General features: G+C 45.0%; 3 protein-coding genes and 5 non-coding genes across 10 annotated transcripts; 4 read left to right on the forward strand and 4 right to left on the reverse strand.

The window, feature by feature from the left end:
* The first annotated feature begins 845 nt into the window (after positions 1-845).
* On the forward strand, positions 846-92,454 carry ST8SIA5 (ST8 alpha-N-acetyl-neuraminide alpha-2,8-sialyltransferase 5). Of its 2 annotated transcripts, XM_038743676.1 has the most exons (8): positions 846-1,725; positions 25,686-25,793; positions 64,347-64,439; positions 68,057-68,143; positions 72,283-72,427; positions 76,130-76,242; positions 86,146-86,238; positions 91,265-92,454. In XM_038743676.1, the coding sequence occupies exons 1-8, from the start codon at positions 1,595-1,597 to the stop codon at positions 91,728-91,730; spliced, it is 1,236 nt and encodes a 411-aa protein (XP_038599604.1). In that variant the 5' UTR covers positions 846-1,594; the 3' UTR covers positions 91,731-92,454. The 2 variants fall into 2 exon arrangements, with proteins under 2 accessions (XP_038599604.1, XP_038599605.1); XM_038743677.1 differs by lacking the exon at positions 25,686-25,793.
* LOC119926271 lies at positions 40,250-40,391 on the forward strand. The gene has a single exon (XR_005450159.1). It is a non-coding gene; the product is annotated as a small nucleolar RNA SNORA7 (small nucleolar RNA).
* Positions 92,455-122,895: 30,441 nt separating the features above from the next.
* Positions 122,896-123,033, reverse strand: LOC119926416. Its single transcript, XR_005450293.1, has one exon. It is a non-coding gene; the product is annotated as a small nucleolar RNA SNORA7 (small nucleolar RNA).
* Positions 123,034-128,718: 5,685 nt separating this feature from the next.
* Positions 128,719-389,548, forward strand: LOXHD1 (lipoxygenase homology domains 1). Of its 2 annotated transcripts, XM_038744101.1 has the most exons (39): positions 128,719-128,848; positions 148,970-149,084; positions 168,471-168,551; positions 172,914-173,098; positions 211,684-211,782; positions 214,420-214,568; positions 221,924-222,047; positions 226,038-226,288; positions 228,796-228,931; positions 230,497-230,657; positions 235,440-235,526; positions 236,887-237,022; positions 243,887-244,041; positions 245,782-245,942; positions 253,322-253,398; positions 254,940-255,136; positions 256,566-256,758; positions 258,686-258,846; positions 269,136-269,269; positions 274,997-275,154; positions 276,570-276,674; positions 277,418-277,546; positions 281,279-281,443; positions 288,510-288,691; positions 294,649-294,765; positions 306,254-306,416; positions 307,747-307,901; positions 313,147-313,356; positions 314,580-314,721; positions 316,421-316,629; positions 329,659-329,844; positions 346,140-346,267; positions 352,810-352,927; positions 355,095-355,272; positions 365,919-366,104; positions 379,549-379,719; positions 383,858-384,002; positions 385,072-385,233; positions 388,975-389,548. In XM_038744101.1, exons 1-39 carry the CDS (start codon positions 128,719-128,721, stop codon positions 389,453-389,455), a joined length of 6,222 nt encoding a protein of 2,073 aa, XP_038600029.1. In that variant the 3' UTR covers positions 389,456-389,548. The 2 variants fall into 2 exon arrangements, with proteins under 2 accessions (XP_038600029.1, XP_038600030.1); XM_038744102.1 differs by lacking the exons at positions 128,719-128,848; positions 148,970-149,084; positions 168,471-168,551; ... (13 more) ...; positions 256,566-256,758; positions 258,686-258,846 and adding exons at positions 263,702-263,942; positions 266,005-266,159 and having other exon boundaries at positions 277,490-277,546.
* On the reverse strand, positions 210,138-210,275 carry LOC119926176. The gene has a single exon (XR_005450075.1). It is a non-coding gene; the product is annotated as a small nucleolar RNA SNORA7 (small nucleolar RNA).
* LOC119926100 lies at positions 332,295-332,432 on the reverse strand. Its single transcript, XR_005450010.1, has one exon. It is a non-coding gene; the product is annotated as a small nucleolar RNA SNORA7 (small nucleolar RNA).
* Positions 389,549-420,794: 31,246 nt separating the features above from the next.
* RNF165 (ring finger protein 165) lies at positions 420,795-448,546 on the reverse strand. The gene is made up of 8 exons (XM_038743420.1): positions 448,531-448,546; positions 447,381-447,690; positions 446,728-446,853; positions 429,809-429,938; positions 428,929-429,033; positions 428,033-428,128; positions 425,800-425,906; positions 420,795-423,929 (listed from the first exon to the last, which is right to left on the reverse strand). Exons 1-8 carry the CDS (start codon positions 448,544-448,546, stop codon positions 423,812-423,814), a joined length of 1,008 nt encoding a protein of 335 aa, XP_038599348.1. The 3' UTR covers positions 420,795-423,811.
* Positions 448,547-460,561: 12,015 nt separating this feature from the next.
* Positions 460,562-460,663, forward strand: LOC119926396. The gene has a single exon (XR_005450275.1). It is a non-coding gene; the product is annotated as a U6 spliceosomal RNA (small nuclear RNA).
* Positions 460,664-576,716: the final 116,053 nt, after the last annotated feature.

Consider the following 576,716-nt stretch of genomic DNA (forward strand, 5'->3'; position numbering starts at 1 on the left):
AGCAACTTGGGACAGTCTGCACTATTTCAGGTTCGATTCCAGCTATTTTTTGGTGTGGGAAGTTCTATGCCCGACCCCTGACCCTAGGTTCACCTGCCTTTTTAGTTAATAAATTGCGACTTTGGAGCTGCAGCCCAGCTCTCGAGTGCTGTGGCCGAAGGGGCTCTAGAAATCTCTGGAGAGGGAACAAGACTCCCAGCACGCACATGACTTCGGTGAGGGCAGGGGAGGGGGCTGCCGTGCCGGGGTGACGGAGCCGATTTCCTGGTGGCTGATTGAAATGTTGGGGACAGAGTTTCCACGGAGACGTGCGCATCCCCATTTCACAGCGGGCTCTGCCGTTTGCTGAAGTGGCTGTTTTTCTGTGGGGTTTTAGAGGTAGAGCAGCCCCCCGATGTCGCAGCCATGGAGAGAGGGTTAGAGCTTTCTGGGAGTCGTGGTGGTTTCAACTGAGGTTGCGGGTTGCAGATTTAATAGCACTCTGACTGGCTCACACAAGGTCCCACTGTCTCAGTCACAATGAGGTCTTTTTTAAATCAGAAGCAGGGGCCTGGTGAAAGGGGAGATGTTGTCGGCGGGGTGGGGGGGAGGGGGAGGACAAATGGAATTTCAGGCTTTGGACTAGTTTCTAAGGCTCGGGTGGTACATCACCCCTCCTGCCTCTGGCCTGAGCTTGCAATAAATCAGCATGCAGGAGCAGAGAGCAGTGTCCTTGAAAAGATGCACGGTGACCTTGCTTGTGCTTACCCCAGAGAAATAACCAGGACAACATAGAAAACTGATCGGGGATGACTAACCAGCCTGCATGCTGCATGCAAATGCTCCCAACCAAATGCAGCCCGCTGCCTCGGTCCCTCCTTCCTCTCCTCCCCTCTTCTCCCTGCCGCTGGACTTCCCCCTGCCCCCTCACCACCCCTTCTCTTCAGCCAGGTTTTCCTACTCCCACCCAAGAAGGCACTTTCTCTGAGTGTAACCAGCCCGCCTCTGTTGTGTTGGCAGGACCGGACGAGAAATCCTCCCGATCCCTACCTACCCGTTTGATCCATCGCACATCCCAGTCACGTCTCCTCGCCGACCCCAGCTGCCGGCATCTGTGAGCAGAAGGCCGGCCGGCCGGACCCGCCGAGGGCTTGCGGAGCCAAAGGCAGGGGAGGTTGGGAGTGGAGGAGGGTGGTTGGAGGGAGAGCTGGGGAGGTTTTCATTGGCTGCTGCCCTCCCCTGTTCAATGCGCAGCTTCCCTTATCGGGGCATCTGGAATCGCCAAACCGAACGGGACAAGGACACTGCCGGCTGGAGCTTTCAAGGAGGAGCGGACACCTCCTCAGACAGATCGTCCGCTCTGTGCCCAGGGCTGTGACCGGGTGGCTTCAGGGATTACCTGTGGTAACTTTCCAGCGGCAACTGGATATTCAGTGGTCAAAAGGGGGGCTAGGAGGAAGTGGCCCCTGGCTCACCATGAGCTTGCCTCGTGCCTTTGGCTCCCTCGCTCTGAGGCTGGCAACGGGGCCTCTCGTCCCATGGAACATGAAAGCAGACCCCGCGGGAACCATGCACTGAATTCCACTCCTCTGAGCCGGAGCCCCGCACCGACAGGATGGGCTATTCCGACCCCACGACAAATCGGGACCTGCTGGGCAACAGAAGTTTGTTCTTCATATTTATCTGCGCATTTGCCGTTGTCACTTTGCTGCAACAGATCCTGTATGGCAGGAACTACATCAAGAGGTAAGAAAATCCAGAGTGGGTGCGGGGGAGATGGGCTTGGGCTAGGTGCATCCCAGGGGGGCAACAGGATTATTTGACTCTTTATCATAAAGCAATGTTGAGCTGTGTTTTTTTGTGATATTTGTTAAATGCTTACTATGTGCCAGGCACTGTACTAACCACTGGGGTAGATACAAGATAATCAGGTTGGACACAGTCCATGTCCCACATGGGGCTCACAGTCTTAATCCCCATTTTACAGATGAGGGAACTGAGTTTGAGTGACCCTGCAGGAAAATCCAGGTCCGCATATCCACTCCAATGCTTGAGCAGAGGATGTTTCCTTTGCTGCCCCGTTAAGGTTAAAGACTTATGCATTGGCCAGACCTTGGTGCCCGGTTTAATATGTTGGCACTGAATGGGCGGCTGAGCCAGGCTGATCTGAGAGATACGTTAATCCCTAGAGTGAGCAGCAGGGGAGGTTGGAAGTCCTTGCTTGAGGGGGTTTCTGCCCAGGTGTTTTGGATTCACAGGGGCCAGAGCAACATACCTGTCTTGTGCGGATCTCGGGAGGACAGTGCAGGATCAGGGTTGCCCGGAGAAGGGGAGATTTCCTCGGTGGAATCTTCACACCAGAAACTTGCCCGATCTCTGGGTCTTTGTGAACTTGAAAGTCAAGGTTAAACATGAGGATCAAGTTTTCAATTTGCCTGCTCTGGTTTCAACTAGAAAATCCTCCTCACAAATCCACTGGGGCAGATGGTTTCTCATCAGTAGATGGAGAGGTTTAGCCATGGGGTTTTAACGCTTTCCCCAGCCCCCTCAGCCCCACAGGGCCTCCTGACCCAGACAGAAGGTTAGTGGTAGATGCCTGGAAAGAGATGAAGTGGGGAGACCTGGCCATTTTCTCCTGGGAAGACATAGCTAAAACTCACGTCCGACTAGCAGCATCCTCACTAGTGCGGTGATGCTTGGCTGAAAGGGCTTCTGCTATTTCCGCCTTTTCCCATTCAAGCTGCTGCCAGAGATCATTTTCCAATCAAGGCAGTGGTTTGGAGTCATAGCTTGATCACCTTTGCCTTAGCAGTAGTTATTATTACCACTGCTTCGCTTTTTTTGATTTTGCTTGTTCTCGGGGTCTCTCTGGCTTCGGTTTTAGGAAATGGTGCAGCCTGCCCCAACCCTTCAACTTCCACACCCTTCCACATGTTCCCCCCACCCCACTCCCCCCCTGACCCCTCAATGACCAAAGACCCAGATATGCTTAAAGTGCCTAGGACTAATTAGTTGATTTTGAATAATGGACCTGCCCGATCGGAAGAAGCCTGAGAAATCCCAGATTCACATTAAGGGTTGGTGAAGGGGACCAAGTTAGCCCGTGGGAGGGATTGTCAGATTGTGCAAAGATATCTGTCTGCATTTGACTTTACCCTTGCTGACGCCTCTGAAGAAATATTCAGGTGACCCGGGGGCTGTAGGTAGCCTCAGCTCCATCTCTCTGGCTCCGGGCCTTAATGTGATGTGTCCCATTCTGCTTCCACACTGGATTAGACAAGCACGGCCATACTTGTTTTCCCCAGGGAAGCTGGCCTCTGCTAGGAGTCCAGTAAGCTGAGACTCCATGATTGCATACTCCTGGGGCAGGGAGCCAGGGAAAATCAAGAGTTGGAGTGGGGCTTGGAGAGGTAGCCAAAGACCCATTCACTCATTCATTTATATTTATTGGGCGCTTACTGTGTGCAGAGAACACTGTACTGAGGGCTTGGGAGAGTACAAAATAATAATAGTCACATTCCTTGCCCCCGATGAGCTTACAATACCCCTGGTGCTGGTGCCACACAGAGCAGGACTGGCAGGTTGGTGGGCTGTTCTCTTGAAAATCACATAATACATATGCCACCCGGGGTAGGCAGGAGGTCTGGGTCTGACCCAAATGGAGCCCCTCACCCCCTGGGCTCTTTTCCCAGTTTCATCAATCATATTTACTGAGCACTTACTGAGTGCAGAGCACTGTACTAAGTGCTTGGGAGAGTTCAATATAACAGAGTTGCCCATTTCTTGCACTGACACTGTATAGCGATAATAATTATTACTGTTATGGTACTTGTTAAGTGCTTACTATGTGCCAAGCACTGTTTTAAGCACTGGGGATGATACAAGTTGATTAGGTTGGACACAGTCCCTGTCCCACATAGGCTCACATTCTTATCCCCATTTTACACATGAGGTAACTGAAGCATGAGGTAACTGAAGCACAGAGAGGTGAAGTGACTTGCCCAAGGTCACACAGCAGACAATTGGCGGAGTCAGGGTTAGAATCCAGGTCCTTCTTACTCCCAGGCCTGTGCTCTATTCAGTAAGCCACGCTGCTTCCCCTAGCCAAACTGCTTGATCCCTGGACAACAAGACACATTTGTGTTCTTGTCTCTCTCCTTCTGCCCCTTTCTGGGTTCTAGGGTTTGCTTTGGGCTAAGACATTTGCTTCTTCCATCTAACAGTAGTTTTGCCCTGGGTTCTCCCAGGGCTCCAGGGTCACTCCCCTCAAGCTCTGGTCCCGGCCCCAGCCCCTGTTCAACGTAGGACTTCAGCTCAACAGCTCAATGGCTAGTGAATTACCAACCCTCAGGCCTGGCCAGGGAGAGAGAGAGCAAGTCTGCTCCACTCTAGGTCCAGGGTGGAAATGACTCCCTCAGAACCAATTTAGGGAGCTGTGTAGCCTCTTCTTGGCCTTTGGGGGCCATTACGTCACATTCAATCCGCAGTTCATAATTGGCTTGAATGCACAAAAGGGTCTCCCTGGGGTTACTATCAGGATGCACCTTACACGCCAGGAGAGTCCATCTTGTCATTTTAATTTATGATGTTGATAATGGTTTTTAGAATGGAAAATGCCCCAGCCACCCGAGGAGCCTCACATGCCCTAAGCACCCATTTCTGGGACTCTGCCACAGTCGCCAGGGAGCTGGCCTTCCTGGTGAAATTGGGTGAGACAGGAGGCCCGTGTGGGGTCTTTTGGAGCTAGTCACATCTTGTAGAATATCTTGGAGAGGAATACTTACTTAGGGAAGCACTGGGACATGGATGAACACCCCTGACAACAACTCTACCCTCTTCCTTGCCCCAGAAGCTGGGCTTCTTAGTGTGACTCCTCTCCGGTTTTCATCTCCCACATTGTTCAAATCCTTGACCCCTCCCATCTGGATTACATTTAGCAGGTTCCTTATTAGTCTTCTGCCTCAAGCCTGTCTTCTCTGCAATCCATCTGAGGAGCAGCTGTTTGGATTAGCTTCTTAAAACACCATTCAAAGGACATTTCTCTCCTCCTTAAAAACCTTTAATGACTACCTATTTCACTTTAAGGCTTTCCACTTACAGCTCTCCTGCCATCTGATCTCTTTTCCCACTGCACCCTTGTTCACACTTTTCAGTCCTCACAGCACCTTGCTTGGAAATCAGCTGTCTCTGACCCATTTTTTTTGTTCTGTCCCCTGAATAGATCTCTCTTCCCTCCATCCGAATCATGTCCCAAAGCCCTTCAAAAAAGCCACCTTCTCCAAGAGGGATTCTCTGATCATTTCATCCCATCATCCACCTTAGCAGATAATTCTAGACTTGTTAATTACATAGTCATTTGCCTACTTTTGTATTATCATTTGTATCCATGCTCTTACTCTTTTACTTATTGTATATTTGGCACCCCTCTGTCACACCTAGAGAGTTTACAGCACTCTACCAGTCCCGACTACACGAGGGAGAGTCAAGCAGAGGCATGTCCATTTCATTCCTAGCTTGGGCAGTGGTTAGCGAGTGGAAGGCAATCTGCTACAAGTCAAAACTCACCTGTGCCGGGCAGCAGCGGCAGGGGAGAGAGTAGGTGTTTACTGTGTGGGAGGAGGCAGTGGTAAACCACTTCTGTATTTTTACCAAGAAAACTCTATGGATACTCTACCAGAATGATTGCAGATGGAGGTGGGGCGTTCTGAGAGAGATGTGTCCATGACGTCGCTATGGGTCGGACACGACTCGACAGCATAAGATGACAACAATATTTAGTAATTCATGCCTGCTTGTTTTCTCCATTCTATGTAAGCTTCTCAAGGGCAGTGGTAGCATCTTTTCCTTCTGTGTTTTCTCAAACACCTAGCGCAGCCCTCTGCACCCCTGAGGAATCAAAAGATACCACTGACAATGCTAATGTGAGGGCTGGACTCCTTTTGCAATGCTCAGTCCTGTCTAATGGCTCCTCAGCCCTAACCCCCGATATTAATAATAATAATAATTGTGGTATTTGTTTAGTGTTTACTATGTGCCAAGCACTGTTCTTAGTGCTGGGGTAGATACGAGGTAATCAAGTTGTCCCATGTCGGGCTCACAGTCTTAAACCCTATTTTACAGATGAGGTAACTGAGGCACAGAAAAGTTAAGTGGCTCACCCGGTGTCATTCATTCATTCATTCATCCATTCAATCAATTGTATTTATTGAGAGCTTACTGTGTGCAGAGCACTGTACTAAACACTGGAGAAGTACAAGTCGGCAACATATAGAGACAATCCCTACCCAACAATGGGCACACAGTCTAGAAGGGGGAGACAGACAGCAAAACAAAACAAGTAGACAGGTGTCAATACCATCAGAATGAATAGAATTATAGCTATTACACATCATTAATAAAATAAATGGAGTAATAAATATATTCAAATATGCACAAGTGCTGTGGGGAGGGGAAGGAGGTAGGGCAGAGGGGGGCAATGGGGAGGGGAAGAGGAGGTGGAGAGGAAAAGGGGGGCTCAGTCTGGGAAGGCCTCCTGAAGGAGGTGAGCTCTCAGTAGGGCTTTGAAGGGAGGAAGAGAGCTAGTTTGGCGGATGTGTGGAGGGAGGGCATTCCAGGCCAGAGGCAGGATGGGGGCCAGGGGTCGACGGTGGGACAGGTGAGAACAAGGCACAGTGAGGAGGTTAGCGGCAGAGTTGCAGAGTGTCTGGGCTGGGGTGTAGAAGGAGAGAAGGGAGGTAAGGTAGGAGGGGGCGAGGTGATGGAGAGGTTTGAAGCCGAGAGTGAGGAGTGAGGGTCATAAAGCAGGCAAATGGTGGAGCCAGGATTAGAACCCATGTCCTCTGACTCCCAAGCCTGTGCTCTTTCCACTAAGCCATGCTGCTTCTCTTCCACAAGCTGCTCCATTGCACCAAACTTCCAGTGATATTGGGTGTGAAGGTGATCACGTGCCTGATGGGAGAAAACATACCTAGCTCAACGGAGCTTAAAGATACCATCACAATCTACATCCCAGGAAGACGCTGGAGGGAAAAAAGGCTTGAGACTGATGGGAGGGTAAAAAAAAATCTACTGCAGAAAATCCACCAAATGGATAATCTATATGCTGGAGTTCTGAAATAGCAAATATTCTCTGGCTCACTGTAACCATCACCTTCTTTTCTTTGGCTAGCTCAATTCTATGTCCCCGGCGGGGCTGTCCTTGCAGGCAGAAATGTGAGTTCGATCGATGTCACACGCAATGAAACGGGAGAAAAGGCGGCTTTATTTTGAGCCAGACTGATAGTGACCTGCCAGGCTGGTGTGCTGATGTGCCGTGCGTGGCAGGAATGAGATCCAGAAGCCCCTCTCTGCCCCTGCCTCTGCCTAAGCTGGAAACATCCCATTTGGAGGAGAATGCCTTTTCTCCCAGCAGGGTTTTCACTTTTCCCGAGTACTGAGCCGAGCCCTCTGAGGGGTAGGGACTGCGTCTGACCTGATCGCCTCGGATCCTCCCCAATGCATAGAACAGTGCTGACATGTAGTAAGCACTTAACAAATACCACAGTTAATTAATCCTAAAGCACTACTGGACTTACATAGGTTAGATGCTGGGCCTCACTTGTCTCCAGTCCAGCCAAACCCAATTCTGGGAAATGATTTCCCAGGCACACCTAAATAACGTCTACAAGTGTTTTCACATCAAAACGGCCATATGGGATGTGGCGGACTCTGGCTCCCAAGTGTGGAAGGGATTTTAAGGCTCCTAAAGGTGCCAGGAGTGAACAGGAGTCTGAAATCTCAACCCCACCCCCACCCATATGTGTATGCTGCAGCCTCTGTTTCCCAGCTATATTCTCCACTTGAGATTCATCTCTGCTGAAATGAAATCCAGGAAGCTGCGAAGCCCCACAAATGCCTGTAGCACACCAACTCTTCACCTGCCAAAAAGCCCACGGCTCTACCAGAGAACCTGCCAGTTCTAGCTCGATTCCACCCACCCCAGTCTCTCATCCTTGCAGTCGGTGGGGGCAGAAGGGAACAGCACAAGGTAATTCTGAATGTTGCCTTGATTCTAAGCTCCTGCCTACTTTCTTTTGAGAACTGTACTTGTTACAGCAGCAGCTGCTGCTGCTCCTGCTTTTCATACTTTGTTCAGTACAAAGAGTTCCCTGTGGGGCATAATCGCCTCAACAGCAGACACAGAGCTATCATTACTACTGTAAGGAGCTGCGTGTTCACCGGGGGGGATTTGCCATTATGCAGGAGGCTGTGCTGCCTTTTGGTTCACATCCTTCCTTAGCTCAGGCTGCTTTCTCTCTCAGGAATACGGCCAAGGTGTCCTAGCTCCCAACACTTAACTTTGGCCAAAGCTGTGATTATGGCTTCTAAGAGGGAGGTAACCCTCCCCTCCCTCACCTGCTGCCCACCCAATCCTCACCTGGTGACTTCCTGGGTTTCTTTGGGGCACTGTTTGCAATGAACCCTTTCCCTCTCTCATTCAGCTTTTATTGCATCGCTCACAGGGTGGACAGTACAGTATTAAAGAACAGGCACAGGCCCTGCTGTAAAGGAGCTTGCAATCTAACAGGGAAGGCAAGGGAGGCATACAAACATAAATCAATAGAGCAAGAGAAAGGGGGAGAGAAAAAGGGAAAGAGAAAGGACAGAGAAAGGACAGATATACATATAGACACACACACACATACAGAGAGAGATTTACAGATGCAGATGTAAGTAATGATATGGCGGAGGTATTAGGAAAGGGCAAGCATCATTTTTTTTTCTTTTGTCACATTCTGCCTTATCCCCAAGAAACCAATGGGTGTGGCTTTATAAAGACCATTGTCCAGAGCAGCAGAAAAACATGGGGCCCCTGAGCTTCTGCTCATCATTACCAAATCCTTGGTTGGATCTGACCTTCAAGGTCATGTGGTCCATCTTCCTGCCTCTGGGGAGCATCACAGCTAAACTATCCCAGATACATTTCTTAAGAAAACAGACTGGTTATCCCTCATTTTACTGGCTCTGGATGTGCTGTGACAGACACCAAGCCCACATTCCTCCTGTTTGCATTGCTCTCCAGAGAAGGAAACTCCAACACCTCCCCTCTGAAACCCATTCCAGCTCCTAGGGTTGGGAAATTCTTTCTTTTATATCATCGAAATCCCTTATGCTACAGCTTAATTCTATTTCCTCTTGTTTTGGCTTCGGTGAGAGCAGAAGGAAGAGGTCTTTGTCCACATTACAATTCCCTTCAGACTCTTGAAGATTGGTATTAAGTTGCTCTTTGCCCTCTTCTTCCTAACCTTCTCCTTTTAAGGTCATCAGCTCTGGGATTTTTGCCATAATAATAATAACTTTGGTATTTGCCAAGTGCTTACTCTGTTCCAAGCACTATACTAAATGCTGGACTAGTTACAAGATAATCAGGTCAGTCACAGTCTCTGTCCCACATGGGACTCACCGTATAAGGAGGAGGGAAAATAAGTATTGAATCTCCATTTTACAATCAATCAATGAATGGTATTTATTAAGCACTTCCCATGAGCTGAGCACTGTACTAAGTTCTTGGGAGAGTACAATACAACAGAGTTGATAGACACATTCCCTGCCCAGCAGGAGTTTAAAGTCTAGAGGGGGAGACAGATATTAAAATAAATTATGGATACATATAAAGTACTGTTGGGTGGAGGGCAGAGTGAATATCAAGTGCTTTAAGGGTACGGATCCAAGTGCATAGGTGACACAGAAGGGAGAAGTCATAGGAAAATGAGGATTTAAATGGGGAAGGCATCTTAGGAGAAAATGTAATTTTTTTAAGGCTTTGAAGGTGGGAAGAGGGGTGGTCTCTTGTGTATGAATTGGGAGGGAGTTCCAGGGCAGAGGAAGGAGGAAGGACATGGGCAAGAGGTAGATAATAATAATAATGGCATTTGTTAAGCGCTTACTATATGCCAAGCAAAGTTCTAAGTGCTGGATAAGATCGAGGTTCAGTGAGTAGATTGGCATTGGAGGAGCAAAGCATGTGGGCTGGGCAGTAGTAGGACATAAATTAGATAAATAGGAGGGAGTGAGCTGACAGTGCTTTAAAGCTTATAGATGGTAAGGAGTATCTATTTATTTATTTTGATTCATTCATTCATTCAATCGTATTTATTGAGTGCTTACTTTGTGCAGAGCACTGTACTAAGCACTTGGGAAGTACAAATTTGGAACATATAGAGATGTCCCTACCCAACAATGGGCTCACAATCTAGAAGGGGGAGACAATGCTACTGATGCCTACTTGTTTTGTTTTATTGTCTTTCTTCCCCCTTCTAGACCATGAGCCCGTTGTTGGGTAGGGACTGTCTCTATCTGTTGCCGAGTTGTCCTTTCCAAGCTCTTAGTACAGTGCTCTGCACACAATAAGCACTCAATAAATATGATTGAATGAATGAATGAAATAAATGAATGATGTGGAGGTGGATGGGCAACCATTGGAGGTTTTAGAGGATTTTACCAAGTGAAGATAGAACCAATGTTGATTTTGTGGAAGATTGACTATGTGGGTTGAATGAAAGAGATGAATCCTGGATATTGCCCAGGTTGCAGGCTTGTGAGACAGGGCAGGTAGTGGTAGTGACAAGAGTAATGGGAAAGTCAGAGGGACGATAGGGTTTCAGGGGGGAAAATAAAAGTTCTACTTTGGGATGTGTTAAGTAGAGATGTCCTGAAGGCAGGAGGAAATGAGAAACTACAGAGAAACAGAGAGGTCAAGTTTGGAGAGGTGGATTTGGGCATTACCTGAGAAGAGATGGTAGTTGAAACTGTGGGAGTGAATGAGTTCTCCAAGGGAGTGGGTGATCAATAATCAATGGTTTTTACTGAGTGCTTACTCTGGTTGGTAGACACATCCCCTGTCCACAGTGAGTTTACAGTTTAGAGGGGGAGACCGGCATTAACATAAATAAATACAGAACTTACCTAAGGGCTGTGGAGCTGAGCTATACGGAGAATGGAATGGGTGAAGTGAAGTGACCTACCCAAGGTCACACTGTTGGCAAGTGGCAGAACTAGGATTAGCATGGAGGGTCTCTTACTCCCAGACCCATTCTATTTTCACTAGGCCATGCTACTTCTCAATAGGCCTGCAGTCTGACTGTCTGGTCAAATGGACACACAAATATTATAATGACATTTATAAAGCACTTGCTACGTGGTAAGTGCACAAAATAATCAGAGCAGACACAGTTTCGGCCCCACATGGGGTTCACAATCCAAGAGGGAGGGGAACAAGCATCTTATCCCCATTTCAGAGAGGCACAGAGGTTAAATGACTTGCTCAAGTTCACCCAGCAGGCCCATGGCAGAGCAGAGACTAGAACTTGGGTCTCCTGGCTCCAGACTCTGGCTCTTTGCACTAAGCTACAGTACCTAGCAATTTATTCACGACAAGGGCAGCGTGGGGGAAGAAAAGGTACAGGGTGAAGGAGAACAGATATGAAATAGCCTGATGTAGATATTTCCTGTTATTAAAGGATCCAGTTTCTTTCCTTCCATCCTAATGTCCTGCCCAGTGATTAAAGTGGGCCTGAAAATGTAGCGAGGGGAAAAAAGGAAAGCCTTGAGATTGATGGTAACAGAATGGTTTGGGTCTGCTTTATCCAGATGGTTATCCACATGGTCCCAATGCATCAGTCAAATCTCAATCCTCTGCTTCTTTTACCTGTGTGGACCCAGGTGGATTGGGCTTAGTAAGCCCTCTCTGGGTATCAGTTTCCTCAAATAGCTGCTCTTTTTTAGAAAGAAAATAAAAAAGGACTTTAGGCACCATGGAAAGGAAAATGTCAGCTATTCATGGCACCCACCCCAGCCTAGGATTGTAAGTGGAAAAGCCAGCATAGAAGGTTAGGAGGTGAGCTAAATGGGGCACGGTGAAACCATTGAAGAGAGGCTCTAAGGGCAGGCCAGGGGACTGGTTGAGAAATGATTACCCAGTGCTGAGGGCAGCTGTCAAGCCCCGAAGATGGATCTGATTTGGAAACATTCGCCTTTTGACAAAATGACTTTGTACCCTAACTCCCAGGTGCACACTAGAGTCTGTCAAGCAGACAGCCAGCCAACCGTATTTTAATCACTGAGCCCTCACTGTGGGCAGAGCGTAGTCTGGACACTGAGGAGAATTATAAAGGGAAGAATGATCCAAACTCCTAAGGAATTTACAGTCTAGCAGAAGAGACAGGACAAACACAAAGGTAATTTTTAAAAAAATGGTATTTGGTAAGTACTTACAATGCGCCAGGCACTGTTCTAAGTACTGGAGTAGATATAATAATAATAGTAATAACAATAATGGTACTTTCTGAAGTACCTACTATTTGTCAAGCACTGTTCTAAGCACTGGGGTAGAAACAAGTTAATCAGTTTGGACACAGTCCCTGTCCCTCACGGGGCTCACACTCTTATCACGATTTTATAGATGAGGTAACTGAGAACAGAAATGACATGCCCAAGATCACACAGCAGATATGTGGCGGAGCCAGGATTAGAACCCAAGTCCTTCTGACTCCCAGTCCCGTGCTCTAACCACTAAGCCACACTGCTTATCCAATTACAAGATAATCAGGTTGGACACAGTCCAACTCCCATGTGGGGCTCACAGTCTTAATTCCCATTTTTTTTACAGATGAGGGAACTGAGGCCCAGAGAAGTTAAGTGACTTGCCCAGGGTCACATGGCAGACAAGTGGCAGAGCTGGATTAGAACTCGGGCCCTTTGACTCCCAGACTCATGTTCTTTCCACTGCTTCTCAGTAACATGTATATAACAGGTAAATAACATGTAAATGACAGCAACAGATTCAGTAGCGATACAGAGACATTTAGGGCAGAGATACAAATGTACCGAGTGAGGAAAATGTGGAGCTAATCTAGGAAGGCTGTATACAGCAGATGAGTCACATTGAAAGAGGGAAAGGAAATGCTTTGGTGAAAAGGAGGAGGGGAGGGTATGTAGGGGAAAGGCTGTTTTGTTTTGAGCAAAAGAAAGGTCTGCTTACATTCATTCATTCATTCAATTGCATTTATTGAGCACACACTGTGTGCAGAGCACTGTACTAAGCGCTTGGGAAGTACAAGTCGGCAACATATAGAGATGGTCCCTACCCAACAGCGGGCTCACCATTTGGTTATGGGTTGTGGCTGGACCCATCAATCAATAATCTATCAATATTAACATTAATCAAGTGCTTGCAATGTGAACGTCTGAACTAAGTTTTGGGAAGAATAATAAAGACTTGGTTCTTGGCCCACAGGAAGCTTCTAGCCTTAAGGAAGAAAAATAGCCACGTTGGGAAGTAGAGATAGGAGGGGAAAAAAAGGAAAGCAAGCCGACACAATCATGATATCATTCCATTCTAGAGGGCAAGATCTCCTTGACTTCCTAGCAGCCAAACCATTTTAACTGTTGTATAGATAGTTTGATTTCCTCATCATCAGGCAGTAGGATGGGTTGGCCCTGCACATCAGACTGCTTTCACCTACCACCGGGTCACATGGTTCACCTGGACCTGGGAGTTAGAGGACCTGAGTTCTAATTCTGACTCCTCCACTTGTCTATTGTGTAACCTTGGGCAAGTCACTTAACTTCTCTGTGCCTCAGTTGCCTCATCTGCAAAATGGGGTTCAAAACTGTGAGTCCCATATGGGACATGGACTGTGTTCAATCTGATTAGTCAGCATCTTCCCCAGCACTTAGTACAGTGCCCGACACATAAGGAGTGCTTAACAAATACCATAAAAAAAAGAAGGGACAGCCAAATAGATACAATGGAGAGATTGTTCTTTAACTGGGACCAGGCAGGGTTCAGCTCAGTCAATTTTTGTTTAACCAAAGGGCTAGAGACCATCTGAATAATTGAAGTCCCAGGATAATCTAAAATCCTCCTGCAAATTGTAGTAGCAACAGTGTTTACTGAGTAAGTGCACTATACTAAGTGCTAAACAAAGAAGTGACAGGTTCTCTTCCCACAAGGAGTTAGCATCCTAATGGGAGAGGCAGACACGAAAATATTTACAGATAGAGTAATTTAAATAATTGTACAACTGAAGGAGCATTTACTAAGGTGCTGAGGTTGGGTATATATAAATTAGGAAGAGCAAGAGATGGTTGAGGGGTTTTTAAGATTTAGGATACTGGGAAATAATTGGGGAAGGCTCATTGGACAGATAGGGTTTTAGGAGATCACTGAATATGGATTGATGGTCTGTCAGATTTAGGGAAGGCGTTCCAAGCCAAGAGAACAAGTAAAGGGGCAGGGATGGGGGAGTCGAGTGTTGTACAGTTAGAAGGTTAGTTTGGGTAGATTGGAGAGAGGTAGTTGGGAAATAGCAGGTGAGGAGAGCCGAGGGTGGGTTGGTTGGTGTCCTGGCAGTAGTTTCCACCTCTAATCACAACCCAGAATTTTGTCAGATCCACTCAAAGCGTAGTTGGAGTTCAATCTCTGTTTCTTTGAAAGTGTGTTTTCACTTAATAGGCAGTTAGTGGCTGGGATCTGGGTGAATTGGGCATAGCATTAGTTGATAGGTGCATAAGCAACCATTTATCTGGTTGGGCTGGATTGTCTCTGAACATCCCTTCCAACTGTAGGACATCCCTTCCAACAATTATGTTGACGATTTGTACTTCCCAAGCACTTAGTACAGTGCTCTGCACACAGTAACCTCTCAATAAATACGATTGAATGAAAGAATGAATGAACTGTAGCAGTTTACAAACAGATCATGTGTGTTTGTGGGGTACAGTGAGAGGGAATTGGAATGGGAAAGGACTACAGTTGGATATGAAATTATTTTGATATCCCCAGTTCTCCTAAAGGTAAGGTTGTGTACTTGCAAAACTCCATCCAGTCCAGCACCACACACATGCATTTGAGCCATTTCTTCCGAGATTGTGTCACACTGTATCCAACAGGCTTGCATTGTCGAATGAGCATTCCCCAGTTTCCTATAGGTGTTTTAGCTAAAATGCGTAGTGAAAACACAAGCATCAGAAGAACTGGATACTTTAGAAACTAGGCACTAAATAAAGAAACTCCTGTGGTTGCCCATCCATCTCCGCCTCAAATAAATACTCCTCACCATTGGCTTTAAAGCATTAAACCACCTTGCCCCTTCCCACCTCACCTCGCTTCTCTCATTCTGCAACCCAGCCCACACACTTCACTCCTCTAGTGCCAACCTTCTCACTGTGCCTCGATCTCACCTGTCTTTTCTCCGACCCCTATCCCGTGTCCTGCCTCTGACCGGGAACACCCTCCTTCCTCAAATCCAACAGACAATTACTTTTCTCCGCTTCAAAGCCTTGTTTGAAGGCACATCTCCGAGAGGCCTTCCCAGACTAAGCCCCACTTTTTCTCAACTTCCACTCCCTTCTGTGTTACCCTGACCTGCTCTCTTTGCTCTTCTCCCTTCCCAGCCCCACAGCACTTATGTACATAGCTGTAATTTTATTATTTTATTTGTATTAATGTCTGTATCCCCCATCTAGACTGTAAGCTTGTTGGGAGCAGGGAATGTGTCTGTTTATTGTTGTGATGTACTCTCCCAAATGCTAAGTACAGTGCTCTGCACATAGTAAGCTTTCAATAAATACGACTGAATGAATGCATGGATGAATATATTAGATGGTTTGTTAGTGGGGCGTGAAGGGCCTAATATGAGAAGTCCACGTAAAGCCAAAATAGGCTGGGTTTCTGGGGAAGGAAAGAAAAATGCATGATGTGTGGGTTGGTTGGTATTGCAAGTGCTGTGAAGGGGGAACACAGTGATATCAGAATATTATTAGGAATGGCTATGGAGGGATAGGGCCTGATTGATAGGCAGTTTACTTCACCTCCTGGATTTTTGCTGTTGATTGAGAGCTGTTTGTCTTACTAGAATCACTGCATGTTCAGCCCAGTCATTTTTACCTCTATCACTGATTGTTAACCATCCATCCTGCCTCTGGCAGCATCTGTCATATACTGACAAAAACATTCTCTGCACCCCACTGTTCCAGCCAGCTACTACCCCCATCTTCCTCCTCCCATTCCTGTCCAAACTCCTCAAACGTACTGGATTCCTCTGCTGCCTCCATTCCCTCTCCTCTCTTCTTCTTGACACTCTACAATCTGGTTTCCACCCTCTTCACTCCAGTGAGACCTTTATCTCCAAGGTAACCAAAGACCATGCCAAATTTGATGGATTCTACACTTCAAAATTTTCTACTGTAGTTTATTTCCCAAGCTCTTAATACTGTGCTCTGCACTCGGTAAGTGCTCAATAAATATGTATCTTGATGGGTTGACTGACTATTTCCTCTCAAATTCTGTCAGTTTTTCCTTCACATTTCTAGAATCTATCCCTTCTTCTCCATACAAACAATGACTACACTGATCATAGCCACTGTAATATCCTGGCTTGACTATTGCATCAGACTCTTCACTGATCTCCCTGCCTCCAGTCTCTCCTTTCTCCAATCCTTAATTTCCTCTACTGCCTGGATTATTTTCCTAAAATGTCATTCTGCACACCTCACTCCATTCCTTAAAAACCTCCCATTACCAACTGTTCCTTTTTGCATCGAGCAGAAACAACTTTGGCTTTAAGATAATCAGTTCTCTCTCTCTCTTTTACTTACCCATTCTCTTTTCCCACTATAACCCTCTTCATTACTTTCAAATTAACCTACTCACTGTGCCTTATTATCCTCTCTTCTACCTCTGACCTCTTACTCACATTCCGTACCCTGTTTGGAAGTCTCTTCCCCTTCATAACCAACAGAAGACATTTCTCCCCATTTTCAAAGTCCTACTGAAATCACATCTCTTCCAGGAAGCTTTCTCCAATTAATTTCTACTCTTCCCAATTCATATCATTCCCTACTGCTGCATCAGTCTCCTCTAAGACTTTTGTGCTTATCCCATATACTCTATTACTTCCTCCTATCTGTAATTTCTTTAGGTGTCTGTCTTCCCCTCTAGGTTGCAAACGCCTCAAGGGCAGGAGTCTTGCATATTAATTCTATTGTATCCTTCCAAGTGCTTAGTGTAGTATTCGGCAGACTGAAGTTACTCAATAAATACTATTGTGCTACTGACTGATAGCAAAGAAGGGAATAAATGCTATTGATTGAATGATTGGACTGAAGAGAAGGAAACAAAAGGGCTCGGATTATCCCCAAACTGATCTATTTTCCAGCAAAAAGGAGCATCTCATTTGAAGCGATAGGAGGTATAATAATAATAACAATAACAATGGCATTTATTAAGCACTTACTATTTGCAAAGCACTATATGCAAAGCACTGGGGAGGTTACAAGGTGATCAGGTTGTCCCACGGGGGGCTCACAGTCCTAATCCCCATTTTACAGAGGGGGAAACTGAGGCTCAGAGAAGTTAAGTAGGTTAACTGGAAAGTAATGAAGAGGGTTATAGTGGGAAAGAGAGTGGGTAAGTAAAAGAAAGAAGCAGCATGGCTCGGTGGAAAGAGCACGGGCTTTGGAGTCAGAGATCATGGGTTCAAATCCTGGCACCGCCAATTGTCAGCTGTGTGACTTTGGGCAAGTCACTTCACTTCTCTGGACCTCAGTTCCCTCATCTGTAAAATGGGGATGAAGACTGTGAGCCCTCCATGGGACAACCTGATCACCTTGTATCTCCCCAGCACTTAGAACAGTGCTTTGCACATAGTAAGTGCTTAACAAATGCCATTATTATTATTATTATTATTAAGTGACTTTCCCAAAGTCACACAGCTGACAATTGGTGGAGCCGGGATTTGAATCCGTGACCTCTGACTCCAAAGCCCGTGCTCTTTCCACTGAACCATGCTGTTTCCATTAGAGAAGCAGTGTGGCCTAATGGAAAGAGTATGACCCTGGGAGGTAGAGGATCTGGGTTCTAATCCCAGCTCTGCCACTTTCTGTGGTTTGACCTTGAGCAAGTTACTTAACTTCTCTGTGCCTCAGTTTCTTCATCTACAGAATGGGGATTAAATCTTACTCCCTCTTAGACTGTGAGCCCCAGTAGACAGGGACTCTGTCCAAGCTGATTATCTTGTATCTACCGTGGTTCTTAGTACTGTGCTTGGCACATAGTAAGCATTTTACAAGTACTATTATTGTTATTAATGATAATAATGGCTTGGCTCTGAAATAACAGTTGAGAAAAGGCTGAGCTTTCCTTCTCTCCATGTCTCAAGCTGAATCTTTCTCCCTCCCTGCCCCTGTCACTCACCTCAAATATCCATATTAAAGCTCTAACCACAACAGTCTTCCAGGTGGGAAAGTGCTGTTTGCTGTGCAGTATGTACCAATCCTGTAAAACTCCAAGACACTCAGGCCAGGGCCCTAGCCTAGAAGCTGCAAAAACAAAAATCCTCCAGTGTTCTCTCAGGAAGAGTTATAATCTTTGAGTCTGTGTGACCCTTGAAAGAATGCTTGAAGGGATTCCTTCCAGCTATGACATGTTCCTTAGCTGTAAAAACTGCTCTCATTTAACTCAATAGGATGATGTGAGTTCCTTTCACCGAAGTGAGTGAGCTCTTTGGAGTAGGGCATACGTAATTATGAGATGTGGTTACTATTTTGGCCTCATGGAGCCTCAGTCCTTTGGCATACACTGCAAGACTTTAGGCCAAATCTTTTTCCCTCAAGTGCCTATCAGTCTTGGTTGGACCACTTAGTACATTGATTGAGGCTTTTTTTTTGGTTTTGCGGCATGTGGGTCTGGGTAAAAATAAAGAATTGGGCCCAATTTAGACAGCCCAAGACTGAAATTTCCGATACCTCCCTTGACCCGGCTGTTCTTTTAATCCCAGATCAATACAGTCAACTCTCAACTACCTGCCCTAACAGAGAAACCATGTGGCCTAGTGGAGAGAGCACAAGCCTGGGAATCAGAGGACCCGAATTCTAATCCAGCCAGGCTCCACCTCTTTTCTACTATGTGACCTTGGGCAAGTAACTTAACTGTCCTGCAAGAACAGGATTGCCTACTATGTGACCTTGGGCAAGTAACTTAACTGTCCTGCAAGAACAGGAGTGCAGCTGCAGCTGCTCTTCTTGGACTTTGTGTCCATTATCATCATCAATGATATTTATCTAGTGCTTATTATGTGCAGAGCACTGTACTAAGAACCACAGAGTTGACAGATGTGTTCCCTGCCCACAGTGAGTTTACAGTTTAGAGGAGGAGATGGATATTAATATAAATAATTTGTAGTATATAATTTGTAGATATGTAAATAAATGCTGTGGGGTTGGAGGTGGGGTAAATACCAAATGCCCAAAGGTCACAAGTGCCCAAGTGCCTTCTCCGGTCCATTTTTGAGCCCTCCCACTGCTTCTCCTGTTTGGAAGTCATTCATAGTATTTATTAAGTGCCTACTTTGTGCTGGGCACTTTACCAAAGGCTGAGTAGATATAACATTCAAGTGATTAGTACAGTGCAAGAGGTGCCCAATCAATACTATTACTACTATTACTGGTAGAGAAGCAGCATGGCTCAGTGGAAAGAGCCAGGTCTTGGGAGTCAGAGGTGGGGGGTTCTAATCTCAGCTCTGCCACTTATCAGCTGTGTGACTTTGGGCAAGTCACTGAACTTCTCTGTGCCTCAGGTACCTCATCTGTAAAATGGGGGTTAAGACTGTGAGCCCCATGTGTGACAACCAGATTACCTTGTATCCCCCAGCGCTTAGAACAGTGCTTTGCACATAGTAAGCACTTAGCACATACCATTATTAGAGAAGCAGCATGGCTCAGTGGAAAGAGCACGGGTTTGGAAGTCAGAGGTCATGGGTTCTAATCCTGGCTCCCCACATGTCTGCTGTGTGACCTTGGGCAAGTCATTTAATTCTCTGAGCCTCAGTGACCTCATCTGTAAAATGGGGTTTAAGACTGTGAGCCCCACGTGAGACAACTTGATCATCTTGGATCCTCCCTAGTGCTTAGGACAGTGCTTGGCACATAGTAAGTGCTTAACAAATGCCATTATTATTATTATTATTACTACTACTGTTCCTTCTACTACTACTACAATGAATAGATAACATATGGTCTCTGTCTCACAGAGGCTCACAAAATATTGAATTACGCAGCCAAAGTTGATGCCTTGAAGGGGGTAGTTATTACATTCCTCACCATTAAAAACAGTCTGTTTATAAGCAGCTGCAACTTCACCAGTGTAAGAACAGTTATAAAAGCAGAGGAAAGGGCTTCACTCAATCAATCATTTTTATTGAGCATTTACTATATGCAGAGCACTGTTCTAAGCATTTGGGAGAGTGCAATATAATAATAATAATAATTCTGATGATGACATTTGGTAAGCGCTTACTATGTGCGAAGCACTAAGTGCTGGGGGAAATACAAGGTGATCAGGTTGTCTCGCATGGGGCTCACAGTCTTAATCCCCATTTTACAGATGAGGTAACTGAAACTCAGAGACGTTAAGTGACTTGCCCAAGGTGAGTCGGGATTAGAACCCATGACCTCTGATTCCCAAGCCCGTGCTCTTTCCACTGAACCACAGACTAAGCAGACATGTCTTCTGCCCATAATGAGCATACAGTCTAGAAGGGGAGTTGACATTAAATTGAATAATTAAGTAATTTATAATAAATAATTTAAAGGTATGTATATAAGTGCTGTGGGGTTGGGGTGTGGTGAATATCAAAGGTCACAAAGATCAAAGACAAAGGTCATAGATCTAAGTGCAGAAGGGAGAATGAGCTGGGGAAAAGAAGGCATAATCAGGGAAAGCTTCATGGAGAAGATGTGAGCTTAATTGTGCTTTGAAGGTGGAGAGAGTGGTGAACCGGAGTATACAAATGGAGGAGGGAGTTGAAAGCTAGGGGGAGGATGTGGGAAAGGGGTCAGCAGGGAGATAGATGAGGTCAGTGTGCAGTACAACTGTACAAAAACAAGTTCTCCAAGGAAGTGAGTATAGGGGGAGAATAGAAGGGGACCTAGAACTGAGCCTTGAGGGACCCCTACTATGAGAGGGTCAGAGGCAGAGGAGGAACCAGCAAAAGAGACTGAGAAGGAGCAGTTAGAGAGATAGGAGGAGAACCCAAGAGAGGACAATGACAGTGAATCCAAGATGGGAAAAAATTCCTAGAAGAAGGGGGTAGCCTACAGTGTCAAAGGAGGCTGAGAGGTTAAGTGATTTAAGGTGGAGTAGAGGCTGTCAGATTTGCAGAGAAGAAGGTCATCGGTTATAATAATAATAATAATAATGTTGGTATTTGTTAAGCGCTTACTATGTGCAGAGCACTGTTCTAAGCGCTGGGGGGAATACAAGGAGGTGAGGTTGTCCCACGTGGGGCTCACAGTCTTAATCCCCATTTTACAGATGAGGGAACTGAGGCCCAGAGAAGTGAAGTGACTTGCCCAAGGTCACACAGCAAACACGTGGGGGAGGCGGTATTCGAACCCATGACCTGTGACTCCCAAGCCCACGCTCTTTCTACAGAGCCATGCTGGTTATCTTAGAGAGGGATGTTTCTGTGGAGTGAAGGGGGTGGAAGCTGGCTTGGAGGGAATCTAGGAGAGAACTGGAAGATAGGAAGTAGAGACAGTAGGTGTAAACAAGCCTCTCAAGAAGTTTGGAGAAAAATGGTAGGACGGAGCTGGGGTGACACTGGGGTTTTTTTTTTTTTTAGGATGGGGATATATAAGCATGTTTGAAAGCAGTGGGGAAGAAGCTGTTGAAGAGTGAACTTTCAGTTGAAGAGAGCAATTAAGGATGGAAGAAGGGAGGCAGTGAGAAGGGAGGCAGTGAGTGCTTTAAAAAGGTATGAAGGGACAGGGTCAGAAACACAGGTGGAGGGGGTAGAATTAGAAAAGAGGAGAGAGATTTCACCTTGAGTTACTGCAGGAAATATAGGGAGAGTCAAAGAGGATGGAGGAGGAAGGGGGGACTGAGAGGAGCAGGGGAGATTTTAGGGAGATCACACCTGATGGTTTCAATTTCCTTGATGAAGTATGTGGCCAGGTCGTTAGGAGAAAGAGGTGGTTGGGGTGGGGGGACAGGAAGTTTGAGGAGGGAGTTAAATGTTTGGAACAGCTGGCAGGGGCAGTGGGTATAGGAGTGAATTAGGAAGAAGTATTGTTGTCAGGCAGTGGAGTGGGCCGAATTGAAGAAGAAAGGAATAAATGTAAGGAAGACAAGGTCGGAGAGATGTCTGGATTTCCTCCAACAGCGCTCTGCAGCTCAGGCACAGTAGCAGAGGAAGCAGACGTTGGAGGTGATCCAGGGTTGTGGATTGAGGACACAGGACCCTTTCTGTCCTGTGTCCTTAGTCTGGAGAGATGCAGCATGAAGTAGCAGAAAGAACATATTATTGGGAGTCAGGAGCTCTGGGTTCTAATCACAGCTCCGCCACATGCCTGCTGTGTGACCTTGGGCAAGTCACTTCATTTCTCTGGGCCCCTCAGCTTCTTCATATCTAAAACAGGGATTTGATACCTGTTCTCCCACCCTCTTAGACTGGGGACATTATGAGGAGCAGAGACTGTATCAGATTGCATGGTATTTACCGCAGTATCTGGCACATAGTAAGTGCTTAATATTTATTATTCTTATTATTAATAAATATCGTTATCATTACTGATCTGGTCATTGAGTAGGGTGTCACCTGATGGTGTCTCTGAGCAGACAGACGGTGTATGATCTGATTATCCTAGCAGCGTAAACATTTAATAAATTCAAAAGTAAGTAAAGGTTGGAATTCATCTTGGCAGGTGTTTGTTAAGCACTGAGGCTTTTCTTAAAGAGAATGAGCGCGGGCTCCTCACCTTCCTCCCAGCAGGTCAGTGAGAAGCAGCTTGTCCTACTAAAATAGACAGATCACAGGCAGGCTTGGGAGTCAGAAGCACCTACATTCTTATTCCAGCTCCACCACTTGTCTGCTGTCTAACCTTGGGCAAGTTCACTTCTCTGTGCCTCAGTTCCCTCATCTGTAAAATGGGAATTAAGACTGTGAGCCCCACATGGGACATGGACTGTGTGCAACCCGATTACCTTGTATCTATGCCAGTGCTTAGAATAGTGCCTGTAATGTAGTAAGAGCATAAAAAAATACCACAAAACAACCCAAACCAAACTCCTCCCCAGAAGCCCTTTGTGACAACAGATTGGATGATTCATGAACTCATTGTGAATATCCCTCCCTGTTTCTTACCCTGTGTCCTGCACACAGCCTCCTTTGTCCCACTCCTGACCCCATCTGTGGCAACACCCGGCGGAAGGGATGGGTTAGGAGGAGAGATTCATTTTTATCGGATGCTCAAATGCTGATTGAAGCTCTCAGAAGCTCTAAAATGCAAAAGGCCCCAGATTGCCTTTCGAGATGAATCAGATAGGACCTTTAGAAAGGAATAAGGAGTTTTTATTCCAAAGAGGAGGCTTCACAGAGAAGACTCTGAAGTCTAAGCAGTGTGGTTGAATAAAAAAGCCTTCACCTGGGAATCAGGGACCTGGGTTCTAATCCCAGATCTTCCACTTGCCTGCTGGGTGACCTTGGGCATGTCACTTAAATTCTTCAGGCCACAGTTTCCTCATCTGCAAATTGGGGAATTCAATGCCTCATTTCCCTTAGACTGAGAACTTCCTGTGGGACAGGAACTGTGTCTGCCTGATGATCTTGTATCTATCCCAGTGTTTAGTACAGCTCTTGGCACATAGTGAGCACTTAACAAATTCCATTATTACTGTTATTATTAGTGCTTGTACACTATGTTCGTCATTGTGCCCTAGTGGATAGAGCACATGCTTGGGAGTCAGAAGGACCTGGCTTCTAAGCAACTTGGCCTAATGAAAAAGTATGAATCTGGGAATCGGGGACCTGGGTTCTAATCCTAGATCAGCCACTTGTCTGAAGTGTGACCTTGGGCAAGTCATTTAAGTTCTCTGTGCCTCATTTGACCTCATCTTGTAAAATTGGGAATAATATTGTGAGCCCCATGCGGGACATGGACTGTGTCCAACCTGATTAGCTTGTATTGACCCCAGTGTACAGTACTGTGTCTGGTATGTAGTAAATGCTTAACAAATTCCATTTAAAAAAATCAGGTGCTGAGGCTACCCCTGCAGGGCTCTTTCTCCTCACCAGTGCCCTCTCGCCACCCACCCAAAAGGCCCCAGGAGTCCCCAGCAGAGAGAAGAATGAGATGGATGCCCATTGGTGCTGCTTTGCCCAGATGAGGAGAGAGAAAGGCACTGGTGGATGAAAGGCAACATGATGAGAGACAGATGAAGTCGGCAGGATTTTGTTTATTCTGTTGGATCAACGCCGCTTCAGCCAAGGTCACACAGCCAATCCTGGGCTGCTCGTCAAGCACTGCAGAGGGCTGGATGACCTCTCATCAGGGTTGGATTACCCCAGAGGACATTTGGAAGTGTATCTTTGGCTCACAGCATAGCCTGATTTTTCCACATTTTTCTAGATGGTGGTGGGTCGATGGAGAGGGAGCAAAAGACGCCATTCAGAACATCAGCAGCATGGCCTTGTGGAAAGACCACAGGCCTGGGAGTCAAAGGACTGGAGTCCTAATCCTGGCTCTATCATTTGCCCACTGTGAGACCTTGGACAAGTCACTTAACTTCCTTGTGCCTTAGTTTCCTCATTTGCAAAATGGGGATGTGATATTTTGGGCAGAGAACCCCACATATACAGGGATTGTGTCTGATCTGCTCATCTTGTATTTACCCCAGCACTCAGCTTGGTGTTTGGAACAAAGCAAATATTTAATTTATTATAATTATAATTATTATGATTATACTGATTGTGGATAATCCCCAAATGGAATAATCCTTCCCTAAATAATCCAGAGTTGGGTTTAGGGGCAATGCAGTGTATAATCCAATATATGACGAAAGAATGCTTATTTCTACAATACAGTAAATGCTGAAAAAATGCTTATCTCTACTGTGTGTAGCTCACTGGGGTGAAATTTTCACTGGGGGTCCCTTCACCAATATGTGGAGGTGGAGACTAGATTGGGAAAAATAAGATTAGGAGATGCAGGGACTTTCTGCTTTTTCACAAACTGGAGAAACAGGAAGGACCGAAGTGTTTCTGGAACTATCTCCACACTCTTCACCAGATATTACAGAAGGCATTTAAAGGCTCCAAAAGGCTATTCATCTCCTCCATTCCTCGACACGGATTAGCCTTTTTACCCTAGCCCATTAGCCCATTGTGCCATAGGCCAAGGAAAGGATATGCCTGAATTTTTACCAACATTTCTTGCTCAGTGGGTAAACTAAGATGTATATCTGGTTGGGGGCTTGTCCAGTTTCCTGAAAGAGGAATTACCCCTCAATTATGACTAGTCTTGGGATGGTGACAGCCACTCTATTATAAATCTGCAACCAATGGGTAAGATGAGGCATCGAGATGCCAAACTGGAGGGTGTTCTGTGCTCTCTGCTTTTCCCCAGTTTCGTTCCCACCTTGGCTCAACATGTGTGTTTACCATGCATGTGTTTATGGATTTGATTTATCAAAAGCTGATGTGTTTAATTCAGATTTTTGGTAAGAACCGTATCCATCTGGCTGATTGCATCAGAATAACAAAAAATACCCTATCAATAAATGATTTTATGTATGTATAATCTCTGCATGAATGCCCGGAACGCAACGAGCTGAAAGAATGAACCAAATGAATGACATGAAATATCAAACTGCCTCATTTTCTCATTAGAGGGCTGCAGTTTAGCTGGCAGAGTGGAGAGGATTTGGCAAATTGGACCGGGCTCTTTAATTTCACGGAGGATGGAGCAGAGAAGAGTGGCAGAGACGCGGGCACCAGGTACAGACAAAGCTAGAAGGACTACAGAGGGGCAATCTCACCCAAGCTCCAAACTCTCCTGTCTCTCTAAAAGAGGACTGGGGGGAGGGGAGGGAAGACTACCAGCTTCTCAAGACACCCAAAGGGAATTCATTTTTATGTAAATGGTATTTATTCCCCCTCACCGCCCTTTCCCCTTCCCCCTATTGTCTATAAATGACAGAGTCCTTCTGTGTGGGGATTAAGGCTGGGGGCTGCTGGATGAACAGAGTTTTTTCTGTTAATGTGCACACCTGCAAGGCAGGCTCCTCTTTCCTTAATATGGCTATTATCCAAAACTAAAATTAGTAAATAAGCGCAATGTACATATTTAGAGTCAATTAAAATTTAATGTTCACGGTAGGGTGGTAGCATCGGTGTGGAATATGTTATGGAGAATTTGTGCTTACCAGGCAAGAGGGAAATGGCAAGATTCTGTCTGTGGATCTGATTGCAGAAGGCCAATTACACTACCATCGACTTTGGGGACTTTTTCAAAATCTCTATGGCACTGGCTTTCCTTTGTATCTCAATCTCCATAAACAGTCTTTATAAATAAGTTAAGCTGCACATGCCGAGAAAGAGCTCAGAATTCAAGACATTTCAAAAAGCTTCGTTGTTTGGCAAAGTCTTGGGAAGAATCCAGAGAGCTCAGTATTGGTGTGGTGCCATGGTGTTTTATGCAGAATGGGATGTCAGGATGGGGCTGAGCGAAGCAACGGCTGTGGGGAATTGTGAATTCCGAGCCCCTGGTTAAGTCCCCTGACTCACCGTTTGAATCTAAATTCATCCCTCTTGTCCTGGTTTCTCCTGTGCAGTGGGACTCCACCAGGAATGCACTCACTTTCCTGGGGCAGAATTCAAAACTACTCTGGGCCCTTTATATAGAAAATGTAGCAAACCAGCAAGAGATGGACTTCCTATGGGAAGAGTATGGAAACCACTGTCAACTGCCAATCAGCTGTTCATCCACACCGGTAGTAATAATAATAATAATAATAATTATGGTATTTGTTAAGTGCTTACTATATGACAAGCACTGTTCTAAGCACTGGAGTAGAGCACTGGAGTCCCTGTCCCACATGGAGCTCACAGTCTTAATCACCATTTTACAGATGAGGTAACTGAGGCATGAAGTGAAGTGGCTTGCCCAAGGTCACACAGAAGACAGGTGCTGGAGTCAGGATTAGAATCTGGGTCCTTCTGACTTCCAAGCCTATGCTCTATCCACTAGGCCATACAGCTTCTCACCGGTAAAGTCCAGCGGCATTATTTTGAACATGGAGGGAGGCGGTATATAATGGGAAATAATATTGTATCTTTATCAGATTGCATCCTATCTGATTATCTCCTCTCTACCCCAGGACTCACATAATGTTTGGCACTTAGTAGGTGTCAAGGAGGCAGTGTGGTCTAGTGGAAAGATCACAGGCCTGAGAATCAGGATTCTAGTCCCAGATCTACCATGTGCCTGCTCTGTGACTTTAGGCAAGTCGCTTTTTCTCTCTGTGCCTCGCCATTCTCCTCTGTAAAATGGGGGAAAAGATTCATATTCTCCCTCTCTCTTAGTCTATGAACTACAGACTGTGTCCAATCTGATGATCTTGTATCTACCCTAGTGCTTGGCACATAGAAAGACTAAATAAATATTATTATTATTATTATCAATAGTAGTATTTGTGGTGGTAGCGGTGTTAGTATTAATCTTCAGGACCCCCTGGCATCTTGTTTACCTTCATGTTAATCTGAGTCAGAGGTCGTGGGTTCGAATCCCAGCTCCGCCACATGTCTGCTGTGTGACCTTGGGCAAATCAATTCACTTCTCTGAGCCTCAGTTCCCTCATCTGTAAAATGGGGATTAAGACTGAGAGCCCCACGTGGGACAACCTGATCACCTTGTGTCCTCCCCAGCGCTTAGAACAGTGCTTTGCACATAGTAAGCGCTTAACAAATGCCATCATTATTATTATTATTACCTTTCAGCATGTGGCAAAATAACGATGCCATTTCTTAGCATTGTAATTTACCATTGAAATGGAGATCTGTGATCATCTCTACAGTTAACTATGATCATGGGAGGATTCCAGAACAACAGTGATGGAGGGAGAGCATGCAGATTCTGGGAAGCAGCATGGCCTAGTGGAAAGATCTCAGGCTTGGGAGTCAGAGGAGGTCAGAGGGCCTGGAACTCAGAAGATCTGGGTTCTAATCCCTGCTCCGTCACTTGCATGCTATGTGACCTTGGTCAAGACACTTAACTTCTCTGTGTCTCAGTCCCCTCATCTGCAAAGTGAAGACTTAGACTGTGAGTCCTATGTGGGGCAGAGACTTTGTCCAATCCGATTATCTTATATCTACCACAGCACAGAGTACACTGTCTGGCACATAGTGAGCAGTTAGCAAATACCATTAAAAAAGGTCCTCATTTCAAAGATAAATTATGGTTAGGAATCAATTTAGCTGTACTTGACCAATTTCAAGGGTATTTCAGTTCGGTTTCTGGCCGTAGTCTGACGGCTAGCCTGAATCTCCCAACCACTGGCTTCCTGTGTGACCAATGTATATCATTTGGTTTCTAATCCCAGCTTCCAGGTTTGTCTGCTGTGTGACCTTGGGCAAGTTACTTCAGTTCTCTGTGCATCAGTTACCGCATCTGTAGAAGGGGGATTAAGACTGTGATCCTTATGTGGGATAGGGACTGTGTCAAACTGATTGTATCTACTCCAGCACTTAGTACAGTGCCTGGCACATAGTAAGTACTTAACAACTACCACAGTTATTATTATTATTTCTTTCTCTGTGACTGAACGTTTCTGTATTTCAACCAGATTTGCCAGTTTCATTTCAGCAGTCTGATGAAGACTTAGCTTAGTAAAAGATGCTAAAATACTTTAATGATAGCATTTGCAGATATAAAGTGCCTTATACCAATTAATGACTACTAAATGCTTTGAATATATGATGTGCTTAGCAGCATTGTTCCCCTATTGAATAATTCAGTGAGTTTCCTATTTTTCTATCTATAGTTAGGCAGTGTGTTAGGAAGTGCTGAGATCCAGCATCATTTATAATTAACTGAATCAAAGAAAATTCAGAAGGTACTAAATGTAGCTATAGTATAAAAATAATAAGAAAGAACAGATGACTATTAATAGGACGCAAAAGGAGACACAAGGAGAAAGAACAGAGCCAACAAAGCAAAACAGGATATACCAGAAAGGACAGAGAGGAGAAGCCAGTCCTGACAAGACCAAGTTTAGAAACCTACTTAATAGTAGAAATAGTGCTGCTACTACTACTAATAATAATAGTAGTAGTAGTAGTTGGTGTTATAATAGAAATAGTAGTCATAATAGTAGTAATCATAAATATAATAGCAGTAGTAGTAGTAGTAATCACCTCTCAGGGTCACACCTGGTGAGTTTCCAGTACTCTATCCGTCTTCACTATGGGAAGGAGAGTCAAGCAGAAGCATATCCATTCCATTTCTAGCTTGGGCAGTGACTAGCAAGTGGAAGGCAATCTGCTATAAGTCAAAACTCACCTGTGCTGGGCAGCAGCAGGGAAGAATGTCGAGGGTGGAGACTCTGGTTTATTGCATGGAAGGAGGCAATGGTAAACTGCTTCCGTATCTTTATCAAGAAAACTCTATGGATACACTACTCTACGGAGAGTTGTGCCCATGACATCGCTATGGGTCGGGCATGACTCGACAGCATAAGACAACAGTGACAAGTAGTAGTAATAGTAGTAGTCATAATAATGCTAGAAGATGGGGAGAGGGGGAGAGTGTTGGTCTGCCAGATTTGACTGTAGACTGTAAAACTGTAGACAAGACTGTAAGCTCCTTGTGGGAAGGGAACGTGTCTACCAACTGTTATACTTTATCATAGTCATCATCATCAGTGGTATTTATTGAGTGCTTATTAAGTGCAGAGTATTGTATAAAGCTCTTGGGAGAGTATGATACCACAGAATTCGTAGAGTACGATACCACAGAATTGGTAGACGAGTTTCCTGCCCACAGTGAGCTTTCAGACTAGAGGGACTTGTATTCTCCCATACGCTTGGAACAGTACTCTGCAGAGAAGGAAAGGGAAACAGGGCAAGCAAGAGATTTGAGGCTGCAGAGTTGAGAGGAAGATACAGTTAGAAGGTAAGTTTGGAAGGAGTGAAGAATCAGCATGGCTTAGTGGAAAGAGCACGGGCTTGGGAGTCAGAGGTTGTAGGTTCTAATCTTGGCCCCGCTACTTATCAGCTGAATGACTCTGGGCAAATCACTTAACTTTTCTGTGCTTCCATTACCTCATTTGTAAAATGGGGATTAAGACTGTGAGCCCCACGTGGGACAACTTGATTACCTTATATAATAATGATGGTATTTGTTAAGTACTTACTATGTGCCAAGCGCTGTTCTAAGCGCTGACCTACCCCGGTGCTCTGAACAGTGCTTGGCACATATAGTAAGCGCTTAACAAATACCATCATTATTAATGCAAGGTAGGGAGTATTGGGTGAAGAGGATAGATATGGAAAGTTGGGAAAGCTGGCGAGGAATTTTGAAGTCAATGGTAGGGCATCTTTACCTGATACAGAAACCAATGTGGAGCCATTGGGGGTTTTTGAAGAGTGGAGATGTTAAGTAGACACCCTTCCCTACCACCCCCTCCCCTCCCCCTTCCGTCCCCCCCCACCCCCCTCCTCCGGCCCTAAGTAACTCCTCCTCCACCCCCCCCCCCCCCTGCCACAATTCCCCATTCGAGAGCAATGCCTGTGGTTTTTGGTACTGGTCTGGAGCAGTTCTTCATTCATTCATTCATATTTATTGAGCACTTGCTGTATGCAAAGCAAGTTCTACCTGTTGATTTGCTCCTTGTGGGCAGGGAATGTGTCTACCAAGTCTGTTATATTGTTATATTGTACTCTCCCAACTGCTTAGTACAATGCTCTACACACAATAAGTACTCAGTGAATACAATTGATTGATTGATTGACTGATTCACTTCTCCTAGGTATCTGACAGCAAGAGATATTGATTGTGTGAACAGAGCTGAGTTTACTGCCAGGGTCTCCCCTGCAGCCCCCTGCCTCACAGCAGACCACCCTCTACAGACTCCTGCAGCCCTCCTCACCATCTTATTACTGTGGTTTGCATTCACCCAGAGGGCAGAATGATATTGGTCATTTTCCTTCCCATCCAAACAGGCTACTGCTCTGGCCGTGTGCACCTGTATGTTTTGTAAGCTTAGCGTGACCATTCACATGAGACTTTTGCAATTTCTACAAAGCTTTTCTGGTCTTCAGGGTGAGGCCACAGGTCAGTTTTTAGGTGGCCAGTTTCATCTACATCTGGGCTGGGTTTCTCATCATTTACCAACTTCTGACACTTATTAGCTCTCTGCTGTGGCTTCTTTAGCCTTTTTACTCATATTTGTAAAGGGCCTACTATATGCCAGGCACTGTAGTAAACACTGGGGTAGATACAAGCTATTCAGGTTGGACACAGTCCCTGTCCCACATGGGGCTTGCAGTTTTAATCCCCATTTTACAGATGAGGGAACTGAGTCACAGAGAAGTTAAGTAATTTGCCCAAGGTCACACAGCAGCCCTTTGTACGCAATCCACTTTACGACCTTCATTTTGGGGTGCTGGTTAGTTTGGAAAAGCACCAGAGGCACTTCAATGTTAATGGTTTCCTTCCCCAAAAGTAGAGCTATGTGCTTAATGATGTTTTGGAAGGATAATCAGGAAAGCATTATACAGAAAGAAGTGGGGTAGAATTTGGGGGCTGGGCACTAGCAATGGTGCTGAAACATTTTCAAAGCATGAGTTTGAACAAGGGGGTGAAGAAGATATGGGAAATGTCCTAGAAGAAGAAGCGGTAGAATTTAGCAGTTGAGTATGAGAGGTATCTAGCTTTATTTCTATTTATTCTGATGACACCTCCACGTGTTTTATTTTGTTGTCTGTCTCCCCCTTTTAGACTGTGAGCCCGTTGTTAGGTAGGGACCGTCTCTACATGTTGCCAACTTATACTTCCCAAGCGCTTAGTATAGTGCTCTGCACACAGTAAACGCTCAATAAATACGATTGAATGAATGAATGAATGAATAAAAGGGTGAGAAGTCAAGGATGACACCAAGGTGACAGGCTTTGGAGACAAGGAGGCTCAATCAGTGAGCGCTTACCATATGCAGAGAATTGTACAGAGGATTTAAGAGAGTTCAGTGTAACAGAGTTTGTAGACATGTTCCCTACCCACAATGGTGGTGATGTGAAACGTGATGGGAAAGTTAAGTAGTGAAATGATTTTAGGGGGCAAGATGAGATGTTCGAGTCTAAATATGTTTAAATCTGAATAACTGAACATTTGACAACACTAAGGGGCAGGGTTAGGTAAGCTTAGGCCTGTAGTGTTGCTGGATCTCTTCCACATCTGGGAACCCTTCCAAGCACTTAGTGCAGTGCTCTGTACATAGTAGGTGCTTATTAAATACTATTGATTGATTGTGGAAAATCCACCTTACCCCGCAGTTACCTGGGCACAAACCTAAAGGTCCTCTTGGGCTCTCATCTTTTACCAGGGAAATTGACAGTCAGTAGCAAAGCTGACTGATTGAAGTTAATTGACTCTTTGGAAGAATGCTTCTGATCACAACTTTCCCAGTGAAGTGAGAGGAAGTTCTTTTGAGCAGGGGCTGGAGAATCAGATCCCTAGAGGTTATTTAAATGCAGTGGAAGGCGAGATGGCAATTAAGGAATGAATAGAGGTGCTTGCTCTTTCAAAAGACAGAAATGACTGGGCTGATTCAATGCTACAACTTAGCATTTTAACTCTGGCACAGTAAGACACATGATATGCATCAAAATCTCTTTCTAACTAGCTCCTCTGTAACAGAGGCCTCCTCTTCACATTTCCTTTTCTAGCATCCCACTTAGCAATTTAGTACACCTTTAACAAAAACCTGTGTACATAGGATCTCCATTTTAAAATGTCTCTCAAACTGGCTCCATCAAGTTTCATTCTAAAGAGGATTTACAGAATCAGGACAAGGAACCTCTGTCTGAGGTGGGTTATATGGAGGATGGCAAAGGACCACCCTCCTGCGCACCAGAAAAGAAATTGCCTAGGATGTAACATATGTGACACGGGACTCACAACATGATGTGAAGGCATCAGGGGCACATTCTCCTGAAAGACTCCAATCTAGTGCTATCTGAGATTATTTCTCTGATGGCCTCTAGAACTACTAACTTGCACCAAAGCCTTTGCGCTCCTCTCTGGGGTTAGTATGACCCTGGGAACTCTGTGGCCAGAGCCTCGAGGAAGGGAAACTCAGAGCCAAAATTTTTTTAGAAATCAGTCTTTGAAATCAGTCATTTCCAGAATGGAAATGGACAGGGGACAGGCCAGCTGAAAACTAGATTTTCTAGTATCAAATGGTCAACCGACCATTCTAGTTTTAAGTGAGAAACTTCTGGTGTTTGTTTTTTCCTACAGGCCTGTATCTCCCTTCCCTCCTTCCCTCTTTCTCTCTCTTCCTCCCTTTTTCCTCTGTTCCCCCCCCCCCCAACACTTTCTCTCTCTCTTTCCCTCTCCCTTTATCTCCCTCTCTCAGATGCTTAGGTGGCAAGGAAATGTAGAAATGGCAGCTAGGGAATATAAGGAGGGAAGAGTAGAAATTTGTCAGGTGGAGATGTAATTTCAGAGGAATGAAGGAGGGATGAAGCAAATGAGTTGAAGTTGTTATGGGAGAAGAGAGTGAATAAGTAGGAGTAAAAATGTTGACTGTGTGTTTTGAATCTAATGGCAGCAGTCTTTACTTAGTGTGAAGAGAAATGGGAAACCACTGGAGGTTTTTAAGGAGTGAGAAGAGGTGCGCAGAATGGTGATCTTTTTAAAAATGATGTGGGGGGGCAGAGCTAAATATGAACTAGAGATCAGTGAAGAGTTTAATGCAGCAGTCAAGATGGGATGTGATAAGTACCTGGAGTAACGTGGTGTCTGGCTATAGAGGAAGAACTGGATCTTTGAGAACCGGCCTGGTTCAGTGGAAAGAGCATGGGCTTTTGAGTCAGAGGTCATCGGTTCAAATCCCGGCTCTGCCACTTGTCAGCTGTGTGACTTTGGGCAAGTCACTTAACTTCTCTGTGCCTCAGTTACCTCATCTGTAAAATGGGGATGAAGACTGTGAGCCCCACGTGGGACAACCTGATCACCTTGTAAACTCCCCAGTGCTTAGAACAGTGCTTTGCACATAGTAAGCGGTTAATAAATGCCATCATCATCATCATCATCATCATCATCATCATCTTTGGAAATATAGAGGAACAACTGACAGGAATTGATGACAGATTGAATATGGGATTTGAAAGAGAAGGAGTAATCAAGGATAATGCCAAAGTTGTGGGCTTCAGAGAGTGGGAAGATAGTGGTGTCATCAACTGCGATGGGAAAGTTAGGTGGAGGAGAGGACTTTGGTGGGAAGATTAGGAATTTAGTTTTGGATATGTTGAGCTTGAGGTGCGGTGGGACATTCATGAAGACATGTCTTGGGGGCAAGAGGAAATGCAAAATTGCAGAAAAGGAGAGAGGTCAGGGCTTAGAGAGGTGGATTTTTTAATGGTATTTATGAAACACTCACTTTGTGCTTCACAAGACTGGCCTCAGAGAACCAGCATGGGATATGGAAAGAACATTGACCTTGAGTCAATGTTGAGTCAGAGAACCTGGGTTCTAATACTGGTTCCTCCACTTTTCTGCTGTGTGACCTTGGTCAAGTTGCTTAAATTATCTGTGTCTCAGTTACCTCATCTGTAAAATAGGGATTTAGACTGTGAGCCTTCTGTGGACAGGGACTGTGTCCAACTAGATCGTGGCTCAGTGGAAAGAGCCCGGGCTTTGGACTCAGACGTCATGGGCTCAAACCCCGGCTCCACCAATTGTCAGCTGTGTGACTTTGGGCAAGTCACTTAACTTCTCTGTGCCTCAGTTACCTCATCTGTAAGATGGGGATTAATACTGTGAGTCCCCCGTGGGACAACTTGATCATCTTGTAACCTCCCCAGCGCTTAGAATAGTGCTTTACACATAGTAAGCACTTAATAAATGCCATTATTATTATTATTAGATTTACTTGTATTCATTCATTCATTCAATCATATTTATTTAGCGCTTACTGTGTGCAGAGCACTGTACTAAGCGCTTGGGAAGTACAAGTTGGCAACATATAGAGACGGTCCCTACCCAACAGTGGGCTCACAGTCTAGAATCTACCCCAGTGTTGAGTAGAGTGCCTGATATATAGTAAGCTCACAGTGAATACCATTTTAAAACAAAAAACATAAGTAAGGTAAGACAGGAGAGGTAAACCAAGGTTAGATGGTGTTTTCAGGAACAGGGGATGGTCTACTATATCGAAAGCAGCTGAGAAGGCGAGGAGAATTAAGACAAAATAGAGTCTGTTATATTTGGTCCAGTGACAGAGGAGCTCCAGGGTAATGGGTGAGTGGGGTGGAAGAAATGTATAGTGGCGAAAGCCATTTTGGCTGCTTGTCTCTTCTCTCGCCACTCAGCTGGGAAGGAGCGGAGCAAGTGTCAGGAGAGCTGAGCTGTGGTCAGGGACCAATGGACAGCTTTTTGGAGAAAATCAACACCTCTGTAATAGCCCACCCAGGAGAAGGGCAGATTCTGTCTCTCGGCTGCTTGAAATCAAAAGGTTTGAAAACCACCCAGCTCTCGTTGTCTAGGCATGTTATTTGTTTCTGGGAAAACCTTGATGGTTCTCAGAATTGCATTTCTTCGGGCTTGCAGGATTCCATTGAATGACAAATCCTCCCTGGAAGTCCCTTGTCCATTGAGATGTGCTGGTTAGTGCTTGGTCATTCCCCTCCCCTCATTCTGACCTCTCAGCAATAGTACTGACTTTCTTTTAATTTAGCCTTACCCATCTGCCATCATTGCTATGTCTAGACCCAAGCCAGGAGGCAGTTGAAGCTGAGGGGAAGGAGGTGAGGGGAGATGGAACTGGGGAGGGAATTTGGGGCTACAGAATTGGCCAGGTGCAACAGAAACAAGAGGTGGGGTCTGCTGAAAGGTCTAGGTCGGGACTATAAGGAGTGGCAATGAAAAAAAGATGGATTTGTGACCAGAGGAAGTGGGTGAGAGAATGATAGTTTTAATTTTCTTTAAGAGGGACTGTCCTGCCACAGGCCAGAATCTATATTTCTTTCTTATTCTGCAGCCCCTGTTCTCTGCTGTGTCATGTCTGTAAGAGAGGGGCTGGGACTTCTGTGCTAGCCTCTGTGATTCAGGGCCCCGGCACAATGTTTTCTGGCTTCTCAGAGAGTCTCATTACTAGTTGACCTTTGGTCACAGCACCTGCCTATCTTGATATGCCCAGTGGAGTTTGGAGAGGAGTGGTAGGCCGGGAAAGCTGGGAAAGGTGACTCGAACAGGTGACCCTGGAAGGATCTAATGGAATCTGAGGGAAGAGTGTAACCAGCCCCAATGCAGTCAGAGCTGCTCAGCAGCAGCCGAAGGGGATGGATCTGAAGCTGAGAGGTTCCCAACTTTCCCCCACCCCCCTGCTCCTCCCTCCCCAGGAAAGAGGATACAGTGCCCTGAAGAACATAGTTGAAGGGCATTTTCACGGGCACATTCTTGCACTTAGATCTGTATCGTTTGGGCATTTGATATTCACCTTACCCTCAGCCGCTGAGCACTTATGTACTGCTCCATAAATTATTTATATATATATTAATGTCTGTCTCCTCTATTAGATGATAAACTCACTGGGCACAGGGTACATGTCTACCAACTCTGTTGTATTGCACCCTCCCAAGTGCTTAGTACAGTGCTCTACTTAGGTAAACACTCAGTAAATACGATTGCTTGATTGATGCTCTGAGCAGCTGAATTTTGACTCCTGAAAGGTTATTGGAGCAAGCCATCTGGTTGAAGGACATCAGAGAAAATTGAGTCAGATTAGAAGGTGCGTAAATTGCTGAAGGGGGCAGGACTTTGACATCCTTGGAAGGAAGTGAATCCAGGAGGAGTAGAGAATGTAGCTTTATGGGCAGAGAACATGGCTGCTAATTCTGTGAGCTTGTTGCGGGCAGGGAATGTGTCTGTTGTTGTATTCTACTCTTCCAAGTGCTTAGCACATTGCTTTGCACACAGGAAGCACTCAATAAATATGATTGAATGAATATTGTGCTCTTCCAAGTGCTTAATACAGTACTCTGCACATAGTAAGTGCTCAATAAATGTGATTGATTGATCAATATGACCATTATCAATAAGGTGACTATTTTGGGGGAAGCTCAAAAAAGGATAGAATGGAAGTTCTAGAGAACAGAGGGGGAAAAAGAAAAAGGAAAAGCCAGGATTGTGGCCGAGAGGGGAGGAGGGAACAGATAGTGATAAGTGATGGGGAGGGATAAAATGAGGGGAAGACACAAGTAACTGCACAAGCACAAACCCAGAGATATATTCCTCCTCATAGACTGTAAACTTACTGTGGGCAGAGAACACATCTATCAACTCTGTTGTGTTGTATGCCCCCAAGCTCTTATTACAGCGCTCTGCTCCCAGTAAACAGTCAATAAATATCTGTCTTCCCCTCTAGACCACACGCTCACTGTGGGCAGGGAACATGTCTACCACTTCTTTTGTATTGTACTCTCTCAAGCGCTTAGTACAGTGCTCTGCACACAGCACTCAATAAATGTCTGGCTCCTTCTCTAGACTTTAAGCTTGTTGTAGGCAGGTAGTATGTCTACTACTTCTTTTGTATTGTACTCTCCCAAGCGCTTAGTACAGTGCTCTGCACACAGTAAGCACTCAATAAATTCATTCATTCATTCATTCAATTGTATTTATTAAGCGCTTACTGTGTGCAGAGCACTGTACTAAGAGCTTGGGAAGTACAAGTTGGCAACACACAGAGACATTCCCTACCCAACAGTGGGCTCACAGTCTAGAAGGGGGATACAGAGAACAAAACAAAACATATTAACAAAATAAAATAAGTAGAATAAATGTGTACAAGTAAAATAAATTAATAAATAGAGTAATAAATGCGTACAAACATATATACATATATACAGGTGCTGTGGGGATGATGATAAATACCTGGATTGACTGATTGATCTGTGCACAGACAGCATCCTTTCCAACCCTTTTGCTGTTGTTGCTTCCTCGGCTGTCAGCCACCACATCCACTGTCATCCTGACTCCACCTGGGCCGAGATTGGGTCTGGAAGCTTCCAGAATGTCTGGGGTGGCCTTCAGGAAACAAAGGGGGAGGCAGCCGTCAATCAATCAATCAATCAATCGTATTTATTGAGTGCTTACTATGTGCAGAGCACTGTACTAAGCGCTTGGGAAGTACAAATTGGCATCACATAGAGACAGTCCCTACCCAACAGTGGGCTCACAGTCTAAAAGGGGGAGACAGAGAACAGAACCAAACATACCAACAAAATAAAATAAGTAGGATAGAAATGTACAAGTAAAATAAATAAATAAATAAATAAATAAATAGAGTAATAAATATGTACAACCATATATACATATATACAGGTGCTGTGGGGAAGGATACAGGTGCTGTGGGGAAGATGCTGTCCCATCACAACTCGATAGGGACAGTGGAGGTGGTTGCTCCTGTTGCTGCTGAGGAGAAGGAAAAGAAAGATGAGATTGGGTAGCCTCTCCACAGGCCCACCTGTTACTTCTTCCATCACTGTGGTGGAATCCGTATTGAAAGCAAAATGCCAATGGGTCCCATCAGAGCCCTTTCAGGTGGTGGGATGGACCTCCAAAATCTGTGATCGACCCACCCAATGCTAGACTTCTGGTCACTTTATTTCCTAAGAAATGAAAGCGATTTGGGTTTTTGCCAACCACTCAAGCGGGCTGTGTGGACTTCTGTACATAGCTGCACTTATGTACATATTGGGGAAACAGCATGGCTCAGTGGAAAGAGCACGGGCTTGGGAGTCACAGGTCATGGGTTCAAATCCTGGCTCTGCCGCCTGTCAGCTGTGTGACTTTGGGCAAGCCAGTTAACTTCTCTGTGCCTCAGTTACCTCATCTTTAAATTTGGGATTAAAACTGTGAGCCCCACGTGGGACAACCTGATCACCTTTTATCCCACCCAGTGCTTAGAACAGTGTAAGTGTACACATGTACACAGTATACACATAGTAAGCACTTAACAAATGCCATTATTATTAATATTATATCTGTAATTAATTTATTTGTATTAGTGTCTGTCTCCCCCTCTAGACTGCAAGTTTATTGTGGGCAGGGAATGTGCCTGTTTATTATTATATTGCACTCTCCAAAGCTCTTAGTACAGTGGTCTGCACATAGTAAGCGCTCAATAAATGCGAATGAATGAATGAATAATGAGCCAAGTGCCAACTGGTGGCCTGTGAAGGACCACTGACAGGCAAGGGACAGGAATCGGAAAGCCCTGTTCTCATATCAGGGAGATGAATATGTCTAGGCTCAGTTCAATGGGCAGACTTCCTCTCTGTCTGATTTCTTTTAGGTTCATCCCAACTTCTATTGGTCACTGGGCCTCTGTGCCCAGCCGGACTAAAGTGGCCTGATAAGCTGTGTCTTTTCATTGTACCCATCATGCTGTTTTCAACAGGCCCTGGCACCTGGTCCCTTTGGAGAACAATTGGCAAAGTGGGAAGGAGGATTTGGGCTTGGTCCAGCTGGGATGAACAGCAGGGACAGTGATAGAGAGAAAAAGGCACACGGCAAAAAAAAAAAATTAGTGTTTACTATTGAAGAAAGCCAGAGAAGAGTAGTGACAGTTTTGTCCTGGCTTCAGCCTTGTTCACACAGTGGGGAAGGGAGGCCACAGTTGACACTGCACGGTGGTTCCTGTGCAGAGAATCTAGCCAACATGGTGTGCATCTTAAAGATGGCAGGAAATTCTCTGGGGTACCCTAAACTGTGGAACCCTCTTCCATTGAGGTAGTTGTGACTGACAGCCCAGAAGCTCACATGGCACCTTCTCGTGATGTGCAAATTGAACCAGCAAGAGACCTGAGTGCCACCAGTATGACCTTCTGCAGTATGTCATCACAGATTTTTTTTTAAAATTTCTCTAAGAATGTAGGCATTTTCACCACATCACCTGGGGGTATGGTGTCCTCTTCTGAAACCAGTCGGGGACTGAGGTGATGTGAAGATGGAAACAGGGACTGAGAAGAGTCATGGGGATTGAAGGTTTTCGGGGAGTAGAGTCTAAGAGAGAAAACAAACAGGTATTTTATACTCATTTTACAAATCTGGAAACTGTGGCATAGAGAGGTTAAGTGGCTTGCCCAAGGTCATCCAGGAGGCAAGTGGAGAAAGTAGGATTAGAGAACGTATCTACCAATTCTGTTATATTACACTCTCCCAAGTGATTAGTCCCCTCTCAGGGTCACACCTGGAGAGTTTCCAGTACTCTACCAGTCTCGTATAAGGGAGGGAGAGTCAAGTAGAGGCAGGCCTGCCCATTCCATTCCTAGCCTGACCTGTGGCTAGCAAGTGGAAGGCAATCTTCTACAAGTAAAACCTCACTCATGCTGGGCAGCAGCAGCATGGGAGAGAGTCGAGGGCGGAGACTCAAGTTTACTGTGCAGAAGGAGGCAATGGTCAACCACTTCTGTATTTTTACCAAGAAAACTCTATGGATACACTACCAGAACAATTACAGATGAAGAGTGGGGCGTTCTGGGAGGGATGCGTCCATGGGGCCGCTATGGATCGGAAATGACTAGACGGCATAAGACAAGATAAGACAAGTGATTAGTACAGTGCTTGGCACACAGTAAGTGCTTAATAGATACCATTGATTGATTGATTGACTAGGACCCAGTCTTCCTGACTCCCAGTCTCTGTATTCTTTATAGTAGGCCACACTGCTTATCAAGTGACCTCATATCAGAAGTCTGTTGTCAGATTTCCCAATTGGTTATGTGCTGATGACCTCAAGAAGGGAAGCCACCCTGAATTATTTGCCCTCTCCCTGGTCTCCCATAACAGCAATAACTGTAGTATTAGTTTAGCGCTTACTATATGACAAGCTCTGTACTAAGCTCTGGGGTAGTCACATGGTAATCAAGTCCCACATGGGTCTCACAGTCCAAGTAGGAAGGAGAACGGATATTGAATCCCTATTTTGCTGATGTGGGAACTGAGGCACAGAGAAATGAAGTGACTTGTCTAAGGTCGTATGGAAGGTAAGTGATGGAACCAGGATTAGAACCCAAGTCCTCTGACTCCCAGTACAATAGTCATTCCACTAGGCCAGGGAGCTTAACACAACACTACTATTGTACCTCGTCTCAATCTCAGTACCAACTCTCAGAACAGACTCCTCCTCAGGTGGTAGGATTGGTACCTGGATTCAGATGGCTCCTTCCACCCACTTGTCGGGCAGCAGCCAAGCTGGCTGCTGACTTTTCTCTGGCCAGTTTTGGAGCAGAGGATAGAGTGGCATGATTCTCACAAGAAGCATGTTAATTCTGCTTTGTATTTGACTATTTGCCTCCAGTTCATGTCTTCCTAAATTCCCTTGCCCCCTTTCTCTCCTGACCAACCTTTTCATGGGGACTCCAAGGGTGGAGGAGATTTCATTCTCAATTCTCATTCCCGAAGGAGGTTGGGGTTGGGGGTGGGAGAGCTCCCTCATTCCATGTCTCTGCTCTCCCCCAAGCAGTCTCCTTAAGGAAACCCTCAGTTCCTGGGTGCCTGCTGAGGCTTAGCCGTCCAAAGTCTCCCAGCTGCCTAATCAGTCAGTCAGTCAATCATACTTATTGAGCGCACACTGTGTGCAGAGCACTGTAGTAAGTGCTTGGAAGAGTACAATATATTCTCTGCCTACAGTGAGCTTGGAAAGATCACAGGCCTGAGAATTAGGGGACCTGGGTTCTGATCCTGGCTCTGCCTCTAATCTTCTGTGTGACCTTGGGCAAGTCACTGATCTACTCTGTGCTTCAGTTTCCTCATCCACAAAATAGGCATTCAATCAATATCTGTTCTCCCTCCTACTTAGACTGCACCCATGTGGGACAGGGACTGTGTCTGACTTGCTTATCTTGTATCTACTCCAGCACATAGTGAGCACTTAACAAATATCAGAATTATTTTTATTATAGTCCACTGCACCCATTCATTCATGCAATCATATTTATTGAGCACTTACTGTGTGCAGAGCACTGTACTAAGTGCTTTACACTCAATGGACAACCCGAAGGACACTCAATAAGTACTAACCCAACTACTGTAATTGGGATTCCAGTTTTGATTCTGGTTCTTACAGCCCCACAGTCTGATTTATTTTAGACTTAGCCTAAGTCTTTCAGGCCTGGGGCTAATTCAGATGCTAGGACAGACGAGGCTTGAGACCAAGGTCAGGCCAGCCTAGCCTTTAGCACAGCATTATCACATGAGCAAATGCACCCAGCAGAGCATGCCCACTGCCCCAATAATTCATTCATTCAATCGTATTTATCGAGCACTTACTATGTGCAGAGCACTGTACTAAGTGCTTGGGATATGGCTGACAGGGGCACTGGGGACTCCCTTAGGATTTGAGTTGGGAACCTTAATCTTAAAAGCTTTGACTAGCACTAAGCTTAGCTGTAGTCATGCATCAGCCCACAAGTCTGGAGAACAGTTGCCTATCCAACTCTACATTAAACAAAAACTCCTCACCTCACTTCTCTCCCCCTACAACCCAGGCCACATACCTCACTCCTCTACTGCAAACCTTCTCACTGTGTCTCAATCTTGCCTATCTCACCACTGACCCCTCACCCATGTCCTGCCTCTGTCCTGGAATGCCCTTCCCTCCTCAAATCCGACAATTACCCTCCCCCCCCCACTTCAAAGCCTTTTTTGAAGACACACCTCCTCCAAGAGGTCTTCCCAGACTAATCCCCACTTTTTCTCATCTCCCTCTCCCTTCTGAGTCACTCTGACTTGCTCTCTTTGCTCCTGCCCTCCTCCCAGCCCCACAGCACTTATGTAAATATCTGTAATTTTATTCATTTGTATGGGTGTTCATTCATTCAATCAATCGTATTTAGTGAGTGCTTATTGTATGTAATAATAATAATGATGGCATTTATTAAGCACTTACTATGTGCAAAGCACTGTTCTAAGTGCTGGAGAGGCTACAAAGTGATCAGGTTGTCCCACGTAGGGCTCACAGTCAATCCCCATTTTACAGATGAGGTAACTGAGGAACAGAGAAGCTAAGTGACTTGCCCAAAGTCACACAGCTGACAATTGGCAGAGCTGGGACTTGAACCCACAATCTCTGACTCCAAAGCCCATGCTCTTTCCACTGAGCCACGCTGAGTTCTGTACTAAGCATTTGGGAAGAACAATACAGCAATAAAGAGAGACAAACCCCACCCACAACGGCTCACAATCTAATAGGGGGTGGGGGGAGTAAACAGACATCAATACAAGTAAACAGACATCAATATAAATAAATACAATTAATGATATATTCATAAGTGCTGTGGGGCGGGGAGAGGGAGGAAGAGCAAAGGGAGTGAGTCATCCTGATGCAGAAGGGAGTGGGAGCTGAGGAAAAGTGGGGCTTAGTCTGGGAAGGCCTCTTGGAGGAGGTGCACCTTCAGTAGGGCTTTGAAGGGGGGAAGAGTGATTGGTGGATTTGAGGAGGAAGGGCATTCCAGGCCAGAGGTAGGATGTGGGCCAGGGGTCGGCAGTGAGACAGGAGAGACTGAGGCCACAGTGAGAGGGTTAGCACCAGAGAAGCCGAGTGTGAAGGCTGGGATGTAGAAGGAGGGAAGGGAGGTGAGGTAGGAGGGGGCAAGGTGATGGAGAACTTTAAAACTAATAGTGAGGAGTTTTTCATACGGAGGCTCCCCCCAATATAAACTGTAAGCTCACCCCATCTAAACTGTAAACTCGTCGTGGGCAGGGAATGTAACTCTTTAATGTTGCATTGTACTCTCCCAAGTGCTTAGTACAGTGTTCTGCACATAGTACGGGCTCAGTACATACAACTGACTGAATTCTTTCAATTGTATTTATTGAGCGCTGACTGAATGAATTGACTAAATCTGGATAGGGAAGTTTGAACAGTATTACAGATTGCTAAAGAGGTCAGCAGTTTTCACTAGCTTAAAGTCTGAGACTTTCTTTTCCTCTGCCTCCCAGGAGGGAATATCAGTGAGTTACCTAACCTATCTGAATCCCAGTGCCCTTTGCCTACTGGGTATAGAGGATACTAATAAAAATGACAGTGAACCATTTTGTAAAATATAAATAGAGCTTATCTGAGTCTGTACTGGAAACCAGAATATTACTATTCTGGTAATAGTAGGCGGGGGTTGCCTCTCTTTATTGCTGTATTGTTCTTCCCAAATCAGGAATATTACTATTAATATGCTCCATGGGAAATTAAGGGGTTTTTCTTGCTTGATTTTGAACTTTTCATTATAACTGAACTGTTACTGTTCCTGACTGATTAATCAATCAATTGTATTCCTATGATTTTCAAAAATGAAAAAATCCACAGATCTACTTAGTCCTTACTACTGGCCATTTCTCCTAGAAGCTCTGGAATTTGGATTTAAGTGGTTTCAAATGGTTTAGAGCAGGGACAGAGGCCCAGAGAGGTTATGGGATTTGCCTAAGAACACACAGCATGCAGGTGGCAGAGCTGGGATGAAACCTCTCCAGTCTGAGTTTTTAAGGCATTGATTTGTTACCAGAGTCATGCTGCCCTCACTCTAGCTGGCAGCCTGCCTAAAAGAAGACATCTCCCTGGCAGGAGGTCCCCTCAGGGGGTAGTGGCATGAACTTTTCACTTAGGCCACACTTTCATGCTGAATAAGATAATACCTTAGATACCACAACTGAGTTTAGTTAAAGTACTTACCTGCATCCCTCCGCTCTCAGATAAATTAGAACAGAACTAAAGGAAACCAGGTTGTGAGGTTGCAAGGAAGACATTGTGCAATCTGTTTGGAAGACCACTTGGAAATAATAATGATAATAATAATAGTAATCATGGTATTTGTTAAGCACTTTCTATTTGCCAGGCACTGTACTAAGCTCTGGGGTAGATACAAGGTAATCAGATTAAACACTGACTCTGGCCCACAAGGGGATCACCGTCTTAATCCCCATTTTACAGATGAGGAAACTGAGGCATAAAAAAGTGAAGTCACTTGCTCAAGGTCACACAGCAGACTAGTGGTGGAACCGGGATTAGAATCCAGGTCCTTCTGAATTCCAGGCCTATTATCTATCCAGTGGCACACTCTGCTTCTCCAGAGGACCTTAAATATCTAATGAGAAAGTTTGGTTCCTGAGGCATGGAGTGGCTCAGAATCAGCCCTGAAGCACTAGACTTATTAAGCTGTTTAATTGTTAGGGATTTAGTTAAAACATGAAGGCAGGATCCTGAGGGAACATTTGGGGACCCCTGTGCAGCTGGAATATTGTTGCTCGGAATGAAGAACATCATTCAGATTTGAAATAAAAGCCTGTTTGATACTGTGGATTTTGTAACACTAGCACACACCATAATAAGGTTCCCGTATCTGTCCCAGAAAACCAGTTTCTAATGGATCACCAGATGGTCTTCTCCAGAGCATGTTTCACTGTTATCTACCCTACTTTTTGCCTCTCTTGCTTGTTGCTTAGTTTTCATTGGAATCTTTGGAGACAGGGCAATAGATGTTGTCTTGAAGTGTTTATAGTAGTAGTAGTGGTAGTAGGTGTAATCATAGCAGTATTTACTGAGCACCCATTTGATGCATTGCACTGAATTAGGTACTTGCAAAGTACAGAATAACGACCTGGTCAATCAATCAATCAATCAATCATATTTATTGAGTGCTTACTCTGTGCAGAGCACTGTCCTAAACACTTGGGAGGGTACAACACAACAATGTAAAAGGGACATTCCCTGCCTACAATGAGCTTACAGTATTTAGAGGCAGACATTGATTTTGATTTAAATAAATGAATTACAGATATGTACATGGGTGTGAGTGGTGGGGGGGATAAATAAAGGAAGCAACTCAGGGCGATGCAGAAAAGAGTGGGAGAAAAAGAAATGAGGGCTTAGTCAGGGAAGGCCTCTCGGAGGAGATTTGCCTTCAATAAGGCTTTCAAGTGGGGAGAGTCATTGTCTGTCAGATGTGAAGAAGGAGGACATTCGAGACCAAAGACAGGATGTGGATGAGAGGTCGACAGAGAGATAGATGAGATTGAGGTACAGTGAAAAAGTTAGCATAAGAGGAGTGAAATGTGCAGGCTGGATTGTAGTAGCCCCACCTCCAACTTCTTTAACGATTTTGACCCCTTCTTCACCTTCCTTCTCTCCTTTTCCATGCCCACTCTGATCCTCGGAGACTTCAACATCCACATGGATGTCCCTGGTGACTCCTCTGCTCCCCGCCTTCTATCTCTCCTTGATGCTGCCAACCTCTTGCTCCACCCCACCTCACTCACTCACCAACTTGGTCACACCCTCGACCTCATCATCTCCTACTGCTGCACTGTCTCCACCCTCACCAACTCTGAAATCCCTCTCTCTGATCATAACCTTCTCACCTGCCTCCTCATTCACACTCCTTTCCCCTGTAAATCTATATTACTTCCTCACAGAGACCTCCACTCTCTTGACCCCATCCATCTTTCTGAGCGCCTCACACCCCACCTCACCTCCCTTTCCTCTCTACCCAATCTTGATGATCAGATTACTGCTCTCAACTCTACCCTCTCTACTCAGCTCGACTCCCTAGCTTCCCTTTCCCTTTGCCACTCTCGTACCACTAACCCACAGCCCTGGATCACTGCCACTGTCTGCCTTCTTCGCTCTTATGCTCGAGCTGCTGAACGCTGCTGGCGGAAGTCTAAATACCATGCCAACCTCATTCACTTCAAGTTTATCCTTTCCTGTCTTAACTCTGCCCTCTCCTCTGCCAGACAAAACTGTTTCTCCTCCCTTATTGACACCCATGCCCATCATCCCCATCAGCTGTTCCGTACATTTAACTCCCTTCTCAGGCCCCCAGTTTCTCCCCCTCCTCCTCCCCTCACCCCCAACGATCTGGCCTCCTACTTCATTAATAAAATTAAATCCATCAGATCTGAGCTCCCCAAAGTCACTCCCCCAACTTCTCCAACCTCCCAGCTCTCAACACTCTCCACTACTCTCCCATCCTTCCCAGCAGTATCCTGAGAAGAGCTCTACTCCCTCCTCTCAAGTGCTACTCTGGCCACCTGTGCTTCTGACCCCATTCCCTCTCATCTTATGAAATCTCTCGCTCCGTCCCTTCTCCCCTCCTTACCTTCCATCTTCAACCACTCACTCTCCACTGGTTCCTTCCCCCCTGCCTTCAAACATGCCCACATCTCTCCCATCCTAAAAGAAACCTCTCTTGACCCCACCTCACCTTCTAGTTATTGCCCTATCTCCCTCCTACCATTCCTTTCCAAACTCCTTGAACGAGTCGTCTACATGCGCTGCCTCAAATTCCTCAACGCCAACTCTCTCCTCGACCCCCTCTAATCTGGTTTCCATCCCCTACATTCCACAGAAACTGCCCTTTCAAAGGTCACCAATGACCTACTGCTTGCCAAGTCCAATGGCTCATACTCTATCCTAATCCTTCTCAACCTCTCAGCTGCCTTCAACACTGTGGACCACCCCCTTCTCCTCAACACACTATCCAATCTTGGCTTCACAGACTGTGTCCTCTCCTGGTTCTCCTCTTATCTCTCCTCCCGTTCATTCTCAGTCTCTTTTGTGAGCTCCTCCTCCCCCTCCCATCCCCTTACTATAGGGGTTCCTCAAGGTTCAGTTCTTGGTACCCTTCTGTTCTCGATCTACACTCACTTCCTTGGTGAACTCATTCACTCCCACAGCTTCAACTATCATCTCTATGCTGATGACAGCCAAATCTACATCTCTGCCCCTGCTCTCTCTCCCTCCTTCCAGGCTCATATCTCCTCCTGCCTTCAGGACATCTCCATCTGGATGTCTACCTGCCATCTAAAACTCAACATGTCCAAGACTGAACTCCTTGTCTTCCCTCCCAAATCCTGCCCTCTCCCTGACTTTCCCATCACTGTTGACAGCACTACCATCCTTCCCATCTCACTAGTCCACAACCTTGCTGTCATCCTCGACTCTGCTCTCTCGTTCACCCTTCACAACCAATCCATCACCAAAACCTGCCGGTCTCACCTCCACAACATTGCCAAGATCGGCCCTTTCCTCTCCATCCAAACTGCTACGCTGTTTGTTCAATCTCTCATCCTATCCCGTCTGGACTACTGCATCAGCCTTCTCTCTGATCTCCCATCCTCGTGTCTCTCCCCACTTCAATCCATACTTCACGCCGCTGCCCGGATTGTCTTTGTGCAGAAATGCTCTGGGCATGTTACTCCCCTCCTCGAAAATCTCCAGTGGCTACCAATCAACCTATGCATCAGGCAAAAACTCCTCACCCTTGGCTTCAAGGCTGTCCATCACCTCGCCCCCTCCTACCTCACCTCCCTTCTCTCCTTCTCCAGCCCAGCCGCTCCTCTCCCTCTGCTCCTCTGCCGCTAATCTCCACACTGTGCCTCATTCTCACCTATCCCGCCATCGACCCCTGACCCATGTCATCCCCCTGGCCTGGAATGCCCTCCTTCCACACATCCACCAAGCTAGCTCTCTTCCTCCCTTCAAAGCCCTACTGAGAGCTCACCTCCTCCAGGAGGCCTTCCCAGACTGAGCTCCCTCCTTCCTCTCCCCCTCCTCCCCCTCCCCATCCCCTACCTTACCTCCTTCCCCTCCCCATAGCACCTATATATATGTATATATGTTTGTACATATTTATTACTCTATTTATTTTACTTGTACATATTCTATTTCTTTTATTTTGTTAATATGTTTTGTTTTGTTGTCTGTCTCCCCCTTCTAGACTGTGAGCCTGCTGTTGGGTAGGGACCATCTCTATATGTTGTCAACTTGCGCTTCCCAAGCACTTAGTACAGTGCTCTGCACACAGTAAGCGCTCAATAAATACGATTGAATGAATGAATGAATTTTATTTGTGCATATTTATTCTATTTATTTTATTTTGTTAATATGTTTTGTTTTGTTGTCTCTCTCCCCCTTCTAGACTGTGAGCCCGCTGTTGGGTAGGGACCGTCTCTATACGTTGCCAACTTGTACTTCCCAGGCGCTTAGTACAGTGCTCTGCACACAGTAAGTGCTCAATAAATGTGATTGAATGAATGAATGAACGAATAGGAGGGTAGTGAGGAAAGGTAGGAGGGCTAACGGTGATTGAGTGCTTTAAAGCTGATGTTAAGGAGTTTCTGTTTGATCCATTTACTCAGTTGTATTTACTGAGCACTAACTGTGAACAGAGCACTATGCTAAGCACTTGGAAAGTACAATTCAACAACAAATAGAGAGTTCCTACCTAACAACAGGCTCACAGTTTGATGTGGAGGTGAGTGAACAACTGGAGGAGTGGAGGTTCTTGAGGAGTGGGGAAATGTGAACCAAATTTTTTTGCAGAAAAACGATCCAGGCAGTAGGGTGAAGTAAGGACTGGAGTAGGGAGAGCCAGGAAGCAGGGAGGTCAGCAAGGAGGCTGATACAGTAAACAAGGCAGGACTGAATAAGTGCTTGGATTAACATGGCAGCAGTTTAGATGGAGAGGAAAGGGAGGATTTTAACAATGTTATGAAAGTTGAACTGACAGGATTTAGTGATAGATTGAATTATGTGGGTTGAATGAGAGAGAGGAGTCAAGGATAATGCCAAGGTTAAACAGGCTTGAGAGACAGAAAGGATGGTGGTGCCATCTACAGTGATGGGAAAGTCAGGGGGAGGACAGGGTTTGAGTGAAAAGATAAGGAGTTCTATTTTGGACATGTTAAGTTTTAGATGATGGCAGGACATCCAAGTAGAGATGTCATGAAGGTAGAAGGAAATGAGAGACTACAAAGAGGGAAAGAGATCAGAGCTGGAGATGTAGATTTGGGAATAATAATAATAATGGCATTTGTTAAGCACTTACTATGTGCAAAGCACTGTTCTAAGCGCTGGGGGGATACAAGGTGATCAGGTTGTCCCGCATGGGGCTCACAGTCATCATCCCCATTTTACAGGTGAGGTAACTGAGGCTCCTAGAAGTGAAGTGACTTGCCCAAGGTCACACAGCAGATGTGGCAGAGCCGGGATTCGAACCCATGACCTCTGACTGCAAAATCCGTGCGCTTTTCATTGAGCCACGCTGCGGGAATCATTCACATAGAGGTGATAGTTGAAACCATGGAAGCCAATGAGCGAATTACCTGACATATTCCCTGTCCACAAAGAGCTTATTCTTTGATGGCTGCATTCACTAGGCTAGGGGGATGGGGAATCTTAGGAAGTGCTGAGAGTGCCCAGGAGTGAGAAGGTATGCCATAGGGAAATCAATAATCAACGACATTTATTGAACACTTACTGTGTGCAGAGCACTCGACTAAGCGCCTGGCAGAGTACAGTACAATAGAGTTGGTAGACAAGATGCCTGCTTACAGTTTAGAGGGGGAGGTGGACATTGAAATAAATTACAGATGGGGGAAATGTATGTACATAAGTGCTGTGGAGCTAGGTCTGGTGTGAATGGGATGTGAATGCTTATGGGAAATAGGGATTTCTGTGGTTGGCTGCAGGCTCCAAAGATACCTGGGCAAAGGAATTTGGAATTGGGCATGTGGGCGTTTGACTATTCACTCTTATCAGTAGGCCTCTGTTTTGATCATGTTATTTCTTTTCTTTCTCTGCCTATCATGCTGTGCCCTAGTTCTTCTGGAGCCTCAAGGTCCAGAAATGTCCCACTATCGCTCTTGGATTTCCCCAAATTATACTCACATTTATTAAGGAGGGGAAGAAAATCTAACTGTATTTCCACCGTGGACCACGTAACCTGCTTCAGCCAGGGTCTCAATTAACATCTTTCTCCTTCCTAACCATTAAGATTATTAGAATAATACACCGGAGAAGGGAAGTGTTGTGGAAACTAGCACTGATATAATAAAGCAGCAGCCACATGCTCACTTTTACACAGTTTAATCCTTTAGGTCGTTTTTTTTTCTCATAAGCTATGTGGTGACTGCTTGAATTATTAATAAAAGCAGGTAAGATGGTACCAGGAGGGAACTGAGAACAGAATACAGTTTGGTGATGGAGAAATGCTTATTTATTTATGGATCGAGTAGCAACACTTCAGGATTTAAAATTGATTGTAGATTCTATTTGAGAGAAGAGAGTCAAATTTAAAAGAAGACCCTTAAAATAGTGCCCTATTTATAACTACATCAAGGGAAAGAAACAATCTCATTATTTAAATAACTTCAATTTTCCTACAGTATTTGAAAAGTAACTATAACCCGGTAGATTAGATTTTTCAGAACTATGGTTTACCAAAGGACTCTACGAAGGTTGAAAGGATCAAATTTTACATAAACCTTCAGAATGAAACTTTCGCAAACTTTCTGAGCTATGCTAAACTGTTTTTAAGCCAGAGCTGCAATTTGTGGGCTCTAAGAAATTTCTTCATGAGAGAACCAATAGTGATTAGAATAAAAAGTGCCAGCCAATGAAAAGACTAATGGAAGTGCTAGAAATGGATTTAAGCCAAACTATTAAAAGATGTTAAGTAGCTGAAGTCCATTAACTCTAGAAGTGATGGAATGCAAAAATAGATGAGGTTATATGGTAGAGGATAACCAGAAATTCACTGAAGTGCATTAAATCATGACAAGATGGAGAGACTGAAAATAACACATTTAGACTGCAAAAAAAAGTATGGTAGGAGTCATCAACCATGAAGCACAAAGATGTCCTGCATTCTGAAATGTCTGCTACTGCTGGGATGGATTTATATAACGAGAGGAATACAGAAGCTAGGAAAAGGTGGCCTGTTCAATAAATGAAAAATAACAATGGGACACTCCAAGAATTTAAAATGGACAAGAAAGAAGACAGTTGAGGAATTTTAAAGATAGAAACAATGCTAAGAAAAGATAAAATAAATAGAGGATGCCCAGATCAAAAAAAGATTAACTGGAACTCTAGTAGAAATGTGGGCGCCCATCTACATGTATTACAATACTCCAATAACAGATTAAGATTGAGAGCAGAATGAATGGATATTCGTAGGTAATACTAGGAGCGTATATGCTTAATATTCCAACCATGACTTTCTGAACTACACCGGTCCAATTTCAAAACAAGAAGGGAATTGTAAAAGTTACTGCTAAGGGGAATTGCCTGCGATTTTAAAATTACAAGCATGTTTAGTGCTTGGTTTAATTAAAAGTGCATAGCTAACTCAAAGAGGGTAGTGTGAATGTTGAAGATTACTATAGAGAGGTATTTGAAATCACTGGATAGTTATGTGCCGGTTATAAAATTGAGCTTTAGAAAGATTACATTCCAGTAATACATGCCCAAAGGAATGTACCACTAACCTTAAGTGGAAAATTAAAAGGGGGGAAATTAGCACATTAAAAATACAAGAAGTAGTAGAGAATAAATATAGACCTATGGAATGGGTACATTGATTAGAGATAGAAAAAACTATCACTGGTTCACTGAAATTGCATTTACATCCCAAAGAATTAAATAAATATATTTAAGGAAAATATTTTACTGCTATTAGAAGGGAGTAAATTATTTGTCATATAGCATTGGCCAGATAGTTTTCCTCTCTAGATACTTCTACAGTATGCTGGCAGATAACCACTAGAAGAATCCAGTAAATTGATTCAATATGCTATTTAGAAGCTATTGTTTTACAGAGCTCCAGGCAGAATTGTTTGTATTTGTGGTTGTGCTTTACTCCTGCAGGGTATAGAAAATACTGGAAGAAATGGAAGATACAGTATTTCAAATTGAAGGCATATTGATGTCATATAGCACTTATACATATCAGAACTTATGGACTTATCTTTAAATGATATATTATAAATTATTTATTTATATTAATGACTGTCACCCCTTCTAGACTGTAAGCTCCTTGTGGGCAGGCAACGTGTCTGCCTACTCTGCTGTACTGTACTCTCCTAAGGATTTAATACAGTGCTAAAGTCCATTGATGATTTTGACATCACATTATGGGCAACTTAGACTTATTTGATTAAACTACATGGAATGACCATGAAACTGAATAAAAGTAATTACAAGTTTGCATAAAAGGAAATTACATATTTAAGAAGAAATTGTTGGCAAATGCTGCAGAAACAGTTGTAAATGGAATGAGGAAAGTTGTACTCTCCCAACCACTTAGTACAGTGCTCTGCACATAGCAAGGGATAAAAAAATGCAATTAATGATTGATTGATTCATTACCAACCAGGCTGTTCTGAGGCCCTGGGCCGGTTTAACTTGTTTGACAATTCCTCTCCCAGGCTAAAAGACTTGTTTAAAAGAGCACCAATGCTGGAAAGCATTCATTCATTCATTCATTCAATCAATCGTATTTATTGAGCACTTACTGTGTGCAGAGCACTGTAGTAAGCACTTGGGAAGTACAAGTTGGCAACATATAGAGACGGTCCATATCTAACAAAGGGCTCACAGTCCGGAAGTGGAAGACAGACAACAAAACAAAACATGTAGACAGGTGTCAAAATTGTCAGAACAAATAAAATTATAGCTATATGCACATCATTAACAAAATAGAATAGTAACTATGTACAAGTAAAATAAATAGAGAAATGAAACTACAAATATATACAAGTGCTGTGGGGAGGGGAAGGAGGTGGGGGGGGATGGGGAGGAGGTGAGGAAAAAGGGGTCTCAGTCTGGGAAGGCCTCCTGGAGGAGGTGAGCTCTCAGTAGGGCTTTGAAGGGAGGAAGAGAGCTAGCTTGGCAGGTGTGTGGAGGGAGGGCATTCTCGGCCAGGGGAAGGACGTGGGCCAGGGGTCGATGGCGGGACGGGTGAGAACGAGGCCCAGTGAGGAGGTGAATGGCAGAGGAGCTGAAGGTGCAGGCTGGGCTGTAGAAGGAGAGAAGGGAGGTGAGGTAGGAGGGGCGAGGTGATGGAGAGCCTTGAAGCTGAGAGTGAGAAGTTTTTGTTTGATTCGTAGGCTGACAGGCAACCACTGGAGATTTTTGAGGAGGAGAGTGACATGCCCAGAGTGTTTCTGTACAAAGATAATCCAGGCAGCAGAGTGAAGTATAGACTGAAGTGGGGAGAGATAGGAGGATGGGAGATCAGAGAGGAGGCTGATGCAGTAATCCAGTCAGGATAGGATGGGAGATTGAACCAGCAAGGTAGCGGTTTGGTTGGAGAGGAATGGGTGGATCTTGGCGATGTTGCGGAGGTGAGACCGGCAGGTTTTGGTGACGGATTGGATGCGTGGGTTGAATGAGAGAGCGGAGACGAGAATGACATCAAGGTTGTGGGCTTGTGAGACGGGAAGGATGATAGTGCCATCTACAGTGACGGGAAAGTCAGGGAGAGAACAGGGTTTGGGAGAGAAGATAAGGAGTTCAGTCTTGGACATATTGAGTTTTAGATGGTGGGCAGACATCTAGATGGAGGTGTCCTGAAGGCAGGAGGAGACCCGAGCCTGAAGGAAGGGAGAAAGAGCAGGGGCAGAGATGTAGATTTGGGTGTCATCAGCGTAGAGATGATAGTTGAAGCAGTGGGAGCGAATGAGTTCACCAAGGGAGTGAGTGTAGATAGGGAACAGAAGGGGAACAAGAACTGACCCTTGAGGAACCCCTAGAGTAAGGGGATGGGAGGGAGAGGAGGAGCCCACAAATGAGACTGAGAATGAATGACCAGAGAGATAAGAGGAGAACCACGAGAGGATGGAGTCTGTGAAACCAAGGTTGGATAGCATGTTGAGGAGAAGAGAGTGATCCACAGTGTAGAAGGCAGCTGAGAGGTCGAGAAGGATTAGGATAGAGTAGGAGCCATTGGATTTGGCAAGAAGGAGGTGGTGGTGGTGGTGACCTTTGAGAGGGCAGTTTCTGTGGAGTGGAGGGGATGGAAACCAGATTGGAGGGGGTCAAGGAGAGAGTTGGCATTGAGGAATTCGAAGCAGTGAGTGTTGACAACTCGTTCTAGGAGTTTGGAAAGGAAGGGTAGGAGGGAGATAGGGCAATGACTAGAAGGGGAGGTGGGGTAGGATTGGGGAGATGTGGGCAGCATGGTCTAATAGAAAGAGCACGGTCCTAAGAGTCAGAGAACCTGAGTTCTAATCCTGATTCCACCACTTGACTGCTGTGTGAAGTTGCACAAGTCACTTAACTTCTCTGAGCTTTATTAGTTTCCTCAACTGAAAAATAAGGATTTAATACCCATTCTCCCTACTACATATAGTGTGAGCCCCTGAGGAACAGGGACTGTAACCAACTTGATTATTTTGTGTCTACCCCAGCACTTAGAACAGTGTTTGACCCTGGCCTCTGCATGTAGTAAGCACTCAATAAATACCACTGATTGATTGATAGCCATAGAGTAGCAAATATCATAAAAAAAGCCCCAAGAACAACAGCAACACTAAGGAATTTGGACTATGGCAAGAGACAAACTGTAACCCCAGCACTTTGTCCCAATATGGGATAAAAAGGAGCTACACTTATGAAGAAATAAATACTGTTCAGGATGGAGTCTTTTGGCTTAGTCATCTAAGGTTATTAGCACCAAGAGAAAGACACTGTGCTGAAAAAGACAGAAAGGTGTTAGCCCTTGACTTTCTATCTTTAAAAAATGGTAGGTTATTCCTTGTAGAAACCGGGCACAATCATTAGTAATATTTTTTAAGAAAAACTTGTGGGGCACACAAGTCATTTCAAAGGCTAGTTTTTCAATAGTATTTATATGATTTGAAATTGTGTTATGCTCCAAGAAGGTAATTATTGCAGACATAGTATTTAATCGCACGTAATGAAGCATATGCAAATATAGAGCTTGAATTTGATAGGATGCATATAAATAGAGTTTCAAAGTAACTAGAGTTAAAATGTGGAAGATTCTGGTAGAGGCCATGGAATAGCAGTACAGGATTAAATAAGCTTATTTTTTCATGATGTCGTTTATTGTATGAGGTTATGACAGATAATGAACCACAATTTGGTACGTGCTGACTTTAAAAGAATGCACCTTGGAATATGTCTTTTTACCCAGGATTCTCCTGAGACAAAATAGGTAACAGCCTATTGGGTAAAAATCATTATGAGATTATTTGCAAAAGATTGAGGAAGGAACCTTTATTTGTTGTGATTAAATGCCAAATTGCACCTCTGTTGATGGGTTGGTCATCCATGAGGGATAGACTACCTACCTGTCCTTCATACTTGAAGAAGACACATTACTGACAAAAAAATCAATTAGTCAATCAATGGTATTTACTGAGCACTTACTGGGTGCAGAGCATTGTACTAAGTGCTTTGGAGAGTACAATGCAGTAGAGTTGGTAGACAGGATTCCTGCTCGCAAAGAGTTTACAGAGTAGAACTGGAGACAGACATTAAAATAAATTACAGATAAGGGAAATGGCAGAGTATAAGGATAGGTATCTGAGTGCTGTGAGGCAAGGGATGGCGTGAGTATGAAGTGCTTTGGGAATCAGCAGGATCTAGTCAGAGGTCCTGGGTTCTAATCCCCGCTCTGCCGGTTGCCTGCTGTGACCTTGAGCGATGATACACTTAACTTTTCTGTGCCTCCGTTTCCTCGACCAGAAAATGAGGATTTAAAATCTGTTTTCCCTCCTACTTAGATGGTGAGCCCCATCTACCTCTGCATTTAGAACAGTGCTTGGTACATAGTAAGCACTTAGCAGATATGATAAATAAATAAAATGAATAAGAGAATAAATAAGTGCATAGGTGATGCAGAAAGGAGGTTATATAGGGGAAGTGAGGGCTTTGGCAAGGAGGTCTCTTGGAGAAAATATGATTTTAGGAGGGTTTTGAAGGTGGGGAGAGTGGTGGTCTGACCCTTATTAAGGGGAAATGATAATAATAATAATTTTGGTATTTGTTAAGCACTTACTATGTGCAAAGCACTGTTCTTAGTGCTGGGGAGGATACAAGGTGATCAGGTTGTCCCAAGTGGGGCTCACAATCTTAATCCCCATTTTACAGATGAGGTAACTAAGGCACAGAGAAGTGAAGTGACTTGCCCAAAGTCACACAGCGGACATTTGGCAGAGCTGGGATTTGAACCCATGACCTCTGACTCCAAAGCCCGGGCTCTATCCACTGAGCCACGAAGAAGTTATAGGCAGGAGGGAGGAGGTGGGCAAAGGGTTGGTGGTTGTACAGAAGAGATAGAGGTACAGTAATTTGGTTGATGTTAGAGGAATGAAGTGAGTGGGTTGAGTTGTAGATCAGCGAGGTAAAGTAGGATGGAAAGAGCTGACTGAGTGCTTTAAAACCGATAGTAAGAGGTTTCTGTTTCATGGAAAGGTGGGTGAGCAACAATTCGAGGGTTTTGAGGAGTGGAGTGATGTAGATTGAATGATTTTTGAGGAAAATGATCCAGGTAGCAGAACGAAGTATGGACCAGAAAGGGGAGAGACAGAAGGCAGGGAGGTCAGCAAGGAGGCTGGCGCAGTAGGCAAGGAGGCCAAGTTGTACTTCCCAAACATTTAGTACAGTGCTCTGTACACAGTAAGCACTCAATAAATACAATTGAATGAATGAAAGGAGGGGTATGGATAAGTGCTTGGATAAGTGGGGTAGCAGTTTGGATGGAGAGGAAAGGGTGGATTCTGGATATATTGTACAGGCAGAACAAACAGGACTTGGTGAGAGATTGGATGTGTGGGTTGAATAAGAGAGATGAATCAGAGAAAGCGTCAAGGTTCCGGGCATTATGATATGTGTGAGACTAAGAAGGCAAATGAGTGAATATTCCCTGTCATGCTGACATGTTTGTTATTTCCTGAATCTGATGTTGTTTTCATCATTTTAATGGTATTTGTTAAGCACTTATTATGTTCTAGACAATATTCAAAATGCTGGAGTAGATACAAGCTAATCAGGTTGGACACAGTCCATGTCCCACATGGGGCTCACAGTTGTCTCCATTTTACAGATGAGGTAACTGAGGTACAGAAAAGTGAAGAGACTTGCCCAAGGTCACACAACAGACAGGTTTTCTCAGGACTCTTGCCTCGCTTCAGCTGAAAGCTGCAGCTTTTTTGACTGCAATCCATTGGCCAGACAGACTAATCTGAGAGAATAAATTCCATGGGGGACGGGATAGTCTCATGCTTATTTTGTACATTCAAAAGCACTTAGTAAAGTGCAATGCACTCAGTAGTTGCTAAAAAAAATGACATTATTAATCGACTCCCAATTTTCATATGGGATGGAGCTTTGTCTGAGAGAGAGAATATAACCTACTAGAGAAGCAGCATGGCATAGTGGAGAGAGCATGGGCCTGGGAAGGACCTGGGTCTTAATACTGGCTCTATCACTTGTCTTTAGGGTGACCTTGGGTAAGTCACTTCATTTCTCTGTGCCTCAGTCACCTTAACTGTAAAATGGGGATTAAGACTGTGAGCCCCATATGAGACAGGGACTGTGTCCAAACTGATTTGCTTGCATCCACTCCAGTGCTTAGTACAGTGCCTGGCACATAGTAAGCACTTGATACATGCCACAATTGTTATTATTATTACCATTATTATTATTATCATTATTTTGTAAATTCCTCCCCCCTCTAGACTGTGAGCCCGTTGTTGGGTAGGGACTGTCTCTATATGTTGCCAACTTGTATTTCCCAAGTGCTTAGTACAGTGCTCTGCACACAGTAAGTGAAGGAGATGTTAGGAGAAGCAGCATGGCTCAGTGGAAAGAGCACAGGTTTTGGAGTCAGAGGTCATGGGTTCAAATCCCGGCTCTGCCAATTGTCAGCTGTGTGACTTTGGGCAAGTCACTTAACTTCTCTGTGCCTCAGTTACCTCATCTGTAAAATGGGGATGAAGACTGTGAGCCCCCCGTGGGACAACCTGATCAGCGTGTAATCTCCCCACTGCTTAGAACAGTGCTTTGCACATAGTACCTGGGACTCAGAAGTCCCGTCTCTGTCACTTGTCAGCTGTGTGTGACCTTGGGCAAGTTACTTAACTTCTCTGTGCCTCAGTTCCCTTGTCTTTAAAATAGAGATTAAAACTGTGAGCCTCATGGGGGACAGGGGGACATGTGTCCAACCCAATTTGCTTGTATCCTCTCCAGTGCTTTGCATAGTGCCTGGCATATAGTAGGTGTTTAACACCATTATTATTATTGTTATTATTACCATTATTATTATTATTATTACTATTAGCTGAGAGGGACTTATTCGCTGACCAGATTGAGCTTTTTGTAGGGCAGGGGTGGGCAATGATTTTTAGCCTATGAGCCATTTAATATGTTATGTGAGCCAGCTGTGGGTTTGGCAATAGACAATGGTGGGTGAGGGGAAGGGTTTAAAAACAGAAGCGGCTGTACTTCTGTATGTCACAGCTCTCTCTCTTGCTCAAATCCAGCCAAGGATCCCCATCACACCAAAAGCCCTGACAGCCTTGACGAGCTCAGAACTAGGAGAAGCTACTGTGGACAAAAGTGCCACTTTCACTGATTAAACAGCTGTGCGGCTTTGGACAAGTCACTTAACTTCTCTGTGCCGCAGTTCCCTCATCTGAAAAATGGGGATTAAGACTGCCGGGACAAGCTCAGAGCTGGGAGAAGCTGCCATGGACAAAAATACCACTTCCTCTAATAAACAAGCGCTTAGTACAGTGTTCTGCACACAATAAATTCTCAATAAATATGATAGATTGAATGAATGAATGAATGAATGAAACTGTCTGCTATGTGACCTTAGGGAAGTCACCTAACATCTCTGTGCTTCAGTTTCCTCATCTGTAAAATGGGGATTAAGACTGCGAACCTCATGTGGGACAGGGACTGTGTCCAGTCTGATTAGCTTGTATCAGCACTTTGTACAGTCCCTGGCAGGTAGTAAATTTGACAATTGCCACACAAACACAAAAAAGAGGACCCATACATTCTCTGACTTGTCCGAAAAGCAGCTTGACCTAGTGGAAAGATCATGGGCCTGGGATTAAGAAGGACCTGGATTTTAGTGTCCACCCCACCACTTGTTTGCTGTGTGACCTTGGACAAGTCACTTCACTTCTTTGTGTGTCAGTTTTCTCATTGATAAAATGGGGATTAAGACTGTGAGCCTCACGTGGGACAGGGACAGTGTGCAACCTGATTAACTCGTCTCTACCCCAACACTTAGTACAGTGCCTGGAACATAGTAAGCACTTATCAAATACCATTAAATAAATTGGCAGACCAGATCCAGCCTTTGCGGGCTGGAGTAAATCAGTTTACACGTAATCCCTGACCCATCTCTGTTACAGGTGAACTGGTCCTAATTTAGCCTGGTTTATTTTCCCTAGTTCCAATGGTTCATTCCATCACCACTGCCGCTATTTTGGGCTGGGTCGTTTCGGTAAACAGGAAGGGATTAAGGGAGAGCTGTAGGATGCAGGAAATGTTCAGCTCGCTGGTGCCAGTTTGGCAGCCGGATGCTTTGCTAAGGAAGTCAGCTTCCCTGCAAGGGCCCCATATGTTTGGAAGTGGAACTGGAATTTTTCAATCCAGCGTGATAAGTGCCAACTCTTCTTTTTGAATGTGGGGATGTGACTGGTCCAGGGATTTTAGGGGGGATTAGAGGCTTGAAGAGGGCAGGCTTCAGTAATGGGCCAGAAAGCCACTATTCTGGGTCTTTTCTGCCCTGACTGGTCTTGCCAGAGACCTGGGAAGGGTGAGGCTGGGAATCTACCTCAGAAATGCTCCCATTGTCCTTGTGGAGGGAGCATTTCTGGTAGCAGTTTCAATCATGGGAGCCCTGCCTGGGGTGGTGTGAGGAGATGAGTCAGGGAAGATCGAAGGGTTTGCTTAAGGACAAGCAGCATGGCCTAGTGGATAGAGCACAAGCCTGGCAGTCAGTCCCTCAATTTTATTTACTGAGTGGTTACTCTGTGCAAAGCACCCTACTAAGCGCTTGAGAGAGTACAATATAGCAATACACAGACACATTCTCTGCCCACAACGAGCTTACAGCCTAGAGGGGGACATTAATATAAATAAATTACAGATATATACATAAGTGCTGTGAGGGGGGACAAATAAAGGGAACAAGTCAGGGTGATACAGAAGCGAGTGGAAGAAGAGGAAAGGAGGGTGAAATCAGGAAAGACTTTTTGGAGGAAAGTGCCTTCAATAAGGCTTTGCAATGGGGAGAGGGGGAGTCAGAAGGACCTGTGTTCTAATCCTGACTCCACCCCTTGTTTGCTGTGTTACCCTGGGCAAGCCACTAAGTCACTCCACTTCTCTGTGCCTCAGTTCCCTCATCTGTAAAATAGGGATTAAGATGGTTTCCCATGTAGGACAGGAACTGTGTCCAACCTGATTAGCTTATATCTACTCTAGTGCTTAGTACAGTGCCTGCCACATAGGAAGCACTTTACAAATGCCATTAAAAAACAACAAGGTGGCAACTCCAGGAGGATACATTTGGCTTCCTTGGGCTGTCCTGGTAGCAGGGATTGGAGAGGGCTTCCCTGCCACCTGTGGGAATTTGTTGGTTACATGCTTACAGTCCCTTTAGACTGTAAGCTCGTTGTGGGCAGGGAATTTGTCTGTTTATTGTTGCATTTTATTGTATTGTGTATTGCACTCTCCCAAGAGCTCTGCACACAGTGAGCGCTCACTAAATCTCATTAATGAATGAATGGAAGTGCTGGCTCTCTCTTACCTCTCAGCTCCTTAGAAGTCTCTGCTGCCGGGCTGGGTCCCCATCGGATGTGATTGTCCAGCCGGATGCCAGAGCCCAGCCCTATCAGGGCTTATTGTGGGAAGGGGAGCTTCCAAGCCCATACTGGGAGCTCTTGGACATATTCAGGAGAAGGAGGCTTTTGGGAGAGCAACCTGCTAAAAGCATGGATGGGGAAAAGAGGAGAGGCTCAGAGCAACCTAATGACGTCCTCTGCAGCACTGCACACAGATGTCAGCAGATTGCACTGCATGAAGTGTGCACACAGTGTGAGGTCACAGCAGCAAGTATGATGGAGATGGTGGCACTTTAAATCTTTGCCTTCTGGCAGCTGAGTGACTGAGGCTGGTCCTCATCTCACCTCCCTTTCCCAGCTCAAATTAAAAAAGTGCTTGTACCCTAGATATAGATTGTGGGCTGTAAATAATTGTAATTCCTGACTCTAAATCATTATGTGCCTGTCTACCCACTGGTAGATGGGGTGGGCATGGAATGTGTCTGTTTATTGTTATAATGTACTCTCCCAAGCACTTAGAATAGTGCTTTGCACACAGTAAGCACTCAGTGAATATGATTGAATCGAATGAATGAATGAATGGTTCTTTAGATATTTTTGTGTTCTCCCAAGCATTTAGTGCATTACTCTGGACACACTAGATTGCCGTTTGATTGGTGTACTGAAAAAATTAGACAGGATTGATTTGAGTTTCCTTTTATCATACTAAGTATCTTTATAGGCCTGCAAATTTTTAACAAATTCTGTATTCGCTCACATAACTGCTCCACTTTTTTGGTTTAAAGATGACGGTTTAAAGTTGGTAGCTATAAGTATCCACTCTGACAAGCTCTTTTTCAGCCCCAAGTGAATTAAAAAGGGAATGGTAAATGAAGACTTTCAAAAGAAAAAATATTAATAAAAAAGCCAACCATATATCTACTTCATTTTTCATTGGGAAATATTTTTGAAACAATTCAAGAGTGGATCGTGTACAATTTAAAGAATGTAGGGCATTTTAGCTCCTTGTTTTTAACTGAGGGCTACTTTCTTGTCTCTCAACCATTCTAGGGACCAGTGGGATTTAGAGTTTTGAGATTATCCCAAAACAATCTAGTCCCCTTGGATTATGAAATCATTGCATGCTCAGCCTCCCCACAAATAGGCATTCACATGGAAGTCCAATGTAAAAAAAAGAAAGGAGAAGTGGTCTTTAATAATAAGTAGTAGTTATGCTACTTGTTAAGTGCTTACTATGTGCCAAACACTGTTCTAAGTGCAGGGGTTGATACAAGTTAGACATGTTGGACATAGTCCCTGTCCTACATGGGGCTCACATTCTTAATCACCATTTTACAGATGAGGCAACTGAGACACAGAGAAGTTAAGTGACATACCCAAGGTCACATAGCAAACATGTGGTGGAGCTGGGATTAGAACTCAGAACTTTTTGACTGACAGGCCCATGCTCTATCCACTAAGCCACACTTAAGTGTACTTGAGATTCAAGATGTACTCATCTTACTCAAGTGCCTGGAACAAAGGGCAGAGTAGATTTTGTGTATGTTTCATTATATCTTGGGTAGCCTGCCATGAGAATAGTAGGATGATTTTAAAGATTTATTTAGAAACATTGTTTTTCAGGCTTTACTAAATGTTATTCTTAAATGAGAATAAGGCACCTTTGGAAGCTGAATTAATTATTTCAGGCTCCTAGAATTAATTTTAAAATTGTGAAGCACAGATTGGCGGGAGGCAGCGTGGCAAAGAGCACAGGACTAAGATTCAGGAGACCTGGGTTCTAATCCTGGCTCTTCATTTGCCTGTTGTGTGATCTCAGGAAAGCCACTTCACTTCACAGTGCCTCAGTTTCCACATCTGTAAAATGGGATCTCATACTCTCTTAGACTGTGAGTCCCATGTGGGACAGAGACTATGTCTGATCTGATTATCCTGCATCTACACCAGTACTTAATAATGGTGGTATTCCTTGAGCACTTCAAGCACAGTGCTTGTCACAGAGTAAGGATTTAACAGATTGTTAAATAAACAATTGTTAAACAATTGTTAATTGTTAGGTCAAGAGATGCACAGACAGGAAATGCAAGGCACATCTGGGAGGGGAGCACAGGATTCCTGACCCCCAATCCTGCTCAGTAGAGGAGCAGTGTCGCCTAATGGAAAGAGAATGGGCCTGGGAGTACAAGGCCCTGAGTTTTAGTCTTGGCTCCCCCAGTTGCTTGTTGTGTAACATGGGGCGAAGTCACTTAACGTCTCTGTGCCTCATTTCCCTCATCTGTAAAATGGGGATTCACTGTCTACTCTCCCTGCCCCCTACTTAAGACTGTGAGCCCCATGTGGGACAGGGATTGGGTCTGACTTGATTAACTTGATTAACTTGCCCCAGCGCTTCCAACAGTGCTTGACAAATAGTAAGCACTTAACAAATACAGTAATAATTCAATAATGATAATAACTAGAAAGTGCAGTTGTTATGGGTCAGATGTGAGGGGAAACTGAAGGGAATCTGATGCAATTTGGACAAAGGGTCCATTTTAGACCCCCGTAATTGACAGGACTCACCACCCCAAGGCATACCAAGCCCCTTCGCCTCTCCCATGGAGAACTTCCTGCGCCATCTGCTCTCCTCAATACTCACTTGAACATCTGTTGCTCTTCTCCAGGTACTTTGAATTTTACGAGGGGCCTTTTGAGTTCAACTCTACCAAGTGTCTGGAGCTAAGGCATGATATTTTGGAGATCAAAGTGCTTTCTATGTAAGTATCCCTGTACAGAGGATTTTCATGATCCTGGACAGGAAGCTTCCCTACCCATTCATTTGGAGCGTGAATCAGGGGGAGGAAGAGGAGGGTGGCCTGGGGAAAAAGACTGACCGGGGGAGTGGCTGGTGAGGCATAAAATCCCCTGGGCTTTCTGGGGAGATGGATGGGTCGTCTTTGTCATTAAATTACACTTTTTGTTTTTCACCTGAGCATCTGGCTTCCTTTTCTGCTTGTAATGCCTGTTTCTGGAGGAAAACCACTTTTTAGTGGGAGTCAGTGTGCTGCTTTCAATGTGTTTGTTCAATGCGGTCTTTTATTCTTTCTTTAGAGAATGTGCATTTAAACCCCCAAATGTACCTAGGGCCTGTGGGGAGAATGCCTGGAGAGGGAGGGGAAAGGGGAGGTAATTAATGGCTCCTAAAGTGAACATCACATGATCAGGCTAAAGGATCTGGGGCCTAGAAGTCAGAATGCCAGCCCTGTTACCCGTTTTCTTTTCCCTCCCCGCCATCACTCTCCCACCTCTGGCTTGCTTTAGCTGGCGGTGAGCACTGTTGCATAGCATGAGATAGATAACTTTAGGACCAGCTGCTTAACTTCTCCTAGTGCTGGTTCATTCATTCATTCATTCATTCAATCATATTTATTGAGCACTTACTGTGTGCAGAGCACTGTACTAAGCACTTGGGAAGTACAAGTCGGTAACATATAGAGACGGTCCCTTCCCAACAACAGGCTCACAGTCTAGAAGGGGGAGACAGACAACAAAACAAAACATGTAGACAGGTGTCAAAATCGACAGAACAAATAGAATTAAAGCTATGTGCACATCATTAACAAAATAAATAGTAAATATGTACAAGTAATAGAGTAATAAATCTGTACAAATATATATACAAAAAGGGGGCTCAGTCTGGGAAGGCCTCCTGGAGGAGGTGAGCTCTCAGTAGGGCTTTGAAGGGAGGAAGAGAGCTGGCTTGGTGGATGTGTGGAGGGAGGGCATTCCAGGCCAGGGGAAGGACGTGAGCCAGGGGTCGATGTTTGGACAGGTGAGAACGAGGGCTTCCTCCTTCTCCTCTCTCCATTCTGGGTGGAACCCTCCACGTCTCCCCCGGGTCGGGTGGACGGCTACAAGGAAAGGAGCCGGGGTTATTCTGCCTAGAAATATTGTGATGTTCGATTAGATTGTGGGTTTTAGTGGTGGATCAAGGTTTTCCCGATGCTGAATCCCCCTGCACCTCCAAATAGGACCCCAGAGCCGGTGCTACTGGCTGAAAACCCAAAAGACAAATACTTTCCCCCACTTCAAAGGCTTATTTAAGGCATATGTCCTCCAAGAGGCCTTCCCAACCTAAGCCCCTCCTTTCCTCTTCTCCCACCCTCTTCTGCATCACCCTGACCTGCTTACTTGGTTCTTTCTCCCCTCCTGGCCCCACAGCACTTATGTACATATTTGTAACATTTATATTGATGTCTGTCTCCCTTCCTCTAGACTGTAATGTAGTTGTGGGCCAGGAATGCTTCTGTTTATTGTTGTATTGTACTCTCCCAAACGCTTAGTACAGTGCTCTGCACACAGTAAGTGCTTAATAAATACGATTGAATGCATGAATGAAGTCTCTGGCCAGAATTCTAGAGTACCTTTACTGCCTGTCCCCAGGACTCTAGCTCTGGAGAAGCTCAGAGGACTTTTGCTCCAAGTCTCAGGCTACCCCAGGACCCTATCCTTCCCACCAGCTCTGCAGTGTACCCATGGCCCCACCTTTGATTAACCCTTGAGCCTCAGCCTCAGCCTTCTCCCCATCTCCCCGTTCCTAATGTGACGGCTGTTGGAAATGCTGACTGCGCTCCCAGCCCGCTGGAAAGTGAATCATTTATTGCTGACTCATGCGGTGCAGAAATAAATCATTTAAACTGCACGGAGTTTACTGTCAGTGCCCTTGTGAAGGGATTGTCTATGCTGGAGCCCCTTCTGCTCGCCAAGAGAACTCTCTCTGTGGTTTAGTATTTGGAAACATGGCTAATAAACTTCCTAGATTCCCATTCATTCGTTCAATGGTATTTAGGGAGCACTGACTGTGCAGAGCACTGTACTAAGCACTTTTTTAAATGGCATTTATTAAGCGCTTACTATGTGCAAAGCACTGTTCTAAGCACTGGGGAGGTTACAAGGTGATCAGGTTGTCCCACAGGGGGCTCACAGTCTTAATCCTCATTTTACAGTTGAGGTAACTGAGGCACAGGGAAGTGAAGTGACTTGCCCAAAGTCACACAGCTGACAAGTGGCAGGGTTGGGATTTGAACCCATGACCTCTGACTCCAAAGCCCGTGCTCTTTCCACTGAGCCACACTGAGTACACCATAACAATAACAGACACATTCCCTGCCCACAACGAGCTTTAAGTCTAGAGGCACAGGAGAGGGAGAGGAAGAGGGAAAGAGTTAAAGGAGTCATTCCTCAGTAGACCCCTTTTACTCCTCCATTCAATTCAGAGAAATGGGGCTATTTCCTCCATGTAAGGCTGTGAAATCTAGGCTTAATCTCTCTGGGCCTCAGTTTCCCCATCTGTAAATTTGGAGTAATAAAACCTGCCCTTCCTGATCTCACCAGATCAGGACAAATGGCATAACAGAGGGGAGTACCTTGAGTTTTATCAACAGAAACATGCTATGGAAATCAGAGAAGGGTGATAATCACGTGAGCATCATTATTGGTTTGTTTCCATGGTAGAAGGGGAGGGGATTGTCTTAAATCTTCTCAGAGAAGCCTCCGGGATGTGAGGTGTGTAGGTAGAGGTATGAGCAGCTGCCACCCAAACAGTGATTTCTGGCTTCCAATGGAGAATACAGGCAGGAGGGAAAGGAAGTTGCTTTTCCTGTTGCAAATCCTGGGTGTACATTGTTGTACCCTTGGGAGCACTGGACAGGAGAATCCAATTTGCCATTAAACTTACTACCTACTAAAGGCCATTTTGGACTACTACGGCTACTATGAACTGTGGTAATTTGTTAAGCGCTTAATATGTGTCAAGAACTGTACTAATCTCTGGGGTAGATACAAGATAATCAGATATCATGGCGTTCACGGTCTAAGTAGGAGGGAGAACAGGTATTGAATCCCCATTTTGCAGATGAGGGAACTGAGCCGCAGACAGTGACTTGCCCAAGGTCACAGAGCAGGCAAGAAGTGGAGATGGGATTAGAACCCTGGTCCTCTGACTCCCAATCCATGTTCTTCCCACTAGGCCATGCTGCTTCTCCAATAGAACTCTGATAAAACTTCTGAAGCATCTGATTAATTCATCTTCTTCTGTGATGTTCACTGGTTACAGCTAGTAAAGGCGTGAGAGTCATGGGAGTTCTTTGGGCTTCTGAAAAAAACTCTCAGGATTCACTGAGAGAGGAAGAGACAGTGAGGGCTGGGATTAAATGGGCTGAGCCTCACTGAGCTTCTCAGGGGCTCAGATTTGAGACATCTGTTTAAGGTCTGGAGACAAAGGACTGAACAAATGAACCAGAATGGAGAAATGACTGCTTGGAGAGGATGGAGAGAAAGTGGTTCCCTTTTCAAAATGAGATCACTGACCTCATTATTTAACTCCTTTTGGAAGGGTGAAGCAGTCGGAATTATTTGACCGGTGGAAGAGTCTCCAGATGTGCAAGTGGGCGATGAACATATCGGAAGCCAAGCAATTCAAGTATGTAGGCCTTTGTGTTGTCATTCTTCTTTTTGTTTCCACCTTGATCACTGGGAAGTGGAATTTCTAGAGCATTTTTGGAGGAATACAGGAGCAGGGTGTTGTGTTCCCTTGGCTTACCAGACAGGGGTGTGTCTTCTTGGGGTGATGTTCTGGGGAACTGGCAATGTGTTGAAGGAACTGGGTGGCACCCAAAAGACTCAGAAATCAAGGTTCTTGGATATCATATTGACCGTGGATTGTAAACTCCATATTTCAAGCTCCTGATGGGCAGGGGTTATGTCAACACAGGCCTGGGGAGTCATTTTTCTAGGTGGCGGGGTGAATCAATGGAGAGGGAGCAAAAGACCCCATTCAGAAAATCAGCAGTGTTGCCTAGTGGAAAGAGCACAAGCCTGGGAGTCAGAAGACTTAGGTTGTAACTCTGGCTCCACCATTTGCCTATTGTATGACCTTGGGAAAGTCACTTAACTTCTCCTTGTCTCAGTTTTCCCACCTGCAAAAATCGGGTCTGTGAGCCCATGTGGGACAGGGACTATGTGTGACCTAATTATCTTATATCAACCCCAGCTCTCAGTACAGAGCTTGGCACATACTAAGCTCTTAACAAATACCACAGTTATCATCATCATATATTATTTTTATATTGTCCTCTTCCAAACACTTAGTACAGCATTCTGCACAGGTAAGCACTCAATAAACACCATCAAATTATTGACTGCTAGGAACTTTATAACCTTTTAGAAAGGCCAGCCGGGAGTCTTAGCACACCCCAGTCCAATTCCCCACTTTACAGATGGGAAAACTGAGGCACAGAGAAGTGAAGGGATTCATCCACAGTCACACAGCAAGTCAGTGAGAGACCCAGCCTCGGCCACGGAGGAGCCCAGACCCTCAGCATGGGCAAAGATGGCTAGCCAATCATGAGGCATTTAGAAGAATGAAGTTTGAACAGAGTGAAATGATGCTATGTATGCAAATCATTCGTTAAAGGACTGCCGGTAGCCAGTCAGAGATGGATAGAAGATGAAATTGGATCTGAGGGGATATTAGCATTAATCGTGTGCATTGGCAGCCCCAACAAAGGACAATCTGCAAGGTCAAGAGAAACTAGTAAGACTTTGAAATGGTACCAGAAGGCATAGGAAGCTCTACTTGCTAGCAAGTTAAGTTGGCCCAAAGTGAAGGTCCTTCCTGAAAGGTTTTTCAATAAATTAATCAATCATATTTATTGAGCACTTATTGATAACAGAATTGATAGATGTGTTCCCTTCCCATAACTCAAGTGGAGACAGAAATTTCCCCAATAATAATAATACTGATAATAATTGTGGGATTTGTTAAACGTTTATTATGTGCCGGACACTGTAGTAATTGCTGAGGTAGATACAAGGTAATCGGGTTGTACAGAGTCCCTGTCCCACATAGGCCTCACAGTCTTAATCCCAGTTTTCCACATGAGTTAATTGAGGCACAGAGAAGTGAAGTGAATTGCCCAAGGTCACATAGCAGATGTTTGACGGAGCTGGGATTAGAACCCAGGTCTTTCTGATTCCCGGCCCCGTGCTCTATCCATTAAACCACACTGCACTGCCCAGCACTAGTCTGTTACTCAGTAGTGTTTATGGAACAATAAACCAATTGAGTTTATTTGTTAGTAATGAATATTGCCAAGTATTTATTCCACGTCAAACACTGGGGTAGATACAAAATCATCAGGTTGGACACAGTCCCTGTCCCACATGGGGCTCACAGTCTAAGTATGAGGCAGGATCTCGATCTCGCCCATCTTGCCACTGATCCCTTGCCTACATTCTTCCTCTAGTCTTGGAACTCCCTCCCACTTCATAGCCAACAAATGATCACTCTCTCCACCTTCAAAACCTTATTAAAATCACATCTCCTTCAAGAGGTCTTCCCTGATTAAGCCCTCACTTCCCCTTTTCCCTCTCCCTTCAGTATCACCTTTGCACTCGTATTTGGACCCTTTTTTCACCCCACCATCAGTCCCACAGCACTTATGTACATTTCTGAAATCTATTTTAATGTCCACCTCCCCCTTCATACTGTAAACTCCTTGTGGGAAGGGAATGTATCCAAAATGTATTAAATTGTACTCTCTGAAGTGTTTTGTACAGCGCTCTGCATACAGTAAGTGCCCAGTAGATATTGACTGATTGACACTGAAGCAAAGACAAATTAAGTGACTTACCCAAGTTCGCACTGCAGGCAAGTGGCGGAACTGGGTTTTAGAACCTAAGCATAATTTATTTATTCATTCATATTACTGTCTGTCTGCCCCTCTAGACTGCAAGCTTGTTGTGGGCAGGGAATATGTCCATTTATTGTTATATTATACTCTCCCAAGTACTTTGTACAGTGATTTGCACACAGTAAGTACTCAAAAAAATAGCTGAATGAATGAATGAATGAATGAAAGGTTCTCTCACTCCCAATCCTTGCTCTTTCCACTAAGGTACACCGCTAAGTGTTCTCTGCTTCTCGTCCTTAGTGAGTTCCAAAGTCCATTGGAAAAAGTAGATTGTGGGGATGAGCATTTGGGGACATAACTACCGGGGAAGGTTCTGATTCCACTTTTTGTTCTGAATGGGCAGTGCCACCACTGACACCCTTTTTTCCATCCTTCCTCACCATCTGGCCTCCACCTCTCCAGGACCATGGCACTGGCCTACAGCGCCCAGTGTGAAAATCATTTATTTGAGGCTCCTGCAGAGCCCAACCTGGTACACAGGTGCCTGAGAGAGCAAGCATTAATTTGGAGTGATGACCGGCCAATTTCTGAAAAACCAGGTTGTTTGAAGAGGAAGCATTTTGATATGATGGAAGAAAAAAAAACAATCTCAGGAACCACAAAACAGGAATGATTTGTCTGTAGCGACCTACTTCAGTTCAGTCCTCATCCCTCAACACAGGGAATGCAACACCAGCACTAAACGTATTGGCCCAAATAGCCCAGGCCCAGAATTTCCCAATTATTTGCCCATTGGATGATTTTGGGGGCATTTGGGTTTCAGGAAGCTAAGTGTCTTCCGGTAATAGGGATTTCCCAGGTGACTGGTTTTGGTCATATCAACAGTCCATTTTTGACATTTTGGGGCTTCTGCTCTCTCCATCTTCAGGGTGGAAAGACCAAATAGGACAGAAATCTAAACTATTCTCCCATTAGGGCTGAACCTCCAAGGGACATGTTTACTGGTGGAACACTAGCCAGCTGTGGAGGTGCTGGTGCGTCAGTTGATTTTCAGACATCTCATGCTTGGCAAACCCTTGAATCTCTCCTACCAGTCACTTCATTTTTAATTGCTAGCCTATTTAAAGGGAGATTAAGTGCTCTGTTCCTGAACCACTGACTCAGATTTTTTATGGTATTTATGAATTGCTTACTGTGTGCCAGGCACTCTACTAAGAGCTGGAGTAGATATAAGATAATCAGGTTGGACACAGTTCATGTCCCCATGGGGCTCACAGTCTAAATTCCCATTTAAGAGATGAGGTAACCAAGGCACAGAGAAGTTGAGTGACTTGCCCATGGTCACACAGTAAGCAAGTGGTGGAGCCAGGATTAGAAACTAAGTCTTCTGATTCCTGATCGTCTCAAATTTCTGTTTTCCAACAGAAGAACCGCTAAGAGCATTTGTTAACGCTCTCTTTTGTTGACGCAGATATTTGTGGGTGTCAGGTGTGATTTGAATGTCAAAGTTGAATTTTTAACAGTACTCTCCTCTCCTCCCTCACTACATATCCTTAGCTACATATCCTTAGACTCTGTTTCTTTGCCCAACAGTTGATCAATCAGTCAATCAACCAATTGTATTTATTGAGTGCTTATTGTAAGTTATTTTAGTGTTTGGCTCCCCTGCTAGATTGTAAGTTCCTTGAAGGCAGGGATTGTGTCTAGAGACTCTGTCACATTCTCCCAAGTGTTTAGTGCGGAGCTCTGCACAGAGTAGGGGCTCAGGAAATACTACTCATGGATTGTTTTGGAATGAGAAAGGAATGTCACGTTGGCACAGTTTTCGTCACTGTGTCGTGCAGCACTGCCGTGCCTAGCTTCCGTCCTCAGTCTGTTGGGCTGCAATCCGTTCCTCATCCCTCACCGTCTCGCTTTTGCACTGCAGGTCTACTCTGTCTCGGTGCTGCAATGCCCCCTCCTTTCTGTTCACCACCCAGAAAAACACTCCTCTGGGGACAAAGCTCAAGTATGAGGTGGACACCAGTGGCACCTACTACATCAACCAGGAAATATTCCGCATGTTTCCCAAGGTGCTTTTTCCCTCCAGATTCCCTGAAAGCTGGTGGTTGGTGGTTGGGGGTAAGGGGTGATGGTTGGAGGTGGGATGAGGTTGAGGGTTGGTAGTTGGGGGTCAGAGTGGGGGTGAGGGGTAGTGATTGGGGTTGGGTGTAGGGGGAGAGGGATGGTGCTTGGTGTTGGGGTTGTGGTGGGGGTGAGGCTTGCGTTGGGGGTAAATAATGGTGTTTGGGGTGAGGGGTAAAAAAGGCAAAATACAAGCTGAGCTTGGTGTCTGTTTTTCATGACTGCTGGTTCTTATAGAGAAGCAGCAAGGCATAGTGGAAAGAGCACGAGACTGGGAGTCAGGTCATGGGTTCTCTCCCGGCTCCTCCACTTGCCTGCTGTGTGACCTTGGGAAAGTCACTTCATTTCTCTATGCCTCTGTTTCCTCATCTGTAAAATGGGGATTAAGACTGAGCCCCCTGTGGGACAGGGACTGTTTCCAACCCGATTATCCTATATCTACCCCAGAGCTTTGTACAGTGCCTGGCACAAAGTAAACGCTTAACAAATACCACAATTATCATTATTATTATTATTTAGACAAAAGTGATCTTGCCGTCCATGGTTCATCCTAATGGATTCTGATGGCTAGTCTCTGAGTACATACTCTCTAAAAGTGTGACCAGCGAACTTGTCAGAGATGACTGGGTGAACTGGTGCTGGGTGATTCCCATCATTCCAATTAACTCAGGGCATTTGACAGCCAACATAGGACAACTGAAAGTTGATTGGGTGAGGCTGGTTCAGATCATCAGAAGTTTGGAATCAGATATAACTGGGTTTCTCTTTCTCAGGTCCAATTCTGTTTGGTTATTTGAACTTTGTGTTTGATTATCCAAACTAACTTTCATTAAGAGAGCCAATGTCAAGGTATGGATGATCAGCATTTGAAAGTATAATCTTCTGGACAATAAACCCGTTGTTGGGGAGGGATTGTCTCTGTTGCCAAATTGTGCTTTCCAAGTGCTTAGTACAGTGCTCTGCACACAGTAAGTGCTTAATAAATACGATTGAATGAAAAAATCTACTTACAGGAACCTCTCCTTAGTCCTAATTACGGAACTCTCTGTCGTGTTCCATAAGGAGTCTGAAAGGTCCGTGACCCCTGGAAAAAGAGAACCAGAAGGGATTGTTTGTTATCATTTGGTCTAGTTCCCTGCCTCATACAAAAAACCTTCCAGGAAAGCCATGAAGACCCGCGACTCTCAGCAGCCAGCTCATAACTCTTTCTCTGCTTTCCTAGGAGATTTTTTCAAAAGTCAAATGCATGCTATCCATGTATCTGCCTTTTTCTTTCTATTCTGTTTCCTCCCATTGCACAGGAGCAATTAGTTCCCATGCACTGGATTTCTGGCACCATAAGGGAGAGAGGTTGAGGCTTGACTGGATTTCCATAATTGGCCAGAGCCACTTTATTTGCAAATTCTGGATCTACGTTCCCCCCCTCCAAAGCGCTATGAATAATCACTCTGAATGATAGGATCATCCTTCGGATTCTGCTTAATTATTATTCCACCCAGCCGTAGTTTTCCATTGAGAAGTTATTTATAAAAATACAACTGCTTGCCAATGAAAGGGCTTGTCCAAACCCGTGCCTCCTGCAGTATCCTCAGGATATCTCATTTCCAGCTTACCAAGGGCATGGGAGAGAATACCAGAGCTTTTCTCAGATCCCATACTTACCGAGGGGAAGTGGACCTCCTGTTCTGGATTCCTGTGAGACTGCACTTGATCTGGGAACATGAAATCCTAGGCTGAGGATGGACTGATCAGGAAGTTCCCTTTGCCAAGGGCAGGCCGGCCCCTTTCTGCCTCCTCTCCGGCTCATATTTCTCCAGTCTGACCCTCAGGTTCTGGTCCTCTATGGTGTTCCGTGCCTTTCCCTGTGCCTGGTTTCCATGCCTCTCCCCAGTTCTGTACCGCTCCCATTCTAGCCTCCCCTTCCTCATGTGATAAAAGTGATTGATCTGAAAAAATATGTCAGGAATCCAGGCCTTCCATGCAGCATGGCCTAGTGGAAAGGGCCCAGGCCTTGGAATCAAAGGACCTCGGTTCTAGTCCCAGCTCTGTCAAATGCCTGCCATGTGATCTTGGGCAAATCATTTAACTTCTCCGTGCCTCAGTGACTTCATCTGTAAAGTGGGGATTAAATCCTACTCTCTCCTACTTAGTCTCTGAGCCCCAGGTGTGACAGGGACTGTGACCATCTTGATTAACTCATATAGTAATAATAATAATAATAATGGTATTTGTTAAGTGCTATGTGCAAAACACTGTTCTAAGTGCTGGGGGGGCTACAAAGTGATCAGGTTGTCCCACTTGGGGCTCACAGTCTTAATCCCCATTTTACAGATGAGGTAACTGAGGCACAGAGAAGTTAAGTGGCTTGCTCAAGGTCACACAGCTGACAAGTGGCAGAGCCGGGATTCAAACACATGACCTCTGACTCCCAAGACCTCACTCTTTCCACTGAGCAACGCTGCTCATATCTGTCTCTGTGCTTGGAACAGCACTTGGTACATAGTTAAGTGCATAGCAAGTACCATGATCATCATAATTATGAGGGACCCGACAAATCCACAGTCCGAATTGGGTAATTGGTTTGGACGTATCTAGACTGTAAGCTTGTTATGGGCAGGGAACATGTGTGCCAATTCAGCTGTATTGTACTCTCCCAAGTGTTTAATACCATGTTCTGCACATAGTAAGTGTTCAGTAAATACTGTGGATTGAAGTTCCTCAGGGCCAGAAATCTAGGCTTCTCCCTCTCTCCAGAGAAGACGATGATGTTGACTCCCTGTATTTGTGCAGCAGGGCTGGAGTGATGTCCCCAACTCTTCCATGATTCCCCCAATGAGGGGCTTGACTTCCAGTTTGAGAATCAGGGGTTTTGATTGACCCCGTTTTTATTATTTAATAAGTGCTTATTATGTGCTAGGCACCGAACTAAGCACTGGGGTATAGACAAGCTAATTAGGTTGGACACAGCAGCGGTCCCACATGGGGCTCACAGCTTTAGTCCCCATTTTACAGATGAGGTAACTGAGGCTCAGTGAAATGAAGTGACTTACCCAATGTCACTCAGTAGACAAGTGACAGAGCTGGGATTAAAACTCAAATCCTTCCGACTCCCAGGCGCATGATCTATCCTCTAGGCCATGCTGTTTCTCTTGGCTTCTAGATTGAGAGTCAGTTTTGACAGGCCACTTAAACTCCTTGCATGCACTGCACTCTTTCATTCATTCAATTGTATTTATTGGGCGCTCACTGTGTTCAGAGCACTGTACTAAGCACTTGGGAAGTACAATCAATCAATCGTATTTATTGAGCACTTACTGTGTGCAGAGCACTGTACTAAGCGCTTAAGTACAAGTCGGCAACATATAGAGATGGTCCCTACCCAACAATGGGCTCACAGTCTAGAAGGGGGAGACAGACAACAAAACAAAACATGTAGACAGGTGTCAAAATAATCAGAACAAATAGAAATCAAGCTATATGCACATCATTAACAAAATAAATAGAATAGTAAATATGTACAAGTAAAATAAATAGAGTAATAAATCTGTACAAATATATACTTATAATATATACACTCTTGTGGGGCTTTTCCTTATTGACCGGGTCAGAGTTGGGCTTTGGTAAACTGGCTGCTCTTCGTCTTGTTGCAGGATATGCCATACTATCGCTCCCAGTTCAAGAAGTGCGCAGTGGTGGGGAACGGAGGCATCCTGAAGAACAGCCGATGCGGGAAGGAGATTGACAATGCAGACTTTGTGTTTCGGTAATGTCTTAAATCATCTATTGCCTCCACTGCTCCCAGCAACTCTTCTCTCTGTACCAACTAGGACTGCTCACCTGTGGATTGACGTGAAGAACTATTCCTCTCAACCGTCAGCTGATCGTGGGCAGGGAATGTTGTCTACGTACTCTGTTGTATTATATAAGATAATCAGGATGGAAACAGGTCATGTTCCACATAGGGCTCACAGTCTTAATCTTCATTTTACAGATGAGGTATCTGAGACACAGAGAAATTAAGTGAGCAGCCCAAGGTCACACAACAGATGAGTGATGGTGTAGGATTAGAACCCAGGTCCTTCAGTCTTCCAGGCCTCTGTTCTAGACACTAGGCTCTGCATGCTGCTTCTCTCTCTCTCAACCACATACCTGCCTTGAAAAGTTGGGCTGTAGTAAATCAATCAAACAATACTATTTGAGCTCTTATTCTGTATTAAACACTGTAGTAAGCACTTGGGAGAATACCACAGAGTTAATAGATATGACCCCTGCCTTCAAAGAGTTTACAGGTATGTACACAAGTGCTACTGTTGGGGACTGGAGATAAGGGGGTGAAATTCAAGTGCTTAGTTGACATGAAAGCTCTGAAGTGGCCCCAGAGAGGGAAATAGGATGGGGAGATGAAAGGTTAATCAGGGAAGACCTCCTGGAGGAGATGTGATTTCAAAAGCACCATGATGATAGGGAGAGCGGTAGTCAGGTGAATGTGAAGGGGGAGTGTGCTCCAGTAACAAGGGGAAAAACAAGCAAGAGGATGGTGGAGAAAGATGAGAATGAGATGCAGTTGATTGGCTTGAGAGGAGCAAAGTGTGCGAGCTGAGATGTGGTGAGAAAGGAGCGAGGAGGAGTAGGGAGGAAAGGGCTAATTAAATGCCTTAGAGCCAATGATCAGGACTTTATGCTTGAGGTGGAGAGGAACGGGTGACCCTCAGAGGGTATTCATGAGTGGGGAGACATATATAAAACAGTGATTTTGACACCTGTCTATATGTTTTGTTTTGTTGTCTGTCTCCCCCTTCTAGACTGTGAGCTCGTTGTTGGGTAGGGTAGGTCTATATGTTGCTGACTTGTACTTCTCAAGCACTTAGTACAGTGCTCTGCACACAGTAAGCACTCAATAAATATGATTGAATGAATGAATGAATGAATGAATGAAAGAAAGTGTCTTCCAAAAATAATCTTGGCAGCAAAGCAAAGAATGAACTGGAGATGGGAGAGACTGCTGCCAAGAGGCTGATGCAGAGGATTCAGGATATGACAAGCCCTTGGACCAGCGTGGTGGTGATTTGGATGGAGAGAAAGGGACGTATCCTGGAAATGTTTTGAAGAAAGAACTATCAAGATTTGATGAATGACTGAAAGTGTTGGCTGAAAGAGAGGGAGGTGTTGAGGATCATGCCAAGGCTTTGGGCTGGAGAAATGGGGAAGATGGTGGGATTGTCAGCATGTGGAAAAGTCAAGATGAACTGAGGCTTTGGGAGGGAAGATGAGGAGTTCACCCTACAGCTTGGTTAAGGGTGGCCAGTCATGGGATTTTGGGCTGGTCTGCCCTCTGTCTGCTATGTATTGGACACCAGATGTCTTTGTGTCTGGCATTTAAATTTTCAGTGCTCGGCCTCTCTCCACCTCAGCTCCTGTTACTGAGTTCCATGGCTCAGAAGTGGTGCCTGGTTTCAGAGGTATCTGAGAGAGGGTCAATCAATCAATCAGTGGTATTTATTGAGCACTTTCTATGCCTAGAGCACTGCCTAAGCAGTTGAGAGAGTACAATAGAGTTAGTAAACAGGATCCCAGCCCTCAAGGTGTTTACAAATCTAGTGGTAGAGACATATTAAAATACGTTACAGATGGGGAAACAGTGGATTATAAGGATGTGTGCAAAGATGCCGTAAATTAAATGGGATATTCATTATGCTTTTTATGGTATTTATTAATTGCTTACTAAGTGTCAGGCACTGTATTGAGAGCTGGGGTAGATACAAGCTAATCTGGTTGGACACAGTTCATGTCCCACGTGGGGCTCACAGTATAATCCCCACTTTTCAGATGAGGCAACTGAAGCACAGAGAAGTGAAGTGACTTGCTGAAGGTCACACAGCAGACAAGTGGCAGAGTCAGAAATAGAGCTCCAGTCCTTCTGATTCCCAAGCTAGGCCATGCTGCTTCCCTTTCTGTTCCATGACAAACACAGTTGATGTCATGGTTATCTCTTTGTTCGGTATTCATGAAAGCCATTAGTGGACACCCTGATGTGTGTTTGTGTGTGTATAAAAAAGAAATACTCTTCCCAAAGGAAAGCAGGCTAATCCTGAGAAGCAGCATGTCTTAGTGGAAAGAGCACGGGCTTGGGAGTCAGAGGATGTGGGTTCTAATCCCACCTCTGCCACCTGTCTGCTGTATGACCTTGGGCAAGTCACTTCACTTCTCTGTGCCTCAGTTCCCTCATTTGTAAAATGGGAATTAAGACTGTGAGCCCCACATGGGACAACCTGATTACCCCAGCGCTTAGAACAGTGCTTGGCAAATGGTAAGCGCTTAACAAATACCATAATAATAATTATTATTATTAATAATCTCTGGGGCAATTCTTCAGGCCCCTTCCTGAGGACAAAGAGTGTTTCTGGGCACCATATGGTGGACAAGCCCTCCAGAGGGAGAAGTAGGATCAACCATCAGGGTTGATACTCAGTGTTAATTGTGAAGGGCGTACTCTGCGCCAAGCACTGTACTAATCTCTGGGTTAGGCACAGGAAGATCAGTCCCTATCCCTATCCCAGATAATAATAATAATAATAATAATAATAATGGTGGCATTTGTTAAGTGCTGTGAGCAGATGGGGCTCATAGTCTAAGGAAAGTTGATTTTGTTGGTGAGATTTAGTCATTCTTCTTTTCTATACCTCTCTCTTCCTAAGAACCTAAGAGAAGCAGCACTGTCTAGTGGATATTCATTCATTCATTCATTCAATCGTATTTATTGAGCACTTACTGTGTGCAGAGCACTGTACTAAGCGCTTGGGAAGTACAAGTTGGCAACATATAGAGATGGTCCCTACCCAACACTGGGCTCACAGTCTAGAAGGGGAAGACAGAGAACAAAACAAAACATATTAAAAAAATAAAATAAATAGAATAAATATGTACAAATAAAATAAATAAATAAATAGAGTAATAAATATGTACAAACATATATACATATATACAGGTGCTGTGGAGAGGGGAAGAAGGTAAGGCAGGGGGAGGAAAGGGAGAGGAAGGAGGGGGCTCAGTCTGGGAAGACCTCCTGGAAGAGGTGAGCTCTCAGTAGGGCTTTGAAGGGAGGAAGAGAGCTAGCTTGGCGGATGGGCAGAGGGAGGGCATTCCAGGCCCGGGGGAGGACGTGGGCCGGGGGTCGATGGCGGGACAGGCGAGAACGAGGTACGGTGAGGAGATTAGCGGCAGTGGAGTGGAGGGTGCGGGCTGGGCTGGAGAAGGAGAGAAGGGTTGTGAGGTAGGAGGGGGCGAGGTGATGGACAGCCTTGAAGCCCAGGGTGGGGAGTTTTTGCCTGATGCGTAGGTTGATTGGTAGCCACTGGAGATTTTTGAGGAGGGGAGTAACATGCCCAGAGTGTTTCTGCACAAAGACAATCCGGGCAGTGGCGTGAAGTATGGATTGAAGTGGGGAGAGACACGAGGATGGGAGATCGGAGAGGAGGCTGATGCAGTAATCCAGTCGGGATAGGATGAGAGCTTGAACGAGCAGGGTAGCGGTTTGGATGGAGAGGAAAGGGCGGATCTTGGCAATGTTGCAGAGCTGAGACCGGCAGCTTTTGGTGATGGATTGGATGTGAGGGGTGAATGAGAGAGCAGAGTCGAGGATGACACCAAGGTTGCGGGCTTGTGAGACGGGAAGGAGGGTAGTGCCGTCAACAGTGATGGGAAAGTCAGGGAGAGGGCAGGGTTTGGAAAGGAAGACAAGGAGCTCAGTCTTGGACATGTTGAGCTTTAGGTGGCGGGCAGACATCCAGATGGAGATGTCCTGAAGGCAGGAGGAGATGCGAGCCTGGAGGGAGGGAGAGAGAGCAGAACACAGATAGAACACAGACCTGGGAGTCAGAAGGACCTGGATTCTAATCCTGGTTCTGCTGCTTGTCTGCTGGGCAAGTCACTTAATTTCTCTGTATCTCAGTTACATGATCCGTAAAATGGGGACTAATACCGTGAGCCCCATGTGGAACCGGGACTGTGTCCAAACTGAATAGCTTGCATCTACTCCAGAGCTTAGTACAGTCCCTGGCACACAGTAAACGCCTAACAAAATGCCATAAAAAAGGCAATTTTCTTTCAATCAATCATTTAATCAATCAATGGTATTTATTGAGAGCTTACTATGTGCAGAGCACCATTTTTAGTGCTTGGGAGAGTATAATAGAAGAGAATAAGCTGACATGTTTGCTGCCCATAATGAGCTAACAGTCTAGAGGGGGAAACACATCTATAATTTCATTTTCTCCTCCCAATGTCCTCAGGAGATGAGGGAACAGCCACTGTTGTCTCAACTTTACATCAGAGACCCAGAGAGGTGACCGACTCCTGTCTCTTCATTCATTCATTCATTCAATCATATTTATTGAGGGCTTACTGTGTGCAGATCACTGTACTAAGCGCTTGGGAAGTACAAGTTGGCAACAACTTGCACTAGGGAATAAGTACTAGTACTAGTGCCAAGGGAATAAGTGAGTTTAGCATGCTTGGTGATAGGGAAGTGGAGCCCAGAAACTTCCTTAGGTGCCTTTCTGATCAGTCTTCTTTCCCTGGAATATTGCACTGGCACCTGGAATTTTCTGTCATTGTTGTATTGTGACTGGAAGCTGCTAGACAACCATGGGAGGCTGACCAAGCACAGTACTTGTTCTCAAAAAAGGAGGGCCTCCTTTCAAACAAAAGCTATTAAAGGACTGGCATAAGGGGCAAAGGTGAAAACCATACCAGGCCCTTCCAACACCCATCACTACAGACAATACAGCATAGTCCATGGGTACCCAGTATGGTACTCTAAGTGTTTAGTACAGTGCTCTGCATACAATAAGCACTCAGTAAATACTATTGACGGATTGTCCACAGTGTGATAATGACTGCAGGTCGCAGGTTGGCCTTTTCATCATCAATCGTATTTATTGAGCGCTTACTATGTGCAGAGCACTGTACTAAGTGCTTGGGAAGTACAAATTGGCAACATATAGAGACGGTCCCTACCCAACAGTGGGCTCACAGTCTATTAAGCGCTTACTATGTGCAAAGCACTGTTCTGAGCGCTGGGGAGGTTACAAGGTGATCAGGTTGTCCCACAGGGGGCTCGCAGTCTTCACCCCCATTTTCCAGATGAGGAAACTGAGGCCCAGAGAATGAAGTGACTTGCCCAAAGTCACCCAGCTGACAAGTGACAAAGGTGGGATTTGAACCCATGACCTCTGACTCCAAATCAATCAATCAATCAGCATGGTATAGTGGAAAGAGCATGGGCCTAGGAGTCTGAAGGCCATGGGTTCTAATCCCAGCTCTGCCGCTTGTCTGCTGTCTCTGTGACCGTGGCCAGGGCACTTCACTTCTCTGGGCCTCAGTTACCTCATCGGTAAAATGAGTATTGAGACTGTGAGCCCCACATGGGACAGAGACTGTGTCTGACGAAATTTTTTTAAACCCACCCCAGCACTTAGTACAGTGCCTGGCCCCGTAAGCCCTTAACAAATACCACACGTATTATTAATTGTTATTATTTTTTTTAGTGCTTACTTAGTGCCCAGTTTTGTACTAGGCATTTGGGAATACACAAAAAACCCCAAATGAATTGAAAGCCAGTCCCTGCCCTCAAAATGTTTGCAAGCTAGAGCAGGCAATAAGCCCAGAGAAACAATCCTTTGCTTTTCTCTCTCCCACCCCCCGTCCAGAAACTGTAAAGTCTCCAATGTTCTGTGGAGGCAGAGCTCCCATGGCAGGAAGTGCTTCTGGCTGGAGAAATGCCGGGACCAAAGTCATGGGCGAGATCATGGGTCAGGTAGCATGTGTCTGAACAGCTCAATCTGTGTCAGAAAGAGAAATCCATAATCAATCAATGTCAGTATTTATTGAGCACTTACTGTGTGCGGAGCACTGTACTAAGCACTAGGGAGAATACAATCCAACAGAATTGGTAGACATGTTCCCTGCCCAAGGAAGGTGGAGGGTGATTGACCTAAAGCCCAAAGTGTATTTGAAATCCAGAATTAGGATTCCTAATTCTAGTTCCTAGTTCCTAGTCAAGAAACTAGATCTGGATAGGATCTGGCCAGCCCTTCGATCAGTGAACTAGTGTGACCATTCGTTTGGTTTTATACTGGATGGTTGGTTTTCCAGCTGGTCTGCCCCTGTCCTGTGTAGAAACAGTTTTGTGCCTGGCATTTTTGAGACCGCAGCTTTCCCCTGCCTTGGCTCCTGTGGTTTGGAAGCAGCGCTCACATTTGCAAGGAACCGGAAGGGAGGATTGCCAAAGCTCTGGAGCAAGTAGAAAAGTCAGGGGATTCTCCCCTTTCAAAGAAATGCATTTTACTGCAAAATGCAGTGTATGACGTGGTTATGTTTTGCCATGTGTCCTGTGTAGCTTGGGCAATGTCACTTAAGTCTGGTATTTACACAGCTCCATTGGGATTCTCCTTGTCTGGGTGCCATTTGGTCTAAAGCTTGCCTGGGTGGTGGGCAGTCATGGGCAAACTCTTGGCTGGCAGACTTGCCAAATCGCACAGCAGACAAATAACTGAGTGGGGATTATAACCCAGGCCCTTCTGACTCACAGGCCTGTGTTATATGTATTAGGCCATGCTGCTTCTCTACTTCTCGTCTGTAGTTACAATCAGTAGAGTCTTTCTTGGACTCTGCTTCTCTGCAAGAGGTGGGTGGGCAAATCGTCCAATGTGCTGGAAAGTCATGGGAAGATATGCAGTCGGTTCATTCATTCATTCATTCAATCATATTTATTGAGCGATTACTGTGTGCAGAGCACTGTAGTAAGTGCTTGGGAAGTACAAGTTGGCAACATATAGAGACAGTCCCTACCCAACAGCGGGTTCACAGTCTAGAAGATTCATTTCAGTCATCCAGAGGCAGGAAAACTCATGGCAAAATTCCTTGTGTGTCAGTAGCTTTATACCAGCTGGGTGACTTTAGACAAGTCACTCAAACACTGTGCTGTAGTCTTTTTACCTATCAAATAGAGACATGATACCTGCTTACCCCTTCTCTTAGACTGTGAGCTGCATATGGGGCAAGGACTGGGTAAAATGATGATAATAATAATAATAATAATGATAATGGTATTTGTTAAGCACTTGTCCTAGGGTAGATTTAGGACTTCTGATAAAATAATCCACTCTCAGGACCCAGTAAGTGCCTCATAAAAACTATTGTAGAAATGATAAGGGTCATTAGAAAAAAGCCAATAACTAGTTTCCCTCTCGTGTCCAACTAATAAAGACTTATCAAAGTCACAGACATATACTCATATATGACATATATATGTGACATATACTCACTTCCAAAAATTCACTTACTGACACAGATGAACTACCGCTTTCAATCAATCAGTCAATTAATTGTATTTTTAAGCACTTACTGTGCACAGAGGACTGTATGAAGCACTTGGGAGAGTGCAAACTAACAGAATTGATAGACACATTTCCTGCCCCAAAGGAGCTTATAGTCTAGAGGCTGGCATCTCAGTTAATGGGCATCCCCATAGATAACCCAGAATCGCCAGTGTAGACTCCACAGGAGGGAAATCATTCAATCAGTCAGTGAAAATGTGGGCAGATTGTGTCTGAGGCCCCTACACTGTCACTTCACTTCCCTTCTGCTACTGCTGAGGCTCAACCAAGTACCAAGGATGTGGGTATTGGCATACGCGTGGCAGTCTGTGAGTGAGGAGACATGGGGAGATGCATCTGCCGCCTTCTCTCTGTCTGAGGTTGACCTCTCCTTGCCTCCTCCTTTAACATTTTGTACAACCTTTACTTCTCTCTAAACTGTGCAAACCGTGTCTTCCTGCCTGTATCAATGTATGTCTGAAGTTAGAGAGAAAGAAGGGATTGTTTTCAACATTTGAAGTGCAGGATGAAACACCTCCCATGTTAGAGGGCGAAGCTGAAAAGGCTAATGCGCTACCAGCAGTACCCTCTGCTCGGCTCAGACCCCAGGCTGTCCTTTAGCTTGTGTCCTTTCTGCCACTGTGCCACCCCTGGGGCTGTGGGTGACCTGACCGGCCTGGGTGATCTCTCATTATACCAAGATTCTAAACAAGTCCATCAGTTAATAAATCAGTGACATTCACTGAGTGCTTATTGGGTGCAGAGCCCTTGGGAGAGTACAAAACAGTAGAGTTGGTAGACATGATCCCTGACCACAAAAAGCTTGCCATTTAGTGGGGGAGACAGACATAACTAAATTAAAGTACTTTACAGATAGAGGGAGCAGTGCATTGGCAATAAGGATATTGGCATAAGTGCTGTGGGGCTGGAGATGGGGTTATATCAAAGTGCCTAAGCAAAGACACAGATGCTACCCTAGCTCCTCTAGTGCTAACCTTCTCACTGTGCCTCCATCTCACCTGTCTTGAGGTCGACCCCTGGTCCACATACTATCTCTGGCCTGGAACGTCCTCCCTCAAATCCAACAGATAATTACAAGGCTTCCAAGAGGCCTTCCCAGACTAAGCCCCATTTTTTCTCAACTCCCATGCCCTTCTGCGTCATCCTGACTTGCTCCCTTTGTCCTCCAGCCCCAGACCTACAGCACTTATGTATATATCTGTAATTTTATTTATTTGTACTGGTGTCTGTCTCCCCTATTCTAGACTGAGAGCTCATTGTGGGCAGGGAATGTCACTGTCTATTGTTGTACTTTCCCAAGTGCTTAGTAATGGCATTTATTAAACACTTACTATGTGCAAAGCACTGTTCTAAGTGCTGGGGAAGTTACAAGGTGATCAGGTTGTCCCACGGGGGGCTCGCAGTCTTAATCACCATTTTTACAGATGAGGTAACTGAGGCCCAGAGAAGTTAAGTGACTTGCCCAAGGTCACACAGCTGACAATTGGTGGAGCCAGGATTTGAACCCATGACTTCTGACTCCAAAGCCCATGCTCTTTCCGCTTAGCCACGCTGCTTCTCTTAGTACAGTATAGCACTGTACTAGTGCTCTGAGTAAGCACTTAATAAATATGATTGAATGAATGAATGTATAGTCTCAGGTGGGAATTTATCCCTCTCTTCCCCTCTACTTCTCTAGGCTGTAAACTCCTTGTGGGCAGGGAACATGTCTACCAACTCTGTTTATATTCGCCCAGCAGTTACTACTGTGCACTGCACAGAATAAGGGCTTGATAATAATACTAATGCTATTAATTATTATTATTATTATTATATTTGTTATGTGCTTACAATGTGCCAAGCTTGTGCTAAGTGCTGGGGTAGGTATAAGATACTCAGATTGGACACAGTCCCTTTGCTACATGGGGCTCACAGTCTAAGTTGGAGGGAGAACAGGTATTGAATCCCCATATTATAGATGAGGAAACTGAGGCACAGAGAAGTTAATTGACTTGCCCAAGGTCACACAGCTGAGAAGTGGTGGGCCAGGATTAGAACCCAAACCTCTGACTCCCAGTTCTGTGTTCTTTCCACTAGGTCTCACTAATTCCCTCAATAAATACCATTGACTGATGGAGAGATTCAGCTTTCTCCACTTCACATTGGGGTCCCAGAAATGAGAGAGCAAAATGCAAAACCTACTCCAAAGGGAAACCAAGGCAGGGCCCCCTTTCCAGAATGGCCAGAGGAGATCACTTATCTTGGGCATCATTTTTGTGTTCTTTTCGTAGTTGCAACTTGCCGCCTATCTCGAAGAAATACACTGTGGATGTGGGGGTGAAGACAGATGTTGTGACCGTCAATCCCAGCATCATCACTGAGAGGTCTGGCTGTTCCTTCCTGAGTCCTGTCAGTAATAATAATAATAATAATAATAATAATAATAATAATAATAATAATAATAATAGTGGTATTTGTTCACTGCTTACTATGTGCCAGGCACTGTTCTAAGTGCTGAGGTAGATACAAGCTAATTGGGTTGGACACAGTCCCTGTCCCACACGGAGGTCACAGTCTTAATCCCCATTTTACAGATGAGGGAACTGAGGCACAGAAAAGCTAAGTGGCTTCTCCAAGGTCACACAGCAGACAAGTAGCAGAGCTGGGATTAACACCCAGGTTGTTCTGTCTCCCAGGCCCGTGCTCTATCCACTAGGCCTTGCTGCTTCTAAACTTGTGTTAGATGAAGGGGTTCAGGGGTATTGGAACAGTGGCCGCCTTTCTGCCTTCCTTGCTTTTAGAGTCAATCCAACAGCCCCAGTACCTGCTAGCAGAATTCCATTCAACTTGACTATCCGGAAGCCTGGGAAGGGGAGAGGTGATGTCCTGCTAAATTATTATTATCATTATTATTGTTGTTGTTGTTGTTATTATCATTATTATCATCATGATACTCATTAAGCACTCATTATGTGTCAAGCACTGAACAAAGTGGTGGGATAGACACAAGTTAATCAGGTTGGACACAGTCCCTATCCTATATGGAGCTCAGAGTCTAAGCAGGAGGGAGAACAGTTATTGAATCTCCATTTTACAGTTGGGGAAACTGAGGCACAGAGAAGTAATAATAATAATAATAGCATTTATTAAGCGCTTACTATGTGCAAAGCACTGTTCTAAGCACTGGGTGGGCTTACAAGGTGATCAGGTTGTTCCACGTGGGGCTCACAGTCTTAATCTCCATTTTACAGATGAGGTAACTGAGGCTCAGAGAAGTTAAGTGACTTGCCCAAGGTCACACAGCAGACATGTGGCGGAGCCAGGATTTGAACCCATGATCTCTGACTCCAAAGCCCATGCTCTTTCCACTGAGCCACGCTGCTTCTCTAGCCTAAGATCACACAACAAGCCAGGATTAGAGCCCAGGTCTTCCGACTCTCAGGCCCACTAAGCCACACTGCTTCCCCCTGACCCTCCACTGCCTGCCGCCAACCATCAAATCAACGGATTTCTCAGTCAGTCCTCATTTGCTCCTGCCTCCTGTCTTGTGGAGGTGCTAAACAGTCTGTAAAATGGACAAAAAGCAGGTGGGGAGGAAGTTGGTGGGGAATGTCAGCCCAGCCGAGTGGAAATCCCATCTTCTCAAGGTGACCGTGGCTCTGGGGTCTGCTTGTACACCTTATCCAAAAAAGTAAGCCTGTCTCCTCATGTGCCAACCCTTCTCCCAGCCTGCTCTAGTTCCCAGCCCTTAGTTTTTCTGCCTTCCCTCCATCCCCTCCAAACTCATCCCTTGTCCCCCTGGTTCCCTCCTGATATTTTATTTCTCTTCTCTTAGAGAGTTCATTTTTTAATGCTGCTGAGTTCTGTCCGGTATCTTGGTGCTGCTGCTGATGCCTCTGTCTTTATGGCTGCCATAAGCTGTCATCTTGCCATCCAGAAGCTCCCCTTCCTCCTCCTGTTCCTCCTCCTTTTCCTCCTCCTGCTCCTCCTCCTGCCTCTCAATTCAATTCAATCGTATTTATTGAGCACTTACTGTGTGCAAAGCACTGTACTAAGGGCTTGGGAGAGTACAATATAACAATAAACAGACACATTCCCTGCCCACAATGAGCTTCTTCCTCCTGCCCCTCCTCCTCCTCCCGCCCCTCCTTCTGCTCCTCCTGCTCCTCTTCCTCCTCCTCCTACAGTGCTTTGCATACAGTAATCAGTAAATCAATCATATTTATTGAGCACTTACTGTGTGCAGAGCACTATACTAAGTGACTGGAAAGTGCAATTGGGCAACAGATGGAGACAATCCCTACCCAACAACGGGCTCACAGTCGAGAAAGTGCTCAATAAATATGATTGAATGAATAATAACAATAATAATAATGGCATTTATTAAGCGCTTACTATGTGCAAAGCACTATTCTAAGCACTGGGTAGGTTACAAGGTGATCAGGTTGTCCCACGGGGGGCTCACAGTCTTAATCCCCATTTTACAGCTGAGGTAACTGAGGCACAGAGAAGTTAAGTGACTCGCCCAAAGTCACCCAGCTGACAATTGCCAGAATGAATCAATGCTTCCTCCTCCTGCTCCACCTCCTCTTTTCCTCCAAACGGGGATCTTCTCTGCTCTCCCCACACTTTCCATGGGGGTGTGCCATGCTTACCATGCCTTCCTTCCTCGCAATCCCCCCAGGACCCACCCTGACCCCTGACTTTGAACTCTAGATGGTGGGGTCATTCATTCATTCATTCATTCATTCAATTGTATTTATTGAGTGCTTACTGTGTGCAGAGCACTGTACTAAGCACTTGGGAAGTACAAGTTGGCAACATATAGAGACGGTCCCTACCCAACAGCGGCCTCACAGTCCAGAAGGGGGAGACAGACAACAAAACAAAACATATTAACAAAATAAAATAAGTAGAATGTAAATATGTACAAGTAAAATAAATAGAGTAATAAATCTGTACAAACATATATACAGGTGCTGTGGGGAGGGGAAGGAGGCAGGGTGAGGGGGATGGGGAGGGGGAGGAGGGGGAGAGGAAGGAGGGGGCTCAGTCTGGGAAGGTCTCCTGGGGGGAGGTGAGCTCTCAGTAGGGCCTTGAAGGGAGGAAGAGAGCTAGCCTGGTGGATGTGTGGAGGGAGGGCATTCCAGGCCAGGGGGAGGATGTGGGCCGGGGGTTGACGGCGGGACAGGCGAGAACGAGGCACAGTGAAGAGGTTAGCGGCAGAGGAGTGGAGGGTGTGGGCTGGGCTGTAGAAGGAAAGAAGGGAGGTGAGGTAGGAGGGGGTGAGGTGATGGACAGCCTTGAAACCGATAGTGAGGAGTTTTTGCCTTATGCGTAGGTTGATTGGTAGCCACTGGAGATTTTTGAGGAGGGGAGTAACATGCCCAGAGTGTTTCTGCACAGAGATGATCTGGGCAGCAGCGTGAAGTATAGATTGAAGTGGGGAGAGACAGGAGGATGAGAGATCAGAGAGGAGGCTGATGCAGTAATCCAGTCGGGTTAGGATGAGAGATTGAACCAGCAGGGTAGCGGTTTGGATGGAGAAGAAAGGGCGGAACTTGGTGATGTTGCGGAGGTGAGACCGGCAGGTTTTGGTGTCCATAGGTGGCAGACAGAACTAGGGCAGTGGTGGTGATAGAAGCAGATGCAAGGTCCTTGTTGGGATCTGGGAGCTTGGGAGCTGTTAAAACACAAATCTGTTGAAAGAATAGCAACAGGTAGAGGCAGGATTTGAGTAGGGGGGGAACCCGTAGGGCTGGATTTAAATAGCTGGGGAGTTGCAGAGGGTGTAGAGCCTGTCTGATGGAAAGAGAAGAAGACGGCAAGGAAGAGCAAAAGGGAGGAAGGTGAGGGAGAGAGAAAGAAAGAGAACAAATCTACAGACTGAGGAGCTGTTTCTGAAATGATACCTCCTGGATTTCATCCCTGACAGGTCCCTATTGCAATTTGTCTATGTCTATCTATCCTTAGGCAGTGATTCGGTGAAACAGGTTGAAAAAAATGTTCCCAAATTCATCTTTGGGAATGAAATTCCAAGGCAGCTTTGGGACGTAGATGGGGATGACCCATTTTCTCCTACTAAATGGAATTTCACTTTGGTGAACACAAAAGAAAACTGAAGGATGGAGTCAGGGAGAGAAGCTAAGGGACCAGCTGGGACCTAATAATAATGACGGCATTTATTAAGTGCTAACTATGTGCAAAGCACTGTTCTAAGCACTGGGGACATTACAAGGTGATCAGGTTGTCCCACGGGGGGCTCACAGTCTTAATCCCCATTTTAAAGTTGAGGGAACTGAGGCACAGAGAAGTTAAGTGACTTGCCCAAAGTCACCCAGCTGAAAATTGGTGGACCAGGAATTTGAACACATGACCTCTGACTCCAAAGCCCATGCTCTTTCCACTGAGCCATGGACATGATCTGTGACCCGGCTCCTTGGGGTAGTTTTGCCCCTGGATCCTGTCATGCCTGCTGGCTTCCCACTGAGTACCCAGAGAAGGAGCGTGACCCAGTGGATAATAATAATAATTATGGCATTTGCTAAGTACTTACTATGTGCCAAGCACTGTTCTAAGCACTGGTAGTTAAAGGTTGTCATAAAGGTAATCAGGTTGTCCCATATGGGGTTTACAGTCTTAATCCCCATTTTCAGTTGAGGGTATTGAGGCACAGAGACATTAAGTGACTTGCCCAAGGTCACACAGCAGACAAATTGCAGAGCTGGGATTAGAACCCAAGTCCTCTGACTCCCAAGCTTGTGCTCTTCATTCATTCATTCATTCATTCAATCATATTTATTGAGCACTTACTGTGTGCAGAGTACTGTACTAAGCGCTTGGGAAGTACAAGTTGGCAACATATACAGACGGTCCCTACCCAACAGCGGGCTCTTGACACTAGACAATGGGTCTGTGAGTCAGAAAGACCTGGGTTCTAATTCCAGTTCTGTCACTTGTCCACTATATGATCTTGGGCAAGTCACTTCACTTCTCTTTGCCTCAATTCCCTCACCTGTAAAATGTGAGCTCCATGTGGGACATGGATTGTGTCCAACCTGATTAGTCTGTATCTACCCCAGTGGTTAGTACAGTGCCTGGCACATAGTAAGTGTTTAACAAGTAAACTGTAAAAAAAGATAAAAATTCTGGGCCGTGGGTTGGCTTGAGTTTTTCAGGGGGAGTCGGGGGAGGATGGAAAGAATGATGACCAGCGTCCCCGTCTTGAACTTTAGTGACTTCACAGGAGACGTCATCCCTCCCTGTAAACTCCATTCGATGGCCTGAAAACATGGGAATCTGCTCAGTCTGTTAGGGGGGAGTCGGGCCAGATCTTTCAGTTGCCCCCCTCTCTCCCACCGCCCCCACAAACCCCACAGTGTTCTTTCTCCTCTCTCCATCCCTCTGCAGGTTCCACAAGCTGGAGAAGTGGCGGAAGCCATTCTTCCAAGTCCTGCAGCTCTACGAGAATGCGTCGGTGCTGCTGCCCGCCTTCTATAACACCCGCAACACGGACGTCTCCATCCGCGTCAAGTACGTGCTGGACGACTTCGAGTCCCAGCAGCCCGTCTACTACTTCCACCCCCAGTACCTGATCAATGTGTCGCGCTATTGGCTCAGCCAGGGCGTGCGGGCCAGGAGGGTCAGCACGGGCCTCATCCTGGTGACCGCGGCCTTGGAGCTCTGCGAGGAGGTGCATCTCTTCGGCTTCTGGGCTTTCCCCATGGACCCTTCGGGGCTGTTTGTCACCCACCATTACTATGACAACGTGAAGCCCCGTCCCGGTTTCCACGCCATGCCCTCGGAGATCTTTAACTTCCTCCACCTGCACAGCCGAGGCATCGTCCGCGTGCACACGGGAACCTGTGGCTGCTGAAGTTGACGTCTTTTCTGCCTCCCCCTCGCCTTTCTCCTTTCCGCTGCACAGGGGGGTGGGAACGTCTCAATGAGCTCAGTTGGGGAGGGGAGGGTTATGCCGCAGTTGGCTGATGGTTGTCTCACTGGAGTCTGCCCCTTCCCAATCCATAGGGGGGTCACTGGTGGGGCTCAACTTTCCCCTTCCCACCAAGGGCCCAGGGGGTGACTGGATGGGCTGACTTGCAGCTTGCCCAAGGCCAGAGCTGCAGCAGGATTCTGGAGATTTCAAACGAATAAGCACATTTCCGCTAGGCTTTAGCCACCGAGAGAGCACAAGAGGTTGTGGGTTCTTTTTTTTCCCAGCCAGGAGAAGCACTAAAGAGAATTCCCTGAAAAGAGAAGAACTGGAACGCGTTTGGGATTGCAGTCGGGAGTTAGGTGTCCTGAGTTATCACTGGCCTATCCAAGTTTATTTAAACTACCAAACCCTGGCACCTACCTGGGGATGGAGAGTCTCTTTAGTTGGATCAGAAACTAGCCAGGAAAAAAGTGATGTATCTGAGTCCCTATGGTATTGGATAAAAACAGATGATTTTCTTTTCCCCCGTGCATTAAAATTGATTTTGTGAGATTTGGGGCTGGCCAGGTAAGCTCAGATTGCCCCATGGATGGTCAATGACCAGTGTTTCTTTTTTTATGGTATCTGTTAAGTGCTCACTATGTGCCAGGTACTGTACTAAGTGCTGGGGTAGATACAAGCTGATTAGTTTGGACACAGTCCCTTTCCCACACTGCGCTCACAGTCTTACTCCCCATTTTACAGATGAGGTAACTGAGGCACTGAGAAGTGAAGTGACTTACCCAAGGTCACTCAGTAGACAAGAGATGGAGCCATGATTAAGTATTTTCCCCTTATTTTCTCCTCTGCCTCCCTGCTTTCTGTTCCATAATTGCTCAGAGCTGATCACAGCCTCTTTGTATCCTCCCTGCACATTTTCTTTTCTTTGCAAGTGGCAGTGCCGATTAAGCGTTTCCTCTGTGCCAAGGACTGAGCTAAGTCCTGCGGGGCAAGGAAGGGGTATAGATACAGATGAGTGAGTCATAATCAGACCTAAACTCTGTCCCACAAGGGCAGTCTAGATATTTTCTGTATTTCTTGGGCCAGATGTGATTGTGGGAGCGTGAGGTCATTTGTGTCATCCCCAAAATCAAGTAACTGATGGCATTGGTTGGGGGTTAATTAATCAGTCATATTTATTGAGCGCTTACTGTCTGCAGAGCACTGTACTAAGTGCTTAGGATAGTACAACATAACAATATAACAGAGTTGGTAAACATATACCTTGTCCACATTGAGCTTACAGTCTAGAGGTTAATGGCCTTGGGTCAGTTGCCTATGCATACCCTTTCCGGGCCCTTACACAAATGCCTTAGTGCAGTGTTCAAGGACAAAAAAGCACTGACCTCAGCATTACCAAACCTTCCTGTTACTAGGTCTTTTGTGTTCAGAGCCTGAGAGTTGCTAAGGAGAAGGATTGGACGCTTCTGGAAAGATGCCCACCAAAGAACTACCTGGCTCGGGCAGAACATCTGTGTCTGAGGGAAGGTGTGTTTGTAGTTCGCAGAGTAAATTCCTGCGAATAACTCACACCCCCATAAACTACTTTGGCATTTGTTGCCATTTTCCATGCGTACTCTTCAAGTGGGTTTTGCTATCATCCTTGCTGAAAAACCCAACCACGGTCACTGGGTAGGACACACTGCCAAGTGCTCAACACATATTTTTGGTATTTTGCATTCATTTAGGTTCCTTATGGGAAGGGAATGCTAGTGGCCACCCTCAGAAGGTCTAGCTCTGGGAATATCAACTGCATGCAGTAGACTGGGCAGCAACCACTAAGCCTGGTGTGAGATTGTCTGACTATTTTTTATGTTATTTGTTAAACACTTACCATATGCCATGCACTGTACTAAGTGCTGGGATGGATACAGGATAATTAGGTTGAACACAGTTCATCTCCTACATGGGGCTCATAGTCCTAATCCACCTTTTATGGATGAGGTCACTGAGACATGGAGAAGTTCAGTAATTTTCCCAAGATCACACAGCAGACGAGTGGTGAAGCCAGTATTAGAACCCAGATCCTTCTGTCTCCCAAGTCCGTGCTCTATCCATTAGGCCAAGCTGCTTCTCAGCTTTGTGCAGGATTTGGGCTCCTGCCGTAGTCTTAGATGGTGCCATGCTTGTGTTCTCTTGGGCAGAGTGGCCCAAGATTAAGCTCTAACAATCCAGGCACTGGACACTGTCCATTCCAAGGAGTGAATTTCTTCATGCTGGGTCTGTGTTTCCAGGCAACTCTGAGACTGCTCTCAGTTTTACCACAGATCCTGCTTAACTCTCCCAGAAGTCTGAGTGATGAATCCCCAAGATTCTGAAAACAGATGCTATCTTGGCTGCCTTATCTAACTATGGGGAAGTCCCTTGTTCCCCTAGCCCAATTTTAGCAGTTATTATTGTTAATAATAACAATAATGGTATTTGTTAAGCGCTTACTAAATGCCAGACACTGCACTATATGGAAGTACCAGAGCTATTGGGTTGGTAGATCAATCCATAGCATTTATTGAGTGCTTATTATGTGCAGAGCACTATACTAACCGCTTGGGAGAGTACAATATAACAGTAAGCAGACACATTTCCTGCCTGTAACGAGTTTGCAGTCTAGAGAGGGAGACAGACAGTAATATAAATAAACAAATTATAGATATAATAAATAAGTTATGAATCAAATGTTACAGATATAAAGGTTAAATGGTGGCTCCAGGTTTACAGGTGCCCTATCTCTGACCTGGGGTGATGTCAATTCATATTTTATACATTCCCTGCAGCTCACTTTGGTGAGTCCAATTTTAGAGTTGCCAGGCCCCCAACTTCTCTTCTTTGTGTTTCCCCTCCACCACCTGCATCCATTACCCAGGTTGTCTAAACCCCGCTGGACTCCAGCCCTTGTGTTGAACTGCAGCTCTGGGCCTCAGTCCCAGAATGGGCTGATTTTTACTGCCAAAGAGTCTCCAGGACAATTATCAAGGGAAGAAAATGTTTCATCACCTTCCCCTGTTGACATGACTGTAACTCATCAGAGCCTCCATAGATTAAGTATCAATCAATCAAATTTATTCAGCACTTACTGTGTGCAGAACACTGTGTAAGCGCTTGGGAGAGCACATTATAACAACATAATAGTGTTGGTAGACATGTACCCTGCCCACAACAAGTTTGTGATCTAGAGGGGGAGAAAGACATTAATGTTAATAAATTATGGATATGTACATAAGTTCTGTGGGGCTAGGGGGGATATGAATGAAGGGAGCAAATCAGGGAGATTCAAATGGAGTGGGAGAAGAAGAAATGAGAGCATAGTAAGGGAAGGCCTCTTGGTGGAGGTGCGCCTTCAGTAAGGCTCTTTGAAGGTGGGGAGAGTAGTTTGTTGGATACAAAGAGGGAAGGAGTTAGCAGGGTCCCCCAAATGGACAGGTTTTGCTTAAGCTTAAGCTCTGGCCTTTCCTAGACCCCTTTCCATTTCACCTATTACTGGTGATTTTCCTCTTGACCACAGGGCCAGTGAAACAGACAAGAACCAAGGAAATTCCTGGAAATATGGAACCGAGTTGGTTGGTCCAGGTTCATAGACTCTTTTCTGGCTCAGGCTCCCATGCTTCCTAGTGTCTGGACATGCCCTTTCTTCACAGGAATGAAAGCTCTGCTTTCTGGAGCATTGGATTGGACTTTCCCAGGTGCTTATTACAGTGCTGTGCACATAGTGTGTGCTCAATAAATACTGTTGATTGTTTGATAGGGCTAGAAGGGAATTCAAAAGATCTAATCTCTTGCCTCTAGGCACATTAGTGGGTGACCAGGCAGAATGGTTTCTATAGAACTATTCATTCCCCGCACTCAAAATGCCCCTCTTCTCTCCCCAGAACAGCCTACAGATCCTCCTCATAATCTGTCTGCCTCCCCCTTGTCTTCCTTTGCCACCCATACCAGCTTGGGTGTTGGCAATAAAGATGTTTTGGGCAAGTAGCTGTTCTCCTCCTATGCTCCCCATGAATCCCTTTTCTCTGTCCCCTCCCACCCCGGCTTTCGTTCCAGGTCAGGCCAAGGCAGACACTCCTACCTCAGAGAGGGAGCTGAGGAGGTAGGGAAGCCATCGAAGACAGCATCAGGTCATCCTTTCCAAGCTTGGGGGAGAAGGAAGACAAGAGGGCCAGCCCTGCTCCTGGTCTCTGAGGCTGTCCTTTGGTGGCTCACTCGTCCTGCTCTGTATAAGAGGGGGTTTATCCAAAATATACTTTGCCAGTTGGTGTCAGAGGTCTAGGCTACACACTCTCAACTTTCTTCTGCAGGACCAGGCACTGTTCTTAACAGTGGAGGAACTAGGGGGCAACCGTCCAGCAGTAGTAACCCCCCCACCCCCCACCCCGCCGGCAGTTAGGTGGTCTCACCTCAGGCGAGGTCCGACTAATAAGGTTTTATGGGGTCCAAAGCAGCTTAGCTATAAAGCCCCATAAGTCTCCCAAGCCCTGAGGGCCCTTCTAAAGTGTCCTGTACCAAGCAATAATTTACATGGTGCACAGAAGATTGTCACACCCAAGGTTTAAAGCACAGGTTCTAGTCAACTTTCATTTAGGTTTCATTCACCTTAGAGAAAGGTCTTGTTCCTGCTCACGGGGAGAAACTGTTGTGGAAAGACTTGTTCCCTATCCCAGACACGTTTTGGGGGAAGAGAGAGTGGCGGGGGTGGGGAGGGGAGAGAGAGAGAGATAGAGAGAGACAGGTCCGTGGCACTTTGCAAAGCTCCAATGCCCATGCACCTTTCTAGAAACACTCCCCAGGCATTTCACATCCTATCTCCAGTCAGAGGTTAGAGGGATACGTGGAGCTGGGATAATCCATTAGTGTCCATCAGGAGCCATTGTAGGATGAATGACATTTTGGAAAGTGCAACTGTCTACCTGGCTCATTTGCAGAATTTTTAGAAAGCAACCTGGGAGCAGGAGCATTGCATAGTGGCCCAGGCCTGATTTCTCTCAGCTGTGGAATGACATTTCTTGTTCTCTCCAATAAGACAATAGAGAATATACACTTGGAAAAAAATTGACTTGGGCATTAAGATGGGGTTAGTACTATAGAGAAATGAAGTGCTACACCATCAAAGACATGTTGGAATTAATTTATCAGGTAGAATATATTGGAGAGGGGTTAGGGTAGGTTTTCCTGAGGCTTTATGTTAGTATTTTGAGCATTTCTGGGAATACATTCTTTTAAAAAATAGATAGTTATATTACTGGCTCAGGTTGTAAGGAAAACTGAAATGCCAGTTGTTCTGAACTCACACACAGGTGCAAATGAGGGATTATAAAAATGCTTAATGACTTCTGTCCATTAAGGGCTTGTGGCCAGGTATCAGAGCTTCTCATAATTTGGAAACTGTTTTAAATCACCTGGGTTCTATCTGATGATTTAACCTTTCATGCTCAGCATCCAAATGCCGGGATCATGAAGCGGCCCAAAATTTTGGGGGGTTTTTATGGTATTTGTTAATCACTTACTATGTGCCAGGCACTGCCTTAAGTACTGGGATAGATACAAGCTGATCAGGTTAAATACAGCCCATGTCCCATGTGGGGCTCACAGTCTTAATCTCCATTTTACAGATAAGGCAACTGAGGTGCAGAGAAGTTGTGACTTGCTCAAGGTCATATGACAAACAAGTGCTGGAAATGGGATTAGAACCCAGGTTTTCTGACTCCCAGGCTCTTGCTCTTTCCACTAGGCTGCATTGCTTCTCATTTGTGCTTCTTGGTCTGCCTACCCTGTAGGCACAGGTGTTAAGAAGCCCTAAGGTAGCTAGAAGAAAAAGAAGAGGAGGGAGAGAAGGAGGAGCTAAAGATCAGGGTAATCCATGACAATCCAACTGAAGAACAAAGAGCTGGCTGAGGTGGCAACTGATGGGTTCTCATTGTGGTTCCTGTTAAGCCCTGCCTCTCAGCCTCTGATGACATCTCAGACCCCCATTTCAATTTTTACTTTGAAGTAGCATGGCCTAGTGGAAAGAGCAAGTGATGGGAGTCAAAGCACTGTGTTCTAGTTCTCGTTCCATCACTTGGCTGTAGTGTGACCTTGAGCCAGTCACACAATTGCTCTGTGGCTCCATTTTCTCACCTGTAAAATGGAGATTTAATATCTCTTCTCCCTCCTACTTGAACTGTGAACCCTAATGGGAAGGGACCCATGTCTGACCTTATTATCGTGTATCTAACCCAGCACAAAGTACTGTGCTTGACACATAGCAGAAACTTAACAAATACCACAGTTGTTATTATTGTTATTGTTCTTTTCTTCCCTCCAGCACTTCACACTCAGTGTCTGGTGCTTCCTTCTGGCAAATTCCTCCCAGTTCTCACCCCATCCTCTTCTTCTTGGTTTACTGCCTTCCCTTTCCTCTTTCTCCTCCAATAGTGTCTCCTGATGCCTAGACCTTCACACCTTTTGGGAATCCCCAGAAGCCAAGCTGGGAAATCTTGTTTTAAACACCATCTTGGGGGATGGTCTGGTCTGACCTGGACAACCTATGGGTCAGATTGCCTTTAAAAGTGTCCCAAAGACAGGATTTACTAGGACTAGGCTAGGAATTGAAAATAAGAAATAAATATGAGCTCCCTTGTCCCTCAGAGGGTCCTACAGTCTCTGAGATGAAAAGAGTAATGTTTCTTTGCAGGAGAAGGAAAATGTAATTCCTTCTTTGCCCCATTCTTGGAGCAAATGGCTAAACTGCCCATCCTAGGCATTTTTGCTTCCACTCCATAACTGCCCCAAGACCAAGCTGCCCCATCATCCCTGAGGGGGACAGGAGAGAAGGCAGCTATCAGGTGACAGAGTTGAGTTCAGGAAGTTTAAGACTCTATGCAACACTTGTCCCCTCAGATCACCCTCCCACTGATTCCACAGAGGAAGCTATGAGTGACAGGAGAGCTGAGGGCCATCAGCAACTGTCACCTTTAGCCTCAGAGGGAGCCAGAAGAGGCCCAGTTTCCTGTTCCATTGAGAATGTGTCTGGCAACTGAGAGCCAACTGTGAAAACTCCAAACCCAGTGAGCTTCAGAAATGAGAGCCCACAGAGACGAGGAAGCTTTGCTCGAGGCTGAGGTGGTGTGGAAGATTTACACACATGGCCGGATGTCCACTAACCCTCCATAGAGATGGGGTCAGCTTTGGACTGAATCCTGGGGGCAGAACCCCAGGACGGGATGAGGAGGCTGGGCTGGAACAGCCCTGGTTAGATCCTGGGACCAACCTAGTTCCAGGGTCATGGGGCATGGCTCCAGTGGTCCTGAACAGAACTTGTGTCCAGAGGTAGAGGGCTGAGGTATTATTTCTCCCACCCAAGACACCTTCTTTTCTGGAGACAAGGTCCATCATGTCCCTCTTACTGAGGGAAAGAGGAGGTATTTGAAGAACAATCAGGCCTGTCAAAGGTGGGGTAGGAGCACAGGCCTGTCAAACTCTTTGTCCCGTCTGAATATCTCTTTAGAAAGCCATAATATTCTTGCATTTGTGTAGCTGTGATGTTCTTAGATTTCTTGTTTGTCTTATTACTTGTGAAACTAATTGCTGTACTGGATCCAGGGATTGTGTGGGATGGGGTGGGGAGTACAGCTGTCATGCTACTTGTCTGATTCCCACCCTCCCCTCGGGGCTTTAGATACCCCACCCCTCCAGGAGATCAGCTGGGTGGGGAACAGGTCAAGTCCTCTTGGTTTGACCCAGAGGGGAACTGTTGTCCAGGTTCATCTCCTTCCCAAGCCACAGGAGAAAAGCTAACCCAGGTTGCGAAAGGGAGTGCAGGCCAGCTGACCCCTTCAATCCTTCCTACTATCTCTTCATTCTCACACTCCCCCTCAGAGACCCATGTTCAGCAATGCCAAAATGCACCACCAACAACAGAGGCCTTCACTGAGGAGGAGTAACTAGGAGAGATGCTTAAACTTGAGCCATTTCATCAGATGGAAAAAAGAGTCTTGTGAAGTGGAGAAAATGGGCCCTTTTATATTCATGAGGTTGGGGTTCTGAGTTTCTCTCTTTTTTTCTCTTCCTCTCTGATGTATGGGGAAAGGTATTCATCTTTCTTCTCGGCAAACTGTGCTCATGGTATCCTGTGCTCCCTGAGCAACGGTTTGGCGAAATTTTCCGCCGTGTAACTCTAGCTTGTCAGTCTGTACCTGTATTCGAGTTGTGATTATGGAGCCTTTTGATGTAAAGCCATAATGAAAACCGTAATCAGGGTACTCTTCGTCTGTCACTGTGTTTGGAGGTCAGTTAATTCTATCCAATAAACAGAGGGTGGGAAAAGTTTCATTTGGAAAATGAACTCTGGCCTGTGTCACCTATGTCTGTGTGGTTTCTCTACATAGGTGTTTTCGGCTATCTTTGAAGAAACTGTTCCCCTGGTCATCAAGGTTTCTTTAACTGTACTTTTGCTTTACCACCTGTCCTAGTTTCTGACAGCTCTCCACTCACTTGCAGGTTTTCCTGCCAACCCAGCCTGCCAACCCAGCCTCCTCTTCCTCCTCGTCCTCCTCCTCGTCCTTCTCCTCCTCCCCTCTTCCTCTCTCCCTCCTCCTCTTCTTTGTCCTCCTCCTCCTCTTTCTCCTCCTCCTCCTCTTCTTTCTTCTCCTCCTCCTTTTCCTTCTCCTAATTTTCCTCCTCCTCCTCTTCCCACATGACGCAGAATTCTCACCTTAGGAAAACAGGAAGTGCACATAAGAGCCAGGAAACACTGGATTAATGCCAGGGCTCCTTGTGGGCATAGAATGTGTCTACCAACTCTGTGTTGTATTGTACTCTCCCAGATGCTTAGTACAGTGCCCTACACACCTTAAGGACTCAATAAATACCACTGACTGTTGGATTGAAGTTCAGGGCCTCTAGTTTACAGTGGCCTCCGCTGATCTCCAAAATTGTGTCCCATCTCAAAGCTTTTACTTGCCCCTACCTCTACTTCTCCAGGAGGAATCTTATTGATTTTTTAGAAGCAGCATGGCCCAGTGGAAAGACCACAGGCTGGGAATCAGAAGATCTGAGTTTTAATCTCCACCCCACCTGCTGTGTGACCTAGGGTAAGTCACTTCACTTCTCTGTGTCTCAGTTCCTCATCTGCAAAATGGGGATTCAATACCCGTTCTCCCTCCTACCTTATTATCTTGCATCTATCCCAGCGCTTAGTATAACATTTGACATATAGTAAGCACTTAACCGATATTATTATTATTATTGTTTGGGAGAAATCATTAAACTGAAAGTGAATAGAAAGGGAAAAGTGCTTTCCTGCTTAATGGGGTGAAGAGGTGATACTTGCTTGTGTTTGTATGTTCACTCATGGGGGTGTCTCCAGCTGCATTGCGAGTGTCCTATGTCTGGGAGAGAAAGAGGGGGCCTCTCTCGCAGAGTTCTTTCTCCCTCATCTTGAAAAGCATAGGGCAAAGCATAGGGAAGGAGCTGGGCAGATAGTCAAGCAAGGAAATGTCACTTGGTCACAACCGGGACCATTCTGGCTCTGGACTCCTGCTCACCAGCCTGACCCGCAGAAATAAGACCACCCCTGTTCCCCACCCCAGCTTCCCACAGCTACCTTCCATCTCTTTTTTAACGGTATTTGTTAAGCAGTCACTATGTACCTGGCACTATACTAAGCACTGACTTAGATACCAGCTTAGCAGGTTGGACACAGTCCCTGTCCCACATGGGGCTCACAGTTTTAATCCCCATTTACAGATGAGGCAACTAATGTGCAGAGAACTAAAATGACTTACACAAGGTCACACAGCAGACAAGTGGCAGAGCTGGGATTAGAACCCAGGTCCTCTGACACCCAGGCCCGAGCCCTTTCCACCAGACCACACTGCATCTTTGCAGCCGGACAGATTTATAGCCTTGAATCTCAAATATTCTTGTGTTCACCCACACAGATCCCCATAGGCAACCCACCATGTATAAACACACACATGTACACCCAAGGACAGATCTCAATTTACCTGCACTTATTCAATCCCCTGCAGGTAGATGGGGAGAGTCAATCTTACAGACCTTAATGGGGCAAGCAGAGCAGTAGGGATTGAAATTCTATGCATTTTTCTTTTCCCTAGGGTCACAGGCTCTCCAGGTGCCAGAATCTTTTCTAATGAACTGATCTCTTATAGTAAAAAGATATCAGGAACTAGGCCCTGGGCTAAATTTAGAGGCACATGGCCGTCGGCAAAAAGTGAATGTCGATATCCCCAGCAAAGGTTATTTGGTACATTTGGTTATTAATAATGATGGTATTTTTAAAGTGCTTACTATGTTCCTAGTCCTGGGATACATACAAGATAATCGATTCGGACACAGTTCCCATCCCACAAGAAATTCGCAGTATAAATGGGAGGGAGAACAGGTATTGATTCCCCAATTTACAGAGGAGGAAACAGATACAGAGCGATTAAGTAACTGGTTTAAGGTCACACAGCGTGGGAAGCAGCATTCATTCACTCAATTGTATTTATTGAGCACTTACTGTGTGCAGAGCACTGTACTAAGCATGATCTACTGGATAGAGAGAGCACGGGCCTGGGAGAGACCTGGGTTCTAATCCCAGATTCACCACTTGTCTGTTGTGTGACCTTGGGGAAGTCACTTCATTTTGTGCCTCAGTTACCTCATAGGTAAAATGGGGAATAAGACTGTGAGCCCCATGTGCGACAGGGACTGTGCCCAACCTGATTAGCTTGTACCTACCCCGGCACTTAGAACAGTGCTTAGCACATAGAAACACTTAGCAAATACCATAAAAAACCACAGGAGACAAGTGGCAGAGCTTTGAATCCCAGGCCCATGCTCCTTCCACTAGGACATGCTGCTCTGCTGCTCTGCAGAAGTGATTCTACAAGCTTAGGGAGTCAGAAGATCATGGGTTTTAATCCCAGCTCTGCCACTTGTCTGCTGTGTGACCTTGGGTAAGTCACTTAACTTCTCTGTGCCTCAGTTACTTCATCTACAAAATGGGGATCGAGACTCTGAGCCCCACGTGGGACAGGGACCGGATCTGCCCGATTTACTTGTATCCACCCTAGAGCTTAGTAAAGTGCATGGCACTTAGTAAGCGCTTAACAAATAACATAATTATTCAATATCATTATTATTATTATTATTAAGTGGGAAGGAGATTCCCTTTTGCCCTGCATTGTCTCTCTCCATCACCCTCCTGCCTTGCTCCCTGCCCATCAAACTCTCTAACTTTCCCTTTTTTCAGCTCCCAGCCAACCACTTTCTCTTTGAACCTTCCCTGCTGCCCTGCTCTGAAAGTAGGATGGTGCAGGTTTGGATTTTAGTGATGCCACCCTGCTAAACCAGACTTAAAATTCCATACTTTTGCTTTCTTTGCCAAACAGGAATCATTCATCCAGGTCAAGTTCACCGCCAAGCAGCCATGGAAAGGGGACTGCTCCAGGCCCTCAGGTGGGTTTTGCATGAGAACTCAGTGTGATGTGACGGGGGAAGCAGCATGGCCTAGTGGACAGAGCACGGGCTTGGGAGTCAGAAGGACCTGGATTCTAATCCCCGCTCTGCCACTTGTCTGCTGTGTGACCTTGAGCAAGTCACTTCACTTCTCTGTGCCTCAGTGACCTCATCTGTAAAATGGAGAGTAAGACTGTGAGTAACATGTGGGACAGGGACAGTGTCCAACCCCATTTGCTTGTAACCACCCCAGCACTTTGTACAATGCTTGGCACATAGTAAATGCTTAACAAATACCACAACTATTATTATTATCGCCATTAATAATAATAATATCAGCAGTACAGGCGTTCTCCAGCTCCAGGACCAGTCACTGGCTCACTCAAATTGCATTAGATTGCTGTCCAGGTTTAACAGTCAGCCATTCCTGAACTGAGGCCCTGTGGATGGTGTCAGAAATAAGTGGCCTGTAGAAAGGCTTTGCCAGGTTCATATCTTCTGTCCTGTGGGATGGAAGGACACACTCCCATACTCAGACCCTCTCTGTGGGAGCCCCCCGGCAGGGGATAGGTGGAGAGAAGTAAGCTGAGGCCCGATTTACCTTTTTAGCAAGTCCAGACACATCACTACTGGAGCTTGTGGATGGTGAAGAATGATTTTCTTTTTTGTAGTGTTTGGTAAACTCTGTGTCAAGCTCCGTTCCAAGTTCTGAGGTCAGTACAAGTTTACCAGGTTGGACACATGGCGCTCACAGTCTAAATAGGAGGGAGTAAGATTTAACCTCCTTTTAACAGATGAAGGAATTGAGGCCCAGAGAAGTTAAGTGTCTTGCCCAAGGTCACACAACAACTAATCGGTAGATACTGGATTAAAACCTAGATGCTCCCCGGCCTTCCCCTCCTGAGCTCTTTCAACTAGGCCATGTGATCTCTCAAGGAAGGAGCCAATAGCATATGAAGAGATAAGGTACCAAGGATAGAGACTAGCTCCTCCCCTCTTGTTCAATGACCCTGCCATTCTAATAGTCCAACAATCAATAAATGAGCGGCTGCCCTTGGACACTTCTGAGATGGGACCTCTCCTGTTCTCCATCGCAGAACAGGAGCCCAGCTCTTCTGAGGTACCAAACTGCAACTTTACTATTTTTCCGCCAACCTCTCGCCCACGTCCTGCCTCTGTCCTGGAACACCCTCCCTCTTCAGATCTGACGGACAATTACTTCTCCACTCCTTCAAAACCTTATTGAAGACACATCTCCAAGTGGTCTTCCCTGACTAAGCCCTCCTATCCTCTTCTCCCACTACCTTCTGTGTTGCCCTGCCTTGCTCCCTTTATTCATGCCCCTCATCCTAGCTCCACAGCATTTATGTCACATCATGTCTTATGCTGTCGAGTCATCTCCAACCCATAGCGACACAATGGACACATCTCTTTCAGAACACCCCACCTCCATCTGCAATTGTTCATTCATTCAATCGTATTTATTGAGCGCTTACTGTGTGCAGAGCACTGTACTAAGCACTTGGGAAGTACAAGTTGGTAACATATAGAGATGGTCCCTACCCAATAGTGGGCTCACAGTCTAGAAGACTAGAATTCTAGAATTGTTCTGGTAGTGTGTCCACAGAGTTTTCTTGGTAAAACTACAGGCCTGGTTTACCATTCCCTCTGCCTCCTTCTGCACAGTAAACTTGAGTCTCCACCCTCGACTCTCTACCATACCACTGGTGCCCAGCACAGGTGAGTTTTGACTTGCAGCAGACCTTTCGCTCGCTAGCCACTGCACAAGCTAGGAATGGAATGGGTATGCTTCTGCTTCACCTTCCCTCCCATAATTGAGACTCATAGAGTACTGAAAACTCCAGGTGCGACCTTGAGAGGGGGACAGCACTTAAGTACATATCTGTAATTAATTTATTTATATTAATGTTGGTGTCTCCCCTCTTAACTGTAAGCTCATTGCAGGCAGGGAATGTGCCTGTTTATTGTTATATTATACTCTCCCAAGAGCTAAGTACAGTGCTCTGCGTGCAATAAGTGCTCAATAAATGATTGACTGACCGACTAACTCTGGAAAACACAGGGGAGTTGCTGCAGCACATACATGCACATGCACACCACACAAAAACACATACCCTCTGCGCAGAGCTCGGACTCCCACAACTTTTTTTAAAAATGATATTTGTTAAGTGCTACGTGTCAAGCATTGTACTGAGGTAAACAATAATAATAATAATGATAACGGTATTTGCTAAGCAATTTCTTGTGCCAAGCACTGTACTGAGTACTGGGATAGCTACAAGATAATCAGGTCCCACATGGGGCTCACATTCTAAGTAGGAAGGAACACAGGCATTAAATCTCCATTTTGCACACGAGGGAACTGAGTGCAATGCTTAAGCGCTTAGTAAAGTGTTCTGCACACAGTAAGCACTCAATAAATACAATTGAATGAACTGAGGCATGGAGAAGTAAAGTGGCTTGCTCGATATTACACAGCAGTCATGTGGTAGACCTGGAAATAGAACTCAGGCTCCCTGACTCCCAGCACACTCTTTCCACTAGGCCACACTCCTTCAAGGTAATCAAGTCAGACACAGTCTCTGTCCCAAAGTCTCAGTAGGTGAGACTCCCCATTTCATAGTTGAGGAATCTGAGAAATAGAGAAGTTAAGTGCCTTGCTTAAGGACACACAACAGGCAAGCAGCAAAGCAGGAATTAGAACCCAGGTCCTCTGACTTCTGGGCCTGTGCTCTTTCCACTAGGCCATGCTTCAGGAGCAATCGCAAAATTTAAATTTTAAATTACTCCGTGGTGAGATGTAGGCAAACCAAAATCACCATCCCTGAAGAGTCCACCAAATGTGCTTGCCTCAAACGTGGCCTTGAGAAGCAGAAGCTACTTCCAGATAGCTCCCAATGCTTCTAAGGCCAGTCATCTTGCTCAGAGGCTTTTGACCATGTGAAGGCCATGTCTCATCCTACCCTGCCTTTCTTTTATCCCCTCAAAGCGCATCATCTAAACCACTCGCGTTCATACTCCACAAGAGGAACCAAGGAACTCCTTCATGTACTCCTAAATTTTGCCCCAGAAGACTACCCTGCTTGGGACACAATCAGAGAAGACCAACTTAAGTTTCAATGAGAGGGATGTAGTTAGACAAAACCTCAATGGCTGAGAGGGTTCATTAGCTACTAAAATGGTTAGAGGAGGCTGTTTGTGAAATCGGCATCTCTGGGAAGCTGTAAAATTATAGGAGACACCTGCAGGGCTGTAAGCTCATTATGATTGGGGAATGCATCTGTTACATCGTTGTGTTGTACTCTTCCAAGCTATTAGTACAGTGTCTTGCACACAGTAAGCACTCAATGAATACGATTGATTGATTAAATGTGATTGATTTATTAGGGCTGGGCTTGTCAATGGGCAAACAGGAGGCAGGAAGACCCATTGGATATCTAGGGTTCTGTGTTTTTATAATGTTTACTCAGAGGAGTAAGTTTTTACATCACTACTTTCCTCTGAAGAATTCAAACTTTCTCACTTATAATACAACTCACTTCTTGCCCTCTCTAAGATTTTGTTATTTTCTAGAGAACTACATACATTCACTAAACAGCCTTTCATAGATTATATACCGAGTTCATTCTTATGTTCCTGTATTTTATCAGCCCTCACATTTCTATTTCACCTCACTCTCTGCTAGTCTTTCTTTTAATATGATGGTATTTGTTAAGTGCTTACTATGTGCAAGCACTGTTCTAAACGCATTGTTCTTCTTTTAAAATATCCAAGTTCAAAACTGGGTAACCATGACTGTGAGCCTAAGACTGTGAGCCCCATGTGGGACAGGTCCAACATGATTGCTTGACACATAGTAAGTGCTTTACAAATGTAATACTAATAATAACGATAGTAATTATAATAATAATGATAATGATAACAATAGTGATAAGTAATAATAATGATTATTATGGTATTTGTCAAGGACTTACCATGTGCCAAGCACTGGGGTAAATACAAGCAAATCAGGTTGAACACAGTCCCTTGTCCCACATGGGGCTCACAGTCTTAATCCCCATTTCACAGATGAGGGAACTGAGGAACAGAGAGGTGAACTGACTTGCTCAAGGTCACACAGCAGACTCATATTGGAGCCGGGATTAGCACCCAGGTCCTTCTGACTCCCAGGCCTATCTCTATCCACTAAGCCACAGTTCTTTCCTTAAATCTCGATTCCATGATTCAGATCTACTGATGATGCTTTTTTATAATATCAGGTTGATACCAGGAGAACCCAATAATAATAATAATAATGTTGGTATTTATTGAGCGTTTACTATGTGCCAAGCACTGTTCTAAGCACTGGGGTATATTCAAGATAATCAGGTTGTCCCACGTGGGGTTCACAGTCTTAATCCCCATTTTATAGATGAGGTAACTGAGGCACAGAGAAGTGAAGTGACCTGCCCAAAGTCACACAGCTGACAATTGGTGGAGCTGGGATTTGGGCCCCTGAAATCTGCAGGAAGCTCGTTGTGAGCAGGAAACTTGCCTAGCAACTCTGTTGCATTGCACTCTCCCAAGCGCTTAGTACAGTGCTCTGCATGTAGGAAAGGTTCAATAAATACCGTTAATTGATAAAAAGGCTAGAAAAGTTTGGTGAACACGCAATTCAGCTGTGAATGCACTAGAGGTCGCACATTACCCGGGTGAGACTCATTTCCAGTTTTGGAATTGGAACTGGAACTGGAATTGGGGGTTGGGAGAAAGGGGGACAAAGACAAAAGGTTTCCTGGTCTGGTGGCCCCCCTTGCCTTAACCTTTAATATTACGTTTGCTATTTTCCAGGCACACTGGCTGGATAAAATACCTCCTGCCAGTCATCAGATGAACTATTGTCCCACTGTGCCTTAGCTGTAGCAGAGGATAGGCAGCAGGGATGCAGTGCCTTAGCATTTGAACACTTTCCTTGACCCAAAAGTCTTCAACAGCATGGCCTAGTGGATAGAGCACAGCCCAGGGATTCAAAAGGACCTGGGCTGGCTCCACCGCGAGTCTGCTGCGTGACCTTGAGCAAGTCACTTCCCTTCTCTTTTCCTCAGTTCCCTCAGCTGTAAAATGGGGATTAAGACTGTGAGTCCCACGTGAGACAGGGACTGTTTCTAACCCGATTAACTTGTATCTAGCCCAGTGTTTAGTTCAGTGCCTGGCACATAGTAAATGTTTAACACATACCACTAAAAAATGTTTGTTCCGGTAAGCTTATAGGTACATTCTTACATACTGAGTCGATCCATCAACAGCAATGAATCTCAAGTACATTGATGAACCTCTCATATTCTTCAACCTGTGACCTTTGGACGGTTGATATTCCCCCCATCCCCAACCCCATAGTATTTCTGTACATATCTTTAAATTATATATTATAGTTTTTATTCATATTAATGTCTGTCTCTCCCTCTATATTGTAGGCTTGTTATGGGCAGGGAATGTATCTGCTAATTCTGTTGTAATCTGCTCTCCCAAGTGCTTAGTGCAGTGCTGTGCACAGAGCACTCAATTAATACCATTGATTCATTCAATTGTAATTTTTGATCTCTTACTGTGTGCAGAGCACTGTGTTAGCACTTGGGAAGTACAAGTTGGCAACATATAGAGGCGGTCCCTACACATGATGATAATGACATCACATTATGGGCAACTTAGACATATTTGATTAAACTATGAGGAATGACCATGAAACTGAATTAAAATAAATAAAAATCATCCTCGACTCATCTCTCTCACATAGTCATAGTCTGTCACCCAACCCCCCGGATTCAATCTTCACAACATTCCTAAAATCTGCACTTTCCTCTCAATTTTTCCTCTTTAAACACTGTTCTAAGCACTGGGGTAGGTACAAGTTAATTAGGTTGGCTCACAGTCTAAGTAGTCCATTTAAACTGCTCCATGTTAATACAATTGTATATCCTATCCCACCTTAATGGTCCTATCCCACCCAGTCTCCATGCTGACCTCCCTGCCTCCTATCACTCCCCGCTCCAGTCCATGCTTCACTCTGCTGCCCGGATCATTTTTCTATAAAACTGATTATTCCTTGTTTCCCTGCTCCTTAAGAACCACCAATGATTGCCAACCACCTCCACACCAAACACAATCTCTTACCATCAGCTTTAAAGCACTCAATCACCTTGTCCCTTCCTACCTCAACTCCCTGATTTCTTACTACATCCCAGCCCACATACTTCATTCTCCTACTGCTAGCCTATTCACTGTATCTCGATTTCATTTACCTCGCAGTCAACCTCTTGTACACCTTCTGCTTCTGGCCTGGAATGCCCTTCCTCTCCATAGCCGACAGATGAGACGATCACTCTCTCCACCTTCAAAGTCTTATTGAAAGTACATCTCCTTCCAAAGGCCTTTTCCAACAAAACCCTCATTTCCATTTCTCCCACTTCGTCTGTGTTATCCTTGCATTTGTACCTTATCCTTGCACTTGTACCCTTTATTCATCCCTCCCTCAGCCTCACAGCACTCATGTACATATCCACAATGTATTTATCTATATTAATGTCTGTATGCCTCCTAGGATGTGAGCTCATTGCAGGCAAGGAACTTAGTCTACCAACTCTGTTGTACTGTACTCTCACAAGCACTTAGTACAGTGCTTTGCACACAGTAAGCCCTCAATAAACCCGGTTGATTGATTATCCTGAACTCCTCCCTCTCTCTACCCGTGTATTCAGTCTATCACCAAATCCTGTCAATTTCTTCTTCCACATTTCTAGGATCCATTCCTTCCTCTCCATCCATATAAGCACCATGCTAGCCCAGTGACTTGTCACATCCTAGCCTGATTACTGCATCAGCCTTCTTGCAGACCTTCTTGTCTCCTGTCTCTACTCCCTTCAGGCCACAATGGACACTGTAGTCCAGATCAATTATATACAATTTCACCCTGGAAGCATCTTTCCACTTTTTAAAATCTCCAGTTATTGCTCATTCCTCTCCACAAGAAGCAGAAACTCAGGACCTCTGGCTTTAAAGCACTTAATCTGTCCCTCCTCCTTATCCACTCTCCTCTAACTAAACTGCATTTCACCTGCTTCTTTCCTCTCCGGCTAACTTCGCTATACAATGCTCTTACCTCTACTGCTGCAAGCATCTTGTTCACAGCCTCCTTCTAGCCTGGAAATCCCTCCCTATTCACACTTGGTAAATTAATGCTCTTCCCACCTTCAAAGTCCTTTTGAAATCACTTATCCTCCAGGAGGTCTTCCTCAATTAATTTCTAATTTTCCCACTTTATAGTTCCCTTGACTGCCACTAAAGTGCTAAGGAAAGCACCACAAACCCTATAGTGCTTATGTACATATCTTTAAAATCCATCATTTCTTCCTAGCTGCTATTTGGTCTCTCCTGCTAGATTGTAAGGTCCTTGAGGGATTTGTTATATGCTATTATACTCTCCATCTCTTAGTAGGGAACTGCTTATCTGTTATATCTGGCTCTCCCCAGCACTTAGTATAGTGCACTGCACATAGTAAGTGCTCAATAAATACTCTTGATTGATTACTAAAGTGCTCTCACAGAACAGACACTCAATAAAAGCTCTTGACTGGTTGACTAGTTTAACTATGCTATTTATTAGGTGCCATCCAAGCCCTGTGCTCAATGCAGGGGTAGATCAAAGATAACCAAGTAGTCTACATGTAGTCTAATCCTGACTCCACTATTTGTCTGCTGTGTGACCTTGGGCAAGTCACTTCACCTCTCTCTGTCTCAGTTACCTCATCTGGTAAATGGGGATTAAGACTGTGAGCCCAGTGTGGGCAGGGACTGTGTCCAACCTGATTTGCTTGTATTCCTCTCCTGAGTGCTTAGTATAATGCCTGGCACATAATAAGCTCTTAACAAATACTACAATTATTATTATTATTATTACAATTTCACAGGGAGGACCTGAACTAATGAGCTCCCTACCCCACCTTCATGTTTGAAAAACATGAATGTTGGAGAAGATGCAGTCACATTTTCCACAACTCTATGGCCTAGAATTAACATTAAGTATTCCTGTGTTGAAGTTGGAAAGAGAGACCCTATAGAAAAGCCGAATAGTGTAGCCCTCTTTTCAACAGATCCTGGATGATTATTTCTCAAATTGACTGACTTTAGAACCATTAACAAACACTGACTGAATGCAGTGAATCTAGCACTATTATAGGGATTATTGAATTACACAAACATGACACTTCTTTTTAAAATGTATCTCAATTGTTTTGATCTTTCCTTGGCAAAACTGTAAGCTTTTATAAATCTTCCCTCTCTTTCTCTCTCTCTCCACAAACACGCTCCTCATTTCCTCTTAATATATACATTTTTTCTAGAGATTTAAAAAATTATAATGTGCATATTATATTCATTATATAAGTCATCTGAAGATTTCTCTTGAGACTTTAATCCTGAAAAGGTTTTGATGAAATATACAATTCCCAGATTGTCAATTAATTGCTGGCACAACCCTTGACATTTTTGAAATAGATTTCTTGTAATACCCACTAGAAATATATTCCCTCAAAGGCTAAATTGAGAACGTGGAAATATTAGATGCCCTCAATTTGTAGAATGGGTTTGTTTTGCACACTGATGGTTGCTGCATTTGAAATTGATTTGTTAGGGGTTTAAAAGACGCTGGCCCAACTGAAGAAAAAAAAAAGTGGCTGACGGTATAGTTATTGGGTATTCCTTTGATTCCTATGTTAATACTCTTTGGTTGTGTTTTCTATCCCCGGATTTCAAACTGCTCTTAAAACACGCATTCATCCATTTGCGTGACAGTTGTTAGCATATAAACTGAAGCATCAAGAAGCAGCAAAATTAGGCTCAGAGGGTGGGTGGCAAGAGTTCTCTTCTTCCTGAAATGGAAAAGTGCTGAGCTTGTGCAGTGGAAGGGAAGATTTTTCCTATATGGGAGGTGACCAGATATTTTCAATTATTACAGGACACTGTTTCCAAATCACTTCCAAGTAGATGAGAGAAAAATGAAATTGTGCACTTATTTTGTGTAACCTAAATATTCAGAACCTAAAGGACTTCACTACCACTGAGTATATGTAAAACTTAGTATATATACTAAGTATATAAGTTTTACATATACCCAGGAGGGTAGGGAATGTGTTTACTATTTTTCTGTATCCAAGTGGCTAGTGTAAGCTCGCTTTGGGCAGGGGACGAGTCTACCAACTCTGTTGTATTGTACTCTCACAAGTACTTAGTACAGTGCTCTGCATACAGAAAGTCTTAATCAATATCATTGTTGTTGTTGTTGATGATGATGATATGAATGGATACAGAAATCTCAATTTTGTCATCTTTCTCCTCTCCCACCTCCTGCCTCTGCCCTGGAATTCCCTCCCACTTCATATCCAACAGATGTTCACTCTCCTCACCTTAAAACCGTTATTAAAAGAACATCTCTTCCATGACACTTTACCGGACTAAGCCTTCATTTCCACTTCTCCCACTCTCTTCTGTATTGCCTTTTTATTAGGATTTGCATGCTTATTCACCCCTCCCACAGCCCCATAGCACTTACGTAAATATCTTCAATTTAATTGATTTATTTATATTACTTCTGTCTTTCCCTCTGGACTGTAAGCTTGCTGTGATCAGGGAACATGTCTATCAATTCTGTTAATATTGTGCTCTCCTAAGCACTTAGTACAGTGCTCTGTGCACAGTAAACACTCAATAAAATGCAATTGATTGATGATGACAAAAGCTTCTAAATATAGCTGGAAGTTAGAGAAACAACTTTTTTTCTGTTCTATCATAAAAACACCTTAGGGAGTTACACAATACATCCTTGATAACAAATATACAGCTTTGTTGAATGACAGTTCTCAAAGACAGCAATAACCCAAATCTTTCCATTCAGATGAAAGACTCTTGCCTCAGGGTGGAATTTCGCTTAAACCCACCCTGCCTCTCAATATTTTCTTTGCATTTGCTTGCCTTTTTAAATGAAATCGTTACAAAGTAAAAGAAGTAGGAATAGCAATTGTAGTAAAAGTAGTAGTAGTAGTAATAATAATGATATTTGGTATTTGTTAAGCACTTACTATATGTAAAACACTACTCTAAGCACTGGGGTAGATACATGCTAATCAGGTTGGACACAGTCTCTGTCCCACATGGGGCTCATGGTCTTAGTCCTCAGTCAAATTTATTCAATGCTTACTGTATGCAGAATACTGTACTAAGTGAATGGGAGAGTACGATATAACAGAAATGGTAGACACGTTCCATGCCTACAAGCTCTCCACAACTATCATTCATTCATTCAATCATATTTATTGAGTGCTTACTGTGTGCAGACATATTCCCTGCCAACAGCAAGCTTATAGTCTAGAGGGGGAGACAGACATTAATATAAATAAATAAATTACAGATATGTGCGTAAGTTCTGTGGGCCTGGGAGTGGGGATGAAAAAGGGAGCAAGTCAGGGTGACACTGAAGGGAATGGGAGGAGAGGAAAGGAGGGCTTAGTCAAGGAAGGACACTTGGAGGAGATGTGCCTTCAATAAATCTTTGAATTGGGGGAGATTAATTGTCTGTCAGATTTGAGGAGGGAAGGCATTCTAGAACAGTGCTTTGCACATAGTAAGTGCTTAATAAATGTCATTATTATTATTATTATTATTATTATTATTATTCTAGGCCAGAGGCAGGATGTGGGTGAGTGGTCTGCAGTGAGATAGATGAGCTTGAGGTACAGTGAGAAGGTTGGCATTAGAGGAGTGAAATACACCTGTTGGGTAGTAGTAGGAGAGTAGTGAGGTGAGGTAGAAGGAGGCAAGGTGATTGACTGATTTTAAACCAATGGTGAAGAATTTTTGTTTAATATGGAGGTGGATGGGCAGCCACTGGAGTTTCTTGAGGAGTGAGGAAGCATGTCCTGAATGTTTTTGTAGAAAAATGATTAATGATTAAAAATGATTTAACTAATTACCCCTCCCCAACTTCCTGGGTTATGTCAGCCCTACAGTTCCTTCTAATACGTGGGTATTTATATGCTCTCATCCTCAGCACTTGTGCATATGCATATTTGATCAGATATTTTATATTAATATGTTTATGCCTTTAGGATTTAAGCTCCTGGTGGGCTTGGAATGTGCCTTGTTTTTCTGTTGTGTTTTCCTAATGCCCTTAGTCCAGGGCATTACACTTAACAGATGTTCCCTAAATACCACTACAACTATGACTATTGCTTTTATTTTAATGGTATTTGTTGAGCACTTACTATGTGTCAAGCACTATTTGAACATTGGGGTAGAAACTAGTTCATCAGGTAGAATACAGTCCCTGTCCCCCATGAGGCTCACAGTCTAAGTAGGAGGAAGAGCGGGTATTGAATTCCCATTTTGCAGTTGAGAAAACTGGGGCACGGAGGAGTTATGTGATTTGCCCAAGCTCATTAAAGCAAACAATTGGCAAAGCTAGGGTAAGAACCCAGGTCCTCTGGCTCCCAGCCCTGTGCTTTTTCTGCTACGCCACTTTGCTTCCTTTCAATCAATCAATTGTATTTGATGAATGCTCACTGTGTGCAGAGCACTGTAGCACTGTACTAAGTGCTTGTGGGAGTACAATAGAACAGAGTTGGTAGATGTGTTCCTGCCTACTTTTTCCATTCTTAGCAAGGTTTTTTTTATTTTAAATCAACATTTCTAAAAGGAAAGAAGAACGTGTAGTAAACCAAACCTAGGGAAGGCTATACTCAACCACATTTGGTTTAGCTTGCAGAACAGCTGGAGACTAAGCTACAGATGCTCTTTCTGGGGCTCTGAGTGGTGCTAAAGAGAAGGCTGGGAATGTGGAGTGGAGATTTTATCCCCTCCCCATTTCTCTGGGCCTCCTCAGTTCATTAATTAATTCATTCAATTGTATTTATTAAGCGCTTACTGTGTGCAGAGCACTGTACTAAGTGCTTGGGAAAGTTCAATATAACAATAAACAGTGACATTCCCTTCCCACAATGAGCTCACAGTCTAGAACGGGGGAGACAGACATCAATACAAGAAAATAAAATTACAGATATGTATGTGAGTGCTTTGGAGCTGGAAGGGGGGAAGAGCAAAGGGAGCAAGTTAGGTGCTGAACCACCAGGGGATTTTTTTTCCCAAACACTCTCACATCTGGGCAGGAAAGATTTTCAGTGCAAAAAAAGTCATCTTTATTAATCAATCAATGAATCTAAGGTATTTATTTAGCTGTTACCATGTGCAGAACACTACATTAAGCTCTTGGGAGAGTACGGTACAAGAGAGTTGGTAGACACATTCCCTACCAACAACTACCTGACACTCTAGAGGGGGAGACTGACAGACATATTGGTAGCCAGATTTTATTTTATCTTACGGCATTTGTTAAGCACTTATTGGGTGCTTATTATGTGCAGAGCACTCTACAAAGCACTTGGTGGAGTATATTAATACAGAGTTTGCATTCATTCATTCATTCATTCAATCGTATTTATTGAGCACTTACTATGTGCAGAGCACTGTACTAAGCGCTTGGGAAGTACAAGTTGGCAACATATAGAGACGGTCCCTACCCAACAGCGGGCTCACAGTCTAGAACATGCAGACACGTTCCCTGCCCACAAGCTTGCACTTTAGAGAGTGGTGGCTTCTTTTCCAATCAAAGACCTCCTGGAATTATTTACTCCCAGGAAAGATGAGGGTGGTATGTGGAAAGGACAAGGAATTACCACTTGTTTGCAATGTGCTCTTGGGCTAGTCATTTAACATCGGTGCCTCAATTTCCTTATCTGTAAAGTAGGGGTTAAATACCTGTTCTACTTTCCCCTTTAAACTATGAGCCCCATGTGGGATAAGGACTGGGTCTGACCTGATTAACTTGCATTTATCCCAGGGCTTAGTACAGTACTCAGCATACCCAAAGCACATTATTATTAGGAATTAGCAAAGCCTAGTGAATAGAGCACAGGCCTGGGGGTCAGAAGGACCTGGGTTCTAGTTTTGGCTCCTCTACTTGTCTGCTATGTGACCTTGGGCCAGTCACTTTTTTCCTCTGGGCATCAGGACCTCAACTGTAAATTGGGGATAAGACGGTGAGCCCCATATAGGACAGGCACTGAGTCCAACCTGATTAGCTTGTATCTACACCAGTGCTTTAAACAGTGTTTGACACGTAGTAAACACTTAACAAATATTATTACTATTATTATTATTATTATTGTTACCATTATTCTGCTTCATATTATTGGCCCTAGAACCTGGAGTCCCTGAGCAGCTGGAGGGAGGCAGAGGCAAGGACAAAGGTGGACCCTTTTCACAGCCTGGGGTTTGCTCTCCTCCTGGGGATACTTTACTATGTTTTTCATCTCCCCCATCAACAGAGGTATTGCTGCTTCATTCTTGTGCAGGCCTGCAGAAAGTGTCCATTCATCTCGTTAAAGAAAAATATCCTTTGTGGGAGTTCTAGGCTAGCTCTAGGAGCACACAGGGATTTGGGTAAATTGCTCCCAGCCCTATTGGGTTTTTACTATCTTTTCTATTCTAGTAATCCAAGAATTTGAACATCTGAAGCACAGGGACATAGCAAGATACCAAGAATGAATTGCTAGTTCAGATATATGTGCAGAAAATTTAGACTATGTGGAATTAAATACACAAATTAAATTATCATCATCTTCATCATTAATAGCAGACATTGAGTGTCAACTGCATAAAGAGCACTTTTCCAAGTCCCTGGGTAAGATCAAAAGAAAGACACCATCCCTGCCAATAAGACATTTACAGCCTCATAGGTGGATATAGACACTTAAATAAATTACAGCTAGGAGAAAAAATTAGACATATCCATGAATGCAATTGGGCTTGTGGTGTTTGTAATGCCTAGTTGCCCCTGAAGAGCTGAAATCAATCAATGGTATTTACCGGGTGCTTACTGTGTGCAAAGCACTCTAGAGGGCTGTTGTTGGGGGATAAAATGTAGGGAGATGAGAGATTAATTAAGGAAGGCTTCCTGGAAGAGATGTGGTCTCAGAAGGATTTTGTAAATGGGGAGAGCTGCCAACTGTCGGATCTGAAGGGAGAGGGAAAGCCAGGCAGTGGGGAAGGCGTAAGGAAGAGGTCGGCATCTGGAGAGTTGAGAACGAGGCACATGAGTAGGTTAGCTTGAGTAGCTGAGTAGCTTGAGGAGCTTGAGTAATTATGCAATCAGCTTTAATTCCGAACATAATCACAAAATCAAAACACTGATATTTTGACTTCTTGTGAAGTCACAGTATAAGAAACCTTGGCTGCTGCTTCCAATTTTCCCTAGTTCCTTCCTCTCAAACACCCACATGCTCCTGAATCCTCCAGTTCCCAATCAACTCCTCACCCACCAGTTGATCAATGTTATTTACTGAGAGCTTCTGTGTACCAAGCACTGTACTAAACACTAGGGAGAGACAATACAACAGAGTTGGTAGATATATTTCCTAACCACAAAGAGTTTACAATTTAGAGGGCCAGTGCTGTCTCACACAAACACACATAACCACACACACTTGCACACACTTAGAAACACGAACAAAGAGACCCATATATAACAGCCCCCACTGTTGGCAATGCAGATTTATGTTGATTGTACATCAGGGTGGCTCAATTAACTGTATTAATTGAGTGCTTTCTGTGTGCAGAACCCTGTATTGAGCACTTAGGAGAATACAATGCAACAAAGTGAATAGACATGTTCCCTAACCACAAGGAGTTTACTGTCTAGAAGGGGAGACAGACATTAAAATAAAGTACAGATCTGTACATAAGTGCTGTCACCTAAACACACATACACACTCTGATGACTTTGACACCTGTCTACATGTTTTGTTTTGTTGTCTGTCTCCCCCATTCTAGACTGTGAGCCCATTGTTGGGTAGGGACCATCTCTATATGTTGCCAACTTGTACTTCCCAAGCACTTAGTACAGTGCTCTGCACAGTAAGTGCTCAATAAATATGATTGAATAAATTAATACACACACACAAACACAAACATAAACTTGCACGCCCATGCTCTCACACCTCCCAAATCACAAGTTTTGATCCTCAAGACACCCTGACTGGGCTACGCATATGGCAGAATATGACATTTTGGGATTTTTTTTTTAAACTGATTGATTTTCTTGTCCTACCTCCCCAGACCTACTGAGAGAAGCCCGAGTGCGAACCCTTTGCCCACTGCGAGATCCAAACTCAGTTCATCCCAACAGAATCCAGAGCAGATGAGAAATGGGTCTTGAGGTCAGCTTGGCAAAGAAGAACTATTACCCACTCCCCCAGCAGATATTCATTCATTCATTCATTCAATCATATTTATTGAGTGCTTACTGTGTGCAGAGCACTGTACTAAGCGCTTGGAAAGTACAAGTTATCTGTAGCAGCCTGCAGAATCTTCCCCATCCCTTCTACGCTTAGCCAGCATCCTGATGCCGCTAATAATAATAATAATAATGGCATTTATTAAGCGCTTACTACGTGCAAAGCACTGTTCTAAGCGCTATTTACCCCCCCAGGTACAATGCTGGGTTCCTGTCCATGACTGTTGATCATAATTAAGCAGCGTGGCTCAGTGGAAAGAGCACAGGCTTGGGAGTCAGAGGTAATAGGTTAAAATCCCAGCTCTGCCGCTTGTCAGCTGTGTGACTTTGGGCAAGTCACTTAACTTCTCTGTGCCTTAGTTACCTCATCTGTAAAATGGGGATTAAGACTGTGAGCCCCACGTGGGACAACCTGATCGCTTTGAATCCTCCCCAGTGCTTAAAACAGCGCTTTTCACAAAGTAAGCGCTTAACAAATGCCATTATTATTATTATTATTATTAATTATTATTATTATGCCAGTGTGTCCAGCGACAATTCATCAGGTGACCAGCGGGTGGCACTGATTGCCTGAGTCTTTGATGCTGCTCCAAATATTAAAACACGTTTCACTGCACTGCAAATTCTCATTTAACTCATTAGCCTGAATTTTTTAATGGAATATGTTAAGCACCTACTATGTCCCAGGCACTGTACTAAGCACTGGGGTAGATACAAGGTAATCAGGTTGAACATGGTCCCTATCCCACGTGGGGCTCAGAGTTTTAATCCCCATTTTACAGATGAGGGAACTGAGGCAGAGAGGAATGAAGTGACTGGCCCGAGGTCACACAGCAGACAAGTGACAAAGTCAGGATTAAAACTCAGGTCCTTATCACTCCCAGGTCCATGCCCTATCCACTAGGCCATGGTGCTTCTTCATTCTTTTCAAACAGTGACAGCCTGATGGAATACAGGCAGTGAGTCTGGAATACCCTAATTTTATAACACCTAGGACTGCATGTCACTTAACTTGTCTGTACCTCAGTTTCCTCATCTATAAAATGGACATAGAATACTTGTTTTCCCTTCTCTTAGACTGTGAGCTCCATGTGGAATTGAGACTGAGTCAGATCTGCTTATCTTGTGTCTACCAGAGGGCTTTGTACAATGATTAGCACATGGGAAGTGCTTAACAAATACTACAGTTCTTATTATTATTGTTGGACAGGGGAGATGGGCATATTTTTGGATCATAAATTCCATCTAGATGACAGGTAATCACTCCATTTTTTTAATGTTATTTTTTAAGTACTTACTATGTGCCAGGCACTGTACTAAGCACTAGGATAGCTATGGGTTAATTGGGTCAAATACAGTTCATGTCCCACATGGGGCTCAAAGCTTTAATCGCCATTTTACAGATGAGGTAACTGAAGCACAGAGAAGTGAAGTGACTTGTCCAAGGTCACACAGGAGACAAATGGTAGAGCTAGAATCAGAACATAGGTCCTTCATGCTTCTTCTTACTTGAGTTTGAGTAATGCTGTCCCGCATGACCTTGGGACTATGTCCTGCCTGGAGGCAGTCCAGTGAACTGTTTTCTAACTATTAATAGTAGTTTTCATTGGCCATCACCCTGTTTTCCTTTAAGCCAGACCTTATTCCTCTCGAACACTGGGGCAAGTTTCCCAATAGAAGAGAACAAAGGAACAAGAGGATGGAAATCCAGTGTTCTCTATTCCTAAATTCACCCTTAACTCATCCATGTGACTGAATGTGACAGCATCAGTTGGCTTTGGTCTTTCCTAGAGAGAGGTGGGAATTTGAAATTAAATAGGTGAAGTCATCATGAAAATAAGCACTGGCTCACGGGCTAAAAGAAATCAGGCAGAGAGCCCAAAGGAAACAATATTTTCTGTATTTTCCATTGATTCCCTTTTTTATTTTCATTTAATCATATTTATTGAGCACTTACTGTGTGCAGAACACTATACTAAGCTCTTGATTGGTTTTATGGGAACTGTATTAGCGCATACTCCTATGTGCGTGTACCTGTGTGTGTATATCACTGAGTATATTTGCTGTAGGCTTTTTCTATTCTTTTCTATTCTCAAGCTAGAGACACTGGAAATCAGAGAAAGAGGTGGAAGAGGCTTAGATGGGAAGGTCTGCATTGGGAAATACAGTGGCATATTTGGTAGACGTGCCATTGCACACTATCCCTTGTATCAGCCAATCAATCAGTGGTATTTGTTGAGCGCTTGCCATGCTGCAGAGCATTGTATTAGGCACTTCCCATCCACCTAGCCTCCCTCCCTCTTCACCTCTAGAATGGTTCCTTGGAAAAGTCACTGGACTTCTCTGGCCTTCAGTTACCGCATCTGTAAAATGAGGATTAAATCCTCCTCCCTCCAATTTAGACTGTGAATCCGGGGACTGTGTTCAGCCTGACTAATCTGGATTCTATCTCAGCCCTTAGTGCAGTGCTTAGCACATAGTATGTGCTTAACAAATACCACAATATGCTTATTATTATCTCTCTGACCCTTTCCTCCAGGAACCCCTTCCTCCAGGAAAGTTGCCCAGATAGAAAGGAAGGGGAATGTGAGCCCAAGAGGGAGCTTGACAATGAATATTTCTTCCTCCATTTTGGACTTCCAAGGAACGCTTTGGAGAGCAAAGGGAACAGAAAGGGAGGTTGGGTTAAGCTCCGTCCCAGAGCCTCATCTTGAGCAGCATGGTATAGTTGATAGACCACAGGCCTGAGAGTCAGAAGGTCATGGGTTCTAATCCCAGCAGCGCCACTTGTCTTCTGTGTGGCCTTGGGCAAGTCACTTTATTTCTCTGTGCCTCAGTTACCTTATCTGTAAAATGGAGATTAAGAATGTGAGCCCTGTGCGGGACAGGGGCGGTGTCCAACCCGATTTGCTTGTATCCACCCCAGTGCTTAATACAGTACCTGGCATGCAGTAAGCATATAACAAATGCCATCATTATTATTATTATATCAACATTTGGAAGCGCTGACAAGGTTGTCATTGTGGAATGAGGGTGTGGAACTATGTTTGAATTATTGATAATACTACTACTAGTGATTATTAGTGATATTTGTTAGGTACTTCCTATGTACCAAACACTCTGTGAAGTGCTGGGAAATATGCAAGATAATCACGTTTGTCTGACTAAGTCCCTGCCTCCCTCTAGACTTGTGAAGCCCATTGTGGGCAGGGAACGTGTCTCTCAGTTCTGTTGTATTATACCCTCCCAAGTGCTTATTATGGTGCTCTGCACACGATAAGTGCTCAATAAATACCATTGATTGATTGACATATAGGTCTAAGGGGGAGAGAGAACAGGTATTTAATTCCCATTTTGCAGATGAGGACAATGAAGCACAGAAAAGTTAAGCGACTTGCCCGAGGTCACACAGTTAGGAAAGTGGCGGAGCCAGGATTAGAGCACAGGTCTTTGTGACTCTTAAATCCAGACACTTTCCATCAGACTATGCTGCCTCTATTATCATCCTTAGTGTACTCTCCTAAACACTTAGGACAGTGCTCTGCACATAGCGCTCAATAAATACCATTGGTGATGATGGTGATGATGATAATGATGATGATGATCTCTGGGATTTTTCCCAGTACTTAGGTCTGGGTACAAAGCAAGAGCCCAACTATTAATAATCATCATAACGTTGCTAATACCAGGAATAAAAGTATCATTACATGTACTGAATCTTCTGTCTGGATGAGGCTGGGTTGGAGTGCAGAACCAGGCACAAAAGGAAAGGTCTAAGAAGTGAATGAAACAAGTCATATTCAAATGGTTAATTAGTCTCCTTCAACTATTAACTATCAACTATTAACTATTATATGTTGCCAACTTGTACTTCCCAAGCGCTTAGTACAGTGCTCTGCACACAGTAAGCGCTCAATAAATACGATTGATTGATTGACTGATTAACTCAAAGTGTAGCCCAAAGTAAGATGTCGAATCCGATAGGAAATTGGGAATTGAGGAGTCTTGCCATGTCTTAGGCTGTCGAGTCGTTTCCGACCCATGCCGATACCATGGACACATCTTTCCCAGAATGCCCCGTCCTCCATCTGCAATCATTCTGGTAGTGTATCCATAGAGTTTTTTTGGTAAAAATATGGAAGTGATTTACCATTGCCCCTTCAGAGCAGTAAACTCGAGTCTCCTCCCTCGACTCTCTCCCATGCCGCTGCTGCCCAGCACGGGTGAGTTTTGATTTGCGGCAGATTGCCTTCCACTGGCTAGCCACTACCCAAGCTGAGAATGAAATTGGTAGGCCTCTGCTTGACTCTCCCTCCCATAGCCGAGACTGGTAGAGGACTGGAAACTCTCCAGGTGCGACCCAGAGAGGGCAAATTGAGGAGTGGTGAACCTTAATTGAAGTTCACATCCATGTGGCCTTCCCTAACTAAGCCCTTATTTCCCCTATTCCCTCTCCCTCTTTGCTTTGATTTGCACCCTTGATTCTCCCCAACCTCAGAGCACACAACACTTCCGTACATATCCGTAATTTATTGTCTGTCTCCCCCTCTGGAGTGTAAGCTCCTTGTGGGCAGAGACCGTGTAGACCAATTTTGTTATAGCTTACCCTCCAAAGCGCTTAGTACAGTACTTAACACACAGTAAGCAGGCAATAAAGGCCATCGATTGAGTGAGCCCTAAAGCCCAGACAGTGACTCAGAGATCTCTCTCTTTCCAGATTGGAATTATCATCTTGGCAGCAGGAGCCCAAAGCCAAAGTCTCTGGGCTCCAGATCTAGCCCACAGAAACTGTAATGAACAGATCTTTCTCCCCGGGGGCCTGCGTGGCTCTCTCTGCACCAGTAACTTCTTCTGTCTGGCTTCTCCTGGGAAGAACAAAGGAGGGACAGAGGGCTGGCAACTCATTATTGCTGGCTGAAATAAAGCAGGAGAGAAGAGGAAACAGCAGCCAGTCTTAAACTATGTTTTCCAGTTCACGTCATCTGCTTGGAGTCCCTTCCCAGCCAAGTAAGGTAATTATGGAGATGGAGAGAGGAAAAATTGGACCTCAACAACAACCTGCTGCGGAGGAGCACCGTACCAATTTTTAGGGGGTGTTCAGATGAAGAAAACAAAATGCTCTTTTTTTTTTAGATGGTATTTCTCAAGCACTTCCTATGCATGTGCCAAACAATTTTTCAAAGCACTGGGGCAGGTACAAGATAATCACATCAAATTCAGTCCCTGTCATACAAGGAGCTCACAGTCTCGGGGGGCACAGGTATTTTATTCCCATTGTACGGATGAGGTAACTGAGGCACAGAGAAGTAAAGTGACTTATCCAGTGTCACACAGCAAACAAGTGGTGGAGCTGGGATTAGAACTCAGGCCCTCTGACTCCAAGACCTGTGCTTTTTCCACTTGGCAACACTGCTTCCTGGAATAGATGACAGCTTCTTATGATGGACCAGTATCTATTAGGCCTGTCTTGTCCAACTGTGTAAAAATAATAATAATAATAATGGCATTTGTTAAGCACTTATTATGTGCAGAGCACTGTTCTAAGCACTGGGAGGGATACAAGGTGATCAGGTTGTCCCACATAGGGCTCACAGTCTTAATCCCCATTTTACAGATGAGGTCACTGAGGCTCAGAGAAGTGAAGTGACTTGCCCAAAGTCACACAGCAGAAATGTGGCAGAGTTGGGATTTGAACCCATGACCTCTGACTCCAAAGCCCGTGCTCTTTCCACTGAGCCATGCTGCTTCTCTGCAAAGAATCTCCTTTTCAGTTACAAAAGTGTCCAGGGAGGGGAAGGGGAACAACCTTCTTGGTGTGCTTATGTTTTCTGCTTAGGAAAGATTTCATTTTTGAGCTAGGATGCAGGGTTGCTGGATCCCTCCAGTAGAGGGTAAAAGTCAGTGAGAAAAATCATTTCACTAAAAGGCTTTTTCTTTCTAAAGCATGAAAACGATCTCCGACCAGGCACCTCTTCAGACTCCTTCTTCTTCTTAGGACATTGATCCTCCAAATCTGGTTAGTGTTTTACACACATTTGCCATTTCCTGCCTCTGTTGAAGTGATCCCCATAAATTAAGGGGAGGAATCTCAGCTTTACCATTCATCTGATTATTGATTTGTTTGTGAAGGTGACTCAGTCACCTTAATAGGCTTTTCAGTTCCCCAGAAAAGCGTTTTCTTCCCAATAATTCAAGTCTTCTGCAGAAAACAATTTATTTTACATCCCAATATCCATCACCTGAAACCTCTCGCCCACTTTCATGGCCCAAACTTGAAGGCACAGGATGGTTTTAATTTTTTTTCCTTCTCCTCCAATGCAGGATATAATTTTAAAAGTCCTGATTTAATTGGATTGTGTGTCCATTTTGGAAATTGCTCCCTGGGGCCTTGCAAATGCCCACATTTCTGCAAAGCAAGACTAGTCCTTCATCTCCCTTGGCTTGGTGATTTGGTTCATCATAGAGAAGCAGCATGTCTCACTGGAAAGAGCACGGGCTTTGGAGTCAGAGGTCATGGGTTCAAATCCCAGCTCTGCCAATTGTCAGCTGTGTGACTTTGGGCAAGTCACTTAACTTCTCTGTGCCTCAGTTCCCTCATCTGTAAAATGGGGATTAAGACTGTGAGCCCCCTGTGGGACAACCTCATCACCTTGTAACCTCCCCAGCGCTTAGAACAGTGCACTGCACATAGTAAGCGCTTAATAAATGCCATTATTATTATTATATAACAATATCTTGTCTTCCAACTCTGTTATATTGTACTCTCTCAAGCATCCAGCACAGTGTTCTGCACTTTGTAAACACTCAATAAGTATAATTGATTGATAGACTGATTGATGATCTTGGGTGCCCAGCTTCTCCCGAGCTTTCTCTTCTTTGGCTGCATTTATCCTGTGATTATCCTTCAGAGGCCAGGGAGGGGGAATGGGGCAGATAGGAGACAGGCACAGAGAGATTAAGTGACTCGTTCAAAGTAACACAGCACATCTGTGGCTGAGTAAGAACTAGATCCCAGGGTTCCTTAACTTTCAGCTCAAACCTTTCTTCTAAACTAGTGATTCCCCGAAAGAGTGCTGGGGCCCCACTGAGATGGCCCAGAGGTACTTTGGGGTTGTCAAGGAGAAAATTAGCAAGTGAATACAAACAATAAACATAGATTGGGGGATAGCATAGGGGGCAGAGATCTTTTTGTATGGATTGAAGATATTCTGGCACAGAGACCTCTACCCTTTCCACATCTGAGAGTTTCTTTAGGCCCAATTGTTTGGCCTTTTTTAAAGAATCAGATGTCAGTATTCCCAGGAATTTCCTTCTTTTTCTTCGACCACTGTATCCAATGATTGGGGAATCTGTTTTTAAGTTTCTAAATTCTTTTAAAACGGAGCCAGTGAGGTGAGATTTCTATCCTGATAAGAGAAATACATCACTTTGAAGAGAAAATGTGGAGTGTTCTCAGCCAGAAGACATTTCTGAATCTTCTCAGCCGTTGGCCCCCCTCTAAGAGTCATTGAAAGCTTGGTATGGCTTGCAATTTTTTCCTAGATTTTGATTTTCTTTGGGACAATCATTCTGAACGTTATTGTTTTTTGATTCAATTCTTTATGCTAAAATGTGTCTAAACAAAAATGGCTAATTTAGTCTTTCATGTTTAATCAAGAAGTGGTATTTTTGAGCACTTTGTGCAGAGCACTGTACTAAGCACTTATGGAAGTAAACATTGATCAATCAGTCGTTTATTATTATGTGCAGAGCACTGTACTAAGTGGATGTGAAAGTACACTATAACAGAATTAATAGACATAGTTCCCTGCCCATAATGAGCTTACAGTCTAGAGGGGGATATAGACATTATTATGAACAAATAAATAATTTATAATATATAATTTAAAGATATGTATATATGTGCTGTGGGATTAGGGGTGGAGAGACTATCAAACGTCAAAGGATCTGGGTTCTAATCCCGCCTCCTCCACTTGCCTGCTGTGTGATCTTGGGTAAGTCATTTAACTTTTCTGGGCCTCAGTTACCTCATCTGTAAAATGGGGATTCAATCAATCAATGGTATTTATTGAGTGCTTACTATGTGCACAGTACTGTACTAAGCGCTTGGGAGAGTACACTAAAACAGAGATAGCAGACACATTCCCTGCCCAGAGCTTACAGTCTAGAGGAGGAGACAGACGTTAATATAAATAAGTAATTTAAAATATAGAGTTTACCTTTATGTATATAAGTGCTGTGGGATTGAGGGTGTGGCAAATATCAAATGCCCAAAATTCACAGATCCAAGTGCATAGTTGACACAGGAGGGAGAGGGAGCCAAGGAAAGGATTGTTTAATCAGGGAAGACCTCTTGGAGGAGAGGTGATCATAATAATACTTTGAAGGTGGAAAGAGTGGTAGTCTGGTGTATATGGAGTGGGAGGGAGTTCCAGGCTAGGGAGAGGATGTGGGAAAGGGGTTGGCAGCAAGATAAATGAGATCCACACACAGTGAGTAAACTTTTGCTAGAAGAAGCAGGGTGTGCAGGCTGGATTGTAATAGAAGATCAGTGAGGTGACATAGGATGAGGTGAGCTGACAGTGTTTTTTAAAGTTGTTGGTAAGGAGTTTCTGCTTTATGAGGAGGTGGATGGGCAGCCATTAGAGGTTCTTGAGGAGTGGGGAAACATGCATTGAGCATTTTTTAGAAAATGGACTGGAGTGGGGAGGGACAGGAGGCAGGGAGGAGAGAGAGGAGACAGATGCAATAGTCAAGGTGGGATAGGATAAGTTCTTGGATCAGTGAAGTAGCAGTTTGGATGGAGAGGACAGGTTAGATTTTAATGATGTTGTGAAGGTAGAACTGACAGAATTTGTGACAGATTGAATACATGGGTGGAATGAGGGAGATGACTTGAGGACAATGCCAAGGTTACAGGCCTGTGAGGTAGGGAGGATAGTGGTATTTTCTATAATTATTGTTTACAGGTATTCAATACCTGTTCTCCCTCCTATTAGACTGAGTACCTTGTGGGACAAAGACTGTATCCGTCCTCTTTAGCTTATATCTACCCAGCATTTCATTCAGTGCTTGTCACATAGTAAGCTCTTAATAACATAAGAAAAGGAAATGAACAAATTTTTAAAAAAACAGTCTGTCCTTGGCTTTTGCCAGGGTTATCGGGCTCATGAAGCCTGCTGAGGGTGGGGCAGGGAGGAGGGGGGCGGGCCCACGGACCACACAACATTTAGGTCACGGAATCTAGAACAAGCCAGTCATCAGCCTCCTCACGAAAAACAGTGTTCAGGGGAGACTGAACCCCCTCTCCTCAGTAAGATGATGCTGACAGCATGAATAATGAAGGGGAAACCTGGGCCAGAAGGATACGGTAGCCTGGCAGGTCTCCCTTTCGACACTGCTGTCCCTCCAAGGGGCCATACGACCCCAAAAGCTATAAGTAATTTTTCATGAGGCACCTGAGGCTGTTACAGAAAGAGGAGGAGGAGGAGGAGGAGACAGAGAAATAGAGAGGGGCAGAGGACAAAGTGTATCATGGGACTATTAATTGTTTGTTTATTTACTTCTACCTTCTTGCCTACACAGACACAGAGGAGTGAAGACTATAAGTGCCCTGGCTGATCTATTTTTTGGCCAAGGCCCAGCCTGGGTTGGCTTATGGGGGCAATACAGACCCCCTGGAGACTTGACTCTGGCCAGAAGTCTGGAGAGAGGGGTGGGAGGTGGTGATGGGTAGATAAAGAAACAGTGAATTCTCTTGGTCTATGAATAAATGATGACTCCCTACCATCCCAAGGAGAAACCTTACAGGCTGAAGACAGACAGCAGAGACAGACTAAGGGAGTCGAGGGAAGCGACTCAGAGGGAGATGAAAGAGTCAAACTAAACGGGTGACTAAGGAGGATATTGTTAAGAATTGTTGCCTGAGAAAGAAGACTCCAAAGGAGATGTGTGTGGGGGACCCAAGAAGTAGCGAAAGAGTTAAGGGCCAGAAGGAGCCAAAGAGATCCAAGAGCCAAGGAGGGACAAAATAATAATGAAGTGAACGGACTCAACATGCAAGGCAAAAAGAAAAAGGGCGGAAGGAAGAAAGAAATTAACTTCATAGCTCTCTATGAGCAAGAGCTGTTGAATTATGAGTCGGACGATTCTGGTGAATTAGAACATGAGTACTATCAGTATAAAGGTGAGCTTGGTTGCTTCTGGCCTTCCTGGAGAGATGGAGGATGGGAGGTGTAGGTGTGTTGGGGGCGGGGGGGGGGGCGTTCAGATGTGGTTTGGGGGACAGAGGCTTTGCCCTGCCCTGTTTCCCAGTAATTACTGGGACTCAAAGCCTTTCTCAAGATGATGGTGGTTGTGCCCCCTCTTTTCACACTGGTGTACCACGGTCTTGTTGTGCTCCAAGGCAGGGTGAAGCAAGGAGCAGGTATGGTCATTTTTTTTTATGGTATTTCTTAAGCATTTACTATGTGCCAGGCACTGTACTAAGTGCTGAGGTAGGTACGAGATCATCTGTTTAGACATAGTCCCTGTTCCACATAGAGCTCACAGCCTTCACCCCCATTTTACAGATGAGGTAACTGAGGCATAGATAATTTAAGTTACTTGCCCAAGGTCAAACAGCCTACATGTGGTAGAGCCGGAATTAGAATCCAGGTCTTCTGACTCCCAGGACCATGCTCTTTCCACTAGACCATGCTGTTTCTCATTTAATAATAATAATAATGTAATAATTATAATAATAATGTACTAATAATGGTATTTGTTTAGTGCTTACTATGTGCCAAGCACTGTTCTAAGTGCTGGGGTAGATACAAGGTAATCAGGTTGTCCCACGTGGGGCTCACAGTCTCAATCCCCAGTTCTCAATATGGAATTTTGAATAAAATTGGATGAAAGGATAGGGGAATAGAGTTATTGTATAATTTAGCTGAGAATCAATAGTGAATTGGTTATAAAGGATGGGAGCTGTCAGGAATGCGGATTGTGAGGAGATCGTGTTATCAGTCCTTTAGCATTTCAAAGGAAACCAATGACATGAGCTAAAAAGTCATTGCTTGCTATAAACAGTATTTTAAGCAGGGCAAATTAGTTTCCCCATAAGTACTAACGACCACTGATAAGTTTCAGAGAAAGAGAATCATGTGAAGTTCAGTAGTTCACTTCCAGTTTTAGTGTTATAAAGCTGGAAACAAACTTACAAGACTTTGTTTTTTGTCTTCCTCAAGCTTCTTGAATTTCACTGGTTGCAGTGGAAGCCATGTAATGATTCAATTGTCATTGAACATCTTCCTCCTATTTCCCATTGAAACAATCGATAACATAACATGATGCTAGGGGTTTGCAGGAAAACAGCTACAATGTTGTCAGAGAAATGTTTGTATGTCTAAGATTCATGAGGAGAGAGTGGGTTTTCAATGGTCTCCAGAGCATTGTCAGACTTGTGTGGCAGAACTCACTGACCTTGTGTGACTTGCTCCCTTTATTCATCTCCCCTCCCAGGCCCACAGCACTTCTGCCCATAGCTGTATTATATTTATTGATATTAACATCTGTCTCCCCCTCTAGAATGTATGCTCGTTGTGAGCAGGGAATGTGTCTGTTTTATTGTTATATCATAATAATAATAATAATAATAATAATAATGGCATTTATTAAGCACTTACTATGTGCAAAGCACTGTTCTAAGCGCTGGGGAAGTTAAGAGGTGATCAGGTTGTCCCACGGGGGGCTCACAGTCTTTAATCCCCATTTTACAGATGAGGTAACTGAGACACACAGATGTTAAGATTGTTCTCTCCCAAGTGTTTAGTGCAGTGCTTTGTACACAGTAAACAGGATCGACTGACTGATGATTGATGGAAATCCATGTAATCAATCAATCGTATTTATTGAGCGCTTACTGCGTGCAGAGCACTGTACTAAGCGCTTAATGTAATGCAACTCAGCCACAATCCATGGGGCTCGACCTTTCGGTTCAACGTTTTCCCTCTCCCCTCGGTTTCGCAGGTGCTTTAAAAGTATTGTAGACTTACTTGTTGCTCTCTGAGGGGTGGCTGCCGATATTCTAACCCTACCCGGATGCCCCGATCCATTGTCTGTGGCCTGATATTGGACTGAGCATTGTGAATGGATTAGCTTAGGGAAGAGTGGATTTCTTGAATTCATAAAGCAGGTTCATAGGAATAATGACTTGTTTTCCCCGCCCAACATTGCTTCCAAAGGACATAGTCTATTGATTGTCACAATAGCTCTGAGGCAGAGAAGGGGAGGGGAGAAGGAAGGCATAGAGAAAGGGAGGAAAATTGGTCTGAGAGTTGGTGGTTGTCGTTGCATTTAATCCATTTGGTTTAGAGAAGCAGCGTGGCTCAGTGGAAAGACCATGGGCTTGGGAGTCAGAGGTCGTGGGTTCTAATCCCGCTCTGCCACTTGTCAGCTATGTGACTTTGGGCAAGTCACTTAACTTTTCTGTGCCTCAGTTACCTCATCTGTGAAATGAGGATGAAGACCGTGAGCCCAACATGGGACAACCTGATCACCTTTTATTCCCCGCAGTGCTTAGTACAGTGCTTGACACATAGTAAGTGCTTGACAAATACCATTATTATCATTATTATTATTTAACAATGGAAAAATATCTGCCCTCAGAACTGAGTTTGAATGACTTTGCCTTTTTTTAAGAAGTAGCATGGCTTAGCGCAGGCCTGGGAACAGAGGACCTGGGCTCTAATCCCATTTTAGAACAATGTTTGACACATAGTAAGCATTTACCACATACCATAAAAGCAAATAGAGTTGGTAGACACTGGCAACAAAGCTTACATTCTGGATCATCCTCCCTCTGTGAATTTACTGGACCTGACAGGTCTGGACCAACAGAAAAGACTTTTCTTCAGGAGGAACAAGGAAAAGTTTCAGTTGCGAGCTATCCTTGTCTGAAACCAATGAACTTCCTTCACTTAGGACCTCATCTCCAGTTATCCGATGAAAGCAGACTGACTGACTGCTGTTGCTTGGAGAGGTCTCCATCGGATACTTCCACACCATCCTGGAAGGTCATTTTACTCTCCTTTCTGTGCCTACCCCAACTAATGCTCACGAGCTGAAGGTATTGAAAGTTCCACATAGGAGTGCACCCCAGCCCACTAGAGCAGCAGGAGGCAGCATGAGAAGCAGGATGGCCTAGTGGATAGAGCACAGGCCCGGGAGTCAGAAGGAACTGTGTTCTAAACCCGACTCCACCACTTGTCTGCCCCTCAGTTTCAGGAGGAAACTTAGGCACCAGCCAAATCAAAGTCATATAGCAGGCAAAGTGGTGGAACCGGGATTAGAGTCCTGGTCCCCCAAATTCCAGCTTGGACTCTTTCCACAAGCCACATATAAATAGAGCAAGTCATTTCACTTCTTTCTGCCTGTTTCCTCATCTGTAAATTGGGGTTATGACTCTGAGCTCCACGTGGGACAGGGACTACATCTAACCTGAGTAGCTTGCATCTACCCCAGCACTTAGTACAGTGTATGGCGCATAGTAAGAGCTTAATAAATATCATTAAAAAGAAGGGACGCCTGTTCAGTGCTGAGGGGGACCACAGCATCCCAGCGGAAACCATTTCCTCTCAAAGCGATTGACTTTTGAGTCTCAACATTAAAGAACTCTTCAAACAAGTGCCACCCGGCCCTTCCTGGCTCAATCCTCCTCCTTTCCAAACGTTTCCTAGCTCCTCTTCCCACACCAAACTGCTACCTTGTCACGCTGGTCCTCCTACAAATACCTGCAATCTAGGTCTATTTTATGTCCTTTTCTTCGCTGCTCCAGCTCAGGGGACCTCCCTGCTGATGAGGCTTCTTATACCCCAGCATTACCTGCTCACTCCGACCGCTGTCCCCGGAGCTAGGTTGGGATGATGAAAGTAGGGGTGGCCACAGTGGTAGAGAAGGGGGAGAGTTTGGAGCCAAAGCAGGGCTCAGAAGAGTCCTGTTCCTTGTCCCTACTGCCCACTCTTCTCCCCTCCCTCAATTTTGCCTCTACAGAGGTGGGGGAAGACAACAAAGAAGCCGTGGCAACAGTAATGATAATAGTAATTATGGTATTTGTTAAGGGTTTACTATGTGCCAAGCACTGTTCTAAGCACTGGGGTAGATACAAGGTGTCCCACGTGTGGCTCACAGTCTTAATCCCCATTTTACAGATGAGATAACTGAGGCACAGAGAAGTTAAGTGGCTTGCCCAAGGTTGAGGCACAGAGAAGTTAAGTGAATTGCCCAAGGTCACACAGCAGACAAGTGGCAGAGCTGGGATTAGAACCCATGTTCTCTGACTCCCAAGCCCATGTTCTTTCCACTAAGCCACACTGCTTCCCATTTTACAGAGGATAATAATAGTAATGATGATAATTGTTAAGCACTTATTATGTGTCAAGCACTGTTTGAAGTACTGCAGTAGATACAAGCTAATCAGGTTGGATCCAATCCCTGCCCTACATGGGGTCACAATCTTAATTCCCATTTTACAGATGAGGGAACTAAGGCACAGAGAAGCTAAATAACTTGTCCACGGTCACACAGCAGACACATGACGGAATTGGTATTAAAATCCAGGTCCTTCTGACTCCAGGGCCCATGCTCTATCCATTAGGCCATGCCACTTCCCTAGGCCTTGCCCCTCAGTTTCAGGAGGAAACTTAGGCACCAGCCAAATCAAAGTCATATAGCAGGCAAAGTGGTGGAACCGGGATTAGAGTCCTGGTCCCCCAAATTCCAGCTTGGACTCTTTCCACAAGCCACATATAAATAGATATAAGTGCTGTCTTCACTTCCTGCTTCACCAACTCTATTCTTGACATTCAGACTATCACCCACTTCAGTCCACGTGAGGCTACCCTTTGCAGTGACCAATTTCAATGGGCTCTACTCTGCCTAGAATCCTCTTTGATTGTTGAGTGGTCCTTGACATTGTTGATTACCCCCTTCTCTTTGGTACCCTATCAGATCTTGGCTCCGCTGAACCTAGAACTCACCTGGTTCACCTACCTCTCTGATTGTTGCTTTTCAGTTACATTCCACTTCTCTTCTACCCCTCGTCTCCTGACTGTGTTTCCCCCACAAGGCTCTATTCTGTGTCACCTACTCTTCTTGTTCTACCCTCATCAATCAATCAATCATATTTACTGAGCACTTACTATGTGCAGAACACTGAACTAAGTGCTTGGGAGGTACAGTATGACAATATAACACAATCAATCAGTCATATTTACTGAGCACTTACTGTGTGCAGAGCACTGTACTAAATGCTTGGGAGAGTACAATATAGCTGAGTCGGTATGCCCTGGGTCCGCTCACATGCTTAAATGGCTTTTGCCTCCACTTCTATAAGGATGCTATCCAAAGTTCATAAAGCCCTTCCTTCTAGTCAGTCAATAAATCAAAGCCCAACCTCTCCCCTGTTATTCAATCTCACATTTCTTTTTGCCTGCAAGATAACTCCATTTGGATGTCCTGTTAACCCCTCAAGCTCAGTGTGTTCAAAACTCAACTTCTCATCTTCTTTCCTAAACTTTCTCTTCCTAACTTTCCCTTCTTTGTTCACACTACCATTCTCCCTAACACAAAAGTCCACAACCTTGATGCCATTCTTGGCTAAAACAATCAATCAGTGGTATTTATTGAGCCCCTACTGGGTACAGAGCACTGTACTAAGTATTTGGGAGTATACAGTAAAACTGAGTTGGTAGACACATTTCCTGCCCACAGTGAACTTATGGTCTAGAGATCCAGGGAGATAGACATTCAGTAAAATTATTGATATGTACGGAAGTGCTGTGGGGATGAGGGTAGAGTGAATATCCAAGTAGTTAAAGGGCACAAATCCAAGTGCATAGTTGCATCAGAAGGGAAAAGAAGTCTGGGAAAAAGAGGGCTTAGTTGGGGAGGATATGTAATTATAGGAACAATTTAATAATTATTATAAATAAATCATAATAATAGAAATAAGAGAGTACAGGGAAGAAGAGAGATCATGGCTGGGAATGCAGATTTGGAAATCAATTGCGATAGTGATTGTAGTTGAAGCCATGGGAGTGAATGAGTTTTCCAAGGGAGTGAGTGTAAATGGAGAATGGAAGGGGACCCGGAACTGAGCCTTGAGGGATCCCCATTCTCAGAGAGGGGGAGGCAGAGTAGGAATCCGCAAAAGAAACAGGAGCGATCAGAGATGGGAGGGGAATCAAAAAGGACAGTGTCGGTGAAGCCAAGATTGGATAAAGTTTCAAGGAGGAGGGGGTGGTCTACAGTGCCTAAGACAGGTGAGAAATCTAGGAGTATATATGTTCTTTTTCTCATCAGATTTGGCAAGAAGAAGGTCAATGGTTACCTTAGAGAGGGCTATTTCCATGAAGTGAAGGCGGCTGAAGCCATATTGGGGGGGGTCAAGGGGAGAACTGGTTGAGAGGAAGTGGAGACAGCAGTGTAAACAAGTCTTTCAAGAAGTTTGGGAAGGAATGGTAGGAGGGAGATGGGGAAATAATTGGAGGGAGCTGTGGGACCAAGGGAGGGTTTTTTAGGATAGGGGAGACATGGGCACTTTTGGAAGCAGTGGGGAAGAAGCCATTGGAAAGTGAACAATTGAATGTGGAAGTCAAGGAGGGAAGAAGACGGGGAGCAAGATTTTAATAAGTTTTGAAGGGATTGAGTCAGAAGCACAGGTGGAGGGGGTAGATTTTGAGGGGAGGCAAGAGATCTCTTCTTGAGATACTGGAAGGATAATTGGGAGAGTCAAAGAGGGAGGTGGATGATGTGAAGACTGGAGAGGACCAGAGGAGATTTTAGGGAGATTATGGCTCATGGTTTCAATTGTATTGATGAAGTATGTGTCCAGGTCTTTAGAGAGAAAGAAATGCTCCAGATTTTGGCCCTAGCTTTCTAAATGGGGCTGCTATCATTTATTAAAGTCATTGCCTCTGTCTCTGTGTCTTTCTGTCTCTGTCTATCTGTCTCTTTCTCTCTCCCTCCTCCCCTCCCTCTCTCACAGGGACCTTCCAACCTTCTGGCATTGTGAAATCTTAGCACTATTGTTAATTTGATTCCCACCATCACCTCCCCCCCCCCCCACTTTCTCTCGGGTAGTAAGTCCCCCTCCCCCACACTCCAAGCAGCCGGAGGGGGTTTTCAGCACCCAGCTTGCCGATTGGCCTGAAATGGGAAGGGAGAAGGTAGGAATGATGGATCGGGCCAGATTAGATGCCGGCTGGGCTTGCTGCTTTCCTTCTACCTCTTTATTAGCCAGGAGGGGCAAGAACAGGGCGACAGTGGATTGATGACTTGGGGAACAAGCAAACAAAGCAGCCAGGTGCTGTGAGCAGGCAGTGAGTAGCAGTAGTAGCAGTTGGAACAGATCATGGCTCTTGTCTTCTCTGCCAAACGGGCAGGTTTGGAGTACTGTTTATCTGCTGTGCCTGGCTGCAAAACTGCTGGGTGAGCTTTTGGCCATCCAGAAGCTGGTCCCATTGCCTGGGCTCCCGGGGAGATGTGGGAGGGGTTGGGCCAGGTTCCGGGGTGCTGGAGCTGAGAAGAGAGCCTCGACTGCGCTCCCTGATCCACGATGAGTGAGGTGGACTCTTTGGGCCCTCAGGAGACAGGCAGTTTGTTTCACAAATGAGGCCGTGTTTGGGCTGGCCAGACCTTACTGACTCTGGGCTTTGTGGAGTCAATGGGATTTAACTATAGGCCCCTGGCCTTGATTCCAGTGTATTTCTGAAGTCTCTTCCTCTTTGATTTATAATGGCTGGGCCTGTGGCTGTCTTTGCCATGGGTGGGGAACAGATGGTTGTGGGATGCTGCCTATGCCTCATCATCTCTCCTCTCCTTCCTCTTCCCCTCTTCTACCTCCTTCTCTTCCTCCTCCTCCTCTTCCTCTTGCTCCACTTCCTCCTGATCCTCCTGTTCCTCTTCCTCCTGTTCCTCCTCTCTTTTTTCTTCTTCTCTTCTTTCTCTTTCCCTTCCTCCCCCTTCTCCCTTTCCTCCACTTCCTCCCTTGTGAGTTGGACTTGAGCAGTGTTTTTCACTTTTTGGAGAGAAGCCCCTCAGTAGCATCTGATACCATTCCTGAAATTTCAGAGCTCTTCTGGTGGGAACAGATGAGTGATAAAGAATGGAGAACTACAGCAACGCTTACAGGAACACAGAAGTTAACACTAAGAAAACCATTTACATTGAAGAAACTCAATAGTTATCTGAAGCGAACAGGAAAACAGATCACCCTCTTCTCTCTTAGTAAATCAAGCACCACAATAATTCACCTTAGAGGCTTGAGTAGAGTTAGAATCATCTTAGAGTCTTGCAGAATACGTACAGTAACTGGTCAGTCTGTCGAGCAATAAATAAGCATTATTTACTGAGCACTTTTTTTACAGTATTTGTTAAGCACTCACTAGGTTCCAGGCACTGTACTAAGCTCTCGGGTAGATACAAGCTAATCAGGTTGCACACAGTCTCTGTCCCTGTCTCACAGTCTTAATCTCTATTTTACAGATGATGTAACTGAGGCACAGAGAAGTGAAGTGACTTGCCCAAGGTCACTCAGTGGACAAGTGGTGGAGCTGGGTTAGAATCTAGGTCCTCTGTCTTCCAGGCCCATACATGGCTCAATGGAAAGAGCACAGGCTTGGGAGTCAGATGTCGTGGGTTCAAATCCCGGCTCCGCAACTTGTCAGCTGTGTGACTTTGGGCAAGTCACTTGACTTCTCTGTGCCTCAGTTACCTCATCTGTAAAATGGGGATTAAGACTGTGAGCCTCAGGTGGGACATCCTGACCACCTTGTATCCTCCCCAGCGCTTAGAACAGTGCTTTTGCACATAGTAAGGGCTTAACAAATACCAACATTATTATTATTATCCATTAGGCCCTGCTGCTTCTCACTGCTTTCAAATCCCTGCACTAATCCCTTGGGAGAGTGCATTAGCGGTCATAGATACATACCATTTCTGCCTTCTAGGAGCTTAAACTCTAGTGGTAGGAGAACTTCCACAGAACAACCCAAATAGAAGGGAGGCTACCTCAAAAATAAAGGTGTCAGCCAGGCCAGTTAGCACTGTGCTTATTTGCAAGTCTTTCTCTGCAGCCAAGCTGCCTTGAAGGACTCAGATTACATCCCCTGAAGCATCAACAAACTCCCTGGAGCCACAGCAGGAGAGACATGTCCGACATTTCCTTAACAACACCCTGGCCCTCTGCAAGCCACTGCCTCACTCAGAAGCAGAGAATTGTTTCAGGGCGCTTCTAAATCCGGCCGAGTCGATGCAGTTGGCACAACATCGGGGTAGCTAGTTAATTGAACACTCGTCTCTGCTACATGTTAAGCCTGCAAATCACTGGAATCAGAGCCTGAAGCATGTTGTTTTTATAACGGCAGCCTGGAGAGTTGGTTCACAGTCCTGCCTGCAGGGAATTAGTGAGTCCAATGAAGGGGTTGATGGGGGAAGCAGGAGACTCTGAGATAAGATGGAGAGAGGGGCTGAACAAAGTCAGGGCACTCTGGGTGGACTGGCGGGGTGGAGAGGAACCTGAAAAAGATGTCCAAGGGAAGTGACTTGCCCAAGGTCACACAGTGGACAAGTGGTGAAGCTGGGTTAGAACCTAGGTCCTCTGTCTCCCAGGCCCATGCTCCATCCATTAGGCCATGCTGGTTTTCACTGCTTTCAGATCACTGTACTAAGCCCTTGGGAAAGTTCAATAGAGTTAATAGTTATCATCACTTTGCTCTAGGAGTTCCATGTTTCCCCACTCCTGAAGAGCGTCCTGGGGCTGCCCACCCATCTCTGCATCAAACAGAAACTCCTTACCATCAGTTTTAAACACTCAATCACCTTGCCCCCTCCTATCTTACCTCCAGGACCTCCTGCTATAACCCAGCCGACAAGCTTCACTCGACTACTGCTACCCTTATCTCAATCTTGTCTATCTCACCACCAACCTCTCACTCACATCCTGCCTCTGGCCTGGAAATGCCCTCCCTCTTAATACCTGGCAGACAATCACTCTCTCCACCTTCAAAGGCTTACTGAAAGCATATCTCCTCCAAGAGGCCTTCCCTGACTAGGCCCTCATTTCCTCTTCTCCCACTCCCTTCTCTCTGGCCTTGCACTTGGATTTACACCTTTTATTCACTCCTCCCTCAACTCGGCAGCACTTACATATATCTCCATAATTTATCAGTGCTCAGCGCTTAGAACAGTGCTTTGCACATAGTAAGTGCTTAATAAATGCCATTATTATCATTAATGTCTCTCTCCCCCTATAGGTTGTAAGCTCTCTGTAATAATAATAATAATAATCATGGTATTTGTTAAGTCCTTATTATGTGCCAGGTACTGTACTAAGCTCTGGATTGGATACAAGCAAGTTAGAGAAACAGCATGGCTCGGTGGAAAGAGCCCAATCTTTGGAGTCAGAGGTCATGGGTTCAAATCCCGGCTCCACCAACTGTCAGTTGTGTGACTTTGGGCAAGTCACTTCACTTCTCTGTGCCTCAGTTCCCTCATCTGGAAAATGGGGATGAAGACTGAGCCCCCGTGGGAAAACCTGATCACTTTATAACCTCACCAGTGCTTAGAACAGTACTTTGCACGTAGTAAGCACTTAATAAATGCCATCATTATTTATTAAGCAATTCAGGTTGGACCCAGTCCCTGTCCCACGTAGGACTCACAGTCTCGATCCCCACTTTACAGATGAGGTATCTGAGGCACAGAGAACTGAAGTGACTTGCCCAAGGTCACACAGCAGAAAAGTGGCAGAGTGGGGATTAGAACCCACAACCATCTAATTCTCAGGCCCATCCTCTATCCACAAGGCCATGTTTTTGTGGGCAGAGGACAGCTCTAACAACTCTATGTTGAACTCTCCCAAGTACTTAATACAGCGCTTTACACACTGTAAGCGCTCAATAAATATGATTGATTTCTTGACATTGTGGGCAGGGACCATGTCTATCAATTCTGTTATATTAAACTTTCCCAAGTGTTTAAGACAGTGCTCTGCACACAGTGAGCCCTCAAAAGATATGATTGAGTGATTGGTAGAGATGTGGTCAAGATGGCACTTCCACTGGAAGCTGGCAGATTATGCAGCAGGGGATGCCCGATATCTGTTTCCTGCACCAGTCTGGCTAATGACCCCAGCGGGGTACAATTACAGCAGAGAAACAACAGCTCAGTCACTTCACAGTCCTGCCAATCACTTAATGGTGTAGTGTTGAGCCTCCCTATTGTTGCTCTGCCTTAGTCTATTGAATTTCCTAATCCAGGAGGTTTAACCACTGTCCTAGCTGCGGTTGAACCACTTAGTAGAGTGACTTATCGGGAGGTTTAAATTCTGTGAACCTCGCATAATGGAATTGGGAAGAGGGAGCCTGGGTGAGGTTGCAGACAGAGGCATCTGTGTCTCCTCCAGGATCCATTATTCACAGGCAACACTAGCCCGTAGCTCCTAGTGGGGGCCCTGGCCTAAAAAGTGAAAGGGAGATTTCTGGGAAATTGTTGTTCCACACAAAGGAAGAGAGACAGCTGAATCTGAGTCTGAGGGGGCTGCCCTGCTTTGGGACTGCCCTCTGTATTTGAAGAGAATGTCCTCAGAGGCATTCACTGTGTGAGTGTGTGTGTATGTGTGTGTGTTTGGGGAGGATACGACTGACTAACCACCCCACAGCCCCATCTCATTGCAGTGCATTCTCAGGCTGTCACTTGCGGTGATGGGGTGGGTTCTGTATGACGGGTAGTAGAAGAAGTAGTAGTGCTAGTAGTAGTAATAATATTCATTAAAGTGCTTCGTGTTTGCAGAGCACTGTCCTAAGTGCCCCGACCCAGTGAAACAGAATCTCCGGCAATGATGCAGTCTGGCTGAAACTGGGAGGGCAGATCTGCGGGGCATACCGCCGATAAAAAGGGAGGAGGTCTCACAAAGCAAAAGCTTACTAAGGAAAGATAGAGGAGGAAGCAAAAGAGAAAACAGCGCCAGGTGCCATCAACATCATTGAGGATGATAGCACGATACAAGAGAACTTTTTTTGTGTCCCCAATGTGACCAGTCACACATGTACAGACAGTCATAGGTGAACTTAATACTCAGTGATGTCTTCTTCAAATATGAAGACCAAATGTATATATGTAACATATAAAAAATAAAATATTTATATTCACACACATATAGATAGATGCAAGAACATACACATTTTATATCTATGATATATAAATATCAAATGCCCAAAGGTTACAGATGCAAGGGCGTAGATGATTCATAATATATTTGTGTGTATGAGTGTGTCCTTATATATACATATATAGGTGTGTTTGTAGAATTCATTGATGATGCATTCTATGCATTTGTACCCTTATATATACATATATAGGTGTGTTTGTAGAATGCATAGATGATGCATTCTACGCATTTGTATCTGTGACCTTTGGACATCTGATATTCATCTTACCCTCAAGCCCACTGCACTTATGCACATATCTTTAAATTATATATTACAAATTGCCTATTTATAGTTTTGTCTGTCTCCCCCTTTAGACTGTAAGCTCACTGTTGGCAGGGAATATGTCTACCAACTCTGTTATATTCTACTTTCCCAAGAGCTTAGTACACAGCTCTGCGCACCATAAGTGCTTAAAAAATACCATACCAGTAGATACCAATGATTGATTGATTGAGAAAGAATACAGGTGGGCATTAAACATGGTCCCTGGCCTTCAGGAGGCTCATCATTTGAGAATGAGGGATGGGAGAGGGGAACGGTGACAGACACCGATGGAAAGATTAAACACTAACACATAAAAATAAATTGAAAACAGATTGTCCAAAATAAAGCAGACAAATAGCTACCCTAGAAAGTGATGGAACTAGGACCCTGTCTCAGAATGTGGTTAACGGTTTCCTATTATTTTAGTTTTCCCCTGGGTAAGGAGAAGACTCCTGTGGTCCTTAATAAGCTGCCACTTCGAGTATGGTACTCAAAGATTGCTTATTAGTTGGATGATGGTGCGGTGTTGCCTACTGTTTTTGAGGTCTCAGAGATACTTTATTCGGGACCAGAGACGATACATTTTCTCCTTATCTGCTGTCTTACTACAGGGCACAAGGATACTGGATGAGAGTTTGTCAGGGTCAGGGCAAACTATCACCATCCCTGCACCACGAGAAGCAGGTTGGCCTACGAGAACCAGTGTGGCCTAGTGGATTGAGCACAGGCCTGGCAGTCAAAGGGCCTCAGTTCTAATCCTAGTTCTTCTACTTGTCTGCTGTGTGACCTTGGGCTGGTCACTTAGCCTCTCTGTGCCTTGCTACCTCATCTGTAAAATGACTGTGACTCGTGGGACTTGTGACTTGTAAGACTTGTGAGCCCCATGTGGCACGTGGACTGTGTCCAACCTGATTAGTTTATATTTACCCCAGAGTTCAGTACAGTGCCCGGTACATAGTAAGCGTTTCACAAGTACCACAAAAAAAACCCATAAAAATGCAAGTGAGTGTCCTGCTGGAGGTGGGATATATCTTTTCCCACTTACCCATTGGTGCCTGAGCAAAATTAATTGAAATGGCAAGGGACTAGAATAGGTGCATTACAGGACTTCCATGGACCCAAGTATAAGCCCTTGTTTCCTCTTCTCCCACTCCCCTCTGTGTCACCCTCTCGCTTGGATTTGCACTTACCCTCAGACCCACAGCACTTATGCACACACCCATAATTTATTCATTTATATTAATAATAATGATAATAATAATGGCATTTGTTAAGCGCTTACTATGTGCCAAGCACTGTTCTAAGTGCTGGGGGAGATACAAGGTTATTAGTTTGTCCCAGGTGGGGCTCACAGTCTTAATCCCTATTTTCCAGATGAGGTAACTGAGGCACAGAAAAGTTAAGTGACTTGCCCAAAGTCATGAAACTGACAAGTTGTGGAGCTGGGATTAGAACTCACGACCTCTGACTCCCAAGCCCGTGCTCATTCCACTAAGCCACACTGCTTCTTCTCCCACTTCAGACTCTAAGTTCCTTGTGGGCAGGGAACATGTCAACCAACTCTGTTGTATTGTACTTGCCCAAGAGCTTGGTACAGTGCTCTGCATGCAGTAAGCACTCCATAAATATGACTTATTGAACTATTCATTGATTTCAAGGATAGATTCGCTCTCAATAACACTGACATGCGTGGATGATATTTGTGGTATTTGTTCTGCGCTTACTCTGTGCCTAGCATTAGGGAAGATATAATACAATCAGATCAGATACAGTCCATGTCCCATAAGGGGTTCACATCTAACAGGGAGAGAGAGCAGGTACTTAATCCCCATTTTACAGATGAGAAAGTGGAGGCACAGAGAAGTTAAATGACGTGTCCAAGATCACTTGGCAGGGGTGGAGGGTGTGGACAGGGACAACATGGAACTGCTGTCCACCAAATTCTTCAACGAGGTGAGGGGACTTTCAGTGAAACTTGAAGCTTCCTGGTTTTTTGTTTGTTTGTTTGTTTTTATGGTATTTGTTAAGCTCTTCCTATGTGCCAGGCATTGTACTAAACACTGGGGTATGTACAAGCTTAACAGGTTGGACACAGTCCATGTCCCATATAGGGTTCACAGTACTGAGACACAGAGAAGTTAAGTGACTGGCCAAAGTCACACAACAGACACGTGGTGGAGCCAGAATTAGAACCCAGGTCTTTCTGATTCCCAGGCCCATGCTCTATCCACTAGGTCAGGCAGCTTCTCAAAATAAGCAGGTTCCAAACAGGTTCAAAGCAAACAGCAGAAAATCCTTTATGCAGAAAAGCAAGTGGAAGGCCCAGGGAACTTTTGATCATAGGGAGGTCGAAAAAAACAGAACTCTTAAGGAGAGTTTGGATAAATAAATGCATGGGCAGGGAAGGTGACTTCCTATTCTGTTGTATTGTACTCTCTTCCAAGCACTTAAAACAATGCTCAGTGTACAGAAAGTGCTCAGTAATTGATTGATGAATGATGCATGAGGGATTAATAGATGGAAAAATGTCCCTGTCCCTTCCATCCTTGTGGCAATGGGGGTTTGATCCAGAAGGGCGATCATCTCATTGTTCTTCCAACCATCCCGTTGTTCCCATTGGAGACAGCAAACTGAGCTGAGCAGAACACTGGTTTGATTGAGTAATGTCACAGCAATAATGGTCTAGTCTTTCAAGTCACCATTTCCTCTTTTAGTGAACCATTCCAGTGCCTTTGAGATTTTGCAGGTCTTCCCAGTGTTGGTCGTGGCTCAGAACATTCAATGTTCCCCTGGTCCTCCCCTCAGTACGATAAATTCTCTCAAAAGAAGCAGCATGGCCTAGTGGAAAGAGCAAGAGCCTGGGAGTCAGAGGACCTGAGTTCTAATCCCTCCCTGACACTTGTCTGCTGCATGATCTTGGGCAAGTCACTTGACTTTTCTGTTCCTCGTCTGTAAACCAATCATTGATATTTATTGAGCACTTACTGTGTGCAGAGCACTGCACTAAGCATTTGGGAGAAGACAGTACAACAGTGTTGGTACACAGGTTCCCTGCCCACAATGAGTTATTATCTAGAGAGGGAGAAGGACATTACTATACACAAATAATTTCTAGGTATGTATATAAGTGCTGTGGAGCTGAGGATGGGGTGAATACCCAAATACAAAATGGGGATTAAATCCTTCTCCCTCGGATTTACACTGTGAGCCCCATGTGGGACAGGAAGTATATCTAATTTAATTATTTTGCATTTACCCCATTGTTTAGAACAGTGCTTAACACATAGTAAGTGATTAACAGATACCATAAAAGAGTCCAGCATTTTCAGATTATTTACAAATATTCATTCTTTCATTTATTCAGTTTTTAAAATGATGCCATCCAAATGAGATGCTTCCCGGTGCCAATATGAAAGGATGAACATTAATTGAAATACATCAGCAGACCCTATTATTTCATATTATACGATTCCAGGAATTTAAAGCTTCATTTGCTGAATTACAGTGGGGTTTCCATAGCAATGGTGTTACTTATTTTTCTTATGTTTATTCCTGGGGCTCTTTATACTGTGCCTGACATTTCTTCTGAAGCAGCCAGACTTGGAAGCTAAGATCATGTCACTCTACTCCAGATCGTACCCGTGTGCACTTGGATCCAGGGGAGTTAATGTGAAGTGCAAATGTTCAGAAAAGTGCTTGTGGTATATAGCTGACAATCCACATTCAACTCAGCACTCAACCAAGACATTTAACCCTTAAGATTAATTGAAAACGAATGCTAGATTCGCTGGGGGTCTGTGCCTTTGTTCTTTTGGTGTGCTCAGTGTGAATCCCCTCAAACCCTAGGATTTGTAATATGGACATCCCAAAATGCAGGGGAACTTTAACCTTGCTGCATTTCATTTCTGAGAGGGAGGTGGAAGATTTAGCAGCTCGGCTTGGTGGCCTGATAGCTCCTTTAAAAAAAAAACCAGAAAACAATCTAGCTGGTTCATCTTGTGAGCTTTTCCTTCCTTGTCCTAGGATGCTGTGTGCATATTTGGCTGTAGCTCGGGCACCGGTGCTATCTCTCGGAAGCACAAAAGAAGCAAGCGCCGGAGGCAGACAATGCAAGGGGATGGCTCATGTTTGCAGTATATAATTTCTTACACCACTTAACACCCTCATCTTGGGGAACATGATTCATTAAACAATTGCTGTAGTTTTGACAGACGGCCCTCTTTTTTGTGTTCACAGTGGGGCTTCTAGGTATGTAATTTGTTGTGATGGCTGACTTAAAGCAATTAATTGTTCTGCTCCCAGGCCTAGTTCTCATATAACATCATTATTTTTCATGACAGTGGTGAATTAAGGGGGGAAAACAGATATAATACCATTTAATCTAGCCCCGCCAAAAGAACTCAGCTTTGACACCGGATCCGATAAACATAATTTTCTGTTCAGAAAAGGTGACTTGCCCAGCCCTTGTGATCTCTCTGGCACTGGACCGTTTGTGCCTTAACTTTGGTTACCCCTAGTGGATATTTGCCCTTTGCTTTGGACTCCTTTATGCCAATTGGCATTTCAGCCGAAGTCCATAGCTAGAGACTAACACCTCTGTCTGAGCCTCAAAATAATGCAGGCTCAGTCCCTGCCCCTTAGGCAGAATCAATCAATCACTCAATCAGTCGTATTTACTGAGCGCTTACTGTGTGCAGAGCACTGTACTAAGCATTTGGGAGAGTACACTATAAAAGAAGTGGTCGGCATGTTCCCTTGCCCACAATGGGCTTACAGACTAGAAGGAGAGAGTTATTAATGTAAATGAATACATTACAACTATTAATCAATCAATCAATCTATTATATTTATTGAGCACTTAGTGTGTTCAGAGAACAGTAGTAGGTGTTTGGGGGAATACAATAGGTACAATAGACTGTGCTGCTTCTCTTTATGCACTGGGTTCTTTGCCTATTGAGTGTTCAGTCGACCCTATTGACTAATTAGCCTGATGCTCTTGGTTGGTAGCCAGATTTATGAACCCGCCAGCTGGGGTCCGAAAAAAGAGCACTGGGGACGGGGCTCTAGGCCAGGGGCTGGAGAGGGAATGTCTCAGAGGCAACCAGGGGAAGGGGGCGAGGGTGGGCCCTGGGTAAAAATATCCTATTTCACTTTCTGAAATGTTCTCGTTACGGTTTTGGAATAAATAAAAAAACTGGTGACATCAGAGGGCTAGAAGGGCACTGATGGGGTCAGTTAATCTATCTGCTTCTCTCTGGCCAGGACACTCCCACCTTTAAACGAACCCAAACAAAAGAGCCTGAATCTCTCTTACTGAACTCTCTAGAGGGAAAGATGCTGCAAATTCCTGGGTTCAGAGTCTAGAATTCCTGTGCTTGCCAATTTTGCTGACTGACTCCAGAACTGAAACAGCGTGGCTTAGTGAATAAAGCACGGGCCTGGGAGCCAGAGGACTTGGGTTCTACTCCTGGCTCCACCACTTGCCTGCTGTGTGACCTTGGGCAAGTCAATTCACTTCTCTGGGCCTTAGTTTCTTCAACTGAAAAATAGGTATTCAATACCTGTTCTCCAACCTACTTGGACTGTGAGTCCCATGTGTCTGACCTGATGATCTTGTTTCCACCCCCAAAGTAAGCTCTTAACAAATGCCATTAAAAACAACTACAACAACAAAAAATAACAGACAGGGAGAGTGAAGGAGGATATCCTCAAGGTCCCAGGCTCCTGAGACAGATCCAGATCCCTTGTGGGGTCCCAGGACAATCCTACCATGCTTCTAGCTTGACAGATAACGTTCATCTGGGGAAAGGGCAAATGGATTTGATTTATTTTATTTTGCCCATCACTTGGGAGAAACCTAAGCTGATAAATATACTGTATTTGCCTGTTGGACAGTTACAGATTAGGGCTTGGAGATCTAGGAGTTTATGTTTTGGACTGGGAGGACCGAGTAGAATTTTTACCCAAGACCAATCTGTAAAATGGGATTGAACCATCCTCCACAACAGTTAGGTGGAATGGGCACTCCAACGTCTTGTCTCTTGCCTCTCCAATACCTCTGGTTGTAACTTAGTATTTATGTATATCCATAGATGCCCCTACTCTATGGAGTGTACTCTAGGGTGGCACTGGGGGCTCACTGAACTGGACTTCCAACCTTTCCAGATCTTGGAAAGACCTCAGGGTTTCTTCTGATCAAGGATGGATAGGTCTCAGATGGTGGCTTTTGGGACTGTTTGGAGCCTGTCCCTTTCCAAAGTCCATCCCTATAAAATCCCTACCCAAACCTGGCCTTTATGTGCATATTCCCATATTCCCAGATTCTTTTCTCTTCCTCATAGGAACAGTCAGGAATAGCCTTCTGGTGAACAGATATCCTCAAATGGGCAGCACAGTCATGATTTTTTGAGTTTCACTTCTAATGTCCTCATGTCCTTAATTGTTTATATACATTTCTAGGATTCTCTTACTTGTGCTTTGCATGTCTTTGTATGTTTGTGTAGTTGTGGTAACTCCCATTACCACCAATAGCAGCATTATTGTGTGTCTTTTCCTGTCTCTTTCATGAGATTGTAAATTCTTCGAGGTTAGGGATTATAAATTTTACTTCGTCCATATGAATCCTAACCAAGAGCCTCATACGATCTTCTGCACACCATCAGCAATCTGCAAAAGCTGTCGATGGTGATGCCGTGGACTGATATGCAGTGCTCAGCAGACAGCACAGTAAATACTGTAGGCACACTGATTCTGAAATCATTCATTGAAAGGAGATTATCCACCAGCTTAATGTAATGAGCAAGTTCTGTTTGGAGGCAGGGGCCTGGCTCACATGACCTCTTAAGGTCAGTTTCAGGGCTTTGATTCTCTGATTGGGATTTCCTGCCTGGGTTGCTCCATTCCCAAGTGACATGGGGATTGTTCCCAACTTTAGATGAAGAATTTGGCAGTTGGTGTAATCGTTAGTGCTGCATAAAGGATGGGTAGCATTGGTTTCTGACTTCCAGGGTCACAATTTTATGGCTTGAGTTACTTTCTCTTTTTTCCATGTTGGGTAATGGAAAAACCATTGCTCTGTCTAATCTATATCACCCAGTGTTTTAAGAGAATATAAAATCAGATTAGAAAAGATTGTTTACCCAGCAACCTTTTAAAGGATGTTTTAGAGGAATTATGTAGCTTTTTGGGGCCTTTTTATTAAGGGTAAAAAGAGTCACAACAAAACTGGAGGGATATGCAAATTAACAGAAAGGTACAGATAATTCAAATCGCCACTTTAACTACCTAGACCAAGTCTCTCTAATCTAAGGGACGTGAAACTCTATAGAAAATAAACTTTATGTGGTATTTTGCTTTCAGCCAACAGACAATCCAATTAATATTTGCATTTTTTTGATGGAATATGAAAATCCAACGTCTTGAAACAGAGGGAACTGTGGATCGATGGGATTTGGAATGGCATCTTGGAAACCATTGTTGTGCAGGAACCATAGCCAGCTGACCGGCAGTCTAGAAGGGAAAGGTCAAGAATTCCACTTTAATTCTTCTTCCACCACTGATTTCCTGGGTCAGCCACGTGACATCTCTGTTCTCCAGCAATGATTGAGTCCCCACCAGGGAATAGATGATCTCTTATGCTTGAGAGCTGTGGGCAGCCCTTGGGGAATCTGGAGGTGAGGGCGGTGCCTTAGAAGGGAGGTAATTCCCCTCCATGGAGCTCTGGTAGTTGGAGGGTTAAAAATGAAAGGTCAGTCCTGCCGTCTCCTGACCTGCCTCCTGCTCTTATCTCCCAGTGTACGAGGTGGTCACCGTGACGGGGGACGTCCGGGGAGCCGGAACTGACGCTAACGTCTTCGTCACCATCTTTGGAGAAAATGGCCTTTCTCCCAAGCTCCACCTCACCAGCAAGTGAGTACAGAGTCAGGGGATTTTTTTTTTTTATTTCCAATCCCCTGCCTGGAAATGCCCTCCAGATTTTGGTGGTAGTATATTCACAGTTTGTTTCGCAGCGTAAATGGAAGGCCGAAGTACGTTCCGTTAGGTTTCAAACCATTCCGAGCATCGAATCTCAAGCACTTTTGTTTTTAGTCAGTCAGTCAATCGTATTTATGGAGCTCTTAATGTGTGCAGAGAACTGTACCAAGTGCTTGGGAGAATACAATATAACAGTATAACAAACCCATTCCCTGCCCACAATGAGTTTACAGTCTAGAGAGGGAGACAGACATTAATAGAAATAAATAAAATTACTGATATGTCCATAAGTGCTGTGGAGCTGGGAGAGGGGATGAATAAAGGGATAAAGTCAATGTGAAAGTAGGGCTTAGTCAGGGAAGGCTTCTCAGAGGAGATGTGCCTTCAATAAGGCTTTGAAGGAGGGGAGACTCTTACCCATCCTCAGCACCTAATTATGCATGTTTGTATTTGCATTCAGTTATTTATTTTTGACAATTCTGTTTATAAATATGTATATGTCTGTTTAGAATGTAAACTCTTTATGGACAGGCGATATATCATTTTTTTTGTTTCACACTTCTAAAGCACTTATTTCAGTGCTTTACATCCAGTGAGTACTCAATAAATGCTATCACTTGATGCAATTCCAGTGTCAGCTTTTCCCCATTCTTCCCTTTCTTCCCTTCCAATTTTCATGTGTTTTAAACCCCTGACTCTAGTTCCGATCTCTTAGCATCTCCACTGTCACAGATTTCTCCGACAAAGACTAGGTCTCTTAGGGTGAAGTTGGACTTTGCCTGTTGCAGGAAAGGCAGCAGTTACCTTAGTTGTACCTGCAGTTTTGGGAACGGCAGGGGTATGGATAGTTCTAAAAGCAACTATGAATTTCTCTGAGCAATCATCTCAGACATCAATACACAGAATTGGTTTCTCAGGAGGAAGCTGAATTGTTTGAATCAAGTCCGGAGACCACCCCTAGAGATGGCATTACATTATGTCATACTGAGATGGATTGAGAGCCAGTTAAGGTCAGCGGAGGATACAGGGTCGAGGGTTGTTGGGCACTGGGGGAGACCACCAGGCTACCCTGTCTCAGACCAGAAGTGGAACAGCAGGCCCCAAAATGATCAGATTCATTCAATTGTATTTATTGAGCCCCTACTGTGTGCAGAGCACTGTACTAAGCCCTTGGAAAGTACAATACAGCAATAAAGTGAGACAATCCCTGCCCACACGGGCTTACAGTCTAGACGATGACAGAATCACATTTGAAAGTGAGCAGCAGGAGTGTGTCCTTAGGGCCATAGTGGGGTTCTGTGAGCCCAGACAGGGAGGTAGGAGGGAGGTGAAGTTGGGTTTAGAGAGTCTGAATCCCCTCCTCCCTGTTGGACTGACACTCCATTGCTACCCCTGCCACCCGACAGCTGTGTGACCTTGGGCAAGTCACTTAACTTCTCTGGGCCTCAGTTTCTTCATATGTAAAATAGGGAGTCAATCCTACTTCCTCCTCCTTAACTGTAGGCCCCATGTGAGACAGGGACTGTGTCCAACCTGATTAACTTGTATTAACCCCAGTACTTAGCGCAGTACTTGACACATAATAAGCTCTTAATAAGAATAATATTAATAATTATAATACTACTACTAGTAATAATGATATGTGCCACGTTCTGTGCTAAGCTCTGGGGTAGATACAAGATAATCCCATCAGATGCAGTCATTCATTCATTTATTCAATCGTATTTATTTAGCACTCACTGTGTGCAAAGCACTGTACTAAGTGCTTGGGAGAGTACAATATAACATAAACAGACATATTCTTTGACTACCATGAGTTTACAGTCTAGAGAGTGACAGGCATTAATATAAATAAATAAATTACAGATAAGTACGTAAGTGCTACGGGGCTGGGAAGGGGGATGAATAAAAGGAGGAAGTTGAGGTGATGCAGAAGGGAGTGGGAGAAGAGGAAAGGAGGGCTTAGTCAGGAAGGCCTCTTGGAGGAACTGTGCCTTCAATAAGGCTTTGAATGGGGGGAAGAGTAATTATCTGTCTGTTCTTATCGCACATGGGGCTTACAGTTTAAAAGAGGTATTTAGTCTCCTAATTAATTAATGGTATTTATTAACCACTTACTATGTGTCAAGCACTGTTCTAAGCGTGGGAGTAGCTGCAGGTTTATTAGGTTAGAAACAGTCCCTGTCCTACGTAGGGCTCACAGTCAGATGAGGAAACCGAGGCCCTGATACGTTGAGACTTGTTCAAAATCACACGCAGGCCAGTGGGGGAGCCTGGACTGGAACAATAATAATGATGGCATTTATTAAGCACTTACTATGTGCAAAGCACTGTTCTAAGCGCTGGGGAGGTTACAAGGTGATCAGGTTGTCCCACAGTGCTCTGACTCTCAGCACTGTGCTCCTTCCCATAGGCCACGCTGCCTTGGATGATGATGATAGCATTTGTTAAGCCCTTACTATGTGCCAAGCACTGTTCTAAGCACTGGGGGAGATAGAAGATAATCGGTGTCCCACATGGGGCTCACAGTCTTAATCCCCATTTTACAGATGAGGTAACTGAGGAACAGGGAAGTTAAGTGACTTCCCCAAAGTGACACAGCTGCCAAGTGGCGGAGCTGGGATTAGAACCCACGACCTCTGACTCCCAAGCCTGTGCTCTTTCCACTAAGCCACACTGCTTCTCTAGGGGAGGAATATCTTCCTCAGGAGGCCTGGTTGCTGTGGATAGGGCAGGGTCATCAAGTGTCAGCACGGGCCTGAGCTACAGTTTTCCCCAGACTACAGCACCAGCTCTTGGCTCCCTATTTGGTTTGAGGTTTTTCATTCTTCTAAACCCTTTGGAGTCCACAGCCAGTAGATGCATGTTGGGGTGGGGAGGTGAATGGGGTCTAGAGGGCTCCTCTTTCTGGGAGATGGAGAGAGAAGCAGGAGAAAGCTCCTACTCCCCATCAGTAGGGGTGTAGAGTCACCCTAAGGACCCATACATTTCCCAACTGAGCTGCCTTTCAGGGTGCCTCAACAGTCCAGGAGCACTCAGCCTGATATCTGGGATGTGGGGAAGTGCAAGTCTCTGTCTTTTTATATCTCTCTCTTCCCCTTTCTCCTGCCCTCCTTCCCCTCATTCCCTCTTCCTTTCTCTTCCTTTCCCCCATCTCCCTAGGTGTGAACTCGATTGCTATTGTTGTATTTTGTTCATTCACTGCAATGCAGAGCCAGTCCTTCTGTTATAAAATGTTTCTGAACGTTTCTGTACATTTCTGAACGTTTCTGAGAGCAGAATTAGGTCACCACAGGCTCCGTCTCTCTTCTTCTACTCGGAGAATGTAGCTTCCCCAGATTGGAACGCGTGTGGTGGAAAGAAGGCCTGAAGGGCTGGCAATCATAACTAACCATTTTGTCCGTTTCTGCAGCACAGGGAGGAGGTACCTGCCCGATTGTAAATTTTACTCTCTCGAAGCAGCTCAAACATGGGATTCTGTTACGAGAATGAAATGAGAATGGTAAAGAAGATGAATGACATCTCCATCCTCTTTGCCATGTTGGAGTTGGCGTGCATTGGTCCCAAGAGAGGCTATTAAGAACCCAGCCCCTCATTAGCCAAAACAGTCATCAGAACACATTAGGTTTTGACATGGTAGAAGATTTTCCACTAAGATCTCCTTTCTCCTTCAAATTATTGTTAGTCAGCAGACATTTGCTGTTGCTACACTCTCCCAGATCTCCTGAATAATAATAATTATGGCATTTGTTAAGCACTTACTATGTGCCAAACACTATTCTAAGCGCTGGGGTAGATACAAGGTTATCAGGTTGCCCCATGTGGGGCTCACAGTCTTAATCCCCAATTTACAGATGAGGTAACTGAGGCACAGAGAAGTCAAGTGACTTGCCCAAAGTCACACAGCAGACAAGTGGCAGAGCCGGGATTAGAACGCATGACCTCTGACTCCCAAGTCCAGGCTCTTTTCACTAAGCCATGCTGCTTCTCCTGAGAAGCTCAGACCCTCAAATATACAAATAGCTGGTTATTTCAGCAAGATGGGGTTTGGGATTTTTGGGGCTGAAATACGCAGATAGTTGTATTTGTGGTCCTTGATTATCTGGATAATTTGTGTATGGAGAACACCGTAGTTGGCTTTGAATATGGATCCTGTGGCTGGAACAGCCCTTTAGGAAGTGTCCAAAGTGCTAGGGGATCCTTAACTTCTAAGGAGAAAGAAATCCAATAGCAGCTGAAATGCACCCTTGGAAATAGAAGGGTCAGTACTTGCTGAGCAAGATAAGGAGTGTTTGCACACAGTTCTTGGATCTTAAAGGAGTCCCTGATGCTTCATGGAAAATCCTCCTGGTGGCCCGGTCCTCCTTCTGCTTGGTCACATCAGCCCCTGTCCAAGGGAGGGAAATGATGCAGGTGGTACTTGTGTTTCCCCAGTATACTGGTCCTGCACAAGGTTTAATTACAATCCTTCTTTCTCCCTGCTAGATGAGGGAACACTCACCTCTAGTTAATCGGGCTCATGTTTTTGCAACATGGGAAAAGGATGGAATCTCACGCATCTTCCAGACCCAGGTTGAGAATTCAGGGGTATCACATGACTGCACATGCATGGTGTTCTGGGCCCACGCACACGCCAGTGAAGAGAACCCAGAGGGGAATGTATTGACGAGCTGCGCACGGTGGGCAGAAGACCTATCAGCCTCGTCACCTGCTTGCTCAAAGTTTCCGTTTGGGGCTGGGGTACTGGTGGAGAAATACATGATATCTTAGCCCTTGTCGTCATGGGCTCCCGTAGCTGCCAGGTGGGTAGCTGCTTGTGACAAAAAGATGAGAGATCATGTGTTTCTATCATTTTTTTTTCTCTTCCATGAGGTAATGGTCTAAACAGACATGAATGTTCAACCTGACTCATCAGAAATGTGAATGGCAGAAACTGGTTAGTTCAAGATCTCCTCTTCGCCAGATGAAGATTTGTTGTTCGATTGAGCCAAAATGCAGGGAATGGCATTTCTCCTCTCCTATGGGAGTCCTTTGCCCCGCTCGGATGGTGTCTGAGTGATTGCCAAGGATTCTTCCCTTCCATAACCTTCTCCTGCTGGGAAGGGGTAGTGACCTTCTGTTCAGAAGGCAGCAGCTCTCTTCCCCTTAAGATTGACCCACAAAGGGACTGGAGGAACAATTAAATCTTGCCCAAGTGAGCAGGTTATCTCAGTCATCATTTTCCCCAACTCCACTGAGAACAAAGGACTGCTGAAGGCTGCTGCCCAAACCATATCTGCAAGTTGGCCTTGCCCACTTATTAGCTTCTCGACTGTATGGAAGGTGGCAGGAGGTTTTGGCAATTTTTTTAAATGGTATTTGTTAACTGCTTACTAGATGCCAGGCACTGTACTAAGCTCTGGGGTAAATACAAGGTTGTCAGGTTGGACACAGTCCCTGTCCCAAATAAAGCTCACAGACTTTTTTTATTCTTCATTTTACAGATGAGATAACTGAGGCAGAGAAGTTAAGTGGCTTGCCCAAGGTCACACAGCAGATAAGTGGCAGAGCCAGGATTGGAAATAAGGTCCTTTTGAATCCCAGGCCTGCGCTCAATCCACGAGGTCATGTTATTTCTCTAAGAATAAATTCCTTATTTATAAGGAATACATTCCTTCTTCCTGACAGAGCTATATTTTTCTCATTTCATCGTTTTCTAATTCCAGACGGTGAATGTATACTGTATGTGTGTGTGTGTGCATTTATATAAACTATATTGTCTTACCCTTTCCAATGGAACATTCTAGCCATTAGCATTTTTAATATTCCCACAAGGGCCCTCAGTTCTCCCATTTTTGTCCAATCGGAACCTTGTAGAAGACACCACCAGACCATCAAAGGGGTTGATCCATCTTCAGGCAGCAGAGAATATGCATTCTGCAATGGGTTTTAAACCCACATCCCTGGCCCTGGCAGGCTGTGCCCTGTCCAGTTCAGGAAGATGTGCTGCTCATTTAGGGGGATGGATTTCCAGACTGATCCTCCCCACTGATCCACAAACACACACCAAATATCTGTGTTTAATAACACTGGATAACAAATATCCAGTTTCAGTTGATCGGTGAGCCCCTCCTCCTCACTGAAGTCTGCTACTTGTTTCTTGAGGCTAGCTGGCTTCTGTTAGTATTTCATACCTAATTAAGAAGGTTTTACTACTAACAGTAATAATGATGGCATTTATTAAGCACTTACTATGTGCAAAGCAATCAATCAATCAATCGTATTTATTGAGCACTTACTGTGTGCAGAGCACTGTACTAAGCGCTTGGGAAGTACAAGTTGGCACCATATAGAGACAGCACTGTTCTAAGCACTGGGGAGGTTACAAGGTGATCAGGTTGTCCCACGGGGGACTCACAGTCTTAATCCCCATTTTACAGATGAGGTAACTGAGGCACAGAGAAGTTAAGTGACTTGCCCAAAGTCACACAGCTGACAACTGGCAGAGCTGGGATTTGAACCTCTGACCTCTGCCTCCAAAGCCCGTGCTCTTTCCACTGAGCCACGCTGCTTCTTCTACTAGCCTACAGTATGCAAAATTGCTCTTAGAAATGAATCGCAGGATGAGCCCTGGCTTGTAGTTAGTTGGGATTTGGTTAACCAGCACCTATTTCTCCAAATGCTAAATAACAAAATTTTCATGGTCTATAGAACAGTTATTTTATATAAAATATGCATCTGTAAAGACCGCGTAAGATGGACACACACAGTCAAGTACTCTTTCGATGGTCCTAATATTTCCTTGGTCCACCTAAACACAATAAATACCACTGATTGATTGCTTAAATAGTTCATTTAATTTTTTCTGTCGAGACTTCCCTCTGTGTGAGCTGGTCGCTCATCAAGTAAATAACATCCCCCTTTGCTTGTTTTCTGCTTCCTCCCATAAGGCGTCTCCTTCCTGTAAGCATCTGGAGGAGATGAGAGATGATTGAAGACATCTGTTCATTTGCCCAGTCTAGGGCCGGCTAACCGAAACACTGTGACTGAAATCATGAACTTCGATTCTCTTTAAGCTTTATCTCAAATTAAACCCAGGGACAAATACCTTCCCTCTGATGCTCTGGGGCTGGTTTTCCTGAAACAGTCCCCTCTAGTTCCCAGAATTAACATGGGCCTCAGTTTCCATTCACAGTCCTGGTAAACTGGATCGACATTCATGTGTTTTGTTCAAAGTGGTTTAGCAATTACTGTGGCTTGGGGTTAAGATGAGGGCACAGCCCCTTGTGAGGGGAAACCAGGTAAGTAACGTGGGAGGCTTGTAATGTCAACAGGATTTTACGATGGGATACTTGGTGTGCTTTTTCCCTTCACATGCTGCAGTTTTGAGTTGGCAAATCTTACTACCCGATCTTGAAGGACTTCTTTCTGGCCATGGTCTAAAAGAAAAAGCCTTTACCAAGATAATGACAATTGCATAACTGACTACAGGACCAGGAGGGAGCAGGGATATCTGGGTTTATGAGTATTTTGTTTTCAGAAAGGAAGTTTCTCTGGAACATCTTAGATAAGACCTGTTATTATGGATGATTTCTCTTGTTCTACATCCTGCTACCACTGAGGAAGGAGGGGTCAGAGAGATGCTGTGGACTCATATTTTGATCGAAAACAATTTCTTTCTTAGAGCTTTAAAATACCATTCTCAACTTTCGGGCAGTGCCAGCCTGCTGAAAGTGCGGCTGCAAGCACTGAGCATCGTAGTGGAAATGTTTGCCTAGTGAAAAAGCGTGGGAAGAGCATAAGCCTGAGACTCAGAGGACCTGGGTTCCAATTGCACTCCAACATTTGACTACCATCTGACTTGGGGCAAGTCACTTAATTTCTCTGTGCCTCAGTTTCTTCACCTGCAAAGTAGGGATTCAATACCTCCCACTTAGACTGTGAGCCCCATGTGGGATGGGGATGCTATGGGACCTGATTATCTTGTATCTGCCCCAAAGCTTTGTACAGTGTTTGGCAAGTAATAAACACTTTAAAAATACACAGTTATTCTTATTTGCAGTCCCGTTCAGCTGGGGAGACTGTGGCTGGAGCTACCATGCTGGTAATAATATTAATAATAATGGCATTTATTAAACACTTACCATGTGCAAAGCACTGTTCTAAGAGCTGGGGAGGTAACAAGGTGATTAGGTTGTCCCGTGGGTGGCTCACAGTCTTAATCCCCATTTTACAATGAGGTAACTGAGGCACAGAGAAGTTATATGACTTGCCCAAAGTCACAAAGCTGACAATTGGCAGAGCCAGGATTTGAACTCATGACCTCTGACTCCAAAGCCCATGCTCTTTCCACTGAGCCACGCTGCTTCTCTAACACTTCTTCTATCACTCCTTGACTACTGCATCTGCCTCCTCGCTGACCTTCTGGCCTCTTGTCTCTTCCCATCCAGCCCATACTTCACTCTGCTGCATGGATTATTTATCAACAAAACTGCTCAGTCCATGTCTCCCCACTCTTCAAGAAACTTCAATGACTGCCCATCCACCCCTGCATCAAACGGAAACTTCTTTCCATTGTCTTTACAGCACTCAATCGGCTCACCCCACCCTACCTACCTCACTGATCGTCTACTACAGCCCAGCACTCACACTCTGCTCCTCTAGCACCAGCTTGCTTACTGAGCCCCGATAATAATAATAATAATGATGGCATTTGTTAAGCACTTACTATGTGCAAGGCACTGGTCTAAGCACTGTGGGGGTGGGGGGGATACAAGGTGATCAGATTGTCCCACATGGGGCTCACAGTCTTAATCCCCATTTTAAAGATGAGGTAACTGAGGCACAAAGAAGTTAAGTGACTTGCCCAAAGTCACACAGCTGAGAAGTGGTGGAGCCGGGATTAGAACCCATGACCTCTGACTCCCAAGCCCAGGCTCTTTCCACTGTGCCACGCTGCTTCCTGATCTCATTTATCTTGCTGCCGACTCCTTTTCCAAGTCCTCCCCCTAGCCTAGAACTCCTTCCTCCTCCATATATCCCACCCCACCACTCTCTCCACCTTCAAAGCATTATTACATTGACATCTCCTCCATGAGGCCTTCCCTGATTATGCCCTCATCTTCGGCTCAAGCTCTCTCCTACATCGATCTCTGCACTTGGATCTGTGACCATTGGGCATTTGGTATTCACTCCACCCCTATCCCCACAGCACTTCTATGCATAGCATTGAATTATATCTTATAATTTATTTATTCATATCAGTGTCCTGTCTCCCCCTTTAAACTGTAAGCTTGTTATGGGCAGGGAATGTGTCTGATAATTCTGTTGTATTAGACTCTCCCAAGGGCTTAGTACTGTGCTCTGCACATTGTAAGCTCTCAGTAAATACCACTGATTGATCAGAGCACAAGTGACTTCTTAGTTGCGAAGACGCGACTACAGGGTTCAAACCATTCCACTCTTCCTGACTTTCTCAGGGCCCTTGCTGGCACCATCCTGGAGGCAATTCCAGGCTCTGATGAGACTGGTCCCCTCCACACTACTTTGGAGCAAGCACACAATCACCACTCCCCATCTCCTCGCTGCTAAGGTACAGCCAGTGTAGGTACCTCAAAGAAGCTGGCTCTACTGGGAGACAACGATGATTTAGAGAAGCAGTGTGGCCTGGCGGAAAAGCCTGGGCCTGGGTGGCAGAGGAGCTGGGTTCTAATCCTGTCTCTTCCACTTGTTCGATATGTGAATTTGGGCAAGTCACTTCTCTGAGCCTTAGTTTCCTCAATTGCAAAATGGGAATTCAATACCTGTTTTCCCTTCTACTTACACCGTGAGTTCCATGTAGGACAGGGACTGTGTCCAGCTTAATTAAAGTGTACCTATCCCAGTGCTTAGAATGGTATTTGACACATAGTAATAATAATAATAATGATGGCATTTATTTAGCGCTTACTATGTGTGAAGTAAGCACTTAACAAATACCATAAAAAAGAAAAAGAAAAGTATTTAGAGGACGATCCATGGCTGAGTGACAGCGGGGCAGTTCTGTCGGAGAACTACCATGAGGTCCACATGATGATTTTGAGGGTTTGAGCCCAGAGCTCCTCTGGCTCTCACAGACATGTAATAATAATAATAATAATAATAATAATAATAATAATAATAATAACTGTGGTATTTGTTAAGCACTTATGTGCCAAGTATTTTTCTAAGTGCTGGGGTAGATTGGAGATAATTGGGCCATCCTCTCACTGTGGGGGTTCCCCAAGGTTCAGTGCTTGGTCCCCTTCTGTTCTCAATATACACTCACTCCCTTGGTGACCTCATTCGCTCCCACGGCTTCAACTATCATCTCTACGCTGATGACACCCAGATCTACATCTCTGCCCCTGCTCTCTCCCCCTCCCTCCAGGCTCGCATCTCCTCCTGCCTTCAGGACATCTCCATCTGGATGTCCGCCCGCCACCTAAAGCTCAACATGTCGAAGACTGAGCTCCTTGTCTTCCCTCCCAAACCTTGTCCTCTCCCTGACTTTCCCATCTCTGTTGACGGCACTACCATCCTTCCCGTCTCACAAGCCCGCAACCTTGGTGTCATCCTCGACTCCGGTCTCTCATTCACCCCACACATCCAAGCCGTCACCAAAACCTGCTGGTCTCAGCTCCGCAACATTGCCAAGATCCGCCCTTTCCTCTCCATCCAAACCGCTACCCTGCTCATTCAAGCTCTCATCCTATCCCGTCTGGACTACTGCACTAGCTTTCTCTCTGATCTCCCATCCTCGTGTCTCTCTCCACTTCAATCCATACTTCATGCTGCTGCCCGGATTATCTTTGTCCAGAAACGCTCTGGACATATTACTCCCCTCCTCAAAAACCTCCAATGGCTACCGATCAATCTGCGCATCAAGCAGAAACTCCTCACCCTGGGCTTCAAGGCTCTCCATCACCTCGCCCCCTCCTACCTCACCTCCCTTCTCTCCTTCTACTGCCCAGCCCGCACCCTCCGCTCCTCCACCACTAATCTCCTCACTGTACCTCGCTCTCGCCTGTCCCGCCATCGACCCCCGGCCCACGTCATCCCCCGGGCCTGGAATGCCCTCCCTCTGCCCATCCGCCAAGCTAGCTCTCTTCCTCCCTTCAAGGCCCTGCTGAGAGCTCACCTCCTCCAGGAGGCCTTCCCAGACTGAGCCCCTTCTTTCCTCTCCCCCTCGTCCCCCTCTCCATCCCCCCGTCTTACCTCCTTCCCTTCCCCACAGCACCTGTATATATGTATATATGGTTGTACATATTTATTACTCTATTTATTTATTCATTTATTTATTTTACTTGTACATTTCTATCCTACTTATTTTATTTTGTTGGTATGTTTGGTTCTGTTCTCTGTCTCCCCCTTTTAGACTGTGAGCCCACTGTTGGGTAGGGACTGTCTCTATGTGATGCCAATTTGTACTTCCCAAGCGCTTAGTACAGTGCTCTGCACATAGTAAGCGCTCAATAAATACGATTGATTGATTGATTGATTGATTGACATAGTCCCTGTCCCACATAGAGCTAACGGTCTCAATCCTCATTTTACAGAGACAGAACTGAGGCACAAAGAAGTTTAGTGACTTGCCCATGGTCACATAGCAGACAAGTGACGGAGCCGGGTTTAGAACCCAGGTCCCTCTGGCTCCCAGGCCTGTATTCCACCCACTATGTCCAGGTTCCAGGTGGAGAGAGATTTCAGCCAGAGCAGAACTGGACTGAAGGGTTTTGGGCCCCTCTGGTACATCTTATGGGCTATTAATGAAAAATGCTTGGATATGGGTGGGGCTGGGAGCACCATGATTGCTGGGCTTTGTGCCTACCTCCCTCCAGGAATTCTGGGGCTTTGAGACACCTGCCCCTGGCCAGGCCCTGGGTAGCTAGTTGATGATGATGATGATGGCATTTGTTAAGCGCTTACTATGTGCAAAGCACTTTCTGAGCTGGACCATAAAGTCCTGAGCTGGGGCCAGGGCCCCTCTTTGCTTTCTTAATCAATATTACCACTGATTAAAAAACAGTCAATCAACCAGAGGTATTTATTTAGCACTTACCATGTGGGAAGCATTGTACTGAACACTTGGGAGAATACAATACAACTGAATTAGCAGTCACACTCCCTGCCCATAATGAGCTTAAAGTCTACAATCAATCAATTGATTGATTGAGTCAGGGAAGAGCTGGGGGTTCAGGCTTAGTCTGGGAATCCCAGTCCACCTGAGTGGATCCAAATCCCTGGCCAACTCCTCTTTTGATGCAGTCTCCCAGGAGCCCTAGGACCTGGGATCAGGGTGGCTGCAGGATGGATTAGGCCTGGTGCTTTGCCCCTGGGCTGACCTTAAGAAGCTCCGAAACCAGTTTGGACAAAGGAAGGGCAGGATTGAGGTGGATGGAACCCAATGGACTCCTCTATTAAGGACACTGGCATCAGCAAAAGGTCCAGAGCTCAGGGGAAGGACAACCCAAGGGCAAGATCTTTTCCAATACTTTCCCACTCCACTTGCTGCTGGGTCAGTGGTGCAGGGACAAGAGAGGGGTGGCCTTCCTTCTTAACAATCAGTCAGTCAATCATCATCATCAATTGTATTTATTGAGCGCTTACTATGTGTAGAGCACTGTACTAAGCGCTTGGGAAGTAAAAATTGGCAACATATAGAGACAGTCCCTACCCAACAGTGGGCTCACAGTCTAAAAAGGGGGAGACAGAGAACAAAACCAAACATACTAACAAAATAAAATAAATAGAATAGATATGGACAAATAAAATAAATAAATAAATAAATAGAGTAAAAAATATGTACAAACATATATACATATATACAGGTGCTGTGGGGAAGGGAAGGAGGTAAGATGGGGGGGATGGAGAGGGGGACGATGGGGAGAGGAAGGAAGGGGCTCAGTCTGGGAAGGCCTCCTGGAGAAGGTGAGCTCTCAGCAGGGCCTTGAAGGGAGGAAGAGAGCTAGCTTGACGGATGGGCAGAGGGAGGGCATTCCAGGCCCGGGGGATGACGTGGGCCGGGGGTCGATGGCGGGACAGACGAGAGCGAGGTACGGTAAGGAGATCAGTGGTGGAGGAGCGGAGGGTGCGGCCTGGGCTGTAGAAGGAGAGAAGGGAGGCGAGGTAGGAGGGGGAGAGGTGATGGAGAGCCTTGAAGCCCAGGGTGAGGAGTTTCTGCCTGATGTGCAGATTGATTGGTAGCCACTGGAGATTTTTGAGGAGGGGAGTGATATGCCCAGAGCGTTTCTGGACAAAGATAATCCGGGCAGCAGCATGAAGTATGGATTGAAGTGGAGAGAGACACGAGGATGGGAGATCAGAGAGAAGGCTGATGCAGTAGTCCAGACGGGATAGGATGAGAGCTTGAATGAGCAGGGTAGCGGTTGGGATGGAGAGGAAAGGGCGGATCTTGGCAATGTTGTGGAGCTGAGACGGGCAGGTTTTGGTCACGGCTTGGATGTGAGGGGTGAATGAGAGAGCAGAGTCGAGGATGACACCAAGGTTGCGGGCTTGTGAGACGGGAAGGATGGTAGTGCCGTCAACAGAGATGGGAAAGTCAGGGAGAGGGCAAGGTTTGGGAGGGAAGACAAGGAGTTCAGTCTTCGACATGTTGAGCTTTAGGTGGCGGGCAGACATCCAAATGGAGATGTCCTGAAGGCAGGAGGAGATGCGAGCCTGGAGAGAGGGGGAGAGAGCAGGGGCAGAGATGTAGATCTGGGTGTCAATGATATTTATTGGGCACTTACTATATGCAGAGCACTCTACTAAGTGCTTGGGAGAGTATAATACAACAGAATTAGCAGATGCATCCCCTGCCCATAACAAACTTGCAGTCTAGAGGGGGAGACAGACATTAATAGGATTGAATAAGGAATTTATAATACATGCCGTGGAGTTGGGTGGGATGAGTCCAGAGATCACAGATCCAAGTGCAGAGACTGATGCAGAAGCGAGAGGGAGTGGAGAAGAGGGCGTAATCGGAGAAGGCCTCTTGGAGGAGATGTGACACCTTAATAATGCTTTGAGGGTGGAGAGAGTGGTGGTCTGGTGGATATGGAGGGAGTTCCAGGATAGGAGGAGGATGTGGGAAAGGGGCTGGCAGCAAGATAGATTAGATCAGGGCACAGTGAGTAAGCTGGCTCTAGAGGAGCGTAGTGTGCGGGCTGGGCTGCAGTAGCTCAGTAAGGTGAGGTAGAATGGGCAGAGCTGATGGAGTGCTTTAAAGCCAATGGTAAGGAATTTCTGTCTGATGCAGGGGCGGATGGATAGCCATTGGCAGTTGTGCTGTGTGACCTTGGACAAGTCACTTAACTTCTCTGTGCCTTAGTTATCTCATCTATAAAATGGAGACTGAGACTGTGAGCCAGACTGGTAACTGTCCAAACTGATAACCTTGTATCCACCCCAAAGCTTAAAACAGTGCTTGGCACACAGTAAGCACTTATCAAATACCATAATAATAATTATAATCTACCGCAGCACTTAGTGCAGTGCCTGGCAAGTGGTGGAGTCAGGATTAGAACCCAGGTCCTCTGGCTCCCAGGCCCATATTCTTTCCAGTAAGCCAAGCTGCAAGGTTTAGAGTCCAATCATTTTTCTGCCTGAGAGGTTGGACACCATAGTGACAGGCATCAGGGGAGATGGGAATTGCCTGCGGATTCTAAGCTTGTAAATTCTCCTGCCTCTCCCATCTCTGCAGGCAGAAATGAGAACCTTTCTTCCCTGACAGCTTGTTGGTTTTAGGGTCTCAGTGGGGTTTGGGAATGTATTAACACAGGCGGCCTGCCGGAACATTTTTACTTTCTGGCCCCGGCTTTTCCGGCGAGCCGCAGCCAAAGAGTTTCCATTAGCCACGTTCAGTGCGCTAAGTTGGTCTCAAGTCAGTAGCTGGAGAGTTTGTGAAGCAGCTGGAAGAGAGCGATGAGGTTCTCATACCATCTTTCCAGGAGGGGGATGTTGGGGTGTGACCCGGACCCCTGTAGCCGGAAAGACTCTTTGTGAGCGGGCAAATGGATACTAAAAGACCGTTTCCTCTCACCTTTTCTCTCTGGAGTCCTTTCTCTGTTCCTAGGACTGGAGGTTCTTTCAGTGAATAATTTCTCACCACACTCTGGGCCTTGCCCTGGGCTCTCCATTTTTCAGATAAGAAAGTCGTTTCACCCCCAACCCCTACAGCAGTTAAGTACACATCCTTATACTCCGTGGCTTCCCACAGCAGGAATTTACTGTCACTGATTTCAAAGTCTCCTCTCCCCAACTTAAGTTCATTAAAGGCAGGGATCACATCTCCCAACTCTACTGTATTGTACTTAGAGAAGCACAGAGAAGCAGTGTGGCTCAGTGGAAAAGAGCACAGGCTTTGGAATCAGAGGTCATGGGTTCAAATCCCAGCTCTAGTTGTCAGCTGTGTGACCTTGGGCAAGTCACTTAACTTCTCTGTGCCTCAGTTACCTCATCTGTAAAATGGGGATTAATCAACCAATCAATCAATCAATCGTATTTATTGAGCGCTTACTGTGTGCAGAGCACTGTACTAAGCGCTTGGGAAGTACAAGTTGGCAACAAGATATTCATAATAATGACGGTATTTGTTGAGCGCTTACTATGTGCCAGGCACTGTTCTAAGCACCAGGGTAATTAATTAATTAATTAATGGTGGCACCCCAGCTCCACCACATGTCTGCTGTGTGACATTGGGCAAGTCACTTAACTTCTCTGAGCCTCAGTTACCTCATCTTTAAAATGGAGATTATGACTGTGAGTCCCCCGTGGGACAACCTGATCACCTTGTAACCTCCCCAGTGCTTAGAACAGTGCTCTGCACATAGCAAGTGCTTAATAAATGCCATTATTATTATTATTATTATTATTATTATTACTTGCCCAAAAATTTAGGATTAAAACCCAGGCCCTTCTGATTCCCAGGCCTGGGCTCTATCATCTAGACCTCGCTGCTTCTCATCCATCCAAAACCCTGCTGTCCTTTGCCTTTCTTGCCCTCATTTCTTAGCCTTTTGCTAGCACTAGAAAACAATAATAATAATAATTTAGGTATTTAGTAAGTGCTTACTAAGTGCCAAGTACTGTGGTAGATACAAGGTTATTGGTTTTGGACACAGTCCCTATTCCACAGGCTCACAGTCTAGGTGGGAGGGAGTAGGATTTAATCCCCATTTTACATGAGGAAACTGAGGTACAGGAAAGTGCAATAACTTGCTCAAGGTCACACAGCAGACAAGTGGCAGAACCGGGATTAGAAGCCAGATCCTCCAACTCCAGGCCAGTGCTCTTTCCAATAGGCCACGCTGCTTCTCTGAAACAGTGAGGCAGATTCTCCCCCTGCAACAGCTCAACTACTTGCTGGAGGGGAAGTGGGCATTTGGGAAACAACATTAGCATTTTCAGTCTTAATCCAGGCTCCCAGTTTCCAGAGGGATGGAACAAAGGCCACTGGAGCAAACAGCATGGGAAACAGCATGGCGTGGTGGATAGAGCACGGGTCTGGGAATCAGAAGGGCCTGGGTCCTAATCCCAGCTCTGCCACTTGTCTGTTGTGTGACCTTGGGTAAGTCACTTCACTTGTGTGTGCTTCAGTGACCTCATCTTTAAAATGGGGTTTTAGACTGAGCTCCACATGTGACAGGGACTGTGTTCAACCTGATTTGCTTGTATCCACACCGGCTCTTAATACAGTGTCTGGCACATAGTAAGTACTTAAATAAAAGGCCAGCTTGTGGAGCTGCTGACTCCTGGGCAAGGAAGCGTCCTCAGCTCTGGTACGGCCCACAGCCTCAGGCCTGGCCCCGCTTCCCCTTCTGCCCCCCCGCCTAGGTTAGCTGTTTTGGTCTCTATGGCACCTCCACTGTGGCTCATTTTGTCAGATCCACCCTGCCTCACCTCCTCATCTCCCAAGATGGCCCTTCTCCTCAGCTGCTGTGGAGCTGTGTCCCTGTTGGCTGCCACTTGTTGTTCAGAGATCCAAGCCTCCTCCCCAGTGCCTCGTGGAACGCGAGGAGGAGCTGAACAAAAGTACAACCATCCTTTTCCCAACACAGTCCTCGAGCAATTTGCAGATTTGCATGCCCAGCCAGGTCATTCTAAAAAGTTTTCTGATCTCCATTCACCCAAGCATCCTCATTGCCTCTATGAGGGAAGAATATTGGATTGGATAGACTGATCCAGTAATGGTGTCATTTATGTTGTGGAAGTCTTATGTTGTGGCGTGGCAGTAGCGAACACATCAGGGGAATCTGGCCTAGTGAAAAGAAAAAATTGCAGAATGAACGTGGAGGTGGAGAGATGGGGAAGAATCAGTAGGAAAAATTCCAACCACCTAAGGGCAAATAGGAAGTAAAGCAAAACCAGGGGAACCTGAATGACTGTAGGAGAAAGCAAGAATGCTCACACTGAGCAGGCACCTACTTGTTTTCTGATCATTGGGGAAAAATTAGTGTCAGGCGGAACAGAGCATGAAAAATGTAATGCTTCGAGCTCCTTGTAGGAGGGATGGCTCTGGAACTTTCAAATCACCCAGCATCATTATAAAGGTTAATGAGTGCCAGGTTTGTGAATTGAAAGAGAAACAGGCCTTTAGAAGAACTACCCATAACTTTCTGTTTCAGCTCCACCTGCCTATGTTAGAAAGGCTTGGGGGAAAGGAGGCTCTTCCTCCAACATTCCTCCTTGATGTCACACATAAGAATCAATCAATCATATTTATTGGGATTTTCCTGTGTGAAGAACACTATACTAAGTGATTGGGAGAGTACAATATAACAGAGTTGGTAGGCACAGTTCCTACCCACAAAGGAGCTTACAATGCAGAGCCGGAGACAGACATTAAAATAAATTATGGATGTATATGTTAGTGCTCTGGGGCTGAGGGTGGGGTGAACAAATTGTATACATCTGAGAGCAAGGACAATGCAGAAGAGAAGGAATAGAGAAATGAGGGCTTAGTTGGGGAAGGCTTCTTGGAGGAGATGGACTTTTAATAAAGCTTTAAAGGGGTGGGAGGGAGTGGTGGTCAGTTGGTTATGAAAGGGGAGGGAGTCCCAGGCCATGGAGTGGGTGTGGGTGAGGGGTTGGCAGAGAGATAGACGAGATGGAGGTAGAGGGATTAGGTTGATGTTAGTAGTCTGAAGTTTTTTGGGATTTTTTTCTTCAGGAGTTTGGGATGGTTGCTGGTCATTTCTTGATGCCTGATCTGGGAGACAGAATGGATACTCACCTTTGGGGGAGTTGGGGAGGAGCAGAAGAGGTCCGCGGGGGAGAGGCTTATTGGTTACCAGGATGACTTCCAGGCTGAGCAGGCTGACTACCTCAGGAAACAAGGCCCTCCTCTGGAATGGTCAGAAGTCAGGGCTCCCCCAGCCACCTAAGTGATGCCACTTAGAGTCATGGCTATGGTTGGTCTTCTAATCTTGGTGGCAGGGCCCAAACTAAGTAGAAAACGGGGATGACACTTGCCACAGACTCCATCTATGGGGAGGCTCTGGACTGGGTTTCTAGGCTTTTCACAGAGAATCAAGACAAGTCACTCAACAGCATTTATTAAGCATCTACTGTGTGCGGGGCACTGCACAGAGATCTTGGGGGAATGCAATTGAGAGCAACGGCCCCTGCCCTCAAGAGGCTTAGAATCTAATGAAGGAAATGCTGCACAAGGGAAATGCATTGACTTACAGTTCAGAATTTCAGATTTGGACAGAACTAGGCACATTTGTGAGGATTGGCTTGGGTCCCTTTAAGACCAAGAGGAGAGGATTTGCCAACCCAAGTCTTCATGGGATGGGAACATTGTTCGCTGCTGAGCACCTTGACTACCTTTCCTTGTCTCTCCATGGCATTTACAAAATGGCAAAACTGCAGTGTCCTTCCTTCACTCCCCTAGTTCCTCCCCAGTCCCTACCATGAGGACCTTTGCTTCCTTTTCAGTGGAATTACTCTGCTGTGTGTTGGAGGTGATACTTCCAAGAGCTGCACTCCCTTGGGGTATCCATTACACTGTTCCCCAGATGTGAACCTGGGTAGCCTGAGAAGAAGCTGTCAGTCCCACCAAGACAAAAGAAGGCTAATGATATTTTGAAAAAAGACCCCAAATTGGCAGCCTCCATTGCCCCAGATACTGAGCGAAATAGAATTCTTGTACACCAGGAGCTTCACAGCTCTTCTCGGGACTGGTAGGGGAAGGGGGGGTGGGGGTGGGGTAAGAAGAAGGATCCAAAGGGAGAGTTTTGGTGAATGACAATGAGGAAGGGGGCTTCTGTTCTAGAATTATTGTGGTGCTAACACGCCTCTGGCTCCCACATATTTCAGGAGCGAATCTGCCTTTGAGAGATGCAACACGGATGTGTTTCGGGTAAAAACCAACAATGTAGGACCAATCTACAAGATCAGGTGAGGAGCTGTGGGGTATTTCTGTTGCTTGTAAGCTCCTCAAGAGCAGAGAATGCATCTACCAACTCTATTTTTTTTTAATGGTATTTGTTAAGCTCTTACTATGTGCAGACACTGAACTAAGTGCTGAAGTAGATGCAAGATAATCAGGTTGAACATGGTCCATGTCCCACATGGGACTCAGTGTCTTAATTCCCATTTTACAGATGAGGTAACTGAGGAACAGAGAAGTTAAGTGACTTTTCCAAGATCATACAGCAGACAAGTGGCAGAGCCAGGATAAGGACCCATATCCTTCTGACTCCTAGATCCATTCTCTATCCACTAGGCCACACTGTTTCCTATTAGGCTTCACTGCTTCCCTGCTGCTAATGTATTGAATTCTCCCAAGTTCTTTGTACAGCGCTCTGGATAGACTAATTGCTCAATAAATACCTTTGATTGGAAGGTGCGGTAGAGATAACCAATGACTCTGCCCTTTTAGTCTTTTCCCTGTTCTATTCAGGTGCACAAACTCAGGTAAGGATAAGCCCCAACGTATTTATGTTGTATACCTATCTCAATGCCGTTTGGCACATAGCAAGCATTTAACAAAAACCATCATCATTAAAGGAGATTATAGAGTCACCTTTTTTGAATGGCATTTGCTTAGCACTCACTATGTGCCAGGCACTGTACTAGGTTCTGGGGTAGATGCAAGATATTCAGGTTGGACACAGTCCCTGTCCTACCTAGGGCTTACAGTCTTAATCCCCATTTTACAGATGAGGTAACCGAGGCACAGAGGAATTGAAATGACTTACCCAAGGTCACACAGCAGGCAAGTGGTGGAGCTATTAAACCCCGCTCCTATGACTCCCAGGACCGTGCTCATTCCACTAGGCCACTCTGCTTCTCCTTTCCCGGGAGAATTTGACAACCCGGTATCTGCTTGACGTAGCTTCAGAAGAGTCCCACCCATGGGTAAGGAATAGATTGATCTCTGGGGGTCCCTTCTATTCTGAGGAATCTGGGTCTCAGGTCAAGGTAAATGAGAAGTGAGAGCAGATTACTGAAGTGGTTCTGTAACGTTTAAATTATTCTGGTGCTCATTAAAGATGTCCCGAGGTCTCAAAGATTATTTGTATGTCCAAGTTGTGAATGTTATGGTGTGCCAATAGCTTGGTGGTGTCAGGTTGAGAGGCAGAGTCTTGCACTCCTGGGAATCCTCTGGGTACAAATTCAGCAGAGGGCAGAAAGGGGCCTCTTTCTGATCACTGTACATGAGCCTGGCCAGTGAGTTGATGTCTTCAGGTCTCATAAATCATGAAAACTTTTAATCCAAATGGCACTACAGCACTTGATCCCTTCACTGTGCTCTCCCCCTTGCATTAATGATTGCTATTTGATTATTATTTGTTGCATAATATTATTTCTTTATACAAAGCACATATTAAATGCTGGAGAAAGTTAAAAGATAATGTAGTCACAATCCCACGATTAGACTCTCCTTTGAGCTCTCACTCTTTCATTTAGCATTCTGTCATTTTAATGCTGCTATTTCTCACAGCTCCATTCCACTTGGAGATAACACTGCTTACTGAGAGTTTACTGAAGCAGCTTAATTTCCTCTTCTCAACCTTTTAAGTGTTTTGACTGATGTGAATAGAATGACTAATGCCCATTTCAACTTTGTATTTAGATAAGGGAAGCTCTTTTTGACATAAATCAGGGCAGTTGCATTTAAGTATGATAATGACAGCTCTATAGGATACCTATAAACCCAAGGCCTGCTCTTTGCTGAGTAGGAGGGGAAAGATAACAAACACTTGGAAACAAACACTTGAGAAGCAGTGTTGCCTAGGGGAGAGAGCATGGGCCTGGGAGACAGAATACCTGGGTTCTAGTCCCTGATCTGCCACTTCTCTGCTGTGTGATTTCCCTGTGCCTCAGTTATCTCATCTGTAAAATGGGGATTAAGGCTGTGCTCCCCATGTGGGACATGGACTGTGTCCAACCTGATTACCTTGTATCTACCCCAGCGCTTAGTACAGTTCCTGGCACATAGTAAGGGCTTAACAAATACAAACCATAAACATGTGTACTCACATTCACATTTTATTTAAAATATTTTATTATTGGTAAATATTTACAGTATTTGATCAATTATATATATTTATTGTGACGACTGATGATTTTAAATATCCACCCAGTTCTCCTAAAGCACAGGCTTCATTCTCACCAAAACCAGCACTGTGACACTCGACATTCATATGAATGTCTGTCACCACATCTAGACTGTAAGCTCGTAACGGGGGGGGAGGGAATGTGTTTGTTAATTCTTCTGTAGCGTACTCCCCCAAGCACTTAGAAAAGCACTTAGAGAAGCAGCATGGCTCAGTGGAAAGAGCCCGGGCTTTGGAGTCAGAGGTCGTGGGTTCAAATCCCAGCTCCGCCAATTGTCAGCTGTGTGACTTTGGGCAAGTCACTTAACTTCTCTGTGCCTGTTACCTCATCCGTAAAAGGGGGATTGACTGTGAGCCCTACGTGGGACAACCTGATCACCTTGTATCCCCCCAGTGCTTAGAACAGTGCTTTGCATATGGTAAGTGCTTAACAAATGCCATCATTATTAAAAGAGCTCTGCACATAGAAAGTGCTCAATAAATACCACTAATTGATTGATTGTAACACTCACCATGTCCAAAGCCACATGTATAGCACATATGCACAAGCCATCCTTTCTGGACTACTGCACTAGCCTTCTCTCTGATCTCCCATCCTCGTGTCTCTCTCCACTTCAATCCATACTTCATGCTGCTGCCCGGATTATCTTTGTCCAGAAACGCTCTGGACATATTACTCCCCTCCTCAAAAACCTCCAATGGCTACCGATCAATCTGCGCATCAAGCAGAAACTCCTCACCCTGGGCTTCAAGGCTCTCCATCACCTCGCCCCCTCCTACCTCACCTCCCTTCTCTCCTTCTACTGCCCAGCCCGCACCCTCCGCTCCTCCACCGCTGATCTCCTCACCGTACCTCGCTCTCGCCTGTCCCGCCATCGACCCCCGGCCCACGTCATCCCCCGGGCCTGGAATGGCCTCCCTCTGCCCATCCGCCAAGCTAGCTCTCTTCCTCCCTTCAAGGCCCTGCTGAGAGCTCACCTCCTCCAGGAGGCCTTCCCAGACTGAGCCCCTTCTTTCCTCTCCCCCTCGTCCCCCTCTCCATACCCCCGTCTTACCTCCTTCCCTTCCCCACAGCACCTGTATATATGTATATATGGTTGTACATATTTATTACTCTATTTATTTATTCATTTATTTATTTTACTTGTACATTTCTATCCTACTTATTTTATTTTGTTGGTATGTTTGGTTCTGTTCTCTGTCTCCCCCTTTTAGACTGTGAGCCCACTGTTGGGTAGGGACTGTCTCTATGTGATGCCAATTTGTACTTCCCAAGCGCTTAGTACAGTGCTCTGCACATAGTAAGCGCTCAATAAATACGATTGATTGATTGATTGATTGATCCTTTCTGAGACTGCATAGTCCTGTGTCAAAACAGGCTCATACTCCCAGAACGATGCTTTCCAGTTCCTTAACAAGGTGCTAGCCAAAATGTATAGTGAAAACGTGTTTTCAGACAGAACTGGATTTACTTATTTTGCTTTGGTCAAGTTTTGGGATTCTACTGGAAGTCTTACACTGGTTCGGACTCTTCTGCTTAACGCTTTTTCCATGGAACCAATTAAGGGTGCTCACCAGAGTGAAACAGAGTTCACACAGGGTCCCTGACCTGCAGGAACTCACAACCTAAAACGTTGCCCACGTCATCCCCCGGGCCTGGAATGTCCTTCCTCTGCCCATCCGTCAAGCTAGCTCTCTTCCTCCCTTCAAGGCCCTACTGAAAGCTCACCTCCTCCAGGAGGCCTTCCCAGACTGAGCCCCTTCCTTCCTCTCCCCCTCGTCCCCCTCTCCATACCCCCCATCTTACCTCCTTCCCTTCCCCACAGCACCCGTATATATGTATATATGTCTGTACATATTTATTACTCTATTTATTTATTTTACTTGTACATATCTATTCTATTTATTTTATTTTGTTAGTATGTTTGGTTTTGTTCTCTGTCTCCCCGTTTTAGACTGTGAGCCCACTGTTGGGTAGGGACTGTCTCTATATGTTGCCATCTTGTACTTCCCAAGCACTTAGTACAGTGCTCTGCACACAGTAAGCACTCAATAAATATGATTGATTGATTGATTGATTGATTGCAGGAGGAATGATGATGATGATGATGATGACGATGAGAAAGGGGTGCACGGACTCTCACGTTGGCCTAGGGGGGTGCAAATTCTTGCCTTTTGTGATTCTTTGGGGTGGCAGGATTGAGCACGACAGCACCGGACTGAACGCCAGCTGGTTCCTGGACAGAGTGGTGGTGACAGACATGAACCGGCCTCACCTCCGCTACTATTTCGCCTGCAACAACTGGCTGAGCAAAGAGGAAGGCGATCGGCAGTACTGCAGGGATCTCATGGGCAGCTTCAACCCCATGGACGTCCCCAGAGGTGGGTGCTGCTTCCCTGCCCTGGGGTGGGGAGGGGGGCTGTGGAGGGGAATGCCCCCTTTTGGGCAACTGGGTAGGGCGTCTGGTAAAAGTAATAATAATGAGCAAAGAGGAGGGACTACAGGGATCTGATGGGTAGCTTCTTCTTTCCGTGGCTCAGTGGAAAGAGCATGGGCTTTGGAGTCAGAGGTTATGGGTTCAAATCCCAGCTCTGCAATTGTCAGCTGTGTGACTTCTCTGTACCTGTTACCTCATCTGTAAAATAGGGATGAACACTGTGAGCCCCTTTTGGGACAACCTGATCACCCTGTAACCTCCCCAGTGGATAGAACAGTGCTTTGCATATAGTAAGTGCTTAATAAATGTCATCATTATTATTATCATTATTATTTATGGTATTTGTTAAGTGTTTACTATGTACTAAGCGCTGGGGTAGATACAAGGTAATCAGGTTGGACGCAGTCCATAACCCACATGGGGTTCCCAGTCATAATCCCTGTTTTACAGATGGGGTAACTGAGGCACAGAGATGTTAGGTAACTTGCCCAAGGTCACACAGCAGACAAGCAGCATGGCTCAGCATGGAAAGAGCACAGGCTTGGGAGTCAGAGGTCATGGGTTCAAACCCCAGCTCGAGCACTTTCATTCATTCAGTCATATTTATTGAGCACTTACTGTGTGCAGAGCATTGTACTAAGCACTTGGGAAGTACAAGTTGGCAACATATAGAGATGGTCCCTATCCAACAACGGGCTCACAGTCTAGAAGGGGGAGACAGACAACAAAACAAAACATATGGTCAGGTGTCAAATCATCAGAATAAATAGAAGTAAAGCTAGATGCACATCATTGACAAAATAAATAGAATAGTAAATATGTACAAGTAAAACAAATAGAGTAATAAATCTGTACAAACATATACAGGTGCTGCGGGGAGGGGGCACTTAGCTGTGTGATTTTGGGCAAGTCACTTAACTTCTCTGTGCCTCAGTTACCTCATCTGTAAAATGGGGATGAAAATTGTGAGCCCCCCGTGGGACAACCTGATCCCCCTGTAACCTCCCCAGTGCTTAGAACAGTGCTTTGCACATAGTAAGCACTTAGAAAATGCCATTAAAAGAATTGGAGGAGTCGGGAGTAGAACCTAGGTCCTTTTGAGTCCCAGGCCTGTGCTCTATCCACTAAGCCATGCTGCTTCAACCCCATGGACATCCCTAGAGGTGGGCACTGCTCACTGTGGGGGTATGGGGGGGCAATAGGGAGGGGCACCCCTAAAGGGCAAGAGGGGTGGGGTGCAGAACCTGGTAATAATAATAATAATGATCACTGTGGTATCTGGTAAATGCGTAGTACAGTGCTAAGCACTTAGTACAGTGCTAAGCACTTAATACAGTGCTTTGTTCACAGTAAGTGCTCCATAAATACGATTGAATGAATGGTAAGTGCTTATTAGGTGCCAAGAACTGAGCTAAGCCTTGGGGTAGAGACAATTCAGTCAGATCAGGTACAGACCCACTCTTACGAAATGAGGTTCCCAGTCCAAGGGGGAGGGAGTCTCCTGATTCCTCATCGGCAGAGGCAGTGGCAACAGGAGTTAATTTGTTGAGCACTTTCTGGGTGTAGTATTTGTTGAGCGCTTCCTGGGTGCAGAGCACTGAACTACACGCTGGGGAGAAAATCCTTCTCTTTACTGGAGATCGGCCAATGAGTTGATGGAGTATTTCTAGGATCTGCTGGGAGTAGATCAATGTTTCAGGCTCTGTGGTCTTTGAGGAAGGGAGACAACACAGCCCTTTGACTCATCTCTCCTTAGTCTGTAAATATCTCCAGGACAAACACCACTACAGCTTTCAGTATAGGTTTGTATAACCATAGAAAAAGATTCAAAAGAACCCAATCAACAAAAATACATATGTTTGTTAAGTGCTAAGGGTTAACTGGAGTAATTGGAGTGGCCATTCATATGGGGGAGAGGGGAAAAGTCAATTCAGGAAGGCTTTGTGGAGGAATTGAGTTTTACTACAGGCTTGAAGGAAGGAATCAATTGATCAATCGATTTGGGATTTACTGAGCACTTACTATGCACGGAGCATTGTAATTTACAATATGTAAGTTGAGCACGGAGCATGATTTGGAGGAAAGGACTTTTCTCCCTCCTTGTGCTGCTTCTCTTCATTCCAAAGGGGATAGGATGCCACTTTTAGTAGCACCCTGACTGCTCTCAATCCTCCCCATCCTGCTTCTGGAGCTCAAAGAGACGTGAAGCAACTAGCTTGGGGCACACAGTGAGTGAGTGGCAGAGCAGGGATTTGAACACATAACCTCTGGATTTGAGGCTTGGCCTACTGCTGCTTCGCCAGAAGACTGAGGTCTCTTCTTTTCATGATCACACTGTTTCGAGTCCCCTCTCCAGTTGTCCCAGAGCACAGACCTGGGAGTCAGAGGACTGGGTTCTAATTCCAGCTCTGCTATTTGCTTGCTGTGTGACTTTGGGCAAGTCACTTCATTTCTCTGCGCCTCAGTTACCTCTTCTCTAAAATGGGAATTAAGACTGTGAGCCCCATGAGGGACAGGAACCTTGTCCAACCTGACAACCTTGTTATCTACTCCAGGGATTAGTACAGTGCCTGGCATATAATAAGAGCTTAACAAATATCATAAAAAAGCTTTCTTGCAGGTAGCCCTAAGTTCCCTACCAGTTTTCCTGTTCCCACACACATTAATCTCCATCTGACCATGGAAGCCCTGGAGCCCAGCTGTTTTTAAAAGGGTTAAAGGAAGGAGAAACAGGATGTTCCATCCTCCTTGGGCACCTGAGGCCTCTCCTCAGAGGAGCAGGTTGCCAGGTGGCCGTTTGGCAATCCACACTTTCTGTCCTCGGTCTGACCCTGGAAGGACCAGAGAAGGACACTGACGATAATGAATTAGAGCCTTCGGAGGGATGGATTAAGCTAATGATTTCAGGAGAGACCAGAAAAGCCCTTCAGTGTGACACTTGTTCCCAAGCTGATACCAGTGAACACAGGGATTTGTAACCCAAGGTTGGAGCTTAGCTGTGGTCAAGGAAGACATTGAACCTACAGTCATCCAAAGACAAGCGTTTGTGTCCTTTAAGCAGATGTAAGAGCATGGAGAAGTTACTCTTCTTCCTCTCCTCTGTCCACCCTCCCCCTGTCCTTGTAATTCAGCCATGAAAATAAACACTGGCCTACATATCCCTGGCCTACATTAGGTAGCATTTCCACAGAGCGTCAGGTGGCAGTGTAAAGGAGATGTAACGCCACTGCTTCTCCTTTCAACTCTCTGTCGGTCATCTTTTCATGAGACTCTGTATTGGGATGGGAGTTTATGTTAGTGTTTGTCTCCCCTTCTAAACGGTAAGCTTGGTGTGGGCAGGGAAAGTATCAAGCAACTCCGCTGTATTGTACTCTCTGATGCTCTTAGTACAGTGCTCTGCACACAGTTAGTGTTCGAGAAATGTTATTGATGATGATAATGGTGATGGTGGAGGAGACGGGGTGGAACTCAATGTTTTTGCTGCAATTAGTTTACTTGTGTTCTTTGGGTCAAATGATATGAAGGGTCTGATCTCTTACATCTTGGTGACTTTGGAGTTGCAGAAGAATTCCGGGGAAGAGCAGCAGTGTGGCCTAGTGGGTCTGGGAATCAGGGGACCTGGGTTCTAATCAGCATGGCTCAGTGGAAAGAGCACGAGCTTGGGAGTCAGAGGTTGTGGGTTCTAATCCCGGCTCCGCCACTTGTCAGCTGTGTGACTTTGGGCAAGTCACTTAACTTCTCTGTGCCTCAGTTACCTCATCTGTAAAATGGTGATTAAGAATGTGAGCCCCCCGTGGGACAACCTGATCACCTTATATCTCCCCCCAGCACTTTGAACACTGCGTTGCACATAGTAAGTGCTTAATTCATTCATTCATTCAATCGTATTTATTGAGCACCTACTGTGTGCAGAGCACTGTACTATGTGTTTGGGAAGTACAAGTTGGCAACATTTAGAGACGGTCCCTACCCAACAACAGGCTCACAGTCAAGAAGGGGGAGACAGACAACAAAACAAAACATGTAGACAGGTATCAAAGTCGTCAGAACAAATACAATTAAAGCTATATGCACATCATTAACAAAATAAATAGAATAGTAAATATGTACAAGTAAAATAAATAGAGTAATAAATATGTACAAATATATATACAAGTGCTGTGGGGATGGGAAGGAGGAAGGGTGGAGGGATGGGAAGGAAGAGAGGAAAAAGGGGGCTCAGTCTGGGAAGGCCTCTTGGAGGAGGCGAACTCTCAGTAGGGCTTTGAAGGGAGGAAGAGAGCTATCTTGGCAGATGTGTGAAGGGAGGGCATTCCAGGACAGGGGAAGGACATGGGCTGGGGGTCAACGGTGGGACAGGCAAGAACAAAGTACATTGAGGAGGTTAGTGGCAGAGGAGCAGAGGGTGCGGGCTGGGCTGTAGAAGGAGAGAAGGGAGGTGAGGTAAGAGGGGGTAAGGTGATGGAGAGCCTTGAAGCTGCGAGTGAGGAGTTTTTGCTTGATTCGTAGGTTGACAGGCAGCCACTGGAGACTTTTGAGGAGGGGAGTAACATGCCCAGAGTGTTTCTGCACAGAGATGATCTGGGCAGCAGAGTGAAGTATAGACTGAAGCGGGGAGACACAGAAGGATGGGAGATCAGAGAGGAGGCTGATGCAGTGATCCAGTTGAGAAAGGATGAGACATTGAACCAGCAAGGTAGCGGTTTGGATGGAGAGGAAAAGGCGGATCTTGGCAATGTTGTGGAGGTGAGACCAGCAAGTTTTGGTGACGGATTGGATGTATGGGGTGAACGAGAGAGCGGAGTCGAGGATGACACCAAGGTTGCAGGCTTGTGAGACAGGAAGGATGGTGGTGCTGTCTACAGTGATGGGAAAGTCAGGGAGAGGGCAGGGTTTGGGAGGCTTAACAAATGCCATCATCATAATTATCATTATTAATCCCAGCTCTGCCACTTTTCTGTGACCTTGGGCAAGTCACTTCCCTTCTCTATCCACCCTGATTGTTTTGTATCTGTCCCAGTGCTTAGTGCAGTGATTGGCACCTAGCAAGCACTTAACAAGTACTATTAGTATCATTATGATGATGTTGATGATGATGTTTCCAAATTCCCAAGTAGTCCTGGTGTTCTGTGGAAATGGCAGGGTTAAGGTTCTGTCCAGAATGAAATAGAAATGAGACAAGTAGCTAGTTTTAGGTACTTTGGTTTCCTTTTCCTTTTGAATCCTAATTCATCATCATCCTCATCATCACCATCAGCACCACTACCATCATTCATCACTCACTTGACACACCCTAACTGCAACTGGGCTTTTGAGATTGATTTCAACTCTCTGGAAATTTACTGCTGTTCAATAAGGAGTTTACAATCCAGAGGGGAGCCAAGGCCAAAGCAGTACCCATTGAGCTCCCTCTTTGTGCAGAGCATGGCAGATGGTGTGGGAGGAATACTGGAGGAAGAGCACCCAACTGATCCCTCCACCCAAAGGAGATTACATTTCTGGGGAAGAGGCAAGTAGACACAATGGCAGAAATAGATCCACATAGTCATGAACATGTACAGAGAGGATAACGAGGGTGACTACAATCAGGTGGGCTTACCCAGGGAAGGTGAATTTTGAAAAGAGTGATTGTTATGATCTGGTGGAGGATAAGGGATTCCATGGAGGGGGAACCACCTGAATGAGAGCATTGAGGTGGGAAGAGGGGAATTCTAATGGTAAACACATTACCTTGGCCAGAAAGAAGAGCACCATCTGTGTAGGAATGTGTCTACCAACTTTGTTGCATGGTACTCTCCCAAAAGCTATGTTCAGTGCTCTGCACACAGGAAGCCCTCAAAAAATGCCATTGATTAATTGGGTTGAGGAGCTAGAGATGAAAGCCGATGGATTTGGGGTGAGCGAGTGAAGGCTCTCTAAGTCCACCATTAGAAGCTCTCATTTCTTTTATGAGGTCAAGGGGGTACCACAATAGATATGAAAGACTTGAGGAAGATAATTCTTGTTAGCTGTGAGGAGGAAGAGGCTGGAGACAGGGAGTCCAGATCAGAGGCTGTTGTAGTCATCCTGAAGCAAAGCATTTAGGGCCTGGATTAAGACTTGGGCAGCGGGAATGGAGGGGAAAGAGAGTCTGGAATTTCAGAAGGACTGGACTGGAAAGAGGGGGTTGAAGGAGAGACTGAAGTAGCATGTTTGTGAGGCATCTAAACTTAAAAATGGGGACAATACCTGTTTCAGGAAAGTCAGGGTCACTGGGTAAACCACAGTAGCTCAGGATAAAGGGAGCTGCTGCAGCTCTTTTTTATTTGATTTTCTCTTACCTCCTCCCCCAGGCTCCACTCCCCCCACCCACCCGCTCTGTTACTGATACCACAACATTCCACCAGATGTTAAAATCCAAGAACAACATCCCATTAATTATGTGGTTAGCCTCACCATCTTCTACTCCTCCAACACCTATAAGGAATTGGCAAGAATGCAATTTGAGTCCATTGCTTGCTTACCAGTTCAGTTGGATCAGCTATTAATTTCATTTACACATGGGCAGTAAACTTTTTACTGTTTCCCCTTGAGCAGTTTTATGTTGGGATGGCAGGGTATAAACAAACCTCCTTTCTCAATGTCAGCTGCAGGCTTTGATCAAAAGGGAAAGTCTAGTACTGTGCCTTAGCTGGGGTCTGAGGCCTTCTCCCCGACTCTTTCTCCTCTGCCCCAGGGAAGGCAGATTGCTCTGCTCTGCCCGTGCATGCAGCCTTGAGCTCCAGACAAGTTTTATCTGTCACATGTCTGAACCAAGGCCCAATGCTCAGCGTCAGCTGTGCTGCTGGTGCTCTTTTCAACACCTGAGGTGAAGATGAATAGCTGGTTATTAATAATAATAACAATAATAATGATTATTATTATTATTATTGTGGTATTTTTTAAGCACTTACTATGTGCCAGGCACTGTACTAAGCACTGGGGTAGATACAAGGTAATCAGGTTGGTTACAGTCCCTGTCCCATATGGGGCTAACAGATGAGGTAACTGAGACACAAAGAAGTTAAGTGACTTGCCCGACTTCACACATCAGACAAGTGGCAGAGTCAGGATTAGAACCCAGGTTCTTCTGGCTCTTAGGCCCTTGCTCTATCCTCTAGGCGATGCTGGTACCCACAAGTCTACATGTTAAGGAGATACACGGAGGAAAGACCACAAGCCTGGGAGTCAGAAGAACCTGTGTTCTAATTCTAGCTCGGCCACTCATCGACTGCATGACTTTGGGCAAGTCACTACACTTATCTGGGCCTCAGTTAAATGGGGATTAAGACTTTGAGCCCCGTGTGGGACACAGACTGCGTCCAATCTGGTTAGTTTGTACCTACCCCAGCGCTTAGTACAGTGACTGGCACAGAGTAAGGGCTTAATAGATAACATAAAAAAAAACTTGGCAAACTAAGGACCTGGCATAATGAGGGCCCTGTGGATGTTTCATGAAGGGGGCCAAGCCCGTAGCTGGAAGTGACTTTGAGGCTTCACAAATGCCAAAAGGGACAGATTGATCCTTTTGCACTCCTAACTGCTGCTGACAGAGCCCAGATGTTTGACCAATCAATCAACCAATCATGTTTATTGACCCTTCACTGTGTGCAGAGCACTGTACTAAGCATTTGGGAGAGTACAATATTACAGAGTTGAGCAGGAACCAGACACACTTGGGTCAATTCGGCCACTCCCTTCTTAGATCCTTATAAACCTCTAATTGTTCTATTTTGTAATGGTATTCATTAATAATAATAATAAAATAATAATGATGGCATTTATTAAGCACTTACTATGTGCAAAGCCCTGTTCTAAGCACTGGGGAGGTTACAAGGTGATCAGCTTGTTCCACGGGGGGCTCACAGGCTTAATCCCCATTTTACAGATGAGGGCACTGAGGCACAGAGAAGTTAAGTGACTTGCCCAAAGTCACACAGCTGACAATTGATGGAGCCGGGGTTGAACTCATGACTTCTGACTCTAAAGCCCGTGCTCTTTCCACTGAGCCACGCTGCTTCTCTGCTAGCCACGCTGCTTCTCTGCTGTAGTAGCACCTACTATGTGCTAGGCACTGTACTATTTGGGTAGATTTAAGATGATCATTCATTCATTCATTCAATCGTATTTATTGAGCGATTACTGTGTGCAGAGCACTGTACTAAGCGCTTGGGAAGTACAAGTTGGCAACATATAGAGACTGTCCCTACCCACCAGTGGGCTCACAGTCTAGAAGAGGGAGACAGAGAACAAAACAAAACATATTAACAAAATAAAATAAATAGAATAAACATGTACAAATAAAATAAATAAATAGAGTAATAAATATGTACAAACATATATACATATATACAGGTGCTGTGGGAGGGGAAGGAGGTAAGGCAGGGGAGATGGGGAGGGGGAGGAAGGGAATAGGAAGGAGGGGGCTCAGTCTGGGAAGGCCTCCTGGAGGAGGTGAGCTCTCAGTAGGGCCTTGAAGGGATGGCTTGGTGGATGTGTGGAGGGAGGGCATTCCAGGCCAGGGGGATGACGTGGGCCGGGGGTCGACAGCGGGACAGGCGAGAATGAGGCACGGTGAGGAGATTAGCGGCAGAGGAGCTGAGGGTGCGGGCTGGGTTGTAGAAGGAGAGAAGGGAGGTGAGGTAGGAGGGGGTGAGGTGATGGACAGCCTTGAAGCCAAGGGTGAGGAGTTTTTGCCTGATGATTGGTAGCCACTGGAGATTTTTGAGGAGGAGAGTAACATGCCCAGAGCGTTTCTGGACAGAGACAATCCGGGCAGCGGCGTGAAGTATAGATTGAAGTGTGGAGAGACAGGAGGATGGGAGATCGGAGAGGAGGCTGATACAGTAAGGTTGGACACGGACCCTGCTCCACATAGGACTCATAGGCTTAATCCCCATTACACGTGAGGTAACTGAGGCACAGAGAAGTTGAATGACTTGCCCAAGGTCACCTCCTAGACAGTGAGCCTGTTGTTGGGTAGGGATTGTCTCTATTTATTGCTGAATTGTACTTTCCAAGTGCTTAGTACAGTGCTCTGCACACAGTAAGCACTCAGTAAATACGATTGATTGAATGAACAGCAGACAAGTGGCAGAGCTGGGATTAGACCCCAGGTCCTCTGAATCCCAGGCCCCTGCATCTCATATTTTCTTTCAGTTGAAGTACATTTCCCCTCAACCGATCAATGGTATTGACTGATCACTTACTGTGCTCAGAGTCCTGTATTGAAAACTTGGTAGAGTACAATATCATAGAATTGGTAGACACATTTCCTGCCCACAACAAACTCCCCTTCCCAAAGGACTTGCTCTTCCCCTGAGCAGGAAAGCATGAGCATAGCTGGCATTTTTTTTCTTTTTTATGGCATTTGTTAAATGCTCACTATGTATCGGGCCCTGAACTCAGCACTAGGATAGGTAGAAAATAATCAGGTTGGACACAGTCCATGTTCCACGTGGGGCTCACAGTCTTAATTCCCATTTGCCATTAAAGAGGAGGTCAAGCCCTTCCTAATCCTTGGTGTCAAATGGCAACCTTCCAACCCTACCAGCTTGGATTTCTTCAGCTCTGGCTTTGGGGATGAAGTTTTGTAACATTGCCAGTATGATCGACAACTAATCCTGATAAACCCATCCTCCCACCACCGAAACTAAACATAACGCTAGGCCACCAGGGGCTTCTGTCTGAAGAAAGACAAAGAAAGCGGTTTCACAGAAGCCTGGCCCAGGTGGGATTCTCTTGTTGCTCCACTTCTCCCCTCCCACTTTGCTCACCCCTCCGTCTACCCGTTTGATAGTTCTGAACAATAAATCAGTCCACAATGCACTATTTATCTCCACAGATTTCCCTTAGTTTCCCTTAAACTAACAAGATCGCCTCCTGTTCTGCCCCAACCTCTGCCCCTTTCCCACCCTTCAGGACCTGGACGGGAGGACACATCTGCCTAAATACAGCAGCCCCTTGGGGCGTTTCCCCCACAGACACAGAGTCCAGTGAAAACTGAACAAAGGGAGAAGAGAAAGACAGGGCAGGGGACATTCAATTTCATTCTGGCTTGCTGCCTGTCTCTCATCCGCCCTGATGCTTCATTTCTTTTAAGCCCGCCAATGGACCTGCACTGATTCTCAAGACTCATCTTGGCCTTCCCTCAGGAACCAGGCACTCATCCCAGCGTGGCCTAGGGATAGAGTAAGGGCTAGGAGTCAGAAGGTTGTGGGTTCTAATCTCTGCTCTGCCACTAGTCAGCTGTGTGACCTTGGGCAAGTCACTTCACTTCTCTGGGCCTCAGTTACCTCATCTATAAAATGGGGGTTGAAACTATGAGCCCTGTGTGGGACAGGGCCTGTGTCCAACCTGATTAGCCTGAATCTACCCCAGCGCTTAGTAGAGTGCCTGGCACATAGTAAATACTTAACAAATGCCATTATTATTATTATTATCACCCATATGCTCAGAATCTAAAGTCAAGACAAGGAGGAGGGGAGACAAAAGTGATACGTGGGGGTCGATGCAATTTTTCTCCCCGCCGTTGGCAGCTCTCTTTGGCCTGGAGATGATTAACATCATGAGCTCCAGAAGCTATGCTGGATGCTCACCGGAGCAGGTTACTGCCCTCCAATGGTTTCTCAGCTGAGGCAGGTGTACATTACCCATGTCTATTGCCATGCTTTTTTTTTAAGGTTTTGTTAAGCGCTTACTATGTGCCAGGCAGTGTACTAAGCGCTGGGGCAGATACAAGCTAATCAGGTTGGACATAGTCCATGTCCTACATGGGGATCAGAGTCTTCATCCCCATTTTACCCCATTTTTCCCCCTTCTAGACTGTACGCCTGTTGTTGGGTAGGGACCGTCTCTATATGTTGCCAACTTGTACTTCCCAAGTGCTTAGTACAGTGCTCTGCACACAGTAAGTGCTCAATAAATACTATTGGATGAATGAATGAATTTTACAGATGAGGCAATAAATCATATTTATTGAGTTCTTACTAGGTACAGAGTACTGTTCTAATTACTCAGGATAGTACAACACATTAGCAAAGATGTTCCCTGCCCAAAATGAGCTTATAGTCTAGAGGTAACTGAAGTGAAGTGACTTGCCCAAGGTCACACAGCAGACAAAAGGCTCATCCAGGTCCTTCTGACTGCCAGCCCAGCAGTGGCATTCCCAGTGAGTTACCTAACAGACCCCACTCCACTCCATGAAACCTTAACAAGAACATGATAGTAATTTGAAAATCTCTTAGCCCATTAAGCAGCCCCTTCTGGGACCCTCCTGAGGCAGCTATTCTACTTGCCCCACCTTCCATTTGCCCCTACAAATACATAGAAAATACTGAGACATTTTGCTTGAGTTTGTCAAGCAACCATAAATAGGTCTTTTGAGTTTATTTGCCAGCCTGGGTGTGTCTGTGCTAGAAAGCAGTGGGGAAACATGGAAAGTCTTTGTTCAAGGTCCCCTAGCTGTACTGAGGTTGGCGTGTCTGTGCACTGATAAATGGCTTGCTTGCTGTTGAGGCCAGGAGGTCCCGGACCTACATTTCTATGTAGCATTCCTCTTTCTTTCCCTTCCAATTTCCCTGCCCATCCCCACCCCTCCACCCCCATCCACGTTCCTCTCTTCCCCCTCCACCCTCTTCCCCCTCTCACATGCCCTGCTAAGGGCTTGGTTCAAAAATCTCCAGGGAAGGAGACTCAACAACCTCCCTCGTTAAATTGTTCCGGTGTTTAATAACCCTCACTGCTGGGAAGTTTTCCATTATGTCTAACCTCAGTCCCTCCTGCTGCGATTCTAAACCATTTCCTGTTGTTCTGTCCTCAGAGGAGATGGCAGACAGCTGCCTCCCTCCTCAGGATAATAATCCCCTGGACACTCCTTAGGTTGGGATTATTTCAGGTTTGTGTCTGTTCTTCCATTTTCTAATCTCCTCCTCTACATTCAGAAGACACAGGGTGAGACAGGTCTAGTGTTTTTAATGGCGGTTTTATGGTAACCCTACTAACACACCCTCACTGCTATCTATATACCCTCACTCCTATCAATCCACCAATCAATCATTTGTATTTACTGAGCACTTACTCTGTGCAGAGCACTGTACTAAGCATTTGAGAGAATACAATAGAGTTGGTAGCCATGATCCCCGACCTCAAGGACCTTACAATTTGGTCTATCTAGATTGTAAACTCATGTGGGCAGGGAATGTATATATTTATTGTTATATCCTACTCTCCCTATGTTCTTAGTACAGTGTTCTGCACAAAGTAAGATCTCAATAAATACGATTGAATGAATGAATGAAATTACAGGTAGGGGAAGCAGCAAAATATAAGGCTGTTTACATAAGTAGCATGGAGTAGGGGATAGAGCATGGGCCTGAGTGTCAGACGGAACTGAGTTCTAATCCACTACTTGTCTGCCGGGTGACCTTGGGCAAGGTTACAACTTCTCCATGCCTCAGTTACCTTATCTCTAAAATGGAGTTTGACACCTTGAACCCCACGTGGGACAAGGGACTGTGTCTGACCCCATTTGCTTGTATCCACCCCAGAACCTAGTACAGTGCCTGGCACAAAGTAAGCGCTTAATACCATAATTACTACTATAAGTGCTTAGGGGAGCGTGATGGGGATTGTGTGAGCATTAAATGCTTAGAGGGATATGGACTCAAGTGCATAAGTAACACAGTAGGGAGGGATAACAGGGTGGGGAGATGAAGGTTTAGTCAGGGAAGGCTTTCTGGAGGAGGTGTGGTTTTAATCAGGGTTTGAAGACGCGGAGAGTAGCAATCCATCAGCGACAAAGGGGGAGCAGGTTCCTACCTACTATATATGCTCTGACTCCTACCCTCATGCTCTTTCTCGGCCTCATAGGAAGATGGAAGCAGCAAGGTAGGAAACTGGAAGAGGGCACGGATGCGGTCCAGGTCTCAGAGAGGGCTGCACTGACAGGATTAGCTCAAGGTGTGGTCAGTCCCAGAACCCAGCCATCCCAAATCCCAGCCTAGCCCCTACTTCTCGAGGCAATCCTGCTTCCCCCCGGGCCAGGCACCCAGGGAACCCCTTGTACCTGGATGTGAATTGGACCATCACACGGCTAAAATTAGCACAGACCACGGACCATAACGCATTCTCGCGAGCCTGCCAACTTGGCTCCCGAAGACACACTTGGAGCCAAGAGCTGCTTTCCAGCTGGCTCCTCAGCTGTTCACACCCCAAGGTTATTAAAGATCAAACACAATGACTTATAAATGCTTCAGACCACAGTGGATGGGCAAAGCCTGACAAGGCCTCACATTCAGAGGGGAACAGAGCTGTGACCGTAACCTGTCAGTGAACCCCAGCTGGGCGATGGCTCCGTCCCCTTAATTAGCGATAGCTTTTTCTGTGGGCCACTTTTAATCTTCTCCAGTGGATTAATAATAAATATGACTACAATGGGCCTGCATTCTGCCTGGGAAATCTAAAGGGCTATTGAAAGTCCCCTGTCATTCTTCTCACAGCGGGGCAGACGTGAGGATGCGCTGTTTTGTCTGGAACTCAAGGAAGGGGGAGGTGACAGCTTGGGCCAGGCTGTATTTATCCCCAAACTCTCAGGACCGTGAGGGGCTGATTAACTTTTCTCTTAATTAAATGGGACACACGGTTCTGGTAGCTGAAAAATGCATCCAGTCTGTGGAAACCATAGAAATGAGATGGTACTAAACCAATGGGATCCCACTCTTACTGCTCAGAGTAATCACATCATCATTATCACTTTGAGTTATCTCACCAGGTTACCATACTATAATGACATTACATTATGCAGCATACTATATGGTAATTGCAACTGTAATACAATATACCTCTTTGGTACAATGAAATGGTAAAATCCCTAAAGTGACTTGGAGGAAAGGCAATCTGTGTGTATAAACTAATTCTATATCAGCAGAAGATAAACTTGTCAACTATAATGTAATGTATTCCAAATTTAAGATTCCTTTTTGTAATTGTAAAATGAAAAAGTGTAACCACAGAACTAATTTATGCATTGCACACATATCACCCACATCTGTCTTTTAATTCGTTGTGGGTAGGGAATGTGTCTACTAACTCTGTTGTATTGTACTCTCCCAAGCGCTTAGTAAGCACTCAATAAATATTATTGATAGATTGATTTTGGCTCAACAATCAATCGATCACTTTTTTTGAACATTTCCTCTGTGTAGAGATTGTATTAAGAGCTTGGGAACATATAATAGAAATAGTAAACACAATTCCTATCCTCAAGGAGTGGAATTTGTCTGTTACATTATATTGTACACTTTCAAATGCTTAGTACAGTGTTTGGTACACAGGAAGAACTCAATAAATTTAACTGACTGACTGACTGACTTTCAATCTATGTGGGGAGACAGACAGAGGCAGGGGGAAATAGCAGTTTAAAGCTAGGCACAGAAGTCCTATGGGAGGAGTTGGGGAAAGGAGGGAGGGAGGGAATGTGATGAATACCCAAGTGCTTAGGCAAGGTGGAAGTTCTGGAGTGCTAATAAAGGGGGAGAGATAAGAGATTAATCAGGGAATGTCTCAATCAATCAATCAATCAGTGGAATTTATTGAGCAATTACTGGGTGCAGAGCATTGTACTAAGTGCTTGGGAGAGTTTGCTTTGATAGATAGGTAGAAAGGTAAGCATGTTCCTGCCCACAAGGAGCTTACAGTCTAGGGGGGGAATCTCCATACTGATTTCCTAAATTGGCAGTTCACCCTAGACAGAATGGTTCAATTTTCAGCTCTGTTTTCAATTCAATCGAAGAGAGATGGGCAGCTCCTTGGTTTGGTTGATATTTGAGGATCTACTGAAAATGGATCATCTGAGTCCTTGCAGGCTGGGATTTGGGACTCATGTGTGCCTCTGGGCTGGCCCAGGATTTCATCTAGTCAGCAGCAGCTGTTTGAGGGGTGTGCTGGGGTCTCTGCACCAATCTCCTTACCTCAGTGCAGTGCCCCTGGATGCTGGAGACTGTTTGGGGTCCCTTGGGGTGAATAGCAGGATGACGAGGCCACGGGTGCCGAAACATTCATTCATTCAATCATATTTATTGAGTGCTTACTGTATGCAGAGCACTGTACTAAGCGCTTGGGAAGTACAAGTTGGCAACAAGTTGGAAACCTGAAGTGCTTGCTAACTGCCAATCAATCTGGTGTGTGGATTTTTTTTTCATGGTATTTGTTAAATACTATGTGCCAAGCATTGTTCTAAGCACTGGGATTGATACAAGTTAATCAGGTTGGACACAGTCCCTGTCTCACATAGGGCTCACAGTCCAAGCACTCAATAAATACATTTGAATGAATTTTAAAGAGGAGGTAACTGAGGCACAGAGAAGTTAAGTGGCTTGCCCCAGGTCACACAGCAGACAAGTGGCAGAACTGAGATTAGAACCCAAGGCCTCTAACTCCCAAGCCTGTGCTCTTGCCACTGAGTTATGCTGATATTTGTGGTCTTTAACGAGGGAAGAGAGGGAAAGTTCTGGATTTTAGATTAGCTTTAAATTGGTAGCATTTAGCTAGAAAGTTCAGAGTTTTAAACTTCAAATAATAACAATAACGATGGTATTAAGTGCTTTTTATGTGTAAAACACTGTTCTAAGCACTGGGGGTGATCAGGGCTCACAGTCTTAATCCCCATTTTACAGATGAGGGAACTGAGGCACAGAGAAGTTAAGTGACTTGCCCAAAGTCACACAGCTGACAATTGGCAGAGCCGGGATTTGAACCCCTGACCTCTGATTCCAAAGCCCGGGCTCTTTCCACTGAGCCACGCTGCTTCCCAAATGGTGCCAAGGATTAGAATTGCCCTGAGCGGAGGCTGGTTAGAAATGAAAGTTTTCCCACAAGAAATCCTTTTGAAAAATCAGTCCAATCCCTGGAGGCTTGGGCAAAGTCCATAGGAATCTATCAATCATTCAGCAGTATTTATTGTGTGCATACTGTGCACAGAGCACTGTAATAAACTCTTGGGAGAGTACAATAGGGTAAGTAAATACAATCCCTGCCTTCGAGGAACTTCTGATCTAGTAGGGGAGACAGCTGTTAAGATAAACTGGCATTCCTATAACATTTCTGGCTTGCTACTCTTCAGCTGGATGAAGGACAAATGAGTATGTAGGCTCCCTTTGCTTAAATTCAAGATGGTATGCACCTGACAGGGTGTAATGGTTAGCACTCTGGATCTTGAATCCCACCGTCAGAGTGTATATCATAGTGGGACCTCACAAATCTGCCATAGCATATGTACATATCTGTAATTTGTTTATTTATATCAATGTCTGTCTCCCCATCTAGACTGTAAGCTCATTGTGGGCAGGGAAAGTGTCTATCCACATTGTGATAGTCTACTCTCCCAAGCACTTAATTCAGTGCTCAGCACACAGTAAGCTCTCAATAAATGTGGTTGTTTGATTGATAAATTGATTGATTAGAATACTCTCCCCTGCAGTTGTCCAAGGATTTTTTTAATGATATTTGTTCATTCATTCAATCGTATTTATTGAGCACTTACTGTGTGCAGAGCATTATACTAAGCGCTTGGGAAGTATAAATCGGCAACATATAGAGTCAGTCCCTACCCAACAATGGGCTCATATGTCAAACATTGTTCTAAGTGCTGGAGTAGATACAAATTAATTAAGTTGGACACAGTCCCTTTAGGCAGTAGGAAGGAGGGAGGAATTTGAAATAGAGTCTGAGAGAAGGTCGGGGAGAAAGGCAGAGAAGGTTCTTATTAGACTGTAATGAGGCAGATGTTTCCGGGGTTTCCTTGGCTGCAGCAGGGAAATAACTTCACTGAACAAGGCCCCAGAAGTTGAGAGGTTTGAGGACTCTGGTTTCATGAAAGAGTATGCCATCTGGTGCTCTCCAAGGAATCAGTCATACCAGTTAGACTGGGTCCCCTTTCTCCTGGGTCCTCCCAAAGCCCTGCTTTACAGCTGGTTTTTGGTTTTGTTTTTAGAGAAGCAGATGGCTCTTGGTGCCTCTCTTACACCTTCAGAGGAATAGCTGATAGACTCAAAATAAAGAACTAAAGAAATATTTTCAGGGGTCAACAAGATTTGCTAGATTTCCGTTGTTGGGTAGGGACCGTCTCTATATGTTGCCGACTTGTACTTCCCAAGTGCTTAGTACAGTGCTCTGCACACAGTAAGTGCTCAATAAATACGATTGAATGAATGAATTAATTAATGCAGGGGCTTTACTGGGCACAGCCCTGGGCTAAGGGGGAGTCCCAACCACTGCTCCCACCCCACCCACCCAGGGCCATGTGATTTGAGATGCTCTTGCTTCGACTGGCCATTGTGTAACTCCTGACCCTACCAACATAGTCACCACTTGAGTCATTATAAAGATGAAGACTGAAATAGCCCTTTCCATTACGGCCACCATGCATACATCAGAGAGGCAGGGGTGGTGCTGGATTGGCCTGAGGTTCCTGCTGCTTTAAACTACTGCCCCTCCCCCTGACCCTGAAAGTATGCAGTGGCTGTTTTAAATATATCTGCTCAATAAAGGGTAGATGATGGAGGAGTGGTTTCAGGGGCCACTGGAGCTCTTGGAGCTCAGCTCTGGACCCCATAGACTATCCTGGTTTGTTCCTGGCTCTGCTGCTGCTGCTACCCTTTTTCCCACCAATCACAGCTCTAGGTTCAAAGCAGCCCATTCCCGCTCTTAGGGTCACTGCCCTTTTTAAGCAACTTAGCCCAGACTTGGGGCAGAAGACAGAAGCCTGCATGTCTGAGCTAGCAGATGAGGCAACAGGGTGGGTTCTAATCTCTGTTCTGCCACTTGTCTTCTGTGTGACCTTTGTCAAGTCACTTAGCTTCTCTGCGCCCCATACCTCATCTGTAAAATGGGGAATTAAGACTGTGAGCCCCATATGGAACAGGGACTGTGTCCACCCTGATTACCTTCGAATTGCCCCAGGACTTAGCAGTGTCTGGCAGACAGTAAGTGCTTACAAATTTAATTTATTGTTATCATTATTACTATTACTGTTATTATAACTGCTGGGCGGGGGTCCCCTCAGCTTTCCCTCTTAACTCCAGGCACCAGTAAAGTTTTTGGGGCTGGGACAGTTCTGGATGGGTGGGAAATGGAGACAAGCATGATGGCTCATTAATATTTGTCTCTCCCTAAAGACTGTAAGCTTGTTATGGTCAGGGAATGTGTCTGCTAATTCTGTCAGAGAGATTCAAAATTCAAGTCCTTGGCATTTGAGTGTCTGGGTGATTGTCAACTCATTCTACCATTCTAGAGCTACAGAGGGGACTGAAAATGCCATCTTACTTTTAGACTGTAAACTCATGCCCTAGACTGTAAGCTCATTAAGGGCAGAGAACATTTCCATTAATTCTGTTGTATTATACTCTAAAAAGTGCTTAGTACAGGGCTCCATACATAGTAAGTGCTCAATAACTACCATTGATTGATTGATCCTGTTCAGGCCCTGGTCCCCTACAGATAAATGCCTAGACTATCTAGGATGGGTAGGGACCGTCTCTATATGTTGCCGACTTGTACTTCCCAAGCACCTCGTACACAGTACACAGTAAGCACTCAATAAATACAAATGAATGAATGGGGTCTTATCTACAGGCCTGGGGGTCAGAAGCCCATTTGCCGTCTGTGAGACCTTGGGTGTGTCGCTTAGTTTCTCTTTGTCTCAGTTTCTTCATTTCTAAAGCAGGGATTAAATCCCTGTTAGCCCTCTCCCTTACACTGGGAGCCTCGTGTGGAACAGGGACTGTGTTCAATTTGATTATCTTGCCTCTACCCCAGTGCTTAGCCCAGTGCTTGGCACATAGTAAGTTCTTAAATACCTCAATGATTAGCATCATTATTTTTTTTAGATTTGGAAGTTCCATAACCTCCCTCAATAGCTTGTTCCAATGTTTAATCACCCCAGTCCAGAAACTTCATTATGTCCAGCCCATTCTCACTTGCTACAATCTATGTCCACTTGTTGTTATTTAGTCCCTCTTGGACATGGCAAACCCTTCATGTACATGAAAGCAATCTCTCCTTCCCCCTGCACCCTGCCCCCTACCCTAAATTATTCTGTTCTTCAGACTAAATGGCCCCAATTCATTTATCTTTCCTTCAAAGGACCTGGTTTCCATCCCTTTAATCTTTCCAATGGCTCTTTTCAGTAGCCAGGATGAATTCTTCCCAATCTTGTCCAGTTGCATAAGATACATCTGACTCTAGCTTATAGACTTTCGCCTCCTGGAATTCCTGCTTCAGGGTCGCCCATGGATGTGGCTCTAACCATAAAAAGCTAAACTCTTTGCAAGGGGCCTGATCCGAATGAGGCCCATTAAGTTCTTGGTAAAAGCTGTGACTCTTTCCCCTTCTCTGCGAGTGCCTCAACAGTGAGCTGGGTGTTGTCATCGCTCATAATTAATTTGTGTTTATTTGGCTGTGACTGTCACTTCACCAACACTTTGTAAATCTCCCTGCCCAGGAAGGAAACCACCACAGCTGGTGATTAAAGACTTTGGGAACGATGTAACTGAGCCCTTGTTGATTACTGATGGGCCTTAACCTTGTCAACATGAAAGCCACTTAGCCGACTGTTCAGACTGAACACAGCTTCCTTCTGCTGGAGTCTCTTGAAATGAAACCTTCTAGGGAAAGGGGTGCCTAGTTCTGATGAAGTGAGGCAGGCAGAGCAAGATTGCATTTGGTAAGTTGTGTGGCTAAAGGTACCAGCAGAGTAGAACATAGTGACCATCTTTAGCTGAATCAATCATCCGTATTTACTGAGCACTTACCATATGCAGAGCACTGTACTAAGTACTTGGGAGAGTATTCATTTAATTGTATTTATTGAGTACTTACTGTGTGCAAACCACATGTTTCTTGCCCACAAGGAGCTTATAGTTTAGAAGAGGAGGCAGGCATTAAAATAAATTACAGATATGTACACAACTTCCATGGGGCTGAGGGTGGGGAGAATAAAGGGTTCAATCCAAGTGCAAGAGCAATGCAAAAGGGAGATGGAGTAGGGGAAATGAGAAGTTAGTTGGGGAAGACTTAATTGTTAAGACTTTAATAATTATAAGATTTCTACCTTGCTCCCACAGTCTCCCTCAGATGTAGGAAGTAGCCGTTCTCATTTCCCCCTTTTCACAGATAGGGATGTTGAGGACCATTCTGGGTGAGAGCCCTTAAGCCCACCCAATATGCTAAGGTGAAATCAAATCTTCTCTTAGGCCAGAACTCTGTCCCCAAAGCTGTTGGTTCCCTATTTTATTTCTGGCAAGAGCAATTTTTGGTTTTTGGCTAAGTCACAACATCTGCCTCCATTTTTAGATCCAACCTTTTCTTCCTTTTCATAACAGTGTGCAGAAACCTTGGGGCCATCTTCACTTCCCCACTTCTTCTCCAGGTAAACCCTGTCAGGGTCCTGAGGACACCCCCTCCAGAAAGGGTGGCTAGCCATCCGCAAATACATACACACACACACACACACACACACACACCTACTTCTGCAGCTGTATTGCTGAGCAGCTGTGCCCACTGCCACAGCTGGAAGGTTTTAAACTCACAGGTGGTCAGTAAAAACGAGCTGAAACTGCTCGTGTCCATAAAGCCCATAAAAATCCTTGGATATCCATAAATACTTTGGCAGCAGCGGGCTTCAGTGAGTCATTGCTTCAGCATGGACAGTTGGCAAACCTGCCCCCGGGCCCGCCATTTCAGCCCCAGGTGCTCCCAATCAATGTCCCACCACTTACTGGTGTGCCATGGGAATTTTCCCAGGACTCTCCACTGTGCAGGTGCAATTTCAATGCACATGTATCAATCATTCACACATCTTTAAGCCTCCCTAACCCTACCCAGTCAAATGATCCAAATACTCATCTGTTCTGGATGGTTTAATCTTCATTCCCCCTCCTGGAGGCAATGAGGGAAGGGCATGATCTCTTGAGGTCCCTTTGATGCTAGAATAATAGACGTGGACATAAATGCTAAGGAGTTATTGGGATGACCCCATCTGACAGGGGTTAATTGGGAAGAGAGGGGAGCTGGGAATAGCAACACTGTTCAGATGACATCCTAGGGACGTTAGAGAAGCAGCGTGGCTCAGTGGAAAGAGCCTGGGTTTTGGAGTCAGAGGTCATGGGTTCAAATCCTGGCTCTGCCACTTAGCTGTGTGACTTTGGGCAAGTCACTTAACTTCTCTGTGCCTTATTTACCTCATCTGTAAAATGGGGATTAAGACTGTGAGCCCCCTGTGAGGTAACCCGATCATCTTGTAACCTCCCCAGTGCTTAGAACAGTGCTTTGCACATAGAAAGCACTTAATAAATGCCATCATTATTATTATTATTATTAGGGGCCTCACTCTGTGACTGCCCCATGAGCTCTGCTAGGGCTAGCCATGAAAGTGCTCCTGGCTAGAGCTGCAATTCATTTCCTGTCAGAAATTCCATGTATCATTTAGTTTACCACAGGGTCAGTTATGGATAATAATAATAATAATAATCATAATCATAATAATAATGGTGGTATTTGTTAAGCACTTACTATGTGCAAAGCACTGTTCTAAGTGCTGGGGGGATACAAGGTGATCAGGATGACCCACGTGGGGCTCACAGTCTTAATCCCCATTTTACAGGTGAGGGAACTGAGGCACAGAGAAGTTGTGACTTGCCCAAAGTCACACAGCTGGCAATTGGTGGATGGAGATTTACAAGGGGCTCTTCTCTGGATCATGCTCTAAAATTGGTTTTGTCTTCATTAGGGAAGCCGCATGGCCTAGTGGAAAGAGAACGGGCCTGGGAGTTGGAGGACATAGGTTCTAAAAGTAGAAAGAGTATTTATGAAGCTAGACTGCGACCCTGTCCTCTACCTTCCTCTCCATCCTTACCCCTTTCTCCTTTCCCCTCCCTTCCCATCAAGCCAATGCCTCCAGGCTGCCGTTTTCCCCCCTGACTGGGTACCTTTCCCCTACTCCTAGCAGTCTCCCCATACGGTTGGGCTGGGTTGCTGCTACCAACATTTACTCCCATAAACTGTCCCCTCTCCAGAAGAAGCAGTGTGGCCTACAGGATAGAGTACAGGCCTGGGAATCTGAAGGATCTGGGTTCTAATCCTGACTCCACCACTTTTCTGCTGTTTGATCTTGGACAAGTCAGTTTACTTTTTTGTGACTCAGTTACTGTATCTGTAAAATGATGATTAATGATTATTAAGAGTGTGAGCCCCATGTGGGACATGGAATGTTTCTAACCTGATTACTTATTACTGATTACTGATTAACCCCAGTGCTTAGAACGGTGACTGGCACACAGTAAGTGGTTAACAAATGCTGTAAAGAACAAAAAAGTGCTTATTGGGTGCACAGCACTGTTCTAAGCATTAATCTAATCCCGGCTCCAGCGTTATCTGCTTGTAACCTTGGACAAGTCACTTAACATCTCTGTTATGTGGATTAAATCCTATCAATCAGTAGCATCAGTATTTGGATCGTTGGATCTGTACTATGTGCAGAGCACTGTACTAAGCACTTTGGAGAGTACAGTACAACAGAGCTAGCAGAAATGTTCCCTTCCCTCAATGAGTTTACAGTCTAGATGGGAAGTTACAGTCTAGAGGGGAGTCTACCGTCTAGTCCTCCTACTTTGACTGTGAGCCATATGTGCACTGGTGCCTTTGCCCAACCTGATTATCTTATGTCTACCCCAGCATTTAGTAATAATAATAATTGCAGTATTTCTTAAGCACTTACCATGTGCCAAGCACTGTACCAAATGCTGGGGTAGATACAAGATAATCAAGTCCCACATGGGGCTCACAGTCTAAGTAGGAGGGAGAACAAACACTGAATTCCCATTTTGCGGATGAGGAACCTGAGGCACAGAGAAATTAAGTGACTTGCCAAAGGTCACACAGCAGGTATGTGGCAGAACCGGGATTAGAACCCAGGCCCTCTGACTCCCAGGAATAGGTTCTTTACACTAAGCTATCAATCAATCAGTCAATCTGATCAATCAATCAGAGAAGCAGCATGGCTTAATGGAAAGAGAACAGGCTTAGAAGTCAGAGGTCATAGTTTCTAATCCTGGCTCTACTACTTGTCAGCTGTGTCACTTTGGGTAACTCACTTAAGTTCTCTGTGCCTCAGTTACCTCATCCATAAAATGGGGATTAAGACTGTGAGCACCTCATGGGAGAACATGATTACCTTGTTTCTATCCCAATGCTTAGAATAGTGCTTGGCACATAGTAAGCACTTAACAAATACCATCATTATTATTATTATTATTATCAGTCAATTAATGGCATTTATTAAGCACTTTGTGCCAAGCACTGTACTTCATTCATTCATTCAATCGTATTTATTCATTCAATCGTATTTATTGAGCACTTACTGTGTGCAGATCATTGTACTGAGCACTTGGGAAGTACAAGTTGGCAACATATAGAGAGGGTCCCTGCCCAACAACGGGCTCACAGTCTAGAAGGGGGAGACAGAGAACAAAGCAAAACATATTAATAAAATAAATAGAATAGTAAATATGTACAAGTAAAATAGAGTAATACATCTGTACAAACATATACAGGTGCTGTGGGGAGGGGAAGGAGGTAGGGTGGGGGGGATGGGGAGGGGGAGAGGAAGGAGGGGGCTCAGTCTGGGAAGGCCTCCTGGAGGAGGTGAGCTCTCAGTAGGGCTTTGAAAGGAGGAAGAGAGCTAGCTTGGCGGATGGGCAGAGGGAGGGCATTCCAAGCCAGGGGGAGGATGTGGGCCGGCGGTCGACAGCTGGACAGGTGAGAATGAGGCACAGTGAGGAGGTTAGCGGCAGAGGGGCAGAGGGTGCAGGCTGGGCTGTAGAAGGAAAGAAGGGAGGTGAGATAGGAGGAGGTGAGGTGATGGACAGCCTTGAAGCTGAGAGTGAGGAGATTTTGCCTGATGCATAGGTTGATCGGTAGCCACTGGAGATTTTTGAGGAGGGGAGTAACATGCCCAGAGCGTTTCTGCACAAAGATGATCCGGGCAGAAGGGTGAAGTATAGATTGAAGTGGGGAGAGACAGGAGGATGGGAGATCAGAGAGGAGGCTGATGCAGTAATCCAGTCGGGATAGGATAAGAGACTGAACCAGCAAGGTAGCAGTTTGGATGGAGAGGAAAGGGCGGATCCAGTTAAGGTTCAATAAATACAATTGACTTACTGACTGCCCATAACGATCTTGCAGTCTAGAGACAAGCAGTCTAGATTCTGCAAAAGCCCTGAATGTCCCCTTCCAATGGCTGAGTCATTGTAGACCGTGACCATCGGGGGCTTGTTGTATCACTGTTGTTTGAAGGTCTTTCTATTTTTTGCAAGAACCAGTGAGATAGAAAATCAAGGCAAGCAAAAATCATCCCTCAAAAGGAAAGTGCTATGTAGCATGCTGGAATTCCGGGCAGGCATCCTGTCAAAGAACTCTGCAGCCTCATCACCGCCCATCTCTCTTTTCCTCCCACTTCCTTGCTGTTTCACCTCACAGCCTCCTTTCTGTGCATGTGCCCATCTCCTCTCCAACCTCTCCTGTCAGTCAGGGCAACTTTCCTAGATTTTTCTGCCTCATCCTCTTCCCTTTGCCTCAACTGTGGCCATGGGTATCTTTCTACTGCCCCTCTCTCTCAATTGATCTCACCCACTGCCTTCTTACTGAGTCCCAGAATGGTGGTGAGGTGAGGTGGCAAATAGTGAAAACCCAACACCAACCTATAAAATTGAGAAGTAGCGTGGCGCAGTGGAAAGAGCACGGGTTTTGGAGTCAGAGGTCATGGGTTCAAATTCCGTCTCCGCCAATTGTCTGCTGTGTGACTTTGGGCAAGTCACTTAACTTCTCTGGGCCTCAGTTCCCTCATCTGCAAAATGGGAATTAAGACTGTGAGCCCCCCCCGTGGGACAACCTGATCACTTTGTAACCTCCCTAGAGCTTAGAACAGTGCTTTGCACATAGTAAGCACTTAATAAATTAATAAATTAAGTGCTTAATACAGTGCTCTGCACACAGTAAGCGCTCAATAAGTACGATTGAATGAATAAATGCTATCATTATTATTATCATTATTATTATAAAATTCAAATGGCGTGGTGCCGGTTTAATTACAGTTAACATTAGGGCGAGGGAACAGCTGACGAGACTGACAAAAACAATTCTGGCAATTTCATTCATGGTTCCTTTGGCTTCCCAAAAAGGAAGGAAAACTCATGAGCCCCTCGAAAGCCCAAAATACAAATAATAAGGACTGTCTGGGGACAGATTTTCCTATTCACTCTGCAGTGAAACATGGCTTAATTCAAGGGGCATATGTTTGGCTGAAGTCATCAGGAACACAGTGAGCGGTTCATCCGTTTCAGCTGTTCGGTTTGCTGGAGGCACTGGGGCTTCACTCCCCACGCAGCTTTGCTAACTTCACCAGAGATGGCTTTTAAGAGGCTTGCGGTCAGGCATGTGTTTGTGTACAGAACAATTTGAGGAGGCGGTTGTGGGAGACTGTGAGAATAGTACGCCGGTAGGCGATGAGGGAGTTAGGGTTCTGGATCTGTTGCTGTCTGACTCTGTGACAAGCAGCCTGCTGCTTCCTAGCTTCTGGCTTTAGTTTCTTCTTCTTTAGAGAGGGGTTGACTAGTTCTTTTCCTCACAGGGAGCTGAAAGAGCCAACACTTCGGAAGAAACTCAGCCTAACCTCAGTCTCAGTCCTTTGGCCATCACCTTCTCCTTTCCACATCAATCAATCCATCAGTGGTATTTATTTTTTTATGGCATTTATTAATCATTTACTATGTGCAAAGCACTGTTCTAATCACTGGGGAGGTTACAAGGCGATCAGGTTGCCCCACGGGGGGCTCACAGTCTTCGCCCCATTTCACAGATGAGGTAACTGAGGCCCAGAGAAGTTAAGTGACTTACCCAAAGTCACACAACTGACAATTGGCAGAGCTGGGATTTGAACCCATGACCTCTGACTCCAAAGCCCGGGCTCTTTCCTACTGAGCCATGGTAGGTGCAGAGCACTTTACTAAGTGCTTGGAGAACATTCAAGAGAAGAAAAAGAAAGAGTCCTTGGTCTCCAGGGAGTTTACAATCTAAAGGGGAGAGACAAAAGGACACAGATTAGCGTGGCGTAAAAACAGCATGGTGTAGTGCATAGAGCACTGGCCTGGGAGTGCGGAGGTCATGGGTTCTAATTCCACCTTTGCCACTTGTCTGCTGTGTGACCTTGGACAAGTCACTTCACTTCTCTGTACCTCAGTAACCTCATCTGTAAAATGTGACTGTGAGCCCAGTGTGGGACAGGGACTGTGTCTACCCTGATCTGCTTGTGTCCACCCAGTGCTTCGAACAGTGCTTGACACATAGTAAGAGCTTCACAAATACTATAATTATTATTATTAGATTACAAGTATGTAATAGGTAAAAGAGTAAGAGCAATGAGTATAGTTGGTAAAAGAAGAGTAGGCAATTAAATGCAGAAATGCAGCATGGTTTATTGGATAGACCACTTGTCTGGGAGGCAGAAGGACCTGAGTTCTCATCCTGGATCTGCCACTTGTCTGCTGTGTGACCTTGGGCAAGTTGCATAATTTCTCTGTGCCTCATCTGTAAAATGGAGATTTAGGCTGTGAGCCCCAGTGGGGCTGTGTCTAACCTGATCAGCTTGTATCTAACTCAGGGCTTAGTATTGTGCCTGGCATAGAGTGAGCACTTAACAAATACCATTTAAAGAATACATCAACAGCACTGCAGTGGCTGATGGAACAATATGACCAGGAAGATGGGAATTCCTTTGGGAATACCTCTTGGAGGAAGTGGCTGTTTTCATTGGAAGTGAAGGATAATAATAATAATGATGGCATTTATTAAGCGCTTACTATGTGCAAAGCACTGTTCTAAGCACTGGGGAGGTTGCAAGGTGATAAGGTTGTCCCACGGGGGGCTCACAGTCTTAATTCCCAATTTACAGATGAGGCAACTGAGGCATGAAGAAGTTAAGTGACTTGTCCAAAGTCACACAGCTGACTATTGCCAGAAGGATGTGGTTTGGGGACATGGGGAAGTTCCATATTTAGGGAAAGTTATAAGCAATGGGCTTGGAGAGCACTGGGAGAAGACAATAGAAAAGTAATATCAATCAATCATATTTATTGAACACTTACTGTGTGCAGAATACCATACCAAGCGTTTGGGAGAGTACGTTGTAAAACAGAGTTCATTAAATCGTATTTATTGAGTGTTTACTGTGTGCAGAGCACTCTATTAAGCACTTGAACACTGTACTAAGCCCTTTGGTAGAGCTGTTTCTTGTCCACAGTGAGCCCAGTTTAAAGAGCACAGGTCTTGAAGTCAGAGGACTTGGGTTCTAATCCTGCTCCACTACTTGTCTGCTGTATGACCTTGGGCTAGTTACTATATTCTCTATGTCTCAGATTCCTTATCTATAAACTGAGGATTCAATAGCTATGTACCATTCAATTTAGAACTTGAGCCCCTTGTGTACCTGAATATCTAGTATTTACCCCTGCTGTTAGTACAGTGCTTGGCACATAGTAAGCACCAAACGAATACCGCAGTTATTATTAGAGAAGTCAGAGGGAGAGCTTGGGAAGAGATAACAAGGTTATCAATGGAAAGTCTTTAGAAATTTTTGAGAAAGACAATGATGAGCTCTGAGCAGTGTTTTAAGAAAGTGATCTGAGCAGCTGTGTAGAGGATAAAGCTTGAAGTGGGGTGATAAGTAAGGAGTGTGTTACGGATCCAGATGGGAAATGATGAGAACTTGAAACTGAGTGGAAGCTGTAAATGTAGAAAGGCTGGGGGAGAGCATTTCAGAGGAAGGACCGGCAAGATTTAGAAACAATCTGGATGTGGGAGGTAAGAGACAGAGAGCAGTCAAAGATGAAAGTAAGGATAAAAACTTCTGAGAGAGGGAAGATGGTAATATTGCTGGCCATAATGAGAAAATTAGGAGGAGAAGAAGGTTTAAATGAGGAATTCAGTTTTGGACATACTCTATTATGTTCACGGTCCCAGGGCTTCATCACTGTCCTGTTGATAGGAGGAGAAATGAGATTATAAAGCAGGTGAGAAGACATGTGCCCCTCTCGGTTTCCAGTACTCTACCAGTCTCGGCAACGGGAGGGAGAGTCAAGCAGAGGCCTAACCATTTCATTCCTAGCTTGGCCAGTGGCTAGCGAGTGGAAGGCAATCTAATACAAGTCAAAACTTACCCGTGCTGGGTAGCAGCGGCGTGGGAGTCGAGGGCAGAGACTAAAGTTGACTGTGTGGAAAGAGGCAATGGTAAACCACTTCTGTTGTTTGACAGAAAACTCTATGGATATACTACCAGAATGATTTAGATGGAGAGCAGGTGGCTCAGTGGAAAGAGCACGGGCTTTGGAGTCAGAAGTCATGGGTTCAAATCCCAACTCTGCCAACTGTCAGCTGTGTGACTTTGGGCAAGTCACTTAACTTCTCTGTGGCTCAGTTACCTCATCTGTAAAATGGGGATTAAAAGTGTGAGCCACCCTTGGGGCAACTTGAGCACCTTGTAACATCCCCAGTGCTTAGAACAGTGCTTTGCACATAGTAAGCACTTAACAAATACCATCATTATTATTCTGGGAGGGATGTTTCCATGGTTTTGCTATGGGTTGGGAACAACTCGACAGCATAAGACAAGTGAGGCCTAGTGGATAGAGCATGGACCTGAGTGTAAGAAGGCCCTGGGTTCTAACCCTAACACTGTCACTTATCTGCTGTGTTACCTTGGGCAAAGTCACTTAACTTCCCTGTGCCTCAGTTCTCTCATCTGCAAAATGGGAATTAAGACTGTGAGCCCTGTGTGGAACAGGGAATGTGTTCAACCTGATTATCTTGCATCTACCCCAGTGATTAAATCAGTGCCTGTCAGTAAGGCACTTAACAAATATCTTCATCATCATCGAGTGGTCAGAACTGGTAAGGTAAAACTGGAAGTTATTCTGTATAGAGTATTAATCGAAACCCTATTAGAGAATAATAATAATAATAATAATAATAATATAATAATAACAGCAACAATAGTATTTGTTAAGTGATTACTAAGGGCCAAGCACTCGACTAAGTGCTGGTATAGATATAAAATCATCAGGTCCCACTCCCCAAAAGACTAGAAACAGCATGGGACTGAGATATAGGAAACCCCAATCCTAATCCCAACTCTACCTCTTTTTCATTTCATTCAATCATATTTATTGAGTGCTTACTGTGTTCAGAGCACTGTACTAAGTGCTTGGAAAGTAGAATTCAGCAATAGAGACACTCTCTGCCCACAATGGGCTTATAGTTTAGAAGGGGGGAGATGGATATCAAAACAAGTAAACAGACATCAATAGCATCAATATAAAAAAATAGTATTATAGATGTATACTCATCAAAACAAGTAAACAGGCATTACTATAAATAGAATTGTAGATTTGTACACATATACACAAGTGCTGTGGGGTGAGGAGAGAGGAACAAAGGGCGATGGGGGGTGGGGCTGAGGAAAAAGGGGGCTTAGTCTGGGAAGGCCTCTTGGAGGAGGTGAGCCTTCATTAGGGCTTAGAAGGGGGGAAGTGTGATTGTTTGGCAGAGTTGAGGAAGGAGGGCATTCCAGGCCAGAGGTAGGATGTGGGCCAGAGGTCGACGATGGGACAGATGAGAACAGGGCACAGTGAGAAGGTTTGCATCAGAGGAGCAGAGTGTGTGGACTGGGCTGTAGAAGGAGAGAAGGGAGGTGAAGTAGGAGCAGGTGACGGGATGGAGAACTTTGAAGCCAATAGGGAGGATTTTTGCTTGGTACAGAGGTTGAAAGGCAACCAATGGAGATTTCTGAGGAGTGGGGGTGACATGTCCAGAACGTTTCTATAGAAAGATAATCCGGGCAGCAGAGTGAAGTATAGACTGAAGTGAGGAGAGACAGGAGGTTGGGAGGTCAGAAAGGATGCTGATGCAGCAATCCAGTCAGGATAGGATGAATGATTGATCAATTTATCAATCAATTGATCAATCAGTGGTATTTATTGAGCACTGTAGTAATTCTTGGGTGACTATAATAGAATACATTTTTTAAAATGGAGTAAAAAATAGAGTAAATGGAGGAGTAGCATAGCCTAGTGGATAGAGCACAAGCCTGGGAGTCAGAAAGACCTGGGTTCCAATCCTGGCTCTGCCAGGCATCTGCTGTGTGACCTTGGGCAAGTCACTTCACTTTTCTGAGCTTCAGTTAGTTACCTGAGAAGTAGCGTGGCTCAGTGGAAAGAGAAAAGGCTTGGGAGTCAGAGGCCATGGGTTCGAATCCCTACTCCTCCACTTGTCAGCTGTGTGACCTTGGCCAAGGCACTTAACTTCTCAGTGCCTCAGTTACCTCATCTGTAAAATGGGGATTAAGACTGTGAGCCCCATGTGGGACAACCTGATCACCTTGTATACCCCCCAGCACTTAGAACAGTACTTTGCACATAGTAAGCGCTTAACAAATACCGTTTTATTATTATTATTATTATTATTATTATTATTATTACCTCATGCATAAAATGGGCATTATTACTGTGAGCCCCATGTGGGATGTGGACTGTGTCCAACCAGATTAGTCGTATCTACCCCAGTGCTAAGTGGTTGGCACATAGTAAGCACTTAACTAATACCATTAAAAAATATACACATTCTTGGCTCTTAAGGTTCTTATAGTCCAGTTTTCCTTACACAACTCTGGGAAGTAAAGAGGGCTAAATCTCATGAATCCCAGTTTACAGATCATCGTCATCAACATCAGTTGTATTTATTGAGTGCTTACTATGTGTAGGGTATTATACTAGCACTTGGGAGAGTAATGAGGCCCAGAAAAATCAAGTGATTTGTTCAATATATGTCATGCAAAGCCAGTACTTGAACTCAAATCTTCTGACCCTTGCCTGGCCAATGAATTGACACAATAATAGTACTAATAATTGTGGTATTTGTTAAGCGCTTACTATATACAAAGCACTGTTCTAAGCACTGGGGAGGTTACAAGGTGATCAGGTTGTCCCATGGGGGGCTCACAGTCTTAATCCCCATTTTACAGATGAGGTAACTGAGACACAGAGAAGTTAAGTGACTTGCCCAAAGTCACACAGCTGGCAATTGGAAGAGCCGGGATTTGAACCCATGACCTCTGACCCCAGAGCCCGTGCTCTTTCCACTGAGCCACGCTGTCTGCCGTGTGACCTTGGGCAAATCACTTCACTTCTCAAGACCTCAGTTCCCTTATCTGTAAAATGGAGATTGAGACTGGGAGCCCTATATGGGACAGGGTCTCTGTCCAACCTAATCACCTTGTACCTATATAGTAAGCACTTAACAAATACCATAATTATTATCATTACTCTAAGCACTGGGATAGTTAAAAACAATCAGGTTGGACCTTGTCCCTGTCCCACACGGGGCTCAAAATTTTATTCCCCATTTTACCGATGAGGGAAATGAGGCAAAGAACTTGCCCAAGTTAACACAACAGACAGTGTTCCCAGAGCATGGGAAACCTAGTTAAGCTGCCTGCAGAGGCCTTCCAATACTGCCCCCCAAAGTGGCACCCAAAGTTTCCATCTGAGATATGTTAAGTAGAAGCCCACTAGGGCAGGTAGGGAAGGATTAAGGTGGTGCTTCAGGGGAGCTTGTTTCCATTGTGTGATCCAGCTTTGGAGAATCCCGAAAGAGGTGGATTTTAAAGTGTTTCCTTGGAGGGTAAAGTGGCATGATGGGTAGGAGGAGGAAGAGGCACATCACATGGGTTTGCTCGTGAAAGCCATAGAAAGGGATGAGAGGAGCAATGAGAAACAGAGAATGAACAGCCTGGATGCTGGAAAACCAGTGACCAAGCTAATGCAATAGTCCAGCAGTAGCAAAGTCACAGCTGGTGGCCAGGATGTTAGCGGTTTGGGTGGAGAGGAAGGGGAGGATCTGGGAGACAGGCAGGAAAAACCAGCAGCATTTAGCAGTAGGCTGAGTGTGGGAGTCGAACGATAGCGAAGAGTCAAGGATGACGTCGAAGCTGTGTATTTCTGGAATGGGAAGGACGACATTGCCGACTGAGGTAAGAAAGCTCCGGAGAGGAGTGGGTTATGAGAAAAAATGAAGAGTTTCAAAAGTCATGGGGAGAGAGCTGATTGAGTGCCTCAAAACCATTCCCCAAGAGTTTCTGCTTGAGGCAGAAAGGGGCAGGGAACCATTGAAGGATTTTGAGGAGTGGAGAGATGTGTGCAGAATCCCGTTTTAAACAAATGATCTGGGCAGCAGTGTTAAGAATGAATGTGTAAAGGGCAAAGACTAGAAGTAGAGTCCTTTCAGTGTTTTATTCAACTATCCTTTTTCCTGGCACATACTCTACCTCCTTCCACTCATTATAAATAACTCTCATCTGCTGGTCTTCCACATTAGACTGTAAGCTCTTTGAGTACAGGAAACATGTCTTGCTTCTGCCGTACACTCCCAACCACTTAGTTCAGTGTTAAGTCCCTCCCCACATCCGCCAAACTAGCTCTCTTCCTCCCTTCAAGGCCCTACTGAGAGCTCACCGCCTCCAGGAGGCCTTCCCAGACTGAGCCCCCTCCTTCCTCTCCTTCTCCTCCCCCTCTCCATCCTCCCCGCCTTACCTCCTTCCCTTCCCCACAGCACCTGTATATATGTATATATGTTTGTACGTATTTATTACTCTATTTATTTTACTTGTACATATATATTCTATTTATTTTATTTTGTTAATATGTTTTGTTTTGTTCTCTGTCTCCCCCTTCTAGACTGTAAGCCCACTGTTGGGTAGGGACCGTCTCTATATGTTGCCAACTTGTACTTCCCAAGCACTTAGTACAGTGCTCTGCACACAGTAAGCACTCAATAAATACGATTGATTGATTGATTGATTAAAACTCAATAAACATTCAATTAATCCAAGTGACTGGTAGAACAAAGGCTAGAGTAGGACAGGCACTTAAAAGGTTTTGAGGCTAAAGCTACGGAATTTGAATGAGTTATCCAGGATTAAAAAACAACAAAGCAGCTCAAAACTCCCAGTTTTCTAACCCGTCACATGGCTATTGAACTGCCCAATTCCTCTTCATTGTCCTTGCTAGGAGAGGCCTAGTTTGGAAAAGTAAGTTGGGAAAAATGAATGAAATTCAAGAACCCATGCCAGCTGGCATTGAAAAGGGAAGAACTCTAGCAAAATGAAGATGAAGCGTCTGGTTTCTGGCAGTTTGAATGATTCAGTTTGTCAGAGCTTCAAGTGCCTTTTCTTGTCCTTTAGTGCCACATGTGTGATATCACAGCTTCATTTCATTCAGCATTCAGTGCTGTGGGCATAGAAACTCTCACTGACAGCATCAGTCGGTTTCAGGTTGGTGGGAAGATCCTGTTTTTTCATTTTTATTAGGTTCTGTTAATTTGCCTATCCAGAGATCACTGGGACAGAAAGGGGGAAGGTAAGGAAGTATCATATACAGCATATGTAGTATAGCATTGGATCTCCAATCCCAGAACATGTCACATCGGCATCTTCCAGTATTAATGGTACACCACTGAGCACTGTACTAGACACTGAATAATTTCTACCCTAGCACTGACTACGTTCAGTCAGTCAGTCAATCGTGTTTATTGAGCACTTACTGTGTGCAGAGCATTGTACTAAGCTCTTGGGAGAGTACAGTATAACAGACACATTCCCTGCCCACAACCAGCTTAAAGTCCAGAGGGGGAGACAGACATTAACAAAAGTAAATAAGTTACAGATATGTAAGTAAGTGCTGTGGGGCTGGAAGGAGAGGATGAATAAAGGGAGCAAGCCAAGGTGAAGCAGAAGGGAGTTAAAGAAAAGGAAAAGAGGGCTTAGTCTTAGAAAAGAGGAAGGCCTCTTGGAGGAGATGTCTCTTCAATAAGTCTTGGAAGGGGGGAAAGCCATTGTCTGTTGGATATGAAGAGGGAGGGCGTTCCAGGCCAGAGGCAGGATGTGGGCGAGAGGTCGGCGGGGAGAGAGACGAGATGGAGGTACAGTGAGAAGGTTAGCATTAGAGGGGCAAAGTATATTGGTTGGGTTGTAGTAGGAGAGTAGTGAGAGGTGAGGTTGGAGGGGTTGAGGTTGCCTTGAATAGTAAATCTATCGGGACTCTGCAATCGGCATCTTGTGGAACGAGTAAAGAATTTGGTAGTCTGTGGTTGTCTGGGGCCACTGTAAAAGATTTCCTTATGAAACCCTACTCAGCCAACACACCCAGTGTAGGGAGTGGCTATTAATAATAATAATGATAGCATTTGTTAAGCACTTACTATGTACAAAGCACTGTTCTAAGCGCTGGAGTCTAACCAGGTTAGGGTATGCGGGCTCCTGGAATGAGCTTTAGTGGGGAAAGTTGCTGTGAGTGGGTTCCCTCTGTTGTGTTTTCCTGTCCAATGGATCAATCTGAACACTGGTTCCCGAAACTAATACCTAGGCAACCCTGGGCCCCTGGCCACCCGTTCTAATGTGGAGACATTCCTGTTGGACTGGGGATGTTTTGTTCTTGAGGGCTCATTTGCTCAGAGCCCAAGAGATGTCGGGAGGTCTGGTGGTGGTGGCAGTGTAGACATTAAAGGAGAAGGATTATTCAGACTAGTAGGAGACACCCCTGTAGACCGAAAGCTCATTGTGGGCAGGGAACGTGTCTGCTGACTCTGCTGCATTGTACTCTCTCAAGCACTTAGTAATAATAATAATAATAATAATGATGGCATTTATTAAGCGCTTACCATGTGCAAAGCACTGTTCTAAGTGCTGGGGAGGTTACAAGGTTATCAGGTTGTCCCACGGAGGGCTCACAGTCTTAATCCCCATTTTACAGGTGAGGTAACTGAGGCACAGAGAAGTTAAGTGACTTGCCCAAAGTCACACAGCTGACAGTTGGCCGAGCGGGGATTTTAACCCATGACCTCTGACTCCACAGCCTGTGCTTTTTCCACTGAGTCATGCTGCTTCTCTGCTACGCTGCTTAGTACAGTGCTCTGCACATAGTAAGCACTCAATAAATACCACTGATGATGATAATGATGATCCGTCAGTCAATGGTGGTTACTGAGTAATTACTGTGTGCAGAGCACTGTACTAAGTGCTTGGAATAGTACAATAGAACACAGTTGGTAGACAAGTTCCCTGGTTACAGTGCTTTTATCGTCTAGAGAATTATGAGGATGACACTGTCTAGGTGAAAATTTCCCTGCTACCTAACTTAGGACTGTATCCTAATTTCACACAGACATAGTTCCACTAGGCTGAGGAGAGAAGGGAGGGAGTATAGAGACAGGAGTTTCAGATTGAATCAAAGCTGAGCAAATGGATCAGTATTAGTCAATCAATCAATAATATTTATCAAGTGCTTACTGTGTGCAGAGCACTGTACTAAACCCTTGGGAGAGTACAATGCAACAGAGGTGGTAGCCGTGTTTTCTGACCTCAAGCAGCACAGCTTAGTGCAAAGAGCACTAAAGAGAAGCAGCGTGGCTTAGTGGAAAGAGCATGGGTTTGAGAGACAGAGGACGTGGGTTCTTATCCCGGCTTCACCACTAGTCTGCTATGTGACCTTGGGCAAGCAACTTAACTTCTCTGTGCCTCAGTTACCTCATCTGTAAAAAGGGGATTAAAACTGTGAGCCCCACGTGGGACAACCTGATTACTCTCTATCTACCCTAGCGCTTAGATCAGTGCTTGGCACATAGCAAGCGCTTAACGAATACCAACATTAATTAATTAATTAAAGAGCATGGACCCCGGAATCTAAGGACCTGGATTCTAATTCCACTCTGTCACTTGTCTGCTCTGTGACTTTGGGCAAGTGACTTAACTTCTCTGTGCTGCCGTTACCTCATCTTTAAAGCAGAGATTAAGACTGTGAACCCTGTGTGAAATTGGAACTGTGTCCAACCTGACTATCTTGTATCTTCCCCAGCACTTAGTACAGTGCCTGGCATATAATAAGTGCTTAACGAATATCAGAAACAAACTAAAAGGACCTATGTTGCCAACTTGTACTGCACACAGTAATCGCTCAATAAGTATGACTGACTGACTGAATGAACCTTACAGTCTAGATGGGGAGGCAGACATTAAAATAAATTATGGATTTGTACATAAGTGCTGTGGGACTGAGGTTGGGGTGAATAAAGGGTACAAATTCAAGGACAACATTAATTCAATCATATTTATTGAAGCAGTTACTGTGTGCAGAGCACTGTACTAAGCGCTTGGGAAGTACAAGTCAGCAACATATAGAGACGGTCCCTACCCAACAACAGGCTCACAGTCTAGAAGTGACAGAACAGTGACACAACAGTGACAGAAGGGAGAGAGGGTACGGGAAATGAGGGTTTAGTCAAGGAAGACCTCTTTGACCCCTTTATAAAACTTTGAAGTAGGGGAGGTTGACAAGGAGCTGGGATTAGAACCCATGACCTCTGACTCCAAAGCCCGGGCTCTTTCCACTGAGCCACGCTGCTTCTCTTACGTTATTAGGCACTGTACTAAGAGCTGGATCAGATGAGATAAAATGCAGAAGATCTAACAGGTGAGAGATTCAGGAAATGAACTCAATCAATCAACTCTCTGATCGAAAGGATGCCCTGAGGTGCATAAAAAAAGTTAGAGGCATTCCATGGCTTCCAGTGGAAAGCATAGATCTTGTCTTGTCCTTTGACGTTGAGTGGTTTCCGACCCATAGCAACACCAAGGACACATCTCTCCTATAACACCCCTCTCTCCATCTGCAATTGTTCTGGTGGTGTATCCATAGAGTTTTCTTGGTAAAAATACAGAAGTGGTTTACCACTGCTGCCTTCTGTGCAGTAAACGTGAGTCTCCAACCTCAGCTCTCTCCCGTGCCGCTGCCGTCCAGCACAGGTGAGTTTTGACTTGTAGCAGATTGCCTTCCATTCACTAGCCACTGTCCAAGCTCGGAATGGAATAGGTAGGCCTCCGCTTGACTCTCCCTCCCATAGTCGAGACTGGGATAGTACTGGGAACTCTCCAGATGTGACCCTGAGAGGGCCGCAAGCATAGATACAAGTGGTCAAATAGAACCTTGTTTAGAGTGAGAGAATAATTCTGTTTAAGCTGCTTGAACAAGTCTGAATTCAAAACCAATCCAGAAGAAGGAACTTCACCTCAGGTCAAATGGGAGATCCCAGCATTTGGTCGCCAGATCTTTTCCTTTTCCCATTGACTTATTTTTACTTAGACTGTGAGCCCCATGTTGGGATTGTGCCTAACCTCTTATAGCTACCCCAGTGCTTAGTACAGTACTTGGCATATAAGTATTTAAAAATTATCCTTCTTCTCCCTTCCTCTTTTTTTCTTCCCCCTGTTTCTTTTCCTTCTCAGACAGACACAGCAAATTCACCCCAAATGCAATACCAGAGAAAGGGGAAATTTCCAGATAAAATGAAGTAGCAGAAAAGAGGAATTTTAGTAGTGGCCCCGACCAAGCTCTGGAAAAAAAAACCCAAACCAATCAATCAATCATCATCATCATCAATCGTATTTATTGAGCGCTTACTGTGTGCAGAGCACTGTACTAAGCGCTTGGGAAGTACAAGTTGGCAACATATAGAGACGGTCCCTACCCAACAGTGGGCTCACAGTCTAGAAGGGAGAGACAGAGAACAAAACAAAACATATTAACAAAATAAAATAAGTAGAATAGATATGTACAGGTAAAATAAATAGAGTAATAAATACGTACAAACATATATACATATATACAGGTGCTGTGGGGAAGGGAAGGAGGTAAGGCGGGGGGGATGGAGAGGGGGAGGAGGGGGCTCAGTCTGGGAAGGCCTCCTGGAGGAGGTGAGCTCTCAGTAGGGCCTTGAAGGGAGGAAGAGAGCTAGGTTGGCACAAGTGGGGAGGGAGGGCATTCCAGAACATGGGGAGGACGTGGGCCGGGGGTTGACGGCGGGACAGGCGAGAACCAAAAAACAAAACCAAAGCATCTGATTTGGTTTTTCTCAGGTTCTCCAGATTTATTTTTTCCAAAAGATGTTTAGGTTAAAAGTGAAGTTTTTAGGTGGGTATGCATGACACGTCTATGTAGAACATTTTGTGTTTGAGGAAAAAGTAATCACAAGATCCTGGAAGTGAGTTTTGGCCTCTAGAAGGAGATCATCAGAGTGCTCTTCTGACAAATTCATTCATTCATTCAAATGTATTCATTGAGCACTTACTGTGTGCAGAGCACTGTACTGAGTGGAAAGTACAATTCAGCAACAGAGACCATCCCTGCCCACAACGGGTTCACCGTCTAGAACATATTGACCCACTGCAGAGAACCTGAATCCTCAGTTGTGGTCTGAACTTCATGTGGCTTCATGCTACTAATGGACTCTCTCTTCTACCTCTTTGTACAAATCTCTTCCTTATGATCTCCCTGCACCTTCTTTTTTTTACCTCTTTTTCAGTTAACAAATACGTGGTCAAAGTCTACACTGGAGACCTCACTAGCTGTGGAACAGACGCGGACGTCTTCATTAATATCTTTGGAGAGCATGGAGATACAGGTGATTTAATGCAAAATGCTTTACTTCCCCTTCTGCTCATCCATGTCTGCCTTGCATGACCTCACTGGAGGCATAGTCCAGCAATGAGGTAAAGACAGGGCTGATATGACTCCTGTCAGCTTGAAAAAGATCTAGTGTCAAATTGGAAAGAAAACTGAACACAAAGATCAGCACGAGGGCAAATTCAAGGATTTTCAATCAAGTAAATATCCTGTCAAAATTAAGCTTCTTGCCTGAACCAGAACTGTAGAACTGAAGCTCACAGATCGTATCTCTTATGTTAAGTAGATCCTTCTACCAAGCCTCCAAATTCCAAAGAGAACCAATCTTAGGAGCCATTCCATGCTCTCTACAAATTGTAGCGCTGGTCCTCACAGCTAACCTACTATCTGGGTGGAGTGGCAGCTCTCTTTGCTTCTTTCAGCATCTCAGGAACACTGTGCCCTCCTCCACTTTAATTTTTGTCGAGAAAGGCATTCCTTTTAAGCAGAGGCTTCAGGGAGATCATGAGACTAGGAGAGGAAATCGAAAACAGCTTCAGGCAATCAAATGCAAAGTGCAAAAACTGAGTAAAGGTGACCTCTACATATGGAAGGAGCTGTGTATGGGGCAATCAGGTTTTACAGCCACGACAGCCATAGACAAGGTTGACTATTGGAGCCCCATCTTTCATTATCAAAGGTCTCTGTGTTCTCTTTCTTTGTGTTTTTTTTCTCTCCGTCTTTTTCTCTCTGTTTTTCTCCTTCTGTCTCTTTCAATCAGTCGATGGTATTTATTGAGCATTTTCTATATGCAGAACACTGTACCAAGCACTTGGGAAAGTACAATAAAGAGTTAGACATGTTCCCTGCCCATATGACTTTTCAATCTAGAAGTGGAGACAGACAGTAATGTAAATAATTTCTAGTATCTAATTTCTCACTTTCCTCTGTTTTTATCTTTTCTCTCCTTCCGTTTCTGCCTCTTCCTCCTGTCTCTTTCTCTCTTCCTATCTCTTTCTCTGTCTCTGTCTTTTTTTCTGTCTCTTCCTGTCTTTGTCCCTTTCCTTCTCTCTGTCTCTCTTTGTGTAGGGTGTGTGTGTGTGTTTGTGTGTGTGTGTGTGTGTGTGTGTGTGTGTGTGTGTAGGCTTAATGAAGCATATAGTATTGAGGGTTAGAGATGTTAGAATACTGATAAGGAGTTAAATAGGTCTATGGATAGTTAAAGGAAAAAGTAAGGCTGTAAGATTATGCCTCCTTCATAATAATAATAATAATAATGATAGTATTTGTTATAAAAGTGCCAACCACTGTTCTAAGTGCTGGGGTAGATTCAAGGTAATCAGGTTGTCCCACGTTGGGGCTCATAGTCTTAATCCCCACTTTACAGATGTGGTAACTGAGGCACAGAGAAGTTAAGTGACTTGCCCCAAGTCACACAGTTGACAAGAGGCAAAGCCGGGATTAGAGCTCATGACCTCTGACTCCCAAACCCGTACTCTTTCCACTGAGCCACACTGCTTCCTTAGCCATGAAGGTGGATGGCAATGGCACCCTCCTTTGGTTGCACTTCTAGCATCATAGTCTAGTGTAAGGAGCAGTCAGGAAACCTGTGTTCTAATTCCAGCTCTACCACTTGCCTGCTATGTGACCTTGGTTAAGTCACTTCACTTCTCTGGGCCTCAATGTCCTCATCTGTAAAATAGGGGTAAATTACCTGTCCTCCCTCCTTCTATCCTACTTACTTTATTTTGTTGGTATGTTTGGTTCTGTTCTCTGTCTCCCCCTTTTAGACTGTGAGCCCACTCTTGGGTAGGGACTGTCTCTATGTGATGCCAATTTGTACTTCCCAAGCGCTTAGTACAGTGCTCTGCACATAGTAAGCACTCAATAAATACGATTGATTGATTGATTGATTGCTTAGACTGTGACCCCATGTGGGACAGGGACTGTGCCCAATCTGACTGTACTGTATCTGCCCCAACACTTAGTACAGTGCTTGCTACATAGTAAGCCCTTAGCAAGTTAGAAATCTAGGTCTGCTGGTTCATTGCTCTGGCCCAATGTGGTATTGCTTATGTTTGAATGTTCTGTGATGTATCTGCAGCCAATTTTGGATACTCATGGAATAAATCTGGGATTGATAGAATTGATGGGATTTGATGTATTCATGATAGCCATCGCTGCCTCCCCCTGATCACCAGTGATCAGCGGGACTGAAGGAAGTAGCACATAAGACCAAGGCCTTCTTCCTGCTGTAGGACCAGGGTTCAATATTCAGGCAGAGGATCAGCTTGAAGCAGGTGACCCTGTCCCAGCCCCCCGAAAACCTGGCACCATTTCACCCATATGTTGTCTTTACCAATTGACCCCACTTGATTTAGCCCAGCTTGATTGTTGAGACACTTGACATCTCCCAGGTTGCCTGACCTCACACATTCAACAGAGTGACCATCACTGTGGGCAGAGAATCCATATACCATGACTCAGGAAAACAATTTAAACTTGCTTTATTCACCAGTTCTAGTCTTCTCTGAACACCCCCACCACTCTTCTGTGAACTCTTAATCCTTAATCTGAAGGAACCTTAAAGAAGACCTCTAAATCACAGGTCAATCCTCTCAGTCTTTTATCTTGTGTTTTCTTTGGGTATGCTTAGGGGAGCGGCGCCTTGAAAATGAGAAAAACAACTTTGAAAAGGGGGCGGAAGACAAATTCACCCTTGATGCACCAAATTTGGGTCAGTTAATGAAGATTAACATCGGCCACAACAACAAGGGTGGTTCTCCTGGCTGGTATCTTGTTAAGGTTGGTGATTGTTCTAGTTTTTGGTTGGTGTAGAGTCAGGCCTTGTTTCTGGTATCCATCATCTACTGGCTGTTGAATAAGCCAGTTTTGGGGGAATTCAGAGACTCATGGAGCAGACTAGGTCAGAACCTGCTCAGACCTGGAGTCCTCATTGGGCAGGTAGGAGATTTTTTTGCACTAGGGTAAATACAGAGTGAATTTGGTGTTTTACTGATAAACCAAAGTTGGGTACCAATCCTCTGAATAAATGCAGATTCCTCAACATGGTCCCTTCCCACAGAGTTTAGCCTACACCTGTCCTAGTGTCCTTCTGGAATGTGTTGGAGGAGAACTCTGAGCCCCTAGTTCCTGAGTAATTCACGAGAGTCACACACCCCCAGACTCCCCTGCCCACCCCCACCCCTCTTTCATTCATCAGCTCACCAGGAAAAGAAAGAAGCGAGAGCGAGAAACTTCTCCAGATTACATCACCACTGGCCACTCATTCTCCTAAAGAGTGGTCTGGCATTAGCCATAGAGGGAAAGAGCTGGTAGTGAGGCCAGCAAAGCAAGATGGTGTGACAATTTTGGAATCAGAGTGTTATTGATCAAGTCTTGGTCGGTAACTATGGTAGAGAAGTTAAAGTTAAGTAGGACTCAGTCTCAACCTTTTGGGGATTTACAGCCTAAATGAAAGATTGTACAGATGAAGTCAACATTAATCAAGGAGGGTTGGCAGGGGGAACCTAAGTTTGCTAGCTTTGTTTGATTGTTGTGTTTTATCTGAATTGGATTAAGGAGAGCATTTGAGAGACTCAGACTCAACCCCCTCCTTCCTCTACCCCTCCTCCCCCTCCCCATCCCCCCGCCTTACCTCCTTCCCCTCCCCACAGCACCTGTATATATGTATATATGTTTGTACATATTTAATACTCTATTTTACTTGTACATATTTATTCTATTTATTTTATTTTGTTAATATGTTTAGTTGTCTCCCCCTTCTAGACCGTGAGCCCGCTGTTGGGTAGGGACCGTCTCTATATGTTGCCGACTTATACTTCCCAAGTTCTTAGTACAATGCTCTGCACACAGTAAGCACTCAATAAATATGACTGAATGAATGAATGAGAGAGGAGAAGAAAAGGCTGAAGGGCTGAAGCATGGGTTGGCAACCTTTTTTTTCAGGTGCTAAACAAAATGAAAATTTTGAGCAACCGGTGCTGAGTGAATTATATGATTTAAATACACATTAATGTTACTTTATTGTGAATCTAATCATTTAAAATGCTTCATCCCCATCCCACCCACATGAAATGACTGTTCAGCAGTGGATGAGTCCAGTTGAGCCTTACACCCCCGGGGGGTTCAGGGTTACTTGGTTTTCTGGGACCCCCATATGACATTCATTCATTCATTCATTCAATCGTATTTATTGAGTGCTTACTGTGAGCAGAGCACTGTACTAAGCGCTTGGGAAGTACAATGACATATTTATGTCCCTTGCATATGGAGCAATGTGAGGACATCGTTGAGCTGTGAAGCTGATTAACAGGCTCTTTCCTTCCCTTCTTGCTCCAAATCGCTGCTGACCCTACTAAAGCTTCCAGGGTGGGTGGACATTCTCCTTCATGAAGGGGTGAGGACTCTCACCTCAGGCAAGACAGGAGGAGGATCTTCAAATCCAAACAGGGAGGACAGGCCATCATAGCAGCAGGAGGGATCTGGCCCTGGAGTCATCCAAGGGCCCCCCCAGAGTTGGAAGTCTAGGGGGACCAGGTTCTTAGTCCCCTTGGAAAAAGGTGGTGGGTGGCCTGTGGCAGTGATGGGTCAGATAGAACTGTGGCTCCTATTTCAGTTGGTCCATCAGTGCTGAGCCCCAGAGGAGTACTGTAATAATAATTGTGGTATTTGTTAAGCACTTACTATGTGCCAAGCACTGTTAAGCACTGGGATAGATACAAGCTAAAAAGGTCAGACACAGTCCCAGTCTCACACGGGACTCACAGTCTTAATCCACATTTTACAGATGAGGTAACTGAGGCCCAAAGAAGTTAAGTGACTCGTCCGAGGTCACACAGCCGATATGTGGCAGAGCTGGAATTAGAACACATGTCGTCTGACTGCCAGGCCTCTGCTCTTTTCACTAGACCATGCTGCTTCTCTGTACGTGGTGAGATGTTCAGTGCACACCTCCCCCACCCCCTCAGTCAGAGGGCCTGGGTTGGGGGTTGAGGGGGCTTTATGCCTGGCCCCCCTCTCCCCAGCTCAAGAGCCATTCTTTGTTTGGAGAACAGTCAGAATGAAACGAGGGCAGGGCAGAGCTACTTTAAGTGCTGGCTGTTGGTCATAATAATAATAATAATGGTATTTGTTAAGCGCTTACTATGTGCAAAGCACTATTCTAGGTGCTGGGGAGGTTACAAGGTGATCAGGTTGTCCCACAGGGGAGCTCACAGTTTTAATCCCCATTTTACAGATGAGGTAACAGAGGCACAGAAAAGTTAAGTGGCTTACCCAAGGTCACACAGCAGACATGTGGCAGAGCCAGGATTTGAACCCATGACCTCTGGCTCCAAAGCCCGTGCTCTTTCCACTGAGCCACACTGCTGGATGAGACCAGGTGTCGTGCAAAGGAAGCCATTTCAGCCCAAGGTGACAAGGGGCGAAGGGGGCTAGAGGTGTGGCAGTGGTGAGACCTGAGTGCCCACTGCAGCCCAGGTTGAAGGAGGGACACGCCATGGTCTCTCAGACCAAAAGAGCTGGAGATGAGGGAGCGCGGGCTACTCTGGGTGAGGTCTGGGAGAGCTGGCCCTCCATGTCACATCTGGAGCCACACCAGTTCACCGCAGTCAGTCAGTCAATCAGTCAGTCAGTCATATTTATTGAGCACTTACTGTGTGCTGAACACTGTATTAAGCGCTGGGAGAGCACAATATAACAGATATATTCCATGCCCACAATGAGCTTACAGTTTCAAGGAATACTAGTGGTCACTGGCCACCCAGTCCACACTGCAGCCCTAGTCTCACCACAGCCTTCGACCCAGGCTGGCCCAATCAATCAATCGTATTTATTGAGCGCTTACTGTGTGCAGAGCACTGTACTAAGCACTTGGGAAGTACAAGTTGGCAACATATAGAGACAGTCCCTACGAGTTAGGTCCTCTCCTTGGCTCACGTGCCATGGCGAACTGCCCAACCTCTGCACTTATGAGGAATCCCCAATCCAGGTGTTTGGAGCCACGCTCTAGACTGTGAGCTTGTTGCGGGCAGGGATTGTCTCTATTGTTGTACTATACTTTCCAAGCACTTGGTACAGTGCTCTGCACACAGTAAGTGCTCAGTAAATATGATTGAATGAATGAAAAAACCCAAATCGTCTCCCTGAAACAATTCTAATCAGGCCAAACGATCCCAAACTCCATCCTTCATGGCCACACCCTCCCACCTCACCCCTGTTCCTGGGCCTCAGGGAGCGGACCCCTGGCCTGAAGGAAAAGACATGTGACAGGCAGGGGCTCAGTCTCTGGTTCTTTCTGAGAGTTTCAAAGTAATTTAGAAGAAGGCTAACCCCCTGTCTGTGGAAAAGTAGGGGGATTCTAAAGGGACTGAATTGTATCGCTGATAGCTTCCCACTAGTCTCCTTTCCTCATCTGCCTTTGTTTTATGGGAAGAGTCTCTGCTCTCTCGGCACCAGTAAATAGAGGTTGTTAAATTGACCAAATTCCCCTATCTGATGTCTTTGGAGTAAAGAGTTCGCATCCTCAGCAAGTTAACTGAGCATTATCATTCCCTTTCTGGTTCCCTGGGGCTTTTAGCCCAAATTAATCTTTTGCGCTGGTTTCAGAAAGCCCATAGAGATAAACCTGTAAGCCAATATAATGGTTTGCTTTATGCTTCCTCTGACTCCCATTTGTGTAAGTACGTTGACTTCCTAGGTATCAGGGAGTTTGTTGGTAGTTCTATATTCATGGAGAGAAGACTCCTCACTCTTTCCATGTGGAGAAAGCTTTGAAAACTGCCTGTCCCTCTCCTTCAACAGGTTTCGGGGCTGACCAAATTGAACTTTTGACATTTCTGGGCTTAAGGTGGGGCTATGTTTCAGCTATTCTCTACCCTGTCATCCTCCATTTCACACTTCCTCCATTGCCTTTATTTTTAAAATGTCACCCTTCTATGGACACCTAACCTGTGGTGATCATCTCCTCTGCTGCCCCTTCATGGTTCCTCCAACAATCAGTACCTCCCAACTCTTGCCAAAGGGTAATTCTTCCATCTCCACTGAGGAAGTCCCCTAAGAAAAGCGTCCCACAGACTGAAGGTGATCCGCCACAGATGTCCATTAGTCGGCAAGCTCCTTGAGAACAAAGGATGAAGATTTTTACTTCCTCTTCATGTCTCCCAAATACCTTGATCAGTACTCTGCACCCAGTCAGAAGTAGCATGGCTCAGTGGAAAGAGCATGGGCTTTGGAGCCAGAGGTCATGGGTTCAAATCCCGGGTCCTCCAACTGTCAGCTATGTGACTTCGGGCAAGTCACTTAACTTCTCTGTGCCCCAGTTACCTCATCTGTAAAATGGGGATTAAAACTGTGAGCCCCCCATGGGACAACCTGATCACCCTGTAACCTCCCCAGCACTTAGAACAGTGCTTTGCACATAGTAAGCCCTTAATAAACACCATTATTATTATTATTATTATTATTCAGACTGTTTCTGATCGACTCAACATTCAGCAGCTAATTCCCCATTTCCAACTGTAAATAGTTACATCAGAAGTAGCGTGACCTAGTGGAAAAAGCACAGGCCCAGGAGTCAGAGGACTGGGTTCTAATCCAAGCTCTGCCAGTTGCTTTCTGTGTGACCTTGGGCAAGTGACTTAACTTCTCTGTGCCTCAGTTTCCTCAACTGAATAATGGGGATTAACTATCTGTTCTCCCTCCTACTAAGACTGTGAGCCCCATGTGGGACAGGGACTGTGTCCGGCCTAATTGACCTGTACCTATCCCAGCGCTTGGACGTGCTTGACTCTACTAAGTGCTTAAGAAATAGCATTAAAAAAACCCCAAAAAGCTACTGTAGTTTTCAAAGTCCAAATAGGTATCATTCAGTATTAGAGGAGCACTGTGGTGGGCCTGGAAGTTAGAAGAACCTGGTTTCTAATCCCAGCTTTGTCACTCATCTGCTGTGTGACCTTGGGCAGGTCACTTAACTTCTCTGTCCCTCAGATACCTCATCTGTAAAATGGGGAGTAAAACTGTGAGCCCTATGTGGGACATGGTCTGTGTCCAATCTGATTAGTTTGCAACTACCCCAGCACTTAGTACAGAGCCTGGACACAGTAAGTGCTTAACCAATGCCATAAGAAAAAAACATCAGCAATGATAATGGCCTAGAGGGTGCTATAATACTACTACTTACTACTAATAATTGTGGAATTTGTCAAACACTTTGGTACTAAGACCTGTGCTAAACTGGCACAAGTAAAGAAGAATCAGATTGGATATAGTCCCTTTTTTTATGGTATTTCTAAAGTGTTTACTATGTGCCAGGTACTGTACTAAGCACTGGGGTAAATACAACCTAATCAGGTTAGGCACAATTCATGTCTCACATGGGGCTTACAGTACTAATTTCCATTTTACAGATAAGGTAACTGAGGCACAGAGAAGTTAAGTAACTTGCCCAAGGATATGAAGCAAACAAGTGGCAGAGCCAGGTTTAGAACCTAGATCCTCTGACTTTCAGGCCAGTGCTAGACCACACTGCTTCTTGTCCCTGTCCCACCTGGGGCTCACAGTCTCACAAGACTAGACTGTACCCCACAAAAGGAATCTAGCCCATTATAAAATGACTTGGAAACACCACTGGAATTTCTATCCATTCTTTCTTCTTTAAATGACAAGTTCTGAATTTTACACAAAATGTATTGCTTAAACATAGGACTGCTAAGTTTAACCTGCACATCTGACCCCATTCCTTCGCACCTTATCAAAGCACTCACCTGCTCCCTTTTTCCCTTGTCTCCCTTATCCTAAAAAACACCCTCTCTTGACCCCACAGCTCCATCCAATTATCGCCCCATCTCCTTCCTATGTTTCCTCTCCAAATTCCTTCAGCTAGTTGTCTACACCCACTGTCTCAAGTTCCTCTCCTCCAATTCTCTCCTTGATCTCCTATGTTCCATCTTCAATCCCCTTAACTCCACAGAAACTACCCTTCTGCTGATCTCCCTGCTTCCTATTTCTCCCCATTCCAATCCATATCTGCCTTCATTGCAATCCATACATCATTCTACTACCCGCATCATTTTTCTACAAAAACACTCAGTTCATGTTTCCCCACTCCTCAAGAACCTCCAGTGGTTCCCTATCCACCTCCATATCAAAACAGAAATCCTTACCACTGGCTTTAAAGCTCCCAGTCAATTTGCCCTCTCCTATTTCACCTTGCTACTCTACTACTACAATGCAGGCTGCACACTTCACTCCTCTAATGCCAGCCTACTCACTATTACCTCAATTTTACCACCTTCTCACCCCGTCTAATCCTGGCTCTGCTGATTGCCTGCTCTGTGACTTTGGGCAAGTTACTTAACTTCTCAGTATGACATTTGCCTCATTTCTAAAATGAGGATTGAATGCCTGTACTCTCTCCTACTTGGACTGTGAGTCCTGTGTGCGACAGGGACTGGGTTCCGACTAATTGACTTGTATCTACCCCAGCCCTTAGACCAGTGCTTGACACATAGAAAGTGCTTAACAAATACCGTAAAAAAAAGAAGGCTCATGGTTCCTTTTCTCATTGAGAAACAGGACTTGAACCTTCCTTTATTTTCTAGCATCTATGACTCCAGACAGGCTAAAAGTCCAGTTTTCCCCTGGAAAAATTATACTTTTAATTCACCCTCTTGTTTCTACCCATTTTTGTTGTTGAAATAACATCCTCATGATAAATATACCCAGAAAAAGTGTGAATAAAATAAGAAAACAAAGTTGAAGAACCATAGCAAAAATAATAACTACAACAACTAACTTATTACCCTTCAAGACTAATTGTTTAGACTTCAGTTTTCTCCTCTCTAGCATAAATTTAATCCATACCTTTCAGTTTTCCTTAGGTAAGTTTTCTCAACCCTTAATCAAGTAACGCTAACTTGTGTATGTGTCCTTTCTGAAGCTATCCACGCCAGAAACATGTCCTTGGTCTCAGAGATGGAGACATTCCTAGGCAGTTCAGGACTGCTAGTGGGATTTCTGGGATCTGGGACATTCCCATACAATCCCTTGCCTGCACCCTGAATTGAGTCACATTGGTCAATCTGCACAGAATTGAAGATTTTTCCAGTTAGTCACACTAGAATCTTTCTTTCCCCCAGATCACTATAGAAGACATTGGGAACAAAAAGATTTATGACTTCCCTGTGAACCGCTGGCTGGCCCTGGATGAAGATGATGGCAAAATTCAAAGAGACGTTCTAGTGGGAGGTGCTGAGACCACTGGTAATTTTTTTTCTTTTTAATGGTATTTTTTTAAGCACTTACTATGTGCCAGGCACTGTACTAAACGCTGGAGTGGATGCAAGCTAATCAGTTTGGACATAAGTCCCCATACCACATGGGACTCGCAGTCTTAATCTAGCACCAGCGTGGCATATAGATAGAGCACGGGCCTGGGATTCATAAGGTCATGGGTTCTAATCCCGGCTCCACCACTTGTCTACTGTGTGACCTTGGGCAAATCACTTCACTTCACGTCTCTGGGTCTCAGTTACCTCATCTGTAAAATGGGGATTGAGACGGCGAGCCCCATGTGGGACAGGGACTGTGTCCAACCTGATTTAGTTGTATTCACCCCAGCACTTGGTACAGTGTGGGGCACACAGTAAACACTTAATGAATACCACTATCATTCTTATTATTATTACCAATCCCCATTTTCAGAAGAGGGTCCAGTTTGGGTCTGATTCCAGGTTGTTCAATTTTCCTCCCTGGAACAGATCTGGTCAGTAGAGAAATGGTGGTGGAAAATGCATTCAAAATATGAACCAGAGCCTCACCGAGTTTTCACCAATCTGATCTGCAGTGCTTAATTTGAAAAGAAAGAAATGTCAGGGCTTAAAGAATTATGGCCATTTGAAATGGGCCATGACTTGAATAAATTATATACACATGACAATTTATACACTTTCAATCACAACAAGTGCGTTTAAAAGAGCAACCTGCTAGTGTTGGCTCACTGAGTCTTTCACAAATATTTTATATCATCTACAAAATAGTAAACTTCTGCAAAAACCAGTAAAACATAAAAGCAACCTCCAAGATGTAAGAAAAAAATGCCAGAATATAATCTCCAGCCAGAGAGCAATACTCCTTTTTGGGGGCTTTCTTCCCATCTCCACTATTCCCTCATTAGAGTTATGGTATTTGCTGAGTGCTTATTATGTGCTAAACACTGTTCTAAACTCTGGGGTAGGTACAAGATAATCAGGTTGGACACAGTCCCTGGCCCACATTGGGCTCACAATCGAAGTAAGAGGGAGAGCAGGCATTGAAATCCCATTTTACAGATGAGGAAACTGAGGCATAGAGAAGTGAAATGACCTGCCCAAGGTCACACAGCAAGCAGCGTGGCTCAGGGGAAAGAGCACGGGCTTTGGAGTCAGAGGTCATGGGTTCGAATCCCGACTCCGCCATGACTGCTGTGTGACCTTGGGCAAGTCACTTAACTTCTCTGAGCCTCAGTTACCTCATCTGTAAAATGGGGATTAAGACTGTGAGCCCCAAGTGGGACAATTTGATCACCTTGTATCCCCCCCAGCTCTTAGAACAGTGCTCTGCACATAGTAAGCGCTTAACAAATGCCATCATTATTATTATTATTATTATTAAATGATGGAGTTGGGATTAGAACCCCGGTCCTCTAACTCCCAGGCCCAAGCTCTTTCTACTAGGCCATGCTGCTTCTCATTCCCCACTCTCTAGCAAGAATCTCTCCGTACTTGCCAACTTGCAAAAAATCATTCAATCAATCAATCAGTGGTATTTACTGAGTGTGTACTGTGTCCAGAGCCCTGCACTCACTGCTTGGGAGACTACAACGGAGCTGAAAAATACTATCCATTCCCTCAAGGATCTTGCAATCTAGAGGGAATATTCTTCATAACCATTCTCGGTTCCTGGGAAATTAAAATAAGCCCTCTGTAACTCCCCCCACCCCCCTCACCATTACAGAGCTCTAAGGGTTAATTGAGAGCCAACATAAAGTTCGAAGTGTAGAGTTTTTCTTTCATTTCGAGTGGCTTGTAAAGGAGGTAGAATGCTGGGGGTTGTGTTGCTGCTTTGATAGGAAGGAAATGATTTAGAGAATGGAAAAAGCCAGGGAAGGAATTTTGAAATTTTATTTTCATCAGTGAAATGGCAAACTCTCAGAAGCTGGGGTCTGGACTCGCTAAACCCACAACTGCCAGGGGCTGAGTCTGTGGGCTGAGCCCAAGGCCTGATCACAAAGCCTTAACCAGCTCCACTGGGCAAGTTATTTCACTTCTCTGTGCCTCAGTTACCTCATCTGTAAAATGGGGATTAAAACTGTGAGCCCCATGTGGGACAGCCTGATCACCTTGTAACCTCCCCAGTGCTTAGAACAGTGCTTTGCACATAGTAAGAGCTTAAAAAATACCATCATTATTAACAAATACCATCATTATATTAAGCACCGCTCTTCTCCATTTGCAGAGGAGGCTACCAGGGGGCTCATCAATGCACCTGGGAGAGTTTCTGGATTCACATCCTTGTGGGAAGAAGGGAAATAGAGGAGAGGTGAAGCAGCGTGGCTTAGTAGATGGACCACAGGCCTGGGAGTCAGAAAGTCATGGATTCTAATACCATCTCCACCACTGTGTGCTGTGTGACCTTGGGCAAGTCACTTCATTTCTCTGGGCCTCGGTTACCTCATCTGTAAAATAGGGATTGAGACTGTGAACCCCACAAGGGAAAGGGACTTTGTCCAACCCGATTTACTTGTAATAATAATAATAATGATGATGGCATTTATTAAGCGCTTACTATGTGCAAAGCACTGTTCTAAGTGCTGGGATCCACCCCAGAGCCTAGTACAGTGCCTGGCACATAGTAAGCCCTTAACAAATACCATAATTATTACATACGCCTCAAGTTGCACTTGGGTCTGTGACATTTGATATTCACCCCACCCCGAACCACCCAACTATTATGTAGTTGTCTTTAATTAGTCATTCAATCAATCAATCATATTTATTGAGCACTTACTGTGTGCAGAGTCCTGTACTAAGGGCTTGGGAAGTACAAATCGGCAACATATAGAGACAGTCCCTACCCAACAGCGGGCTCACAGACTAGAAGGGGGAGACAGACACAAAAAAATAAACCCAAACAAGTGGACAGATGTCAGTGCCAACAGAATAAATATAATTATAGCTATATAAACATTATTAATAAAATAAATAGAATAATAAATATGTACAAATATACACAAGTGCTCTGAGGAAGGGAGAAGGGCAGAGGGAGGGTGGGGGGGTGATGGGGAGGGAAGGAGGTTGAGGAGAAGAAAAAGGGGGGCTCAGTCTGGGAAGGCCTCCTGGAGGAGGTGAGCTCTCAGTAGGGCTTTGAAGGGAGGAAGAGAGCTAGCTTGGCGGATGTGCGGAGGGAGGGCATTCCAGGCCAGAGGTAGGACATGGGCCAGGGGTTGATGGCGGGACAGGCAAGAACGAGGCACAGTGAGGAGGTTAGAGGCAGAGGAGTGGAGGGTGCGGGCTGGGCTGTAGAAGGAGAGAATGGAGGTGAGGTAGGAGGGGGCGAGGTGATGGAGAGCCTTGAAGCCAAGAGTGAGGAGTTTTTGCTTGATTCGGAGGTGGACAGGTAACCACTGGAGATTTTTGAGGAAGGGAGTGACATGCTCAGAGCAATTCTGTACAAAGATAATCCCGGCAGCAGAGTGAAGTATAGACTGAAGCAGGGAGAGACAGGAGGTTGGGAGCTCAGAAGGGATGCTGATACAGTAATCCAGTGTGGATAGGATGAGTGATTGAACCAGCAAGGTAGCAGTTTGGATGGAGAGGAAAGGGCAGATCTTGGCGATGTTGTGGAGGTGAGACTGGCAGGTTTTGGTGATGGATTGGATGTGTGGGGTGAATGAGAAAGCGGAGTCAAGGATGACACCAAGGTTGCGGGCTTGTGAGATAGGATATATTATAAATGACATTTATTCATATTAATGTCTGTCTTCCCTTTTGGACTGTAAGTTTATTATGGGCAGTGAATGTTTCTACTAATTCCATTGTACTGTATTCTCCCAAATGCTTAGTACATTGCTTTGTACATAGTAAGTGCTCAATAAATACCACTGATTGATTGATTCAAGTTGGTTTGTCAGTTACACTTGTGTCAGAGGGAGGTGGCTTTTTTTCTCCTACTCACCTGTCAAGCCTGAGCCTTCCCTGTTCCGACTCCCCACAGCCGTCACTTATGTCATCTCCGTCACAACGGGAGACATCCGGGGGGCCGGGACCAACTCTAAGATCTTCATCGTCATGTACGGAGCCAAAGGGAAGAAGAACAGTGGGAAGATCTTCCTCGAGGGCGGGGTATTTGACCGAGCCCGGACGGACATCTTCAACATTGAGCTGGCCGTTCTCCTCAGCCCCCTGAGCCGGGTCTCCATCGGGCACAGCAATGCCGGCATTAACTGTGGCTGGCACTGTGAGAAGGTGAGAAGCGGAGTGGTGAAGTGGACAGAGCACGTGCCTGGGAATCAGAAGGGCATGAGTTCTAATCATGCCACTTGTCTCCTGAGTGACCTTGGGCAAGTCATTTCAATTCTCTGGTCCTCAGTTACCTCATCTGTAAAATGGGGATTGAGACTGTGAATCCCACATGGGACAGGGACTGTGTCCAACCCAATTTGCTTGTATCCATCCCAGCACTTGGTACAGTGTCTGACACATAGAAAACACTTAACCAATGTGACAATTATTATTATCACCATTGTAACAGCCCCGGAGAGAATCAATCATGTCAACCCAACAGTTACCCCTAATATTTATGGTATTGACCGAGCGCTTACAATATTCCTAGTAGAGTGTCTAATATGTCAACCCAACAGTCATCTTTAGTATTTCAATAAATTGATGGTATTTACTGAGCACTGACTGTGAGCAGAGCACTGTTTTAAGTACTTGGGAGAATAAACCCTTACTACTTGCTGGGGTAGATTCAAGATAAACAGATCAGACATTGTCCCTCTCTGTCATTGGTGCTCACAATCTATGATGTTGGGAGAACAGGCATCCTTTCCCCATGTACAGGCAAAGAAACTGAGTTGCATGGGGGTGAACTAACAGAAATAGTATTAAAAGCCTACTTTGTACAAAGTAGTTAGCACTGGGAAAAGAATACACGCCTGGGAATTAGACAAGGTCCCTGCTCCCCAGGAAGCTTACAATTTAAGATTAAGGCCGGGGTGGGGAAGGGGGTATGTCAACAGACATGTAAGGAGAGGTGAATAAGAAAAACTAAAAATTTATATAATAATTACTATGGTATTTGTTAAGCACTTACCATGTGCCAGGTACTGTTCTAAGTGCTGGGGTGGTTGCAAGCAAATCGGGTTGGACACAGTTCTTGTACCACATGGGACTGGCAGCTTTAATCCCCATTTTACAGATGAGGTAACTGAGGCAAGGAAAGGTTAAGTGACTTGCCCAAAGTCACATTGCAGACAAGTGGTGGAGCTGGGATTAGAACCCTGGTCCTTCTGATTCCCAGGCCCATGCTCTATCCTTGGGCCACACTGCTTCTACGTATGCAAAAGACAAGTACAACAGTGAGTATAATAAGAGCAGCAGAACATCGCAGTCAAAGGAGGAGCTCAGCCAACCACTCGGCTCAGTCACAGTAGCCACAGCCATCCCAACCCCGACATTCCAAAAGCTTGGGAGACCCACTGCTCTTGTTTTCCCCCTGAGGCACTGGAGCAAAGCAGGACAGGGCTTGATGAGATGGTATGTCCTCTTGTTCTTGCACTCTGACAACAGGGGAATCAGCTAGACCTCCTGAAGCCAAGGTCACACGGCAGACCAGGGGCAGACCTGGGATTAGAACCCTGGTCTATGAATCTGTGGGAGGGAGGGAGGGAAGGAGGCGGGCTGAGTTCAATCTGTGTGGTTAATAATAATAATCAATCAATCAGTTCTATTTAATGAATGCTTGATTGTATGCAGAGCACCATACTAAGTGTTTGAGAGAGTACAATACTTACTTGGGATCTTACAGTATAAAGTGGAACACACAGCCTAGAGGCACTGTATAATAACAATGATAATGATAATAATAATAATAAATATTCATAAATATTAACCACTTATTATGTGCCGAGCACTGTACTAAGTGCTGGGGTTGATACAAAATAATCAAGTTGGACAAAATCTCTGGTTCAAACATATAGAGAAGGAGCATGGCCTGGCGGATAGAGCACAGACTTGGAGTCAGAAGGACCTGTGTTCTATTCCCAGCTCCACCATTTGTGACCTTAGGCAAGTCACTTAACTTTTCTATCCCTCAGTTACCTCACCTGTAGAATGGAGATTGAGGCTGTGAACCCCATGTGGGACTCACATGTCCCAGGTGGATCATAGACCATGACCAACCTGATTAGCTTGTAACTACTCCAGCACTTAGTACAGTGCCTGATACATACTAAGCACTTAGCATATGAAAAGAAAAACCAAAACATTTCCCTTCGCGTTATAGTTGAACCGGCTCGGCGGTAATGGTTCCGTGCCATTTGGGTCGTTGTTGCTTTCAAGAGAGCAGCTCCCTGTTCCTATTACATTTGTATTGTTACATTGTGCTCTCCCAAGCACTTAGAACCGTGCTTTGCAAACAGTAGGTGCTCAATAAATACGATTGAATGCTGGAATGAATGAATGCTTTGCACATAGTAAGTGCCAATAGATACAATTGAATGAATGAATGAATGATCACCAGAGTCATCTTTATTGATGCCAAGGCGGCTTTTTTTGCACTCTAAGGGATGAATAGAATTAGGCTCACCCTTTCAGTTAAAGGGTAAGCACCGAGGAGGCAAAGCCCTGTAGAAGTGGGAAATCTTCAGCAACCCAGAATCCCTCCGGGAAAGATGATGACCAGCTTAACTGGAAGGCCCCAAACAGAGCCAGTGAATGGCAGCTTTCTCTTCTCCATGTGCTTGTCCCAGGTGGTCGTCCTGTGCCCTTTCACGGGCATCGAACAAACGTTCCCGTGCAATAAGTGGTTGGATGAGAATGAAGGCGACGGCCTGGTGGAACGACAGCTCTACGAGATGGTGTCCCTGCGGCAGAGGAGACTAAAAAGTCGGTGCCCGTTCTGGGTGGAGGGCGGATGATGCCACCGATCGTTCTAAGCTGATTCTGCCCAACATGGTGCAATCGGTCCTGGAAATGACGTCGACCAGCCAAAATCCAGCAAGGCAAAATAGGCTGGATTTGGCATTGAGTTGTGCTTTCCCTTCCTGTGGGAAGTTTCTTGATTTTCTCTGGATTCATTTTGTTTCTCCAGTGCCAGTGCTTTTTCTCACAGTTGGCTCCCTGGTCAGGATGTGACACTTCCTGTCCTTTCTAAGTACCAGGCCCATGGACTAGTGCTTATGTTCATGGCTGGAGTATGGCGTTGGCAAGGTGGGGTGAACAGACCTTGCCTCTCTTTTCCAGCCAACCCCTCCTCCTCCTCATCCAATTTTTATTTAGCCATTAAACTCCACAGAGTCCTTGTTGTACTTGTTTTTTGGTGTATAATTGAGCAAATAAATGAATACATACCGCAATACATTATACGATTGCCTTAATGCATACATTTGGTATACCCTTTCCCATTACTAATGATATCAATAAAGCCCGAGATTCATAACTCTCAATTATCGAAGCTAAAGTGGAAGGAATTTGGGATAGAGGATGAAAATCCTTGAAATGTCTCATTTTGGGTAATGGTTTCAACCTTCTCCCATACCACATTTTTTATCAGAGCTGCTTGGAGTAGGGAGCAAAAAGGCTCACTTGAGATTCACCTCCTTGCCTTCTACTTCCACCTTTTTTTTCTTTTTAAGTGCTTACTGTGTGTAAATGTTCTAAGTGCTGGGGTAGATATGGTTAGGGTAGTTACAATCCCTATCCCACATGGGTCTAACAGTCTAAGTAGGAGAGAGAACAGGTATTGAATCCCCACTCTATTTTTATTAATGGTGCGTATATATCTATAATTCTGTTTATTTTCAATGATGCTACTGATGCCTGTTTATTTGTTTTGATGTCTGTCTCCCCCCTTCTAGACTGTGAGCCCGCTGTGGGCAGGGATTGTCTCTGTTGCTGAATTGTACTTTCCAAGCACTTAGTAACAGTGCTCTGCACACAGTAAGTGCTCAATAAATTCAATTGAATGAATTAATTTTTGCATGTGAGGAAACTGAGGCACAGAAAAGTTAAATGACCTTAAGCTCATTATGGGCAAGGATTGTGTCTGCTTATTGTTATATTGTACTCTCCCAAGCACTTAGTACAATGCTTTGCATACAGTAAGCGCTCAGTAAATATGATTGAATGAATGAATGATTTGCTCAAGGTCACACAGCAGGGAAGTGGCAGAGCCAAAATCAGAGCCCAGGTCCTCTGGCTCCCAGGCTTGTTCTTTATCCTCTAGGCCAGCTACTAGAGAACGCTGATGGGAATGCTAATAAGCAGTGAAATTACTGAAGGGTAGATAACAGAAAGAGGAAAGAGGAGGAGGAGGAGGGGTCAAAAACTCTGGATAATCTACAAATTGGACAGTCAGTTCAAAAAGCATCAATAGGTTTCAGTGTGTGTCTTTTTCTGGTTCATTTTTTTATTGGTTGAGGCTTATCCAGAGTCTTGACTTGTCTTTGTAGAATACTCCTGGTCCCTTTGGATCTGGACAACTGACCTGAAGAAAGCAGGCACAGACGCTCCCATCTTCATCCAGCTTTACGGTCAGAAGGGGAGGACGGATCAAATCCAACTCGACTGTAGGCCGGAATATTTCGAACCTGGCAGGACAGATAAGTTCTGGGTATGAGGAAGGAGTGGAGGTGGGGAGGTGATGCTTTTGATTTTTTAAATCATTTAATCAATCAAATAATCAGTAGATAGTATTTATCGAATCCTTACGCTTTGCAGAGCGCTGTACAAAAGCTCTTGGGAGAATACTCTAGGGCTAGTAGATATGATTCCTGCCCTCTCCGAGCATGCAGCCTAGCAGGGGAGACAGGCACTAAAATGAATTACTGATAGGAGGGACCAACAGAGTTGGACAAAGTGCAGTGGAGCATTGGTAGGTTGGGGGACACCCAAGTGCTTAGGCAAGGTGCTACAGCAGCAATAAGGGGAGAAATAGGGTGGAGAGATGAGAGATTAATCAGGGAAGGCCTCTTGGAGGAGATGTGATTTCAGAAGGGCTGTGAAGATGAGAGCAGTGTTCTGTCAGATTTGAAGGGGGAGTTCCAGGCGGGAAAAGGGTGTGAGGAAGAGGTCGATGCTGAGAGAGACGAGAACGAATTCAGAGTGTAGTTTGGCTTGGGAGGTGTGAAGTATGTGCAGTGAGTTGTAGTGGAAGAGGAGTGAGGATAAATGGGAAGGAGAGAGCTGACTGAGTGCCTTAATGCCAACAATCAGGAGCTTCAGCTTGATGTGGAGAGGAATCAGCGACCACCGGATATTTTTGAAGAGTGGGCAGACGTGTAGAATGTTGTTTTAGAAAAATGGTCAGGGCAGCAGAGAGAAGTATGGATTGGAGAGGAGAGAGCTCTGAGAGGAGGCTGAACCAGAATATGACAAGTGCTTGGACCAGGATGATGGTAGTTTGGATGGAGAGAAGGGAGTGGATGATGGAGGTGCTGTGAACAAAGAACTGACAGGATTTGGTGACTGACAGAGCATGTGGGTTGAAAAAAAGCAAGAGAGGAATCAAGGATAATGCCAAGTTGGCCGTTCTGAGAGTCAGGGAGGATAGCAGTAGCAGTGTCAACAGGGAAGGGAAAATTTTGTGTGTAGGATAATGGCAATGATGAGGGGAAGGCATATTCCTTATCAAGGGAACTCGATCGAAACGGCCCAATTTGTACCATTTATTTTCATAACTGAACCGTATGACCATTGGCAACCTTACTCTAAGAAATACAGACGGTTTCATGGCAAAGGATAATCTGCTTTAAGTGGAAAATGTTTTGTCTTTTTCTGATTACACTGTAAACTCTACAAGGCAGGGACCATGCCTATTGCTTTCATTGTATTCTCCCAAGCAGCTAGTACAGTGTTCTGCACACAGCGGGCTTTCACTAATACTATTGAATGAATGAATGACCTTCATTTGATAGCACCTAATTCAGTTCATAGGGTCCAGTGTCCAGTGAATAGCTGATGATGAATGCTAATGATGATATTTGTTATCTTAGAACTATTGTTCTAACAGCTGGGGTTGATACATGTTATTCAGATTGGACACAGTTCTTGTCCCACAGGGAGCTCACAAGTCTAAGTACTGTGAGCCCATTGTGGGCAGGGATTGTCTCTATTTGTTGCTGAATTGTACTTTCCAAGCGCTTAGTACAGTGCTCTGCACATAGTAAACACTCAGTAAATATGATTGAATGAATGAATGAATAAGTAGGAGGGTGAACAAGTATTGAATCTCCATTATAGGGATGAAAAAACTGAGGCCCAGAGAAGTTAAGTGGCTTACCCAAGGTCACCCAGCAGGCAATTGCCAGAGCCAATATTAGAACTTGAGCCCTTTGGTTCTAAGGCCTGTTCTCTTTTCATTAGGCCACATTGCTTTTGAAGGTGAATTATTTTACGATTTATTTATTGAACTTGAAATTTTCCCCCACCCCCTGCTCAGCTGCTCAACATTGCCTAGGCAAAATTAAAGCAATATTACACCCTCCCACTGGATTTTCCCTGGAGCAGCAAGTTCAGGGGTGTGGTGTGGGTCAGTGGTGAGTCTCCCCATAAAGAGGCATGAACTGGCTTAGGAAAGAATTAATCAGTCAATCAATCAATCAGTGGCATTAATGAGTAGTTACTATACGCAGAGCACTGTATTAAGCACTTGAGAGAGTACAATACAACAGGGTTAGCAGACATGTCCCCTGTCCACAATGACCTTACAGTCTAGTGGAGAGAGACAGTAATATGAATAAGTAATTTATAATAAATGATTTAAAGATATGTACATAAGTGCTGTGCGACTGATGGTGGAGTGAATATGAAATGCCCAAAGGTCACAGACCCAGAGAGCTGGGGAAAAGAGGGCTTAATCGGGAAAGGCCTCTTAGAGGAGATGTGACCTAATAAAGCTTTAGAGGTAGGGAAAGTGGTGGTCTGGCATATATGGAGAGGGAGGAAGTGCCAGGATAGAGGGAGAACTGGGGAAGGGGTCAGTGGTGAGATAGACTCACCCTGATAGAGTCTATCAAATGGAGATAGACCCTGCATATATGTATATATGCTTGTACATATTTATTACTCTATTTATTTATTTATTTATTTTGCTTGTACATATCTATTCTATTTATTTTATTTTGTTAGTATGTTTGGTTTTGTTCTCTGTCTCCCCCTTTTAGACTGTGAGCCCACTGTTGGGTAGGGACTGTCTCTATATGTTGCCAATTTGTACTTCCCAAGCGCTTAGTACAGTGCTCTGCACATAGTAAGCGCTCAATAAATACGATTGATGATGATGATGATTGATGATGATAGACCAGATCAGGGCACAGTGAGTAAACTGGTGATAAAGTGCTATGAGGTCTTTTTTTATGGTACATGTTAAGCACTTACTACTTTGGTAAGTAATGGTATTTTATGATATTTGTTAAGCACTTCATGGTTATGTAAAAAAGCCTGATTGAATGATCAACGGTATTTCAATCAATCAATCAATAGTACTTTAGTGTTTACCATGTGAAGAGCACTGTATTAAGCACTTGTGATGGTGCAATAAAACAAAGTTGGTGTAAAGGTTTCCTGCCCCCAAGGAACTTACAATCTAGAGGGAGAGATAGATATTAAAATAAACTATGGATAAGTACATAAGGTCTGTGGGGGTGGGGGTGGGGTGAATATATTAGAAGCAGCATGGTGTAGAATGAGAAGAAGCCTGGCATAGTGGTTAGAGCAAGGTCCTGGGAGTCATGAGTTCTAATCCCGGCTCCGCCACATGTCTGCTGTGTGACTTTGGGCAAGTATTCTGTGCCTTCTCTGTGCCTCAGTTACGTCATTTGTAAAATGGGGATTGAGACTGTGAGCTCCTTGTGGAACAGGGCTGTATCCAACCCGATTTGCTTGTATCTACCCCAACGCTTAGTATAATCCTTTGCACATACTAAGCATTTAACAAATACCATCATTATTATTATTATCAAGTGCTTAAAGAGTACAGATCCAAGTGCACGGCTGAGAGCAGAGGGCCTTCTGAATGTTGTTTTTGCCCATGGCGGTTACACACAAATGTCATTATTCCAAAGGCAAAGGAGAGTCAGACTCAGCGGGCCCAAATGTGCCTGGCTTTTATCTATGGATGACTTTCCCCCAGTTCTCAATGTCACAGAGGTGAAGCAACATGACAAAGATGGGTGTGACTTGGTTGTGACTCCAATTATCTGGGATTTACCAATGTAGAGACTGTTAGTGGTAGGGTAGACTCTCAGAAGCTTGATGAGGAGGAGACCACTCTATCCTTTCAGTCCCATTTTGACCCCTTGCCATCTCCGCAGGGCTTCTGGGAGTCCTCACTGACCGGTTCCATTTTTTAAATGGTATTTGTTAAGTGCTTACTTTGTGCCAGGCACTATATTAAATGCTGGGGTAGATACAAGTTACTTAGATTGGATGCAGTCCTTGTCCCACATAGGGTTCACAGTTTTAATCTCCATTTTACAGATGAGGTCACTGGGGCACAGAAAATTAAGTGACTTGGCCAAGACTTGTCTGCTGTGTGACCTAGGGCAAGTCACTTCATTTCTCTGTATCTCAGTTACCTCATCTATAAAATGGGGATTAAGACTGTGAGCTCCATGTGGGACAGGGACTGTGTCCAACCTGCTTAACTTGTATCTACCCCAGCACTTAGTACAGTGCCAGGCACATAGTAAGTGCTTAACAAATACCCCTTAAAACAAAACAAAGTAATGCCCGGACGCAAAAATCCACTAATAAAATGTCCTCTGGGCACTAGAGGGGTGCTTCACTCCACATGTGGCTGATGGAGAATGCCACAAAGCCATCTCATAACAGGAGCTCCCTAGCAATTGTACGCTTGTAACAGGGAACATTAAAAGCCTGGTTAAAAAGGAAAATATGCCAGCACAATCTAGTGGATAGAGCACAAGCCTGGGGGTCAGAAGAAACTGGGTTCTAATTCTGGCTCCACCACTTATCTGCTGTGTGACCTTGGGCAAGTCACTTAATTTCTCTGTGCCTCAGTTCCCTCATCTGGAAAATGGGGATTAATAACTGTGAGTCTTATGTGGGACAGGCACTGTGCGTGTATCTACCCCAGTACTTAGAACAGTGCCTGGCACATAGTAAGCCCTTAACAAATACCACAAGTATTATTACAGGATTCTTTTGAACTGGGCTTCAACTTGCCCATTGCCTGAATCGCTTTTGACCCTGTTGCTACCTATGTACGGCTGCAGTGTCATTACAGACCATTTGAGTTTTCTCAGTGCTCAGTGCAATGCCTGGCACATAGTAAACACTTAAAAATACCATAATAATAATAATTATTATTATTATTATTGACAAATTCTGCCCTTACCTGCTATTTTTAGGAGTTTTGTATTGTGCCCTACAGATTGAACTTCCGGATCTAGGACGATTTTACAAGATCAGGATATGGCACGAGAAGAGGAATTCCTCTAGTGGATGGCACCTAGCGAGGGTGAGAATCAGAATCCTTTTTCCATTTATTCATTCATTCAATCTTATTTATTGAGCACTTGCTGTGTGCAAAGCACTACACTAAGCACTAAGTACATGCAATATAACAACGAACAGACACATTTCTGCTCACAATGAGCTCACAGGTTAGAAATTCAGGGTCCTTTGTCTTCCCAATGTTCTTCTAGGCAGAGTCTTCATCTCGTGAAGCTGAAGAAACTCTACTTCCTTTTCAGATCCTGGAATGGTATTAGGACCGTCCAGTCCTAGAGAGGATATATGTGGATCAGGGGGTAAATCTTCTTTAGGAAAAAACTAGAGCTCCACCTCTCCCACTTGAATCACATGGTTGAGTGGAACAATTTTCAGTACAATAAACACTCCTACCTAGACCTTAATTTTCCAGAAAATTCATTTTCTGTAATTAGACTTTTGATGATACCCTGTATACTTGGGCTTAGCTTCCCATAGATATGGATATGGATAGACACCATGAAACCTCAGCAGCAATGAAGCTAGGTCATGGAGACAACAACCAGTGTGTGTGGGCGTGGGGGGTGGGGAAGATTGAGACAGAGAGAGAAGGAGAAATAAAGAGAGAAAGAGAGAGAGAAAGATAAAAAGAGAGGGAAAGAGAGCAAAAGAGAGAGAGCAAAAGAAAAAGAGGAGAGAGAGAGAGAGAGAGAGAGAGAGAGAGAGAGAGAGAAATGAAAAGAAAGGAAAAGAAAAGAAAAGAAAGGAAAGCCCAAAAATCCACTGGGCTCATTCAACACTAGGTGGAGAACTTTACTGCAGAGCTCACTGATGATATATATTACATGCAGTCTTCACCTCAAAAAATTTAGATGCATATGTGGGGGTAACTAAACAAGCTCTGCAGTGTTTTCCAGTCCTCGAGTCCCTTTGTCACTTTCTTATTTACACCTGACATGGTAAATGTAAGCAGGTTTCAGTAAAATCTCCAGTACCCAGAATGTCCTCATCTTCTGTTTGGTGGGGCCCTGAGCAATCTGGAGAGTTTGAGTTTTGACTGTCTTGTATTTAGAAATTCTTCTATTTTTTTCCTTCATGTACCTGGGTTGTGAACAAAGCCCTAGCCCTAGTCTGACTGTTTACTTGAGCCAAACCAGTTGAGGTAGAAAGCGGGTAATGGAGCCAGGTCCAGTCAGGGGGGAAAGCTGGAGCCATGGACGAGGGAGCCAGAGCAGCCACAGTCAAGGACACCCAGACCTGCCTCAGGACCCACGGGTCTAGCATTTTCTGGAACCAAATCTTGGTTTTCCCCCAACCCTGGGGAGCTTTTAGGGTTTGTTCCTTGCCCTGAACCCAGTAGACTCACTTGACCATGGAATCCGTTTCAGCTAACACTGTTGAACCCTCTGACCAAGGCGAAGTACAATTTCAACTGCAACCGTTGGCTGGATATCAACGAAGACGACAATGAGACCGTGAGGGAGCTCACTGCCGAGGGGCCGGCGGTCAGGAGAATCATGCCCCGTAAGTTCTGGGAATCAAGGGTACAGCCCAGGAGCACAGAATGTTTATGGGGAGGTAGCAAGGGGCTGCTGAGGAGTCCACCTGACACAGCAAGAGCCATCAGTTGCTATGTGTAGCATGTTTTCTGTTGCAGTCACCTCTAAAAGAAAAGAAAAATCTGATTATCCCTCACCTACAAAGCTGTGGGGTCCTGTTGTATCATACTCTCCCAAGCTCTTAACACAGTGCTCAGCATGTAGTAAGTTCTCAATAAATATGACTGACTGACTGTTTTTGAAACTTATCCTGGGTCATAATGGATTGACAAGTGTCTTTCCTCACTTCCAAAATTCATCCATCGCCCCCTTCTTCCACCCATGAAGCCTTCACAGGCTGATGTGGGGAAATCCAGGGAGTCTCTCCTCTCAAGGAATGGCTTCAGTCAGTCAGTCAGTCGATTATATTTATTGAGTGCTTACCACATGCAGAGCACTGTACTAAGCACTTGGGAGAGTACGATCTAACAGTAAACAGACACATTCCCTGCCCACAACGAGCTTATGGTCTAGAGGGGAAGACAGGCATTAATATAAATTAAAAAATGACGTTTATGTACATAAGTGCTGTGGTGCTGGGTGGAGGGATGAATAACGGGAGTAAGTCAGGGTGAAGCAGAAGGGAGTGGGAGAAGAGGAAAGGAGGGCTTAGTCAGGGAAGGCCTCTTGGAGGAGATGTGCCTTCATTAAGACTTTGAAGGTAGGCAAAGTAATGTTTGGCCTCACTGAGGCAGGGAATAATCACTCATTTACTGAGTGCTTTCTGTGTGTAGAGCGCTGTACTAAGTGCTTGGGAGAATACAGTAGAACAGCGTGGGTAGACACATTCCCTACCCTCAGTGAGCTTTCAATCTAGAGGATAATTCTAAAGAAATATTTACCATCCTCCCTCCCCATGATGCAGGGTACATGAGATCATAATGATTCCCTGTGTTTCCACCCCGCAGACCAAAATGACAACCTACTCACTGAGCCTCATCCTTGTCTCTCTTATTCTTCAATCATTTTTATTCAGCGCTTACTGTGTGCAGAGCACTGTACTAAGCACTTCCCCACAGCACCTGTATATGCATATATATGTTTGTATGTATTTATTATTCTATTTATTTATTTATTTTATTTGTACATATTTATTCTATTTATTTTATTTTGTTAATGTGTTTTGTTTTGTTCTCTGTCTCCCCCTTCTAGACTGTGAGCCCGCTGTTGGGTAGGGACCCTCTCTATATGTTGCCAACTTGTAATTTCCAAGCGCTTAGTACAGTGCTCTGCACACAGTAAGCGCTCAATAAATACAATTGAATGAATGAATGAACGAATACAATGCAACAATAAACTGACACAGTCCCCTATGACAATGAGCTTACAATCTAGAGGAGGTGGAGACAGACATTAATATAAATAGATAAAATACAGATATATACATAAGTGCTGTGGGGCTGGTAATGGGGAAGAACAAAGGGAGCAAGTCAGAGCAACACAGGAGGAAGTGGGAGAAGAGGAAAGAAGGGGCTTAGTCAGGGAAGTCCTCCTGGAGGAGTTATATCAGAGTAATTGTCTGTCGGATTTGAGGAGGGAAGACTTTCCAGGACAGAGGCAAGATGTGGATGAGTGACTGGGAGAGAGATAGGCATGATTGTAGTACAATAAGAAGGTTAGCATTAGAGGAGCGAAGTGTGCTGACTGGGTTGTAGTAGGAGAAAAGCGAGGTGAGGTAAGGAGGGAACAAGGTGACGGAGTGCTTTCAAGTCAATCATGAGGAGAGAATGGGCAACCACTGGTTTTTTGAGGAGAGGGCTGACATGTTCTAAACATCTCGCAGATGACCCCTTGCCACCGACCCTTCATTCATGCCCTCTCTCCTTCATGGAACTGCTGCCCCCTTCACATCTGGCAGACAACTGCCCTCTGCATTTTCAAAATCCTTCTGAAATCAGATCTTCTCTTGGAGGCCTTCCCTGGTTAATCTCTCTTCTCCCCATCCTATTTCCCACCCCACTGTCACTTTGTCATTTCTGCATAATAATAATAAATAATAATGATGGTATTCGTTAAGTGCTTACTATGTGCAAAGCACTGTTCCAAGCACTGGGGGGATACAAGGTGATCAGTTTGTCCCACGTGGGGCTCACAATCTTAATCCCCATTTTACAGAGGAGGTAACTGAGGCACAGAGAAGTGCCCTCCCTTCTCTCCTTCTCCAGCCCAGCCCACACCCTCCACTCCTCTGCCGCTAATCTCCTCACTGTCCCTCGTTCTCACCTGTCCTTCTGTCGACCCCCAGCCCACGTCATCCCCCTGGCCTGGAATGCCCTCCCTCCCCACATCCACAAAGCTAGCTCTCTTCCTCCCTTCAAGGCCCTACTGAGAGCTCACCTCCTCCAGGAGGCCTTCCCAGACTGAGCCCCCTCCTTCCTCTCCCCCTCCTCCCCCTCTCCATACCCCCTGCCTTATCTCCTTCCCTTCCCCACAGCACCTCTATATATGTATATATGTTTGTACATATTTATTACTCTATTTATTTATTTATTTTACTTCTACATATCTATTCTATTTATTTTATTTTGTTAATATGTTTTGTTTTATTCTCTGTCTCCCCCTTCTAGACTATGACCCCACTGTTGGGTAGGGACTGTCTCTATTTGTTGCCAACTTGTACTTCCCAAGAGCTTAGTACAGTGCTCTGCACACAGTAAGTGCTCAATAAATACGATGACTTGCCCAAAGTCACACAGCTGACAAGAGGCAGAGCCGGGATTAGAACCCACGACCTCTGACTCCCAAGCCTGGGCTCTTTCCACTGAGCCACGTTGCTTCTCTAAAATTGCATCACCTAAAGCACCTGGTTACCCACAACCCTCACCATTGCACTTATTTACATATATTTAATCAGTCAATCAATCATATTTACTGAGCAATTACTGCATGCAGAGCACGGTAATACGTGCTTCTGGGAGAACAATATTATAGAGTTGGTAAGTCACATTCCCTGCCTACACAAGGACCTTACAGTCTAGAGGGGGAGACAAACATTAATATAAATAAATAAATTAGGGTTATGTACATAAGTACTATGGGGCTAAGGGTAGAGATAATAAAGGATGCAAATCCAAGTGCAAAGGTGACCAGGAAGGAGTGGGAGAACAGGAAATGGGGCTTAGTTGTGGAAAGCCACTATTGGCATTCTATTGCTCCTGCCCAGCTGTAATTCATTTTGGCATCTCTCTCCTCTGCTAGACTGCAAACTCCTTATATTTGTACTCTTCCAGGTGCTTAGTACAGTGCTCTGCACACAGTAAGCGCTCAATAAATATGATTGAATGAAGAATGAATGAAAGACTCCTTGCGGGCAGGGATCGCAGTCCAAACTCTATTATTTTACTCTCCCATGCACTTAGCACAGTGCTCTGCCCAGAATAAGCACTCAATAAATTCGATGATTAAGGATATCAATCGTACTGTGTGCAGAGCATTATACTAGGCTCTGTGGAGAGTTCAATATATCAACAAAACAGAGATGGAAGACACGTGCCCTACCCACAATGAGCTTACCTTTTCAATTATTGAATCTGAAGTGTTTTTTGGTGGGGTGAGGGAGTGAGAAGAGAGGAGGGATCACCCACCCACCCCTGGTTCTGAGGTGCCCTGAGGTAATGTCTTACTCACTTTCCTCTTGAAGCAGGACATGTTCCCTCCTCAGCCTGCTACACTCCTAAGGGAGCTTCTCTCATCAGGTGCTTAGTGCTCAGTGCTCCGTACACAATAAGCTCTCAATAAATATGATTGATTGATGGCTGCAGTAAAGCAGTTATGCAAACAAGGACATGGCATCTACCAGCCCACAAGCTCTAACCCATCATGCCTTTCCCCAGTTTGTCAGCAAAATAGGTTAACATTCTTTATCTCTCAACCGACATTCATTCATTCAATTGTATTTATTGAGCACTTACTGTGTGCAGAGCACTGTACTAAGCACTTGGGAAGTACAAGTTGGCAACATATAGAGACGGTCCCTACCCAACAATGGGCTCACAGTCTAGAAGGGGGAGACAGACAACAAAACAGGTAGACAGGTGTCAAGTCATCAGAACACATTGAATTAAAGCTAAATGTAAATCATTAACAAAATAAATAGAATGGTAAATATGTACAAGTAAAATAAATAGAGTGATAAATCTGTACAAACATATATTGAGGTGCTGTGGGGAGGGGGAAGGAGGTAGGGCTGGGGGGATGGAGAGGAGGAGAGGGAAAAGGGGGCTCAGTCTGGGAAGGCCTCTTGGAGGAGGTGAGCTCTCAGTAGGGCTTTGAAGGGAGGAAGAGAGCTAGCTTGGCGGATGTGTGGAGGGAGGGCATTCTAGGCCAGGGGGAGGACGTGGGCCGGGGGACGACGGCGGGACAGGCAAGAACGAGGTACAGTGAGGAATTTAGTGGCAGAGGAGCGGAGGGTGTGGGCTGGGCTATAGAAGGAGAGAAGGGAGGTGAGGTAGGAGGGGGCGAGGTGATGGACAGCCTTGAAGCAGAGAGTGAGGAGTTTTTGCTTGATGCATAGGTACATGCCCAGAGCCCATGCCCAGAGAGCCCAGAGCGACAGAGGGCAAGTAGTTTAGTATTTGGAAAACAAGACTCATGTTCATCATATTTATCTACAATATTTGAATTGAAGGAAATTGAAGGAGGTTCATTAAAAAATATTTACTGTTAAAAGATCAAGAAAGCTGTGACAGTGGCTGCTATAGCGGAGGAGGTCACTGAGGCTGAATGAGAGAGGTAAGGTGAGGAAATAGCAAAATTATGGGCTTATGATTCTGTCTTCTGTGATGAGAAAGTCAGCAAGGGCAAGATGGAGTTTGGGTGGGAAGATTAGGAGTTCCATTTTGGACATACTAAGTTTGAGAAGTTGGTAAGACATCGAAGTAGAGATGTTCTGATGGCAGGAGAAAATGTGAGACTGCAGAGAAGGAGAGAGACCACAGCTGAAGAGATAGATTTGGGAATCATCCACCTAGAGATGGTAGTTGAAGTGGTGGGAGTAAATGAGTTCTCCAAGATGAAGAATGAAAGGGTTCCCTGAACTGAGCCTTGAGGAACTTCCACAATTAGTGGGTGGGAGGCAGAGGAGGAGCCTGTGAAAGAGACTGAGAATGAATGGCCAAAGAGATAGGAGGAGAACCAGGAGAGGACAGTTAGGGAAGCCAACGTTGGGTAATGTTTCCAGGACAACGGTGTGGTCCACAATGTTGAAGGCAGCTGAGAGGTCCAGGAGAATTAGGATGGAGTAGAGGACATTGGATTTGGAGAGAAGGAGATCAATGGTGAACTTCAAAACTATCATTTCCATGGATGGAGGAGGCAGAAGCCAGGTTTCCGGGGGTCAAGAAGAGAATTGGAGGAGATTGAGTGGAGATCGTGAGCCAGACAACTCACTCAAGGAATTTGGAGACAATTCTGTTTCTTTAAAAATATTATGCCCCTGGAACTTGCCTTTTTGGTTTAACTGGAGATTTATGTATATGTGCTTGTCCTTGTAAACCCCTTGAGGGGAGGCCTATGTGTTTTCCTTCCTTTTTCATGCCTCATTGTTTTTGGCACAGAGTAAGCGTTGCTTAATAAATCATAATGCAGATGATGAAGATGATATGCATTATATTAACAATATAGTCTGTTTTGTTGGTCGACATGGGCTCTGGATTTGCTGTGCTGAAGATTTTCTAACTCACCATTTTTCTGCTAGACATTTTTCCGCTAGACGGTTCCTTTCTTTTCTAGGAAACACTGAGAGACTAGGCCAAAGGGTGTAATCAGCCTCAAAGAGCAAATTAAAATAGCTTACTCAATTCAACACACCGGGCCACACTGTTCTTTGTGCTGATGATTTATACGCAGGGTCCTTAAACAATAGTTTTAAGTAAAATAAAGCAGCATGAGGTGGGGGTGGGTTATTAAGTGTCTCCTTGAATTCTAACCTTTCCCCTGATGCGGTTTGCAAATAGGTAGAAACAGGATTTGGTACACATTTCTTTGAAATAAAATAACAATACAAATGAATCAACCATGTTAGTAGAAGCAGGTAATGTAATTCAAACAATGAGTATCCAGTGTAAAATACATCTTCAACATTCAGGCAAGAGGAATCCAGCATCTTCTAAAATCTTGAAGCAGCATGACCTTATGGGAAGACAACATGACCAAGACCTAATCCTGGTTCGGCAACTTGTTTTCCAGGTGACCTCCGACAAACCACTTATCTGTGCCTCATTTTCCTCCTCTGTAAAATGGGGATGTTCTCCTTGGGAGCGCCATGTAGGGGCAGGACTGGGTCCAATTTGATTATACCGCATCTACTCTGCTCTTAGTGCAGTGCTTGACTCATACTGACTCAAAGTGACAGCACTTTTCCTCTTCCCTCTCGAAATGCAGGAGGCCCCAAAATCCAGAAGTATCAAAAATCCAGCCAAGCTCAGTTCCCAAGCCCTCCCATATTTTTAGGGTTGCATTGCAATAAGAACAGAGCAGGGAGGAAGGGAATCTACTATACTAGGGAAACAGAACGAGAGACTGCAAAAGGGTGAACCCAGGCCCGAGGAAGCGGGGTAAGGTATGCTCAGGGTGCTGAAGGCAAGAGAAAGAGGATGCAAACTTTGAACTGTTGGAAGAGGAAAGGACACGGTCGATGGAGAGATTAGAGGATGGTGGAAGTGGAGAGCAGAGTCTCAGCTTGAAGCTTGATATCTCGAGCCAGTTGCACTTGGAAAGGTAATTGGTTCTCTCCCTCCAGTGACATTCAGCCACCTAAGGACTTTGTCTTATTCTGCTTTGATTTCGACAGTCGTCAAGTATCGTGTGACTGTGGTCACGGGAGATCTGAATGGAGCCGGTACAGATGCCCGGGTCTTCATCTGCCTCATTGGTGATGTGGGGGATACTGGGGAACGCATTCTGTACAACTGCAGGAATAACACTGACACATTTGAGAAAGGCAATGTAAGTCAGTGTATTTTTTTTATAACGTTTGGTTAGCTCTTTCTATGTCAAGCACTGTTCTCAGTGCTGTGATAAATTCCATTTTGGATTATTTTGGAGCTCTGCTTCCCAGCCAGTTAGGGGGTGACAGACATTTTCTAGCCAGTCAAGATTACAATGGCTTGGTTGACTTGTCTTTAGGGTGAGAGGAATCGCATTTCCTCAGAATCTTGGAAATCCCTGTACCCAACACCTGTATAACATGCTGACTGAACAATCATCTCTCAGTGGTCTGTAAACAGATCTAGACTGAAATCTCATTGTGGGCAGCGAACGTGTCTACCAACTCTGTTGTTCTGTAGTCAACCAATCGTACTTATTGAGCACGTTGTGCAGGGCACTGTACTAAGCACTTGGGTGTGCACAATACAATAGAATTAGAAGATACATTCCCTGCCCCCAACAAATTTAAAGTCTAAAGGGGGAGGCAGACTCTTCCACTGAGTAGTACAGTGCTCTGCACATAGTAAGTGCTGAACAAATACTATCACTATTATTACTATCAGTCAATCAATGGTATTTATTGAATGCTTACTGTGTTCAGAGCACTGAACTAAGTGCATGGCAGAGTACAATACAACAGAGTTGGTAGGCATGTTACCTACCCACCATGAGCTTACAGTCTAGAGGGAGAGACAGACATTAATATAAATAAATCATTTCTATCCATTACATTATTATGATTATACTTAATATTGTAATACTATTAATTACCTCTAGACTGTAAGCTCCTTGTGGGCAGGGAATGTTTCTATTTATTGTTGAACTGTACTCTCCCAAGAGCTTTGTACAGTGCTTTGCACACAGTATGTGCTCAATAAATACGATTGACTGACTGATATTCATTACATTATATTAACGTGTATCCTTGCTTCTCCTACTGACAACAATAATATAATACAATTTATAGTATATAACTACATAAAGTTATATTACATAGTTATGTATTATGTATTAGAGAAGCAGCGTGGCTCAGTGGAAAGAGCCTGGGCTTGGGAGTCAGAGGTCATGGGTTCTAATCCCGCTCCGCCGCTTGTCAGTTGTGTGACTTTGGGCAGACCACTTCCCTTCTTTGAGCCTCAGTGACCTCATCTGTAAAATGGGGATTAAGACTGTGAGCCCCATGCGGGACAACTTGATTACCTTGTATGCCCCCAGTGCTTAGAACGGTGCTTGGCACATAATAAACCCTTAACAAATGCTATTATTATTGAAGCAGCGTGGCTCAGTGGAAAGAGCACGGGCTTTGGAGTCAGAGGTCGTGGGTTCGAATCCCGGCTCCACCACAAGTCTGCTGTGTGACCTTGGGCAAGTCACTTAACTTCTCTGAGCCTCAGTTCCCTCATCTGCAAAAATTGGGATTAAGACTGTGAGCCCCACGTGGGACAACTTGATCACATTGTATCCCCCCCAGCGCTTAGAACAGTGCTTTGCACATAGTAAGCGCTTAACAAATGCCATCATTATTATTATTATTATTATTATTATGTATTATATTATTGTATTGTATGTCACACATATTATTATTACTATTACTATTGTTATTATTAATTGCACATAGGAGAGAGAGGTATATGCACTAAGTCTTCCTCTAGAGACGGTCTAGGCCTGGATGTCTCCTCTGGGGATTGGCCTAGCATGGAGAGGCAGAAAGGACAAGGCACCTTCTAATTTCCTTTGTTGTTTGTCTCTCTTCCCAAGGCCGATGAATTCACCATCGAAGCAGTCACCATGCGGAAGGTGAGGAGGGTGAGGATAGGGCACGATGGAAAAGGAAAAGGCAGTGGCTGGTTCCTTGTCAAAGTGTTAGTGAGGGAAGAAGGCCAGCCAGAGAGTGACAATGTGGAGTTCCTGTGCAACAGGTACCTTCCGGAACACCGAGGCTTCCCTCCATCTCCTCATGTGCTACTCTTGACCCAAAGGAGGGAGGGGCGGAGGGTCTCCCCAACTCTGAATGGGACTGTGTCCCTGCCCCCTTCTCCCCCGTTCTTGGGGCCGAGACCATTTGATGGCTGTGGACTTTGTATCAATCTGTGTGCTCATTTCAGGCACCTTCCCCCAGCCTCTGGCTCTTAGAATCATTGTGGTCTTTTGTTAAGCACTTACTATGTGCCAAGCACTGTTCTGGGGCTGGGGAAGATATAAGTTAATCAGGCTGGACACAATCCCTGTCCCACATGAGGCTCACGGTCTAAGTAGAAAGGGGAACAGATTTTGGATCTCCATTTTACAGAGGAGGAAACTGAAGCACCGGGAAGTGAAGTGATTTGCCCAAGGTCACCCAACAGGAAAGTGGTGGAGCTGGGATTAGAACCCAGGCCCTTTGCCTCCCAGGGCTGTGCTCTTTCCACTAGACCAGGCTGCTCTCTTTCCACTAGACCAGGCCGCTCTTCAATGCACCACCAACTTGGGGTGAGCCTTCCCAGGCCCACCCTGAGCCTGAACGTAGCTATTTGAAGTGCTGAGCTGGGGGTTTTCTACCATTTCATTTCTCAGTGGGGGACATTCTGCCTTCACCTGTTTGGGGATGCCTGAAGGAGAAGAGGTTAGAACAGATGTCAGTGGGGTTTTTTAGCTCTGAACTGTGGGTGTGATTCAAAACACGTGTTGCCAACACTGCTGCCCTTTCTGGTTGGAGCCAGCATGGTTGCTGGCTCTGAATCCTTAGCTTATTAGCTTAGGAATCACAGCTCCTGATCCCTCCCTGTCATGATGACATGCAAGAAGATGCCGTTCTCAAGAAATCTTGCCTCCGGTAGTTAATAATAATTACTAATGTGGTATGTAAATGCTTACTATGCTCCAAGCTCTATTCTAAGTGCTGGAATAGACATAAGTATGAGATGCAGTTCCTTTCCCATATGGGACACATAGAGGGAGAGAGAACAAGTATTTTTGCCCTCATTTTGTACAAATGAGAAAACTGAAGCACAGAGAAGTGAAATGGCTTGCCCAAGTTCACGCAGCAGGACAGTGGCAGAGAGGGAATTAGAGCCCAGATCTCTGGACTCCAAGGCCCAGTCTCATTCCACTTGACGATGATTCTTAATCAGAAGGGCATGAGGGGATGGACTTCCTTCTAATTTTCTTCACCATCCAAACTGGCACCCTGTTGATCCAAGCACTTATCATATCCTACCTCGACTACTTCATCAGCCTCCTCACTGACCTTCCTGCCTCCTGTGTCTCCCTACTCCAGTCCATCCTTCACTCAGCTGCCCTGATCATTTTTCTAAAAACAAAAAGTTCAGTCCATATGCCCCACACCTCAAAAACCTCCAGTGGTTGCCCATGCACTTCTGCATCAAACAGAAACTCCTTACCATCGGCTTCAAGGCACTCAATCAACTTTCTCCCTCTTAACAAACCTCGCCGGTCTCCTATTAAAATCCCATCTGCACATTCTGTTCCTCTAACACCAACCTACTTTGTGTACCTTGATCTCATCTATCCCACAGCTGATCCTTTGCCCTCTCTCTGGCCTGAAACATTCTCCCCCTTTGATACCCACCACTCTCCCCACCTTCAAAACCCTCCTAAAATCAGCTCTCCTCCATCACATCATCATCATCAATTGTATTTATTGAGTGCTTACTGTGTGCAGAGCACTGTACTAAGGAGCACTGGAGGAGTACTGGAGGAGCACATCTCCTCCAAGAGGCCTTCACAGACTAAGACCCTTATTTCCCTTATCCTCCGCCTCTTCTCTGTCAACTCCACATTTGGATGTGTAACCCTTAGGCACTTTGATACTCACCCCAACCTCACAATAATTACGTAAATGTTTTTATACTCTTCTATATCCCTGATCCCTAATCTCTTTCAATGTCTGTCCTCCCCTATAGAATGTAAGGTCGTTGTGGGTGGGGATGACATATGTCAACTGTTGTATTATACTTTCCCAAGTCCTTAGTACAGTACTCTGCACACAGTAAGAGTTCAATAAATATCACTGATTGATTTATTGAAATGTCTTCGTTTTGGTTCATCATGAGGGTGAGGATGGGATAACACCCAGCTGAAGCATGCGTGTGTGTGTGTGTGTGTGTGTTTGCGCAAGCAAACGTGCAGGGAAAGAGTAAGAAGTCTGCTGGGGTGTTATGTAGGCTAATGTATTTAGCAACATCTCACCCTGTTAAATTGGGCTGAAGTGTTCTAGGCTGGGGGGGAGATGCCTATTAATAGCTTGGTGGCAGTTAAGTGGTTATAAAATGGTATGTTGAGCTTTGGACTCTGAAGAGTTTTCTTTCAAAATAGAGGAGGGTGAGCAAGGCACTCATTATGTGCACAACACTGTACTAAGCACTCATTCCTTGGCACAGAGCCTGAGGGCCCACACTTAATTTCCATCTCTTTCCTTTCTCTCCCTTACCTTTCTCAGATAAAGGTTTTGGGTCCTCGCCCCTCACAGGGTAGCACAGACTCCCAATACCACCTCTCTTCCCTGGTTTTCCTATATAGTTCTGAGGAGACACAGTCAGAAGAAACGATAACTTCTTGAGGTTCAAACAAGCACTCAGAGGGAGGTGGATAGGAGCCTCCCCCAACCCGGGACCTTCAGATTGCTGGGTCCTCTGGCTTCTCTCCTCAAATCTGATTCACCTACCAACCCCCACATCAGTCAAGGGACTCTCTACTGACCTGAGAAGTTTATGTTGTATTGTACTCTCCCAAGTGCTTAGTACAGTGCTCTGCACACCGTAAGCACTCAATAAATATGATTGATTTTGGGCAGGAATTGTATCTACCAACCCTATTGCATTGTTCTTTCCCAAGCCCTTAGTACTGTGCTCTGCACACAGTTAGCACTCAGTAAATAGGATTGATTGATTGTGGACAAGGATGTATCTATCAACCCTATTGTATTGTTTTCTCCCAAGCCTTAGTACTGTGCTCTGCACCCAATAAACATTCAATAAATACCCTTGGTTGATTGTGAAGAGTTTACTATGTGCTAATGCTTGGGAAAACACAGGGTAATCAAATCAGCATCCTGTCTCACAGTCTAGAGGAGAGGGAAAACAGCTGTTTAATTTCCATTTCACAAGTGAGGAAAATGAGGTACAGTTTCAATGATTCGCTTCAACATCATGAAGCAGGGAAGCGGCCCAGAGGGGATTAGAACACAGGTCTGAATGTTAGGATGGGGCTCTTTCCACTTGGCCATGCTGCTTCATTCTGGTGGGAAGGACTGAAGCAGCAGTGTTATTCTACTTGAGGTTGTTTCTATTAGACTCATCCCCGAGAAGCCCAGAACTCTGCTCTCCTGACTACCTGACAGCTTTGCATATAGTAAGTGCTTAACAAATGCCATTATTATTATTATTATTTTAATTTTATTTTGGCATTATCCCTCTCCTCATGTTTTATGTTGATTTTGGGTTCCCATCTCCCCTCTCTAATTCTTAAAATGTGAACCCCTTGTGGGTTATGGACCTTGCTCAATTCCTATCTTTATATTTTTCCCCAGAACCTTGTAAGTTTCACACACAGTAGGTGCTTAATAAATGGAATTTGTACTGCTGTCTGAATCAGCATGGAAGCAGCATGGCTTACTGGAAAGAGCATTAGCTTGGGACCAGCAGCACCTGGTCTCTAATCCCACCTCTACCACTTGGCTGCGTGTGACTCTGGGCAACTCACTCAACTTCTCTGTGCCTCGGTTTCCTCAACTACAAAATGGGGAATCAATACCTGTTCCCTCCTATTTAGCCTGTGAGCCCCATGTGAAACAGGGACTATGTCTGGCCTAATTAATTTGTATCTACCCCAGAGCAGAGAACAGCGCTTGGCACACAGTAATAGCTTAGCAAATACCATAAACAAAATCCAAGGAAGAAGTCTAATCTTGTCAATTACACAGTTCTCTCAGTTGGCTGGACCATGACTACTTCTCTCACAGTTGAGGTTTCAGTTGAATTTTCCTGCAGCTTTAGTTTCTAGGGGCTATCCTAACTTTCCAGGTGTGGGGAATCCCCTCAGAGCTCACATCCATGACTTAACACGTCCCAGGAGTTGTGCCAAGGAACTGAATCCCTGCACCTTGCCTAGAGGAGAAACAGTGTGGCTTAATGGATAGAGCACAGGCCTGGGTGTCAGAAGGATCTGGTTTCTAATCCTGCTCCACCACTTGTCTGCTATGTGACCTTGGGCAGGTTGCTTAACTTCACTGTGCATCAGTTACCTCATCTGTAAAATGGGGATTAAGAATCTGAGCTTCATGTGGGACAGAGACTGTTTCTAACCTGATAAACTTATATCTTTCCCAGCCCTTTGAACAGTGGTTGACAAATAGTAAATGCTTACAGATATAATCATCAATCATCAGTTTTCCACCTGGTCCCAATAAACTGTCTCCCTGCCATGAGGCTGAGAGGGTTTAAGGAGCAGAAATGCTTCAGCTTAATGCTGCAGTGCCAATCAATCAAACAACCAACTGTATTTACCGAGGTCTTACTGTGTGCAGAGCACTGTACTCAGCACTTGGCAGCAGATCTTGCATTTCTCTGGTTGTAGAAAAATCTGATCTGGGTAAAAAAGGCAATCTATTAATCAATCAATGGTATTTATTGAATACTTACTGTGTGCAGAGCATTGTACTAACTGCTGGGAGGAGTACAATGTAACAGAGTTGGAAGATGTGATCCCTGCCCACAATGAGTCGGAAGGACCTGGGATCTAATCCCAGCTCTGCCATGTATCTGCTGTGTGACCTTGGGCAAGTCACATCACTTTGCTGTGCCTCAGCTACCTCATCTGGAAAATGGGGATTGACTGTGAGCCCCATGTGTCCAACTTGGTTAGCTTGTGTCTACTACCCCAGTATTTAGAATAGTGCCTGGCACATAGTAAACATTTAATAAATACCATAAAAAAAATCATGAGCTTACAGTTTAGACAAACCCCTTTCCATGATTAGGTGAGAGTAGACTGAGATTGTCCTGTTCCCTTTTCACCTCCATTCTAGACTGTAAATTCATTGTGGGCAGGAAATGTGTCTTTTTATTGTTGGATTATACTCTCCCAAACACTTAATAAAGTGCTCTCCACACAGTAAGTGCTCAATAAATACAACTGACTGAGAAACCTTAATTTGCTCAAGTTAAGCACACCTGGGGTTCCTATCCCTCTTATCAAGAGCGGGATTATTTTTTGTTTCCTCTTCCCCATACCCTCTGGAAAAGGAAGATCTGGCCCTCCCACCTCTCTTTGCTCTGAACTCAGGAGGTGACAAGAAGCTGACAAGATTCTTCAGGTTCTAGGCACTCCTGGGGGTAGATCCCAAATGGGCTGGATTTTTTTCCCCATTGGCTGATGGCCAGAGATGTTGGGATGAAAGGTGGGAGACATCGGCATCAATCTAGAGTTGGAGGAGACTGTAGGTAGAGATCTGTGTAGATGCCAAGCTCCTTGTGGGCACGGATTGCATCTATCACCTCTGTAGTGTTGTATTTTTCCAGTGCTAAGTACAGTTCTCTGCACACAGTAAAAATGCAATGTGTATCATTGATTGGTTGACTGAAGGACCATCGGTCAGTCAGTGCTGAGCATCTATTTATTGCTGAGTCAGTCATGCTTACTGTGTGGAAAGCAGCATACTAAATGCTTGGGAGCATACAATATAACAATAAATGGACACAATCCCTACCCACAGTGAGCTTAGAGTATAGAGAGTCCAGGATTGGGAGTGTGTGGGTTATAAAGAGGACTCAACAGACATTAGAAGACAAGAGGCGTTGGTATGTAGGGGTACCACACCCTTGATACTTTCTTCACCTGGGACCTATCCCACGTTGCTCTGCCTTATATCACCTGAAGCAATTAATCAATCAGTGGTCTTTGTATGAGAAGCACAGGGCAGTTACTGGATAGAGTATGGTCCTGGGAGTGGAAAGGACTGAGGTGCTGCTGTTTGTTTGTTATGTGATGTTGGGTAAATTACTTAACTTTTTGGGGCCTCAGTTACCTCTTCTGGGCAATGGGGGGTTAAGACTGGGAGCTCCATGTAGGACATGGGCTGTGTCTAATGTGATTGCTTGTATCTACCCCAGTGTTTAGTGCAGTACCTGCCAAGCAGTAAGTGCTTACTAAATACCCTAAAGAAAATTGAAGTCTTATTATAGATAGAGCATTGTATTAAGTGTTTGGGAAGGTATAATACAACAACGTTGCTAGATGAAATCCCTGCCTACAAGGAACTTTCAGACTAGAAGGGAAGGCAATCAATAAAATAAATTACAAATTGGGGAAATAGAACATAAGATTATGTACAAAACTGCTGTGGAACTGAGGCAATTATCAGAGTACTTAAATCCTTCACTTGACAGTAGTTCCAGCTCTCCTGTAGACCAGTTGGCCCCACAGCTACATGATTAGGGGAATCAAACGGATGTCTTCTTGGTAAGGAAGGAGTATTGCCTTGTGGAAAGAGAATGGGCCTAGGAGTCAAAGAACCTGTGTTCTAATTCCAGCTTTATCCCTTGTCTACTGTGGGACCTTGGGCAAGTCACTTCTCTGTGCCTCAGTTTCCTCATCTGTAAATGGGGGATCCAATTCCTGTTCTTCCCTCCTACTTAGTCTATGAGCCCTATATGGGATGGGTACTGTATCTGAACTAATTAACTTCTACATACCCCAGTGCTTAGAGTAGCCCTTGATGTATAAGTGCTTAACAAATAAATACCATTATTAAAGGATCACTCCCCTTTTTCCACCCTTGGCCACAGCATCCCTAGAAGTCTCAAGGGAGGTAGAACTTGACAAATCTGGGGAGCCTGAATATGTTAATAATAATTGTGCTGTGTGCTAAGCACTTCGGTAGCTTAAATATAAGCAGATCAGACACAGCCCTTGTCCCACACAGAGTTCACAGTGTAAGGGGGAAAAGAGCCCACGTGTTGGATCTCCAGTTTACAGATGAGGAAATTTAGGTACAGAGAAATGAAGTGACTTGTCCAGGGTCCCACAGTAGAGAAAACAGACACAGCAAAGTTAGGTGACTTACTCAAGGTCCCTCAGCAGATGAGGCAGAACCAGGATTAGAACCCAGCTCCTCTCCTAAGACTGTACTCTTTCCACTTGGCCACACTGCTTCTCCTCATGGTGCACAGCCAATGAGTGGGTCGGTCAGTGAATCCGCATGGCTTTATTGAATGCCCAGAAGCTACCTAGGACTGTCCTGACCAAAGATCTTCTACAGGGCTTCTACCCAGCGAATAACTTCTCTCTTTTCACCAACCAGATGGTTTGACAAAGATCAGGACGACGGCCAACTAGTGAGAGAATTATTGCCAAGTGACAGCAACTCGAGGCTGAAAAGTGAGTTGGCCCAGGGAAGGGCTATTGTCTGGCCAGATGACACTTCTGAAGCTGGTTGGGCGAAGGGAAGGGGGATAAGAAACAGTTGGGAGGTGAAAGGCTGGCTTTGGTAAAAGGAGGAGATGGGTGACCCTTGGGGTCAGGAGAGAGAAAGGTGCCTTGTTACTTCTATAATTGTCTCCTGAGTTGCTTGGTGGGTTCTTTTGTTGAGTGAAGTGGATTCATTTCTACCTTCCTGGATTCAAAGGGAGAGAGCTGGAAAGAGAAATTGTGGGTATGATGATCAAGAAAGTGAAGATCAGGTGGCAATGAATAGGGCCACTTCATGGCTCAGTGACACAGGACAGAAAAGTGGGAATTCACTCAAAAAACGAACAGGGTGGCATCCAATTTTTTTCTCTTCCAATGCCATGATTAACACCCATGCAACTCCTCTTGGGCAGTAGATACCTTCAGGAGGCCCAAGAAATAGGGAATGTGAAATAATACTGGGAGATGGTCTTTCTCATCCAAATGTTTTTTCGGCTTTCAGAGAAAAATGGGTGTCTTCACTTGTCCCGATGGATGTTCCTAGTGGGTTGAATGACCATTTCTGCAGCTCTGCTCTTTCCCACCGTGACCTTTTATGTGGAGTATTCTTACTTCCCACTGCTTGTAAAGTTCTCTCCCAAGAAGGAGCTGCTCATTAGCCTGCTCTCTACCTTGATCAATCAATCAGTGGTATTTATGGAGAACCTACTATGTTCAGAGCACTGTATGAAGTCCTTCATCTTATTAAAACTGTGGAAATTCCCAATTACAGCAATTTTCCAGCAGCCCTAGGTGAGCTCTGGGAACCTGAAAGGTTTAATTTTTTTAACAATCATGGCATTTAATGCTTACCATGTGCCAAGCACTGTATTGCTGAGGTTTACACGATAATAATAACAATAATTGTGGTATTCAAGTGTTTTCTATGTGCTAAGCACATAGTACTGTTAAGCGTTGGGGTGGAAATAAGCAAATTAGGTTGGGCACATTCCCTGTCCCACATGGGCTTACAGTCTCAATCCCCATTTGAAAGACGAGGGAACTGAGGCCCAGAGAAGTGAAGTGTTTGCCCGAGGTCACAGAGCTGGGGTTAGAACCCATGATCTTTGAACTCCAAGGCCTGTGCTCTAACCACTACACCACGCTGCTTCTCTAGAAGCCTGTCTCTGTCTCATGTGGGGCTTGCAGTCTAAATAGGAGGGAATAGGATTTAATCCTACTTTTACAGTGAGGAAAGTGAGGCACAGAGAAGTTAAGTGACTTGCCTGAGATCACACAGCATAAACAGCATTAGAACCTGGATCTTCTGAGTCCCAGGCTCATTCTCTTTCCACTGGGCCAGGAAATATGCTCTAGCTGGGTGGGCTAGAGCTAGGTGGGCATTCAAATCAGCCTCTTAAAGGCTTCTCTTTGTTTTCCAGTAATCTTCTCTTATTTACCTCCTCGCCTCCCCAAATCCCTGATCCCTGAGGTGTCTGATACCTACATTCATATCTCCTTGCTGTGGGCAGACATTCGATACCACATCAGTATCAAGACGGGAGATGCCCCCGGTGCCAGTACAGATGCTAAAATTACAATCAAACTCTACGGAGAGAAGACAGATACCATCCGGCAAATACTCCAGGTGTCTGATAATAACTTGAAAGACTACTTCGAGCGGGCCCGAGTGGATGAGTTCACCATTGAGACTTTAGATATTGGGAAGGTAAAATTTCTTCCCTTCTCTCTTCTTCCTTTATTTCAAAGCATTGCAGGAAGCTGCTTTTCATAATGCTTCATGAGGGCCTTCCTTCCAAGATGCCCGTGTCCTTTAGATCTTGTTTACTTTGGTTAATTCTTCACCACGGACATCAAGACTCCACGGGCTGCTCCTCTTCATTCATTCAATTGTGCTTCTTGAGCGTTAACTACGTGCAGAACACTGAAAATGGGTGCTTGGGAGAGTATAACAATAAACAGACACATTTGTTGCCCACAACGAGCTCCTATATGGTTGCTCCCTTCTCCTTTTACACCTCCAGCTAGTTTGCACTCTAAACTCTGCCCCAGGATGATGTGACGGATTGTTGAGGTTTTGGGGAACACCCATCATGGTCACCAATATTAATAGAGGATAGTGGTATTTCTTAGCCTGGGAGCCCTAAATGGGACAAGGACTGTGACCAACCTGATTATCTTTTTTATTTTCCCCAGTGCTTGGCACATATTAAGTGTTTAACAATTACTATTATTATTATTATTATTAAGCATTTACTATGTCCCCTTCTAGACTTTAATCTTGCTGTGGCACAGAACATGTCTACACACTCTGTTATATTATAATAATCATAATAATGTATGGTACTTGTTAAAGGCTTACTACGTGCCAGGCACTGTATTAAGAGCTGGGGTGGAGACAAGCAAATCAGTAGGACACAGTCCTTGTCCCTCGTGGGGCTCTCAATCCTCGTTTTACAGTTGAGGAGGTAACTGAGGCACAGAGAAGCGAAATGATTTGCTCAAGGTCACACAGCAGGCAAGTGGCAAAGCTGGGGTTAGAACTCTCTCAAGCATTTCGTGGTCTGCATTCAGTAAATACTCAATAATACTAACTGACTATATTTGTGCCTGGCCCACTTCTCCTATAGGTTAGGGAGCTTCCTGAGAGCAGGAGTCCTGGCTCTTCTTTAACAGTGACCACAATAATTATAATAATAGCAATTAAGATATTTGTTAAGCACTTACTTGTGCTAAGCACCGTACTAAGAGCTGGAGTGGTTACAAGCAAATCGGGTTGGACACAGTCCCTGTCCCACATGGGTCTCACAGTCACTATCCCCACTGTACAGATGAGGTAACTGAGGCCCAGAGAAGTGAAGTGAGTTGCCTAAGGTCACACAGCGGACAAGTAGCAGAGCCGGGGTTAGAACCCATGACCTTCTGATTCCCAGGCCTGGGCTCTAGCCACTATGCCATGCTGATTCTCAAACATCTAGTAGAGAACGGGGCAAACTCCAAACACGCAAGGGCCAAGCAATGTTAGTCTTCTCCAGCACCCTCTGGCTCACCCAGTGTGACCACTCGGGCCTCAAGAGGGTGAAGACCATCCCAACTGAAACACAGCGGAGGTATCTTCCACTTCGGTTCCCTTTCAGATCAACCGGATCATGATAGGGCACGACAGTGGAGGGATGCGAGCTGGCTGGTTCCTGGGCAGCGTCCAGATCTGGGTGCCCCGCCATGGCAAGCGGTACACCTTCCCTGCCAACAGATGGCTTGACCGGAGTAAATGCGATGGGAGGACGATGGTGGAAGTCTACCCAAGCGAGATCGTGGACACTGAAAAGTGTAAGTAGGAACCCCTTTTAGGATTTATTTTTCCCTATCTGGATTTACACTGGGGTGTTTAGGAATGATGAGCACAGCAATAATTGTGGCATTAAGGGCTTACTATATGCCAAGCATTGTACTAAGCACCAGGGTAAACACAAGATAATCAGGTCTCACATGGGGCTTACCGCTAAGTAGGAGGGAGCACAGGAATTGAATCCCCAGCTTGCAAATGAGGAAACTGAGTCAAAGAGAAGCTATGGGACTTGCCCAAGGTCACCCAGAAGGTAAGAGGAGGAGCCAGGATCAGAAACCAGGTCCTCTGACTCCCAGCCCCAAGGGCTTTCTACTAGACCACGTTGCTTTCAGGTCAAATCCCTGCTGGGAAGGGTCCCTGACCTGGATTGGAGTGAGAAGTGGATTATTAGAGGGAGAAATTAGTCAGGTTGACTTTGAAATTGTTTACATTGATTCATGGATGATAAGACCATGAAAGATTATTAAAGGAATGTTAGAAGATATATCGCTAACCAGAAGAAAGTCAAGCAAGGCAACCATGACACTGTTTTCTAAGCATTCTCTGGGGCCACTGTCAAAGGAAATTGCATTGTTTGGATCATCGGGCTGAATCAATAGGTTGTTGTGACTCAGACTGTTTGTAAATTAGGAGATAGTAGGTATCATCTTTCCTTTAAGGAGCTCAAAATGCTTTCCATAGATCTCTCACATCCTTGGATGGAAAGTTAAAAGCAGGTATTATCATTTTACGGATGAGGAAACTGAGGAACAGAGAGGAGAAGTGACTTACCCAAGGTCACTGAGCAAGTCAGAGGCAAACAGGCCAGAGACAGAGACAAAAATACAAGATTTTCTTCCTCCCAGGAGATTGCTGTGTCGAGTGCCAGAGAACTGGCTGAAAGCAACTTAACAAGGAATTAGATGTATCTGTCCTAGCTTTTGACCAGCTCCAATTCAGAACTTGCCAGGTGTGAACTGTGCTTGCTTTGTTAATTGATCCTTTATATAAGGGTCAACTTTTAGCTGCTAAAAGAGATGGTTGAAACCAGAGAGAGAGAACCCAATTCATTGCTCCCAAACAGAAACAGCTCCTCTAGACTTTAAACTGCTTGAGGCCAGAGATCACATCTACTAACTCTATTGCGTTGTGCTCTCAGAGCTTAGCACAATGCTTTGCACATGCACACAGTAAGCTCTCAGTTAATATTATTGATTGAGGAAAAGGCCTGGAAGTTCCCTCTTCCTCCATTCATTCAATTGTATTTGAGTGCTATGGGCGAAGTACTGTACTTGTGCTTGGGGAAGTACAATATAGCTAAAAAGTCACAATCCCTGCTCACAAGTAGTTTACATTCTAGAGGTCCATCTGCTATTTTGTTCCTTAGTTTCTCCAACCCTCAATCACCTAAGTAGATGTTTCTGCCTAAACACTTGACTGTAAACTCACTGTGGGCAGGGAACGGTTCTACCAAATCTGTTATGGTACTCTCTCAAGTGTTTAGTACAGTGCTCTGTACACAGTAAACACTCAATGAATAATAATAATAATTGTGGTATTTAAGTGCTTACTGTGTTTCAGGTATTAAGCACTGGGGTGGATACAAGCAAATCAGCCCACATGGGGCTCCCACTCTCAATCCCTGTTTTTCAGATGAGAGAACTGAGGTACAGAGATATGTGTGACCTGGGCAAGTCACTTCAGCAGACAAGTGGCAGAGCCAGGATTAGAATTCATGATCTTCTCACTTTCAGGTCCATAGTCTAGCCACTGTGCCATGCTGCTTGTCACCACTGATTCATTACGGGCAGGGAATATGTCTACCAACTCTGTTATTTTGTACTCTTAGTACAGTGCTCTGCACACTAAGTGTTCAACAAATACAACTGACTAGTGAACACACGTCTCTTTCCTTTCACTTCGCAACAGTGATCCATTATGAAGTGGAAATAGTGACGGGGGACATGGGGTATGCTGGCACCAATGCCCGGGTCTACATGCAGATTTACGGAGAGCTGGGGAAAACCGAGGTGCTTTATCTGAGCAGCCGAACGAATGTCTTTGAGCAGGGAGCCACTGACACTTTTCAGGTATGAAGGAGGCAGGAGGCTCACGGACTCCCCTGCTGTTCTGGGTGTGTGGGGATTGAGGAATGGAAACCCCTGAGGGAGGTCCCAAGTAGGAGCACTGTCACTTCTCCATCCTTCACATCCCCAGAGAGATTGTCTAGTTGGCCCTCAAGCCAAAGGTGGCATGGCCTAGTGGGAAAAGTATGGGCCTCGGACTCAGAGGACCTGGCTTCTAATCCTGGGTTGTTGGTTTTTTTTTTTCCTTTTTTCTGGTATTTGTTAAGCCCTTACTGTTTGTTTAAGTACCATTCTAAGCGCTGGGATAGATCCAAGTTAATTTGGTCGGACACAATCCCTGCCCCTCATGGGACTCCCAGTCTAAGTTGGAGAGAGAACAGTGGTCCCCATTTTATGGTTGGGAAACTGAGGTACAAAGAAGTTAGAGCTACCCAAGGTCACACAGCAAGCAACTGGCAGAACCAGGATTAGAACCTAGGATCTTCTGACTCCCAAGCCCATGCTTTCTCCACTAGGACTTTCTGCTAGGCCACTTGCCTGCTTCGTGATCTTGGGCAAGTCATTTAGCTACTCTGTGCCTCAAATTCCCATCTCAGAAATGAGGAAGCTAATACCTATTCTCCCTGCTATTTAAACAGTTAACCCCATGTGGGACCTGGCCCATCTGATTACCTTAAATCTATTTCAGTGCTTAGGACAGTGCTTACCACATAGTAGATACTTAACAAATACCATCATTATTATTAGATGCCCTCCCCAATCCCAGTCTTGTGGGCAAAAGGGTCTTAAGCAATCGTGATGGGAGCTGGGAGAGGACCAAGGTAAAATGGTCAATGCCCAGCTCCATTTCCACCAGACCCTGGAGCTATCACTTCTGGCCTGTGGATAATCAGGTTCCCACAGAAACTTCGAGGAACGCCAGCAGGCTGGGGCAATCCTTGTTCCAAACTGTCCATAGATGATATTAGCCTGGCAGACTTGGTAGGAGCTGTGACGTTTACGTAAGTGACAGGAGCTGAGTGTTTGGGGTAGGGCAGCTGAGTCAGAGATGAACAGGAACATGCCATCTGGTCTTCCATTTCTTGCCGAGATTCAGTGGAGTTGTGGGCTGATCAGAACACATAAATCTCTTTCCACCACCCTTTTCATGTTATAACTATGAGATCCGGGTCATCTGGAGAGGATATAACTGCAAAGTCTTATTGAGCTGCCTCCTGTCTCTCCCATACTCCCATCCATACTTCACTCCACTACCGGGACCATTTTTCTACAAAAACATTTGGTCCATCTTTCTAATAATAATGATAATGCAATTTATTAAGTGCTTACTATGTGCAAAGCACTGTTCTAAGCACTGGGGAGGTTACAAGGTGATCAGGTTGTCCCACGGGGTCTCACAATCTTAATTCCCATTTTACAGATGAGGTAACTGAGGCACAGAGAAGTGAAGTGACTTGCCCAAAGTCACACAGCTGACAACTGACGGAGCTGGGATTTGAACCCATGGACTCAGACTCCAAAACCTGTGCTCTTTCCACTGAGCCACACTGTTTCTTCACTCCTCAAGACCCTCCAGTGGCTGCCAATCCACCTCTACATCAAACAGAAGCTCCTTACCTTTGGAGATAAAGCCCTCAATCACCTTGCTCCCTCCTACTTCACCTCGCTGGTCTTCCACTATAATTCATCCTGAACACTTCACTTCTCTAATGTCAACCTACCCACTGTACCTCCATCTCCACGCCGACCCCTCTCCCATGTCCTCCCTCTTCAAGTCCAACAGACAATTACTCTCCTTATTTTCAAAGCCTTACGGAAGGCACATCTCCTCCAAGAGGCCTTCCCTGATGAAGCCCTTACTTCTTCTCCTCCCATTCCCTTCTTCAATGCCCTGATTTGTTCCTTTTATTCACCACCTCCCTCAACCCACAACACTTATATACATAACTGTAATTTATTTATTTACATTAATGTCTGTTTTCCCCCTCTAGATTGTAAGCTCATTGTTGGCAGGGAATCTGGCTATTAGCTCTGTTACTTTGTAGTCTCCTAAGCATTTAGCACAAAGTAACTGTTCAAAAAATATGATTGAGTTGTCATCCATCCAGCAGCTCTGACACTAGCCTGCTGGAGGACCTCGAGCAAATCACTTCTCTGTGCCTCAGTTCCTTCATCTGCAAAATAGGGTTTCAATACCTGTTCTCCCTCCTACTTAGATTGTGAGCCCAACATGGGACCCTATTATCCTGTATGCACCCCAGAGCTTAGTACAGTGCTTGGCACATAGTAAGTGCTTAACAAATACCATTATTATTATTATTATCATCATCATTGTTGTTGTCTTCCTCATAGTATTAATTAATTTTTGTTCAATTTCCATTTCCCAAGGAGCTTTAGTATTAGTTTTCTCTCTTGTCCCAAATAATTTTTATTTGAAAATTTTTAATGTGCATATGCCTAAATACATTCAAGATATAACGTTTTTAACAGATAATAATAATAATAATGACTATACTTATTAAGCATTTACAATATGCTAAGCACTGTACTAAACCCTGAAGTTTAACACACAAGATAATGAAATCAGACATGGTCCTTGTGCCACATGGGGCTCACAATATAAGGAGAAAGGGTATTTTATCCCCATTTTGCAGAAGAGGAAACTGAGGCACAGAGAAGTTAAATGACTTGCCTAAGGTCCCACAGCAGGCAAGTGGCCAAGAAAGGCCTAGAAGCTAGGTCTCTTGCCTCTGTGTCACACGCTCTTCCCTCTAGGTTAAAACGAAGTCTGTACATACCATTCATTTGAAGAAACCCAGTAGGTTTTAAAAATAGAAAAACAAAAAAACCCCTTCACACATTCTACTTTTATGCATTACTCTCTTAACAGACTCATATGTCAAGTTGATCTCATCTCTAAAATAGTCTATATTTCAATTTTCCCATGGTGACTAAACACCTGTCAGATTTCTCTGCAGTTCTCCCCTTTCCATTCAGTGTATTTCACATGACATTTGCCTTCATGTCCTGATTCTCGGCCTTCCAAATTCCTGAGTCTGATTGTTGGGCAGGTCATTGTTCTGGCATATCTTTGTTGTTTCCATGAAATGTGTTCTGGGACAGTTTATGCATTATTCCTCTTAATTTTATGTTCCCTTTTACAAGCAGAGTCTCAGATTTCATAAGCCTTTAAATAGTGATATGAGGGAGAGGCAGTTAGGCATGGTCATTCCTATTTTATAGATGAGGAGACTGAGGCCCAGAGAGGCCAGGGTGACAGCAGCTCAGTAGCAGGGCTGGGATTTGAAACTGTGACTCACACTACTCTTATTGTTGTTGTTACTGCTATTATTATTAATATCATGGTATTTAAGTGCTTACACAGTCCCTGTCCCACATGAGGCTCACAATCTAAGTAGGAGGGAAAATAAGCTAATTGAACTCCCATTTAATAGATGAGGAAACTGAGGAACTGAGAAGTTAAGTGACTTGCCCAGAATCACATAGCAGGTAACTGGCAGAGCAGAATTAAAGCCCAGGTCCTCTGTCCCCAAGCCTGAACTCTGTCCTCTAAGCTATGCTGCTCCTATTTCCATAATCTCTCCATTAGGCCACATTTTTCTCAGTGGAGGTGGGGCTGGAGGAGAGGCTTGGGGTGGGGGGCAATAGTAGTAGTAATAGAAATAATATTTATTAAGCACTTTATGCAAAGCACTCTACTAATAGCTGGGAGAGATTACACAGGTGCAAATTAGATACAGTCCCTGACCCTCAGGGGCCTTACAATCTTTGCAGGGGAATGCCTACAAAGGTGCAATATGAATGTTCCCACTTTGGGAATAGCAATCAATCATGTTTATTGAGCACTTGCTGTGTGCACAGCACTGTTCTAAGTGCTCAGGAAAGTACAATAAAATAGAGCTGGTAGACATTCCCTGCCCACAACAAGCTTATAGTCTAGAGGGGGGAGACAGACACTAATGTAAATCAATAAATTATAGCTAGAGAAGTGGCACTGCCTAACGAATAGACTCCAGCCCCACCACTTGTCTGCTGTGTGACCTTAGGCAAGTCCTTGAACTTTTCTGTTCCTCACTTACCTCATCTGTAAACTGGAGGTGAAGACTGTAAGCTCACTGTGGGCTGAATGTGTCCGCTAATTATTTCGTATTGTACTCTTCCAAGAACTTAAAACAGTGCTCTGCACATAAGTGCTCAATAAATACCAGTGATTGATGAGGAACATGGATTGTGTCAATCCTGATTTAATTGTACCCACCCCAGTGCTCAGTAAGGTGCCTGGAACTTCGTAAACACTTTAGAAATAGCACAGTTATAATCACTATTATCGCTATTATCATCTTTATCATCATAATTATTGTCATTCAATCATTTATTGAGCATTTACTGTGTGTAAAGCACTGTACTAAGCACTTGGGAGAGTACACTATAACAATAAACAGATACATTTCCTGCTCACAGTGTAGAGAGGGAGACAGGCATTACTATATATAAATTATTCTTCTTATTATTATTATATGAAGTGCTATGGGAGAATGAGCTTGGGGACTACCCTGGGGGTCCGGTGAGCCACTCTTCAGGGCATTTGTCTCTGCTTCGTTGACAGCTGGAGGCCGCAGACGTGGGGGAGATCTACAAGGTGCGTCTGGGCCACACTGGGGAGGGCTTCGGCAGTGGCTGGTTCGTAGAATCCGTGGTGCTCAAGAGGCTGGTACTGAAGGAGGTGGAGCCAAACCCCGAGGAGGAGAAGAGGAAGGCCAAGGAGAGGGAGCGGGTGAGGGAGCAGAGGAGGAAAGAGAGACTGAAAGCCAAGCAGCAGAGGAAGAAGAAGAAGAAGATGAAAAAATCGAGTGACGACGAGGACTCGGAAGCGGAGGGCTCAGAGGAGGAGGAGGAGTCTTCAGAGGAAGAGTCATCGTCGTCCTCATCGGAGGAGGAGGTGGAAGAGGAGTTTGGACCGGGGATTAAGGAGGTGATTGATGTGTACAAGTTTGAAGCCCACCGCTGGCTGGCCAGGGACGAAGATGATAAGGAGTTGATTGTGGAGTTGGAGCCGGCCAATAGGCCGGGCCCAGAGGGTAAGCTTCTGTCCGTAGTCTGTGGCCAGACTAGGGGTGAGGAACACAGTTCAGAGACATGTCTGGTGACCGAAAACTCCCCACTCTGGGGACAGGGGCAGTGTCTGGCTTTTGGGCTCCCCCTGCACTATTCTTTTGCCTCCTTTATCCCATTTCCCAACCTCCTGGCAGAGGAGAGTTACCCTCAGTCTCATGATCCTAGAGAAGCTTCTGCTAAATAATTATTGTGGTATTAACAATAATGATAATTGCAGCATTTGTTAAGTGCTCACTATGTGCCAGGCACTTTTTTAAACCATGGGGTGGGGAAAATCGAGTTGGACAGGGCTCACGGTCTTAAATTCCATTTTACAGCTGAGGTAACTGAGGCACAGAGAAATGAAGTGACTTTCCCACAATCACACAGCTGACATGTAGCAGAGCTGAATTAGAACTCAGGTCCTTCTCTCTCCTAGGCCCATGCTCCTATCACTAGGCCACGCTGCTTTATTATATGATAACCCCTGTACTAAGTGCTGAGATACATACTAGATCATCAGGTCTGGCACAGCCCCTGTCCCACATGGAACACACAGTCAAAGCAGGAGGGAAAACAGGTATTGAATCCCCATTTGGCAGATGAGAAAGTTAAGTGATTTGCTTAAGGTCTCACAGCAGTGTAATAATAATAATAATAATAGTCATAATTTTGGTATTTGTTAAGAGCTTACTACGTGCAAAGCACTGTTCTAAGTGCTGGGGAGGATACAAGGTGATCAGGTTGTCCCATGTGGGGCTCACAATCTTAATCCCCATTTTACAGAGGAGGTAACTGAGGCCCAGAGAAGTAAAGTGACTTGCCCAAAGTCACACAGCTGACAAGCGGCTGAGTCAGAATTTGAACCCATGACCTCTGACTCCAAAGCCCAGGCTCTTGCCACTGAGCCACGCTGCTTCCCCAGTGTAGTGGTGGAGTCAGGATTAGAACCAAGCTCCTCTGATTCCCAGGCCCATGCTCTCCCCATTAGGTCACACTGCTTCTCCTCTTTGTATGTGAGGCTGCATGGAGCACTGTTCAGAGTTGAAGGGGCATGGATGGTCCCCCACCCCTAGGAACCTGCCCCCCATGACAAGCCACCCCAGTGCAGTCAGAGTGGCTTGGATGAATGGAGAGAGGGACCTCTGTTTGAGGCCCCTAAAGCTGGGGCCGAAAAAGAGGGTCAGGGCCCAGGTGCTGGGGTAGATTAACTCCTGTGGAGGGAGGAAGGGGTAGGAATGCTGAGAAGGAGCATGGCCTAGGGGAAAGACCACAGTCCTGGGAGTCAGAGGACCTGGTTTCCAATCCTGGCTCCTCCACTCATTCATTCAACCGTATTTATTGAGTGCTTACTGTGTGCAGAGCACTGTACTAAGCGCTTGGGAAGCACAAGTCGGCAACATATACAGTCCCTACCCAACAAAGGGCTCACAGTCTTTTGTTCTGTGACCTTTAGCAAATCACTTCATTTCTCTGTGCCTTAGTTACCTTCTCTGTAAAATGGGGATGAAGTCTTTGAGCCCCCTGTGAGACATGGACTGGGTGCAACCAGATTATCTTGCTCCTACCCTAGTCTTTAGTACAGTGTCTGGCACACATAGTAAGTGCTTAACAAATACCATTTAAAAATCCCCAAACCACTGGGGACGGTGAGTTATGGGGGAAACGAGAGTTGTGGGAGCAAAGGAGGAGGGAGAGATTGGAAGAGGGATGTGAGGAGAGAATAGGAGCAGAGGCAGGAGGAGAGATGGAGGACCTTCTAATAATAATGATGATGATATTTGCTAAGCACCAAACATTGTAATTAGTGCTGGGGTAGGTACACTACAATAGGGTAAGACCCAGGCCCTTCTCCACTCAGGGCTTGCTGTCTAAGGGGGAGGAGGCAGAGGACCGTCCAGGCAGGAGGTTGCCTGGGGAGGACGTGGGCTTGGGAGCGAGCGTGTCGCAGTGGGCAGTCCACTCAGGCATGCGGCCAGTGGATGTCTAGGTCCCCGATGGGTCATTCCTGGGGTTCTGCTCCATCCCCATCCCAATATGTTTCAGACAACAGCTACGAGGTCCAGGTGATCACCGGGAAAGTGCCAAACGCCGGGACGGATGCCAACGTGTTCTTGAACATCTATGGAGAGGAGTACGGAGACACGGGCGAGCGGCCTCTGTGGAGATCTGAGAATATGAACAAATTTGAAGAGGGGCAGGTAATGCGTTTGCTTCCTGCCCTCCCCTTGAATCCTTTTCACATGTGATTGTGCAGATTTCAGTCTTTCAAGCCCATAACGTTGTGGTTATTCTTGTCTCATCTCTCTCAAGTAACTCACATATTGAATATGTTACTAAATCCTGTCAGTTCAACCATCAGAATGCTAAAATCTGCCCTTTCCACTTCATCCAAACTACTTCCACGTTAATCCAAGCAGTTATCTTATCCTGCCTTGATTACTGTATCAGACCCCTTGCTGACCTCCCTCCCTCTCTCTCTCTCCTGTCTCTCTTCACTCCAGTCCACACGTCACTCTGCTGTCCATGTTTCCCCACGCATCCACCTCCCCACAAAACAGAGATTATTTTCCATCGACTTTAACGTGCTCAGTACCTTGCCCACTCCTACCTTTCCTCTCTGCTCTCCTACTACGACCCAGCTTGCACACTTCACTCCTCTAATGCTAATCTTCTCACTGTACCTCAATCTTGTCTCTCTCACCGCTGACCTCTCACCCACATCCTGCCTCTGGACAGGAACACCCTTTCTCTTCAGATCTGACAATCACTCTCCCCACCTTCAAAGCCTTATCGAAGGTACATCTCCTCCAAGAAGCCTTTACTGACTAAACCCCTTTTTTCCTCTTCCCCCACTCTTTTCTGCATCACCCTTGCATTTGGATCTTCTCACTTTATTAACTCCCTCCCTCAGTGCCACAGCACTTAATAATAATAATGGCATTTTTTAAGCACTTACTATGTGCAAAGCACTTATGTACATAGCCATAATTTATTTATGTTAATGTCTTTCTCCCACTGTAGACTGTAAGCTCATTGTGGGCAGGAAAGCTGTCTACCAGCTGTTATACCGGCCTCTCCCAAGTGCCTAGTACAGTGCTCTGTGCACAGTGCATTCAATAAATACCATTGATTTGTTTATTTCCCCCTGCCCCCCAACCCTTCCTAGACCCAATCTCTCTCCTCCTGTGGGATCTCACATTGTTGCCAAATCTTGTTGCTTCTTCCTCCACAACTTTTTGTTTTTAATGGTATTTGTTAAGTGTTTACTATGCACTGTACTAATCACTGGGGCGTATACAAGCAAATCGGGTAGGGGCTATCCCACATGGGGCTCACAATCTTAATCCCCAATTTTACAGATGAGGAAGTAACTTGCCTAAGGTCACACAGCAGACATGTGGCAGAGCAGGAGTTAGAATGAAGGCCCTTTTGACTTCCAGGCCCATGGTCTATCCACTAAGCCACACTGCTTCCTCATGATCCACACCTTCCTTTCTATCCAGACAGCTACCATGACAGACCAGGCCTTGACTACAACCTGCCTTGACTTCCCTACCCACTGTGGCCCATCATGGCGGTCACTCTGTTCCCAGGATCATTTTTCTAAGGTGTCATCCTGCACAAATATCAGCACCCTTAAAATGCCTCCAATGGTCGCCCATTCTTCTCCACATCAAGCGGAAACTCTTGACTTTAAAGGCACTCAATAAGCCATCTCTCTCCTACTGATCCACTTTCTATTACTCTCTCACTCTTCATTGCTCTCCAGCTAACCTGCTTATTGTACCTTATTCTCATCTCTCCTGCTCCTGACTTCTTTTGCACATTCTCTCCCCTGCTTGGATCTTTCTCTCATTTTCCAGTTCAACAGATCACAGCTCTCCCCATTTGCAAATCAACTGATGATAAACAATGGTATTTATTGAGCATTAACTGTGGGCAGAGCACTGAACTAGACACTTGGTAGACACCTTCCCCACCCACAAGGAGCTTATAGTCTAGATATGCTCTGAAATCACATCTCTTCCAGGAGGCCTTCCCAAAATTAATTTCTAATCTTCCCTGCTTTCACCCCCACCCTATTGCCTGTTTAGGACTTGTGTACCATCTAAAGTATTCGAAACTTCCCCGACAATTTTGCACATATCTTATTTACCCTGTTTAATCCTCATGTCCATATCTCCTTTTCCTCCTTCTTTCTATCTGTAGCGTATGCTAGTGTCCATGCTAGATTGAAATTTTGATGGAAGGATGATTGTGGGTAGGGAATATGCCAACCAACTGTATTGTACAGTGCTCTGCACACAGTAAATGCTCAACAAATACCATTGATTAATTGATTTCAGGATCTCATGGCCTTGATGGAGGGAAATGCAGGGGAGGCAAAGGAATACAATTAGACAATATGATCTTCTAGTGGGCAAGGAATGTGTCTATCAACTCTGCAGTATTGTTTTTTAATTTTTTTTAAGTGCTTACTATCTGTCAAGCACTGTTCTAAATGCTAGGTTAGATACAAGTTAATCAGGTAGGAAACAATCGAGGTAGAAGAGAGAAGAGGTAGGGAGAATCCCCCATTTTACAGTTCTGGAAACTGAGTCCTAGAGAAGTTAAATGACTTGCCCAAGGTCACCCAGCAGGCAAGTGGTAGAGCAGGATTCAAACCCAGGTTCTATTGTACTTTCTCAAGCACTTAATACAGTGCTTTGCACACAGTAAGTGCTCAGTAAATACCACTGAGTGGAATGGTCTTCTAAATCATAAGCACGTTGTGCCCAGGGATTGTGTCCCTCAACTCTGTTTCTTCTCTCAAGAGCTTATTTTGGTGCTGTCTGCACACATCAACTGTCCAGTGAATGCCCTTGATTGATTGATTGATTTACTAATCCCAGGAGACTCAGACTTTAACATGAAATTCCCAGCATTTGTCTGGGGGCAGCAATTAGGGTGTTTTCCACCTGAGAGCTCTACCTTTGCCTTTCAATCAGTCAGTGGTATTTATCATTCTTTCAGTCATATTTATTGAACACCTACTGTGTGCAGAGCACTGTACTAAGCACTTGGGAGAGTACAATATAACAATAAATGGACACATCCCTTATCGGGTGCTTACTCTGGGCAGAACACATTGCATTGAGCTCCTGTACTATGCACTTTCCCGGAACTTTCTGCAGGTGGACACCTTTACCATCAATGCCATTGACCTGGGGCCACTGAAGAAGCTGAGAATTCGCCATGACAATTCTGGCAACAGCCCAGGCTGGTTTCTTGACCGAGTGGACATCACAGATCAAAACAATGAAATCACGTAAGGAAGGCCACTGGCTGGGTTTACAGTCCTCTAGACTGTAAGCTTGTTGTGGGCAGGCAATGTCTGTTTATTCTTGTGTTGTACTTTCCCAAGCGTTTAGTCCAGTGCTCTCCACACAGTAAGCCCCCAATAAATATGATTGAAAGAAAGAATGAATGAAAGTTTAATCCCGCTACAGACACGTGGCAGAAGAGTTCAATGCTCCAAGCATTTTCACTGCCTTATTGATTTAGCAGCACCTAATTTATAATAATAATAATGGTACTTGTAAGTGCTTACTGTGTGTCAAGCACAGTTCTCAGTGCTGGGGTAGAGACAAGCTAATTGGAGTGGACACAGTCCCTGTGTCTCTTAAACCCCATTTTACAGTTGAGGTAACTGAGGCCCAGAGAAGTTAAGTGCCTTGCCGAAGGACACACAGCAAACACGTGGCAGAGTCAGAATTAGAACTCAGGTCCTTCCGACTCCCAGATCTGTGCTCTATCCATTAGGCCATGCTGCTTCTCATCTTGCAGCCTTCTCCTAGCCCCATTCTTTCCTTCCTAACCAATCCCTACCATTGAGATCGGAGAAGCCCAACAGAGGTGGAGAGTGCAACCTGACATGGATTCCCCGGCAGATCCAGGAAAAGGCATTATGTGAGAAGCAATGTAGCTTAGTGGATAGAGCATAGGCCCGGGAGTCAGAAGGACGTAGGTTCTAATTCTGACTCCACCACTTTATTACTGTATGACCTTGGAAAGTCACTTCTCTGTGCCTCAGTTACTTCATCTATAAAATGGGGATTAAGATATGAGCCCCATGGGGGGCATGGACTATGTCCAGCCTGATAACCTTATTTCTACCCCGGGGGTTAGGACAGTGCTTGATACACAGTAAGCAATTAACAAATACCATAAAAAGAAAAAAAAGGTGGAAGAGAATGGCAAGGCGTGTTTCATTCGGTTTCCGTGTGGTGGGAGACAGAAGAGATGGACCCAGAGAGATGCAAAGGGAAAGCAAGAGACTGGGGCTAGTTGAGGAACAAGCAGATGGGGTTCAGTGAAGTTGGTCACCCCATTTCTTGGCATATCTTGGTCTCATGGTGAGCCTTCATCGCGTGGCTCTACGTGGGATCTGGGAAACCAGTGACTAGAAGGGATCAGGAATATGGATGCGGTGAATGAACTGTACAGCCCCTCCCTTACTGTCTTGAATGTTCTGGGTGATCCCTGGTGTATCTGAGCTTTTTAGACTGAGTGAGTTATAGTTCCATGCTTGGGGAAAACCTCCTTCTTAATCTGTAGTATTTATCAGTCAGTGGTATTTATTGAGCGCTTACTATGTGCAGGGCACTGTACTAAGTGTTTCGGAGAGTCCAGTACGACAGAGTTGGTAGACAAGTTCCTTGCCCACAATGAGCTTACAGGCTAGAGAACTGTTAGATGAGTAATAATAATAGTAATAATAATAATAGCATTTGTTAAGCGCTTACTACATGCAAAGCACTGTTCTAAGCTCTGGGTGGTGGGGGGCGGATACAAGGTGATCGGGTTGTCCCACGTGGGGCTCACAGTCTTAATCCCCATTTTACAGATGAGGTAACTGAAAGTCAGAGAAGTTGTGACTTGCCCAAGGTCACACAGCAGACATCTGGCGGAGCTAGGATTAGAACCCATGACCTCGGACTCCCAAGCCCGTGCTCTTTCCACTGAGCCACACTGCTTCTGTAGATAGACGATGTGGACTGAAATGGGGTGAAAAGGAGCTTTCTGGCTTTTACAGCTTAGAGGTCACCGAGTACCAAGGCGTGGACATTTCACCAGTTCTCTCACTCCCCTGGGCTTGGAATCCCCTTAGCATTCTTCTTGACCTCTGCTGCTTTCCTCCCATCTGTTGACAAACCTATCACTTCTTTTTTTCCCCCCTGCCTCCTGTACCCTACCCTTCCTCTTGATAAACACAGCTGTTCTGGGTTAGCTCCCCTCCCTCCCTGGGAATGAGGGCTGCTCTTATCTGAGGGATAAGATGACAGCTGTCCCTACCCTGGTTCCCCTTCCTCCTTCCTTCCCAACCTTCTCCTGCATCTCCCAAGCTGTGCTCCTGGGAAGACCTTGTGGGTGAGTGGAAGGAGTCAGGCAAAGGGGCTGACTCCTCGAAGCTCCAACTGTTGATGCTCCAGACATTGCTGCTTGAATTAAGCCAAAGTAATCCAAGAGGGGACGTGGCCCAGTGTGAACCCCCTTCCCCACACCAGCTCCGTGCCCTTCCCAGTGAGTGACCCCCACTGGCTGGTGACTAAGGTTGCCCTCTCCATTTGCCCTGAGGGTAAATCTGCCCCCTCTCCCCTTGCTCCAACCCCCATCTTGTTACCATCAATCCTTGTTGCTGCTGCTAAGGACGTATTTTTAATGGTATTTGTTAAGCACTTACCGTGCGCCAGCCACTGTACTAAGCACTGGAGTAGATGCAAGCTACCCAGTTTGGACACAGTCCATGTCTCAAGTGGGACTCACAATCTCAATCCCCATTTTACAGATGAGGTAACAGAGAAACAGAGTCACACAGTCGATGCGGAGGAGCAGAAGTTAGAACCCAGGTCCTCTGATTCCCAATCCGGTTCTCTTTCCACTAAGCCAAGCTGCTCCTAGATGTAGTTCTAATCCTTTATTCTGACTACATTGCTCTCATCTTCTCAGCACTCCAATGGCTCCACATTGGTAATAATAATAGTTGTTGTTATTATTGTTAGTATTAGGCTCTTACCATGTGCCAAGCATTGTGCTAAACCCTGGAGAAGATGAGGAAGCCTGATGATAACAATGGAGTGACAAATTCAACAATTCTATGAAAAATACTTTGCCTCTCAAATTCCTTGGTGCCCTTCTGATTTCTTTGGAAGTCCCTTTCATCCAGTCACCCATTATCTGTGTTTTACCATTAGGACCAGAACTGAGGAAGGCTACCCTTTAACCAACTGAGAAGCAGCGTGGCCTTGTGAATAGAGGACAGACCTAGGAGTCAGAAGGACCTGGGTTCTAGTCCCAGCTCTGTCACTTGTCTTCTGTGTGACCTTGGGCAAGTCACTTCACTTCTCTGTAAAATGGGAATTGGGACTATGAGTCCCATGTGGGAAATGGACTGTGTCCAACCTGATGACTTTTTTTTCTATCCCAGAGCTTAGAATAGTGCCTGGCATGTAGTAAGTGCTTAACAAGTAGCATTAAAAAAATCATGCTTCCTCTTTGCTTCCCTTGTCTCCCTTTATTCCCTGGCTCCATCAACATCAACCCAGTCACTAGGTTGCCCCTAAAATCCATCCTGCCTCCCAGAAGACTTTCCTGAGTCCCTGAAATACCCCCTTGGACATTCCCCAGAGCAACTCAGCTGACCCTCTCCAGGCCGTGGAAAACCTTTGGCATTCATCCTCCTTGGCTCCCGCCTCTAGGCTTCACAGATGGATACCCAAGGGCGCCAGAAGATGAAAGTGACTTTTCTAAGACCGCAATTTTCTAAGACGATGGGGGAGCAATTCCAACCAGGACCCACACTTTTCTGGCTCCAGCCCCAGATCCCAGCTGCCTTCCACTCTCTGCTGAGCTCCTCTTCTCTGCAGCTGAGGGACAGCTCTGGCTCCCTCACTACTGAACCCTCAAGGAGATGGATGGCTATCAAGGAGAGAGAGGTTATTTAAACCTACTCTGACTCTCTGAAAGCTGTTTTCATTCAAACAGCCAGGTGTGGGCTTGGAGCAGGAAAGAATGAGAAGAAAAGGCCTGGATGGTGCATTGATTTGCAATTCAATAATAATGAACCTTTTTAAAGGCATTTCACTACTTTTTGGTGGTAGGGGGGAGCCTGGAGAGGGAAGGAGGTGGTTTAAATCGGGCTCTGTTTGGAAAGATTGTGGGCTATTAAAGGGGCTTCCCTACAAGCTGCCCTACTCTGTGTTAGTTTCTCTAGGTGGGTGAGTGGATGGATAGGGTACAATGTGGAAAGGAAGTTAGGCAGGAAGAAAAGTAGTGGGTAGGCAAGGTAAGTAGGAACATAGGAGAATGAGCTGGACTCTTTAAGGAAGCAGAATTAACTCTTCCAGGCTGCTGGACGTGACTGAAAACATTGGCCTTTGCACACATAGTAAACCCTCAATAAATACCATCGATTGGTTGAGTGATAAGTCAATTGGGCTACAGCCCACCATTTGAAAACAGTTTTTAAAACAGTGCAAATGGTCGTTTGTCTGGATTCAGTCCCTCCTTGGATCTGCTCCCAGATTCTTAGCCCTCTCACTGGGAAATGCGGGGGTGGAGTCTGACAGAACCATTTCCCTGCCTGGGTTTACTAAATTAAACTGGGAGTTAAGCTCCCCCAACCCCCACCCCCACCCACAAAAAAAAGCACCTTAGTAACTACCAGAAAGCACCTCAGTAACCAGTCAGAGGTCTGGGTGCTTGGTTTAGAAAATTAACCACTCTTCCTTAGTTTCCTGTACTTTCAAATGGTGTGTAGAGGGGTAATAATCCTGGGCCCCACCATGCTGCTTTTCAGGAATATTGGGAGAATAAAATAATCATTATGATGATAACTGTGGTATTGGCTTCTCTGCCAATTGTTTATGTAGCTTTGTTACTTTTCTGTGCCTCAGTTTTCTCAGCTATTAAATGGGGATTAAATTCTACTCCTTCTTACTTAGACTATGAGTCCAAAGTGGGCTAGAATCCACCCTTTTCTCTCCAAACAGCCACCAGCCTGGCCCAAGCACTGGTCATTTAGCCAGCTAGACTACTGTAATAACCTATTTACCAGCCTCCCTGCTTCCAGTGTCCTCTCTCTCCACATGACATTTGACTCTGTGGACAGATTCTCCCCCTCACCCCCCCTTAGTAATAATAATAATTGTTTGTTATTTATTATTATTATTGCATTTGTTAAGCACTTACTATGTGCAAAGCACTGTTCTAAACACTGGCGTAGATATAGGAACTGGCACATGCTCTTTCCATTAGGCCATGCTGCCTCTTATTGTTAAGCAGCTTTGTTAATATTAGTTATCTTCTTGTTAGCACTACTACTAGAGCATGGGTTCTAGTCCTGGCTCCACCATTTATCTGTTGTGATGTTGGTCAAGTCACTTCACTTCTCTGGGTTTCAGTTCCCTCATCTGTAAGATGGGCGTTAAGATTGTGAACCCCACACAGGACTTGGACTGTGTCCAACCTGATTAGCTTGTATAATAATAATAATGGCGTTTATTAAGCGCTTACTATGTGCCAAGCACTGTTCTAAGCACTGGGGAGGTTACAAGGTGAACAGGTTGTCCCATGGGGGGATCACAGTCTTAATCCCCATTTTACAGATGAGGAAACTCAAGCACAGAGAAGTGAAGTGACTTGCCCAAAGTCACACAGCTGACAATTGGCAGAGTGGGATTTGAACCCATGACCTCTGATTCCAAAGCCCGGGCTCTTTCCGCTGAACCACACTGCTTCTCTTCTCTTGTATCTACCCCAGCACTTAGTATAGTGCTTGGCACATATTAAGCCTTAATGAATATCATTAAAAAAAGAAATGGTTCTTTTCTGGAGAACCACTGATGTGGGTGTAGGAATCTGACTAAGAAATGGATCTAAGCAACGGGTTACGGCCAGAATGACTCATCCCTGCAACCCTGGACTTTTAAGAGGAAGAAAGACTTTCCAGGATGGGGCATTGGCAGCTGGTAGACCCAGATCTTTCACCTTGCAGGTACTATTTCCCCTGCCAGCGTTGGCTGGCGGTGGATGAAGATGATGGCCAAATTTCCAGGGAGCTGGTCCCCGTGGATGAAGCCTTCGTACTGAAGGATGAAGAGGAAGAAAGTGGGGATGACCCAGGTCTAGCTAAGCTGGGCCTGGAGCAGAAAGGTGCCCACTGTCCCTGGGTTGATTTCTTCTGGTCTGCAGGGCAGAAAGGACAGGTTATGGCTGGGGTCCTGTTGGGGAGTGGGCGGAGAGCCTTCTTTTCTGGAAGGTGGCTTTCAGGGGTCTAGGAGTCAAAATAATAATAATGATAATAATGATGATAATAATGATGATGGTATTTGTTAAGCACTTACTATGTGCCCCTAGATCTGCCACCTGCTTTCTGTGTGACCCTGGAGAAGTCATTTCACTTCTCTGGGCCTTAGTTACCGCATCTGTAAAATGGGGACTGATTGTGAGCCTCAGGTGGGACAGGGACCGTGTCCAATCTGATTATCTCATATTTGATTATCTCATATCTACCCCAGCGCTTAGTACAGTGCCTGGCACATAGTAAGGACTTAACAAATATCATTTAAGAAAAGCTTAAGTGGCTGCTTGAGTCACTGCTTTCCATCCTCTTGATTCATCATCACCATCAGTGGTATTAAGTGCATACTGTGGGCAGAGCACTGTACTAAGTGCCTCGGAGAGGACAGTACAAGAGAGTTGGGCTGGGATTAAGGCACAGGAATGGTTCTGCCGCAAGCCCACTCTGGGACCACACTCCCTCTCTAATGGGAGGAGAGGACTCAGCCTCAGGCAATAATATCTGGGTGGGAGACCAGAGGGTCTCTGACATCTGCAAGTGTGTTCCCAGCCAAGAGCCCACCTAGCCCATTACCTACAAGCAAATCTCCGATTTCGAGGGCTGCCAAACTGGGATGTGAGGACCCACTTTCCCCAAATGACTGTTCCTGCATAGATGTCTTCCTTCTGCCCTTCCTCAGACTCCTGCCCCTCCACTCATATATAAATCAACACCAGGCTAATTAGAGAAGTCCATTCCCAACTCCTTCCACATCCCCTCTCCTGTTGCCCTTTCTCTTGGTTTACCTCAATTTGCTTCCCTCCATCCATCAGGGCCCAGGGAAGTTTGTCTGCATGTCCTTGAGCCATAATGGATGGGGTCAGGGACCCCCGAGGATGTGGACACCTTCAGGGCCTGGAACTGGTGCTAGATTGTCAGCTCATTATGGGCAGGAAATGTTTCTGCTAATTCTGTTGTATGTTACTCTCCCAAGTGCTTAGTTCAGTGCTTTGCACACAGTAAGAGCTCAGTAAATACCTTTGATTGAGGGAAGGTGGCCAAGAAAGAGGAACAGAGGAGGGAGGCCCTCTGTTGTGGGTGGGGGGGAAGGCAATCCCATAGGTCAGTCCTCCTCTGTTTCTCTAAGAGATTTGCTCTGTGGGCATCCACTCACCTTGCTGTGTCCCGCACATGCCTGCCAACTCCCTTGCATTGTATTCTCCCAAGCACTTAATACAGTGCTCTGCACACAGTAAGTGTTCAATAAATACCATTGATTGACTGGCAGATAAATCAACAACATACACGGTGTCAGTGAAGACAGGGGATAAGAAGAACGCAGGAACGGATGCAAATGTCTTCATCACGCTCTTTGGCACGGATGACGACACGGGTAAGCTCAGAGAACTCCTGTGGTGGTACCAAGTTAGGAAGAGGTATTGAATTTATTTTGTGTCTTTGGGAGGGCAGTGGAGGGAGGTATTGTGAGAGATTTTTACAGACCCCTGAAATTCCAGGGTAGGATGAGACCATCTAGTTCAACCCTCTCTGCTTAATAAGCAGGATTTTGCTTATACCATATCAGAATAATAATAATTATGGTACTTGATAAGCACTATGTGTTAAGCACTATTCTAAACTCTGGGATTGGTACAAGATAGGTCGGACATGGAGCTGGTCTCTCATAAGGCTCACAGTCTAGGAGGGACTAGGATTTAGTCCCCGTTTTACAAAAGAGGAAACTGAGGTACAGAGGGGTTGACTTGCCTGAGGACGCACAGAAGACAAGTGAGGGAGCTAGGATGAGAAACCCGGTCCTCTGACTTCCACACCCGTGCTCTTTCCCCTAGGCTTTCCTCTTCCCTTTCATTTCTCCAGAGATCAATACCACCGAACCCTCCTTTTAATATACTAGACGATCCCCTTCCAACTTTTAGCACCATCTTGAGAATAGCAACTTGTCCAGAATCAATAATAATTCCTGTCAGGAGAGTGAGCATGATGAGGAATGTAAATCCGATAGCCTTTATTGCTTGATGTCTCTCCTGAGGGGGCTGGTGAAGAGGTGGGGGGAAAGAGTGGGTTGGAAAAATTTGTGTATTTTCACTTGTCAGTCTGAGTAATTCACCTAAACAGGGTTAACCCTTCTAAAGTCCTCCAAGACCAACAAAAACAAGTTTGAAAGGGGGAAGATTGATGTTTTCACAGTGGAGACCGTGGATCTTGGAGAGCTGAGGAAAATAAGAATCGGACACGACAGTATGGGTAACATTTTCTTTTTTTTTAAATGGTATTGTTAAGCACTTGCTATGTGCGACCATGTCCAAACAAGCATTTATCCTATCCCTACTCAATTACTATGCCAGCCTCCTCCTGACCTCCCTGCCTCCCGTGTCTCCCCACTCCAGTCCTTATCTTTCCACCCAAACCCTGTCCTTCCCCTGATATTCCCATCACTGTAGACAGCACCACCATCCTTCCTGTCTCACCAGCCCATAAGCTTGGCACTATCCTTGAGACTCCTCTCTCTCATTCAACCCACATATTCAATCTATCACTAAATCCTGTCAGCTCAACCTTCATAACATAGCCAAAATCTGCCATTTCTTCTCCTCCTCCCCATCCCACTGCCCTACCTCCTTCCCCTCCCTACAGCACCTGTATATATGCTTGTACAGATTTATTACTCTATTTATTTTACTTGTACCTATTTACTATTCTATTTATTGTGTTGATGATGTGCATCCAATATTTTTCTATTCTGATAACTCGACACCTGCCCACATGTTTTGTCTTATTGTTTGTCTCCCCCTTCTAGACTGTGAGCCCAGTAGGGACCGTCTCTATGTGTTGCCAACTTGTGCTTCCCAAGCGCTTAGGACAGTGCTCTGCATAAAGTAAGTGCTCAATAAATACAATTGAATGAATCCAAATTGCTACCCATTAATCCCAGTGTTTATCCCATCCCTCTTTGATTATTGTATCAGCCTCCTTTCTGACCTCCCTCCCTCCTGTCTCTCCCCACTCCAATCCATACTTCACACTGCTTCCTGGATCATTTTTCAATAAAAACGCTCAGTCCATATTTCCCCACTCCTCAGGAACCACAAGTGGTTGCCTATCAACTTAAGATCAAACAGAAAACCCTTACCATCGACTTTAAAGCACTCAATCCCCTTGCTCCCTCCTACTCACCTCACTATTCTCCCACTACAACTCAGTGCTCACACTTCACTCCTCTAGTGCCAACGTTCTCACTGTACCTTGATCTCATCTATCTCGCCTCCGGACTCTCATCACATCCTGTCTCTGGCCTGGAATACCCTCCCTCTTGATATCTGACGGACAGTTACTCTCCCCTGTTTCAAAGCCTTATTGAAGGCATATCTCCTCCAAGAAGCCTTCCCTGACTAAGCCCTCTTCCTTTTCTTTTTCTTTCTTCTGCCACCCTGATTTACTCTCTTTATTCATTCTCCCCTCTCAGCCTCACAAGCACTTATGTATGCATCTGTAATTTATTTATGTATATTAATGTCTGTCTCCCCCTCTAGACTGTAAACTCATTGTGGGCGGGAAATCTGTCTGTTACTTTGTTACATAGTATTCTTCCAAGCTCTTAGCACAGTGCTCTGCACACTGTAAATGCTCAATAAATACAATTGATTGATTGTCAATCTCATTTACTGAGTGTCTACTACACTACATTACTGTGTCCATAGGAGAGTCTAGTAGAACATGATCCCTGCCTTCTAGAAGATTGCAATCCAGCTGGGTAAGCAGACATGAATTACAGATTAGAGGAAGCAAAAGAGTATAAAGACTGTATATCAATGCTTTGGAGATACAGGCAGCAGGGTGAAGCATAAACTACAGAGGGGGAAGAACTGGAGGCAGGGAGATCAGTGAGGAGATTGAAGCAGCAGTCAAGCCAGGCTATTACAAGGGTCTGAACCAGTGCAGTAGCCCTGTGGATGGAAAGGAAGGAGCAGGCTCTTGAAACATTTTGAAGAACTGACAGGATTTAGTGACTGGAAGGGAGAGGGAAAAGTCAAGGACAATGCCATGATTGCTCATTCAAGGGATGAGGAGAATGGTGATGTTGAACGTGATGGGAAAGTTAGGTGGAAGAGGGGATTTGTATGGGGAATGAGATGAGTTAAATTTTTGACATGTTGAAACTTGTTGAGAAACAATTTAGCCTAGTGGAAAGAGCCCGGGCCTGTGATTCAGAGGACCTGGGTTCTACCAATTTGGCAGTTGTCTGCTATATGACGTTGGGCAAGTTAACTTCTCTTTGCCTCAGTAACCTCATCTGCAAAATGGGGATACCTATTAGCTCACCTACTTAAACTGTAAACCCCAAGTGGGGTACAGTCCCCATACCCATGGGACTCACAGTCAAGTAGGGAGAACGGGTGTTGAATCCCTATTTTACAGTTAAGAAAACTGAGGCATAGGAAGGCCTCACAAGAATATGCCTCACAAGTTTCACATAGTAGACAAGTAGCAGAAATGGGATTAGAACTCTGGCTCCCAGGACAATGCTCTCTATCTACTAGACCGTGCTTCTTCTCATGTTGGAGAAAGAGTGGTCTTAGTGGTGTGAATGGGGTGGAAACCAGATTACAGAGGGTCAAGAAAGGAGCTGGAGGAGAGGAAGTGGGGGCAATGGGGATCTACCACTTGTCTAAGGAGTTTGGACAAACATTGGGAAGAGGGAAATGAGGATACAGTTTTGTTTTTTTATTTTTTTAATGGTATTTAAGTGTTTGCTAAATGTTGAATATTGTTCTAACTGCTGGGATAGGTATAAGTTAAGTTGGACACAGTCCCTGACCAGCATGGGGCTCACAGTTTAAGTAGGATGGAGAACAGGTATTGAATTCCTATTTTATAGTTGAGGAAACTGAGGCACAGAGAAGTTAAGTGACTTGTCCAAAGTCACACAGCAAGCAACTGTCAGAGCCGGGGTTAGAACCCAGGTTCTCTTGATTCCCAGTCCTGTGGTCTCTCTATTAGGCCATGCTGCTTCTCTACTTTCTCTGACTGTAAAATGGTAATGACACAGTGCACTCTCCAATTAGAATGGGTAACTGAAAGAGCTGAGAATCCAATTTACCCCATTTTACATCACTATCTGAGGATTCACTCCCATCCATACCTCACTCAGCTTCCTGGATCATCTTTCTAAAAAAAAGTTCAGTCCATGTTTTTCCCCACCCCTCAAGAACCTCCAGTGGTTGTCCATCCACTTTCACATCAAACAGTAACTCCTTACCATTCCCTTTAAAACATTCAATCGCCTTGACCTCCTAATTCCTGTGACACCAACCTACTCACTTGGATTTACTCCCTTTATTCACCCCACTCTCAACCCCAGGGCACTAACACAAATACTGGTAATTTATTGTAACATCTGCTCCCCCTCTTGATTTTTAAGCTCCTTGTGGGCAGTAACATGTCTACTGATTTGGATGTATTGCATTCCCCCAAGCACTTAATACAGTGCTCTGCAGACACAGTAAGTGCTCAATAAATATGACTGATTGACTGAATGATTTCCAGTTTACCTAGCAAAGTTGTGTGCCTTTCCTGACTGTTCAGATTTCTGGCTGGAGTGTGCAAAGCAGAGGAGGGAGTTGAAGTGGGGTTGGCGAGGGATTGACTGGGAATTCAAGGAAGCCACCTAGAGCAGTGGGCAAGGAGGAGGAAAACCCCCTGGCAATCCAGAATAAGGCAGGGAGAACATCCCAAACTCTCATGGCTAATCTGGGGGAAATAGAAGGATTATTGTAAATGTACAGTGCTTTCAACCTTTGGGAGTAAGGGACTGTGATACCAAAAGTGTATGTGACTGCAATTTAACTTTGACTCTCTGGTCCTCAGCTCCCAAGGTTCCCAGGCCCCTGGGACCTCTTGTGGAGATGAAAACAACCTACCTCCCAGATCCCCAGAGGGGAGAAAGAACCGGGACTGATGGCCCTCTTCTTTCCTCAGGCAAAGGTGCTGGCTGGTTTCTGGACTGGGTAGAAGTGGACGCTCCTTCTCTCGGGAAATGCCTTGTATTTCCATGTGGCCGCTGGCTGGATCGAAGTGAGGATGATGGAGCCCTCAGCAGAGACCTCTTTCACAATGAGCTACAGACGAGGGAGTATGTTCCATGTAGGTACCGCAACCCCGTGAAGCCATGGAAGAGAATGCCATTATGATTTACTGGAAAATGAGTTAGGAAAGTAGAGGAAAAAGTAGGGATGTTGAAGGATTCATCCCTAATCAGTAGTTTGGATGTCAAGGAGGGTATTCATCACACTGTCCCTTCAATCAGCTAATCAATCAGTGATATTTATTGAGTGCTCACTATATGCAGAGCACTGTGCTTAGTAATTGGTAAAGTATAATACAACAGAGTTGGGAGATATAATCCCTGCCCACAAGGAGCTTACCTATTCCTGCTACCAGAGGCAGGATATTGGTCTGACCTCAAAATGTCATTACCCTTTTTTTAAATAAAAAAATGGTATTTGTTAAGCACTCCCTATGCATTTAGCATTTAGCGTAGCGCTCTGCACATAGTAAGCTAAACAAATACAACTGAATGATAATGTGCCAAGCCTTGTACTAAGCACTGGGGTAGATACAAGATAGTTGGTTTGGATACAGTCCCAGATAGGGCTCACAGTCTAAGTAGGAGGGAGAACAAGTATTGAATCCCCATTTTACAGATGAGGTAACTGAAGAAAAAAAGTAAAGTGACTTGCCCAGGGTCACACAGCAGACAAATGGCAGAGCTGGGGTTACAACTCAGGTCCTCTGACTTCGAGACCTGTGCTCTTTCCATTAGGTCATGTCACTTCAATTTTTTATGTTTTATGTTCTTTAGTGGTGATACCTCTGTTTGACATAAAAGTTGGTCAGACCAGTGGTCTGTTCAGCCCAGTATTCTGTCTTTAACAGCAGTATCAAAGGCTCATTTGAGGATGATTTAGTGGATCATCTTCTTCACATCCATATTCATGGTTGTGGATGAACCTTCTCTTAGCTTTCTTTTTAAAAAAAACTTTAAATGGTATTTGTTAAGCGCTTATTATATGTCTTACATTGTAATAAGCGTTGGGTTAAATACAAGCTAATCGGGTTGGACACAGCCCATGTCTCACCTGGGGCTCACAATCTTAATCCCCATTTTACAGATGAAGTAACCGAGGCACAGAGAAGTGAAGTGATTTGCCCAAGGTCACACAGCAGACGTGTGGCGGAGCACAGATCCATCTCGATTTTCATTTTCTAGACTGAAAAATCCTAATCTGATCATCGTGGTTGCCTTGTGTGTATCTTCTTCTCCAGATCTGTTGTGCCTTCTTTAAGATATGGCAACTACAGCTACATGTATTATTCTAGGAGCAGGCTTGTGATGATCTTATTGTGGCAAAAATATGCCTTTTGTTTTATTTCCTTCACTCTTCCTAATAAGGTTCTCATAATAATAATGATGGCATTTATTAAGCGCTTACTATGTGTAAAACACTGTTCTAAGAGCTGGGGAGGTTACAAGGTGATCAGGCTGTTCCACGGGGGGCTCACAGCCTTAATCCCCATTTTACAGATGAGGTAACTGAGGCACAGAGAAGTTAAGTGTCTTGCCCAAAGTCACACAGCTGACAATTGGTGGAGCCTGGATTTGAACCCATAACCTCTGACTCCAAAGCCCGTGCTCTTTCCACTGAGCCACACTGCTCCTGAGAAGAGCATAGCATATAACCCCATAGAGGACTGTACCAATTTAAAGCAGAACTCTACTCTTCCCAAGACACATCACGACAGCCCGTCTGTGACCTGGATTTCACAATAGGCCCCACCAGGATAGCATGATGAGAAATCTCTTTGTGGCAGTCAGTTTCCCGACTATAATGAAGGGTCATTATTGTAGACAAAGCAGACTCTCTCAGAGATGAATTCAGAAGTCAGTATTGTAACCGGACAATTTCTGACAGACCTCCAAATAGCTCCCCTGCTGTCATTTCACATTTGCTAAGTGCTTAAAGTTTGCTAAATGCTATTAAGGAAGATTGCCTTAACATACCTCCTTCCCTCAAGAAACGTATATTCTAAAGTATCCTGTAATTCACCTCAAAGACATATACTCATCCCCTTTGAATGGATAGCTTCACTTTTTGACCTTGTTTTTAATTTCTTTTTGTTTTCCATCTTGGTAGATTTGACTTGGGTACAGAGGGGAAGTCTCAGAGGGGTAGAGGGGTAGAGAACAAGATCTGTGAAGAAAAGCCTAAAGGAACTTGGATTATTCAGTTTAGAGAAGAGGTGTCTAAGGCTCTCGAGTGCTTAGTACACAGTAAGGGCTTAATAAATACCGTTGATAAGTTCCTCGGTTGAAAGACTTAAATATGAAATACTTTGGCTTTGAGACACATGTGGTACAGGAACTGGGTCTGACATGTTTAATTTGTATATATCCCAGTGTTTAGAAGAGTCCTTGACACATAGTAAATGCTTAACATATAAAAATAATAATGATAATTAAGTATTTTCTGTATTGTGCTGGGGTAGATACAACCTAATCAAGTTGGACACAGTCCATGTCCCACATAGGGCTCACAGTTTTAATCCCCATTTTACAGAAGAGATAACTGAGGCACAGAGAAGTTAAGTGGCTTGCCCAAAGTCACACAGCAGAGAAGTGGAGGAGCTGGAATTAGAACCCGGGTCCTTCTGACACCCAGCCACTGTTCTGTCCAATAAGCCACACTGCTTCCCTGCCCTCCTGAGCCTGGTTGGGAATTTCAGGCAATCTTCCAGTGTCCAGGATGATTGGAAAGGGGAGGGACAGGAGAAGAGCTCAGTCTTCTGCAACTCTGGGAAGCTGCTATTGTCAATCAAGTGGATTCCTGGGCCAATTAGAAGGTGGCAAATGCCCACAGTCTTACAACACAAGTGCCCTGTTTTTTTATAACCTCAACATATTGACTTTTAACCCTCCCTGACTGAATTCTAATCATAAATAAGGCTTGTGAAAATTCCCATTATTACCTGGCTCACAGGTTGTGTTCTCTAAGCCCAGAGAAAGATTCCGTGAACTTTGTACACCTGGACGGAGGTTTACCCCATAGAGACACGTATTCCAATTCACCTGGCAGTTTACGTTTGCGGGAGGTAAGCCAAAAAATCTTGCCTCATGAGGGGGAGAAGGCTAGTGCTAGGTTGGGTTTACAAAGCAGCATGAAAATATATCACTCGTTTGCCAATTAAAATGGTGCCCTAGGGCCTGTGGCTTTCAAAGCTGCGATGTACATCACGGGCTGCTGACAAACTGGGAATAGCCCTCGCGGTCACCCCGTCTGTCACACAGCTGGGTCGATTTGCTTCCCAAAAGGCTGAGGAGGCTTGTCTCCTTGCAGTACACACATCACAGTTGTTCACAGGCTGCGACAGATCATTTTGAATCCATCTAGTGCAGGGGCCCGGGAAGCTTTCTCCACATCCTTGGGCAGTAATCCCCTCTTGTAGGATCTCATGGGGATTGGGAGAAAATGAATAAGTGAACCACTGAGCCTTGGGCAGATTGTCCTGTACCTTGTGTCCCATGAGCAAGTTTCCCAGCATCCCTCAATTTCATTATTTATTGGTGTTGCTGGATGCACTACTGCAGTTGCTTTATCAGGCAAACATTCATGCTGGGCATTGAAAGTCTTTTGATGGACATCTCCATGCCCTAACACCAGGATGAGGAGAGAAACGTAAAATGGCAGATGGGCTAATAGGGATTTGCAAGAGCATTGCCTGCCAGCCCAGAGCTTGGTGGCATTTTGTTTTGTTTTTTTCCACTGGGTTTCCTCACCATTGATTTGAGGGGAATTCATTTGGGTGAGTAGACTGTAACTCAGAGAGTTCAAGTAATATGTCAATGTTGCCCAGAGAGTCAGATTGCCAGGGCAGAAGTACATGTGTGTGTCTGTGAGCGCACATGTACACACAGGCATATGTGTGCATGTTGGCAAACAGGCCCTGGATGGGTCTTGATTTGAACCAAAGCTCCAGATCCAGTAGAGAATGATTTGCTCAAGTGCCCGGGGGTCTTTAGGAACGGTCTGCATCTTTCCACCTTTATATGAGTTCCCAAATCCCCATCCTCTCCAACCCCCATAGGCTTTTCCTCCAAACCGGACTGAAATAGACCTGATCTTGATGCCAGAGGAGCCATTTGACTGCTTGAAAATTGGCTGCTTGAATGCTGAGAGTTTCCTCAATGTAGTCTCAGAAGCCGGCATTTATGCAACTGCCTGTAGATGGAATCACGCTCATCTCTTCTATATCTAGGAAGAATTTCATCCCATGAAGGAAATGGCACCCACATTTGCCAATGGAAGTAATAGTAATTGTGATTTTGTTAAGCACTTACTGTGTGCCAAACATAGCAAGTACTAGGGTAGATACAAAATAAACAGGTCCCACATGGTGCTCACAGTCTAAGTAGGAGGGAGAAAAGTCATTGATTGCCCATTCTACAGATGAGGGATCTGAGGCACAGAGAAGTTAAGTGACTTGCCCAAGTTTACACAGCAGTTATGTGGCAGAGCAGAAATAGAATCCAGATCCTCTGATTCCCTGGCCCAGGCTCTTCCCACTAGGCCACACAACTTTTCAATCCTTTGGCAGAGAGGAACACACTCTTGTTGACCAGGCCAAAATGGATTGAACAGGGATGAATGGGCCCCTTACCCCAACAGTGTGGCATAGTGGATAGAACATGAGTGTGAGAGTCAGACGAAGTGCGTTCTATTCCCTGCTCTGCCAATAGTTTGCTCTGTGACCTTGGGCAAATCACTTAACTCTGTGCCTCAAGTCCCTCATCTGTAAAATGAGGATTAAGACTGTAAGACCTATGTGGGACAGGGACTGTGTACAACCCAATTACCTTGTATCTGCTCCAGTACAGTGCCTGGTACATAGTAAGCACTTAAAAATGACCACTGTCATTATAATGATTATTATTATTATTTGATCTGATGTTTAGCCAACAGAGAGAAGGGAATTAACATGTGAGATGAGGATACAGTATAGAGCATTTCCCAAGTTCAAATCTGCAGTCTCATGAGAATAGCAACTGAACTCAGATCCTTTCCAGTCGCCAGAAATATCACTGGCACTAACGTCATCATCACTATTACCTACAGTCTGAATTGAACACCCACTGGGAGAAAAGCATTTCATTAAACTTGCTTTGAAATTAACAAAAAAGAATGCGATCCAGTCCTTGTCCTGGAGGAACTTGTAGTCAAAAGGGTCCCCAGAACCAAAATAATGTAATCAGTTAACAAAATGCAAGTACTAGGGACAAAACAAAGAAACAAACAAACTAAAAGACTTGAGTCCAAACAACAAAACTATGTACCCAGGATTAAATAAGGTAATCGAAAGCACTAAGAGAGCTGGAGGGAATTGGTGTGGTCAGGGTTGAAGAGGCGGATATGGTTACCCTGGAAGGCTTCATTCGAGAGGTGGATTGGAGGAAGGCATGGAGCCTGGTGAAAAGGAGTCAGAAGACCTGAATTCTAATCCCACTCTACTGCTGGCTGGATGTGTGACCTTGGGCAAGTCACTTAACTTCTCTAGGCCTCATTTTCCTTGTCTGTAAAATGGGGATTTGTTCTTCCTCCCCCTGAAATGATGAGCACTATGTCGGGGAGGAACTGTGTCTGATCTGATTGTATTGCATTTACCTCAACTCTTGGCCTAGAGTAGATGCATAGTATTAATATTATTATTATTAATAATGCAAACCAAGACCCTCCACTATTCATAGCAATATTATTAACTATCACTTCACATGTAATTGTATTCTGTATAATAAATTTCATAATGAATTATATTCAATGTGATATGAAACAGAATTATAATGGTATACTTAATAAATGGAATTATTACTGAAGGAGGGGCTTTCTTTGGAAAGAAGGAAAGCATTTCTGAGAGGCCAGGGGTCTTGTCTATTAACTCCATATTTTCCCAAGCACTCAGTGTTCTACTCTGCACTCAGTAAGAGCTCAATGAATACCACTGATGATGAATGGCTAGGTTTAGTAGTTCAGGGGCAGGGGAATGGATAAGATAACCTCTCAAAGTTCCATTCAGGACTAGGATTCAGGAGAAAGGGTAGTGGAAGAAGGAAGTAGCTGCTTAGAATTGCCCCATCATACATGCTGACTGATTTATAGCCATTCCCATACATGGAAAAATTTTCAGTCAGGGAGGTTGTTAAATTATTGGAATAGGGGCCTGCAGAACTCTATGCAGTCTGTTTCTCTGAGGGCCTTTAAATAAATAGATTCTGTAGATTCCTATTTACTTTGAGTGGTGGGGTGTGTTTCAGTCCAAAGATGGTCTGAATGACTTCAAAGGGACATTTCCAGCTTCAGGTTTTCATGATTATTGACCAGTATTTACCCTCACACACGAGTTTGGCAAAAATTGGTCCTTGGATTTTCCAGTTTCAGACATGTTGGCTGCAATTATAAGATCTTTGTGGGCAGGGAACAGTCTACTAATTCTCTTGTATCATGCCCTCTCAAGCACTTAGTACAGTACAATACTCAGTGAATACCACTGATGTTGAGAAGAGTTGAGAGCATTACCCAGAAATCCCCTAGCTGGGCAATAGCTATCCCATCCCTGTGGCTTTCGATTTGCTGAACCTATCAATTAATCAGTGACATTTATTGAGCACTTACTGTGTGCAGAACACTGTAGTAAGTGCTTGGGAGAGTACAATAGAAGAGAGTTGGTAGAAACATTCTCTCCCCAAAACGAAAAGCAGCACGGCCTAATGGATAGAGCACTGCCCTGGGAATCAGAGAGAACTTTCATTCATTCTTTCAGTCGTCTTGTATAGATCTGGGTTCTAATCCCAGATCCACCTCCTGTCTGCTGTGTGACCTTGGGCAAGTCACTTATGCTTCCCTGGGCCTGTTACATTATCTGTAAAATGGGGATCAAGACTGAGACCCATATGGGATGGGACTTTGTCCAACTTGATTACTTTCTAACTACTCCAGCACTTAGTACAGTGCCTGACACATAGTAGCAATTAACAAATACCACACAACCCCCCCCCCCCCCCCGAGATGCCTTTCCATTCTAAAATCACCTCCATCATCTCCCTTTCTGTTCCTCCCCTTTGGACCCACACTGATACACTCTCTCCATTCCCACTTGTCAGTTGTCCCTTACGAGATCACCGTCTACACCAGTGACCTCTTCGGTGCCGGCACGGACGCCAACGTCTTCATCGTCATTTACGGCTGTGACGCGGTCTGCACCCAGCAGAAGTCCCTGTGCTCCAACAAGAGGGAGCAGCGGATTTACTTCGAGAGGAAATCCGCCAACCGCTTCATTGTGGAGGTGGGTTCCAAGGCCTCCGGTCGGGTGGGAGCTGAGGCTGCTGGATTCAATTCAATTCAGTTGTATTTATTGAGCACTTACTGTGTGCAAAGTGCTCAGCTGGAGGAGTAAAGATCCAGAGTGGGACAGGGAAAAGGAGAGGCAATCCCAGCTCTGTCTCCCATCTGCTGTGTAACCTCAGGCAGTTTGCTTCTCTGTGACTCAGTGTCCTCATCTGTAAAAATGGGGATTCAATACCTGTTCTCTCACCCCCTTAGGCTGTGGGACTGGGATTGCAACCAACCTGATTAACTTGTATTTATCTCAGTGGTTAGAACAGCACTTGATGCGTAGTAAGCACTCAACGGATACCATAATAATCCAAAATTCTTCCCAGGGCAGGATCACGGGAGACAGACACCCACACTCTCTGACCATCAAGATCTCAGTCAGTCTGATGGTCAAAGGTATTTATTGAGCACTCACTGTTTGCAGGACATGGTACTAAGTGTTTGGTAAGGGAACTGGGATTAAGACATAGAGTGATCAATCCCTTTTGGCTCCATGATGCTCCCTGTTCTTCCCATGTGGGGAAGTTGAAAAGTCCTGGCCTGTCTTGTAAGCCTGTTAACTTTTGCATAAACCCTTAGAACTAGAGGGGAACTCAAGAGGTCACCTTGAGTTCCTTTATCTGTCTCTTCTGGTCTCCTCCTCTCCCCATCTGACGATCTCTCTCTCTCTCTCTTCTCCTCCATTTGCCCCAGAGCCTGAACCCTGCACTCTCCTTCACCCTGGGCCTCAGTGCCTAGTTTGTTATAATCTAGGGTTTAGTCTCTCACTACCTCAACTCAAGGGATTGCTGCTTTGATCCACCCCTTGGACTTCCCTCTAAGCACTTAAGTGCTCATCCCAACCCACCACTACAATCACACACACGCATCCACACACACGCACACCTATGCACATGCACAGCTATGCAACCCAGCTCTGCAACTTGTCAGCTGGGTGACTTTGGGCAAGTCACTTAACTTCTCTGTGTCTCAGTTCCCTCATCTGTAAAATGGGGATTAAGACTGTGAGCCCCATGTGGGACAACCTGGTTACCTTGTATCCCCCCAGTGCTTAGGGTGGTGCTTGGCACATAGTAAGCGCTTAACAAATACCACTATTATTATTATCATTATTATTATATTAAAGCAGCATGACCTAGCAGATACAGCACAGGTCTGGGAGTCAGAAGGACCTGAGTTCTCTAATCCCAGCTCTTCCATTTGTCTGCTGTGTGACCTAGAGCAAATCTCTGTGCCACAGTTACCTCATCTGTAAAATGGGGATTAAGATTGTGAGCCCCATGTGGGTAATGGACTCTGTCCAAACTGATCAGCTTGTATCTACCCCCGCACTTAGTACAGTGCCTGGCACATAGCACTTAATAAACACCACAAAGAAATACGCAATCCTGCACACACATACACAGCACTAATGTATGTATCCTTATACTCACTTCCTCTCTCTATCTGTAATCTATTTTAACGTCTGTCTCTGCTGCTGTATTGTAAGCCACTGGAGATCTTGTCTACTTACTCCCCTAAACTCTTCAGGTGCCTAGTACACCTAGCACCCAATCCATACCTGATTGATTGATTTGGCTCAGTAATGGCCCACAGTGGATGCAGGGGCAGGACATAGAGAACTTGTGCTATAGATCCCTTTTAAAAGAAAATTTTTGTGGCATTTAAGTGCTAACTATGCGCTGGGCATTGTACTAAGCACTGGGGTAGATACAAATTAATCAGGTTGGAAACAGCCCATGTTCCACATGGGGCTCACAGTCTTAATCCCCATTTCACAAATGACATAACTGAGGCACAGAAAAGTGAAGTGATTTGCCCCTTGTCACACAACAGACAAGTGGTGGAGCTGGGATTAGAATCCAACTCCTTCTGACTCCCAAGTCCATGCTCTATCCATTAGTCAAAGCTGTTTCTTTCCTTTAGGAAGAACCCACCTCAGATTTGTTCCATCTGATGGGCCATTCAGTCAGAGTCTGGGTCTAGACACCCTGCCTAAAAACCATTCCTCCCATACCATGGGGTGATATTCTTACTGAACCCTGCAGGAAGGAAATCTTGTGCTCTAGTATCTACTCCGTGTCCAATTCCGTGCATATGCTGACATCCGTTCCCTCCAACACCACATCCCGCTGCATCCAGACAGATATGCTTTGTCAGGAGAACGTGCCCTGAAACTGTCGCCATGTTCTAGTCCAAACACGTACTGACTGCGTGTGACCTGGCAGAGTATAGTGTACTGTGTACTTAGGGTAAGATATACTACAATTGGGAATTAAGAAGTAAGAGAAAGACACACTCCCTGTCTTTGGGAAGACTACTGTGTGAGTCAGAACAAACAAAAAGACATCTCAAAATACATACATAATAATAATAATAATAGTGACATTTAAGCATTTATTATGTGTCAGACACTGTACTAAGTGCTGGGGCGGGTACAAGCAAATCAGGTTGGACACAGTCCCTGTTCCACATGGGGCTCTCAGTCTTAATCCCCACTTTATAGGTGAAGGAACTGAGGCACAGAAAAGTTGTGATTTGCCCAAGGTCACACAGCAGGGAAGGGGCAGAGCTGGGATATTAGAACCCAGGCCCTTATGACTTCCAGGCTTGTGCTCTATCCACTAGGCCACGCTGCTTCTGCTTCTAGATGTGACACAAATGATTGAGTTGGTGTATTTTCTTAGACAACTTTTAAAAGCTTGCATAAAAATCATATAAGACACCAATTCCAGAAACTTGAAAGGGTGATCAGAGTACTTGCAGGAAACCGGTGTGGCCTAGTGGGATGAGTACGGATCCGGGAGTTGGAGGTCCTGGGTTCAAATTCCGGCTCCACCACCTTCCCTGTGTGACTTTGGTCAAGTCTCTTACCTTTTCTGTGCCTCAGTTCCTCCATCTGGAAAATAAGAATTCAAAGCCTGTTCTCCCTGCTACTTAAAATCTTAGAATGTGAGCCCTATATGGAAGCTGTATTATCTTGTATCTACCCCAGTGCTTAGTATGGTTCTTGGTACATAGTAAGTGCCAAGCAAATATCACTATTATGATTAATCATTTTTTTACATGCATATCCTCACATATTTGGGATGTCTGGATATTTATCTGCCTGCATTCACAAGGTAGGATATGGATTAATTGACTTTAAGGTCATATCAAGAACCAGTGACATAATATAGAGCAGCATTATGGCATAGTGGAAAGAGCCTGGGCTTGGGAGTCAGAGAATGTGGGTTCTAATTCTGGCTCTGCCACTTGTCTGCTGTGTGACCTTGGGCAAGTCATTTAACTTCTCTGTGCCTCAGTTCCCTTATCTGGAAAAGGGGGATTAAGACTGTGAGCTCTGTGTGGGACCACCTGATTATCTTGTATCTCCCCCAGCACTTAGAACAGTACTTGGCACACAGTAAGTGCTTAACCAGTACCATTATTATTATTATAACTGAGAAGATTGTTCCCTTCCCACATCATCCAACCCAGCCCTCTGTTTCTGAAAACACCCTCCTCTTGCCCACATGTCTTGCCTACAGGACCAGTTTCCTCTAGGAAATTCTGTCTTTTCAAATGAGTGCAAATCCAGGGCTAATTCTTCTTCCTCAGGAAGGGAATGTATTTCCAACCCAAGTTGTTGCTTCGGGGACATGCATCATGCAAGTAGCCTGAGTTTGACACAATGAAAGACTGGAGAAGAATACATAGATTTTAGCGGAGTTCCCAGGGAGTTTTCTTCAATGAAGTTTTTCATTAATCCCTGTATGTAATTCTCCTGCTGGATTTTTTTCCCTTTGAATTTATCCTCTTCCAGGAAGAAGTCAAGATGTCAGTAAATCCTTAGGAGCAGCAAATGAAAACCTTGTTCCTCCTTGGCACTTAAAATAAAGTATTAACCGGCCACAAACCATTTATCTCTTCCCTTCCCAGTTCCTCTTGATGAGGAGCAAAATATATTCCATCTCTTCTTTGTGAACTGCCATAATTCGTAGCATAAAAGACCTTGAAAAGAACATGAGGATTACAGACAGCCCAGGGCTCTCTAAGGTGAGGTTTTTTTTTGGGGGGGGAGTATTTAGTGACTTTGAAAGGTAGGGAGTTAGAGACAGTGGAACCTGGGAAACCGAGCTCTGTATTCTCGATTCCCATGGTGGATTCATTAAATTGTACATATGATTATTTATTTTGATTACTCCATTTTTAAATACTTTTAAGTCTGTCTATCCCATTAGAGTGCAAGCTCCTTGTGGACTGGGAATGTGTTACTTGCCTGGGTTGAACTTCCCAAGTGGTTAATACGGTGAACCACACCTGATGGGGCTTAACAAATGAGCCTGTTATCTAGCATTTACCCTGTTCATAGGGCTTTGCCATCAAAGATCCCATCTTGCCTGGACACAAAAACCTCCATATGAGAGAGAGGCAGATATTATTTTGCAGATGGTGTTACTGAGATACAGAAATTAAGTTTTTTTTCCTCAGGGTCACACAGCAGAGCAAGTGCAGAATTAGAACAATCAATCAATTAATGGTATTTATTGAGCACTTACTCTGCAGAGCACTGTACTAAGCGCTTGGGAAAGAACAATGCAACAGAATTAGCAGACACTTCTTATCCATAATGAGCACATAGTCTAGAGAGGACTGTGAGATAGTTCTCCTATCTCCGGTGCTGAATTGCGTCAATTTCCCCTTTGAAATAACAATAATAATAATAGTAATAAAACTATGTGCAAAGCAGTTCTGAGCACTGAGGAATCTACAGGGTTATCTGTTTGGACACAGTCTCTGTCTAGGTATGTGCTCACAGTCTAGGAAGGAAGTAGTAAGATATAATCCCCATTTTGCAGATGAGGGAACTAAGGCCTAGAGAAATGCAGCGATTTGTCCAGGTCATACTGCAGACAACTGGCAGAGTCAGGATTAGAACCCAGGTCCTCTGACTCCCGGACCATGCTGCTTTCTAAGGAACAGGGAAGGCAAACATTTGCACTAACCCCTAAAGTGGGAGTTTTGAAAATCTGCTGGGCTGTATCTTGATCCATTAAGGGTATTTCTTGAATGGTTAGTCTGTGCAAAGAAAACTATAGACTCTTAGCTAGTTTTGGCCAAAGATCACTTGTAACACCTCTGTATATATTACACCCTGTACACAGTGTGTTCAATAAATACCACTGTGCACAACACTGAACTAAGAACTTGGGAGAGTTCAACAGAGTCAGTAGACATGATCTCAAGTAGCTTACGATGTAGTCATGGGGACTGAAGCTATAATAAATTACAAGTAGGAGATAGCAACCAAAGATATCAACTAATAGATCAACCAGTGGTATTTATTGAGTGCTTTCTGTGTGCAGAGCACTGCACTAACTGCTTGGTAGAGTACAATACAACCAAATAGATATACATGTTCCCTCCCAACAAGGAGTGTACAGTCTAAAAGGGGAGAAAGACATTAATATAAATAAATTACAGGTATGCTGGTGGGGAAGGAACTAAAGAAACTTAAATAAGAGCTATGTTGAGAGAGGATGAGGTGAGTACCTAAGTGCTTGATGGTTGAGAACTCAAGTATACAGGTGATGTAGCTGTGGGGAAGCAGGATGGGAAGATGAGAGATTAGCCAGAGAAGGCTTCCTGGAGGAGATGTTATTCTAGTATGGCTTTGAAGATAGGGAGAGTAGTGGTGTGCTGGTTTTGAAGTAGTATAGTATTTATGAAATATTTTCTCTATTCAAAGTCCAGTCCTGTTCTAAATACTAAGAAAGAAATACATAGATGAGATATAGACACAGTCCCTGGCCCTATGAGGAAAGGAGAAGAAAAATACAAAAGCCGACGATGATGTTCCTGAAAAGATCAACAGGATTTCAGGCTCCTCTTCCTAACCTGCAGTTCTCTCTATGATCTTGGCAGCTAGAGGACGTGGGAGAAGTACTTGAAAAAATCCGAATTGGACATGACAATTCAGGAATCAATCCCGGTTGGCACTGCGACCATATTGATATTCGGAGACTTCTGCCTGGAGGAGAGGTAAGCCCCTCCATTGGAATTACAGAAACTTCTCAGCCCCTTCTGTGTTCACTTAACAGAGCCCCAGGCTCCTGGGAGTGGTGGAGTGTAGATGAATGATGGGAACATAGCTGGCAATCTAGCTAGGGTTTGGGCCCTTGGCTATGGATGTTGATTCCAGGATTTTATTTTTCCAAACATGACTCTCAGACAACCAAGGAGAGGCCCACAGGAGACCTCTGGAGAGAGGAGTCGGAGTCAAATAAGTGGCTTCAAAACCTTATGAGGTTCACTTGCAGATAACCCATCTCTGCCCTCCTGGAACCATATGAAGCAGCGTGGCGCAGTGGAAAGAGCCCGGGCTTTGGAGTCAGAGGTCATGGGTTCAAATCCCAGCTCCTCCACTTGTCAGCTGTGTGACTTTGGGCAAGTCACTTAACTTTCACTGGGCCTCAGTTATCTCATCTGTAAAATGGGGATTAAGACTGTGAGCCCCCCGTGGGACAACCTGATCACCTTGTAACCTCCCCAGCACTTAGAACAATGCTTTGCACATAGCACTTAATAAATGCCATCATTATTATATTGTGAAAGAGTGGTCTTTCACAGGGTTGAGGAACCTCATTTGGTCACTTGGCTGATCGCTTGACTTTTTCCTTTTGAAATTGTCTACGCACTTGGATCTGTGACCTTTGGACTTCTGAAATTCACCCCCACAGCACTATGTACACTTCTATAAATTATTATAAATCATATCTTTATTAATGTCCGTCTTCCCCTTTAGACTGTAAGCTCATTGTGGGTGGGGAATGTATCTATCAACTCTCAAGTGTTTTAGTACAGTGCTCTGCACACAGTAAGTGCTCAGTAATAATAATAATAATAATTGTATCTGTTAAGTGCTTACTGTGTGCCAGGCACTGTACTAAGCACTGGGGTAGATACAAGGTAATCAGGTTAGACACTGTCCCTGTCCCACTTTGGGATCACAGTCTTAATCTTCATTTTACAAATGAGGTAACTGAGGCACAGAGAAGTGAAGTGACTTGCCCAAGGTCACACAGCAGACAAGTGGTGGAGCTGGGATTAGAACCCATGACCTTCTGGCTCCTAGGCCCATGCTCTTCTCTAATAAATTCCATTGCTGCTGTTGCTACACTGCCTACACAAGACTGTGAGCTCATTGTTGGGTAGGGACCGTTTCTATATGTTGCCGACTTGTGCTTCCCAAGCGCTTAGTACAGTGCTCTGCACACGGTAAGCATTCAATAAATACGATTGAAAGAATGAATGAATCTCTGTGCCTCAGTTGCCTCACCTGTAAAATATGGGGATTAAGAGTGTGAGCCCAGTGTAGGACAGGGATTGTGTCTGATCTGTTTAACTTTTTTTTTAAATGGTATTTGTTAAGTGCTTAATATGTGCAAAGCACTGTTCTAAGCACTGGGGGAGATACAAGGTGATCAGGTTGTCCCATGTGGGGCTCACAGTCTTCATCCCCATTTTACAGAAGAGGGAAATGAGGCACAGAGAAGTGAAGTGACTTGCCCAAAGTCACACAGCTGACAATTGGTGGAGGCGGGATTTGAACCCCTCACGTTTGACTCCAAAGCCCGGGCTCTTTCCGCTGAGCCACGCTGCTTCTCAACTTCTCAACTTATACCTATCCCACTGCTTAGAACAGTGCTTGGCACAAAGTAAAGATTTAACAAGAACCATAATTTTTATTTTCTTACACTGTGGGATTTCACTCCGGATGCCTACACAACCTGCAGGAGCCTAGGGCTCTTCCCTCATGAGGAGACTCTTTCTTGGGCTTCGTAGAAATTGGGTTGTAAAGCCCTTCTGAGTGTCAGGCTTATTTCTTTAGAAGTAGGAAAAGTGTAACAGTAAGAATTTAGGTTACATATGAGGAAAGAAAGATTTCCCACCTGAAGCATCTAGCTTAAACCCCTGCAGAAATGGGATTCCTCCTGCCTTCTGTCTTTATCAAGGTCGGGCTGCTCCACATATAGAAAATCAGGTCTATTCTGGGCCAAAGCAGATCAATGCAGCAAAAACATTGGTGGGATTTTAGAAACTTTATATCTGCCACTGGAGCTTCTGCCTATTCAGTACCCACCCAGATGTTCCCTCCCACCCCCCGCACGGCTCTGTCCTGACCTCAGCCAGGAGAGCAGCAGAAGGGAGCTGGCAGAGCCACCCAGGTGTGACTGGAAATTGGTGAGCTACCCAGCTAAGGAGAGCTCCCTGGCTTCCTCTGGCTTCCCTTGGCCAGCTGGCTTCTCTCAGCTCAGCAGGAAGGCCAGAGAGAGTTCTTCAGATCTGGTCCTCCCCAAGGCTGAGACTTTTACCAACTTCCTTGTCTCTCTTCTCCCAAACTCCCCCAGTCTACTAACTCTGTCTACAGAAATCCCCATTTGGGTGAGATATTTGTGCTTTTCGGGGTTCTGTCCTGCAACCTAAAAGAGCCAAGGCAGGACCTGCTAGGGTCTTGCTTTGGGCTATAGTGCAAATAATAATAATTGTGTAATTGTTTAGAGTTTACTATATGCCAAGAACTAGGTTAAGCGCTGGGGTAGACACAATACAAATCAAATCAGACACAGTCCCTGTACCATGTGGGGCTTGCAGTGTAAGAGAAGACTCTTAGTCTTTGCTGCTTTTCTTAGAGTCTTAGAGAAGTATTGTGGACTAGTGAAAAGAGCAAAGGACTGGGAGTCAGAGGACTTGGGTTCTAATCCTGACTCCGACACTTTTCTGTTATATGACCTTAGGCAAGTCACTTAGCTTCTCTGCAACTCAGTTACCTTCTCTGTAATATGGGGATTAAGACTGTGAGCCCCATGTGAGACATGGACTGTGTCCAACCTGATTATCTTGTATCTACCCCAGTGTTTAGTACAGTGCCTGGCACATAGTAAGTGCTTAGCAAATACCACCATTGTTAAGGAGGAGGGAGACTAACTATCAAATCCCCATTTAGCAGATGAGGAAAGTGGGGTCCAGAGAAATTAACTGACTTGCCCAAGGTCACATGGCAGTTTCAGGATTAGAACCCAGTGCTCCGGGTTACCATCCTGTGCTAGGCCTGTGCAATATTGGGGCCAGGGCAGGAGGGAGTTTGGAAGGGAGAAGGGCTGATTTGCATTTGCCTGCTTGAGAGACAGACCATTTCCCAGGACCTAGTCCTTCCCATACCTGCTACCTCCCTGAGAGGTTGAGGAGATTCTCAGGATAGCCCTCAGAGCCTGAGCAGCTTTGGGGAAGGATGGAAAGTGGGGGGACAGAGACTCTAGCACCCTCAGACAACAGCTGTCAATTGGACAGACTCTTGAGCTAATCAGGAGGAACGTCACACGGTAAAAATGCCCATCTGCAGGAAAGCCACTTAATGGTCTTCAGTCCTTCTCTGCTGTGTTCAGAAAAATATGCTGGAAGTAGATCTCCCTGTCTTAACTGGCTAATAAGGTCAGCTTCATTAGGATTCTTGAAAAATATGTGGATTCTGCATTTTTTTCCAAACCGATGCTGATTAACACCATCAGATGTGAGCACTCTAAAATTGCCCCTGCCCCTCTGCAGTCCCTCCCTCTTCCGGCCCCCTCTTCAACTTTCCCATCCCTCTTCAGCTTTCCCATCCTCCTGCCTCCTCTCAAATGCCACACCCTCAATATGCATAGAATCCCATTCCTTCTCACCTTATCAAAACTCTCCCCCACTTCCTCATCCCTTCCCTAACAGCCATCTTCAACCATTCACTCTCCAATGGATTCTCTCCCACTGCCTTCAAATATGCCCATGTCTCCCCATCCCAAAAAACACCTCCCTTGACCCCATAGCTCCCTCCAGTTATCTCCCCATTTCCCTCCTACCATTCCTCTCTGAACACCTTGAGCAAGCCATCTACACATGCTGTCTCAAATTCCTCTCTTCCAATTCTATCCTGGATCCCCTCCAATCTGGCTTCAGTCCCCTTCACTCCACAGATAACCCCCTCTCAAAGGTCACCAATGATCACTTTCTTGCCAAATCCAACAGTTTCTACTCAATCCTAATCCTCCTCGACCCCTCAGCTGCCTTTGACACTGTGGACCCCCTGCTTCTCCTGGAGACGTTATCTAACCTAGGCTTCACTGACTCTGTCCTCTCCTGGTTCTCCTCTTATCTCTCTGACGGTTCATTCTCACTCTCCTTCGCGGGCTCCTCCTCTGCCTCCCACCCTCAACTGTGGGGGTCCTTCTAGGTTCAGTTCTCGGTCCCCTTCTATTCTCCATCTACACCCATTCTCTTGGAGAACTCATTCACTCCCGTGGCTTCAACTACTATCTCTATGCAGATGATACCCAAATCTCCACCTACTCCCCTGATCTGTCTCCCTCTCTCCAGACTCACATCTGTTCTGCCTTCAAGACATCTCTACTTGGGTAGCCTCTCATCACCTCAAATTTAACATGTCCAGAAGAGAGTGCCTTATTTTCTCACTCAAACCCTATCCTTTTCCTGACAGCACCTCCATCCTTCCCATCTCACAAACCCATGACCTTGGCATTAGCCTTGGCTCCTCTCTTTCATTCAACCTACCTATTCAATCCTTCACCAAATCCTGTCAGTCCCACATCGCTAAAAACTGCTCTTTCTTCTACATCCAAACTACTACCATGTTAATACAGTCACTCATCCTACCCCACCTAGATTATTGCATCAGTCTCCTTGCTGACCCCCCAACCTCCTACCTCTCCCCACTCCAGTCCGTACTTCACTCTGCTGATCGAATCATCTTTCTACAGAAATGTTCAGGACACGACCCCCCTCCTCAAAAATTTCCAGTGGTTGCCTATTCACCTCCGTATCAACCCAAAACTCCTCACCATTGGTTTTAAAAAACTCCATCACCTAGCCCCTTCCTACCTCACCTCACTTCTCTCCTTCTACAACCCAGTCCACATACTTCACTCCTCTGGTGCTAACCTTTTCACTGTGCCTCAATCTCACTTGTCTCACCGCCGACCCCTGGCCCACATCCTGCCTCTGGCCTGGAATGCCCTTCTGCATTAAACTGACTTGCTCCCTTTGCTCTTCCCCGCCTCCAAACCCCACAGCACTTATGTGTATATCTGTAATTGTATTTATCTGTATTGATGTCTGTTTATATTGATGTCTGCCTCCCCTCCTCTAGACTGTGCATTAGTTATGTGCAGGGAATGTCAGTGTTTATTGTTGTATTTTCCCAACCACTTAGTACAGTGCTCTGCACACAGTAAGTGCTTATAAATACAATTGAATGAATGAATGTATGTTGCTCTATAGCAATCAATCAATCAATGGTATTTATTGAGTGCTTACTGTGTGCAGATCACTGTACTAAGTGTCGGGGGGAGGAGAGGTAAAAATCCAACAGAGTTTGGGTGACATATTTCCTGCCCACAGCGAGCTTTAGTCTGGAGGGGAGAGTCAGACATTAATATGAATAGATAACTCTATGCAGACCTGATCCTAATTTCAAGAAGTTTCTTATACTCCAGTCAGCCACAATTCCATGCAGGTAATTCTGGGGAGGAGCACACCATCAAACAGCGATTTGGGAAGGAAAGAGTTAGTAAAAAAAAAAAACTAAACTAAAAACAAACCTAAGATTTCTGATGTAGTGTTTTCAATGGGTAGTAATCCCCCAGCTGTAGATGAGGTGGTGATAATGTAGAAACAGGCACAGAGTGGACCGGCATTCTGCCCATGGTCACATGGTGAATGGTGGTGGTAGGATTAGAATCCAGCTCTTCTGTTTTTAAGTGATCCATCCACCCCACAACACCACCTCTCAGCTGGGTTTTCATCTGTTCTACCCACTACCTGGAAGGCCTTCCTCTCAAACTGGGAAATGGACAGCTCAGGAAAAGGAGCAGCGTGGCTTAGCGGATAGAGCATGGGCCTGGGAGTCAGAAGGAGCTGGGTTCTAATCCTGCTTCCACAGTTTGTCTGCTGTGTGACCTTGGGCAAGTCACTTCAATTCTTTGGGCCTCAGTCACCCCATTTGTAAAATGGGGATTAAGTCTGTGAGCCCTATGTGGACAGGGGCTGTGTCCAATCTGATTATCTTGTATCTACCCCAGCGCTTAGAACAGTGTTTAACACATAGCAAGTTCTTAACAAATACAACTCATTATTATTATTACTATTATTATTATTATTCTCTGGGCCTTAGTTATCTGTAAAATGGGGATTAAGACTATGAGCACCACGTGGAACAGGAACTGTGTCCAGTCTGTTGATCTTCTATCTACCCCAGTGCTTAATACAGTGCCTGGCACATAGTAAATGCAGATTTATTACTCTATTTATTTTACTTGTACATATTTACTATTTATTTGGTTAATGATGTGCATCTAGATTTAATTCTTTTTGTTCTGACGACTTGACACCTGTCCAAATGTTTTGTTTGTTGTCTGTCTCCCCCTTATAAATAAATAAATAAATAATAATGGCATTTGTTAAGCGCTTACTATGTGCAGAGCACTGTTCTAAGTGCTGGGGGGAGATACAAGATGATCAAGTTGTCCCACGTGGGGCTCACAGTCTTCATCCCCATTTTACAGACGAGGTAACTGAGGCTCAGAGAAGTTAAGTGACTTGCCCAAGGTCACACAGCAGACATGTGGACTGTGAGCCTACTGTTGGGTAGGGACCATCTCTATATGTTGCCAATTTGTACTTCCCAGGCGCTTAGTACAGTGCTCTACACACAGTAAGCACTCAATAAATATGATTGAATGAATGAATGAAATACCATTTAAAAAAAAGAAAAAAAAGTAGCAGCTGCCAGAGCAAGTGGCCAGGCAGTATTTAAAACAGACATTAGTGAGGGAAAGAAGCAGCAACCGTGGAAAATCACAGGGCATGGGAGCAGGGAGAGAGGGAGGGCCGAGGGAGGAGCACAGAAACCACAATTTTGCTGAGCTTTCTGCTTCCTGCCGGGGAGGAGAAAATAGCTGAGATGTGCTTGATGCAGCTGTAGCCATCCGCAAGATATTCAGCCACCAGGACGGCTGAGAGCTGTGTTCTCCGATTCGACTGTGAAGACCGGATCTATGTGTGTCTATAGGTGGCGGAGGAGAAATGAGGTCAGTACCACTTCAGAGCCCATTGGAAGCACTTGTCAGGGAAGTGCATCTAGCATCACAATGAAGTTATGTGTGATACGGGAGTTACCCCAGGCAATTATAACCCATTCACAGCCGCCTGAGAAAGAAGAGAGCCTGGCATCTCAAAAGACTGTCAGAGCACTAATAGCTCAGGGCCACAATCCAGCCCTAATGAAACCAATCACATTTATTATCCGCCAAATGACTTTCCAGCCATTACCAGGAAATGGTGCAGGAGGGACACCTAGAAGGAGGCAGTTGTAGCTGAGCACTGTAACAGTGCTCCCTGCTTCCACCTCCCCTAGGCCTGCCTGACTGTTTACCTCTCCGCTCCCACCCATGACAGTCCCACCACCCTGCAATGCTTCAACACCCCTGGGCAGATCGGGACGGTGAAGGAAATCGTATTTATTCAACGTGTACTGGCTTACTCTGTGCAGAGCACTCTATTAAGCGTTTGGAAGAGTACAGTGGAACAGAGTTGGTAGACACTTTCCCCATCCACAACAGGCTTACTGTCTAGAGGGGAAGGCAGACATTAATATAAGTAAATAAATTAGCACCAGAGTCCCATAAATGCTGCAGGACAGAGGGAGAAGTGAATAAAGGGTACAAATCTAAGAGGGTGATGCAGAATGGAATGGGAGAAGAGGAACTGAGGGCTTAGTCAGGGAAGGCGTCTTGGAGGAAATGTGCTTTTAATAAGGCTTTGAAGGTGAGGAAAGGGATTGCTGGTGGGATAGGAAGAGGGAGGATATTTCCAGGACAGAAGCAGGTTGTGAGTGAGAGGCCAGTAGTGAGATAGAGTAGACTGAGGTACAGTGAGTAGGTTGGCATTACAGGAGTGAAGTGTGTGGTGGGCTGGATTGTAGTAGGAAATCAAGGAGGTGGATGGCAGGTTCTTGAGGAGTGGGGAAACTCTGTAGAAAAATAATCCGGGCAGCAGAGTGAAGTATGGACTGGAGAAAGGAGAGACAGGAGTCAGGGTAGTCAGAAAGAAGGCTGGTGCAGTAATCAAGCAGGATAGGATAAATGTTTGGATTGATGTGGTAGATGTTTGGATGGAGTGGAAAGGAAGGATTTTAACCATGCTGTGAAGGATGAACTGACAGGATTTGGAGACAGATTGAATATATGGGTTGAATGAGAGAGATGAGTAGAGGATAATGCCAAGGTTATGGGTTTGTGAGAAAGGGAGGACGTTGGTGCCGTCTACAGTGATGGGAAAGTCAGGAGAAGGACAGGGTTTGGGTGGGAAGATAAGGAATTCTGTTTAAGTTTAAGTGTTAAGTTTGAGGTATCAGTGGAACATCCAAGTAGAGGTGTTCTGAAGGCAGGAGGAAATGTGAGACTGCAGAGAAGGCAAGAGATCGGGCCTGGAGATGTAGATTTGGGAATCATCCACATAGAGGTGAGTGTTGAATGGAGGAGGTGCAAATGGAGAATAAAAGGGGACCCAGAACTAAATCTTGAGGGTTTCCTACAGTTAGGAGGTGGGAGGCAGAGGAGGAGTCTGTGAAAGAGACTGAGAAGGAGCAGCCAGAGAAATAGGAGAATGAGGAGAGGACAGTGCCAATGAAGGCGAAGTCGAATAACGTTTCTAGGAGAAAGGAGTGATCGACAGTGTCGAAGGCAGCTGAGCAGTCGAAGGAGATTAGGATGGAGTAGAAGCTGTTGGCTTTGGCAAGAGATTTAAGAGGTCAGTTTCTGTGAAGTTAAGGGGGTGGAAGCCAGATTGGAGAGGTTCAAGGAGAGAATTAGAGGAGAGGAAGTGAAACCCCTAAAATGCCACCCAAAACCTGTTTGCTCTCAGTCCAGAAACAATACTGGAATGTTTGGTGGCACAGGAGCAGGAGGGAGCTTTATCCCAAGAGCAGATTTAAACCCAAGATGTTGAGGACATGAGATCCCATATAGACTTCCTGTGACACCCAGAGGATCAGAGATGCATTTTTCAGCCAGCACCCTTCATATGATGGGGCCTAAACCCACCAATCAATCAACAGAATTTATTAATAATTGTAGTATTTGCTAAGCGCTTACTATATACCAAGCACTGAACTAAGCTTCGGGGTAGACATAAGATCTTCAGGTCCCACATGGGGCTCACAGTCTAAGTTAGAAGGAGAGCAGGTATTGAATCCCTATTTTGCAGATGAGGGAACTGACACAAAGGGAAGTGAAGTGACCTGCCCAAGGTCATACAACAGACAAATGGTGGAATTGGAATTAGAACCCATGTCCTATGGGTCCCAGGCACATGCTCTTTTCACGAGGCCACACAGCTTCTCAAGCACTTTCTGTGTGCCAAGCATTGTGCTAAGCACTTGGGAAAGTCCAGTTAAATGGAGTTGGTCCAGGCCAGAGCCCTGCCCTCAAAGAGCTTGCAGTCTAGTGAGGGAGACAGATATTAGAATGCGAGTTGCTCACCAACAGGATGTACTACCCAGAGACAAGGAAATGGAGGGCTGAGTGAATAGATCACCTCTAAAGAGTTCCAGCATAAATCATCTATAAATAAATAGTAATAATAACAACAATAATGACATTTATTAAGTGCTTACTATGTGCAAAACACTGTTTTAAGCACTGGTGAGGTTACAGGGTGATCAGGTTGTCCCAAGGAGGGCTCACAGTCTTAATCTTAGAGAAGCAGCATGGCTCAATGGAAAGAGCATGGGCTGTGGAGTTAGTGGTCATGGATTCAAATCCCGGCTCTGCCAATGTCAGCTGTATGACTTTGGGAATGTCACTTAACTTCTCTGTGCCTCAGTTACCTCATCTGTAAAATGGGGATTAAGAATGTGAGCCCTCCATGGGACAACTTGATCACTTTGTAACCTCCCCAGCGCTTAGAACAGTGGTTTGCACATAGTAAGCACTTAATAAATGCCATTATTATTATTATTATTGTTAATCCCCATTTTACAGATGAGGTAACTGAGGCACAGAGAAGTGAAGTGACTTGCCCAAAGTCACACAGCTGACAACTGGTGGAGCCGGGATTTGAACCCATGACCGCTGACTCCAAAGCCCGGGCTCTTTTCCACTGAGCCACGCTGCTTCTCACATGTCTTTGGTTTGATTTGGTGGGCAGTTGGGAAAGCTAAGAAGGAGCATGGCCTAATGGATAGAGCCCAGACCTGGGAGTCAAAAGGACCTGGATTCTAATCCCAGCTCTGCCACTTATCTGCTGTGTGACCTTGGGCAAGCCATTTCAATTCTCTGTGCCTCAGTGACCCCATCCATAAAATGGGGATTAAGACTGTGAGCCCTACATGCAACATGAGCAGTGTCCTTTCCTGATGAACTTGTATCTAGAGAAGCAGCGTGGCTCAGTGGAAAAGAGCCCGGGCTTTGGAGTCAGAGGTCATGGGTTCAAATCCCGGCTCCACCAATTGTCAGCTGTGTGACTTTGGGCAAGTCACCTCATTTCTCTGTGCCTCAGTTACTTCATCTGTAAAATGGGGATGAAGACTGTGAGCCCCCCATGGGACAATGCGATCACTTTGTAACCTCCCCAGTGCTTAGAACAGTGCTTTGCACATAGTAAGTGCTTAATAAATGCCATTATTATTATTATTATTATTATTATTATTATTATTATTATCTAGTCCAGCGCTTGGTAGAGTGGCTGGCATGTAGTAAGTGCTTAACAAATATCATAAAAAAGTAGTGCTCTCTTTATGGTTTCTCTCAAAGGAATGAACTCCTTGTGTTCTTTTACATTGTAAAGAGCAACGCAGCTGAGTGGAAGGACCACAGTCCTAGAAGTCAGGAGGACCTGAGTGATTAAACAGTTGTGTGTCCCATCTCTCCTTTAAACCACTGGAAATAATCCTGGCTCTGCCACCTGTCTGCTGTGTGATCTTGGGGAAGTCACTTAACTTATCTGTGCCTCAATTACCCTATCTGTAAAATGGAGACTGTGAGCCCCACGTGGGACATGGACAGTGTCCAACCTGATTAACTTGTATCTACCCAAGTGTTTAGTCCAGTGCCTGGAACATAGTGAGCACTTAAATACCATTTTAAAAAAAGGACTAGACTTCTAATCTTGGCTCTGCCAGTTGCCATCTGTGTGACCTTGGGCAAGTCAGTTCTCTGTATCTCAGGTTCCCTATCTGTAAAAAGGAGATTCAATACCTACACTCCCTCCTTCTTAAACTGTGAGTCCCATGTGGGGCAGGGTCTGTGTCTGACCTGGTTATCTTGTATCTACGCCAGTGCTTAGTACAGTCCTTTACCCATGGAAGGTGCTTAACAAATACCACCATTACTTGAATAGAGAGAGGCCCCAGAGCTGAAGAATAGTTGGTTGCTGCATTCCCCCTGTTGATGATTGCATTTTTCCTTCCACATGCATCTAGGGCTCGGAAACTCTGACATTCCCATGTGATCGATGGCTGGCATCCTCTGAAGATGATGGAAAGTGTATCCGAGAACTGGTACCCTATGATATCTTCACAGAAAAACTGGCCAAAGATGGGACATTAAGACAAATCTACAAAGAAGTGGAGGAACCGCTTGATAGTAAGGGCCATGACAAATTCTACTTTGTCTCTCAAGCCTTAGAAAAAAGGCATTTCGATAATACAGTGAATTCCCCCATCATCCAGGACCTTTTCCTGAACTTTTAACTGATGAGGGGAAATTCTAGCCAGTCCATTTTGTTCTTTAGTCCATGGAATGGTGGCTTTTACTGCTTCCTACTCTTCTGCATGCACACTCTCCTTTCTGCCTATCACCATGGAAGCCCACAACTATGGACTGAAGCAATCCATATTTTCGCCCTTGGGCTTGTAGAGGAGGCTAAAGAATTCCACTTTGTTCTACTCTATTCTTCTCTTTCTTTATGGTATTTGTTAAGTGCTTACTATGTTGCAAGCACTGTTCTAAGCACCGGGTTAGATACAAGCTAATCAGGTTGGACACAATCCATGTTCCATATGAGGCTCAGTCTTAATTACCATTTTACAGACAAGGCAACTGAGGCACAGAGGAGCAAAGTGACTTGCCAAAGGTCACACAGCAGACAACTGGTGGAGCAGAGATTAGAACCCAAGTCCTTCTGATTCCCAGGCCTGTGCTCTATCCATTAGGCCACACCACTTCTCGTTTTCTCCCTGTATTCATTCATTCAATCATATTTCAATCAATCGTATTTATTAAGCACTTAATAGAGTACAATATAGCAATAAACAGTGACATTCCCTGTCCACAATGAGCTCACAGTCTAAAGAGGGGGAGACAGACATCAGTACAAATAAATAAATTTACATATATATATACATAAATGCCGTGGGGGTAGGAGACAGGGGAAGAGCAAAGAGAGCAAGTCAGGGTGAGGCAAAAGGGAGTGGAGATGAGGAAAAGTGGGGCTTAATCTGGGAAGGCCTCTTGGAGGACACGTGCCTTCAGGAAGGCTTTGAAGTGGGGGAGAGTAATTGTCTGTCAGATTCATAGAGGGAGGGCATTCCAGGCCAGAGGCAGGATGTGGGCCAGGGCTCAAGACAGGCCAGGCGAGACAGGCAAGATGAAGGCACAGTGAGAACATTAGCACTAGGGGAGCAAAATGTGCAAGCTGGGATGAAGACTGAGAGAAGGGAGGTGAGGTAGGAGGGGGCAAGGTGATGGAGTGCTATAAAGCCTCTAGTGAGGAATTTTTGTTTGATTTTTGTAGTTTAAATGAAATACCCAGATTACACCTGGGTCCAGATCCATCACAGGGGTAACCGACCTGCCCCTCAGTTGCAAAAGTCTTGACTTCTCTTGGCTTTACTGTGAGGGGTTGGTGTGTCGCTAACAGGAGAGCCTGGTTTTATCCTGTTGAGATGGCTTTTTCTCTTGTTTGTCTGTGCAGTCGTCCTGTACTCCGTGGCAATTTATACTGGAGATATCCCTGGGGCTGGAACCGACGCCAACATCTTCATCACCATCTATGGGGATTTGGGAGACACCGGAGAGAGGTTCCTCGGCAAGTCAGAAAACAGCATGAACAAGTTTGAAAGAGGAAAGGTACTGCCAACTGGCTGGCAGTTTCAATCAATCAATCTATGGTATTTACTGAGTGCTTACTGTGCACAGAGCACTGTACTAAGCTCTTGGGAGAGTACAGTACAACAGAATTAGCAGAACCGTTCCCTGCCCACAGTGAGTTTGCAGTCCAGAGGGGATAACAGATGCTGATGTCCTGGCAGTCGATCAATGGTATTTATTAAGCACTTATTGTGTGTAGAGCACTGTTCTAAATTCTTGGGAGAGTATAGTGCAACAGAGTTGGTAGACATGTTTCTTGACCACAGTGAGCTTACAGTCTAGACGGGGAGGCAGATATTGATATACTGGCAATCAACTGGTGGTATTTATTGAGAGCTTACTATGTGCAGAGCGCTGTACCAAGCTCTTGAGAGAGTACAATACAACTGAATTAGCAGAAATGTTCCCTGCCCATAATGAGCTTACAGTCTTCCCTGGTGAAGAGTTCTGGATGGAAGCCATTCTCTGATGGAGCTAAGGAGCTGGGACTGCTCTTTCCTTGGACGGGCTGCTTTTCAGTGCTGTAGCAGATAATAATAATAATATTGGTACTTGTTAAGTGCTTACTATAGGCCACACACTTTAGTAAGCACTGGGGTAGATACACAGTCCCTGTTTCTCACAGGGCTCATAGTCCAAGGTGGGGGGAAGACAGCTCTTAAACCCCCATTTTACAGATGAAGAAGTTGAAGCTCAGAGAAATTGAGTAACTTTTCCAAGGTCACATAGCAGGCTAGTGGCAGAGTCAAGATTAAAATCCAGGTTCCTGACTCCCAACTCATGCTCTTTCCACAGGCCAAACTGTTGAAAATGATAGAACAATGATAATATTGGTATTTGTTAAATATTCAATCATATTTATTGAGCACTTTCTGTGTGCAGAGCACTGTACTAAGCACTTGGGAGAGTACAATATAACAGTAAACAGGCACATTCCCTGCTCACAATGAGCTTGCATTCTAGAGCACTTGTCATATGCAAGCCACTAACTATGCACAGTGGTAGACAAATTATAAGCAGTTAGGACACAGTCCTTGTACCACATGGGGCTCAAAATCTAACAGGGAAGAAGAATAGATCTTTTATCCTCATTCTGCCACTGAGGAAACTGAGGCACAGAACAGTTAAGTGATTTGCCCAAAGTCCCACAACAGGCAAGTGGCAGAGTTGGAATTAGAACTCAGATCTCCTGTGCTCCGAGTCCTCATGCTCATTCCATCAAGCTGGGCTGCTCTGACACCTTCAGTATTTTCTAAAGCAAAGACCATAATGCATGTGCACACATCCCTGTACATATTCACAAGGGTTTGTGGCTCAGATTTACCACACCACTTGCTTTCCTTGGAAATGTATCTAAGAAAAAGCATGCTGCAAATCTAAGTAAAATGAATCCAGATTTATGCAGAGGAAGAGAGATTAATTAGTGAGCAAATGATTCCTAATGCATAAACTAAAGCAGATTTATAAGAGTTGGCAAGGAAATGTAAGTTTTTAAAAGGAGAGTTTAGTAGTCAATCAATCAATCAATCAATCAATCGTATTTATTGAGCGCTTACTATGTGCAGAGCACTGTACTAAGCGCTTGGGAAGTACAAATTGGCATCACATAGAGACAGTCCCTACCCAACAGTGGGCTCACAGTCTAAAAGGGGGAGACAGAGAACAGAACCAAACATACCAACAAAATAAAATAAGTAGGATAGAAATGTACAAGTAAAATAAATAAATAAATAAATAAATAGAGTAATAAATATGTACAACCATATATACATATATACAGGTGCTGTGGGGAAGGGAAGGAGGTAAGACGGGGGGATGGAGAGGGGGACGAGGGGGAGAGGAAAGAAGGGGCTCAGTCTGGGAAGGCCTCCTGGAGGAGGTGAGCTCTCAGCAGGGCCTTGAAGGGAGGAAGAGCGCTAGCTTGGCGGATGGGCAGAGGGAGGGCATTCCAGGCCCGGGGGATGACGTGGGTCGGGGGTCGATGGCGGGACAGGCGAGAGCGAGGTACAGTGAGGAGATTAGTGGTGGAGGAGCGGAGGGTGCGGGCTGGGCAGTAGAAGGAAAGAAGGGAGGTGAGGTAGGAGGGGGCGAGGTGATGGACAGCCTTGAAGCCCAGGGTGAGGAGTTTCTGCCTGATGCGCAGATTGATCGGTAGCCATTGGAGGTTTTTGAGGAGGGGAGTAATATGTCCAGAGCGTTTCTGGACAAAGATAATCCGGGCAGCAGCATGAAGTATGGATTGAAGTGGAGAGAGACACGAGGATGGGAGATCAGAGAGAAGGCTAGTGCAGTAGTCCAGACGGGATAGGATGAGAGCTTGAATGAGCAGGGTAGCGGTTTGGATGGAGAGGAAAGGGCGGATCTTGGCAATGTTGCGGAGCTGAGACCGGCAGGTTTTGGTGACGGCTTGGATGTGAGGGGTGAATGAGAGAGCAGAGTCGAGGATGACACCAAGGTTGCGGGCTTGTGAGACAGGAAGGATGGTAGTGCCGTCAACAGAGATGGGAAAGTCAGGGAGAGGACAAGGTTTGGGAGGGAAGACAAGGAGCTCAGTCTTCGACATGTTGAGCTTTAGGTGGCGGGCGGACATCCAGATGGAGATGTCCTGAAGGCAGGAGGAGATGCGAGCCTGGAGGGAGGGGGAGCGAGCAGGGGCAGAGATGTAGATCTGGGTGTCATCAGCGTAGAGATGATAGTTGAAGCCGTGGGAGCGAATGAGGTCACCAAGGGAGTGAGTGTATATTGAGAACAGAAGGGGACCAAGCACTGAACCTTGGGGAACCCCCACCGTAAGAGGATGGGAGGGGGAGGAGGAGCCTGCAAAAGAGACTGAGAAAGAACGACCGGAGAGATAAGAGGAGAACCAGGAGAGGATGGAGTCTGTGAAGCCAAGGTCAGATAACGTGTGGAGGAGAAGGGGGTGGTCCACAGTGTCAAAGGCAGCTGAGAGGTCGAGGAGGATTAGGACAGAGTATGAGCCGTTGGATTTGGCAAGCAGGAGGTCATTGGTGACCTTTGAGAGCGCAGTTTCCGTGGAATGAAGGGGACGGAAGCCAGACTGGAGGGGGTCGAGGAGAGAGTTGTTGTTGAGGAATTCTAGGCAGCGCGTGTAGACAACTCGTTCAAGGAGTTTGGAAAGGAATGGTAGGAGGGATATGGGACGATAACTAGAAGGTGAGGTGGGGTCAAGAGAGGGTTTTTTTAGGATGGGAGAGACATGGGCATGTTTGAAGGCAGAGGGGAAGGAACCAGTGGAGAGTGAGCGGTTGAAGATGGAAGTTAAGGAGGGGAGAAGGGATGGAGCGAGAGATTTCATAAAATGAGAGGGAATGGGGTCAGAAGCACAGGTGGCCGGAGTAGCACTTGAGAGGAGGGAGGAGAGTTGCTCTGAGGATACCGCTGGGAAGGATGGGAGAGTAGCAGAGAGTGTTGAGAGCCGGGGGGTTGGAGAAAGGGGGGAAGAGACTTTGGGGAGGTCGGACCTGATGGATTTAATTTTGTTAATGAAGTAGGAGGCCAGATCGTTGGGGGTGAGGGAAGGAGGAGGGGGAGGAACCGGGGGCCTGAGAAGGGAGTTGAATGTATGGAAGAGCTGGCGGGGGGTGATGGGCATGGGTGTCAATAAGGGAGGAGAAATAGTTTTGTCTGGCAGAAGAGAGGGCTGAGTTAAGGCAGGAAAGGATAAACTTGAAGTGAACGAGGTTGGCATGGTGTTTAGACTTTCGCCAGCAGCGTTCGGCAGCTCGAGCATAAGAGCGAAGGAGGCGGACAGTGGCAGTGATCCAGGGCTGTGGGTTAGTGGTGCGAGAGCGGCGAAGGGAAAGGGGAGCGAGCGAGTCTAGCTGAGTAGAAAGGGTAGAGTTGAGAGCAGTAATCTGATCATCAAGACTGGGTAGAGAGGAGAGGGCGGCGAGGTGGGGTGTGAGGCGCTCCGAAAGATGGGTGGGGTCCAGAGAGCGGAGATCTCTGTGAGGGAGTAATACAGATTTACGGGGGAAAGGTGTGTGAGTGAGGAGGCAGGTGAGAAGATTATGATCAGAGAGAGGGATCACAGAGTTGGTGAGGGTGGACACAGTGCAGCGGTAGGAGATGATGAGGTCGAGGGTATGACCAAGTTGGTGAGTGGGTGAGGTGGGGTGGAGGAAGAGGTTGGCAGCGTCAAGGAGAGATAGAAGGCGTAGCAATAGTATACATTAAATGAGTACTGTGTGCAGGGCATTGTACTAAGCATTGGGAAGCAATATATAGTTGGAAATTAGTCAGAGTCCCTGTCCTTTGGGGGGCTCACAAACTAAAATAATAAGGGGAAAAAGGGACTGACAGACATATTAGGAGAGATTAAATTAAAGACTAAGGCAACAATAAAGATCAATAGGGCACTGTGGCTAGAGGAGAACTTCAGGCTCCTCCCAGTTCAGAGTCCACAGTCACAACCGCAGCCATAGTGACCACTAGCTATAGCAGATGCAGTAATCCAGGTGGCATAAGGTGAGTGATTGTATTAATGTGGTAGCAGTTTGGATGGAGAGGAAAGGGTGGATTTTAGCGATGTTGTGAAGGTGAGATTGACAGGATTTAGTGATGGATTGAATAACTTACAGTAAGCGCTCAATAAATACCATTGAAGGATTGATAAAAGCTCCCTTATCTTTCTACCCCCTTTAATTTTCCCAGTAATTTGCATTTATTTGCTCAATTTATGAATCAGTCCACCCTCTCCTTATGAATGAAAATTTAAAACCATTTTTCTCTGGCATTGCTTGGCTTTTGGTCCTTTTTCCCTTTCCTATCTTCCCAATTTTGTGCCCCCCACCAGGAATCACTTCCTTCAGTTTTCTTTCCAGGGTTTAATGCTCAGGAGCATTTTGGTGCTCCTGAGCAACAACATTTTGGGGTTTTTTTTTAGTATTTGTTTAGCATTTTCTATGTGTCAAGCACTGTTCTAAACACTGGGGTAGATTCAAGGTAATCAAGTTGGACACAGTCCCTGTTCCACATGAAACTCACAGTCTAAGTCGGAGGGAAGGGGAATTTAATTCCCATTTTATGGATCTGATGACTGGGTCACAGAGAAGTTCAGTCACTTGCCCAAGGTCACAAAACACGCAAGTGGCAGAACCAGGATTAGAACCCTTTCCACTAGGCCACACTGCTTCCCTTGTCATATCCAAGCACGTAGGGGGGCTCATCCTTAACAACAAGTCTCCCTGTCCGTGTTCCCTAGGATGATACTTTCATCATCGAGGCTGCCGACCTTGGAGTCATCTACAAGATCAAGATCCGTCACGACAACAGCGGTCTATTGCCTGACTGGTACCTGGAGAAAGTGGACATCTGGAATGATACCAATGAGGACGAGTTCCTGTTCCTTTGTGGTCGCTGGCTCTCCCTGAAGAAGGAGGACAGGAGGATTGAGCGATTGTTTTACGAGAAGGTACAGTCAGGGATGGCTCTGATCCTGCCACCTGATGATCTGATACCTTCTTCAGGGCAAAGGCTTAGTAAAAACCGTAATTAAGGGCTGGACTCCATCTTCAACTCCTGAGCTCTAAGACTGGGATTCAGAAGCCCAAAGGCAAACATAAATAGGTTCAGACCATGTTCTGGTGCTCCCCTTTGCCTCACCTATTTCAAGCCTGGCCTCTTTTTGGAAAAACCGTGGCCTAGTGGAGGGAGTGTTGACCTGGGAATCAGAGGACCTGGGCTCTTGTCCTCGCTCTGCCAATTGCTTGCTGTGTGACCTTGGGCAAGTCACTTACCTTCTCTGTGCCTCATTCATTCATTCAATCATATTCATTGATTTATTGATCATATCCATTAGGCCATGCTGATTTAGCCTGGCCTTACATTTTTGGTCAAGTCTGGAATCTTGACTTGCTGCTGGAAAGAGCATAGCCTGAGGAGTCAGGAGGAAATCTGGCTGCTAAACCCAGCTCTATCATGTGCTTGCTTTTGGGACCTTGGGCAAGTAATGTGGATAAAATGACAGCATTCCTCAAACCTCTGAGGCATGCACAAGAAACAACCCCAGAATAAAGACTGACACTCTAATACTGAGATGCTCAGAGATTGCTATGGAAAGCAGCTCTGAGTGGATCCAAATAGGGTTAATCTAGGATGGCTTCATGGAGGAAGTGGATTTTTAGTAGCTTTATAAAGGAGAGGGACTTGGGTTGGAGTGAAGGAAAAAGAATTAGGGGTTGGAGGTGGAGAGGGGAAATTGTAAGGGCATCAACAGTATGGGGTGGAAGAATCACCCACTAGGTCCTCGGTAGGTCCTCCCTGCTCCTCCTCGCCACCGTGCATCCCTCGGGTCATCACTGTAATTTTGTAATTTTGCAGCACTGGAGCACCTGGGAATAGGTGGGAAGAAGAAGCAGGAAGTTGATTCTGCTCCAGAAATTTCCAGTGGGGCTTTGAGTAGGAGGAGAAAAAAATGGGAATAGAGGGAAGGAAAAGAAGGATTCTGGATTACCCATTGAGGGTAGGGCACTCATCTACCAATGCAATTGTACTGTACACTCCCAAGTGCTTAGTACAGTGCTCTGTAGATGGTAAATGCTCAATAAATACCGCTGACTGACTGATTGATTGCCTGGGGTCCACTGGGAGCTGTTGGATGTTGATCTTGGAATATTTTCCCCTCTCTCTAATCAGGAATATGAAGGCGACCGGAGCAGCAACTACAGCTGTCCTGCAGATTTCTGGGAGATCACACTCAGCTCTAAGATGAGAGATGGAGAAATCGATGTTGACAACGTGAAAGGCCCCCTGGCAAACTACATTCAGGAGGGTCCCTGTAAGCTTCTGCCCCCCACCTCGGGTGGGTTCACTCTGAGCCTGGGGGCTTTAGGTGGCATATCTAGTCAATCAGGGCCTCAGAACACCCTGCTGCCTTTTCATTCATTCATTCATTCATTTATTCAATCATATTTACTGAGCGATTTCTGCGTGCACAGCACTGTTATAAACACTTGGGAGAGTACAATGTAACAAACAGTCACATCCCCTTCCCACAATGAGCTCGCAGTCTAGAAGGGGAGACAGACATTATTATACTTAAATAAGTAATAGATATATACATATGTGCTGTGGGGATTGGAGGGAGGATGAATGAAGGGAGCAAGTCAGGGCAATACAGAAGGGAGTGGGAGAAGAGAGGAGGGCTTAGGGAAGGCTTCTTGGAGGAGATGTCTTCAGTGAGACTTTGGGGGAGAGCAATTATCTGTCTGATATGAGGAGGGAGGTCATTCCAGTTCAGAGATAGGATGTGGGCAAAAGGTCGGCGGCAAGATAAGATGAGATCGAGGCACAGTGAGAAGATTAGTGCTAGAGGAGTGAAATGTACAGGATGGGCTACAGTAGGAGAGTAGCAAGGTGAGGTAGGAGGGGACAAGGTGATGGAGTGCTTTAAAGCCAATGGTAAGGAGTTTTTGTTTGATGATGTCCTCTGGCATTAGCTAGAGCAATGAGTCTTATCATGTCATCTGGCACACCAGGCATCCTGGCATGTGCCCAGGTGAAGGCAGGGGAGCCCTTGTCCACATTCTCAAGCAGGAAGCATCCTGAGTCCCAGGCCTGAGAGGTCCTGGAGATGCAGATCCAGGCCAGCCACAGGATGGGAAACAGACCCTGTATGGAGTCCCTGCAGAGGGTCAGAGGTCATTTTAGGAGCCTCCTAAGGAGTCCAATCCAGGTGTGGGGAGAGAGTGTGAAGGTTTTTGGGAGAAATTGCACTTTTTTAAAAATGGCATTTATTAAGAGTTTACTATGTGCCAGACCCTGTACTAAGTGCGAAGATAGATGTATAATAATAATAATAATAATGGTATTTATTAAGCGCTTACTATGTGCAAAGCACTGTTCTAAGTGCTGGGGAGGTTACAAGGTGATCAGGTTGTCCCACGGGGGGCTCACAATCTTAATACCCATTTTACAGATGAGGTAACAGGCACAGAGAAGTTAAGTGACTTCCCCAAAGTCACACAGCTGACAATTGGCGGAGTTGGAATTTGAACCCATGACCTCTGACTCCAAAGCCCGTGCTCTTTCCACTGAGCCACGCTGCTTCTCTATGATATGATAATCAGATTGGACACCGACCTAGTCCCACATGGGGATCTCAGTCTTAAATCCTATTTTACAGTTGAGTTAACCGAGTCACAGAGAAATTAAGCGACTTGTCCAAGGTCGTACAGCAGACAAGTAGCGGAGCCAGGATTAGAATCTAGGTCGTTCTGACTCTCAGGTCTGTGTTCTATCCACTAGGCCTCGCTGCTTCTCTGAACCCTCAGGACCCTCGCCAAATAGATTAGCATCATTTCAAATTAGACTTCCTGTCCCTGCTCCTCCCATGGTCCAGACCCCCATTCGGACCCCAGATCCAGCCCAGGTTGTGGGGTGGGGGGCAACCCATCAGTGAGTAGGCCCATCTGGACACACAACACTCACCCAAACTCTTTTTAGGTGACGAGGACATATCTAAATATGTGTTGCAGTGATCCCATACCATGTGACTATCACCACGGGCAAAGACCGGGATGCGGCCACCGACAGCCGGGCCTTCCTTGTGGTCATCGGCGAGGAGGAGGTGCAGACCAAGAAGATGTGGCTGGATCACCCCAAAGGAAAAAGAGGGTTTGGCTGTGGCTCGGTGGAGAAGTTCTACGTCGTGGGCCTGGATGTCGGGGTGATCAAAAAGATGGAGGTGCTGCCTCAGCCCCTGAAGTTCCTCACCTCAGGTTTCCCCGGCTCGCCACGGCCATGTCCGCTAGGGTGTAGGGAGCACCCGGAAAGAGTAACTGGATTCTGCCCTTATAAATATACATATTTGTGGGATTTGATAAGCTATGTGTCAAAAACTGTTCTAAACGCTGGGGTAGATTTGATTCAGGTGGGATGCAGTTCCTGCCCCACATGGGGCTCACAGTCTAAGTAGGAAGGGAAAAATATCCCACATTCCGCCAACCCATCTCCCCACTGCTGGGCTAAGAAGGATAGCAACTGTAGTTATGTGCCCTTCTCCCAACCCCCACTCGGGAAAGTGCACATCACTGGGGTGGGGAGGAGTTTGGGGAGAGTTGGAGGGACAGGAAGGACAATAAGCACACCCAAGGCAGCGGATGGCTCAGATTTCCACCGCCATCAGCATCCTTCTTCACATTTTCCCTTTCTGATGCCAACTTTTCATTTTGAGGACAGACTAATAATAATAGTAGTATTTTTTTATGGTACTTCTCAAGTGTTTGCTGTGTGCCAGGCACTGTACTAAGCCCTGGGTAGGTACAAGCTAATCAGATTGGACACAGTCCATATCCCACATGGGATTCATGGTCTTAAGCCCCATTTTATAAATGAGGTAAATGAGGCACAGAGAAGTTAAGTGCCTTGCTCAAGGTCACATAACAGACAAGCACTTAAGGACTTACTATGTGCCAGGAAGTGTTTTAATCACTGGGTAGATACAAGATAATCAGGTTGGTTACAGTCCATGTCCCACATAGGGTTTACAGTCTTAATCCCCATTTTACAGATGAGCTAACTGAGGCACAGAGAAGTTAAGTGTCTTGCCCAAGGTCACATTACAGACAAGCACTTAAAGGCTTATTATGTGCCAAGCACTGCATTTAGGACAGTGGTAGATACGAGGTAAGCACATCAGATACCATTCCTGTTCCATTCATTCATTCATTCAATTGTATTTATTGAGGGCTTACTGTGTGCAGAGCACTGTACTAAGGCTTGGAAAGTACAATTCAGCAACAAAGAGAGACAATTCCTGCCCACAACGGGCTCACAGTCTAGAAGAGGGGAGAGAGACATCAAAACAAGTAAACAGGCTGTTCCCCAAGTAGAGGACAGCCTAAGGGAGTGGGAGAACGGGTATTTAATCCCCATTTTGCAGATGAGGAGTCTGAAGCACATGACAGTTAAGTGACTCACTAGGGGTCACACAGCAGTTAAGTAGAGGAGCCAGGAATAAAACTCAGGTCTCCTGACTCTCAGGTCCCCGCTCTAAAGTGGAGGGGCTTAGGCTGGGAGTGGAGATAGAGGTGAAGGAATGCGCAATGGGATTTGGGTGAGGCCGCAGGCTTTGAGGAGCAAACTGGTCAAACCCAGTTTGGGGTCTTGTCAGCCTGACTTGGAAGCTCTCTGGTGTTGTCAGAGGCTTGAAAAGAGGGAGGCTGTGAGCCCAGTCCAACAGCTATGGCCAGTGTCAGGAATGGAGGTGAAAACAATGACTCCCCCACCCCCCACCCCGTCAACTGGAAAATGACTCCCCCCATCAACTGGAAACTTGTTGGGAAAAGACATCTATCTCCCCATGGAGTTTTGGTTTTTTGTCGTTGTTTTGTGTTTTGTTTCTTAACGAAATTTGTTGAGCTTCCTATGTGCCAATACTAAGCCCTAGGGTAGATACAAAATAATTGGGTTGGACATAGTTCCTGTCCCACATAGGGTTCACAGTCTTAATCCCCGCTTTACAGATGAGGCCCCTGAGTCCTGGAGAAGTTAAGTGACTTGCCCAAAGTCACACAGCAGTGAAGTATTTAAACACTTACTATGTGCCAAGCACTGCACCTAACAAAGGGGTAGATACCAGATAATCAGATCAGACATTGTTCCTGTTTTGCACGAGGCTCAGGGTCTAAAAGAGAGGGAAAACAGGGATTTAGTCCCCATTTTATGGATGAGGAGTCTGAGTCACATGGCAGTTAATTGACTCACTAGGAGTCAAACAGCAGACAAATGGTAGAGCCGGGATTTAAGGTCTTGTCAGCCTGGCTTGGAAACTCTCGGGTTTTGTCAGAGGCCTGGGAAGAGTGAAGCTGTGAGCCTAGTCCAACAGCTATGGCCAGTGTGGGGGAGGGAGGTGACAACAATGACTCCGCCCCTCAGCAGGAAACTTATTGGACAAGGGCACCTATCAACCCATGGAGTTCCAGATCTTTTGTCTTAATTTTTGTGTTTTATGTTATTTTTTAGCACTTACTATGTGGCAGTACTAAGCTCTGGGATAGATACAGAATTGTCAGGTTGTACATGTCCCTGTCCCACATAAGGCTCACGGTATTAATCCCCATTTTACAGATGAGGTATCTGACGCCCAGAGAAGTTGTGACTTGCCTAAGGACGCACAGCAGACAGGTGACGGAGCCAGCATTAGAACCCAAGGCTCGTTCCTGCCAACAGGGGAAAACAGGAGGGCTAAAGGAGAGAGACTTCTGGGACTCACTGTCCTAGAGATGAAGCAAGAGTCACTCGAGAACGTTAGACAAGTCAGTCAGCCAATTGTATTTATTGAGTGCTTACTGTGTAATTACTATAACAGTAATAATAATGGCATTTATTAAGCGCTTACTTTGTGCAAAGCACTGTTCTAAGTGCTGGGGAGGTTACAAGGTGATCAGATTGTCCCACAGGGGGCTCAGGGTCTTAATCCCCATTTTACAGATGAGGGAACTGAGACACAGAGAAGTCGTGACATGCCCAAAGTCACACAGCTGACAATTAGCAGAGCTGGGATTTGAACCTGTGACCTCTGACTCCAAAGCCCATGCTCTTTCCACTGAGCCATGCTGCTTCTCTTGGGAGAGTACTTCTCTAAGCACTTGGGAGAGTACAATATAAGTTATATTCCCTGCCCGCAGTGAGCTTACAGTCTTGAAGGGAAGACAGACATTAGTATAAATGAATAAAATTACAGATATGAACAGAAGTGCTGTGGGGCTGGGAGAAGGGGAATGAATAAAGAGTCTCGGGCCACTGTAAGCCCGCCCCCTTCCCCTCACGCTGATCTTTCTGGAGACTGACTGAGGGACTCTTAGCTCTGTTTATCCACCCAGAGTTCCAGGCCTACCACTCTCGGCCTCAGCTGTCAGAAGAGACTGTCAGGTTTTTATCCTCTATCGGATTTTCCCATCCTTGCTTTCACCCGGCCTGCCCCGTTGGGTTTTATAAATTGCCTGCAGCGAGATCAGTCTCTCATGTAATTTCCTGCCTAAACATTGAAATTGTTTTTCACAGCTTCCAGAGCCCTGACTGGCTCATGGAAGAGAATTACCCAAAGCTTTGTGGGAATTTCTCTGTCCTTAATGTTTTTATTTCCAAGGTATATCTTGAAATTTCATTTAAAAAAAAACACACACACACAAAAATCTCAGCTTGGAGCATAGAAATTTTTCTGGCTTTTTTCCTGTGAGATAGCAGAGAAAAGACAGGGCTCAAAACTCAGCTGTTGAGTTCATTGGACCTTTCATGGTCCATTGAGCTGTCTCCCAGCGCCCCTTCTTCCTGGGGAGAAATATTTCCATAAAATGAGAGGTCTGTGGCAGGAAGCAACCCCAGGGGTCATTTAGTCCCTTCTCCTGCCCTCAGAGAGGACATGCCAAAGCTCCCAAAGAGGAGATTTCAGTACATTTATTTATTTATTCATATCAATGGCTGTCTCTCCCTCTTATAACAATAATAAATATTACTATTATGGTATTTGTTAAGCCCTTACTATGTGCCAGGCACTATAGACTGTAAGCTCATTGTGCACACAGTAAGTGCTCAATAAATATGATTGAATGAATGTATGAATGAATACATTCCCCATCACCTATTCTTAAATTGAACATCCCTTAGTGGAGAATATTCTAACTTCCATACCTCCTCCTGCAACATCAGCCTATTTCCTCTCACTGTCACCAGACATACTGTGAGGTGACTGGTCATTGTCCACCACAATAACTCAGCATCAATTTTGGCTGTTTCACCTTGTATTGGTGTGTATCCTATCAATTCCTCTTTTCCATCCTGCAACATAGGCATTGTGGAGAAGCAATCAATCAACACAGGTTATAGTCTAATGGAACACTTCACCCAGTTGTACTGGAATCCCTGGCTCTTTGGTCACTAGAGGTACTCAGTCCAAATCCTCAACTGAAGTGAATCTCTAAAATCCAAACTGCTATTGTGCTGATCTAAGCTCTTAGCCTATCCCACCTTGACTACTGCGTCAGCTTCCTGGCAGACCTCTCTGCCTCCTGTCTTTCCTCACTCCAGGTCATACTTTGCCCGGTTGTCTGGATGATTTTTCTTAAAAAAAACCCCATTCAGTCAACTTTTCCCCATTCCTCAAAAACTTCCAGTGATTGCCCACCCACATCTGCATCAAAAGGAAACTTCTTATGATTGGCTTTAAAGCACTCAGTCACCTTGCCTCCTCTTATGGTAACTCACTGATTTCCTTCTAAAACTCAATCTGCATGTTTCACCTCTCCAGTGCCAAACTAATCACTAAACCTTGATCTCATCTTTCTCTCCACCAATCCCTTGCTTGTCTCCTCCTCTGGCCTTTAACTCTCTCCCCATTCACGTATGACAGAACACCCCTCTCCCCACTTTCAAAGCATTATTAAAGTCATATCTCCTACTTACATCCCATCTAAGCCCTCATTTCCTCTACTCCCTTTCGACAATTGGTGCACTTGTATCTTTGGGCTTTAAGCACTTGGTGTGCATATCTAGTAATTTATTTTAATGTTTGTCTGTAATACTACTAATAATAATTGCAGTATTTGTTGAGTGCTTACTATATGCCAGACACCGTACTAACCGCTGGGGTAGATACTAGATAATTTGGTTGGACACAGTCCCTGTCCCACATAGGGCTCACAGTTTAATCCCCATTTTACAGATGAGGAAACTGGGGCACAGGGAAGTGAAGTGACTTTCTCAAGGTCACACAGCAGACAAGTGGTGGAGCTGAGATTAGAACCCATGTCCTTCTGATTCCCAGTCCCATGCCTTATCCACTAGATCATGCTGTCTCTCCCTGTAGACTGTAAGCTCCTTGTGGTCAGAAATCACATCTACCAACTCAGCTGTACTGTACTCTCCCAAGCGTTTAGTACAGGGTTCTGCAAACAGGAAAACTAAATTAATATTAGCAGTAGTAGCGGAATATTATTGTATTAGTTAAGCAATTACTATGTGTCAAGCATTGTTCTCAGCACTGGGGTAGATGCAAATTAATCAGGTTGGACAGAGTCTCTGTCCCGCATGGGACTCAGAGTCTAAGTAGGAGGGAGAATGATAGAATTGATTGATTAATTGATTGATAGGAGGAAATCAGAGAAGCAGTGTGACTTAGTGGAAAGAGCCCAGGCTTGGGAGTCAGAGGTCATGGGTTCTAATCCTGGATCCCCCACTTGTCAGCTGTGTGATCTTGGGCAAGTTAAGTTCTCTGAGCCTCAGTTACCTCATCTGTAAAATGGGGAAAAAGACTGGGATCCCTACGTGGGACAACCTGATTACCTTGTATCTACTCCAGTGCTTAGAACAGTGCTTGGCACATAGTAAGCACTTAACAAATACCAACACTATCATTATTATTATTAAATCAGAGGAATGGTGTTGCTTGATGGCTCTGGGGGAAAGACGAATGATCTAATATGCCACGTCTAGAGTCAGTTACTGTCAAACTCCAACCATCAGCATTTTCCAAAATCACCCCACTGAAAATGTCAGCTTTCCAAAGAATATAAAGTTATATAAAGTTGCACGAGTTGCTTGTAGTCAACTGGCAACTCCTCTCTAAATGCAGTCACTCTTTCTGCCCTAGTGGGGGGCCCATGCTACATTTGGGGTTCCACAATGACTCAGGTGTGTCTCTAACCTCTTGCCCCCTGGGTTTCAGGCCTGCAGTCGATCTTGATTATTGGAAGCCAGCATGGTGTTGGACAAATGGGTTGAATAAAGTCCTTAATCATCCTGAGAGGTGGCCTGAGAAGTAGTGTGGCTTCTGGACTGGGAGTCAGAAGGAGCTGGTTTCTAATGCCAGCTCAACCACAAGCCTGCTGTGTAACCTCAGGCAAATCACTTCTCTGTGCCTCAGTTACCTCATCTATAAAAAAAAATGGGGATAATAGTGTAAGGCACATGTGAGATAGGGACTGTGTCCAACCTGATTAACTTGTATCTATCCCAGTGCTCGGGACATAGAAGCGCTTAACAAGTACCATAATTATTATTATCCTAATCCTGAATCTGCTCTAGATCTTCTGAGGACCTGAGATGCCTAGTTTAATATTTCAGTGTCTTCATCCACGACATAAGGACATTGATCAATCTATCAATCAATGGTATTTAGTGATCGTTGATTGTGTGTAGAACACTATTCTAAGCACTAGGGAAACTACAGTATAATAGAGCTGGCAGACACTATCTCTGTCCACAAGGAGCTCACAATAGAATATAGCAGTAGAATATAAAAAATAAGTATATAAGCACATCGGCAGTTGGGGTAATTTAAGTACTTACCTGGTACAGAAGGGCTGAAATGGCAACTGGGAGAATAGTAGTTAGAGGGGTAAAGGTTGCTCAGGAAAGTCTTCCTGAAGGTGGTAGAAACTCAGAAGAGCTTTGAAAATGGGGAAAAATTCCAGGCACATCCCAGGTGTGAGCACAGGGTCACACAGTGTGACCTTGGTCGAGTCAGCCTTGCTATGCCTCAGGTACTTCATCTGTAAAATGGGGACCAGATCATGCTTTTCCTACCTTTGAGACCAGAGCCCCAGGATGGACAAGCACTGTGTCTGATCTGATTATCTTGTAGAAGTAGTAATCGTGTTTATGAAGCACCTACTGTGGGCAGAGCATTGTACTAAGCTCTGGGGGAAAAAGTTTGGGTGAGAATTAGATACGGTTCCTGGCCCTCTCACAATCTAAAAAAAATAAGGCAGGTGGGTGTTTGGCAATAATCACAACGGGGAAGATAAAATGATATAAACACAGAAACAACATGAGAAAAATAGATCAGAGCCCCAAAAGTACAGGGGTGAAGGGGATGGATAAAGATCTAGGGCAGAATTGGGATTAGGATGATAATAATAATTATGTACCTGTTGAGTGCTTACTTTGTCCCAAGCACTGTTCTAAGTGCTGGGGTAGATACAAGTTAATCAGGTTGTACACAGCCATCTAGAGTCCAGTCACAACCCAAGCCTTCTTAGCTTTCTAAAATTCAGAGCGGCCACACGTTGCCATAACAATCAGTTGTATTTACTGAGCATTTACTACATGGAGAGCAATATTCTAAGCTCTTGGGAGAGTAAAATGCAACAGAATTAGCAAACAAGTCCCCCGCCCATAATGAGCTTACAGTCTAGAAGGGGAGACAGACTTTAAAATAAATTAATATCTTAAATCCTTCATGGTCCAGCAGACACAGGGCATGCTGGGAACAAAGGTCTAGGGTATACTGTGGGAGGGGGGCAGAAGTTCCCAGTGGTTTCTCTTAGGACAGTGCTTGGCACTTGGTAAGCACTAATACTATAGATTATGGTAAATTAATACCATAATTAGCTAATTTACTGTGTTATAAACCCTGTAGGGTGGAGAAGGTGGATCAGAGAAGCAGCATGGCCTAGTGGATAAAGCACAGGCCTGGGAGTTAGAAGTACCCGGGTTCTAATCCCATGTCTGCCACTTGTCTTCTGTGTGACCTTGGGAAAGACACTTAACTTCTCTGTGACTGTTACCTCATCTGTAAAATGATAATTAAGATTGTGAGCCCTAGGTGGAACAGGGACTGTGTCCCACCTGATTAGCACGAATCTACCCTGCACTCAGTGCAGTCCGTAACAAATACCATAAAAAAATGACACTTCAGAAAATTTATTGAGTTCAGGAGACAGAAAGCAATGTTCCAACCTGTGGGTCCTATCTTGGTTCCTCCATCCCATCTTTGCCTGGCTTCCTCTCCCCCTGATCGGAGTTGAGGGATCAGACCTGCCTGTCCCCAGCTTGATCCTTGCCCCAGTGCTGATTATCCTCTGGTTCTGATTAATGTCTGTCTCCCCCACCAGACTGCAAAGCTCCTTGTGGGCAGAGAATGTGTCAGTTTATTGTTGTATTGTACCTCCCAGACACTTAGTACAGTGCTCAGCACACAGAAATTCTTAGTACAGTGCTCTGCACACAGTAAGTGCTCAATAAATACGACTTACTGACTTCCAGTTCAGGAAGCAGCAATTCCCTGAGGGACCCCCACAGGGGACTCCCCCAAGCTACAGAGACCCACGTCCCAACCCCGCCTCCTCCCAGCCTAGGAACCACAAGCCTGAATGCATCTATTGTGAAGCCTCTAATTTCCCCGGTGACTAGCTCTAATTTTCTGCAGCTGCCTGGGCATTAGCAGCGTAATAATTTTCCTGAAAGGAGCCATGGCTGAGGCAGTCAGATAAGGTGATCAATTGTTTCGGGGAGGGAGTGGGGGACACTCTGGCAAGCCAAGGGAAGGCTGAGGAGATCCCTCCTCAAGTCAAGGAAATTCCTAGAGAATTTAAAGTGAAAAAATGGCCCAATGGGCAAACTGAGTCCCTCTCTTTCCCATTCTGCCTCTTGCTCAAAGAATCATGTACTCTTGGTGGCTTGGGATTTCCAACCATTAGCAACAAATGATTCCCAAGAAGGAAATGAGGCCAGAGTTAGTGAATAGAAGTCATAGTTATTCTTAAATTGAAAGAAATTAAATGGCATTATTTGTTAAGCACTTACTATGTGCCAGGCACTGTACTAAGTGCTGAGGTGGATACAAGCATATCGAGGTGGACACAGTCCCTGTCATTCACTGATTTCATCCAATCATATTTATGGTGCACTTACTTTGTGCAAGAGCACTGTACTAAGCTCTTGGAAAGTACAATTCAGCAATAGAGACAATCCCTGCCCACACTGGGCTTACAGACTAGAAGTGGGGAGACAGACAACAAAACAAGTAAATGGGCATCAATAGAAATAAATAGAATTATAGATAAATGCATACATACATAAGTACTGTGGGATAGGGAGAGGAAGATAGAGCAAAGGGAGTGAGTTGAAGCGATGTGGAGTCGAGGGGGAGCTGAGAAAAAGGGGGGCTTAGTCTGGGAAGGCCTCTTGGAGGAGGTGAGCCTTCAGTAGGGCTTTGAAAGGGGAAAGAGTGATTGGCAGATTTGAGGAGGGAGGGCGTCCCAGGCCAGAGGCAGGATGGGGCCAGGGGTCACCAGCAGGACAGGGAAGAAAGAGGCACAGTGAGAAGTTTAGTACCAGAGAAGTGGAGTGTCTGGGCTGGGATGTAGAAGGAGAGTAGGGTGGTGAGATAAGAAGGGGCATGGTGATGGAGAGCTTTGAAGCCAATAGTGAGGAGTTTTTGTTTGATATAGAGGTTGATAGGCAACCACTGGAAATTTTTGAGGATAGGGGTGGCATGATGTTTCTGTAGAAAGATAACCCAGGCAGCAGAGTGAAGTGGAGAGAGGCAGGAGGTTGGAAGGTCAGAAAGGAGGCTGATGCAGTAATCCAGCTGGGATAGGATAAGTGATTGTACTAACGTGGTAGCCGTTTCGATGGAGAGGAAAGGGTGGATCTTAGCAATGTTGTGAAGGGGAGACCAGCAGGCTTTGATGACAGATTGAATATGTAGGGTGAATGAGAAAGCGAAATCAATGATGACCCCAAGATTGAGGGCTTGTATGATGGGAAGGATGGTTGTGCTGTCCACAGTGACAGAAAAGTCAGGAAGAGGACAGGATTTGGGGGTGAAGATAATGAGTTCTGTCTTGGACATGTTGAGTTTTAGGTAGTGGGTGGAAATCCAAGTAGAAATGTCTTGAAGGCAGGAGGAGATGTGAGCCTGGAAGGAGAGAGAGCAGGAGGGGAGGAGGGAAGGGGCAAGAGTTTTTAAAAGGTGAGAAGGAATGGGGTACAATGCGCATGTAAAGGGGGTGGCACTTGAGAGGAGGCAGGAGATCTCCTCTGAAAATACTGCTGGGAAGGATGAGAAAGTTGAAAAGGGGGCTGAGGGAAGGGGGGATGGAGAAAGGGGAGGAGTGATTTTGAGGCTCTCAGAGCTGATGGTGTTATTTTTCTTAATGAAGTAGGTGGCCAGATCATTGGGGGTGAGGGATGGGGGGTGGGGGACCTGAGGAAGGAGTTAAGTATCTGGAACAACTGACAAGGGGGATGGGTGTGGGTGTCAATAAGAGAAGAGAAATAGTTTTGCTGGGCAGAGGAGAGGGCAGAGTTAAGGCAAGAAAGAATGAACTCAAAGTGGGCAAGTTTGGTCTGATGTTTAAATTTACAACAGCAGCCTTGAGCACAAGAGCGAAGGAGGCGGACAGTGGAGATGATCCAGGGCTGTGGGTTAGTGGTGTGAGAGCGATGAAGGGATAGGGGAGTGAGCGAGTTGAACTGAATAGAGAGGGTGGAGTTGAGAGTATCTATTTGATCATCAAGAGTGGGTAGAATGGGTTTGGAGGCTAGTGTGAATGCCCTAAGAGAGATGGATGGGGTTGAGAGAGTGGAGGTTTCTGTGGGGGGACATAACAGATTTATGGGGAGGAGGAGTGTGGGAGAGGAGGCGAGTGAGAAGGTTGTGGTCAGAGAGAAGGATTTCAGAGTTGGTGAGGATGGAGATTGTGCAGCGGTTAGAGAAGATGAGATAGAGTGTGTGCCCAAGTCGGTAGGTGGGGGAGGTGGGATGGAGCAGGGGGCGGAGGAGTTGTGGAGTGCTAGAAGGCGGACAGCAGAGGAGTCACCAGGGATATCTAAGTGTATGTTGAAGTCTCCAAGAATCAAAATGGGCATTGAAAAAGAGAGAAGGAAGGTGAGAAAGGGGTCAAAATGGTTAAAGAATTTGGAGGTGGAACCTGGGGGGCGGTAGATGACAGCTACAAGAATCTGGAGGGGGTGGTAGAGGCTGATGATATGGGTGACCTGTCCCATGTGGGGCTCACAGTTTCGATCAGGTATAGATGAGGTAACTGAGGAACAGAGAAGTGAAGTGACTTGTCCAAAGTCACACAGTAGACAAGTGGGCAAGCTGGGATTAGAACCCAGGCCTGTGCGCTTTCCACTGGCCATACAGCTTCTCACTTATTGAGCACTTTCTGTGTCCTGAGCTCCACACTAAGTGCTTGGGAGAGTATTACAGAGTTAGTTGGCATAGTGTTGACATGAGAGCTAATCAGGGAAGGCCTCGTGGAGGAGATGCAATTTCAGAAGGGCTTTGAAGAATAATGACCTTCTGCCAGCTGTGAAGGGGGAAGGAATTCCAGGCAAGCAGAGAGAGCATGAGAGGGTGAGGGAGAGAGAGAGACAGACAGTCTTGAGAATTGCAATGGTTGCTATTTAAGAAATGTGCTGGCTGCATGGAGCTTTCTGAGCAAATCATTTGGCACTGTTTTCAGTCCACTGACTTTCTTGCTGCCTAAGGTTATTTATTTCCAAGGTGGTTCCCAGCATGTGGACATAAAGCTTCCAAACGGTTCATCAGAAGACCAAAACCTTAACACAGTCAACTCCCCCAGAGAGACACAACAGTTCCTATTGCTTCACTGCAGTGGAGTCTTGGGCCAGTCTTTCTTAGAAAACTCTTCAGAAACAAGCCAGGCTGAAAAGAGCTTCTTTATGCAACCCAGCCTTGCAAATAGTCATTCATTCACTGGACCAGGGAAGGAATTTAGCAAAAGCTACCTCTAATTAAGCTAATTAAAAGTTAAGCCAATGAATCAATCAGTCAGTCATATTTATTGAGTTGTGTGCAGAGCACTGCTCTAAACACTTGGGAGAGTACAAAGCAACAGAGCTTGTAGTCACATTTCCTACCCACAACAATCTTGCAGTCTAGAGGGAGACAGTGATTCATAGAAATAGATAAATTATGGATAAGTTGGCGTGGATGATCTATTTTGGAGTTTTTCTGGTTTAAATCCTTGTTTCAAATTCCTAATTTACATTCTTGCATTCTTTTCGATTGTGTCTCTCTAAAATTTTATTTGTTAGCAGATGTGGGTAATTAGAGTTTTAGGGTTCTTCAGAGGGCTTAGGTAAAGTTCCATTTTGAATTCACCAGATTCCCCACCTCTTTTATTTAATCTGAAATGCCTGGTCTGGAGAAAAGCTATTTAAGGCTCTCCTCTAGATATTGTAGCCAGGTGCTTCCCTTCTAACAGGCTCATAATCTAAGTCATTTTGTCATTTTCCTGTCACCATATATCCTATTCGCTGAGGATATCTTTCTTGGTTTTCTTTTCCCTCTGAATTGTAAACTCGTTCTGGGCAGGAAATGTGTTTTCCAACTCTGTTGCATTGTATTCTTCCAAACAGTACAATGCTCTGCATACAGTTATTGTTCAATAAATGTCACTGATTGACTGATTTTCTCATCTATAAAATGGGATTCAATAGTTGTTCTCTCTCCATCCTCTTTAGATTGTGAGCCTGATGAGGGCCAGGGAACATGCCTGATTTGATTTCCTTGTCTCTGCCCCAGTGATTAGCACAGTGCTTGGCACATAATAAGTGTTTAATAAATACCATCACTATCATCATCATCAGATGTGAGATTTTCCCAACCCTCCTTCCTCACCTCCCCAACTCTCCCCCAACTCTACAGCTCCACAATCCTCCTTCTTTGCCAACTCTCCAGAGGATGTACAATTGTTGATCAATCAGTCAATCCATCAATCATATTGATTGAGCATTTACTGTGTGCAGAGCACTGTACCAAGCACTTTGGGGAGTGCGCTATAACAGTAAAACAAACATATTCCCTGCCCACAACAAACTCATGGTCCATAAGGAGACTGACATTAATATAAATAAATAAATTATGGGATATGTACAAAAGTGCTGTAAATATACATAAGTGGTGATGACTATGCTGACAATCATGTGTCTGATGGATGTGTTCTGTCCATCACAGCTTGGACACGATGGGGCCACTCCTGAGAGCTGCTGGATGGTGGAAGAACTGTGTGTTGCCGTGCCAACCAAGGGCTCCATGTACACTTTTTCCTGCAACTGCTGGCTAGCCAAGGACAGAGGAGACGGTCGCACCTCCCGTGTCTTTGACCTTCTGGATGCCATTGGAGTCACCATTGGAGTGAAGGTATTGGGAAAGGGGATGGGATGATGATGATAATAACAACAGCAGCATTTGTTAAGTGCTTACAATTTGCCAGCCCTGTGCTAAGTGCTAAAGTAGAGGGAAGGTAATCAGGCGGGATGCTGTTCGTATCCCACCTGGGGTTCACAGGCTGAGGAGAAGAGAGAACAGATATTGAATTCCCATTTTACAGATGAGGAAACTGAGGCCCAGTGAAGTGAAATAACCTGCCCAGAGTCACGCAGCAGGCAAGTGTTGGAGTCAGGATTAGATACCAAGTCCCCTGATTCCCAGGCCCTGGTATTTTCCACGATCCATCAATCAGTCAATCAATGGTATTGATTGCTTGATTGATTGAATGCTTAATATGTGTAGAGCATTGTATTAAACGCTGGGGAGAGCACAATACAACAGAATTAGCAGACATGTTCCCTGCCCATCATGAGCTTAGTCAGTCAGTCAGATTTATTGAGCGCTTCCTGTGTGCAGAGCACTGTACCGAGCATCTGGGAGAGTTCAGTACAATGACAGACATATTCCCTGCCCACAACACACTTACAGTCTAGAGGTCTAAAAGGGTCATACTGTGGCTAATGATCTGCACACAGGGAAATGAAATGTGGAAGCTGGAACATGTGAAGCGGATACATCCAGAGATTCTTATAGCCAACCCCATTCCTGACTATGGAACCTGGTGCTCAGTTAGTGACCGAGTCATTTCCCCTCCAATCCCTGCCTAGGTTAAAATCTGATTGGAGGAAGACCTCCTTAGAGGCCACATTACCTAATTATTCTTCTATGGGGACATTTGATTCACTGATCTAGGGCTGAGGTCTTCCTTGCTTTTATCCATTTTAGTGACTTTAGGGGCACAAAACAGATTACAGGGTATTTGTAAGATTTCTTAAATAACTGTCTGATGCATTTTATGCACTTAAAACCTGCTAAAATGTTCTCACATGTCCCCCCATCGACCCCCGGCCCACAGCCTTCCCCTGGCCTGGAATGCCCTCCCTCCATACATCCACCGCTGGCTCTCTTCCTCCCTTCAATGCCCTACTGAGAGCTCACCTCCTCCAGGAGGCCTTCCCAGACTGAGCCCCTTTTTTCCTCTCTTCCTCCCCATCCCCCCTGCCCTACCTCCTTCCCCTCCCCAAAACACTTGTATATATTTGCTCAGATTTATCACTCTATTTATTTTGCTTGTACATATTTACTATTCTCCTTATTTTGTTAATGATGTGCATATAGCTTTAATTCTATTTGTTCTGACGATTTTGACATCTGTCTACATGTTTTGTTTTGTTGTCTGTCTCCCCCTTCTAGACTGTGAGCCTGTTGTTGGGTAGGGACCGTCTCTATATGTTGCCGACTTGTACTTCCCAAGCGCTTAGTACAGTGCTCTGCACACAGTAAGAGCTCAATAAATATGATTGATTGAATGAATGAATGAATGAATAAAATAGAGGAAATCCAGATTTTACTATGATCGCTTCAGGTACACTGGGGAAAAGACCATACTTTGGCATCTCCAAATCCAACTCAGACATGCCACTCATGACCAGAGGGAGAAAAGTCTGCAATTTAGTAATCAATCAATGGTATTTATTGAGTGCTTATCTTGTGCAGAACACTGTGCCAAGTGCTTGGGAGAGTACAATACAACAAGGAGCTGGGAATGGTTATAGAGGGGTATGTGTGTGAATGTGTGCATGCGCGTGCATTTATATTTTGACATCATCACTCCATTCACAGTTATTTGTTAATGGGCATTGCACTTGTGCTCTCAAACTGTTCACAATCTAAAGGTGGTGTACAAGTGGCAAGGCAGGAAGAGACAAACACACAGGCAAAGTCGAACTCAGAAATGAATGGAATGCACAGTAGCACATGCCTCGGTTACCTCTAGGCTGTAAGCTCATTGTGGGCAGGAAACATGTCTGTTTATTGTTACACTGTATTCTCCCAAGTGCTTAGTACAATGCTCTGTGCACAATCGGCACTCAAATACTGTTGACTGACTGACATCAGTGGCTCCAAAGGTAACGGATATTCAGGGAGACCCCGGTAGGCCAAGGTTCTAAATAGATTTATGCTCCTCTTCCTGAATTCATTCATTCAATCGTATTTATTGAGCACTTACTGTGTGCAGAGCACTGTACTAAGCGCTTGGGAAGTACAATCTGTGGGGGTGTGGTGAATCCCCATACTCTCAGTCTGGTCTCTTGTCTTGTCTCATCTTATGCTGTTGAGTCGCCTCTGACCCATAGCTATGCCCTGGACACATCTCTCTCAGAACACCCCACCTCTGTCTGCAACTGTTCTGCTTGTGTATCCATAGTTTTCTTGGTAAAAATATGGAAATGGTTTATCGTTGCCTCCTTTCGTGCAGTGAACTTGAGTCTCTGCCCTCGATTCTCTCCGGTGCTGCTGCCCAGCACAGGTGAGTTTTTACTTGTAGCAGACTGCCTTTCAATCGCTAGCCACTGCCCAAGCTAGGAATGGAATAGAAATGCCCCTGCTTGACTCTTCCTCTTGTACTCAAGACTGGTAGAGTACTGGAAACTCTCCAGGTGTGAACCTGAGAGGGGCAGTCTGGCCTCAGACAGTGGCAATGCCTCCTTAGGGTCAGGGGGTAATTACCACAATGATGTTGACTGGAATGTTGTTTTCTGTTTCAAAATGGATGGGTGAGCAGGGCTGGCTTGGGCAGAGGTGGGCACTTATCTCTGGTGCCCAGTTGCCATGCCCAAAACTCAGCCCCAAAAATAGGGACTAGTCATGATGGGGCAAACTGGGGTCTGACTGTGAGCCCACTGTTGGGTAGGGACCGTCTCTATATGTTGCCAACTTGTACTTCCCAAGCGCTTAGTACAGTGCTCTGCACACAGTAAGCGCTCAATAAACGCGATTGAATGAATGAATGAATGAATGAATGAATAAACTCTGCATTTCAGGCAGGATTTTTCAGTCTTTGGCCTCTCCCATCTCCCTAATGTCCTCTAGACTGTAAACTTGTTGTGGGCAGGCAATTTGTCTGTTTACTGTTGTATTGAACTCTCCCATGCACTCAATACAGTGCTCTGCATACAGTAGGTGCTCAATAAATACAATTGAATGAATAAATGAATGAATGAATAGAACCCCTGCTGCCCACCCTTTGCCTGTTTCTCATCTCATCTTAGTGAGAAGCAGCATAGCCTAGTGAATTCAGCAATGGCCTGTGGGTCAGAAGGACCTGGGTTCTAATCCTGTCTCTGCCACTTGTCTTCTGAGAGACCTTGGGCAAATCACTCCCCTTCTCTTTGCCTCAGTTACCTCATCTGTAAAATGGGGATTAAAACTGTGAGTCTGGTGTGACAAGTAGCACAGACTAGAGGACAGAGCACAGGTCTGGTAGTTAGTAGGACTTGGATTCTAATCCCAGTTCTGCCACTTGTCTGTTATGTGATCTTGGGCAAGTCATGTAACTTCTCTGTGCCTTAGTAACCTCATCTATAAAGTGGGGATTAAGACTATGAGCCCCATGTGGGACATGGACTATGTCCAACCCAATTTGCTTGTATCCACAACCAGCACTCAGTACAGTGCTTGGCATATAGTAAGCACTTAACAAATACCATAAAAAAGTGCAACCTCCCTCGAAGTGAGTAGGAAGAGGAGAAGAGGCTGAAGAAACTCAATCAGTAACTCTGGCTTGTTGTCAGGAGTGTTGGTTGGAAGGGGTAGATGGGAAAAGATGCAAAAACTATTAGTGAAAATGAAGTTTGAGGATTAAATGTGGATTTCGATTATTCATGCTAGCCTTATCCCCTATTAGCACAAAAATAGATAGTTCAGTGCAACTTCAATTATATATCAAAAATCCCAACCATGTCCTACTCAGATACCGTTAATTACTACGTGAAGATGACAGTAGGACAATCAAATGGATATTTCAGGGCGAGCCGAAATGGGGAAACTGTAAACAACATTACAGTTGGGAAGCAGCATATCAGCCAGAGGAAGTGGTTCCTTTGCTTGTCTGCTGTATTACCTTGGGCAGGTCGCTTAACTTCTCCCTGCCACAGTTTCCTCAGCTGCAAAATGGGGGTTCAATACCTGTTCTCCCTCTTACTTGACCATGAGCCCCATATGGGGCGAGGACTGTATCAGCCTGATTAACTTGTATCTATCCCGGAGCGTCAAACAGTGCTTGACACATCATAAGCACTTTAACATGCAACTATACCAAAAGAGGTGGACAGAAGGAGTATCTTAAATCCATCCATCAATCAAAGGTAATTAGTGAGTGCTCACTATGTGCAGTGCACTGTATTAAGCACTTGGGAGAATACAACAGAACTAGCATACACATTCCCTACCAATAACGAGTTTACAGTCTAGAGAGAGCTTACAGTGAAACCAAACCTCAAAGCATGGGACATTCATTCATTCATTAATTCAATCAGATTTATTGAACACTTACTGTGTGCTAAACACTCTACTAAGCACTTGAGAGAATACAATATTCATTCATTCAATCGTATTTATTGAGTGCTTACTGTGTGCAGAGCACTGTACTAAGCGCTTGGGAGGTACAAGCTGGAAACATACAGAAATGGTCCCTACCCAACAGCGGGCTAACAGGCACATCATCATCATCAATCGTACTTATTGAGCGCTTACTATGTGCAGAGCACTGTACTAAGCGCTTGGGAAGTACAAATTGGCAACATATAGAGACAGTCCCTACCTAACAGTGGGCTCACAGGCACATCCCCTACCCACAATGAGCTTACAGTCTAGGGACATAGCATGGACAGTTGGGAGACAACAGGTGACAGGTCAATTTGGTATGCAGCAATCAGAAACGGTCTGAGTGCCTCCTTCAAAACCTTCCTAAAATCACACCTCCTCCAAGAGGCCTTCCCTGAATAATCCCTCATTTCCCCTATTCACCATCCCTTCTGTGTCACTTAAACCCTTGGAACTGTCTCCTCTAAGCACTTGATATTCACCCAACCCTCAGCTCCGCGGCACATAACCTTACAGTCCATTTCCCCTATCTGTAATTTAGTTTAATATATCTCTCCTTCTAGACTGCAAACTCCTTGTGAGCAGTGATTTTGTCTACCTACTCTCTTTTATTGTACCCTCCCAAGCGTTTAGTACAGTGCTCTGCACACAATAAGCACTCTATAAATATCGGTTGATTGAGTGATCTGATCTCACAAAGCAGAGGCTTCCAGAAAATCATGAAACCACAAGGTCAGGGCCTGAAGGTAGAAAATTAAGCAAAGAGGAAGTGTTTACATGTATCCAACAGACAATTACTCTCCCCACCCTCAAAGCCCTATTGAAGGCACATCTCCTTCAAGAGGCCTTCCCTGACTCAGCCCTCCTTTCCTCTTCTCCCACTCCCTTCTGCTCCACCTTGACTTGCTCCCTTTATTCATCCCATTTCCCTGCCTCCCAGCACTTATGGACATATCTGTCATTTTACTTATTTTTATTGATGCAGGTCTCTCTCTCTCTAGACTGTAAACTCATTATGAGCAGGGAATGTGTCCTTTCTATTGTACTCTCGCAAGCACTTAGTACAACGGTCTACCCACAGTAAGTGCTCAATAAATACAATTGACTGACTGACATAAACAAATAGGGAAGGGATTGCTTGTCCCATGGATCAGGCAGATTTTATAGGTCAAACTTGGGCATGTAGATAAAAATCTCATCAACGTCTGAAACATCTTGGAATCCAAATCACTACTTATCTGTCTGTCTATCTGTCTTTCTAGCTATTCATCCAGTAAAGCCATTTAACTTCTCTGTGCCTTAGTTACCTAATCTTTAAAATGAGGATTAGGACAGTGAGCCCCATGTGGGACAACCTCTGTACCTTGTAACAACCCCAGCACTTAGAACAGTACTTGGCACATAGAAAGCACTTAACGAATACTATTATTATTATTATTATTAATATTAAAGCCTTGTTAGCTAACCTGCTTGAGGAATGAACCTGCTTGAGGAATGATGGTATGCCAATTAACCAAAAACTGCCAGTTATTCAAAAGCCAGTGGAGGACTTTGCAAAATCCTGGAGACATCTCAAGTGAGGACCCCTCTCCAGGAGTTCTTAGGAGGATCTAGAGGTGATAACTTGGCTTACAATTCAGGTATTAGAGCAGGACTGGTTGTTGATCAGATTAGGAGATTATTTTATAAATGAAGCTAGAGGAATTTACAGTGTAGATAGAGGAAAAGAAGTTGCTGATTACAGTGGCAGAACAGCCGGCCACATCAACGGACTTACTGATTCATAGGGTGGTTGAAACTGTTCACTAATAAAACTAGCAGAATGCTAGTCTTTATTGAATGCTCACTGTGTACAGAGCACTATACTAAGCATTTGGCAGGAAACAATAGAATTAAGTAGACTCTATCCCTACACTCAGAGTTTACCATTTGTGAGAAAGGAGACAGACATTAAAATAAATTACAGCTAGGAGAGAAAACTTAGTAATAACTATAGGATTTAGGTACAGTGAGGGTGGCGACCGGTGAGGTCTAAGTGTCATGCAGTAGGGAAGGTAAAGATGTTGGGGAGAGAAGAATTAGACATGGAAGGCTTCCCGGAGGAGATGTGATCTAAGTAGATATTTTAAAATGGGGAGAGTTAGTAAACTATTGGATATAAAGGGAGAAACAGCTCCAGGCTGGAGGAAGGGTGTAAACAAAGAGAAGCAGTGTGGCTCAGTGGAAAGAGCACGGGCTTTGGAGTCAGACGTTATGCGTTCAAATCCCGGCTCTGCCGATTGTCAGCTGTGTGACTTTGGGCAAGTCACTTAACTTCTCTGGGCTGCAGTTACCTCATCTGTAACATGGGGATTAAGACTGTGTGCTCCCCGTGGGACAACCTGATCACCTTGTAGCCTCCCCAGTGCTTAGAACAGTGCTTTGCACATAGTAAGCACTTAATAAATGCCATTATTGTTATTATTATTATTAAAGGGTCAACAATGAGAGAAAAGAGAGCAAGGCACACTGAGTAGGTTGACATTGAAGGAATGAAGTGTGTGGGGTGGGTTGTGTTGGGAGAGGAACAAAGATGGGTGTGGCGGAAGAGCAGATTGAGTGACTTAAAGGAGGTTTTGTTGGATATAGAGATGGTGCACCCATTGGAGGTTTTTGAGGAGTGGGGAGAATTGAGCAGAGTGATTATTTTAAAAACAGCCAAGGACTTTGCAATAACCCTCCTCCTTTCACTCCCACAAGATTGACTAATTTTGCCCTTGTTGGGGATAATAATAACTGTATTTGTTAAATACTTACTATGTGCCAGGTACTATACTAAGTGCTGGGGTAGATACAAGCGAATTAGATTGGGCACAGATCCTGCTTCATATGGGGGTCACAGTCTTTATCCTCACTGTACAGATGATTTAACTGAGGCCCAGAGAAGTTAAGTGACTTGCCCAAGGTATCAAAGCAGATGGGTGGCAGAGCTGGAATTAGAACCCAGGTCCTTCTGATTTCCAGGCCCATGCTCTAGACACTAGGCCATGCTTCTTCCCCAATAAAACTTTCTAATTTGTAACTGATGTTTAACAAAGATTGTGTGTGTGTGGAGATGTGTGTGTGTGTATGAGTGTCGGTGCATGTGTGTGTGTGTAAGCATCTGTTTGGGTACATACAGTTGGCTGTCCTCTATCCTAAAGGATGATGCTATTGTTGGTGACATCCTAACCATGCAGATAAGCATAGCAGAAAAGTCCGTGCAATAGCCTGAACACAAATATAATGAAAAGGATTTCATTACGAGAGGGGTATAAATGGAATAAATTTACCTCCTTGTAGATATGCATTACATGAGATTTCTATTCTGGTTATTGATATGGTAATTAATGAAATTCTGACAAAAAGGAATGTTAATGTTGCTGTGGATTAAGAAATCTGTATACAGAATGATTCTTTGCTACAGTTTATCTATTATCTGTAACAACTTAACTTTTTTTCCTCTGTCTTTTGCATCTCTTCCATTGGAACCTACAATGAAATCCAGCATTTAGATTTTATTTTTAATATTTGAAATTTGGGGAAGCCAACCAATCAATCAACCAATCAGTTGTATTTACTGACCACTTCTGGTGTGCAGAGCACTGTTTTAAGTGCTTGGGAAAGTACAGTATAACAGAGTTGGTAGACACGTTCCCTGCCCACAACAAGCTTACAGTCTAGTGCTTAGTGCAGTGCTCTGCACACAGTAAACGCTCAGTGAATACAATTGAATGAATTGAATGAATAGTAGGGTGACAGACATTCATAGAAATAAATAAGTAAATTATGGATATATGCATACATGATGTGGAGCTGAAGGAGGGTTGAATATAAGGTGCAAATCCAAGTGTGAGGGTGACAGAAGGGAGTGGGAGAAGAAGAATTGAGGGATTAATTGGGGAAGGCTTCTTGGAGATGTGCTTTTAATAAGGATTTAAAGTTGGGGAAAGTGATTGTCTCTGGGTTACAGAGAGAGAGGAAGTTCCAGGCTAGAGGCAGGACATGGGCAAGAGGTGGACAGCAAGGTATAGTGAGTAGATTGGCATTAGAGGAGCCAAGTGTGTGCGCTGGGTTGTAGTAGAAAATCAGGGAGGAAAGGTAGGAGGGGGCAAGGTTATTGAGTGCTTTAAAGCCGATGGAAAGGAGTTTCTGTTTGATGCAGAAGTGGATGGGCAAACCTTGGAGGGGGGAAACATGGAATGAATGGTTTTGTAGAAATATGATCGGGGCAGCAGTGTGAAATATGGACTGGAGTTGGGAGAGACAAGAGGCAGTACGGAGGTTTGTGCAGAAATCGAGGCAGGATAGGATAAATGCTGGATTACTATGGTAGCAGTTTGGATGGAGGGGAAAGGGCAGATTTTAGTAATGTTATGAAGGTAAAACCTACAGGATTTGGTGACACCGAATATGTGGGTTCAGTAAGAGAAATGAGTCAATAATGTCAAGGTTATGGGCTTGTGGGACAGGGAGGATGGTGACATTATCTTCAGTGATGGGGAAGTCAGGGGGATGAGAGAATTTGGTTAGGAAAATGAGGAGTTCTGTTTTGGACATGTTAAGTTTAAGATGCCAGTGGGCCATCCAAGTATATATTTGTCCTGAAGACAACAGGAAATAGGAGACTGTGGAGAAGGAGGGAGATCAGGGCTGGAGATGTAGATTTGGGAATCATCTAATAATAATAAGTGGTTACTATGTGCCAAGCACTGTTCTAAGCACTGGAGTAGATACAAGGTAATCAGGTTGTCCAATACGGCACTCACAATCTTAATCCCCATTTTACAGATGAGGTAACTGAGGCACAGAGAAGTTAAGTGGCTTGCCCATGGTCACACAGCAGACAAGTGGCAGAGCCGGGATTAGAACTCATGTCCTCTGACTCCCAAGCTCGTGCTCTTTCCACTAAGCCACCTGCTTCTCTACATAGAGATGGGAGTTAAAGCCATGGGAGTGAATGAGTTCTCCAAGGGAGTGGGTGTAGATGGAAAATAGAAGGAGACCCAGAATTGACCCTTGAGGGACTCCCACAGTTAGGGGGTGGGAGGCAGAGTAGGAGCCTGCAAAGGTGACTGAGAATGAGCCACCAGAGAGATAATAGGAGAATGAGGAGGGGACAGTGTCATTGAAGCCGAGGTTGGATAATGTTTCCAAGAGAAGGGGGAACCACTGCAGATCATCATGAATGTGCTTCTTCAGAATCTTCAACCTAAGTGAATCCTAAATAACTTACTCTGACAGAACAGTATGATATACTGTGATACTTTCAGGGAATCTTGGCCCTAAATTCAGGCCGAAATATCCCGAGCATCACTGTAGAGGCTCAAGACACCTGTTGGCTTCTGTTGGATCCTAAACCCCTCTTGTTCTTCCGTAATAATAAAAATTGTGTTTACTATGTGCCAGCACCGTAATAGGAACTTGGGTGGATACAAGCACCCACTCCTTGTCCTACTTGGGGCTCACAGTCTCAATACTGAGCACCTGAGGTACAGATGAGGTAACTGGGGCACAGAGAAGTGAAATGACTTACCCAAGGTCATACAGCAGACACGTGGCAGAGCCAGGATTAGAACCCATTACCTTTTGACTCACAGGCCCATACTCTATCCACTTCTCCATGCCACTGCCCTTCCAGGCATAGATAGACTTTTGGGGTTCTCTGCTTGGCAAATCTCAGATACTGTGCCCTTTCCTTGGTTGCTACCACCCCCTGTTTCTCAAGTTCAAGCATCTCCCCAAAGGCAAGGGACTCACTCAATGGACTAGCCTACCAATGCTTCCATTGCTCTCCTGGAACAGGCTACAGGAAGCTGGGAAAGAGAGAATGACCTTGCAGCTTTCCCACTCTCCCCTGATCCCTGAGCTTCTCCTCCAGCCACTACTGCAGGCTGGATCTGAATGTTGTTAAATAGACATCTTGCAAGTAGTTTTACTGAGTTATCAGGTAGCACGTAGAACAGATCGAACCACCTAACCTTCTCTTCTCCCTCCCTTTTCCATTCTCTCTTATTCTCTTTTCTTCCCCTCTGATCTTCCTCCCATATTCCCCCAAGTCCACCCCAACCCTTAAATTCTGGGGGTGACAGAAAAGACATGGTCTGTCTACAAGAAAGTTCCCACCCACTAAATTATTAATCCTTTTTTATCTTGGTGTTAGCCTCCTTTTGTGTTGCTTGGGGGCTTAACAGACATATCTCACACACACACACACACACACACACACACACACACACACACACACACACACACACACACACACACACACCCTCACACACACACTAAAATCTCATTCATCAGGAAGAAACGTGGGTGCATTGTTTGATAGCTGGCAACATTTATCTTGCTGTAAATGAAGATTTACCAGTAGGAAGAGATTTTGAATTCACACAAAAAGCCTTAAATATGCCGCCTGACGGCAGCAGCCTGCTTGCTGGCGTCCTCCTCCCTGGTGCACTAGCCATCCTGTCAGCCTTGCTGTGAAGCAGCTGATCTTGAAGGTCGCATAACTCAGCTCTTTAATTTGCATTTCACTGAAATACGAGTCTGCATCCTGGATGCAATGGCGACTTCATTTTTCCCCCGATTTAACATCAGCCCATCCATTTCTGTGATTTAGGGATCAGGGAGGATCCCAAGGTGTCCCAGGCCTGGAAAGGTAGGAACAGGGGAGTGCAGGTAGAAGCCATATACCTACCTTCCGGGAGCCTTCATTTTTACCATGTCTGTCCAGTGCCACTTAAAATGACACAACAGGCTTAAAATAATAGATGTTCTAGTTTCTGAGGGCCTCAGTTTCCATTTGTCCAGGGCCATTGAAAAAATAAAGCATGCTGTTCCATTTTAAAGGAAAGTTAGCAATTCAAGGGCAGAGAGTAGAGATGGTTATGAATGACTGTCAGATAGCAGCTTACTTCCGAGGGAATGGAGGAAAGCAGAGTGACGGAGTTTGCCCCAGAAGTACAGACACAAGTCGCCAGCTCCACCTGGACAATAAATCCCCAGGCTTCCTCTTCCCAGGGGTATAACAAGAATTGTTTCTGAGGAGAGCTGAGCAGATCCAGAATCAGGTCTTTCTGAACTATTGGCTCCTGCCTGCTTGAGGGCATAAACTGTGCAAAGCTCTGTAATTAGAGGCTGGTTTATATCGGTGGCTCATAATTTAATCAATTAATCTATGGTATTTATTGGGCACTTATTTTGGGTAGGGCCCTTTAGTACATGTTTCTAAAAAAAAATACTGTCAATTCCCATCTCCCCCACTCCTCAAAAACTTCCCCATCTACCTCTGCATCAAATAGAATCTCATTACCATTCAATCAGCTCTACCTCTCCTTCCTTACCTGGAAGATTTCGTACTATAACCCAGTCTGCACACTTTGCTCTGCTAAGGTCAGTTAATTTGCTTTATTTCGGTCTTGAGTCTCCCACCCCTTGCCCCCATCCTTTCTCTGGCCTGGGACTCTCTCCCCACTTTGAAGCCAACAAACAACTATTCTCCCCTCCTTCAAAGCCCTCCTAAAATCACAATCTCCTCCAAGATGCCTTGCCAGGCTAAGCCCTCATTTCCCCTATTTTCTCTCCCTTCTGCATCACCTATGGACTTGGATCCCTTTAAGCACTTGCTAGTCACCCCACCATCCAGCCCATGGTATTTACATACATGTCCAAATTTCACTTAAATGCCTGTCTCCCCTTTTAGACTGTAAGCTTCTTGTGGGCAGAGAATGTACCTATTAACTGTGTACTCTCCTGGGCACTTAGTACAATGCTCTGCACACAATATGCACTCAACAAATACCATTGATTGATTGATGAAGTCTTGGAAGAGTACAATAAATATAAGTAGACACATTTCCTGCCCTCAGAGATTTTACAATCTAGTCAGGGAGGCAGACATTAAAATAAATCATGGTAGGGAAGTAGCAAAGTACATACCCATCTAAGGGCTGTGGGGCTGGGGTTGAGGTATCAAAGTGTTTAAGAGGTGCATACCTAAGTACATAGGAAGGGAAGGTGAATAGAGTGGGGAAATGAGAGGTTTGTCAGGGAAGGCTTAATAATAACAATGGTCAGATATGACACAGACAGCCATGCGAGACCGCCCTCTCCATTCCCCAATCCCTTCTCACAGTCAGGAAAGACCCCAGTGTGGCTAGGGTCAAAGAGGAAGCATAGGGAGGGAAAAACTACTAGGGAAATATTAAGGGAAAATAATAATAATCTGTCAGCTCATTATGTACAAGGAACATGGCTACAAACTCTGTTGTATTGTTATTTCCCAAGCGCTCAGTACAATATTCTGCATGTAGTAAGCGCTCAGTAAATACCACTGATGACTGTGTGATGATGATGATCACCAAGACCTCTCTTGCTTCAAGAGGAAATGTTGGCCTGATCTCTGGAGGAGTTGATGATTTAATAATAATAAAAAATGGTCTTTGTTAGTGCTTACCATCTGCTAGGCACTTTACTAAGCTCTGGGATGAATACCAGCAAATCAGGTTGGACACAACCCTGCCCCACGTGGGGCTCACAGTCTCAATCCCCATTTTACAGATGAGGTAACTGAGGCCCAGAAAAGTTACCTACCCAAGGTCACCCAGCAGTCAAGTGACGGAGCCGGGATTAGAACCCAAGTCCGTCTGATTCCCAGGCCCATGATCTGACCTCCTTGCCATTCCAATTCACTGCGAATCCAGGAAAAGACCACCAGTGTGGTCTAGATGGTGTGATGTCAGAAATCTGGTGTGTGATGGAGCTTGAGAACCCAACAGTAGCCATATGCCAGTGGGGCTTCCACTCCCACTACTAGGGGCCTCCAGTTCGAGCACCCAGTTGAATGGGGGTGACATTTGCTTCAGCCCACTCCCGAGTGGATATGCATCTTTGGAATTAGTGTGTCCCTTTAGGCTTTCATCAATACCACCAGTAATATTTATCAGGTGTTATAGTGTACAGAGCTGGAGACTTCCCATTCATTCATTCATTCATTCATTTTATGAGTGCTTACTTTGGGCAAAGCACTGTACTTAGCCCTTGGGAGAGTACAGTATACTTGGGGCCTTTTACTGGATAGATCCTGCTACATGCCCAATGACTGGGGAGTGGTTTCCCAAGTTATTCCTCCCCTTGAGGCGACCGTGGAAGTGTCTTCTGCTGTGAAGGGAGGGCAAGAAACTTCCCACTAGCAACTGGACTGCATGGCTACTGGGGACTCCAAATGCCCTTGAGAGAAGAAGGAAGATTGTTGGCGGGACTATCTCTTGGGCCATCAGGTAGCATGGGCCAGGAGTGGGGTCAGAGGACTAAGAAGCTTGGCCGGGCATTGGGGAGAGAGTAGGGGGCAGGAGCTAAGGGGGTGGGAGCTCGTCCTCTAGACTGAAAGCTCATTGTGGGCAGGGAATGTGTCTCTTTATTATTAAACTGTACTCCCCCAAGTGCTTAGTACAGTGTTCTGCACATGGTAAGCACTCAATAAATACAAATGAATGAATGGAAACTGGAAACATTGAAGACTGTAGACTCCACCCCCCCTCCTTACCTCCTTCCCTTCCCCACAGCACCTGTATGTATGTATGTATATATGTTTGTACGTATTTATTACTCTATTTATTTATATTGCTTGTACATTTTTATTCTACTTATTTTATTTTGTTAATATGATTTGTTTTGTTCTCTGTCTCCCCCTTCTAGACTGTGAGCCCACTGTTGGGTAGGGACTGTCTCTATATGTTGCCAACTTGTACTTCCCAAGCACTTAGTACAGTGCTCTGCACACAGTAAGCGCTCAATAAATACAATTGAATGAATAATAATGATAATAATAATGGCATTTAAACACTGTTCTAAGCACTGGGGTAGATACAAGGTAATCAGGTTGTCCCATGTGGGGTTCACAGTCTTCATCCCCATTTTACAGATGAGGTATCTGTGGCATAGAGAAGTTAAGTGACTTGCCCAAAGTCACACAGCTGACAAGTGGCAGAGCCGGGATTAGGACCCATGACATCTGATTCTCAAGCCCATGCTCTTGCTTTTTGACCTTCTCCCTCTCCTCTTAGAAAGAACCTAGAGAGAGTGAGGTCATCAGCATTAAGAGAAGCAGCAGGCCCTAGTGGACAGAGCACGGGCATGGGAGTCAGAGGATCGGGGTTCTAATCCCAGCTGTGACCGTGTGACCTTGGACAGGTCACTTCACTTCTCTGTGCCTCAGTTCCCTCCTCTGTGAAGCAGGGATTAAGACTGTGAGCCCCATGTGGGACATGGACTGTGTCCAACCTGATTATCTTGTATCTATCCCAGCACTTAGTTCAGTGCCTGGCACATAAACACTTAACAAATGCCATTTAAACAAAAAAAAAATCAGCAAAGTGGTTCAAGTATTAACTTGTTAGGGGTAAGGACTGTAGAATGCTTTTCCTTCGTAATTCCCCATAGTAACTAGTAAAAGACCCTACAAACAGAGGACCCTTGAGAGAGGGTTGATGAAGAGGAGGAAGAAGTATGGTTGAGTTTGGTTGTTGAGTGGTCAAAATAAATAATAATGACGATGGCATTTGTTAAGCACTTACTATGTGCGAAGCACTGTTCTATGTGCTGGGGGGTATACAAGGTGATTTTGCTGTCCCACGTGGGGCTCGCAGTCTTCATCCCCGTTTTACAGATGAGGTAACTGAGGCACAGAGAAGTTAAGTGACTTGCACAAGGTCACACAACAGACATGTGGCGGAGCCAGAATTAGAACCCATGACCTCTGACTCCCAAGCCCGGGCTCTTTCCACTGAACCACACTGTTCCCCAAAAGCCAACTTCTAGTTCATATTCAGGACAGGTAGAAAGCAGATTCTGGTGGAATCCACTTTCTAGACTGTGAGCCCACTGTTGGGTAGGAACCGTCTCTATATGTTGCCAACTTGTACTTCCCAAGCACTTAGTACAGTGCTCTGCACACAGTAAGCACTCAATAAATACGATTGAATGAATGAATGAATGAAGAGAAAGAAAGACCAGGAAAAATGTCAGATACCTAGATAATTGTCCTAGGAGAAGTAGCATGGCCTAGTGAAAAGAGGACGGGACTGGAAGTCTCAGAGGACCTGAATTCTAATCCTAGCTGTGCCATTTGTCTGCTGTGTGACCTTTGGGAAGTCACTTTAGTTATCTGGGCTTCATTTTCTTCATCTGCAAAATGGGATACCTGTTCACCCTCTTACTTAGACTGTGAGTCCAAAAAGGGATAGGGACTGTGTCCATTCAGATTATCTTTTATCGACCCTAGTACTTAGTATAGTGCTTAGAACATAATAAGCACTTAACAAATAATATTTTTTAGCAGTAGTATGCTCAAAGAAGATTCCAACGATGGGTATCCATGATGTAGACAGCAGCAGCGTGGCGTAGTGCATAAAGCAATGGCCTGGGAATCAGAAGGTCATGGGTTCTAATACTGGCTCCACCACTTGTCTGCTGTGTGACCTTGGGCAAGTCACTTCACTTCTCTGGGCCTCAGTTACCTCATCTGTAAAATGGGGGCTGGTGAGCCCCGCATGGGACAGGGACTGTTTCCAACCCGATTTGCTTGTATCCTCTCCGGTTACTATTATTACTGTATTGTAAAACTTTCCTGAAATCCACGAGGCCAGTTCTGACTTGGCAGCTAAAGGATCTTCCCTGATGGCTGGCATTGTTTGAAAGGAGTTTGAAGGGGGACAATGCCTTCTTAGGGCTGGATCAGGCCTGCTCTCTTCTGTCACCAGATCCTGTATGAAATGACAGTCTGGACCGGAGATATCGAAGGGGGAGGCACCGATTCCAATATCTTCATGACTCTTTATGGTGTCAACGGGAGCACGGAGGAGATACAGCTGGATAAAAAGAAAGACAGGTAGGTTGGGGAACCCTGGGCCTCTCCTCCTTCCTTACAGTTAACGAACAGGGGGCTCCCGATGGCCGCATCTACTAACCCCTCCCACCGCCTCCCAGGAAAGGCTTCAGCCTTCTCAGATGAGTTCCAGTGGTTTTAGTCTTTGTTAATTTCTGCAAATTTATCTACAATGTTGTAATAATAATAATTGTGGTATTTGTTAGGTGCTCACTATGTGACAAGAACTGTTCTAAGCACTGGGATAGATGCAAAGTCATCAGGTTGGACACAGTCCCTGTCCCACATAGGGCTCACAGCCTTAATCCCCATTTTACAGATGAGGGAATTGAGGCACAGAGAAGTGAAATCCCACAGCAGACAAGTGGCGGAGTGAGACTAGAACCCAGGTCCTTCTGACTCCAGGCCTGTGCTTTTAACCACTAGGCCATGTTTCTTCTCTTGACACTTCTAGAGCTGGATTTATGTCCAGCTCCTGACTAGGAGAAATCTACCAAATCCTCTAGGAGGGGGATTATCTCTAGCTCTGGATTTAGGGATTCCTCATCCTATCTAATTCCCCCGCAGTAGCTTGGAGGGCAGATGGAGAAATCTCACGGAGCTACAAAAGGAAGTGACTCACACAAAAATGCAGATGAGGTGGTTGAGGAAACTGGATGATGAGGAATCACCCACATAGACTGAGTAATTTATCCTGAAACAGAAAAAAAAGTGTGTGGTGACTTCACTGGGTTTTACCGAGTAACGACAGATTAGGAGAAAATCACATCTGATCCCCTCCCTTTCAAAAAAAACCCAATCTATTCCAGCGAATGGAGGATCTGGAAGTGGAAATGGAAAAGCCGAACAGTCATGATAAATAAAGAGGCAGCGTGGGCCTGTCATAAGTGAAAAAGCAAGCGGGGGCAATAATATTTAATGGGGGGATTGGAGTTTGTGAAAGAGCGTTTCGTTTGTGGAAGAGCATTTCCATAACCATAGCAATGGCTGCCAGGGAGGAAAACCATCCCGCTGGTCTTCTAAGTATCCTTTGATGGTCCCTGACAGAGATGTTGATTACACCATCAGGCTGACCTAGCATGGCATTGTCGTTGCTGAAGTGCATTGCTTCGACCCGGAATGGCACTGCATATGTTCTTGGCTTTTTGTTAGATGGATGGCTGGTGAGCACTGGTTTCATCTTCCCCCAGGGCAGGGCATAGGCGATGGGCTTAAGTGGAAGCAGGAGGGCCAAAGGGTAGACATGTGGAAGAACTTCCCAAAAGGATGTGGCTCAGAAGCCATATGACTATTATTTTGGGATATTAGAGGGTACTTAGACCATGAGACCCCTGTAGGATAGGGACTGTGTCCAACCTAACTAACTTGTATCTACCCTGGCGCTTAGGACAGTACTTGACACAAAGTAAGTGCTTAACAAATGCCATAATTATAATTATTAAGGGGAGCAGCTCCCTTTGTAGGGTGATTCAATGAGATTAAACAGTCAGAGGTTGGGGCTTATTCGTACCTGGAGACCTAATTGTATATTATTATTATTATCTATTAAATGCCTAGTAAACTCCTCCTCCAAGCTGTAAACTCCTGGTGGGTAGGAAACATGTCTACCAACTCTGTTGTACTTTCCCAAGTGCTTATTACCGTGCTCTGCACAGAGTAAGTGTTCATTAAATACTATTGATTAATTGATCGGTGTGCACCAAGCCCTGAGATAGAAAGGCGATCATCAGACCAGACAGCTTCAATCCAACTGAGGAACTCCTGTGTGAGAGAGAGAAAGAGTGGATACTTTATCTCCATTGAGCAGTTGAGAAAACTGTAGCAGAGAGAGACTCAGTACACCTATTCAGTCATACATGTTCAGGTAAGGGTGTCAACAGAGATGGGAAGTTAGGAGGAGGAGGAATGAGTTTAGGAGGGAAGATGAAGTGTTTGACTTGAGGCGTGCTCTGTTTGAGGTGCCAACAAGATTTCCACGTGGAGATGTGTGTATTCAGTTTGTGGGAGAGTTGGAGTTAGAATCCAGGCCTTCTGCTTCCTAGTCCTGTGCTCTTTGCTGCCTCGCTATGGTAATAGGGAAACCTTTTTCAGCCAATTTTTTTCAGCTACCCCATAGGCAAGCAAGATGTTCTTTTCAAAACAGCCCCCAAGGCGGAACTACAGGGTTGGAGGGTACCGTTGTATTTGTAATTTTATTCCAAACTATCCTCTTTGTAGGGACACTATGAAAAGACAATTTAGACCAATGTTTCTGGCATTCCATTTAAGTAGACAGAGTAGTCAAAAGCACTAAGTCTGTGTCCCACGCTTGAACACGGCCTAGTGAACAGAGTATGGGCCTGGGAGACAGAAGGTCCTGGGTTCCAATCCCCGCTCTGCCACCGTCTGATGTTTAACCCGTGTCTCTGTGTCTCAGTTTCCTCATCTATAAAATGGGGATTAAGACTGTGTACCCCTTGTGGGACAGGGACCGTGTCCAACCCTATTTGCTTGTATTCATCCCAGTGTTTAGCACAGTGCCTGGCACTTAGTAATTGCTTAACAAACACCAGAATTATTATCATTATTATTATTATGGGAGAGCCAAGCAGGGGAAGTCATAAAAATATTAATGAGAAAGTTATTTGTTAATTACTATGTGCCAAGTGCTGGGGAAGATAAAATGCCATCAAATCATACTGTGGGGCTTACAATCTAAAGGGGAAGGAGACTACATTTTGCAGAGGAAGGAACTGAGGTACAGAGAAGTTAGGTTTTTTTTAATGGCATTTGTTAATCACTATGTGCTAGACACTGTAATAAGCACTGGGGTAGGAATAAGATAATCAGGTTGGACCAAGTTCATGTCCCACATGGGGTTCACAGTCTTAATCCCCAATCAATCAAATTTATTGAGCACTTGGGAGAATACAATATAACAGAGTTGGTAGACACATTCGCTGCCCATACGCAGCCCACAGACTAAAATCTCCATTTCACAAGTGAGATAATGGAGGCACAGAGAAGTGATTTGCCTAAGGTCACACAGCAGACAAGGGGAAGAGACAGGATTAGAACCCAGACCAGCTGACACTCAATCTCATGCTCTTCTACTAGGACATGGTATTTCTGCCTTCCTACTAAGAAGTATAGACAGAGAGAATATATAACACATTCAAGGAGTTTTGATGAGTGGGAGCAGGGGACCCAAAACAGAGCCTAGATAATAGAGTGGGGTCCAGAGAAGGCTTTTTTAAGATGAATTTTCTCCTTCACCAAAACATATCTCCTTGAGCTGTGGGAAGGCTTCAGGGACAGGGAGGGTGGTGGGAGTGTCCGCAGAGCTGGGAAGGTAGGAGGAGGAGGAGGAATGGGTTTAGGAGGGAAGGTGAAGAATTTAACTTGAGGCACATTCAGTTTAATGTGCAGAGAAGACCTCCATGTGGTGGTGTCCCACAGAACCTGGTGGGACACTCACAGTTGGGTGTGGAGATGGAAGGAGAATAAGAGTGAGGAGGAGAATCTGGAAAGCCCCATTTAAGTGAATTCAAGAGCTTGTCTAAGGCTTATTAGCTGTCAGAGCGTGCTCAAAGAGGTGTTCATTTAGACTTCCCTTCTGAATCAGCCTGCTGTTACCTCCTTCTCCCACTGAGTTGGGAGAAAGAGGGTAGGACTGCAGTATTTTTCAGCCAGTGGCATAGCACAGGGGCTAGGAACTATCCCAGGAAGGTGCTCAAGGGCAAAGAACCCTGCAGTATATCTGCACAGAGGGTAACTATTGATTTATTGTTCAGGGATTTGTCTCTTGCAGTTGTGGAATAGGTTAGGATTCCTTGGGGCTTAGGGCTGCGGGAGTGTGAAGAGGAGGGTAATTGTGTTTATTTCTAGGCTCTTTTAGATATTGGTTATAGCAGCTGTATCTATTTTAGGTTATAAGGAATCCGCTAACCTATTCTGTACAGTGTCCAGATAGTACCAGAGGAGGCTTAGGAAATTTTCTTCCCAGACTATATTCTCCCACCTATCAGGTTAGTTCTTTGTCCTCACAACCTCCCATTGCTCCTTTGCATATATTGATTTCTACACTCTGTTAATCAAGCCCTTCTCCCGCCTATCTGAAAATGATTGGTGGCCTGTCTCTACTGTTACATTTTAAGCTCCTTGAGGGCTGGAGTCTAGTTTTCTCCACCTCCTGGACTCTCCTAATCAATCAATCATTCAACAGTATTGAGCACTTACTTTATGCAGAGGACTGAGCTCTTGGGAGAGTTCGATAAAAAATGATCCCTGCTCTCAAGGAACTTACAGTCTACGAGGGAGGGAGGAAGAAGAATGGCATCCCCATTTTAGAGACTTTTTTATACCTTTGATTCAGTGCTCTGCTCAGTAAAAACTATGAGAAGCAGCATGGCCTAGTGGCAAGACCATGGGCTTGGGAGTCAAAGGTCATGAGTTCTAACACTGGCTGTGCCGCTTGTCTGCCCTGTGACCTTGGACAAGTCACTTAACTTCTCTGTGCCTCAGTTACCTCATCTGTAAACTGGGGATTGAGACTGTGAGCCCCATGTGGGATAGGGACTGTGTCCCACCCGATTACCTTGTATCTATCCCAGAGCTTAGAACAGTGCTTGGCACATAGTAAGCTCTTAACAAATACTATTATTATTAGTATTATCATTAATAATAATAAATACTATTGAATGACCAATGGGACTCAATCAATAAGCATATTTACTGAGTGCTTGCTGCGTAAAGAGCACAATTCTAAGAGCTTGAGAAAGTACACTTTAACAGAGTTGGTAGATGCCTTCTCTTGCTATAAGGAGCTTACTGTCTAAAGGGGGAGACAGACAATATAAATCAATAAATTATGGATATGTACATAAGTGCTGTAAAGCTGAGGGTGGGGTGGATATCAAATGCTTAAAGAGCACAGGTCCTAGTTCACAGGTGAGAGAGAGATGGGGAAATGAGGGTTTATTCTGGGAGGGCCCCAATAGGCCAGGATTGAGTACCTCTTTGGCCTAGTATTGCCCCAGTGGGGAGAAATGTGGATAGACTGGAGTCCTGGAAAAGTTTTCTCCCTCTTTTGCCTCCTCCCTCTCCTTCTACACACTTCTTCTACCTTGTTTGCCTAGTTTCTCTTGCCCTCAGGGACTCAAATCCCTCCAGCCTCCTTCATCCCCCTTCCTGTACCTTGGTCATTCGCTCTAATCCTGCTCCAATCCTGCCTGGAAGCTGTGCTGAATGGTTTGGAGAAACAAACTGAGAAGCAGCATGGCCTAGTGGATAGAGCATGGGTGTGGGAATCAGAAGGACCTGGGTTCTAATCCCAGCTCCACCACTTGTCTGCTGGGTGACTTTGAGACTTCATTCTCTGTGCCTCAGTGACCTCATCTGTAAAATGGGGATTAAAACTGTGAGCCCAATGTGGGACAGGAACTGGGTCCAACATGGTAATCTTGTATTTACCCCAGTGCTTAGTACAGTGTCTGACATATAGTAATAATAATAATAATAATAATAATAATAATAATAATAATAATGTGCCAAGCACTGTTGTAAGCACTAGGATAGATTCAGGTTAGGTTAGACACAGTCCCTGTCCCACTTAGGGCTCACATTCTCAATCCCCATTTTACAGATGAGGTCACTGAGGCACAGAGAAGTGAAGTGACTTCCCCAAGATCACACAGCAAAAATGGGGCAGACTCAGAATTAGAACCCATAACCTTCTGACTCCCAGGCCTGTGCTCTATCCACTAAGTCATAGGAAATGCTTAACAAATACCACAATTATTATTATTATTATTATCATTAACATTAACATGACCAAGTGTATAGACCACAGGCCTGGTATCAGGAGTCTTGATTCTTATCCTGGCTCTGCCGCTTTCCTGCTCTGAGACCTTGGGCAACTAATAATAATAATAACAATAATGATAATAATAATTGTGGTATTTGTTAAGTGCTTACTATGTGCCAAGCTAAGAGCTGGGGTTGATACAGGCAAACTTGGTTGGGCACAATCCCTGTCCCACATGGGTCTCAGTCTCAATCCCCATTTTACAGATGAGTTAACTGAGGTGCAGAGAGGTGAAGTGACTTGCCTAAGATCACAAACAGACAAGTGGAAAAGCCGAGATTAAATCCCAGGTCATTCTGACTCCACCGCCCGTGCTTTATCCACTAGACAACACTGCCTCCTGTTCACTTTAACTTCTCTGTACCTCTGTTTCCTCATCTACAAAATGAGGATGAAATACCTGTTCTCCTTCCCTCTTAGAAAGTCAGCCCCGGCTGGATTAGGGACTGTGTCTAACCTGATTATCTTGTAGTTACCCCTGCCCTTAATGCAGTGTTTGTCATGTAATAAGTGCTTAGCAAATACCATAATGGTTATCTTTATTATGAGGCTTTCTCCAACTCCAGCTCCCATCCTGCAAGCCAGTTCTCACATCTAACAGTGAAGAACTCAGAGAGGGCATCCTGGCCCAGTCCCTGGGCCAGTTCTAGCCCTCCAGATGGGAGCAGGGGTGGCTGAGCGGACTGTCTAACCCTCCCAGGTTTGAGCGGGAACAGGACGATACCTTCATCGTGGAGATAGCGGACATCGCCCCCTTCACCAAGATGCGGATCCGGATCGATGGGTTGGGCACCCGCCCGGAGTGGTACCTGGAAAAGGTAAAGCCTTAGTTCGGCCCCTCCACCCTCCCCTTCTTCTCCCCACTTACCTTCCCCTCCTGCCTCTGGAGGGGCCTGGGTTGTCGAAGTGTGTGTGTGTAAAGTCGGAAAAACCAGAGAAGTGTACATCATCTACACACTTGGATTTGTGACCTTTGGGCATTCGATATTCACCCCACCCCCAATGATACAGCACTTATGTACATACCTTTAAATTTTATGTTATAAATTGTTTATATTAACGTGTGTCTCCCCACCTAGAACGTAAGCTCATTGTGGGTAGGGAACATGTCTGCTAATTCTGTTGTATTGCACTTTCCCTAGTGCTTAGTAGAGTCCTCTGCACATAGTAAGTCCTCAATGAATACCATTGATTGATTGACTGAGAAAGTGGAAGGGAGGGGGTGGCTGTCTGAGGAGACAATGGGAAGTTGGAGATAAATTATTATCTTATCATTATTATTGCCTTTGTTAAGCACTCACTATGTAACAAGCACTGTTCTAAGTTAGTCCAAACTAATCAGGTTGGACACAATCCCTGTCCCACATGGAGCTCACAGTCTAAGTAGGAGAGAGTAGGATTTAATCCCTGTGTCTTTCAACTCTGGTGTATTGTACTTTCCCAAGCATTTAGCATACTGCTCTGCACACAGTAAGGGCTCAGTAAATTCATTCAATCATATTTATTGAGCGCTTACTGTGTGCAGAGCACTGTACTAAGCGCTTGGGAAGTACAAGTTGGCAACATATAGAGATGGTCCCTACCCAAAAATGGGCTCACAGTCTAGAAGGGGAAAACAAACAACAAAACAAAACAAAGTGGAGTAAATGCTATTGATTGATTAATTGATTGAGGAGGGAGTGGTCCACAGTGTTAAAAGCTGCTGAGAGGCCAAAGAGGTTTAGCACAGAGTAGACCTCGGATTTGACCATAAGGTCATTAATGACCTAATACAGTGAAATCTCAGTTGGGTGAAGGAGTGAAAAACCTAATTGCATTGAGGTACACATCACAAATCCTTAAAAAAGAATAAATGTACACACTTGAGGGATAGATCCCATGCACAATTCCTCATCACAGCTCTAAGGTAAATCCCTCCAATATGGTGAGTAGCCTTAAATATTAGGGTTGTTCCTTTTTTTTTGTAGTATGTAAGCACTTGCTATGTGCCAGGCACTGTAGTAAGTGCTGGGGTTGATACAAGCTAATCAGGTTTGACACAATGTTCCACATAGGGCTCACAGTCTTAATCTTCATTTTACTGGTGAAGTAACTGAGGCACAAGAAAGTTAAGTGATTTGCCTGTGGTCACACAACAGGCAATTGGTGGAGCTGGAACTAGAACCCAGGTCCTCTGATTTCCAGGCCCATGCTCTTTCCACTAGGCCAGGCTGCTTCTCGCTGTTTCTGTCCAACTTAATGTTGTTGAGACTTAAGTGCTTCTGATGGGGGCAGTCTTGGTGGGTGGGAGCTATTCCCAGCCTAAGGACATTGGCTTAAACTTTCAATCGAAGCAGCATAACCTAATGGTTTGAGTGTGGGGCTGGGAGTCAGAAGGACCTGGGTTTTAATCCTGACTCCACCAATAGTCTGCTATCTGACCTTGGACAAGTCATTTCACTTCTCTGGGTCTCAGTTACCTCATCTGTGAAATGGGGATTAAGACTGAGTGTCCCACATGGGACATGGATCGTGTCCATCCTGATTAGTTTTTATCTATCCCAGAGCTTAGTACACTGCCTGGCACAGAGTAGGAGCTTAACAAATACCATAAAAAAAATTATCTCCTCAAGGCTGACTTTTCAGTGGACATCCAATCTTTGATGAACAAACTGCATCTCTTGAGGGATCTTGGGTGGGAGGTAATAATTATGATGATAATACTTATGGTATTTGTTAAGCACTTACTAAGTGCCAGACACTGTTCCAAGTACCTGAGTGGATGCAAGCAAATCGGGTTGGACACACACAGGGCTCCCAGCCTTAATCCCCATTTTACAGATGAGGTATCTGAAGCATAGAGACATTAAGTGACTTGCCCAAGGTCACACAACAGACAAGTGGCAGAGCCAGGATTAGAACCCAGGTCCATCTGACTCCCATCCCGTGCTCTATCCACTAGGCCAACGGGTAGAGCCTCCTCTCACAGACCTTGCTCTTTCTCAGATCCTCCTGAAGAACATGGACAATGATGACCTCACCATGTTCTACTACAATGACTGGCTGTCCATAAAGCAGGGGGAGAAGCAGACACTGGTGTGTGAGATGCCAGCTGTGATTGACGAGGAGGAGATGATGGAGTGGACATCCTACACTGTCGTGGTCAAGACCAGTGATATTCTGGGTAGGTCTTTCCCGGCTCTGGGTCTCATATCTATAAAGGTAAATTGCAGGGAAATGATTATCATTATAATAATAATAATAATAATAGCGGTATTTGTTAAGCGCTTATGATGTGCCAGGTTCCGTACTAAACAATGGGGTAGATACAAGCAAATTGGCTTAGACATAGTTCCTATCCCACATGGGGCTCACAGTCTTAATCCCCACTTTACAGATGAGAGAACTGAGGCCCCCAAAAGTGAAATAATTTATTTGCTTTTAAAGTCACACAGCAGACAAGTGGTGGAGCTGGAATTAGACCCCAGGTCCTCTGACTCCCATGCCCATGCTTTATCCACTAGGCTATACTGCTTCCTGTTGACAAAACACTGGATGAAGCTACCCAGGAGTCATTCAAAGATATTTATTGAGCTCTTATTGTGTGCAGAGCATTGTACTAAATACTTGGGAAAGCACAATACAACAGAGTTGGTAGACACAATCCCCACCCACAAGGAGCTTACAGACTATAGGAATCTCCTCATTTTAAAAATGCAACTGACACCCTTCCCAAGAGATTTAGGCCAATAGCCCAGAGACAGAGGACTGGATCAAATGACTCGATGAGATCTCTTCCAGCACTAGCATTCATGGATTTTGATAACTTTTCAGAAGTTTTCAGATCAAAATCGTTTCCTGACCAATTTCATCATCTCTTTGAAAAAATGATTCTCCCTAAATGAAGCTATTTCGGTAGAGCCTGCCTTCCCGCCCACTTGGTTATACAAGAATCAACTTAAAAACCCTGGATTTAAACCAAAAATTCTCTTCAGCATTTTTTCACAAGCAGAGCATGCTCTTAAGATGGTTCAGCTGGCAGTGCCATCTTGTCGAAAACAGTCCTATTGTCTGTGAGTTCCTCATGGTCTTGAATTGCATCTACCAATTCTATTGCTTGTACTTACCCAAGAGCTTAGTGCAGTGCTCTGCACACAGTAGGCACTCAATAAATACCACCGACTGATATATATATATGTATACACCATACATATATGGTGTATGTTTGTGTGCATATATACACATACACACACAACACGCACACACACACACATAGGGTACTGGGATCTAATGGGATGAATAACTGCATCCATAATAATGATAATTATGGTATTTATTAAGCATTTACTTTGTACCAGGCAGTGTACCAAGTGCTAGTGCGGATACGAGCTAATCAGATTGGACAAGGTCTCTATCCCACATAGAGCTCACAGCCTCAATCCCCATTTTACAGATGAGGTAACTAAAGCACAGAGAAGTGAAGTGACTTGCCCAAACCCACATAGCAGACAAGTAGCATGGCCGGGATTAGAACCCATGACCTTCTGACTTCTAGGCCCTTGCTCTAACAGTGGTTAGAAGTTACAACAGTACTAACAGTGGACTGAAGTCTCTTCCACACTATGTGCACAGAAGTACAAAGCAGGGCATGTTTTTTTTTTTTCCCCCAACTCCCACATTCATTCGTTTCATTCATTCATTCAATCATATTTATTGATTGCTTACCGAATGCAGAACACTGTATTAAGCACTTGGGAAACTATAATACAACATTAAAGAGTGGCATTCCCTGCCCACAACAAGCTTACAGTTTGGAGCAAGGGGAGACAAACATCAAAACAAGTAAATAAAATTACAGGTATATACAATAAGTGCCGTGGGGCTGGGAGATTGGGAGAGAGCAAAGGGAGCAAGTCAGGGTGATGCAGAAGGGAGTAGGAGATGAGAAAAGAGCCACTCACATTCCCAGGGCATTGCCAAATTGCCAAGCCAACAGGATGAGAATTGAAGTGGGAGGGGAAAGTGTTAGCTTACTACCAACAGAGCATGTGCTTAATTAGTTAATCCAGAAGCCGGGATGGGTTACACTGAGCCATCCGCACTCTCTTACCACATATCCCTCAGCATACATTGCAAGATGGCTGCCAGGGGAAAGCACAAAGTCCGTGGTCACAAAACTTGTACATATTTACTATTCTATTTATTTTATTTTGTTAATATATTTTGTTGTCTGTCTCCCCCTTCTAGACTGTGAGCCCGTGGTTGGGTAGGGACCGTCTCTATATGTTGCCAACTTGTACTTCCCAAGTGCTTAGTACAGTGCTCTGCACACAGTGAGCAAGCACTCAATAATACGATTGAAAAAAACCCAACTAAATACCTTTTTGAGACCTTAGCAGGAACAGCGGCAGAGATTGCTGTGCCCTCTTCACCAGTATTCCCAGTCACTGTTCTGCCCTCCTCACCAGTATCCCCAGCTATTAATGACAACGGCCAGTTTTAGCGCTGAGTGTCTTTTTCACTGGTTGATAAAAATTCAGCGAGTGTTGGCCACTAAATGTAAAATAAAGGCACAGAATGAAAGCAAACACCCAGACCTTCATGAAGGGTAAAGGGAAAGAATGGTTAATCCTTAAACCTCCATTTTATCAACACAAAATTAGGGGGAGGGGAAGGGTTACACTGCAAGCAGGGTACTGTAGCAAGTGGTTGGAGAGTACAATAGAGCTGTACTACACAATACCTACCCTCAAGGAGCCTACAGTCTTGGAGTGGACACAAACACAAAATCAGTTAACAGATAGAAAGAGAACTGGGGCTCTGGATAGGGAGTGAGCTCCTCAGAACCTAATCTATTGCACCGTATTCTCCCAAATGTTTACACTACAATGTTCTGCACAGACAAAGCTCTTAATAAATACTGATTTTTTAATGGAACTTGTTAAGCACTTACTATGTGCCAGGCACTGTATTAAACACTAGGGTAGATACAAGCTAATCAGGTTTGGACCTAATCCATGACCCACGTGGGGCTCACCATCTTAATCCCCCTTTTATGGGGCTGACCGTCTTAATACCCCTTTTGTAGATGAGGTAACTGAGGCATAGAGAAATTAAGTGTCTTGCCCAAGATCATAGAGCAGACAAGTGGTGAAGCTGGGATTAGAACCCAGGTCCTTCTGATTCCTAAGCCCTTGCTCTGTCCACTTTCAAGTACAAAGAACAAGTGTATGTGCCAAGCACTGGGCAAAGTGTTGGAATGCATACAAGATAATTCATTCAGACACAGTCATTTATTTCTTCGTCCATTAGTCTTTGCCAACTTGTACTTCCCAAGCACTTAGTACAGTGCTCTGCACACAGTAAGTGCTCAATAAATACGATTGATTGATTCTCCAAACCAAACCAACCCTTTAACTTTTCCTGCTCTGACCTATCTTCCATCCCTTCAGTCATTTCTGTTGCTCTTCTCTGGACCCACTCCAGTTTCTCCTCAGCCTTTCTGTAATGCAGTGACCAAACCAGGATGCAATCTTCTAATAAGGGTCTCACCACTGCAGAATAAAGCAGAGATCATTTCCTGGCTCTCATGCTTCTGTCTCTGTGCCAATTTGCCTTTTTTCAATATCAGTCTGACACATTCAGGTTCTGCAAAGGATACTCCTTTCTCTTGTTATTCAGCATTTTATTTTAGAGATTGTTGCAACATCCCTAGCCTTTTTCTCTTTCTTCCTGCTGGTTTCCTTGACTCGCTCAATCAATCAAGGGTATTTATTAAGTGCTTATTGTAGGCAGGGCACTATAAGTGTTCGGAAGAGTGCAGAACAAAAGAGTTGATAGACATGAGCTATCTGGAGAGGTCATTCCTTATGCAGAGCTCCAGCACTGTAGATCCACTCCCTGCCCACAAAGAGCTTATAGCAGCATGGTATAGAAGATATAGCATGGACCTGGGATCAGAAGAGCTCCACTACTTGTCTGCTCTGTGACCTTGGGCAAATCACTTCTCTCAGTTGCCTCATCTGTAAAATGGGGATTGAGACTATGAGCTCCACAGTCCAACTCGATTTGCTTCTATCCATCCCAATGCTTAGTATATTGCCTGGCACATAGTAAGTACTTAACAAATGCCATTATTATTATTATTGTTATTGTTCTTAGAAGATGCCACAGATGATAAAATTCTCCTCTGACTTAGTGTGACCAAGAAAACCAGCCTGGGACTCAAAGCACCCACTGCACTGCAGATCCATAAGGGCTGTCATATTTTTCATTAGCATTTCATGGATCGGTTTTTGCTTCTGCCTCGTCTCACCATCCACACGAAGTTTGGGGCTCAAAAAGAGCTGCTCCTTTCTTGACTGAAGAGCACCTTGCTGGTCTACCTGCAACAATTGACTTTCAGTTTTCGGGTGGGATGCAGCATTGCCTGAGAATTTCTTTCAGCACATCCTTAGTGGGCATGTCATTCGATGAATACCACAATTAACTAGGTACCTGAAAGGTTTTATGAGAATGTCCACTGATAACCGAAAAAGAGGAAATGTATTACATTTAAACAGGAGAGTTATGGATTGGGCAGGAGAAATAACTTGTTGAATTAGGAGGATAAAATGCTGGAATGGGATACAAAGGGAGTTTGGGGAAGTCTTTATCCATGGGGATCTTTAAGAAATAAAAACAGGCACCTCTCGATCCTGAATGATTTAGTTATTCATTTCCCTGGAGGCAGGAAGCTGAACCAAATGAGTCTTGATGTCACTTCCACCTCTAAAGTTCTAAGATTTGAATTATTTGTTGAGTCCTTTTTTTAAGGAGAATTGAGGGGATGCTCTAGTTTGCATTGTAGCATCCACTGGTGGATTGACCCCTTCTTTCCCCCACTTTATGATGATGATGATGATGATGGTATTTGTTAAGCACTTACTATGTGCCAAGCACTGTTCTAAGTCCTGGGGTAGATACAAGGTAATCAGGTTGTCCCACATGGGGTTCACAGTCTTAATCCCCATTTGACAGATGAGGTAACTAAGGCGCAGAGAAGTGACTTGCCCAAAGTCACACAGCTGATAAGTGGCGGAGCTGAGTTTAGAACACATGACCTGTGACTCCCAAGCCCGTACTCTTTCCACTAAGCCATGCTGCTCCCACAGAAGGCTTCCTGGAAGAGGCAGGCTTTGAAAATGTTCCTCTGTATAAAGGGAGGGTGGAAACCTGGCAGATGTGAGGGGAGAGTCTGAACTGAGCAGAGCAACACTTGGCTTAGGGGGAGGCTGAAGAAGTAAAGAATCTGAGATGGGTGGAGGAGGCCAAGGAGAAGGAAGTTTTTTGTTTGCCTCGGTAAGCAGAGAAAAGAGATTGTCAGGGTGAGAACTATGGGGAGATGAGAGAGAGGCATTGTAAGTCCTCAGGGATTAATGGCTGGCTAGGGTGAGACACGTTATCAGGTGGTTGGCATCCACAGAGGGTTTCTCATAGCCAAGACCCAGCTTGGTTCCCCAGACCTGAGGTACAAAAGCAGACCTGTCAGGCTATGACCGTCTAAATGAGAAAGCGCTCCAAACAATGCCTAGTGAGATTTTTAAACATCTAATCCAAACCACAGCACACCCTGATTGGAGTTTTAGGACAGGGAAACAAGGAGATAGAAAGAGAGATTTAACCATCTGCTCCCAAACAACTCGAACATTTGTTAACATTTTTTTCTTCTTCTAGGAGGCATCTGGATAGGTTTATCATTATTATGGTATTTGCTAAGTGCTCACTACGTGTCAGGCACTGCAAGGTAAAATCATGTTGGACACAGTCCCTGTCCCACATGGGACTCAGAATCTTAATCCTCTTTTTACAGATGAGGTAACTGAGGCACAGAAAAGTTAAGTGATTTGCCCAAGGTCATACAGCAGACAAATGGCAGAGATGAGATTAGAACCCAAGTCCCCTGACTTTCAGGCCTGGGCTCTTTCCACTAGACCATGTTGCTTCTCTGATGATTATTTTTCGTGTGAAGAATTTGTGTTCATTTAGGCTTTGTGCAAGTGCAGTAGTCCAACTGCGTGCACAACCGTGACATCCTGAGGATACTAGTTCTAGAAGAGCTGGGCCCTTTAATCTTGGCCTTCTGCCCCCATCCCTGCACATGACCTGAGTCTGGCTCAGACCTTGTAAATGAGCTTCCCAGAACCAGAATAATAATAATGATGATATTTGTTATGTGCTTATTATTTTCCAAACACTGTTCTAAGCACTAGGGTAGATACAAGGTTATCAGTTTGTCCAAAGTCCCTGGCCCATATGGGGCTTACAGTCTTAATCCCAATTTTATAGATCAGGTAACTGACTCACAGAGAAGTGAAACGACTTCACACAGCAGAAACGTAATGATGCCAGGATTAGAACTCAGGTCCTTCTGGCTTCCAGCCCCATGGTCTATCCACTAGAACACTTTGCTTCTTTCTAAAGGTGGCAGGATGCAGGGAAGGGAGGGTAGCCAAGCACTTGCAATGGGCCACAGAGACAGTGGGAGGAAAGTATGTAAGTGTGGTCCTGAACCGAGGCAGGGGACTGGGTCAGATGACCTCATATCGTCTCATCCAGGCTTGGGAAATTTGTGAAAGCAAAGCCTTCCCTGACTTCTGAGGGTTTGGGGTAGGGCCTGAAAGGGTGGTAAATCCATAAGCTGCCATGTCTCCACCCAGCCTCAGCTCCAATAATGATAGCATTTATTAAGTGCTTACTATTTGCCAAGAACTGGGTAGGGACAATGCCACCAGATCTGAAATGGTCCCTGTCCTAAAAGGGACTTGCTGTCTAAGTGAAAGGGAGAACAGTTTTTCTCCCATTTTACAGATGAGGAATTTAATTCTCATTTTGCAGTGCCCCACACTTCAGTGCTCAAAAAATACCATTGATGATGAGGAAGAAATTGAGGCACGGAGAAATTTTTATTAATAATAATAATAATGGTATTTGTGAAGTGTTTACTATATGTCAAGCACTGTTCTAGGTTCTGGGGTAGATACAAACTAATCAGGTAGGACAAAGCCCATATAACAATAATAATAATAATAATAATGGCATTTATTAAGTGCATACTATGTGCAAAGCACTGTTCTAAGAACTGGGGAGGTTACAAGGTGATCAGGTTGTACCACACAGGGCTCAGTCTTAATCCCCATTTTACAGATGAGGCAACTGAGGCCCAGAGAAGTAAAATGACTTGCCCAAGGTCACACAGCAAAGACGCACCTAAGCCAGGCTGAGAATCCAGGTCCTTCTGACTTCCAAGCCCGTGCTCTATTCACTAGGCCATGCTGCTTCTTATAAGTGAGGGGCTCAAGGTTGCACAGCAAACAAGTGGCAGAGCAGGATTGAACCCAGGTCTCCTGACTCTCGGGCTCATGCTCTTTCCACGAGGCCTTGCTACTTTCCCTGCCAGATCTGGTCTGAGCAGAGCTCAGGGTCTGAGACCAGGTCCTTCCCGGGTGAAGTGGTACTGGAAGTGGAATCAGGCCTTGATCCTGGGAGCATAGGTGTGTTTTTGAAAGTCATCGATGGCCAGTGGCTACCCAACAACCAGCCACTCATCCCCAGTGGCTAATGGGAGCCACAGGGGTGTTGGTTCAAGGGCAGCCAGTGACGTGGACTGTGTTTTACCAGCCCTCTGGGAGGGCAAGGCTTTATAGCCTGAGGACCCTGTGGGTCACTGCTAAAGGAAGCATGTCCTATTGAGAAGCAGAGCAGACTAGTCGCCTGAAAGTCAGAAGGATCTGGGTTCTAATCCCAACTCCGCCACATATCTGCTGTGTGACCTTGGTCAAGTCACTTCACTTCTCTGGGCCTCATGTACCTCATCCGTAAAATGGGGATTAAGAGTGTGAGCCCCAGGTGAGACAGGCACTGAGTCCAAGCTGATTAGCTTTTATCTAGAGAAGCAGCGTGGCTCAGTGGAAGGAGCCCGGGCTTTGGAGACAGAGGTTATGGGTTCAAATCCCAGCTCTGCCACTTGTCAGCTGTGTGACTTTGGGCAAGTCACTTAACTTCTCTGACCCTCAGTTACCTCATCTGTAAAATGGGGATTAAGACTGTGAGCCCCCCGTGGAACAACCTGATCACCTTGTAACCTCCCCAAAGCTTAGAACAGTGCTTTGCACATAGTAAAAGCTTAATAAATGCCATCATTATTTTTATTATTATCTACCCCAGCCCTTAGGACAGTGCCTGGCACATAGTAAGTGCTCAACAAATTTCATAAAAAAAAGTGAAAGGCAGAAAGAGATGAAGAAAGGATCCTGGGTTAGTCATAAACTGGAAAACCTGTCCTTTGGTAATGGAGAGTTCAGCTGTATATGGGAGAGAGTTCTATCCCTTCAGGCTTCTCTTCAGGGTATCCATACCCTCCCTGCCACATTTAGCCTCTGATGCCATGTGGCCTTGGACAAATAATTTAAGCAATCCAGTTCCTCTGTCTGTAAAATGGGAATAATAACTCCTGCCGGCAGGAAACATTTGGAAATATTTGTTAAACTCTAAGTGCTTCAGGAGCAAAGGGGGTTTTAGTCATTATGTTTCTATTGCTGCATTGTTCACCTGGGGGTGTTTTGTCGAAAATCACACATCATGCTCAGGGTGTAAGGCTTTATAGAAGCCACAGAACCAACCAGATGAAGAGGATATGTTCTTTTTTAGGGGAAACTGATATCCCCTGATATTTTTCTATGGTCCCAGGAAGTCCTATAACCAGAATCCAGAATTCAGTCCTCTGCATATTGATCCCACAACTTGGCTGCTGCCATTCCTAACTCCTAATAACTGCTTAGGAGGAAGCAAATGGCCCATCATGAGGCCTAGGTGAGCTTCTTCTGGCTAGAAAGAGTGTGCTGGGAGTGGGAGAAGAAAGAATAATGGTCTTTAACTCCTGAGGAGTATTAATTGGTTGCATGCTGCTTTGGAATCTAATTAATCATTAAGTCAATTATTATGCTCCGATCACGTGCCCAGTACTATGCTAAGGCTAAAATGGATTCAAAAGAATCAGATCAATATAAGGCTTCCACTGAATGCACTTTAGGCCTCACCTCTTCAGGAATTTTTAAATGGTATCTGTTAACTTCTCTGGGGTTCAGTTCCCTCATCTGAAAAATGGGGATGAAGACTGTGAGCCCCACGTGGGATAACCTGATTACCTTGTCTCTACCCCAGTGCTTAGAACAGTGCTTGGTACATAGTAAGCGCTTAACAAATACCAACATTATTATTATCAAGTGTTTATTATGTGTAAACCCCTATTCAAAACACTAGGGTAAATGCAAATTAATCACGCTGGGTAAAGTCCCTGTCCTACATGGGGCTCACCAACTAACTAGTAGGGAGAACTAGAATTGAATCCCCATTTTGCAGTTGCTGAGGAAACTGAGGCACAGAGAAGTTAAGTGACTTGCCCAAGACCACACAGCTGACAAATGGCAGAGCTGGGATTGGGACCCAAGTCCTCTGGCTCCTAGGCCTGTGCCTTATTCATTAGGCCATGCTGCTTCCCACTAGGCCAGGCAGTGTCTCAAATCTTTCCCCAGTTCTCTCTCACAAACACTGGCAACCCCTAACAACTCTACTTCAACTAAGCAGCTGGCCTTGTCTCCATGGAGACCCCCTCTAGATTGAAAGGACTGTGCCCAACCTGATTAACTTGTATCTACCCTAGTGCTTAGGACAATGCTCGGCAGATAGTAAGCGGTTAAAAACTACCAGGATTTAATTCCCGTTTTTACAGATGAGGTAAATGAGGTACAAGCGCTTAGTACAGTGCTCTGCACACAGATTGAATGAATACAGAGGAGTGAAGTGACTTGCCCAAGGTCACACAACAGACAAGTGGCAGAGTTGGAATTAGAACCCACGCTCTCACTACCAGGCCTGTGTGCTTTCCACTTGGACACACCGTTTCCAATGTTCCTGTGCTTAGTCAAGGCCTGGTGAGCTCCCCTTCTGGGGATGGGAATGGAGAATGAATAAGCGCTCATTCCCACTCTTGACCCTATTATCTCATCTGCTTTGACCAGAACAGATCATTTATTCCCCACAGACCCTTCACATTAGGCTTCACACCCTAATGGATGAAGTTGTTTGACCAGTGGCAACGAGGCAGATGAGCCTAATGATTAGAGCACAGGCCTGGAAGTCAGAAGGACCTGGGTTCTAATTCTGGCTCTGCCACTTGTCTTCTGTGTAACCTTGGGGAAGTCACTTAACTTCTCTGGGCCTCAGTTACCTCATCGTTAAAATGGGGATTAAGACTGTGAGCCCTATGCTGCACATGGACTGTGTCCAACCCGATTAGCTTGTGTCTACCCCAGAGCTGAGCACAATGCCATGCACTTAGTAAGCACTTAACAAACAGCATTAAAAAACACACACTTTCAGGCTACTCACACCTTATTTATGTACATTAAGAAGATAGGAGGGGGCGGACCTATTGGGTGTCTTAAAACTGGTGATAAGCGGTTTCTGTTTGATATGGAGATAACAGGCAACCATTGGAGGATTTTGAGGCGTGGGGAGGTGCATGCAAAACAATGCGAGCAAAATGCATGCAAAACAATGTCTTAGAAAACGATCTGGGCAGAAGTGTGAAGTATGGATTGGAGTGGGGAATGACTGAAGGCCGGCATTTCAGAGAGGAGGCTGATGCAGTGGTCACAGTGGGATGGGGCAAGTATTTGGTCCGGCGTGGACCAATTAAGCATTTATTAACCAATAAATAACGATGGTGACTGATGATGGCAGTGGCTGCTCAATATAGGTTGTTAACTGACCAGCGGCATCTTTCTCTAGGCGCAGGAACAGATGCAAACGTGTTCATTATTATCTTTGGAGAGAATGGAGACAGTGGCACCCTGCCCCTGAAAAAGTCTGGCAACTGGAACAAGTTTGAGCGGAATGGGACAGATACGTTCAACTTCCCGGACATGCTGAGCCTTGGGGAACTCAGCAAACTGCGAGTCTGGCATGACAACAAAGGTAATTCAACTGCCACCATGAAGGAGGAGTTCCCCCTGCACCCCAGATCCTTGCCCCACCCCCCGGGCCTTGAAAGGAAAATGGTTCTGGGCTTGCACTGAGTGTGTGAGCAGTCTAAGGGAGGTGCTAGTTCTAGCTGAGAAGCAGTGGCTTGTCTTATGCCATTGATTCATCTCCCACCCGTAGCTACGCCGTGGACACATCTCTTCCAGAATGCCCCATCTCCTTCTGCAATCAGTCTGGTAGTGTATCTATAGGGTTTTCTTGGTAAAAATATGGAAGTGGTTTACCATTGCTTCCTTCTGCACAGTAAATTTGAGTCTCCACCCTCTTTTCTCTCCCATACTGCTGCTGCTGCTGCCCAGCACAGGGGAGTTTTGGCTTGTAGCAGATTGCCTTCCACTTGCTAACCAATGCTCAAGCTAGGAATGACGTGGATATGCCTCTGCTTGGTTCTCCCTCCTGTAGTCGAGACTGGTCGAGGACTGGAAACTCTCCAGGTGTGACCCTGAGATGGAGAGAAGCAGTGAAGCCTGGTGTAAAGAGCATAAGCCTGGGAATCAGAGGACCTGGCTTCTAATCTGGCTCTGCCACTTGTTATCATTATTATTATTATTAATATTGTTATTATTATATTTGTTAAGCACTTGCTAGGTGTCAAGCATCATTCTAAGTGTTACCGACATCCTCTTCCCTTCAGCAATATACGGGGGTACCTATGAGATAACACCCCCAAAACGGAAATAACCCTCATATCACCCCATTATAATCACCAATCCAAGAATGAGACAACACACCAAGTGGCACATAACAATTCCTTTTATGGCTCACCCATAAACTGGTTCAGGAGCCAGTGTACTCAGGCCTATAGATCAAAGACAATTGTCCACTGGACCCCTATTACAATAATTGTGGTATTTGTTAAGTTCTTACTACGTGCCAGGCACCGTACTAACCACTGGGATGGATACAAACAAATCTGGTTGGACACAGTCTCTGTCGCACATGGGGCTCACAGTCTCAATCTTCATTTTACAGATGAGGTAATTGAGGCACAGGAAAGTGAAGTGATTTGTCCAAGGTCACAGAGCAGACAAGTAGTGGAGCCGGGATTAGAACCTGGGTCCTTCTGACTCCCAGGATTTTGCCCTAACCACTAGGCATTGCTGTTTCTCATGCTACCCTTCTGACAATTCTTGCCCCTCCCTGGTTCTATCCTTAAGGTGGGCATCCTTGCCTCTGTCATCAATCTGAGTGGTTGTGGGTGTTTCTGAGGTGCGTCTGCATATTTCGAGGTGTCCCCTGCTTGGAAGACTGCACAGCTTTTGCAATAGGGTCATGGCCAGATGAGCTAATATGTCCTTCTTGGATGTATTGTCTGGGAATTGTTTCCCTACACCTTCAATATTGCCATCCTCAATACTTGAAACCCAGTTGTTCCATCTAAAGTGTGTTGATAACTACCTTGAACCCATCCTCCTTTAATTAATTAATCAGTCATATTTATTGAGTGCTTACTGTATGCAGAGCACTGTACTAAGCAATTGGAAGAGTACAATAGGACAGAGTAGGTAGACACATTCCCAGCTCACAGTGAACTTATCGGCTCAAGGGGGAGATAGACATTAATACAAATGCAAGAATTATAGATATGTACATAATCAATCAATCCATTGCATTTCTTGAGCATTTACTGTGTGCAGAGCACTGTACTAAGCGATAGGGAGAGTAAAATAGAACAGAATACAATAGACACAGTGCCAATGGGAAGGAGTTTTTGTTTGATGTGGAGGTAGATGGGCAACCACTGGAGGTTCTTAAGGAGTGGGGAAACAGACTGAACATTTTTGTTGAAAAATGATCTGGGCAGCAGTGTGAAGTATGGACTGAAGTGGAAAGAGACAGGAGGTAGGGTGGTCAGCAAGGAGGCTGATAAAGTAATCAAGACAGGATAGGATAAGTGCTTGGATTAACATGGTAGCAGTTTGGACTGAGAGGAAAGCGGGGATTTTAGTGATGTTGTGAAGATCAAACCTGCAGGATTTAGTGGCACTGAATAAGTGGGTTGAATCAGAGAAATGAGTCGAGGATAACTCTGAGGTTACGGGCTTGTGAGACAGGATGGATGGTGGTACCATCTACAGTGATGGGAAAGTCAGAGGGAGATCAGGGTTTGGATTCTATTTTCTATTTGTGTTCTATTTACTTTTGCATGGCTCCTGTTACCAGCCTTTTGCATTACTGCCAGGAGCTCCTGCTCTATCCCACTCTCCTGCATCTTACAGCATTCCCCATACATATGGTTTGAGTACCCCAACATTGACTCTTCAACCTCAATGCATAGCCTCTGTAAAACTAAACATTGGTGAAAATACAAGTTATTCAGGTTGTACACAGTCCCTTTCCCACACAGGGCTCAGCGTTAAGTAGGTGGGAGGACAGGTATTGAATCCCCATTTTACAGTTCAGGAAACTGAGGTACAGAGAAATGAAGTGACTTGGTCAAGATCACAGCAAGCAACCATCAGAGCCGGGATTGGAACCCAAGTCCTCTGACTTTATAGGCCTGTGCTTGTTCCATTAGACCATATGGCTTCTCAAGGTAAGTCAGGTTCAAGTCTTTGTGCCTCAGTTCCCTCATCTGTGAAATGGGGCTTTAATACCTGTTTTTCCTCTTATTTAGACTGAGTTCCATGTCAGAAATGGATTGTGTCTGACCTGATGATCTTTTATCTATCCCCAGTGCTTAGCACATATTAAGCTAGACTAGAGTAATAATTTATTTACATTAATGTCTGTCTCCCCATCTAGACTCTTAGTGGGCAGGGAATGTGTCTGTTTATTGTTATTGGACTCTCCCAAGTGCTAGTACAGTGTTCTGCACATGGTAAGCATTCAATAAGTACGATTTACTGACTGACTGATTTAAGCGCTTAACAAATACCACAAGTATACAATCAAACATGGAGGCACCATGACATATCATGAGGTGAAGTCTGGGAGGCCTTGTTTCCCAGTGAGATGCTGAAGCTCCTCTAGATTGTAAATTTGTCCTCTAGACTGTAAGCTCATTGTGGGCAGGGAATGTGTCTGTTTATCGTTGTACTCTCACAAGCACTTAGTACAGCGCTCTGCACACAGTAAGCTCTCAATAAATACAATTGACTGATTGATGGGACCCACCAGCTGAGGGGGCCACCAGTATTTGCTCCTCTTTGTTAAAGAATCAGTGTGAAACCGTGATTATCCACCTGTCACTTCCTCCCAGCTACCAGAGAGATCTGAATATGAGATTGTGGCCCATTCGATTCCTGATTCCATATGTCGCTGGGATATAAACTGGTTTGAGACCAAAGGGGTTTGTGACTCTGTTTTCCAATGGGGAATTCATGAAAATTATTATAAAGAGATTGCTTTCCCCTTGGAAAATTCTTAAGCTCCCTTGATGATAAAGCTGTTATCTGATTGAATATTTCAAGCTTGGAGAAAAAGAGAGTTGAATTATTGGGTTCTGAATCTTGCAATTTCTCAGATCCCACATCCTCTAGGCTTCCTTAGCATGTGTGTCTTAGTACGTGAGCTGAACACTCAACAGCCTCCTCTCGTTATCAATTCCTTCTTCCAAAAAGCCCAGAGAAGCATCCATGATACCACAAGTTCTGATTACAGCTCCGCAGAGCTGGGGCCTGGCTAGAGGCATCGCTCCCAAGCATCTATCATAGTGCTCTGAATACAGAGGGTGCTCAGTAAATACCATTGATTGGTCCTTATGGATGGGGAAACTGAGGCAGCAAAATCTCATCTCCCTCTCTACCCCAACAACGTTCTGGCATTACAGGCCTGGAAGTCAGAGGAACTAGGTTTTCATTTCAGCTCCACCACTTACCTATTGTGTGACCTTGGCAAGTCACTTCACTTCTCTGTGCCTCAGTTCCCCATCTCAAAAATGGGGATTCAGAACCTGTACCCCTCCTATTTAGAGCCCTGTGAGCCCCAAGTGGAACCTGATTATCTTGTATCTACCCCGGAATTTAGTACAGTGTTTGACACGTTGTAAGCAATTGCTCGTCGTGGGGCAGGAAATGTGTCTGTTCTATTGTTGCATTGTACTCTCCCAAGCACTTAGTGCAGTACTCTGCACACAGTAGGTGCTCAATAAATATGGTAGAATGAGTTACTATTATTATTATTGTTGTTACTATTATCCCCTGGATGCCCACCTGAAGCTTTGAGAAGGGTAATAATAATAATAATAATAATAATAATGGGATTTATTAAGCGCTTACTATGTGCAAAGCACTGTTCTAAGTGCTGGGGAGGTTACAAGGTGATCAGGTTGTCCCACGAGGGGCTCACAGTCTTAATCCCCATTTTACAGATGAGGTAACTGTGGCCCAGAGAAGTTAAGTGAGTTGCCCAAAGTCACACAGCTGACAAGTGGAGGAGATGGGATTTGAACCCATGACCTCTGACTCCAAAGCCCGTACTCTTTCCACTGAGCCACGCTGATCAGATCTTACTCCTCTGGCTCATCTGGACGGTTCTACATTAAATTCTTCATTAAAATTATTATGCAGAGATGGTTATCCCCCTTGGGGAAGGCAGACCAACACATGCATGGGAAGAATGACCCAACATTGATCACTTCGAAGTTCTCTGAGTTCTAGAAAAGCAGCATGGCCCAGGGGAAAGAGTAGGGACCTGGAAGCCAGCAGAAATGGGTTCTAGTGCCAGCTCCTCCACTTGTCTGCTGTGTGACCTTGGGTAAGTCACTTAAATTCTCTGTACCTCGGTTCCTCATCTGCTAAATGGGGATTTAATACCTGTTCTCCCTCCTCCTTAGACTCTGAGCCATGTGTGAGACTTGATAATCTTGCATAATAATAATAATAATAATAATAATGGCATTTGTTAAGTGCTTACTATGTGCCAAGCACTGTTCTAAGCCCTGGCGGGGGGGGGGATACAAGGTAATCAGGTTGTCCCACGTGGGGCTCACAGACTTAATCCCCATTTTACAGATGAGGTAACTGAGGCACAGAGAAGTGAAATGACTTGCCCAAAGTCACACAGCTAACTGCACTTAGTACAGTGCTCTGAACACTGTAAGCGCTCAATAAATATGATTGACTGATTGATTGATTGATTGGCAACTGGCGGAGCCGGGATTTGAACCCATGACCTCTGACTCCCGAGCTCCTGCTCTTTCCACTGAGCCATGCTGCTAATCGTTTGGGAAGACTCTGAGCAGATGGAATAGAGGGCAGGGATGGTGATGTTCTGGTGAATCTCCCCCGTGTGGATAACCAAACTAGGTATTTCCTCCACTCCAGATGCCCAATGCCATTGGCTCCCCCAACCCAATTCTGCCTTGACAGTGGGCTGGGCCAACTTTTCCTTTCTCCCCACTGCCTTACAGTGCATCTTCCCCGTGCATAGTACAGCCCCAATGCATGCATGTGCATATCTGTAATTTATATATTTATATTGATGTCTGTCAATGAATCAATCAAATGTATTTACTGAGCACTTACTGTGTGCAGAGCACTATACTAAGTGTTTGGGAGAGTACAATATAACAATATATCAGAGTTGATAGACACATTCCCTGCTCACAATGAGTTATTTCCCCCTCTAGAATGTAAGATCCTTGTGGCCAGGGTATATGTCTACCAACTCTGTTAAATTGTACTCTCCCAAGTGTTAGTAGAGTTCTCTGTACACACAATACATGCACAATACATACGATTGATTGATTGCAGTGCTTGGGATATAGTAAGCAATTTACAAGTGCCTCTATCATTATTATTATTACAATCATTGTTATTATTATTATTGTTATAATTCCAGCAACTGCCAATCATATTCCTTGAGGTTTCTCCATGGGCATGCCTGTGAGCTCGTTGTGGACAGGGATTGTCTCCCTTGTACTCTCATTGTACTTTCCCAAGTGCTTAGTATAGTGTTCTGCATTGAATGAATGAATGAATGAATGAATGAATGTGTCCATCTGCCCTTAAGTCAAAAGGGATCTCAAAGAGTAAACGGGGGTCCTGGCTTCATCTTGAGAAAATGGAGTCTTGTGGTTCAGTCATTCCTTTCTGGCAATCAATTAATCAATCAATCTATCAAAGGCATTTATTGAGCACTGATTATGTGCAGAGCACTCTACTAAGTGCTTGGGAGATTACGATACCGTAAAGTTGGTAAACATGATCTCTGCCCTCAAGGAGCTTATAATCTAGTGGGAAGAGACATTAAAATAAATTACAGATGGGGAAGTAGAAGATTATAAGATCTGTGCACAAATGCTTTGAGGGTGGGGGGGGAGACCTACTGAAAACTCACCTCCTCCAGGAGGCCTTCCCAGACTAAGTACCCCTTTTCCTCTGCTCCCCCTCCGCTCCCCATTTCCCCGACCCACTCCCTTTCCTACCCCCTCACCCCAAAGCACTTGTGTATATATGTACATATTTATAATTATAATTCTCTTTATTTTTATTAATGATGTGCATATATCTATTATTCCATTTATTTATAATGATGCTACTGATGCATGTTTACCTGTTTTGATATCTGTCTCCCCGCTTCTAGACTGTGAACCCGTTGTGAGCAGGGATTGTCTCTGTTGCTGAACTGTACTTCCCAAATGCTTAGTACAGTGCTCTGCACACAGTAAGTGCTCAACAAATATGACTGACTGAATGAATGAATGAATCAAAGTCCCAAGTATTTAGGCAACAATGACAGTGGAAATAATAATAATTATGGTATCTTGTAGGTATTTATTAGCTGTCAATCAATCATTCAACTGCATTCATTGAACACTTACAGCATGCAGAGCACTGTATTAAGCACTTGGGAGAACATAACACTGTAACAGACATATTCCCTGCCAACAATGAGCTTACAATCTAGGGCAGCATGGCATAGTGGATAGAGCAGGGGCCCAGGAGTCAGAAAGTCATGGGTTCTAATCCTAGCTCTGCCACTTGTCTGCTGTGTGACCTTGGGTGAGTCACTTCACTTTTTTGTGCCTCAGTTATCTCATCTGTAAAACAGGGATTGAGACTGTGGGCCCTGCACGGGGCAGGGATTTTATCCAACTAAATTTGCTTGTATCCAGCCCAGGGCTTAGTACAGTGCCTGGCACATAGTAAGTGATTAACAAATATTATTATTATTATTATTATTATTATAAGACCACTGTGCTAAGCACTGGGAAAGTTACAAGATGATCGATCAGGTGCAGATGCATCCCACATGGCCCTCACATTCTAAGAGGGAGAGAAGAAGACAGGAATTTTATCCCCATTCTACAGATGAGGAAACTAAGGTACAGGGAGGTTAGGTGCCTTGCCCAGAGTCACCCAGCAGACAAGTGGTAGAACCAGAACTAGAACCTGAGAAACAGCATGGTCTAGTGGATGGATCACACGTCTGAGAGTTGTAAGGATCTGGGTTCTAATGCCAGCTCTGCCACTAGTCTGCTGGGTAACCTTGGACAAGTAACTTAGTTTTTCTGTGCCTCATCTGTACCTCAGTTACTTCATCTGTAAAATGGGGATTAAGACTGTGAGCCCAATGTGGACATAGACTGTGTCCAACCTGATTAGTTTGTATCTATCCCAGCTCTTAGTACAGTGCCTGCCACATAGTAAGTGCTTAACAGATTCCACATGCCAAAAAAAGAAATGGACGGGAAAGGAGGGAGGAAAATTGTATGGAAGAGGACTAAGGAGACAGTTGAGTCTGAACCCCTATTTGATTGCTGATAAGGAACAGCGATGAGTCCCATGTGGGACATGATGTAGGACATGGACTGTGCCCAACCTGGTTAGCTTGTATCTACTCCAGTGCTTAGTACAGTGCCTGACACATAGAAAACACTTAACAAACACCGTTAAAAAAAAAAGATTCAGAGCTCTGCATCTCAGAACTCCGGATTTCCCAGGCCAAATACCCTCCCAATCCCCACATGGGGAAACACCATTAAAGATCCATCACCACGTTCAGGGACACGTTCTGGCTTAGAATTTGCCAAAGTTGTTAAGCTCTAATTTCATTTCCACTTTAAAAGGTAAATATTTGTGTGGTGGGGTTCTTCCTGTAGACTGGGTAGTTCTTGAAATAATCTAATCTGATTCGAATTGGAACTGCTTAGCAGTACTCCAGGAGTAATCAGTCTTAATAACCAGCATTGCTGGGAACCTTCAGTCTTCCAGGTCTTTGCATTTATCTTCCACGTTTGTCTGGGTCTTTGTTATAAAAGCGTTTAAATTAGAAACTCGGGTTTTGTGCAAATTAATCTTGTCTTTCCCCCACAAAAAATAAAAACCTCTGTAAGAGAGAATATACATTCTATCTTAATCATAAAACATGTTTTCATTTTGCTTTGAAATCAGTCATCTCAAAAACTTCACCTATCACAAATTTACACAAATGAAAATGAGGATGAATTAGGGGGAAGGCATAGGGGGAATTTGTTCATTGACTCTAATGATGTCAAGTTATTGTTTAGGTTTTATTATAACAGTTCCAGCCTTGATTTAATATTCAGCCACTCTTGGACTTGGACAAATGTGGTTACCGTAAATAACATATCTTTTGGGGAGGCAAGTATCCATTCTAATTAAGCATGGATTCCAAGGAATTCCCACTGGATAATGATTTGTATTCTGTTTTCATTTATCCTTAGTATGTGGGTGACTTATGTGGATATGATAAGGCATTCCAGCTGATGATATGACTGCCAACAGTTCAAGGGAAATCCAAGCCCAGAAGGCTATGGAAACATGCCATCTTTCAGTGGCCCCCTGGGTCTCTGTGTCTGGTGTTCTTGGATTCTGATTCTAGCCCTGCTTCTGCTCTCTTTCTCTCCAGTGGGGGAGGAATGTGGTGGAAGCCAAATCTATCACTCCATGGTCTTTTATGCGAGACCTGCCGTTTCCTGACTTCCTGAAGAGGATCCACCTTGCATGATCAAGGATGAGCTTTATCATTCTCGGTGGGGTTTCAAACCTATTCTGCTTCCGGGAACTTCCTTCCCTCAGAGCAACGGTCCCATTCATCATCTTGATCTTATACTTCCTCAAGTCCAAAAATCTGAGATCCCCTGGTTTAAAGGAGTCTGTTAGTGATTCATGACAGTTGGGCCCCTCAAGTAACAGGCTCCGTATCTAATTCACACTTTTATACTCTTTCCCAGTGCTTAGTATAGTGCTCTGCACATAGTAAGAACTCAATAAATATGATCTATTGATTGAGTAGCTCCTTCTGAACACAAGCTTTGCATGGAAAGAGAGACAAGGAGGCAAGAGAGAAAACAATGCCAGGAGTTACAAACATTCAATTCAATGACATAGCAAGGGACAACCTTTTCTTATGCCTATTGTGGCAGGGATAGTGGATCTTATGTTGATCACACACACATTCATGAGCAAGCTTCACTGTCAAAGGTGTCTTCTTTGAATACAAGGGCTACTATGTCTTGCAAAAAGGGTTAATGTTTTGCTATACTGCTGGCAAATGGATAATGAAAAAATAAGTGAGCAGCGTGGCTTAGCGGAAAGAGCTCAGGCTTGGAAGTTAGAGGTTGTGGGTTCTAATCCCGCCTCTACCACTTGTCAGCTGTGTGACTTTGGGCAAGTCACTGAACTTCTCTGTGCCTCAGTTACCTCATCTGTAAAATGGGGATCAAGACTGTGAGCCCCCTGTGGGACAACCTAATTGCCTTGTATCTACCCCAGCACTTAGAACAGTGCTTGGCATATGGTAAGTACTTAACAAATACCAACATTATTAAGTGAAACTTCTCTATCATGAACCATTCTGCTTTTGAAGACTATTAAAAATGACTTCCCTTCTCCAAGATAACTTCCAATTCCTACAACTTTTCTTCTTGAGTCTTATTTCTTGTCCTCGTTATCGTTTTTACTGTTCTCTCTGGAATTACTCCAGGTAATTCCATTGCCCCTCTAAAATGCTGTGCTTCCAACTGGACAGAGGTCACCGAACAGATATTTTGAAGGTCATTACCCAATTATCTGATTCGTGGGTGATTTCTGAAATACAGCTCTAAGTACTTTTTTGGCTAAGGTCCCTGTTTATGTTCAATAAAAAAAAAAATTAGCCTTTAAAAGAAGTCTTAAGCAATGGGCTGAGATGGTTGTGTGGTCTGGAGTGGAGTTCCAGAGTCATTTTCTCTGACCTTTCTAGTTTTCGGGGGAGGTGAGAGAGGGATCCTGCTCTGCCTTACACCTGATCCTCCCAAATACAGGATAGCAGTTTGGGAATTCCAGGGAAGAGAGTGGGATGAAGATAGGGAAACGAGTTAAATTATGAATGGGAGAAGAATCAGAGAATTTCTTTGCAAGATGTTCACTGTTACCAGTCTAAAATAGGTGGATTTCTTGATCCATGGATAATCTTTTGCTGGAGGCGATAGAATTTCTTCCTCTGAGCTTGGGAATAGTGCAGGCTCAGCAGAAGGAAGTTGGGAGGGAAAAAGGGTATATAGAAAGGAAAGAAATAGAATCCAAATGTGCAAACATCAGGGCTGCTTAGACTGCTGCTGCCTCCTCCTCCGCCCCTCTCCTGCCTTCTAAGCCCTCCATCTTTTTTCCAATTAATCGATCAATCATATTTGACTTTGACGGTGATGGAGAGCTTTGGAGCCAACAGTGAGGAGTTCCTGTTTGTTATGGAGGTTGATAGGCAACCACTGGAGATTTTTGAGGTGGGGGGTGATATACCCTGAACGTTTTCATCATTTTCAGAGGTATTTGGGAGGTGATTAAAGAGTAGAACTGCTTTCTACTCCAGGAGTCCTGCTCTTTAAGCAGCCCCCTCCCCAGGTTGACCCTGGGAGACCTGGATTCCAGGGTCCAACTTTGCCCCAGCTCCAACTTGAGGAGTAGCAGGGGTTAGGAGGGAAACTCTGAAGCTAAGAAGAAGAACACCATCCCTTCCAACTTTCTCATCCCAGCATCACCAATAATGTCCTTCTTAGGGTCAGGGAAGAGGCAGACCCTAAAACTAGCCCAGCTTGTAGGGTGAGCCCCCTGGCAATGGTTACTAGATGACTGGGACACTGCTAGTCTGATGGGTAAATGGAGTGATTGCAAACGACCATTGCAGCATTTTGGGAGGAGGTGGGCTTCTCTGCCATAACATGAGAGCTATGGGCAGAACTGGGCAGACCAGAATCGGAACATAGCTTTACTAAGGGATTGTCCAGAGTCAAGCTTCACATCCATTTGCTGTTTTCAGCTCTGCTTGCAGCTGTAGGTCTCTCTCCCTCTCTGGTCACTGACTGCCTGGTTGGGACCAACCTGAAGAAGGTTTCTAGGTGGTGAGATTGATTCTCTCCACTAAATAGATATCCTTGATAAAAATAGGACTTTTCCCCATCATTACGGGACAAATCCCATGGTCTTTGCAACCCATAAACATTTGAGCCCATTTTTTATCCATATGGATACAGGATGTATCTCCATCTGTGGGTAACTTTAACTTGAATTAATCTTTTGTATTCTTTCCAATACGTTTTGTATTTCTAAAGCGCTTACTATGTGCCAGGCACTGTTTCTTGGGGAGATACAAGGCAATTAGGTTGGACATAATAATAATGATGGTATTTGTTAAGCACTTACTATGTGCAAAGCACTGTTCTAAGCACTGGGGATGATACAAGATGATCAGGTTGTCCCGTAAGGGGCTCACAGTCTTAATCCCCATTCTACAGATGAGGTAATTGAGGCACAGAAAAGTTAAGTGGCTTGCCCAAGGTCACACAGCTGACAAGTGGCAGAGCTGGGATTCGAACCCATGACCTCTAACTCCCAAGCCCGCGCTCTTTCCACTGAGTCACGCTGCTTCCCTAGTCCCTGTCCCACATGGGGCTCACAGTCTTAATCTCCATTTTACAGGCGGGGTAACTGAGGCCCAGAGAAGTGAAATGACTTGCCCAAGGTCACACAGCAGACAATCTAATCCTGGCTCCACCACTTATCTGCTGTATGACCTTGAGCAAGTCACTTCACTTCTCTGGGCCTCAGTTCCCTCATCTGTAAAATGGGTATTGAAACTGTGAGCCCCACATGGGACATGGATTGTGTCCAACCTGAATTGCTTTTATCCCCCCCCCCCCCCCCCCAGCACTTAGTACAGTGCCTGGCACACAGTAAGTGCTTAATAAATGATATTATTATTATTATTATTATTATTATTATAAGTGGCAGAGTAAGGTTTAGCACCCTGGTCCTTCTGATTTCCAGGCCTGTGCTCTATCCATTAGGCCATGCTGCTTTGCTGAAATATTGATTAAACATTTCCTTTGGTCATTACTTTATCTTAAAGTCTTGTACAACCGTAGTTTTTAGAGCTTTGCAGAGGTAGTAAAGAGATTCTGACTGTCCTCCCTTCCCTCTCTTTTTCCCTGGGGAACGCTGAGGGTTTAAATTATTCATTTTAATCCCTGTTCAGGGCATACCAGCCAAGCAGCCCCAGACTCACAACTTTGAATCTAATAAGATGCCTATGAACTTGTGTCTGCTAATTCTGTTGTATTGTACTCTCCCAAGCACTTAGTGCAGTGCTTGGGAACACTGAGCAAGTGCTCAATAAATACCATTGATTGATTGATTGAATGATTTTAGATTTAGGCACATATCCTACCACTGGGGCAAAAGAGTGTGGGATATTGCTCTCCAGGCAATAGTTTGTCAAGGATCTCACTGGATCTCATGGGATCTTAGATCTAGTCAATCAGTTAATGCTATTTATTGAGCACTTACTCAGTAATCCCAAACCCTATACTAAAAGCTTGGGAGAGTACAATGCAACAGAATTAACAGACATATTTCCTGCCTGTAAGGAGCATATTTAAGAGGGGAGAGGTAGCAATAATAATGGTATTTACTGAGTGCTTACTATTTGCTGAGCAGTGTAAGCTCCCCTACTAGACTGTGAGATTCTTGGGGGCTGAATCCAGCCTGCACACTCAATTTTATTTACATTTTCCTAGCACTTAGTACAGGGTTCTGCATTCACTTAGTGTTGAATAAACCATTGAGAAGCAGTGTAGCCTAGTGGGAAGAACGCCAGCCTGGGAGTCAGAGGACCTGGGTTCTAATCCCAGCTCTGCCTCTTGTCTGCAGCGTGACTTTAGGAAAGTCACTTAACTTTTCTGTGCCTCAGTTACTTCACCTGTAAAATGAGGATTAAGACCCTGATTAAGACCTCTCCCTCCACCCCACGGCACTTATATACATATTCCTAATTTATTTATACTGATGTCTGTCTTCCCCTCTAAACTGAAAGCTCACTGAGGGCAGGGAGCATGTCTACCCACTCTGTTATGCTGTGCTCTCCCAAGTGCTTAGTTCAGTGCTCTGCACACAGAAAGCACTCATTAATACAATGGATCGATTCTCTCCACCAGGGTTATTTCCCGGCTGGCACCTGGAGTCCATCAACGTGAAGGACAATTCCTTGGATGAGACATTCCGCTTCCAATGCGACTGCTGGCTGTCCAAGAGAGAGGGAGACAGACAGACCGTCAGAGACTTCGCCTGTGCCAATAATGAGATCCTGGAAGAGCAGGAGTTCACCAGTGAGTCTTGTGCAGAATCTCAGGGTGGGATCACATGGCTGTTTATTGACATCAGCTCCACTGGGGATGAGAGATGCATTAACCTTCTCCGCTTTGAACAGGGAAGGGAAAATAAATCATTGGCATCTGGGTCACCATGTCAATCAAACTTCAGTTTAATCCAGGGCCCGTAATCCTGGGTGTGGGGAAACTTTGAATTTACAAGCAACAAGGTAAATCTCATCGCTTCCAAGGAGGAAAAACTCCTTCAGTTCCCATAAATGCCAAGAAGGTAGAGGTTTGGGCTCAGACTTCTCCCGAGGAAGTAAACGTCTGATCTAAAGTCTTCCGTTTCTCCTTCATTTCAGTGATTCAAATAAAGGAGAAGCATTAGATCACATGTTTCCCTCCTCAGGAGCCAGGGCTGACCTGTTCTGGGCAATGGACTGCTTCCCAAGTTGTTTTCTGGCCACCGCGTGAGGTAGCAGAGGTAAATAACGCCAAATGGGAAGGCAGTTCCACCCAACACCTCATGTTTCACTCAATCAGCTCTTCCCCTCCTACTTTACCTTACACCAACCTACTCTCTGTTCCTTAATCTCATCTATCTCACCATCAAACCTATGTCCATGTCTTCCCTCCTGGAAGTCCCTCACCCTTTATATCCCCAAAACCACCATTCTCCCCACCTTCAAAGCCATCTTAAAATCACATCTTAAAGAGACCTTTCTTGAAGCCCCCTTATTTTCCCTTCTGCATCACCTATGCATTCGGTATTCTTTAAGCACTTGATGTACATCCCACCCTCAGCCCCACAACACTTATGTACATATTGTTATACTCTGCCATTTCCCCATTTGTAATTTACATTTGTGTCTGTAAGCTCCTTGTGGGTAGGAATCGTGCCTACCAACTCTAATGAACTGTACTCTCCCCAAAGCTTAGTACAGTGCTCTGCACTCAGTAAGCACTCAGTAAATATCACCGATTGATTGCTTGATTATCAGTGTAATGGAAACCTTTTCTTAGCACTTGCTTTTCTGAAATCCATATAGTACGGCAGAGCATCTGTCTGGGCAGGAATTGGAAATGACAAAGAGACATGGGACAGCAGAATTTTACACAGAGCTTCCTGCAAGTTTTCAGGAAGGATTCCTGCTCAGAAAGAAGCCTCCTCCTTGGCCCCAGATGAGTGACACATCTTCTATGTTCACTAGAAGCAGTGTGGACTAGTGGTTAGAGCATAAGCCTAGGATAAAGCATGGGCCTAGGAGTCAAAAGGACCTGGTTCTAATCCCAGCTCCTCCACTTGTCTGCTGTGTGACCTTGGGCAAGTCACTTAACTTCTCTGTGCCGCAGTTACCTCATTTGTAAAATGGGGATTAAGACGGAGAGCCCCATGTGGAACAGGGACTGTTTCCAACGCTTAGTACAGTGCCTGACATACAGTACGCCTTTAACAAATGCCATTAAAAAAACTATAGCTCTGGGTGTCTGTCAGTCACAAATCAATCAATCAACAGTATTTAAGGGGCATTTAGTCCGTGCCAAAAAGTGTACTAAGCACTTGGGAAAGGACAATATAGGTAGTTGTCCTGATTCCTGTCCTCAAGGAGCTTAGGGCTGGGGGAGACTCTAAAATAAATTTACCTCTAAAATAAAATAGAGGCATGGTGTTCAGGCTAAAGGGCTGCTTTACTCAGAAAGTGGCAAAGTACAGCTACTGAGGTGCCCTGCCATCTGGTTAGCAGCTTCTTCATTCAAGGTAGCACCTGAACACTCAGATGCAAGGGACTCTCACCACTATTTCAGGCTGGAGTTTCTGCTCTAAGGTGCTTTTAATTCAGTGATGTTTCCCAGCTTATCAGCGGATACTCAGGTAGATCCCTCGCATAATCCACTGCAGTGTTTTTTTAAGGGAAGATGAGGATCGTTTTTTAAAATTAATTATGTATTTCCTTGAACTAACTGCTGGATCTCTTTAAATGCTTGCTTAAATTTTGCTATGACCTCCCTCTGCCCATTCGCCAAGCTAGCTCTCTTTCTCCCTTCAAAGCCCTACTTAGAGCTCACCTCCTCCAGGAGGCCTTCCCAGACTGAGCCCCCTCTTTCCTCTCCCCTTCCCATCCCACCCACCCTACCTCCTTCCCCTCCCCACAGTACCTGTGTATATGTTTGTTCAGATTTATTACTCTATTTATCTTACATGTACATATTTACTATTCTATTTACTTAGGAGAGTACAATATATCAGCACTCCAGGTCGGGGGAGGACGTGGGCTGGGGGTCGATGGCAGGACAGGTGAGAACGAGGCACAGTGAGGAGGTTAGCAGCAGAGGAGCGGAGGGTGCGGGCTGGGCTGTAGAAGGAAAGAAGGGAGATGAGGTAGGAGGGGGCTAGGTGATGGAGAGCCCTGAAGCCGAGAGTGAGGAGTTTTTGCCTGATGCATAGGTTGACTGGTAGCCACTGGAGATTTTTGAGGAGGGGACTAACATGCCCAGAATGTTTCTGCACAAAGATGATCCAGGCAGCAGCGTGAAGTATAGACTGAAGTGGGGAAAGACAGGAGGATGGAAGATCAGAGAGGAGGCTGATGCGGTAATCCAGTCACGATAGCATGAGAAATTGAACGAGCAGGGTGGCACTTTGGATGGAGAGGAAAGGGCAGATCTTGGCGATGTGTGGAGGTGAGACCAGCAGATTTTGGTGATGGATTAGATGTGAGGGGTGAATGAGAGAGCAGAGTTGAGGATGACACCAAGGTTGCAGGCTTGTGAGAAGGGAAGGCAGTGCCATCTACAGTGATGGGAAAGTCAGGGAGAGGGCAGGTTTGGGAGGGAAGATAAGGAGTTCAGTCTTGGACATATTGAGTTTTAGATGTTGGGCAGCCATCCAGATGGAGATGTCCTGAAGATAGGAGGAGACACAAGCCTGAAGGGAGGAAGAGAGAGCAGGGGCAGAGATGTAGATTTGGGTGTCATCAGCGTAGAGATGATAGTTGAAGCTGTGGGAGCGAATGAGTTCACCAAGGGAGCGAGTGTAGATGGAGAACAGAAGGGGACCAAGAACTGACCTTTGAGGAACCCCGACAGTAAGGGGATGGGAGGGGGAGGAGGTGCCTTCAAGGAGACTGAGAATATCTGAGAATTGATATTGATTTTGATTGATATTGATATTAAGACTGAGAATACCATATGCAAAGCACTGTTCTAAGCACAAGGTGATCAGGTTGTCCCACTGGGGGGCTTTTACAGATGAGGTAACTGAGGCTCAGAGAAGTTAAGTGATTTGCCTAAGGTCACGCAACAGACACGTGGCGGAGCCGGGATTAACAGTGTGTGCATTTCACCGGAGTTCTCCTCAGATCCTAGAGGTCCCTAGGTGGTTCAGTGAGGAAAAAAGTCCTGGAAATGGAGCAGCCTGATTTCACCAGTTTCTAGCTCTGCTTGAGGCCCTCGGGCATCTTCCTGCTTACCTGGCTTGGAACTTACTAAACAGACTGGAAAAAATTACTCAGTGATCCCTCATTGCTACTCAACATGTCTGTCCCTTCCAGAGAAGCAGTGTGGCCTCATCTGTAAAATGGGGATTAAGACTGTGAGCCCTGTGTCCATTAGGGACTGTATCCAACCTGATTATGTTGTATCTACTCCAGCATTTAGTACAGTGCCTGGTACATAGTAAGTACTTAATGCCCCAATTATTATTATTCTATCGGGTGTGCTATTTATCCTCCCTCCAATATTTAAAATGAACTCTGCTTCCACTCCAGTTGAAGCTGAATGTGTTTACCGTGTGCAGAACACTGTACTAAGAGCTTGAGAGAGTACAATAGAATGGAGTTGGTAGATATGTTCCCTGCTCACAAGTAACCTGCTTCTGCAGAGCAGCTGTGTACTCCTTGTAGCAGAACACACATGCTTCTGTGACACAGCCGTGAACTCCTTGTAGCAGAACATGCCTGTTTATATGGAGCAGCTGTGAATTGCTTGTAGCAGAACACGCATGCTTCTGAGAGGCAGCTGTATACTCCTTGTAGCAGAACATGCATGCTTCTGCAGGGCAGCTGTGTATTCCTTGTAGCAGAATGTGTGTGCTTCTGTGGGGCAGCTGTGCATTCTTTGTAGCAGAATGTGCTTCGCTTGTGTTTTACTGCAGCGTACGAGATCGCCATAGAAACGAGCAATGCGCCTGATGCGGATACCAGGGAAAATGTCTGGCTAATCTTAGAAGGGAAGAAAGATCGATCTAAAGAGTTCCTGATAGAAAATCACTCCAGGCCCAAGGAGCGGGTGTTTAAAAGGTAAAGGATGGAGTCCTCCACAGGGTAGGAGGATGAATCCTGGGGAGGACCCCCTTCTACTGCAGCCTGCATATCCTTAGAGAGAGCATCTGGGGAACGGCAGTACCCATCTGTTCTGGTTGCTAGGATACAAAACACATTCTTCATTTCTGGTATCCTCTGCGGCCAGGTTTACAGCTGCAGAGCATCTGAGCCACCGATATCCCCTGTTGACTCCTGGCAGCCTTGCCCAGTAGGAAATAACAATAACTGTGACATTTGTTAAGTGCTTATTATGTGCCGAGCACTGTACTAAGTGCCAGTGTAGACACAAGACAATCAAATTGGACCCATTTCCTGCCCCATATGGGACTCACGGTCTAAAATGAAGTAAGATTTAATCCCCATTTGATAGATGAGGAAACTGAGACACAGAGAAGTGAAGTGACTAGCCCCGTGGCAGAGCCAGGATTAGAATTCAGGTCCTCTGACTCCCCAGCCCTTGCTCTTTCCCCTAGGCCACACTGCTTCTCAGCACCCAGCCTTGTACCAAAGGATTGGAGCTTGAAGCGCAGACTGTCTCGATGCCCTCGACATGACTCTGAGAGGTGGACTGCTGCCCCCTCAGTGGTTAGGGTCATGACAATCAGGCACTTAATCAATGTGTGGTATTTATTTAGTGCTTAATGTGTACAGAGTACTGTATTGAGAGCTTGGGAAAGTACAATACAACAGAATTGGTAGACCCATTCCTTGTTAACAGCAAGCTTACAGTAGTGTGCTTATCATAATAAAAATTAGGGTAAGCGTTAAGCCCTTACTCAGTGCCAAGCACTGTACTAAGCCCTGGGTTAAACACAAGATAATCAGGTCCCACATAGGGCTCACAATCTAAGTAGGAGGGAGAACAGGTATTGAATCTCTACTTTGCAGATGAGGGAACTGAGGAGGGAAGCAAAGTGACTTGCCCAAGGTCACACAGCAGGCAAGTGGGGGTGCTGGGATTAGAACCCGGGGCCTAGTACTCCCAAGTCTTGGCTTTTTCCACTAGGCTACACTGCTGATGGAAACTGTGGCTTATTTCCTACAGGGGCACCACAGACACATTTGAGTTTGACAGCAAGAATGTTGGAGATATAGCAGCACTCTGTGTAGGACACATCCCGAGAGATCCAAGTAGATATTCCTCCTCCAGGGCGATCTTCTGGCACGTGGAGACTATCACCATCACAGAAACGGAACTTGGCAACGTGTATGTAAAAGCGATCGGTCAGACCCCTGGGGGAGGGCTTTCCCAGCAGCAAGAGGGATTTGGGTCAGATGCAGGAAGGACTTCCTGACTATGAAGTTGTGAGGCACTGCAATGAGCAATTGGGGAGGCTAAGGCTTCCCTTTCTCTAGATGGTTTAAGAGAAAGGATAGGCAGAGAGGCTGGGGAATGGAGCAGATGACCTTCCCTTCCAGGCCAATGATTGTCTGATCCTAGAATAAATTACAGATATATATAGATATATATGTGCTGTGGGGATGAGAGGGAGGATGAATGAAGGAGCAGGGAAGAGTGGTGCAGAAGAGAGTGGGAAAAGAGGAGAGGAGGGCTTAGTCAGGGAAGGCTTCTTGGAGATGTGCCTTCAATAAGGTTTTGAAGTCGGGGAGAGAACTCTACAGAATTCTTCCTCTGTCATCATCTGCCCCTTTCATGTGGAACAGGATCGAGAGATGTAATAATAATGATGGCATTTGTTAAGCACTTACTATGTGTGAAGCACTGTTCTAGGCACTGGGGGGGGATACAAGGTGATCAGGTTGTCCCACATGGGGCTCACGGTCTTAATCCCCATTTTACAGATGAGGTAACGGAGTCTCAGAGAAGTTAAGTGACTTGCCCAAGGTCACACAGCAGACATGTGGCAGAACTGGGATTAGAACCCATGACCTCTGACTCCCAAGCCCATGCTCTTTCCACTGAGCCATGCTGCTTCAATAGGCACCAGACCTGAGATAGGCATAAGTTCCCTTTTACGGGGCGTGATTGCTGTGTCTAATAGTTGGAGATGAAGGGTTGAAAACTCTGGAGGAATATCGGAAAAACAAATTGATTTCCTTTTTCGGTGTTTTGCTTTCACTACCTTTTTGAAATCCATGTTTAAATATTTCTTCACAGCTTAGGCAGTTTAGTTTTTAGGAGGTTTTTTTGGTTTCTTTTTTTAAGTGCAGGCCCTTGAGATTTTGATGTGAATAGCCTCTCCTGGCAAATTAACAGCTAAAAGAAAGAAGTCTGTTAAAGTGCCATTTCAATATTTAAATGTTTACTGAATGCAAGCCCCATTTAATGGTGATCTCCAGTGCGCTTTTGACTGCACTGTGGTTGCGAACCTCTCCAAGGGAAACACTTAAAATCCAGGGGCTCTAATATGGCTCCTTCTAGAAGCTCTCATCAACATCTTTCAGGGTTGGAGAAACAGGTAGAAACCCTGCGTCGGTTCAGATGTGAAATAGCTTTTCCTTGGGGGTCTCTGCTGAGCACACAAGCACGCGTGCGCGTGCACACACACACACACACACACACACACACACACGCATGCATATCTCTCAGATTGATTGAATTCCTGCAGGGGGGAGATACCTGCCACTGAACGGAGGGGAGAGGTGTGGGGAGTCATTTGAAAATGATTTGCATGATTGGAAATGAAATGCATCATTAAAAGCACAATGTTCAAACCCCTGGCTGATTGCCAGATATAATTCATGAATACATTATCCACTTTCCCGCACCTCACCAAGAGCCGCTGGGAAGAACCAAAGGCATCTTAGCATCTGCTCCAGATCGATGGGTGTTGTCTGCTCTGAAGATGTTTGGTGTGGGAACAGGTGTCCCCCAGGATCCCCCAAACCCTCCCTCCTTTCCTACAACTTGTCCCAACAGCATATCCTCCTCTCTCACTCCACTCAGCCCTTCCTCTCATTTATCATCACAGGGTTGAGTAGTTTCTTCCCACCCTGGTCTCAGCTCAGAACCTACCAGTAGAAAGGCATATTGAATCAATCAGTGGCACTTCTTGAGCACTTATTATGCAAGGAGCACTGTGTTAAGCACAAGGAGAGAGAATAGTAGAGTAGACACAATCCCTGCTTTCAAAGAGTTTACAATCTAGCAGATAGAGAAGCCTTTTTTTCGTGGCATTTGTTAAGCGCTTAATATGTGCCAGACACTGTACTAAGCACTGGGGTAGATGCAAGGTAATCGGGTTGGACATAGTCCATGTCTCACCTGGGGTTCACAGCCTTAATCCTGATTTTTACGGATGAGGTAAGTGAGGCACAGAGAAGTGAAGTGACTTGACCAAGGTCACATAGAAAACTAGTGGTTGATCTGGGATTAGGATCCAGGTTGTCTGACACCCAAGCCCATGCTGTTTCCACTAGGCCACCAGCTTCCAGAAGAACTAAACCCGGCCTGCTACTTGTCTGTTATATGATTTTGGGCAAGTCACTTAACTACCTCAGTTTCCTCAATAGTGAATTGGGAATTTAACACCTGTTCCCTCCTATTTGACCATGAGTCCCATGTGGGACAGGGACTGTATGTGGCCTGATGAACCTGTATCTACCCCAGAACGTAGAACAGTGCTTGAGACACGCTTAGTACAGTGCTCTGCACACAGTAAGCGTTCAATAAATGTGATTGAATGAATAATAAGTGCTTAACAGATACCGTAGAAAAACTGACCTTGAAGATAGAGTAGCCACTGTGAAGGCTTAAATATGCAGGATTCCCCTGTGCCAACTGGGAAGTAGCAAACATGCATCCTGTGTGCTTAGAAACAGTGCTTGGCACCTGGTAAGCAATTAACAAATACCATCATTATTATGATAACACAACATAGTTACATCATACGAAAACTTGAAGTCTGCAGAACCTAGAGCATTTGGTTATGGATATACCTGATGTCCTCCACACACCCCACCCCACTTGCTTCAGAGAACCATTAGATTCCCTCCCCTCTCCCCAGGGTCCCTAAAAATCCAGGGCCCACCTTGAAGCTTTGGGACTCAGCCATAGGAGCCGAGGCAGAAGGAAATTGGATGCTTCTAGTAAAAACATGAGAAAAAACAGACCTTCAGCATCTCCCCATATAATGATAATAATAATAACAATTTTTTTTTATTTGTTGAGCACTGACTACGTGCCAAGCACTGTACTAAGTGCTGGGGTAGATGCAAGCTTTTTGGGTTAGACACAGTCCCTTTTCCACATAGGGCTCACAGTCTTAATCCCCCTTTTACAGATGAAGTAACTGAGGCAGAAAGAAGTGAAGTGACTTGCCCAAGGTCACAGCAGATGAGGGGTGGAGCCAGGATTAGAACTCAAGTCCACCTGACTCTCAGGCCTGTGCTCTATCCCCTAGGCCAGACTGTAAGCTTGTTGTGGGGTGGGAACGTGCCTACCAACTCTGTTATATTGTACTCTCCTAAGTGCTTAGTACTGTGCTCTGCACATAATAAGCTCTCAAAAAATACCATTGACTGATTGAGTACTCATTATTTTCAGGTTTGAGGCAAGTAACAAGCCAGCTGAAATCCCAACTGTCCTGTAAAAAAATGGATATACAGCCACCTTACTTGAAGGTTTTCCATAGGCCATCATGCTTGTCCTTTCTGGTTCCCCGGAGGTCGAGCTGATGCAGCTCCAAATGGCTGCTGCCCCCTGGTTACCAGGCATCTGAAGTAGAGACAGGGAGGTTAGGTCCTGCAGGTGCTCAGTGATACCAGCTAGACTCTATCCCAGGCAGGGACACATAGAAACAGGTCACCTAAGGACCAGACCTGAGAAAGCAGCTCTTAGAGGTAAGAATGTCCTAGACGATAGGCCTTCATTGACATGCTCCCACTCCATCATTCTGGGGGTGAGTGCCAGAGGTGAAGTTGATGATTTCTGGACAAGTCCTCCCCCAATCCTTTTCCCTCTTTCCCATCTCCTCTCCTCCCTCAGGTATTACTTCAACTGTGACCGCAAGATCCCCTTAAAGAAAAAGAAGAAATACTTTCAAGTGTTTGAGGTGACCAAGGTGACTGAGAGCTTTGCTAGCAAGGTCCAATGCCTGGTGCCTGTCAAATATGAAATCATCGTGATGACGGGCTTTGAGAAGGGAGCAGGCACCGATGCCAACGTCCTGATGACCATCTTCGGGGTCAACGGGGACACGGGGAAGAGGGAGCTGAAGCAGCGCTTCCGAAACCTCTTTGAGAGGGGCAGTACTGACCGGTTCTTCCTGGAGACCCTGGACTTGGGGGAACTGCGGAAGGTGCGGCTGGAACATGACAGCAGTGGCCTCTGTCCCGGCTGGTTGGTGGAGCGGGTGGAGATCACCAATACCTCCACCGGGGTGACCACGATCTTTGCCTGTGGGAAGTGGCTGGACCAGAAGAGGGGAGATGGGTTGACCTGGAGAGAGCTCTTTCCCACCGTCTGAGGGTGAATTCCCCCAATTCACCAACTAGGCCAGATACCCATGAGATTATTATAATAACGATAAGTGCGGGTTTTGTTGAGCACTTACCATGGGCGGAGCACTGTACTAAGTGCTGGGGTAGAGATAAGATGATCAGGTCGCACAGGGAGCTCACAGTTGAAGTAGGAGGAAAAATAGGTTTCAGATCTCCATTTTACAGATGAGGGAACTGAGGGGCAGAGAAGTTAAGTGACTTGTCCAAGGCCACACAGCAGGCAAGCAGCAGAATGTGGATTATAACCCAGATCCTCTGACTCTTAGGCCCTTGCTCTTTCTACTAGGCCTCACTGCATCTAAGCCAAGCGACTCTATCCCAGTATCTGTTTCCATATTGGCTGTAGCAAGGAATAACATCACACATTCCTGCTTATGGAGTCTGCTGGGGAGGCAGATTCGCCCAGGGGTTGAAGATCAGCATTTACTTCCTGTCTTTTCAATTTGCGGTGTGACTTCAGACCAGTCGCTTTCCCACTCTGGTCTTCAGATTTCCCGGTTAGCAATAACAAATGCACAGTCCATTTCTTGTTTCTGTGGCTGTTGGGAGGATGGATGCTGTCATGTCTGCAGGACTTGAACCTTCTTGAAAGGAAGACACTAGGTCAGTTTGAGGATAGATTGTTACCATTTTACAAACTGCATTTTATACAGAGAACCTTTGAAGTAATTGGGAAAATGGGAGGGATATATATTCTCTATGTTAAATGTCATATCAGTAGTTTGCCATTTTACACATTAAAATCCAACCAAAATGTGTGTACTTTTCTGGGGAGGTAATCAGCAGATTGAGTTTCCCAGATAGGGACCTAGAGCCAAATTGATTTTTCAGTCACTTCTTGCTTGGCACCCAGTTGCTCAGAAATCTCTGGGTATTTTTTTCAGTTTTTTTTTTAATAAAGCTACTGTGAGGTGACCAGGATATAGCCTGAGATGCAGAAAAGGGGATGAGGACTTCCCCAGGGAGTTGGGGTGAGGAGAGAGTTGAAAGATGAGGAAGGTAGTCTATTTTAAGCGGCAATTAGCACCTTAAGAAAAACACTGGGCTAATTACAGCAAATCAAGCTGTCCTCCTGGGGAGATGTCCTCTAGGTTAAAGTCACTGAGCAAAGGAAACTGGTTAAATAAACCCAGTAACAAATGAAGAAAAATGGCAGCCTGGTGTGTTTTTATTAAGCTATTTATGTTCCAAGCAAAGCATCATCAAGTGACCAAGGGAACGGCCTGAAGAGGATGGCCAGCGGGAGCTGAGATATTCCTTGCCAAAGACTGGTTTTCAAGCCACGTGGCCTCTAAGGTAGAGTCCTATGGGCTGGCTCAGGCCAGACTGCGGGGAAAAAAAGTGTGCCCAAGTTCTACGACTATTATTAACAAGAAGAATTATCATTACTTTCCATTGAATTAACTCAGAGATGACACACAAATTAATATGATTGTCCATTAATAGTAACTAGATATAATTGTATTTCATATACACGTGTGTTATGTCCTTAATAAAAATATAATTGATATGATAAAAGCAATAATAGGATTTGTGTCATCTCTGAGTTGCTAATTCAACAGAAAATAATAATAATGATAATCATGATGGTGATGATCATAGCAGAATTTGTTAGATGCTTACCTTGTGCCAAACATGGCACTAAGCACTGGGATGGCTACAAGATACACAATCCCTGTCCCACATGTGGCTCACTGCCTGAAGGGGATGGAAAACACGTATTAATTCCTATTTTGCAGACAAGGAAACAGAGGTGCAGAGAAGTTAAGTGACTTGCCAAAGGTCACATAGCCGGCAAGAGACAGAGCTGGGATTCGAACACAGGTTCCCCTGGGTTGGAATGGGATAGGTTCAGCATGGCCCAGCTTCACTCTCCCTTCTCAAGTCCCCTGAAGCTGGTGAATGATGGTAGGAGGGGAGTAAATTAAAAACCACAGAAAACATTGATGCTGTGAGGTTCCCGTGGGTGCTATAAAATGTAGGAAAGTCCCTGGGAACTTACTGGGAGCCCAGGGTGAATAGCCTAATAAAATAATAATACTAATAGTAGTATTTGTTAAATACTTACTTTGTTCCAAATACTATTCTAAGTGCTGGGATAGGTACAAGATAACCAAGTCAGACACAGTCCCTGTTCCATCTGGGGCTCACATGCTAAAGGGTAGGAAGAACAGAAATTTAATTCCTATTTTACAGATGAAGTAACTGAGGTACAGAGAAGTTTAGTGATTTGCCAAGGTCGCATAGCAGGTTAGTGGCAGAGGTGGGATTAGAATTCAGGTGTTCTGACTCCCAGGGCCACTAGGACTCACTGATTCAGAGCAATTAACCATTCCCAGTTTGGGGCCAGAACAAACAGGGCCAGCTTCTCACTTTGGGGTTATTCAGGGGTTCCATCAGCCAGGGGGATCAAGGAACCAGGTACAACTTGTGTGATTTTAAATCAGTCACCCTCCTTCAACTCCAGATTAGCAGTGAGGCCTAGAGGAAAGAGCATGGGCCCGAGAGTCAGAGGACCTGAGTTCTAATCCCACCTCTACCACTTGTATCCTGTGTAACCTTGGGCAAGTCACTTACTTCTCTGTGTCTCAGATACCTCATCTGTAAAATGGGGATTAAGATTGTGTGGGACATGGACTGGGTCCAACCTGATTATCTTGTATCTATCCCAGCACATAAAACAGTGCCTGACCCATAGTAAAACACTTAACAAAACTCATTTAAAAGCAACATTTACCCTTCTAAAGGTGATTAAAACAACTCTTACCTATGAATCTTTTGATTGAGGATTGCTGCAAATACCCCTCACCTTCTGGATTGAGACTGTCAGAGGACCTCAGGAACCTGCATCAACCTGTTCTTTCAAAGTCATGTAGAAGTTTCTCTTCTACCTAAAGTCACACAGTCAGTCAATCATATTTACTGAGCTCATGTGTGTAAAGCACTGTACTAAGCACTTGGGAGAGTACAATATAACAATACAACAGACACATTCCCTGCCTTATATCAGCTTATGGTCTAGAGGAGACTCATCAGCAGAAAGTTATGGCTGGAAGGTATTGAGACAACACATGGAAGAACAGCCAGGATTTGTTGGTGGGCAATAAACTGGTCTTTGCACTCCCTAACCACTGTGGGCTACTCTCCGGGGAGTCCTTGCCTGAGAGTACAAGTAAATCAGTCAGTCACAATTATTGAGTGCTTACTTTGTGCAGTACAATATAACAGAGTTGGTAGACACGTTCTCTGCCCACAAAGAGCTTATAACCTCTCCCACTGGAAGTCTTTCCGCCCATGTGCAGTCTGCAGCATTCAGGGCCAATACGCTCAGTCAATCAATCAGTGGTATTTATTGAGTGCTTACTGCATGCAGGGCACTGTACTTAGCGCTTGGGAGAGTAACTCAATAAACAGACATATTTCCTGCCCAAAGTGAGCTTACATTGTAGTCTGGGCTTATTCTTCAGAAAATAATATTTATTATTATGTTGCTTGTTAAGCACTTACAAGCACTGTAGGCTATAAGCTCATAATGAGCAGGGAATGTTTCTACTAATCTGTTATATTGTATGCTCCCAAACGCTAAGTACAGTGCTCTGCACATGGTAAGCTTTCAGTAAATACCACTGATGGATTACTTAGTGCTGGAGTAGATACAGAATAATCACATTGGACACAGTCCCTATCCCACATGGGGCTCACCATCTAAGCGGGATGAAGTAGGATTTAAAGTCCATTTTGCAGAAGGGGAAACTGAGGAACAGGTAATTTAGACTGTGAGCTCATTGTGGGCAGGAAAGTCTCTAATAATGCTGTTGTATTGTACTCTCCCAAGTGCTTACTACAATGCTCTGAACACAGTAAGCACTCAATAAATATGACTAAGTGACTTGCCCAAGGTCACACAGAAAATCTGGGATTAGAACCCAGGTCCTCTGACCTGCAAGCCCAACAGCTTTCCACTAGGTCATGCTTTGCACATAGTAAGTGCTTAATAAATTCCATCATTATTATTATTATGACAATGAAAGGATTCCAGATTCCAGAACCCCCTTCTACCTTCGAGAAAGCACCTCCTTATCACCCACAGGGCCATGAGGGGAGACTCCAGGATGCAATCGTTCACCTGCCAGTATTAAGCAATCTCAGCCTTGGTAGTCAGGAGTTTCCAAAGAATGCTTCATCCTCCAACAACTGGAGAAAGCCAGGGTGATCGTAAACTCATTGGTTACTCACCCATATGGTCATGAAAGAGAATCCCCTGACCATCAGCTTCAAGGCACTCACTCAGATCTCTCTATCACTTCTCCTCACTCCTCTCCCACTACAATCCAACCTATAAACTTTGGTTCTCTAATACCAGTCTACAAACTGTGCATTGTTCTTGTCTCTCTCACCATCAACCCCTTACTCATATCCTCCTTCCTTTCTGGAACTCTCTTCCCCTTCATATCTTCCAGCCCAGCACTCTCCCCTTCTAAAATGACATCTCCTCCAGGAAGACTTTCCTGACAAACCTCTCATCCCCTAACCCCTTTCTCCTCTATTTTTTTAATGGTTAAGCCCTTAATTTGTTAAGCACATAAAAAATGGTATTTGTTAAATGCTTACTACCTACCAAGCACTACACTACAAACTGGGGAATATACCAGATAATCAGATTAGGCACAATCCCTGTCCCACATGGTGCTCACAGTCTTAATCCCCATTTTAATACATGAGGCAATTGAGGCTCAGAGAAGTGAGGTGACTTGCCCAAGGCCACACAGCAGACAAATGATGGAATTAGAATTAGAACCCAAGTCCTCAAATCCCCTGGGCCCATGTTCTTTCCACTAGGGCATGCTGCTTCACCTTCTATGCCACCTGTGACTATCCTCTCAATTCCCCACCCTACTATATCTCCCTCCTGCATCATTTATACTACGACCTTCCCACTCCAAGAAGACAGGTTCTTGCTATTTCACCTGTCTTGGTCTTCTCAGACCTCTCCAGACTTCTCTTATCCTTAATGCCTGGATCCAGATATGGACAGGACACTAGTAGCTACGTGTAAAAAAAAGGCCAATCAATCAATCAATAGTATTTACTGAGCATTTACTGTGCGCAAAGCACTGTACTAAGCATTTGGGAAGTACAGTACAGCACTATGTGCAGAGCACTGTTCTAAATGCTTGGAAGAGCACAGTACAAGAGAATAAACAGACATTTTCCCTGCCCATAATGAGTGCAGTCTAGTGAGGAAATCCATCTACCCAAGACTAGGCTCTAGTGTTCAAATGAGAATCAGAGTGGGATATTCAGCCCCGTCTCTGACTCTGGGTTAAATATCCAGGAAAATGGGGCAACATGTATATTAAAAGTGATCTTAATGAGCCTCAGATGAATCTTACATTCTGTCGAGCATGTGTGCGTGAGAGACGTGTAATTGGAAAGTGTTATGTGGATCGTAACCCTTTATGCTGATGGACTCAGTTATTCAAGTGGTTAAGAATGAATTTAAAGGAGCTTTTAGAAAAGTTGTCCCTCTGTCACAGTAAGGATTTTAGATGTTAACTGTGAGAAGGTAAACCTAAGAAGGGCAATGATAATAATGCTGAGACTTATTAAGTGCTTACTATAGGTTCAAGCACTCAGCTAAGAGCTGGAACAAATATAAGATAATCAGATCGGACACATTCCCTGTCCCTTATAGGGCCCCAGTCTAAGAGGAAGAGATATTCTGTCTTTTATAGATGAGGAAATTAAGCCACAGAGAGGTTAGGTGACTTAAAGGTCACACAGCAGAAAATTGGCAGATTTTTTTTAATGGTATTTGTTAAGCACTTACTAAGTGCCAAGCACTGTACTAAGTGATGGGATAGATAAAAGATAAATCAGGAGAAAGAAAATCCCCATTTTGCAGATGAGTCAGAGAGAAGTTAAGTGACTTGCCCAGCAAAGTGGCAGCACCATTAAAACTCAGATCCTCTGACTGATCTTTCCACCAATCTGCTTTGCTTCTCAAGAGTTGGGACTGGAATATGGGTTGTCTGACTCCCAGTCTCATCCTCTTTCCCACAGTCCATGCTGCCTCCCCAAATCAGTTAAATCTTTTTTTTTTTTTTTACTGTTTCTGATAGGCTTTTAGAAACTCTCTAATCCTAACCTGAGCCCATCTGATTTTATCTTCCAGCCTTTCCCAAAATTAAGTTATTTCTCCCTTGGGAAAATTTGTTATTTGAGAACAAAGATTGTTTTGATGGTGTCCGGCTGGTATAGGCGGATAAGGGCCAAGGTGAGAGACACCATTCCTGAACACCTCCTGATGTCTTGAAGCCAAACTGGTATTGGTTTGGGAGTCTAGCCTTCAGCTCCCACACCTGTTCACCTTACTCTCCATGATCACATAAATAATAATAATAATTGTATTTGTTAAGCGCTTACTGTGTGCCAACTACCTTACTAATCACTGGGGTGGGTACGAGACAATCAGGTCCCACATGGAGCTTACAACCTAAATAAGAACAGGTATTGAATCCCCATTTTGCAGATGAGGGAGCTTGAGGCACAGAGAAATGAAGTGATTTGCCCAAGGCCTCACAGCAGGTAAATAGCAGAGACAGGATGAGAACTCCGGTCCTCTGACTTCCAGTCCTGGGTTCTTTCCACTAGGCTACATTGCAAATGTTTTCTGGGGGAGTGTTTCTGAGTCCTTCAGGTGTTTAGTTCTGCCCTGGGCATATATGGCACCCACTTTCCATGCATGGGTGTTCTAGCACTTAGAACAGTGCTTTGCACATAGTAAGTGCTTAACAAATACCATCATTATTATTACTACTATTCTATCCACTATCACCCCCCCCCCCCCCCCCCCCCCGCCAACTAGACTGTACGTTCCTTGAAGATAGGGACTGAGTTTCATTGCTTCTTTTATTATCCCCTTTAGTGGCTGGTTTTGGGGTCTTCAGCTGGGTGCTTTTCTTTTTAGGGAGTCTGAGGCTGGTCTACCAGCTCTGCTGTATTGTACTCCCCCCAATGCTTAGCTCTGCACACTGTAAGCACTCATGAAATACCACTGATGGATTGATTGGTCCTTCTTATGAGAAGAGAAACGTTTGCTGTCTCTGGGTTTGGCTGTGGAACCTGCCTTCGCTTTAACCTGCCCTGAGCTGAGGCAAGATCCTTCTCCAGAGAAAGGGGCCAATGGCAAAGACCTTCACTGGGATCCAAAGGGAATGGCTTTGATACACCCCTAACGTGCTACAAGCTGGTAAACACCACATATACATACTTGCACACACAATCACACACACACACACACACACACACACACTCACACAGAGGTCCACTCTACCAGAAAGAGGGAGTCTGACCCCAAATAGACTCCTCACTACGAAAATCTAATAATCGAATGCATAGTCATTAAACAGGTTATGAGATCAAAGACTCTTGAACAGAATAATAATTCCTGGGCTATTCGATTGCACATATTAACCAAACACTGTATAATTAATCAATTCCACTCCCGGGAAGCACTGCTGGGCTTCCTGTTAAAATCTATCTCAGAATCAGAAAACCTTCTATCAAGCAATCACTTAAAATTGCCACTGGGAGTGATTTTCTGCTCTCCATGAATTATTACTCTTCCTGCTCTTCAAAACCAATAACTTCACAAGTGGAAACAAACCTTGCAGCATCAAGCTATTCCCACTCCCAATTTTTCCCTCCTTTTTCCCCTCTCCCTGCTCCTTGTAGAGCTTCCTTTCACCTGCTTCTGAAGGGGGCAAGGCATGCACTATGAGAAACTAACAACTTTTGCAACAAAAGAGACTTACATTGGACAAAAGGAAGAACATTTTTTATGACATTTGTTAAGAACTTACTATGTGCCAGGCACTGGTCTAAGCACTGGGGTAGACACAGGTTGAACACAGTCCACAACCCATATGCGGCTAACATTCGTAATCCCCATTTTACAGATGAGGTAACTGAGGCACAGAGAAGCTAAGTGACTTGCCCATGGTCACACAGCAGACAAGTGGCAGAGCTGGGACTAGAACTCAGGTTCTTTTGACTCCCAAGCCCATGCTCTATCTACTAGGCCAACCTGCTCCTCCTGGGAGTTGAGTCTCAGAGCCTGACCCTCCACCCAGTGATCGTAGAGTCTACATCCTACTGAGTTAAGTGTTCACACTATTCCCATTAGAAAGCAAGGAGCAAGGGGTGGGGTCTAAGGATGCAGAGCTCTGTTGATTGGGGGAAAGAGAAAGAGACTGTTTAAAGAGAGTTCCAGCCTTAGATCTCATCAATAAATCGAACAATAGTATTCACTGAGTGCTTCCTATGGGCAGAGCACTGTACTAAGCACTTGGAAGAGTTCAATATAACAGAGTTGGAAGACCTGTTCCCTGCCCACAAGGAGTCCAAGTACGGAGAGGGCATCATTCCCTCCAACAATATCATACCTGGTGCTGTGGCCACGTCCAATCCACCTGCCCCCTCATGTCTAGCCAAGGAAAAGAGGCTCTCCGTAGTCTGAACCTAACTCATTGGATCTCCACACTTCCCCCATTTCTTTTGCCAATCTGTGAGATGGCAAGAGCCCAGAGTTTGACTAGTCATTCATTCATTCTACTACATTTATTGAGCACTTACTGTGTGCAGAGCACTGTACCAAGTGCTTGGAAAGTACAATTCGGCAACAGAGTCAATCCCTACCCAACGGTGGGCTCCCCTTGACCGTATCTACCAACTCTATTGTATTGTACTCTCTCAAACACTCAGTACAATGTTCTGCCCACAATAAGCACTCAATAAATACCTTTTATTGATTTATTGAAAGGTCAGACCCCTTAGGGTTTAGGGTCTTTGGGTCATTGCCCCAACTGGCCTTATCCTCTAAACTGCAATCTAGTTTTGGGCAGGGAAGGTGTATATGAACTCCGTAACACTGTACTCTCCCAAGTGCTTTGCACAATGCTCTGCACACAGTAAGCACTCAATAAATAAGTCTAATTTAATGACTGATCCTAAGGGCAGACGGGGGGAAGTGGTATGGAGGAGTGAGGAGCAGATTATGTGCTTTGGTCAATAATATTTCTCGGGGACAGATTTCTTGGGGACAATTCCCCCACCTCTGGCTCTCATTGCACCCATCAGCTAACCAGGTCTCTGAGATCACTGTCCCACCATGTCCTAAATACTGTGTCCATGTCCTGTGCCTTGAAGGCCCATCGTACCCAATCTTCCCACCTAACCCCACTCTCTCTCTCTACCTTCACCAAGTAGCCCCCTGAATTCCTACTTCCTCCACTACTTTTGTGTCAAATGGGAAAAGAGGAAGAGAATGTTCCTGTCCCACTCATTCCCTATAGGCAGCAACAGTGGCTTCTGAATCACTCATCCCTGCCCTTCACAAAGAAGACAAACATGGTGCCCATTCTCTCATTCACTGTCTAGCATCTGATCTGTTGTCTGATGTGTCCTTTAAGCCGTAGATGTGTCTGAGTCAATCCTGGCTGTCTAAAATTGTTAAATGCCCAGAAGGCAGGGACCGTTTCTGTTTAACTCTCTTCGGCACCTAACATTAAGCCAGTCAGTCAACCGTGTTTATTGGGAATCATCCGGGTGAAGGCCTTGGGAGGGTTACAAATGCCAGGTGGAAGGGGAATGCCTCAGAAGGAAGGAGAAGGCACAGACCCTGCCCTCAGGGAGCTTGCAATTGAAGCAGCGTGGCCTAGTGGATAAAACACGGGTCTGGAAGCTGATGCACAGGTGGAGTATGGAATATGGCACCTGCTGCATTCTGAGCCACAAGGTATCAGAAACTTATTATTAGTATTATTATTGTTCTTATTCTTTGCCCTTTGTTCAAGTCTTTTATGTTGTTTTTGTCTTTTTATTGCTTCATCTTTCCCTAGCTGTCTGTCAACATCTTAATGCACTACTACTACTACTCTACTCCTATCAATTATATTTATTGAGCACTTACTGTGTGCAGAGCACAGTACTAAACGCATGGGAGAGTATAATATAACACAGTTGGTAGATATGTTCTCTGCCCACACAATCTTACAGCCTAGAGGGGGAAACAGACATTAATATAAATAAATTATGGCTCTAAGTGCTTTGGGGCTGAGGGAGGGGTGACTAAAGGGAGCAAATCAGGGTAAAGCAGAAGGGAGGTGAGGGAAGAGGTGATGAGGGCTGTGAGAGATGGCCTCTTGGAGGAGATGTGCCTTCGATAAGGCTTTGTAGGTGGGGAGAGTAATTGTTTAATGGTTAGGAAGAGGGAGGGCATTCCAGGCCAGAGGCAGGATTTCGGCGAGAGGTAGGCAGTTAGATGGATGAGATTGAGGTACAGTTGGCTAGTACTGTAGTAGGGCTGGGTTGTGACAGGAAATCAGGGAGGAAAGGTAATAATAATAATAATAATAATAATGGCATTTATTAAGTGCTTACTATGTGCAAAGCACTGTTCTAAGTGCTGGGGAAGTTTAAAGGTGATCAGGTTGCCCCATGGGGGGCTTACAGTCTTCATCCCCATTTTACAGATGAGGGAACTGAGGCCCAGAGAAGTTAAGTGACTTGCCCAAAGTCACACAGCTGACAAGTGGTGGAGGTGGGATTTGAACCCATGACCTCTGACTCCAAAGCCCGTGCTCTTTCCACTGAGCCACACTGCTTCTCTAGGTAGGAAGGGGCAAGGTGATTGAGTGCTTTAAAGCTTAGAGCAAGGAGTTTCTACTATTACTACTACTACCTCCTGGCTCCGTGCCCTCAGAAATACTAGCCAAACTGAATAGTCTCATGGTCTTACATCATGATTCCAGGGCTCCAGAGGCTGAACTGTGGACAAAGGAAGCCCTCGCTAGCTGCAGCCAGAGCCTGGGCTGTGATCATCAATACCATCAAGAGTTGCCCAGGGGAATCCCAGCCTACAAGCTCACCTCCCCTTCAGCTCTCCCCGGGGTGACAGCCAGGACAAGGGCAGCAGACTCATTTGAAAACTACCCAATCTGCCCCATCTCCAGGGGCTCGGCTTAGTTTCCATGGCAACCCAAGCCACCAAAGTAATAAGGTTAAGGGGATTTTCCCCGCCTCCAGTTGAAAGCTTTACATTTTCAGGATGGAGTGAATGCGGTTTCTTGGCCAAGATCACAACTTCTCGAATTGTAAATTGGCCCAGAAACTCCCATTCAGGGTAGAGCTACCTTTTTTTCCATTTCTTTACTCCTGAAGGGACTGGGGAGTCTTTGGCTACAACCCCTCCCTGGCACTGGCCACATTGGAAATTAGTAATCTTACCGCAGTGGCGGCTCCCTGATTCTGCATAGCTCACACTCCACGTGATGCCTTTTGTAAGCTGAGGAGAACGTCATCTCCCACCCTGCAATTTTTGCATTTCATATGCCAAGTCCCCTTAGACTCTTCTCCCTGTTTTTTTTTTTACCGCTGACGGTGGGCAGGGAGTCATTGGGTTTAAAATGATATGAGGTACCGTTTGGGTTCTTTTTGTTCCCATCAAGGTGTTTTAGGTCAGATAGAAGGGATTTAGGAAATATCGCTTTCTTTCAAGCATGGATAAATGGGAAGAACAGGGGCCTGGGAATCGGAGGACCTGGGTTCTAATCCTGACTCTGCCACTTGTCTACTGTGTCACAAATTTAAGTCACTTAAATTCTCTGGGCCTCAGTTACCTCATATGCAAAACAGAGATTAAAACCTACTACCTCCAATTTAGATTCTGAGCCTTATGTGGGACAGAGACTGTGTCAAATTTGATTTATTCTATCTATCCCAGCACTTAAAGCTTGACACATAGTAAGTGCTTAACAAATACCAATAAAAAAGTAGGGGGGAGGATGGAGAGTCTGCCTCTCATGATTCCTGAAAAACAACATAGTGGGTCCCTCTTCATCATTATGGGAGCTTTAAACCCAAATGGAGGTTCTGTTAGGAAACAATGGTCCAGCCTCATGGACCAGTGTTCTAATCCCAGCTGTCATTCATTCTTTCATTCAGAGAGCACCATATTAAGTTCTTGGGAAAGTAAAATATAACAATAAATGGACACATTCCCTGCCCACAGTGAGCTTCCAGTCCAGAGGAGAGAGATATTAATATAAATAAATCACAGATATGTACATATGTGTTGTGGGACTGGTAGTGGGGGGGGATGAATGAAGGGAGTGAGTCAAGGCAACACAGAAAGGAGTGGGAGAAGAGGAAATGAAGGATTAATGGGAGAAGGCCTCTTGGAGATGTGCCTTCAATAAGCCTTTGAAGTAGGGGAAAATAACTGCCTGTCACTTATCTGCGGTGTGATTTTAAGCAAATCACAACTTTTCTGGGCCTCAGATCCCTCATATGGGGAAAAAAAGGGACTCAATACCTGTTCTTCCACCTACTTGATCCATGTGGGACCTGATTATCGTGTATGTAACCCAGTGCTTATTATAATACCTGGCCATGGTAATCACTTAAATATCATAGTTATCATTATTACGGGCCCTCTGTCTCCAGGGACGACTGGGAAAAGTCATCTCCCTCACCAGATTTTGGGCTCACCCTTCTAATGAATGAACCACCCAAATGGGGTGAGGATGTGATCAACTTACTTCCACTCAATAAGCCTGGCAAATTCCCCACATGTTAGGACCCTGGAAGAGTTTTTCAAAGACGGACATTGGTGACGCATCCTGAACTCAGGAAAAATTCAAAGAGGGTAGTTTGCTTTTCAGAACCATTTCAGCAAATGTCCTACTATCTACTTGGTAGTCTAACCCTACCGTTGTCTTGTCAAGGAAGGGTGACACCTACAATTCCTTTGAGGCTCTGGGCCACTCCACTGAGGGGAGGAGTGGGCAAGGAAGGGGGGACAAAGGCTCCAAAACATAATTCTAAACTAGTCAAAGAACATGGATCAGTTTGTTGGATCACTCTGCTAAAATGAATGGGAAATTAAAGGAAAGGTATATTAAAATACAAAATTGAATGTTATATTAAAAAGGTTCCCTGACTGTGTTTTTCTCCTTTTGGGTGGCCCAAAATTTAAGTAGTAATACTGGGCTAGCTCAGAAGAAGAAAAGGAATTTGTCTGGAGAGCGATGGATGGGATAGGGCTTGAGGCGGGTTGCTTAGTGGATACAGCACAGGCTGGGGAAGTCAGGAGACCTGGGTTCTAATCTCATCTCTGCCATTTTCCTGCTGTGTTACCTTGGACAAGTCACTTAGCTTCTCTGTGCCTCAGTTTCCTAATCTGTGAAATGGGGATTAAATACCTATTTTCCTAACCCTATACATTAGTGCTTGGCATAGAGTAAGCACTTAAATACCATTTTTCTTATTTTATAATTATTCATTCATGCATTCATATTTATTGAGTGCTTGTATGCAGAGCACTGTACTAAGCACTTGGGAGGATATTAAGCAGAAAAGCAGCATGGACACTGATAGAGCATGGGCCTAGGAATCAGAAGGACTGGGTTCTAATCCTGACTCTGCCACTTTTCTGCTGTGTGACCTTGAGCAAGTCACAACTTCACTATGCCTCAGTTACCTCATCTGTAAAAAGGGGATTAAGACTGTGAGCCCCAAGTGGAACATGGACTGTGCCCAAACCAATTTAGCTAAGTGCTTAGCACAGTGTCTGACACCTGGCAAGCACTTAAATACCATTAAAAAGAAATAAACTCTTACCTGCTTTCCTCTAGGAAGAGGCAAACGAGGAGCTGCAAATACTGAAGGAAACGGGGCATAAAGCCCAGACTTGGATCTGCCTGGAGTTTCCAGATGTTCAGAAATGAGCTAGTTAATCCTGTAATGTTGCCAAAGCAGCACGGCAGGTGTGAGGGCAATGCAGGTAGACAGACACCAGCACAGGGGGCTTCATGAACCACCTGTCCAAGAAAAGACCTAACTAAAAAACTTGTCTTTTCCAATTTCAAGAGGAACAGAAGGGAGCATAGATTCATGTTATCAGTTCAAGTTCCACCATTATGTTGATGGCTTTTGACCTTCAGCTGCCCAACACCACATTAGGCATTCATTAACACACCATCATTCATGCCCAGTTAGGTCTTATTGCAGCAGGATGCGATTCCAATATGAATAGCTTTCTACTCTGAAGGCCGAATTCTCATCTCGCTCCACACCCTGCAAAGCTGAGCTCCAAGCTGAAATTGAGAGCAGGGAGGGCAGAGATAGGGCAAGCTGAACAAATCAGCTCTGTCAGAGTGCCAGGCAGAGGAGATTTTGTTCCATAGACCCCGAGTCATATTGTCCACTACTATTAGCTGTGGTAATCTGTCAGGGGAAAAATGGCCTACTTAGAGCTTTCCCCTGACTCTAGCTTTGAGGTTTGAAGATGTTTCTGATCAGGATGTGATTTTGTCAGTGTTTCTGAGCGTGGCTGATAAGGCGGAGGCAGGCCGGTGATCCCTTCCATATTGTGTGTACATAAAAATGATCCCTTGCTTTAATAATGATAATTATGGCCTTTATTAAGCACTTACTATATGTCCGACACTGTTCTAAGCACTGAGGTGGTTACAAGCAAATCGGGTTGGACACAGTCCCTGTCCCATGTGGGGCTCATAGTCTCAAGCCCCATTTTACAGATGAGGTAGCTGAGGCCCAGAGAAGTGAAGAGACTTGTCCAAGGCCCGCAACAGACAAGTGAAGGAGCCAGGATTAGAAGCCATGACCTTCTGACCCCTGTGCTCTATCCGCTATGCCATGCCCCTTCTCCCCAAGTGTCATTGTTTTTCCTCTTGGTGTCATGATCTTCTCAAACACTTTGCTCCAGAAAAGTGACCCCTTATTTATCTAAGCACACCTGATTGCTTTCTATTCTGCTTTGGCTTCCAGCTGAAACTAGCTCCTCCACATCCCCTGAAGTTTTGCTTATTAATAACAATAATAATAATAATTGTGGTATTTTTTTTAAACATTTACTGTTTGCCAAGCACTGTACTAAGCACTGGGGTACATACAAGATAATCAGGTCAAACACAATACCTGAACCACATGGGGTTCACGGTTTAAGGGAGAGTACAGGTATTAAGTCCCTATTTTACAGATGAGGAAACTGAGGCACAGAAAAGTTAAGTGACTTGCCCAGGACCAGAGTGGTAAAATAGCAGAGCTGGGATTAGAACTCAGATTCAGTGTACCTTTTAAATATTTCTGATGGGTGTGATGATACAAAGCTTCTCTGCTAAACTGTAAATTCATTTTTGAGGGACCATGGGTACTAATTCTACTGTACTCCCCTAAGTGCTCAGTAATAATAGTAATGGCACTTGTTAAGCACTCACTATGTGCAAAGCACTGTTATAAGCGCTGGGGAGGATACAAGGTGATCAGATTGTCCCACTATGGGGCTCACAATCCTAATCCCCATTTTACAGATGAGGTAACAGGCCCAGAGAAGTTAAGTGACTTGCCCAAGGTCACACAGCTGACAATTGGCAGAGCTAGGATTTGAACCCATGACCTCTGACTCCCAAGCCCACGTTCTTTCCACTGAGCCACACTGTTGTTTCAGTACAGTGCTCTGCACAGAACAGGGACTCAATAATATTGATTTCCAAATATTCTCCTTGGCAAAAAATTCCCTGCACCCTCCATTGGAGGGCTCAGATGCCTAACAATGTCCACAGCATCCTAAATCAATCAGTCAATGGTATTTATTGAGCACTTACCTTATGCAGAGCACTGTACTAAGCTCTTGGGAAAGTATAACAGAGTCGGTAAACCCTGTCCACCAGGAGCTTACAGTCTAGGGTCTGAAGCCCTCTGTCTTTTTCCTTCCAGGAATCATTCTGCTGTGTGGATAATTTTTCTACAAAAACTTTCAGGTCATGTTCCCCTAATCCTCAAGAAATTCCCGTGGTTGCCCATGCACCTCAGCTTCAAACAAAAACTCCTCACCATTGGCTTTAAAGCACTCAATCATCACTTTGCCTCCTCCTACCTCTCCCCACCACTCTCCTGTTATAGCTCATCCCAAACACTTTGCTCCACTAATGCTAATCTTCTCACTGTACCTCAATCTTTTCTGTCTCACCAACTAACCTCTCACCCATGTCCTACCTCTGGCCTGGAATGCCCTCCCTTCTCAAATCTGACAGTTATTGAAGGCACAGTTCCTCAAAGAGGCTTTCTCTGACAAAGCCCTCCTTTTCTCTTCTCCCACTCCCTTCTGCATCAACCTGATTTTCTCTCTTTATTCATTCCCCCCTCCCAGCCCCAGAGCATTTATGCATATACCTGTAATTTATTTTTATTAATGTCTGTCTCCCGCTCTAGACTGTAAACTCATTGTGGGTAGGGAATGTGTCCATTTATTGCTATATTGTACTCTTCCAAATAGTACAATGCCCTGCAGACAGTAAATGCTTAATAAATACAACTGAATAATAATAATAACAATAATGGCATTTGTTAAGCGCTGTACCATGTGCAAAGCACATAGCGCTGGGGGGATACAAGGTGATCAGGTTGTCTCACGTAGGGCTCACAGTCTTAATCCCCATTTTACAGATGAGATAACTGAGGCTCAGAGAAGTTAAGTGACTTGCCCAAAGTCACACAGCTGACAAGTGGTGGAGCCAGGATTAGAACTCATGACCTCTGACTCCCAAACCTGTGCTCTTTCCACTGAGCCACACTACTTCTCTATGAACAGGGGTGCATTGTGGACCACCCTGAAAGCCCCAATCTTCCACACCTTTGGCTGCTATCACCACCCTTTGACTTCAGGTAAGCCCTTTGAACAACTGATTATTGGATTTATCTCAGCATTTAACACAATGTAGCACATAGAAGCCCTTTAACAAATACTATGGTGATTATGACTAGCAAGGGATTTTTCAGATTCTATCCAGTTCCAGATGCTGGCTGCAGGAAGGGGAGTCTTAGGAAAGTTGTCTGAAAGGTCTTACTTATCACCCTCCCTCAGAAAAACACATCCTGCCTGAATTTGGGAACCACGCACTTCCCCTCTCATATCCAAAATACAGAAGTTAGAACTTGGATTTTCACTGGAAAACAGGTACAGTCTTAATGAATAAATAAGACAGCCAAGATAAAAGAATGCCAGTCCAGAAAAGCTTCATCTTTTCTTTATGACATTTCCTCTAAGCGTTTACTTTCCATTTCTCTCCAGGACCACGTTGAGAAGCAGTATGGCATCGTGAAAAGAGCAGGGGCCTTGGAGTAGGAGTACATGGGTTTTAATCTCTGCCACTTGTGATCTTGGGTAAGTCACTTAACTTCTCTGCACCTCAGTTACCTTTTAATTACATTTTAGTTACATTTTAATTCTGTAAAATGGGAATTAAATCCTCCCCACTTCAACTTAGTCTGCATTCAATAAATACAATTAACTGTGAGCCTTATGTGGGGCAGGGACTGTATCTGATCTGATTATCTTGTAATTACCCCAGTGCTTAGAACAACACTTGACACAGTAGTTAAGCCCTTGACAAATACCATTAAAAAAAAACCTTTCTACCTTTCTTGAAAGGGGTCCGAGAAGCCAAAGCCGTTTGCTGTCCATTCCCCTCAGCCTCTCCAGCTTGTTCCCTGGGAATCTTACCCTCTGGACCCCAACCTGGAGAACAACGACCTACCCCGAAGCTCATTCAGCCCCAACTCTAACTTGAAAATGTCCAAGAACCCCTCCCCCAACCCACCACCTGATTAACTAACGCCCTCCTCTTTTCCTAATCCTCCCCTATTCCAGGTGGGGCCTCAAGCTAAGTACCAGGAATTTATACAGATTAGCTACCACTGTGTGAGGGGTTCACCAAGAGCATGATTTTACCTGTTCTGGCACCTTCTAAGGTTTTCCCCTTATGTCTGTGTGAGAAACTGACATATGGGGCCATCACAACAGGAACTCATACAACCAAGTCCTGATACACTGTCAGTCCACCAGCCTGGAAAGCAATGCTCATCACATCACACCTTTGCTGAGCAAGGCCTGTGGGGGGAATGGATATTAGCAGGTTGTCCCAACGCTACTGGTTGGTGAGCTGAGAGGTGGAACATAAACTCCCTCATAATGAGAAGGATTGCTCACTGCCTCAATTTCCTAATCTGTAAAATGGGGGTTCAGACTGTGAGCCCCACATGGGACAACCTGATTACCTTGTATCTCCCCCAGTGCTTAGAACAGTGCATGGCACATTGTAAGCACTTAACAAATACCATTATTATTACAACACACACATGTGCTTTACAGTGTGACTGTAGGGTCATGCAGGTGTTGCTTCAGTAAAGGACCTTGGTGATCTGTTCCAATGTAATGCCCAGTCTGACCCTAGGCCCTGAGCACTGGCCTCCAACCCCTCCTAACATGCAGCAAAAGCCAGTTCTTGTGGGACCCAATCAGCTCTGTGAACCAGTGGCTTCAGGGGCTCATCGTAATTTATTTATTTATATTGATATATGTCTCCCCCTCTAGACTGTAAGCTCAATGTGGCCATCGAATATGTCTCCTGATAGAGAAGCAGCATGGCTCAGTGGAAATAGCCCGGGGTTTGGAGTCAGATGTCATGGGTTCAAATCCTGACTCCGCCACGTGTCAGCCGTGTGACTTTGGGCAAGTCACTTAACGTCTCTGGGCCTCAGTTCCCTCATCTGGAAAATGGGGACTAAGACTGTGAGCCCACCATGGGACAACCTCATCACCTTGTAACCTCCCCAGTGCTTAGAACAGTGCTTTGCACATAGTAAGCACTTAATAAATGCTATCATTATTTATTCTAAGCACTTAGTACAGTGTTCCGCATGCAGTAAGTGCTCAATAAATACTATTGAACGAATGAATATATTGTATTCTCCCAAGCACGTTAGCAAACAGTAAACTCTCAATGAATGTGATTGAATGAATGAATGAATTGGCAGGGAAGACAGAAGGGAGAAGGGAGTGATTTAACAGAAGCTATATTGAACTGGTGTGAACTGTTCTTTAGATCATTCAGTGGTATTTATTGAGCACTTACCGTGTGCAGATCACTGTATTTATCTCCACCTTCTCCTTCCCTGCCCTGGAATTGCAACAAGGAAGTTGCCAGTACTCCTTTTTTACAACGGAGAGTCCTGCTGGTGGGTCCCCTATCTGCCGCTGATGTGGAGACAAACCCTCTTATATCCGATTTTGTTTTGTAATTTTCAGTGCTGAACCTCCCTCTGCCATGGGACTTGAGGACTTCCGCGTGTATATAAGTCATCACGTGTGTGTAGTGACCCAGCAAGCATACAGCTGTCATGCTTACTGGGGCTACAATTTTCCCATTCCCCAAGCAAACAAGGTCCAAAATGAAGGGAAGGAGGAGGAACTGTATAACTCACCCTGTGCGTGTCAGCGATCTGGGTCAGACAGATCAATGCCCACAGACAAGACTCGGACTCTCTCGGCTCTGGCCATGGGGTGGCTCAACTCTTTAAAAATACTTCTGAGGACAATATATCTGGAATCTTCCTCCTTACCTCATGCCAGGTTGAACAGCAATCTGCTACAGCGTTCTTCCTTACATCCAAACTAAATTTTTCTCACCACAGTTTAAGCCGATTTCCTTTTGTTCCGCTTTCATTAGAGAACAATGCTCTGAATAAGAACCATTTCCATTCTTCAATTCTATGATTAGATCCTGCTTCAGTCTTCCCTCTTTAAGGTTAAATAATGTCAGTTCCATTGGTTTCTCCTTGGGGATCCCATTTTTCCGACTCTTCAATCATCCTCATTCCTCTCTCCTGTTCTTTAGATCATTTCTGAGGAACTCAGGACAGGACCCCGGGGTTTTTGTCTGAGTCTGAGCAGACTCATGGTTTCTGTCAGTGACCTCCTATTTGTGCTTGTTTTGAACATAGCTTGGTAGAAAAATTTGGCTACGGTAACACTTCACATGTTGGTATGCGAAATTGCATTCACACCTTTGCATCACCTCAGAATCCACTTTCCTTCTCTGACCTTTTAATGGTCCTTGTCTTCATGACATTCTTCTAGTTTTCATCTATTACATTATTTTGATATTTACATTCCTGACCTTCTCCTCCCATTGTTCAAAGTCATCTTCTAAAATGGATATATGTAGGACAGTGGTTTCAAGCTGCTGGGCAGGTGCAACTCACAGGTTTAATTATAGGATCCCTGCAGTGTCCCCCAAATTTGGAGATGCTCCAATCTCTATTTCACCATGCATGGGTGGGTATGCTCCCAAGTGAGGCAGTGTGCTAGATCAAGGGTAGTGAGCGAAATCTAAGATGGTGGTCTCCAGAAATGGGGAACACATCATGGCACAAAGCAAGTAGTTTGAGAGCAATCTGGAGGAAGAAGGGGATAGGAGGTGACATCCCCATATACTGCTCTAGTGCTGGTTGGGCCCCCAAACCCCAAAGTTTGGAAACTCTGTTCTAGAAAAGGTTGACTTCTGGGAGAGATATTTCTGATAGTTTGGTGATTTTTTTTTATTTTCTAAATTTCAAGGGCTTAGTACAGTGCTCTAAACACAGTAAGCATTCAGTTAATAGCAGGATTTCATGTCCTGTGGACCTGTTCTCTTTGCCTCATGAGATCATACATTCCTTGAGGGAGGTAGTCCTTTTCCAACAGGATCTGGTCACAAGCCCTACACTGTGAGGGCTTAATAAATCCCTCCTGTGTGACGGTCTGATGGCCTGACTGGTGTGCCCCAGGCTTCCAACCCTGTAATCCCTGAGAAGAAGCTACAGACAAATTGCAACTAATCTGAATCGCTACAGTGAATCTTCACGGCGTTTTCCTCACTGCTCCACTGGACCCTCTAGAAAGTTCCAGTTGCTTCCTGTCAAAGACCAAGTGGACCCAATCTAAATGATGAGTGTGTGGAGTACCCAAGGGTTACCATCTTCATTGCTAACAGTGGCATACTTTTAAATCTTGAAAACTTTTATAATCTCTAGTGAGCCCGTTTCTAGACTGTGAGCCTGTTGTGGGCAGGGATTGTCTTTGTTGCTGAATTGTATTTCCCAAGCGCTTAGTACAGTGCTCTGCATGCAGTGAGCACTCAATAAATATGACAATGAATTAACAACATACAGGGCTTCCTAACAATAATAATAATAATGATAGTGACATTTGTTAAGTGCTTATTATGTGTCAGGCACGCTACTTAGCACTGGGGTGGTTACAAACAAATTGGGTTGAACACAGTCTAGAGAACCCCCACAAAAAAAGGGAAAGAACCCACCTGTAGTCCTGGTATATTTACCAATCTGAGAATGAGATGACACATCAAGAGGTCCACAATGATGCAATTTACTGACTTACCTTTACACTGCTGTAGGGATCGATGGACTCTGGTCTGCAGAGCAAAAACCATTGCCCCTAGACCCCTTTTTATACTCTCTTCACTCCTTGCCTCACCCCTCACCCCAGTTCCACCCTGAAAGTGGGTTTCCTCACCTCTGATGTCAGTCTGGGTGGTCTGGGGAGTTCCTGAAGTGTGTCTGCATATTTAGGGAGGTTTTGCAGCTCTTGCAAGGGTCATGGTCGGGTCAGCTAGTGTGACCTTCTTGAGATGATTAACCAGAGAATAAAGCAAATGACATTTCCTGCCCTTTCAATATTGCCAATATCAATAGTTTTCCTGGTGGTGATGGGATTCTCTATTTCAAGCTATAGCCGTATTGTCCTTTCTCCATTGTGCTTGCAACTGTCTCAATTCCATCATCCTTGTGTTCTATTTATTATTGCATGGCTCCTGTTACCAGTCTTTTTATGTTACTTCAGGAATGTTACCTGCCCACCCCATTCTCCTGCATCTTCCAGTATCCCCCATACATACGGTTTGAGTATCCCAACCTTGTGGGCTCCTCAACAGCAATGCCAAGTCTCCCTAACAATTCTGTCAGGAAATGATGCCAGGCTTGCCTCAAATTTAGTAATAATAATCATATTTATTAAGCACTTACACTGTACTAATCTCTGGGCAAAGCCTGGCCCACCAGGACATTGGGCTATGGTGGTCAGATGTTGCTGGTGAGAAAAGATTCATGACGGAGCCACATTACCAACAGTGCTTAATAATAATGGCATTTATTAAGCGCTTACTATGTGCAAAGCACTGTTCTAGTGCTTGTATTTTGAGAACAGTTTTCCAAACCCTAATTTCCTCCCCTTGGGTAAAACCTTACTGTAAATCATCAGAGAACTGAACTGACCTGTAGCCTGTTCCTTAACCTTCCCACTTCTTGTCAGCTGCCTTGGCAGGCTCTCCCTGGATTCTCCAGTCCATCGGGAATCCAGGTCCCAGGCTCTGCACCTCAATCTCTCCAAGTCTTAATCCCAGGAAACAGTGATCTTGGAACCTAATCTCCCTAAGATGCACCAATGGTCCTCTCCAAACCTGCTCTCTCATTGGCTGGAGGTTTTGTCATCACAACTCAGGGCCTTCTGCTTGTCCTCTAAGGGGTCTCTGGCCAGTTATCATGTTGCCATCCATTGGCATGGTGAACTAGGTGGGGCAGAGGACCTGAGAGTTCTCAATTTAAAACTAATTCTCAGGAGTGTCTTCAGCCTTTTGGGGTGGGGAGAAAGGATGTGAAAGCTAAAAAAAAAAAAACCCTGCAGGAAAAGCCTCTGAAAATTAAACTTGAAAAAGATGCCATAGAAATCCCTGTTCCCACCTCCAAGTTTGTCGCTGTCAGGGTTCATATCCTCCCCTTATCCCTCCCCTCCTTAGACTTGATCTCTTACGGAGGGCTTGTTCTTTCTTATCTTCCTGGGTGGTATCCTTTTACATCCTCTTAGAGAAGGAGCATGGCCTAGTGGACAGAGCCCAGGTCTGGGAACCATAAAGACCTGGGTTCTAATCCCAGCTCCACCACTTGTCTGCTGTGTGATCTTGAGTAAGTCACTTCACTTCTCTAGGCCTCAGTTCCCTCATCTGCAAAATGGGGGCTTAGACTGTGAGCCCCATGGAGAACAGGGACTATGTCCAACCCGATTTGCCTGCATCCACCCCAGTGCTTAGTACAGTGCCTGGCACATAGTAAGCACTTAACAAATACTACAATTATGATTATTATTATGAAAGTGAGGATTAAGACTGTGAACCCCATGGGGGCCAGAGACTGTGCGCAACCTGATTTTCCTGTATCCACCTCAGCGTTTAGTTCAGTTCCTGGCACATAGTAAGTGCCTAACAAATACTACAATTATTGTTATTATTATTCTCCTTTCCTCTTCCTGCCTTTGGGAAAGGCATCCCTGAATGTGTGAATGCCCCCCTCCACGTGACCAAGCTAAAACAGAGGAGCCCACCAATGCTGGGGCAGGGTTCTAGACTTTTTTTATGACATTTTATTAAATGCTATGTGCAAAGCACTGTTCTAAGTGCTGGGGAGGTTACAAGGTAATCAGGTTGTCCCATGGGGGTCTCACAGTCTTACTTCCCATTTTACAGATGAGGTAACTGAGGCACAGAGAAGTGAAGTGACTTGCCCAAAGTCACACAGCTGACAATTGGAGGAGTTGGTATTTGAACCCATAACCTCTGACTACAAAGCCCATGCTCTTTCCACTGAGCCACGCTGCCCAGAGCCTGCCATAAGCAACCTTTCCTAAATAGACCCAGTCATTTTCCTGCACTGCAGGAGCAAGTCCCCTCATTTTGCATGACTCTCCAGCTTTTGATACAGGTTGGGAATTGGTGCAGAGGCTCTGGGAAGCTTCTATTTCTGTTTCTCATTTCCTGCAGTCATAGATTCCTCAGGCTGGGCAGGCCTTAGAGAGATCATCTCATCTATCCCACTATGCCTGGGCAGGACTGCACCAAAATCACCATCCCAGTCACTCTTTATAGCCCATTCCAGGGGCTCCCTAGTGCTTAGAAGAGTGCTCTGCACAGAGTATGTGCTTAATAAATACTCCTGACTTCATATACTTCTTGTCTTGTATATGGGTATAATCTGTAGTTGAGTTTCAAGGGGATCAGGAGGTAGAATGCCTTTCTGAATCACTAAGCCATTCCAAGTGGACCAGCTTTGAGTCTCTCCCAGAGGCAAAGCTTTGAAGAGGGTATTCAGCACCTGCTAGGGCCAAGAAGAAAGGGTTCCATTTTTTTTTATGGTATTTATTACATGCTTACTATGTGCCAGGCACTGTTTTAAGAGATGGGGTAGGATACAAGGTAATCAGGCACAGTCCTTGTCCCAGGTAGGACTCAATGTCTTAATCCCCATTTTAGAGATGAGGTAACTGAGGCACCCAGAAGTTAAGGGACTTGTCCCAGATCACACAGTAGTTAAGTGGCAGAGATGGGACTAGAATCCAGATCCTTCTGATTCTCAGGCCAGTACTCTACCCACTAGGCCAAGCTGCTTCATTTTGATCCGCTGAATTACCAGGATGACAGCGCAGACCAAATGCCTGGTGAAGGGCATTTGGACAGGATGTAGGAATAGAAATCTGTATCCTTTGACTCCCAAATTTATCATGGAGGCCTAAATAATAATAATAATAATAATGGCATTTATTAAGTGCTTCCTGCTTACTATGTGCAAAACACTGTTCTAAGCGCTGGGGAGCTTACAAGGTGATCAAGTTGTCCCACAGGGGGCTCACAGTCTTAATCCCCATTTTACAGATGAGGTAACTGAGGCACAGAGAAGTTAAGTGACTTGCCCAAAGTCACACAGCTGACAGTTGGTGGACTGTGAGCCCACTGTTGGGTAGAGACTGTCTCTATATGTTGCCAACTTGTACTTCCCAAGCACTTAGTACAGTGCTCTGCACACAGTAAGCACTCAATAAATACAATTAATTGATTGATTGATTGGTGGAGCTGGGAACTGAACCCATGACCTCTGACTCCAAAGCCCATACTCTTTTCCACTGAGCCATGCTGCTTCTCTAAATCACAGTCTCTAAATCACTAAAATTTTCACTTTCATTGTTTTCCTCTGGACTATAAGCTCCTTGTGAGCAGGGGATGTGTCTACCAACTCTGCACTGTACTCTCCCAAGCACTTAGCACAGTGCTCTGCACAGAGTAAACATTCAATAAATACCATTGATTGATCTTTGGATGGATTTCAATCTTTTGAAAAAAGAGGCTGCAGTCTAAGGCTTCATTCTGGAACTGATTTCATTGTCCCCACTTCCATGGACTGAGCATTTGTAGAGAGAGATCTGTGCCTTTTATCACCTAAATGCTTTTATCTCAGATAATTGTGGCTAACTCCAGGGAGTGGACTTTGGTTTCACCGAGGGAGCCCAGGGGGATAAACTAGACAGTAAAACCTCTGCCCCATGCCTGAGAGGCTCTGGGAGTCATGAGAAGTGAGTTGGGCCTAGATCTGCTCTTCAAAGGGCTCCCAGTGAAACTCTGGTGGTGTGTATAGAAGCACTTGGGAGAGTACAATATAACAGAGTTGGTAGACAATTTCCCTGACCACACAGGCTTTCAATCTAGAAGGATATTCTTCCTCCAAAGATAAGGCCAATACCTGACAAAGCTGACATTCTCCAGGCTTCCAGCATAATAATAATAATGTTGGTATTTGTTAAGTGCTTACTATGTGCCAATCACTGTTCTAAGCGCTGGGGGGAAATAAGGTAATCAAGGTTGTCCCACATGGGGCTCAAAGTCTTAATCCCCCTTTTACAGATGAGAGAGGCCCAGAGAAGTGAAGTGACTTGCCCAAAGTCACACAGCTGAGAAGTGGCGGAGCTGGGATTAGAACACATGACCTCTGACTCCCAAGCCCAGGCTCTTTCCACTGCGCCACGCTGCTTCTCTAGCTCCTAGCATAGGCACTAGGAGCATGGATGCCTCAGTATGGTGGTAATAATAATAATAATAATAATGGTATTTGTTAAGTGCTTACTATGTGCAAAGTACTGTTCTAAGCGCTGGGGGGATACAAGGTGATCAGGTTGTCCCATGTGGGGCTCACAATCTTAATCTCCATTTTACAGAAGAGGGAACTGAGGCACAGAGAAGTTAAGTGACTTGCCCAAAGTCACACAGCTGACAATTGGCGGAGCTGGGATTTGAACCCATGACCTCTGACTCCAAAGCCCGTGCTCTTTCTACTGAGCCACACTGCTTCTCTAGCTCCTATCATAGGCACTAGGAGCATGGATGCCTCAGTATGGTGGTAATAATAATAATAATAATAATGGTATTTGTTAAGCACTTACTACACATCAAGCACTGTTTTAAGTACCTGGGTAGATACAAGTTAATCATGTCGGACACAGTCGCTGTCCTACATAGAGCTCACAGTCTAAGTAGGAAGGAGAGCAGGTATCCGATCCCTATTTTTCAGATGAGGAAACTGAGGGACAAAGAAATTGAGTAACTGGAATCCTCTGACTCCCAAGACCATGCTCTTTCCCCTAGACCATGTTGCTCCTTAGCATTTATTAAACTCTTACTATGTGCCAAGCACTGTGCTAAGCACTGGGGTAATACAAGATAATCAGAGCAGGCATAGACCCAGTCCCCACATTCTAAAGCATTAATTTAATCCCCATCTTACAGATGAGGAAACTGAAAGTCTTCTGAGAGAGGTTGCCATCTTCTAACACAGTCCACTGTCAGGGAGATAATCGTATTCTGCTGCTGACTCTGAATTTGAAGAGGTCACTGCTGATGGTGTGATTTCATGCATGTGGGTGTCACTGGGGAATAAAAAATAAGGAGAATCCTGAGGATCTTGGGGTTTCCTTTCCTGGAGGAGCGGCAGCAGCTGCCAAATTCACACTTCTGTCCTTGGAAGGAGAAGGAGCATGGAAAAGCAGAAGAAGGGGAGAAGCTAGTGGTAGATGGATCAAAAGATTGCCTCCTTGATCAGTAGGCCACCAATAGATAGATGATTCCTTGGTGGCAAATAGAAGATTGATGGAGAAGCAGTGATGACAAGTAATTCAGAAATTACAGGAGTGAAGAGAGAACCTAGCTCCCATGAAATGGAGAGAGAAACACTGCGGACTTCCAGTTGGCCCAGTTAATAATAATGGTATTTGTTAAGTGCTTACTATGTGTGAGGCACTGAACTAAGGGCTGAGGTGGATACAGGCAAATTGGGTTGGACACAGTTCCTGTCCCATGTGGGGTTTATAATCTCAATCCCCATTTTACAGATGAGGCCCAGAGAAGTGAAGTGACTTGCCCAAGATCACACAGCAGACAAGTGGTAGAGTCAGGATTAGAACCCATGACCTTCTGACTCTCAGGCTTTAACCACTATGCCATGCTGCTTCTCAGTCCTAGACGTTCAACCTGGGAGGCACGATAAGGAGGCCCCGGCACAAACAATGTGTAGTTAGCAAGGCAAATTGTTTTATTAGTTATAAATAAAGTACAAAAAATCCACCAAAAGTGAATCTAAGCATTTACACAATTTCTAATGTCTTCATCTCTTCAATGCACTATTGCTTTAATATTAATAATAAATATTCTTCTAGCTTTTTTCTATAAAATAGTCTATGTAGCAAAATGTTGCACAGCACAACAGAACAGCAGTAGGATTACAAAACAAAAAAAAATGAGGATAATCCTTTCACTCACCCAGGGTTAAGAATTCTCACCACAGGACTCCACGGTGGTCCAGGGAAGAAAATGGGGAAGAGAAGGGCCGATGGGAAATTGGAGAAGGGAACTGGCTGCCTCTGGGGTTTACAGACCTCAGCTTCAGAGCCTGTTCCAAGGGGGAAAAGTTATCTCAGTGGTGCTTCAGTAGCCCAATGCGGGGAACTGGGAATCCTGAAACAGTCTAAGACAATGAATCAGTTCTGGGAAGATGGCATTTCTCTCCTGGGCCTCTGGATGGTTTCTACAGAATGGGCATCTACCTTCCCTGATCATATTTACCCCAGGATCCTTTGCTTCTCATACTCTGTCCCCTCCTCTTGAAGTTAAGTAAATCCTTTGGCAACATTCTGGGAAAAGGAAGGGTAGCACTGAGGTTGAAGGGTCGAAATGAAAATCCCCAAATACTTGAGAGCAATGCGAGGAGGACTTCTCTTCCATCCAGGAATCTCTGCTATCAGCAAAGCCTCCTCAGCCTTGCCCCACCACTTACACCACTCTAATTAGCTTCAGGATCCCACCTGCAATCAGAAACAGGTGTTCCTCAGAACAGGCAGGCATCTTCAAAAGGAGAAGGGTTTGGGGGTGTGGACATTTCCAAATGAACTTAGGCTTTTGTATGGGTGTTTTGTTTTTTTTCAGGGAAAGAGGACCCAAGAAAGCTGTGTTTTCAGAATCATCCAAAAGCCTGGTGGGTGGTACTTGAATGACTGTATTCAGTGATTTCTGCTCACTAATTCATCAGTCCAGCTAAAGCCTAGATCTTGGAAAAGTCCCACCCTCTATTCGACCGGAAAGGACATTTTACAGAGCACCTTAGACTGGAAATTAAGACTGATCCTTGGGGTCCTAATGAAGAAACCGAGGCCAAGGGACAGGAGCTGCTGTTTCCACATACTACTCCCACCCGCTCTTCTTTCTTGTCTGCAAATTCTCCCATTCACAGGGGATGTGGGAAGATTTGAGCCCATGAGAAATCTCTATCACTGACTCTTCGATTCCTGGCTGGACCTCTGGGAAAACCAGAGCTTTCGCAAGGCACCTGCCTTGATGAAGCCTTGAAAAATAAAATAAAATAAAATAATACAAAATAAAAACCCATCCTCTCTGCACCTTGTGCCAGGCCCCTCCCTCCTCCCAAAGACTCCTAGTTTCCCAGATCACTTGAGAGTCTCTGGATCCAAAGCAGAAGGAAGAGAGATTTCCGTGAGTGCAGTTTCAAGGATGACCTTGATCAAAGCTCAACTCACAAATGAATGTCTGCCCAGTGAGGCTGAAATTCCTCTCCCACTTCTTCCTCCTCCTTTCCTAGGAAAGATGCCTGATTGGGGAAAGCCACCCGCTTGCTTTTCACAAACCTCCAGGAGCAGTTCCGTTGCCTTAAAACTTAAAGGGTCATAATTTGGTGCCTGTTAAATTTGTCTTCCTGTAGAACATGTTTCCACCCATTTTTCCAAACACATTCAAAATCCTTCCCAGAGTTCAGAGCCTGGGCCTCAGAACTGGAGGGATTTTTCCTTCCTTCAGCCAAAATCACTTCTCCTCAAGCAAAACGAAGTGGAAAGTTGAGCTGGCAATTTAGCACTCCTCAAAAATCCTTAACCATTCCCACCCTGGAATTAAAGAGGAAGAGGAGAAATAAACACTACTCTATCCAATGTACTCATCTACAATAATCAGTGGATCGAACTGATTTAATCAATCAGCTTGACTTTGCCTGTGAAGATGCTACTCTAATGGGTGCATGTATAGTCCCCCAAGACCATAGTCACAATAGCTCTTGAGGGGTCATCTAGCTTTATTTCTGTTTATTCTGATGACACCTGTCCACATGTTTTGTTTTGTTGTCTGTTCCCCCCTTCTAGACTGTGAGCCCGTTGTTGGGTAGTGACCATCTCTATACGTTGCCAACTTGTACTTCCCAAGCGCTTAGTACAGTGCTCTGCACACAGTAAGTGCTCAATAAATACGATTGAATGAATGAATGAACCCAGTTTGTAGCTCCAAATAGAGGACAATAGAAGCTATGATAACCAATCTGTGGGCCTGTGCTTCTCAGCCTCCTGTGGCTGTTACCCTCCTATACTCTAGGGGCCAAAGAACCATTTCAAAACCCCAGACTCGAAAGGACAGTGCTCTGCCAACTCCCACTCCCCTAAACCCAACCCTAACCTCACAAGGCCCTTGTGCCTGTTTAGTCGTCTTCTCTCCTGGGCATCTGTGCTGGAAATTGAGGCAGGTTGTGCCAACCAAACCATAAGCAATGCCTTCCATCCTTCAAAGTTGCCACCTCCTCCCAGAGCCATCTCTGAGGAGTCCTGCATCCTTTACACCAGCACTTGGCAGATAGGAACGGGCCCTGAGGCTGTATCTTTGGACACTGTAGACTTTGGACACAGGTATTTGATCCCCCTGGGTCAATCAATCAATGGTATTCACTAAGCGCTATGTTCAGAGCACTGTACTGAGCACTTGGGAGAGAACAATACAACAGAATCAGCAGATACGGTCCCTGCCCATAACAAGCTTACAGTTTAGAAGTCCAGCCCAAAAGTCTTTCCTGCATTGACCCCTTACTTTTCTAGGTGAGGCGGGAACTGGTTTGTTCAGCGTGACCCAGGAGAAAGCGAGTGAAAGGATTATCTCAATTTGATTATGAGTGCAAATAATATTTATATATGTGCTAAACACATTCACTATATTGCAGTTTTCCACTAGATCACAGCATACAGAATCAAAGGTTTGCATTTTCATGGAATGTATCCAAGGGAACAGCACCACAGTACTACAGTTTGCAATCACACACCCTGATTTTGGACAAGATAAATTCGCGCTTTTTTTTTAAAGTCTTAAAGTACCGATGCATGCAAAGCATTCCACTCCCAGAAACAATGCAAAAATGAGGTAATAGGAGTAATAAAAAAAATTAGTATTATCTCTAAATAAATAAATTATAATTAAAAATGCAAAACAACTATAAAAATAATTAAATAAGAACCCACAATATCTACAAGTTAGTCATAAATTATGATTGTTAAATATAAGGCATTTAAACTCACAAAACCCTGTAAACTATCAACGTGCCGTGTTTTTTTTTTTTGTTTTGTTTTCTTTTCTACCGACTGAAATCGCTCTAGCATTGGCTCTATGCGTACAGGAGATGAAACACAAAGGGTACCTGACAGACCCAGACAATCTCAGGCATCACACAGCCTCTCCGTTGCAAGTCTCTCTGACACGGGGCTTTCCTTCTCGAAGAGTTCGGTGCTTTCTTTACCATTGAAAAACTGTGCTTGTTTGTTAGGCATAAAGGGTTAATAATACTCGCGCATTGGCCGTGAACACTTGATAGAGAGGAACTCGGTCACTGCCACCAGGAGGTGAGGCGGGGGGTGGGGGGTGATCCTGTGACCTTGAGAGTCCCCCAAACCTCCCCCGGCCTCACCCCTCCGGGCCCTACTGGCTACCCTCATCGGCGTTCACCTAGTCGGAGTCCCAGGTGGACCCGTAACTGCTCGAAAGAGGCCCGAGTTTAATAACCCGGGGCTGTTCCTTGCCCCGGAAGGCACTCGTGTTTCTCAGCAAAAAGCCCACTGGATTAAACAGAAGGAGGACTGGAGATGGCCTATCCTCAGAGAGGCTGCCCCAATCTGTGCTCTGAAGAGCAGCTCTCCTCTCCTCTCTTCCCCCTCCCTGCTCCCTCCCCAACTACCCCCACACCTCAATGGGCTCCTTCATCAGAAAGGGATAAGGAAATGGCGGGCACTGCCCTCACTGGGCCCTGTCACCCCAGATCCAGCCATGAGGCCTCCAGGCTCCTGGGTCGGGGCACCTGGATGACTCTTACCCACGGACACAGTTGGGGTGGGGGTGAGGAGAACCGTGGTGCTGGGAATTCCATCCTTCACCCCTCGCCTGGCTGCGGTCCCCGCCCGGCAGAGGAGTCAGCCTCATCCGCTCTGAGAGATGCTTTTACACTTACAGCTCCACTGGAATGCGACCATCTCCTTCGTGATGGAAGGCACATTAGGGCAGGCCCTGGGTCTCATCTAAACTCCCTCCCCACAGACATCTAATCAAATACTGGGCCACACCTGCCATGGGCCTCCAATTGATATTTTCTGGAAAGAATGAGTAGGTCATTTCTGTTCCTCGACACTCACTGAACTCATCCTGAATTCCAAGAAACGGATGTCCCAACACAACAGAAATCACCCAGTCACCAGCACCCTACACAGAATTGCCAAGAATTCTAAAAAGCCAGAAGGGATATCCAGGGTTCACTTGATCCTGTCCCCAGGCGGGTGAATGGGGAGACCATCCGGGAGAGATGAATGTCATGAATAAAGACCATCCGATAGGGGAGTTGGTCAAGGTGCTTATTTTTCCCAACCCTCCCAAGGCTCACGGGTAAGAGGGCGGAGGAGAGAGCGAGGTTCGGAATCTTGATGGGGAATCTTTTCATCTATTCTAAAAACAAATGAAGAGAAATAGCTAGCTCACATGGCAGGCAAGCAACACAAACAGCCAGCAGCCTTGCTGAGAAAACACCATTGCTTGGGTTCGCCCACCAGTCTTTGGGACCTCGCTCTCCCCTCCGTTATTACTGTTCACACTGGGTAGGTTGGGAGGACATTCCAATTGTGCCAGGATACTGAAACCTCTTTTCCCTTCAGACTAAGAGTTCCAGTGTTCTTCCCGGGATCAGCCTCCTTCCCAAACTGAAGGGGTCTTTGGAAAACACAGTTCTACTCGAGAAGTTTATCATCTGGCTATTGGGCCAGTCGATTCCTTAAAATTCTTTCTGTGATGACTGAGCTCTAAGGGGACGAGGGATAGAGGAGGGAGATGGAGGGTCAGGGATGAAGTGAAGGATTCCATTTGAGCTGTAACCTACCTTTCCTTATTCCCAACCCTTTAAAGATAAAGCAGTATACAAAAAAATAAATTTGGTACACGATGAAACCTGGTGGATTTCCCCACTCTCCCACTCCTGGTCTTCCCCAATTCCATCTCTCTGTTCCCTTCGGGATGCTAAGAAGCAGTTGAGCTACACACGAAGAGATATTGTCTGAGAGCACTGGAAATTTCCTAATGTGTCACCCTAGGAGAACCATGAGATCAAGTCCCTAAACTAGCAGACTCTCTAAGGAGTACAGAGCACATCACCGATGTTATTTATCCTCACGACATCCTGGTGAGGTAGGGAAGGGGGCAGATAGTAATGTCCCCCACTTGCAGATGGGGAAACTGAGGCACAGAAGGGAAGTGACTTGCCCAAGGTCACACAGTGAGTCAAGGGAGAAGCTGGGGTCCGAACCCTGGTGTCCTGACTCCTGGTCTGATGCTCTAAGGACTAGAGCCTGCCTTTTCTCTCTGAGTGAAACTGCCCCTCTGACTTTGTAAATGATCCAGAGAGTCCTTGCAAAGTCCCACCTCGTACCCCACTTGGTGCCCTCTAGTCACGAGGCGCCGTGGGAGGGGTGAAGGGAGCCAGGGTGTGGGGAAGGGGCCTCCCGAGGGATGTTTCGCAGCTGCCCCTGCGCTGGCTCTCTGACTGGGCCCAGGTGAGTCATCTCTGCCCGCTGCTGCCCGCAGGGGCAGAGCAGCTGCAATCCCTTGGCCACCAGGGAGGGGAGAAGCAGAAGGGAACAAGGCGCCTAGAAAGAGCCCTACGGGCTCCATGAGGGATGCAGTGAGCGACTGTAGTGGCGCTTTCATCTCCCTCTTCCAATGGAAAGATGGGGAGTCTCCATCTCAGCCAGCCAATCTCATAGCTCTCTTCGGGGACTACTGCCCTAGTGTGCCATGTCTCTTGGTCCAGAGAGAAGAAATTGGGGAGGCCCTCATCTTCCACCCTCCCCTGACCTCATCCCTGGCTCACCCTCCCCTAGGCCTAGCACCAGGTGGTGTGTTTGGAGGGTGGAGCCAGAGGGAGGGTTGTGGTGGGGGGGTGGATCCCAGCAAGGGCCCCAGGTCCCTTTGGATTCAGGTCCCTCCCCTTCGTTCCTGTCCTAGAGGCTTCCTACAGTCTCTCCATATGCTGTAAACATGATCCAAAGAAAGCAGCCCCGACCCCGGGTGAAGAACGCAATCCTTTTTCACTGTAAACAGGATTTGGCTTTCTCACCTTCATTTCTATTTTGTTGTTGTTGTTGTTGTTGTTGAACGATGAGAAGATTCGGCTTTTGTTGGTTTCCGTGAACGTTTGTGTTCTTTGTTTTTGTCAGGCACCAAAACAAGGACTCGATGAAAAATATTTGGTGCAAATTAGGTAACAGCGACGTGTCCACCACAAGATGACTAGGGTCACCAAACACAACATTTTCTTAAGCTAACATGCTCTGGCTGCCATCCACAGAAATAGCTAAAGACCCCTACATTGTTTCTACTGATTTGAGAGGTATATATACAATCCTTGGAAGGGCAGGATTGATGGGTCACACTACCCAGCTAGTACCTTCAAGATCACACCTAGGTCTTCCACAGCACGGGAATGCCCTCGCACCGAGGCGGCCAAGATCCTTCACCCTGCCGGGGCAGAGGGCAGAGAGCCCAGTCGGGTTGGGTGGATCCTCTCCTATCCCTAGACACTGTACCACCAATTCCTCTTAGCGCTAAATGTGCTTGCAGGCTTGTCCTCTAAATCAAATGGCTCAGAAGGCAAAGTTTTGCTGCAAGGGCTATGGCCGTGGGTGACCTGGTAAGGAAGATGGGGTCTCCGGGGGGGGCGGGGGGCGGCCCCCCTCAGCTGTCAGCGCCCAGCTGTGTTTCAATGTCCACTCTGCAGATGGGACATTTCTTGCTGGTGGCCAACCACTGGTCCACGCACACTTGGTGGAATAGATGCATACAGGGTAAGCGCCTGCAAGACACAAGCACAAGCCAATTACTGTCAGGGCTGGCCTAGGGTTCTGGGGCTCAAACAGCCAGCTCCCGAGGCCGGCTTCTGGTCCTGGCAGAGTCAGTCGGTGAGTCAATCGTACTTATTGAGCACTTACTGTGCACAGAACACTGTACTAAGCACTTGGGGGAGTGCAAGATAACAATAAAACGATCACGTTCCTGCCCACATCGAGCTTACAGGCTAGAGGGAGTGACTTAGACTAAGTCACAAAAATTATAGATCTGTACATAAGTGCTGTGGGGCTGGGAGGGGGGTTGAATAAAGGGAGCAAGCCAGGATGATGCAGAAGAAAGTGGGAGAAGATGAAAGGAGGGCTTAGTCAGGAAAGACCTCTTAGAGGAGATGTGTCTTCAGTAAGTTTTTGAAGGAGAGGAGAGTAATTTGCCTGTTGGATATGAGGAGGGAGGGCATTCCAGGCCAGAGGCTGGATGTGGGTGAGAGGTCAGCAGTGAGATAGATGAGATCAAGGTACAGTAAGAAGGTTAACAATGGAGGAGAGGAGAGGAGAGGAGACTGAAGCAGTGGAGTCAGAGGTCTGAGGTGGGGGGGCTTGGGTGTTTCCAGGGCAGGATGGGATGGAGAGGCGGGAGGGATGAAGTGCCTGGACAGTTGTCCTGGTCCCTAAAAGCCGGGGGGGCGGGGGGGGGGGTGTCAACAGGGAGGAGAGAGAAGGAGAGAGAAAGAGAGAGAGAGAGAGAGAGAGAGAGAGCTAGCTAGCCCCTACCTCCGTGACTCGGCCAGGGCTCTGTGCATAGGTCCTGGCCCATTACAAGATGGAAGCCAGTGGAGAGGGATCAAGGGAAGCTAGGATGGAGTCTCAAAGGACTGGAGAAGGGAGTGTTTCATCTCAGAGTGACTTTTTTTCCCTCCGTCTTTGGGACCCCAAGAGAATAAGGCACCATCACCATGGGCAGGCTCAGGCTGCAGTCCCCGCTAATTTGGACTGTCTGGTCCCTGTCAGAGATAGAAAGCACCTAGCCCACACTTCTGAAGAGAGGTCCCCTGGACAGTGGATTGAGTTTACTTCAGATGCCCAGGAGGTCATGAGATGATGCCACCTTGTTCCACCCATTCCACACCACACACACATGGAGGCCTGCAGGATGAACCACGCCATACTGAGTATTTCTACAGACATGAAGATTTTCAGTCAGCGTTCGCCCCCGGAAAGCATACACACACACGGAGACCCGGGTTCAGTGGCCTGCAAGTGCAGTTCATCTTCATCAATCAATCAATCAATCAATCAATCGTATTTATTGAGCGCTTACTATGTGCAGAGCACTGTACTAAGCGCTTGGGAAGTACAAATTGGCATCACATAGAGACAGTCCCTACCCAACAGTGGGCTCACAGTCTAAAAGGGGGAGACAGAGAACAGAACCAAACATAATCATCTGTTGCCTTTTCTGGATCCCATTCCCCCAAATGGCCTGGTTCCTCCCAACATCACCATTTTTCATTGGAGATGCTCCCTGCTTGGGCAGAATTACCCAAACCTGGGATTCTAACCCGGATCTCTGCTCGACCAGAGCAGGTGGAAAGGAGAGCAAGATGCTTCAGGTTGACGAGGATGAAAAGCTATTAGGATTGGGAGTTTTCGAAGGTGACTTTTTCTGGAAACAGATGCAGGATGGTTCGATTAACACTATGTACACCTTCAATCTCCACTGACTACATCCACACACATCAGCACTCACACACACACACAGACACACACACACACACACACAAACACACACATATTCAAAAGCGGGTGATGCCAATACAATTCCTTGCTAACCAACTTGCTAATGAGCAGCTCAGGAAAGGGTGGGGTTTGAGTTACCTCACATCTTCTCCGTCTTCCAACATAGACAAACAAATTGTGCATTTCTCATCTGTGTCCGACTCCTCTCCGTCCTCCTTCTTGTCTTTGCCTTCCTGTGGCCTCCGCTGCCAGAAGCGGAGAGACAAAGCAGGATTACCAAATGATAATAATAATTGTGGTATTTGTTAAGAGCTTATTATACGCCAAACACTGACTTGGAACGGGTTGTTCTAAGCACCAGAGTAGATACAAGGTAATCAGGTTGGACGCAGTCCAAAGAGTGGTCTCGATGGCTCGTGGTGACACTGCACTTTGCTGGAATATATGTTAGTTCCAGAAGGGTCTGAGAATGGGCCTCCCTCACCACTCTGGTCCAGGATCCCATCCACTAAACCAGATGCCTCTGATCTCCCATCCTCCTGTCTCTCGCCACTTCAGTCTATACTTCACGCACTGCCTGGATCATCTTTGTGCAGAAACGCTCTGGGCGTGTTACTCCCCTCCTCAAAAATCTCCAGTGGCTGCCTGTCAACCTACGAATCAAGCAAAAACTCCTCACTCTAGACTTCAAGGCTCTCCATCACCTCGCCCCCTCCTACCTCACCTCCCTTCTCTCCTTCTACAGCCCAACCCGTACCCTCCGCTCCTCTGCTGCTAACCTCTTCACTATACCTTGTTCTCACCTGTCCCGCTGTTGACCCCCGGCCCACATTCTTCCCCTGGCCTGGAATGCCCTCCCTCCACACATCCACCAAGCTAGCTCTCTTCCTCCCTTCAAAGCCATACTGAGAGCTCATCTCCTCCAAGAGGCTTTCCCAGACTGAGCCCCATTTTCCCTCTCTTCCTCCCCATCCCCCCACCCTACCTCCTTCCCCTCCCCACAGCACTTGTATATATATTTGTACAGATTTATTACTCTATTTATTTTACTTGTACATATTTAATATTCTATTTATTTTGTTAATGATGTGCATATAGCTTTAATTCTATTTGTTCTGACGATTTTGACACCCATCCACGTGTTTTGTTTTGTTGTCTGCCTCCCCCTTCTAGACTGTGAGCCCGTTGTTGGGTAGGGACTGTCTTTATATGTTGCTGACTTGTACTTCCCAAGCGCTTAGTACAGTGCTCTGCACACAGTAAGCGCTCAATAAATATGATTGAATGAATGAACGAATGCCTCCTAGAGCAGGTAAGGGTCCCAGGCTGAGTCATGGCTCTGCCCCGTCCAGAAACAAGTGTGACGATAGCTATCGCGATGAAGGTAAGTGTCTCAACTCCTTCTTCAATTACTGGATCAATTGGTAAGTCTTTGTGTGGTTGTAATTTGTATTACCTATTAGACTGTAAGTCTTAAAGGCAGATACCTCTTGACCACTATCTCCACCCACCTATCATTGATTTTTTTCCCCTAAAAGGTGACCGGGGATTAAATCCTCCAAGTGCTAGCCACCCTTCTATTTCCATCTCTGCCTTTCTAGGCATATAGGTGAGGGGATGTCTAGCCTGCCTGAAGTCTCCAGGTGGCCAGAGGGGCTAGACCAAACCTCAAGACCTAATCCCATTATTTAGCTCTAGAAGAGTCTTGGATCTGTCTAAATGCTCACTAATAGCCGCTCCTCTCTGGAGAAGAGATTTGAACTTGCAACCCTATGTTACAGAAAGGCAAGCAATGGGATTTTGCTTGGCTCAGTGGAAAGAGCACGGGTTTGGGAGTCAGAGGATGTGGGTTCTAAACCCGGTTCTGCCACTTGTCTGCTGTGTGACCTTGGGCAAGCGCTTCTCTTCTCTGGGCCTCAGTTACCTCATCTGTAAAATGGGGATTAAGACTGTGAGCCCCACATAGGAGAACCTGACTGCTTTGTATCTATCCCAGTGCTTAGAACAGTGTTCGGCACATAGTAAGCGCTTAACAAATACCACAATTATTATTATTATTATTATTATTATTACATGTCCCTTAGGGGAAGAGATTATTTCTACCAACTCTATCATGTCGTGCTCCTCCAAGAGCTTAGTACAGTGTTCTGTATTCAGTAAGAGGCTGAATCTTGGCTCCAGAAATACCACTGATTGATTTATTGATTGATTGTCTTCCATGGGGCACACCCAGTGAGTTCTTCTTGAACCCCAATTTCTAGGCATCCATCTTGGGCTGATAGCCTCAGTCTCTACCTCTCCCAGAGATAGGAGGTGGGAATCGGGATGGGGGCAGTGGATGGGGTCAGGGGGAGGTAGAAGGGAGTCTCACCTTCTTGTATTTGTGGGGAAAAGTGAACCGCTCGATGGTGTTCTGCACTGCTCCCCGGCTCACACTACCCAGTCTGTCTTCCAGCTGCAGCAGCTCCTATAGCAGGCAGACACACATACACACACACAGAGGGTGAAGACCACAGCACAAAGCAGACACAATGTTGTGGACCATGCTTCCTCAGAATAGTATGGAGAGCAAGAGGGGCAGCACTTGGAGAAGGTTGGGAAGAGGAGACCCCGCTGACACCTCCCTGATCCTTCATCCTCCCCTTCCTCTCTATCTGTGGAGTCAAGGGTGCCAGTAGCCACATCAATCCCGCCTTTTTCCTTCCTTTTCTGTGTGGTGTCGGGACATGTTCCACAAAAATCCAAAAGCCTGGTAAATACAGAACGTGAAGCCAGGTGGGTAGAGGGACAGTGCACTACAATAATTCCTTTGACTCTGCACAGCTTCTACTTTCCACAGTGCCTTTGCCCCAATAATCTCATTTTACCTCCTAGAAGGATGGGAGGGAGGGATGGAAGGAGAGAAAGAGAGAAGGACAAGATCTGTAATGATCCCCATGTGGAAACAGAGAGGTTCTGAGACTTGCCTAAAGCCACACAGTAGGTCAGTGACAAAGTAAATTCAGTTCTCCTGATCCTCAGCTCTGTGTTCTTTCCACTAGACCACTTATTTGGTGCCCAACAGTACAGGAGGGGGTACACTGACATTGCAACAGGAGGGATTGAGGTTAGCAAGCAGGAAGAATTTCCTGATTTAATGGGTCATGAGACCCTGGACTGCAGTAGCAAAGGAGTCCGTGGGATTCCCTTCTCTAGAATTTTAACAGGGGGATAGATCCAACGACCCCTGTCCTAGAAACCTATGGTTCAGCGAACAGAAGAACTTACCTCATAACTTTCCCTCACCGCTGACGTGTGCCTGTTTGGATTCAGTCCCTGAAGAGCAAGCAAGTGAAGCTGAGGATATGGGTAATTTCTGATTTCGTGGACAACCTGGGATGCAGGGGTGGGGGGTGAGAAGGAAAGCTCTGTGAGGATAAGCAAGATTTTCCACAAACCAAGCTTCCCATCTCCATGTCTGTCAGAACCCGGTCTGCCCTTCCCTCCTGAGGGACAACCCAGGAGAGGCTGCTGGACAGCAAATAGGAGGAGAAGAGCAGGGAGGAGGAAGAGCAATATCAGCAGGATGAGCCCAGTGGGTCAGTTCTAGGCCAGGAGGTCAGCTCCAGAGGTCCCAAATGCAGCCCCAGATTCTCCCAGGTGTTAAGGCGCTCCCTGGAGATTTATCATTTTATATATTTTTTTTCTGGCATTTGTTAAACCCTTGCTATGTGCTAGGCACTGGTTGGCTTAGTGGATAGAACTTGGGCCTGGGAGTCAGAAGGTCATGGGTTCTAAACCTGTCTCCACCACTTGTCTGCTGTGTGACCTTGGCCAAGTCACTTCACTTCTCTGGGCCTCAGTTACCTCATCTGTAAAATGGGGATTGAGATTGTGAACCCCACTTGGGAAAGGGACTGCGTTCAACCCAATTTTCTTGTATCCACCCCAGTGCTTAGAACAGTGCCTGGCACAGAATAAGTGCTTAACAAATACCACTGTTATTATTATTGTTATTATTATTACTGAGACACGTCCCCTCCTGCCCAGCCCAAGAGAAGGGAAGCTCTGAAGAGGAGAGTGTTGGCCAGCATGAAGATTTCATATTGAGATTAAACCCTGGCAAGGGATGTGGAAAACCTTTTCCCAGCAAGACCATCTCACTTACCATCTGTGTGGAGGAGGAGTTTCTGGGAAAGTGATGCATTCGAGGAGTAGCTAAGTAATGCTGATAGTGCTGAGGAACCGTCCGAACCTGGAACTGGGCCGCACTCAATCCCGCGTCAACACTGAGATCCCTGCAGAAACAAGACCCCCGTCATCATCAGCGTCACCATTATCATCAGCATCATCCTCATCATCACCACCCCCACCACTGTGACATCAGGACAGGCTCTGGGTCTAAAAGAAATCGGGCAGGGTGGAAAGGAAGTCAGCCAGGGGGACTAAAGGAAATTTCCTGTTCCCTGGGTTGAGGTTTTATGTTCATCCATGTCGGTGAGGAGACTCTGATGGGGTTTGAGAGCAGGGACCATGTCTACTTGGTCTATTGTATTCGCCCAAGGGCTTAGTACAGTGCTCTGCACACAGTAAGCATTCAATAAATACAACTGATTGATCGATTGCCCTGCACACAGTAAGTGCTCAGTTAATACCCTGATTGGTTGATTTGCTGAAGGTGGGGGCTGGAGGGAATGGCTTGGGAAGGGGATGGCTGGCAAAGAGGTGAGAGGACATTCAGGGAGGGCCAGAGTGTGGTTTGCAAGGTGAAGAAACTGTGTGAGGAATTTGGAAGTGTATTTTACCAGGGAGGATGGTTGCAGTACCTCCTCCAGGAGGAAAATAAGTCACTTTACACTGGCTCCTTTCTTTCGCTTTTCCTGTTACTACCCCAACCCCAACCCCACCCCCCCAACCACCACTAACACTGCAACCCTGGAGGGACCATCTCTGGGGTGGGAGAGGCCGAGTCTGCCCTCTGGTCTGGAACCCTGAAAGCTGAAAGTCAGTAACCCCTGACTTCCTGCAATCCACAGCCCCCAGGAGGTGGGAAGCCTCTCCCTTAACCCAGGGAAGACAAGCCTGGAGACTTCCCTCATGTATTGTACTCTCTCATGCACTAAGAACAGTACCCTGCACATAGTAAGCCCTAAAAAAATACCATTGATTGATTAATTGATTGACGTCACCTATTGGTGTACAATGTCGTTAAGGAGAGGTTTCTTTCCAAGCATCTTTTCACTGTTCCCTCTGACACGCAACATGGTAGCATTATTATTATGAGCAGTGCTGCTTAGGAGCACTAGCCTTGGGAGTGATCTTTAGGATTTATGAAGCATTCAGTGTGCTAGAGGACTTCAAAGCGGGGAGGATGGAGCAGAAAGAGGTACAGTAGAAATCACACTAAAATGAAAGAAGAGAAACTCAAGGTTCCATGATAATGGGAACATTTGATTCCCAGGAGTGGGATACTTGGGACAAGAATCCTGATGAGAAGCAGCATGGCTTAGTGGATAGAGCCTGGGCCTGAGAGACAGAAGGACCTGGGTTCTAATCCTAGCCCCACCTCTTGTCTGCTGTGTGAGCAAGTCTCTTCTCCCAAGCTCTTAGTATGGTGCTCTGCATATAGTAAGTACTGAACTGAAACTGAACTTCCCTGCCCTTTTGATGGTCTTGGCAGTCCAGGACACAGAACGGTAGAGTGCTGACTGTCCAACAGAGTCCTGTGGAGAGCCTCAATTCCCCTTATTGCTAGGACAGTACCCTGTCCTAAGGGGAAAACAGGAGAGAGGAGACAGGTGTCCTGGTCAGCAGCATTCCCTGGGGGTCAGAAACAAGCAGCATAGCCTAGTGGATAATAATAATGATGGCATTTATTAAGCGCTTACTATGTGCAAAGCACTGTTCTAAGTGCTGGATGAGAAGCAGTGTGGTCTAGTGGATAGAGCACAGGCCTGGGATTCAGAAGGACCTGGCTTCTAATATCTGCTCCACGTCTGATTTGTTGCAGGACCTTGGGCAAGTCACTTAACTTCTCTGTGCCCCAGTTACCTCATATGTAAAATGGGGATTACGACTGTAAAGCCCATGTGGGACCTGGACTGTGTCCAGCCTGATTACCTTGTATCTACTGCAGCGATTAGAACAGTTCCTGGTGCATAGTAGAGTAAGCACTAAACCAATACCTTTTTTAAAAAAAAAAAAAAGAAGAAGACTCAAAGTTTCAAGGACCCTGGTCAGACAGTTTAGGAGCCAAATGGAGTTGGAATCAGCATTTTGCCACAAAGTGGCAATGTCTAGGAGAAAAGGAAGAATAGTAGCTCTGCCCAGTGACACCCACGTTAGCATTCAGGCACTCTCTTGGTCTCCTGCCTGACACCTAGCTATCCCCCGTTGTGATAGTGTTAGTGGGGCTGAGGAGCAATATGCTATTATTAATAATTATAGAAATATTTGTGGTATTTGTTAAGCACTTACTACGTGCCAGGCACTGTACTAAGTACTGGGGTAGATAAAAGATAGCCACGTTGGACACAGTCCCTGTCCCACATGAAGCTCACGGTCTTAATCCCCATTTTACAGATGAGGAAACTGAGGCACAGAGAAGTGATGTGGATTGCCCATGGTCACACAGCAGTCAAATGGCAGAGCTGGGATTAGAACCCAGATCCTCCTAACTCCCAGGCCGGTGGTCTATTCATTAAGCCAGGCTGCTTCTCCAGTCGGTAGTCATTAATGCCCTATGCAAATACTCGGCTCAGTTAGGACTTGGCTGCCCTCCAGAGAGGCTGCTATCAACCTGACAACTGGGAAGGAGAAGGAGGAGGGCAAAATTGAAGTGAGACAGATGCTGCAGTTTCGGGACCTAGAAACAGCCAGTGAAAACAAGATATCAACCAGAAGCAGCAAAATGAAGACACTATACCCCAAGCAACTTGTCCTTTTCTCCCAAAGAGCCAACTTAACCCTTCACCTCTCCTGAGGACCCCACTTCAAAATCCAATCAGCAGATCCACCTTACCCACTGCACCCCAAATACAACCACCAATTTCAATTTTCCAGGGGAATCTTTGCACTAAAGGACAATGAGCTCTTATTGTATCTTCTTTTCTAATCCAATTAACAGATTCCATGTCTCTTGGCAAAAAGAAATCTCATAGCAAACAAGGGCTCTGAGTGTAGTTAGCTTTATCACAATTATAAAACACCTCATCACCATTGTGTTAGCACTTACACAGCAGAGCTAATTACAATGGAAGAATTGTTTTTCCCTTCATCTTGAAAACTTTGTTTCTAAGTGGGGAAAAGGATCAGCCAGGGTTGAAGCTTGGAATTAAACAGAACCTACAGAGAAGCAAGGTGGCCTAGTGGCAAGAACATGGGCCTGGGAATCAAAAGAACCTGGGTTCTAATCCCAGCTCCGCCACATGTCTGCTGAGAGACGTTGAGCAAGTCATTTAACTTCTCTGTGCCTCAGTTACCTCATCTGGAAAGTGGGGATTAAGAAAGTGAGCCCCATGTGGGACATGGATGGGGTCCAACCTGCTTATCTTGATCTACTATAGTACTTAGTACAGTGCCTGGCACACAGCAAGTGCTTAACAAATGCCATAAAAAGAACCTCAAGCAGGAAAGAAGGCTCAGTTGATTAGATAGGCTAGGTGAAGGACCAGACATATGGGGGTAAGGAGTTGTAATCTTGTCAGTAAACTGGTCCATTCTGGTAAGGTTGTTCATCCTCTCTGAATGTCTGTTGGATCAGGCAGAAAGAGGCTACCAGACAGAGAAAGCCTCCTTTCTCAATATGCTTGGGTTTTGGGGTTTTTTTGCTTCAACCTCTGTGTCCATCCACTGTAGATTTATCTGTATTCATTTATTAATTATTCAGCTATTTCATCCAGGTACATTTGTACCATTTCTTTCTATGCAGCTTTCCATCCTCGCTCCTGTATTCACTTGTACCTTGATCTCACCTATCTCGCCACCTACCCCTTATAGAGAAGCAGTGTGGCTCAGTGGAAAGAGCACAGGCTTTGGAGTCAGAGGTCATGGGTTCAAATCCCAGCTCAGCCAATTGTCAGCTGTTTGACTTTGGGCAAGTCACTTAACTTCTCTGTGCCTCAGTTACCTCATCTGTAAAATGAGGATGAAGACTGCGAGCCCCATGAGGGACAACCTGATCACCTTGTAACCTCCCCAGTGCTTAGAACAGTGCTTTGCACATAGTAAGCGCTTAATAAATGCCACAGCGTGGCTAGAGAAGCAGCATGCCTCAGTGGAAAGAGCACAGGCTTTGGAGTCAGAGGTCATGGGTTCAAATCCTGGCTCCGCCAATTGTCAGCTGTGTGGCTTTGGGCAAGTCACTTAACCTCTCTGGGCCTCAGTTACCTCATCTGTAAAAATGGGGATTTAAACTGTGAGCCCCCCGTGGGACAACCTGATCACCTTGTAACCTCCCCAGTGCTTAGAACAGTGCTTTGCACATAGTAAGTGCTTAATACTATTATTATTATTATTATTATTATTATTATTATTATTATTGTCCAAGTTCTCCCTCAGGCCTTGAACTCCCTCCCCCTTTATAAATAATAGACCACCACTCTCCCCACATTCTAAGTCTTTTTTTGGTAGTATTTGTTAAGCACTTACTATGTGCCAGGCACTGTACTAAGCACTGGGGTAGATACAAGGTAGTCCAGTTGGACACAAATCCCATCCCACAGGACTCACTGTCTTAATCCCCATTTAACAGATCAGGTAACTGAGGCACAAAGATGTTAAATGACTTGCCCCAGCTTACAGCAGACAAGTGGTGGAGCCAGGATTAGAACACAGGTCCTCTGAATCCAGGCGCATGCTCATTCCACACCACTTCTCTATTAAAATCACATCTTCCCCAAGAGACCCTTCAGACTACACCCTCATTTTCCCTACTTTCTCTCTCTTCTATGTCACCTATGCACTTGGCTCTGTACCAGTGCTTGGTACATAGTAAGTGCTTAACAAATACCATCATCATTATTATTATTATTACTGCTTAAGCACTTGATAAGCACTTAAGCACTTCCCTTCTAGACTGTGAGCCCGCTGTTGGGTAGGGACCATCTCTATAGGTTGCCAACTTGTACTTCCCAAGAGCTTAGTACTGTGCTCTGCACAGAGTAAGTGCTCAATAAATATGATTGAATGAATGAATGAATGAATGATATTCACCCCACCCTCAACTCTGCAGTACTTATGTACTATTTCTTTAATTGTGGGAAGTTCTAATCATTTTCCTTTGATAACCTAATTTTTAAATGCCAAACACTTTTATATTTTAAAATGCTTGCAATTACTTTTTTCTACAGCAATAATTCTACCCCTAAATCCCCCAAAAGGTAGTGCTATCGATATTTCCTTCTATCTGCTATCGATATTTCCGGTGATCCAGGCAGAGAATGAATGCAAAATAAAATGTATAGGTTGAATCCCCAAACAAGCAGTACAGACCGGCATTACCACAGACTTCTGTCGGTCCTGCTCTGTGAAATCCTGTCTCTCCCTACTGCTCTCCCCACCTCTAGCCTTACTCTCCTTGGATCCACACTAAAAGCTGCTTCCTGGTTCATTTTCCTGAAACTTTGCTTACTCAACACATCTCTCAGCTCCTCAGCTACTCCTATGGCCTCCCAACTCCTCCTACATCAAGCAGATTACCTCTGCTTTCTTCACCCGTACTCACACTCTTCATTCTTCTCAGGCTCACCCCTTAGCTGTACTCACTTCTCAGCTCACCTCTTCTGACATGTTGCTCCCGCTATTCCTCCCCCAGCCCAGAACCTCTGTCCCCTCCCCAGTCTGCCAAACCTTAACCCTTCCCACCTTCAAAGCTCTGTGCCTCAGTTACCTCATCTGTAAAATGGGGATTGACTGTGAGCCCCCTTTGGGACAACCTGATCACCTTGTAACCTCCCTAGCACTTAGAACAGTGCTTTGCACATAGTAAGCACTTAATAAATGCCATCATTATTAGAGAAGCAGCATGGCTCAATGGAAAGAGCCCGAGCTTTGGAGTCAGAGGTCATGGGTTCCAACCCCGGCTCCGCCAACTGTCAGCTGTGTGACTCTGGGCAAGTCACTTCACTTCTCTGTGCCTCAGTTCCCTCATCTGTAAAATGGGGATTAAGACTGTGAGCCCCCCGTGGGACAACCCGATCACCTTGTAACCTCCCCAGTGCTTAGAACAGTGCTTTGCACATAGTAAGCGCTTAATAAATGCCATTATTATTATTATTATCCATAATTTATTTTAATGTCTAACTGCCCCTCTAGACTGTAAACTTGTTGCGGGCAGGGAATTTAGCCACCGACTGTTGTATTGTACTCTCTCAAGTGTTTAGTACAGTGCTCTGCAGACAGTAAGTGCTCAATAAATACCACTGATTGATTGACTGATTGCTCCTACCTCACCAGCTCTTCTGTCTGTGCATCTTATTAGATGGTAAGCTCACAGAGATCTTGCTGGGAACTATCCTTGCCCATATATGTCCTACTCTGATGTTCCTGATGTTTTTTTGGCTATCAGAAGCAATAGTAGTAGTAATAGTGTTTATTAAGCTCCTGCTGTGGGCAAAGCACTGTACTAAGCACTGAGAAAGTATACAGAAATGAGAATTAAACATGGTCTAAGCATGGTCCTGACCTTGTGTAAAATGCACAGGCCCGGGAATCAGAGGACCTGGATTCTAATCCCGCCTCTCCCAGTTGTCTGCTACTTGACTTTGGGAAAGTCACAAGTTCTCTGTGCCTCAGTTTCCTCCTTTGTAAAACAGGGATTCAATGCCTGTTCTCCCTCTTACTTAGATTGCGAGCCCGACACAGTACAGGGACTGTGTCCAACCAGATTAAAACGCGTATCTACTCTGCACTTAGAATAGTGTTTGACACATAGTAAGCGCTTAACAAATAAATAATAATAGGGGACAATGATGATGGGAAAGACTCTGCTGACTCTTACTAAAGTATTCTAAGTATCACACTCAAAAATGGCTCAACAAAATGGGTGAGGGCCCAGTGGGGTCTGCTGCTTCTGAGGCTCAGAGATGTCCTGATCTGTGGCCAGAGCCGTACCCACTCTTTTTCCCAGCTATCTCAGAATGGGTGCCTCTGGGTGAAGGTAACAGGGCAGATGGCTCAGCATGTAGTATCACCATTCGTACAGTGCTCAGCACACAGCAAATGCTAAATAAATAATAATAATAATGGTATTTGTTAAGCACTTACTATGTGCCAAGCACTGTTCTAAGCACTCTCGTAACTACTGCAGCATGGCCCAGTTGAAAGGACATGGCTTGGGATTCAGAGGACATGGGTTCTCATCCTAGCTCTGCCACTCATCTGCTATGTGACCTTGGGCAAGTCACTTAACTTCTCTGGGCCTCAGATACCTCATCAGTAAAATTAAATCCTCCTCCCTCTGGCTTATACTGTGAGCCCCATGTAGGTCAGGGACTGTGTCCAACTTGCTAAACTTGTATCTACCCCAGGGCTTAGAACAATGTTTGACAAAATACCATTAAAAAACCACTAGCACATGTCCTGCTGGAAATAAGGCAGACCTGTCCCTTGTTAAACACTGGTGTTTAAGCAACGGTCATCCCAAATAGCAGGAGATCAGAAAGATGCACTCCTGCATTTTCATAGGCAACGTATGCATATGTGCAAGCATTTCTCAATGTGACACTCACCCTGGGATGCAAATCTCACTGCCAGCAGCAGCATCTTAGAACCGCAAGACAAATCTACTAATATATTCAGAGTAAAACCTCATTAATTCATAACCCATTAACCTGAAATTCATGATAATTAGGCCCCCTGCTTCCTTTCTTTGCCTTCTCTAATGCTGACAAAGGAAGACAGCCTTTGATGTAAAAAAGGAAGAGTTTGATCTTCCCTGGTGTTAACAAAGCCTGATTTCCACTGTAAGGAGCAAAGATAAGCAGAAGCCTAGGGAGGAGTGGTAATGTTGCCCTGTTTTCCTGAATCTCCTAAGGAGACTTAAAGAAACAGTCAGAGGAAGAGAGACTGACCACTACAGATTCCAGGAAGGTAAGCCTACATCCTGCATATATCTCTAGCCGCCCATCATACTCAAGGATGAAGGTATCAACACCAAGATAGAGTGGAAAGGTGATCATGAAAAAGTCAATGGAGTGCCCAATAATCCATTCCCTCTGGGGCATTTAATGACTTGCCAACTGATGATTTACCACCTGCCAGACCTTTATGGGCTTTCAGATCTGTCCCTCATTCTCCTGCTCTTCTTAAAACTTCCGTTCCTGAACAATCACTCTCCTGAGTGCAGCATCCCAAGATAATATCTCGGCACTAGTGGGCTCTAGGTCCACCAAGTTGTTAGGACTATGTTTCATTAGGTTTCGAAAATGTTCATTCTGACCTGCCTCCTTGTGAATGTCACATTTCAGTTCACCAGACAGCATGCACGCATGTGTGTGCACACATGCGCGCATATACTCTCTCACACACACACACACACACACACACACACACACACATACGGTACTGAACTAAAAAAGCATTTAAAATACTTGTTCAGTTCAGACGTTTTTCTCTTTCAGACAGTTTTCCCCTTTTTCCTGTGAAAGGAAGCAACATGGTCTAGTGGAAAGACCATGGGCCTGGGAGTCCTAGGATGTGGGTTCTATTCCCGGCTCTGCCACATGTCTCTTGTGTGACCTTGGGCAGGTCGCTTCACTTCCCTGTGTCTCAGTTACCTCATCTGTAAAATGGGGATGAAGACTGTAAGCCCCTTGTGGGACAGGGACTGAGTTCAACCTGATTATTTTGCTTCTACCCCAGAGGTTGGAACAGTGCTTGAAACATAGTATGCACTTCACAGATACCACATTTATTATTATTATAGTCCCCAGGGGCAGCGGCGGCACAGATGGAGGAGGAATCCCTGTTCTGGAGAGTGGGATGGCCTTTTCATTCATTGAATTGTATTTATTGAGCACTTACTGTGTGCAGAGCACTGTACTAAGCACTTGGAAAGTACAAGTTGGTAACATATAGAGATGGTTCCTTCCCAACAATGGGCTCACAGTCTAGGCCTTGTCCCCTGCCAATTTTCTCTGGCTTGACTTGGCAGGAACTCACTTCCCCCCAGGCCCAGGGAGAATCCCATCTTGATCCAGGACAGGAGTCATTTCTGGAGATTGGTAGTGGTACAGCGCCTGAGATGGGGGCTACTCTAGAGACCAGAGGAGGCCTTGAGGCCCTCCTCAGGCATGATGGAGTACATTTGGCCTGAGGCCCAGGGTTATAATCCTGCTGGCTACACTCCTTCATTCCAGCCTCAACATCTCAGTAAAGTCCTGCACTGCACTGACCAGTTTGCCATACTCAACCAAAGGACAACATTCTTGTTTGTGCAGTTCATTTGGGCCTCTCAGTCATGCCTTCAGCTGCATACGTGCCCACAGAAAGCGAAATACCTCCTAACTCGAAAGTTGGAGGCCTTGCTGATCATCCTCTGAGAAGGTGGATGATAATGAAATAGGTGGAATAGGATAAAAGAATGACACTAAATCTGTTTAGCCAATAAAGCCCTAAATAAGTACAAGGGGGTCACTTCACACCCTGTCCAAGAGAAAAGAGTCCACATGAAGCTGAGTGGCCTGAGCCTAGGGAGTAATTTCAGGTTTCAGGAAGGAGCACCCAAGCTTCTTGGTTCAAGAAGCAGCATAAGCCTAGTTAAAAGAGTCTGGGTCTGGGAGTGAGAGGATCTGGGTTCTAATCCTGGCTCTGCTACTCCTCTGCATGACCTAGGGTAAGTCACTTGACTAAGTATTGTGAGCCCCATGAGGGACAGGGACTGTATCCAACCTGATTAGCTAGTAACTAACCCAGCGTTTCCCCCTCTCAAGGTCACACCTGGAGAGTTTTCAGTACTCTACCAGTCTACCAGGCATACCCATTCCATTTCTAGCTTGGGTAGCAGCTAGCGAGTGGAAGGCAATCTGCTCCAAGTCAAAACTCACCTGTGCTGGGCAGCAACAACACAGGAGAGAGTCAAGGGTGGAGGCTCAAGTTTACTGTGCGGAAGGAGGCAATGTTAAACCACTTCCATATTTTTACCAAGAAAACTCTATGGATACACTACCAGAACGATTGCAGATGGAAAGCGGGGCGCTCTGGGAGAGATATGTCCATGGTGTCACTATGTGTCGGAAACGATTCAACGGCATAAGACAAGACAACCCAGTGTTTAGAACAGAGTTTGATACAGCAATTGCTCGACAAGTATCATTTAAAAAACATCTAATTTTCCCCTCACATCTAGAATGACCTTTAGAACATTATTTTATAATAGTATTTGTTAAACACTTACCAAAGCTCTGAAGTAGATACAAGATAATCAGGATGGACACAGTCCCTGTCCCACACGGGGCTCACAGTCTTAGTCAATTAAGTGATTTGTCCAAGGTCACATAGCAGACAAGTGGTGGAGTCAGAATTAGAGCCCAGGTCCTCTGAGTTCCCTGGCTTGGGCTTTTTCCACTAAGCCATACTGCTTCTTATTTGGAATGCAACACTCTCATGCTCCCCATCTTACCCTGAAAGCAGAAGTGCAACCAACCACTAGCCCACTGGCCTGTAAAGCCAAGTAAAGGCAATTTATTCCAATGATTCCATCGGTAACCCAGAGTTGGATTATTCATTCAGTCATATTTATTGAGTGCTTACTGTGTGCAGAGCACTGTACTAAGTGTTTATAATCTAACTCATGGTTTCTCCTCCTTCCTGTTTTGCCAAACTTCAGCCATGACACATCTAACCAGCTCCACCCTGTCCTAGAGGGAAAACAGGGAAAAGAACAAGAACTGTGGCTCACAACAGACCAGCCACTTACTATGTGCCAAGCACTGTTCTAAGCACATGGGTAAATACAAGTTAATCAGGTCGGACACAGTCCCTCATGAGGTTTATATTCTTATCCCCATTTTACAGATGAGGTAACTTAGGCCCAGAGAAGTTAGGGGACTTGCCCAAGGTCACACAGCAGACATGTGGAAGAGCAGGGCTCGTGCTCTTATCCCATGCTCTTATCCACTAAGCCACATGGCTTCTCACCCTGAATTACCAAGTCACACTTTTGAGCAATAAGTATCCCTTTACGCCTGTTTGCATTGTCCACTGATGGCGGTTTTCTGCAGGGCTAGACAGCATTTGGTATAGTTTAATTTCTATATGTATAAACGTCCATGGTGTAACAGTTTAAATAGAAATGGTAGTAATATTATTTAATTAATCTCTAACTAGGTTTTTGTCCATTAGCTCTGTATTAGAGCTATCTCTGCCCATTTTGCTCCGCATTAGCCTGAAAAATCATAATTTGGCCCCACTGCTTTTACTTCTCCAAGGCAAAGGGGATAGTAAGGGCTTTGGTGGGTTGGTCTATCGGGAACTTATTTATAATAATAATAATAATGATGGCATTCATTAAGCACATACTATGTGCAAAGCACTGTTCGAAGCGCTGGGGAGGTAACAAGGAGATCAGGTTGTCTCACGTGGGGCTCACAGTCTTAATCCCCATTTTACAGATGAGGTAACTGAGGCAAAGAGAAGTGAAGTGACTTGCCCAAAGTCACACAGCTGACAATTGGTGGAGCTGGGATTTGAACCCATGACCTCTTACTCCAAAGCCCGGGCTCTTTCCACTGAGCCACGCAGCGTGCTTATTTGCTGCTTATTTGTGAGTAATAATAATAATAATAACATTTGTTAAGTGCTTGCTATGTGCTAAGCACTGTATTAAACTCTGGAGTAGATACAAAATAATCATGGCCTAGAGGATAGAGCATGGGCCTGGGAGTTAGAAGGTCATGGGTTCTAATCCCAGCTCAGCCACTTATCTGCTGTGTGACCTTGAGCAAGTCACTTCATTTTTCTGTGCCTCAATTACCTCATCTGTAAAATGGGGATAAAGACTATGAACCCAATGTGGGACAGGGACTGTGTCCAAACCAATTTAATTGTAATAATAATAATGATGGCATTTATTAAGTGCTTACTATGTGCAAAGCACGGTTCTAAGCACTGGGGAGGTTACAAGGTGATCAGGTTGTCCCACAGTGGGCTCACAGTCTCAATCCCCATTTTCCAGATGAGGTAACTGAGGCACAGAGAAGTTAAGTGACTTACCCAAAGTCACACAGCTGACAATTGGCAGAGCAGGGATTTGAACCCATGACCTCTGACTCCAAAGCCTGTGCTCTTTCCACTGAGCCACACTGCTTAGGACAGTGCCTGGCACATAGTAAACACTCAACAAATGTCAATCTTGCTATTATTATTATTATCGACTGGACACAGTCCCCTACCCTATATCAGGCTCACGGTCTAAGGGAGTGGTGAGAACAGGTATTGAATCCCCATTTGACAAATGAGGAAACTGAGGCACAGAAAAGTGAAGTGACTTGACCAAAGTCACAGAAAATAAGTGGTGGAACTGGGATTAGAACCCAGATCCTCTGACTCCCAGAACTGTGCTCTTTCTACTAGGCCACATGTTTTCACTCTCCAGATGAGCCCTCTGATTATTGTCACGTGGTTTACCAACACCAGTGACTTGGCTGATATGATCAAGACAGACAGCGACTGTCTACATACAAGAGACAGCTATGGGGATAGTCCTAAATCCCTGGAGTTTAAGTCCTGCCCACCTTATCCCAAGACTCGTGGAAAGCTCCCTGGATTTTTACCACCAAGGAGATTAGACTGGGAGCTCCTCAACCCAGGGGCTGCGTGTTTTTTCTTCCTCTGTAATTCCTCACAACATCTAATCAGCGCCCTGTGATCCAGGGGTTTTCAATACCGGCTGGGGGCAGACTGCAGGCTGCTCTAAAGCAGTATCTACAGGGGTTGACATCTTCATGAACTAATAAAGATTGGCCCACGCCCCACAAATAGCAAACCCTGTGTAGGTCCTCAGCCACGAGGATTGTGGGCTCACCAACCTGGACAGAAAACATGAGGAAGAGGGGGCAATGAGACAAGGGGAGACATGGAAAAGAAAGGGAGGGGAGGAGGACAGGAAAGGAGACTATGTAGTGAAAAGGAAGGCAGAAGAGCTAATCAGGGCTGCCAATTAAAGCCGCGATATTGTTGGGTTCCAACCTTCAGAAATGACAGTCGCACCTTGCCAGAAACCCCCACGGGAATCATTCCGCTCCGACCACTGCCCAGAGGGTTATTCCGGTAGTGATGGGGTTCGTTGGTGCCTTAAGTGCCTCTGTGGGAGGAGAGCCAAGTAGTCCCCAGGGCCCTGGGTTCGTGGCTTGGTTCTTAACCAGCCAGATAGATTGTTTGATGAAGGCCAAGAAAAAGAGATTCCTGACCCTGCTTTACAGGCCACAAACAGGGAAGCTGTGGACAAAACGAGCACAAGGCACCACTGCAGGCTGAGTAACCTCAGCTGGGACGGGAATGTGCATGGGAGAGGGGAGACAAAGCCCTCGGGGCCATGTCAGCATTGGGTATAAGCAGGTGAATGCTACCTGAAATTCCCAAGCTTGCTCCTGCTGCTTTCCATTCTTTTCTGCTTTCCTTCTGTGATTCCATCTGCCCCTGTCCTCCAGCCCTGTGCTCTGGTGTGACTCTTTCAGCATGTCCCTCGTCTTTATGTGCGTGTATGTATGTGTGTGTGTGTGTGTGCATGCGCACACACTGAGTGTGATCTTTTTGCCCTTAAAAGAGAAAAAGAAAGAGACAGCATGGCCTACTAGGAAAAGTTTGGGACTGAGTCAGAAGACCTGGGTTCAAGTTCTGATTCTGCCAATCAATTAATCAATGGTATTAATTGAGCACTTACTGTTTTCAAAACACCGTACTAAGCTTCTGAGGAAGTAGAATGCAATAGAGTTAGTGGATGTGATCCCTGCCCACAATGAGCTAGTTATTACTTGCCTTGTCACACAGACCTTGGGCATGTTATTTATTGAAACTTTCTGTATCTCAGCTTCTTCATCAGTAAAATAGGGATAAAATACCTATTTTCTCTCTTCCCCATAGACTGCAAACCTCATATGAGCTCAGACTGTGTCTGATCTGATTGTACTGTAGTTACCCCAGAACTTAGCAAATGCTTGGCCATAGTAAGTGCTTAATAAATAATTATTATTACTATTGTGCTTGTTAAGTGCTTACTATGGGCCAAGCACTGTTCTAAGTACTGGCATAGATACAGGTTAGTTAGATTGGACACAGACCCTATCCCACATAGGCCTCGTACTCTTAATCCCCATTTTACAGATGAGGTAACTGAGGCCTAGAGAAGGGAAGTGACTTGCCCAGGGTTACATAGCAGATATGTGGGGGAGCCAGGATTAGAACCAATGACCTTCTGACTCTCTGGCCTATTCATCACTGTTATTATTATTATTATAATAAACAGACACATACAAGCCCTCGCAAAGGAATTCCCACTCATATACTGTTGAGTACTGAATTCACTTACAGAAATGCTGATCCAAGTGCTTTTCATATCCTATCCTGACTACTGTATCAGCCTCCAAACTGACCTCCTTGCCTCCTGACTCTCCCCACTCCAGCCCTTACTTCACTGCCACGAGGATCATTTTCCAAAAAACCGCTCAGTCCATATTGCCCATCTCCAGTAGTTACCCTTCCATCTCCGCACAAAATAGAAACTCTTTGCTATCAACTTTAAGGCCTTCAGTCAACTCTCTCCGTCCCATCTTCACTCATTCATTCATTCATTCATTCAATCGTATTTATTAATGATGGCATTTATTAAGCGCTTACTATGTGCAAAGCACTGTTCTAAGTGCTGGGGAGATTACAAGATGAACAACAGGTTGTCCCATGTGGGGCTCACAGTCTTAATCCCCATTTTACAGATGAGGTAACTGAGGCACAGAGAAGTGAAGTGACTTGCCCAAAGTCACACAGCTGACAAGTGGCGGAGCCGGGATTTGAACCCATGACCTCTGACTCCCAAGCCCGTGTTCTTTCCACTTAGCCACACTGCTTCTCTTACTGCGTGCAGAGCACTGTACTAAGCGCTTGGGAAGTACAAGTTGGCAGCATATAGAAATGGTCCCTACCCAACAATGGGCTCACAGTCTAGAAGGGGGAGACAGACAACAAAACAAAACATATTAATAAAATAAAATAGAATAAATATGTACAAGTAAAATAAATAGAGTAATAAATATGTACAAACATATATACAAATATACAGGTGCTGTGGGGAGGGGAAGGAGGTAAGGCAGCAGGGGATGGGGAGGGGGAAGGGAATGGGGATGGGGAGACCTCCCCTCATGAGCTCCTACTACAATCTAGACCACATATTCCACCCCTCTAATGCCACCCTACTCATAGAACTTCGATCTAATCTTTCTTCATTCATTCATTCAATTGTATTTATTGAGTGCTTACTGTGTGCAGAGCACTGTACTAAGCACTTGAGAAGTACAAGTTGGCAACATATAGAGACGGTCCCTACCCAACAGCGAGCTCACAGTCTAGAAGGGGGAGACAGAGAACAAAACAAATTAACAAAATAAAATAAACAGAATAAATATGTACAAATAAAATAAATAGAGTAATAAATACATACAAACATATATACATATATACAGGTGCTGTGGGGAGGGGAATGAGGTAAGACGGGGGGATGGGGAGGGGGAGAAGGGGGAAAGGAAGGAGGGGGCTTAGTCTTGGAAGGCCTCCTGGAGGAGATGAGCTCTCAATAGGGCTTTGAAGAGAAGGGCTTTGTAGGGCTTTTTTACCACCAACCCCTTGCCCACTACTCCCTCTGGCCTGGACCTCCTTCCCCCCTTCATATCTGACACACAACCAATTTCCCTATCTTCAAAATCCTCAGACACCTTCCCTAACTGTATTCCCTCTCCCTTCTTCAAAGCACATGCCCTAGGGTTTGTACCTCTTAAGAACTTTAATATTCACCCCATACCCAATCCCTCGGGACTTTTGTACCAATGTTAATTTATTTTAATATCCGTTTCCCACTCTAGTGTGCAGGTTCCTTGTGGGAAGAGTTCATGGCTACCTTTCCATTCATTCATTCAATCATATTCATTGAGTGCTTACTGTGTGGAGAGCACTGTACTAAGTGCTTGAAAAGTACAATTCAGCAATAAAGAGAGACAATCCCTACCCACAATGGGTTTACAGTCTAGAAGGGGGTAAACAGACATCAAAACAAGTAAGTAGGATGAGTAATTGTACTTTTATTTTACTGTATTCTCCCAAGTCCTGAGCACAGTGGTCTGTATGCAAAAGTGCTCAATAAATAGCATTGACTGTGCTCAATAAATAGCACTGATTGATAGAGCAGAGAGAGTTGGGGGCAGGGAGACAAGTAAGGAGGCTGATACAATTGTCTAGCCACAATATGACATAAGAGCTTAGGCCTGGTGGGGATGTGTGGTTTGGTTTGAAGAGGAATGTGAGGATCTGACAGGTGTTAAGAGGAAACAATGGCAGGATTTAACAGTAGATTGAGAATGAGGAAATGACCCAGCAGAGTGAATATGCTCCTAGATTGCACCCTTCCAAAATATCTCTGAACCCATACATCGAGCAGACGACAGGAACTTGGGGCAAAATGGGTATGTGTATGCACCATAAGGAATGATCATTTGTGCCTCTCATAATACAGCATGAAGCAGCACATCCCAGTGGAAAGAGCACGGGCCTGGAGTCAAGGGACTTGAGTTCTAAACTCCAGTCTGCCACTCACTCTCTGTGTGACCTTGGACAAATCACTTCACTTCTCTGTGCCTGTTTTCTCAGCTGTGAAATGGGGACTAAAACATCTGTTCGTCCTCCCCTTTAGGCTGTGAGCCCCATGTGGAAACAGGCAATGTGCCCAAGCTGCTTAGTACACAGCTTAGTACAGGAGTAGAGAACATTAATATTATCATATTATTATTATTATTATTGTTACCAGTACCATGGAAGACTATGGAAAGGAAGGTGGAAGGTGGGAGTCTCTCGGTGGGAAGCAAAGTAGACAAGATAGTAACTTACCAGTCAGTGCCCTCAGCCAGATACCTGGGCTGAGGCCCTAAAGGTTGAGGCGTTTGCAGTTGGTGGCTGAAATCAAAGCCTGGGTGCAGCCGATGAGGGTGAACAGACACGCGCTCCTGAGTCCGCCTGGGGAAGAGGGGAAGAAGAAAGAGGCAGGCGGGTTAGGGGCCCGTGCTTGGAGACAACAGAAAACGTCTCTGAAGGTGGGCATAGCTCCTACGGGTGCTTGGTGCTCGCCCCAGCAAGTCCTTAAATTTGTGGTATTTGTTAAACACATCCTAAGAGCTAGGAACTCTACTAAGCTCCAGAGTGGTTATGAGCAGGTTGGGTTGGGTCTCATACAGCGTGGCTCAGTGGAAAAAGCACAGGTTTTGGAGTCAGAGGTCAGGGGCTCAAACCCTGGCTCCACCAGTTGTCAGCTGTGTGACTTTGGGCAAGTCACTTAACTTCTCTGGGCCTCAGTTACCTCATCTGTAAAATGGGGATTAAGACTGTAAGCCCCCCGTGGGACAACCTGATCACCTTGCAACCTACCCAGCGCTTAGAACAGTGCTTTGCACATAGTAGGTGCTTAATAAATGCCATCATTATTATTAAAGAGCTGCCACTGGGTGGGAGCAGCCAGGCATGGCCCGGAAGATCCCGTCACTCACCTGGGATGTGCCACAAGCCTCCGGTGCTGGGCCTCGAGGAGCTGCTGCTGGAGGAGGTATTGCTGGTGTAGGGCCTGAGGTAGGAAAGAGGGGCCTGTCATGTCCTGGAACTGGAGGGCCGACAGCGGTGGTAAGGGCTGGTGGAGAGGGCCGTTATGCTGGTGAGGCGTGGCCATGTGAGGGCTCAGTCCCGACTGGGTCTGGACGGGGTGAGGGAGGGAAAAGTCAGCTGGGATCTGAGGCTGAGGCCCCAAGTGGAAGTGCCGGCAGGAGGTAGCGTGAGGATGCTGAGACCTTTGAAAAGGAGCACCTGGGAAACCAAGAGAAGAGAAACACATCATGGAGACCCGGCAGGACATTCCTCTGCCTCAGCCCCGCTCGCCACAGCTGGAGGGGAGGCTGAGGAAATCCACAATAGTAGCTTCTCACTCATTTGTTCATTCAATTCAGTCATATTTATCGATCACTTATTGGGTACAGAGCACTGTAGTAAGCATTTGGGAGAGTATAATATAACAATAAACAGACACATTCCCTGCCCACAATGAGCTTACAGTCTAGAGGAGGAGAATATCTCGAATATCTGCAACAATGAACTGTGGGGTGGATCTCCCCCTTTTAGACTGTGAGCCCGTTGTTGGGTAGGGACCGTCTCTATATGTTGTCAACTTGTACTTCCCAAGTGCTTAGTACAGTGCTCTGCTCACAGGAAGCTCTCAATAAATACAATTGAATGAATGAATGAATAATAACAATAATAATTATGGTACTTGTTAAGCCCTTACTATGTGCCAAGCACTGTTCTAAGTGCTGGGGTAGATGCAAGTTGATCAGACCTTGTCCCATGTGGGGCTCACACTCTTAATCCCCATTTTACAGATGAGGTAACTGAGGCATAGAGAAATGAAGTGACTTACCCAAGGTCACACAGTAGACATGTGGCAGGGCTGGGATTAGACCCCAGGTCCTTCTGACTTCTAGACCTGTGCTCTATCCACTAAGCCATGCTGCTTCTCATCATAAGAATCAGATCATGCCAAATGGCACAATCTGTGGTGGGCAAGTAGTGTGGAGAAGCAGCTTGGGAAATAGACAGAGCCACCTGAATGGACTTTGGGGATATTCCACCGGCCCATTTTTATGCTCTTACCAGCCGTGAGCTTCATCTCAAGAGTTGTCCTTAATCACAACAAGAATAATGGACCTGAAGTCCATTTTAGAGTCCAGAAAGCAGTGTTTCTGGATAGCTGCCACAGAACCAGGCCTAGATTTGAGTTCCATAAATTAAGCTAAGATCTGTACTGAGAAAATGTCTACATTCTTTTGAGGAGAAAAAAAGAAAAAGAAATTCTCCCTGTGGGTAACTCACTTCCGAAGAGGGAGTTAGGCTCATGGGGAACCCAATCCTTTTACTAACTTTCAATCAGTCAATCAACCAAAGGTATGTACTGAGCACTTATTGTGGGTAGAGCCCTGTACTAAACACTTGGGAGAGTACAATATAACAGAGTTGGTAGACATGTTCCCCGCCCACAACGAGCTTACAGTCTAGAGGGGGAGACAGACATTACTATAATTATGGATATATACATAAGTGCTGACTCTTTCCACACCACCCTTCTCCCTCTCCCAGAAGCCTTAGGTTTCATTCTCAATCCTTCACTGTCTTTCAGTTCTCAAATTCAGTCAGCTTCTAAATCCTGACAGTTCTTTCTCCTCAACATTTCCTGGTTCTGTCTCTACTCAATCGCCGCAAACAGCTACCACTCTGTTCCATGATCTTGTCATATCGTTAGACATTGTTTTTCTGTCAGTTTCCCCATCCCCAGCCTTCATTCCACACTTCACACTACCACCCAGTTTATCTTCTCGAAGGGTTGCTCAGCACACATCTCTCTACTCTTCCGAAACCTCCAAAGGCTATCTATCTCCTTCAAACAGAAACTCTTTTCTGTGATTTTTAAGGCCCATTACTGGCTTTCTCCATCTTAAATATTAACTTTCTTCATCTCCTTTTTTTTAATGGCATTGTTCAGCACTTACTATGTGTCAAACGCTGTTCTAAGCACTGGGGTAGATACAAGTTTATCAGTTTGGTCATAGTCCCTGTGCCACATGGGGCTCACTGTCTAAATTGGAAGGAGTAGGATTTAATCCTCATTATACAGATGAGGTAACTGAGCACAGAGAAGTTAAATGACTTACCCAAGGTCACACAATTAACAATTGGCATTGCCTGCCTAATTCATTCTCTTTGTTCCTTCCAAATTTACCTTCTAAATGTACTTCACTTGCAACTCTCCGACCTCACTCAAATTGTTCCTCCAGCCTCAAAATCCCTCCTTGCTCAAGACTGCCAAACCATGGCCCTTCCTAATTTCAAAGTCTCTTTAAATCCTACTTCCTCCTGGAAACCTTCCCCGACAAATTCACAACATCCCATCCCAGCACTCCAATACTTTCCCCTCATGCTTAAATGGTTTACTTCTACCCTTGGTGTGTATGTCTATACCCATATTTTAATTTTTATACACAATTTTTTTTTGCTCAGCTATTTCATTCTATTATATTCATTCTGCTTCCTATTATATTCTTATTCTTCCTCCTGCTCCCAGTATTTACAAATATTTTTATATTTGTCTCCCCACTTAGACCGTAAGCCCCTTGAGGGGAAGGAGCAGGTGTATTGTTTTTAGTTGTAGTTTCCCAAATGCTTGATATATTGCTTTGTTCTCAGAAAGGTACTGATAAATTGATTAATAGATTAGTTTTGCTCCACTAGAGGATTTGCTAAACAGACCCATAATGGCCTGAGAGATTCATTGCAGTTTTTTTTTTTTCCCCAGGGAATCACCAGGCCCCTCAATCAAGCAGGCAATCATTCAATCAGTCAGTAACAGCATTTATTGAGTGCGTATTGTTTGCAGAGTCCCTGTGCTAGGTTCTTAGGAGATTATGACAGGATGCTAAAATAATATTTATGGTATTTATTAAACACCACAAGCCGAACACTGGGATAGATGATAATAACTGTGGTATTTGTTAAGTTCTTATTATGCACCAAACTCTTGAAAAGAGACAGGATAATCAAATGAGACACAATCCCTGTCCCACATAGGCTCACAATCTAAGAGGGAGAGAGGACAGGTACTTAATCCCATTTTACAGATGAGGATGCTGAGGCCCAGTAAAGTTAAATGACTTTCCCAAGGTCAGGAGAAGTGCAGAGGTAAGAATAGAACCCGAGTTTTCTGGTTCCCCAGCCCATATTCTTACTATTAGGCCAGGCTGCTTCTCAGATACAAAAGACCGTCAGATCAGACAGTCCTTGTCTCACTCAAGTGTCACATTTTAAAAAATAGGAGAGCAGGTATGCTATTCCTATTTCACAGGGATAGGACCTGAGGGCCAGGGAGGTTAAGTGACTTGGCCAGGGTCACACAGCAGACTGGTCACAGAGCAAAACTGGGATTAGAACCCAAGGCTGCTGACTCCCAGAATCCATGCTCTTTCCATTAGGCCACCCTGTCTTCCTACTGTAATTCAAATCCAGGAGGGCAAAGCTCAGCCACTGAAGCAATCTCTTTGTTCTCAGAGACAGGCCTCAGGAGGCTGGGTGCATCAAAGCTGGGGATGGCTTAGCTGGGGGCCTCCTCCCTTGTCTCCAGGACAGGGTTTGTCAACCATCAATCAATCAATCAATTGTATTTATTTAGTGCAAAGAGCACTGTACTGAGTGCTTGGGAGGGTGCAATACAACAGAGTTAGCAGACATGTTCCCTTCTCATAATGAGTTTACCATCTAGGGGTGGAGACAGATATTGATATAAATAAGAAATTTATAACATATAATTTAAAGATATGTACATAAGTGCTGTGGGGTTGAGGGTGGAGCAAACATCAAATGCCCAAAAGTCACAGATCTAAGTGCATAGATGACACAGGAGGGAGAGGGAGCCAAGGAAAGGAGGGCTTAATCAGGAAGGCCTCTTCGAGATTTGACCTTCGTAATGTTTTGAAGGTGGAGAGAGTGGTGGTCTGGCAAAAATGGAAGGGGAGGGAGTTCCAGGCCAGAGGGAAAGAGGTCAGCAGCGAAATAGATGAGTTTGGGGTACACTGAGTAAGCTTGAAAATAGTTGGAGATCAGTGAGGTGCAGTAGGAGGGGGCGAACTGAATGAGTGCTTTAAAGCTGACTGAAAGGAGTTTCTATTTGATGCAGAGGTGGATGGGAAGGCATTGGAGGTTCTTGAGAAGAGGGGAGACATACACTGAACTTTTTTTTTAGAACAACGATCCATGCAACAGACTGAACTGAAGTGGGGAGAGACAGAAGGCAGGGACCTCCATGAGGAGGCAGATGCAGTAGTCAAGGTGGGATAGGTTAAGTGCTTGGATCAGCATGGTAGCAATTTGGATCAATCAGTCAATCAATAGCATTTATTAAGCACTACTGTGTGCAGAGTAGTCATTCATTCATTCAATCGTATTTATTGAGCACTTACTGTGTGCAGAGTACTGTACTAAGTGACTGGGAAGTACAAGTTGACAACATATAGAGACGGTCCCTACCCAACAACGGGCTCACAGTCTAGAAGGCGGAGACAGACAACAAAACAAAACATGTGGACAGGTGTCAAGTCATCAGAATAAATACAAGTAAAGCTAAATGCACATCATTAGCAAAATAAATAGAATAGTAAATATGTACAAGTAAAATAAATAGAGTAATAAATTTGTACAAACATATATACAGGTGCTGTGGGGAGGGGAAGGAGGTAGGGCGGGGGGATGGTGGGGGGAGAGGAAAGAGGGGACTGTACTAAGGACGTGGGAGAGTACAATATAACAGAGTTGACAGATATGTGTGGATTATATGACAGAGATAAATCGAGGTGGATGGGTTCTGGACAGACTACAGAGATAGGACTTAGAGCTTTATCTACCTGTCAAAGGCCAGGGTGATTCTTCCCCTGCCCCTAGGCTCACAGCACTTATGTATATATCCATAATTTAATTATTTATATTAATGTCTGTGTTCTCCCATCTAGACTGTAAGCTCTTTGTGAGCAGGGAATGTGTCTGTTTATTGTTGTACTCTCCCAAGCGCTTAGAACAGTGCTCTGCCCACAGTAAGCACCCAATAAATACCATTAATAATAATAATGATGGCATTTATTAAGCGCTTACTATGTGCAAAGCACTGTTCTAAGCACATTAAATGAACTAATGAATGAATGAATCCTTGGTTAGTGCATGGAGGCTGGGCCTCAGGAAAGTGATTCAGTCACTCTGGCTCCGAATCTCTTAGTACTACAATGCCCTACCTTTTGTGTGCCAGTTGTCACACCGGTAAAATGGGCATAGCAACTACCACCTGCGCTGCCATTCCCTAAATCAATCAATCATATTTATTGAGTGCTTATTGTGTGCAAAGCTCTTGAGAGAATACAATAAAACAACATAACAGATGTTTTCCCTGCCCACAGCGAGCTCGGAATTCTCAACTAAGATCAGAGTTCCCATAAAAAAACAGTCAATCAATCAATCAATGATACTTTTTGAAAGCGTAGTGTGTGCAGAGCTCTGCACTAAGCGCTTGAGAGCGTGCATTACAATAAAGTTGGTAAACAAGACTTCTGTGCTCAAGGAGCTTATTAATATCTGTCTTCCCCTCTAGACTGTGAGCTTGTCATGGAGTGGGAACGTGTCTGACGTTATAGTGTACTCTCCCAAGCACTTAGTACAGAGCTTTGCATACAGTAAGCTCTCAATAAATATGATTATTATTATTATTAATTATACAGTCTGGTGCGGGAGACAGACAGTAAAGTTAATTACAGCTTAAAGAAATAGCACTATCAAACATAAAGGAAATAGAAAGATGATAAAGAGAACATTGTACTTTTCATAGAGTTTCTGCCTGCTATTCATCAGGCCCCACCTGAGCGAGAAACAACAAATCCTGCAACGAGAAAGTCAGAGGCTTAAAGAAAGAAGGGAGAAAGAGAGAACAGGAAATAAAACAGAGAGAAAAAAAGAACAAACACACAACATCAGAAAGAAAGAAAAATTAAGAGACAGAGAGGAGGGAAAGGGGGAGGGAAGAGGGAAAGAGGGAGAGAGGAAGGAAAGGGATAAGAAGTAGAGAAGGGAGAGGGAAGGAGAGGGATGAAAACTAGCATTCTGGCCTTGAAAAACTTGCACTGGTGGTGCCCAAAGAAAATTTAACTGGGGCAATTTTTTGAAAATTAGGGTAATAATGAAAAGCCAGGAAAAAAACATCAAATGTTCTTAAATTTTTTAAATTTGCTTGCTGCCGCGCTCTCCCATCTGTCTCTCTGAGTCTGTTTCATTCAGTCTCTCAGCCATCTTACGCCTTCTCTGAAGCTCCACCAATCTCTGTCTTCTTGTTGGGGTCCCTTAGTAGCCAAAGGAATATGGCATACAGGCTAGTTCATTCTAAAACTAGAAGAAAAGGAACTAGAACTAGAAGAAAAGGAAGCCAAGGAGGAAACCTAGAGATTAGAGGCATAACCATTCTCTTTGGTAGTTTTGTACTAGAGCCTTAGAGCCTTGGGCCCCTATAACTCTAAAATACCCAGGGAGTGTCATCTTCCTCCCAAACCCTCCAGTCAGTCAATCAATCATATTTATTGAGTGCTTACAGTTTGCAGAGTACTGTACTAAGCGCTAGGGAGAGTACAATATAAAAGACACATTCCCAGCCCACAACAAATGTACGGTCCAGAGGGGGAGACAGACATTCATATTAATAAATATATTACAGATATGAGCCCACTGTTGGGTAGGGACTGTCTCTATATGTTGCCAACTTGTACTTCCCAAGCGCTTAGTACAGTGCTCTGCACACAGTAAGCGCTCAATAAATACGATTGATGATGATAAATGCTGGCTGAGCCTTGCCCACGTTTTGAATCCACCTAGTGCTTGACCCAACCAGAATGAGCTACAGTTAAGAAAACAGCAAACCAGCATTAATCTCAGGGGAACTTCTTGGTTTCCAGCACAGAAAACATTGTCCACTTTTAAATGGCCATAACTATTCTATTCATGACTTAACCTCTCCTCTCCCAAAGTCTGCTGGGCAAAAACAGAGGCAGCTGGTATTAAAAGCTCCTTGTGGGAGCTGACAGTGATCAAAACGAGGAGTGAAAGCCTATTCATATTTATGTTCCTTTAAAATTGCAAATCATTTTTACCTTCCTTTTGACGAGTTCACCCTCACCACTACCTCTTTAAGACAGGGCAGCTTGATTGCTCCTGCTCAGCTGAAAAGGAAACTGAGACCCAGAGAGATTAAGGGTCAAGGTGAGGTCACAAGCATGAGATTGGGACTAGGATTAGAGAAGCAGCACAGGCCTGGGAATCAAAAGGACCTGGGTTCTAATCCCAGCTCTGCCACTTGTCAGCTGTGTGACCTTAGGCAAGTCGCTTAACTTCTCTGTGCCTCAGTTACCTCTTCTGTAAAACGGGGGTTAAGACTGTGAACCTCAAGTGGAACAAGAACTGTGTTCAACCGTTATTTACTTTTATTAATGTCTGTCTCCCCCTCTAGCCTGTAAACTCGTTATGGACAGGGAATGTGTCCATTTATTGTTATATTGTACTCTCCCAAGTACTTTATACAGTGCTTGGCACACAGTAAGCTTTCAATGAATACAAATGAAAGAATGAATCTGATTAGCTTGTATCTACCCCAGAGCTTGTACAATGCCTGGCAGAGTAAGCACTTAACAAATACCATAAAAAAATAAGAGGATTGGAAATCTTCCTCCATTGAGGAGGCAAGAAGTCCTCACCTGGCAATGCTTGGGGAAGCCTTGAGCTCTCCTGTGACCCTGCTTTCTTTTCTCTATGCCCTCTGCCTCTCACCTTCTCCACCCAGGCAAGTTTCACATCCTCTTCCTATTATAGGATGGTTCCAGCAAATCCCCTGACTCTCCCCCGTACTATTCCCCACACCTGCTTCTCACTGCCTGGCATCCAGAGTGTGTGGGTCATGGAGACCCTAGCCATGCCAAGTGGCTCTAGACTGTGAACTTGTTGTGGTCAGGGAATGTCACTGTTTACTGCTGTACTGTACTTTCCCAAGAGCTTAGTACAGTGCTCTGCACACCGTAAGTGCTCAATAAATATGATTGAATGAATGAATGAAGTGCTAGATGGAGGTGGGGACCTGAAGATGTTCTTTAGAAAATAGATGCCGTGTGTGGTCTGGTGGAAACAGCACAAGATCGAGAGTCACAGGACATGGGTTCTAATCACCAGCTCCACCACTTGCCTGCTGGGTGACCTGGGGCAAGTCACTTCACTTCTCTGTCTCAGTTTTTCTCATCTGTAAAACGAAGATCGAATATCTGTTCTCCCTCCCCCTTATGCAAATCTCTCCACACCACATGCCCCTTCCCCTAACCTCTGCTCCTCCATGCGGGACAGGGACTGTGTCTGACGTGATTGTATCTGCCGCAGTGCTTAGCACAGTACTTCACACCTAATAAGTGTTTAATCCCACATTTATCATTATTATGTATGAATTGGTGGTGTGGGGAGAGAGGACAAGGGCAGGAGGGATGTTTGCTTAGAAGAGCGGTGATTCACTCTGTGCCCTCCTGATAACCTCCATCCTTCCAAGATGCCCTTTTGTTAAAATATCACAACTGTTCCTATTCCCTGTAAAGCGTGAGTAATTTCCAAGCAGGGTCTATGGGATGAACCTGTCTGGGAGCCTTCAACTGTCAGATCGAGAGCTGCCAAGTGTGTTTCACCTGGGTACCCCACTTTGATATACAAAGGGCCCAGTAGTTCATTTCTGTAAAGCCAACCTTCTCACTTGTACCTCAATCTCGTCTATCTTGCCACTGGCCTCTCGCTGACGTCCTGCCTCTAAATCCAACAGATAATTGCTCTCCCCAGCTTAAAAGACTTACTGAAGGCACATCTCCTCCAAGAGGCCTTCCCTGACTAAGCCCTCTTTTCCTCTTCTCCCACTCCTTTCTGGATCATCCTGACTTGCTCCCTTTATTCATCCCTTCTCCCAGCCCACAGCACTTATGCACACACCTGTAATTTATTTATATTAGTGTCTGTCTCCCCCTCTAGACTGCAAACTCATTGTGGATAGGGCGTATGTCTGTTTAGTGTTACAACGTACTCTCCCAAGTGCTAAGTACAGTGCTCTGCACATGGTAAGTGCTCAATAAATATGATTGAAAGAATGAATAGTTCAGTACCCCTAGACCCCAGAGACACAGAGCTCCCTTCAAGAGCTATTTGCTGAGAGCAAATTCAGTCCCCCTTTTCCCCCTCCTTCAGCACTACCCTTGCAGTAGGAGCTGTACCCTTTAAGCACTTGCTTTTTCACCCCACCCTCAGCCTATAGCACTTAGGTACACGTTTGTCATTTATTTTAATATCTGTCTCCCCAAATAGAATGTAAGCTCCTTATGGGCAGGGAATGGGTCTACCAACTTTGTCTTATTGCATTCTCCCAAGCATATAGTACAGTGCATACAGAAAGCGCTCAATAAATATCACTGATTGATCGATTGGAGGGCAGAGTGGCCACAAAGCACATTCCCGGAGCACCAAAACTGCCTGCCCAGTGCTGAGAACTGGCTCTCATCAGGGAACTCTCGATTGTATTGGAGATTGATCTGAGGTCTTCAATATTTTACGTTCTGTTCCTTTTCATTTCTTTCACTGTCAATAATCTGCCCGGTAACTGGAATCTAATTTAGAGTCTAGTTGGCTCCTGCCTTGCTGCTCTGGCACTCGACTGTTTAAACAGCGACTCTGAGGTGGATCAGATAAATGCTGCCCAAGATGAATCCTATTCAAATGATAATCTCCTTCTACAGCAGAGAAGAAGATAACATCTGGCTTCTCAGCCCCACCAGACCCTCTCTTTCCACTTTATGAGACCCTGTACAGGGCTGTAGCAGCAGAGGGATTTTGCTTGCATAAAAACAGGCCTTCCATTTCTTTTCCTGGAAAGAGCATCCCCTAAGCTTCCAACTGGGCCCTAAACCTAGAAACTGTTGTGTAGCTCTGACACCCGCCAAATCTCTGCCAAATCTGCCCTTTCCCTTAGATCCCATACCTCTTCTCCCATTCTCTTCTCCAGTCCTGAAATTCAGGTGTTTCTTCCAGTAGGCTTTAGAATAAGATAACAATAATAATAATAATAATAATAATGGCATTTGTTAAGCACTTACTATGTGCAAAGCACTGTTCTAAGCGCTGGGGGGGATACAAGGTGATCAGGTTGTCCCACGTGGGGCTTACAGTCATCATCCCCATTTTACAGATGAGGTAACTGAGGCTCCGAGAAGTTAAGTGACTTGCCCAAGGTCACACAGCAGACATGTGGCGGAGCTGGGACTCGAACCCATGACCTCTGACTCCAAAGCCCGGGCTCTTTCCACTGAGCCACGATGCCTTTTAGGATAGGGAGAAAACAGTACATTCCCTGCTTAGCCTCTGACTATGCTCCCAAATTACACCAAGGAGCTTGTCACCAATACCCTAATGCAGCACCAACATCATCATCATCATTGTGACATTTCTTAAGCACATCTCATCCTCTAGGAAGGGGGTGTCCCAATCTACCTCAGCCACTGACATGATTAGGGACCTGGGTCGAGTTGTGGACCTCTCCAGCCTCGGTTTCTCCATCTGTAGGATGGGTATAAGCACATCTGCCCCCTACTTGGCTCCTGGAGCTGAGACATGGGAGAAACATTCTGAGAAAACCAGAAGAAAGATGCTAGACACATTCAGCCTTGCTTTTATGACTTAAATGGAAGAGAATGGCAGAAAACTGAGAGCTTCTGGAGCAAAGATTGGAGGCGAGCAAGGGTTTAATCGACCACAAAGGCAAGTTGGGGTTATGTCTGGGGGGATTGTAAGTGAGCTACAGCATCACACCTCTCAGCCTCTCTTCCTGCAGGACTGCCAAGTGACAGTGCCAAGCAAAAGCACCTCAACAAGCTCTGGGAACATGGGGATTTAAAGTGCAGCAGCACACGTCCTCTATGCATTTTAGAACATAGAGAAGCTTTGGATAGGACTGTACTCTCAGTGACCTGGATGGCAGAACCTGAGGGCCTATTTTATCTATTGCTGAAACCTTCCCCAACCTATTTATAGATTGTGAGTCACTGAAGGGCCAAGAAAAATGCAAAATTCTTTTCTGGGTATTTGTTTTCCAGTGCTTAGTACAGTGCTCTGCACAGGAAGTGCTTAATTCATTCCATTTCCATTGGTGCTTAATCATAGTGCTTAATCATTCATTCATTCAATCATGTTGATTGAGCACTTACTGTTTGAAGAGCACTGTACCGAGCACTTGGAGAGTACAATTCAGCAACTACCAGAGACAATCCCTGCCCGCAACTGGGCTCACAGTCTAGAAGGGGGGAGACAGAAATCAAAACAAGTAAACAGGCATCAATAGCAGCAATATAATAGAGTTATAGATTTGCACATATATACACAAGTGCTGCGGGCGGAGATAGGGGGTAGAGCAAAGGAAGCGAGTCGGGGCATTGGGGAGTTGAGGGGGAGCTGAGGAAAAAGGCGGGGTTTAGTCTGGGAAGACCAGATTACTTTGACTCCGCTTTGCTCTGATTTTGGTTTCTTTGTAGGGGGTAAGAAATTAGAGAAAATACCTGCTCCATTCTATCAGCATTACTGTTCTTTTCCAGATGCCTCCAGAACAAGGTAATTGGTCTGAGCCATGTTACAATGGGAGGGAGATGGGGAATGACTTGTGCTTCGGCTGCCCGCTCTAGAGAAAACAACAGGATCAACAGTGGGAGGGGGAAGTGTAACTTCCCATACAACCAGGCATCTGTTCAGTGACAATTGCAGCTAAACAAGGATCCCCAGAGACTTTCTTATTGGAGTCACTTGGGGAACAAGATGGATTATGGAGGGTAAAAAAGCACACTGAACTCCTGGGAGTCGAGTTGAATTTTCCTTCTTGCTGGGAAGGAGAAGTTGGGTAGGTGAAGGAAAGTGACAGGGGACAGTAGGCCTGGTACTTCCCAAATTTAATCTGTTAACAAGGCCCAGAGAGCCCAGGAATATCAGCAAGTCATAGTTCAGGAAAGCTGTGCTGAGTTAAACTGTAAGCTCCTCGAGGGCAGAGACCATGCCTTTTCCTGATCTGTGCCCATCAAGGTACTGAACATGAGTCCTGGTATGCATCCTAGGGATGCCAAATCAATTCCTTGCATTTTGGAAAAAATCAAAAAAGTCAAAAGCACTGGAGGGCAAATATTGGTAGGAAAGGTGGGAAGGCGGGGATGCTTGTCACATAGAAGATCTGTTCCTGAACTTTTTCAGCCAACCATGATTGAGAAGTTGCTCACTGAGACTCTGAAGGACAATTTGGTTTGATTAGGCTAATAATAAGTGGGCTGTATCTAGGCAAAAGTGAAATTCTCTCTGAGGGTAGGTAGGTCTCTGGTCCAGGTGGGGTGAATCCAGCCAGGGATGAGGGTTCTGTGGATGGGAACTGGCAAGAAGGGGTGGTGATGTTCAGAGAAAGAGGAGGCAGAAACTCCCTACTATCTCCAGGATCCTGAGTACACTGAGTACATTTTGGTTTTGGAATCTACCAGGCAGTTCTAGAAAGAAGAGGGTTTTGATATTGGGGAAATGCGTGCTTATCTCTATGGAATATGCAGCCGCGGGGTTTAGTGAGCCTCATCTCCAGAATGGTTGACTGGTCAATAGGGTCATTCAAGAATGGCAAAGGCAGCCTGCACACCCTGGAACAGCAGACCCAAGCCCTATTAGCCTAAACCAAACTGGGAGGCCACAGATCCTCACCTGAATCGCCCCAGGGAGGAACCAGTCCAGCTGAATGTCCAGATGGTTTTTGTTCTGTGTGTGAAGCTGAGACTAAAGGCCTTCTCAGGAGGTTGAGTGGGAAGCACTATGTCCTAGTGTTAAGAACATGGACTTGGGAGTCAGAAGATCTGTGTTCTAAGCCCACCTCTCCTGCTGGTCTATTGAGAGACCTTGGGCAAGGCACTTATTCCTCTGTGCCTCAGTTTCATCATCTGTAAAATGGGGATTCAATACTTATACTTCCTTTTACTGAAACTGTGAATCCATGTGGGACAGGGACTGTATCCAACCTGATTATCCTGTATCTTCCAGCACTTAATCTAAAACTGGAGTGATACAGAGAAGATTAGCATGGCCCCTGTGCAAGGATGACATGCAAATTCGTGAAGCATTCCATATTTTTCTTTAATTCTATTTGTTCTGTCGACTTGACACCTGTCCACATGTTTTGTTTTATTGTCTGTCTCCCCCTTTTAGACTGTGAGCCCGTTGTTGGGTAGGGACCATCCCTCTATGTTGCCAACTTGTACTTCCCAAGCTCTTAGTACAGTGCTCTGCACACAGTAAGCACTCAATAAATACAATTGAATGAATGAATGAATGAACTTAATACCGTGCTTGGTCCATATTGAGCGCTTAATAAGGACCATGATAGTTATTATTATTTCACTGTTTCAGCTCCTTGGAGTCCATGATGGATCACCCCCATCTTTCACAAGTTGTAGGGATCCTGCGAAAAGTAGGAGATGGCTGGAGAAACTGGCAGGAGAATACAGAGCAGATTTTGAGAGGCAAAGTGGCATAATTGAAAGAGCACGCACTTGGGAATCAGAGGACCTGGATTCTTATCACAGCTCTGCCACTTGTCTGCTGTGGGACCTTGGACAAATCACTTAACTTTTCTGTGCCTCAGTTTCCTAATCTATAAAATGGGGACTAAATCCTACTCCCCCCCATCTAGAATGTAAGTCCCATTTGGGACAGGGATTGAGACCATCCTGATAGCCATGTACCTAACCCAGTGCTTAGAACAGGGCTGGGCACTCAGTAAGCACTTATCAAATACCATAATTATTAGATCAGAAATGGAAGAAAGTCCCATTCTAGATGCTTTGCCCAGAGCTAAGAACAACAAAGGAGAAAGAGCAACTCGAAAAGACCTTTGTTCAACTCCACTGGAAAGAGAAAAGTGAAAGATTTTAACCCATTACCACAGGAGGTTATTTCACTCAACCACTCCAAAATGTGGGAATTACTCAACCTTATTTTGCTTTATCATCAGTCTTCCAAGGGGGCGGCAGAAGGAATAGCATTTTAAAATCAGGGGGCACGGTAAGATTCCAGAAGCATACATCATGTAAGTAAGGGTGTCGAAGACACACGGGGAAAGGTTCTTTGTGACAGTTCGCAGGATCTACAAAGTTCTGAGGGAGTCAAGACCACACTGTAAGTTTGCTGTGGGCAGGGAACACATCTATCAACTCTGTTGTATTGTACTCTCCCAAGTGCTAAGCACAGTGCTCTTAGAGTAAGTGTTCAAAAAATAAGATTGATTGATCAAAGGATAGGTCCTTGGCCCTCTCCCTTGCCTCAGAGCTGATGAGCTCCCCTGCTCATTCCTGGTACATAATTCAAGCCACAGAAGCCTCAGGATTCGAGGCAGAAGGGGGTCTGGGTGCTTTAAAATAAAAACACCCAACCTGAAGGTGTCTGGTGCTGTATCAGTACTGGACAGGGAACAGACCAGCTGGAGACCAGACTGTCCTTTAAAAAAACCAGAGCAGTGACCACCCTTGTTTTAAACAGACCTGATAAGCCTCTCTACTGACAAAAATTAAATGAGGGACGGGGAATAGAAAACTCACATCTCCAGTACGGGGAGTTGCATACTAGGAAGCTTAATGAACCATCCACTCTTTGTGTTTTGTAAAACTCCAGAAAATTAGGGCAGGATCAGGGTACTAGGAGAAAGCAAACATGGTTCAGGATCTTCAAAAGAAAAGAGAAAAAAGAAAAGTGATCCCAGCAATCATCATCCATTAGGCCTAACTTTGATCTTCAGTAATGGAGCCTGTTCTAAGGAGTTCCAATCCACTGTTAGAGCCAGGCCGCAAGGCTATACATAAAAGGAACAAATTGCACTAGGATGACTTTCTCCCTTCACCTTTTTGCGGTTGGCAAGAGGGGAGGCCAAATTACCAAACAAATCGGATGAAGAGAAGGCAGAAGATGTGATGCAAAACCGATTCAGGATCTAGGTTTCAATTCATGTGTTTTCTTGTGATGGCTATGTTCTCACTGTTTGTTGAGGGCCTGAACGCAAGAGACGTGGGCCTGTACAATGGGTCTTGTGGTTTCATTTTTAGGAATTGGCAAAGTCACACCAGAGAAGGTGGTCTCAAGCAGCAGGGGTGAAGCAAACTGAGAAAAAGCAGGTATCACTTAGGACTGTGCTGGGCACCTAGTAAATGCTGAACAAATACCATAATTACAATAATTATTATTAATTATTATTATTACCTCATACAATTAGAGTAAATGCTGATGGTCCTCAAGAAACCGGACATCCAGGAACCGGGGAAAAGTTAGAACTGGAAACACCCATACACCCACACTCAAACACACACCCACACACTCTCATGCCCCTCTTTTCAGCTCCATCTACAGCAACTTGACCCACAAGAAAGATGGAGGTGGCTCCAGGGTGGCTAGACTGACAGCTGTTCTCCCCACCTCTCCCTCCAGCAATCTCTGTCCCCGGGACAAATCAGCTCATCACTGTGAACCTCACTTTCCTTATCTGTAAAGACAATGGACACTGGACAATATCGGTAAGGGTTTGGCTATCCCCAGGTGACAACTCGCTGACACATCAAGAAATGTAAGCCCCTTGTTAGCAGGGAACTTGTCTACCAGCTCTGTTATATTGGACTCTCCAAAGTGCTCAGTAAATATGATGGATCAGTTGATCCATCTCACATTAGCTGCAACAGAGGAAGTTTCCCTGTGGCAAAAAGTACTAGTGACAGAGGAAAAAATGCAGAAAACACACACACACACACACACACACACACACACACACACACACACACGTGCCCACCCACATCCAGACCTTCAGACCCTTCCACATACACACTCTCTTTCCATTCATATCCAACATGCATGCACACATACTCATCTCCATGTACACAACACCACTCCCATCCTCTCCCACAAACACATCCACTCTTTCATGTCCACCTAGGACTCCATGTCATACACACTCATAACACATGGGAAAATAAAATTATTTTAGAGTCAAACACGATGTCTTTGTTTAACTAAAGAATGGAAACAAAGTGACATCACCTAATGTAGAAACACCCATTAATAATTCCCGTTTCTGCTGGCTGACATCTAGAACATGAAAGGAAAAAGCTTACTGTACTGCAGCTGGTGGCTAAAAGGCAACCTCCAGTTATAGCTGTGGTCCATGTGGATCCCTCATATGACAAAATATCAGCCAAAATTGTCTTAAAATGTCAGGACTAGTATTGTTTAACTTTGAACACAATGCTGAAAAAAATTCCCCCTTCCCCATATGCAAGAAATGCCAAAGACTCATTTTCAAATTCTGAGTCAAGGTCACCGTAAATTATTTCTAGGGAAAAAGACCTGCTCTTCATTAAATCAGGTTGGTACGAAACAAGACTACCAACAACTAATGATCTCACTTTGTTTGGCTCACCTCCCTCTCAATGACACAATTGCGCTCCTCCAAACTGTGGGATTGATGACTATGCCAGACCATCCTGGGTGAAGCTGAGCTCCCCACCTGTCTCCACCGTGCCACCTAACCTCACAGTCCTGCTGCCAGCGGACCTCAGAAAGTGAATATCGGGTCTCAATGGGAAGATCCGGCATTTGACCATCCTCAGAGTGCCCTGAAACTCTTCCTGGCCACCTGGTTTCCCTTTCGCTACCTGATTTTTAGCCAATGAATACTGTCTCCAGGGGAAGACAGGAGGCAGTAGGGGAGGAAGGGAAGAGTGCTTAGACTCAACAATGCCTGGGAAATGTAGCCTTAGAAAAATTCCTGGGAAGTAAATCAGACTTCCAGGAAACAAACACTGGTGGTGGTAGTGGAGATGGTGGTGGCAGGATTCATTCAGAGCATGAAAGCTGGAGTCTGTGCTATTGCCAGTGGGAATTGCCCCATTTAATCCATCCTATTGGGCACTGAAATATCAGTGACACTACATGATAGTTCAACCTTTCAGCTGCTGCACCCCTTACCTAGGCATATGGAAAATGCTTCTATTCTCTAAACTGTAAACCCATTAATAATAATAGGGGTATTTGTTAAGCACTTACTATGTGCCGAGCACTGTTCAAAGCACTAGGATAGAAACAAGGTAATCAGGTTGTCCCAAGTGGAGCTCACAGTCTTAATCCCCATGAGATAATTGAGGCACAGAGAAGTTAAGTGACTTGCCGAAAGTTACACAGCTGATATGTGGCAAAGCTGGGATTAGAACCCATGACCTGTGACACCCAAATACATGTTTTCCGTTAAGCCATGCTGCTTCTCCACTGTGGGCAGGGAACATGTCTACCAACTCCGTCTTATTGCACTCTCCCAAGTGCTTATTAGAGTGCTCTACGCAACTGGAAAGGTGAGACATTGAAGCCCAGAAAGAGAGGCTTAGACTAAACCAAGGAGAAAGGGAGAACTAGAAGAAGTCAGTCGATGAATGTCTTAAGGACTGTGGGTATTTGCCAAAGAAAAACTCAAGACATGGTCAAGGCCTGCCCTTAGAAAACTGAAAATCTAATGGAGGAGGCAGGACAGATGGAAAATGCCCCAAAACATAGTCTGCAAGGGACAACTGTAGCTGGCAAAACTGTCCATCCTAGAGGTCTAGCCATTATTAAGTCAGTTATCCATTAGATTGTAAGCTCTTTGAGAAGAGGGATTGTGTCCCTATTTTATTGTGCCTTCTCAAGCCCTAGTACAGTAGTCTGCACACAGTAACTGCTCAATAGATACTATTGATAATAATAATGATGGCATTTATTAAGCGCTTACTATGTGCAAAGCACTGTTCAAAGCACTGGGGAGGTTACAAGGTGATCAGGTTGTCCCACAGGGGCTCGCAGTCTTAATCTCCATTTTACAGATGAGGGAACTGAGGCCCAGAGAAGTGAAGTAACTTGCCCAAAGTCACACAGCTGACAATTGGCGGAGCCAGGATTTGAACCCATGACCTCTGACTCCGAAGCCTGTGCCGTTTCCACTGAGCCACGCTGCTTCTGTATTGATTGATTATTAACTTATTAACTTATTTATCCTCTAGACTGTAAGCTCTCTGGGGACAGAGATTGTATCTCCCAACTCAATTTTATTGAAATAACAATAGCACTTGTTACGCACTTACTGTATGCCAAGCACTGTACTAAGTGCTGGGGTGGATACATGCAAATCAGGTTGGACACGGTCCCTGTCCCACATGGGGCTCACAGTCTTAGTCCTCATTTTTTTTTCAGGTGAGGTAATTGAGGTACAGAGAAGTTAAGTGAGTTGCCCAAGGTCACATGGCAGACAAGTGACAGAGCTGGGATTAGAACCCAGGGCCTTCTGACGCCCAGGCCCATGTTGCTTCTCTATTGTAATAATAATAATAATGATGGCATTTATTAAGTGCTTACTATGTGCAAAGCACTGTTCTGAGCTCCCTCTCAAGCACCTGATACAGTGATCTGCACCCAGGGATCCCTCAGTAGATACGATTGATTGATGGATAATCATCCACGGATCCACTAGGGCCCAATGGATGGTAGTGAGGGACAGATCAGGGCAGATGGGGAAGAGAAGGGGGACTTGTTTGTATGTGACATAGACATAAAATCATGAAGGCTATAGTTGAGAGTAACATGTAGTTGTTGTTCATCAGATCTCTCAGTACTAGGACTGTCGAGTACCCAAACTATGAGGTTTGTAGACTCAAAACAAACAAGCAAAATAAAAACCTTCTTTCTACATAGGGGGATGAAAATATGACTGTCACCACAAGAAATTATGGAGACAAAAATATCAATAAGTTTGAGGGGAGTTTGGAAAAAACATTGTAGTTGAGAGGATCAGCCTATCATCTCAGAAGTAAAAGTGACAGTGTTTAGAGAGAAAGCTAATGATACTGGTGGCATTAAAAGACACATCCCCTAATCATAAGAATTGAAAAGAGGAGAGAAGTGATGCACTGTTCTTCTTAAGGTATTTTGGGGCCACTAATAGAAATAAGACACTGAGTGGGCGACCCACATTGTCCCCAAATGCAATGGGGGCTTTGTTTATGATCCCATCTTCATATTGAGAGAGAAAGGAACAGGGGGTGTCAGAGAGAGAAGGAGGTGGTATGGGGAGAGGGAAATAAAAGCTGGCTGAGCTTAGACCATGAAAGGATGGGAAGTGTGAGAGAAGGGGGAGAATGCTGTCTCCAAGAGTAAAAGGGAGCCTATGAAACACCAATCCTTTCAGAGCTGACCTGCGATTACTCCAAGCAAGGATATCTCAGTAGGAGAGTGAAGACCATAATTCTCAACTCAGAGCACTGGGAAAAAGCAGACCATGTCAGCCAGTCCTTAGAATGGGCCCAGGGGCCTGAGGAAAATCACGAGATCCTAATTGACACCACACAACATGGTTGTATCCACATGGATGTATTCTGCTCAGCTGCTTCTCCTCCCTTGGGTTTGACATTCTTGGGAACCTGTACTTATTCATCAGCTGTCTGCCCTGAAGTAGAAGCATTAATTCTGCAGAATTAGGGTTGGAGGAGAGGTCTTTTCACACAGTCTGTTGGAAAAGAGCTTCACACACTTTGGTAGTCCTCCCTCTGCAACCAGGAGGTAAAATGGAGCAGGATAAATCAAGGAATGCCATTTTAAACTAAACATGGAACTTCCCTCAGAGAGTTTGATCACATAGGGTCTGTGACCCAATATTTAATAATCATATTTGATAGGCACTTACTATATTTACTAATAATAGTGGCATTTTTTAAAGCACATATTCTGTGTCAAGCACTGTTCTAAGGGCTGAGGTGGATACTGTGACTTAGACTGTGAGCCCACTGTTGGGTAGGGACTGTCTCTATATGTTGCCAACTTGTACTTCCCAAGCACTTAGTACAGTGCTCTGCACACAGTAAGCACTCAATAAATGCGATTGATTGATTGATACATGGTAATTATGTCGGACACAGTTCCTGCCCCACATGTAGTTCACGTTCTAAGAAGGAGGGAGAACAGGGATTGAATCCCCATTTTACAAATGAGGAAACTGAGGAACAGAGAATTTAAGTGATTTGTCCAAGGTCACACAACAGATAAGTGATAGAGTCAGGTTTAGAACCCAAGTCCTCCGACTCCCAGGCCCATGCTTTTTCCACTAGGCCATGCTACTTCCTTTTCATTCAATCGTATTTATTGAGCACTTACTGTGTGCAGAGCACTGTAGTAAGTGCTTGGGAAGTACAAGTTGAGACAGCATTAGTGGGGGGCAGGCATGGGAAGAAGGACCAAGGCAATAATCCCTCAGACAGGGCGAAGGGGATGGATATGGTGAAATAGAGACCATGAAACTTGTCATTTTGAAAACAAATAGCTCGTGTTTACCAGTCTGGGCTGAAGTCTCATCAGCCTACCTTCTGCTGGGAGCAAAATAAACGAAATGATCATTCTTTACCACTCAGGTGTAAATGGCTATTTGCCCTGGGCCTGGCCTGGGCCCTGGTTTTGCACATGATTGAATGAACTGTCTGATCTTGGGCAATGCTCAAATAGTTCGGCTGGAGTAAAATAACCTAACCTGCTTCAACGGAGAGCCCTGGGGAGAGAGGAGGCTTGTGAGGGAAGAGTGTTTTGATTTCTATTAATATCACTCTGTCAGATCACAGCCGAGATTGAGGCAGTAGTATGTGCTTGACATCCATGCAGATTCATACTGTCCACTAATATAGTAGTGGCATTCAGTAATATGTTTAGTATGTGCCAGATCCTTGGATAGATATAAAATAATCAGACTGAACATGGTCCCTGTAATAATGGTGGCATTTGTTAAGAGATGACTATGTGCCAAGCACTGTACTAAGCACTGGAGTAGATACAATATAAACAGACTGGACACAATCCCTGTCCCCACATATTACAGTTTAAGGGAGAGGGATATCCCCATTTTACAGATGAAGAACCTGAAGCATAAAGAAGTTAAGGGATCACACGACAGGCGAGTGGCCAGCTGGGATTAGAGTCCAGATCTCCTGGCTTTCAGGCCTGTCCTCTTTCTGCTAGACCAAGCTACTTCCTACTATATCAGAAAAGCCTCCTAAACACAGAGGAACACATGACCATCACCACAAGCATCAGCTGCAAGAAGAAAGCCCACCATCTCCTTCCTCTTTACCCACTCTTTCTTGCCAAGGCTCAATTTGGTGACAGGATAGATGTGACCCTCACCACAAAATCAAAGTTCATCCTCGCGAAGCGCGTGGCCTAGTGAAAGAGCAGGAGGCTCAGAGTCAGGAGACCCAGGTTCTAATCCCAACTCTGCCACTTGTCTGCTGTGTGGCCTCGGGAAAATCTCTTAACTTCTCTGGGCCTCAGTTTCCTCATCTGCAAAACGGGGATTCAAAACCTGTTCTCCCTTACCCGGAGAGCCTCACTGTGAGACAGGGACTGTATCTCATTATATCTACTAAAGTACTTAGAACAAAGCTGGGCCCATTGTAAGCATTTAGCGGATACAGCAGTTTTCATTATCATCCAGACCACTGGTCATTTCCCAGAAAGGTGATATCAGGCCACTCTCCTTTTTCCCCCTACTTAAGGAGACAGATTTCACTATTTTATCAACCCTGGCCAAGAGGAAGCCTTTGAATAGAAGTGTGGCAGAGGGAGCGAAGCAGCTGTTCGGATTCAGACTTGGGCTGGCCCGGCTTCTCCTCGGACTTCAGTTCCAGGGATAAACTGCAGGAGGCAAGAGGCGGCTGCTGTGGAAACTCGAAGGCCAAGAGAAAGCGGATATTGTTTCCTCCAGCTGCTCCAGGCAGGCGCACGGAGAGGGCTGGGCCGATGGGGCGGTCGGGGGGAGAGACTTGAACGCACCTGTCATTGCCAGATTGGATGGCAGCTGGGCTCTCAGAAACCCCATCTGGCCGCGGCTCAGCCAGCACGGCCGTGGTGATGAGAACGCGTCAGAGACCCAAGTGCAGTCATGACACGCAGCCCGAGTGGGATAGTGAGAGGCAGATGCTCAATGTGGACAGGAAATGCATCTACCAGCCCTGTTGTACTCTCCCAACTGTTCAGTACAGCGCTCTGCACAGAGTAAGCATTCAATAAATACCACTGATTGATGGTTTGAGATTGAGAAGCCGAGGCCGAAACTAAGTCAAGAGAAACCCTGGGTTGGATACAGTCACATTGCCAGAGGTTAAGGCCTCCCAAGACTGAATGATAACAATGGTATTGCTAAAGTGCTTACTATGTGCCAAGCACTGTGTGCTACTAAACATTAGGGAAGACACAAGATAATCAGATCAGGTTCAGTCCTTCTCCATATGGAGCTCACAGACTAAAAAAGAGTTAGAACAGGTATTTAAGCCCCATTTTACAGGTGAGGAAATTGAGGCATAGAGAAGTTAAGTACCCTCCCCAAGGTCAACCAAAAGATACGTGGCATTACCAGAATTAGAATCCAGGTCGTCTAACTCTCAGGCTCATGCTGTTTCCATGAGGCCATACTGCTTCTCTAGTGTGTATTGAATGGTATTCAAGCTCCCAGACATGTTTGGTAGGGGCCATTTACTATATAACTTGAGAACTAGAAAAGGGCAGGGTCATAGCCAAAATGTTTTCTCCGATTATGGATTAGGGACCTTAGAAATACATCCTCAGCTTGGATCAGAGAGTCCATTCCGACATCTTGCCGGTCAAGAGGAAGGCCACAAAAGAACTTCCATGTTCGAGCAAAAACACGGGCATTTTTTGAAAACCAGGTGGCATTAAAATTTCCAAGCCCAGACTGTCCAGAAAAGTAACTGAAGGTTGGAAAAGGACTTGGAAACAGGAATTCTTTCTGGGCAGCCTTGCAAATAGTTTTCAGAAATCAATAGGCATAAATGTTTTATTAGGCAACACAATATGGTCTTTGGGTACATGGCCAGGACCCATTTTCTCCACTCCTACTTATCCTTCCTTCCTTCTACAGCCCCTCTTGTTCTGAAGCTAAAATACACAAGCCTCTGTTTGGAGTGAAAACATCTGTCCCCCTTCAAAGAGATCTGTTCCCCAACCCTCTGTAGGGTGTAAGGGAAGCCCCTTACCCCTCTCTGCTTCCTTCTCCCCTTCTGTAGCATGGTGACGCTGATGCTTGAATGCTGCTTCCCAGAAATTGTATGACTTAATCAATCAATGATAATTATCAAGTTCTTACTTTGTAGAGCACTGCACTAAGTAATAATAATAATAATAATAATAATAATAATAATAATGGCATGTATTAAGTGTTTACTATGTGCAAAGCTTGGGAAAGTACAAAAGTATTAGTTGGGCACGTTCCCTGCCCATAACGACCTTACAGTCTAAAGGGACTTTTTAACGCCTTAATTAAAAACAGATTCTCCACACAGATTCTGGGAAATACCAAGATACATAGGCATCCATAATCCCTTCCTTCCGCGTCACCTCAACTCGCTCCCTTTGCTCTTCCCCACTCTCTCTGCCCCACAGCACTTATGTATATACGTATATATCTATAATTCTATTTATTTATATCAATGCCTATTTACTTGTTTTGATGAGTATATATCTATAATTCTATTTATTTATACTGATGCCTGTTTACTTATTTTGATGTCTGTCTCCCACTTCTAGACTGGAAACCCGGAGTGGGCAGGGATTGTCCCTCTTAATTGCTGAATTGTACTTTCCAAGAGCTTAGTACAGTGCTCTGTACCCAGTAAGCGCTCAATAAATATGACTGAATGAATGAATGAATATAATGCCAGGTGAATTAGCTGTCCTTCTTGGTATCATTTAAGATGGTAGTTGGGATTTATGGAAAAGGGGTCAGACCACTTAGGACTCTGAAGCAGTAATTTACCAAACAATATCCCAAGAGCAGGCCAGTACTGGCTGGAACTCGAGAAATAGCTCACTCGCTTGCCGGATCAATCTACTGATGGTTTTTATTGAGCATTTTTACAGAGTACGTACTAGGCAGAAGGACCTGGATCTAATCCCGGCTCCACCGCATGTCTCCTGTGTGTCCTTGGCCAAGTCACTTCACTTCTCTGGGCCTTAGTTACCTCATCTGTAAAATGGGGATTAAGAATGTGTGCCCCATGTGGGACAGGGACTGTAACTGACCTGATTAACTTGTATCTACCCCAGTGCTTAGAACAGTGCTTGGCACATAGTAAGCGCTTAACAAATACCATCATCATCAAGCACTTGGGAGAGGATAATGCAGTTAGTAGACATGATCCCTGCCCTTAGAATCTTTCTTACAATCTAGGAGTTTATAAACTAGGAGGAGACAGGAAATAAAATAAGTTACAGGTGGGGTAACCAACCAAGCATAAAAGATATTTACATTAAATGTGACGGGAGGGGTGGTCCATGATTTTCACAATCATCACCGGTATTCATTAAGCATCTGCTGAGGACAGGGAACTAGGTTAGACACTTGGGAGCATCTAATAAAAGTAGGAGACATGATTCCCTCCCTCAAGGAGTTTACAGTCTAATGGCTCCATCTAAGTAAGAGGAACAGCTGAAAGCACCTCTTTTCTTGATCCTGCTCCAGAGAGGCCTAGTGGAAGGTGAAATGGAGCCCTCAATGCGAAGGTGAACAATTGCAACCACAACCACCCTATGCCAAATATCCTATGCCAACAACTCACTTCAAAGAGCAGGGCATTATCCACCTGAGACCATTAGCCCTCTAGACAGTAAGCTCATTGTGGGTAGGAAAAGTATCTATCAACTCTGTTGTACTCTTCCAAGAGCTTAGTACAGTGCTCTACACCCAGTAGGAAGGAGCTCAATAAATAACCATGGATTGAGTGATGAGTTGGTAAGAGGAGTTTTCAGTGAGGATCCCCAAACACCCTGTAAGGCTATGATAGTGAACTCGAGGCAGGCCGTGCTCATGAGTTCCATCTGTCCTGTTGGGGAACTGGCACATTCTGAGCACTAAAAAACAGTTAATTGAGAAGCAGTATGGCCTAGTGGAAAGAGCATGGTCCTAGGAGCCCTGGTTTCACCATTTACTGGCCATGGGACCTTGGACAAGTCACTTAACTTCTCTGGGCCTACCTGTTCTCCCTCCTACTTATATTGTGAGCCCCATTAGGGACCCATATCTACCCTTGTGCTTAGTTCAGTGTTAGGCACATAGTAAGTCCTTAACAAAAATCACAGCTATTCTCTTCAATTATCTGGATTATGTAGTCAAACCGTTACCTTGAATGCAATTGTCCAGCCAGTGGGAATGTGTTGTGCAAATAATTCCTAGCTGTATGAGATTTGTGTCAAGAAAGCAAACTGGAAATTTTAACACATCTGTAGTGGATGGAGAGAAGACTGAAGTAGTTGACTATTTTTCTCCCCTGGGATCAATAATCAATAATAAAGGAACTAGTTGACAAGAAATACACCGAAGACTAATGTTAGGAAGACTTGCTATGAAGAGCCTGGAAAAAGTCATGAAATGTGCTGATGTAACAATTAACACAAAAATACAAATTGTCAATTCTATCGTGTTTCCAATGACAAGGTATGGATCTGATAGCTGGACAGTGAAAAAACAGGATAGAAAGAACATCGATTCTTTTGAAATGTGGTGTTGGAGAAGGCTTTTGCGAATACCGTGGACTGCCTGAAAAACAAACAAATGGATTTTAGAGCAAATTAAGCCAAACTGGTCATTGGAGGGCCAAATGACTCAACTTAGATTAGCTTATTTTGGACACATAATCAGGAGGACTAATTCTCTGGAGAAGACACTAATGTGAGGAAAAGTCCAGGGAAAATGAGGAAGAGGCAGACCCGCAGCTAGATGGATAGAGACAGAACAACGATAATGGAAGAACTGTTATGGCAGAGAACGGGACGTTCTGGAGAAAGTAAATCCATGGAGTCGCTATGATTCGGAAATGACGACTGCACTTAAGAAAAAAATGAGATTTATATCTTTAAAATATGTTCCAGAGTTAACTTTCTTTCCCCACATGGGTAAGAATACTCCAAAGACAAGTACCAAGCAAGCTCCCCATTTGTATGGTGATGCCTTCTAGACTGTAAGCCCGCTGTGGGCGGGGAACATGTCTATCAACTCTTGTATTGTACTCCCCAAACACTTAATACAGTACTCTGCACACAGTAAGCACTCAATGAATACCACTGATTGATTGATTAATTGATTGGGTATTTCGATAATATACCAGTTGAATGTTCAGTCCCTGAACAGCTGAGTGTTAGCTGTGTTTAAAGACCAGTTTTCTGCTGCTAATCCAAACTGAAGCTTCTCTCTCTTCTAGGGTTTTCCTTTTCCTCCATTCTATTCTCCCCTCTTTTTTTCAGTCCTTTCTCCTTTATTCTCTCTTATTCTTTCTCCCTTATTCCCAGCTTCACCATTCGACTGTGGGATTCCCAGGTCGGCAGCCACAGCCTCTCCATGGGATATTAATAAATAAAAGGCCAACCTGAGGGTTTTCATGTTTTTCAATCTGATTAGGCCCTTTGGCCTCGCACATGTTTCCCCACTTTCCCCTCACTCCCCAGGCGGGGATGTATGATGCTGATTTACATTTAAAGCTCCGTGGTGGCAAAAAAAAAAAAAAAGGTTTCACAGAAAAGAGCTTCAAATTAAAAAAAGAACACCTTTCTTGCTTCTTGAAACCTTACACACATATCCTGTGAATTTCTCTTCTCTCTTACTATGATCTAGCTGGTTTACAAGCTATTACACAATTGTATTCCCTTCAGATAATCCCTCTGTTTAACCCTCTCTGTACACCAGCAAAATTCCAACTGGCTCTTTTATACCCCATAAATTCAATACAAGCTAACTAAAACAGAAGCAGCAAGAAACAGGGAGCCCTAATGGAAAGAGCACAGACCTGGAGTCAGTGGACCTGAGTTTCAATCCCAGCTCTGCCACTTGTCTGCTGTGTGACCTTGGGGAAATAACAACTTCTCTCTGCATTGGTTCCCTCATCTGTAAAATGGGATTAAGACCATGCGCTCCATGTGGAACATAGACTGTGTCCAAACTGACTAGCTTGTATCTACTTCAGTGCTTAATAGAGTGCCTGGCACAGAGTAATCACTTCGTAAATACCAAATTCAAAAAATGATGCTGCCATCATATTTAATATAGAAATCTTACTTTTCCCAAGAGCTTTCCCTTTGGTGATCCCTTCAGTGAGTGGGAAGATGTTCTCCTCCACAGGGTCCACCCCTTGTGGAATCTCAGATCTGGTGCCTTCTGCTGTTGTGGGACTAGGAAATTTGTTCCTAAAAAGGACCTGTTCAACTGTCTACACCATCCACAGACACAAGCACCAATTTGTGTGCTCCCAAACCCAAAAGAAATTAAATTTATCATTATTAGGTCGACTGAGAATTGGAACTACCAGAGACGACATTTGGGCATTGTCCAGTGGTCGGTGATATTCTTTCTGCCTCTGTGAACAGCCTGGGCTTGGCCCCAGCCCCACCCTCTGGTGAGGTCACACAAAATGTCACCAATCCCTAGAAACCTTATCCCTGGAAAGCTTCATTCACTGGCCAAACATCCTGGGAATTTGCCTGGCCCGCTGGGTGGGAAGTCCCCCACCCTGAACGGATCTAATGAGAAATTCCATATACTTGCCTTCCCCTTTGGATTACCTCCTCGCTTGGATTCCATGGGAATCTATCTCATGGAGGAAACCCTGACTGTGTAAGCTGTGGATAGATCTATGTGTTCTGTTAGTAGTAGTAACAGTATTTATTAAGTGCTTACTATGTCCAACCCAATTAGCTTGTTTCTACTGCAGTGCTTAGTAAAAAGCCTGACACATAGTAAGCGCTTAACAAATACCATAAAGCAAAGTATAGCAAAACCATAATGCCTGTGGGCTCACTATCTCACCCACTCCTTGCCCACATCCTTCCTCTGGCCTGGAAGTCCCTCCCCGCCTCATATGTGGCAGACCACCACTCTCCCCACCGTCAAAGACTTATTAAAGTCACATCTCCAAAAGGACTTCCCTGGCTAGCCCTCATTTCCCCTATGCCTTCTCCCTTCTGTACTGTACTGTACTACTGTGCTACTACTACTACTAATAATGGAATTTGTTAAGCATTTACTGTGTATTAGGCACTGACCTAAGCCCTAGGGGAATTACAAGATCATCATCATCAATCGTATTTATTGAGTGCTTACTATGTGCAGAGCACTGTACTAAGCGCTTGGGAAGTACAAATTGGCAACATATAGAGACAGTCCCTACCCAACATTGGGCTCACAGTCTAAAAGATAATCCGGTTGGATACGGTCCACGTCCCACATGGGGCTCACAGTCTTAATCCCCACTTTACAGATGGGGGAATTGAGGTCCAGAGAAGTGAAGTGACTTGCCCAATGTCACACAGCAGATAATAATAATGATGGAATTTGTTAAGCGCTTGCTATGTGCTAGGCTCTGTACCAACCACTGGATAAGTGGCAGAACCGGAATTAGAAGCCAGATCCTATGACTCCCAAGCCTGTGCTCTTTCCACTAGGCTACACTACTAAACACTGAGAATATACAGGTGGGAATTAGGCAAGGACTAATCAATCAATAGTACTAATTTATAACTAATTGATTAAATTTGAGTGCTTACTGTGAGCAGAAAACTGTACTAAATGCTCACTCTCACTACTACTAATAATAGTGTCACTTGTTAAGTACTTACTATGTGCCAAGCACTGTGCTGAGCACTGGGGTAGATACAGGTTAATCAGTTTGGACCCAGCCCCCATCCCCCATGGGGACCAAAGTCCAAGGAGGAGTGTTAACAGATATTGAGTCCCCATTTTATAGATGAGGAAACTGAGGCATAGAGATGTTAAGGTACTTGCCTAAGGTCACACATCAATAGAGTCAGGACCAGAAACCAGGTCCTTTGGTTCCTAGGCCAGAGCTTTGGGAGGTTGTGTACATATGGATATGTGCAGAAGTGTTGTGGAGCTGAGGATGGGGTGAATATCAAGTGCTTAAAGGACACAGCTACAAGTGCATAGGCAATGCACAATGGAGAGGGTGTAGGAGAAATGAGGGCTAGTCAGGGAAGGCCTCTTGGAGGAGGTGTGACTTTAAGAAGTCTTTGAAGGTGGGGAGAGTGATGGTCTGTCATAAATCAATGGGGATGGACTTTCAGGCCAGAGGAAAGATGTGGACAAGGGGTGGATGGCAAGAGAGTTTAGGTTGTGAGCTTGCAGGGGTTAGGGTTTGCTTTGCTTTATTGTATTTGTTAAGCACTTACTACACACCAGGGACTGTAATAAGTGCTCTGGTAGATACAAGCTAATCAGGTTGGACACAGTCAATGTCCTTTACGGGGCTCACAGTCTTAATCCCCATTTTACACATGGAGGAATTGAGGCCCAGAGAAGTAAAGTGACTTTTCGAAGGTCACACAGCAGACAAGCGGGGGAGCCCGGATTAGAACCCAAGTCCTTCTGATTCCCAATCTTAGTCTCTATCCATTAGGCCATGCTGCTGGGACCAAGGGGAAGATGCTAACCATTCAGTTTGCCCAGGTGAGGCAGGGCTTCTCTTAAAGTGAGAAACAGAGGAGTTGGTGAGGATGGTTAAGAGACTAAAGAGGTGGATTGGGAATTGTGGGTGATGCCAATGCAGATTTTGCAGGTCAAACAGAATTTTTATGGCCAGATGGTTCTTGACAACTATTTGCAAGGCTGAGTTAATGTTCAATTGCTAAAAGAAGCTTTCAATAAAGGGCCAGAAGAACTCTTTCCCCTTCACTGTGAATAACTCTTGGCATGCCTGAGAAGGGCAAATGGGATTATATGTGTGAAGCACTTTGAGCTCCTAGAGGAAAAAGTGCTGTTCAAATCTAAAGTTTGATTTTATTATTCTAATTTCTGGAGCGCCTTATATTTGGAGGACTCATGGCGTGCTGTGAGACACTGAACGCTGGAAAATGGGAAAGGAGGGAGTCTCATTTTGCCAACAAATAAAGCTGGGCACTAGTGGAAAAATAACTAGATTGATATTGCTGTGAACATCTACAGCCAAGTCCCTAGAAGTCTTACCTATATAAGCTCAGGAATGGGACACCATTATCCACATTCCTCTAGAAAGCCTTAAGAATGCAGTTCTGGACTTCGTTAGTGGGAAAGGGGATAACACGCTGTCAGTGATCAATAAACTGGCAAGAGCCAAGACAGGGATTCAGGAGAATAAATACCACCAGGCTGGAAAAAGACAAGTGGAGGGAGAAAGCTTTCTAAAGTCCCCCTGCTCTGCCCTCTGTCAATCAGTTAGTAGTATTTATTGAACTCTGACTGTTTTCAGAGCACTGTACTAAACGTTTGGGAAAATACAACAGAGTTGGTAGACTTGTCCCCTGGCCACAAGGAGTTACCACCTAGAGAGAAAGACAGACATTAAAATTACAGATATGTACATAAGTGCTGTGGGGCTGAGAGTGCGGTGTCTATCAAGTGCTTAAAGTAGAAATCCACATACGTCGGCAGTGCAGAAGGGCTTAGTCAGGGAAGGCCTCTTGGAGGGGATGTGATTTTAATAAGGCTTTGAAGGTGGGGAGAGTGATGGTCTCTTTTTTTTCATGATATTTGTTAAGCGCTTACTATGTGCCAGGCACTTTACTAAGCACTGAGCTAGATACACAATAATCAGATTGGACACAGATCATGTCTCTCTGGGCGTTCACAGTTTTAATCCTCTTTATACATATGAGGTTACTGAGTCACAGAGAAGTGAAGTGGCTTGCCCAAGATCACACAGCAGACAAGTGGCAGAGCTGGGATTAGAGCCCAGGTCCTTCTGACCCTCAGGCCTGTGCTCTATCCAATAGGTCATGCTGCTTCTCATTTATGCTTCTTGTATGTGTCACATATGAAGGGGGAGGGAGTTCCAGGACCGAGAGGGTAAGTGCCCAAGGGTCAACAGTGGAAAAGAGGAGACGGAGGTACAGTGAGTAAATTGGCGACAGAGGAGCAAAGTGTGAGGCTTGGGTTATAGTAGAAAATCATTGAGGTGAGACAGGAGGGGGCTATCACGAACCACCCAGCTCTAGTGTCGGAAACCAGCTTTATTAAGGAACCTTACTCCCCTTTCCCTTCCTCTTCCATCCCTCAGTCAGGCTCAGGCTCATGAGTCAGCAGAGGGATAAACCTTGATTCAGCTCAGAGAGGGAAAGTGGCTTTCTCCAAGTCACACAGAAGACTTGGGTAAATCCAGGTCTTACGATTCCCAGGGATGCAGAAATTCATGGGCCTAAACGTCTGACTAAAGCATGTAGCCATAGAACCAAGTATGTCTCTCTCTCCCTCCCTCTCTCTTTCTCTCTCTCTCAAAGAACATTTTAATTCCCCACAAGGTGAACTACTTAGATGACTGTCATAGGGTTGTTTTTTTCCCCAAAATCCACCAATCAGATAAAGTTAGCCACCTGACAAAGAGGCCTTTAATGAACCTGTCTGCAAGTATTACAGTCTCATCCCAAGCAACCAACAGAACGGGACTCTGAAGGGTGACATTATAGATCTAAGTGCTTTTCTTTGTTAGAGCCTTGGGATTGGAAATTGTGCTGACTTGTGCAGGTTTTAAGAGTTTGACTGGCAGCGATAAGCTGAGACCAGTTGTCTTAGGCAGAATGGAATGTGTTCTCGCAGAATTCGCCTGGCTCCAAAATGATGAGAAGGCAACTGTGGTGGGTGGGTGTGTGTCTTGAGGGGCAACTCACAGGCTAGCAGGGTGATCGGCCCAGAGCTGGAGCTAAGCAGAGTGTGGGCATCTCGATTCCTCCCTTGGGAGGAAAGATTCAAGGGGGACAGAGTCCTGTGAGATGCTGGCTCGAAAGGCTAGAAGGTGTTAGAGAAATGCCGGGAGGAGGGAGGGTTACAGTCAGAAATGTTATCTTGGCTTCAGCCCCCAGACCTCTGAACTCCCCTGCTGTGTTTGGAGTGCAGCTGCATGTCAAAAGAGAGGGTTTAAAAATAACTCCGAGCAGCATTGCCAGGGCTGCTTCCCGGGGCTGCCATCTTCAAGTCGGATCTGATGACTGCCCTGCCAGGGAGCTTTAAGCCTCAAGGAATCACTGCAGCTCCAGATCAACTTTAGTGGGGGCTTTTCTCCTTGGCCAGAACTCTAAGAAATCAGTGGCTTAAGAAGCTAACTGGAGTCCTGGAGAGAGGAGATGGTGTCTGAGACCAAAGCCTTCAAGATGGTTCTGAGGAAAAAGGTTTCTTGATTGCCCTTCCCTTCCCCAGCTCTACTGCTGCCACTCCCCACCAGCCAGCTACCTATGGGCTAAAGGAACTTCAGGACTCACAGGACGGAAAGTAAATCTCCAAATTGGGTTCTCCCTGTTAGGTGACATTGAAGAGATAATATTAATAATTACGGTATTTGTTAAGTGTTTACTATGTGCCAGGCACTGTACTAAGTGCTTGGGTTCAAATCCCAGCTCCACCAATTGTAAGCTGTGTGACTTTGGGCAAGTCACTTAACTTCTCTGTGCCTCAGTTCCCTCATCTGGAAAATGGGGATGAAGACTATGAGCCCCCGTGGGACAAACTGATCACCTTGTAACCTCCCCAGGGCTTAGAACAGTGCTTTGCACATAGTAAGCGCTTAATAAATGTCATCATTATTATTATTATTACAAGCAAATTGGATTGGGCACAGTCCCTGTCCTGCATAAGGCTCACAGTCTTAATCCCCATTTTACCGATGAGGTAACTGAGGCCCAGAGAAGCGAAGTGACTTACCCAACAGCAGACAAATGGCAGAGGCAGAATTAGAACCCATGTCCTCTGACTCCCAGGACTGTGCTCTATCCACTATGCTATGCTGCTTCTCACAAGAAGAGACCTAATCCCAGCTCCACCACTTGTCTGTTCTCTGACTTTGGGAAAGTCGCCTCACTTCTCTGCTTCTCAGTTACCTCATCTGTAAAACTGATTGATCAAGCAGTGGTTTGTTGTCTGTCTCGCCCTTCTAGACTGTGAGCCCGTTGTTGGGTAGGGACCGTCTCTATGTGTTGCCGACTTGTAATTCCCAAGCGCTTAGTACACTGCTCTGCACGCAGTAAGCACTCAATAAATACAATTGAATGAATGAATGAATGGTATTTAGTGAGCACTTACTATGTGCAGAGCACTGTATTGAGCACTTGGGAGAGTTGGTGTTGTGGGTAGAGTCAGAAGGTCATGGGTTCTAATCCCCGCTCCACCACTTATCTGCTGTGTAACCTTGGGCATATCACTTCACTTCTCTGGGCCTCAGTTACCTCATTTGTAAAGTGGGGATTGAGACTGTGAGTCCCACAGGAACTGTGTCCAACCTGGTTTGCTGGTATCCAACCCAAAGCTTAGTACAGTGCCTGGCACATCATAAGCGCTTAACATAATACCACCATCATTATTATTATTATACAACAGAGTTGGCAGACATGTTCCCTTACCACAACAATATTACAGCCTAGTGGGCAAGTAGAAATGAATAATTTATAATATATAGCTTAAAGATATGTGCATAAGTGCTGCGGGGTTGAGGGTGGGGTAAATATCAAATGCCCTTTATACCAAATGCATAATAAGAGAAGCCAGATTGGATGAACACGAACAGTGAGTAAAGATTGGAGGAAGGAATATAAACAACCTTCACTATGCTAATGATATTACCCTACTACCAGAAAGTGAAGATGATTTGCAGGGCTTATCATTAAAAGTTAAGGAAGAGAGCAAAAAGATGGGCCTAAATTTGAATGTCAAGAAAACAAAGATCATGACAACTGGAAGTTTTAACACCTTTGTGGTGGATGGAAAGAAGATGGAAGTAGTTGACAATTTTTCTTCCCTGGGATCGATAATCAATATTAAAGGAACTAGTAGTCAAGAAAAAAACCGAAGACTAATGCTAGGAAGACTTGTTATGAAGAGCCTGAAAAAAAGTCATGAAATGTGCTGATGTAACAATTAACACAAAAATATAAATTGTCGATTCTATGGTATTTTCAGTGACAACATATGGATCTGAAAGCTGGACAGTGAAGAAACAGGATAGAAAGAGCGTCGGTTCTTTCAAAATGTGGTGTTGGAGAAGGCTTTTGCGAATACCATGGACTGCCTGAAAAACAGACAAATGGACTTTAGAGCAAATTAAACCAAAGTGGTCTCTGGAAGGCCAAATGACTTGATAAGTCAAGATTTTGGACACATAATCAGGAGGACTAATTCTCTGGAGAAGACACCAATGCTAAGAAAAGTCCAGGGAAAATGTGAAAAAGGCAGAGCAGCAGCTAGATGGATAGAGACCATAATAGTGATGATGGAAGAATTGTTTGAAAGGTTACAGATTATGGCAGAAGACAGGACGTTCTGGAGAAAAAATATCCTCAGAGTCACTATGAATCGGAAACAACTCTACAGCACTTCATAATGACAATAATGAAGGTCACAGATCCAAGTGAATAGGTGACACAGATTTCCATTAATGGGGTTTAAAACTGTGAGCCCCATGTAGGACATGGACTGTGTCCAACCTGATTAGTTTGTATCTATCCGGCGCTTACTACAGTCCCTGCCGCATAGTATGCTCTCAACAATACCATTAACAAAAGAGAGAGATCAGAAATGTTTCACTGCCTATTAGAATGACCATTCACTCTGAGTGGGTCACCCAGCAGTAGAAGAGAAGCCATTAATAAAAATTATAAGAATAATGGTATTTGTTAAGCACGTATTATGTGCCAAGCATTATCCTAAGCACTTGAGTAGGCACAAGATAATCAGGTTGGACACAGTCCCTCTCCCATAGGGGGCTCAAAATCTAAGTATTGGGAGTAGGATTTTAATGTCCATTTTACAGATGAAAAAACTGTGGCACAAAAAAGTTAAGAGACTTGCCCAAGGTCACACAGCAGACAAGTGGCAAAGTAGGAAATAGAAACTAGGTCCTCTGGCTCCCTGGCCTGAGGTTTCTCCACTAGGCCACGCTGCTCCAGCCAAATGAGCGATGGGACAAATTGCTAATGGCATTTCCCTCACCGTGCCACAAAGCAGGCACCTAAGTGAGCAACTCTCCTCTCCCTTACTTCTGATATCCCTCTGCAACAAGCAAAGGGCTCTAAAGCTCTCTACCAGCTCACCTCATCCCACATAGCTTCTCTCTTCACCTGTTATTCCCCAACTTACTGTTCTCTGTTCCATCATTGCCCTTCTAATAGTACCCTGCTCTTATCTCACGTGCCTCCATCGCACTGCTCATGCTGCCTCAAACCTGGAGGCAGCTCCCGTCTCCCCCAAGTCAACCAAAACACTCAATGCCTCCTTTATATTTCACTTCCTCAACAAGACTTCCCTAATTTCTGGCAATCCCAGGTCAACTCTTTGGCTTGAGGATCCAATCACCCCATCCTACCCCCCGCCCCCACCACAGGGAAGTGTATTCCCTCCCTTCTGAAGGGCGCCTGGAATCTCGGAGGCACCCCAAATTCTTCCATGACGGTTAGAAAATTTTCCCTTTATTTCCTCTGCTGGGGCCAATGTTTCCCTGACATATAATGTGAGCAGATGACCCCCACTTCAGTAGGACCCCCATGAATGCCCTGACCTGACTCTTCCCTTGCCAGAAGGCCAGTAGAAGAATCAACTGCTCTACTTTGGGCCAGGGTGGAGGCAGTAAAAATGACAGGAAACCAGAGTCAGGATGGAACCACAAGCTGCAGGAGGAGGTGAATTCTAGCAGCAGGTGATTCCAGCCACCAAAGATTGTTGGCTCTTCAGAGTTTCCACCTTCTTACCCCAACTTCCCCCACCCACACACCCACCTTCCCCTTCACATTCTTAGACATTGGCTCCACCTCTTGGGAATCTCGATTTGGCCTCAAGAATCACACTCACTTTATGCTTACAGCACTTAGCATATATGCACCTAATGTTCATAAACTATAACAATCAACCACTGGTATTTATTAACTGCTTACTAGGTGCAAAGCACTGTAAGAAAAGCACTTGAGAGTACCATACAGTTGAAAGACAAGAGCTCTGCCCATAAGGAGCTTGCAGGCTAGATTCATTCAATTGTATTTATTGAGCGCTTACTGTGTGCAGAGCACTGTACTAAGCGCTTGGGAAGTACAAGTTGGCAACATATAGAGACGGTCCCTACCCAACAACGGGCTCACAATCTAGATATCTGTGTATATGGTATATGAATGTGGCCTAGTGGCTAGAGCACTGGCCTGGGAATCAGAAGGACCTGGTTCTAATCCCGGCTTCCACTAAACCCACTTGTCTGCTCTGTGACCTCGGGTAAGTCACTTCACTTCTCTGAGCCTCAGTTACCTTATCTGCAAAATTGGGGTTAAAACTGTGAGCCTCATGGGGGACAGGAACTGTCCAATCTGATTTGCTTGTATCCATCCTGGCACTTGGTGCAGTGCCTGGCACATAGTAAGTACTTTACAAATATCACAATTATTATTAATATTAACAAATTCACACACACTAACACACACACGCATACACAAAATCACACCTACACCCACACACACAGCTTCACTTCCCAATCTCTCTGCCCACACTCTGACTCTATCAAACCGGAGTTACCACTGCTCTGAGGTAGGGCCACAGTCAGTCTAGGATCCTGCCTGCTCTCTGGGCTCCAGGCTCAGGACTTCAGCTCACCCAGGGCTATAGATCCCAGTGTGTTGAGTACACTGAAGAAATGACACCTGGAATCATGTAGATTCTCACTCAAGTATCTAGTGACCAGGGGGCAGAAGGCAGATTGTGTGTCAGAGAAAGGATTAGAGGAAATGGGAGGATTGACTTATGAGCAGAGGATTAAAGCTAAGTCCCTGGGCTTGGCTAAATGACTGCTTAAAGAGTGAGGGGAAGGGACAGAGGAGAAAGCAATTATTTCAGAATCATACAATCCCCCAGCTGGACAGGTCTTGAGAGGCCACCTAGACCCGGAAAAGTCATTTAGACCATCCCCCTGCCCTTCAGCAGGGCCACTTTCTTAAATCACACTGGACAGGTGAATGAAAACCACTCCTATTGATTATTTTGGCAGAGGCAAGTCCACAAGCAGTGTAGCCCCCTGGAAAGAGCATGAGCCTCGGAGTCAGAGGACCTGGGTTCTAATCCTGGCTCTGCTTGATGTTCGTTGTGTGACCTTGGGCAAGCCACTTCCCTACTCTGTGTTTCAGTTCCTCACCTGTAAAATAGGGATTCAATATCTGTTCTCCCTCCTACTTATACTGTGAGCCCCATGTGGATCAGGGACTGTTTCCAACCTAACTTGTATCTACCCCAGTCTTAGAATAATATTTGACACAAACTAAGGGCTAAACAAATACCATAATCACCATCATCATATGTCCATCACAATGTTTAAAACTCTTACTGTTCACAGTCTTCCAGTTAAAGCAAATCCTCTCGTTCTCTCCTCAGAGTCCAGCGGGTCACCCCTAGTCTCAGTGTGAGGTCAAGCAAAGATTACTATTCCATCACCCTTCAGCTTTCTCCAGGCTGAATGATTCCAATTTATTCCTCTACCATTTCCAACAGAACTTATTTTCTAGCTGTATTGATCATTTTTCTGACTCTCCACAAGCTTCTCTTGAGTTTTCCATGTCTTTCTCTCCAGTTAAAGATCCCAGAACAGTCAGTTATCAGTCAGCCAGTCAGTCAATTGTATTTACTGAGTGCTTATTGTGTGCAGAGACTTGTACTAAATGCTTGAGAGAGTGCCATATAACAATAATAATAATTGTAGTATTTGTTAAGCACTTACTCTGTGCTAGGCACTGTACTAAGTGCTGGGGTGAATACAAGCAAATCAGGTTGGACACATTCCCTGTCCCGCATAGGGCTCACAGTCTTAATCCTCATTTTACAGATGAGGTAACTGAGGCCCAGAGCAGTCAAGTGACTTTCCCAAGGCCTCACAGCAGACAAGGGGTGGAGCTGGGATTAGAACCCATAACAGTATAACAGACATTGACTGCCCACTGCAAACAGTGAGTTTACAGTCTAGACGGGGGAAACAGACATTAATATAAATAAAATTACAGACATGTACATAAATGCTGTGGGCCTGGGAAGGGGGTGAGTTAAAAAGGAGTAAGTCAGGGTGAGGCCAAAGAGAGTGGGATGTGAGGAAATAAGAGCTTAGTCAGGGGAGATCTCTTGGAAGAGATATGCCTTCAACAGGCCCTCAAGGTGCGGAGACTAACTGTTAGATTTGAAGAAGGAGGGCATTCCAGGCCAGAGGCAGGATGTGGGCAAGAGGTTGGTGATGAGATAGATTCATTCATTCATTCATTAAATTGTATGTATTGAGCCCTTACTGTGTGCAGAGCACTGTACTAAGCACTTGGGAAGTACAAGTTAGCAACATATAGAGATGGTCCCTACCCAACAAGAGGCTCACAGTCTAGAAGGGGGAGAATGAGGCAAGATAGATGAGGCAAGATAATAACAATAATAATAATAACAATAATAACATTTATTAAGCACTTACTATGTGCAAAGCACTGTTCTAAGTGCTGGGGAGGTTACAAGGTGATCAGATTGTCCCACGGGGGAGCTCACAATCTTAATCCCCATTTTACAGATGAGGCACGGAGAAGTTAAGTGACTTGCCCAAAGTCACACAGCTGACAATTGGCAGAGATGGGATTCGAACCCATGAACTCTGACTCCAAAGCCCATGCTCTTTCCACTGAGCCATGCTGCTTCCCCCAGTATTAAGAGAGTAGCAAGATGAAGTAGGAGGGGGAAAAATGATTGAGTGCTTTAAAGCCGATAGTAAGGAGCTTCGGTTTGATGCGGAGGGGGATGGGAGACCACTGAAGGTTCTTGAGTGGGGAGACGTGAACTGAACGTTTTTGTCAAAAAATGATCTGAGCAGCAGAGTAAGTGCTGCTGTGTGCAAGCGCTCAAGATAGTGAACAAATGCTGGAACTGGCCTCAGTGTTCTAGCAAAATCGTCTGGCCAGTGCTGAATAGAATCCGAGGGTGATCTCAGCATCTCTCCATGCCATGTTCCTACTGCTACAATGTGCTTTCCTTCACCAACCCCAGGGCTCCCAGAGCATCGTTTGCCACTAGGAACCCCTGATCATTTTCTGAAATCAATCAATCAATCAATCAATCGTATTCATTGAGCACTTACTGTGTGCAGAGCACTGTACTAAGTGCTTGGGAAGTACAAGTTGGCAACATATAGAGACAGTCCCTACCCAACAGTGGACTCACAGTCTAAAAGGGGGAGACAGAGAACAAAACCAAACAAACTAACAAAATAAAATAAATAGAAATAGATATGTACAAGTAAAATAAATAAATAAATAGAGTAATAAATATGTACAAACATATATACAGGTGCTGTGGGGAAGGGAAGGAGGTAAGATGGGGGGATGGAGAGGGGGATGAGGGGGAGAGGAAGGAAGGGGCTCAGTCTGGGAAGGCCTACTGGAGGAGGTGAAATCCTTCACCCATAACTACTGCTCCCCTTCCTGGTCTTCGTGCTGTGTGTCTCCTATCTTGGCTGTTTTGCCCTGCACTTGAACTTCCTCTGTGTGTTTCCTGATGTTCACTTCTGGACACATCTCTGATTTATCAGGGGTCCCTAAAATTTCTAATCCTATCCTCGAAGAGCTTTCCCCCCTCCCTTTCCCAACTTGGATTTCTCCACAAAGTGAATGGCAGCTCATGGACACAAACATACAATAACCTAGAACCAGGGCCAACCTTACTGTGTTTATGATCCCCCAGTTAAAGCATGATTCACCAATACCCACTCTTTAGGGGGAAGCTTCCAGCCCGATCACTCTTCATAGCAGAATCAAAATCGACCAGCTTCATTCAAACAGCATGGCTCAGTGGAAAGAGCATGGGCTTTGGAGTCAGAGGTCATGGGTTCAAATCCCTGCTCCGCCACTTGTCAGCTGTGTGACTTTGGGCAAGTTACTTCACTTCTCTTTGCCTCAGTTACCTCATCTGTAAAATGGAGATTAAGACTGTGAGCCCCCGGTGGGACAACCTGATCACCTTGTAACCTCCCCAGCACTTAGAAGAGTGCTTTGCACATAGTAAGCGCTTAATAAATGCCATCATTATTATTATTATCATTATTCTTTCAGAACCAGTGTGAGCCTCATTCACAGTCCAGGAAAGTATTGCATTACTGATTCACTAGATCTTTAGAGTAACCCTTTCACTAATCCTTTAAAATAGACACCTCTGTCCTTAATTATGGAATTCCACCTTTGAATAAATATAGGCTTTAATTCATTAATAGCTTTAATATTGCTTCTATAAGGGTTGATCAGGACATGCTCTCTATTAGAAAGGATTAGCCTGAAAGTCATTTTGAATATAGAAAAAAAGCCTTCTATTGATGCCTAATATTGATGGACTAATAATTCTGAAATGACATAAAATTATAATCAAAACAAAGAACCAAGCGAGAGATGAAAGAGAACTAACTTCCTCTCCTAAATTGTTGGAATTAGAATTGAGGCAGATGCTCCATAATCTCTGATTCAGAAGGTTCAAATTCTGATTTGTGGTCTTCTGTCTCATTTGGCCAGGTCTGCATGGGGTCAAATAACTGCAGATTGAAAAAAATTTCCCTCTTTGGAAAGAAAATCTGCTTCTAAGAGATACCTATGGAATCTAACTCGCTGGCTAATTCACGTATTGGGATTATCTGTGAATGCTTGGGGGAGGGTGCACACAAGAGACAGAGAAACCCCAGCTTGGTTTCCAACAGCCACCCCCTACCTCCAGGAGCTTCTTGGCAACCCAAACAGCGATGGGTGGATTTGACAATGAGCATGTTTGGTGTGGCAGAGAATCAATCAATCATATTTATTGACTGTGTGAAGAGCATTTACTAAGAGCTTGGGAGAGTACAACAGAGCTGGTAGACAGGTTCCCTGCCCACCAGGAGCTTACAGCCTAGAAAATGAATAACCATATCCCATAGCGCCATTCCAAGGATCATCTCCCCATAGATAGCCATCTCTTGGGCAGGAGTCAGTCCGGCAATCATATTTATTGTGGGGTTACCATGTGCAAAGCACTGTACTAAGTGCCTGGGAGAGTACAATATAACAATTTAATAGATACATTCGCTGTCCACGATGAACTTACAAATAGTGCCACATTATATCAATTGGACTGAAAATTTTAGCTTTCCCAGAGCTGCAGTCTCTACTGACAGCTTCGTTTCTTCTGTGAGGAAATAATTTCAGGCAAAGCTCTTGGAGTTTTCCCTGCAGCAGGGAAGAAGCCCCATTGATGTCTACACAGCCACATCCATCCTGCACCCCAGCAACATGTATCCTGGGGACCCCCAGTGGCTTGTACTACTGTACGTGGGACACTTTACGGATGGAAACTTGGGAACATGGGAAGCCAGAGAAGCAGCATGGCCTAGAGGATAAAGCCCCAAACAGAAAGACCTGGCTCCTAATCCCGGCTCCACCACTTGTCTGCTGTGTGACCTTGGGCAAGTCATTTAATTGCTCTGTGCCTCAGCAACCTTATCTGTAAAAATGGGGATTAAGACTGTGGCACATGAACTGCATCCAACCTAATTAGCTTGTATCTACCCTAGCCCTTAATAAGCTTAGCATACATTTAATGAATACCGTAGAAAAGGAGTTCTGACAAGCTCCGCCATGTGCCTGCTGTGTGACCTTGGACAAGTCACTTCACTTCTCTGTGCCTCAGTTACTTTACTTGTACAATGAGGATTCAGTACTTGTTCACTCTGAACCTGTTTCCCCATCTGTCATATGAGGATAATAATTCCTGCTTGATCATCTCTTGGAGGTTTCTATTATTATTACTGTATTTGATAAATACTTACTACATGTCAAGTACTGTTCTAAGCACTAGGGTAGAAGTTAATCAAGTTGGACACAGTCCCTGTCCCACATGGGCCTCATTGTTTAAGTAAAAGGGAGCACAGGTATTGAATTCCCACTTTGCAGATAAGAGAACTGAGGCACAGAGAAGTGAAGTGACTTGCCCAAGGTCACACAACAGGCAAATGGCAGAGAGGGGATTAGAACGCAGGTCCTCATACTCCCAGAACCATGCTCTATACCACTAGGCCACATTGCTTCTCTAGTTACAAAAAGAAAAGGGGATCCCTGATGCAAAAACCCTTTGAAAAAATAAAACTCCTTGTGTAAGAATGCCGTGGTTGATTATTGAGCCCACCTCTCACATTCAAGTCTGAAGGCAGAGTAGCACACATTCAAGTCACTTCACATCTCTGTGCCTCAGTTACCTCATTTGTAAAATGGGGATTAAGACTGTGAGCCCCATGTGGAACAGGGACTGTATCCAACCTGATTACCTTGCATCTACCCCAGTGCTTAGTACAGTGCCTGACACATAGTAAGCACTTAACAAATACCACTATTATCATTATTATTATTATTATGGAGAGTAAGCTACCCTATCCCCTTCTGTTATCTCCATTTAGGAGAAGCAGTGTGGTCTAGTGGAGAGAGCGCAGGCCTGGGTGTCAGAAGGAACTGAGTTCTAATCCCGCCTCCTCCACTTGTCTGCTGTGTGATCTGGGGGAAGTCACTCACTTCTCTGTGCCTCAGTTCCCTCATCTGTAAAATGGGGATTAAGACTGAGCTCCCCATGTGGGTCAGGGACTGTGTCCAACCCAATTACCTTGTATCTACCCCAGCACTTAGTACAGTGTCTGGCACACAGTAAGCACCTAATAATAAATACCACAATTATTATTATTAGCCATTTGAAGCAGGCCTAGCCACATCTGTTCCTTTTCAACCCATATGACACCAGTTAAGATGCACAAAGGCAGTGAAGAAGCAACAATCACACTGCCGGCAGAATTGTTGATTCACCGCACTGGTCACCACTACCGCCCCTGCTCACCCCTGCTCACCCCCCGGATTCATCCCCAAATCCCACTGTTGACCTTCAGGAGCACACTCAGGGCGGGGACCTTGTATAACATCATTGGAATGGGAGCAGGGAGGATCGGCATTCTGCTCAGACTCTCCACCACAAGGTTGAGAGCGGACTCAGCGTTGCTACTTCGGTTTCAATCAATCTATCAATCAATCAATGCTATGTACTGGGGGCTTACTCTACTAAGCACTTGTGAGAGAACAGTACAACACAGTTAACTGTGGGGATTCCTCAAGGTTCAGTTCTGGGTCCCCTCCCATTCTCCAGCTACACTCACTCCCTTGGAGAACTCATTCGGCTCCCATGGCTTCAACTACCAACTCCATGCGGATGAGTCAGAGTTTTTCCACTTCCATTTTGAATTCCATCCCATCCTCTTGTACCGAGGCGACCTGGGAGTGTCACATACAAGGAAAATTTGATCCAAGCAGGAGGAGTGTAGAGGGAATGGAAAGGGTGACAGACCGGGACCTAGGCTGCCCACTGAAGTCTTAAGAATAATAATAATAATTTAACTGTGGTATTTGTTAAGCGCTTACTACATGCCAGACACCGTACTAAGTTCTGGGGTCGATACAAGTAAATTGGGTTAGCCACAGTTCCTGTCCCTCATAGGGCTACCAGTGGCTACCAATCAATCTGCGCATCAGGCAGAAACTCCTCACCCTGGGCTTCAAGGCTGTCCATCACCTCGCTCCCTCCTACCTCACCTCCCTTCTCTCCTTCTACAGCCCAGCCCGCACCCTCCGCTCCTCCTCTGCTAATCTCCTCACCGTACCTCGTTCTCGCCTGTCCCGCCATTGACCCCCGGCCCACGTCATCCCCCGGGCCTGGAATGCCCTCCCTCTGCCCATCCGCCAAGCTAGCTCTCTTCCTCCCTTCAAGGCCCTACTGAGAGCTCACCTCCTCCAGGAGGACTTCCCAGACTGAGCCCCTTCCTTCCTCTCCCCCTCGTCCCCCTCTCCACCCCCCCATTTTACCTCCTTCCCTTCCCCACAGCACCTGTATATATGTATATATGTTTGTACATATTTATTACTCTATTTATTTATTTTTTTTACTAGTACATATCCTATTTATTTTATTTTGTTAGTATGTTTGCTTTTGTTCTCTGTCTCCCCCTTCTAGACTGTGAGCCCACTGTTGGGTAGGGACTGTCTCTATATGTTGCCAATTTGTACTTCCCAAGCGCTTAGTACAGTGCTCTGCACATAGTAAGCGCTCAATAAATGATTGATGATGATGATGATGATAGGGCTTCCAATCTTAATCTCTTGATCCCCACTTCACAGATGAGGCACCTGAGGCACAGAAGTGATGTGACTTGCCCAAGGTCACACAGCAGACGAGTGGAGGAACCAGGATTAGACTCCCAGGCCCATGCTCTATCCCCTAGACGACACTGCTTCTGAGATTTTTCTCTTCCACCCAAAATCCAAAACTCAGGCAGGCAGATTGAGCAACATTATAAAAAATTCAGGAATGACCTTAGAGACGGAATCCAGGGCCAGAATTAGAGGATCTGTGTTCTCCACCTGGTTCTGCCCATCTAATTGCTGTGCAACTTCAGGCAAGTCACTTAACTGCCCCTTGGGGTTCAACAAATCAGTAGTATTTATGGAGCACATACTGTGTGCAGAGCACTATATTAAGACCTTGGGAGAATACAATAAAGTAAATAGACATCATCCCTGCCCTCATGGAACTTGCAAAAGAGCTGGGGAGACAGACATTAAAATAAATTAACAGGTAGAAGAAGCAACAGAAGAATAAATTAGACTATGAGCCCCATGTTTGACAGGAATTGTGCCCAATTTGTTGAACTTGAATCTTTCCCAGCATTTAGAATAGTGCTGGGCACTTAGTAAACACTTAACAAGTACCATAATAATCACTGTTATTATGACTATTATTAGTATTACTTATTAATGCCTGTCTCCCCTTCTAGACTGTAAGCGCATTGTGGGCAGAGAATGGGCCTACCAACTCTGTTGCATTATACTTTCTCAAATATTTAGTGCAGTGCTCTGCACCTGGTAAGCACTCAATAAATACCATTGTCATATTGATTGATTGATTAATAAGTGCTGGGGGGGCAGGGGGGAATGAGGGAGGAGAATCTAAGTGCTTAGAAATGGATTCAAGTGCCTAGGTGGCAGAGCAGAGAGGGAAAATAAGGTGGGGAGATGAGATGTTAGTCAAGGAAGACTTTCTTTAGGAGGCTTGAAAAGGTGCGGAGGGTGGGGTGTACTTGGACATAAAGTGGGAGGGGGATCCAGGCAGGAGGAAGAGTGTGAACTAGGGGCCGACAGCAAAGGAGACAAAAGCAAGACCCAGTGAATAGGTTGGCTTGAGAGGAGCAAAGTGTATGGCCTAGGTTTGTAGTTGAATAGGAGAGAGGATAGGTAAGAGGAAGAGACCTGACTGAGTGTCTCAGTGTCCACATAAGTATGGAGACTGCTGGGTAAGTCACCTCACTTCTCTAGGCCTCAGTTATCTCATCTGTAAAATGGGGATTGAGAGTGTGAGCTCAATGTGGGACAGGGACTGTGTCCAACCTGATTAACTTGTACCTACCCTAGAGCTTAGAACAGTGCTTGGCACATAGTAAGTGTTTAACAAGTACTATTATTATTATCAGTATTATTAATTGTACCATACTCTCAGCTTCTCCACAGGGGTATGATGAGAATTGATAAGACAAGTGCCTACAAAGTGATCTGAGTAGAAAGGAAATGCAAGCTGATCTACCACTTGTTATATTTTCTGGAAGACAAGCCGATAGCAAGTGTTTAAAGCTTCCCCGCTGAATAGGGGTGTGCTCCGTAGCATAATTAAAATGCAAGCATATTTCATTCTGATTTGAATGACACTTTGAGCGGTTTTAGAAATTCTACTTCAGGGAAAATTCCCCCTGACAGACATACTTGACAGAAAAAAGGAGGATGTTTGAAATCTGACAAGTGATCTTCCCTACTCTTGCTAGAAACTGAGCTAAATATTAACCTGATTTTGTGCAAACTGCAGTGGAGGATTGCAGAGGCAGGAGGAGACTTCTCTATTTTAGTCTTTTATATTTATTTAGCAGATGGTGTGACTTCAATTGCTTTTCCTCCCTGTGCAGTGCTAAGAAGTCCAAAGCCTTAATGGGCTGATCTCCCCTCCTGTAGGCTCTCCTGGCTTCCCCCTCTCTAAGATCTGGGATTAGAGATGCCCTATTCCAACTGATTGCGGTTGGTCTCTCTCACTATTCCTCCCGGTTTCAGCATCCTTCTGAAGCAAATTTGGAGGGAGGTTTAGAAAAGAAGAGAGAAGATGGAAGGGGAGAGCAAAGAAAAGAAGAAGGGAAGTAAGAGAAGGCAAGAAGGAGGGAGAGAGAGAAAGCTCAATAAATGCTATTGATTGATTGATCAATTTATTGATTAAGGGAGGGAGGAGAGAGCCCAGGCCTAAGGCTGGAGGAGGGAAATAACTAGGTGTCAGCACATAGCCATCTGATGCTGAACAATCCTGCCCCATAATTCTCATGCAGAATATTTTGGAGGGGAAAAAGACTGGAGGCTGAGAGAACAGCAAGATGATACAGTAGTCCAGGGGTGAGGTAACCAGAGTTCGGACAAGGGATTTGGCAGTGAGGATGGAGACGAACACATGAATATTCCCTCTCTTTACAATTATTTTTGGCCAAGTGAAGGGAAAGCAGGGTAGGTAGGCTCTGCTTTTTGTTTTAACTCTTAAACACTTGGAAAGAAATGCTGCTTCTGCTGTCATGGCAACTCAGACCTAACCACCTCCAGAAAGAAACACCAGAAGGAGGAATCATACAAAAGGAGTCCAGGCCTCCGCTCCCCAGGCAGGCCAGCTCTGGACCCAGCCCTCCAGCCTCCTACGATTCAGCCTCCATTGTCACAATCCTTCTGGTCATCCCTTCTGTGGCTGTGGGGCTGTTACACTGACAAAGCATTTGATTTGATTTAAGAGTTATCCCTTTTGTCCAAGGGAAGTCACCGGGAAAAAGGCTCCAGGGGCTCTTCGGGCCAGCTGGGAGGGGAAGGCAGGGAACATAGCAACAGGCTGAAATAAAAGCAAAAGGATGCTCTGAAAAGTTACTGTGGCCTCTTTGCCTTTTGTTGACCTCCCAGGGGCCATATAATTGATTCAGAAACACCCTGGACTGGGATCCAGCTGAATTGTTTCATTGGTTGTTACTCTTTTGCTGGGTGACCAGAGACAACACCGCTCAACCTCTCTGTGTTCCTAATCGTGGCATTTGTTAAGTGCTTACTCTTGCTGAACTAAGCTAATCAAAGCACCGAGACGGAGAGGGTGGTCTTTGCCTGTCCAGATAGGCTTGCCCCCAAAGGGATTTGAGAGGTCAGCATGCTCAGAGAACGATGCACCTCATTAGGATTTTGATAAGTTTTACCAACCCCCAAAAAGAAATCCTTCTTCCTTTGCCAAAATTCCTGAGAGTCATCTTGTTTCCCTTCCCTCCGTGAGGCCAGAATTCTCACCATACTGACCCTGGCCTGCAAATTCTGTGTGCACATTGAAGCTCTTAGTACAGTGCTTTGCACATAGTAAGCGCTCAATAAAAGTGACTGAATGAATGGATGAAGTGAGGCATAGGACTGAAATCAAAGAAAAGGGACTGTGTCCTTCCTGAATGGGGAGCAAAAGGGATTGCTCATTTTGTGTGATTTACTCTATTTACATATGATTATTAGTAATAATAATAGTGGTATTTGTTGAGCACTTACTATGTGCTGAGAACTGTACTAAGCGATGGGGGTGAAACAAAGTAATCAGGTCAGACATGGTCCCTGCCCCATATGGGGCTCATTGTCTAAGTATGCCCATCTTTGGTGTTGGGATGTTGCAAATGGCTTGAGGGGTGGCTGAGTTTATCCTCGGGTCCCAGCATTGTCCGATGGATGTGAACAACAAGCACTTGATGGCCATCTTCCCTAGAGCAGAGCCTGGGAGTCAGAAGGCCCTGGGTTCTGATCCCGGCTCTGCCACTTGTCTGCTGGGCAAGTCACTTAACTCCTCTTCTGAAAATGGGGATTAAGACTATTTGTACCCTTGTGGGATAGGGACTGTGTCCAACCAGATTTGCTTGTATCCACCCCAGCACTTAGTACAGTGTCTGGCATGTCTGGCTTAACAAATACCACTATTATTACTATAATTATTATTATTATATTACCCTGAGGCCATAGAGCCAATAACAAGGGTCTAGGTACCACCTCAGGAAAAAGAACAGACCTTACCCTACAGAGGCGGGTGAGAGGAAAGGCAGGTTTCTGGGTGGAAGCTGAGATCTGGTGTCCAGCAACCCTGCAGGGCCCTGCGATTGAAATCTAGCCAGCTAAAACTCCTCTCCTCCAAGGAACAAGCGCACTGTTGGGTTTTTTCCTGACTGGTGACTTTCCATTTGCGGTTGGGGGAAGAGAGGTGTTTAAATGCAGGCCCTTATCTCTGATTTGGCTTCTCTCCTATTGGCTCGGGCCTATGGGGAGTCCAAGCTTGTTGACTCCTGGCAAATATGATTTCCTTTTTCTAAGAATCCCTGCAGGGTCTTCCAACCTCTCTTACAAAACAGCATTGTGGTAAACCAGAAACATGTGGATTGTATTTCCCTTCAAAGGAACACAGGCTTTCAAAGGAAGATGGGGATGATACTCTGAAAGGTGAATTAGATTTGACTGGAGAGAAGTGGTTGAAATGAGAAAGTTTGATGCCTTCTTGAAGTTTGGCCAGGAATCACCCGTCCTTGGTGGCATTCCACTTCCCACAACCCAATTTTGGGTCTCAGGGGCTGTGGGGACTGAGAATAGGCCATCAGAAGACCTGGGATTCAGCTCTTTGAGGGCAGGGATCATGTCTACCAACTCGGCACCATGTAAGTGCTCAAAGAGAATAGTAATAATAATAGTATTTGTTAAGCACTTCCTATGTGCTAGGTACTGTTCAAAGCACTGGAGAAGATACAAGGTAATTGTATCTGTCCCTGTCCCACATAGAGCTCTCAGTCAATCCTCATTTTACAGATGAGGGAACTGGGGCACAGAGAAGTTAGGTAACTTGCCCAAGGTCTTTGTTTTGTTTTGTTGTCTGTCTCCCCCTTCTAGACTGTGAGCCCGTTGTTGGGTAGGGACTGTCTCTATATGTTGCCGACTTGTACTTCCCAAGAGGTTAGTACAGTGATCTGCACACAGTAAGCATTCAATAAATATGATTGAATGAATGAATGAATGAATGAAAGGTCACACAGCAGACAAGTAGCAGAGCCGGGATTAGAACTCAGGTCTTTCTGACTCCCAGGACCATGCGCTATCCACCAGGCCATGCTGCTTGATTGATAGAATGACTCATACTTGTAATCATTGAGTCAGACCATTCACATTTCTTTGATCAAATATTCATCTGTCAGTGTCTCTCCTATTCAAAATAAGGATCACCTATTAAGTTCCCTAACCAGCATGCCTATTACATTGTACAGTGCTAGCCCAGCTTGCAGGATCCCAGGGCAAACTTACCACCTAGATGAGTTAAACAGGTCATTTAATCTCAGCTGCTGCATGAGTTTGCCTGTATTCTCCCAAGTGCTTAGTACAGTGCTCTGCAGACAGTAAGTACTCAATAAAGATCATTCCTTGATTGATTTATTGGAGTAAGACCACTGGCCTGGGAGTTAGAGGACCTGGGTTCTAATCATCCCAGCTGTGTTAGTTGTGTGCTGTGTGACCTTAACTTCTCTGTGCCTCAGTTTTCTGAACTGTAAAATGAGGTTTCAAAACCTATTCTCCCTCCTACTTAGAGTGTGAGCCTCGTATGGGTCAGGAACTGTATCCAACGTGATTAACTCGTATACACGCCAGCATTTAGAACACTTCTTGACACATAGTAAGTGCTTCACAAATACCATTAAAAAAAAATAATAACCCAAAGATAGTTCAGTTACTGAGTTCACTTCCTAAAGGTTTGGCTATGGCTGCCTCACCAGCTGCTGGACTGTGAACTAAGGGTCAGGAGGAGAGGAAGTGATAACCACTTTTTAATGGGCAAATGCCCATTAAGTGGGAGCACAGTTTATGACAATGCACACGAGTCCTATGCTAACTGTCTCATAGCCTACGTATAGTTCTAGATAGATTTAGAGAGAGCGAGAGTTAAATATATATAGTTATACATTTATAGTTATATTTTCTAAGAAATTATATCACTACACTGAGTCATAGTTATAATTCAACTTCTACTATAGAGCATGGGCCTGGAAGTCCGAGGACCTAGGTTCAAATCCCTGCTCCATTTATCCATTATGTGACCTTAATAACAACAATAATAATAGCAATAACTGCGGTATTTGTTAAGTGCTTACTATGTGCCAGGCTCTGTATTAAGTGCTGGGTGGATACAAGCAAATTGGTTTGGAGAGAGTTCCTGTCCCACATGGGGCTCACAGTCTTAATCCCCATTTTACAGATGAGGGAATTGAGGCACAGAAAGTTAAGTGACTTACCTAAGGTCACACAGCAGACAAGTGGCAGAGCTGGGATTAGAACCCAGATCCTTCTGACTCCTAGGCCCATACTCTATCCACTAGGCCAAGTCACTTCACTTCTCTGTGCCTCATTTCTTCAACTGTAAAACACGGGTTAAATCCTACTCCCTACTAACTTAGACTGTGATCTCCACGTGGACAGGGACTATGTCCAACCTGCTTATCTTGTATCTACCCCAGTGCTCAGTACAGTGCTTGGCACACAGTACACACTTAGCCAACACCCTTGGGGAATCTCCTTGTTGATTCCCTTGTTGTTTTCACTGCAGTTGCGCAGCTACATCTTGGCTGTGCGTTTTGAGAGAGGAAAAGGTATCATCTGTGACGTTCTTGATTACACACCACTGGGCTTAACTGCAGACCAGTTCACCCCTCACACCATCCTACCTGCCTACACTGGAACGAGCCCACTGTTGGGTAGGGACCATCTCTATATGTTGCCAACTTGTACTTCCCAAGCGCTTAGTACAGTGCTCTGCACACAGTAAGCGCTCAATAAATACGATTGAATGAATGAATGAATGAACTGAGCTGGCCAGCCAGGCAACCGGCCAAACCCCAAAGCACAAGCAAGCCGAGCCCCTGTCTTCTGCCGTCAGACTAGAACAGACCCGCTGCTGTTGGTTTAGCAAAGCTGGGATCAATCTCACCCTATGCCATGTAGCCCCAGGCTGCGATTGTATTATTTTCAAGATGCCAAAAGTGGTTGAAGAAATTAAAATAGTCTTCAAATTGGGAGGTTGAGGGGGGAAAGAAGCAGTAATATGGCCCGGCTCCTTAGACGAATCACCTGGTGAAAGCAAATCTTGAAGGGGACTGTGATTGACCAACTGAGGAAGGGAATTCGGAATTGGTTGCCCACACAAAATTGTTCATCCATCTCTCCATCATTCTGGTTCTTTGGGTCTTCCCAGCTGATCTCAAACATCAAAATGGAACCTCAAGAAAATAGGTGACTGGAAGGAATTGGACATACTTCCTTTACTGCAGAACTTTAAAGCGGGTGACCTTCTAAGATGCCCTGGGACAGTTTTCCTGTAGTTGGGCCTGGGGGATGGACTAGATGACCTTTCGAGATCCTTTTCAGCCCGAGGATTCTGATTCTAAAGGAACCAGGACCCAAGCCAGTCACAGTTTTAATCAGAACCGATCCAAACTAGGAACGTGCAGTTATCCCTGAGAGGAGCCTGCAGCAAACTCCAACCCCGTCTCTTTCCTTTCACTGTACTTCTTCTCCATCAACCCTACTGAAGGGAGCCTGTTTCTGAGCTGATAAATGGACCAGGAAATAGAGCCTTTCTTACGAGAGTGAACATTTACCAGCCCCAGAGCTATACGGGAAGCAAAATGAATGGATTGGAAATTTTCTTCTCCTTACCCAGCACATAAACTGACTTCCTTGGAGCAGGGTCAGAGTGCAGAGAGAGGAGAGGAGAACAAGAGGTCTCCTTACAAAGGTAGAGGAATGGCTTTCGATCGGGTACCTACAGCCAAAGGGATGGGAAATGTTGGTTTTCTTTCTTCCTCATTAAATACAGGGTAACTGATAGCTTTTACTCTAGATTGTAAGCTCACTGTGGGCCGGGAATGGGTCTATCAACTCTCCCAAGTTCTTAATACAGCACTCTGAAAAGAGTAAGTGCTCGATAAATACCATTGATTGATTGATTGATTGATTTTACTCAGAACGTTTCATTTGAGGTTGAGTTTCTGGAAAAGCCTGCCTGAAAAATCAGTTCGTTTGAGAAAAGACTGAGGGGGCTCATTTGCAGGGAGAGGAGTTAAAGAGAGTCGGACAGAGGAATATTGTGTCTGAGAGTGTGATGCAGAATGTTCCAGGAGTTCTCCAGAGAATTTGGAAAAACTCAGTGAAGAGTGGATCTGTGGCTTGGCCACCTGCCTGCTGTGCTGTGGGCGTTTTTGGAGTAGTAGTTTAGGGTGGGTAAATTCTGGAAGCAAGACTTCTAGCCCAGGAGAACTGGTATTATTGGATATTATTGCTTCGTGGCTGACTTTGTTACATGACTCCTCCCTCTCTAATGCCAACCTACTCACTGTACCTCGATCTCATCTATTTCTTCAGCGACCTCTCACCCATGTCCTGCCTCTGGCCTGGAAAGCCCTTCCTCTTCATAGCCAATAAATGATCACCCTCCCCACCTTCAAAGCCTGATTAAAAGCACATCTCCTCCAAGAGGCCTGTCCCAACAAAGCCCTCATTTCCTCTTCTCTCCACTCCTTTCTGTGCTGCCCTTGCACTTAGATTTCCACCCTTTATCCACCCCTCCCCCAGCCCCATGGTGCCTTATTTTTATTAATGTTTGTCTCCCTCTCTAGACTGCATGTGCATGGTGGGCAGGGAATATGTCTACCAACTCTATTATATCATACTCTCCCAAGCGCTTAGTACAGTTCTCTGCACACCCAGTAAGCACTCAATATATATCATTGATTGATTGATTACTTTTTACATTCTCCTCGGCTTGACTGGTATGTAGGTACACCCACCCCTACAAGGGAAAGGGTTTTGTGAGATCCAGGAAGGGCAGGTTTACCTTTTGAGTGCTGAGAAACAGCTGCTTTCAGCTGTTCTGTGGTTATAGTCCTAGAGCCCTGGTGCCAAAAAAGCAGATGGGATCCTCAGGCTTGGGAGAAAAGGGAAAATATTTGTGTTTCCAGGTGTCCACACACAGGAAATTCAAAGTTATTTTGCCCAGTGGTTGAGAATGGCGTAGTGTAAGGAAAATATTTTTTTTTTTGTGGTGATGGTGTTTTTAAGTGTCAGAATTTGTCTGGTCACCTGCCATCAGCCTTTCCCTAAGCCTTCTTGCCTCTACTGTTCACTGTCATTGATCCCCAAACTGAGAAAATGTGAAGAGGAAAGCTGAAAGGTTTACTGGATCCTTAAACAATTAAAGGAACAATTCTGAGGTGAATGAGCCTGAAATATCTGCCCTAGGTAGTAAGCACTAGAGTTTTCCCTTAAACTCCTTATAAAAACTGCCAGCCATATGCCACTCATATAGAATGGGATTCTAATAAATACCACTGATTGATTGATTGATTGACTTGAATAAGAGAAAATGAAGAGATGAATCGATCACCATCTTTAAATGTATTAGATAAAGCCTTGAAGACCAATAGTTAATGGGGTTAAACTAAACTACTTCATCACAGCCTCTGGACTGTAAGCTTATGGTGGATAGGGAATGTGTCTGTTTATTGTTATAGTGTAGTCTTCCAGGTGCTTAGTACAGTGCTTTGCATACAGTAAACTCTCAATAAATAGTTTGAATGGATGAATGAGGGATTTAAATTAGACATAAGGAAGGATTTCCTGACCAAGGATTTTTAGAAACAGATCTATTATTGTTACTTATACAAAGTACTTACTATGTGCCAAGCATTGTATAAAGCACTGAGGTAGATACAAGTTAACCAGGTCGGACACAGTACCTGTCCCATATGGGCTTGCAATCTAAAGGGGAAGTAGAACAGGTCTTTATCCCTGCTTTTGGAAGAAGATTCTGGAATCTCCCTCTCTGGAAAAATTTAAAAACAAGGAGAGAGAGTCATCTCTTTGGGAGGTTTAGATGATGATGGGCTTGGATGGGCCTTCCATTGCTGCAGGCACATTCCTGGAAAATCTAAACCCCCAGGACTGGAAGAGGTTGAATACACCTTCCTGGCTCCAGTCAGGGATGAACAGACATTTACCAGAAAGAGCGCTGCTTTCCCTGTCTTTAAAAATATTCTCAGAGGGAGATTCTGCAATCCACTTGACTGATTTTTTTTGGAAAAATCAAGTTGCTCAAAGCACCATTCTGCCCCGACCAGGTCCTCCATGGTTTCTCTTGACCTTATCTCAGTTGCACATATTAGCCTGATGGGAGGGAAAAGCTATGCATAAAGGTAAAAAAAGAAGTTGAAAGAAGGTTGGGAGGAGAGGATAAGAGAAGAAACAGCTGTTCCAGAAGGTTTGCCCACACTTCTTTTCTTCAATTAGCATCCAGAACTCATAAAGTGGTGCCCACCTGTGACAGGGATTGCTCCTGAGGTGCCCTCACACAAGCATATTTGGGCATTGAAGGATGAATTTTTGACTCGCTCCCTTCCCCAACGGCTTTTCTTGCAGAGTTCACCCACCCCTTGACTGTCCCAGTGGACTCTGGGTTGTGGTGGTGTTACCCAACAGACAATTACTCTCCCCTGTTTCACAGTCTTATTGAAGGCACATCACCTCCAAGATGCCTTCCCCCTAGGCCCGCCTTTCCTTTTCTCCCACTCCCTTCTTTGTTGCCTTGACATATTCCCTTTATTCATCCCCCCTTCCAGCCCCACAGCACTTATGTACTTATCTGTTTTTTATTTATATTACTGACTGTCTCCCCCTATAGAATGCATGCTCATTGTGGACAGGGAATGTGTCTGCTGTATTATTATACTGTACTCTCCCAAGTGCTTAGTACAGTCCTCTGCACACAGTAAGTCCTCAATAAATATGACTGACTGACTGATTGGGTGCTGGCTGAAGGATAGAGTGGCTGCTAATGGGCAGATAAAAGGAAAAAGGAATTCCCTCAATCAGGAAGCCTTATTTTCATAGGAGAAAAAGATCTAGTAGAACCATGACAGGCAACTTTGCAAGGTCACATATAATCATCGGGTTGGCCTGGATTGCCAGAAATCATTTAATCCATCCTTCAAGCTTCTCGTTTAATCCATCCTTCAAGCTTCTCATTTAAACCAACCCAGGGAAATGAGATGATCCTGTTCTTAAACTCCTCCAAAGAAGGTTTTAACGGCTCTCACTGCCAGCAAATCCTCTGTTGTCCCTCATTTGAATCCCACCTGTTACCACGTCATCCCAGTTCATCTGTACAGTGCTCTGCACATAGTAAGCGCTCAATAAATACGATTGATTGATTGATTGATTGATCTATGTTCTGTCCTTGGTGAGGAAAGTCAGTGTGCCACCTCTGAATAATAATAATAATAATAACAAAATTATGGTATTTGTTAAGCACCTACTATATGCCAGGCACTGTACTAAGCGCTGGCAGTGATACAAGCAAATCTGGTTGGACACAGTCCTGTCCCAAATGGGGCTCACAGTTTCAATCCCCATTTTACAGATGAGGTAACTGAGGCCCAGAGAAGTGAAGTGACTTACCCAAGGTCATACAGCAGACATGTGGCAGAGGGAGGATTAGAACCCATGACCCTTTGACTCCCAAGCCCATACTCTATCCACTATACCATGCTGCTTCTCAAGTAGCATGACCCCTTAAAGGCCGGGAACCATCGTTTCAATCTTCTCTTTGCAGCAGCAACTGTGGGGAGCAGAGGCAGCTGAGATTAGGGGAGGCAGCCTGGTTTAGAGTGCCGGTCTGGAAGCCGGAAGACCTGGGTTCGAGTCCAAGCTTGGCTACCGGCCTCCTGTGCGACTGTGGTTAAGCCACTTAACATTTCTGTACAACAGTTTCCTCATCTGAAAAATTGGAGATAATAAAACCCATCTTTCTACCTATCTCCTAGGGATCTACAGAGGGCAAAAATGAGGTAAAGTGAAATGATTTAGGGGATCGAAGTGTGGTGCAAAACCAAAGGTATTATTTAGGGTTAATGATACTTACGATACTTGCTAAATGCTTACTATGTGCAGAGCACTGCTCTAATACTTGGGGTAGATACAAGTTAATAATGTTGGACACAGTCCTGGTCCCACAAGGAGCTCACAGTCTAAGTAAGAGGGAATAGGATTTAAACCCCATTTTACAAATGAGATAAGTGAGTCACAGAGAAATTAAGCAACTTGTCCAAAGTCACACAGCAGACACAATTAGAACTCAGGTCCTTTGATGCCCAGTTCTGGGCTCTTTCCAGTAGGCCACAATGCCTCTCCCCTTTAGGTAAAAAAGGAAGTGCTTCTATTTTCCCCTCACCCTCACCTTCCCTGCCAGTGTAGGAGATGTAGTGTTAGGAGTCCTGAAAAATCAGAGGCCACAAAACCTAAAACCCTAGATTCCTAGAAACTACAGAGTTACATAAATTGCAATGAAACAAGGCTCTCCCAGTCAAGTGGCAGAGACGACACTTACCTAGGGCACAGGTTATTATTGTGTTGAAGGGAAGTCTTCCCACACAATCCACAGGGGCCAATTGATTCTTGGGATGAGTTTGCTCCCCAAAAGCACTTGGAATTCAGTGCCCGGACCAGGGAGATTCAGTCTTAGTTTGGGGCTAATGCAGTAACTGAGCTCGTGACCGAGTCTTTAGCTCCTAGCCAAATGAGGTTCCCCTCTCTGGCCCTCCACAATCAATCAATCAATGGCATTTATTGAGTACTTGCTGTGTGCAGAACACTGTACTAAGCACGTGGGAGAGTGCAATAGAATTGGTAGATATGTTCCCTGGGCACAGGGAGCTTACAGTCTAGAGAGTGAACCCAGAACGCTGACAACACCCATTTCCCCAACTCCCCCAGACCAACTCACTCAGCAATATCACCTGTGTCACATTAGTGTAGAATTACAGCAGAGCTTCACAGTTCCCTTTGTTTGTGGGTGGGGTGCTTGATTGGTAGAGTTTGACATCGCTTTCTTCCATCCAAGGGAGGGGAAAATATGGTCATCTGTAACCTTGATAAGCACTTGAAAATAAAATATAAAACTCTCTCTGAAGCACACGAGCCAGCCAGAATAACGGTTTAATGATACATCATCTCCATTACCAGGAGCTGCCAGAGATGGATGAGCATTCTGTATGAGATGAACTATAATTCACCCCATCTCTGTCTCAACTCTTGCCCTCTCCCGCTCCACTCTACTCTGGTTTCCGAAAATCTATCGGTTCCATGAACGACTTTGGAACCTGACCGGGGTTAATGAGTAGCATCTTGTTTCGGGGCAAGGAGTAGTGGGGGTCGGGGAACAGAAGGATCCAATGCAAGAGGAAGGCTTGACAGGTAACATGTGGGAATTACTGAGTGCTCAGAAGATGGAGGTCTATTGGTTTTCTTTTGGCAGTATTTTTTTCTTTAATGCAAAACTGCATGTGGCTCGTGGGCTGAGAGAGCCTGGATATTAATACCCTACAGGAGGAATTCAATACCCAGATCTCCAGCACTAAATGTCTCACAGTCTCACCCGTTCTTGCATGTCCTGTACTATTGAGTTTCCTTTGACTCTATGTTGTCCTCCTGTTCTTTTGTGGTAAAAGCCAAGAGGCTTTCAAGAAGTAGGAGTCATGCGGGAACAGGGGAGAGTGTCCATCCTCCCCACTGCTGGGCATTGCTCTGCCTTTGTACTGACTGGATCTTCTGGAGTGGAGCAGCTGTTGCTCTGGGCTATGTCTCTGCTGCCGCAAGAAGGAAATTGGAGGTTGGATCAAGGAATCGGAATCCTGTCACTTCCTCTAGAGGAACACGTCTTTCAAGGGGCAAAGGCAAGTCGGTCATTCAGTCAATAGTATTTATTGAGCACTTAATGTGGTTAGAACACTTTACTAAGTGCTTGGGAGAGTACACTATAACAATATAACGGACACATTCCCTGCCCACAATGAGTTTACAGCCTAGAGGTGGAGACAGACATGAATATAATTATTATTATCATTATGTTATTTGTTAAGCACTTACTGTGTGCCAGGAACCATTTTAAGCACTGGGGCATGTACAAGATAATCAGGTTGAACATAGTCCCTGTCCCACATAAGGCTCACAGGCTTAATCTCCATTTTACAGATGAAGGAACTGAGGCCCAGAGAGGTGAAGTAACTTTCCCAAGGTCACACAGCAGACAAGTGGTGGAGCTGGGATTAGAACCCAGGTCCTTCTGACCCCCAGGCCCGGGCTCTATGTGCTAGGCCATGTTGCTTCTTACAGGTATGTACACGAGTGCTGTGGGACTGGGAGTGGGGATGAATAAAGGGAGCAAGTCAGGGCGACGCAGAAGGGAGTGGGAGAAGAGGAAAGGAGAAGCAGCGTGGTTTAGTGGAAAGAGCACGGGCTTGGGAGTCAGAGGTCATGAGTTCTAATTTTGGCTCCGCCACCTGTCAGCTCTGTGACTTTGGGCAAGTCACTTAACTTCTCTGTACCTCAATTACCTCATCTGTAAAATGGGGGTTAAGACTGTGAGCCCCACATGGGACAACCTGATTACCTTACAGTGCCTTGCACATAGTAAGCGCTTAACAAATGCCATCATTGTTATTATTATTACTATTATTGTATCTACCCCAGAGCTTAGAACAGTGCATGGCACATAGTAAGCACTTATCAAATACCATCATTGTTATTATTAAAGGAGGGCTTAGTCAGGGAAGGCATCTTGGAGGAGCTGGGTCTTTGAGGCTTTGAAAGGGAGGAGAGTGAGGGGGAGAGTGAGAGCAGGGAAGAGCTGTCTCCCCAAAATGATCCTCATGACCACTCTGAAAGCAGGCATAAAGAGAGATCCAGGACTGTATTCATCCAATGATTCAACAATGTTCTCCCTTCTTGCATTGACATAAAAGCCTGGGTTCTTGCAGACAATTCAAAAGGAACCATCTAACAGAGCTGTAAAATGGGGATTCAATACCCCGTTTCCCTCCCTCTTAGATGGTGGGCGCCATAGTCCAGCACTTAGTGTTTGGCACACTGTGAGTGATCAACAAATACCACAATTAATTAGAGCTTGGAGAGGCCTTCAGAGTCACTTGGCCATTCGGTCCATCTTCTTTTGAAATCATATCTCCTCCAGAAAGTCTTCTCAAACTAATCACTCATCCCCCCCACACCCTGTTTTCCTTTACTGCCTCTCCCATGCACTTAATTCCACCCTCTAATCACTTGGTTAATCCCTGCTTCCCCCATCACCCCACAGCATTTATGTACTTATCCTTCTGCTCGGTTGCTTCCCATACTGTAATTTATTTTAATGTCTATCTCCTCCATTAGACTGTAAGCTACTTAATTAATTATGGTATTTGTTGAGCGCTGTGTGCCAAGCACTGTTCTGAGCGCTGGGGTAGACACAGGGTAATCAGGTTGTCCCACATGGGGGCTCACACTTTTAATTCCCACCTTACAGATGAGGTAACTGAGGCACTAAGAAGTTAAGTGACTTGCCCAAGGTCACACAGCAGACATGTGTCAGGGGAGGGATTAGAACCCACATCTTCTGACTCCCAAGCCCGTGCTCTTGTCAGGAAGCCATGGAGCCTACCACTCTATTGTATTGTATTGTATTCTCCCAAGTTCTTAATTGAGTGCTGTGCATAAAACATGCACTCAATAAATACCACTGAATGAATCCCTATCACCTATCTCCCTATCACCAAGCCCCTTCACCACATCAGAAAGATGGGTGCCCGACCTGTTTTTGAAGACCGGCCCCATGGAAAGAGATTCCCACCAGCCTCCATGATATACCTTTCCAAGACTTAATGACTCTCAAATCAGGAAGTTTACCCTTCTTTCTAACCTGAATCCTACCCTCTAATCTCTTCCTCTTCCACCCCTTTCCTCCTTCTCGGTGAAATTTAAAATCATTTCATTTTGTTCCGTTTTCTGTTTACCACAGAGCAAGCCAACAGCTGTTCAATATCATCTGTGCCATAATTCTTTAGATGCACCAGATTCTTAACCCAAGAAAGTCACTTAACTTCCTCTTTTTTTCATCAGCCAAATTATGTGAACTGCAAGGACTGAGCATACCAGAGATGGAACAAGAGTTTGGCATCTTAAATTCTTTCTAGTGATGTGATTGGTTGATGGTCATTCATCTTCTGAGAGCTGAGTAAATATAACTTCTCAGATCCATTACTGGCTCGCTGAGTGTGCCTTGGATCAATCATCTCGCCTCTCTGTTCATCAGTTTACCCACCTGTAACATTTGGGCCAGTATGTCCATTTGGGCTGGGTGGGAAAACTGGTTCAGCTTTCTCTGGACATACGCACATTGGGATTGGGAGATGGACCAGGAAAACAACCTTTGGGGCTAGGGAGATTGAAGGAGAGGCTGTTCACTAAGTCAGTCAGTCGATCGCATTTATTGAGCGCTTACTGTGTGCAGAGCACTGTACTAAGTGCTTGAGAGAGTACAATATAACAATATAACAGACACATTTCCTGCCCACTTTGAATTTATAGTCTAGAGGAGTGCTGCCTGCCTACCCTGTGGGAATCAATAAAATCTGCAACATCACCCACCACACCCAGTTAGGCTGAAGATTCATGAGCGTGCACCCTCTCCTGGGTGTGCAACTGATGACTAAAAATGCTGTAGAAATGCATAGTCCTGTTGCTATTGCTTAGGTTGGTTTCTTTGTGACTAGGAAAGTCGATAAGGCATTCCAGTTGAGCATTCCTTAGGAAATGCACAACGAGCCAACTCCAAATTGACTCCTTCTAGGCTGCAGTGCGATTTCACAAATGCTTCGAGAAAGTAAGACTGTGTCTACATTAAAAAGCGAGCACTCCCATCTTGACAGCTGGGTTTTAGAGAAGCTTATTTTGGCACATAATTTAGCATAATTTTGGCCCAGTGACACACCAGCAGTGGCTTTGGCTTACTGGATTAGAAACTGTGTCAAAAACAGGGTACAGTCCTACAGTAACTAACTGGAATCACCCACTGAAACTCGTTGGCTTGGTCAGGAATCACATATATTTTTGTTCATCATAAATTCACCCTTCCAAAGCCCTAGATTTTAAAAAAAGGATGACTCCCAAGGATTTTTCTGGACAAAGAAAAGTATTCTTTCCCTGAACTGGTGAGGCTTTTGACAAACACTGAAACCTCTAAGAATCAGCAAAAATTAAAAAACATCTGGTAGGCATGTGACCAAAAAACTCCTCAAAAGTAGGAGGAATTGCTTCCCAGTGCCTAAAACTCCTACTTGGAAAGGCCAATTCAGAGGCAGAACTGGGGTGGGGGGAAAGGGGGTATGGAGAGTAGAATATGGGAGGGAGGCAATGGGGTCACCGGGACATGGTTTCTTCATTCATTCTTTTCCTTTTTGAGGTTTTTAGCATTTACAATCTGAATTTATCTTCATATAAACAACTTAATGGTTCTCTCCAAAAGTCACCTGGTTTTTGGAAAAGCGAGGAAGGTATTTCCACAACTTTTATGGCAGACAATCAATCAATCAATCAGTTGGTCAATCACCGGTATTTTTTGAGCATTCACTGCATGCATGACACTGTACTAAGAGCTACCAAATAACACACACACACTCACACACACACTCATTTAATCATATTTATTGAGCGCTTACTGTGTGCAGAGCACTGTACTAAGCGCTTGGGAAGTACAAATTGGCAACATATAGAGATGGTCCCTACCCAACAATGGGCTCACAGTCTAGAAGGGACAGAGACACACACACACTCTCTCTCTCTCTTTCTGTCCCGCAGAATTAAGCACTTCTTCTCTGCCAAGCACTGTTGGAAGCACTGGGGTGGATACAAGATAATCAGGTTGGACACAGTCCCTGCCCCATGTGGGGCCCACACTCTTAACCTCCACTTTACAGATGAGGAAATGTAGCAGCGTGGTTCAGTGGAAAGAGCCCGGGCTTTGGAATCAGAGGTCATGGGTTCAAATCCGACTCTGCCAATTGTCAGCTGTGTGACTTTGGGCAAGTCACTTAACTTCTCTTTGCCTCAGTTCCCTCATCTGTAAAACGGGGATTAAGACTGTGAGCCCCCCGTGGGACAACCTGATCACCTTGTAACCTCCCCAGCGCTTAGAACAGTGCTTTGCACATAGTAAGTGCTTAATAAATGCCATAAAAAAATCCCATCTCCACCAATTGTCAGCTGTGTAACCTTGGGCAAGCCAACTTCTCTGTGCCTCAGTTACCTCATCTGTAAAATTGGGATTAAGACTGTGAGCCCCACGTAGGACAACCTGATCACCTTGTATCCCCCCAGCGCTTAGAACAGTGCTTCGCACATAATAGGCATTTAACAAATACCATCATTGTTATTATTATTACAATACAACAGAGTTGTTAGACATGTTCCAGCCCACAATGAGCTTACGGTCTAGAGGGGGAGATGGAGTCGCCCTCTAAAATTAATTGCATGGGCCTGAAGGATGAAGGGAATGGAGACTCGACTGAGTTCTGAAATGTTTGATGGGATAGGCTAAACTCACAGGGCTAGATGAAGGTGGCCAACAGAGGTGAATCTCTGAACCTCCACTTCTCCATCTTTTCTTTTTAGTTTAAAAATGTAGACGGCAATCAATCAATGGTATTGACTGAGTGCTTACTGTGTGCAGACCACTGTATTAAGCGCTTTGGAGAGTACAGTACAGTGGACTTGGTAGATATAACACCTGCCCTCAAGGGGCCTACAATTTAATGGAAAACAACCCCTCCTGTCTCACAAGTATGTTAAGGGGAGTCTTTAACACATAGAAGTGTCAGACGATTGATAAAGTCTGAGGATAATGGAAATTGTTTTACAGCTTGGTCAATAAAAGCCACATGATGAAAATTAACTAAAACCAAAACTTGGAATGAAAGCTCTTCATCTGGGAATTAACAGTTATTTGAAAGCTGTGGTTTGAAGGTGCAATCACGACCTGAAAAATAACTGTCCAAACAGTAGCACCTGAGTCAATGGCTCCATTCCCTAAACGTCTCAGGACCATAGCTGTTGACTGACCAGTTTGTAGGCCACTTCAGAGGACCTTTTTTTCCAGCAGCAAAGAACTCACTGGGGTTGGTGCAGATAGTCTGAGAAAAGGGGTCAATTCTTTTGAATTGCCCAATGGAGTTCATGTCCCTACAAGATGGAAACAATCACCCTTGGGCTGTTTGGTCTGGAAGGCCTCAGGTGGCTAGAAAGAACATGACAACATCATGTACCTGGAGCATTTCCGAGAAGCCCAGCATCCTCTTTAACTTGATTCTGTCAGGTTGGATGTGTTTTTTTCTTCTGAAGAGAGGTTGAAAAAAAAAGTTATCGAGTTCTAGCCTTCTTGTCACACTCAAACAGAACGGATTATCACTTCTTTTAAAAAAAAATCCTTTTCCACAGAGGATGTGCTCCTGCCAAATATGCGGCAGGGGAAGGGACTTGAGGGAGGAGGTGATATGCTCACAGCTCTCATCCTGGAAGATGAGAATCTTGGCACTTTGGGGAACAAGTTCTCCTTGGCTTTCATTTGTGTTTTCTCAATGTGCATTTTTAAATACTTTCTGGTGACAACAAAGAGGTGGTGGAACTTATACTGTTTTAAATCTCCAAAGGCTAGAAAGGCACCTACCAGAGACAGACCTGGGTGTGATAAGAATTTTCATGTCCAGTGTATCCCAGATTGCTTTGCAGAGTTCAGCAGTCATAAAATCTTCTCATCTGTACTATCTTCCCATCGCTTAATAACTCAGTGCTTTTTAGTTGGGACCCAATCCAGTGAGGTAGAGACAGGCTTCATCATACCCTAATTACAATGTGGCAAATGGAGGCGGGAAGAGGTCAAGTGGCTTTCCTGAGTTCACAAAGTGAGGGATAAGAGCAGCTGGAGAAATTTAAGCTTTGTGACCTGGGTGGCCATGATGAATTCTAACTGCCTTTCCTTCCATTCATCTGCCTGCTCCCTGGAAGAGGAGAAAGGGGTTGGAAGGAGGGGGCCGATACACACAGAATACCTTTTGTGGAATCAAGTCTGCTGTAGGAGAGGCTCTGTGGGAACATGGCCCCAATTCTTCTTCCCTTCTGGCACCCCATCTTCCTGCACGCCCCCAGGGCTCTGGAGTGTAACTTCTAGCCCTTCTAGACTCTAAGCTTCTTATGGGTAAGCAATGTGTCTACCAACTCTATTATATTGTACTCTCCCAAGCGTTCAATATAGTGCTCTGCCCAGGGTAAGCACTCAATAATTATAATTGATTGATTGAGACTCTAATCTCCCCTAGAGTACTGAGACCTTCAACAATGATAATTCCCAGCCCATTTCTTCCTCTTCAGTAAACTTGTTTCTTCTGCCTAGGGCTTTGAAAGCACTAATGAATGTCTGTCTCCCCATGTAGACTGAAAGTCCCCTGTGGGCAGGGATTGAGATTAATACCTCTGCTATATTATACTTTCCCCAGCTCTTAATACATGGCTCGGCACACAGTAAGTGCTCCATAGAGAAATTGATCGATTGATTGAGTCACCAAAAAATGGGGTTAAGACCTTGGAGCTCCTGAGAAAAAAGGTAGGAGAGAGACACGAGGAGCAATTATGATCAACCCTGAACGCAGGATGACAGTAGAGAGGAGGTTGGGAAAAACCTGAGTGTGTGAGTGCGGGCATCACTGCTATACGTCACTTAATTGCCCAGGGCCAAAATGCATGGGCAGGGCACTGCACCCATCAGATGCTGAGAACTAGAAGGAGCCTCCAAGCCTGCTTGGAGATTTTTCCCTGGACCACAAAGTAGGAGAACCCACTGGCAGAGCAGGAATTCCTCACTGTGGGATAATGGGCTCACCCTCACTTTCTATAGCAAGAGGCAGAAAATTGCGGGGGGTATCTCTTCTCCATAGGAAACTCTCAGTCCCCAGACGCTGAACTTCAGATCTGAAATCCCCACGGAACCTTGAATGAGGCACTTTGAGATGGGTCTCGGTTACCCCACATGTGTAAAGTGGTTTGAGCTCTTTGGGGTTAGACCCGTAAAATAATCTCCTCCACCTGGCTGGGGTATTGAGACATTACCTGCTCCTATCTCTCTGTCTCTTAGCAGACTACTCCCTAACTCTCTCATCAGAAAGGATTTACCCCAGTGCTTAGCACAGTGCCTGGCACATAGTAAGCACTTAACAAACACCCTTAAAAAATCTTCCCTTGATGACACTTGCAGTGTTTAACAAAGTCTTTAAAGTGACCAGCTGGACCAATCCCAAAAAATCATCATTCTAACAACTATGGAAGGACAATGGCATTGATTTTCCAATGATCTTCAGACAATGAGAGACTAGAAAGTCATGAGTGGATCAAGACCATGGGTTTTCCATACTACCTCTCGGATCATTCCCACTGCTTCCCACTCCAGAAACCACCTCAGCTGACTAAATCACACGCAGCAGCCAATGCCATATTCAGAAAGCTGGAGACAGAGGCTACCTGGGACACCGGGTGACAGGAACTGTATGGGGATTGATGGTGGAAGAGAGACACTGTCTGTGTTTTGGGAGTCTCAGTGGCTTGGGAAGACCAGTAACCTTGACTTCTCTGTGTCTCAGTTACCTCATCTGTAAAATGGGGATTAAGAGTGCTTAGTTTGGAAGATTGACCCTGGAAGCAGTGATGACCTGTCAAAGCCTTTTCAGGACTTCAGGTCTCAGCATATTAGAACCCTTATCGTATGGTACGAAATCAATCAGTGGGTATTTCCTGAGCACTTAGTTTGTGCAGAGCACTGAACTAAGCACTTAGAAGAGTACAAGGAGTTGGTAGATACACTCCCTGCTCACTAGGAGCTTATGGTCACCATCAGTGGCAACCCTCAGTGATGCAACCACAAGCAAACATAAATTCCAGGCTGGTTGCCAGCCTCTGAGCCCACTGTTGGGTAGGGACTGTCTCTATATGTTGCCAACTTGTACTTCCCAAGTGCTTAGTACAGTGCTCTGCACACAGTAAGCGCTCAATAAATACGATTGATTGATTGATTGATTGATTATAGTCTTGGTGAAACCCATCACTTCAAGGACAGTCATTGCACCCTGCACCAGAGATGTTTTTCAAGTGACCTTCAAAGTCCAGGGCCCTGCAACCGACAAGGCCGAAGCATCCACAAATGTTGGGGTCTGAAGACAGAGCCATGCAAAAGAGACTTCTGACTGTTGCTGGAGGCAATTCTCCATCAGCAAGAGTATTATCTGACAGAGGCTCATTCTCCCCGCCTTCAAAGTCTTACTAATAGTGCATCTCCTCCAGAGATTAAGCTCCTATTTCCTCTTCTCCCACACCCTTCTGCATCACCATTCCCTTTGGATTTCCCCCTCTAGACTGTAAACTCATTTAAGCTCATTGTAGGTGGGGAACGAGTCTACCAATTCTGTTATATTGTACTCTACCAAGCACTTAGTACAGTGTCTGTCTCCTCCTTCTAGACTGTGAGCCCATTGTTGGGTAGGGACCATCTCTATATGTTGCCAACTTGGACTTCCCAAGCGCTTAGTACAGTGCTCTGCACACAGTAAGCGCTCAATAAATACGATTGAATGAATGAATGAATGATCCCGCATGCGGTAAATGCTCAATAAATGTGATTGATTGTTTTTTTTAAAATATGGTATTTGTTAAGCACTTACTATGTGCCAGCCACTGTATTAAGTGCTGAGGTAGATACAAGTTAATGCGGTTGGGCACAGCCCATGTACCACATGGGACTCATAGTCTTAATACTCATTTTACAAATGTGGTAACTGAGGCCCAGAGAAGCTAAATGACTTCTGCAAGGTCACACAGCAGACAAGTGGCAGAGTGGGATTAGAACCCAGGTCCTTCTGCCTTCCAGGCCTGTGCTCTATCCATTAGGCTACAGTGTTTCTCACTGATTGATTTATGTTGTGGAGAGGGAGCAAAGGGATCTAGGCACATTAAAAATAAAAAAGAATAATACGTGAGGTTCTCGTCACCTTTGGTAAAAAAAAAAAAGAAACATTTGGTCTCTTGACAGGAATTTAAAAAAAAACCTACCTCTAAATGGAAGTGGTCAGGTCTCCACCTTCCCCTGTCACTCTACGTTTCAAAAATCCATTAAGAGAATAAATGTCAATGCACCAGCTGACCCTGAGTTCAATGCTGAAAAAGCTGCCATGTGATGATCTCCTTCTTGTCGGCAGCCAGTCCTAAGAAGCAGGCACGACTACTGTCTACTGAGAGATGGCAAGCTTTGGGAGCAGAAAGAGGAGATGGAATCTTCCCCACTCTTCGAAAATCTCTAATGACTGCCCATCCATCTCGGCATCAAACAGAATCTCCTTACCATCAACTTCAGAAGCACTAAATCAGCTCACCCTATTCTACCTCACCTCACTGATCTCCTACTACAGCTCAGTCCGCACACTCCGCTCCTCTAACACCAGTTTACTAACTGGGCCCTGATATCATCTTTCTTGCCGCCGACCCCTTTCCCACATCCTCCCCCTAACCTGGAACTCCTTCCTTCTCCATATACACCAGACCACCACTCTGTCCACCTGCAAAATATTGTAATGGTCACATCTCCTCTAAGAGTCCTTTCCCAGTTAACCCTTTTCCCCGGCTCACTCTCCCTTCAAAATCATCTCTGCACTTGGATCTGTGACCTTTAGACATTTGATATTCACTCCACTCCTCAACCCCTTTACATACAATTACCATTTACGTGCATATCTATAAATACTTAGTTATTCATAATAATGTTTGTCTCCCCCTCTAGACTGTGACTCATTATGGGCAGGGAAGGTGCCTGCTAATTCTGTTGCATTTCACTCTCCCAAGAGCTTAGCACAGTGCTCTGCACAAAGTAAGCACTCAGTAAATACCATTGATTGATTAATTCCCACAGACCACACAGGAAGATAGCAGTGGGAGAAAAAAGAGAGCCCTGTAGCCGCAGCAGATTCCTGGACCTTGACCCACCTCTGTATCATGGGGTTTTTGCCCCCACTGCTGCAGCCCAGGAAGAACTGAAATAAGACTCTGTGCCCAGAGGAATTTAAGACACATGCTTCTGTCAGAAAGTCAGTCAAAGCAAGAATCTCAATGATGGACTGTTTAGGGGTTGTGGGGGGAGAGCAAGGAATCGTAAGACACACTAAGTTTGTTCTCTAAGAAAGTGGTTCCAGGATGGCAGGCGGCTGATTGAGCAGAGCACTGTGGGAAGCAGGAGAGGTGGCCTCACTGAAGCTATAAAGAAAAGTGACCCCAATTCTGGAATAGTGTTATGTCTGGTGGCCTTCTTAAAGCCTGGGGAAATAATAATAATAATAAATGGCATTTGTTAAGCGCTTACTATGTGCAAAGCACTGTTCTAAGCGCTGGGGGGATACAAGGTGATCAGATTGTCCCACGTGGCGCTCACAGTCTTCATCCTCATTTTGCAGATGAGGGAACTGAGGCTCAGAGAAGTGAAGTAACTTGCCCAAAGTCAATTGGCAGAGCTGGGATTTGAACATATGACCTCTGACTCCAAAGCTTATGCTCTTTCCACTGAGCCACACTGCTTCTCTACCATCAGCTTAGGGAAAGGACAGCTTTTATCATGGGACAAAATAGGAAGAGTTGCCTCAGGCCCCCTGTCCTCAGAAGGATGCCCAAACCCATTGAAAAGTTTTGCTTTGGCAGGCTGGAAGCCCCACATAGTCTTCCCACAACTGCTGAGGCTGCTGCTCCTGATTGAACAACAGCCTCAGTCAGCTATGTTGAGCAGGGAGGCAGCATGGCTCAGTGGAAAAGAGCACGGGCTTTGGAGTCAGAGGTCATGGGTTCAAATTCCAGCTCTGCCAATTGTCAGCTGTGTGACTTTGGGCAAGTCACTTAACTTCTCTGGGCCTCAGTTCCCTCATCTGTAAAATGGAGATTAAGACTGTGAGCCCCCTGGGGGACAACCTGATCACTTTGTAACCTCCCCAGCACTTAGAACAGTGCTTTGCACATAGTAAGTGCTTAATAAATGCTATTATTATTATTATTATTATTATTATTATTATTATTATTTGTGCAGGGCTAGGGATGAGCAGTGACCCCGTAAATGGGGGAGAGAGCAAACTGTCCTAGAGTGCCACCTGGCTTCCTCTAGCCCCAGGTCCCAAGACCCCTATCTGGCCCTCGTCTCCGAATTGAGTCCAGGAGAAAGAAACGCTCCCAAGTGCTTGTCTCTGGACCTCCTGAGTCCTGACCCAGTCTGCTGGGAAGAATGATAAGGTAACTTCACAAAGGACCCATACAGACTCAAAAACTCCTGGCACAAACTACCACAGGTTTAGTTCAGTGAACACCTGAAAAAACAGCTTCAGAAGAAACTGTACGACCAGTAGAGCAGACCTACCCTTCCCTCGATTCAGACTGGCCATTTTTTTGTTTGTTTGTTTTTTAATGGTATTTATTAAGCATTTAATATTGCCAAGCACTGTACTAAGAGCTGGGGTAGATAACCAGATTATCAGGTTGGATACAGTCACTGTCCCACAGGGGGCTCACAGTCTAAGTAAGAGGGAGAACAGGTACTTAATCCTTGTACAGATGAGGAAACTGAGGCACAGAGAAATTTAAGTGACTTACCCAAGCTCACGCAGCAGACAAGCAGAGGAATCAGGATTAGAACCCAGTTCCTCCGACTACCCCGCCATACTCTTTCCAGGAGGCCATGCTGCCTCTGCCAAATTGTAAATGTTCAGTGTGACTTGTTGAGGCTGCTCCTTTTGGGCGGGTGACCATCAGTCTGCTAATCAGACTGTTCCCAAAGGCAATGAGAGTCTCATGACTCTCCCTCTTCTCTGGCACAGAGCATTTGTGACAGGGCTCACAATTTTCTGTTCTACTGACATCAGGTGCTGGAAGGTAGGGCCTGGTGGGAATGACAGTGCTGACCTTCCAGCTGCCTCTGTGGCTGCTGCCACTACCAGAAAGGCCCAGAAAATCCAGAAATAAGGTCGGTGATCGTACTGGGCCTCCACAGTGTGCTTAACTTTTGGGTCACCCTACCAGCAGGACCGAGCTGCTCTGAGCTCCATGGGCTCAGGCCCTTCTCTCCCCACTCCAACACTTGCCACCCTCCACTGTGGCACTGGGATTTCCCCAACTCCACTAGAACGGAACACCAGGAGAAGTCACCTGTACAAACTCTCGGAACACTGGGATGGTTGTGACAAATTCAGACCAGGGCCAGTCCTGATGGAAGCAGAGAGGAGCCTAATCAACCAATTAATCAATCAGTCTATTGGCAAAGACTCTTAGAGAAGCAGCGTGGCTCAGTGGAAAGAGCATGGGCTTCGGAGTCAGGCGTCATGGGTTCAAATCCCAGCTCCGCCGCTTGTCAGCTGTGTGACTTCGGGCAAGTCACTTAACTTCTCAGTGCCTCAGTTACCTCATCTGTAAAATGGGGATTAAGATTGTGAGCCCCATGTGGGACAACCTGATCACCTTGTATCATCCCCAGCGCTTTGAACAGTGCTTTGCACATCGTAAGCACTTAACAAATACCAAAATTATTATAAATTATTATTTCCTTTCTAAAGCAATGTACAGCTAGCTCTTCTGACTGTTGTTCTTGTTGAATTTACCCTATTATTTTCTTTTCCTGTATGTCTGCCTTCCCTTGTGGGCCAACCAGGGACCATATCTGATTCAGTGTTTCCAGCTCCTAGAACAGTGCTTCCGACTGTTTGGAATCAATGGTATTTATTGACCACTTCCTATGTTCAGAGCACTGTACGAGCACGTGGGAGAGCACAGTACCCCAGAGTTAGCAGACACGTTCCCTGCCTATAATGAGCTCAGAGTCTAGAGGGGAAGACAGAGATTAATATGAATAAATTAGTAATTTATAATATAAAATTTAAAAATATGTATGTAAGTTCTGTGGAGTCTAGTCCAGTTTAAAGCCAGCCTAATATTTCACCCGCTCAAATCTATATACACCCATAATTTTCAACATCCCTTCTAAGAAATTGTCTCAGCTAAGACATTCTTACCAGCACTTTCTTGAAAAAAGGGAGGACTATCCTGGATTGGGTATTTTGAAGTACATTGTGACTGCATTGCTCCAAAACCAAGCCGAGGATTGGTTCATTTTAAAGTAAATCAATTGAAACAACTGCACTCAAAGAAAATACACTCAAATATTCTAGTAGCTGAGGCTCTTCACTCTTCCTCCTCTCTTCTCCTGCCCTCCCCTTTTTCTGACATCAGAACTAAATGAAGGTAGGATAGAAAGATCTGGAGAAAGAGCAAAAACCAGGCCAGCATTCCCATTTCACTTTACCCCATCATCACATCTCTGCCTTGCTTCTGCTCCACGTGTCCACCTTTCTACCCCATTATTTTCCTCTACCTTTCCATTTTTCCCATTCCATGTCTCTGGGTTTGGGTCTCTGAGAGTTTGATCTCCCCGAGGCTTCTAAGGTTGAGTCTTTACCTGCTTTTCACTTTGACTACTCTGAACAAAACTGAATCAACAAAAGATGCAGGATACCAGTGAAGTTTTTTTAAGAAACAAAAAAGGAAAGGAGGTGTGAAAATGGTTAGAAAAATTGCTGTCGCAGCAACAGGAAACAAATGACAATCATACAGAGACATGAAGAAAGGTAAATGTTGAGATGAAGTATTTTTTTCATTAGAAGCCTCAGAGTTTAGGGGATTATCTTAAATCCAGGGTTGACTTTTTTTGGAATAATATAGTCGCTGTAGCTTGCATATATACACCGTCAAGACTAGGGAGAAGAAAATAGGAGGGGAGTCTTCAGTTCACTGGCCGGTGCAGCAATTAGCATTCCTTCTTCCATCTCCCTCCTTTCCATCAGATTCTTTAGAGTAGGCAATTAAAAGTCCCCTCCAGCTCCCCTTTCTAATTAGTGACAGGTGAACCTAAAAAAGGGTTCAGGGTTTGACTCAGATAAGCATATGGTTAGATTCAGCTACTTATTCAAATTATCTGCACCCCTGGGGTCTATAAAATTAGGTTAGAAATTCAGCCAGGAGAGCGGAGCTTCTGAGCCACCTTTGCAGGGAGGAAAAAGTATCAGAACAACCTCCCTCCCTCTGCAGTCTTTTGACACTTGACTGACAGAGCAGAGGCCAAGCCAAAATGAGAGGAAAGTGAAATCAAAGCCTTTCCTACCTCCCCCTAAACTACAGTCTAAGGGAGGGATGGGACGTGGCTTGGTGGGGTAAAGCGTTTTACCAATTATGAAGGGCTTAACTAATTTTATATAGCTTAAAAAAAATCGCAAGATCCCATCTTCCTAGGTGACAAGACTTGGGATTTGCAAGCGATATTACGCTAGGATCTGGACTTCAGCAGTCTAGGCCTACATTCCTCATAATTCAAAGCCAAAGATTTCAGTTCATTGGGACTATAGTGCTGTTGAAAAATGAATGCCGTCAGGTTCTGAGGGGCATAAAATCTAAATAAAAAAAAACTTTCAAAATTCTATATTTCCCATTCCAAATCACTTGAATGGTCTGAATTTCTCCCGGTTCTTCAGCACTCTCTGTATTTTAATGTTTGTGCTTCTAACAGCCTGCAAATTGTTCTGCTTACTTTGAAAGACTGAAGCCAGCAGAGATAAAAGCTCTTAATGGAAACTTTAAAATCATACTGCCTTTGAGGCAGCCATACTGATTAGCACTAGACCACAAGTCTAGGGACTATGGGAGATTAAGGTGGACCTAAAGGAAATCAGGCTGTCGGTCAGACAATCATAGTTATTAAGCACTTATTGTCTGCAGAGCACTGTACTAAGTATTTGGGAGAGTACAATACAACAATAAATGGACACATCCTCTGTCCCCAACAAGCTTACAGTCTAGATGGGGAGACAGACATTGATACATAAATAAATTAAAGATATGAACATAAGAGCTATGGGGCTGGGAGGAGGGATAAATAAAGGGAACAAGTCAGGGCAATGCAGAAGGGAGTGGGAGAAGAAGAAAGGAGGGCTTAGTCAGGGAAGGCCTCTTGGAGGAGAAGTGTCTTCAATAAGCCTTTGAAGCAGGGAAGAGTAATTGTCTGTGCCATCTGTCACACAATCTGAAAATAAAACACTGAGTCCAATATTTTCAAGTCTCAAGGTAAGGGTAGGCTAGATAATGGGACTTCAAAGGAGATAATGTTTGCAAAATAATTTAAACTCCTCTGGAGAAAGGTTCTACAGAGGTAAAGGAATAACTCTGGTACCATAATCACTACCGATACAGCAATCCATGGGCCTGATTCTGCAGTGAATAAGTTACTCTCTGAGGTCAGAATTTGACTGATATTATTATTTTACTAATGGTATTTGTTAAGTGCTTACTAAGAGAAAAAGCGTGGTTCAGTGGAAAGAGCCCGGGCTTTGGAGTCAGAGGTCATGGGTTCAAATTCCATCTCCGCCACTTGTCAGCTGTGTGACTTTGGGCAAGTCACTTAACTTCTCTGGGCCTCAGTTCCCTCATCTATAAAATGGGGATTAAGACTGTGAGCCCCCCATGGGACAACCTGATCGCCTTGTAACCTCCCCAGCGTTTAGAACGGTGCTTTGCACATAGTAAGCACTTAACAAATGTCATTATTATTAGTATTATTATTAGTATTATGTGCCAGGCACTGTACTAAGCACTGGGGTAGATACAAGTTATTCAGGTCAGACACAATCCATGCCCCATGTGAAGCTCACAATCTTAATCCCCATTTTAAAGATGAGGGAATTGAGGCACAGAGAAGTTAAGCAACTTGCCCAAGGTCACACAGCAGACAAGTGGCAGAGCCAGGATTAGAACCCATGACCTCTGACTTCCAGATCCAGGCTCTTTCCACTTGGCCAGTAACTACCTGAAGACATTGGTTTGGTTCTGTTTATACAACATATATCAGAGGATAATTTCCAAGGATTATTTTTGTCTATTCTGTTAAAGTGAATTCTTTGTTAGTAATGATGGAAATCACTTGAAACCATGAAATGGGGTTAAACTAATCCAGATTGCTGTGAGCCCATTTCTAGACTGTGAGCCCATTGTTGGGTAGGGACCATCTCTATATGTTGCTGATTTGTACTTCCCAAGTGCTTACTTAGTACAGTGCTCTGCACACAGTAAGCGCTCAATGAATACGATTAAATGAATGAAGAAAGGAAGAAATGGTAACTGTCCGTTCAACATCCAAGTGTAGAACTGACTCAAAGTCCATTTGGAGAATCATAACTCTTTCACAAAGACAGGTAGATTTGAATGTCCTGGAATACCTTTACTAAATTAAAAGCTTTCCAACCATGTCCCCTGTAAGGTTGACTTTCCAAGGGAAATTGACCGAATCTATGAAAAAGCATTTGGTCCAGGACCATGTTTTATCATCTAAATAACTAGCATTTGTTTTTGTTTTTAGTTAGATGTCTTTACCAGATTACTCGTAAGATGGTCTTATCATTACTGCTTAGGCTTAAACAACCTCCAAATCTTAGAAAAAAAATCCTACTATTTTAGTCAGGGGTACCTCTGGAATTAGAAAAAAAACTGTGAAAGTGTCCCTTGAGTATTAAGAGATGAAAAACTCTTGTTGTTAAACAGTTCCCTAGGGTGCTGGGAATGTTAATCATATTCAAAAATTAACTGCTATAGTCAGGCTTTGCCCAGCAGGGCTGCGAGTCAGAATGGCACCAAAAAGCAGGAAGGGATTCAGTTATATCTGCCCACCAGTGGCCAGCAATGATACCCCTGCCTCTGGCTCAGAGTCGTAGGTCACAGCCATCACTACTGTTCCCTGGCTTTGTGTTGCCCTTCCTTCCTGCTTTGCACCACTGCTCCTGAACTGACTTCGACTGGGATGTGGGAGCCTGCCGTAGGGTACCTTTCTGCAGTCAGTCAGTCAGTCAGACAGTCAATCTTATTTATTGAGCACTTACTGTTTGCAGAGCACTGTACTAAGCACTTGGGAGAGCACACTATAACAATTAACAGACACATTCCCTGCCCACAGTGAGCTTGTAGTCTAAAGAGGGATACAGATATTAATATGAATAAATTCTTTATTACCCTTAACCTTGGATGTTTACCCTTTATTACCGCCATCCACAGCCCCACAGCACTTATGTGCATAAAGAAGCAGTGTGGCCCAGTGGACAGAGCAAGGGCTTGGGAGTCAAAAGGACCTGGGTTCTAATCCTGGCTCCGCCACCTGTCTGCTGTTTGACTTCAGGAAAGTCACTTAACTTCTCTTTGCCTCAGTTACCTCATCTGTAAAATGAGGATTAAGACTGTGAGCCCCATGTGGGACATGTACTTTGTCTAACCTGATTAGCTTGTATCTAGAACAGTGCTTGACACATATTAAGTGTATAAAAAATATCATCATTATTATTATTAATGCCTCTCCCCCCCTCTAGACTGAAGTTCTTTGTGGGCAGGTAAGGTGTCTACCAACTCTGCTACACTGTACTCTTCCAAACAGTACAGTGCACTATACATTTAAGTGCTCCATAAATACTGTTGATTGATTGATTGATTGATACCCATAAATTGCTTCTTCTAATCCAGGCCCAAGCAGTGGTGTATTTGTCACAAGAAAATTAGGCTTTGGGGAATCTTTTACTTAGGAAGATATAAATATGTCTAAAGAAGTAAAGTGGAGTGGGACTATATGGAATAAGTTATGGGGGTGGGGGGGGAGCAGAGAGGTTAAGCGAACAGGGATCTGTTGATTTTAAATCTTTGCAGACTCCATTTTCCTTTTCAAACTCAACTCCAACTCTTTGAGGTTAGAGATTTGTTTGCTCTTACCCCCCTCCAAAAAAAATGACTTCCTGCTTGAGAAAGGAATGGAGACTCAAGGATACTGGGGGCTTCAGAAGTGTGACTTTGAAAAAGACTCAGGAGGCTTCTTGGACGTCAAAACATTCTTACAAAATGACCCTCTGATATGTTGTGTAAAAGAATCAGAGACATGTGGATTACATCTCCCTCATAAAGCTCTTGAGTTTAAAAATTATAGGGAAACACAGCTGGCTAGAGATCCCAGAAGGATTTCCTGGGTTCAATGCACTGGGAGACCCAGCTTTTCAGACCCGACACTGGGCCAAGGTGGCCTAGTGGAAATAATAATAATAATAACGATGGTATTTGTTAAGTGCTTACTATGTGCAAAGCACTGTTCTAAGCGCTGGAAAGAGCACGGGCCTGAGAATCAGAGGGTATAGGGTCTAATTCTAGCTCAGCCACGTTCCTGCTGTGTGACCTTAGCCAAGTCACTTAACTTCTTTCAATTGACAGATCGATTCTCTCTGCCTCAGTTCCCTCTTCTGCAAAATGGAGATTTAAAGCCTGTTCTCCCTCCTACTTAGACTGTGAAGCCCATGTGGGACTTGATTTTCTTGCATCTACCCCAGTGTTTATAACAGTGCTTAAAAAATAATAAAAATAATAATTCTGGTATTTGTTAAGCACTTACTATGTGCCAGGCACTATACTAATCGTCAGGGTGGATACAAGCAAATCGGGTCGGACACGGTCCCTGTCCCATGTGGGGCTCAAAGTCTCAATCCTCATTTTACATGAGGTACCTAAGGCCCAGAGAAGTGAAGTGACTTGCCCAAGGTGAAACAGCAGACAAGTGGCGGAGCTGGGATTAGAACCCATGACCTTCTGACTCCCGGGCCCGTGCTACAACCACTACGCCACGCTGCTTCTCTATACACCACATTTGTTATTAATTATGAAGCTCACTGTGGGGAGACAACGTGTCTACCACCTCTGTTACATTAGACTCTCCCAAGCACCTAGCACAATGCCCTGCACACAACAAGTTTTCAATAAATATGATTTATTGATTTATAATGATGATTATGATGATGATGATCACTTATTATTATTACATTCAGAGACAGCTGTTGGGCCCAGTCTTTGGGTCCAAGTAGTCCTGACCAAACATGCTTTTACAGTTACTATAGCAACCGCAGTTTTAACTCCCTCAGTGGGAGCCATAATCTGATTTTGGAAGGGCAGGTGTCTGAAGAGAGTTTAGTCTGAAGACTAAGGAGACATTTGGTGAAGGAGCCTGCTGAACAGACATTGCCCAGAACACCAGATGGGCCGTGCTTTGTTTGTCTCTCTTCCTCGTTCTACCGTCAGGTCTCTGAGGCCAGGGAATCAGGGGATTTGCTTCTCTTGTCCTGTTCTAAGAGCTTAATTCAGTGTTTAGCACTCAATGCATGTTTGTGACAGACACCCTAAATAATCTTCAACCTGGAGATAGAGAAAAAAATTCCCGAGAAAGGAAGCCATTTGTTCGGGAGAGTGATAATAAATTTATGTGCATCTTATAACAACACAGTGGATATAAGATGAAGCAGGAAACTCAGTTGGTAATTAGTAGCCATTACTTATGTTTCTGAGAGCTTACTATGCACACTGTACTGTGAATTTGGGAGAATACAATGCATTAGAGTAGGCAGACACATTCCCTGCCCACAAAGAGCTTACAGACAAGAGAAAAACACTCTTAAGGCACTGTTCTAATTATACAGTGCAATAGCTCCACAAAGATGACTTTTTTTTACCGTCTAGTCCTCCCAGGGCAAATCACATTAGCAGTGACAAACTACTCCGCCTCAGTACCTCCTCCCAACAGGAAAAGCTAAATCAGCAGTGAGAGGTAATCACTGTCTGGCTCTCCACTTGAACCAACCAGAGAAGACATGTTTCAGGAAAGGGGCATGGTATTGATGGCAGCCCTGCTGCTCCCAACTGTGAGCCTGTTGTTGGGTAGGGACCGTCTCTGTATGTTGCCAACTTGTACTTCTCAAGCACTTAGTACATTGCTCTGCACACAGTAAGTGCTCAATAAATATGATTGAATGAATGAATGAATGAATGATGGTATAAAAAAGAGGGAAACTATGTTTAGGGTGATTGGAACTTGTAAAATCTGAGCCCCTCCTGGTAAACCTCAGGGAAGGATCCAGAGTTCAGGACTGAGGTTGGGGATTTCATTGAGAAAATGGTGAGCTGAACTGAACTGTCCAGAAAGTCCTCAGACTGGAAGAGACTCGCTTGCAGTTTAAGCACTTACTATCTGCCAAGCACTGGGGTAGATACAAGTTAATCAGGTCGGACACAGCCTCTGTCCGACATGGGCCTCACACTCTTCATTCCCATTTTTCAGATGAGGTAACTGAGGCCCAGAGAAGTGAAGTGCCCAAGGTCACACAGCAGACAAGTGGCGGAGCTCGGATTTGAACCCAGGTCCCTCTACCAGGCCCATGCTCCATCCACTAACCCATGCTGCTTCTGAATTATCTGAAGCCTTGACTGCAAAGGGAGAGTGGTTACCCCTGAGGTAACCGTAGAAGATTCAGGGTAAGGTGGCTTGGAATCAGACTTCTGTTCCTTTGTTATTTAATCGAGAAATGTTATGTACTTCAATCACCATCTGCTAAAACCCAGTTGTCATAATAACCCTATTGCTGGAGAGTAGGCAGGGAGGTGCTTGACTCTACTTAACTGGAGAACCCTCCTTGTGTGAGATTAAAGGGGAAAGCTGAGACTCCACGGCAAACACACCACTGTCTCGGAGCAAGGATTGGCTGGCTGGATACCAAATGATTCCCTTGCCTCTTGGGTGTGTTTATCTGATGAGCCAGGGGGTGGTGGTGGTAGAGAATTGAGAGTGTCTTAAGGTTTTTCAAGAGATTTTTGGAATTTCCCCAGTCCTGGGCAGGAAAACCTCCTTGACTTCTCTCAGCTGCTTCTGACACTGTGGACTGCTCCCATATCCTAGAAATATGATCTAACCTTGGTTTTTCTGTTGCAGCCCTCTCCTGGTTTTCATCTTACCTCTCTGTCCATTCCCTCTCTGTCTCCTTCTCCAGTTTTTCCTCTGCCTCCCACCCCCTAACTGTGGGTGTCCCTCAAGGCTCTGATCTGATATCCATTCTTGTCTCAGTTTACACTGCCTCCCATTTCCACAGCTCTTCTATATGGATGACACCCAAATCTTCCTCGTTAGCCCTGATGTCTCTCCTCTTCAATTTTGTGTCTCCCCCTGCCTCCACATAGATGATCCCAACACCTTGGCTTAAAGTGTCCAAAACTAAACTCATCTTTCCTCCCAAATCCTCTCCTCCTAACTTTCCCATCATTGTTGATGACTCCACCATCCTCCCCATAATCTTGACATTATCCAACACTCCTCCCTCTCTTTCAACTCCCATATTCTGCCTGCCAACAAATCCTGTCCATTCTGCCTCCACATCATTTCCAGAATCCTCCCCTTCCTCTCTGTCCAAACAACCCCCCCGCCCTGATCCAAAGGCTTGCCAAAACCTAACTTGACTGCCCTAAATGCCTCCTTCACTGACTTCCCTACCTCCCATCTCTCCCCACTCTGTTCTCTACTTCTGCTGCCCAGATGACTTTTCTAAAACATAATTCTGCATTAGTCTCCCTATTCCTCAAAAACCTCCAATGCCTGTTCATTTCTGAATGAATTGATTTAGCTCTTTACTAAGCCATAAGAGCCAAGAAATGGGTGTTCTGGACCCAAACAATTTTGCTAATCCATCGTTAAACATTTGCTAAGCCCTTCACTAGTCCTCCCATCCTCTGGCAAAGTAGGTCAATGCTTTTGCTTTATTTCTTTATTCCTCCAGATGAGAAAACTGAGACACAGAGAAGGTAAGGGACTTGGAAGATGAAGTGGAAAGAGCGGCGTTTGTGCGTGTGGTTTGGGGGCGGGTGGAAGAAGAGAAGCCCTCCCTGGCCCCATATTTTGTTGGATCAGACTCTTTAGACAGAATCCTTTGTCCAGAAATCAGGGTGTATTCCTGGAAGACTCTAATTTGGGAGTCTGGAGAGGTGACATGATTCTCCGGCTACAGGAGAGGTGGCTGGAAGATTGTGCTGTCTCTTCGTTCATGAGCTCCACCCCCGATTTCCTGAACTGCACTTTTGGCACACATGCTGACACTCAGAAACAATTCTCCCTGCCAGGAGATTCCAGTGTTAATTTGCCTAGCAGGCGGGGACCTGAGATCTACCTCAGAATTCAAAGGGCTGCTTAGAGCTAATGTTCTCCAGGCCAAAATGGGTTCCAAACAGGATCTTTAATTCTGAATTCTAACCCTGACGATGCCCTCAACTGTAAAACACTGGATGATTGCTGGATTTCATCATCTTTGAAAGCTTATAATGAGCCTCAACTCTTGGGGACATTGTGTAGATGAATTAATTAATGCTTGTAAATTGAGATTTATTGAAATAAACCTGAATAGTCTGTAGAGCTCTGTTATGTGATATTTAATGGTATTTGTTAAGCGCTTACTATGTGTCAAGGACCTTTTTAATCGGTGGGCTAGATACAAGTCAATTAGGATAGACACAGTCCCTGACCCATATGGGGCTCACAGTCTAAGAGGGAGAGAGAACAGGTATTGAATCCCCATTTTACAGATGAGGAAAATGAGGCACAGCAAAGTGACTTGCCCAGGTTCACAGAGCAGGAAAGTGGATGAGCTAGTATTGGAACCCAAGTCCTCTGAATTCTAGACCCATGCTTTTTCCACTAGGTTACTCTGCTTTCTGGAAGGAAGCAAGGAAGCAGTCTGGAAGTGACACAGAGTATTGCTGAGCTGCTTTGGCAGCTGCTGTTTCTATTCTCTCTGGAGCAAGGTGGGGATCAGGGTAGACTCAACAAGACCAAACTGGGGGCAAGTGTTTGGCAAGTCCCCCTGCTGCCGTTTTTAAGCAGTAAATCCTAATGGAAAGAGCACAGGCCTGGGAATCAGAGGACCTGGGTCCTAATCCTGGTTCCACCAGGTACGACTTGTGTGACCTGGGGCAAGTCAGATATCTTCTCTATGCTTCAGTTTTCTCATCTATAAAATGGGGATTCAATACCTGTCCCCCGCTTATTTAGATTGTGAGCCCCATGTGGGACAGAGACTGCATCTACCTAGGCACTTAGTGCATAGTAAGGGTTTAACAAATACTATTTTTATTATTATTATGCACTGGAGTGTCCCCACTCATTTCCCTTTATCTTCCTACTTCACACAATGGGGGAGTCATCTCTACACACCTTCTGCTCCATCCCCCATGATTTCCCATCTCTTTGGGTTTCTAGTTTGGGGAGATGGGAGGAATCAGACTCTCCAGCATCATTCAGATCCCCAAGGCCAAATTGGACCCATTATATAATCCCCTGGGGAAAGGACTTCCAGACAATTACTTCCAGACTTGAGGCAATTACTCCCCCCCCCCCCCACCACCACTTCACAGCTCCTCCAAGAGGCCTTCCCACCTTTAGACTGTAAGCCCACTGGGGGAAGGGATTGTCTCTCTTTATTGCTGAATTGTTCTTTCCAAGAGCTTAATACAGTGCTCTGCACACAGTAAGCGCTCAATAAATACAATTGAATGAATTGAATGAACGAAGCCCTCCTTTCCTCTTCTCCCATTCCCTACTGTCACCTGGACTTGCTCCCTTTATTCATCCCCACCTCCCAGCCCCACAGAACTCATGTGCATATCTGTAATATATTTATTTATATTATAAATAATATATATATATTATTTATAATATATATATTAAATATATATTATATATATTATATATATTTATATTATAATTATTTATATTATATTTATATTTTCTGTTTCCCCTTCTAGACTGTATGCTCACTGTGGGCAGGGAATGTGTCTGTTTATTGCTCTACTGAACTCTCAAGCACTTAGTACAGTACTTTGCACACAGTAAGTGCTCAATAAATACTACTGAATGAACTTGAGGACAACCAAGACAGCCTGAAGAGATTGTTTTGCGGAGAATGAAGAGTTGGGTTCTCGGGTGTTCTCTTCAGTTTTCCAAACAGGGGACTGGCTGCTGAATCTGAGGTGTCCAATTCCATGGCAGAGTCAAGTACCAGATCAGCCTGAAGCAGGGGCAGTAGAAGCAGTAGCAGCAGTACCAGCAGTACCAGGAGAGACCCCATTTTCCCAGGACTAACACAGGCCAGAGATGGGGTCAGAAGTGGGAAAGTTAAGCATGATCCAGGGGAAAGATTTGTTGGAGGGAAAGTGGCCAGATGCAGCCTCCCCTAGGGAAACGTACAAACTTCAGGAAGTCAGGGGCCCTCTACAACAACAACAAAAAAAACCCTGAAGAAATTCTCTTCTCTCTCTCTCCAACAACCTCTTGCTCATATCCTCCCTTCTGCCTGGAGCTCCTTCCCACTTCACCTCCTGCAGACCACTGGTCTTCCCATCTCTTCTTGACTCCCTTCAATCTGACTTATGTCACTTTCCCTCCACAGAAACCATCCTCTCAAAGGTCATAAATGATCACCTTCATGCCAAATCCAGTGGCCTCTTGTCTTGTCTTATGCCGCTGAGTCGTCTCCGTCCCATAGCGACACCATGTACACATCTCTCCCAGAATGACCCACCTCCATCTGCAATTGTTCTAGCGGTGTATCCATAGACTTTTCTGGGTAAAAATACAGGAGTGGTTTACCATTGCCTCCTTCTGCGCAGTGGCCTCTACTCCATCCTAAACTTCCAAGACTGCTCAGCTTCTTTTAACACTGTCAACCACCCCCGTCTCATAGAAACATTATCCAACCTTGGCTTCACTGACACTGACCTCTCCTGGTTCTCCTTCCATCTCTCTGGCTGCTCCTTCTCCGTCTCTTTTGAAGACTCCTCCTCTGCCTCCCACCCCATAACTGTGGGAGTCTCTCTAGGTTCGGCTCTGGATCCCCTTCAATTCTCCATCTAAACCCACTCGCTTGGAGATTTCATTCGCACCCATGGCTTCAACTCCCATCTCTATGTGAATGATTCTCAAATCTACATCTCCAGCCTTGATCTCACGTCCTCTCTGCACACTCTCATTTTCTCCTGCCTTCAAGACATCTCTACTTGGATGTCCCACCATCGCCCCAAGCTTAACATGTCCAAAACAGAATTCCTTATCTTCCCACCCAAACCCTGTCCTCCCCCCTATTTTCCCATCACTGTAGACAGCATCACCATCACAATCTTTTATCCTTGCCATTATCCTTGACTCCTCTCTCTCATTCAACCCACATATTCAATCCATCACTAAATCCTCTTGGTTCAACCTTCTCAACATCACTAAAATCTGTCCATTCTGCTCCATTCAACCTGCTACCATGTTAATCCAAGTACTTATCCTATCCTGCCTTGATTATTGTACCAGCCTACTTCCTGATCTCCCTGCCTCCTGTCTCTCCCCACTCTAGTTCAAACTTCACTCTGCCGCTTCCATCATTTTCCTACAAAAATGTTCAGTCCATGTTTCATTCATTCATTCATTGACTCATATTTTTTGAGCAGTTACTGTGTGCAGAGCAATTTACTAAGTGCTTGAGAGAGTACAATATAACAATAAACAGACACATTCCCTGACCACAATTAGCTTACAGTCAAGAGGCATGGAGACAGACATCAATACAAATAAATGAAATTTCAGATATGTATATAAGTGCTGTGGGGCTGGGAGGAGGCAAGAGCAAAGAGAGCAAGTCAGGGTGACAAAGAAGGGAGTGGGAGATGCAGAAAAGAGGGGCTTGGTCTGGGAAAGCTTCTTGGAGGAGATGTACTTTCCATATGGCTTTGAAGTAGGGGACAGTAATTGTCTGTCAGATTTGAGGAGGAAGGGCATTCCAGGCAGAGGCAGGAGGTGGGCTAGAGGTCAGCGGTGAGACAGGAGAGATTGAGGCACAATGAGAAGGTTAGCACTAGAGGACCAAAGAGTGTGGGCTGGGTTGTAAAAGGACAGAAGGGAGGTGGGTTTTTTTTTGCCCAAACCTTCTAGGGACAAGTTTAATATTAGGAAGAAAACTATTTGTAGTGGGGACAGAAAGGAGGGTTGATGTTTCTGGAGACATGAGAGATGTAGGATAAGTGGGAGGACCCCTACCCCCTCATTGATTAAGCTCTCATTTCCCCTACTCCCTCTCCCTTCGCCATCACCCTTGCTCTTGAATTTTTACCCTTTATTCACCCCACCCTCAGCCCCATGGCACTTATGTACATACCCATAATGTATTTTACTGTCAGTCTCCCCTCCTAGACAGTAAACTCCTTGTGAGCAGGGAACATATCTATCAACTTTTATATTGTACTCTCCCAAGTGCTTAGTACAGTGCTCTGCACACAATCAATGGTATTTGTTAAATGCTTACTTTGTCCCAGACACTTTACTATGCACTGGGGGAGGTAGAAGACAATCAGGAGGGACACAGTCCATGTCCCATGTAGGGCTCTCAGTCTTAATCCCCATTTTACAGATGAGGGAACTAAGGGATTGAGAAGTTAAGTGACTTGACCAAGGTCCGGAGCCAGGACTAGAAACCAGGTCCTCTGATTCCAAAGCCTGTGCTCTTTCCACTAGGCTACACCACTTCCTAAGCATTCAATAAACACAACTGATTGATTGATCGAGCCATGGACCTCAGGGGTCATTTCTTTATCCCCAGGAACCTAGATGTCAGTTCGTCTTTCCATCTGAAAGAACAGTTCAAGTTTTTCCAATTCTCCACCTATGTCTCCTTATGGTAAGTAAACCAGAGTCCTATCCCATGCCAATCACCATCCATGCTGAACAATAACTTTCAAAACACTAATATCAAGCCCTCTCAATAGTATTCAGCTAACGTGTGGGATACCATTAGAACCTCTAAGATTTGTGCAAAATCTGAGAAACTTTTTCATCATCCTATTGGGTCTTTACTGTGCAAACACAGCCACATCATACTTTCCTAACCAGGGCTCAAATCACACAGCACTTCACAGACTTTGCAGCTAATACTGTGTGCATTATTTTAAAGCAAAGGATTATCCTACAAACTGGAGGAGAAAGAACTGGAAAATTCCCCTACTGTCCCCTTGCCTCCTCCCCACAGCTCCGTAGCTGGAGCAAGGACTCTAACAGTAAAGATAAACCCTAGATCATCCTTCAGAAATTCCGAAGATGCAAGATCACTACTAGCAGTTGACTTGCAGTGAAACCCAAAAAATTAAAAAGGAAAATCCCATCTGGTCACTGGGAGTCAAGCATGTTGAATTTTTTTTTTTTCATTTGGGTTTGCTTTATACAATCCATTGGATTCCTCCCCAACATATTCTTTTCTATTTTTCTTGGAAATTAAATATATTAATCTGTTAAAGTCTATCCCACAGACCCAAGAGAGTCATAGAGCAGGTTTTGGCTACATGCAAGTTGTATAAAAACCAATCTTTCCAGGAAAGTCAGTGGGAAGCCATAGGTGGAGGGGAAACTATAGAGTTGGGAACATGGGTCTGGGAATCAGAAGGACCTGGGTTCTAATTCCAGTTCCCCCACTTATTTGCTGTGTGACCTTGGGCAAGTCATTTTGCTTTTAGTGCCTCGGTTCCCTCATCTGTAAAATGGGGATTAATATTGTGAGCCTCATGGGCTCACGGGACATAGGCTGTATCCAGCCTGATTAACTTGTATCTACCTCAGGGCTTACTACAGGGCCTGGCACATAGTAAGCACGTAATAAATATAATAAAAAAAACAAAGAAAAAAACTTGTGGGTCTATTAGCCCAGGCTTCATGGAATCCTAGAATTTTAGGCCTGGAGAGATCTGAAAAGAACATAACCCAGTACCCCCTTTTCCCCCAACCACCAGCCCTTATCTCTGCTCTGCCATCAGGCAAAAATCTCTCCTAAACTGCCTCCAAAGATACGTTTGAGAGATTTCCAGAGAAATATAATAACATAATAATAATGATAATCATTATCTGATAATGATAATATAATCATCATATTTGTTAAGTGCTTACTATGTGCCAGGCACAGTACTAAACTCTGGAGTGGATACTAGCACACCAGATCTCACAAACTCACTTGGATAACCAATGTATCCCCAACTCTCTCTTTCAATAATTCTTCCTTATTTCTGACTTAAATTAATCAACCAGTCAATCATTAGATTTGCTGAACCCTTACTGTTTGCAGAGCACTGAATGAAACACTTGAGAGAGTACAAAAGAGTTGGTAAACATCCTCACGTCCAAAAACAAACTTACAGGATAGAAGTGGAGAATTCTTCAGACTGCAGGTAAATTCAGTTCCTCTGTTTCTGTCCTCAGCTGAGACAGTGATGAGTTAACCACCATTCTATGGGTCACAAACTTATCTTGACACGTGTCAAGGTTATTCTTAATTAAGGTAACTGTAAGAAATGCTACTCACTACACCTTAAGCACTTTCCTATTCCTGTTCTAATCTTCCGATTCACTCTTGCAGAGAGCAAAGAGAAATGAAGAGAAGGTGTTACCCTGTATATGTAATTGGAAACTCTAGTCCCTTGGACTCAGGAATGTTTAGAGATCCCAAGAATTCTGAGACTAATTTTCCAGAAACTCTTGCCTGGCGAAGAAATACACAGCAAACCAAACCCCAGACAGATTGCCTGGAATCCCTGGATCTATGGTCATGTGATTATCTCAACATCCTTCCATCTTCTCTTTCCAAGGGGAAGTTACAGCTTAATTATATATCAGACCTTTGAACCATGTTTTCTACATCCCTCTTGGATTACGGAGTCCAGAAGCACACACAAGACTCTTACCTTAATAGGGAGATTTGAGTCTGATTTGCTCCTCCAAGCTGACATGGGCTCATTGGTTACACCTTTCTGGAAAAAAACCTTCCAGCCCCCTTTGCGCTCACCCATCTGTTGAGTGGCTGGGCACAATTCTCCCCATTATATGGAAAAGAACAACAATTGGGGCAACTATGCTAGATTGTTTCATCACTTCTCCTCCCTTCTACTCCAGGGTAGTTGTCCAGTGATCGGTTTTTTAATAGACAGACTGGTTTCCAGCCGGTTTGTCCCCTGTCCAGGTAAGTTATGACACTGGACAGTGTTAAGCCTGGGGTTTGCATTTCCAAAAACCAGACTCCCTCTGTCTTGGCTCCCGCCACTGAGTTCTCTGGCTCAGGCACAGAGCCTATGGTCAGAGGGAGCGCCATCCTCTCTGCCGAACATGATTCCCTCAATGCCCCTTGTCCCGCTGTCGATTTCACACCACAAATGCCCACTGCTTCCTCCCCTCCTGAGCCCGAGCTGCAGAACCTGTTGGAGGAATCCAAGCAGCTAGAACCTTTGACCACTTAAAATTCATCCTCACATTCTATAAGTCTGCTCTCTCTTTGGCTCATCAACATTATTTCCCCTCCTTCACCTGCTCCCCTGCCCACTGCCCCCACCGACTATTTTGGTAAATCAATCATATTTATTGATCGCTTACTGTGTGCAGGGAGAGTACAATATAACAATAAACAGACACATTCCCTGCCCACAATAAGCTTACAGTCTAGAGGGGAAGGCAGACATTCATTTAAATAAATAAATTCTGGATATGTACAAAAATGCGGTGGGGCTGGGAGTGGGGGGAATGAATAAAAGGAGCAAGTCAGAGTGACACAGAAGAGAGTGGGAGAAGAGAAAAGGAGGGTTTAGTCAGGGCTTCTTGGAGGAGATGTGCCTTCAGTAAGGCTTTGAAGATGGGGAGAGTAATTGTTGGATATGACGAGGAAAGGCCAGAGGCAGGACGTGGGTGAGAGGTCGGCAGCAAGATAGACAAAATTGACGAACAGTGAGAAGTTTAGCATTAGAGGAGCAAGGCGGGTGGGCTGTTGTAGTAGGAAAACAGTGAGGTAAGGTAGGAACGGGCAAGGTGATTGAGTGCTTTAAAGTCTGTGATAAGGAGCTTCTTTTTGATGTGGAGGTGGATGGGCAATCACTGACGTTTCTTGAGGACTGGGGAAATACGGCCTGAACGTTTAACTCCCAGTTTCCCCATCTCCCTGCCCTACTTTTACCCAGGATAACCTTGCCAACTACTTTGTCTACCAACTCGAAACTATGCAGTGTGAACTCCCCAAGATCTCCTCCGCCCTTCCCCAGAGTCACCTCTCCAACTCTGTCATTCTTCTCAGCCACCATTCCGGAGATCACCCGCCTGATTTCAAATTTTCCTTGCTTTTCTTGCACCTCTAACCTCACTCCTTCATATCTTCTAAAAAATCTTATATCCACTCTTCTTTCCTCCCTGATTACCGTCTTCAACTGTTTGTCCTCTGTCTTCAAGCTTGACTACAGCTCCCCTAACCCCCTTCTCTGGATCCCACTGTACTGTCCAGATATTGCCTCATCTCCCTCCTACTAGTCTTGTCCAAAATTTCAACCAGATTATATACACCCACTGCCTTTACTTCCTCCCTTCTAATTTCTTTTTGGTCTCTCTACAATCTGGTTTCCTTCACTCCATTGAGACAGCTCTCTCCAAGGTCACCAGCGAAAATCTCCAAGGTCTCCTTGAAAAATCTAATGGGCTTTATTTGGTCCTAATCCTCCGCAATCTCTCAGCTACCTTTGACACTGTGGATTTACTCATCTCTCCTGAAAACACCATCTAACGTATCCTCTGGGTTTTGTTCTTATCTTTCTGGGCGTTCCTTCTTGATTTCCTTTGCCAGCTCTCCTTCTGCCTCCCACCCCTTAACTGCGGGGGAATCTCTTGACTTTTATGTCAGACTCCTTACTGACCTCCCGGCTTCCACTTTTGTCCCTCTCCAGCCCATACTTGGCTCTGCTGCTCAAATCTTTTTTTCTGAAACTCATTTTTCTGCCCACCTCTCCTCACTCCTCTAAAGCCTCCAGTGGTCACCCATTCCTCTTCATATCAAGCAGAAAGTCCTGATCCTTGTCCTTGAGGCACTCAATCAGCTCTCTCCCCACTTACTTATCTACTCTCTTCTCCCACTGAACCCTACCTCACATTTCTCTTTCCTCTAAAGCCGACCAATTTAATGTGCTTGCCTCATTCTCATCTCTCTCATATCTCTTGCTGCCGGCCCTCCCTCCTTCCTGGAACTCCCTGCCACTTCACATTCGGCAGGCCCGTGATGGGTCAGAGCAGCATGACCTAGTGGATAAAGCACTGGCTTAGGAGTCAGAAGGACCTGGGTTCTAATCCTGGCTCCTCCATTTGTCTGCTGTGTGACCTTGGATAAGTCACTTCACTTCTCTTTGACCTCAGTTACCTCATCTGTCAAATGGGAATTAAGACCGTGAGCCCCATGTGGGACAAGGGACTGTGTTCTACTTGATTTGCTTATATCGATCCCAGTGCTTAGTACAGTGTCTGGCACATAGTAAAAGCTTAACAAATATCACCATCACCATTGCTAGAAGGCAAATTGTCAGAACTCTGGAAGAAGATTTGGAAAGGAGGAAGAGGAGTTGATTGTTTCAGTAAAAAGCATTTTGAATTCCCTGTGAATTAAAATTACCTGTGAATCATCAGTGGACTGAAGGAAAGTTTGGGATGTAGAGGAGAATAAATTTAGGAGGGGAAGTCAAAGTAGGCGGTCACTACTCAGTTCCTCCAAGTAACCTGTTGCCAGTGTCAGAGACAGAGTGCTAGTCTACATGGATAATAATAATAATAATGGTATTTGTTAAGTGCTTACTATGTGCCAAGCACTGTCCTAAGTGCTAGGGTAGATACAAGGTAATCAGGTTGTCCCACATAGGACTCACAGTCTTAATCCCCATTTTACAGATGAGCTAACTGAGGCACAGAGAAGTTAAGTGACTTGCCCAAGGTCACACAGCAGACAAGTGGTGGAACCGGGATTAGAATACATGTCCTCTGACTCCCAAGTCTGTGCTCTTTCCACTAAGCCATGCTGCTTCTCTACGAAGCCACGCTCCTTCTCTGGATCAATGGTCTGTGCTACTTATGGCGTTTCTTATGTTCTTATTTCCTCTCATTGCTAAGAATTTTGTGGTGATTTCTACATATGAGTCTAATAGCCCATAATATCACCTAGTATTCACATTCCCACTTCACAGGTGAAAAGATGGAGGCACAGAGCAACGTGGTCTAGTGGAAAGAGCTTGGGCTTGGGAATCAGAGGACCTGTATCCTAATCCTGGCTCTGCCACTTATCTGCTGGGCAGCATTGGGCAAGTCACTTAACTTCTCTGGGCCTCAGTTTCCTCATCTGTAAAATGGGAATTAAATACCTGCTCTCCTATCTCCTTAGACTGTGGGCCCCTTATGGGACAGGTATTGTGTCCACCCTGATTATCTTGTATCTATCCCAGTGCCTGGCATATAATAAACGTTTAACAATATTATTAATAATAATAAACAGCAATGAAGTGACTGCCTAAGATCACATCAGAAGCAATGGCCAAAGCACACTTTGAACTCAATATCCCTGGGGGCCAGCATTCTATTCACCCTCAAATCCTGAGGAAATTAAATAGTGCTCTCCCTTATATTAGAGGAAAAAAAATGCTGACTCCAAAAAGTTAAGGGACTTTTCCCTAATCAGGGCACAGGACAGTGGAAGAAACAGAAATAGAATTTTCAAGTACAATCTGTTCTCAATTATTCACCAGTTAACTGGGGACTGGGATTTTAATCCACAGATAATTCAGTACCTTTTTACCAAAACATTTCATTCCCTTCCCTGCTTTCCAAACCTTCTTCCAGAGTTCTGACAAGCTGCCTCCTCTGTTACTCTCCCACTGGGGAAGTTTAACAATGCAATATGCCTAAAGGCAGGAAGACAAGGCAAGTAGGCAGGAGGAGAAAAAGAGAAAAAAAACAAGGAGCCTACAAAGTCCTCTAAATGGATAAACAGTCCCTCCCTAATCACACATAGTTAGCAGCCTGACCCTGGTGTCCAACATTAAACAGGACAGTACAGTTTTCAGATCAGTTTAAAGACAATCACTCTCCCACCTTCAGAGCTTATTAACACTGCATCTCCTCCAAGAGACCTTCCCTGACTATGCCCTCATTTCCTCTTCTCCCAGTTCCTTCCACACTGTCCTGATTTACTCCCTTTATTCTCCCCTCCTTCAGGTCCTCAGCACTTATATACACAGCTATAATTTCTTTATACTAAGGTCTGTCTCCCCATCTAAACTATAAGCTCACTGTGGGCAGGGAATGTGTCTACTGACTCTGTCATACTGTACTCTTCTAAACTCATAGTACAGTGCTCTGGATATAATAAGTGCTCAATAAATATGATTAATTGATTGATTGATTGGTCTGCCCTTTGTCCAATTCCTATACTGTACCAGATGCTTTTAAACCTGTGTTGGTATATCCAGCTCCAAGTCTCCCTCTGCCTTGACTCCTGCTACTGAGTTCCCTGGCTCACACTCCATGCCAGACTTCACGCAGCACTGAGAGAAGAGCTCCAAGGCTCTAGACCAATCAGGAAGGTCAAGGCGCTCCCAAGAAATGTTCAAAAATCTAGGCAAATTAAGCAGACCATTGTAAGATGGCAGCGATATGATGTCTTCGTATTATACTCTGGGCTGGTGCAGCCTATGTGATGTCACCCATATCTCAGGGTCCCGTTTTTGAACTGCCATCACTGGCCATGCTGGCTATGAGCCAGCCTGCTGTGTAATAAGTCCTTTCGCCCCTCTTCCCTCTTCCCCCAGAAATAGTTTGCTCAATCGAAGGGTGTGAACAAAATGAATTGTTAGGTGTTAAACAGAAACAATTAACCTGTACCATCCTAGCAAGGGGCTTGTGCCCCCTGAAAAATGTATGTCTCATCTAACCAAGTCATTTTCATTCTCTTAAGACTGATCCCTAAAGAGGATCTGGCTCGCTACTTTCATGTTCCTAAATTTCTGACCTTCAGTGTCCCATAGCCCTGATCTCCTGTCCTACACTGATATTTTTGGGCGGGGGGGTAGGCCTTAAGAAAAGCTAGCATTTCCTAGAGATGAATGTGATTCAGAGATGGGGTGTGGTTCCTGTGTAAAATGTTATAGGTTTCTTTTCAGAGATTAATAGAGGTGGTTTCAACATTAGCGTCAGTAATGACTGCAATGTTATAAAATGACTTTGCCTTTAAATAGCACCATCCCTTCAAGTTGCTCAGGAAATATGAGCCTAAGAAATTCCGGGTACTGACTTCTGATGGGAACTGAAGAAAGGGAAAAAGGATAAAGATAAAGGCAGTACCACCTGAGTAACCCGGATGTGTGAGTGCGTGTGACGATCTGATCTGAAGACAATGTCGGGGACTCTTAAGTTTTTATTCACACGTTCAGGTGTGACTGAAAAGACTGGTCTAAGACCTATAATAATAATTATCATTATTATCATTAAGAATACTTCTTAAGCACTTACTAGGTGCCATACACTGTGTTAGGGTAGAGACCAGACAATCACGTTGGACGTAGTCCCTGTCCCACATCAGGCTCACAGTCTAAGTAGAAGGGAGTAAGATTTAACCCCATTTGACAAATGAGGAAACAGAAAAGCTAAGTGTCTTGCCCAAGATCACACAGCAGATCAGTGGGAGAGCTAGAATTAGAGCCTAGGTCCTCTGACTCATGGGCCAGTGCTCTTTTCACTAGGCTACTCTGCTTTTGGTGCCCCCTAAACCCTTCCATGTTATGTACACGTCCTTTGCTGTGCTGTTAGCATTTGTCCTTTGTAGAATTTTCAGAAAATCAATCCAGGACAACTTAATCTAACTGCCAAACCCTGCACTGCCATGCTGGAGACATAAAATGGGTTCCAAATCCAGGGCTCCTCCTCTCTGGGCCACTACTAGATCCAAAAAGTGACTCATAGGTCCTCCAAACAAAAGGAAGGCAACTGCTTCGCTGAACCTCAAGGAAGCTGGGGGTCATAAGGAAAGAGGTGGAGTCCCAGGACTGCCTATCCTGGAAGCCCTTCTGGAGTTCTCCCTGAGATTTTCACTCCACTGAAACCATAGAAAGTCCTGAAAGTCGCAATCCAAGTCTGACCCCACACCCAATGCTAGGGGGAAATATTTGGGTTGGATCAAGGGGGAACTCCACCCAAGATGCATAAAGTGTGCCAGAATTGCCTCGTGCCAAAAGCTCCTCCTTAGAGTATTATTTAGTTCACTGAAATAGTAATTTACTAAATGGGTCCCTACGGGTTGAAAGTATTAACAAAACTTCCAAAACTTCCAACCCGAGAGTGGTGCAGGCATGGCGGAGGCTCCAGATTATGGCATAAATACTTCTCCTCCCCCCTTTTTTATTTGTTATTTAAGTATTTATTAAGTGCTTTCTATGAGGCTGTCAGTCAATCAGTGGTATTTATTGAGCGCTTACTATGTGCAGAACACTGTACTAAACACTTGGGAGAGTACAAAATAATAATAAAACAGATACATCCCCTGCCCACAAGGAACTTACAGTCTAGAGGGGGAGACAGACATTAATATAGATAAATTACAGATGTGATTATGTAAATATTACTCTGTACATATTACAGAGTTATAGATGTTCTGAGAGAGTAGGAGCAAAGTGATCCAGAGAGAATTCCCATCTGCCAAAGCATCTGCCTGGCCTCAACTGGAGACACCCGCCCTGCTCCCCTAGAATGAGAGACTCTGGGGTTGGCAAACCTTCTCTCTCCCCCTCCCCAAGAGCACTGTACTAAGCACTTGAGAGGGAACAGTACAACAGAATTAGCAGGCACATTTCCTGCCTATAATGAGCTTACCATCTAGAGGGGAAGACAGATATTAATATTAATAAATTAGTATTTTATAATATATAAATTTAAGATATGTACATAAGTTGTGAGGGGTTGAGAGTGGGGCAAATATTAAATCCCCAAAGGTCACAGATCCAAGTGCAGAAGGGAGAGTGATTTGGGGAAAAGAAGGTTTAATCGGGGAAGGCCTCTTGGAGGACATGACCTTAATAATACTTTGAAGGTGGGGAGACTGGTAGTCTGGCTTGTTCCAGGTTAGGGGAAGGACGTGGGAAAGGTATCATCAATGAGATAGGCAAGATCTGGGCACAGAGTGTAGACTGGTCGTAAAGGAGCAGAGTGTGCAGGCTGGGCCATAGAAGGAGATCAGTGAGATAAGGTAGGAGGGGATGAACTCATTGAGTGCTTTAAAGCCAAAGGTAAGGAGGTTCTGTTTGATGTGGTTGTGGATGGGTAGCCAACTGGTAGTTCTTGAGGAGTGGAGAGACATGGACTTAATGTTTTTCTAAGAAAAATGATCTGCGCAGCGAAGTGAAGTATAGACCGGAGAGGGAAGAAAACAGGAGGCTGGGGGATCAAAAAGGAGGCGGATGCAGTATTCAGGGTGGGATAGGATAAGTGCTTGGATCGGTGTAGTAGCAGTTTGGATGGAGAGGAAAAGGTGGATTTTAGCCACATTGTTAAGGTAGTACTGACAGGACTTGGTGACAGATTGAATATGTGGGTGGAATGTGAGAAATGAGTCTAGGACAATGCCAAGTTTATGGGCTTGTGAGGTAGGGAGGATTTAGATATTGTCTACAGTGATGGGAAAGACGAGGGGAGGACGAGATTTGGGTGGGAAGATGAGTTGTTTTCGACATGTTTAGTTTGAGAGTGTAAGTGGAATATCCAGGTAGAGATGTTCTGAAGGCAGGAGGAAATGTGAGATTGCAGGGAAGGAAAGAGGTGGGAGCTGGGTATGTAGATTTGGGAATCATTTGGTTAGAGATGGTAGTTGAAGCCATGGGAGTGAGTGAGTTTTTCAAAGGAGTGGAGGTAGATGGAGAATAGAAGGGGAACTCAAACTGAGCCTTGAGGGATCCCCACTGCCAGAGGGTGGGAGGCAGTGGAAGACCCAGCCAAAGAAACTGAGAAAGAGTGGTTAGAGAGATAGGAAGAGAACCTAGAGGATAGTGTCAGTGAAGCCAAGATTGGATAAAGATTCAAGGGGAAGGGGATGGTCTACAGTGCCTAAGGCAGTTGAGAGATCTAGGAGGATTATATTAGAGTACTGGCCATTAGATTTGGTGAGAAGATGGTCATTGGTTACCTTAGAGAGGGATATTTCCATGGAGTGAAGGGGAGAAAGCCAGATTGGAGGGGATGAAGGAGAGAATTTGGAAGAGAGGAAGTGGAGACAGAGGGTGTAAACAACTCTTTCAAGAAGTTTGGAGACAAATGATAGAAAGGAGTTGGGGTGATAACTGGAGGGAACCACGGGGTCAAGAGAGGATTTTTTTTGGATAGGGGATGCATAAGCATGCTTGAAAGTAGTGGGGAAGAAGCCATTGGAAAGTGAGCAATGTCAGTCAAGGAGGGAAGTAGGGAGGAGGATGAGTGTTTTAAAAAATATGAAGTGATGGGGTCAGAAGCACAGGTGGAAGGGATAGACTTAGAGAAGTGGTGAGAGGTTGCAGATCTCATCTTGAGTTACTGCAGGGAATATAGGAAGAGTTGAGATGGAGAGTTGAGAGTTGAGAGTTGAGAGTTGAATTAAGGAGGAGGGGAGTATTGGAGAGGAACAGAGGAGATTTTAGGGAAATCACACCTGATGGTTTCAATTTTATTGATGAAATATGTGGCCAGGTTAATAAGGAAAAAGAGATAGGGGTGGGGGTACTGGAGGTTTGAGGAGGGAGTTAAATGTTTGGAACAGCTGGAGGGGCAGTGGATATGAGACTGAAATAGGAGGCAGTGGAGAGGGACAAATTGAAGCAAATTGGAATAAATGGTAAGTGGACAAGGTCAGAGAAATATCTGGATTTCCTATGGCAGCATTCCTCAGCTCGGGCACAAGAGTGGAGGGAGCAGACTGTAGAGGTGATCCAGGGTTGTGGGTCAGTGTTGCAAGGAAGGCAGAGGGACAGGGGAGTAAGAGAATTGAGTTCCCCGAAGAGGATGGTGCTGAGTGTGTTGACTGTGCATCAGGAGAAGGTAGTTTGAGAATGGAGACCAAATGGGGTAGGATAGCTGTAGAATATTGGAGGGAGTCAAAAGAAGGAGGTCTCTGTGGAGGAAAAGAATAGATTTGGCAGGGGTGGGCTGCATGGGAAACAGACCACGTGAGGAGTTTGTGGTCTGATAGAGGAATTTCAAAATTAGTGAGGGTAGAGAATGCACAGTTACTGGAGATTATTAGATCAAGTGTGTGCCCAGGTTGGTGAGTATGTGAAGTGAGGTGAATTGCTGCATTGTACTTTCCAAGAGCTTAGTACAGTATTCTGCACACAGTAAGTGCTCAATAAATACAATTGAATGAATGAATGAAGTGGAGCAGGAAGTCAATGGAGTAGAGGAGTAAGAGGAGGTAGAGGAAGTGGATAGTGCCAGGCACTGTATTAAACATTGAGGTAGCTACAAAATAGTCAGATTTCCCAGGTTTACTCCATCCTAATCCTCCTGGATCTCTCAGGTATCTTCAACACTGTCACCTACCCTCTTCTCCTTGAAACATTATCCAACCTTAGCTTCATTGACAGTGTTCTCTCCTGGTTCTCCTCCTATCTTTCTGACTGCTTCTTCTCAGTTTCTTTTGCTGGCTCTTCCTCTGCCTCCCACCCCCTTATTGTGGGGGTCCCTCAAGGTTCAGTTCTGGATCCCCTTCTATTCTCCATCTACACCCACTCCCTTGGAGAATTCATTTGCTCCCATGGCTTCAACTATCATCTCAGTGTGGTTGATTCCCAAATCTACATCTCCAGCCCTGATCTCTCTCCCTCTCTGCAGAGTCACATTTCCTCCCGCTTTCAACATATCTCTACTTTGGTGTCCTGCCATCATCTCAAACTTAACATGACCAAAACAGAACTCCTTATCTTCCCACCCAAACCCTGTCCTCCCGATTATTTTCCCAATGCCATAGAATGCACCACCATCCTTCCTGTCTCATGAGCCTTAAGCCTTGGCATTATCCTTGTCTCTTCCCTCTCATTCAACCCACATATTCAATCTGTCACTAAATCCTGTCAGTTCAATCTTCACATCATTAATATCCACCCTTTCTCTCCATTGAAACTGCTACCACATTAATACAAGCACTTATCCTATCCAGCTTTGATTACCCTATCAACCTCCCTGCCTCCTTTCTCTCCCCACTTCAGTCCATTATTCTCTCTGTTGCCCAAATCACTTTTCTACATAAACATTCAGTCCATGTTTTCCCAATCCTCATGAATCTCCTGTGATTGCCCATTCAGCTCCACATCAAATAGTAACTTCATGCCATCAGCTTTAAAGTACTCAATCACCTTGCCCCCTCCTACTTCACCTCGCTACTCTCCTACTACAACCCAGCCCACACAGTTTGCTCCACTAATTCCAATTTACTCACAGTACCTCAATCTCATCTACCTTGTCGCTGACCTCTTGCCCACATCTTGACTTGGCCTGGAATGCCCTCCTTCTTCGTGTCCAGTGGAAAATTACTCTTCTCTACTTCAAAGCCTTATTGAAGGCACAACTTTCCCTACCTAAGCCCTCATTTCCTTTTCTCCCATTCCCTTCCGCATTGCTATAATTTGCTCCTTTATTCACCACCCCCTCAGCCCCTCAGCACTTATAATAATAATGATGATGGCATTTGTTAAGCGCTTACTATGTGCAAAGCACTGTTCTAAGCGCTGAGGAGGTTACAAGGTGACCAGGTTGTCCCACGGGAGGCTCACAGTCTTAATCCCCATTTTACAGATGAGGGAACTGAAGCACAGAGAAGTTAAGTGACAGTTGGTAGAGCTGGGATTTGAACCCATGACCTCTGACTCCAAAGCCCATGCTCTTTCCACTGAGCCACACTGCTTCTCTATGTATGCTGCTTCACTTATGTACAGGTCTGTAATTTATTTAGTTACATTAATGTCTGTCTCCCCCTCTAGACTGTAAACTCACTGTGGGCAGGAAATGTGCTTGATATATTGCTATATTGTACTCTCCCAAGCCCTAAGTACAGAGAGCACTCAGTAAATGTGATTGATTGGTTGATCAGATTGGACACATCCATAACCTATATGGAACTCACAGTATTAATTCCTATTTCTCAAATGAGGCAATTAAGGCAAAGAGAAGTGAAGTGTCTTGCCCAAGGTCACAGAGCAGATGGTAAGATCAAGACTGTAAGCTCACTGTGGACAGGTAAGATGTCTGTTTATTGTTGTATTGTACTCTCCCAAGCTCTTAGTACAGTGCTGTGCACACAGTAAGCGCTCAATAAATATGATTGAATTAATGAATGAATGACAAGTGACAGAGCTGGGATTAGAACCCTGGTCTGAGTCCCAGGCCTGTGCTTGCTTCACTAGGCAATGCTGCTACTCAAGCCTTTTAGGATATGTCTTTTAGGATATGTCTATACTGTCATTCAATTTGGGTTTTTTGGTATATTTTGGTCACTGAAAGAGGAATGAACATTCACTTTGGAATCAGAGGCAGCTGAAGCAGATCTGTTGTTGGGTTGATGCTTTTATTTTTTTAAAAAAGTCAAGAAGTAGAACCAAGTCTCCCACTGTAGACATGACCTTAGTAACCATGGAAACACAGATGGGTCATGGATAACCCTCTTTCATCCTTCTCCACAAATAATACTTTCCTGGCCACCTTAAGGATGTCTCAAGAAGACTTTTATGATTCAGACTATTATTTACAATCATCTAGTCGTTAAGCAGATATGTTATTCTTCAGTAGGAAGCTGCTGTTTTAATCTAAGGGGGCCAGGATTAGATCAGAATATCAAAAGTTCCAGCAGTCAAACTAATCAGGTTTGGTTTTCTGGGAAAAGGAAGTGCCAAGAACGTTTGTTCACTGGTAACGCTCAGGTGATCTGCTTTTTCTTGTTCCCCAGTTCTGTTCGTATGGTCATTTTGGGGCAGGGCACATGTCTACCAAATCTGTTGTATCGTACTTTCCAAGCACTTAGCACAGTGCTCTTTTTACAGTAAATGCTCAATAATTCCAGTTGCACCACAGTTTCTGGCTTCCTTGGGTTCTCATACTGGCTCCACCACACACATACTGTGTGACCTTGGGCAAGTCACTTAACTTCTCTGTGCCTCACTTCCCACGTCTGCAAAATGGCGAGTCAATACCTGTTCTCCCTCCTACTTAGACTGTGAGCCTCATGCGTGACCTGACTATCTTGCATCTACCCCAGCACTTAGTACTGTGCTTGGCACGTAGTAAGCTCTTAACAAATACCACAATTATTAGGAATTGTTGTAGTTATTTTGCCTGTTTCTGCAAGTGGAGAAAGTTTCCATACTAAGAGGATACGGAATGGTGGTTTGCAGAATTCCTGAGCAGCTGCTCGGTTTCATCTGCCCCACCTTCCTTCAGAGGGGAGGGACCTGAGCCCCTTAAATACAGGACAATATGCTTCCCCTCAGTACAGACCTTTCCACACAGGAGTTCAAGGTCAAAAAATTGGTAATTCATTCATTCATTCAATCGTATTTATTGAGCGCTTACTGTGTGCAGAGCACTGTACTAAGCGCTTGGGAAGTACAAGTTGGTAATGTCATGCTGGGTCAAACTAATGATTTATCCACCTAATATTCTGTCTTCAGTCAGTGGGATGGGTGCCTACCCTATATCCAGAGCAAGGAATTGAATAATCCAGTAGACCAGAACAATCCAATGCACATTTAAGAAAAGAACACAAATTCCCTTCTTATGATTCTAGCTAATGGTACCATGCCGCTTCTCTCACTGTCCAGGATCTGTCCTTCACTGACACACTTCCTGTGAACAGCTACCCCATAATCATGGCTTGAAAGATAACCTATACCTAGACTGCTTAGTCATTCAGTCATATTTATTGAGCGCTTACTGTGTGCAGAGCGCTGTACTAAGCACTTGTGAAAATACAATACAACAATAAACAGTGACATTCCCTGCCCATAACGAGCTCAGTCTACATTTTCAGGGAAAACGTGGAAAACGTGTAAGTACTTACATCCTTAGCGCTTATATATCTGTATGTACTCGATTTATTTTGACTACTACTAATTGCAAATATTTTTATGTTTGTCGCCCTCTTTAGAATGTAAGCTCCCTGTGGGCAGGGAATGTAACGCTGAAATTCTGGGCTTCCCAAGGACTTAGTAGAGTCCGGAACACCAAGTGGGACGTCAATAATGCTATAATTGATACTACTGGCCTAGGCCAAATCAAGATTTAGCAAATTCCGCCCCCCCCGCCCTTCACCCCATTCATTCATTCAATCGTATTTATTGAGCGCTTACTGTGTGCAGAGCACTGTACTAAGCTCTTGGGAAGTACAAGTCAGCAACATATAGAGACAATCCCTACCCAGTAACAGGCTCACAGTCTAGAAGGGGGAGACAGACAACAAAACCCCACCCACACATGCTCTCAAGAGAATCCCGGGAACAGAGTGAGCAGGCCAGTTATGTCACTAGAAAGAGAGCTGAGGTGAACAGCCTCAGTCCACTCAAACATTCCAAAAGAAACTAAGAATGTCTCAAATTTTAATTACAGAAGCAGCCACGGTATAGTGGCTAGAACACAGGCCTGGGAGTCAAAAGGTCATGGATTCTGATCCCGGCTCTGCCACTTTTCATTCATTCAATCATATTTACTGAGCGCTTACTGTGTGCAGAGCACTGTACTAAGCGCTTGGGAAGTACAAGTTGGCAACATATAGAGACGGTCCCTATCCAACAGTGGGCTCACAGTCTAGAAGACTGTGCCACTTGTCCGCTGCGGGACCTTAGGCGAGTCACTTCACTTCTCTGGGCCTCTGGTATCTCATCTGTAAAATGGGGATTGAGTCTGTGGGCCCCACGTGGAACAGGGACTGTGTCCTACCCAATTTGCTTGTATCCACCCCAGAGCTTAGTACAGTGCCTGGCACATAGTAAGTGCTTAACAAATACCACAGATATTATTAATTATCGCTCCACTTTAGGGTAGGGATGGAATCAGGGGGAGGGGGAGGATTTATCAATTTCTCTATCATGTGTAGTATTGTTCATGTATACCACTGTGGTGAGACTGAAAAGTGCTTTTGAGGACGCCCCAGCATGCTCTGCCCCAACCTGGTCTGAACTGGGGCTATTTTCCACCTTAGTCAGCCAGATCAGGGGTGAAGATGGCACAGTGGGGCTTCTCCATGACCTCTACGGGGCTTTCAGGCTGTCCCGCCTGTTACCTCACTAGCTAACGAATGCCAGAATAAAACGAAGCAGAGTGGACCGTCTGGACTATAAGCTCATCCTCTAGACTGTAAGCTCGTTGTGGGCAGGGAATGTGTCTGTTTATTGTTGTACTGTACTCTCCCAAGCACTTAGTACAGTGCTCTGCACACAGTAAGTGCTCAATAAATGTGATTGAATGGATGAGTAAAGGACCTACAACTTCTTTACAGCTAAATCCAAAACCTTGCACAAACTGGGGTTTTCCCCAAGATCCACTGTTCTTAACTTCAGAAATAGACAAAATCATTAAACTCTTCTTTTATGTCAATATATCTTCCTGTTTTGCTCAATCACGTTCCTCCCCCTTCTTCGAAGTGTTTCCAAAAACCATCTCTTCCATGAAGTCTTCCCAGATTGAACCTAACCTGATCATGCTATTCACATAGTAAGTGCTCACTAAATACCGTTGCTTGATCAATCGATTTTGCAGATGAGGTAACTGAGGAGGATTCATTCATTCAATCGTATTTATTGAGCACTTACTCTATGCAGAGCACTGTACTAAATGCTTGGGAAGTCCAAGTTGGCAACATATAGAGATGGTCCTAACCCTACAGCGGCCTCACAGTCTAAAAGCAGAGAAGTGAGGTGACTTCCCCAAGGTCACAGAGCAGACAAGTGGTGGAGCTGGGATTACATCTCTTCTCATGAGAAGCAGCAGGCTAGTGGATAGAGCAGGGGACTGGGAGTCGGAAGGTCACGGGTTCTAATCCCAGCTCCGCCACCTGTCTGCTGTGGAATCTTAGGCAAGTCATTTCACTCCTCCATACTTCAGTCACCTCATCTGTAAAATGGGGATTTGAGACTGTGAGCCCCACGTAGGACAGAGACTGTGTCCAACCCAATTTGCCTATATCTACCCTAGTGCTTTAGTACAGTGCCTAGCACCTAACAAATATTATTATTATTACTATCCCAAGAGTCAAGGCTCAGTGGAAAGAGCACGGGCTTTGGAGTCAGAAGTCATGGGTTCGATTACCAGTTCTACCACTTCTCAGCTGTGTGACTTTGGGCAAGTCATTTCACTTCTCTGTGCCTCAGTTCCCTCATCTGTTAAATGGGGATTAAGACTGTGAGCCCCCTGTGGGACAACCTGATCACCTTGTAACCTCCCCAGTGCTTAGAATAGTGCTTTGCACATAGTAAGTCCTTAATAAATGCCATCATTATTATTATTATTATTATTACTATAACTGGTGAATGGATGTTGATGCATTTATTCCGCCCCCCCATTTTATGTCCCTGACTCACACCTTTCATTTCATTACAATTAAATACAATTACAAGTCTATTGGTGCTTGTCCAGCTTGCTGCAATTGATTGCATTTTCCTAGAAAATGAGGAAAATGTTTTATTCGTCTTTTGTAATTCTCTATAGCCCCTAATGCAGGACTCTGCCCAAAGTGGGCATTTGAAGATAGCCTTGATGCTGATGACTCTGATGGTGATCAAACGATCAATGGTATTTATTATTACTAATAATAATAATGGTGGCATTTGTTAAGCGATTACTATGTGCAAAGCACTGTTCTAAGCTCTGGGGGGGCTACAAGGTGATCAGGTTGTCTCACTTGGGGCTCACAGTCTTAATCCCCATTTTACAGATGAGGTAACTGAGGCACAGAGAAGTTAAGTGGTTTGCCCAAGGTCACACAGCTGACAAGTGGCGGAGCCAGCGCTTACTGGGTGCAGAACACTGTACTAAGTGCTTGGGAGAGTACGATACAACAATACAACACATTCCCTGCCCACAACGAGCTTACGGTCTAGACAGATCGGTGCCCTCACTCCCAGAATATTGACTTATAGGAACATTGGAGGGATGTTCTCGTAATTTGCTGGGCCATATTAACACCTGCTAAACCAACAAGGAGAGTGAAATAATAGGCCACCTCTGAGGGTACAGCATTAATGCAATGTCAGTCCATTTTATGATCAGCTGAGGTCAGTGAAATGACTGAAACTTCACTAGGTATATAGTACTAATGATTCATAACTCCAAAAAATTGGTCTGAAACATGATGCCATGGATGATTCCCATTTCCTTCTAGAGATATACTTTCAGTGTTTTGCTAAAACTATGAATTAGTCATGTCCTCTCGAGAGTTAAAAGCAAATGACACCAGGGGTCCCCTTTGGACAGGCTATTAGCATTCAGTATTGGGGCTGAAATTCTGCTTCTCGGGGCTCTTCTAGGCCTTCAGTTCACAAAATTTCTTGTGGGAAAGCATTAAAAGAGAAAGCGACAGCTCACAAAACCCACCCCATAAATTAACAAGAATTGAAAGGAACAGATATAAGGTCAGGACTCATCATTTTTGGAATTTTCTTTCTTTTAACCATCCCCCCTCCAAGGTAGGTGAAAAACTGGATTTAGCAGCAACAGCAAGGAAATCTTCATCTGTCCTCTAGTCGATCCCCTGCCAGGCAGATCAGTATCAGGTTGTCGCAGCTCCCTGGGTGTGGAAATTAAGGAATGCTCATTGAATCTGACAGACAAATCTCCAGAAAGGGGAGATTGGTGATTTACCTGCAGGTTCATCCTTAGATTTAGAACACTTTCTTAGGCAACAAAGAAGTAGATGTTAGTAGCAGAGTCGGAGAGGATGGGGAAATTAGTTCTGATGGAAACTAACCCTGGCTACGCCATCTGTATATTTTCTCCCAGCGCTTAGTGCAGTGCACCGCACATAGTAAGAGCTTAATAAATACTATTGCTGCTACTATCACAACTACTACTGCTACTACTATGCCCCAGCTTCCCTGCATGATTCCAGGCAAAAGAGATGAGTGAGCATGTGTTTGGGGGAAGAAGCATTGGATTTCACAGAGAGAAAACCCGGTTTCAAATCCCAAGCACACCTCTGCACTCCAGAGGGCTTAGGCAAAGTTGCCAAACAACCCTGGAAGGGGGTTCAGTTTCTTCATCTGTGAAATGGAGCTAATTCAACAGAAGGAAAAAGTGCTGTCACGTGTCTGCAGTGTGACTTTGGGCAAGCCACTTTACTTCTCTGTGCTTCACTTACCTCATCTGTAATCTGGGGATTAAGATTGTGAGCCCCATGTGGGACAGAACTGTGTCCAATCCGACTACCTCGTATCTACCCCTGCATTTAGTACAGTGCCTGGCACATAGTAAGCACTTAGTAAATACCATTATTATTATTATAAAGTCTCCTGAAGATTGCTGGCTTGCCCATCCTGGTTTGAAACTCTCTGACTAGTCCTGGGCTCTTTCCACTAGGCCCAATCGTGGTAGTGGGAGAGACTGTGCACTGAACAGCTATTTGGTGATAGCAGGAGGCTACTTGAAAAATACTCCTCCCTACTCCCAATTTTTCTTACCTAGGGCTTTGTTGTCCAGCTGAGATGTTACTGAGAGAATCGTGTGTTTTTTTCACCGCTCGATGGAACTCAAATGCAGAACGTCCTTTGAAAAAACAAAAATCCCCATATTTCTGTGCTCACGACTGGTGTCTATTCCCTGACGCTTGCTACTCGTCTACCCTGGTCCTCCGCAGTAATTTTACAACTTTCCACAACCATAGCCCTCACTGAACACTTATGTAGCATGTGGCAACATGGCCCCTGCCACTAGCCTGGCACAACCTGCCTTCAGAAGAGAAGGCTGGGCTTGCTTTTTTCCCTGCCTTTCTCTGAGGAGCCACAAATTGTGATCTGGTGTGTCATCCATTAAAGACTTGTGGAGAGCAGTTAACTTTGCCCTTCCTTTGGCTTGAGAGGAATGAGGACAACTATGACTTTGTGAACCCTTTCCAGTGTTTCCTAGATTTGCTGAGCACTTTGGAATATTTCATGGTGAGAAGAAGGAGAGGGGAAGGAAAAACTGATTCTTCGACGGAAGGTAAAACTTTCCCTCCCTAGAAAATCAACCCTATCAATCAATCAATGGTATTTATTGAACCCTTACTGCATGCAAACCACTGTACTGAGCTCTTGGGGGTGTTTAATACAGCAGAGTTGGTAGGCAATTCCCTGCCCACAACAAGCTTACAGTCTAGAAGGGGAGACAGACGTTAATATAAATAAATAATTTTTAGATATGTACATAAGTGCTGCGGGGCTGAGGGCGGGGTGAATACCAAATGCCCAAAGGGGCCAAAATCCAAGTGCAGAGTGAGATGAAATGGAGGCTCCTAAGAATGGGGCTTACCATTCTTGAGAATTTGTTTTTAATTCCTTGTACAATTTTCACCCTCCCCGCTGCTCCCTGTCTCTTCCTCCTAAAAAAATTCCCAAGAAGATGAACATATGAGTGTGTGCTCATATTACTTTTATGGTTTTCCATCACAAAGGATGCACTTTTCGATACAGCAGGGCACTGCTTCATCAGAGTTAATGGCCCACAGAGAAAATCATCACCAGTTAAAGCGGAGGTCACAGCATGGGCCAAATATAATCAACCATGAATTCTCTGAGAAAATGTTGACCTAGTTTGGGGGGTGGGGGACATGGATTTTTTTTTTTTTTTGTCCTAGAAGACTAAAGAAATGGGGTCAGAAATAGTAAGCACTATTTGATTCTAATGGGTAGGAGAATTCCAGTGATCTTTTGCAAAGATTACAGTCCAAGGGCCCACTGAGTCTTTCTCCGGCCCGTACTGACAAGAGAGCCTTGGAGGGGAGAATCACTGAGACGAACACTTGGAAGAGCCCAGGAACATGAGATTCTCCTGGTCCAGACATGTGAACGTCATCTGATCCGTGACAGTGATAGCACACAGTAGGCGCTCAATAAATAACGATGAATTTATTGATTGATCCCAAGATCCTTCTGCTCCCCATTTCTGACTGGCTTGTTGGAATCTTGATTTTCACATGGGCTAGGCATAGCCTAGTGGAAAGAGCACGGGCCTAGGAGACAGAGGACCTGTCTTCTAATCCCAGCTCCACCACTTGTTTGTTGCGTGTGACCTTGGGCAAGTCACGTAACTTCTCGGTGCCTCAGTACTCTCATCTGCAAAATGAGGATTCAACACCTCCTCTTCCTCCTACTTAGACTGTGAGCCCTAGGTGGGACCTGATTAGCTTGTATATTACCCCAGTGCCTAGTATAGTGCTTGGCACATAGTTAGTGCTTAACAAATACCACAGTTATTTCTTGGTAATAATAATAATAATAATAGTTATTATTATTATTATTTTTACTCTTTCTTTCAGGATTCTCTTCCTCCTTTCAGGTATTTTCAGGAACTACAGGGTAAATGGAAAAATTATTAATCTTGGCTCCTCCTGCCTCTTAGTGACCACGGGATTCCCAGAGTCCTAGGCATCAAATCTGAGGTTCACTAGACCCATGGTTTACTGGCTGTATTAGACTGGCCACTGTTTTCAGAGAAGCAGAATAGCTTAGTGGTCTGGGAGCCAGAAGGACCTGGATTCTCATATCCATGCCATCACTTGCCCTCTGTGTGTGGCTCTGGACAGCCAAGTCACTTAACTTCCCTAGGCCTCAGTTTCCTCATCCATATAATGGGGATTAAATACAAATTCTGTTGTACTCTCCCGAGTGCTCAGTATAGGGCTTGGCACATAGTAAGCACTTAATAAATAAGATTAATTGTTGATTGATTCTCCTTCCCCCTTAGACTATGAGTTTCATGTGGGATAGGGACTGGGTCTGATCCGATTGCATTGTGTCGGCCCCAGGATTGGGAAAATAGTGAGCACTTAAATGGAAACATCGGTATAATAATTAGTATTATTATATTATTATAACTATAAATAATTATTATATTATAATAATAATTATTGTTGTTGTCATTAAGTACTTTCCACTCCTATTACAACCCAAGATTCAGGGTCCTGCAAGAGGTGTTCTGGAATTCTGTTTGATCCCACGGTCAGGAAGACAGTGTTGAAATCAGTAAGTCAGTCAATCGTATTTATTGAGCATTTATTGCGTGCAGAACACTGTACTAAGTGCTGGGGAGAGTACAATATAACAATGAACAGACCCATTCCCAGCTCACAACGACCTTACAATCTAGAGGATGGTCAAGCACCCTAGACGTTGCTGACCTGGAACTTCCCTCTTTGGGATGCCTAAACCAAAATACCCGCCACTTCCCGGGACCCTCCAGCTCCCACAGGGGTCTGTCCCGGTGGGAGATGGGAGGCAAGGTGGAGTCCTCGCCCTCCTACCCTTTACTGGCCCTCTCCAGAAAATGCACTTACCAAAACCTGCCCCAGGAAAACACCTGGTGAAGAGCTGCCATTAGCGTGTGATTCCTCCAATCATTTCTGGCTCAGTATTAATTAATTCATTCATTCATTCATTCATTCACTGACCAGCTGTGTGACTTAGAGCAAGTCATTTAAAACTTCTCTGAGTCTCAGTTCCCTCATCTGCAAAATGGGGATGAAGACTGTGAGCCCCACGTGGGACAACCTGATCACCTTGCATCCCCACCCGCCAGCGCTTAGAACGGTGCTTCGCACATAGTAAGCGCTTAACAAATGCTATTATTATTCAGCGCTTAGAACAGTGCTTTGCACATAGTAAGCGCTTAATAAATGCCATCATTATTATTATTATTATTCAATCGTATTTATTGAGCACTTACTGAGTGAGAGCACTATACTAAGAGGTACAATATAACAATAAATAGATACATTCCCTGCCCACAACAAGCTTACAGTCTCCTTCGTAGTCTGAGGTTAACCTTGGGCAGGAGCCTGAGGCTAGGGAAGCGTGGCTTAATCCTAGGGAGCTTTTTTATTATTTATTTATTTATAGTATTTATTAGTCTTGGATTTTTTTTCTCCAAGGAAGGATATTGGCACTTACTATGTGCCAAGCTCATTTACAGCCACTAATTCAGCCTTTCAGAGGGATTTAGAAAACTTGCCTTTCTTCCATGACCAAAGCCAATGTTGCAGCGGGTTGCTGATTGGTAGGGGACAGTGGGGATGTTTTGAGAACCTCCAATTCTCCCAGGGGATGGATTTTCATAAAACGCTTTGGAGATTTAGGGATGCTCTTTCGATGACATGAGTCAGTCTGGATTGGACGCAACGTGACATTGTAAAAAAAAGGTTGTGTGCATGTTTGAGGAATCGGTCCTTGATATACAGACTATAATGGAAGTTTTCCTTATTGCAGGGTTCATCAGGAATATAATCTCCAGGTTCTAGGTGAACGAAATGTATTAGCGTTTTGAGTTCTGTCAAGTGTAAATCCAACCACCTCTGCATCAAACAGAAACTACTTAGCAATGCTTTCAAAGCACTCAATCACCTTTGCCCCCTCCTACCTTACCTCTCTGATTTCCTACTTCAATCCTATATGCTCACTTTGCTCCTCTATCACAAACCTACTCACTGTAACTCCATCTCCTTGTTTATATATATATATATGTATATACATATATATATTATTTATATTAATGTCTGTCTCCCCTTCTAGACTTGTAAACTTGTTCGCTGTGGGCAGGGCATGTGTCCACCAACTCTGTTATACTGGACACTCCCAGGCACTTAGTACAGTGTTGTGTACACAGTAAGTGCTTAAAAAATACAACTGAACATAGTAAGTGCTTAATAAATATGATTGATTGATTGATTGATTATGCTCTTTGCAGGCAGAAAGAGCTATACTCCCCAACCATCTAGTACAGTGTATTGAGCCAAGTGGGTCTCTGAATAATAATAATAATAATAATAATAATGGCATTTATTAAGTGCTTACTATGTGCAAAGCACTGTTCTAAGCTCTGGGGAGGTTACAAGGTGATCAGGGTGTCCCACTGGGGACTCATAGTTTTAATCCCCATTTTACAGATGAGGTAACTGAGGCACAGAGAAGTGAAGTGACTTGCCCAAAGTCACACAGCTGACAATTGGCGGAGCTGGGATTTGAACCCGTGACCTCTGACTCCCAAGCCCGTGCTCTTTCCACTGAGTCACGCTGCTCCTCTATAAATGCTAAATAAATGCTACTACTGTACTATTATTATTACTACTACTACCACTGCTAATACTGCTGTTGCTGCCGTTACTTCCTATTAAAATCTCTATTTGTGCTCCATTCAGGTACCTTTTGGATGTGGCTGACTATCTTATGGGCCCAAGAAACCATGAGCTCCCTACTGAGAGCTCACCTCCTCCAAGAGGCCTTCCCAGACTGAGCCCCCTTTTTCCTCTCCTCCTCCCCATCCCCCCAGCCTACCTCCTTCTCCTCCCCACAGCACTTGTATATATATTTGTACAGATTTATTACTCTATTTATTTTACTTGTACATATTTACTATTCCATTTTGTTAATGATGTGCAGATAGCTTTAATTCTATTTATTCTGACGACTTTGACACTTGTCTACATGTTTTATTGTCTGTCTCTCCCTTCTAGATTGTGAGCCTGTTGTTGGGTAGGGACCATCTCTATATGTTGCCAACTTGTACTTCCCAAGCACTTAGTACAGTGCTCTGTAAACAGTAAGCGCTCAATAAATACGATTGAATGAATGAATGAATGAATGAATGAATGTTAACGTTCTTGACCAACAGACCACCCAAAAGCCCAGTGAGGAAGAAACGTGACATTATTCCTCATCCATCACTAGGGAATTGACCACTGCCACCTTAGGGAACTGCAGAATTGGGCTGACCCAGCTCTGAATGAGTCAGAGCCTATGGTTCCCTTTTATTATTATCATTATTATTATTGTTATTATTTTTGTTAAGCGCTACATGTCAAGCACTCTTCTCAACAATCAGGTTGAACATAGTCTCAATCCCACAGAGACCTCTTAATCTAAGTAGGAGGGAGATAGGGTTTTGAATCCCCATTTTACAGGTGAGGAAACTGAGGCCCAGAGATATTCAATGATTTGCTCCAGGTCACATAGCAGGTGAGTGGTGGAGCCGATTTTAGAATCCAGGCTCTTGAGACCCTGAGCCTCATGTGAGAGAGGAACTGTGTCCAACCCGATTTGCTTGTACCCACTGCAGCGCTTAGTACAGTGCCTGGCACATAGTAAGCACTTAATATCACAATCATTATTATTATTATTATTATTTGACTCTCAGGAGCACCGTGTTCTTTCCACTAGGCCACAGCTGCTCCTCAAATGCCATACCTCAAATTTTCCCACGACCTGGGGACTTTCCATCCTCGGACAGATTTCAATGCTGTGTGCTGCCTTTCCAGATTTATCGTCTTCACTGTCACAAAGAGCTCCTTAGACTGGAGAACACCTCGTATTGTTCACAAATTAAAACCAAACTCTCCCCTCCTCCCAGGTAATGTGCCGATGCAATGATATAAGAGCTTATAAACAGCCATTGTCAAATTACCCTAGATGCCGGGGAAATAATAGTGGCCATAAATAAGACTGACTGGGCCCTGCTATCTAGCTGGTTACAGAGCTCTATATCACTGGGCAATAATACTATCTTAATGTTTATTTAATATCTTTGTGCCTTATTTGATGTGTTCTACCAGCTCTCCACAGGAGGATTATCTCCCCCACGCCTGAGACATCTGCACAACGGGGTCCCACAGGTGGATCAGAGAAAATACACCGCTGAGCGGTTGAAAGGAAGGAGAGAGGGAGGATGGCAGCTATGGCAGAAGGGGCCAAGGAATAAAGTGGGTAGGGGTCTGAAGGTTTGGAGAGGCAGTGTGACCTAGTGGATAAAGCACGGGCCTGGAGTCAGAAGGACCTGCATTCTAATCCCAGCTCTGCTGCTCGTCTGCTATGTGACCTTGGCCAAGTCACTTTACTTTTCTGGGCCTCAGTTACTTCATCTATAAAATGAGGATTAAGACTGTGAGCCCCATGTGAAATATGGACTGTGTCCGATCTCACTGGCTTGTAACTACTGCAGCACTTAGTATGGTGCCTGGCACATAGCAAGAACTTAACAAATAGCACTGGAAAAAAAAATTGAGACCACAGGGGAGGGGGAAGACCAGGTTCCCATGTCATGTTCCTTCCTGACCTTGAGTGGAATCTCTTTGATTAACAGCTAATGTCACGTTTAGGAAAAACAGGTGTATAACACCCAGGGTTAGTAGGTCAGTGAGTCAGTGGCATTTATTGAGCATTTACTGTGTGCAGAGCACTGTACTAAGCTCTTGGGAGAGTACAATACAATAGAGTTGGTAGATATGATCCCTGCCCTCAAGAAGCTAACAGTCTAGGGTGGGGAGGCAGACATTAAAATAGGTTACGGATTGGGGAAATGGCAGAGAATAAAGTTATATGGAGAAGCAGGGTAGCACAGTGGAAGAAGCCTGGGCTTGGGAGTCAGAGGTCATGGGTTCTAATCCCAGCTAGGCCACATGTCTGCTGTGTGACCTTGGGCAAGTCACTTAACTTCTCTGAGCCTCAGTTACCTCATCTGTAAAATGGGGATTAAGACTGTGAGCCCCACGTGGGACAACCTGATCACCTTGTATCCCCCCCAGTGCTTAGAACAGTGCTTTGCACATAGTAAGCATTTAACAAATGCCATCATTATTTACATAAAAAATATGGCTGGGGGTGGGATGATTGGGGTGAATCGAGTGCTTAAGGATTAAAGACCCAAGTGTATAGGCTATGCAGAAGGGAAGGCAAAACATTTTAAAACGTTTTTTTCAGAGGACTGTGGTACTGAGTTACCAACCTGAATAACCAGAGGCTTTTGGTGTTTTTTTGTTTTGTTTTTTTTTCCTTTGGTATTTGCTAAACGCTAACTGCTGGGGTAGATTCATTCATTCATTCATTCTAGATATGAGCTAATCAGGTTGGACACAGTCCCTGTCCCACATTGGGCTCAAAGTCTTAATCCCCATTTTACAGATGAGGGAGCTGAGGCCCAGAGAAGTGAAGTGACTCGCCCAAGGTCATGGGGCAGACAAGTGGTGGTGCTGGGATTAGATATCAGGTCCTTTGATTCACTGTATTTAAAACAGTGCTTGGCACATTGTAAATACTTAACAAATACTATAAAAAAAAAACTGTCCCCAGGTTTCCCCACCACTTCAGAGATAACAACTGATAGACCCGGAATGGAGAACTCTTACAAGAGAAGAACAAACTCTGAACAGACAATCTAATAGTTATCTAAGGCAAATGGATTTCCCTCACTCTCCCATACCAAACCAAACAGGAATTTACCTAAGGGTCTGTTCTGGTTACTTCCTGGTGTACTGAGCCATCGCTTATAATGTTACTGGTTAAGAAACATTCATCTAGAAAAATAATTATGGATTGGGTTCTGTGATTTTTTCTCCTACAATCATACTGTAGAGAGAAACAAGAAGCACTAGGATAGTTTGAGGAGTAGCATAGCCTAATGGAAAGAACATGGGCTTGAGAGTCAGAGGAGAGTGACTCCACCACTTATCTGCTGAGTGACCTTGGGCAAGTCACTTAACTTCTCTGGGCCTCGGTTTCCTTACCTGTAAAATGGGGATTCAATCCCTGTTCTCTCTCCTACTTAGACTATGAGCTCCATTTGGGTCAGGGGCTGTGTCTGACTTTATAACGTTATAAACTACCCCAGTGCTTAGAACAGTGCTTGACTCATAGTAAGTGCTTAATGCTATCATTATTATTACTGTTGTTATTATTATTAGCTAAACATATTTACCCCATGCACAATTCTCCCTCAAATGTCTCAAATTCTTTTCTATGTGGTCTCCCCTTCACTCCCTCTCCCCACTTTCCTTTTCTGTTTTTCAGATCACAGCATAAAATCTACCTCCTTCAGGAAGACATCTCCTCCAGGAGACCTTCCCTGATTAAGCAGTCTTTTCCCCTACTCTCTCTCTCAATCAATCAATCCTATTTATTGAGTGCTTGCCGTGTATACAGCACAGAACTAAATTCTTGGGAGAATACAAAACAAGAGTTGGTAGACACATTCCCTGCCCAGAATGAATTTACAGACTAGAGAGACAGACGTTAAAATAGTGGATACGTACAAAAGTGCTGAGCGTGGGGTGAATATCAAATGATTAAAGGTCCAAATGCATAGGTGACAAAGAAGGGAGAAGGGATCGGGTGAGGGGTCGGTGGTGAGATAGATGAGATCGAAGTACAGTGAGCAGATTGGCATTAGAGGAGCAGAGTGAGGTTGCTGGATTGTAGTAGGAAATTGTATCTGTAAGCACTTAATATTCACCCCACCCTTGGCGCCACAACACTTTTGTACATATAGTAATTTATTTATTTGAATGCCTGCTCCCATCCGGACTGTAAGCTCTTTGTGGGCAGGGAATGTGTCTACCAATTCTATTGTACTTTACTCTCCCAAGCGCTTAGTACAATACTCTGCACACGGTAAGCACTTAGTAAATACCACTGATTGATGGACTGACTGAATTAGCTCAGCATTATATACTTCCCTTCACCATTCCTTTGCACTCCACGAACTTCTCACGACATACAAATGTATTTTATTCACAACCCTGGAAAATCCTTTTATAATCCTGGCTCACAGTTTAAATCCCCAGTTTACAGATGAGGTAGCTGAGGGACAGAGAAGTGAGGTGATTTGCCCAAGGTCACACAACACACAAGTGGCAGAACCAGGATTAGAACCCAGATCCTTCTGGCTCCCAGGCCCGTGATCTAGCCACTAGGCCTCACTGCTTCTCTTGTATCTACTCCAGCATTTAGTAGAGTGCCTGGTGAAGAGTAAGCACTTAATCGATCTAACAATTGTATCTATTGAGGGTTTACTGAGCGCAGAGCACTATACTAAGCGTTTGGGAGAGTACACTAACAATACAACAGACACATTCCCTGTTCACAAGTTTAACTGCCATAGGAAGGAAGGAAGGAAGGAAGGAAGGAAGGAAGGAAAGAAGGAAGGAAGGAAGGAAGGAAGGAAAGAAGAAAGGAAGGAAAGAAGGAAGGAAGGAAAGAAGAAAGGAAGGAAGGAAGGAAGGAAGAAAGGAAGGAAGGAAGGAAGGAAGGAAGGAAGGAAGGAAGGAAGGAAGGAATGAACGAACGAACAAATGTCCTGTCTGGAGTGCAGTTAATTATCATTTGCAGCGTGATAAGCAGCGTGGCTCAGTGGAAACAGCCCGGGCTTTGGAGTCAGAGGTCATGGGTTCGAATCCCGGCTCCGCCACATGTCTGCTGTGTGACCTTGGGCAAGTCACTTAACTTCCCTGAGCCTCAGTTCCCTCATCTGTAAAATGGGGATTAAGACTGTGAGCCCCACGTGGGACAATCTGATCACTCTGTATCCCCCCCCCAGCGCTTAGAACAGTGCTTTGCACATAGTAAGCGCTTAACAAATGCCAACATTATTATTTGCAGGTAGTCAAAATCTATTTATTGTTATACTGTACTCTCCCAAGTGTTTAGTACACTTCTCTGCACACAGTAAATGTTCAGTAAATGATTGAATGAATGAATGAATGAATGAAAATCTTTGGAGCGGTCACCCAGGGTCCATCAGTTTTACTAATTCCCATGAAGCTGAATCCAGCATAGCACAGAGGTCACGGGAGGAGCCCAGAGAGGCGTGAGTTTGTGCTCGGGTATGACCAAGAAGCAGCATGGACTAGGAGAAAGAACACAGTCCTGGGAGTCTGGAGACCTTGTTCTAATCCCTGCTTTGCCACTTGCCTGTGTGACCTTGGGCAAGTCATTTACCTTCTCTGGGCCTCAGTTTCTTCATCCATAAAGTGGGGATTAAATACCCATTTAAGCAGCATGGCCTCCTGGAAAGAACAGGGACTTGGGAGTCAGAGGGCCTGAGTTTTAATCTTGACACTGCCACTTGTCTGCTGGGTGACCTCAGGAGAATCACTTAACTTCTCTGTGCCTCAGTTCCTTCATCAGCAAAATGGGGTTTCAATACCTCTTCTTTCTTACTTAGAGGGTGGTCCCCAGTGGGTCCTGATGATCTTGTTTAAATTATATATTATAAATTATTCATTTATATTAATGTCTGTCCCCTCTCTCTAGAATGTAGGCTTTTTATCAGCAGGGAATGTAACTGCCAACTCTTGTTGCATTTAGACTGTGAGCCCACTGTTGGGTAGGGACTGTCTCTATATGTTGCCAACTTGTACTTCCCAAGCGCTTAGTACAGTGCTCTGCACACAGTAAGCGCTCAATAAATACGATTGATTGATTGATTGATTTACTCTCTCAAGCACTTTGTAACAGTCTCGGCACATAGAAAGCACTCAATAAAGACCACTGATCGACTGCATCTAGGAGTGTGGCTCAGTGGAAAGAGTATGGGCTTTGGAGTCAGAGGTCATGAGTTCAAATCCTGGTTCTGCAACTTAGCTGTGTGACTTTGGGCAAGTCACTTAACTTCTCTGGGCCTCAGTTACCTCATCTATAAAATGGGTATTACAACTGTGAGCCCCCCATGGGACAACCTGATCACCTTGTAACCTCCCCAGTGCTTAGAACAGTGCTTTGCACATAGTAAGCATTTAATAAATGTCATTATTATTATCTAGCCTAGCACATGGAAAAGTATTTGGCTCATTGTAAGCACTTAAAAATGCCACAGTTATTAGTTACCTTTTCTCCTTTTCGTAGTCTGTGGGCCTCATACGGGACAGGGACTGAATCCAACCTGATTTTTCATTTTTTCATTAAGCAACGTAGCTTAGTGGAAAGAGTACAGGCTTGCGAGTCAGAGGTCATGGGTTCTAATTCCTGCTCTGCCTCTTGTCAGCTGTGTGACCTTGGGCAAGTCACTTAACTTCTCTGTGCCTCAGTTACCTCATCTGTAAAATGGGGATTAAGACTGTGAGCCCCACGTGGGACAACCTGATTACTTTGTATCTACCTCAGCGCTTAGAACAGTACTTGTCACATAGTAAGCGCTTAACAAATACCAACATTATTATTATTGCCATAAGAAATAGGCCCTTAGCAGTTTTGGAGGCGAGGTCCCGGTCAAGTCAACCCTGAGGAAGAAAGTACCCATTAACTGGCCCTGAAGGTGGACGGCCCGTGCCCTAGTCTTTGTCGTGTGGGAATGGCAGGGGATGGAAGTACATGGCATTTGTGCCCTTCACCCTCTACTCCCCTCCCTGCCACCTGCAAGTTACACTGCTCCTGGTCCTCCCCCTACCAGTGAATGACGGAATGGATCCCCACAGAGACGAGCCCTCTGCTCCCCTGTCTGGGAATGAAGGTGGAAAGAGTCGGGGTAGAAGTTACAGCACAAAACTGTCCTGAGGGCTTCATGTCTGAGGGCCTGGGTCCCTGCCCTGCATTCATTTTCAGCGAAGGAGCAGGGCCTGCCTGCTCCGTGAATATGGAGTTTTCCCATCTTGGAAACCAGCAGTCAAGTTACTCACCCTGGGGCAGCATGACCAGTTGCATTCTGTGAGAATTCTAGCATTCAAGAAACAGAAAGCAAGAAATCAAAAACTCAACAAGTCACCGAAGGAATCGTCACTGTTGTTTCTCACCCACAGAACGCTGCAGGCATGGACCCAAGACAGATGTTTTAGGGTGAGAGGCCCAGAGCTCCAGGGGGCTTTTTTTTTAAAAAAAGGTAGTTGTTAAGCTCTTACTATTTGCCAGGCATTGTACTAAGTGCTGGGATAGATACAGGACAATCAGGACGTACATAGACCCTATCCCAGATAGGGCTCACAGCCATAATCTCCCTCTACAGATGAAGTAACTGAGGCACAGAGAAGTTAAATGACTTGTCCAAGGTCACCCAGCAGTCAAGTGGTGAAGCTGAGATTAAAACCCAGGTCCTCTGATTTCCAGGCCCTGGCTCTTTCCAATATTCATTCATTCATTCAATCGTATTTATTGAGCACTTACTGTGTGCAGAGCACTGTACTAAGCGCTTGGGAAGTACAAGTTGGCAACATATAGGGATGGTCCCTACCCAACAACGGGCTCACAGTCTAGAAGGGGGAGACAGACAACAAAACAAAACATGTGGACAGGTGTAAAGTCATCAAAATAAATAGAAGTAAAGCTAGACGCACATAGGCCACGCTGCTTCTCTGGGGCTTTCTCAAGATCTCTGACCCTAAGTCCCTCTGAATCTCTGACCCTGGACTAGGCAGAATAGGTTGGCTAATGAAGCCCACCTTCTCCCCAACATCTGGATTGCCCACCCAGGGGGGGTCACCTGGGGTCATGCATCTGACCTTTCTGGGGGTCAAGTCTCTGACTTTCCCTCTGTACCCCTGAACAGTTTTTGTTCCCAGCAACTGCTCCTGACTTCCAAGAATCCCGATTCACTATCAGTGACCTAGTCATCAGTAGCACGGATATTTATTGGGTGCTTACTGTGTGCAGAGCCCTGTACTAAGCGCTTGGGAGAGTATAGTACAAATGAGTTCACAGACATGATCCCAGCCTTCAAGAAGCTTCCAGTATAGTTGGCGGGGTGGGGGAGGGTGGGGAGAGACATATTAAAACAATGAAGGACTTGGTGAACTGGGAAACATGGCATACCTGGTGGATCTGAGGAGTAGACCAGGATTCAGATCACTCTTCCTCTCTCCCTTTATCTCTCTCTCCTTCTTTTCCATCACTTTCCTCCTCTTCCTCTCTCCTCAATCCTCATCCTTCCTCCCTCTCACTCCGTTTCCCCTTTCCCCCAGTGCTAACTGGAACATGGGGGTGGGGAGACAAGTCCTCTTGTCACCCCATCACCCTGGAGGTGATTTTGTCAAGGGGGCAGGGGGGGACCATGATAACTAGCGAGCAGGTTTTGAGGCATGGGGGAATGGTTGGTCTCTGAAGAAGTCACGGGGCATGCAGGAGTTCAATGGGAGAGGTGGGGCTGTGGGCTGGTTGTGATCAAGGAACGTGTCTGTTTATTGCTGCACTGGACTCTCCCAAGAGCTTAGAACAGTGTTCTGCACACAGTAAGGGCTCAATAAATACGACTGAATGAATGAATGAACGAATGACCTAAGAGATAGCAGACAATAGGGGCTCGGGGAGCAGGGCAAAGTGCTTAGAACAGTTCCAGCGCTTAAACAGTGCTTTGCACATAGTAATCGTTTAATAAATGCCATCATTAATAATTAATTAAGTGGCACAGCTCCTCCCTGACCCAGCCCTGCCTGGACACCTCCCCCAACTTCCATCAACCATCCACCACTCATCACCCCCCAGAGTCCCCGCCACCCCCATATGCCAACTCTGGAACTTTTTCTTATCCCGGAGCTGAGTTCATGTCACTTCTTCCAACACTGCCTCCCCACCTTTCTCCCTTGCTCTCCTTTTTATTTTTTAATGGTATTTATTAACCTCTTACTAAGTGCCAGGCACTTTACTAAGTGCTGAGGTAGATACAAGCTAATCGGGTTGGGCATAGTCTTAATCCCCATTTTATAGATAAGGAAACCGAGGTACAGAGAAGTGAAGTGACTTGCCCAAGGCCACAACGCAGACAAGGGGCAGAGCTGGGATTAAAAACCAGGTCCTCTGACTCCCGAATCCGTGCTCTTTCCACTAGGCCCAAGGTGTTTCTCCTCTCCTCCACAACCCTTCTCCCCAGGTCTTTTTGTGGAGTAAATGAGACAGCAGCTATCGGGTTCTGCTTCCTGTCACTCCTTCAGACAGGTGCTAACCGAATTATCACCTCCTCCAAGAAAGCTCCTTTTGGGTTAAACGACAGGACAGCAGCGGCAACAGCAGCAGACATGTGCTCGCTCTGTAGAAGCACCCATTTCCCCATGGCAGCTAATTGACTGTGGCGACGCCTGGGCCATCTGATCTTTTCAGAGAACAGGTAATGATGTGGGTGACACATCTGTTATCATTCTTAAGAACAAGGACACAGCTTTCCCAGCAGAGGAGTCAAGAGTGAAGGGTTCCTTCAAGCTCCTGCTCTTCAGTCCCCTCCCCAGCCTTGGCTTGGCCAGAACCAACTTTTAGTGGAGACAATCGGTGGGAAGAAATTTGATGAAATCTGATTCTCGGGAAAAATATTTTTCTATTTAAAGAACAAAAAGAAATTCATTCAATTGTATTGAGCGCTTATTGTGTGCAGAGCACTGGACTAAGCGCTTGGGAAGTACAAGTTGGCATCATACAAGAAATAAGCTTAAGCTGCAGTTTGGGACTGCAAGTTGGACAGCAGAAAGGATTTCTCACTGATGGGGGTTGGAGATGAGAATTGCCCAAGGGAGGTTATGGAATCACAATCTCTGAAGCTCTCTGAACCCAAGTTTTCATCCGTCCAGAGTGGTGTAAGAATGATCCTGTTTTGAGTCAGGGAGGATGGTCTTAAAGAAGCAGAGAAGTAGCGTGGCTCAGTGGAAAAGAGCCCGGGCTTTAGAGTCAGAGGTCATGGATTCAAATCCTGGCTATGCCAATTGTCAGCTGTGTGACTTCGGCCAAGTCACTTAACTTCTCTGGGCCTCAGTTACCTCATCTGTAAAATGGGGATTAAGACTGTGAGCCCCCCCCCACCATGGGACAACCTGATCACCTTGCAACCTCCCCAGCGCTTAGAACAGTGCTTTGCAAATAGTAAGCGCTTAATAAATGCCATTATTATTATTATTATTATTATTATTATTATTATTAAAGGTGTCTCTCCACAGCCCTGAAATTCTGTGCCCCCAGCAAGAGAAAAAAGAGTGTAAAGGATCTAAAAGGCTGCCCCTGGCTTTGTCAAGACAGGTGAGAAGACAGCAGCAGCATGGCTTAGTGCATAGAGCACGGGCCTGTGAGTCAGATGGACCTAGGTTCTAATTCTAGCTCCGCCACTTGTCTGTTGTGTGACCTTGGGAGAGTCACTTACCTTTCAGGCCTCAGTTCCTTCATCTGTAAAATGGAGATTAAGACCGTGTGCCCTCTGTAGAACCTAGACTGTGTTCAGCCTGATTGGCTGGAATCTACTCCAATGTTTAGTTCAGTGTCTGGCACATAGTAAGTGCTTAACATTTACCATTAAAAAAAAAAAGACAACAAAACTCTGGTCAATCAATACGGCCTGGATCATTATATATAGAGGGAAGGGACTTGCAGAGGAAGAGGGTGCTTAGTACAGTGCTCTGCACTCAGTAAGCGCTCAATAAATACGATTGATTGATTGATTGACCCTGGTCCAAATGGCAGGGAGGGGAAGCAGCGTGGTCTAGTGGAAAGAGCACGGGCCTGGGAATCAGAAGAACTGGGTACTAATCCTGGCTTCGCCACTTTTCTGCTGTATGACCTTGGCCAAGTCACTTTACTTTTATGTGCCTTATCTCATCTGTAAAATGGGGATTAAGACGTGAGCCCCATATGGGACAGGGACTGTGTCCAATCTATCTTAGTGTTTAGTATGGTTTCTGGCACCAAGTGCTTAACAAATACCACAGAAAAAAGAAAAAGACACAGGATGCTTTTAGAGAGGGCAATCATAGTACGACCGTAACTTGCCAACCTTTCTTTCCTCCTCCCTGTCCCCATATGGTGGGAGCAGAGAGGCTAGGAGGGGTTACCCACACGCTGATGTCAGGGAAGACACTCTCTTCCTTCCCACGTTTTTTGACCCAAATCATGGGACATTCAGGCCATATAGTCAGAGACGCTGCAAGGGTTTTGTTTTGGAGGTTTTTTTAATGGTCTTTATTAAGAGCTTACTATGTGCCAGGCACTGTACTAAGCACTGGAATAGTTGAAGCTAATCAGATTGGACGCTGTCTTTATCCCACACGGGGCTGATCATCTTAATCCCCATTTTACAGAGGAGGTAACTGAGGCACAGAGAAGTTAAGTGACTTGCCCAAACAAGTGGCAGAACCGAGACTAGAAGCCAGGACTTTCTGACTCGCAGGCCCATGATCCATAGGGAGGTGCCCAGGACCACAAAGGCAGGAATGAAAAAGAATTGGAGACATGAGAAAATCCCTGCCTTTCTTCTCCCACACTCCAGATGGACGGCTTGGGGAGCCAACCCATGCTAGGTCACCGAGGGAACTCACAAATCAGATCCGGGCTGGGAGCTGGGGTCTGTGTTGCATCTCCACCTCTGCCCCGAACATGCTGAGTGATCTTGGGCAAATCACTTGCCAGCTCTGGGCTTCAGTTCACCATGGGAAAAATGAGATGTTGTGAGGTTGTGGATAATAAAGTGCTTCAAACCTTATGAATAGAAAGAAGCCTTTAAGTAATGCTTTGCCAATTGAGAGAACTATGGATGTACCATGAGTTTGGGGGAAAAGGTCACCCTGCAGAAAAATTCAGTAACCCATGCCAACTTAAATGCAGCTTCATAAGGGCTTACCTCTAGGGACCACCACCAATTTCATCCCTTCAGAGTTAGCATCTTGGGAGCTCTAAGGGCTTGCTGCACTTTCCCCACGTAATGCAGGGATCCTCCTCCGCCGGGTCACCTCTGCGGATGCCCGGAACACGGACAAGGGCCAGCGGGAGAAGCAGCACAGTTCCTTCCGTGTTTCCCTAGGGAACGCTTCCTGCCCGCTTCCTGTTTGGCAGTGCCACTTGGCGCTCCAAAACCAGAACTAGAGAAGCAGGAATGCCTGCTGCCCCAGCTGCCCACAGGTGAGGAAGAGTGCTAGAACCTTTCCCCTCCACCCCCCACCAAACCTTTGCCCTTAAGGGTCACAGAGCTGACCAGGCTCTCTCCTTCCTCTCTACTTTTTCAGGGAATAAGGTCAGCCCTACACTAGGCCTAACTCCTCTGTGTTACATGGGGTGATGTTTCCAGTAGTATTTTAGAGTCTCTGAGTAGTCCCTTCCTTCCAAGTCACTCAGAATGGCTTTGGGAGGCATTCATTTTTGTCTGTCTTCGGTGAACAAAGTGAAAGAAAGGCAGATAGAATGACCAGAGCCGCTGCTTACTCTGCTTCTCTCCCCATCTACCTAAGGGGTTTCCCATCATTTCTGTTCCTATCTTTACCTTCCCGCCTCACACTTGCGGAGACATGACAATGTGCTCAGATTCACAGAGGCACCATTTTCACACAGGCACCATTCTCCCTTCTTTGTCTCTATCTAGGTCAATGCTAAAGTTAGTGGCAATCTGTCTCCTGAAACCTGTTTCTGCTTTTTCACCTGCCTTAAGCATCTTTCATTTCCTCAGTTTTCTCATCTGTAAAACGGGGATTAAATCCTACTCCCTCATACTTGTTCTGACGATTCTGACACCTGTCTACATGTTTTGTTTTGTTGCCTGTCTCCCCCTCCTAGACTGTGAGCCCGTTGTTGGGTAGGGACCGTCCCAATATGTTGCCAACTTGCACTTCCCAAGCGCTTAGTACAGTGCTCTGCACACAGTAATCGCTCAATAAATACGACTGAATGAATGAATGAATACTTAAAGACTGCGAGCCCCATAAGAGACAGAAACTGCATTCGGCCTGATTACCTTGTACCTACCCCGGTGCTTAATACACTGTTTGGCACATAAGAAATACCATAATTATTCTTAAGGCTACCTTCTTCGTACCTCCGCTTCCATCTGTTCAGAAGTGCCTGGAATCTTCTCTCCCTTTGGTGCCTATTCTTTCCCTTCTATTTGGTTTTCCGGGGTTTTCTACATCCAAGTTTTTGCCCTCCTCTTCAAGAGTCTCACCCGATTCATGAAATAGTTCCTCTCACCCACCTTTCCCTTCCTTCGGCACCTCCATCTAGCCTCTCTTTTTTTTCCCATATCCATCTCTCATGGGCTCTTCTAGGTCCCCGAGGAACTCACAGCTTTTCTTAGCCATCTGACAAGCCCCATCCTTCCCCACCATAGTATTTGAGTGCCTATTGTGTGCAGAGCATTATGCTAAGTGCTTGGAAGAGTAGCAGTGAGCTAGAAGACATAATCTTGCTCTCTTAAGATCTTTTCTTACACATTTCCTAGGAATTAGAAGAATAACTGTGGTATTTGTGATGTGCTTTACCACATATCAAGCACTGTACTAAGCGCTTGGGTAGATACAAGATAATCAGGTCCCATATGGGGCTCACGGTTTAAGTGGGAAGGAGAACAGGTTTTGAATCCCTTTGAGGGAACTGAGCCACAGAGAAGATAAGGGACTTGCCCAAGGTCACAGAGCAGACAAGTGGCAGTTGGCAGTAGAATCCAGATCCTCTGATTCCCAGGCTCGTGCTCTTTCCGCTAGGCTACCTTGACCCATCAGAGACTCCCTGAAGATCAGCTCCCGCCCTGAAAAACACATCAGCAGAGGTAAGAAAATTGCATGAAGGCAAAAAGAGGTTACCATTGGAGGAATGAGACAGGGAATGGGGAGGGTAGCAGGACTAAACTGCAAGCTCGTTGTGAGTGGGGAATATGTCTGTTATAATGTTACATTGTACTCTCCCAAGCACTTAGCACAGTGCTCTGCACACAGTAAGTACTCAATAAATACGGTTGCCTGACTGACTACAGTCCAAGATACCTGACTCTCAGCCCCCTTTCACTTTTGTCCACCTTCCAACTCTGTAGCTCATCCTAAACCAAGTATACGGTCAAGAAGTGTCAATGGGAACCAACATAGTCTGGTGCAAAGAGCCCAGGCCTAGGAGTCAGAGGACCTGGGTTCTAATCCTGTCTCTTCCACTTGTCTGCTGTGTGACCACGGACAAGTCACTTAATTTCTCTGTGCCTCCGTTATCTCATCTGTAAAATGAGGATTAAGACTGCGAACTCTATGTGGGACAGGGGTTGTGTCCAACCCTATTATCTTGTATCTACCCCAGCACTTAGTACGGTGCCTGGCACATAGTAAGCACTTAACAAATACCATCCAAAAAAAAAAAAAATGGGACCGTGGAAGCCGCAGAAATATAAATCTGCTGCTGAGGCCTTATGTTTGTGAGTCTTTTAAAACTCAGAGTTTGTTCAACCCTATTTGTTATGGGCAGGGAACGTATGTGCTAATTCTGTTGTACACTCCCTAGCACTTAGTACAGTACTCTGCACACTGTAAGCGCTCAATAAATATGATTGATCGATGGACTGATTGTTGGAGAAACCATTAGTGGTGGATGATTGTTGCTTTAAAACACTCTCTTGCTATCCAAGACTACTTTTTCAGAAGGCTGAAAATGTTTGGGCTTATCTTGCCCCAGAGTATAAGGTAATTGTGTATGTTTCTGGAGAAAGCGAGGCTTACATCCAAATCCCCTAGCCAGGTTTGGAAACCCCTTCCGTGCCCCCCCGCCCCAAGGGAGGGAAGACCCTGCTGCACTGAAGGTTTGCATTTCAGGAAATTTGGCTGGTGTCGCACCTGGATCTTGGCACACATCCGATTCGTTGACCTAGAAAGCCACAAGTTCCCAAATGTGACACGATAGCACGCTTCTTTCAAGATGGAAAAACGGTGTGGATTGAAAAAGGAACACTGACAACATCTGCAGCTTACATGTGAGAGTAAAAGATACGTGGTTATTTTATTCATTTTTTTTAACTGCCCGTTATTATTATTTACCGGTAATGGAAATAAATGTTAACTTGCAGACCTTCTCCTACATCAGGTGACAGAGACAAGGCCTCTCATTCAGGGCCTGTAGCTGTCAGGATAACTTACCAGTCTTCCGGTTTCAAAGCCTAGGGTACACAGATAGGATCGACTTTACTGATGGCATTTCAAAGACCCCAGGGTCAAAGTTATTAAACTATGGATGCTTTAGATGGATTTGAAATCAAAAATGAACCATGAATGCTTTTCAGTTGCTTGGTAGTTGAGCAAGGAAAAAAAAAATGTGTTCTTCATATGAATGTGTTTCTAATAAGACAGGTCAAAGTACAGTACGTACATGATAAATTGCTTAGCATGAGTCCCCATTAACCCAGCAGCTTTCTGTATTATTAGATTACTCAACTATCTTCAAAATGTATCGACCAAACCATTTTGACATACATTAGCACTAATTTACAAACTAAAAATCGGGTGGTTGGTTATGCTCGTGAGACTAAAACTGCTCTCTAGGACAAACACAGGCCTGGCGTATTTCACGGTCCTCAGAACAGCAAAAGCCTTGGGTTTCTCTTTGGGTTTTGTTTTGGTTCTCAGACTGGGGGACTTTTTTTTCTGTTTTTATTTCTCAGACCACAAACAAAATTTAAATCGTCTCATGTATAAAAAGAATAAAAAAAAAAGAAAAATCACATTAGAGAATGATCAGCCCCTGAGGCATGCATGTCTCCTTTCATGCAAACCAAAGCACAGCCTTCCCTTCTTACATATGTGTATGTGTAGATGTGTCACAGCAAACAGCTAAGGCTTTCAAATCCGGAATGGGATAGAGCGGAGAAACAAAGGGCCCGAGCATAACAGTACATTCAGAGGGAAAGAGAAAGAGTGTCGTGTGTAATCATACAGGAGGGACATGATGGCCAATGACCACTAAAATACATGGAAAGGGAATATGGAGGAGGAGAACTCAGGATACAGCTAGGAGGAAGCGAGTAAGCACTACCGCGCCAAATTAGGAGGCTCTCGAAATGATGACCGTTTAGGGAATCTTGAACGTCTTTTATCCACTGATTTCATTTGTTTCTAACACACCTCATTTAGCAAGGCTTGCTGGGTGCTGGAATTTAATGGGCGTAAACTGGCAAATGCTTGGATTTTGGTCCCACTTTTTTAGGAAAAAAAATCATTTCTTCTTGCATTCCATTAGTACCCATTTCTCTCCCCCCCCCCCCCACCCCCAACCCTTAACTTTTCTTTCCCTGTTTCTTGGAAGTTCTGACTTGTCTCTTTCCCAACTTAACCTAGTTGCATGAGATCAAAAGTTATTCCCCTCTCCCCCTCCCCCTAGGGCCCAAGGCCTGCAGTTTAACCAATGGTACATGTATTGTGTAATGGCTCCCCATTGTACGACTCTGAGAACAGGCCTCACCCTTCATGGGCCCCTCAGACAAAGAGGGGAGACTCAGACCCTTGCTGGCCAACACCTGTGCGTCTTGCTGATTAAATGCGGTCAGTCTAATCTCTATTTTTCCGTTTCTAACAGTGCTGAAGGAAGAGCTACCCAAATCTGAGGATTTGGGTTTTTTGTTTAAGATCATCAGTGTGGGTACCCGGAAGTGCAGTTAATAACCCGGCTACGCTAGACACATCCTCTCTTCCTATCACTGTGGGGGCATGCCCTCTTTCAAGAGGCACACACTTGGGCAGGGTGGCAAGGAGAGAAAGAAGTTCTTGACGAATAATCGATTTCCCCATTTTCTTTGACCTGATGCTACCAAAATTGCCAGCTAAACCTTTCTTTGTTCTACCATGGCACGATCTCTTTCTTATTACAGCTCTGTCATCCTAGCTTGTGAGGGTGGGTGGGTGGGGGGAACTTTGCCATTAAAAATAAAAGAGCGAGGAGGCCTTTTGTAAGCATTTCCAGATAACTAATATGTACTGGATACACAGTTGTGCCCTCCCCCTGGAAAATGGGCAGACGCATTAGCACGGGTGGTTCGGGGGGGATGGGAGGGTCCCAGAATGTTGATCCCAAGGGTGGGTATGCACAGACCATTCCCGAAAGGAGATCTGGGAATCCATCAGCTTAAAGTCCCCATAGCTGTACCACCAAAAAAAATCATTCTCTCAAACCTTACGATGGGGTGGCGGGGAAGGGGGGCAGGGGTGGGTGGAGGAAAGCAAGGAAAAAAATCTAAACAGCAGGATACGACAATAAATGGGAAAACAGCAAGAGAAAAAGCACACTAGGTTAATATAGGAAAACTAGTTTCTTTATTGAGAAATTGTATATTAGTATTAGTGGAATTGTGTGTAACAATGTCATCATGCACACAATACAAAAGGCAAGGGCCCACCATGCTTCGGAGGGGCAACGGAACAAAAGCAGAGCGTACAATGAGCAGATGTATAGGCTACACACCACATTACATTTCAGCAGGGTATGTTCTCTACAGAGAGATTTACATCGTAAACTGGATAATGTAAAAAAATACAGACCATGCTATAGTTTTAGTACAAGAAAAGGTGAAGATACACAACCAAAGGATATCTGATACAGAAAATTACCCACAAAATAAGAACAGGAAGTAATTCAGCACAGCAGAACATGTTATCCCTGTTTAATGGAAAACCATTTTGCCAGTAATCATTTTTTCCTTCCCTCAACCTTTCTTGCCGAAACGTCAAATAACTGGATCCGATCGCTACTGGGCATAGATCGTCGAGGGGCTCGAGAGGCAGAGGAGTTTCTTTTCGATTTTTCAGATGCTTTGCCGAGCAACCACTTGGTAGGTAGGCTCTGCCTCTGCCTTTATCTAAACAGATGGGCTAGCCAGCTATTAAAAGTGGTGCTCTTTGGACCGGATTGGAGCGATCTGTAGTAGAATGCCCGAAGATGCAGTATCCCTTGGATGTATGCCATTCGCTCAGCCTTGGCAATCATCCGCTAGCACGCAGGGTGAAGGGAGGGGAATCTCGGCCCCTCGCTCTGCCCGGAGCAGTCCTGAACAACCAACCCCACAGACTCTCCCTTCACCGAAAATTTTCAGAGGCTTTGGAAAGGAGACAAATGAAATCTAATTGAAGAATTGGTTGCTGCCTCTCAGACTGAATGTAATTAATTGATGTGGTTATTCGTGCCTGCTGCAAGGCAGACTGCTGTTTCCCCAAATAACTGGAAAAACGAGATACTGCATTCCCCCCCTCGCCCGCCCCAGGAAAGCAAAATGAATCCACTTAACAGGAATTTACAGTGCAATGTACTTAGCTAAACAAGATGAAGATACAAAAATGGCTGTTATTATCTACATCTATTCTGAAATGGTCTGTTTCCTACGCTACTACAATGAAACTAAAAAGAACAGGTTTAAACTGAAAGACTCTCTAATAGGTGCACAAGGAGATTGGGGGTTTAGGACTTCATTTTTTAAGCATTAGTATCCTCTATCACAAGGTCATGAGCCTTCAGCTGACCCATCCCCTTGAACTTCAAGTGACATGTCAATATTCCCGGGGAGGGGGCCGGGGGGCGAGGCCATTAAGAGGGTAATAGGGGGAAAGTAAAAATAAATTTTAAAGGAAGCTAAGCAATTTGAATTTGAAAACATTAACTTGCATCCTGAAATGGAACTTGGAGATCGGTGGTATTAATGAAGATGAGAATGATTTCATCAACATAATTATGCTTTCAGGCTCAACATCATCCTTAATCATTTTTGAATTTCTGCCTAGTGTACAGTCCTACACACGTATTGAGGAATTGCCGAGTAATGGAAGATAATTGCATATGGTGGGGGGGGGGGGGGGGGAGGGGAGAGAATCAGCCTTAGAGTCAAAGCTCCTCTATCCATCCCCACCCTGCCCTATTTAACTGACAGGCAGGCCTGAGATAGGGGATACTGCAGCTTAAATAGCAATATCTTTCTCAGATGGAAACAGGAAATGGTTAAGAGAGGTGTCACAATACAGCTAAATGCAGAGGCGGAGGGCCACAGTGCTCAGGAAGGCAAGTTGATCATTCACTGTGCTACACAAAGAAGCAAAAATGCATTTGATAAATAAAGAATGTCATCATCCCATAATCACAAGAGCAACTGCAGTTAAAACCCGATTAGGGTCCAGCCTATTCGTCTATGTGCACAGGAAGAATATAATTCAAGGTCCTTCGATTCAACCAGGAAGGGTGCCACCATCGATGCTGGATATGATTTCAACACTAATTTCCCCAATCAGATGTCAATTTTACTCTGAATCTCCAAGAGGGCTAAATTGCAATATTGTACCTCCCCTCCCCTCCACTGAACCACCCTGACTTTGCAAGATAAAAATCTTATCTGCATTAATATGCTGTGTTCTTTTCCAATGGGATATTATTCCGTGGGGAATCTAAGACAAATGAAGAAGGAGGGGGAGGGGAACATTTCCAAAATGAGAAATTTAAGTCCAAAGGCAGAATTCTAGAAATGAATCTAAATGCATTCTGGGTTTTTTGTTGTTGTTGTTTGGTTGTTTGAAAAAAAAAATGGAAGAAAGGTGGGGGGCTCGAGGGAA

The sequence above is a fragment of the Tachyglossus aculeatus genome, chromosome 3 (assembly GCF_015852505.1).
Source record: "Tachyglossus aculeatus isolate mTacAcu1 chromosome 3, mTacAcu1.pri, whole genome shotgun sequence".
NCBI lineage: Eukaryota > Metazoa > Chordata > Mammalia > Monotremata > Tachyglossidae > Tachyglossus > Tachyglossus aculeatus.

Coding starts and splice junctions, on each gene's coding strand:
- ST8SIA5 (XM_038743676.1), top strand. CDS start 1,595: ATGGGCTATTCCGACCCCACGACAAATCGGGACCTGCTGGGCAACAGA. Junction 64,440..68,056: donor GAGATCAAAGTGCTTTCTAT/GTAAGTATCCCT, acceptor TCCTTTTGGAAG/GGTGAAGCAGTCGGAATTAT. Junction 68,144..72,282: donor TCGGAAGCCAAGCAATTCAA/GTATGTAGGCCT, acceptor TTTGCACTGCAG/GTCTACTCTGTCTCGGTGCT.
- LOXHD1 (XM_038744101.1), top strand. CDS start 128,719: ATGCAAGGCAAAAAGAAAAAGGGCGGAAGGAAGAAAGAAATTAACTTC. Junction 256,759..258,685: donor GATCGTGGACACTGAAAAGT/GTAAGTAGGAAC, acceptor ACTTCGCAACAG/TGATCCATTATGAAGTGGAA. Junction 379,720..383,857: donor GGAAGAGCAGGAGTTCACCA/GTGAGTCTTGTG, acceptor GTTTTACTGCAG/CGTACGAGATCGCCATAGAA.
- RNF165 (XM_038743420.1), bottom strand. Junction 429,939..446,727: donor CTGGCTGAGGGCACTGACTG/GTAAGTTACTAT, acceptor TTGTTTCTGCAG/GGATCTCAGTGTTGACGCGG. Junction 429,034..429,808: donor ACTCCTCCTCCACACAGATG/GTAAGTGAGATG, acceptor CCTGCATCCCAG/GTTGTCCACGAAATCAGAAA.